The following is a 576,716-nucleotide window of genomic DNA, read 5'->3' on the forward strand; positions in this document are numbered from 1 at the left end:
TCCCATATGGTTGGTTTTTACCAGCCAGCTAGCTGGCAGGGGAAATCCCACCCCAAAATGAGGTTTGGCCAGAAAATCTAGAATTGCTGCCCCAGAGCAGCCATTTGAGTGGGGAAGCAAAAAGGACCACTCAAATGGCTCAAGCCTTCAATGACCTGATCATTGAGAAGGCTTGCAGCTAGTTTAGACTAACAACCACAACAGCCTAAAAGAGCTGCAAGCCTTTTCGGGGATCAGTTTTGCTCATCTCCCTCTGATTAGAAGTGCTTCCCCCCAAGTACCACTTAAACAGCTACCAGCCATTTCCTGTTTTGGACCACTTTTGGGTCCCTGCTCATCCATCCCCTGGAAAACTCCCCAAAGACCCTTGCCAGAAAGATAAGGGCACTTGGAAACCCTAGGAACTCTCTTTCCAGTACCCAAACCCCTTCTCTTGAAACATCAGTACTAATCTTGAGTTTTAACTGACTCTGAAGGTTAGTACAGGCAGTTTCTAACCACACCAGACCAGGGAACTCTCCTCTTTTCAGAGCTAACTCTCTGTTTGACTGGGTAGGGAATTTTCTTCTCTCTCTCTAGAAGATCTATCCCATTTCCTTGGCCTGAATGGGAGTCTTCTCCTACTTCCCAGACTTCTTTGCCAACTTTCCCCCACTTCTCCTGTCTGTGTTAAAGTTGCTCTCAGTCAGAGCTGAATTCCAAAACTGTCAATACTTGACATTCTCAGCTAGGACTGAAATCAGGCAGAATTCTCCTCAGCATCCAGTTCCAAAGTCTCTCTCTGCTTAGATGATGCTAACCAATCACATATTTTGGTACAACCTGCCATTCAAGGCTCTCTGGTTCTGTGATGAATTAACCCTTCACAGTCCTTCAGCTGTTTGTACAGCACTTCTAAGCTTTTAACAGCACAATCCTATGGGGGGGAAGTGCTTTGGGAGCAAACAATCTGCTACGTTGGCACAAGTCACATTTTCACCAGCAGAAGTCCAGTTGCACTGCAGGGGAAGTGACTTACATGGACACACCACATGGTCCCATCACAGCACTGCCCCACCCAAGAACAGCAACACCTGAGGGCTATGCCCAAGCAGAGGCAGAAGTCCGGCGGAGCAATTCCCTGCGGCAGTGCACGAGGGGGTGGATTCAGGGGCACGGCCAGGATTAGGTGACTCCCTAAAAATTTTGGGCCATGACACCCCCCCCCCCAAGAGGCGTAAAGTTATGACCATGAAAACGGTAGTGTATCCCATAGGCACTCGTGGAGACTAAAAACAATGATTGTCACTGCCGCCCCAGGAGCTTGCAAACCCTTTAGGGAGCCATGTAATTGCCTCAACAATCTCCTTGCACCCCAGGTTGGGTGAGCCCCCTCCCAACATCCAATCGCCGCTCCCCACCTCCGAGAAATACTTCCACTCCGGCCTCGCATGACTCATTAGGTAGGGAAGGCCGCGTGGCGAGGGGCTCTGCCGGGGAGCTCCATCTTGTGGATGCAAACTTTGTCCTCTTGCTTCAGACCAACATGGCTATTCAGCTGTATCTAACATCATATATTACCGTTTTACTTTTTAAAGTCTCTGTTGTGTATACTAACAATGTCCAATCCTATGGAATTTTTCCTCTAACTTTCATGATTTCATTGAGTGCAAGGAAAGAGACATGTGCCAGCCTCAGAGCATTTTGCACCAGTGGAAATCTCCTTGTTGCAGATGAAATGCCATGTATTGGAAAAGTTTTGTAGGCTCCATTCTGTAATATTTGACTTTGCAAAATGTGTGTGTGACCTAGGATCATGCCTTAGGGGATTCTAGACCAACCGTGGCTCTCCACACTAAATTTCCTGTACTATGAAATGGCTCTTAGATTGGGCCATGCATACATATTCCTCACTCAATGGCTATACAAGTATTGCTGTACATGGGTGAATCTGTCATTGCAGAACAAAAATTATAAACAGAATTCTAATTCTACCTCATAACATCTCAAATGCAATGGTTTTCAGTAAAGCAGTTCACACATTCAACTGTTGAGTGTTGAGTGATACTAAGACATTAAGAGATGACATATTATGCAATGAAATACTTGTATAAAATGATTTTAACAACAACTGTGTGACAGGTTACTGTATTTGAGAGTTTTGCTACACAGGTGCCTTTCATATAGTGGAATAGTGTGACACCCCACTTGTACAGGGTCACTTATATACTTGAGGGTTCTTGTGGGTGGATAAGTTTGATTTTGGAGAGGCTATAGCTCCATTAGTTTCTTCTAATTATATAATTAAAATAATGTATTAATTGATGACATGACTCAATACTGGAAGGAGAGCTGTAATAAACACATTTGTTAGCCACTGCAAAGTATATAGTTTTCTAAGCTATCCTTAATTTTCATTATTTTGGCATTTTGATGACCATGCCAACCAATGATCATGCCAACCTTTAAAATATGGGCTTGTTCCATTGATTTACGGCCTGAGGTGAATAGTATGATCTATGTGGTGTTAATTGTGATGGATGGGATCCAGATGCATTAAAATGCTGATCCTCCTTTCTCTGCTTTGATTTTTGAACTGTCAACAAAGACTTACTTATTAGCGCATCAAGTTTGTGACATCCTACAATAGTAAAAACTCTGACACACCTCAGTTCCTCCCCCTCACATACTTTGTTTGATGATAAAGAAAAAAGTCTGATGGAACTTGTAATGTTGGTGTACAGTGTAGGAATTACTGAGCTGATCTAATCTGGACTAAAATACTTGATTGCTGGCAAGTCTATTTAGTTTAAGAGAATCACAGTTTTTGGACTTATTTGCATGAGACTTATATGGTGCATGAATAATAAAATATTAATTCTCTGGTATTATTAATACTAATTCTCTGGTCTTAGTCTGGAGATACAGCTCTCTAGTCACTTAACAGATGGTCAATCTTCTTCATAAAATCAACTTTCCATTGAATTAGTTTCACAGTTAATGACTCGCATGCACATGGATGAAATGTGAGAGAAGAGGGAAGGCCAGTTGACCCAGATGAAGCATAAACGGCCTTCTCAAGTTTCCTCCAAAGAGACAGATTGGAAGTTATTCTTTGCCCTTCTCAAATGTGCATGTGCAGGGCCAGTTAAAGGTTTTTTTGCAGACCCCCTTTCTCACTTTGAATCCCCGTTGGGAAGAAAGGCAGGATATAAATAAATATCTCAAAAGAACTCTGCAAGCTATTCCATTTTTAAAAACCCAGGAACAATAGGAAAAACCCCAGTTTATTAAGACAAAGGTCATAACTGGATTTTGAAATTTATTTAAAAAATTAATTTTTCTTAGGATTTGATCATAGAGCTGTAATTTAAAATGACCTCAGAATGTAATCTCAAATTTTGACAATCCCAGACAGAGGTATTTGAATTCCTGGCCTGGAATAACAAGCCACAGAATGGAATGATGGCCCCTGAGAGAAGCAGAAGTGTCTGGGACTGAGATGACAAGAGTGGAATGATGGCCTCGGGGAATAGTAGGAGGGTTCTAAGGAAGGAAGGGAAGGGCAACTTTTATATTTGACAACAAACCAGAATGAGGTGGGTGACATTGATATAATGACTTTGCAAGAAAGCAGAGGAACTGACAAGCAGAAAAACTATTGAGGTGGAGCTGATTCAGGAATAACTTCAAAACGACCAGAAGTATTAACTAAAATGTAGCTTGATCTTGTCAGATCTCAGAAGTTAAGCAGGGTCAGCACTGCCTAGATGGGAGACCACCAAGGGATGCCAGGGTCACAGCACAGAGGCACGCAATGGCAAACCACTTCTGTTTGTCTGTCGACTTGAAAACCATAAAGGTCACCATAAGTCAGCTGAGATTTGATGTAAAAAGAAAGACACGACATTCCACTCTTAGGGTTATGACTACAGGGGCAGAACACTTATTTTCAGTCACTAATCTGGGACCTGCCATTCCAGTCACAGAACACACCTGCTAATTCCAGAAACTGGAGGATATTTTAAATCTCTGTCTACCTCTCAGCCTTGCTGTTTTTTTGGTTGTTTGTTTGTTTATTTGCTTTTAGCAATGGCAGGTGTCGGAAGTCGTTAATTTCTTGCCCCTAAATCTTGGCTAGCAGAGTGAAGACAGACCTGAATTGCTACCCTACCATATGCACACAAATGCAGATTCCCCCATTCCTATAAACTACTGTTGCACTACTTTGATTTCCTCAAAATCATATAGCACCAGCACTTTAAAGAACGGCTAGCTTGCACTTTGCACCAGCACTTTGAAGACTCCAGCACTCCAGGAAATAGTTTTAGATCTTGGAAGATATTAATAGATACAGCGTTAGGTCTATCTATTAATCACAAATACATGAGACTTTTGTGTTACCGGAAATGCTTGATGTCTCCTCTTTTAGATGGGGAAATTGGCAAGAGGGAGACTTAGGTAGAGCGAATAAGGAGCTGAGATCTTCACCAATTATATGAAAGTCCGATTCTCATAAAGGAAAACTCCAGATCAAATATATTTTATAGTGTTTACTAGCAGGAATGCACAGGAACACAGTTCCGGCTGGCTTGGTGCCCGAGGGTGTGGTCTAATATGCAAATGAATTTCTGCTGGGCTTCTACCAAAAAAGCCCTGTGTGAAACAATGGTGACATCAGGAGGTATGGCCTAATGTGCAAATAATTGCCTGCTGGGCCTTTTCTACCAAAAAAGCTCTGTTTACTAGCAAATAATGTAAAAAGGTACAATCACACACGCAATAAAATACACACAATCAAGGACTAAGGATAGAGGTGATCGATAGGGAGTTGTAGGGTTTGATTGAAATGGGTGATACTACCTGTCCTGTAGTGCAGAAGTCAAAGAAAAACAGAGAGTGTGCACGACCAGCATGACACACCCTAAAGACCCAATTACAGAGAGTAACGGGGGGGGGGGGGGTACAGACTGTATATGGCATCTTACAGGATGGACAACATACTGTGATTTGAACACAGTTTATATAGGGTTTGGAGGGGTGGAGCCCCTCCTGTAACTAAGGGGGCTGTAATGCTCGGTGATGAGCTTATACCGGTCACTGATCACCTGAATGAATCTCCAGGTGGGAACAATAGTGTCAGACCCCAGAGTCAAGGAACATGCAGATGGTTAACTCAGTCATTTATTCCAAGCATCTTAAGGCAATACAAAGGTTTGCTGAAACTAACGTCACAGCTCGCAGGCTCTTCTTATATACCCTCGGTTGACCATTATCATTCAAGCAAATACGGCATAAAAACGGTGGGCAATTCTGGCGGGATCCCCTATACTACTGAATCCCAGGTGCATTATCTATGTTCTACTCCACTCTCCTCCAGCCTCTGACCTTGGTTGCACTGGAAACTGCCAGGCTAACAAACTTCTAAGATAAGGTATTGGGGGATGAGCAAAAGCGAAGCAAAGAGCAAAGCAGGAATGCAGGCCATCTCAAATACAGTTACATTTATGGCAACAGGATACAGTGTGAGTTAGACTCTTGACAAATAGTACGTGCTGTCTCTGTAATATTTGTCCAGGTGAATTATGATAGGTCAGAGTGAGTTTTAATTCTTTAATTAATTTAGGATGACACCCTGAGGAAGAGTAAATGTAGAGGATAAAAGATTTATACAAGTGTCAGACATTACCAAAGAGGATTTGAAGTGATGAATCAAGAAGGTGGCCGTAATCAGATGGCCAGAGGTTTAAGGCAGAAACAATACCTACCTGTTGAATCCATAATCTTATCACTTAGTTGGGAGGGGGAGAGCAGCCAGTACAGAAAAACACCTATGTTGCAATCAGAGTCAAGCCCCTGCATGTTCTCTGCTATTTTGCAAAGAGTGTGCCTTTGGCCTGTTTTCTGATCAGTCTCCATTTTGTTTCCTGATCTTGGGGTCCCCTTAGCTCAAGTGGGGTACCCCTTGGAGGTAGGCAGCGTCTACTGGCCACATTTGGGCTTGGGTCATATTAGCTATAGGATCCCTTTGGAACAACAATTGGTGGGGGTTTAACCTGTGATTCAGGGTTTAATCTGTATTAGAGAGCATTTCAAAGTTCATATAATATGGAACAATTATAATTGGAACTGTAGCAGTTTAAAAGAGTAAAAGTCCAGTAGCACCTTAAAGACTAAAAAAAAAAAAGTGGTAGGATATGAGATTTTGTGACTCTCTGCTCACTTCTTTTGTGAAATTTTGCAAGTCTTTAAGGTGCTACTATACTCTTATTCTTTTATGCTGCTAACAGCATAAAAGACTAACATAGCCACCCATGTTGATCTATCACCAATTGGAACAGTAAAATACCTCAGGTTTACAAAAAAAAATTTTGAACTCTAAAAACAAACAAACTCATTGGAGGGTTAACCTCCCAAATAATAGAAGCAGCAGTTGTACCTTTAAGAAAGGAGATCTTGGTGGCCATTGTGTTTTTAGAGTTCAATTTTTTTTTTAGGTAAACCTGAGGTTTGTAGAAAGATCCATCTTGTCTCTTTATTGAGAAGTATCCACAGATGAAGCTATAATGAAAGTGAGATAAAATGATACATCCTCTTTCTGTCATGAAGTTAGTTGCAGGGGATGTTTGAAAATGTTTTACACTGTCAGTAACAAAGAAATCAGAAGGTCTCCACTCTGGGATCTGAACAGGAGAGAAAGAACAATGAAATTGTATTCTATTTATAATAAGAAAGGCAGTAAAGAAACTATTGGGATACTTAATTTGATGAGAAGACTGTGTTGCTTGCAGAGGGCCAGCACTAAACACCAAAGAATAAAGTGTGCAAGAATTAGGTGAAATTTAAGGATGCATATTGTCTGTGGGATTGAGACATCTATTTCTCTGAAAACAACAACCATAAAGTAATACTAGTTAATACTAAATACAAAAATCACTCAGGAATAATATTTAGGTTAAGGTTTGCAAAAAAGGCAGACATTGAGATTTTAAAATCTCTATGAAACCTTGGTTGTTCTTTGGGTTATACTTGTCTTTCCAACTACGCCATCATTTGGTCATGCACAAGTTTCCTTTCTATTATAGTGCCCATGACTTTGCACGGTATGTTAAGGTAAACCTGTGCATGTTTTTACAAGATCAGAACTGCAGTTTAGGCCAAAGAGGAGGCTTTGTTAACCTATTAATTAGTCTGGCAAATAGTACAAGCTGTTTTAGCCTCAGGCAATGTGCCTGTCCAGAATACAGAAAGCTTTCTGGGAAATCTAAGAGTGTCAAGAGATTCTGTTGGAAGGGTTTTTATTCAAGAAATACTTGTGATATTTCCCCTGCTAAGTAGTTCTCTTGGAAGTTCTGTTGGCCAGAGGATTAAAGGGGATAAAGATTGAGGTTCAGTTCCCAGTTGTCTCCTGGGGAAAAAATCAGAGGTGTAGGGACATAATAATGACTAAGGAAGATGACAAGTATAAAAGGATCTTGAAAAACAGTATCCAATTAACCCAGATTTGGGGACCTGAACGCATGAATCTGCCTTATACTGAACTAAACCCTTGGTCCATTAAGGTTGGTATTGTCTACTCAGATTGCTGGAATCTCTCCACTGTCACAGAAAGTAGTCTTTCACACCATGTAGTGCCTGGTTCTTCTAACTGGAAGCGCTAGGTATTGAACCTAGGACCTTCTGCATTCTGAGCAGATGCCACAACATGTCATGTAGTGATCAGTTTGCTGTGGATGTAGACATCAGAAAACAGCAGTCCAGTTATGGACATCAAGATCATGTCTATGGTAAACTCCTTGTGTGAGCAATTCCATGCACAACTTCAAACAATAACAGCTTCATTATTCCTGTCCTATTTTTATGCTGCTTTCTTCCAAGGAACTCTTAACAGTTTGTATGGTTTTCCGTTCTGCATTTTATCCCAACAGCACCTCTGTGAGGTAGGTGAGACTGAAAGAAAGAGACTTGCCCAAGGTCACCCAGCAAACTACACGAACACATGAAACTGCTTTATTCTGAATCAGACCGTTGGTTGATCTAGGCTAGTATTGTCTACATAGACTGGCAACAACATTCCAGGGGTTCAGATACAGGTCTTTCTTCAGTTTTCTCCTAGTGTCTCCGGTTAAAAGGATCATACTATTTCATTCTTTGAACTGGAGAGAGATACTGGGGACTGAACCTGGGACCTTTTGCATGCCAAGCAGATGGCCCCTTAACCCAGGTCTCCCTGGTCCTGGTGTTCTGAAAGGATGTACAAAGAACGAGTGTTAATTTTAATTTTAAAATGATATTTTGAGAACAAGGATTAACACCAAAGCCAAATAAGTGGATACCCTATCTATTTCCACATTCACATTGAAATATTGAGCAGATGTGTAGGATAGGGTAGTCAGCTTTGTTTTAGGGCAGGGGTGTCTAACTCATTTGTTATGATGGCCAGATCTGACATAAATGAAACTTTGTCAGGCCATGTCGGGCTGGGCCATGTGTGTACCTATTTAAGATTAGGTAGCAGAGATATAAACTTTTTAAAGGACACAGACAAACATGACTAAAGATTTAAAAATAAAAACACCTTAAAATAAAACATGCTTAAAACATTAGCACTTGTTGGTCTTAAAGGTGCTTTCTTTGTATTTCTCTCATGGGATCCAGGGAACTAGGAAGCTCTGGCTCTTTCTTCCCTTCCCCAGGGAGAGGAGCCTCAACCAATGGAGAAAATTGAGGTTTTGCTCCATAGTTCCTGTGCAATTGAGCAAGCCTTGCAAAGCAAGTTGAGATGCAGAAGGAAGCAATAGAAAGGGAGAAGGAAGCAGAGAAGAGCCAGTTGCTTGGGGGCCTGATAAGAGCCCTTCGGGGGCCTATTTTGGCCCCCGGGTCACATGTTTGACACCCTTGCTTTAGAGTATTCTCATTTAAAATGCTTTTGTCATGAACTCACCAGGTGGTCCCCAAACTATAACATGGAAATAGCAATTGATGGTCCTGAGCACTGCCATCTTATATTGTCACTGCTCCCTTATTGGCTATTTATTGGCTGCATATTGATAATATATAGATATTGATCATTATTCACATGTGAGAACGAGCCATTACAGGTCTGGTGCCAGTGTCAGAACTTCAGTATTACCTCACTGATATTAAACATAATGCTTTGTGGTGGAGCCTATCCACACATTGAACAGTATGAACCAGTCTTATGGTCTTTTGTTACAGCCTGTCTTGCAGTCTTCCTATGATTTACCCACCTATCATCTCTTAACTCTAGAACCAATAAACTTCTCTCCACCTATTCTTAGTCCATGCCAAATATCCATTTTGTGAGATTTGGTATGTAGTCAGTTACATATATCTCTTTGTATGATTCCTGTAGTGCTAACCAAAGACTGGGCAAATGTTGTCCCCAAACCCCATCTTCAAGAAGGGGAAAAAGAAGGATATGGGTAACTACTAACCTGTCAGCTTGACGTCTATACCTGGAAAAGTTTTAGATCAAATAATCAGTCCTTGAGCATTTAGAAAGGACAGCTCTGATTACTACCAGTTAGTATGGGTTTTTCAAGACAAGTCATATCAGACTAACTTTTTTGGAGAAAGTTACTACCTTGCTGGATCAAGGGAATGCTGTAGACATAGCCGATCTTGATTTCAGTAAGACTTCTGATAAGGTTCCACAGCATATTCTTGTTGACAGGTTGGTAAAATGTAGTTTGGATTTTATTACTGTTAGGTGGATCTGTAACTGGTTGACAAATTGAACCCAAAGAGTGCTTATTAATTATTTTTCATCCTCTTGATAACAAGTAACAAGTGGAGAGCCTCAAGGATCTGTCCTGGGACCTGTTTTTTCAACATCTTTACAAATGATTTAGATGAAGGAATAGAGGAATGCTTATTAAATTTACAGATATACTAAATTGGGAGGAATAGCAAATACAATAGAAGACAGAGTCAGGATACAGAATGACCTTGACAGGCTGAAAAACTGGGCTAAAACCAAAAAATGAATTTTAACAGGGATAAATGTAAAGTTCTGCATTTTGGTAGGAAAAATCTATGCATAATTATAGGATGGGGGAGACTTGTCTTGGCAGTAGTATGTATGAAAAGGATCTAGGGGTCTTAGTGGACCATACATTGGACATGAGTCAGCAGTGTGATGTGGTAGCTAAAAAGGCAAATGTAATTTTGGATGTATCAACAGAAGTATGAGGTCCAGAGGAACTCCAGAAGTCCAGAGAAAGGCAACAAAGATGGTGAGGGGTCTGGAGACCAAGTCCTATGAGGAAAGGTTGAAGGATCAGGGTATGTTTAGCCTGGAGAAGAGATGACTGAGAGGTAATATGATCACCATCTTCAAGTGCTTGAAGGACTGTCATATAGAGGATGGTAAGGCCCATTGTGTGGGGTTCTGGTGCCCAAGACAGAACCCCAATGTACGCTTCCCCAATAAAAGTTTTTGCACGCGCAGCACGATCACGTCACAGTGACTTCATCATGATGGGTGCTCAGTGCTTCCCTTCCCTGCCGCCCACGGAGGATGCCTGGGAAAGGAAACACCACTTTGGGCTCTGAGGGATCGGGAGAATCCCTCAGAGCTGAAAGAACACTCGGCCCTTCCCTGGTGCCATCGGAAGACGGCAGGGAAGGGAAATGCCACTTTTGGCTCTGAGGGATCAAGGGAAGCTCCTCCAATCCCTCAGAACCGAAGGAACACTCAGCCCTTCCCTTCGCTTCCCTGGCGCCCTCAGAAGATGCCGAGGAAGGGAAACACCACTTTCAGCTCTGAGGGACTGGAGGAGCTGTTGGGAGCTGGCACCCTAGGCAATTGCCTAGTTCACCTACTCCCACACGCCGGCCCTGCAGATGGTGCAGAGTTTTCTGTTGCCCCAGAAGGTCAGACCAGAATTTGCCTTTACCACAGGAAGTGTTAAATAGTTAGGAAAGTGACCCTGGTTTAAACCCAAACCTGTGTCTTCTGACTGGGGGTGGGGGGAGTGGCAATAGGGCCTTTTAATAGGGCATGCTGCTCCATCTACTGAATTTCAGGGAGCTGGCTTCCAAGTAAGATTACACATCAATCATGAGGACTACCCATAACTGAAGCCTCCAGCAGGTGTTATTGCTTCTAATTTATTACTCAATTTGGCTGAATAAATATTTGGTAAATTAGGAAACAGCAACATCAGGAAAGTATATATTCAAACTCTAATGACACACTGATGTATTTACTTTACTGAAAGATGGAACAATTATAATTAATAATTATAATTACAAAGTACATACTTTTACCAGCAGCACTAAATTAGTCCTACTTACGGAGTGGCATAGTGTAATCACATACCTGATGAAGTAAGCTAAGCCTCACAAAAGCTTCTGTCACAACAAATTTGTTAGTCTTTAAGGGCTGTGAGAATAATAGAAATAAGGTTGAAAGGGTCATCTAGCCCAACACCCTGCATGATGCAGGAAACTCACAAATACCCTCCCACGTCGAGTGTGACCCCGTTCCATGCCCAGAAGATGGCACCCCCCCCCCCCAAAAAAAGACCCTCTTCAGAATCCCTGGCCAAACTGGCCTGGAGGGAAATTGCTGCCTTACTCCAAAGTGGTGGTAAGAATTTCCCTGGGCATGTAAGAAAGGGCAACAAGAACTGAGTACTGATGCAACCCTTCCTGCCCTCCATCTCATGATTTGCCTAAGTTCACAGAATCAGCATTGCTGTCAGATGGCCATTTAGCCTCTGTTTAAAAACCTCCAAAGAAGGAGAGCCCAGCCACAACCTCCCGAAGAAGCCTGTTCCACTGAGGAACAACTCTGTCAAGAAGTTCTCCTAATGTTGGACTTCCAGAGTTGGAAGATGGCGAATTGACCTGCTTCTTTTAGGAGGAGCGGACCGGAACCTTTATTATGGGCATAAAAGGCGATCCTAATGCCTGCTGCCTACATTTTCCAGAAAGAAAACTGTCTAAGATGTTCTTGAAGAATTTTGAGGGGATTTACTTTGGCTGGCGAGGAATCCCAGCGGGGTTCCTTTCCGGCTTTGAAGAGTCCCCGATGAAGAATTGCATTCCATCATCTACAAAGGGTCTCCGGGGTCATTAAATTGGCTTAAATTCATCAAGACTCCAACTTTCTATGGATTACAATAACATCTGAATGTAAACGGAACGGTGTACAGAAGAATAGACTTTTGTTAAGGTAAAAGATCTTTATCTATCACTCCGGGACTAAAATAAGACATTTAAAATAAAAAGATTAAGATCTGGAAGTAACTGTAAGAGCATAAAGTTAAGAAGAAGAAGAAGAAGAGGGTAAATTTGGAATTTTTGGAAATTAAGCTAAGCAGGAAAGTGCAGAAAAATAACTGATGTTTGAAATACCTGTGGCTTTGAAACCCCCCACCCCACCCCAACATAACAGAGTTGCTGATCTTCAAGACAACACAGGAAGTGATGTTTTACAACTATCGTGGGATTACCAACCATTGAGAATGAGACTTCATGGCCAGAAAGTCAGAAAGTGAATATTGAAAGAAGGGAAGTTTTTAAGCCTCCTGGCCATCTCTACAACCAAAAACTATAGAGAAACAGCGGCGGCTGTTAAAGAAGGGTCAAGGATTTTAAACTTTTTCAAATAGAATGGGACTTTAAAAATTTATAAAATGTATAAAACCGGCAGGAATCGTTCCAAAAAGGTGAAATATTTTGGACTATATGTTTGAAATTAAAATTGGTGGCAATTTCACCACTCTTCTCAACAACAATAAGGATTTTTTTAGAATGATAATTAGAAGCCAGACTATTACCAAGTAGCTCAGTCATACTTCTTGTCTGAGGAAATCAAAATTATTTACAGTAATAATATTACTTATATTAGTTACTCTAATTAAGTCCTTACAACATGCTATGCTCATTAATGAATTATGTAACCTAACTGGATTGTTAAGTAACATTCCAAAGAACAGGGAATCTAGACAGCTGCAAGGTTACAAATACTTAGGACCTTTGCTACAGCTCAAAAGGAAAGCAGCTTTATCATACGTTTATGTCATAAATTGCTGCCCAGTATTGCACTGTTGACAAAAGAGATTATGGGATTCAATATAAAAGTCACAGTCCTGGAAACGGACCATAGAATTTGTGCTGTGAAAGCCACTTTCAACCTCAACACTGTCATAAAGATCCAGGTAGTGCAGTGTTCCATTCGCATTTCTGGCCAGCTAAATACCTCTGGGTAGTTCAGAACTTGGTGTGAAAGCAATAGTCCTGTTCCTGCAGCATCTGGTGCTAGTAAAGGTACTCAGGACTAAAGCTGTGAACTAGATGAGGTGGAATCAAGTATGCCATTTATTATCAAAGTATTTGTGTAAAGAAGAGTAGCAACTGATATACATCAGTTACATACTGCTACAAACAAAGTTGATTTATGTAGATAGTTTACAAGTGGGAATCTGCAAGGACTTGAGGTCAGTGGCCTTCTGATGGGGTTCTTGCCTGACATGGCCAGCAGTGGGTGGGTGACTGAGAGGCTACGCAATGGTAATATGTCCCTTATGAACAGTGTCAGAATAGGCTTCCCAAACCTCCCGCTCTGGCGGGAGACTTTTGGGTTTGCAGCCTCATCTCCCGCTCTTCAAAACTCTGGAAGCAGGGGTGGGGGGTGGAGGGGGGGAGAACATACCTTTAGGCTTCATGTTGTAGAGCTCCTGAGCCCTTTGTAAAATGTCTGCCCCTTTAAGGCTGGGCAGGAAGCAGAAAGGGCTTCTGAGAACGGCCCCTCCCTTTCTTTTGCTTTCGTTTTCACAGGAAGTAGAGTTGTCCAGAGGAAGATCTGGTAAGTGTGTGTGTGTGAGAGGGAGGGGGCAGGGGATTCCCTAGTTTGGAGGCCCTCCCCCCTTTAGAAAGCGTGGGAGGGGAGGGAAATGTCTACTAGGCACTCTATTATTCCCTATGGAGAACGATTCCCATAGGGAATAATAGGAAATTGATCCGTGGGTATTGGGGGCTCTGGGGGGGCTATTTTTTGAGGTAGAGGCACCAAATTTTTAGTATAGCATCTAGTGCCTCTCCCCAAAATACCCCCCAAGTTTCAAAACGATTGGACCACAGGGTCCAATTCTATGAGCCCCAAAATATGGTGCCCCTATCCTTAATTATTTCCTATGGAAGAAAGGCATTTTAAAAGGTGTGCTGTCTCTTTAAATGTGATGGCAAGAACTCCCTTGTCACATCCTTGTTCTTGGCTCCACCCCCAATGTCTCCTGGCTCCACCCCAAAGTCTCCTGGCTCCACCCCCAAAGTCCCCAGATTTTTCTTTAATTGGACTTGGCAACCCTATGTCAGAAAGATAAAGGTTGGTTTTAATGAATGTGAATTATCGCAACATATAAGTAACCACTGTACACAAGAATTTAAATACTGTGGAAATTAAGTATGTTGGTTTTGCTGTACTTGAATTTGTACAGTTGTTGTTACTTACTACTACTGCTACTTTAGATTTATATCCCGCCTATTCTATGAAGACTCAAGGCGGCTAACAACATAAAATAAACAATATTAAAACAGTAAAAATCTGGTTACAAAATGTCTAGATTAGGGGCGTCAAACTCATTTGTTATGAGGGCTGGATCTGACATAAATGAGACCTTGTTGGGCCCAGCCATGTCAGGTTGGGCCAGGCCATGTGTATACCTATTTAAGATTAGGTAGCAGAGATATAATCTTTATAAAGGACACAGACAAACAATTATTTTTTAAAAAAATCTTAATACATGCTTAAAATGTTAGCACTCATTGGTCTTTCCCGAGGGAGAGATACAAAGTGCTTTCTTTGTATCTCTCCCATGGGATCCAGGAAACTGAGCAAAGGAAGCTCTGGCTCTTTCCCTCCTTCCCCAGGGGACCAGGAGAGGGAAGAGCTTCAGCCAATATAGGGAAGAGAGGATTGGCTCAGTAGCTCTGCTGTGCAATTGAGAGAGACTGGAAAAACAAGCTTTGCCTTTCCCCCCTTCCTCCCCAAGGGAAGAGCCTCAACCAATGGAGAAAATAGAGTTTTTGCTCCGTAGCTCCTGTATGATTGGGCAAGCCTTGCAAAGCGAGCTGTTATGCAGAAGAAAGCAAGAGACAGGGAGAAGGAAGCAGCTGACTGCCAGTTGCTTGGGGGCCTGATAGGAGCCCTCTGGGGGCCTGATTCGGTCCTCAAACCGCATGTTTGACATCCCTGGTCTAGATCAACTGAGGTGGAACACAGAAAGCATTCTAAGCAGAGTCACATATTTCTAAATACATGGAAGTCAATGGGTTTAGAAAGGTATATTTGCACTGATACTATACTGAGTTTTGCTGTTGCTTGGTCAACATTTAAGTGAATGTAGCTGTGTAAGAGTAGAAAGTGGGAGGAGTGCTTGTTGGATGGCACCCAGTGACACAGTTAAATAGACAAGTCCCACATGGACTATTAGAAGTTCCATATTTTGTTTTATATGTATTCGGCAGTTTTCCTTGCCAGGAATTGTTATCTTTTGAATGGATTGAATAATTCCTGTTATAATTACTTGTTTGTACAGAGAAAACATACAATGCCTTCTGCTGTCAGCTAGCGGAAAGTTCACAAATGTTAGCAATTTAGATCCCACTTCAGGCTACAGTGAATCACTTCATAACATAGTTGCTTGGATGAATGATGTGTTTCCATGCTTTTGTGACCCTAGTAGCTGACTTTTCTGACTGATATCTAGTCTTCGAAAGAGTTGGGAAGTCAAACATCCAGTGCTATGCTTTCCAACGCACTGCCTTTTTGTCAGGACAGAATCCCCCCCCCCCCACTAGATTCAGTCAAAACTTAGCTGAAGTTCTGGTAATTAGGAAAACAGCAGGTGAGGGTGAATAAATAGGGCGAATTTGGTTATTTCAAAGGTGATTTGCAGTGGGGTGCCCCCCCCCCCTGAAAGTTATCAGTAAGTAAGAAAAAAATGTTTTCCATTCTCTTGTTGATCACAGAAACAGAACTGTCAGAACTGCAGTGTTTCAGGACATACAACTTGGACCTGGCACTACAAGCCGTGACATCTTGGCTCAGACTGAGTCGACTGAAGTTAAATCCAACGAAAACAAAGGTTCTCTATCTGAGTTGTGGTGGCCTGGGAAAGAAGATTCCCTTGCTGGCCTTTGACGGGGCCCCACTAATACTGGCCCCAAAGGTCAGGAGCCTGGGAGTGCTCCTGGAGTCCTCTCTGACTATGGAGGCCCAGGTAGCAGATACTGCAAAGTCTGCCTTTTTCCATCTGTGGCGGGGATGGCAGTTAGCCCCTTTCTTGGAGCATCGCTACTTAGCAATGGTGATCCATGCTACGGTTACCTTGAGAATAGACTACTGTAACGCCCTCTACATGGGGCTACCTTTGACTGACTTGGAAACTACAGCTAGTGCAGAATGCTGTGGCGCGGTTGCTAATGAGACTCCCTCAATGGGAGCACGTTCAACCAGTGCTAAAAGAGCTGCGCTGGCTGCCTATTGTGTACCGAATCCATTTCAAAGTGTTGGTATTGACCTTTAAAGTCCTATATGGTCGAGGACCTTTCCCCATATACACCCCAGAGAGCACTGCGGAGGAGCGGGGCTTGGCGTGGAGCGCAGGAACTCCTAGCGCCGGGCCTGGCTATAAGTTTCTCCACTGGAACGAATAAGTGTCATTTCTCAAGTTAGGGGTGCTGAGACTCAAGCCAGTCTATACATACTGCCTCTTCCAGGAGCATTCTTGGTGAAGAAAAAGTGTTTTTGTACATTACCAGAAAAAAGCTCCTCTATGCTGGTCAATGTATAAGCCAAGTTCTGGCACATCAAACACATTCTGATACCAAACTGTGGTAAACTGAAAGCCCTTAGTCCAGTTTCCCTCGTGTATCACACTGAATGAGAATGTGAAAGCAAATGTGAAAATCCACCAAGTTTCATCTGAATCTGGAAATCACATGGGAAGGCCCTGCTCCACATGACGTGAATAGCTACCATAGCTATCTCTTGGATGGGGATAGCTACCAGAACCCTTTCTGTTATAGCTCCCTCGTTCTAGAATGTTCCCTTCCTGTGTTCTGGCAATTACTTTGATTTTCTTTAGACAGCAGACATACAAATGCTTTTTGGTAGGATTTAACTGCAGAGTACTTTGGATTTATGAGTTTAGTACCACTTTAAAGGTACTGCCGTGAAAATGTCGTGATGTGACGTCACCTCAGAGTCGGAAGTGACTGGCGCTTGTACAGGGGACTACCTTCACTTTTTTACCACTTTAAAAATGATTATATTATATTTTAATTAGGTCTTTGTTCAAAAAATGTTTGCCAGGCAGCTTGGATTTCAATTTGCTGGAAAGGTGGGGGTACAGAATACCTGAACCCAACACAACAACTTCCATACTGGAGCCAGAGGACAAAATGATAAATGCACTGTGTTTTTAGTTCTAGTTTCATGCTGTAACCTTTAATAACCTAGTGCGTTTTTAGGACATTACCTTCCAAATAACTGCATACATTTGGGATTTAAAGAGCAACCCGCCCCATTAATGAGAAGCTTGTGTACCACTGGGGCAGGGCAGCAGAGAGAAAGCAACAGGCCAAGTGAAATGGGAACCTTTGCTTTTCCTGCAGAGGGACCAGCCCTTCCCTTCCTCTTCTCATCCAGATGTGGTGCCTATATAAACTCCCAGACTGAACTTTCAGCAAACGTTTTCCTGTTTCTTGTTTTGTGGATGAAAAACATTTGTGGAAATTATAGATTAGGCAGGGAGAAATGACTGTCCAACATCTCAAATGGGCGAGAAAAATAAGTACTGAAATCAAAGTGTCCAAACCAAAACCATGGAAACAATGGCATGCAGGTTATCTTTAATTTGAAAAAAAAAAATTCTTGTCAGAAATCCTGATGACTGACCTGGAAAGTTTCTCCTTGCATCCCAGAGGGAAAGGAGATGAGTGCTGTAATGTATCAGTGGAGGGAAAGCACTCTGTATATCCTCACTGGCCTGCTCTCACTCCAGTTGGCAAGCACAGCGTTAAATAATGCCAGTGAATGCATTTGGTAAATTGACAGATAAAAGCAAACAAATCTATTCTGTATATTCTATACAGAACTATCTATGCTATAAGGGGGGGGACCCCAGATTGAATTAACACCAGGTCTTTTTTTTCCAGGGGAAATGCAGCAGAACAGAGTTCCAGAAGCTCATTGTGGAAACAAAATTCTCAAAAAATGTTTAAAAGTTCATGAGAGACACCCATGTTTGTCCTTCATTTCCCTTTTGAGAGTTCTGGCACCTCTTTTTCACCCCCCCCCCCCAGCCCTGATTAATACACAAGCAGTAATAAAGTATTCAGTGACATTATTTCTAGCATTTAAAAGAAACCATCCCTGGTTCAAATTTAGATTTGCTGGGAGATTATCAGCACAATCCTAAAGAGATTTACTCCAGTCTGAACCCATTAAAATCTAAGCCCAGATAAAACACAAAACCCTCTTTAAGACTGCACTGCAAGTATAGGATCCTACACTCTTATTTGCAAGTAAAGCCAATTTACGTTTGTCTGACCATTCGTGGGCTCTTCTGATGGCCAGTTGTCTCTCTCTGGCTGTTCCCTGTCCCATTGTATGCATTTAACCTGAAGTGTGTTCTGTCATCTTAGTTACGCGCAGGGCCAGCCAACCCATTTCCCCCGCCCAGCGACAGCACTAAAAGGGTGGAGGTGGTGACAGAGAGGGAAAAGAAGAGCTGTTGGACAGGCCGGCAGTGCCTATTCGAGGGAATACGGCAGAATTCAAAGGACTGGCGAGCCGCGGAAAACTACAAAGCAAAGCAATCCGGAGCGGAGGATTCCCCCTCCCTCCCTCCCTTTAGACCCTAGCTGCGTTCCCGGCGCCTCCTCGGAGTTATCGCCAGCAGCTGCAGGAGGAGAAAAGTTCAGGGCGATCGCTCGAAAATCGCCCATCCCCGCCATGGGTCTGGACACGGAGCGCTTTGTAGAGCCGGTGGATCCTGAGCTGAGGTGCAAGCTGTGTGGGCAAGTGCTGGACGAGCCTCTGTCTGCTCCGTGCGGCCACGTCTTCTGCGCCAGCTGCCTGCTGCCCTGGGCGGTGCAACGGCGGAGCTGCCCCCTGCGTTGCCAGCCCATCTGCCTCCAGGAGCTGCACCGGGTACTGCCGCTGAGGAACCTCGTGCAGCGCCTGTCCGTCAAGTGCGACTACAGCGCGCAGGGCTGCCGAAGGCACGTGCTCCTCCGCCAGCTGGTGGCGCACGTCGAGCATTGCGCCTTCAACCCGGCCAGGTGCCGCCGACACCGCCAGGAGAGGGGCTGCGTGGAGGGGCTCAACTTGGAGCTGCACATGCGCGACAGCGGCATTCAGGAGGGCTGCGTGTTGGCAGTGGCGCGAAGAAAGCAGCAGCAGCAGCCTGGTGGCGGTGAGGCAAACGGCAAGGAGGATACAGCCAGTTCCTGCGCGTTGGGCACCCGGCGAAGCCAATCGGCCGGTCAGAAGCAGGAGCTAAAGAGGCGAGCCCTTTGGTGGCGCCAGGGGGAGAAGGCGCTGTGGAGCCAGCTGAGGGCGCTGCAGAGCGAGGTGCAACTGACGACGCTCAAGTACCAGTACAAGTTGCGCCAGTACGTGAGCCACCTTGGAACCATCCCCAGGGACCCAGGGAGCGGGCCGCGCAGTAAGGTAGGGTTGCCAGCCTCTAGATGGGGCCTGGAGATCTCCTGCTTTTACAACTGATCTTCTGCAGGCAGAGGTCAGCTCCCCTGGGGAAAATGATTGCATGGAAGGGTGGACTCTATAGCATTGCACTATGATGAGGCCCCTTACCTTCTCAAACCCCGCCCTCTCCAGGATCCACTCCCAAAGTCTCCAGGTATTTTCCAACACAGACCTGGCAATCCTACAGCAAGATGAGCACCAGACCAGATGGTGTGCTATTCTTCCCCCTTTGCTGGAGAAGCCCACTTTGAGGCAACATTGTCTAGAGCTGCCCCTAGGGTTGCCACATCGAACCCCAGAAATATCTGGGGACTTTGGGGGTGGAGCCAGGAGACACTGGGGTGGAGCTAGGGGGAGGGGCGGAAACGGTGCCGGGGAGCGTGGCGGACCGCCCCGCAGCCTCTTCTCCGCTCGCCGTGCTGCTCCTCTGAGATGGGCTCAGCCTGAGCCCATCTCGGAAGAGCAGCCACGGAGCAGAGGCGGCAGCGGCGCGGCGGCCTCTTCTCCGCTCCGTGCTGCTCCTCCGAGATGGGCTCAGCCTGAGCCCATCTCGGAAGAGCAGCCACGGAGCAGAGGCGGCAGCGGCGCGGCGGCCTCTTCTCCGCTCGCCGTGCTGCTGCTCCTTCGAGATGGGCTCAGCCTGAGCCCATCTTGGAAGAGCAGCCACTGCGAGCGGAGCAGAGGCCGCCGCTGCCGCCTCTGGGGTGGAAGCGGAGGTGGGGGGTGGGTGGAGGTGGGCCGGGGGCGTGGCGAGCCGCAAGTCCGGGCCTTAGAAGGGCCCGGATTCGTGGCTCGCCATGCTCCTGGCCTGCCTCGCCCTCCCCTGCGCTGCTGCTGTCTCTTGGCTGCTCCTCTGAGATGGGCTCAGCCTGGGCCCATCTCGGAGGAGCAACTGCTGTGGGCGGGGAGGGGGCGGCAGCGGTGCGGCGGCCTCTGGGGGACTCGTCATGCTTCCCAGCGCCGTTTCCCTCCTCTCCCCCCGCTTCCATTTTTTGGGGGAGCGGGGGAAGAGGGTGGAAATCCTGGGGTCCCCCGCCAGGGCGGGAGGTTTGGGAAGCCTAGCTGCCCCCCATCTGGACAGTATGGACCACCTATTGCCCTTACCTAGTTCCAACTTGATACAAAAGAAGGTGTCACAACTGGTCCACCACTATGGGCCCTCCTGTAACATCCTCCTGATCTCTTTTTCTTGATGGCTCTGCTCTGCCAAAATGCCCCCCCACAGGCTTAATCAAGAAGGAGACCCATTAGTCCTCCCTCCAACTCTGTGTTTGTGTGTTATCCACAATTATAAATATCCATAGTGCTTTAAATGGTATTTTACCATGTGGGCTTCTTTCCATGTGGGCTTTTTTCTTTATGAGCTTATTTCCACGTGGACATTTTTCCATGTGAGCTTTTTTCCTGTGAGCATTTATGACTGAGGGTTTTTTCTGTGAGCCTGCCCGCTCTCTCTGTGAGAGGACTCAGGGCTCTTGTGGGTTTTTTCCTGTGGCCTTTTTTCTGGTTTCCATTTTGAACCTGGAGTTATAGCTGTGCAGGTTGGGAAGCTGCAGTGGAGACAGCAAAAATGAGGAAATCACTTCATTTTGCTTTGTGTGTGAGTGAAGCTCTGCTAATGGAAGAGGAAGGAAGGTTTGCCTCCATGAAACCTCCAGACTAGCATGGCTATTATTTCATGTAGATCCTGCAACCGCAGTAATAAATTTTCCTTGGGTCAGAAAGGGCTGCTGGGTGGGAAGGGAAAGCCAGGTGGAGCCACAATCCTTGTACTAGATCAAGCCCAAGGTTCTAGTTCCTTACAAATAAAATGGATAAAACCACACACCATGAAATTCACAGCTAGATGTTATTTTCAAGGTGAAAAAATGAACTGGTGCTTTGAAAAGTAATGGAAGAAAACAGTACTTCTAGTTACTAGTATGTATGAGCAGTAGCATATCTAAAATCAGCTCATATAGACTGAAATAAGCTGAAATAGATAGCCTTATCAAACCTGCTGAAATAGTTGGCTACTACTGTCAGTTTGATTCATGACTCTTCTGGGTGTTTTATTAAAATACCTGTGAACTATGGAGCTAGAGAAGAGCCCCGTGGCACAGAGTGGTAAAGCTACAGTACTGCAGGCCTAAGCTCTTCTCATGACCTGCGTTCTACCCTGGTGGAAGCTGGGTTCAGGTAGCCGGCTCGAGGTTGACTCAGCCTTCCATTCTTCCAAGGTTGGTAAAATGAGTATCCAGCTTGCTGGGGGGAAAGTGTAGATGACTGGGGAAGGCAATTGCAAACCACCCCGTTAAAAGTCTGCCGTGAAAATGTTGTGAAAGCAACGTCACCCCAGAGTCAGAAACAACTGGTGCTTGCACAGGGGACTACCTTTTTATGGAGCTAGAAAGTGAATGGTGTTTCTCATTTAGGTATATATTGCAGAATTTAGAAATGTATATTTTTATCATATCACAAGTATGCCTAGCAAAGTCCAGTCTTGTCAGATACGGAAGCTAAGGAAGACTCTGTAGGCAATGGCAAACCACCTCTGCTTCTCACTTGCCTTGAAAGCTCCTTGCTCTGGTCACCATAGGTCAGCTGTGCCTTGACCTTCACATGCTCTCACACGCCTTCACATGCCTTCACACTTCACATGCTTTCTCTCTCACACACACACACAAACCACACACCAGTATGCCATTTAAAAAGTGTGCCTAGGATGATCTATTGGAGTCTGCAAAAGGGATTTATGTGTCCAGAATCCTGGTAAATGGACCTGCTGATGTAACAGGTGGTCTGCAAATTAATAACAAGATCATACAGGTAAGAATAATAAAATACATTTATTGCAGCACAAGGATGCAGATACGTTGTTTCAAAACTGCATATCAGTTCATTTGGCTACACTCTTACTTGTGATATTCTTGATGATTAGATAAACAAAATGTTTGCCATGTAATTAAAAATGGTTAAATAAATGTCAAATGTCTGCCTGGAAAGGTTTTGGAGGAATTAAATATTACATACAAAGTAGAATAAATTGATAAATCAAGGAGAAAGCTTTCCTGGTTTTTGTCTTCGAAGTTATGGACGTTCTGTGGATTAACAAATAGCTTTTTGATTCTAAAAATAATCAGTGACTTTTAACATATTTAGTACTTGCCATCAATGCTTCCTCTAAGCTGCAGAGTCTTGTGAGCAAAAATTCTACTTTGTGAGCTACTGGCGCTAAAGTTGTGAGCTACTGGCACTAAAGGTGTGAGCTACTGCATAAATGAGTGTGCTCTGGGTCCATCCTTCCTGAGCTAAGAGAAAAATGTGTGAGCTGGAGGCTAAAAATCTGTGAGCTAGCTAATGCTAACTCATCTTAGAGGAAACACTGGGTGTTTTCACACTCACGTTTTACTGGCGCCACGACCCTCCTCACGCCGGCGAATCTGCATGGATTTCGCACCAGAAGCGCCGGCGCACCCAGAAGCGCCGGCTACTTCCATTGCTAAGCCAGCGCAAACGTTTTCCTGCATCTTTGCGATTTCCGTTTGCGCTGGCTTAGCGACGGAAGTAGCCGGCGCTTCTGGGTGCGCCGGCGCTTCTGGTGCGAAATCCATGCAGATTCGCCGGCGTGAGGAGGGTCGTGGCGCCAGTAAAACGTGAGTGCGAAAACGGCCACTGATTGTCAAAAACAAGTAGTTTAAACTCTAGTTGCTGGGCTTGAGATACTTCAAAGGCACTGATTAACAGGTGATGTTTGGGAATTTCATTGAACAGCTAAGGATTGTGCTTTTCTTTCTGTGTCTGAACCATTTGTTAAATGCCTGATGTTTTCTTTTGTAGAATTTAAACCTGCTAAGAAAGCCACATTATTGGATTTTATGTCAGTTTTTTCTGCACACAGTATTAGCCTCCTTTTTTGACAAATGAAGGGAATATCAAAAGAAGGAATAAATTTGGAAGCGTTTGGTGGCCCTGCCCTGGCATAGAATATAACTTCATAAAGCACTACATATTGGAACAATTAGTGTGAAAAGCACGTTTGCACTTTTTTGGTGAAATTAATCACTTGTTATGTTATGACAATAGAATTCAAGGGCACAGCTGGACTACAGCCGGGACCCTTAAGCATATTTCTTCTCTGTGAAACTGTGACTGTGTATAGAAGTTAGTGCATATTATATAAGTTCACTTTAGCGTTTTGCTTTGCATTCCTTTGGAGAGGTGTGTCAAGATTGAGAGTAGCTGATAATGTCATCTGAAGTATATAGATACTTGAAGTATATCCGTTTTCCTAACTGTTTTTTATATTAGTTCTAGTAATGAAAACCAGAAGCAGATCTCTATGCTAAATGGAATTTTCTTCCATAGACTTCAACAGTATAATCAGTATTTTGGAAATTAAATATGTATGTACATTAGAATGTATAGGCTGGGCTGGAAGCAACAGTTCACAGGGAAGTGTAAATTAAAGTTATAATTAGACTGCACTGCTTGTGATGTTCATGTAGAGTGGTTACTTTCAGAGTCAGTGCATAGGTTTCTTAATCATGGCTAAAAGAAGTGGGTTATGATCAAGCACTCCTTTGCTGCTCACTTTCTAATGGCCATTCTACATAGTCAGGAGGTTATACCATTGCTAGAAGACTTTGATTAGTTCATGTTCTGAAGATTCTAATGGTGCCTATGAGTTTGATTACTGCTTAATAATCCTTGTGAAATAATTTATACAGATCTTGCAGATTGTATTGTTTAACTCTGAAAATAACTTCTAAAAACTGTCAAAAACACTCTTAAGTAGGTTCACTGAAGAAGGTGAGCAAAACAAGATTAGCCATTACCTGGGATTTCTTGTGTGACTCTTCTTGACTTGACTGTTCTTGATTTTTCTGGATGTTCTGTACTTACCTTATAATTGTAGATTGATTCTTTTCTGTTTCAAGATTGATTCTTTTGGAATTTTTGTACTTTGTTATTGGATATCTTTTTCATATTTATTGTTCTATATTATTGATGTAATTTGTATTTACCCAGTAATGAACACATTATTTATATTTAAATGCAATTAATGGTTTAATTATTTAGTGCCCTATTGCAGTATTGTATTTTATGTTTCTAATCTTAGTCCTGCTGTAATCCTTCTGATATTATACATGGTTAAGCCATATCTGTTTCAGCCATGATCAATACAGGGTTAATTTTTGTCTAGGTTTTAAAAACCATATGTTTTTGCATCTGTGGTTGGGTGAGAGAAGAATGTTCTGTGGTCTGTTTAAGGATTGTGCATGGTTCTGTGCATAAGGAGAAAGTTCTTTGGGATGTCTGAAGCATGTTCTCATCTGTAGCCTATGCTACAGGTCTTTGCAATCACTATCCAGAACTCATGCTTTAGTTGATCGATTATATTTTTTTCAAGTTTATAGCTTTTGGGTCTAATTTTGAGTGATTTCATTAGCAGAGCAGAAATGTTTTGTGAATTTTATCAACCAGATGGCTTCCAGACCTTATGCAAACTGTTTGAAATTATTAATCATTAGGGCCAACAATCCTGATTATTAATCATTAGGGATTAAGATCATGCACAAAACATGTTGTTTAGGATTTCTTAAGGAAGTTTTGAAGGTTATACTTCACAAAAGAAATGCTGCTGAGTTTCTGGTAAATTTTTGTGTATTTTCACCAAGTATTATGAATGGAATTGTCCATCCTTTTATGTAAGGTTGTGTCCTTTATTGTGGACTGAAACAGCTCTACAATTAGAGAAGAAAAGGTCTACAGATTTATACCACACCCTTCTTTCTGAATGAGAATCTCAGAGCGGTTTACAATCTCCTTTATCTTCTTCCCCCACAACAGAACCCTGTGAGGTATGTGGGGCTGAGAGAGCTCTCACAGCAGCTGCCCTTTCAAGGACAACCTCTACCAGAGCCATGGCTGACCCAAGGCCATTCCAGCAGCTGCAAATGGAGGAGTGGGGAATCAAACCTGGTTCTTCTAGAGAAGAGTCTGCACACTTAACCACTACACCAAACCATTAAACCAAACAGGAGAGACAGGTGGCATGTATTGTGTGAAAGAAATGTTTTATTCTCTGAATTGGTTAATGTTGCAATCCAAAGTCTCTGTGCTCTAGTACAGTGGTCCCTAAACTTTTTGGCACCAGGAACCAGTTTTAGGGAAGACAGTTTTTCCACAGACTGGCGGTGTGGGGTGGTGGTTTTGGGGTGATACAATTGTGCACTTTATTTTGGTGTGATGGTTAAGTGTCAGACTCTTATCTGGGAGAACTGGGTTTGATTCCCCACTCCTCCACTTGCAGCTGCTGAAATGGCCTTGGGTCAGCCATAGTTCTTGCAGTGTTGTCCTTGAGAGGGCAACTTCTGGGGAGAGCTCTCTCAACCCCACTCACCTCACAGTGTGTCTGTTGTGGGGGAGGAAGATAAAGGAGATTGTGAGCCGCTCTGAGGTTCAGAGTGGAGGGCAGGATAGAAAGCCAATGTCTTCTTCTTATTATTATTACATTGTAATATATGATGAAATAATTATACAATTCATGGCCCGGTTACTAACAGGCCATGGACTGGTTCCAGTCCATGGCCTGGGGGTTGGGGACCCCTGCTCTAGCACCTTTGATCTATTTTGCTTCTTTTTAATCAGTTAATTATGTTTCTAAAAAGATATCTAGTTACTTTGATTTGACTGGAAAAATCCAGTAGTATGTAAGTGTTCCAAAAGTTTATCATTTTTAGTCAACTAAGTTAATAACAGATCTTGAAAGATGACAAGATTTTGCGCTTACTTTTGCTACACCATTAAATAAAAAGTTAAGAATAAAAGACCTAGAGAGCTTTAGAGTTGATCTTCCAGATCCTTCGACATAAGAAGTTTAGATATAGAAAACAGTGTTGCTGCATGTGTAGAAACACTGCAAGAAGTGACAGCCCTCGACTTATCTTCAGTTGCTTTTTTGGCCACAGGGCTGGGAAGCGAGTGAAAGAAAGGAATTTCCCCTTTCCCCAAGAGCTGGGGGCCAGGTGGTTGGCTCTGACTACAGCTCTGGTACGTAGTCCTGTGCCCTGGCCTATGAAGAAGGTGCTGGGCTTCCAGGATAGCCTGGAAGCTAGAATTGTTCATTCTGGTCTGCCCCTCCTTTTGTTTGTGGAGTTTTGTTTGTGGATCAGTTGGGTCTGAGCTTTCCCCACCACCCTTCCTTAGGTTGTGTTGTAGTGGGTGTTTTGTATGTGGGTTATGTTGCATGCTTTTGTCACAGCCTTTATAGGCAAGTGGGTCAGATCCAATTTGGGGGAGACTGAGCCAGTGTTCCTACTTCCCCTGATCTGGGGGCCCCAATAAGGGGTCTTGAGGTTTGGGCTGTTCCATGTTATGCCAAACTTAAGGGCTGGTGTATGGTTGCAACCCTTCAGTTGTAAGGAACCACATGGTGGTGTATGCTGTGTGAGACCCTGTATGTGCCTTCCTGTGGTGCTCCCCCAGCATGTGGACCGTGGCGAAAGGTTGTGTGATTGGCTGATAGGCAGTTGACCTGGTTCTTGATCTGTGTTTTGCCATTGTTCCTATGATTGTATTAAATAAAGCAGTGGTGTCAAACTGATTAATTACGAGGGCTGGATCTGACATAAATGTCACTTTGTTAAACCAGGCCTTGCATGTCATAAAATGTAACATGAGGTACTGAAGATATTAACTTTATAAAGGTGATTTCAGATGTCAAATAGTAGTAGCAGGTGAATGACAATAAAAGTCTTGATTGGATTTGGTGTGATATGCAGACGGGTAGCAGGCATGGTGATACAAGGGATGGTAAAAAGATAGGAAACATAGGTTTCAGTTCCATCCAGGAGGATTCAGTCCAGGAGATGAAAAGCATAAATTGACATAATTCTGGCATTAGAAATCAGAACATTCAGTTGCTGACCTAAGGGGATCAGTGCTCTTACAGAGGTATTTCAAAGCGAGATTAGAAACAGAGACTGCTGAATTATAATTGATAACGAAACTTGAGACAATGCATCCTCCTGGACTGAATTGAGAGCTAGTTTTCCTGTTTCGTTACCAATGTGTGCTGTTATCATTTGGCACCTGAAATCACTCCACTCTCCAAGATATAACGACCAATCCAAGTGTTCAGATTCTTAATCAGAGTCTTTTTGAAAGAAAATAAATCCAGATAGGAACAGAGAAATCTAATTTTTTTTTAAAAAAGCAACCATTTTTCAGAATAAGCCAAAATAATTTTCTCAATGTACATTGTGTTTGTCAGAAGAATCCACCTACCCTTCCTCCCTTGGAAGAAGTGTGCTTGCACACAAAAAATTAAATCTTTTTTTGCATTTTTTAAAAATTAAACTTTAAAAAAATGATATACAAGTGCAGTCAAATATTCACAAAATCTTAACCCTTTAAATCCCTCCCTCTCCCCAGACAAATACTATTGGATTTTGGCTTTATTGTGTATATTTTTATTTGTTTGTTTATTTGTTTTGATTTCCCCCTTTTCCTTTCCCCTTCCTTTTTTGGGAACTTAGTTCACCCTGTGCATTCCATGCATTCTATAAGCTGATCTCTTTTGAACTCGTCAGTATGTATTCTCTATGTAGGGAGTTTATTTTGCAGCTTTTTATTTTGATTATATTGTCTTGTATCTACCTCTTGAAAAGCTTACATCTTGAATAAAACATTGTTGGTCTTGAAGCTGGCATCATGAACTCCAACGTTATTCTCTTTCTCTCTTTCTTCCCCCTCCCTTCCTCCTTAAAAGAGGAGACGCAGCCTCAGAAAAGGAAGCAGAAGCTCTGTGTGTGTGTGAGAAAAGGGGACTGGGGGGAGAGGCTTGTTTTTGTATTTCTCCTGTATGGAGTTCTGTGAATGTGAGTGCAGCAGCAGTAGCCCTACAAAAGAAAGCAAGAGAAAAACGTTGCTTGAGGGCCAGATTTGAGCCCTGGGAGGGCCAGATCCATTTCACTGGCTGCATGTTTGACACACCTCAATAAAGGCTGTGTCCATTTTGTCTTTAAGTTGTCTCCCTCCCTTGCACTCTCATTCCTCAGTTCATATCCTTCAGCAGGAAAAACAGTAAATAGAGTATAGGGTAACTAGCTTTCATACTTGTAACTATGAGTTTGTCAAAAATAAATCAAAAGGTTTAACTAGGCAAACCAACAAATCACTGGCAACTAATTACTACTTTTCAGTTCATTCTTTGTTTTCAGGTTTGCTTCTGCATAGTTGTTTGTCAGCAATACATCCTTTAAAGTGTGCCTATTGAGACACAGCATATAGTTCTCAAAAACATAAAAATTCAGTTATGGTTAAACAGAGAATAATAAAATGATATTTTCTTATTTGGTTTCTACGTAAATGTCTACTAAAGTTCTTTTCAGATCTAGAAAAATCCTTTGTGGAGATGAAATCAAAAAGTCCTTGTCTTTTAATGATTATCATATTTCACTTATTCAGACCTGGGAAGCTTAGTTTGCATTTTATGCAAACCAGCAGATTAATCATTTCATTGATTTCCAGTTGGTTTATCTGCTCCTGTACTAGTTTCTCATGTACAGTTGGATGTCTCATCACAATGACAGTTCAGTAACCTTTAATCCAAATCTCACTTGAATGGCTCAGGCTAGCCTGATCTCAGAAGCTAAGTGGGATCAGTGCTTCTTAGTACTTGGATAGGAGACCAACAAGGAAGTCCAGGTGCTATGTGGAGGCAGGCAATGGCAACTTGCCTCTATTCAGGCCCATAACTGTTGGCTGTGACTTGATTGGACTTCCTTTCCCACTTTCTCTCAGCCAAGGCTCACAATGGCTGGGAGAAAGGGGATGGGGATCACCTGGGAAGGGGATTGGGATCGTTTAACTTTTGGGTTTTGCTCCTCCCTTTCAAAAGGGTGAGGAGCAAAACCAAAGGGTTAAATGGCTGGCCCTGAACTGCTGAGCCAAACTGGTAGTAATTCAAGAAAGACTTCTTGGTCGTGGTACTGAAACTTTGGACTTCTCTCCCCAGGGAGATTCATTTGTTTCTATCCATCTGTCATTTTCTGCTAGTGGGTGAAGATGACTGTTTTGTGTAACATTCATTACTAATTCTTTTTTTTTAATTGCAAACTTTATTGTGATTTTGAATCTCAGATACAATATTCAATGAGGATAGTCACTCAAGTAATAGTTACTTATCAAAAACAATTCCTTACTAACTCTTGTTATTCCTTCTCCCTGTTTGAGTTTTTGTATATTTTATTTGGTTTAATATTTTATATATTATAAATGTTTTTAATGTCTCAAACGTTTTAATGTTCTGTTTTAAGGATTGCCACCTTGGGGACTCTGAGCAGAGTGGAAAGGTGGCATAGAAATGTTTTAAATAAATAATAATGAGAGTGCTACTTTAAACTAAAAGGTATTAGTGTTCTCCAATGGCATAAGATCAGTATTTTTCTCCTCTGGTAAAATGCACCCACATAAAAAATAATAATAATAATAATAATAATAATAATAATAATAATAATAATAATAATAATAATAATAATAATTATTTTATTTATACCCCGCCCTCCCCGCCAAGGCAGGCTCAGGGCGGCTTGTTATCTTGTTATCCCTGCTGTAAGTGGAAGTTGCAGCTCCATGGACGCATGAAGAAACTATATTTGTATTATCAAAGATTTCAGGTTTTCACGGCTGGTAATGTTGCCAGATTCTGACTCAGAAATCATACTTGATTTGTAAGGTTGTTAACAGTGAGTGCAGACCAGCAGTTAGCTGCTATTTCTGCCTAACTGTAGTTCAGCAAGTTTGTCAATATAAATGTAGAACAGAGTAGAAGTCAAGTAGCACCTTTGAGACCAACAAAGTTTATTCAGAATGTAAGCTTTCATATACATTCATACTTCTTCAGATGAGGGGATGGGGTACAGTGAGCTGAAATACATATAGCTGGTGGGTTAAGAGTGTAACAAGAGCCCGGTGGCGCAGAGTGATAAAGCTGCAGTACTTCAGTTGGAGCCCTCTGCTCACGATAGATCCCAGTGGAAGCTGGTTCAAGTAGCTGGCTCCAGGTTGACTCAGCCTTCCATCCTTCCGAGGTCAGTAAAATGAGTACCCAGCTTGTTGGATGGAAGGAAATACATGTCCTTTTGTTTTACCTAGACTTGTAGCAAAAACGATCTCAGAGATGCTGGTTCAAATCCTCACATTGCTGGGTGAACATTGGGCCATTCATAGACTCCTAGCCTAATCTGTCTCATAGGTTGTTGTGAGGATAAAATTTAAGGTGCTTCAGGACCCCATTGGGAAGAAAGATGGGGTATAGATGAAGTGAATAAACAACATCATTAAAAAAAATCTGTATACTCTTTTTTCTGTTTTGTCTCTCTTTTACCTTTCACCAATTCTTTTTACGAGATTGGCATATGGGTCATTGCACATGGGCTACAATGTATTTCATATATCAAAGTGTTTCATTGTAGAATTTATGTCAGCCTGGAAGTAGTCCTGAATTATTAAATACTTTATAGGGCTGTTTCTCATAATGTTAATGCTCATTCTTAGAAACTATTGGAAGTTGCTATCTATAACTGTAGAATCCTTGCTGAATACCTCCTGGCTCAGTGACTGGAACAACCATCAAAGCCACTGTGACTGATCTGATTATTCAAAAAATAATTATGATGTATTGCTATGGTTGCAATAAAGACTGTAATAACTATGAAGAGCCTGTGTAGCTTAGTGACTAAAGCATTGTAATAGGACCAGGGAAAGCCGGTTCAAATTCCCATTCAGTTATTAAGCTCACTTAGGCCTGTGTTTATCAACTAGTGGACTGCAGAAGTAGTCTGGAAGGGACACAGGCTTTTCATAATAATTATTATGTATTCTTTCTCCTTCCATCTCCATCCGTATCTGAATGTATGACGTGCAGTCTCCAGCCAACCTTACCTGCCATAGATTATTCATCTATAGCCTTTTGGCATGATAGTAGTAACCTCGGACATGCACGCTTGGTGTTCCTCCTAATCCCCCAAATTTCCTTTGCCTCCCAGCAAGCAGGAGTCATTTTGTAGAAAAAGAGATACTGGAACTCATTAGCATAACTTATTTGCATATGCCACATACCCCTGATATCAGCTCAGCATCTACTTTAAAATGCTTCTTGAATTATAATTGCCATAATAAAACCTTACTCCCATCATACTTCTTAAATTACTTTCTCCTATGTAGCCACAGTGGTATGATTAAGATTTCATCTGTCTGTTATATATGCTTTGGTTATTTTCCTATTTTTGTGGGGGAAAATGTTAGAAAGTTTGTCAAATTCAGCAAAATTCTCATAGGGGGTTTGAACAATGGAGTCCAGAAGCAAGTATTGGAACAGGGGGAGGGGAGAGAAAGAAAGAGCACAATAAAATTTAAAGGTTCCAAAGCTCTGCTCCTGCCAAAAATTAGGCCTGGATACGTACATAATTTTTACTTTGTAAGCTGCTTTTAGTTAAAATGATTTGTTCAATCATAAAGTAATTAGAACTAAGTTGAAGATACCATCTGTCTGCAAAAAATGACAGCAGAAACTCTCCTTTAAAAAAAAATGTCACGAGATCAGGCACTAGCCTAGACTCCAGCAATTACAAAGAATGGTGCCAGACAGGCTGAATTCTATATCTAAGGACCATTAACCATCCTTTCCTTCATCTGCCTGTAAGAAAGAGCAAAGTTAGGGCATTTCTGAATGCTCTTTTAGTCAACTGAACAGTGGTACGCATTCATCAGGATCTTATGGCTCTCATGTCAAAATAATGATCCGGCAGTACAGTAGGGAAGGTCATAACTCAGCTTTGTGTGCTCCAGGTTAACTTTAATTAGATATCCTAGATTCCTAGGTCAATAGTTAGACTGAGTGCAGAACTTTCTTTATTCATTAAAAATTTAATAGAGCTTACTTTAGATTCACATGACACTATCTGTATGATTTGGTCAATTTCACAAAAAGATAACAAAGAGGAGGCACTAAAGCCTTGTGCTGTTGAAAAGTTTTTGTTTTCTTTGTTTGCATTTTGAGTTTAAATATTAATTAGTGACTGGAATTCCTCCTTCCTGCTGTGTAACTTGATTCCACATTGGCAATATTAAGTCTGATTCTGTTCATTAATTTTATCACTCCAGGGCGTATTAATAAGAATAATCTCTGGTTGTCAAAAATTTTACTTTCACTAAAATATTTAGCAGTTTGAGAGGAGATGATGAAACCAATGAGATATTTGGAACTGTCAAAAATGGCTCCTAAGACTGAGTACTTGCAGTTAGAATAGGAATTTGCAGAAGTATTTTTTCCCTCTCATTTCTCCTATGGATGAAGGGTTTTTAATTTAGAAGAAAGTGTTATATGTTCTGTGATATTCTATAATCTGATACATTTTGAAGTCTCTTTTAACTGTAGCTGAGAATTACAGCTGACAATTGCATTATAAGAGCAAAACTGATATTTGTTAAATACAGCTCAGAATCAACACTGGTAATGTTCTGTTTTCCAGAAATAACTCTAATGTCTTCATGAGGTTATGTAAAGCAGTTTAAAAAGTTTATAGTTTAAAAAGAAATTTGCATTTTCTTCAGAACATTAACTGACATCTGCAAAAATGGCTACTACTAAATGTGTGTTTCTGGATTCACTAATGCAGTTTTAAGGAAGGACTTCTTATATGTGGCTGTTCATGAACCGGAGTTAATGGTTTCCTGAAAATGGTAACTTAGTAGCCTATGTTTTTGAGCAAAATGTTCTTCCTGGTAACTTTGGAGGCCTTAATCATTGTAGAAAACTTAGATTAGTATAATCAGACAGGAATTTAAGTGATATTTTAACTATGATTTAGTTATAAAGTATGAAGCCAAAAGTTTAAGCCCAAGGTTAGAACTGCTGTGACATTCACTTTTTAAAAGCTTAGAAGAGCTGCTTTAAACAGGTGAAGTACTGTGAAAGGCTAATTCCTCACAGAAACAGACAGCCTTGAGTGACTGGCTACTCCATGCAGTCTGATTGGTTAGCATCAGATGAGCAGAGAAAGACCTGAGAACTGCATGCTGAGCCTTGGCTAAGCTGAGCCTGATTTTTGGTGAGTTCTGCGCATGCGTCAACAGAGATAGACGCCTCATAGTACTTCTCCAAGAAATTAGTGAGATAAAACGTAATTACAACCTGGAAGCATAAGCTCTGAAGAGTAATCACTGGCTAGGCTTGGTGAGTCATTTTGTGTATAATTCTACTTAAAGACGTGTTTAAGGCTGCAGACAAAGCGAAGAGTAAATGGGGGCAAAGAGAGAGCTTAAGTAATCAGAAGGAACTACAAGAATTTAAAAGAAGGGTCGGCTCTTTATCAGACTGGCAACACAGAAGGAATCTCAGACTCTCAGGAATAAAGGAAAGTATCCCAATTAGACAACTTGAAAAGACTTTAATTGAATGGTTTCAAGAGCTTGGGATAAATATTATGGAAAATGATTTGGAAAGAGTCCATAGAAGTTTAAAAACTAAACCCAAAGCTGGAGAAAGTCCAAGGGATGTTGTTATTGCTTTCTCAAGAGAAAAGCTGCAATATAAGGTTTGGAAAACCCTTAGGAAAATTAAAGGCTTACAACTTCAAGGACAGAGGGTAATACACGTCTGATTTATTACCAGAGACTTTACAGGAGAGAAGCTTGATGAGACCGTATGCTCAGGAACTGTTCAACGATGGAATTTTATTTTCCTGGAGGTACCCAGCAGCTATTTTAATCTTCAAGGATGGAAAATAGATGAGAGCTAAAACCCCTTCAGAAGCAGAGAAACTGCTTGAAAAGTTAAATATAAGATACAAGCGCCAGGACTAAAAGGGGACTGGAGAAGGAAGAAGAAGGATAAGAAGAGGAAGGAGAAGGAGAATAAAATAGGGACTGAGTTAAAATGCTATCCAGTGAAGAGGGACGAGGGAATATTATGGTGAATTAAGAGTAAAGTGGACTCTGGCTTTTTAAGAGTATAATGGATTTATGTTGTTTAAAACTATGTTTGAGGTAGAGTTGGTAGTTGAATGGGAAAACATATGAATATGGAGGGTGGTCTATAGCAGGCAGACAAAGACCGAAAAGGGAGGGAGAAATGGAATCCCTTTCTAAACCCTGAAGGAGGGGTTTTTTTGGGCTATAGGGGAGGGACTGACTAGGTAATAAGAGAAATTGAAAAAAAAAGGAAAGTAAGGACCAAAGAGCACATGGGGGGGGTTGTTATAACTAAGATATGGGGAGAGTGATTAAGTTGCTCTTCTTGAATGTAAATGGCTTGGCCTCGGATGTTAAATGTTATAGACTAAATAAACAGTTAAAAGATTTAGGCATAGATGTATTATGTATTCAGGAAACGTATAAAAGCAAAAGGGATTTGAGACTATTATTAAACTCTGAAGTATGGAGTGTGCAAATAGAATCAAGGAGAACAAGAAAAGCAAGAGCAGTGGCTATTTTATTTCATTCTAGACTGAATATTAAAATTTTGGAACATTTTAAGGATAGAGAGGGAAGATTTTTTTTTTAAAATTTAGCATGAATGGTAAGATATATATGTTGGCAAATATTTATGCACCTAACAAAGGTCAGAACTTGTTTTTGAATTGAACTTTTCAAAGGTTGCAATCTTTCTATGAAGGGGAATTATTAATAGTAGGGGATTTTAATATTGACATTTCAGAGAATAAGAAATTGAATTTTAAAAAATGGAAACTCAGAGAGATATATGACTCTTTGCAAAAGGAAAAACAGCCTACTTTTTTTCAAAAAGGTATAGAAAGTTTTCTTGTATAGACCATATATAAATAAAAGAATCTAATGATATGAGAAGTAGTAGGGTGGAAACAGGACTGATATGGATCTCTGATCATGCAGCAATTACCATAGAGGTAGAACTGAATGAGGAAAGGAAGATTAAATGATGGAGATTTAACCCTAAAATATTCTTTCAACAGAAGGATAGGGAGGATTTATTAAAGGGAGTGGAGTATTATTTTAAGGAAAACAAGCAATCTGCAGATGAAGATATAATATGGGATGCTGCAAAGGCAGTTATTAGGGGAATATGTATTACTAAAGAAATTCAGTTTAAAAAGGAAATAAATATAAAAGAGAGCAAAAGTTGAAGGAGATGTTAGAACTTCAGAGGAAGCTACAAAAGAAATATGAAAGGCAAACTCAGGAACGGTTGAATAAGTTGAAAAATGAACTGCAGGAATTGGACCTTACCTCTATGTGGAAAAGAGATATATTAGTGAAAAATGAGTATCAAAGAAGTAATATAAATACGATGAAGAGGTTGGCAAATTATTTGAAGAAAAGAAGGGAAAAGCAAAGGATGAGTGTATGAAAATGGAAATAAGGCTTTTAAGGATAATCAGAGAAGAGAGATCTTTGCCAAATATTACCAGAGGTTATTTAAAGCAGAGGAAAGTAAACAATTTGATGAAGTTATAAGGAATAAAGTTAAAGAAGAGGAGTTGATAGAATTAAATGATATTACACAACAAGAAATATTAAATGTCATAAATAATTTAAAAAATGGGAAATCACCAGGTTTGGATGGATTTACAGCAGAATTTTATAAAATGGTGGGAAATTTGATAGTTCTGAAATTTCAAAGGTTATTTAATAAAATTCTGAAGGGAAGGCTCTTGGAGGAGGACAGAAATGATCACAATTGCAAAACAACAGAGGGATCCAGAGGATCCTAATTCATATGGACAATAAGCTTGGCAAATCAGGATTATAAAATCTTTGCAAATGTCTTAGCAAATAGATTGAAGAAGCTATTACCAAGTCTAGTAGGAGAAGATTAATATGGTTTTGTGAAAGGAAGGTATATAGATCACCCTATAAGGAATGTGATCAATGCTTTATATCATGGAAAAAATAAGAAGATTGTTCTTTTGAAATTGGATGTATATAAGGCATTTGATACATTACATCATGAATACTTGTTCCAAGTTTTACATAAATTTGGTTTTGAAGGACCTTTTGCAAATGAAATAAAGGAAATTTATAGAGAAGGGAGAGCAGTGATTAAAACAAATGATGGACATACTGTGGAAGTATTGATACAGAGAGGAGTGAAGCAAGGGTGTTCCTTATCCCCGATGCTGTTTGTTGTAGCAATGGAACCTTTGGCAGATAGAATTAGAAATAATATCAAAATACAGGGATATAAGGTAGGAAAGGAGGAAATTAAATTGAATTTATTTGGTATTAGGGAATCTTCTAGAAATGATGAAAGAATTAGTAATAATTTTAGAAGACTTTAACGCATGTTCAGGTTTGGGAGTAAAAATGTCCAAAATAATGTTTAGTAAGATAGATTTAAAGGGGAAAAAAGAAATAGCAAAGTTAACAGGTATGAAACTAGGAAATAAATTGAAATATTTGGGAGTAATAATAACAAGAAATGTCAAGAATTTGATAGGGATAAATTACAAAATAATAATGGAAGAAGATACAAAAACATTTAAATCAATGGAATAATAAGTATTTGAGTATACTAGGGCAGATTAGGGCACTTAAAATGTTTATAATACCTAAGATGACGTATTTGTTTCAGGTACTTCCAGAATGGGTATCTAAGAAATAGCAATGTGGGAAAAGGAATTAACAAATTAGGTTTTTGGAAAGAAACAAAGTAGAATATCAAGGAAAGTGATATATTCATCAAAGGAAGATTTAGGGTGGGGTATGCCTCAGTTGGAAGGATATTATGAAACTTTTCAAATAAAAATGTTTTTGGAATTGGATGGTAAAAGTAAGGATAAATGGGTCCAATGGGAAGATTGTATAAATAGAGGAGCAGGCAGATTTGGAATATTTACACAAAGATTAAAAAAGGAGATTGAGAATACAATAGGCCCAAGATAGATAGCATTAAAAATATGGGAAACAAAACAGGTTAAGTGGCTGCCTCTATTTTCAAAGTGGGCCTCACTTGAATCCATTAGTGAGGAATTTAAAATTTTTGAGGCAACTTTTGGGAAGGAGCTAAAGGGAAAGGACCTATGGAAAGTGAAAGATATGTATAATGCTCAATGGAGTTTAATTTCGATGCAAGATGTATTGGGAAGAGTGAGAGGACAATATTGGTTAAGAATTATGTCTATATAATATTTTGAAATGAAGTACTTTGGAATATTAAATGAGGGGGAAACCCCGATGGAAGAACTGTACAGAATTAAAGACGATAATAAAAAGGGCATTGCAAGAAAGATATACAGTATATTGATTGAAGACGAAAATTATATGATTGGTATAATACAGTCAAAATGGGAGAATGACGTAATGTTATCAGAAAATGAGATAAATAAAATAATGAGAGGTATTAGTGATATAAAACTGGAGAAATTTAGAGAAATGGAGATTAAATTAATACTGAAATGGTATAGGATGCCTGCTCAACTATCTTATATGACCAAGGGAATGCCATCTGACTGTTGGCATTGTAAAAAGGAAAAGGGAGATTATGTACATCTTTGGTGGGAGTGTTCTAAGGTGACTGAATTTTGGCAAAAGATCTTGGAAAAAATGGAGGAGGTATGTAAGGTTAAAGTGGAGTTATCAGGGAAAGTGTTATTTATGAGAATTTTGGGGAACTATAAAATAGATAAACCTTATCAGGATCTATTCAAAACTATGATTTTAGCTGTTCATGTGGTTATAGCATTTGGCTGGAAAGATGACGCAAAATGGACTATAGATAGATGGAATGGTTATTTATATGAATGGGTACAGTCGGACATATTAACGATATTAAAGCAGGAAAAGCTAGGTGAGGATAAGATTGTGGAAGTTAAGAAAAGGTGGTTTGAGTATATAAGATGGGTAAAAGCAGGGGGGCCCAATAATGATATATTGGTTAAACTCCAAAAGGTGTGCTTATGGTTACTGATATAAAATAAGGAATTAAAGCTGGTCATTTTTTTTCTTTTGTGTGGGGGGGAGGGAAATAAAAAGGGAAAGGGGAAAAAGAAGCATCTGATGTATTGAGGTATGTTATGTATGCTATGTTAAGTATTGTTTGAGTTATATGGAAGCAGGATCAAATACTTCAATAAACTATTTGTTTCATTAAAAAAAAGTTGAGTCTGATTTTAGCCTTAGCTTAGAGCAGTTTAATACAGATGGTGAACTGGGGGAAAGTTGGCAAGGATGAGTGTCTAGTTAGTCTCCCATTCAGGCCAAGAAAAGGGGATAGGTCTAGAGAGAGAAAGAATTTTCCTACCGTCTAAACAGGGTGATGATTCTGAAGAGTGCAGAGATCCCTGGTATGAAGTGGTTAGGAACTGCCTTTAAAGACCTTAAGAGTGCTGTTGTTTCAAGAGAAGGGGTTTGAGTACTTGAAAGAGTGAACCAGTCTTCTGGAAACCAAAAGTGTTAAAGAATACTCAAAGAAAATGTACTGAAGTGTTTGAGGAAACAAATGGAACATGAAGTTCTCAACTTAAAGATATAAGTCACTGTGAAAAGCTGAAGAAACTCTCATTAGCCTGAAATATGAGAACTAAAGTCTGTGCATGTACTAATTTTACCTCAGAATTATCTATATTGAATTACCATAGAAATTTTAGCCCTGATTTCACCTGACCTTTCCACTCTGTATTGAATAACATATTTGGTTAATTGGGAGTATAAAAACTTATTGAGTGCTATTTAAATCATATAAGTTAAAGGGGGCTCCCAATCCTTAGCTCAAGTTCCTGAGCTGCGACAGGTTGGGACAGCCAGTATTCTTCAGAAAAAAAGACAACAGATAACTTACTAAGTCAGCTCAGTAAAAAAAGAAAAAAGAAAAATGGAGGGAAAATCTTGCCACTGAGGGCATAGAGGTGGGTGGGGGCATCATAACTGCATTATGTCATAAGAATAAATAACTAGGTGTGAGCAAAAAATGGTATTTTTGGGGTTCAGGTATATTGAACCTGAAAAAGATTGATATTTCCCAATATTCCAGAATCCCAATATTGGCATGGTATTGAGAGTTGGGAAATATTTGGGATTGCCGATTTTTCCAGCTCCATTATACCCTATGGGACATTATGGTCAGTGGTCTCCATGTGCTATAATGGAGAGTCAAACTGGGGGTATCTGAGTCTCTGGGTGGGTTTTTTTTTTCTTTTGTTAGAGGCATCAAATTTGCAGCATAGTGGCTCTCATCAGCCCCTCCAAGTTTCAAAAAGATAAGCTCAGGGGGTCCAATTCTATGGGTCCCAGAAGAAGGTGCCCCATTTTCCTATTTCCAATGGACAGGAAACAAGGCATTTAAAGGGATCGCAGATTCTTTAAATGCCTTCTCTAAGACATGCAACGTCACGGTGAATGAACTCAGAAAGCATTTAAAAGGACCAAAGTCCCTTTAAATGCTTTCTTCAAGCTGTGAGATTTTTCAGGGTGGCCATTTTCAGATAGCTGAAACTGAGAAAATACCTGATATATACTAACTTATTGGGTATTTTTTTGGCTTGGTGTGTATTGAGTGCACACCCCTACCGGTAACCCATGCATAATTGTCAGAAAGTCTGTTCTGGCACCCCTTTCCTTAGTTAGGGTGAAGGGAAGGGGCTTGCTGTGGCTGGAGGAAGGGAGAACCAGCCTGATGCAGCATACCCATGAACATTTAGTTGGGGAGGGGGAGGATGGCCACTTAATGGGCCAGGGTCCTCAATAAAAAGGAAATATAAACCTTGCATAATTGTCAGAAATGGACCATTGCTCTGAGATGGGTTAATGCTGTTATTTTTTTCATCTATAACAGAAAACATGACCAAATTGTAATGGAAATAAGTGTGCCTTTGTTGTATAGTGTGTTCTATGCATTGATGAGTCTCAGGATCAGTGATAACAAGCTCTTTATTAGGAGTAGCATAGTGGATGACTACACTACAAGACTGGAGCCTGGGCCAACAGGGCCAAATTTATATACATCTCTGGGTTCCTGCGCAAGCACATTATTGGGTCGTTCAAACCAGTGGACGCCCATGATTGGTCCAGGGCTGCAGAGATTTGGATCCTGCAGCCCATTGTTTCCAAGTCCCTAAGCTCAGTCCATATGGCTCCAATAGGATAGGGCTTTCTCTGTAATGGCCCCTTCCTGGTGGTACCAGCTGCCGGAAGAGGTGAGGGCCCTGTGGGACCTTGCTCAGTTCCTCAGGGCCTGCAAGACAACCCTCTTCCGGCTGGCCTATAACTAACCGGCATAGGAAACTAAGTGTAGCTCTATTAGACTTCTGCTTTGTTTTAATGTTTTTATATTTTAAATGTTTTTAATTGTGTAAATGCCTAAACTTAATATTGTTATGTTGGATTTTATGTGTTGTGAGCCACCTTGAGCCACCTTGGTGGGAAGGGCGGGATGTAAGTCATAAATAAACGAAACTAAACTAAATTATGAATGCTTGAATTGTAACCTTGCATTGATAGATTTTAGTTATTTGAAACAATGTACTTTCTTTTCACTTCATTTCCAAAAACCTGAAACATTGATTCCAGATTGAATCAAATGAACTGAAATTACTGTTCCATCCTAAGAACAGTCTGGGAGTAAAGCCTATTGCATAGGAATGATTAGGATCCTAAATCAACACAGTTTACCCAGATCATCGCTTGTGTTGACAGAATTAGCAACACAGCTTTTCTAGGAGATTGCTAACGGTGCTTGGGCTTGCAAGGCTTGTATTTTTGTATTAATTTGAAGTCTTATAAAATATGAAAACTTGCATCACTTACAGATTTATATTTCTTTATTAAAACACTTATAAAACCAGCTTTCTCCCTGATAACTGGGATCCAAGTATGGTAATGTCAATAAAATCAATAAATGTAAATAAAATCAATTTTAAAAATTAATTGAATATTGAATATCAAAAGGGATTGTGAGTACAGTAAAATATATGATTTCTCCTCTTTCCTGACTTAAAGTTCAGTCAGCCCAGTACAGGAAAACCAGTAAATACACACGCACAAAACACAAGCTCCTGCACGCAAAAGACATTTAAGCCTAGCTACAGTTGGACCAGTGGTATCTGTTTCTTGAAAATCTGCAAAGCAAAAACAAACAAGACATTCCCTTTATAAATTCATTCCTGACTATTAGAACTGAGAATATTATTGGACTAGCCCCTTCTAAAAATCAAGCGAGGTGTGGGTCTTGGATGTTTGGGTTGTGTTGTCTATGGCAGTAGGGCATTGAGGAAAATTTATAAAAAATTATAAAAATTCCCACCTCTTCCTTTGCAGGCATTAGCCTATATTTCCGCCCACTTTGTTTTAGTTGTTTATGTATGAATAGTTCCAGTGCTTTGTATACATGCTTAAAATGAATCATTTAGGGCAGTCCAAGCATTTTCCTTTAAGTATTAGAGAACAGGAAAAATGTTTTCTATCAGTGTAAAAGAACAATGCTTTGTTTTATACCTAAAATGCCTAGTTCTGTGATTCTTTACTGGTTTAATTTAGTTCCTGCCACCTTTCCTGTGGTTAGACATTTGTTTATATAACAGGTAGTGAGCACAAATCCATCCATAATCTAACATACGTCTTGTTAATAGTATGTTTAAGCTGAATATACTTATTAATGCTTGACAGATGAAGATTGTCAGAAATTCATGTCAGAGTTGAAGGGGTTTTTTGGATGGTGGGAGAACAGGGCCACATCTCTCCTTAATCAGAAGTTCATTTTAAGTTCTGGATAAATACAGTGGGATCCCTCTTTTTAGGGACCTGGTTACATGCAGTATATTTTGTGGTATGTAGATGTGAACAATTTGTAATTCTGATTTTCTATTCTTTATTTTAAGCATTCCTATTTAATGGTTGTAGAAAAATATGCTGATGTTACAGATGTTTCCATTATAATTACTTTACAAAATATAACCATTGGAATAAATTTTATTACGTTTTTAAACAAAATACATAAAAAGAATAAGAATAAGAAAAATAATAAAGAAAAAAGCTCTCTTTTAACTATAATGCATTCTTAGCCCTGTTATTCTTCAAAACCATAAATCATCAGTTCACTTTTTTTCCATTTTATGTAAAAAGTCCATAAGGGGTTTCCAGTTAGTTATAAATGTTAGCTAATTAAAGAAGTAAATTTAGCCAACTTTGCAAGTTCCATCATCTTTCCTATGCAGTTTTCTATTGTAGGTATTACTGAAGATTTTCATTTTTGAACAGTCTTGCTGCTGTAAAGTTCCACGTGTTCTTTCCAGTTGGCCATCCATCAGTCCTAGCAACAACACCCCCCCCCCCAACCCTCTCGTTTCAATTGTATATTTGTATTTTCAGTTTCCAGACTTCTCAAGTTGGAGTTAAAACAGCAGTTTGTATATGAATAATAGATTATGCTCTGTGCAACCATGACATTATGAAATATGAAGCATTCTTTCATTTAAAACAAAATTCCTTCAAATAAGGGTCATTGTGTATGAATCCTTTGTATGGAAAGAAATAGGATGCTTTTAACACATCACAGCTTACCATTTTTTTAAAAAAAAATGACAAAAAACCTTATTCAGATATTTCAGGTGCAATGGTTTGCTGCCAGTGTATTAACAAAAGCCTCCAGAAAACTGACCTCTTCAACTTATGCTAAAATGTACATCTTTGTACTAATACCCTTGAATTACTTGGCTGTGCTTTATTTCTTAGGCAAGGAAACTAAAGTTATTCTTTTCTGAACAAATGCTTATATTGATGCAGTGTGATCCCACATTTTTCACAGAGCTGGTGCCAGGTGCTCTCAAGTTGCTGCTGTTGTTGGTGGCCATGTTTCCTAGGCCAAGGCTCTCAGAACTGACCTCTGGAACGCCTTGTTCCTTTACAGTTGTCTTCCAAAACGTGAAAAAGAAGCCACATTCTTGTTTGTATTCCTAGCTTACAAAGATAAGTTATTAAAGAGCTCACATAAACACATTTGTTGTATGAAAATTGCTTACTGGCCTACTGTTTGGCACAATTCTGTGAAACTTCACGTGTGACCAGAAGCTGTTCATTTGAACAACTTTGAGATGAGTTCAAATATGGCAAAAGTGCAGAGGACATCGCTAATTTTTTATAGCAGTTATGACCATTAGAACACAAGATGCTAGTTCAGCTTTTTCTTTTAAACTGTTTTGAATATGTGCGGTATTACATGAATGCATATTATGTATGAAATGTTGTAAAAGAGACATAATGAAAATATTTGAAATAATTAAAACAATAATCTCTGTATAAGAGTAATAAAAATTAGCACAAGTCAGTCTGGTAGCACTTCAGAACATATTGTGTTTTGATGAATAATCTCTCCTATATAATAATTCCCTTAGCAGTATGGTCATGAATCAGATACTATCCCATTGGCTGAGCTGCCTGTTGCTGCTTGCAAAGGAGAGAAAGAAAGCCTTCCCTCGATTGGCTGAGGGAGGAAGGAGGCAAGAAAGAACCAGAGAAAGCCTTCTGTTGATTGACTGAGGGTGGAGAGAAAGAGCCAGAGAAAGCCTTCCCTTGGTTGGCTGAGGGCTCCTCTCTCTCTCCTTTGGAAAGGAAACAGCCAGAGACAGGGGAAAAGTGGCGACCTGTTGCAGCAAACTAGATATCGTTATCAAGGAGACAGTGTTGGTCTGAAAGGTATCACTGAAGTCTTTGAGGGAGCACTCATTGGGGCCAGTCCTGACTAGGGATGCTAGTTCCAGGTTAGTGGGAAAATACTTGAGATTTTGTGGTGGAGTTTGAGGACATCAGGGTTTGGGGAGGGGAGAGGCCCCAGATGAATATAATGCCATAGTGTCCACCCTCCATAGCAGTTATTGTCTCTGGGGGGAAGGAGATCTGTTGTCTGGAGTTCAGTTGTGATTCCAGAAGATCTTCAGACTCCACCTGGAGGCTGGCTACCTGAGGCCAGGCTGCTTGCTACTGTTCAGCGTGTGGCAGAAGAAAACCCCATGGGTTTTCATGATATCCAGCCTCCAAATTAATACAAGGAAAAATAACTACACAAAGATTATATATCCTCTCACACTCTCATACAAAACACTTAAAGACATTCATACACTGACAATAGAACACCCAATAGCACAAATATAAGGACCAAAATTCCAAGTACTTCAATTACAACTTAATGTCCATTAAATGAAGTGCGGTCCTCCAATTCTTTAAGGATCCCTGGTTCAAAATTGTCCCTGAGGAGTCCAGGAGTAATGGTATTATATTCCAATGAAGTATTCTTAACACAGCACCACAGTGGAGTGACGAGGTAGTACTTTATTTTCCCTCGTTTCACTTAAAGCTTTGACTAGCTTCAAAATCTGATCCAGAGCATGGCAAGATTCCTACTTTCGCACACAACCAAGTGATTTATTAATGGGTCTTGCCAAGGGAAAATAAAGTACTATCCTCCAGGTCAGAGGTGGCCAAACTAGGGCTCAGGAGCCACATATGGCTCTTTCACACCTCCATCGCCCCATCATCTGACTTGGAGAAGGAATTTGTCTCTTTAAATCACTTATCCAAGCCAAGCCAGCTGGCAGCTTGGAGAACACATTTAAAGGTGCTTTCTTTCCACCATCTGTTTTCCTTCCTTCCTGCCTGCCTGCTCTCAAACATCTGATGTTCATGTCTTGTGGCTCTCAAACATTTGGCGTATATTCTACGTGGCTCTTGTGTTAAGCAAGTTTGGCCACCCCTGCTCCAGGTCCCCAGTAGAGGTCAGTCACCAGAGGTCAACATGACTTCCAGGTGCACACACAAACTCAAAACAAATAACAAAGAAACCAACTTGAAATTGCTATTTTTAAAAATAATTGTGAGAACAAGTAATCTAACAATCCTCCTTTTTCTTTCTCAGGAGAAAACAGTTTTAGCACACAAATCACAAATCACTTTGAACCATCCAGGCAGCATAACAGTACTTTTAGGTCCCACAGTTATACCACCTTGAATTCAGGACAGCTCCCACTGGTCACAAAAAGCATCAAATAATAAAAAAGTTAAAACTTTTGAGAGCCTCGTAACATATTGCTATTAAAGCAATCAAGTCTGCCAAAGTTTCTAGTCCTCAGGGCTTACTAGCATATTTATGATCCTGTAGGTTAATCAGTCTCCTTTGTAGCCCTCAAGAAAAGGAGAAGCAAATATGGCTTGCATGAGCAAATACTTATGAACAATACATATATTTTATTTTGACAAAAATGCACAGTGTGCACGATATCAGAAATCTTGCCCTGCAAGGTTGGTTGTTATTAATATCTTCATATTGTATATGGGGGGAGGGGAGTTACTTGCCTAAGGCTATCTAGCAAGTTTATGGCAGAGATTTGATCTCTGCTGAGAGCTTCCTGCTTCATACAACTTTAGGGTTACATATTTTGAAAAGCAAAAAAGAAGATATCGTTCCTGACTGACTACTTCAAACAAGTGATCACTGTGACGAATCTCATTTTGAATGCTTCTACTATTTAAGTTGTGATAATTGCTGCTAACTAGGAATATTCCTAACCTTCCAACTGAAAAACCTTCCAACCATTTTCATGCCCAAAGAGGGCATGTTGTCTAAAAAGAGGACATCTGATAACCCTACACAATTTAGATTCTGCGGAAGAGTAGGTGAAGTGCTAACCCCACATCTGGAGTGTCTCACTTCACACCACAGGTGGGGATTCTCACTGGCTGAATGTCCTTCTGTACAGAAAGTTCTCTACCTAAAGAATGCTAAAAGTCCATAAGATTTAATTAGCCTTCTCTTTGAGATAACAGGTTTTAAAAAATATATGTGCGTGGTGTTAGTTTCATGTATTTATTTAGCAAAGGGGCAGTCTACCACCTGCATCCCCACTCCACAATTGAAAAGATACAATCCAGACACAGGTTTACCACATGATCGACGAGGTTTTTGCATCTGACACTTTCCCCAAGTATATGTTACAATCCCTCTCTAGGCATTTAAGTTTTTGCTCTACACTAGTCAGTTTAATAACCCTTCTGAAGAATCCTTTCAAAAAAATGACAAGCATATGTGCTAGCAACATCAACAGCATCCAGCAGGGGCTCATATGCCATCAGCAAGCATGCAGAGTTGGAAAGCACACCTCTAAAAACAGCAGTGGGGGGAGGGGGGGGAGATTGGAGATATGCATGAGAGCCACACATTAGCATTTTGAGGATGACTGTAATGGTGGAAGAGTCAAATATCAACCTGTCTCTTAGTGGGTTAATTTTGCTCTTTGCAATCCAGCCTTATTGCTTCCTCATGATTCCTAAATTCGGCACTTCTTGCTTTCCCAGGAAGGCTTGAACCTAGGACCACCCACCTCCCATGACTTGCTCAGGAGGCCTCCTTTTTTTAAAGAGACAGAAACTTTGCAGTTAGATCACCTTGGGCCACTGCATGAAGGGCTTGTACGCCACCTAATCAGACTCCTGATTATTTACTGTGTCCACACATAGGCTGTAAAAAGAGGGCTTTTACCACCAGAGTAGCTGTTTCCAATCAGCAGAGAGGCACTTTGCCAGGAAATGAGTTTAAGTATTCCAACTCATTTAGCTTTCATGGTTCTCTGTCAAGAAACCCTCAACACTGTACTATTAATTGGGCGGTCTGGTAAATGGACCAGAAACCATGATTGGAAGAGGGTGGAAGGAGTGGCTGCCATGGGAGCCAGGGCAGGTTGGCTGGGGTGGGCAACCTGCCTTCTGCAGGCCACGCAGCAGTGGGCTGGACTGGCTGGGCTCTGTGCGCCCTTGGCTGCTGTACTCTCCCTCCTTACCTTGAGCTGCCATGGTATTCTGCACCTCCACTTCCAGTCCTGAGGATATTCTCCCAGTGCCAGGCAGGCTGCAGCCCTTTCTTATGTGGCATTGTGGTGGCGGCTACCACTGCTGCTGAGGCATGACTCACGAGCTGGAGCCGTGCATGCCAAGCCTGAAGCTGAGCTCACAGCACAGTGCTGTGCAGGGAGCAAGCAGCAGTGGCAGCTACAGGTGCTTTTGGTGCTCTGTCCTGTCCTGGACATGAAGGAAAGCGTGGTCAGGGCCAGCCCAGGTTAAGATTGCATGAGAAGCCTCAGAGTCGCTGCAGGCACAGCCGGGCAGTGCAACTAAGAGAGGAGCCCAGATCGGCGTCTGAGAGATAGTCAGTCACATGGAGGGGGTGTCCAGTTTGGCACCCCCCAAAGGTCCGTGCCCTAGGCAAATCCCTAATTTGCTTACTGGCAAGACTGGCCGTGATAACACAGCATCTTCCCAGGCCAAGGACCTAGTGTCTGGGGCTTTCCCAATTTGTATCAGTACGCATGCATCAATCCACATACTGGATTTGATTTTTGGGATGGGGATAAATGTGGATCTGATGGCTGTAGATACAGTCCCATGGTCAGACCACTTCACCCTGAAGGTCTAGCTGTTTAGACGGTGAGCATATTTTTGTTAGTCCATTGAGCCAAATGGACCCTGAGCAGCTCTGTGGGATTTGATGCCCTCTGGTGACTCATTAGATGCTGGTGGAGGACTGGTCTTCCCAGCTCTCTGAAGCCATCAAGGACATTGCTTCGTGGTGCCCTCTCCACCCTCATGCAAAAGTAGCACCACGGTACACCCCAGAGCTGCATAGGATGAAATGAGAGCTGAGGCAGCTAAAGTGAGCATAGAGGTGTACTTGAGTGTGCAGTGTTGCAGGAGGCAATTCTCTTGCCCAAGTTTTAACATCTACATGCATCCCCTTCCCCAGCTCATCTGGGGGTTTGGGCTGTGTTGTCATCAGTATGCAAATGACACCCAGCTTTTTCTGCTGATGGATGGCTTCCTGGACTCTGCCCCATAGAATTTGGCCAGGGCTGGGTGGTTGCAGCAGAGCCAGTTGAAACTTAATCCAACAAAGACGGAGGTCCTGTACCTCAGTCGGGGAGGGTGGGGTGGAGTAAAATCAGGAATAAGGCTACCCACCTTGGATGGTACATTAGTTGTGTCACCAAAGAAGGTGAGGATCCTGGGGGTGACTGGATGCCTTGCTATCTATGGGTGCCCAGGTCACCACAGTTGCCAAATCAGCCTTCTATCATTTTCAGCAGGTCAGGCAGCTGGTTCCCTACCTCTCTCCCAAGGACTTGGCTACAGTGACCCATACAACAGTCACTTCCAGGCTTGATTATTGTAATTTACTTCATGTGGGCTTGCCCTTGCGATTGATCCAGAAATCCCAGTTGGTGAAAAATGCAGTGACATGCCTGCTGACGGCATTGCCTGTGTGGGCACGCATTCAGCCTGCGCTATGCCAATTGCAGTGGTTACCTATTGAGTACCAGATCTGTTTCATTGTTCTGGTATTAACCTTTAAAGCTTTGCACAGCGTGAGACAAACCTACTTGAGGGACTGCATATCCCTGTATGTGCCCTGGAGAGCATTACGCTCTGCTGACCAAGACCTGCTGCCCATTTAGCCTCGACCAGGGCCTTTTCTGCCATGACCCAAGCCTGCTGGAACATGCTTCCACTTGGAAATCAGGGCCCTGTGGGACTTATTGCCATTCCACAGGCCCTGCAAAACAGAGCTGTTCCACCAGGCCTTTGGCTGCAGCAGCAGGCATCCAATAAAAACTTCTCTCCCCCACCCCCCACAGAAGCTCACCATTTTATGTGGCCAAGAATAATAGGTTCTTGAGATCCAGTGCCACTAGCTTTGAAGTTATGCATACAGATAAACAATGTGACCTGAATAGTTTTAATATATTCATTGCATTTTAGAGTCCATTGTGTGATCCACTCTGAACCTGGTTATCAAAAGGCAAAACACTTCTTCCCTTTTCACTGCAGTTGGCTTCCATTGCAGCAACAGCAGCAACATTTATGGATTGCCCATCCTGAGGGCCTTCTTAGTGGCAGCACCAACATTATGGAATACCCTCCCAAATGACATCAGGGCCTTACGAGATCTCATCCAGTAAAACTACATTGTTCCAACATGCTTTCAAGAACTAAGAGGAGAGCGCTGCCAACTGCCTAGAATCTGGCTATATTTATATTACTATCATTGCACTTTTGTGAGACATTGACCTCGGCAATTAGCATAACTGGAAATTATGAGAAACCATGAAGAACTATGGGATGCCGTCCATTTATTTATTTATCTTATACATTACATATCAGCATAGCACCAAAGATGTTAATTTTATATATTATGGTTTTAATAATTGTTTAATATTTCATTTTAATACTTTTTTTTTTGCTTGAGAATTCTGATTCAGAAATAACTGAATTAGTAGCAAAGTTTCTTTATAGAGCTATGGTTACTCATCCTGATAAGTAGTATTATGTATCAGGTTTTACTATGTTGCTATGTTGTTTTTTATTTTGTAATCTTAATTTTATTCTGTATGGATGTTGTACTCTCCTAATCTGTAACCTGGCCAACCCTCTATTTTATATTTTTATATATGCCAATAAAGGCTTGTCTTGTGTGTGTGACTGCTTTAAAATAGATTATTGTATTTTATGATGTTAAATTGCTGTTAGCCACCCTGAGCCTGTTCGCAGGGAGGATGGGATACAAAGAGAAATGAATGAATGAATGAATGAATGAATGAATAAATAATAAAATGTATGGATTGCCCATCCCTGCTATCGAAGGACTCTGGGCAATGTACAATAGAGATAAAAACATTAAGCATAAATAAACATTTAAAATAATTATTTACAGTCTAAAATCGAATGGAGAAATCCTGGCATTACAATTGCAGACTGCCAGGCACTTTGCAGGCAGGGGGGAAAGGGTGAAATGAATGTGGAGAAAAGAAGAGGGTGCCAGCTTAGATGGTAACCATCACTGTCCTTAAACAAAAGCCTGGTGGAACATCTCTGCCAGGCTTTTGGTTTGGAACTATCTGTGTTAGCAGTATACTGGATGTCTACATGTGGCTCTGTATATTTCTGTTTTGCTCTTTCCAGTTGAAGCAACAGCAGTGCAGTGCTGTGTAAGTTATAAAGGACCAGGTGAAGAATGTTTCCACAATAATTATGACATATATGAAACTGCCTTATACTGAATCCGACCCTCGGTCCATCAAAGTCAGTATTGTCTACTCAGACTGGCAGTGGCTCTCCAGGGTCTCAAGCTGAGGTTTTTCACACCTATTTGCCTGCACCCTTTTTAGTGGGAGATGCCGGGGATTAAACTTGCGACCTTCTGCTTACCAAGCAGATGCTCTACCACTGAGCCACCGTTCCTCCCAATTGTGATTTTTTTTTTAAAAAAAAAATATTTTCCCCCATGTAATCAGCTAAAAAGTTTGTGAGAAGCTTACAGAAATTAAAACAAAAACATAAAAAAGAAGAGTACATTGGATTTATACCCCACCCCTCACTTGGAGTCTCTGAGTGGCTTACAATGTCCTTCCCGTTCCCCTCCCCACAGCAGACACCCTGGGAGGTAGGTGGGGCTAAGACCGCTCTCTGAGAACTGCTTTTGAGCAGAAAGAGTTATGACTGACCCAGTCACTCCAGCAGGTGCATGTGGAAGAGTGGGGAATCAAAACCTGGTTCTCCCAGATAAGAGTCCACGCATTTAACCACTATACCAAACACAGCGGCACAAAAAGTAGTGCACAAAACCTGAAATATAAAGTGGTGACAATTGATGGGATGGAAATAGGATAAAATGGTGACCATTCATGGGATGGAAGAGAAACTATCCTATGTAATCAAAAGTATCTGCATTTTAGGGGGCTCTTGGACTTTTTAGTCTTGTGCTGTTTTCACTCTTACAGGAATTGGCACTTGCCCATATGTTGAAAGATTTTACAGATAGAAGCCTTTTTTTTTTAGGCAGTAAGTGTGGAAAAAGAAATGGCCCATATGAACCAGACTGCAAACGTCTTAAAGAAGCTCAATGGTTGCTATTTTTTAAAATGAGTTAAAGGATGTCAGTTAAAAGATAGCTGTTCTTATTGTTCAACCCTAGCAGATTATTATATATGAAGATGCAATTATAATAATGCTGGAGTACTTCCAGACATACCTCTCAACTGCTTTTCATTATGACAGATATTTGCTTGTTCTTCAACAGTTGGGATTCAGAAGGGGTACTGCAAAAGAAATGAATGTTGAACTTCACAGAGCTATGATTAAAATTTTAATAAAACCCAAGTATAGAAGTACCAGCACACTGAGAGGTAACTGATCACTAAATTACTATAATGTGGGACTACCTCATCCCAGACCACAAAGTGATGTTCTGGTGGTGATAATCTGAGCAAAGAAAGATACAAGAGATCTGTGGAACCTTCTCACTTTTTCTACTTAAAGCATATAAAACATGCTGAGGTTTGAAAAGTAAATCATCACATTTGTTTCATTCTTTCATCATGAAGTATTCTGCACCCAGCTCTGCAGAGAGCAGGTTAATTAAATGGAAAATGCATATGCTAACTTAATCTGTACACATTTTTGGTATTGTTCCTTTATCAGAACTTCCTGCCATGTGTTTGTCTCTTGTGATGTGTGAAATGCATTCGAGTTTTTGCTGAAATTGGTAGAATCAGTGCTCCTTTTAGTTAAAAACAAAAACAAAATACTGCCAGTATTCATATATAAGGTTGCACCAATTTAAACCAATTCCACCCTCAGGATTTGAAAAAAACCCAGAAGAAGGTACTGGTACTCAATCTGTACTAATGTGTACGATAACAACACCCCCCCCCCCAAAAAAAAATATATATATTTTGATCAGCATTTAAAATGAACAGCATATTGGAATCAGGAGATGGATGACAATTTGTCTTGCTAGATCCCAGTAGGCAGCCGTGTTGGTCTGAAGCAATAGAACAAAGCAGTAGACAAGTGCACCTTTAAGACCAACTAAGTTTTATCAGAATGTAAGCTTTCGTATGCTCTTAAGCAGACTTCATCAGACCTTTGTTTTGCTGTTTTTATAGTTTACATACTTGTTTGAACATTCCTCCTTATTGAACAAGGAATACGAAATTCATGCAAATTAAGCTCAGCTGTAGTTTAAGGATATTAGGGAGAAAGAACCAGTTTCTTTCATTGAAAATGAAGACTATTTCAGTAATGCTACAACATAAAATTGTAAATTTTTTGTTGTCTGTAGAATCTGTTCTTGTTGCCTTGAAGCATACAGATTTCCCCCCTCTTATAGCTAGTCGTTACAAAGAAAAAGCACATTTTATTTTTTTTTTAAATTGTGTGATGCTTTTTTCTATGTGAATTAATTATGAATAACAGCACTGGTTTCAGACAAAATATTAAAACAGTGTTTTCTCTCTCTCTCTCTCTCTCTCTCTCTCTCTAGTTCATTCAATACTGACTAGTGGTGACCAGTTCAGAGTACACTAACACTAATAAAAGCCTCCTCCTATACATGTAGTGCCCTGTTCCTTCCTTATCATTTGTAGGTTTATTAATTCATTTAAAACATTTCTTAGTCATGTTTCTGCCTTGCAGAATTCAAGGCTGCTTACAGTGTAAATAAAAGAATTATTACAAAAATTACCCCTGAAAGACACAATTTAAAATCTCAATCAGGATTGGCAATAAATTTTTAAAAAGTAAATTAGTCACATGCTGTCCTAAATAAAACTGTCTTTTAGTGTATCCTGAAGACTGAAAGTGAAGAATGTACCTCCCTGGGGTGGTTTTTCCATAACTGTGGATATTTAAACCTTATTGTTGTTACTTATGTGTTACTTCTCTTATCCATTGTCCATTGCATATTGTTCTTTTCTGATTCTTGAGAGTGTTATTATTTGTTGGGTAAATACAACATCAAGGGAATTTTTATTCTTCTAGGAATCTTCATCAATAATAGTGTTCATATAATTAGATCAAACTAAAAACTTTTCCATGAATGAAATTGTTGCTTTTTAAAATTTACTACCTGAAGGGTTTTTTTTTACAGGTAATAATTAGTGCAGGTAATAATTACTACCTGAAGGGGTTTTTTTTACAGGTAATAATTAGTGCAGTTAGTAAAGCTGCTTATTATTCAAATGAAGTAATTATTAATGAGAAAAGAATGACCATCTGAAAACGGCTTCATATGAAGCTGCTTTATACTGAATTTGACGACTGGTCCATTTAAGTCTGCTCAGACTGGCAGCAACTCTCCAGAGTCTCAGATAGAGGTCTTTCACATCACCTACCACTTGACATGTTCAGCTGGAAATGCTGAGGATTATACTTGGGACCTTCTGAACTCCAAGTACTGTAGTAGAAGTGCCATCATCCTCGAAGGGACGTGACCTTTTTTTACTCAAAGTGGTTGAAGAGATGTCTGCCATTGAAATAGACACTAAAATGCCAACAGGAGTGAATGCAAAAACTAGATTGATAGTAAAAGTTCTTATCTCAGTTGCCTTGCTCCCTCTGTTAGCTTTCACAGAAGCCCCATGAGTTAATTAGAGAAAAAACTACAGCAAACAGTCTTGTGAGTGGCAAACAAAGAGAATTCAATACCTCCTAAAACTGGAGACTTTTCCAAACAGCAGTATACAGAGGAGGTGGTGATAGTAATTCTCAGGTGATATTATGAAAGTTGAAGTAAGTAAAACTGGGAGAAAAATATTTTCCTTACAGTTGGCTAGGAGTCTCCCTCTTGTAGTTACTCCAACGCCTTTCCAACTCGGGTATGAGTTTAAAACTTCTTAGCAGCTTGAAAGTCAGTTTCTTAATGACTAGTCGTCCGGAGGTTATGTAGCAAGTTATTATGTCTAACTGACTTTTAAGAGAGATAAAAACTTATAAAATCCTTAATTAAAAGCAGGAGCTTTCCTTGGATGCATCTCCCCAGACCAGAAGCCCACCGAAATAGAATTTTTATCTAGCTTTATATTATTTCCCTCGATTGATACCTCTTTGTTTTATTCTGATCTATGAGCATAATAAATATATTGATTGATTGAACTCCAAGTAGATGCTTTACCACTGAACTGCAGCCCCTCCCTGAGCTTCATAGAGTAGCTCATAATCACGAGGTTTTGTGTTTATGTGGTGATACAACTGAGTTAATCAACTGAATCTGCTTTTGAGTTGCATGATAATTGTAAAATATGGCTGACTTTTTAAAAGGCAACTAAAGAATCACAACTTTAGGTGAGGGGAAACTGTAGTTTACCAGAGTGCCTTTGCATTAAGGTTATATCCTTTACTAAATATCGGTCAGAACAGGCCAAAATTCCATTTGAGGGTAAAAGTGAAACAATTTTAGAATTTATTTCTGCACATCGTTTTGCCTTGTTACATTTATAACAGTAAGCAGTGCAGTGGCACAGTTATTACATTAGAGGGCAGTATGATATAACTGTTTGAATGAGAACATTCAGGTTTGTGCAAGGTTAGAGAAATACTGACCAATGATTAAACAACTGCATTTTGATCCTACACATGTAAGTAAACCCAGTGGAGTTCTGCCTTAGAAAAGCAGACTTAATTGCAATAAGACTTTCTTACACAGACATAATTGTTACTAAAGTTGTACCATGTACTTGTTACTAATTTTCCCATTCTATTAGCATATATAAAAGGATTCCATTGTGTTTTTCAAAATGCAGTAGCTCATTGTGTGAGATTAATGACAGTTATCAAAGCCCTAGTTAACACTTTTATCATTAATTTGGTACCTAAAAGCTAAGTATGGCATGTCCTAAATCAGTTTTGGTATCTGTTAGTAATGGACTGTAGCTAAAAATATCTCTTAATCCCAGCTGATGCCCTGACCTGGATGGCCCAGGTTCTGATCTCATCAGATCTTGAAAGCTGAACAAGGTTAGCTCTGATTAGTATTGCCCCAGGACTCCAAATAAAGACACTAGACCATAGCATGGTATGACAACTCCCTTCCCTTTCTCTCCCTCAGAGGCAAGATTTTCCATCCATTTCTATTTGCTTTTCTGACTGAGCAACCCTAGTTGTCTGTTTTCTTCTTTCCCGAAGAACTTTAGTTGCCTCACTCTGTCGCAGTATGATATTTTACTGGTGGCTCAGCCCAGGAATCCTGAGAGAATGGTCAAGATAGCCCTGCAACTTAAACCACTAAAATCACACATGAGACATTTTGAAATTCAAAATTAACAAAATATTTTATTCACCATAGAGAGGAAAGGTCAGGTGAAATCAGGGTTAAAATTTCTGCGGTAACACAATATAGATAATTCTGAGGTAAAAATCAGTACATTCATGGACATTCATTCTTATGTTTCAGGCTAATGAGAGTTTCTTAAGCTATTCAGTTACTTAAAATTTTTATGTTGAGATGCTTCCCCCCCCCATTTTCCAAACACTCCAGTGCACTTTCTCTGAGTATTCTCTGAATCTTTTTGTTTTCAGGAGGCTGGTACACTCTTCCCAGTACCCAAAACTCATCTCTTAAAACACCCATACTTGCCTTGAGTTTTTCACTGACTCTTAAGTTTCCTACAGGGAGTTAATAACCACACCAGACCAGGGCTCTCTCCACTCTCCCTGTTTGACTGGGTAGGGAATTTTCTTCTCTCTCTAGAAGGTCTATCCCTTTCCTTACCCCAAATGGGAGTTTCGCCTACTTCTCAAACTTCCTCACCAACTTTCTTCCAGTTCTCCATCTGGTTTAACTGCTCACAGCTAAGGCTGCATTCTGAAACTGTCAGTACTGGACTCTACTCAGCTAGAGTTGAAATAAAATTCTTTTCTCAGCATCCAGTTCAGAAGTCTTTTTGTGCTAAACTGATGCTAACCAATTAGATGTCTTGGACTAGCCTGTCACTTAAGGCTCTCTGTTTCTTGAAACATTAACCCTCCGCAGTCCTTATGCTGTTTGTACAGTATTTCTAAGCTTTTTAAAAGTGTAGTCCATCACTCATGAGTTTAACTGATCTATTAAAATTAGCTACTGCACTTCATCAAATATTAACTGTGCTAATATTTAATGGGGCTGTCTCTTGGTGCTTGGTGCAAATCCTTTATGGTTCCAGACTTGGCCAGGGGCTTCTGCCAGCCTTGTGCTTATAGGTGCCAGGCTCCATCCCCCTTCTCTTATGTGCCATTAAGCTACCATCACAGCTACCATCCTATCTACCAAAAGCGAACCAACCAGCTGCAATTTTCTTTGTTCGATGTATGCAGGAGGCGCAGGATGAAACAACATTATCTCCTATTTTTCTTGGGTTTTATCTACACAACTGTCTAATACATCCATTCTAATACTAGCCTAAAGGGCTAACGGTTGAAACAGAAAGAATCTGATTTATATTATCTTACAGTGTCAGTATAGGGTTCTAAACATTTGATTTTTTAGCACTTAGCAAGTATTATCATAGCACGTTTACATGAAATCATCAAATACAGAAGGAAGCTACTCCCCTCCCAATATTTCCATGCATTTGTATATATATTTAATTGTTTTCAGGTTCCACCTCTTCTGGACTCTGTAGTATTACGTATGACCCAGTAACTATAAGTCAAGGGTCTCAGAGACTCTCAGATATTAATGGATTAGAAACTGTAGAGGGTTTTTTTTAGCAGCTCAGTATTTTGCCAGGAGAGGGCAGAATGTCCTAGGCTAAATTGGAGGAAAATAGTATTAAGGATGATTCAGATTTAGGTGAGTATCTGTGTTGGTCTGAAGGAATAGACAAAGTCTGAGTTCAGTGGCACCTTTAAGACCAACAAAGTTTAATTCAGGGTATACGCTTTTGTGTGAATGCACAGTTCACCAGATACATGTTCCAGCAGGGCTCTCCTTATATTCTTATGCTCACAGTATTAGTGCAGACAGGTAACACCTTTATGTGAGTTGGATATCTGATTTTTAAAAATAAACTTTCCAACAGAGTTAATATTCTAAGCATGTCCTTAATCCTGCCAGAGTCAGCATGGTCGAGCTGAATAATTTAAAAATGACAGACAAATTCAGTCACTTCTTTGGATTCATGGTACAGTCTTGAACAGTCTTTATTTTATTCAATTTATATCCTACCCTATCCTGCAAGTGGGCTCAGGGTGGCTCACAACATATGATAAAACAATATATAACATTCATAAAAGCATCAAATAATTTCATCTAGAATAAATTACTTAAAATAATACCTAGTAGCTGCTTGATAGTTCCTAGCTACCGTGCAATGTCAGGGAGGGCACATTTTCTCAGAATAACTAGAATTGGCTGGTAGCGGCGTCATGTTGGTATAAGCAGTGCCCTATGTCAGATGAGACAGAGAGCAAATTGTTCAAGTTAAGCAACTTTGTTTCCCAACTGCAAAAAATAGCATTGAAAATGACTCACCAGGCGGTATTGTTTTCTGTGTATATATGGTATACTTGGTACGCCATGGTGAAGAGAAATACTTAAAGATTGGTACTAGTACTTATACTGGGACTTCAACACTTCCCATTTTTACTGTCACAGTGGAAATCAGTGAGGACTGAGAGAACCCAGGCTGTATAGAATCATAGAGTTGGAAGGAACCTCCAGGGTCATCTAGTCCAACCCCCTGCACAGTGCAGGAAACCCACAAATACCCCAAAAATCACAGGATCTTCATCGCTGTCAGATGGCCATCTAGCCTCTGTTGAAAAACCTCCAAGGAAGGAGAGCCCACCACCTCCCGAGGAAGCCTGTCCACTGAGGAATTGCTCTAACGGTCAGGAAGTTCTTCCTAATGTTGAGCAGGAAGCTCTTTTGATTTAATTTCAACCCATTGGTTCTGGTCCTACCTTCCGTGGCCACAGAAAACAATTCCACACCATCCTCTATATGACAGCCCTTTAAGTACTTGAAGATGGTGATAATATCACCTCTTCAGGCTAAACATGCCCAGCTCCTTCAGCCTTTCCTCATAGGACTTGATCTCCAGATCCCTCACCATCTTTGTTGCCCTCCTCTGGACCTGTTCCAGCTTGTCTATACCTTCTTAAAATTTGGTGCCCAAAACTGAACACAATACTGCAGGTGAGGTCTTACCAGAGCAGAGTAAAGCGATACCATCACATTGCATGATCTAGACACTATACTTCTGTTGATACAGCCCAAAATTGCATTTGCCTTTTTAGCCACCGCATCACACTGTTGACTCATGTCCAGCATATGATCCACTAAGACCCCTGGATCCTTTTCGCACATACTACTGCTAAGACAAGTCTCCCCCATCCTGTAGTCATGCATGGGATTTTTCCTACCTAAATGCAGAACTTTACATTCATCCCTGTTAAAATTCATTTTATTGGTTTTAGCCCAATTTTCCAGTCTGTCAAGGTCATCCTGTTTCTGCCTTCTACTGCAGGGGTGGCCAATGGCTGGGGCTGATGGGAGTTGTAGGCAAAAAACATCTGGAGAGTTACCATTGGCCACCCCTGTTCTACTGTATTTGCAACCCCTCCCAATTTAGTATCATCAGCAAATTTAATAAGCATTCTCTCTATTCCTTCATCCAAATCGTTTATAAAGATGTCAAACAAAACAGGTCCCAGGACAGATCCTTGAGGCACTCCACTTGTCACTCCTCTCCAAGAGGATGAGGAACCGTTCACAAGCACTCTTTGGGTGCGATCTGTCAACCAGTTACAGATCCACCTAATGGTAACAGGATCCAAACCACATTTTACCAACTTGTCAACAAGGATAGTATGTGGAACCTTATCAAAAGCCTTACTGAAATCAAGATAAACGATGTTTACAGCATTCCCCTGATCCAGCAAGGTAGTCAAAAAAAGAGATGAGGTTAATTTGACATGACTTGTTCTTGAGAAACCCATGCTGGCTCTTAGTAATCACATCCATTCTTTCTAAATGTTCCAGGATTGACTGTGTTGATTTGTTCTAAAACTTTTCCAGGTAGACGTCAAGCTGACGGGTTGGTAGTTACCCGGATCCTCTTTTTTCCCCTTCTTGAAGATAGGGACAACATTTGCCCACCTCCAATCTTCCGGCACCTCTCCTGTTCTCCAAGAATTCTCAAAAATAATAGCCAGAGGCTCAGAAATTATACCCGCAAGCTCTTTTAGAACCCTTGGATGCAGTTCATCTGTCCCTGAGGACTTAGTTTCATTTAAAGAAACGAGGTGTTTATGTACTACTCCTATGCTGATCCTAGGTTGGAAATTCATACCCTCCTTATATGTTTTGTTTCTGCCATGTTGAGCACTGTTCCCCTCAGAAGAGTGAGGAAAAGCAGGAATTGAGCAGTTCCGCCCTCTCTTCCTTACATGTTACAATTTCACTTTCCTTCCCTTGTAATGGGCCTACCATGTCCTTGCTATTTTTCTTACTCTGAACATAAGAAAAGAACCCTTTTTTGTTGTTTTTAGCATCTTTGGCCAGCCTAAGCTCATACTGAGCTTTAGCTTTCCTAACTTTTTCTCTACAAGCACTGGTGATTTGTTTATATTCATCCTTGGTTATAAGGCCGTCCTTCCAATTCCTAAAGGAGTCTTTTTTATTTGTCAAGTCTTTAGAGACCTGTTTATGGAGCCAACTCGACTTCTTTAGGCTTTTTCCATTTTTGCTTCTCATAGGAATCATCTGTGATTGAGCTTTCAGAATTTCGCTTTTAAGAAACTTTCACCCCTCCTGAATCCCTTTCTTCCTAAGTATTTCTGATCGTACCCAGCATAGTTCTAAGTTTATCGAAGTTTGCCTTTCTGAAGTCCAACCTATAAGTCTGACTGCATATAGCTTTCCCCTTCCCTAAGACTGTAAATTCCAGAATCACATGTTCATTACTGCGCAGGGTGCCCACTATTTCCACTTCTTCATTCAATTCTTCCTTGTTGGTGAGAATCAAATCCAAGATAGCAGATCCTGTTTTTTCCTTCCTCACTTTCTGGAAAAAGAAGTTGTCAGCATGACAAGTCAGGAATCTATGTGACTGTCATGAGCCCTGACGAGGAGGAGCTGGAAGGGTTAACAGACCTGGAAGAGTTGCCAGCCAATTCCTCAGCTGAACAAACAGCAGCTGGCCCATCAATCACTCTCCAGGCACCAGTGTCAGCCGTTGACGATCAGTCTCCTCCAAGCTCTCCTCCTTCCATCTCAAGAGTTCGAAGCAGGCTCCAGAAAGAACTTTCAGAGTGAAGACATGAGGCACACCGATGCTTCGGGTCTCTCAGCCCTGAGTTCCAGCAGTCATTGCCACCCAGGGAGCAGGCTGATTTAGACTCCCATGTAGCTCCCACCCAGGACCTGGTAACCTTGTGGAAGCAATAAGTCTATTGTCTGGCTTGCATCCATGCTCCTTCCTGATCCTGACCTGCTTGATTTCCTTGGCACCTTGACCTTTTGTCTTTTGGACATTGACTTCTGATTCCAGTTTGTGATTCTACATTGGTGACTTGGCTCCTGCTTGACTTCCGGGACTTTGACCTTGGACTGGCTTTGGACTCCTGCCTGCCTGCACCCTGAGAACGTGACAGTGACCTTTCATTTTTAGCAGAGTTGGACTTCCAGCAGATGTCCGGGTAATTGAAATCTCCCATGATCGCTGTATCCCTTCTCTTGGAAAACTTTGCAATCTGTTGTAGGAGTATCTCATCCAAGGCCTCTGCCTGGCTTTTTATAGCATACTCCCACAATAATATCACTGTTATTTCTTACTCCTTTTATTTTTACCTAGAGACTCTCAACTGAGCTGCCATGCTCAGATTCACATATTTCCTCACAAGTATATACCTCCTTCACATATACTGCTACGCCTCTGCCCTTTCTCATTTGCCTGTCCCTTTTAAATAAGTTGTACCCCTGAATCCTAATATTCCAGTTGTGAGTGTCATCCCACCAAGTTTCAGTAAGGCCTATTATGTCATCGTCTCCTTCCCGTATTAGGACTTCCAATTCCTCCTGTTTGTTTCCCATGCTCTGTGTATTAGTGTAGAGACACTGGAATCCACGTTTTGTGCATCCCGAGTGTTTAGTTTCCATACAAACCTTCAAGTTAACATTACCTTTGGTTCCATATCTGGTCTTTTGAGTCAATTTTTCTGTCATTTACCCCATCTGCTTCTCTCCTTCCACTTCTTCTCTATTACATTTCAGTTTCAATGGGTTACCCATACATGGACGTATCTTGGCGTTACCATCCCTCTTAAACTCAATCAGCTTTTCAAGGCCATTTTTTCTACTCTCCAACAGTCTATTTCATCCTTATTTAATCAATGGGAACACAAATTTTTATCTTGGCCTGAACGAATAGATCTCATATGTTCCTTCATCCTCCTCAAATTCATCTATCTATTTTGAACCTTGCCCATTGCAATCCTCCTTAAACACTTTGCGGCTTGGCACCGTTCTCTTGTTTCATTCATTTGGCAATGTAAGAGACACAGAATTGCTTTTCATACTCTGCGCAGACCTCATAAAGAAGGTGGTCTTGCCGTTCCTGATCTTAAGCTTTATTACAACTCCATTCGCCTATCAGAAATCTGTAAACTTCTCCTTTCGCCCTCTCAATTTGAATGGGCCGGCATAGAATCTTTGTACTTTTCTCCCCTGTTTCCCTTGGAAATGATCTGGGCTTCACTGGCCACTCACCCACTTGCTATTTAGAATAATACTTCTTTGGTCTCCTCACTCAAAGTCTGGGACAACTGTCGAAAGAGCTTAGCCCCTTTTCTCTCTCCCCTGTCCACTTTCTTAAGGCAAACCTGGTTTTCTCTGGCCTTTCCAGTGGGTACTTTTGATCTCTGGAAATCTGCCAGCCTTACCACTATTTCTACGATAGTTAAAGGCTTCCCAATTTATGACAAAACACAACTGGATACCAAAGCTAAACATACCCTACCATGGTACAGTACCTTCAACTTTGGCATTTTTTAGAGCAACCTTACATCATAGCTGCCTTGTTCAGATCTCTTACCTCATTTGAACACATCCTCAGAGAGGGTGACACCTCATTTAAGGGCATTATCTCTAAACTCTATAAAGTTCTTTTAACCACCTCTGCCTCTTCCTTACCTTCTTACACCACCTCCTGGCAAGCTGAATGCGCTGTTTCATTTACTCCTTCTCAGTGCAATCCGTCTGGTCTTCTCTTGTGCACTCTTCTAAAACTATCAACATTATGTTTCAGTCTTTCAAACTACTTGCACGTTGGTATTATACACCTAAGCAGCTTCACTACATCAACCCTATTTTTGGCTCTGCCTGCTGGAAGAAATACTCTCACTTAGGATCATATTTCCACTCATGATGGTCCTACCCTAAGCTGCAATCCTTTTGGCGGTCAGTACATGTGCAATCGCAACTAATAATTCATCACAGCTTCCCCTTTTCGTCTGATATCTTACTTTTTAACTTATGGCATGATTCTGATATTCCAGTCGTTCGCAAAACTTTTGTGGTATTTCTTTCTGCTGCTAAGGTGGTAATTGCTTCTGCTTGGAAGGACCCATCTCCTCCATCTGTTACATCCTGGCATAAGAAAATCTGGGACTTCCTGTTGATGGAAAAAATTACCTCTTTCCTATATCCCCTCAATTCAAACCATGACTCTTTTGTCGCTATTTGGCTTCCATTAATTGATTTTATTTCCCACAACCCTTCTTTATTTAATTTCTCTTCTCCGTTTGATGTTCTAATTCTTTGACCTTCTCTTTCTACATATAACTACTCCTTCCTTCCCCACTTCCTGTCCCCTGTCCTTTTACTCTATACCCCCTTTATATATCTACTTCTTATTTCTTTATTTATTTTCATTCACCCCTTTCCTTTTTAGTTAAAGTTTTTTCTCTCTCCCCCTCTTTTCTCCCTCTTTATATCATTGGTGGCACATTTTTTAAATTTAACAGGTACCATTAATCACTATAGTGCAATTTTACCTGAACAGTTTGTTTTGGCGTTTCATCTCACCTGTATAACTCCTGGAACATAAGCTTTGACCTGGCTTTTTTGTAACCTGTATTTCCTGCTATTTCTTTAATAAACTTTGAAAACTGAAAAAAAAACCCCACATGGTCATTTCAGCAAACAGCATTGTTTAGGGACTATGGTGTTCACCCTTCAGAGCAGAGAACAGACGCTTGGCTCCACAGTATTTATGATGGTTTGCTTTGATGGCTGCAGGCTTGCAGTAGTGGGAGTAGGGCGGAGTTCCCCCTGCTCTTGTGAGGGTTTGGGCACTGGGATGATCCATTATTAGGGGGGGATGGCCTATGTGTCCATCTCCTCCCGCTAAGGGGTCTTGGGGATACAGCCATATGCGGCATGCCCAGCTTGGGGGCTGTCATCTGACTCTCACCATCAGGTAGCAAAGGTACCACACAATGACTGGTGTCCATGAGGTCCCCCACATTGTCACTTCCCAGTTCCCCCTACCAGCAGGCAGGTGGAGGGATGGGTTTCAGGCAACAGGCAGGTTGTCTGATGCTAGATCTGTCCCCTTACTGCGCAATGTTCCTTGTTCCCAATAAAAACGTGGCCATTTTCTTTCATAAAATGACTTATGTTGTGGTTTTTTTCTGTTTTCCAAGCACTCTCTTCTCAGTAGGCCTTGGACCTTCAACCAGCCCTCATTCTCACAGAGCTGTTGAGGTCAGGGCTCAGAGATTGTTCCAATCATTCACTGCTACCATTCATTCATATCCTATAATACATGTGCATAGACCAAGATATTAAATTGTTTGTGTATTTTTCTTTCCCTTTGACATGCAGCCCACAGGGCTAATCCAGGATTAATTATTTATAAGAACAAAACACATAGGAAAGTAAAGTCTAAGAAACAGTGTTTCACTTCCATTGAACTTGCGAACTGAGGTCCTGTAACCACAGTTACAAACCTTCTTTTGCCAGCCTGTTCGAAGTGGCTCTTATATACATTTCCCCTCAGTCATAAAACCTTCTTTTCACCTCAGCGCTTAACTGTCTACTTGTCTCTTGCTAACCCCCTGTCATATTTTCAACTCCTGTTTTTCAAGTCTCCTTCTCTCAACATTGCATTCTCTCTCATTGGCTGAGATGCTGAACCTAGCTTGTCCATCACAACATTCTTGCCACCAGTGGTACATGTGTGAGGGAGGAAAAGGTATGGAAGCAGAAAAGAAAGAAATAGTTCTCTTTCTTCCCCTTCTCTTTACTTGTCTCTGTTGTTTGTGCTACCTACTACTCCTCACTTCTGACAGCATCCCTCCAGGGAAGAGAGCAGCAATGGAGAATAAGAACTACCACTGCTATCTTCTCTAGCTCCTTTAGATGATGTAGGCTGCTTGATGGACATACCTCTTCTTTGGCTGTTGTGCCTCTTATTATAGGTGCTACCTTAGACTCAGTTGAGTAATGAGAGAGTGTCCCTGCAGTGGCATTGCTGAATTGACAGGTGCTGACTTGACTGGGCTGTGTACAGGTAGCTATAAATGAAGAAGGATATTAATCTCTACCAATTTATGAATTTCAGTCTGTGCTTTGTCACCTGTGCCCTTCAGCCTAAACATGATTACTCAGATGTAAGTATGACTGTATTTATGTTTATTTTATGAAGCTGCAATCCTGTTGAACCTTAAACCCCATTTAACAGAATGTAACTTCTGGATATATTTAGAACTGAGCTGTATGTGGGTATGGGATTGCAATCTGAGGTTATTGATTTGAGTGACTCTCACTTTAACTGTCCTGTAGTCAATACACATGGGTTTTCGCTGCGTGAACCTATTACTCTTTGCCCAATGTATAGAGTTTGTGTAGTTACCAACCTAGCAAGACAGCCTGACATTCATTTGTGAATAAGGCATGGCAAAGGTAGTGTATGTTTATTCTCACATATTTTGTTCTAGTACTTCTCACATGTCTTATCCTAGCACTTCAATTTAAGTGATTTTGGAATAACTACGCACTGTTGTACTAACAAAATCACAAGCTGACATTAAAGTTCCTTTTTCTTCCATAGCCATATGTTGATAGTTTGCATAAGCATGTATGTTTTGTAGTGCATAGTATTTTAGACTTGCTCAAGAGAATTGATGAAGTTCATTGTATGATGTAGGCCAGACCCCGTAGACATTCAGCCTACTTTACAGGATTATTGTGAGGACAGAACATGATTAGTGAGAGCCAGTGTTGTGTAGTGGCTGGAGTGTATGACTAGGATCAGGGAGACCCAGGTTCAAATATCCACTCTGCCGTGGATCTTGTTGGGTGATATTGGGCCCGTCATGTGCATCAGTCTAATTTACTTCATAAGGCTGATGTTGCAAAATGATGGAGGAGACAAGAATGATATTGCAAGCCAGTTGGAGTCCCTACTGGGGAGAAAAGCAGTATATATTAAATACATATAAGTGCATTGTCAACATGTAGTCCCCAGGTATACCATCCTGAGCTTTTAGAAGAAGGGTGGAATATATATAATGTCAAGAATGTATCAATTGTTTTGCTGAGTCAAGCCGCAGTCTACATAGTCCTTTATCCTGCTTCCAGACCATACCAGAGATGCCTTTGATATCCCATGGGCTATCAAGCAGGACCTGATTATGATAGCTGTTCTGTTGTTAAGTATACTGCTGATGAGCATGGAAATTCTGGTTTGCTATCTTGGCTGCTAACTGTTCAAAGAGCTGTCTTGGTATACCTAAAGGGTTGGGGAACAAGTTGTACTTCAAGAAATTTGCTGGATATGCTTGATAGGGACATTTCCCTACAAACTTTAGGACTCAGTCCTGGCACCAAAAATGGTTTATCACTAGAGAGCCCAAGTTCAAATTAAATTCAAGCAGAAAATCATTTCCCCCTATTGTTTTAACCTTTCACACCCAAGCAGCAGTTGTATATGTGAATACACCATGGTCCAAAAAAGGAGGAGGATGGCCTAAGCAGCTCATGTAGCTTAATGGAAGGAACAACATGCAAAGTAATTTTGTTGTCATTCAGGTGATTGGTTTGAGAGAAAATATTTCTTGTGCAGTCTGTGAATGTCCAAATTAGGGTAGGCACCCAAGGGGAATTTTGGAGCTGTGAGTTAAGGAACCTGAAGAGGTGGACAGTCACCTGCAAAGTGGGAACAATGTGAAAATTACAGTTTTATTGGAACTCGTCAGCCAGCACTTTGGCAGTCTACTCACTGTGAGGGCAGTTTGCTGAATGTTGATGACCCTCTCTTCTCCCAACAACTCATCCCTCTTTTTCTTTTAGCACTAACATTTCTGCACATCTGCATCCAAATATTAAAGGAGAAGGACTTGGGCTTTTATGTGAATGCTAGAAGTGCGCCAGAATGATCTCAGAAGCCCTTTTGCTTTTATTGAGGTCAGCATGTCAAGAACAGTCAGCAGTGGTGCTTGTTCCTCCTGCAGCAACATGATGTATTGATATGTATACCAAAATATTCTAGAAATTGAAATAAAATATGCATTTTTTCCATAATTTATCAGCATTATGATGGCACAAAAAAGCCAGCCTTATGAATAATACAGAGCTCTGCAATTGGCATTATGCACTGTAAGTAATAAATGTAGCATCTCCCGTAGACTACCAGGAGAGTTGTAAAGCAGAATGCATTAGTTCTGTTTTGTGATAATAAATCATTTTAGTTTGTCAGGGGGCTCTGGCTAACTTTCACTCCTGAGGTATGAAAGAATCTCATGCCAGACGGCACTGGGTGGTTTTTGAAGTGCTTAGACTGGCTCCAAGTCTCTTGGGTAATGTTTTTACTGAGCGATATGGTTAGATAAAAGGGGCACTGTTTCTCAGGTATCGATGTTGTGATGCCTCCTGTTGTTTTATTGCCTAGGATCTCTGATTTTGCCCTAATTGGAACTGTAGCTCTTCCATGACGTTTTGTGTCTCCATTTGCAATATGGCTCCCTGACAGACTTTTGAAAATATACAGCACTATGAAAACATTTTGAGTGATACCCTACTCTTGAACACAGTTCTTGTCTCCAAAAATGGAAGACAGTTACATTGTGCTTACTTGCATTTTTTTACCCCCTGAAAAACTGATTTCTTAGGCAAACTACTTTGCCTTAAACTATACAATATGTGCAAAAATATTTATACCAGGTAGTTACTCTTGCATATGGTCCAGATGGCAGTAATGCAGAGTATGCAGAAACAAGTCTAGATAGTATATGCAGATCTTCTATACACTTTGTTATGATAGCTCATGTTTTTGTGTATCCTAGCTTCTGTTTGGCTTCCTTGGGGGCTGGCATTAGATGCTGGATGTACACAGAGGTGAAACTTTAAGAACTGCAGTTTTTAAATATCACTTTGTTGAATGAAGATGCTGATCTGAAGCTTCCTGGGAGGGAGCCAGTTGCCAGTTTGGCTTCATGCTGCTGAACTGGAAGCTTTATTCTGCATCTTTGCTGCTGGAAGGGAAAAAAAGTGCTATTTCATTCACCACCAAGTTGGTAATTTTTAAAGGACTTTCTTACTTATACTAGCATTTGTTGTTGTAAAGGACATTATACAGCATTCAGCAAATTTAAAAACCACTTGTATACTTAATGACTGATGAATTATTATTATGAAAGTATTTATGAAAAGTTTGGATAATAATAATACTGAAATTTGATTGTAATAAGGACTGTTTGTTATTTTTCACGGATTTTTTCCTGTTTCGATTTTCTTGTCTGTGATTCTTTCCTGTACCATTTTCTCCAGAGGAGCTGATCTCTGCCACCTGGAGAGCAGTTTTAATTCTGACTTATCTCCGTCCCTCACCTGGAGAGGAGCAACAATTGTTCCCCAGGAGGAAGTGGCTGGTTTGGAGGGTGGAGTCTATGGCATTGTATCTGTCTGAGGTCCCACCCCTCCTTAAATCCTACCCTCTCTACGCTCTACTTCATAAGTCTCCAGAAATTTCCCACTCTGGAGTTGGCAACCCTGTGTGCTTCCAGCAGCAATAGCAGCGGTATCAATGTTATTACCCAGGTCCAGGGGTTTGGACTGGGTGTTGGACCTGTTCAACTGCCTGCATTCTCTGTTAACTGGTTTTCACCTTAGAACACAGAGCTCTACAGCTGACCGATCAGAAAGAGGGGGTGGAAGGAAGCAGCAGCCTGCCAAACACACAGCACAGCTTTACCCTTGTGAAAACACATTTTACCCCTTTTCACTCCCTTAGGAGTGGAATTCTTTAAAATCCTTTCAGAGTGTATGCTAACATCATGGATGGAATGCAGTCCCCAAATTTTGGCTTTCTAGGTCCAGGGTTTGGGCTGGGCATTGATGTGTCAGTCAAGACACTTGCTTTTATATAGATAGATTTATGTTTAGAATAGTTTGATTTTTTTCCTTGATGTGATTTATATATTGATGTTTATTTTGTTTTCATGTATATATGTTATTCTAAGAATGTTTGTTCTTTATATAATGATTGGAATGTGGGTTTTTTTGTTTCTCTAAGGTCAATGCAAGGCACTTTGTTGTTATAATAAAAAAAAAATTTCTCCCAAAGAACATACTGTCCTAGATTTGTGGATCTGTACTCTTTGATATCATTGACACAAGACAATAAAAAAATCATCGCTTAGTTCTTTTGGAGAGTTCCTAAGGGATGTAAGCTGTTCAGTGTGAATTAATCAAGATTTTAGAGTTGCAGTGACATAATTTCCAATCTCAATTTTATCGAAACAGAATAGTACCATCAGTTACCTAACAGTGTTGCTTCTGATTATGTGAACAAACATACCTGAGGTGTTCTAACTATATGTTACATTATCCTCACATCTTTCATGTGTCCACTGTGAGGACTTTTGATTAGATCTGCCTTGTAAGCTCCATGCTTGGATCTCAGTTTCCAGGTGTTTGAGGAACTGATTCAGATTGGGTCTGTAGGACAGCGGGAGAGAAGGGGCTTCATCCCCCTCCATTCAATTTTCCCAACCTGAAACTATACTAGGAGTTGCTATTTGCCCATTGGGGAAATTTACATGTTAAATATGAGTACTTGTAAGCTTACTCAGCAGGGCAAATAGATTGAAAAAGTGGTGCTGAGGGAAAGGCTGAATCCCTTTCTCCCCAGGTACTGTGGTTCCAATTCAAACCAGGCCTCCGTGCACTTGGGAATTGAGTTCTGAGCATGGTACCTGCAAGGCACAACTGATCAAAAGTCCTTGTGGTGGACCTGGACAGCATATGCAGGTAAATGTAGCGCATAGCTAGGCCCTGAGAAGTTTACATGAAGATGTTTGTGGAACTGATTCAGATTGGGTCTGTAGGACAGTGGGAGAGAAGGAGCTTCATCCCCCTCCTTCCATTCAATTTTCCCAACCTGAAACTATACTAGATGCTAGGGTTGAACTCTGGCAAAACATATGCTGTAAGAAATAGGAAAGAGATAAGACGGAGGATGTTGCCAATGTGGCTGTAGCTTATGTTTTTTGTTTGTTTTAATTTTAGTATTTTGTATGCACCCAAAGCAGATAATAATGCAACCAAATTATACAGTAACTGTAATTAAAAGCATCATACTAATGCATTTAAAAATTCCTCAATAACACTAAAACAAATACAAGCTGTCACACAACCAGTTCAGCTCAGAGGTCAAAAATTGGATCTGGAAGGGCCTGTGGGGATAATTGTCATTCTTACCACTAGGAAAAGGGTGTTCTAGAGTTTGAGAGCATCATCTGAAAAGGCTCTACAATGAATTCTGACTAACCTGATAAGATTGGTTTCAATAGGAAAGCATAATCTGTGAGAAACTTGATGTGGGTGGAAGTGGACTCAAACCACTAAGAGCTTTGGATATTAACAATGCAACCATAAGGAGACATACTCTGGTCTAAGCCAACTGAAACAAATGGGCGTAGGCTTGAGAAACTCTCTTTAGGATTGCACTGTAAATGACTCAGCCTAAGAGCCCAGCATTTGTTTCAAAATGCTGGGGGGCATGTCAAAGTTTAGGGCACCCTATCCTTGGGGAAGGGGTGGTGGAGTGAGAACACAATCCTAAGGAAGGCAGCAGCCCAGTTGCTGAACAGAGAAGAGAGCCAAATGAAATGACAACAGCAGGGGAGGAGCAGCCAGGAGTATGGCCAACCAGTACTATCTCCCTAGGGACCAATGAGATGAAGACCTTATTGAGAGGAAGAGTGATCAGCAGTGGGAACAAGGAAGCAGGAAGGTAGGACTGCCAGAGGAAGTGGAATAAAAGCCCCCCCCCCCCCCGCCAGCTAAAGGAGGTAAAGGAAGCAGCTGCCTGGAAGCTGGGAAGAAGTTGGAACCTTTGCAGGCTTGGGAGTACCAAGTTCCTGGAGGTTTGAATAGTGCTATTCCTATCCAAGAATGAAACCATACGGAAAATTTCCTACCAGAGCCAGGCAGATTGGCTCCTGTCCTGGCATAATGCTGCTTAACGGGTTCAGTGGCCAGGGCTGAAGCTCAAGAAGCTGAGAGAAGGATTTAGCCTGGGAACACAGCCCAGACTCCTACATGGGAGCAGGTAGAAATGATGAGAGGTGATCAGGTGGTGGTTAACCTTTGGAAAAGACCTAAGTAATTAAAAGTCAACTTATACATTTCTGATATGTTGACTGACCTTTGGAATTTTTCTTTGTTTAGGATCTTTAAAGAATGTCCCAGGATTGCAATTTCGTTTTCCTTAGCATTTAAAATTTGATCCTTTTGCTGTAGGCATAGGGTGAAATACTCCCAGAATGCAGAACAGTCTTTGTTATGCGGCTGAAGACTTGACAGATTTGTTCTTGGCCTGCTATGAATTAACTGGAACAAGTCTGAGAATTTCTGGTCCATACTGTAACCTTCTGAGAATAATGCCTATGCTACATTTTTTTCACTGTAGCATTATGATCTGTATGAAGACTGATTCCATTTTAATATGTTTTACTACAAGATAGTTAATTCTACACTGTCATTTTTTTTTACAATGACATGACAAAAGGGTATGTTTTTGGATATTCAAATATTGGTCTTTAACAATTATATACAAGTGGAAACTCACAAGGACTTGAGTGAGGCATCTCATTTCTCCCTCTCCCACTATTTCCTTTGTTCCCTTTCATGAAAGCCCCCATAGCCTCTCCCCTTTTCTTTCTTCCTTCTCTCCTTCTAGTGTTGTAAACCTCCAGGTAGTGCCTGGAGATCTCCTGGAATCATAACAGATCTCCCAATTACAGAGATCTGCTGGAGAGCCAGCAAAGCAGCATTGGTCTGATGCTCTGTGCTGCCTGAAGTGGGAAGCAAACCCTTTCCTCATTGGTCCTAGGCTCTGAGTCAGCCTAGGACCAATGAGAGAACATGAAATGGCTGAGCAATGCAAGCTTCTCTCCCCTCCCCCTCCCCAGTCTAGTGGCAGTGGCTCTCCAGAGTCTCAGGTTGAAGTCTTTCTTATAAACCACAGCCTGGTCCTTTTAGCTGAAGGTACCAGGGATAAAACTGGGACTCTCTGCATTCCAAGCAGAGGCTCTTCAGCTGAGCCACAATCCCCTCGCCCAATCTAAAGTCAACATTAATGAGCCCAGAAAAAAAGAAAGATACACAACTCGGTATAGCAAGGGAAAGCACAAAGGAGGCAATGGAGAGGCAGAGCCAGTTGCACTCTGGAGAGCAAAGGCAGAAGAAGCCCAGCCCCCCAAAATAAATCAGAAACACCCATCCACTGTAGTAAGGCAAAGCATGAAGGAGGGGAGGGGGAGGCAGAGCCAGTTGCACCCAGGTGAACCAAGGCAAAAGAAGCCCAGCAAAAAGAAAAATAAGCACACAACCCACTGTAGCAAGGCAAAGCACAGAGGTGGAGAAAGTAGCACATGGGAGAGTCAAGGCAGTAGAAAAGGCAACCAAAAAAAGGAAAAAAAGAAAAACACCCACCCACTGTAGGTAGGCAAAGCATGGAGGAGGGGAGGGGGAGCCAGTTGCAGCCAGGAGAACCAAAGCAGAAGCCCAGCAAAACACACACAGACAGAGAGTAGCAAGGCAAAGAAGGGAGGAGCAAGGGGGAGGTGGAATAAGTTGCACCTGGGAGAGTCAAGCCAGAAAAAGCTGGGCAAAAGAAAAAAAAACCATAATCACTGTAGCAAGGCAAAGCATGGAGGAGGGAAGGGGGAGGTGGTGCCAGCTGCATCTGGAAGAATCAAGGCTTTTTGAGGCCATCTTGGGGGGGGCAGATTAAAGCCCATGCAGGACAGACTTTTGACACCCCTGTGCTAGACTGTACTGTCAGCATTGAGCATGGCAGAAGGTCACACAGCTGTGGCTGAAACATCCTTGCAATTTGCTGTATTGCTTGGATTATTTATGCCACAGTGACACCCACTTAGACCATGTGTTGGTGTTGCACCTGGAAAACCATTCATCAGTTGGTAGCATTCATCCTCCAAACTCACTGGGTTGATCTACAGGTGGCAGCATGACCAAGTAATCAAGAAAATAAACTATAGTATTTCTTGGAAAGGTATTAGTGGTGGATAGGAAGTGGCTCAATAATTGAGGGAGGTGTCATTCCGATATAGTAACAACAAAGTCAGCCGAACTTTTGGCTGTGACCAGACAATACAAATCTTTCTACAACCCTGAAAACAGCCCCAGGTTTGCAGAAGAATGTGAAATCTTTTAAAAAAATATTACCCCCCCCCCCAAAAAAAAATATTATAAAAGTAGCACTTGTAGCTTCAACAAACATTCCCTCAGCCACTGTTGCTTTGCAACCAAAGTATTCCAGGTTGGGTTTCTGAGGGGAAAAGGCAGGGTCCTTTTGGCCTTTGAGGGAAGAATCATTAGGGCCAGGTCTGATGAGGGTTATAAGCAATGTTCCCTCTAAGCTGTGGAGTCTTGTGAGCAAAAATTCTACTTTGTGAGCTACTAGCATAAAAGTTGTGAGCTACTGGCATTAAAGTTGTGAGCTACTGCATAGACTAGTTTGCTCGAAGGCCATTTTTCCTGAGCTGAGACAAAGATGTGTGAGCTGGAGGCTAAAAAATTGTGAGCTAGCTCACACTAACTAGGCTTAGAGGGAACACTGCTTGCAAGCTCCAGGTTGGGAGATTCCTAGAGTTTTTGTGGTGGTGTGTGAGAGGGTCAGGGTTTGAGGAGGGGAGAGGCATCAACTGAATATAATGCCATAGAGTCCACCCTTCAAAGTAGCAATTTTCTCCAGGGCACAGATCCGTCCTCTCGAGTTCAGTTGTTTTTCTGGAAAATCTCCAGGTTGCACCTAGAGGTTGCCATCACTTGAGCCTGGAAGCAACCAATGGGTGACAATATCAATAGAGGTGTGCATGAGGGGGGCAGATCAGTATTCTTCCTGGCCGCCTCTTTAAAGGGCTCCCCTCACCTTCCTGGGCACTCTGCAGTGGCGGGGGAGCCAGAGAAGGCTATGCACAAAGGGAGCCCTCTTTAAAGGGCTCCCCTCACCTTCCCCAGGCTACCTGCCACAGGGGGCCCCCTAGAAAAGCTGAGGGAGAAAGGAGAGCTGTTAGAGTATTTTGCACGCAGCAGAAGAGCTGAAGGAGAGGGACAGGCAAAACACAGGAATTAATAGACAAGAGAAACAGCTGTATTCAATGGTAGATATAGTTACCAGGATAGTATCCAATATTTAGAGTCGTTGCCAGGCCAAGGTCATACACAGTAAACAGTAGACACTTCAGTAGATAACAGTATACAGCAGTAAGTATACACAGCACGATCCAAGCACAGTAGCTTAGGATCCAACACCAGCAGTGTTCGCTGCCACCCAGACAGTGGGCCTCACAGTACCCACAATCCTTACAGGCAGACTGAGCAGGCTCACTGAGCTTCCCTAAGTACACGTACCAATCATGCAAGGTTGCATCAGCTCTGTGAGTCAGCACAAAGCCTAATTACAGGTGAGGTCATTCCACCTTACCTCAGTAACAGGTAACAGCTGGACCATGATGCAGCATGACTCAGCATGACATTGCAAAAACAACATTACTATTACTAAGATGGAGTCAGTCAGCCATTTTAGGACTGAGTTCCAACAAGAGCAATGTTTAAAGTGCTCACCTCAACTTCCCACCGCTCCCTATTGTGGTGGGCTGCAAGAGACAGAGGGAAGACATTGTTAAATGCCTTTGTGATGGACTAGAACAAAAAGATGATTTTGCAAAACTGCAGAATCGTTTGGGCAGAGAGGGAAGAGTTGCTATGATCGACAGCTCTTTTTCTAGCTCTCCTATGGGCTGGAACAAGTCCATAGAGTTCTAAAGGGGGAGTTGGGTTTTGACAGTTGTGATGGTTGGAGAAGAAAAAACATTATTCCTGGGAGAGACACTTGGGAGATGTCTCAGGGAAGATATCTAAGGATGTGCCAAAGAGAGTGTGGTGCTGAAACACAATATCCACCTGAATGCCCTAAAAAGCTCTGCTTATTCCCTCCCAGTTATGTCCAATAAATACCTATGTGCACCTGGGGCCTTGTGGTGAGGACATACCAACTTGCTACTTATCAGAAACACCCAGGCTTCCTGCTTACTCAGAAACTGGTGAAATATCTTTAATTCTGTTTATCTATGATGTCCTTTATAAAGAGAAACAGAAGAAAAAGTAAAGTTGATGGGCATGAGAGAGTGACAGGGAGGAGAGTGTGCTTCACATGGGTGGGATTTTCCCCTTGGCTTGCTTATTGTGTGACCATGTGGTGGCAGATAGGTTGTGTAATTTCTTAAGTACACTTTATAGGAACCCTGTTATATGCATTGTAACTTTCTGCTGAATAAAGATGCAAAGGATTGGGCTGTTGGTGAGCTAGAAGTCATGCTTGTATCTATTTGGCATCAAAGATCCTCTTATATGTAGTATGGGGCTATTCACAGAAAGGCTCTGTACCTGTCCATTAATGGAGACTGAGACTACAGAGCAGATTTTTCATATGCCCATATTATAAGGTAGCATGTAAGGAGATCATCACCCTGCTGTCTGAAAAATTTTCAATCCTTCCAGGAAAAGTTGAGTAGATACCCTAATATTACCTCCAAGTAGCCAGTTTTTGTATGGTGATACTCAGGTTACAGAAACTGCATGGTAGTTAAATAGTATGGTAAGTAGATATTAGACAAAACGTTAAACTATTTTATTCAAGTATTTTAAAATATTGGAAAATCACGTTTGCATTTTCCTTCTATATGATTGGTCTAAGGTTCACTATAATAATAAAACAAACAAACTTCCGGGTATATGCAGAGTGATGTCAATACATCACCAGTAATGTAATTATGTCACTGGTGAATTAGGGTTGCCAGCCTCCAGGTGGGAACATAATGACTGTTTTAGAGGGTGCATTCTTATTGCATTATAACTCACTGAGGTACCTTCTTTCCCCAAGGCCTGCCTTCCCTTGACTCTATCCCCAAATCCCCAGGAATTTCCAAACCCAATTATTGGCAACCCTACTATTGCGGGCCGCAATTACTGGTATGTCCACCTGCCAGGTATAGGCCCTGCATGGCAACACTAAATGGGAGAAAGTCAGGCCTCAGATTCAGTGGGGACTCATAGGAGCACAGCTCCTGAACCTTTCTGAGAGCTCCACCTTCTCCTTCTGGGAGTTCCACCTCCTTGTCCATTGAATAGTATGTGCAGCTGCATAACAATCCACCACTTATTTTTCTACAAAATGACCCCTGGAGAAAGTTATCTTGCTTATGCAGAATATGATAGGTCTTACTTATTTTTTTAAACTTTGGAATTGAACCTGGGACTAGGGATGGGAATGGACTGGGAAAGTGGAGGTTTGTCCCAGTTCGTGGTTCATGCAGTCTCACAAACCACATACCTTCACAAACCTTCCAATTTATTTAACCAGTTCATTTTGTGAGATTTGTGTTGTGGTGGAATGCCCCCCCCCCCCCGCAGGCTAGAGATGCCGAAATCGTGAGTCTTCAGTTGACTCGCCTCTTCTGCCAAAGGGAGATTGCCCCCCCTTTCCCTTCCAATCCCGCAATCCTTGACATCTGGGCCTCCTTGGGTTCCCCTTTTTGGCCTAGCCTCAACTGTTGGGCTTCCTCTGACTGCCTCATGGACTGGTTTTCCAGAACTTCTGCTGCTTCCTTCAAAAGAAGATCACCTCTGTTTTCCTTCTGATCATGTGATTCTTGACATCTGGGCCTCCTCAGATCCCCCTTTTGGCCTAGTTTCATCTGCTGACCTCCTTCTGACTGCCCCATGGGCTAGTTTCTTGGAACTCCCACCACTTCTATCAAAAGATTGCCACCTTTTCCTTTTGACCCTGCAATCCTCAAATTCTTCATTTCCTGGCCCCCCTCTGACTGCCCCTTGGGCCAGTTTCCCAAAATTCACACTGCTTCTGCAACCAGTAAATCACCTTCCCCTCCCCCTCCCTCCCCCCCAGCCTTGGATCTCTGCCTCCTCTGTGTCCTGCACTTCTGGCAGTCACATCCCTCCTCTACCACCACCTCCTCATCTTCTTCCACCCCTGACCCAGGCTCTTTCACACTTTCCGCTGTGCCCCTGGGTCCCACAATGGCCACTTTTGTTTGGTGTTTTAAGACTACCATTGGTGTTTCCAGGGCTGCAAAAGGGATGCAGTAGTCCATCTCCATTGCTTTGACAATTATTTAATTGGTTCCAGCATATCTTCCACACGAACAACCAACATGAACTGCACAAATCTCCATTAAAAAAACATGGAGGTGTGTTGCCAGGTGCAGGTGCACAACCCTCAGCTCATGAACCATGAACAAGGTGATTTTAATTATTAGCCATGTTGGTATTAGAACCATGCTCTAAATTTGTATGCCTGCTTTCTTTTTGGCACACGGGGTACACATCTTATTCTTGCAAATGTGCCATAGCGCAAGATTCATGTCCTTCAGCAAACATTCAATGAATTAGTTTTTAACGTATTCTGTATGCCTTTTCTGATTTTCAGTTAATAGGCTATATCTAACTTTAATTGAAACAACATTTGTTAACACTTACAAAGGCCTGACTGTGTAATATTTCCTTTTAATATTGCACTATAACAAAACACATTCCTTTAAAAAGAAATTAAGAAACACGGCTGGAATTCTTTAAGATGAATGCTTCAATATTCTGGAACTTTATTAAGATCTAATTTCTGCATTCTTTTAGAAGATCCAAGATAGAAATGTAAATGTGAATGAGATGATGTTCTGAGTTCCCTTAAAATGTTCTGTAATAGAATCTCTAATATTTACATAGAAAAGCCTTAGGGAGCATACATAAAATCACTTAGTATCGGAACTGATAGGCAGGTTTCTCCTCTGCAGAACTATTTCCAGGTACAGCAATTTCCTCTATAGGAATTAATGACAGCCATTCATTTATACAAGAGAAGAATGAAAGCATACACTCACGGTCATGTCAAATGATGGCTAAACCTACTTTCTGCCCTGAACTATATGGAACAGTCCAGAAGAATATCTTCATTTTATGCTATGTGATTGCATTTGCGGGGACAGGGGCAGCGTGGCAGCTGGCATGCTTGAAGCCAGGCTCAGAGCATGCCCGCTGCCGTGCTGTCCCCCACTGGAGGCTGGAGATGGGGGGTGTCACGTTCTCAGGGTGCAGGCAGGCAGAAGTCCAAAGCCAGTCCAAGGTCAAAGTCCAGGAAGTCAAGCAAGAGCCAAGTCACCAATGCAGAATCACAAACCAGAATCAGAAGTCAATATCCAAAAGCCAAAAGGTCACGGTGCCAAGGAAATAAAGCAGGTCAGGATCAGGAAGGAGCATGAATGCAAGCCAGACAATAGACTTGTTGCTTCCACAAGATTACCAGGCCCTGGGTGGGAGCCATATGAGAGTCTCAATCAGCCTGCTCCCTGAGTGGCAGTGACTCTGCTAGAACTCAGGGCTGAGAGATCTGAAGCATCGGCATGCCTCATGTCTTCGCTCTGAAAGTTCTTTCCGGAGCCTGCTTTGAACTCTTGAGATGGGAGGAGAGCTTGGAGGAGATTGATCGTCAACAGCTGACACTGGTGCCTGGAGAGTGATTGATGGGCCAGCTGCTGTTTGTTCAGCTGAGGAACTGGCTGGTAACTCTTCCAGGTCTGTTAACCCTTCCAGCTCCTTCTCATCAGGGCTCATGACAGGGGGCAGGGCCCTGCCTGGGGTGGCAGAACTCCCAGTGGTGACGCTGCTGCATAGTCTCATACCTTGTGTCCCCACATTCTTCATTGTTCACACAATACCTTTTGGTGTTCTAATTGTTGCTCCTTGTCTTTGACTTTTTTATTTCTAGTCTTATTGCATGGTTCATTTTATGCTACGTGATTGCATTTTGTTTTCCCTTTGTAATCTGCCTTGTGTCTCATTGAAAAAGCTGTTCTATAAATAAGCTAAATAACTTCAAATAAAATTAAAATTATTAGTTAAAACCTAGCAATAATAAACAGCCAGACCATAAAACAACATAAAACATGGTGCAAACTTATTTTTGTTTTGGGAGATTTTGTTTGTTAGAGACAGTGTTTCTGTTGTATAAATAAGTTCTGTAAGGAAGAATAAAATTAATTAATTAATTAGATGAAGGTTGGGCTAAAAGCAGACTCTTATAGTGTATTAAGTACAATGTAGTTTCTCTGGCCCACTACTGTGGCATTCTGCTGGTGGAGCATACAGACTCAGTGATGGGGTTTCCATTCTGGTATAACAATTCACCTTCACTCCAAAACTGACGACTGTTGCCAGGGCACTATTTAACAACAATTGCACCATGTAGGCAAAAGCAAGCAGAAGACAAGGCTGCTTCCTGGGTCTGTTGAGCTTATTGCCTCCCCTGACAGAGATGGTATATTGACTTAGATGTGACAATTGAAATTGTTTCCTACCCCATACCTATTATAACTTAGTAGCATTTGCTGCCATCAGAAGGTACATAAAGCTTACATTCCGATCTGGGTTCCAGGATGGAACTACATGGAAGACTTTGCTAATGTTCATTAACAGAATGTTAACTTTGATATATTGTTATGTATTATAAATGAAGTTAAGTGTGGTCAAAATTCTGCTGGAGGATATTTTAATTCTGCTTTGGCTGGTTCCTTTACTCTCTCAGTATTGCAGATTTTTGGTAATTGAACTTGCATTCATCATTTATTTACAGGCTGCACTTACGGGTAATATCTGTCAGGGGAATTCATTTTTTATTATAGCTGATATAGCTATTATGATGTCATATTATTTTCTGTCATAAAAAGACTGGTGGAATAGAATTCCTTTCTCTTTGAGGTCTTTGAAATTCTTATTGGTCTATGATACCAACACAGTTTGCTAACATTATTATCACTTATGCAATTTAGTTCAGTGTACTTTACAGAGACATGGAAATGAGTCAATTAAATGTGTATGTGTGTGTTCAACTACCTTGTGAAGTCATATAATTAAAATAACACTGGGTCCCGCAAATACATATATCGTATGGTTGGATTCATACATCTTTCTGATTTGATTTCCAACAGGTACTTGACATCTACAAGGAATTAAGGCATTTTATATGGTTTGATGTGGTTGATATAGTTTCTTAACACTGATGGGCAGTTTCAAATTTGTCATCTGAGTCCACCCCTGCTTCTCCATTGCAGCTCCACTGCTGTGGAATCAACTCCCAGAAGAGGTGCGGGCCCTACGATGTTTAGATCAATTCCGTAGGGCCTGTAAGACCTACCTCTTCAAAATAGCCTTCAACCAATGACAAGCTAAGAAAGTGCCGCTGGATATGTTTTTAGCTACTGAACCTTACTGAAGATTTAATGTTTATAGCACCATAATGTTAATTTTAATATAACTTGTAAATTGTTTTAATGATGATTTTATAAGTATAACTGTTGATATATATTGTATTTTTATGTTGTAAGCCGCCCTGAGCCTGCCCTGGCGGGGAGGGCGGGATATAAATAAAAAGTATTGTTATTATTATAACATAATGCCTTTTTTTTGGCCATCGAGTCACAACTGACTTATGGTGACACCATAGGATTTTCAAGGTCAGAGACATACAGAAATGTCTCTCAACTAGGGCCAGGGCTTTTTTGGCCCTGCACCTGCCTGGTGGAACTCTCTGCTAGAGAATATTTGTGCCCGGTGAGATTTACTTGCTTTCTGCAGGGCAAGTAAGACAGAGATGATCCGCCAGGCAATTGGTTGAGGACAGTGACAAGACAGCATAAAATCTGGCACTCTCATACTATCTTCTGTAATAACCTTCAGTAACATCCCTCGCTCTAGGTGGCCTTTGGATTTTTTTTTGCCATCTTGAGAAGTGGATTGCCTTAGTTCTATATATGTGCCCCCTTGCCCAGCTGGTACAGAGACAATCCTCCATAAAGATAGATAGCTAGAACCTACTTAATACCCCTGCCCTTCACTGCCCTGCTCTTGAGCTAACTTCCCCATCTTAAATCAAAGGCAAGAATAATCAAACCAGCTGTCAGGGGGTAATAGATTATGGTGGTGAATGTGGGCAACTATCCTACACCCTATGGTGTAGACGCAGAGAGAAATCCCTGTAAAACCATGCTTAAGGTGTGTGAGTGTGTTTCTGTGTGCCTGTAAAACTCTACTGGGTTGGGAAAACTCCTTGCTCTCTTTCATCTCTAGGGCTAAACTTCATTCAGCCGCTTCTCTAGCCAAAGCTCAGCAATTTGGCTCAGACCATGGGGACCAAGTAGGATGAGTCTGGTTCAGATTCTGGGAACCAAATCTGAGAGTGGGGGTGGGAGCAGGGGGAGCGGGTCGGGGGGTGGCTTCCTGTGCGGCCTGGGTGTCAACAGTCTGCACACTGATACCAGTCTGTGGACTGGGGGTTGGGGGCCCCTGCCTTAAGCCTTCTCATTCCAAATTTAGAGACTTAAAAATCAGAAACCAGTATTAAGGAAAAGAAAAACCCTTGCAACTTTCACAGAACATGAACAAGAAGTTGCAAATTCTAGAAGAACTGTAACAAGGAAGACACAGCTGAGCAAGCTGTGACCACCCCACCCATCCCCCAAAAAACCCTTCTCCCTCATTACTATGGAAATAGGAAAACAGCCAGTGTCTCAGTTCCTTCTCCTCAGACTCAGGGAAATAAAATCTGGTTTCTGAGCCTGATTCTGTACAGCATATCCTATTATACTGCTTGTTATTCACTCAGATGCATTTACGTCTGATTAGTCCTCTCTTCCCATTTTTTAAAGTCTGAGACCAGTAGAGGTATTAAATTCTTGCTAGCAAATAAATCCCCTGAAACTACTGAGCAGGTGGCAGAGTTCCCGGCATATGTTTTGAAGGAGAAAGGAAAAGAGGAAAAGAATGAAGGGAAAGGAAAAGGAAAGAAGGGGAAGAGTGAATGAGAGAGAGCAGGTCTACAAACTGTTTAACGAAGTGCTCCCTGATTGTTAAGCTTCTCCTATTGTATAATTTTAATTATTGTAACATCTGAGATCACTGTGCTGTATTTCACCATTGATCATCATCATTACTATTATTATGTGGTGCTATAAAGTGCTGTACTATATTTTATTTTTCTCTTTTCTTTGACGTTATTGTTATGCCATTAAAGGTTTTTGGAATTGGAAACTGGTTTCTGAGCCTACACGGAGTGCAGAACTAATTGTCCAATACAGTTGCCTTAGGAAAAGTTTACTGCAAGGGACTGTGCAAATGTAAGCACCCTTCCTTGGGGGGGGGGGATTTCTGTTCATAGCCTTCCCACTAGTGTTTTCCAGAAAGAGTAATATGCTTATGGACAAGATAGAAAGCAGGAAGCAAAGAGCCAGTGAGGGAGCTGGGGGAAAACAAGCTATGGTGTTACTGTAGCAGCTGCCCTTGAAAAGGAAGCAAGAGATGGAAGTTGCTGGTGGGCCAGATCTGAGCCCTGTAGATCTGACCCGTGGGCCTTATATTTGACACCCCCGGTCTGACCGCAAAGAAGAACTCTTCCTTCAATCCATGACATCTCCCCTCCTCCAGTCAAGACCTCTTAGACTGGGGGTGTCAAATATAAGGCCTATGGGAACAGACCAACATACAGGGAGTCTGCTGGTTGCCTTTTATCGTAGTTCCATTGAGAGCATTTTATCTTATTGCCTCTGCGTGTGGTTTGGGAGCTGCATGGAAGGGTGCTCCAAAGAGTGATGGTGAGAGCACAGAAGATTTGTGGATGTTCTCTCCCCTCATTGGTGGATCTGTATGATATGGGATGTAGAAGGAAGATACAAATGATCTTAAGGGACCCTTCACATCCGGACCACTTGCTATTTGAGATTTTACTGTCAGGTAGGCGATATAGAGTGTTGAAGGCAAAGACAAATAGATTCAAGGGCAGCTTCTTTCCAAGTGCCGTGGTTAAGCTAAATGCAGGGTTATGAATGGTTATGTGTTTTTAGATGCATTTAAATGGTTTATGTATATGTCCTTTTGTGGGTGTTGATGTGTTGGTATGTTTGTGGAAGATCACCTCATTTCGTTGCTCTTATTTTCTTTTTTGAGAACAATGACAATAAATTTATCTATCTATCTATCTATCTATCTATCTATCTATCTATCTATCTATCTATCTATCTATCTATCTATCTATCTATCTATCTATTATTTTCAGGACCGGCCCTAGTTTGCCTCTTCCTCTGCCTGCCCCTTTCTCTCCTCTTGCCCACCCACCTCCCCGTCGCTTGTCCACTGTCCTCTTCCTTCGCCCGCTCATCGCTTCCCCTCATCCGTAGTTAGCTTGCCTGCCCTGCCTCCTCCCTGTCGCTTGTCTGCACTGACAAAACTTAATCTGCTCCTAACTGGCTCTTTGCTTCCTGCTTTCTATCTTGTCCATAAGCATATTACTCTTTCTGGAAAACACTAGTGGGAAGGCTATGAACAGAAATCTCCCCCCCCCCCCCCCAGGATGTATGGTGCCCCAGGCAGACTCACCACCCGCCACCGCATGATTTAATGTTACTGTGGTCTATTTTTCAGTCTAAATCCACATCTTGTTGTCCTCTATATGGAAATATTGCTGTCTCTATTTTGTTTTGTTTTGCCTGTTGAAAAAGTTGTATTATTATTATTATTATTATTATTATTATTATTATTATTATTATTATTATTAGCAGTAGTAGTAATAAAATAATAATAATAATAGCAATAATAATAGCCTTTAAAATTAATTTTAAAAAAGTTGTTTTATTATTATTATTAGCAGTAGTAGTAATAAAATAATAATAATAATAGCAATAATAATAGCCTTTAAAATTAATTTAAAAACTTAAGGACACACTTTTCTGAGTTATATTCCCATGCAGCATTCCTCTAAGAAACAGCCACAGATTTCTGATTTTGAAGAGAAAGTTCATATCATACAATTCGAAAGTCAGAAGGAAGAGGCCATTTTCAGATCCTTCATTATGATGGTGATACAAAAACAACAGTAAAAATTCTCAAGAGATCACTTTTGATCTTCCTCTGATTTCCTATTAATCAATTAGTAAGTTACATTATCGTTTATAATGGTTAGGGTTAGGGTTCAAGATCAAGATTTATCTCATAATATTCACCTGATGAGAAATGTGTGCATCATGCTGAGTTATAGTAAACTTATTTTCTGTGATTTTTACACATTTTGACAATTGCTAATATTTTCTGTCTCATTGGAGCAGGGATGCTGAGAATGCTGACGTTATCAAGTTCACTAACCAAACTTACCATGATAGAAATTCTCATTTACATGCAATTTGATTGAGCCATGATTCTGTAATACAAGTGGCTGCTTTGCAGGTTTTACACTGCTGGATGCAGAAATCAAGTCGGCATACGCAGCAACACTGAGGTGATTCGCTGTCATTCTTTAAAAAATGAACCCATATACCTTGGAAACGGTGCATGTGTTATCAAATGGGTTGTAGAAGATCAAGATTTATCTCATAGGTATCATATTTATTTATTATTAGTTTTAATCCTGCTCTTCCTTCAAATTTCTTGGTTATATGCATGAGTCTTCTTTTCCTCATTTTATCCTCATAACAACCTGTGCTGACTGGACCAAGATCATTAAATGAGCTTTATGGTGAATGGGGATTTGAACCTGAGTAGAGATGCCATTCACTAGTTGGGGGTGAGGGATCCCCCAGTTTTTTTGGGCTCCTGACCATCATTGGCCAGCTGGGGGAAATCCCACCTCCAAATGTGATATGCTGATGTCACGCAGAAGTGACACCATAACATCGGTGATGTCACATGATGGGGCTGTTTTTTAGGCAAAACTTTATGGTTTGAGAGTGATTTTAGAGTTTACCCACAAAAGAAGAGTATCTCCAATGTGATAACACTTCCACAGGACATGACATATAATGCTCCCTTACAATGCTGCATTGAATGATATATCTCATCTTTAGGTTGAAATCTTGAACATCCTCAGAAATAAATCCCAATGAAATCAGTGGGACTTACTTCCTAGTAAAAATATTAAATTAGCTTAATTTCAAAGACAGCTCATATGGAAACTGCTTTACTTCCCATAAAGCAGTTACCTCCTGTTTGCTTGACTTTCTGATTTTCTTAGCAGTTAATCAACAAGCATTGGAATCAGTTGCAGCACAGTTTTCTGCATGTACCTGAAATAATCAGTATTTCCAAGAGAGGTTGCTGTTCTCAGTGAAATCATTGGTGGCATCACAGCACCCTCCCTTTAAATTTTTTTGATAAGGCTTATATTGATATAATGTTGCATTTTTTAAAAGGCATTAAAGTATTAATATATCAATTTACTGCCGTAATGATACATCAAGCAGGTTATCTAAATATCCAACTTTAATTAAAAAAGAAGGTTCCTTCCTTTGTGGAGATATGCCATTTTCTTTAGATCTCCACAAAGGAAAGGGGTAAAGTTTTTTTAAAAGTGAAAGCTGGGTGCATTACAGCAGTAGATTGATACATCAAGATTTGCAATGCCTTTTTAAAAAAATCATAAAATGAAATTTCATCTAAAGGGAGGGAAGAGAGAAAAGGAGAGGGAGTTGTTTGAAGGTTACAACAGCCCAGTTGTTGAACAGTGGGTTGAAGGTGTATAGGAATGGCTGGGACAAAGAAAACCAACAGAAATAGGTGATCACAATTAGCTTTCAGCAAAAGATCAGGGGAAAAGTGGTGTCAAAATAGCTAGGGAAAATAGGGCTGCGTGTGGCAAAGCAAAAACTAAAGGCACAAAACTGGGTGCAGAAATCAGAGGATAAACTGAAGCAGTCTGGAGCCAGAACTGATTTTTAAAAATGCTATGGAAAAGCCCCTAGTGGCTGAAATTAATTCAAGCAGCAAAGAACTTTTTCCTTATAGGAAAATTGCTTAAACATTGCTTTAGCCAATCAATAATTAAGATGCTTAGTGACCCACTGGTTTGGTTTGCAATCTGTTCATGAATTGCAGTAAACACAACTGATAATAGTTGCCCCCCCTCCAGTGCTGCATCTCATGCCATTGTTATATCATTACATTATTTAATATAAAAATATTTCACAGTGACTTATTTGTGAGATGTGTCATTGTTACTTATCTCTGTCTCACAGTGTTTATCACTAAGGATTGGCATGAACCTGGAAAATGAAGGGTTCATGAAGGGTTGTGGGATCTCACAAACCTCCAGAAACCTTTCAGTTTAATGAACAGGTTCATGGTTCGTGATGCAGTGTGCCTTGCAAAAGCCACTTCAAGGCCTCCCTTTAAATGGCTTTTGAAAGCTGCACTGCTGCTACTGCAGCAGCACGACTCACAAGTGAACTCAGAAGGTATTTAAATGCCTTCTGAATTCACTTGCAAAGTCATACCATGGTGGCGGTAGCACAACTTGCAAAAACCATTTAAAGGCATCCCTGGTTTGTGATGAATCCCTGGTTTGTGATGAATTTTGATTTGTGCCCATCCCTATTTATCACTAGTGTTCTAAGTGTGTTCTCGAATTGTATGCTGTGTTGTAAGCTTAGCTGTTTTATTAATTTAGTAGTATCTGGAAGTTGAAATCAGATCTGTTATTTTCCTGTGGTCTATACAGATGCATCCATTCCTAATTAAATACCCTCTGTTCTTTCAGCAATCAATTCTCCTACGTATGGTAAATTATATCCACAGTCATTTTTCTGTTGCGCAATAACATAGTGCTAATTTGGCATCTCTTCTTTAATAGACTCTGTAAAGAACTATGTTAGAATAATTACTGCCAGAAATCACAGTGTAGGACTCTTTAATTACTGGTTAAGAGTTCTGTCCCCCATACCTTTCTTAAAGCTATTTTTTTTTCTTAGACAATGTGGTTTTAATTTGAATTCAGCATCATGATACACAGGAGAATGTCTTATCTATCAGAGCCAAGCTCGCAGAAATTCAGCACTTGTCACCGTAGATCTTGGTACTGATTTCTGTTGTCTAGAATAGTCCCTGGATAGTGATGGCTGTAGTTTGTATTTCAGACTGTGAGGTACCTCTGTCTATTCATATTACTTTATAAATGCCTTTTTAAAACTCTGTTTATACTTTGGAGCATGATGATTGACTAGTTTTTATTATCATGGCTAGGAACATCGTTTCCTTCTAAATGTGACCACTGTATTTATCTTGGTGACCTAATACGACAATGAAATTACAGTTAATACATGATGTGGAAATTATTTTTTATCATTTCCAGTGTACTGCCCTTTCATAAATCTATTATTTTATCCAGTGTGTTAGAACAACATATGTTATATCAGTAAAGCTGGGAAAAAATGTACCCAATTGGGCACAGTGCTGGCATTCTGATGATTCTCACAGGCTCAATAGACCCCTGTGTGTCCCCCCCCCCCATACACACATGGACTTCTGAGGACTGTTAGGTAAAATAGGACATGCATGCTTCACATATTCCCTCCTAATTGTTCCTTTCATTTTGGTATGTGATGAGTAACTTACACTAGGATGGAAATACGAAGGCCCTATACAGACTTCAGTTTCCCCTAATTTTTCCGTATGGGATGCATGCATAAACTTCTCATTCCACCTAAGGGCTCTCATGTGAAATGTACGTTGACTACCAGCTCTGCAAACATAAGGGAGGTGAGTTGATGAAGAAATATTTGACTCTGTTGAGCCTTTTGTAAATCTTCTGTGCATGAAGACCACACCCAAAGTAGCCCTTATTTTGGATGTCTGAAAAAAATCACGGTATTCCCAGCATTCTGGGTTACAAATAGTGTTGGTATTTTAATCTGGGTTTTTTTGGGGGGGAGAGGGGATTCTAATTTTTTTTTTTACTCCCTATGGGTTTTTTCCCTATGAGAAATCTTTCCAAGGGGCGGGAGAGGCTGTTTTTAAGCTAATAGCATCAAAGTTTCTGGAGAGTTACTGGTGCCTGCCAAATAAATAATCTCCAAGTTTCTTTCTTTTGAGGGGGGGGGGGAATATAGTTTTATTTTAGAAAACAAAATGGTGATATAAAGGAGATACAGAAAGGAAAAAACATTATAAAACATGATGTGTACATAAGAAATAATTACATATCACAGAGTATATAAAACAGAGCATTTCTCCCTAATGTATCCTTCACTATAGTTTTTAAGACCCTGCCTATAAAATACAATGGTACTTACTTCTGTTGGAGTATGTTTATATTTGGCATTTTAGATTTCAAATTTGGCATTTTAGATTTCAAATTTCAAAACATGATGTGTACATAAGAAATAATTACATATCACAGAGTATATAAAACAGAGCATTTCTCCCTAATGTATCCTTCACTATAGTTTTGTAAGACCCTGCTTATAAAATACAATGGCACTTACTTCTGTTGGAGTATGTTTATATTTGGCATTTTAGATTTCAAATTTCATAACTAACCAGTTTTACATCTACATTATTAGCTTCATCTTTACCACATATTTAGCGCTGCGTGTTTTCACTGTTTGTACCTACTCACTGTAACTTTTAATAAATAGGTAATATATCAAAGTATAGAAGGAAAATCTGTTATTATCTCACAATCAGGCCCGGCATGTGGGAGTAGGCCAAGTAGGCCCTCTCCCCGCAGCCGCTGCTGTCTCCTCACCGAGGTTGCTCGCCCGCCCTGTTCGCCTCGCAGTGTCGGCTCCCCACTTTCCTCCCAGCGCCCGCCCTCGCCCTGCAGGAAAGACAGCTGGAGGTGAGAACGAGGCCTTGCCTGGCTCTCTCTCTCTCTCCTCCCCCTCCCCCCCAACTTGGGTGGAGGAAAGAAACAGCTCGGCTTCGCCCCTGCGCCTGTTCTTTCCCCGGCTCGAGATTTGGGCAGAGGAAAGAGACCATACTTCGCCACCCCCACCACTCCAAATTAAAGACCCCGCAGATCAGCTGATTGGCAGGGGTCTTTACATTGGAGGGGGGTAGGCAAATCAGCTGTTTCTGCCTGGGGAGAAGCGGTAGAAGCAGCTGCACCTCCCCCCTTTTAAAGGGCAGTGACGGGGGCCTGGGTGGGCGGCTGCCCTCTTTAAACTTTCCCAGCCAAGTTACCCCAGGAAAACCTCTGTTTGTGAGGTGGTCAGTAAAGCTGTCCCAACCCCCTTGCAAGCTGACTGACACCTTTCAAAGCCCTTCCTTTGACTTCATTGGGGGTGAAAAATTACAGGACAGCCTTTTTCTTTGGGGGTGGGGAGAGCATATTTATACAGTAGTGAGCCTGTTGATGGATACTCAGTTATTTTGTTTAGAGGGATGTGTGTGTAAGAGAGACCAGCCAGTACAAGTGCCCAGGTTTTAATTCTCCCTCCGCTCTGCCTCTAAGTCTCTCCTGTGGAAAGTTTGGAAGAGTCAAGGAGGTCCTTGGAACTGCAAGGGTCGGAAGAAGCTCCCCCCCACCCTGGCTTCAAAATAAAACTGAATGTTTAAAATGCAGGATACTTTCAGAGTCTGGGGAAATGCTGTGAAAACAAGGAACATCGGGCATTCTGGATGGTTGCCCAGTCCTGGGGCCAGGTCACTTTAAGAAAACCAGCACTCTTTCCTCCCTTCCCCATTACACGTTGCCATGGCAACAGTGTTGTAATCAGGGTCGGAATCATGGCCGAACTCTCCCTCCGAGGCGTTCTGACTGGTTTTGTTGATGTCAGAGAAGAGCAGGCGGAGAGGTGCAAGAGTCAGGGCTGCAGGATGCAATAATAAGGGAGTCTGACGCTCCTTGCTGCACCTCCCCCTCACCAGACCCAACTCCCCAATGGAGGTAACGAGGCAGGAACTTGGCTGGGTAACTGAACTTTAGAGTATGCCTCCTTCGTGTCAGGTTAAAAGTCTTCTGGGAGATTTTGTGTTTATGGCATTTATCTTTTAGATTTCCATGAGGTTCAATTTTGTTTCTTAGTTTGCTTGCCTGTCCTCATTGGGCTGAAGGGAGAGTAAACTTCAGCCCACCCCACACAAAATGTAAAATGCTGGGTGCCCCACTAATAGTATCTCAGGTACTATTTAAGGATTAAGTACATGTTTTAGCAGTTCTCCTGGCTTCAGTACTAGATAGATAGATAGATAGATAGATAAATTTATTGTCATTGTTCTCAAAAAAGAAAAATAGAGCAACGAAATGAGGTGCTCTTCCACAAACATACCAACACATCAACACCCCCCCCCCCAAAAGGACATATACATAGACCATTTAAATGCATCTAAAAACAAATAACCATTCATAACGCTGCATTTAGCCTAACCACGGCACTTGGATAGAAGCTGCCCTTGAATCTATTTGTCTTAGCCTTCAACACTCTATATCGCCTACCTGACGGTAAGATCTCAAATAGCAAGTGGCCCGGATGTGAAGGGTCCCTTAAGATCATTTGTATCTTCCTTTTACATCCCATATTATACAGATCCACCAATGAAGGGAGAGAACATCCACAAATCTTCTGTGCTCTTACCATCACTCTTTGGAGCACCCTTCTCTCTGCTTCCGTGCAGCTCCCAAACCACACGCAGAGGCAATAAGATAAAATGCTCTCAATGGAACTACGATAAAAGGCAAGTACAGGTGAACAGGTGTTATGGTAGAACAGGTGACAGAATGGAAGTTTTTGGGAATTACTATGAAACAGGATCTAACATGGGGGGCAAATACTTTACTAATCATGATATTCCAGGTAATAACTATTTTACCTTTTCGGAGTACCTCGATCAGTTCCATTCTTGAAGGCACCTATATGTCATAGTAACTTCTGTGTTGGATTATTTCATTCTTATTTTTTAATCATGCTGCACAGGCATCTGTACTGAAGACAACTGCTGTTAGTAATGAATAAGGATTGAGAGCAGACCTTTAGCAACCAAAAATCATTAAAACAGACAGCTGTGAAATAATCCAAGCACTTACTGAACGGCATCAGGATTGGAGTTCCTAAGAAAAGTCAGGGAAATGGGGTTCTCTGCTCTTGTTTAAACAAGACTTCTGTCTTTGGAATTTTCATTGACAGTAGACAGCTCTCTTTCACGGCATTGCCACATGCAGTACAATTGTGTTGATCAAACGACTGTGTGTTAAGTGGCTTTCAGTAGTGGAGAAGCCAGGTTAGACCAAGAAAGTTGGCGACCATGCAACAGAGCAGCTAGGTGTCTACTGATCCCTGCAGAAGTTTATAGTGGCATGGCATCAACTGGAAGGAAACTTAGCTATTATCCTAAGCAATGCACAGAATGATTTTAAGATTGTGCAGGTATTATGTCAGGTTCTTAGAATGAAAATGCCAGTTTATTTTCTGCTGTGGACTGTGCTGCTTTATTTTGTTTTATTTGCTATATAACATTTTAATTGTTGTGAGTTGCTTTTAGGGACCTTTAATCAGAAAGACTAGGCATAATTTAAATATTCAAGAGAGGAAATATACTATATTTTTAAATTTCATTCTCTTATTTTTAACCCAGATACAGATGCTGAAACTCACTGGAATTAAAAACTGAAAGATAATCAATTACAAATGTTCCTCAGTGAGGGAATTTTCAATTTGGCTAGACTGTTATGTGGTGATGAGGGAAACAGCAGTGAAATTACTGAATTCTGTTTGGCCTTTTGTTCATAATGCAAGGATGCATTACTTGAAAATGCATTTTGATTTCACAATCCTTCACACCTAAGAGCTCAAGAGTTTCTTAGATTCAGGACTCTGGCTCTTTTCTGCTGCTACAGACAAGAATAACACATCTACCCATCTTGATTTATCTCTGGCAAGGTAGGTTAGTCTTGAGTGTGCAACTAACCCTAGGTCAGCCTGCAAGGTTCCATGTATTTGTGTATTTATTTTATTGTAATAGTTCAAAGCTGCCATGGTGGCTATATTAAGGTGAAGATGTGGGATAAAAATTCTGGAATTTGAAAAGTATATAAATACTTAAATATATAGTTTGAAAAATATTTACATGTACATATTGTATTTACTTACAAGAGCTATATATATAGCTTGTAAAGAATATAAATACCTATAACAAATATTATATATATATAGCTTGAAAAGTATATAAATACCTAAAATAGTTTTTAAAGTACGGTATATAAATACTTAAATATACAGAAATACTAATTTCTCTAGGGAGCTGTGGCTGATTAAAAACCCACCAGTTTTAAAAAACTGGGGGGGTGGGGGCACCAGTAGGTGGCCTCGCCTAGGGTGCCAAAAAGCCTAGCACTGGCCCTGCTCATAATATTTATGCTCAAGATCCACTTCCTTATACATATATATGCAAGACATTACATTTTTATTTACTTGAAAAAAAAGGCCACAGACAAGAAAAGTTCACAAGAAGTAGTATTTCAGTTCTACTTCTACATTGCAATGCCTTTCTGTACAATTTTTTTAACACGTTCTTATTCTAAATTTATCTCCTATATGCATAATACATACTCCATCTATCCTCAGATTTGTAATTGATCTATTTTTCCAATAAGTTGCTAATTTTTGCTGCATATTTGGCGAGTGTATTTTCCCATTATTCTAAGAGTGGACAGACATCTTAATTTCCATTTTGCTGTGTAAATAATTCTAGCTACTGTCACCAAATATGTGAAGACTTCTTCCAGAATTTTTGGTAATTTGTTAGGCAGTGTACCAAATAACACATTCTTAGCTTCCATAGGGAATTTAATTTTTAATATGTTCTGTGCTTTTCCATGTAATTCCTTCCAGTATCTTTTTGCTTTTTTACAAGTCCACCACATATGAAAACGGTTCCATTTTTATCTTGACATTTCCAGCATTTTATATTTCATCTACTTTCTCAAGATCCTTTAGGGGTTTTCTCTTAATGCCTGGCTGGTTATAATTGTGATTTCTTTTCCCTTAAACATTTCCATTGATGCATAGATACCTACTCTCTGAAGTTTTTCATCCATTTAATCATACATTTCCCACTTGTTCTTCTATTTATAGTTGAGGTAATAACATCTATATCCTTTATAGTAATTGATCTTTTTGGTTTATAATCAGCTATTCAATCTCAGTTGCGTCTCTTAGACCAGGGGTGTCAAACTCATTTTGTTATGAGGGCCAAATCTGACAAAGAGGCCAGGCCATGTGTGTTCCTATCTAAGTTGCTTGGGGGCCTGATAGGAGCCCTTCGGGTTTGACACCACTGTCTTAGATCTTCCATGTTGATAATCTTCTTTAGTCTTGAAACTGATTAATAATATAGCAACTTTTGAATATTTATTCCTTCATCTTTAATATCTTGCCAAGACTTGCTTTCCCCATGAACACTTACCATGTTACCATACATTTAAAAATCGTTTTTTATTTCTTGTGTACTTTTTGTGATAAGCTTCTGTTGGGAACATAAATGGAGAGCTTGTAGGGCCCAGTAAATTCTGGTATGTAACCGTATTGCCAAAAATCCATCTATGGTTGTATGCCTTCTTTCTTCTGTTACAATCATTTTTGTTGATTTCTTAATTCATAAATAATTGTGTAAGCTTCTTCCAGATATGCTAATTGTAATTTTACTTTTCTTTGTCTTGGGTTTTTAATCCAATCTGCAATACAGACCAGGTCTGCCACTCGATAATGTGTTATTTGGAACTGCTAATCCTACTCTCTTTTTCTCATCTTGCAATATTTTAAAGCTTACTTTTGGTTTCTTACCATTCTAAATAAATTGCCACTCTTTCAATATTCTTTCTTATATACGTATAGGTTGTTAGGGCATTTGTTTGAAATTCTGTTTCTTTATCTCAAACAGTGCGATGGATCACTGGATCAAATAATCATTGAGAGGCATTTAACATGAAAAAGCAAAAACATATTTATTTCTACAAGGAAAGGGTACTGGGAGATAAAACAACAAACACTAAAGAACTACATCCTCACACTAGAAGATCATGTGCTTAATGGAAGACCACTTCCTCCTCCTTCTTGACCTCTCTGCCTGAACAAAGGAAGTCACCTGACTAACTGACCAAACAGACAAAACAGGTTTTCCCGCTTCTAGACCTTGATTGATAGCAGTCAGTATCTTCTTCCCAGGTCATGTAGACAATAGGGAATCAGGCACAGTGTTAACCCTATAATGACTAGAACTTTAGAACATTGCAAAGGACATACAGAACAGATATATATTTCCAACATAGGCAACATTTGAAATAAAAAATAATAATTTTGTCAATAGATTCATTTTGATTGCAGAGATTCTTCTCAGCCATAAGATTTTTATTTCTTTCCTCATCTGAATAAATCTACTTGTAGACTTCTATTATAAAGTAGGCACATTCAGCTCTTAATCAACAAGAATCCATTTATTCAGACGAAACGGTCACAAACAGGCAGTAACGACCAACTATATATAGTTGGAGCAGGGGAAACCATGCCCTGCAGGCAGGCACTTCATTAATCCTGTTTGGCTCTCCAGGATCCATCATTCGCATTTCCTTGTGAAGTGCCTCTTGTCCTGATTGGCTGATTCTAGAAGAGTGACCAGTCAGAATGTAGGCATCAAGATCCTGGCCTTCAATGGATGCCTGCCTCAAACCCAGTCACAAACTCAGTACATAACAATTTCCAAATCATCTTCTTGTTCTTGAAAGATTAGTTTTGCCTAGTCATGTTTATTCCTAAATGTTTGATGGGGTTGTTGGTTACTGTACATTATGTACTCTTTAAAATATCGTGTGTTAAAAATTTTATCATTTTTGGCTTTTCTGTTGATTTCATATCCTGATAATGATCTAAATTCCTCAACATGTTCCATTGAGTATTGTAGTGATCTTTGGGTCCAGTTCTTTGGGTCCCTGAACAAGATGCCCCCAGCTATCCTTCATTGTTTCCTAGGGGAGGAAATGCCAAGTTTTCTACAGGGCAAATAGTAACCAAACACTCAAGAGTAAGTAAAGCAATTACTGGTCAAAAGTTCCCCAATGTGAACAGAACCAACAAGACCAAAAACTAATGCAGAACTAAAGAAGCCCAGCAGAAGCACAGTACGATGTGGGAAGCCTAACAGAACAATTGCCAAATCAAAGCATCCAAGCCAATGCGAATCCAGAGAACCCTCCAAGCCAAAATGAACAGGAACTGTTTTAAACCCAACAAAAGTAAAATCAGAAAATCCAGTCATGTACAACCTAAAAAACTACAGCAATGACAAACTCAAGAATCCACTGCAAACCCAACACAAATAAACTTGTGAAGAAAATAGTGTTGCAAGACCAACAAACCAATTTCAAAGGACACAGTCAAACTCAAAACAACATGGAAAGCTGATACCAAGCACTGGGAAGACATAGAAAAACTGTGAAATGGAAGAAGAAAAACCAGACTTGGGGGCTTTAAATTGGGGACCTCTGTGGATAATGCCTTTTCTAAGTTTCTGGTAACATAAAAAAGTGCATATAAAAATTCTCGAGTAATGCATATGATATTATCAGAATTTTTAATTTTTTGTAGATTGTAAAGTTTGTGTTCTAAAGAGGCATTCATGTATTTACTTCAATAAGTAATTTTGAACAGATTAGTAGAATATAATTTGTAAAATGACATTGGTCAAGAAATGGTACACTTTTTTGTAATTACATTTTTTATTAATTTTGAAATATATATAAATCTGTATACTTACAGAAACAAGATAAGTAAAGCACTAATATGTACATACATATATTAAAATAAAATAAAATAAGACATTTAATACTGTATGGATGTACAGATACAGGCAGAATTTAAACAGCATGTAAAAAGCAGATGAATCAAATACATTGACTAAGTATGAAAAAATACATCTGTTCATGGAAAGAGGTCAGACTATGTGTAGAAATAAAAATGTGAAAACAATTTCTTTATCAAAAAGTCAACTGATCAAAATAAGCATATACTACCAAAAAAGAAGAAAGTGAATGAATACTTAACTAAATATAGTGTATGCAGACTATCCCCAAATTACTGTAAGGTGTAGACCATGACTAGCACAAATAAAAGGAAAAAAAGAAGACAAAGAGAAGAAGAAGAAGAAGAAGTAAAGAAGATCAAGAAATTCTGGCTTGTGTGGTTGAATGTCATTTATTGTAACAAACTCAATAAAAGGAAACCATTTCTTTGTGAATTTTGAGTGTTCAGTTTCTGAGTTTGAATATTGGATATTGTCTGTGATTTTTTCCATAATAAGAATGTCCCAAACCTTGGATAACCAGCTGGAAATTGATGGAACTTGAGGTGACTTCCATTTAGAAGCAATTAGGGTTTTTGCTGCTACCAACAGGCTTGATGTCAATGCTTGTCTGAACTGAGGTACATTCGAGTCTTGCCAAATGTCCAGAACAAGCAGTTGCAGAAGAAAAGGAATTTCATATCCTGTTATGAGCTTGATTGACAATATCTCATGCTAAAATGAAACAATATGGGGCATCTTCACCAGTGATGGGCAAAATCACCCACCTCCTCACAGTTCTTCCAACATAATGGAGAGTGTTTAGAGGAGTTTAAAGATAGTTTTCTAGGCGTAAGATTCCAATGAGTTATGATTTTGTAGGATAGTACACTTCTTTTCACTCTGAACTTCTAACTCTATGGCTTTTAATTTTCTATTAGATACATAACCAATTCTACACTGAGGTGAAATGTGGTTGGTTTTGGGGTGGGAGTGGTAGATTCAGCCACCTCCCCTTTCACCTGCTACCCTCCTCCCCAAATTCAGAGTACCTAATGTTCCTTCTTTCCTAATATACAACACATAGATAAATGAAATGAAAGAGTTTGGGAAGCCTTATTAGCCATGTGTAGGGTGTCTTACTATGCTTCAAAATATATGGGAAATGAGGAAGAAAGAAGCATTATCAACTCTTACACCTATGTACTATAGGGCAAAGAGGAGGATAGTGGTGGAATGGGGTAGTAGCCAGGAAATGGAAGCTTTTGGAAGTACTCTTGTTGAGCCACCAGAAATCACATAATTAGTTTCAGCACCAGGTCTTTTTAAAACTTCTGTAGTTCTTCACAGTTTTTCTTAAGGCATTATTAAAATAATCAAGCATAAAGTAGGAATCTATTTTTAAAAATCCACTAAACCATGGTGCAGCAGTGCTTCCTTAATTTAACATAAGAACATAAGAGAAAGCCATGTTAGATCAGGCCAATGGCCCATCCAGTCCAACACTCTGTGTCACACAGTGGCAAAAATTTATATACACACACACACACTGTGGCTAATAGCCACTGATGGACCTCTGCTCCATATTATTATCTAAACCCCTCTTGAAGGTGGCTATGCTTGTGGCCGCCACCACCTCCTGTGGCAGTGAATTCCACATGTTAATCATCCTTTGGGTGAAGAAGTACTTCCTTTTATCTGCTCAGCAATTTCATCCAATGCCCACGCGTTCTTGTATTTGTTTCAATGGTAAAGAATTTCTTTATCTTTTATTAATTTTTCTTGTATTTCTTAGAGATACTTGCAAAACACTGACATTTTATTGTGTACCAAAAAGTGTACAGTACATTAACTGAAGGCCTGAGCAGATTACATCTGGTGTACAAACTTCCCAGCTGGCTCAGTAGAGCGTTCACTTTTTTGCTGAAACAACAACTGATCACTTCCCAGTCAGGAACTGCTGCCAGTTGATTTTTGTGTTCTGTTTATGATTCTGTCCATGGTCCTGAGTCACTGCGGATGCATATATCTGTTACAGTGGTGCTTAGCCATCTAGTTTTGTTATTATTTCTAGTTGTCTATAGGGGTTGAACAATGATTGCTGAATATGTGGTTTTGTTTGTATCATATGTTTAGCTGCATGCTTAGCTGGCTCACATTTTGGGCACCAAATGTTCTGATTCAGCACTTCCAGTCATTATAGATAGACATTATAGATAGTTCTGTTGATTCAAAAAAGCATCCAAAAACAAAAGCCATGTAATAACCAACCTAAATGATAATCAGAACAACCAAAAATATACAAATCAGAGTATAATTTTTTTAAAAGTTAAAAACACTGCTTTCTGTTACTTTTGTTGGTCTTAAATGGTAATACTATCCTTATAAACACACTGGGTGTTTGAGCCTGCTCTGGTCTCTGGACCCCCTTGCTCTCTGATTCAGGTCACTTTACTTGCATATACGTTAGTATTAAGAGGAAAAATTGTCTTCTTTTCCCAGGCAATTTGGGTGTGTATTTCAGTAATTAATATGGAACTTTGTTACCCAACTCAGTCTTATTGTCCTGCTATGTACACAGGTTCTAGATGTGTAGAACCACACAGATGTTTTAGGATAATTATTTGTGACTGTTTCTATCTATTGAATAAACAGATCCCTTTCTAAAACAGAACCCTTAGAAAAATAAGACAGAAACAGAATCTCAAATAAGAAAACCTTTATTCCCCTAACAAGAAGTTACAGTGCTGGAAAAATGAAATGCAAAGGAAAAGTGAAAAGATAAAATAATGTTCACTGCAGCAAATGTGATCCAGTGCTACTTTTGGTTGTTGCCTAATCAGGGTGCAAAGGGGAAATAAAAAAGGAAATCATACATTTCCTGCCCTGAAGAGAACAGGATGGTGTATTGTGATCTAGGGCAGGTAAGGAAATCTGGTCCAAGGCAAAGGAAAGGAAAAGCACTCTGCAACTGACTATGAAATTAACTATCCAAGTTGATTAGGTTTACCTGGGTTTGGGATTGAATTACTGAGGTAGCCTGTATAGTGAGGAGGATTCCATGCAAGAGCATCCAGGGAAAATTCCTCCTGGTCCCTATTTTGATACTGAACATGATCATTTTGTCCAGGCTCCCTAGCAGCTCAGTTGGAGTGTCTTTTGGGATGCACATATGTAGAAGCTGTGGGAGGGAGGAATTTGCAGCAATGTAGAAACTGCAGTAGCCAAATATTTCTTTCTCAGGACTTCCATCTTTGTATTTAAAATGTTCTTTTTTTTTCAATTTCTGTTAGCTAAATATGGCCTCTTGTGTGGATCAAAAAAGAAAAGAAATATATCACCAGATAAGGATGAATGTATACACTTGTTCACAGAACTTTTCCTGAGCTTGGATTCTTTTGAAACTGTCAATATGACATATTGGAACCACTTGGTTGAAAATGTTATTAATCAAAAGGACTTAGTATTCTGCAATTGTGTTTATGTTTAGTAAGTACGTTAATACAGTTTTTTCAGGGACCAAGTGTAATTCTTGAAACTTGTAAGTTTTAACCATGCACTCTGTTTCCTTGCCACGTAATGTGATATATGAAATTAGGTGCACTGTCATGTATGTGTGCAAGCTTGGTGTCTTATTGTAAATTTCCTTTGCCTTGTTTGTTGCATTTCATCCTAACTTTCTTTGAAGGAGTTCAGGGCAGTGCTCTACCTTCCTCACTTTATCCTTACACCTGTCCTGTTAGGCTGAGAGACCGTGCTATCCCAGTTAGTTTAATGACTGGATGGAGATTTAAATCTAAGTCTCCCAAGCCCTAGTCCATCATTCTAATCACTTTGCTTACACAGGTGGCCTTAGGATACATATATAGATATATCTGTGTGCATTCAACTATATGTGTGCAGGGAGTAACTTCAGCTTAGCATTTCAGTTAGTGCGTGGATCATTGTTCCAAGTGGTAGTCTTGCACATGCCACAATCCTAGCACAATTGGTATTGATGTGATGTGCATCCGTTATGACATGCTCTCATTCTTCATTTGTTTTCACCTCATAGAATCGTAGAGCTGGAAGGGATCTCCAGGGTCATTTAGTCCTCATGTTATTATTTATTTTGTTTTACTAGTTGTACTTCTGTATATGATTCTTTATCTTTCCTGAAAGCTTTTCTCTCTCCTTTTCATTATCAACGCTTGGTAGTCTTAGGGCCAATCTAGATGGTACTATGTCCCTGAATTGTTCCTACTCCCATTTTCAGGAGCACAAATGCCCACTGTTTTTGTCTTGAAAATGGTATGGCGGGGGGGAGAGGGGAGCCCCTCATAACTCTCTGTCATAGTTCCAGCAGTTTTGGGTCCTGGTGGTGTTTTGAAGAGTTTAAAACAACAAGCTTTACAATAATACTACCCCCTCATGGTGCACTCGGAGACATAATATTGTCTAGTTTGGCTTTGAGAGCCATGCCACATGCAAATAGCTATACTTCTTTCATACAGTAGAGCTTTCTTTGCAGAATGCTCTGTTGAATTTTTTTTGATAACCCACCCCCCCTCTGTTTATTGAATGTCTGCACTAGTGGAAGTGGACTACAGGATATAAGCTACAACATTTTCCCAGCTCCATAATATTTTATTTATGTGCTAATGAAACTTTGTCTTTTCTTTGCAAATAAAGCACATAGAGTCCAGACTATGTGCATAACAGTGTCCTGATTCATGGTAGGGAATAAACATTTATGCTACACTTCAGATATTACAGGTTGTGTGAACTTGTTTGTAAGAAAAATGGAACATAATACAAAGCTGCTGCAGGATAAAAACAGTTACTGAGCAACCGAATAAATATAAGCCAAATAAATAAATAAATAAATAAATAAACAAGGTGAAGTTAATTGAACTATAGTTCAACAAGGTTGATTATACAGAGATGATACAGCACTGACTGATATAGGAATAATATTCAGTGTTTGAACTGTTCAGAAAATACACTGGCATTTTCACATTTATATTTCTATTTAAGCTGCACAGAATCCTTCAAAGGCAGATAAAGCTACACTGTGTTACCACTGTGGCAACAACACTCCTAATTGTAAAATAACTTTCCCCCCAATACGTCGACACACAAAGTATACATGATAATTGTTGAGTCTTATTCTTTGGAACTGACAGTTTTCTGTTACAGCACATTCTAATGGTAAATGACTTGTGTGGGAGGGAAGTGGTGGCTCTCTCTCTAAATGCAGATGAACTGATTAGTTCACGATGTTGGGGTTTTTTTTTGGGGGGGGGGGTGTTAGCATCATCAGCTTCTTATCTCAACTATCAATTGTCCTGTCAGAAGTGATGGCTATAACAATGGAGATTGCTCTGGAGCAGGAACTTCTCCCAGAAACCAGCCCTTATCAAGGTTTTTAACTGGCAAAAATTGCCATTCATGCTGTCACTCATAGTATATATACAATGGATGGAGTCTGGGTTGCACACCACAGATAACTGACCAAACTGGGCTTGGATTTAATTCCATTGGGGTCAGATGGGGATTGGGAGGGGAAACAGGATGGTAGCATGTGCGATTTTTTTCCCTTGTTAGTTGTCACACAAATTACACCATTACTTTGGTGATTGAGGTTTCCCCCCCAAATATTGGTAATTAATATGTTAATGAAGATAGCCAGCATTTTATATATGAAGAAAACAGGGCTTTGAGAATTTAGCAATATCTCTACATTTGTCTACAGATGGGTGCCTAGATTCATAGTGCAGGCTGAAAGTGCCTAAAAGGCTGTAGTATAATTACTATCTTTTAAAGTCTTCTGCATTCTTATTTTAAAAATTATTAGTTGCACTAATATAAAACTTCAACTATTATCCATATAGCCATCTGTATAGAAAATGAAATTAGCTATAGAATACTGTGATTAGATTTGCTAAGCCAGTTAGTGATTGATGTGTAACTCAGAAACTTTCTTTCTTGGTGACCATTAAACAAATTATTCCTTACCTATTTAATGATTATCCCCTGCTGCATTTAACCTGTGCATTCAGGCTGGTTAGCATTGCTAATAGCCTTCATTCACCATTAATGGAAGCAAAAGAACTTGGAAAAAGGAAACGGGCAGTATCCAGTATCTATGTATCTTGGAATTTCAATCAGTTTTCATCGCTTCTCAACATATTACAGACAAATTATCTTTTCATTGTTCCCCTAATTAATCCTGTTTTTTAAGAGACAAATTCATATATAAATTATGTTAAATTGGTCTTGCTCATGAGACAGCCAAAATAATCTGAGACTAATATTATAGTTGATATTAAAACAAATATGATGGGTTAAAAGACTAGAGAACTCACAGGATTAAAATGTCTCCAGACTTCAATTTGCCACTGTTTAAACATGATTTCTTAATATGTATATGAGGCCATATGGTTGTACCAGATTCTCAAGGTATTTTAGTTGTTCAGGTACGTAAAGAAGAGGTAAAGCATAGTTGGTATTATCCAGAGTGAACTTCTGCTGTTAGGGTTCCAGTTCACTTTAATAATTGAGAACAATTTATTTACTGCATCACACTAAAATGGGTTATGAAGTTTCTTCTAATAAGAATGTTATGTGTACATATTTGTGCTTCTATAACCACAGTAATTTGTTCAGGTTTAAGGGCATAGTCCAAATCCCATTGAAGTCAACAACGATATTCTTACTAATATTAATGATTAATATTAATGTATCTGTCCTGTGGAGAAAAAAATTGAATTTCCAGGAACGAGGCAAATTTAAAGGAGGACAGCTCTTATTATCAAAACTGCTAAGATATGGCAAAAAGAAAGAAAAAGGCACGGATATAATACAACCGTATATTCAAGCTGTTTAACTGAAGTTTGTGAAGATTTATATTACACCAAAATGATTATTAGATACTGCATAGATACTAGATGCTGAAAAAAGTACAAGAAACCTGAAAGTACTTAATAACCCCTGTTGGTTCTAAAGATGCTTTGTCTGCTTGGTTAAGAAGAAAAGATATTCCTTGTCAAACAGGAGCATTTGTTAAAAAAATCTACACGGGCTGTCTATTTATTAACTGGCACAATTTAAAGTGCTGGTTCCTATCCTTAAATCCTTATATGACTGGATTCAGGGACCTTGAAGGACCATCTTTTCCCATACTGTCGATCTCATAACTTAAGATCCTTCCTTCCTTCCTGGGTTTTCAGAGTGGTGCACAGCAATAAAAACAACATTCATACGTTTAATTCATAGTTAGAACAATAAAAACAAGATAATATTTTTCTAATGTATTAAACTAATTAGATGGCACTGAAATTTCCAATTGTACCACTGTCTCACAGGGCAGAGGCAAGAGATAGGAGTGCCAGCCAGATGGAAACCATCACTGTCCTCAACCAAATGCCTGGTGGAACATCTCTGCCTTGCAGGCCCTGAGGAACAGCATTCAGTCCCACAGGGTACAGATGTTATTCGGCAGAGAGTTCCACCAATCTAGATCCAGGATGGATCTGGCTGAGGACAGCTGTATGCCTCTCAGGCCTGGGACCACCAATAGTTTTTATCCGCTGAGCACAGTGCTCTTTGCAGGATATACCAGGAGAGGAGGTCCCAAAGATATTAGGCCCCAGGCGTTTAATTAAGGGGTTTATTTTCTCACTTTATTTTTATAGTGTGCTTTTAACCTGAAAACATTTAAAACTGCTCAGTGATTTATATTTTTATGTTGCCTCTTTTAATTAACAACTTTTAATGTATGGGTTTGGGGTTTTTTTGGGAGGGTGGGGGTTAAGCACCTTGGGCATATTCCCTGGAGAGGCAACATAAACATTTTCAGATTCCTTCTATTCCAGCCAGCCCAGAAAAGTATTTTTATATCATGCGGACAGAATACATTGTACAAGGTATATATGAGCAAAATTACTATTTAGCTTTTGATGTGATCAGATAGTGCTGTTTAGACCTTTATCCTGTTTGGGGGATTTCAATAAAGTCCTTAAGAAAAACTCAGTATTTATCTCTTGTTCAGAGCTGTAACCTTCACTTTTAAGCTATTTTTCTTGATTTTCTGTTTGGGTTTTTTTACATTTTCAGTATAATAAGGCATACTAGATTGCTGTTTAGTCTTGTTCTGAGAACAGCAATTTTGACTTAACTCTTTAATTACAATGTGAAGAACTACCTTCTTTATTTTCAATTAGCTCAAACAGCTGTTTAGTTATAATTAAAATTTTGCATGGATCATTTGTGCTCTTGAGAGAAGTAACTTAATAATCAATGCCCTGATCTAAAACAGTACAAACAAAAGCAATCAAGAATGCATGCACAGAGCTATTTCACAAAGATAAAAACCATGCTTATCAGCCATTTAACAAGAATAATAGAACAGGGAGGGTAAAATTTTATTTTATTATTTATTGCTTCATTTATTTATACCCTATCTTTGTTCCCAAATGGGGACCTGTTTCTTCTCTTCCATTTTATCTTTAGATAAAATTCTAACTTCCCCAGTGCAGCTATTTCAAAATCAAAAGGAACACTGAAAAAAACACAGCTATATTACTGGCAAGTACACATAGATAAAGATGAATTTATAAATACTTGAATTGCATATCTAAGAGAAAAATGTCATACATTCAAATAGTGCAAAAATGCTATTAACATATAAATACTAGACCCGTCGAAAAGGCCGCTAAAAATGGAAACTATAGTCCAATTTTAAATATTCAAAGGTCCACTGTGTTTTTGAGGATTTTCTAAGGCGGCGTTTCCCATTTGGTGGGTCGGAACCCAGTCCCAGGACATAGGGCATTACTGGCCACAAAAGAAGCCCTAGGTAGCCCCACCCTCAGCAGCCTCTTCCGGCTGAGCTGCTCTGCGTTTTGCACTCCCCAACGAGCAGCTCAGGCCCCAACTTCCCCAAGCATAGTTGTGTGTGGGAGTGGCTGGTGTGAAGCCCAGCCTTGTTTGGAAGGCCAGACTGATTCAATACTGAGTAGATCTAGTGGGGGTGGGGTTTACAGAGAGGCCTCCTCAAGAGAAGTCCTCCATGCAAACTGGGCAATCTGGCCCTGCTGGGCTTCCACGTGCTGCAGGAAGATCCAGTGGGGTGTGGGGTTTGCAGGGAGGCCTCCCTGCAAACCCCACACCGCACTGGATCTCCCTGCAGCATGTGGAAGCCCAGCAGGGCAGGGCTCAAGAGGAGGCCTCCATGCAAACTGGGCATCTGAGCCCGCAATGTGATTTCCCCCCGCCAATCAGGTGATCGGCTGGGGGGAGGGGCCTTACACAGCCTGGAGTCGCGCTCAATCGCCCTTCCGGACCTTGAAATTGGCCTGGGATGAGGGAGGGAGGAGGGGGGCCAAACTAGGCATATGCCTAGGGCAGAGGGGGGAAGGCAATTCCTTATTTCAGTGGTGGCCAATGGTAGCTCTTCAGATGTTTTTTGCCTACAACTCCCATCAACCCCAGCCATCAGCCACGCTGGCTGGGGCTGGTGAGAGTTGTAGGCAAAAAACATCTGGAGAGCTACTATTGGCCACCCCTGCCTTCTTTGCTTTATTTCCCACTTCCCCCTCTTTCTCTCTCTGTCCTTTCCCCCTGTCTCCCTCCCTCCTTCCTTCCTTCCTTCCTTCCTTCCTTCCTTCCTTCCTTCCTTCCTTCCTTCCTTCCTTCCTTCCTTCCTTCCTTCCTTCCTTCCTTCCTTCCTTCCTTCCTTCCTTGCCATTGCTAATCTGAGTAGTGGGAGGGGGGGGGATTGAAGCTTGAAATGACATGTTTTCCCAGGCTGAGAGCATTTTATATTTTTAGTTTTCTGCTATGTGATCCTTGTTTTCTCTTGATGTTTTGTTTTTAAAATTGCATTGCAAAATCCCACTATTGCATTGCAAAATCCCACTATTCTCCTACCTTTCGTAAACAAAATATTGCAAGAGTTTTATGCATGTTTGTACATCATTTCCTGTCTCCCGCTCCATCCCCAAATTTTAGTAGGCCACCAAGAAGTGTAAAAATAACAGGGCCACGGGGAGCAGGGGAGATTGGGAAACCCTGTTCTAAGGGAATAAATCCTTTCTTCTTACATCAGTGGAGCAAAGGTAAAGAATCCCGCTAATTAGAACTCCAGTGACGGGACCGCAGGCTGGAACCGGCCGTTTCACTGTAGAGCTTTGTCGGACATGTAAGTCGGGGTATCTTTCAGTGCTTATGCTAAATATAAAATACATATATAAACAACACATCATTAATACACTCAAAATTCAAAAACCACTCTTAAGTTTATGCTCACCATTTCACAAAACTTTTTATAAACCTGATGAGTCATGAAGCTGGCTCCTTCCAGGACATCCAGAAAGAGCCTCCCAGAGGTCTCACATTCTAAAAGTGCTAATTACAAGCAGCTGTGATACACCAAACTCAAAGTTTTTAAAGATACAGACTACTTATTGCAGTTCTGAGTTTTTACAATTTTGTACACAATTTTTGCACTTTTATAGAGGTACAGAACAAGATAATCGATGTTAACAAAAACAGAAACAAAAAAGCATAAATAAGCCATGTTAGATATCATATACCATTCAAGCCAGATGTCTAGAGAAATAAAATTCACAGAAAACAAGTGAAATCTAAAGAGGCATTCAAGCCCCTGGGAGCCATGGTGTCCAGTTTAAAAGTCCACTGGGTCTCCTCTCTCAGAATTGTGCAACTTATATCCTGTTCTAACTTCTCCAATGCAGCTATTTAAAAATGAGCAGAATTTAACTTTTATAAGAACAGACCAGTGGTCCATTTAGACCAGCAATCCAGAGGGTCAACAGGTAGTGCACAGAAATTAAGGTCACCCATCAATATTACCTCTTAATGTTGATATTCAGAAGTTAATTGGCTCTGTGGAAATTCCCTTTAGTTATCATGGCTAATAGCCATTGTTGCAAAAGGAGGCTTTTTTAATACAAAGGTTGAATACAATAGTACCCCATGGCTTAAATTTGTCTTTGAATTTGTGTTCCTATTTGTAATTATGTAACTAACAGCATGAAACTTGTAGAAGAGAAGAACAATTGTGACTGGTTCAACATCAGGATTTGGAGAAAAGTACTTTAAATGCAGTCTGAGCTCTCTGCTAATGACCTGAGTTTGATCCAGGCGGAAGCTGGGTTCAGGTAGCTGGCTCAAGATTGGCTCAGCCTTCCATCCTTCCAAGGTCGGTAAAATGAGTACACAGCTTGCTGGGGGGAAAATTTGGATGACTGGGGAAGCCAATGGCAAACACCCCGTAAAAAGTCTGCCATGAAAACGTTGTGATGCAACGTCACCCCAGAGTCGGAAACGACTAGTGCTTGCACAGGGGACTACCTTTATCTTTTATTAGAAAGTTCTGTAATATGTAAAAGAACACAGTACCTTTAACCAAATGTAGGAGTTGAGAGGGGTAAGTAACGCTGTTCAATTAAGAACAGTAGCCATAGATGGGCTGACATGAGAGCTTACACTGCTAGCAGTTCAGAGGAGAGAAAGAGATTGTTCTGGAGAACTATGCAGTGCACAGTGAGTTTTATCAAAAGTGGGGGCTTGTTCTACCATGTAACTATGGAATGTTAAGCTGTTATTATTCAGTTCCAATGTAGATGATGATTAGTGGAAGAGATCATCGAAACATGAGGAGATAAGCAGGGCCGGCCCTAGCCCTTCTGGCGCTCTAGGCAGCAGAGCTCTGCCCCCACCCCAAGTCACTGGGCCTGCCGCCTACTCACGAGTAGCCCCACGGCTGCCACCTAATTGCGAGTAGGTGCGGGGCCACTTGTGAGTAAGCACAGGGCTACTCGTGAGTAGGCGGTAGCCGTGGGGACACGCCAGAAGGGCTAGGGCCAGCCCTGAGGGAAGGAAAGCTGTGGCGGTGGCAATTGAGGGGAGTCAGGCAGAAAGGGAGGGAGGGGAAGGTGCTGAGGCAATTGGGGGGTTGGGCAGAAAGGGAGGGAAGGGAAGGTGCCAGGGCAGTGGCGATGGGGGGGCAGGCAGAAGGGAAGGGAAAGTGCAGTGGCGATGGGAAGGATAGGGCAGAAAGGAAGGGAAGGAAGGCGGTGGCAGAGGGGAGAGAGGCAGGCAGGCAAACTAGGTGTTTGTCATGGGCAGGGGGAGCCCAATTTGGTGCCACTTTCCTCCCGGCATCCTAGGCAAGGGCCTAGTTTGCCTAGTGGGCGAGCCGGCCCTGGAGATAAGAAACCTAGGCTCCATGTCATCATCAAGTCATTCACTCTGTACCAGAATGAAAGTACTTCATTAAGAAAATGATCCCAAAGCATTTTCCTCCAGTTTTTTTACAGTGGCCACTCTACAGTTCTTCCAATTATATGCTATTAAGGTTCTTGCTACTGATAACAATATTGATAACATAGTATTTATTATCGTCCCAAAAATTCAGTAGTACGGTCTCCATATTACAATGTAATTCTGCCCAGTAATCTCTTTGATTTCATCCAAAATACATTTCCAAAATTCTTTTACATGAAGACATTCCCACCAGCAGTGCTTATAATCAACAATTGAATCACATCCTTTCCAGCAATAAGAATTTATTGTAGAATTTATTCTATGTAAGTTTGCTGATGTCCTGTATCATCTACCTAATAATTTAAATGTTTGAAATCGAATGTTTTTTTTGAAGCGTTAGCAGAAGATTGCCGTATTTCAACCCATTGGTTCTGATTTTACCTTCTGAGGCAACAGAAAATAATTCCTCACCATCTTCTATATGACAGCCCTTCAAGTACTTGAAAATGGTGATCATATCACCTCTCAGCTACCCCCTCTCCAGACTAAACATACCCAACTCCTTCAGCTTTTCCTCATAGGACTTGTTCTCCAGATCTTTGTTTCCCTCCTCTGGACCCGTTCCAGCTTGTCTGCATTCTTCTTAAAATGTAGTGCCCCAAACTGAACATAATACTCCAGGTGAAGTCTTACCAGATCAGAATAAAGTGATACCCTCACTTCATGTGATCTGGACACTATACTTCTGTTAATACAGCCAAAAATTGCATTTGCCTTTTAGCCACCATATCACACTGTTGACTCATGTTCAGTGTATGGTTCACTAAGACCCCTAGATCCTTTTCGCACATAGTACTGCCCAGACAGGTCTCCCCTATCCTATAACCATGCATGGGATTTTTCCTACCTAAATGCAGAACTTTACATTTATCCCTGTTAAAATTCATCTTATTGGTTTCAGCCCAGTTTTCCAGCCTGTCAGGATCATCCTGTATCCTGTTTCTTATTTCTATTGTGTTTGCAACCCCTCCCAATTTAGTACCATCAGCAAATTTAATAAGCATTCCCTCTATTCCTTCATCCAAGTCACTTATAAAGATGTTGAACAAAACAGGTCCCAGGACAGATCCTTGAGGCACTCCACTTGTCACTCCAAGTGGATGAGGAACCATTCACAAGCATTCTTTGGGTGCAATCTGTCAACCAGTTACAGATCCACCTAATGGTAACAGGATCCAAACCACATTTTACCAACTTGTCAACAAGGATAGTATGTGGAACCTTATCAGAAGCCTTACTGAAATCAAGATAAATGATGTCTATAGCATTCTGATCCAGAAAGGTAGTCACTTTCTCAAAAAAAGAGATCAGGTTAGTCTGACATGAATTGTTCTTGAGAAACTCATGCTGGTTCTTAGTGACCACAGCCAAGACTGACTGTTTGATTATTTGTTCTAAAACTTTTCTAGGTATAGACATCAAGCAGACAGGTCAGTAGTTACCCTGATCGTCCTTTTCTCCCTTCTTGGGGACAATCTTCCGGCATCTCACCTTTTCTCCAAGAATTCTCAAAAATAATGACTTGGAAGCTCAGAAATTACATTTGCAAGTTGTTTTAATAGTCTTGGATGCAGTTCATCTGACCCTGAAGACTTTGTTTCATTTCATTTATGTACTACTCCTATGCTAGGTTGCAACTCCCTTCCCTCATCAAATGTTCTGTTTTTGCCATGTTGAGCATCATGTCCTTCAGAAGAGAACACTGAGGAAAAGCAGAAACTGAGCAGTTCTGCCCTCTTTTCATCAGCTGTTACAATTTCACCTTCCTGCCCTCTCAACGGGCCTACCATGTCCTTGCCCTTTGCCCTCCAAGTTGGAATAAAAAGTCAGACACAAAATATTGGATATAACTAAGGGCCACTTTATTTGAATTTAAGTAATAAATGGCACGGGCTAACTGAAACTGTGGCCTGGTTAGGGCCAGGAGACTCAACAGACACCTCCCCTGCCATTCAACAGGTGAGCAACCCAGCCCCCCGCCAAAGCTGTACACTGCAGTTCCCACGAGGCCGGCTCAGCAAGCAGGCAAACCCAGAGGGTCTATCTGCCAGACCCACATCTCAATGGAAAGAACTCTCCAGGTAAACCCCAAAGAGTGGGCTGCATTCTCCGACCCCAGGTTATCCAACCTAAAGGTAATCCTGCCAGAGCCCTAACCCACAAGAGGTGATGCTTTCTGGTTCTCCCCAGGCCTCATAATATCACAAACCACAGAAAGCCTGCCACAATAAAGGCCAAGCCTCTGCTTAGGCCTCAGCACCCACCGGGAGGCCCAATGCCACCCACACGCCTTGCTGGAGGTCTCTCAAGAAAAGAATATAACCCTTTTCTGAGAGAGGCACTCCATCCCCTCTGTATAGGTAAGGAGACTCGAGAGAAATATTAGGATGGGGCAGATAGTGGCCCAAACCCCCTTCCAAGGCTTTTCTAATTTCTTTGTTAGCCTTGTTAGACCCCCTAGTTTAATGTCTCTTTTCATGTGATGCCCACCCCCCCACAAAAAAGTACCCTTGCTAAACTGAAGGTGCTTTCTCCATCTAGGTGTCCCATTTCCTCATGCAGGTCACAGTATACCATGACAAGGAAATCTTGGGGTTCCTGTACTTCTTTTGACAGTTCAAAGTACTGTTTAGTTCCATGTTTTTCTTTACAATAACATCTCAAGATGTGCCTTAATTTTGCTAAACTGAGATCTCTTTTGCCTCCCTGTCCAAGAGAAATTGTCTTGATGACCATTTCTATGATTTCTGCCTCACTGTATCTTTTGTAAAAGTCAGATTTTCAGTCTGATAGGCCAGAGTGCTAAAGCTCAGCCTTTATCTTTGCTGAGGATTGCGTATCTGCCCACATATCTTGACATCTTTATTTATTTATCAGATTTTTGTTCTGCTCTTTCTCCCAGGCTCAGGGCAGATTACAGCAATAAAATAACAATTGCATATAAAATACATAATACATAAGATAATAAAATCAGACACTTGCCATTCATAAATAATCAGTAAACTATAGAGAAGTGAATGAGTGGATGAATTCCAGGTGGGCCAACATAACAAGAACAGAAGGACTCCCTGAACAAGATTGACTTGCAAGTCCTGCAGAAGCTCTGAAGGTTCCATAGAGCTCAAACCTCACCTGGCAAGGTATTCCACCAGGACAGGAGCAAGGTAGAAAAGGCCCTTGTCCTGGCACCACCACCAAGTTGCACACTGATAAGCACAGCATACAAAGGGGATTATAGTGAAAGAGCCAGTCTCTCAGATATGACAGTCCCAGATCATTTAGGGCTTTAACAGTGAGTACCAGCACCTTTAACTTGATCCAGAAATAAGTAGCTTCGCCGGCTACCTATTTATCAGTGTAGGGAGCTGCAGCACAGGGTGGATCTGTGCATCCCAGGTTATACCAACCAACATGCTGGTGGCTGTATTCTGAGCTGCCTGAAACTTCTGGAGCAGCCTCAAGGGCAGCCTTGCATAAACAGAATTACAGTAATCTAAGCAAGAGTGACCGTAGCATGAATCACCATAGGAAGGTTGGAACAAGACAGGTAGGGAAACTATTGGTGGACTTGCTGTAGATGCTCAAATGAGAATGAGGTATCCTGACAGAGTCCAGCAATGTAAGTAGAACCCTATCAAGAACCAGGAATTGTATGTTGCCGACAAATCTGTGGCAACCCAGCCATATGATCTTAGTTTTAGGATTTAGCTTCAGCCAGTTTTCCCTCAACCAGCAAACTTTCCTCTGTATTGATTCTACTGCCATTGGTAGTCCATTCCACTAACGTTTTACTGTCTGTTTTCTTGTTTCCTGAAATTGAGCCTCAAGTAGTTTTACTTTCCCTGTATATTGCTTCTGTTGTGCTGCCTCCTTGGTTGCAGCACTGGATTTAGAAGACTAACAGTGCAATCCTAAGAGCACGTTCCTGGGAGTAAGCCCCATAGAATAGACCTTAGTAGAATTCACAGTAGACCTTCTTAGGATTGCTCTCTAAATCTGGTTGCAATGGCATTGATCTAGTTTGAAGGGAAATCCCCAGTACTGGTTACAGATTTTGTATGTATTTACCAACCTTTATGAATAGGCAGAAAAGATATGGGTTCAGAATCCTGGCAGAGGCATTTGTGTACCAGGTTATCCAGATTTTAAAAAAATTGTATAGTTTCTGTTTGGTTAACGCTGTTCAAGGTGTTAGGTTTCCTGCCACGATCCTTTTGGTTTCTACAGGCTTGTTAAAGAACATTTTTTTCCCTCTTAGATTTACTTTTTGCTTTTTCTTAGTTTAATGAAATGATCTCCACCCCTTTTTAAATGGAAGATTTGTGATTTGCACACACTTCAGCATTTGATGATGATACGAACTAGGCTTGCCAGCCCCCAGGCCCTGGTTTTTCAGGCTCTTCAGGTTTCTGGGCAGATTGTCTGGATTTGTAGCAGTCTTTAAAAAGCATAGTGTTATCCAGAGTGTGTACTCTTGATCAAAACTGGAGTTGCTAGTATTAGTTTGTTAGTGATGACGACTAGACTGTGAGAAAAGCGTGGAATTGCTTTCCTTATAGTATTTTCTGTGAAGAAAGAGAGAAGTGGAGAGGTTGTTTTTAAAGATGACTGCTAAGATTCACCTTACACATATTGGGAAATACGGTGGTACATATTTAATAATTACCATATTTAAAGAATTTCTGCTGTTAGTTTTTACCCGGAAGTATTTTTTCTATTTAATATCTTTTTTTAAAAAAAAAGTAGAGTACAAGGGGCTCACCACAGTGACAAAACAAAAAGTGTATTCTCTACCTCACCTCTGCTAAATGTATTTTATTTATTCATATTTTTTTTAACACTCACCTTTCCATCCCCATACAGAACCCTTAAAATAGTTTAAATGTTTGATTAAACAAATCACTAAAAACTAAACAGATTTTAATCATTTTTAAAAAGCAGTAGATCAATACCCAAATCCATAAATAAATAAATGCTGCCTGGTTCAGAAGTATTCTGAAATAAGTAAGCAAGTTAGAAGGGAGTTCATTGAGATTCAAGGACAGAGAATTCAAAAGGCTGAATTTATCAATGCAAAGATCTTTCCTTGTGTCTTGACATCACACCTCAAGAGGAGATATGGCACAATGCAAAGCCTCCACTGGATTATGTTGTCTAATAAATTCCCTCTGTTCTCTGAGGCTCTTGTAAACTTGGTGCTTTCCATGCTCAGCTCTGAGTTCTGCTTTCTTAGTAACTTGTCTGGTGATTCAGGGAATTAAATGGTGCTTCAGCTCCCACCATAATATCTTACAACTTGTACTTGCCATTCGCTCTGAGCAGTTTGTCTGTACAATTTACACCAAGCTAGTGCTGGCTAAGTCTCTGTGTGTCTGCTTGCTCATTCTAGCTTTGACTCCACTCGTCCTGTTGCTTGCTTTTTGCCACCTCTTTTGACTGATCTCTGGCTACCATCACTGGGAACTGCTGTACTTTCTTACCCTTATGCTGCTATAATTTTGAATTAGATTAGCCACCAGCTCTGGTGATAAGAGTAGAAATAGAATTTTTATAAAATGCCACTATGTTCTTAAACATTTCAAACATCCAAATCTTAAAAACAAATCCCACTGTTCTTAAATCTACTACTTGTAATTATTTCTTCCCTGCTTTCAAGTTTTATTATATTTGATACTTATGTTGAATCATTGCAAATGCTAATAAAATATATTTGCAGGTTTCTTTTTTTAATAAATATGACAAATAAATGAAAATCATTACACAGTGATTTCCTTGCCTTCAAAGCTGGGAGGAAGAGGTTGGTGTTGAACTTGTTTGCCATGAATTATGGAGAAGTTTATGATAAAATTTGTCCTCCTAGAACAAATGGATGTACATATCTGTTTTTCTTATTGTGACTAAACACAAGCAAATTCTTGCACATGGTCACATATGTAAGAAACAAATGATTCATAAACTCCAGTTTATTTGTATACCACTTGCAGTTTTCAGTGACTATCTCATCAGAGATAAGAGAGTTAACGAAAACACTTAAATTCAGAAATTGTTCTTGTTCCTGAATGTCAGATAAAGGTAAAGTTTTTTAAAGAGAAGAATCTTCCTGATTTATTGCCTTTTATGTGCCTGGGGAAGGATGTGCTGAGCACATCATTAGTGTGATAGGGTGAAAGGGGCAACATGTTTCTTCTGTTGCAATGGAAAGACGATGAATTTGGCACAGCTCTGGTGTCAGAACCTCCATCACCTTTTTCACAGATGATGTAGATTTTAATTGTACTCCAGGCTGATTCTCATTGCAGCAGCTCCTACGTGACATTGAGATAGATGAAGCCATTTGTTGGCATTATTGGAGCCAGCTGTGTGCTTGGCTGCAGCTACAGTAAGCATTACAGCTCATGCATAATCCCCTCATTGAAAGAGTATCACAGGCATCTGAACCATATGGCAAATAATTTTATTATGATCAGAAAAAGGACTCTTGAAACTAGTTAAACAGGAGAGTCCTTGAAATGCAATAAGGAGGTCTTTTTCTTGGTTTATTTGGGGGTGGAGTATCATCATCAATTTCAATTTTAGTTTTTTGATCTTTGGGAAAAATAAGATGTTTTTTGTTTTATGAATGATATTTTTCTAATTGCAAGTTGGAATTTTAAAAAATTCTGCAGCACTTCAGTTTATTGTTAACAAAAGGATTTGTGAACTCGCAAAAAAACCCAAAACTGTGCAGCTCTTTCTGTGTAGTTGATGATAACTGTGCATATGACTCCCTCATCGTGATTACCACTATACTAGGCTAACATGTGAGTTCAGAGTTAAGGAGAGATTTTGGCTAAGTTAAGGACTGATTCACATATGTATGCACATAATCCAGTATCAAACATGCAAACTGCCCCAGTTGAAAAGTATTGGTATAACAGAGTTACTTTCTAAATGCATGTAAATCATCCATTTGACTATAGAATTTACTAGTAATAAACATGCGTGGGTCACCTGATCATCAGTATTCTAATGTATATGCAAAGAGCGGCTGTGCTAAGTCAGATACAATATCAGCAACTTAGAGGTGGCAAAGTTATAGAACATAAATACAATCACAATGGAACCAAATAGCAGCTGCTGCATTATCTGGAGGATACCCTTTTATATGGGATTTTATTGGCAAATAATAAAGCTTGTAATTGGACTGCAAGAAGAATATAGCCATCTAATTTATTGGACCTTTAATTTTCTAGTAGTGCATGCCTGAAGCAGATTTTGTTGCCTCCTCCTGAGTGAGACAGGCTGAACTCTCAAAATGCTTTTAAAATGTATATTTCCTTCACTGCGTTAAAGCTATTCTAAACCTGTGATTTTAAAGAAAACATTTAATGTGTGCCTTCAGTTAGAATTCCAGAACAACTTATGCTGTGATGGTTCTCTCTTTCTTTGCCATCCACTCTTAAAGAAAAGTAGCACTATGTATGAAGCAAGGACAAGCTAAGAAAACAGGATTGGCTATTTTGCTGTAATAGCTGAACTGAAACTTTTTGGGTCATGATTGTATGTAAATATGACCACTGGTTTGCCCTTCACACATCTTTGGCAACTTCAGAATTAAAAAAAAAAGTCAGCTGGTCCATTAGTTAGATTTTCTATTACTGTAACAGATGTTTCCAAAGCTATTCAGTTACATTTATGCTAGAAGCAATGTGTACAGGAGGGGAAGTCATGGTTGTATGATTAAAAGAAAGCTTGGAGAGCAGAATTTACAAAGCTGCACTTTTGTACCTGGCCCAAACACAGGGAGATGCTTCAGACCAATGCACAATGATTGCTGATTCTTTGACCCTGGCATATTTGTTTCTATCACAACCAATTCTTGGTGTGATTAACAATTTCTGTATAGGCTCTCACTCTGAAAGACATTGGGATATATTGATAGGATGGCAAAGCCACAGCCTATAGATTTCATACCATAGGGGTTTCATTTGCAATGAAGGGTATATATAAATAATGGATGAAGTACGGTGACAGGGATTGAACACTTGGGGCTTGACACATTATTTTGTGATGTATTACAATTAGATATGCTTCAGTGTTATGTCATTTATTCAGATAGTAACAGTGCCTAACCCTGAGATCTATTTGCAGGCAAATTTATGAAGAGCGTCAGTCATAGGCTCTCCAAATTTCAAGTTATTTTTAGACAAGTTTCTAAATGACAACCCTCTCTATAAATACACTTTTTATGTAGCGATGAATTTTTTCCTATGTATATTTAATTTTGTGTAAGAACAGATTTTGAGTCCTGTGGCACCTTCAAAACCAACAAAAGTTTATTAAAGGTATGAGCTTTTGTGTGCACACCTCTTCTGTTACAAAGAAATGGAAGCTAACATTTCATATATATGTAGGCAGATATAACATTTCATATATATGTAGGCCTCTGCATAGGTGAACAGCAATTAGCTTCCATTTTTGTGTATCTGAAGAAGTGTGCATGTGTATGAAAGCTCATTGGACTCAAACTCTATTCTACAGCTTCAGACCAACACAGCTGCCTACCTGGATTAATTTTGTGCTGTTTGTTGTTTGTGGTACTTATTTAAGCTGAACTGTCAAGTTTTTAATACATAATTAATGTTCTGTTACGAGGTGGGTCAACAAACCAAACCAGCTTTTGGAGCAATGTATACAAAATGCAGAGAGGGTCTTAAGTATATGGTCACTCGTAATGATTAAGGCCTGATTCACCTATTCAGTGTAGTTTGAGAGCTGCTTGAAAAAAGATCATGTGGATACAAGCTGGCATAATTGGGCAGGCTGCTTGACTGTGGAATAGTTCATAGTTAAGTTCCAGTAAATTTCATCAAGTGGTCGTATCTATTCTATTATTATCAGTAACTGTATGATAAGCCACATGCAGATGGCTTGCAACATGGAACAGCCTCCATATTATTTCAGAGCAGATACTGTACTATATGTTACACAGACATAGAAAGTTATAATTCTGCTCAGGATTGCACTGTAAAGTAGGTACAAGGCTACAATCCTAAACATACAATACCTCAATTACTTCTGTGGGATTCTGAGTAATTATGTGGGATTCTGAGTAATTCTGAGAGCCAGTTTGGTGTAGTGGTTAAGTGCACAGACTCTTATCTGGGAAATCTATGCCTGATTCCCCACTCTTCCACATGTACCTGCTAATGTGACCTTGAGTCAATCCAGAACTGCAGCCAGGATTTTAAAAGTTAGGGGGCTTTTTAAAAAGTCAGGGGGGCACCCTTTCCCATCCACTGTGGGGCTTGCCACTTCTCAGAAGCTTTCCGGGGTAGGGGCAAAAGCTGGAGGCTCTGAAAGTGGCCAGGTCAAGGCAGCCAACCCTAAAACTTTGGAGACAAGAAAGGAGTGCACCTTGCATGGAAGCCGGGCGGGGGGGGGGAGGGTGTTCCTTCCACATCCCTCTCCCCTACTCCAGCACTTTGCAGCCAGCAGGTCCCTTCCCTGGCCCATTCCACTGGGCTTCTTCTGCTTCTCACTCCTCTGCCTCCCTCCTCTCCACCTGCTGCTTTTGCTACTGCAGTGCACCGTGTCCTGATCAGCTCTCCGGGCTCTGGCGGCCGCTGATGATGCTTTGGCAGCTCAACCTTGGCCAAAAAGAGAAAAAGCAGACTGCCCCATGGAGGACCCCCAGGAGGTAAAGGGGCCCTGCCTGGAAGTCGGGGCAGAGTCCCCCACAGGCCCCCCTGTGGCTACAGGCCTGAGTCAATCACACATTCTCTCAGAGCCGTTCTGCTCGAGCAATTCTGAGATAGCTCTCTCAGCTCCACCTACCTCGCAGGGTGTCTGTTTTGGGGAGAGGAAGGGAAAGGAGATTGTAAACTGCTCTGAGAGACCTTTGGTTAGTAAAGGGGTAGATTTGGGAGAGGGTAGGGTTTGGGCAGGGGAGTGGCCTTAGCATAGTAAAGTCCACCCTTCAAAGCAGCCATCTTCTCCAGGGGAGCTGCCAGCTGGAGATCAGTTGTAAAAGCAGGAGATCACCAGGCCCCTCCTGGAGAAAGGCAATCCTACCTATTAAGGATTCTCTTGTACTCTGATTAAATAATCAGCTTCAAATCTTGGTTTCAAATTCTCAATAGCATTAAGTATAGATAATTTTTTAAATGATATGAATTTGGGGAACAAACAGTTAACGTACAAATTATGTTTAGCATTTTCATAGTTGGGCGAAATAAAAAAAAAATCAAGCTGATTCTAGAATTACATTTATATTTATGGATTTTATGTGTGTGTCTGCTAATAAAATAAAATTATTCTTAACTAATCTGAATAGTACTCAGAAGTGGGAATGGTGTTGTATACTAAACAGAAAGTGGCTGTTGAAACTTGTACAAGTTGTTATCATCTAAGAGTAAAAGGCCTTCTGTTTCCCTTCCCTCATTCTTTCTCCTCCAGTTCTAAACATTTTCCAGGGAACAAACATATTAGTTATTCCTTGGCAACCGTCATATAATGAGTTAGTATGGTTTGAGGTTAAATTACTCTGGCACCATAGCTGATCCAAGCCAACAAGATTTGAGAAGATACTTTTATTCCTGTAAGAGATGATGATAATTGATGAATGACCAGCTTGCTAGACCCTGACAGGCTGGTTGCCTGGCCTTTGCACTGTGCCAGTTCAAGCCTTACAAGTGTGAAATAGCCAATTACTAGTATACCTATTGAAAGTAATAGACCAATGAGCAAATTGCTACTATGGGATACTATGGTGGTGTAGATGGAAGGAGGCCAAGATAAAGTTCTGCTCTCAGCAGCTGCTCCCACCACAGCTTGATAATATTATTGGATGTCGAACTGATGAGAGTAAGGCATTTCTCCATTCAAACTGCAAGATCCTGCATTGTATTGACTTAAAGTTTATGATGCATGTTACCATCATGTTACCTAGGTCCTAATTTGCAGAAATAAATCCTCCTTTTAAAAGGTAGTTAAATAGGTAATAGGGATAGTCACGGCCATAGATTTTGTGCAAAAGCATTAAATACAATTTTTGCTTGGAATGAAAAGTCATATAGTGTGCAGTGTTAATACTTGGCAGCCATTTACTATTGACAGAACAATTTATCTTGATAAAGGACAGTGAAAAATTCCAATCTATTCACTGACATCACATTATCAGCAGTAATATATGACTGCATCTAAATATAAGGTTGAGTTCTGATACAGCTGAGAGGTTTCTGGTAATTTTCCTGTAAATATATTGTGTACTGGACAATGAAAAAGTGATGCTTTTACCATGTAATTGGATGACCTATTTTTATGCAAGATTTAAAGTTTTACCATGTTTAATGGAATAGACCATAATGTTTCCTTTTTGGTAGCTTGTTTCTTTTTGGAAGATTTTTAGCAATAAAATGGGCATTACCAGATTTGACAGAGCATAAATAGCAGGCAGTTAGGTAGAAACTGGAATTACAATTGGATGAAAGAGCCCCACTCACAATCACTTTCCTGTAGTAGCAAGAGTGATGTAAATTATCATCTTCATTGAAATGTGTGTTGTCATTTCTGCGCCTTTGCAGCTTGTGTTTGTCTCATGGTGAAGAGAATGGAAAGAACTGACTGTAACATTAGTGTAAATAGACATTTGCAAGAGGTTTCCTGTTAGAGGAAAAACATTCTCTAAAAATAAGTACAATATAACAATTTTATTCAAACAGAAAAAAGGAAAAAAGAATACACTTTACTTAAATTAGAATGTTTGGACTTAAGGTACTAAAAGAACAATCCTGTGGGGGGGGGGGGCCCAAAGTGCTTTGGGAGCAAACCATCTTCCACATTGGCAGATATCACATTTGTGCCCATGTAAGTTCAGTTCCACTGCCCAAGAGGGACTTACGTAGGCGTGGGGCCGCCGGAGTGCTGCTCTGTGTGAGAGTGGCAGTGCCGTAGGGCTGCGCCCTAGCGGAGGCATATGTCCGGCGGAGTGAGCCACGCTAGCGCAAGAGGCGGAGGAGTCGGGATGCAACCAGGCTTAGGTGGCTCCCTAAGGAGCTCGGGCCATGACACGTCCCCCGAGAGGCGTAAAGTTACATCTACAAAAACGGCGGCATATCCCATAGGCACTAATTGAAACCGAAAACAAAGGTTGCCCCCGCAGAAGCTTGCAACCCCCTTAAGAAGTGATGTAATTACCTCACCAATCCCTTCGTGCCCTGGGCTGACAAGCCCCCTCCCCAGCAGCCAATCGCCGTTCCCTTCTCCTAGAAATACTTCCGCTCTGGCCTCGCACAACTCAGTTGTTAGGGACAACCATGAGTGGCGAGAGGCTCTGCCGAGGAGCTCCCTGCCATGTGGACTTAGAGTGAGGGACAAGCATGTTGGTGGCGGGCTCTTCACTGCGCGATTGCTTTGACAATATCTTTGACTTTCGAGGGGAGAGCGAGGTCTCTCCCCTGGGGCTAACTGCTCTTATTTCCAGGTTTCCACAGGTTCCCGGCTCCCGGATGCTCAGTGTGCAAGGACTGTCATCCTTGGCTGGGTAAGTGCAATTGCACACCCCTACTGCCTTCCCCCTCCCCTCGCTCAAGACTAGGTGGTGCATGAGCGTCTCCGGCACTTGAACCAGGCAGCGGGCACAGGCAAGGGGCATTTGCTGGCTCTGCTCCCCTGTGCTACTGCCTGCTCCCTTCCCTTGGTCTATCCTCTGCTGCGTTCCCACCCCTGGCAGGGCACGGGGGTGTTTGTGTGTGTCTGGCAGCTGCCCCGATGCGGGGAGGTGGGTTGGCAACTGTCCCTTTAAGAGAGCGCCTGGCTGAAATGCAGGCCGCTCCTTCGACTGCCGCCCCTGCAGGTGCTGTTGATCTCTGTTTCTGTTTTACAGGTGGGAATCCAAGACAGAGGCTTCTGTGTGTGGCACTCCACCCCTCCTTCACTCCCTCAGCTGTTCCTGCCTGCCACTCTGAATGGAGCCCCGCCCCCCACCAAGACTGCCCAATGTGCACTGGGCAAACTGTTGCACTCTGTTCTGGAAAAATAAAGTCTGAGCTGTGCCCTCCATTGTCTCTCCTGCTTGGCATCTGCTGCATGTTCCCTGGGTGCCTTCCCCCACTTGGTCATTGGATTCTTTGAGGGAATGCCTGGGAGGGTGGGCACGCTTGGTTCTTGGGGGTCCGTGGGGAGAGGGCTACGAGCTGCCACGCTGCCCTCGCAAGGCTGGACAGGGGAGGGGGGGTTACCGCCCCTCAGCCTGGCCGGGCTGACGCCTACCCAACCCCACAAGGCTGTTGTGTGCAGGGCACAAAGGGGGAGCTTTTGAAGTGGATGCATGCCCAGCGGCTTGCACTCTGAGTTCTGCAGCCCCCAGGTGGATTCCCACCTCCGTGCACAGAGCAGGGGGCGTCAGGGCGACACGGGGTCTTTGGGTGGGTGGGCGTGTCTGTTGGACTTGGTGGTCTTCTCACTCCCAGACACATATTCCAGCCACTGTCTATGACAGCGAACCCCTGCACCAGTATAAATGTAAGATTGGATACAAGGTGTCAAGGTAATTGCTGCTTGCAAGACTTTATTTTGTTTCTGCTTCTGCAAGAGCATTTGTGTGGGTGGAAATGTCTTGTGGGATCCAATCCCACCTCGGGAACTCTTTCCTTGTAACAATACTGTGGGAACCAAGCCAGGGGGCACCAAACCATTTCCATAGAGTCCACCTTCCAAAACAACCATTTTCTCTAGGTGAACAGATCTCTATCACTAGTAAATCAGTTGTAATCAATGTTTCCCTCCAACCTGTGTTAGTGTGATCTAGCTCAGTTTTTAAACCTCTGGTTTACAGATTTTAATCTTAGCTCAGGAAGGATGGCTCCAGAGCAAACTAATTTTATGCAGTAGCCAGATCGCTCACTCACAGCTTTAATGCCAGTAGCTCACAGAGGTGAATTTTTGCTCACAATACTCCACAGTTTAGAAGGAGCTTCTAGTTGTAATCCCAAGAGATCTCCAACTACCACCTAGAGGTTGACAACCCTAGGTTATGTTTGTTTTGGTTTTTCTTAATAAAGATTACAGCACTTGTTTTCCACTTCAACAAATGTATAGAGTGCTAAAACCCATTTCTTTCTTGATCAAAAAAAGAAGATAATTAAATTAAGTCTTTTATGTAATATTATATGTACAGTCAGTTTGGTATTAAACCAGCCATGAAGAGTCCAGATTGTACAGACAAATTCTTTTTTGCATTGTAGCAAAGTGGAAGAGTGTTACTACATCACTAAATGCCTTATTCCTTTGAACATGAAACTAGAAAACCAACAGGAAGTCCAGTTGGAGATAAGCTTATAGGTAAAGCTGTCTTCAAGAGATGTACATTTATTCTCACATCTCACTGTATTACTTTTTTTTTGGAAAAAGTGCAACCAGATTTAACACACCTCAAATATACTTTTGAGCATCTTACCGGGGTGTCAAACTCATTTGTTATGAGGGCTGGAACCGACATAAACGAGACCTTGTTGGCACGGACCATGCATGTCATAAAATGTAATGCCAAGTCGCAGAGATCTAAACTTTAAAAGGACACAGACAAGGACAAAGATGTTTTGAAAACTTAAAATAAAACATGCTTAAAACATTAGCACTTGTTGGTCGTAGAGGTGCTTTCTTTGTATTTCTCCCATGCAATCCATGCTCCCTCGGTTACACAGAAGCACTACTGAGCCAAGCTTCTCTTCCTTCTATTGGCTGAGGCTCGTCCCCCTCTTGGCCCCCTGGGGAAAGAATGAAAAATACAAGGTGGGCCTTTGAAGCAAGCTATCCCACCCTGCTTTTCTCCCCAAGGGAGGAACCTCAGCCAATGGAGAAAATAGAGCTTTGCTCTATAGCTCCTGTGTGATTGAACAAGCTTGGCAAAGCAAGCTATGATGCAGGAGAAAGCAAGAGCGAGGGAGAAGGAAGCAACAACAGCCAGTTGCTTGGGGGCCTGATAGGAGCCCTCCTGATTCGTCCCCTGGGCCGCATGTTTGACACACCATCTTATACTTTCGAGCATCTTAGTTTAGCCTATTGGGTATTTGTGGTGACAGTTTTATAAAAAATCCTTGTGAAATAACTAACAATAGTTGATCTATTAGTAGAGTACAAGTAATTTCAAATAATGAGACTTGGGGTTGGATGCAGCTAGGGATTTTTTTACTCGGTCTCACCTAGTTCCCCTTCTTATTAACAATACTTACCACACAGCACTTTGTTCACAATATATAATGCTCAGCTCCATTAAAAATCAAAGAAAGTCTCAGGAATGTCCCCCTTAACATAATTATTGTCAAATCTGTTTGTTTAAACATGAGTTTGTCCCAACTATGTAGAACCATGGGTCTGCCATTGCCCCCCCCCCAAAGTCAGAAGTAAAGAGGCATACACAAGAGCTGGGATTAACTGAGGGCCACTTCATTATTTATAATTACTGTGGCAAGGGCATAATCAAACTGTGGACTTCATACAAGGCAGGCATTGGCCCTCTGGCAATCTGTTTGCCCTGTGCTGAATCAGCACCTCAATGCCAGGCAGCTGCTCTGTAAAGGCCATGCCCTCCCGGGCCATGAAGCCTGCAAAAGGCTAAACTCCACTGGAGCAGCTCCAAAGGCAGCCTCCATTCCCCACCCCGGGCCACAAAGTCTGCAAGCAAGTCCTGATGGCCCCTTCTTCCCCTTAAACCAGATAGGCTTTCTCTGTTGCTATGTTGCTCTGCTTTACCTCTTTTCACCAATTTGCCCCACTAATCTGTAACTGATCTAATTACCAGACTCCACAAGCTCCATAACAGCATTCCACTGTATGCGGTGTAAAGTAGGTGAAGAAACACCCCACTCTGCCAAGCCAATCGCAGGGGGCATGAAAAATTCCTACCCAGCCACAATAATGGCAACCAGAACAACCTACACATCATACAGGGTGGGTGGGTGGGCTGAGCATGAAGCAAGAAGAGGGCGAGGGGAAGAAGGAGCCAAGCTGATTTTGGATCCTGAACTCCCCCCAATTCTGGTGTTTCCTCCATCAGCAGGTTTAAATTCAAAAACTATTTCATTCTTAGAAAGCATTGCTGATCATGTAATAGATAATCAGCTATTTTTTGTTCTGCCTAGTGGAAAATGCTGTATATCTACATCATTTTTAATATCTTTCAAAATATTGGTGAACAAAAAAAAAGATGTTACATTTGTTTAAATCTACAGGTAGAAGATGAAAATAATTTTTGAATCTTCTCCATTTGATGGCTTGTTAATAGTTTGTGGCTACTAGTTACCAAATGTGTTGCTATGGAGTTAAGAGGCTAGTTCTACCTGGGTGTTTTTTTTTTGTTTGATTGTTTTGTTTTTACAGAAGTAGATGGCTGGATAAGAAGTTAAACCAGGGCCCTAAATTGCATTTTGGGTTGTCAGGTCTTACTTTATCATGTACATTGCCTGTATCATCCTTTACTTGGATGCATTTTGCACTTTAAAAATGCAGAGGAGCCTTACAAAATGCAAAAAAATTACCCCCTCTTCAAGGTTCATTTTACATTTCAAATATTACTATTTATTTATTTACAAAATTTGTATGTTGCCTTTCTGCCATCTCACATCTTACAAGGTGGCTAACAATTTAAAACATACACAATACAATAACATTTAAACAAAACAATTAAAAAGAGTTAAAATGCAAACAAAAACATTTTTTTAAAAAAACAAGTCAAAGCATTAGCTAGGAATAAGAGATCCCTGATGGAATGCCAAATGAAACACAACCAGTCTTCATCCGCTGGTGGATGATGACAACAGAAGATGGCAGATGAACCTCCCTTGGGAGAGAGTTCCAGAGCTTTGGTGCCATGACTGAGAAGGTACCTGGGTTGTCACCTGCTTAATCTCGGAAGGTGGGGGCACCCAAAGCAGAGCCTCCAAAGATTACTGTAGTGGTTGAGTAGCTTCATAAAGTTGGTCCCAATCAGTACAGAGCTTTGAAAGTCAAGATCAGCAACTTGAATTGTTCCCAGAAACAAACTTGAGAGCCTGTGTAGTTGGGCTAACACTGGAGTGATATGGCCCTGCGACTCATTCTGCTCAACGTCCTGGCTGCTGCATTCTGATATCAGATCTGGTGTGCACACAAAAATACAAAAAAGGGTTATTCTATTTTTAACCTGTACTTTCTTCTTACAATGTCTAATAGCAGCTGGAGGAGAAAGAGAGTGAGCAATTTCTGTTTGGCAATATGGCATAGGAGTGAAGAGTTAACCATTCCAGAATCTTGGTCTCAGTCAAAAGTAGTCTACTCACACAGCTGCATTTTAGGCTTAAATTGCATTTAGGGTTGAAGCCCCAAAAACTAGGGGTTTCCCTGGCACTGGCAGAGGAATGGCAACCTGGACCCTTTCCAGTCCAGCTTTCGCCCTGCCCATGGGACGGAAACGGTGTTGGTCACCTTGATGGATGATCTCCGGAGGCATCTGGATCATGTCGGATTTGCGCTGCTGATACTTTTAGACCTCTCAGTAGCATTTGAAACAGTCAACCATGAGGTGTTGGCCCACCGCCTTGCCGACACGGGGATCCGGGCACTAGCTTTTAATCTACTAGGCGTCCTCTGAAACCTTCCCCCAGCACTTTACTACCTATGTGCTTGAATTGGGTCAAAGGTCTGAGTTACACCCTTAAGTGGTATCAATGACCTGAAGTGGTGTTAATTAGTTGAAGTCATACCAAGTGCTGAACTATGGCCTCTGGCTGTACTATTGTTGGAGTTATGGTCCTTTATTTTAATCTGTATGTATTATGTTTATGAGATTTTAAATTCGTTGTGTTTAATTTGATATGTTTTATTTATTGTTATTGCAGTGTTTTAATGTTGTAAGCCATCCTGAGGCCGCTTTGCAGGATAGGGAGGGATATAAATCACAAATTGAATTACATTAAATTAAACCCTAATTGCATTTCAGAAAATCCATGATGAGTAGTTTGTCCTTTTTATAGCCATCCAACCTTGAATTTTGTTACTGTGTTTCAAATACAGGGTCTCTATTTTGTTTCTTTTACCTTTAGATTGTATTAATATTCTATTCATTCTATTAGTGATAGTGCTATACAAAATCCTTATCTTGTGGTAGTTACTTCTTTCTAACTCACGTAACTATTGTTTTTAGATTCATATGAAAGAAACAACTCATAAAAGAATTAACTGAAATACAGAAACTTGAGGGGGATTATGTTCTATTTCCTTGTGAAGAAGGTTCTTTATCTCCCAGGTAAAGTGATGCCAACAGTGGCCGATGATGCTTCTGTTAATGGGATTGATTTGACTTCCTTTAGGACTGGAGTGACCTTTCCTACCATGTAAAATATTTCTTGAAAATCAAACAGTGTGTTCAGTACCTTTACCTGAGTTTATGTGGTCTTGCGTCCTTCCCACCCCCCAATAAAGAGAAATAGCTATCCTGATGCCCATCATAGATCTGTTTCAGCTCCCAATGGAGTTAATGGAAGAGCAGTATGAAAACTATTGCCCCAGAAGGACAATTAATCTGCTAAACTGAATGGTTGATTGCACATTCTGTTGTTCCCCTCCCTTTTGAGCTGAGCTTATGTTTGAAGGTGCTGGCTATGACAGATCATTATAATGCACAACAGAAGGCCCTGTGTAATATACTTGCAATTTTTTAAAAGCTATGCTATAATTCAGCAACTTGTGTATTGCATTAGTTATAAAACCCAGAATGGTGAATCTTGTGTAGATAAATGGCATTATAAGCTTGTTTTATTAGCTCATCTAATGCTAATTTGAATAACATTTATTTACATTTGACACATTGTATTGTTTTAAAACTAATAGTAATACATCTATAGACATAAAATCAGTACACACACCCCTGATGTAGCCAATCCTCCAAGAGCTTACAGGACTCTTAGTATAAGGCCAACTGTAAGTTCCAGGAGGATTGGCTACATCAGGGATGTGTGGCCTAATATGCAAAGGAGTTCCTGCTCCAAAAAAAGCCATACATGTGAATAGGGCTTAAACTTCATGTACAGAAGTGGCTCAGCTGCAGTAGAGGAAAGTGCTTGGAGCTAAAACAGAGCTGCTGGTAGCTGTTGCTGAGTGAGGAGAGCTTGTTTGCCTGGGGATAATTGCTGACCCCACACTCTTCTGTTGCTCTGGCTGTTGAGTCAGAGGTGGGTGGGGGCTCATTCTTGCCAGAGGAAGAAGTGGCTCAGCTTCAGTAGAGGAAGGTGCTTGGAGCTAGAACAGAGCTGCTGGTAAGGTGAGAGTTGATTTGCTTTTCTAAAACTGCTGGGGAGCATTACCTAGCATTGATGTGGGAGGGAGCAGTGTGAGTGCTTGGTCCCTGCTGGAAAGGGGATTCTGATTGCTTTTGTGTAGCTGTTGCTGAGTGAGGAGAGCTTGTTTGCCTGGGGGTCTAGTCTCGAGGTTTTGTAGAAAGGTGGGTAGTTACTCACAAGTAGTTTCAAGTGGCAGTTGGTAGTGAGATTTAAATAGAAGTCAAGATAAAGAAAATTTTGAAATGGATTGCAGCAGTATGACTAGTGAGGGAGCAGAGGCAGTGATGTGTAAAGACTGTGGGATGTTTGTATTTCTACCTGAGAGTAGCAGCAATTACACTTGCAGCAATTGCAAGTTAGTGGCCCTGCTGGAGGAGAAAATACAGGGACTGGAGGCACGATTGCCAACACTGCAGTGTATAAAGGAAGGTGAGGATTTTCTTGACAAAACACATGAGGCGCTCTTGAAAGGACAAGAGAATGGAGGGGAAATGGTATCTCAGCAATTAGACGAGAACCCAACACGGGAGGAGGGTTCCTGGAAGAATGTAACCCGAAGGTGAAAGAAAATCAGGAGATTTTCCTATTGCTCAGCCATAGGTTTCTGAATCTCCCCACAGTAACTGATTCTGAACCACTGGAACAAGTGATACTTCCCCAGCCTCCACAAAGCTTGAACAAAGTTTCTCAAGATCCTGTGGATAAGAAGCCTGGAGCTTCTGATCCCCAATATAGGAAGAGGAAGGTGGTGGTGATTGGAGACTCCTTCCTCAGAGGGGTGGAGCTGAAAGTGTGCCGACCGGACTTGTCATCCCAAGAGGTCTGCTGTCTGCCAGGTGCACGCATCCAGCATGTGACAGAAAGGATTGGAAGACTTATCTAGTCCACGGATTACTATCATTTCTTGCTGATCCATGTGGGAATGAATGATACTGCCCTGAACGTATTAGAAAAGACTATGTGGCTCTCAGTCAGAAGGTGAAAGAGCTGGCCGCACCAGTTGTGTTTTCGTCGGTTCTTCCTATTGAAGGCTGTGGCTTAGGACAGAAAGAAGAATATTTCAAATAAACGACTGGCTATGTTGACGGTGTTGTCAGGAAAGATTTGGATTTATGGACCATAGTTTACGCTTTCAAGATGGTGGTTTCTATTGGGAGATGGTTTGCACCTTATGGCGGTAGGAAAAAGGGTGTTTGCTAACTGCCTTGCTAACCTAATAAGGAGGGCTTTAAACTAAATTGCATGGGGAAGCAAGACAATGATTCAGAGCCTCATATGATGCAGAAACTGGGGATAAGAGCATTAAAGATTTACAGAGAGTTGTGCATATGCTAGATAATGTTAACTTGCAGGTTTGTATGGAAACTAAACCCTCGGGATACATAAAAGGTGGATTCCGATGTCTCTACACTACTTCACAGAGTATGGGAAACAAAGAGGAGGAACTGGAAGTCCTAATACAGGAAGGAGACTATGACATAATAGGCCTTACTGAAACGTGGTGGGATGACACTCACAACTGGAATATTAGGATTCAAGTGTACAACTTATTTAAAAGGGACAGGCAAATGAGAAAGGGCGGAGGCATAGCTGTATATGTGAAGGAGGTATATACTTGTGAGGAAATATGTGAATCTGAGCATGGCAGCTCAGTTGAGAGTCTCTGGGTAAAAATAAAAGGAGTAAGAAATAACAGTGATATTATTGTAGGGGTCTGCTATAGACCACCAAGCCAGGCAAAGAACTTGGATGAGATATTCCTACAACAGATTGCAAAGTTCTTCAAGAGAAGGGATACAGTGATCATGGGAGATTTCAATTACCCGGACATCTGTTGGAAGTCCAACTCTGCTAAAAATGAAAAATCACATAGATTTCTGACTCGTCTTGCTGACAACTTCCTTTTCCAGAAAGTGAAGAAGGAAACAAGGAGATCTGCTATCTTAGGTTTGATTCTCACTAACAAGGAAGAATTGATTGAAGAAGTGGAAATAGTGGGCACCCTGGGCAGTAGTGACCATGTGATTTTGGAATTTACAGTCTTAGAGAAGAGGAAAGCTATATGCAGTCAGACTTATAGGTTGAACTTCAGATAAGCAAACTTCGATAAACTTAGAACTATGCTGGGTAAAATCCCATGGTCAGAAATACTTAGGAAGAATGAGGTTCAGGAGGGATGGGAGTTCCTTAAAAGCAAAATACTGAAAGCACAATCACAGACGATTCTTATGAGAAGAAAAAATGGAAAAAAGCCTAAAGAAGCTGAGTTGGCTCCATAAACAGCTCTCTAAAGACTTGAGAAATAAAAAAGACTCCTTTAGGAACTGGAAGGAGGGCCTTATAACCAAGGATGAATATAAACAAATCACCAGTGCTTGTAGAGAAAAGGTTAGGAAAGCTAAAGCTCAGTATGAGCTTAGGCTGGCCAAAGATGCTAAAAGCAACAAAAAAAAGGATTCTTTTATGTTCAGAATAAGAAAAAGAGCAAGGACATGGTAGGCCCATTGCAAGGGCAAGAAAGTGAAATTGTAACAGGTAATGAAGAGAGGGTGGAACTGCTCAATTCCTACTTTCCCTCAGTCTTCTCTTCTGAGGGAAACAGTGCTCAATATGGCAAAAATAGAACCTATAAGGAGGGTATGAAGTTCCAACCTAGGATCAGCATAGGGATAGTACATAAACATCTAGTTTCTTTAAATGAAACTAAGTTTTCAGGGCCAGATGAACTGCTTCCAAGGGTTCTAAAAGAGCTTGTGGATTTAATTTCTGAGCCTCTATTATTTTTGAGAATTCTTGGAGAACAGGAGACGTGCCGGAAGATTGGAGGTGGACATATTTCCCTATCTTCAAGAAGGGGAAAAAAGAGGATCTGGGTAACTACTGACCCGTCAGCTTGACATCTATACCTGGAAAAGTTTTAGAACAAATCATCAGTCAGTCAGTCCTGGAACATTTAGAAAGAATGGATGTGATTACTAAGAGTAAGCATGGGTTTCTCAAGAACAAGTCATATCAGACTAACCTTATCTCTTTTTTTGAGAAAGTTACTACCTTTCTGGATCAGGGGAATGCTGTAGACATCGTTTATCTTGATTTCAGTAAGGCTTTTGATAAGGTTCCACATACTATCCTTGTTGACAAGTTAAAATGTGGTTTGGATCCTGTTAGCATTCGGTGGATCTGTAACTGGTTGACAGATCGCACCCAAAGAGTGCTTGTGAATGGTTCCTCATCCTTTTGGAGAGGAGTGACAAGTAGAGTGCCTCAAGGATCTGTCCTGGGACCTGTTTTGTTCAATATCTTTATAAACGATTTGGATAAAGGAATAGAGGGAATGCTTATTAAATTTGCTTATGTTACTAAACTCGGAGGAGTTGCAAATCCAGTAGTAGAAGACAGAATACAGGATGACCTTGACAGGCTGGAAAACTGGGCTAAAATGAATAAAATGAATTTTAACAGGGATAAATGTAAAGTTCTGCATTTAGGTAGGAAAAATCCAATGCATGGTTATAGAATGGGGGAGACTTGTCTTAGCAATAGTATGTGCGAAAAGGATTTAGGGGTCTTAGTGAATCATATGCTGAACATGAGTCAAAGGTGTGATGCGGTGGCTAAAAAGGCAAATGCAATTTTGGGCTGTATCAATAGAAGTATAGTGTCCATATCATGTGATGTAATGGTATCGCTTTACTCTGCTCTGGGAAGACCTCATCTGGAGTACTGTGTTCAGTTTTGGGCACCAAATTTAAAAAAGGATATAGACAAGCTGGAACGGGTCCAGAGGAGGGTGACAAAGATGGTGAAGGTCTGCAGACCAAGTCCTATGAGGAAAGGTTAAAGGAGCTGGAGATGTTTAGCCTGGAGAGGAGGAGGCTGAGAGGTGATATGATCACCATCAAGTACTTGAAGGGCTGTCATCTAGAGGATGGTATGGAATTGTTTTTTGTGGCCCCGGAAGGTAGGACCAGAACCAATGGGTTGAAATTAAATCAAAAGAGTTTCCAGTTCAACATTAGGAAGAACTTCCTGACAGAGCGATTCCTCAGTGGAACAGGCTTCCTCGGGAAGTGGTGGAGTCTCCTTCCTTGGAGGTTTTTAAACAGAGGCTAGATGGGCATCTATGGCTGCAGCAATGAAGATCCTGTGAATTTAGGGGGAGGTATTTGTGAGTTTCTTGCATTGTGCAGGGGGTTGGACTAGATGACCCTGGAGATCCCTTCCAACTCTGTGGTTCTGTGATTCTATCCTGTATGATTGTCATAAAGAGCCAATGCATGTTCACTTTATAAAAGAAACGGGGGACTGACACATAGATAAAAATGGGTTTGAAGTCATACATTCAGCTGTACATGAATTTGATGTTATATGAGAACCAATCAATGCAGGCATAAAGAAAAATCCACTGTACATAGATTGTATGTGCATTCACTATATATAATGTGAACAGAACTATAGGGCCAGTCTGTAGCTCTCTTTTGGACTTTCACCTATAGAAAGTAGGATTTACAGCATAGGTAGCCCTTCTCAGTCATTTGACCATTTGACCATGGGTATGTATGGAACAACCACACTCCACGTAGTACTCCAAGAATGCAGTGTTCAAAAAAGACAACTCTTTTTCCTCATTCTTTCAGCTTGAATTCTCAGTTATTTGGTTGAAAGTATGATTACAGATGGTGACTGAGGGTATGTCTTATGGGCCAAATATAGCCTCTCTGAAACTGTTGTGGTCCTTGAGGTTTTGTAAGAAACAACACATTCAGAAAAAAAGATGAAGACCCTCACATTCTTTGTACTTTCTAAATGTTTGTTTCCAGGGTTACATTACAGTTTTGAGACTAAGCTGAAATAAGTTTTAAATGTGAAGTAAGTTTTAAATATGATATGTTTGTTTACGTTGTTGATTCCAAGACAGTTTTGTATATGCAAAGCTGCTCTCAGTAGTGAACAATTTGCTTCTAGCTTGGACTTCAGTTTAAGAAGTGATGATTTTACCAATGATGAAAGTCTGCCTCTTTAGGAGTCCCTTATTAACCAGATAGAAAGTTCTTCTGCTTTAGTATTATTATTGCAACTAGTTTCTGTGCAATTAGTTTTCAAATGAAAACTGTACTGCAAAATAGAGGCTCACTGATTCACAAATCTTGAGCAGTAGAGGAACCAGTGGCTTTATAATTAGTCTAGCGGATGTTAAATCTTCTCTATCCACCCTACAAAGTTTTTATTATGCATTAGTTCCTCTACTGCTCAAGATTTGTGAATCAGTGAGTTTCTAAGGGTACAAAAGGAAAGAGCCACTGGTTCCTTGAATGAAGAGAAAAAGCAAACTAAATAAACATTAAAATAAACTATTATTTATTTTATACAATAATTTAGATTTTATTTCATTTTTCAACTTGTAATGAATTCTGGTTTCAGAAATTATGAGCTGCAAAAACTCAGAAATATACTTTCATTAGATAGGAATGGCATTATATCATGTGTTAAAGCTGTGCTCCCTTTTTATCAGAAGTGGGATCTAAAGACTTTGAAGCAAAAAAGGCTGGGTCTTGGAACTCAAGAGGCGTTTATTGAAGAAGCTGCCCTTTAAAGACTCCTTTAGGAAGGCAAGAAGTCCTAAGACCACTAGGGCATCCATCTCACCTTTTCCTGCATATTCCTCTGATTCTGATGATTGAGCAACAAAACCATGTTCAGTGCCAGCCTTCCTCCACTGAGTCCCAAAATAATGAAAGGCATTCAAAGTTCTTGTTTTTGACACCAAACGTGGCTGTTTTAATTTCAGGCAGAGAGAGCATAAACACATACTTTCTTGCAGGACTTGCTTAGGTTCCAGTTTTATTGCAGACAAGGACTGAATCGGTACATATCTGGATACTGACCTAGTACAGTAATTCACCTTTTGGATTATCTTGTGCGGAAAGGAAAATCCAAGATAAGAATTCTTACACTACCATAATACTTTAATGATTTATTACTAACTCTGGAATATAGGTCCAGAGTTAGTAACTCTAGGATATAGGTTTGAGCTTTCTGCTATTCATAACTGTGCTAAAGGTGTGAGCTAGACTATGGATTATCTTTCCTTGTGTTGCTTTTAGTATTTTGGGACAGGAAACCAGTGTAGCGGTGATAAGTCATTGAAGTCCATTTTGGGACACATATCAAAGCCTAACTAGGTCTGTCCTTACTCAAGATATGAAATGAGACATTATTTGAAACAAAGCAATCTTTTCTCAATTTGAATTCATAAATTTTCATGCAATTAGAAACAAACATCTATCTGATTTGTAAGAAATTCAAGGTCTGGAATATATCCTAATATACTTGAAAGAGTGTATATCTGTAGCAACTACCAATTTTAGTTAGAGTCCATCTTTTCCAGGTAGGAGCCCAATTTCTTGTTTCATCTTTGTTGATTTGAGACTTGTCATGCCAAGCCTCTGTGACAGGAACTCCTGTTCTCTTTTATACCAGATACTAATGATATCACCCAAGTGCACCATTCCTGTAAAAGAATAATTAATGTTATCTTTGTGTTGGGGCCCTTGTCTATTGTCTATTAATTTTAATGTTATGTGTAGTTATTCATTTAGAAGTAAACGGAGCAATAGCATCCATATAACTATTAATTCAAAATGGGCTTCTTTTAAAGTGTTACTCTTCCTTTGAACTTTTAGCATGATTTTCAAGCAGAGAGAAGAATGCAAGTTCTGTAGTGCTGTATTCATGCCTTTCCATTATGATTAGCCTATGGGCCTGACATTCAATTTGAAGTGTCATGGATCAGTGTAGTAATTTTCATCCTTTTTATAATAGTACAGACCTCACTGTCTCATTAGAATTCTAAACAGGTCTGCTCCATATTTCTTATTCTTCCACGTGTTATGTCACTGGTACTTCTGATAGAAACTTATTTGGATAATGTCTTCAAGCGAATATTCTCTCCCACTCCACCTCCCTGAAAAGGTTAGGGATGGAGACACTCTGTCAGGGTCTGACAGGTGTAAATTTCTTAATGTATGAGGAGTATATGAAAATACAAATCACTATTGAGAGCCAGCCTGAAGCAGACTGAAAAGCTGTCATAAGCAATTTTCAAAAAGTATGAGTTATTTGGTTCTCTTCCAGAAGGAACGACTTCACAGGCATAAATTTGTGAATGGTACTTGACAATCTTAACAAGCCTTCCTCTCCCAGAGTGCAGTGTGTGACAGAGACATGATACCAATTCTGTGCTCTCCTCTGTTTTCTCCCACCTGTAAAAGAGGAAGCATGCTAACTGTGAAGCAAATCCTGCTTGAGCAAACTTGAGGTATGTCCTCCATTGAGGAAATTGATTTAAATAATCAGATTGTGTTGACTTACCTAACATTTATTGAAAGTTGTATTGGGACTAAGACAGGTGCTATAGCAATTAGTAGTTTTTCTCTGTAGTTTTCTCTGTATGTTCTGTAGTTTTTCTTTGGGTTTGTTCATTGTCACTGACTTGTGCAGTCCCATATGGGATCTTCACAGATGCAGGCCAGCCACTGGAAGAATTCTTCATAGCATAGTAACAGAGTGGGAGGAGCCCATCCCAACCATACACTAGTGAGTTGTTTCCCACCAAAACGGCCACGTGATTTTGGGGAGGGGCTCCACACACTCCCTCCGTTCTCTTTGAGCCAGCACTTGGGAAGAACAGTTTTTTCAATATTCTCTTGGTGAGACACTTTACCTCAGAATGTTGTTGTTTAAGAAATTTGCCCAGGGCTATTTTTGTAGAAAGAGCTCAGGAACTCATTTGCATATTAGGCCACACCCCCTGACATCACCATTGTTTCACATGGGGGTTGTGAAGCCCAGCAGGAATTCATTTGCATAGTAAACCACACCCCCTGATGCCAAACCAGCCGGAACTGCGTTCCTGTGCGTTCCTGCTAAAAGAGAGAGAGAGAGAGAAAAGAGAGAAGAAAAAGAGCCCCGAATGTGCCAATTGTGGTGTGAAGATGGCAAAAATAGATGACCATTCAATTTTTCTTTTGTGTTTGGGTGAGAAACATAATGTGACTTTTTGCCCCATTTATCAAAAGTTCAGGCAAAAAGCATGAGCTGACGGAGTGGGAAAAGGCTCTGGCTGCTTCTACTAACCCAGCAGTGTTAACATTTGCCCAGGTAAAGCAGTCTTCTTCATCACGCTTCCATCATCCCCTTATAATGAGTCCAGAGTGCCTTCAGCTGAGTCCTCCTGTTCGGTGCCTCATTTGGTCCTGTCTTTAAAATGAGCCTCAGTTCCATCCTCGGCTCCAGAATGCTTCTGTTCGGTTCCACGTGTAAAGAAGTATAAAGAAAAGAAGCATATTGAAATTGTTCCAGATTGCTCTCTTAAGCAACAGGAACTGAAAGAATGTTCTGAAGAAGCTTCCATGCCAATCAGAAGTCTTGGTTCATGGACTTCATATTGCCTACAACTTCACCAGAACAGAGTGGGAGGAAAGCATCAGCATCCCCTGCTGCTTCTCTGGAGGCATTGATATCAGTTGCCTTTCAGAGACGGTCAGCATTGCTGTTCCATGCTGTCATTCATACCATTCTGACCACCATTCCAGGAGGTCAGAATTAGTGACCTCTGAATGGAGGCTGGGTTTCAGTGATTATTCAGCTCATCGTCACCTCGATTGGGACCCTAGTTTTGACTTGGTTGCATATGAATACAAGGAGGATGAGAGCAGATCCTGTATGAGTGTGTCTGCTCCTTCAGAGCCTTTGCCTGAATTGACAGTCAGGGATCAAGACCCTTTCTCCCCTTCTGAGGATTTAAAGATGTCTGCTGACCAGATGGCTAGAGTAGTCCAGGCCCCTAAATTGGAGGCTGTGCCAATAGAAGCAAAACCGAAAGGGAAAATAATGAGTAAGCTCTACCCTGATACCCCTCAGGCTGTGTGTTTCCCTTTTATAGAAGAAATAGTGGACATCATGAAAGAGGCTTGGAAGAAGCCTCCATCTCTACCAGCAACCTCAAGGAGAGTAGAGAACATGTGCAGGATCCATCCAGACAATTGTCAGTTTATCTTTACACATCCCATACCATAATTGTTGATAGTGGAGGAGATGCAAAGCAAATATTGGGCTGGTCAGCACACCACCCCAACTGACAAGAAGGGTTGTAAGATTGATGTGTCAGCAGAAAATCTTATGCATCTGCAGCTCTCAATCTGAAGATTGCAAGCTATCAGGCAATTATGTCAGCCTATCCAATGTTTGTAAATGAGAAGCTTTCAGTCTTCATAGATAAGTTATCTGATGATCAGTGCTCCCTGACTAGGGTATTACATGCAAAGGTGCTAAAATTGAGTAAGCAGCACTTAAATGCCAGTAAACATGTGGCCGAAGCCCTGGCTAGAAGCCTTGCATTTTCAATTGCTATATGCAGACATGCTTAGATGTGGTCCATGGTGCTACTGCAGGACACCCAAAACCTTATTTAGGACACACCACTTGAAGACAGTTCACTGTTATCTGAATCCACCAATTAGTTTCTTCAGCAAATTGAAAAAAAAAATCAAGCAGACAGCAAAATTGTTTGGAGTTTTTACTTGAAACCTCACAGCCATATTGTCCTCATTTCCAGTCCAAATACCAACCTGCCTGTAACCAGGCTCAATGACCTTAAGGCAATCACCCATTTGTGTATCCTTAGCAATATAACTAGAAGATAAATAAGAGAAGAAAAGAGATTGGATTTATACCCTGCCCTTCACTTGGAGTCTCAGACAGGCTTACAATCTCCTTCCCCTTCCCCTCACCACAACAGACGCCCTGTGAGGTAGGTGAGGCTGAAAGAGCTCTTTTGAGAACTGCTCTTGAGAGAGCAGCTCTTTTGAGAACTGTGACTGACCCAAGGTCACTCAGAATAAGAAGAAAACTGCAGATTTATACCCCGCCCTTCTCTCTGAATCAGAGACTCAGAGTGGCTTACAATCTCCTATATCTTCTCCCCCCACAACAGACACCCTGTGAGGTGGATGGGGCTGGAGAGGGCTCTCACAGCAGCTGCCCTTTCAAGGGCAACCTCTACCAGAGCTATGGCTGACCTAAGGCCATGCTAGCCGGTGCAAGTGGAGGAGTGGGGAATCAAACCTGGTTCTCCCAGATAAGAGTCTGCACACTTAACCACTACACCAAACTGGCACTCAGCAGGTGCAAGCAGAGGAGTGGGGAGTCAACCCCGGTTCTCTCAGATTAGAGTCCATGCACTTAAACACTACCCCAAACTGGCCAACTACAACCAAGGCCTTCAATCTTCCCACCGTCAATCATCTGCAAAGGCTAAGCCTTCTCAGCCTCAACAGCAACAGGCTAGGGAGCAAGGGCAGCAACAAAAGCAGACATTTTGTTTTGGGGGAAGTTTTGCTCCAGTTTTCTGTTGGATGGAATGAAATAACTACAGATTCATAGGTGCTATCTATTGTCTCTAAACAATACTATTTGGAATTTAAAGAGGTTCCTAATTTACATATGCCTCCTCAGGGGTGTTCCTCTCCTGATCCAACTTTATTGGCTCAGTTGAAAGTTTTGATGGCTAAGGGTGCAGTTTCTGTAGTGAGTTCTACAGACTCATATCTAGGATTTTATTCATGTTTCTTCTTAATCCTGGATATCCAGGGTGCATATTTCCACATTCACATTAATTCTCTCCACCTAAGGTTTCTGGATGGGGATGACATTTATGAATATATCATTCTTCCCTTTGGTTTGGCAACAGATCCTAGGGTCTTCACCAAATGCCTAACTGTGGTGATAGCTTTTCTCAGATCAAAGAATTGTGCAGTTTATCTATATTTGGATGACCTGTTGTTTGTAGCCCATAGAGTTAAAAAATTGCAAGCACATATCTCTGTGGTGGTTTCCTCCCACTCTGTTCTGGTACCAAGCTTGGACTTCAAATTAACTGGAAGAAATCCCTGGTTCCACAAGTGACTCCTTTTATATATGCAGTGCAGGGTAAGATTTTTCTATTTCCAGTAAAAGTAACCTTCATTACATCTTTGGTGTCCAGATGTCAATCTAATTGGTTCCAACCTGCCTTGACTGTCCAGCAGTCATTGGATTTGATGGCATCTTCAGTTTTTGTCATTCCATATGCTCAGATGAATATGAGATTTCTGCAGAATTGGTTTATCAGGATTTTTCATCCTCATGCACAGTGTATCCATAAGAGGCTGTCAATACATCTTAAAACAGCTAGATTTTTGGAGGTCTCACAACTTGCAATAGGTATACTTTTTGAGTCTAAGGTCCCTGTGGTGGTAATTATCATACACTTCTCTTTCAGGATGGAAAGTGCACTGTGTGGCAGTGAGCACCTCAGTGGGTTATGGTCTGAGTTTGAGAAGGCTACACATTAATTTACTGGAAATGAGAGCAATCCGGTATGCCCTTGACAATCTCTCAGATATCATGCATGGACAATTAGTCCTTATAGAAATAATTTTGTGGCTATGGCATATATAAACAGACAAGGCGTAATGGCCTCTCTGCACCTCTGGAGAGAGGCAAATCTAATTTGGGAATGGTCTCTAAAACAAACAGTACTGTTAAGAGCCATTCACATTGCAGGGGGGGAAAAGTTGTTGGATGATTGTCTCAGTCATCAGTCAACAGACAAGTATGATTGGTCCATTTCCATTGAGACCCTTGCAGCAATCTTTGCTCAATTGGGGCATCCATCCAGCGATCTCTTTCTGACCCCACAGAATGCAAAAATGGAGTTGTTCTGAACCAGGGGCACCTGGGATCCAAAGTCCCCTGGGATACTTTTCACCCATTCTGGGCCCATGATTTCCTATATGCATTCCCTCCCATCCCTCTTGTGGGGAGGGTGCTGTCCAATATTATTGAAAAAAAATGCTCATTGTATACCAATTACCTCTTTTGGGGAAAGGCAGGTGTGGTTTCATGCTATGCTACACAGGTCAAAGGGAATGTTTAAATGCTTCCCTCAGGGTCCACACGGTTTGGGGTAAAACTCATGTCCCCATCTGGCCGTGAAAGTGTTCAATCTCACAGAATGTCAGACTCAGTAAACAGAATCTTGTATAATACTAGGTTGCCTTATTCAGCCAAATGGGAGCGTTTTTCGTAGTGGGTCATCGGAAGATACTGTGACCCTGTACACTGCCAACTGTCATTAGTATTTGAGTTTTTATTGTCTCTCAAGTCTGAGGGTTTGGCCAATTCATCCATTAAGGTGTACTTGGCTGCAGTTTCATCATTTCACATACACATAAATAATTCCTCAGTGTTTTTCACACCCACTGTCTAGGAATTTTTTTTGAAAAGTCTTAATAACTTATATCCTCCAGTTACTCCCATTGTTTTGCAATAGTGATTATCACTGGTTTTGAACCAATTGACAGCTTTTCCTTTTGTCAAAACGTGACCTGAAGTTTCTTTCTATTAAGACTGTGTTTTATAGTGATTCTAGACATGTGAGTGAGATAGCAGTTCTCAGGACTCCCATTCTTCCAATTTTTTTTGAGAATAGGATGTCCTTGAGACCTCGTGTAAGGATTTTGCCAAAGGTTGTGTCTTGGGCAATACTTACCTGTTTTTTTTTTAAATTTAAATATGGTTTCTGATGAAGAAAGAAAGTGGCACACATTAGATCAGGGGTGTCGAACTCATTTGTTATGAGGGCTGATTCTGACATAAATGAGACCTTGTCAGGCTGAGCCGTGTCGGGTTGGGCCGGGCCATGTATGTGCCTATTTATGATTAGGTAGCAGAGATAAACTTTATAACGGACACAGACAAACACATTTTTAAAAACAACAACCTTAAAACAGCCTTAAAATATTAGCATTGGTTCCTCTACTGTTTGATATCTACAAATATCATCTGTTTGACTGTTTTATTGGCTCTTCAAATGAGAAACCTGAATCCTCACAAACCATTTCCAAATGAATTGTGACTGCAGTCTCTCAGGCTTACAGTGCTGCCTCACTCCCATGTCTTTTGCATGTCACTGCACATTCTACAAGGTCAGTCTCAGTTTCTACTGCTTTGACTTCGGGAGCATCAGTGTGAGATATCTGTGTGCATGCAAAATATTTTCCTGCTCATGAGCAAGGATTCCCGTTTTTCTGCACTAGGAGTCGACTAGGAGAGGAGCACAATAGTGCTTTGAATAAAAAACCAAACCTTGTGCCAAATGGCATACATTATATTTTAAAGGCTGAAAAACTGCAAAACAGTTGCAAGTATTACTTGTAAGCAGATGTGTCTTAAACATATTAGGTTTGTGAGTAACTACCATTTTGTTCCCCATTAGGCTTTAGAAGTTGTGGGAAAATAAACTGAATTGCACTTTTTAAGTTTGATGGTAAAACTTATCCCCTTCCCCCTTTACAAAGGGTTAACTCCGTAAATTTCACAGATATGTCTTCAGTGGACACTTTTGCAAAACATTGTCCAGTTGACACTGGTGGAACAAGGGAGACTTCAGTGGGTATGGCTATTCTTCAGTCTGTGTTTAAATAAAAAAAGTTTTACTCACCCCACCTCCTGCTCTTGGTGTGCTTGGGAGTCTCCCATGTGGGAGACTAATATATTTACATTACTTTACGGCTGGCTCAGAAGAACTGAGGGAGTGTGTGGAGCCCCTCTCCCAGATCATGGGAACATTTGGGCAGAAAACAACTCATCAGTGTCTGATTGGGAGGCACTCCTCCCACTCTGTTATTATGCTGTGAAGTTTTTTTCTGGTAGCTAGCCTGTGGCTGGTGCAGATCCCATGTCTGCCTGCACAAGGACTCCTCGATGAACAACAGTTACATGCAAGTGCATCCCTGTTTTTTAAATCATTACTAACTGGATGGGGCCTATAAATTGGTGTGAGGAAACTGACTTTGGAATACGTTCTGCATGACTGGCAAATCACTTGTAATTGTATAAATGCCATGGTCAAAAACAAGTGAGGTAGATAAGAAGGCTATTGAGTATCAATTCAGATGCAAAGTGCTTTAAAGATGCTATTTAAAATTAAAGATCTAGGAAGCTCATGTTTATGTTTCTAGACTGAAAATATGTGTTTTAACATTTTATTTTTAAAATTACTCTTTGGAGCACACCAAATCTGGAATGTTGTATTTGTTAAAAGATTCTCACTCAGTTGTAATTCTTAATCCGGAAATGATCATTTGCACTCAGAAATCACAATAAACAGCAGTTTGGACAGCAAACTCAAGTTAGCATACTCAGAGATAAGAAGTCCTGGGTTGTATATAAATCCCATTTTGTCTGCTTGACCGCTGTGCAATTTAGAAAAAGGAGGACATTCTCTCTGTTGTGTGTATGATTAAAATATTCATATGCCCCATTCTTCCTGGACAATAAAGCAGCTTATAATACCAAAACAGCAAAACCGTATAAAATACCATAGGCATGAAAGTTCAGCAACAGTAAATACAAAATTTACCCCTTAAACTGCTAGAGATACAGCACATATAAAGACAGGTTGCTTACCTGTAACTGTAGATCTTCGAGTGGTCATCTGTGCATTCACACTCATGGGATATAGCGCCTGCGTCGATCCCCCAAATCGGAACCTAAAAAGCCTGGGATTTTTCGTGCTCTGCACCAGTGGGCATGTGCAGGCGTCCCAGTACGCATGCTCACTGGAGCCAGCACGAGGATCCCGCCAGTTCCTTCTTGACTGCTGGAAGCCCCTAACATAGGGAGACCGTCAGCAGTTGGAAAGGAGGGCGGGTAGTGTGAATGCACAGATGACCACTCAAAGATCTACAGTTACGGGTAAGCAACCTGTCTATCTTCTTCGTGATCTCTGTGCTTCACACTCATGGGAGATTAGCAAGCCAGACATACCTAGAGGCGGGAAGATGGTCAACCAGAAGAGACAGCTTGCAGCACCGCAGCTCCCAGACAAGTCCTCTGCTGAGCATGTACATCCAGAGCATAATGCTTCATGAAAGCATGCGGACAGGACCAGGTGGCGGCCTTGCACACATCTGTCAAAGAAACACCCTTCAGGAATGCCACCGACGTCGCCATCGCTCTAGTAGCCAAGGTCCTCCCACACACAGAGAGCATGTGAGCACCCCAGCCCCAGCCCCATAAAGACGCATCTGTGGTGATCGTAACTGTCATTACAGGTAAATGGAAGGGAGCTCCCTCTGGATGTTCCATGGCCCGAAGGATCGATGATGGAATCATGAACCTCTTTCGAGGTGAATCCCATAAAGGCTGAAACTTTCTGAGGAACCAAAGTTGAAGCCCTCTCATGTACAATTTTGCAAACAACAGCACACTGGTAGTCACTGCCATCAGCCCCAGCATCTGCTGCAACTGTTGTGCTGTGCCCCATTTCCAGCTTTGAAAATGACGGACGAGATTGAAAATGTCCATTGCTCTCTGCTGAGGCAGAAAAGCATGATGAAGGTTTGTGTTCAGAAGAGCCCCAATAAACTGAACTGTCCTTGATGGTATGAGATGGGACCTAAGGTGTGAAGAAGATGAAGAGTGATTGCAATATGGCCGGATAGATGCTCCTGCGAATCCGCCACAAGGAGCCAGTCGTTGATATTCAGAAAAACGACTATGCCTTGGAGCCGAAGATGTGCGACTACAACACTCATCATCTTGGTAAACACCTGCGGTGCAGTGCACAGGCCGAATGGAAGGGCTTTGAACTGGAAATGGTTGGAGCCTATCGCAAACTGGAGGAAATGCCTGTAAGATGGATGGATGCTGATATGGAAGTAGGCATCCTTGAGATTCAGCGTTGCCATCCAATCCCCTTGGTTGATGAGGGGAAGGATTGTTTGCAGAGTGGACATCCTGAACTTCTGGTACACGATAAACTTGTTCAGATTTCGAAGGTCCATGATTGGTCTCAATCCCCCATCCCATTTGGGAACCAGGAAATAATTAGAATAGAACCCCCCCCCCCATTCTGGCTGTTACCGAAACCAGTTCTGTGGCTTGTTTCTGCAAGAGGTTGTTGACTTCCTCTAGCAGAGGGGGGGAAGGAGGTGTTGTAACAATCATTGACTGAGTTGGAACCTGAACAAAGTCCATCTTGTAGCCTTCTGCAATGATGGAGAGAACCCATCTGTCTGTGGAGATGGACTCCCAAGCCGGTAGATGGTGATGGGGGCAGATGTGAGAAGAGAGAGGGGCGGCAATCTGTGCGGCAGAAAAGTCAAAGGCCCTGCTTCTGCTGGCGAGAGCCCTTAGATTTGCTGGTGTTCACAGAAGCTGAAGCAAACCTCGACTTGTTATTTTCCCTATAAGGAGATCTACTCTCCGACTGTAAAGAGCGAGGTCTCCAGGGTTGATCAGGGGAAAATTTCTGATAAGGCCTCTTGGTCCAAGATTTGTGCCACTGCTTAGGCTTGCTGGCCCTAGTAGATGCAGGGACACCAAGATTCTTTGAGGTCTTTATACTTTTTTCCATCTCTTGAAGGACACCGTCAGTGGTGGAACTAAAAAGACCTTCACCCTTGAAGGGAAGATCTTCAACATAGGCCCTGGTGTCAGGCTGAAGAGCTGTAGACCGTAGCTAAGAGTGACGACACAGGGAGATGGCGGAAATGAGGGTCTTGGCAAATACTTCCACCATGTGCTTTGATGAGGCCAGTTGTTGCTTAGCCACAGCAAAACCCTCTTTTTGTAGCTTCTTGAACGAAGTTCGCTTCTCCTCACTCAAGGAAGACATTAGCGGTGTGAGTTTCTCCCAAATGGAGTATTGGTAGTGAGCCATGCACCCAGCGTAACTTGAGATCTTCACTCCCAATGCTCCTGCTGAATAGAACTGTCTGCCCGCAGTGTCTATCTTCTTGCCCTCTTTGTCAGGTGGGGAAGAATGGGTCTTGCGCGCCTTTGAGGATGAGGAGACTACCACCAAATTGGGTTTGGGGTGGGAAAACAAAAACCCGGGCTTTTTAAGTACCGATTTGGGGGATCGACGCAGGTGCTATATCCCATGAGTGTGAAGCACAGAGACCACTCGAAGATCTAAGGTTGTTATTCCTCAACAAACTGATTTGTCATTTGAGATATCACAGCAACCCATAATTGGTACAAAATGTGATTAACAAAATAACCACATATGTCTAGTTTGTTACCAGGATGGTTTGTTGGGCTATGTCAGTCATCACACCTAACTGGGGTTTCATCAAGGCATGGTGATTTCAGAATTTAAAGTACAATCCTAAACAGAAGTAAACTCTTCAAGGTCACTCAAAGTTGCTGGGTTTAGAAGGGTGTAAATCTGTTTAGGATTGCACTGTTAGCTAACTTCCATGGATCTGGTACTCTACGAAGTTCAGAGATTCAGAAGTAAGGTGATTTCTGTAGTACTCTAGGCCAAATTCATGAAGTTGTACGGGGTGGACAACACTAATTTCACCAACTCCTCCATGTGATTTAGTGATTTTGTTGCAAAAGTTGCATTTTATTTTTAACCTTTTAGAATTCCAGAGAAAGAACATCTTTATAAGATGTACTACTACAAACAATTTCTTAATGTTAAGAAATATTTTGTGTTGATGACATTTGATCTGTTCTCCTTTGATTCTAGAAAGTATCGCCTAAGTTTAATATGTTACAATACATCTATTAATATATAAAAGCTTCCTGTCTAGTATTGTTTCCTTAAAATTAAATATGCCCACTTATTTCAATATTCCTTTCACACTGTACATTTCAAACACTGTAACTAGGGATAGGCATGAACTGAAAAAAAAGCAGTTTGGTTCATGGCTCATGACTCAACCACAGCCAGGAGAAAGGGGGGCACTCCCCAGGAAGGGCCTTCCCTTTCGCCTTTCCTTAAAACTTTTAAACTTCCACACTACCACTGCATCATGCTTGAGGAGCATGTAAATGCTTGGGGGCCCATTCTGCAAAAAAGACAGGGTATAAATGAAGTAAATAATAATTATAACTGAAGATGGGGGACGTTAAAAAAAAACATAGACTTGTTGGTGGGTGGAAAGGAGAAGGAAGTAGGGGACATTGAAGGTTTACTAGTGGGAGGAAAAGAGGAACTAATGTGGGGAAAGTGAAAGTAAAAAATGAGGTGCTCCCTAGAAGTCCTTTTTGGAGTCCCCATGGTATAACTAGGCCCAGCCCAAGGGTATACACCATACAACTGAGCCATAGTTTTCCCAGGCAGAAGCTGCCATGGGGAAGGAAGCAGGGGAAACTGAATACAGGAGCACAGATAAAGATAGGCTGACTGGTGAGTGAGAAGGAGAGAGAAGGAAGCAGGGGGAAACGGAAAGGCCTTGAAGGATCTCAGGGAAAGGAAAGAGCAATAGTTAGGTAGGGGGAAATGAGGTGCTCCCTGCAAGTCCTTATAAATATGTAATCGTGCAAAATGTTCAAAATGAAGATGAACTTTAGTTAAAACAGCTGCAAACTCAGGAGCAGAAAATGGTATGTTCCTTAGTGAATTTGAAGTAAGAGAGAAAAGGTGACTGCAATAGCCTTATACTACTGCTTTAACTGTTACTTGAAAGTCTGTTGTTGCTAGAGATGCCCACTGATCTGGGGGGAAAAACATGAATGTGTGAAGCTGCCTTATATTGAATTGGACCGTTAGTCCATCAGAGTCAGTACTGGTACTCACAGTGGCAGCAGCTCTCCAGCATCTTCGATAATGGTCTTTCATATCACCCTGTTGCCTGGTCCTTTTAACTGGAGTTGAACTTGAGACCTGCTGCATGCTAAGCAGAGGCTTTTACCATTGAGCTATGGCCCCTTCCTGGCCTGGTTTGCTTCCGTGCTTTTAAAAGCAACTCATTTAATAAATCTGGTGATTTTTTTCATGGAATGAAAATAATATCACCTATTAATCTGTAGATCAAGTTGATGTTAAATGTATAGGATTGGGGCCAGTTATCAAAAAAGCCCTACATTTTCAATTTCTGTTGTGTCCTTTTGAAGTTATTTACATTTTGATCCAGTAAAATATATCGTCTGCCAAAGTGACAAATCTGGACCATGGCACTCAGTCCAGGTCATATGTAACATAATCCAGAATCTCAGGACCAAGAGGTACTAGAGGAACCATGTTGACTATCAGTGACATTTTCCTACATAATTTGCAGCTGAAGGAGGCACAGTCAAGTTTGGAAGGGAGGGCTGAACTCTTGCTGTGCACTGCTCTCTTATCCAGATACCATGAGGCAAAGCTGCATGGCTTCTTTTTTTAGGAAAAAGCAGATGCTGGGGCTGGGTGAGGTTCTTAGATACCATGGAGAGAAATGAGAATTTAGTGTCCAGGCACTCCCGTCCCAATCTAAAGCAGGGCTCCTGCAATTGCTGTTATGGATGGAGCTGTGGGAAGAGTTGAATAGGATTGGGAGGTTGGGGACAAGTAGAAAAAGCTCTTCTGTTGTTGTTTTTGAGAACAAGGTGTCAATTTGATATGAAGGAAATGGCTGAATCTATCACATATTTCCGAAATAAATGTTTGTATTTCCAAGTCTTGATAACTCTAGACCCTATTCTTGCTATGTTAAGTTGTACATTTGTACCCAAATTCATTACAAAGGAAAGTATCTTTGTTTACAGAATGTGTGAAAAAGGCTGCTGATACTACCACATTTTTTGTAATTATTTTTGCCATTGTAACTAGCTGGAATCAAAATGACTAATCAGTTATATGCCTGTCCTCATTAACTTGCACTAAATTATTTTCATTTGGCAGATAAAACAACCACTTTCCCACCCTTAATTAGACTTTGGTCTAATAGGATTGACAAGACTTGCTGGGAAGAGGAGGGAGGTAATGCCCAATTTAATTGCTCTCAGAATAAAGCAATTTTTAAAAGCTGGATTGAATTTATACGGATTGTTGCGGGAAAAGCTGAGGAAGCTCGTTACAATTGATTTATTTATTGTAGAAAATGGCTTAACTAGTGCTTGTTAAAAGGCCTGTGGCCACAATATCCAGTAGAAAAATTAAAACATATGAATACTGAGAGAAGGAACGAAGAGGTTTTCATGGGCTGACATTTTCATGTTGCACATTAACCTATGCACACTAATGCCCATGGACCTTAATAGGACTCTGGATTAGGGATGGGCACAAACCCCTCAAGAACCTAAATTCATCACAAAAATTGCCCAGTTTGTGAGCTAAGGGTTGTGCAATCACATCTACAATGAACCTCCCACAAACCTTCATGGTTTTCACAGAGGTTTGTGTGGTTCATGTAGGCGGTTCATGCAGCCAACACACTAATGCTGATCAATTAATTGCCAAAGCAAGGGGGGGCAGACTTCTGCAGCCCTGGACTCATCAATAATGGCCTCCAAAGCTTGACAGGCAGTGCTGGCTGCCAACTCTGTGGGAGCAGCTCACATACAGTTGTTTTTACTTTGCAGCAGGCAGTTAGGCAGAGAGAGAATTAAGAGACAGGGGAATGGGAACTGGAAGTCATTTCTCAGTGTAAAAACAGTGGGGTTGGGGATGTTTGGTGCTTACTAAGGGCTCCTGTTCAAGCTGAGCAGAGGGGCTCAGCCAGTGGGTTCCTTGGCCAAGAATCACACCCCCCAGTGGGATTTTTGAACCCTCAATTTCTTCCCTCTTTTGCCATTTGGATGTGTAGATCCTTGACTCCTGTGCCTCTGGGCACCCCCCCCCCCGCCACACACACACACTGGGCTTAACATCAGCTGCCCTTGCTATGCCTGCCCCTCATTTCGGTTTTCCAACTCGCCATCCCTTTTCCTGCACTAGACCTCCTGATGTGTCACCCCCTTTTGCCCTTTGGACCTTAGGAAGAGGCAGGCAGGTGACTGCCTCCTGGTCCTGAGGAGAACGATTACCCATCTGCAGCAACAATGTCTACAATAAGGAGGCAGCCAGTGCATACTCCTCTTGAACTTGCAACTATGGCTTTCCTGGGGACACCTGCTTGGGGGAAGGGCGCTACTCAGCCCCACTTAATCCAATCCTCACTAGATTTGGAGGGCAGGTAGAGGAGAGTCAACTGGAGACCTGCAGTGAGTTTGGCACCTCTAGCCTGCAGAGGGCCATTCTACATCATCACAAACCTCATGGAACAAATCAGTTCAGTAAATGGGAAGGTTCATGGTTCGTGAGACCCCAAACTGGGATGAACTTCAATTTTCCTGGTTCATACCCATCCCTATTTTGGATTACCATCTCCATAGAGATAAAGAAAAATGTGCAATATGGCACTGCTATAAATTGAGAAGATTTTGAAAGATATCCAGACTGAAAAACAAACATCTGTCAGCTGTTTAGAATTAATAGCATTGAAAGCTGCTGTTGCCTGAACAGCAGTACACTTTATGTTGTTTCCAAAGAGATTTCCAAGCTTTTGTTAAAAAGTTGTGCATTTCCAAGCTGCCTATGGGTACTAGAGGTAAAACACAGTTGTTTCAAATGATCTGGATATTTTGAAAGTAGGAGCTGGCCTGAATCTACTAGATCTTCTTCGTGGTCTCTGTCCTTCAAACTGTTGGGATGATCAGCGCCTGCACCGACGGTGATCTAAAGCTTCTAGTTCTTTCTGCATCCTCCTACTGGGCATGCCCAGGGACTCCACTGCTCATGTCTGGAGGAGGGCGCCATTATTCTGCCAGTTTCCTTCTGACCGCGCTTGCATCACGGACATCTGCCACCATTGTCTCAAGTTTAGTAAACAGACCAGGAAGAATCGGGCTGCGTGTCTTCAGGTAGCGCTCCTCACTTCTGCCCTTACACCACAGAAAGCAGCAAAAAAAATGACTCAACAAGGAAAAATTAATGGCGGCGGTAGCCACTTCCCGCTTAAACACACCATCAAAGGCCTTGACGTTGGTATCGACCCCAACAAATCTCAGTACTGGGACTACGACACTGAAACGACCACTAGCATCATCCCAGTCATCTTCGGCCTTGCCAGCCAAAAAGAGGAAAAAGGACAAACATAGATCTAAGGAAGACAGATTTGCTTGATCCTCTGACAAGAGACCGAACAGTCCATCCAGTAGGTCTCACCACGGGCCATCGACACCCACTCCAGACCTGTCTTGTTGGTGCTGTCACCTATTCTGCAGACACCGATGAGACAGGAGGACTCCCCGGAGCAGGGACAAGACATGGGGGCAGACTCTGCAGTGATCGGCATGGACCAGATCGACCTCACGCAGCCAAGCAACCCCGATTCTGACTTGGCTTCGGATAGCAGACCTTCCACTCCGAGAAGGAACCCAGTAAATCCGGACCCCCCGAAGCACCTGGAAGAGCAGCCGGTCAGGTATCCGGATGAACCTCGTGCACCACTTGATCCATTCTGACCTCCAGATCCCTACAGACCATATTCACCTCCAGATCCATACCGATGGTCTCCAATACCCCCGATGCAACAGTGGGACCAAAGGCCTTGGAGCTACCCATATGGACCTTACCCTGCATCCTACCCATGGGGACTTCCCAGGGACTGGGACATGCGTTTGGTTTCGACCAGACCACGCTTTCCAAGACCCAAGGCGGCAAAACGGAAACCAACAGAAGAACCATCGGTACCGAAGCCGAAATGCCCGTCTTCACAGTTGGACTCGGGGAAATAAGTACCAGAGGAAGGCCCTCTATCATTGGGCCAGGGATCAGATTCCAAGCAGTCAGACTCTTCACCTAAAGAACCAACACCGTCTGCCCCAGTAACCGAGGATGCTCCAATATCACTGTCAGAGGATATGAAGTCCTATGGGGACTTGGTTAAAAGAATGGCATCATCACTGGGACTTTCAATGGTACAACCACAACCAGAAATTGCAGATCTGATGTATATTGTCCAGAAAGACATGTCTACAGCTGTGGCACTGCCGTTGATTTCAGTTCTACTGCAGGCAGCCAAGACTACCCAGGACAAGCCAGCATCTACTACCGTATCCTCTAGAAGACTGGATCAAATGTACAAGATACTGGAGAAGGGGGCTGAATTTTTTTTCTGTCAACCCAAGTCAAAAACCATGCCCATCGGAGACAGTGACCATGGATGCATCTCTGGAGGCCTGGGGGGCCTCATCTACGGAGCATGTCTGTGAGAGCATTATGGGAACCCAATCTCACGCAGCGCCACATTAATTTCCTAGAGCTGATGGCCATTTGGTTTGCATTGAGATCCTTCCTACCAACCCTGCAGGGGAAAGCTGTAATGGTTCAGACGGACAACACCACCTCTCTCAGGGAGGGACAGTATCCAGAAGCCTATGTGGACTGGTAATTCAGATTTGGGATTGGTGTATCCTTCATGGAATATATGTCATAGCTGTGCACATCGCAGGAGATCTCAATGTGCAGGCGGACTTCCTCAGCCATGGGGGGGCGACCCTCCACAAGTGGGTGCTCAACAACAGATTCTTGGATCACGTATTCCCCAGATGGGGGAGCTCACAAGTGGATGTCTTTGCTACGAGAGTGAACAGAAAGTGCCCTCTATTCTGCACTCGCAATAGCAGGGATCCGGAATCGCTAGGAGATGGACTCCTGATCGCTTGAACAGAACATTTCCTGTATATGTTTCCACCAATTCCATTGATAAATCGGATGGTGCACAGACTGATTACAGAAGATGTTCATTGTATCATCATAATACCATGGTGGCCACGTCAACCATAGTTTCTGATGCTCCTACACTTGAGCAGGAACAGGTACTTCCACTTCCCTCAAGCACACGACATCCTGACGGACCAAGAGGGGATGGTGCTCCATCACGACACTCTGCATCTGAAGCTCACGGTGTGACTGGTTCTCTGACACCATTCTCTTCTGAAATACAGGACGTCCTCACCAACAGCAGGAAGCCATCTACCAGGGTAGGATTGTTCCATGTCTTTGAATTTTTGCTATCGCTAAGACAGAAGGGTCTGTCCCATTCATCAGTCAAAGTCTACTTATCAACAGTGTCGGCGTTCCACAACCCTATTAATGGTTGCTCAGTGTTTTCCCATCCAGACTGTAAACGATTTATGAAGGGACCGGTACATAAGTATCCACCAGAGCCAAAAACCTCCCTTCCATGGGACTTGCAATTGGTTCTTACTATGCTTACCCACAAACCCTTTGAGCCAATGGCTGCGCATAGTCTACACCTTCTGTCATGGAAAACGGCCCTATTGGTAGCTGTAACCTCGGCTTGGAGAGTGAGTGAACTATGTGCACTCCGCCACAACCCACCTTTCCTTACTTTTCATGCGGAAGGAGTCACTCTAAGGCCTGACATCACATTTCTTCCTACAGTGGTTTCATCCTTCCATCTTCAGTTGATTATCCACCTTCTCACCTTCTTCTCGAATCCTAATACCGAGGCAGACAGGAGGTGGCATTTCTTGGATGTTAGACGAGTGCTCTTGTTTTATTTGAACAGGACTAAACCCTTCCGGTCATCAAACCGTCTTTCTGTATCCTATGCACAGGATAAGAAGGGATCTGCGATCTCAGCACAAAGGCTCTCCAAGTGGATTGTCGAGGCAATTAAACTGTGCTACTCTTTTGGCTAAGAGACCTCTTCCTGGCACAGTGTGGGCACACTCCACTAGGGCAATGGCCTCATCGACGGTGTTTTTACAGGGAGTTCCACTGCAGGACATATCCAACGCTGCTACATGGGCTTCTCCCAACTCCTTTGTCAGACATTATGCTCTGGATACCCGTGTCAAGCAAAGAGTCGTAGTGGGTCGGTTGGTTCTGTCATCTACTCAATAAGAAAGTCTGGCAGTACCCTCCTCCAGGTAGGACCTAATTTGCTTCTCTCCCAACAGTGTGAAGCACAGAGACCACGAAGAAGATAAACAGGTTGCTTACCTGTAACTGAGGATCTTTGAGTGGTCTTCTGTGCATTCACATTATCCACCCTCTTTCCTCTTTGCTGTCAGCCTTTTTCTATGTGGTTGGTTAGTGGTAAGAAGGAAACTGGTGGGATAGTGGCGCCCTCCTCCGGACATGCACAGTGGGGTCTCTGGGCATGCCCAGTAGGAGGACGCAGAAAGAACTAGAAGCTTTAGATCACCATCGGGGTCGGCACAGGCGCCGATCATCCCAAGAGTGTGAATGCACAGATGACCACTCAAAGATCATCAGTTACAGGTAAGCAACCTGTTTTTCTTTTTGTATAACATACTGAACAGATGTTTGATAGTAATGAATTTCAGTGACTATTGGCTAGGCATGAATTTTAACTAATGAGCTTTATTGGTATTTCAAGAACAATTTAGGTTCAGTACATAAATTGTCATGCATACAATCTATATAAATGAATTCATGGCAAGTTGTGGGTGTATTGAGTAGAAAAGTACATAGAAGAGTCACAAAGCTGAGTCCAGACTGGCATTTTGAGCCGGCACACAGATGGGACATGGGTGGACCAAAAAAGCACGACTAAACACGCACGTCTAACTCCTGTTCTGCTCCCACTCCCAGGCTGTCCCACTCGCATCCCAAAAAGCTACCACTTTGGAAGTGGTAGCTTTTTGCGATGCAAGTGGGTCAGCCCTCGGATGGGTTGGGAGCAGGAGCAGGACAGGGAGAAGATGTGCGTGTTTGGTCATGATTTTTTGGTTCACATGCATCCCATCCATATGCTGGCTCAAAATACTGATCTGGGCCCAGCCCAAAACATGATTTAGTTTTCAAAAAGTAGTGCATGCTCCACACAGAAAAAAGTACTAGTATGCTGAAAACCAGGAACAGATTTGAACTTGTTCACAATGCCAGGGTATTTTTGTTGAGTTGAACCTCTCTTTATATTTCTTCAAATTTCCCCCTCAATTCTAAATGAGCAGTATTGCAGGCAGCTTTGCATCTGTGCACTGGGAGCATTCAGAATAACAGCTGGCCGGATAGTTGCTGACCTCCCCCCCCTTGCTTTATTATTGTATCCTGGGTCTTCAAGGACATCTGTTTTAAATGCAACTAAATTAGGTGTTGTATGCCTCTTTTTTGCTTGTGTTGCAGCATGTGGTTGAGTGGCAGCATTCATCAGTTGGTGGCTTTCTTCCATCCCTCTTTTATCCTTCCTGTTAATCAGCCAGAAATATGTCTTTTTTGCTCGTTTTTTCCCAGACACACACACCTCCACAGCTGAGAAAAGCCTCTGTCAGTTGCATTTCCTTTCTGACAGCTGGATTGTTTTGCAAACTAATACATTAAGAGTCTCACACAGTGAATTTAATATTAAATTGATGAAGGCTTGGACCCTAAAAGGTTGAAGGATCTGCATGAACACAAGCTGCTGCAGAGAGGATTAGGAAGTGGGCCAGTTTAACCATGCATCCAGCTCCTTGTTGTAGCCTCTGTGTTGTCTGCCTGTACATCCATGTGGGTTCGTCAGTATCTGGCATCCCTTTTTGGTTCTTAAGAAGACCTGCTGGTTAAAGGAAAGGCAGCTAAAATTTGTTTTGCTGGCACCTAATGCTGACAATGCATAGTATCCAACACAACATTGGAACTAGGGTATGATGGTTTGTACAGCTTTATAATAAAAGGCACGTTATTCTCACTCCCTGCCAGTCCTTCCATGCCTTTGTGTGCTGTTGTTGGGTTGTTATTTTTTTAGGAGAGGAGGGTTTATGCACCAATTTGTTGAGCCCGATAGGGGAGGGTGGGATATAAATATAATAAAATAAATAAATTTAATGTAAGAAGTTCATCAAAACTTATTTGGAGAAAATATTTCATTGTTCAGGAACCTGTAAGCAAAACACCTGTGTGCCAGTACCCACTCCTTGTTTCTCACAGTTACTGAATCTGCAGTTTTCTAGTCCCTGTTGTGCTTTTAACTTAGCCAGAACAAGAGCCATAGATTAGGCTGTAATGGATATTATCTTTGTTCCCAGTCCCTGAAATGCCTTTGAATGGGCTAATATCAGCAGAATTTTAGTGGGTAGTTGGGGATTGATATAGAAAATGTGTAATTGGGCTTTATATGAAATTGTGTAATTGTGAAAATGTGTAATTGGGTTTTATATGAAATTTATATGAAATGAAAAAGTAGTGCATGTTCCACGCAGAAAAAAGTACTGGTATGCTGAAAACCAGGGTCCATCTTTATGTAAGCAAAACAGCTGTGTGCCAGTACCCACTCCTTGTTTCTCACAGTTACGGAATCTGCAGTTTTCTAGTCCCTGTTGTGCTTTTAACTTAGCCAGAACAAGAGCCATAGATTAGGCTGTAATGGATATTATCTTTGTTCCCAGTCCCAGTCCCTGAAATGCCTTTGAATGGGCTAATATCAGCAGAATGTTAGTGGGTAGTTGGGGATTGATATAGAAAATGTGTAATTGGGTTTTATATGAAATTGTTGACTAATATACTTGTGCTGGTGCCTTTGTATTGCCAATGCATGAGTAATCTATCTTAAGTGATTTGCACTACAGTTGAATAAGTGTCAAGGGTATGCTTTGAACAGAAGACACACTTTAGAAATTAGGTTTTCATATTTTATTTCGATGTGAAAATATACCACATATGCTCTCTGTTCTTCTTTGGGACTATCATACAGTCCTAAAACATTGACTGCTCTATTCATGGTAAGAAGAGGAGAACTGGAGGAGAAAATATGACAGAGCTAATGGCACTGTGTAAACTCTACTTCTCAGTGTGCTCTTTCTGTCTCGTTTATTGTGTCTTACAAAACAACTTACAGGAGCAGATATTGAAAGCCTCTGCTAATTGTTAATGCACTATAAAAGTGCTGCTAAAGCAGATGTTGTTTTATGGTGACTCCCCCCCTCCCTCAAGTTATTAGAGGTATAGATTAAATGTTTTATGTTGGATAGGGGGAGAAGCTACTAAGCACTAGCCTAATTTATTTCATAATGTATTTAATTTGCTTTGTTCTTAAGATAAGGTTTCAGTTGCCATTATAATTTAACAGGGTTGAGTATAGGGATAGGCACAAACTGGGGGAATGTGGTTCAGTTCATGGATTGTGATGTGCCCTATCTATAATTTCCCCAGAAAACCATCCCCCCCCCCCAACTCCAATCCAATCCTCATCAAACTTGGAGGGCAGGTAGAAGGAGAGTCATTTTGGGATCCCCTGTGAGTATGGTATCTCTAGTTTGCACAGCATCCATTCTGTACACTCTTGAACCTCCTGAACTTGTATCTGTCAAAACAACAGTTGATAGGTGGTCATTTTTATAGGTTCAGGTTTAGGAGGTTCAGAAGTGTATAGAATGGATCCTGTGCAAACTAGAAACACCAAACGTGGAGGGCATGTAGCATCTGGGAGAAGTTCACTGTGAGTTTGGCATCTCTACCTTGCACAAGATCCATTCTGTTCACTCCTGAACATGCACCTGTCAAAATGACTGAGGTTCAGGAGTGTATAAAAAGGATTCTGTGCATGCTAGAGACATCAAGGTTGCAGGAAACCTCCCCTGAATGCTCTTCTACATGCCCTCCCAAGTTGTTGCTTTGAAGTTCTGTAAACATTTTGATTGAACAGGGACTGTCTGGGAATGTCTCTGCTCATGAACTACCTACTGGAAATGTCTCTGCTCACCTGTTGAACTACCTACCTGTATTTAACATTTGTGATAGTAAGATTCTGGTATAATTTTCATACAATTATATTCCATGGTTTTCTCCTTTATCTGCTTATGAACTGGCATGAAGAAGAAGAGTTAGTTCTGCCTGAAGGAATCTCAGAGCAATTTATAATCACTTTCCCTCCCTCTCCCCACAACAGACCCTCTGTGAGGTAGGTGGGGCTATGAGAGCTCTGATAGAACTGTGACTGGCCCAAGGTCACCCAGCTGGCTTCATGTGGAAGAGTGGGGAATCAAACCCAGTTCTCCAGATTAGAGTCCCCTGCTCTTAATCACTACACTACACTGGCTCTTACTACACACCTCCATTTGCAAGCTTGTAGAAAGTTCATGCCGGGTTATCTGCCACAAACGTGAAGCACATACTGGCCAAAATTTGTCATGCACTTTAGTTCATGGGCCAGTTCATGCTCATCCCTAGTTGAGTACAGACTTAAAAAACAAAACAAAACTCAAGACTGCAGACTTTAAACTCAAGTTATAGTTTGCTCCTTAATGTATTAGTGCAGCTGAGAATGAAAGCTAGGATGCTGCTACACCACACAGAGGTGCAAAGTAGCCACACTTTGCTGCCCCATATATGTTTTAATCTCTAGATTACCTATTTGTAATATAAAGGCTCAGCCCTGAAACCTAAAGCCTCAGAACAGCACTGGAGCAGGTACAGAGCATCTTTCTTTACTTGCTTTTAGCAATTGATTTGTCCCTGAACTTGATTAGGTATTAAGTTCAGCTATGCGCAACATCACACTATATTTGTTTCTTGTACTTCTGTGTTCCCATGTGCCCTAGAAATGGTCTCCTCCCTCTTCCCAGAGCATTAGGGACTTTGGATGTTCATGCTTCAAGGATTATTCAGTGTTAGAGGAGCCCTGCTCCATTCTTTCCTGAGGTTTTTTTTAAAATCCAAATTTGAAGAGGAGGAGGTGGTGGAAATTGGATTTATACCCCGCCCTTCACTACCAGAAGGACTCTCAGAGCGGTATACAATCTCCTTTCCCTTCCCCTCCCCCACAACAGACATCCTGTGAGGTAGGTGGAGCTGAGAGAGCTCTAACAGAAACTGATCTTGAGACCAACTGCTTTGTGAGAACTTGTGACTGACTCAAGGTCACATCAGCAAGTGCATGTGGAGGAGTGGAAAATCAAATCTGGTTCTCCCGGATAAGAATCCATGCACTTAACCACTACAGCAAACTGGCTTTCCAGTTTGGATGATATTTTTATGCTAGTATGTAACTTTTATGTTTATTTTTAGTGGCTTAAGTCATGATTTTTTAAAAAAAATATTGAAATGTATTATATGTTTTCCTTCTACTTCTTACGGATATGAATGCACTGGTATTATCCTGCATTGTTTTGGTTTTGCTCGTAGCAACCTAGAATAATAAATATTAATTTCTCTTTTGGAAATCAATGGGGCTTAAACAGGTCCTCCTTCTTTACTCTCTCTGCCTTGGATATCATTTACCATCTCTGCCATCACCATTCTTTCTGTTAAAAAAAGAAATCAACCAGTTCCTTTTGATAAATAAACCATGTTCAATTTGCAGCAGCTTTCATTCCTTTATTTCCTAGACTAGCAGCAAAGGGTTGTTATGGCCTGATTAACTTTATTTTATTCAGGAGTTACAGATAGTGTAGCAGGATAGGAGTATTTTTCTTTCACCTGTAAATGCATATTTGATGCACTCATTTCCATTTACTCTTCTTCTTGCTCATGTGTCTGTTTAATTGTTTTGTATATATCTGTATACATTTTTACTTATTTTAATGTGTTTATTGTTTGCTGCCTTGGGGACCCTATGTTGGGTAGGAAGGTGGCCTTAAAATGTTTTAAATAAAAATAAATATTATTTATATATATATATATATATATATATATATCCCGCCCTTCCCAACAAGTGGCTCAGGGCGGCTCACAGCGTAAGATTCTACATAGTAACATTTAAACATAAAATAGTTAAAATTAATTAATACATTTAAAATTATAAAATATTTAAAATTATAAGACATTTAAAACATTAGGGACAGCAACCTCTAATATAACTACACCTGGATTTCTTGTACCAGCTAGTCATAGGCCAGCCGGAAGAGGGTTGTCTTACAGGCCCTGCGGAACTGGGCAAGGTCCCGCAGGGCGCTCACCTCCTCCGGAGGTGGAATTTTGTGGAATGACTGCTGATCAAACAAAGCACTTTGTGTTTCTGAAGATGGGAGAGTTGCAATGTTGATGTTATATAAATAATATATCACATAGAAGAGAGATTGCATAATAGTATTTATATTATATATTTAGACGTCTAGCCTGCTAACCCTTGTAAAGGATAAAGCAGTTATTCGTTTTGCAAAGTCATTGATGTGTATCCCACAACTAAGTCTTGAAGCCTTTCTCCAGTGGAAGTGTCTCTTCCACCAAACGAAATGTCCCTTGTGTCTGAAAAAAACCTCCCAGGTCTCAAGGAAGGATTCAAGCTTTGCAGAGAAGAATGGTAGGATACATGCCATTGTCTTCATTATAAAATAATCTATCATGCAGTGCTAAACTGCTATTTAGTTTATGCAGTGCTAAACTGCTGTGTATGCGGACTCAAGTAAAGGCTGAATAGGGTGTTCCTGCCTAGCTCATTGGAGCCAAAAGAACGGAGCTTGGGGATTTGGGAACTGCACCAATCACGAGCCCCCTGCTGGTTTGAATGATCCATTAACGTGGGTGTTGAAACCCTGAGTTGTATATAGTTGGCCCTGTTGGCCTGGTTCCTCAGTCTTGAAGTGCCGCATACCTAATGCTGTGCCTAATAAAGAGCTGATGTTCACTACTACTTCGCCTCTTCAGTGCATAGAACCCACTATATTATAGTGTTGCTTGTAAGCGTTAATTTTTAGTTGTTTTGTTGTTGATTTATTTGTTTAATGCTTCTGTACTTTGTGAGCCCCAAGTGTACTATGCAAAAATTGGGTTTTTTTTTAACAAGCAGCTTTGAAAGAACACTAAATAAATGAACAAGTTTTGCTTTACAATGAAGCTGGATTGGAACTTTTTAATAAGCAACAGTAACGATGGAACCACACATCCCATGCAGTGTTTCTGTGCCTGTTCTGCAGATACGTCATGCCCTTCCTCCCTGTGCCAAATTTGATTATAAAAACAACAGCTTTTCCCTTCCAGTTAGTGTCCCAAGTGGTGGATATATGTATTCCAGAATGAAATGTTTTTTTTCTAACAGCAGTAGCTGCAATTATTTATCTTGTATTTAAGAAACTATTACCTTCCTTTAGTATCTCAGCTATATTCTAAAATGCACAGATTGCACTTGTTTATGTAATCAAGTGTGCCAAGTACTTGAATTGTAAAAATGCTGAATCTGTTAACAGCTTTCCTTAAAACTATTTACTATTCATTTTAACCTTTTTTAAAAATCAAAAGCCCACTTATGAGAGTCTGCTAGTAGGACCACATTGCTCTTATTCTGAGGCCCCTTGACTGGCTTTTGAAGTGGCTTGAGGACATGGGCTCCACATATCTAAATAAGTGCATGTCTCTGCACTTTTCCTTACAGTATCTTCCTTGTTCAAAGCAAACCCTTTTTGTCTAAGGACATATTCTGCAATAGTCCAGACTAGAGCTTCTCTGGTGGTTCCATGAGTGGGACAGTCCAGCACTTCTGGGAAGCTTCTAATTTGTGCCTGTCTCTCCTGCCCTGAACGTGGAACAGGTAGCACTTCTGAAAAGGCTACCTTGGAGGTCCTGGCCTTAAGTCTCCCGCCTAGCAGCCTAAATTTTTCCTCCAGGACCTTATGACTGCATTTCCCCACATCGTTGGTGCCAACATGCACCACGACCCCAGGCTCCACCCCAGCACTGTCTATCAGCCTATCTACTACACGCGTAATGTCTGCTATCTTCGCACCAGGAAGGCAAGTCACCATATGGTCAGTACGCGGTTTCACCATTCAGCTGTCTACTTGCCTAAGGATTGAATCACCAACTACCAACCCCCCCCTCTCCCCCTGCCCAGGGATGGTTCCTTGGCACGAGAGGATACCTGTTCACCAACCGAAGAAGAGGTCCCTTCTGAGGGCGCATTTCCCTTATCCTCAGCACGGTGCCCTGTTCCCTCTCAACCCTCACGCTCTCTGGCAGGAACGGGGCTGCTTCGTTCAGAGCGGGGCTCATCTAATTCGCCCCGAGAGTCTTCCCCAAGTGCCTAACTGACCATCTCTGCTTCTCCAGGGCAGTCACCTCGGCCTCAAGGGTACGAACTCGTTCCCTGAGGACCAGGAGCTCCTTGCATCGAGCACAGATCCAAGACTTCTGTCCTTTGTCCAGTGTCCTTTTATTTTCCACTCTTTTTCTACATATCTTCTAAACTTTTTCCACGCTGTCTTAAAAACTTCTAAATCATAGTCTCTTAATATTCTTCTTAATTTGTCCATTTCACTCCATGTCATAACTTTTTGTAATTCAATCCCATTTCTCTGGTATTTTTTCTTGCACTATCCACAACTGCGCATACAATGTCCTAGCAGCTGATAACAAGTACCAGATTAAAGTTCTATCTTCTTTTGGAAATTTTTCCATTTGTAATCCCAATAAGAAAGTCTCTGCAACTTTCATTATTTCATATCCCAATATCTTGGAAATTTCTTGTTGAATCATTTGCCAATACTGTTTTGCTCTTTCACAAGTCCACCACATATGGTAAAAAGAACCTTCATGCTTTTTACATTTCCAACATCTGTCTGGCATCTTGTTATTCATCTTTGCTAATTTCTTGTTGAATCATTTGCCAATACTGTTTTGCTCTTTCACAAGTCCACCACATATGGTAGAAAGAACCTTCATGCTTTTTACATTTCCAACATCTGTCTGGCATCTTGTTATTTATCTTTGCTAATTTTTTAGGAGTCATATACCATCATCTTAAAACAATTTTCTTTAGTACTTTGACATGTTGCGAGTTTCATAGAGTTCTTCCACAGATTTTCCCAAGATTCCATCTTTATTTCTTTATTTACCTTAATTGCCGATTTGATCATTTGAGATTTCACTACTTCATCTTCTGTAGACCATTGTAGAAGTAATTCATATACTTTTGAAATTAATTTATCATTGTCTCCAAGCAGAACTTTTTCCATTTCTGTTTGCTCTTTCCTTATTCCTTCAGTTTTAATTTCATTCTCCACCAAGCTCTTTATTTGTTGCATTTGAAACCAATCATATTTATGACTCAACTCTTCAGCAGTTTTCAGTTCTATTTTCCACTTTGTATTTTTAATAATTGATTATATGGCAGCCACTTTTCTTCCCTTATCTCAGCCGTTATTTTTATTACTTCAGCTGGCACTATCCATAACAGTCTTCTCTTATCTCCATATTTCTTGTATTTCATCCATGTATTTAGTAAATTACTTCTTATATAATGGTGAGAGAAATAATACAAATATGCGTGCCAGCCAAATTTATTTCCGTGACCTTCCAGCACTAAAAGTTTTTTGTTTAACAGCGTTATCCATTCTTTCATCCACACTAAACAAACTGCTTCATGATATAATTTTAAATCTGGTAGTTGAAATCTGCCTCTCTCTTTTGCATCTGACAAAATTTTCATTTTAATCCTTGGTTTCTTCCCAGCCCAGACAAATTCTGAAATTTTATTTATTTATTTATTTATTACTTTACATTTATATCCCGCCCTCTCCGCAAGCGGACTCAGGGCGCCCATTTTCCTTCGCCATTTATCAAATTGTTTGCCATCCTTCACAATAGGAATAGTTTGAAACAAATATATTATTCTTGGTAAGATATTCATTTTAATTGCAGCTATTCTACCCAGCAATGACAAATTAAGCTTGTTCCATTTTAGCATATCTTCATCCATTTTACGCCATAACTTCTCATAATTATTTTTCATTGTTATCTCCACCCCTAGGTACTTTACCTTAGAAGTGACTTCACAGCCCGTTAGTCTCTGTAATTCTTGTTGCTTGTTCATCTGCATATTTTTACACAGAATTTTTGATTTTTCTCTAATTATACAAAGTCCCGCCAACTCCCCATATTCTTGTATTTTAGCTAACAGCAAAGGTGTAACTTGTATGGGGTTTTCATTTATAAACATTATATCATCAGCAAAAGCTCTGTATTTGTAAGTAAATCCCTTTATTCTTAAACCTTCTATATCTTTTTCTTCTTGGATCTGCATCAGTAATATTTCAAGAGTCATTATAAACAACAGTGGTGAAAGCGGACAGCCTTGTCTAGTACCTTTGCTAATTTTCATATCTTCTGTAAAATCTGCATTCATACACAACCTTGCCCTTTGTTCAGAATATATTGTTTTTATCATTCTTATAAAACTTTCTCGCAGCTCCATTTTTTCCATTACCTCAAACATAAAGTCCCAACTTAAATTGTCAAATGCTTTCTCTGCATCTGCAAAGAATAATGCTACTTCTTTTTCTGGATGTCTTTCATAATATTCTACAAAATTTACAACAGTTCTAATATTGTCTCTTATTTGTCTTTTGGGAAGAAACCCTGCTTGATTTTCCTTTATAAAGTTTATCAAATGTTGTTTAAGCCATCCTGCCAAGGGGGTTGCTACAATTTCAGAGGGCTTTACAAGGCTGTCATGTGTTGGACCAGACAGACAATGTAATGGCCAAAGTATACATCAATCGCAAAGGGGGGGGCAGAGTCTGGACTCTGTGCAACAAAACCAACAGTTTAATGAAATGGGCGGAGGCTCATCTGTTGTCACTGAACGCAGGACAATGTGTTGGCGGACTGGCCGAGTCAGAGGACAATAGATCACATGGAATAGATGTTGAACAGGTCAGTTTTCCAGAGGATCCAACGTTGCTTCGGCAAGATGATAATGGACCTCTTTGCCACCTCAGTAAACTGTCAGTTGTAGAGGTTCTTCGCGAAACACCGGGATGTATGGGCAGAGGGCATAGATGCTCTCAGTTGCAGTTGACCTCCAGACCTGTTATATGCCTTCTCACCACTGCAGTTGATCCCCAGAGTCCTGCAGAGGATGTTGGAACAGAAAGTAGAATTGGTGATTCTGGCCCAGGAGGGGATGGTTTCAGGATCTGCTGAGATTCTTGAAAGAACCACATTGGTGCCTGCCGGAGGGGGAAGGCTTCCTCCAACAGGGGGCAACATGCCATCGTCAACTGGACATGTTAAGATTGACTGTTTGGAGGTTGAGAGGAAGCAGCTTGTGCTCAAGGGTTAGAAGCACTAGATGGGGTGACCGCTCATTCCCTGAGGGGGGGCAGCAACCACTGCAGCCTACAAAGCCTTTCCATCTCTGGAAAACATCTTTAAGGTGGCCAGTTGGAGGTTGGTGCATTCTTTCACTAGGTTCTATAAAGTTGATAAATGGGCCTCAGCTGAGGCAGCCTTTGGTCAGAGAGTGCTTCAGCAGACTCTTCCTTAAGAAAAGGGTGGTAGTACCACCCCCATCGGTCATATTGCTTTGGTATGTCGCAGAAGTGCTGGACCGTCCCACTCACAGGACTACTGGAGAATGGAAGATTGTAAATACCGTGAAGCTTCCTTCTCAGTGGTTTTGGAGTAGGATGGTTCATACCCACCCAGGTGGCTATGGTGGCTTCCAAACTGGCACAGAAGTAGAGGGTTTCAGTTCAGGAGCTGTTTGAGGGCTAATCCTGTTGATGAACCTATGGTTAATTTATTCTTGCTGTATGGGACATGGTTGTCCACGCTCAATAAGAATTGTTCTGTTGGTTTTTATGCCATTAAACTTGTTTGTTGGCCTGCAGTAAATCTGTCTGATGACTTAGTATGAATGAAAAAGTCATCCTCCTCCTCTTTCACCACCACCATCATCAGATTTATTTCTCATTTTCCACCACTAATGTGGGCTCACAGCCAGTTCTAACATGCAATAAACAATATATAAGATTAAAACATATAAGTTAAAACAATTCCAGCAATACAATTTCTAGGATGGCCCATATAATTGCTATACTGCTGCCCCAGGAAGAAAGAGGGGGAGGGAGAGGTAGTGGATCAGTATAGATGGGCGTTCCCCTGACCTCATCTATATTATCAGCAGTACATCTCTGCCTTACAGGCCATGAAGAATTGTACCAAATCCTCTGTATAAGAGTCAAGGGAAGCAGGGCTATATCAACAATATGTTGGTATACCCCATTATACAGTATTCTAAAAGCTTTCCATTACTTTGGATTCTTTGTAAGACCAGCCAACCCTTTGCTTGCTTCATATTGCAATGACAGCTATCAAGATGGAGCCCAGGTATGAGAGCTCCTACCTCCAGATGGAATCAGCCCAAATGGACTTATCTCCCTCTGAACCAAGGGACTATGTCTTCACCACACCTGTGGGTCAGATTTCTCCTTCCTGTGGTCACCAGGAAAATCCAACCTATCCTTTGCATCCCAGGTCTGTGTCACTTTCTAGGTGTGCCAATTCCAACTAGTGTGTGGCCTGGCTGTTTAACTGCCTCTGGCTAGGATGGCCATTTTCACTTGCAGAGCTTTGATGGCTTGGTACTCAGTACAGCCTTTGGCAAGATGACTGATATTTGGAAATGACTGACTCCCCATCCCCCTTCTTGCCTGATTGCTGCTCATGGGCAAGGCCGGATTAGACCCTGTGGAGGCTCCTTGGCAGTCAAAATCTTGGGGGCCCCCTCACAAATTATCTTACAGTCTGAGTGCCTGCCCCATCACCCATATCCCCTGCTGCAGCTTGCAGGCACCTTCTCAAAAGCCCCTTTGACCAAATTGTGGGGGAGAGGCAGAGAGAGGCAAACTTGGCGATGATGGCAGCATCAGCTGCAACAGGCAAGTTGGGCAAAGAGCAGCTCAGTTGCTGGCTTTGTGTGCAGGCTGGGAGAGCTGCAAGTAGGGGGGGAATGGGGGGGGGAGAAGCTGGCTGGGCCCCTAAAGGCGTGGGGGCCCATAGGCCAGTGACTACTTGGCCTAATTGTTAATCCAGCCCTGCTCATTGAGAATTATTTTTTTAAATTGAGTGTGAAGGTTTTGCAAAGCCCGAACTGTGTAATAACATGCATTTCTCCACAATGCAGAGGATCTCTGTGCTGCTGTTTGCCATGTATACTGCAAATGTGCAAAGAGTAGCACAGCAGCTTACCCAGACCAAAAAAAAAAAAGAGGGTGGAGGGAAAGGGAAGTGAGGATTTGGGCACGTTGAACACAATCTAGGTAAAGGATTGAATATTTTCTTTACTAGTCACACATTGTAGAAGGACTCCTTAGCAGGACCATAAAATAAAACTGAAACAAGCCCGCTTATTAGTTTAATGAATGAAGGCGTTTACAGCACCATGCAAAGCAGAGATCCATTGAAGTCCATGGGTTTAGAAGAGAGTAATTCTTGTTAATTTAACAACCCTGTAAAAAACCTTATACATTGTATTTGGACTATTATTTCTACTCCAAGCCAAATTCTAATGTATTTTGCAAGTCTTACAAAACTGTTTTTGTGTGCGGTGGCAGAAATCATTGTGTTTCATAGTACAAAAGCCGTCAGACCATGAAAATACACTTTTACATGTGGTAAAATGTTTCTTTTGCATAGATTAACACCTTGCCTTTTGTGTATGGAATAACTCACACCGGTATGGGTCCTTTATGAGACTATATATATTTTTTTTTACTTGGAACAACAAAAATTTTGACTTGAACCTAGGAGACAAGTAACAAATATTTATGGATTTTAGAAGAATTTTTTAAACATCTGAAATAATTTCTTATTTTTAAAAAAATTTAAGGTGTTCTTCTAGCTCCAAAATATATTCTCTCTGTAATTAGGTGAATATTCTTCACATTGGTAGGAAGGGCTGTATCTCTCCAGAAAACTTACAATGGTTCTCTGGATCACATTTTCCTTAAAGCTGCCCCGAGCTGTTTGCGGGAGGGACAAGATATAAATTAACAGGAAGGAAGGAGAAACTCCTGAGATATTTTTACGCCAATATTTTAAATAGGTTTGAAGTGGCAAAATGCATAGATTCCTGTCCCCTGCCCCAACATATAGTAAACTTTAAATGTTAACTTGCTGTACTTTGGGGACACTGGTTACCTTTACAAAGCAATCACATATGTGAAGAACATAAGAACATAAGAGAAGCCATGTTGGATCAGGCCAATGGCCCATCCAGTCCAACACTCTGTGTCACACAGTGGCCAAATATATATATATATATTTACACACACACACACCCTGTGGCTAATAGCCACTGATGGACCTCTGCTCCATATTTTTATCTAACCCTCTCTTGAAGCTGGCTATGCTTGTAGCCACCACCACCTCCTGTGGCCCCCAGAGCCCCAGATACTCACAAATCAATTTTCCATTATACCTATGGGGACCAGCGTATAATGGAGTGTCTGGTGAACATTCAACCCCCTCTCCTAGTTTTTGATAACTCTGAAGTGGGGGGAGGGCCACCAAACCAGGGGATCCTCTGCCCCCAACTGGGTTTGGCAGCCCTAGAAAATGTTCACACAGTAGGCTAGGTATAGAAAGGAGACATTCTGGAAGAATCAGATTGATAGGGGGGAAAACTATTTAAAAATAAAACCTTTGAATATTGAATAAGATTTTGAAAGTGCTGCTAGATCTTAGCAGCAGCCCCACCAGCCGTGGCCTGGAGAACGGAGGCATTTTGCAATCCCTGCTAAAAACAGTGACAGAACTCCCATTTTTCCAATGGAAGCAATTCAGGAGGGTTGGAGCAATTACAGAAATGTGACAATTTTATGTGCACTTCCCTAATTGTAGAGATTATTCAAAGATATTACTGGGAGAAATGCCAGATGTTCCTAAGTATTAAATGGGAGAAATAGTCCTTTAGATACATTCATCCTAGATTGTGAATTGCTTTATAGTTCAAAACCAGCACCTTAAGCTGTTTCCAAAAACAAGCATGAGTTTCCAAACTAAACAGATCACCATTTCAAAACTTCATTCACATCCAGTAGCATCTTGGAGACCAACAAGATTTTTCAGGGAGATGTAATCTCCAAACAATATGCTGCAGACCCCCAATTTATATGGGTAATATTAATGAGAAACTAACCTTTTGCAATGCTAGTGGCAGATTGTGTGTGTGCATTGTATTCCTTTTCTTGTGCCTTTTGTGTATTATAGTGCACAACATGTGATTCTTCTAGACTCAATACTTTTTTATCTATTAACTCAACTAAGGGGAATTAATGAGTTTGGTTAACAGTGCAGTTGTCCATCTATGGAGAGAGAGCTCTCTTTCGTAAAGTTTACTGACATACAACAGCTCAAGTGCTAGCCTTTACTAAGATGAGATGTTCAAACACTTTTGCCCCCTGAGCTGGCAGGGGAAGTGCCCCTGCCTTACCACTTGCAGTTCTGGGCACAAGATGTTAAAAAACAACAACAACAACACTGCTGTTTTGTAGTAATTCTGAGAAGAGAGTTCTTTGTCATAAAAGCTCTGTCAAACAGCACAGTTGCTATGACAACCTTGGCTAGATAACTCATTTGGGAATATATTTGTAGGACCTAACACTCTATCATCTGTCATTCAATAATTTCATGTTCATAATAACGAGGAAATCAATGGCCATCCTCTGAGACAGTTTGTTTGAAAGGGGTAGCACACTGTTGGCAGCAGGGAACATTTGTGTCTGTCTTGCGCTACTTATGCCAGTAGAGGAGCGTGAGGCAGAACTTATTTGTTTGGATTGGTGAAAAGATTAAAGGCAGGTTGAGATTTGCAATCTAATTATAAGTGTAGTGCTGACACACACTGCAGGGAGCAAACCCATTGGCATAAAATACAGTTGTTAAAGTATATGGAAACAAAAGTTGAAAAAGAGTATTTCACATTTTTAAATTGCCAAGGGAAATGGTATGCTAAAGTAGTCACATGACCAGCATGAACAAATCCTGTAACTTTAAAAGGTATTTTTACTTTATCTTACCTTTCTAATTAAAACTGCTTATCACAAAGGCTGTATTACCTGAATGTTGGGTTTTGATTATAAAGCCATCTCAGAAGTGTAATTAAAATTCCTAAAACATGCATCCCATGACTTTATAAATAGTTATTTTACAGAATTCAGTAGTTTATTCACGCAGTTTTCATGGCACAGTTCTTTGATAACTATGGAGGGAAATATAATTTTTGTAGTTCTTGACAGTTCTTAAACATTTAGAGGAAAACATGAGCTAGTAATATTTGCAGATTGTAAGAGAAGCTTTGAAACAAACTGAAATAGAAAGTTTTTTGCAAAAACCTTTTAAAATAAAACTACTTTGGTAAATAAAAGTAATTATTGAATAATAGTTGCATGATGTTATATTTATGGAAGTAACATCGACTACCAAAAGGTTAACTGAATACATTTGACCTGTGTCTTAAGGTCAAGATGTTCCTGTCCATTTTTGTTTACAAAATGTAAAGCTGGTTCCATCATACATATTACTATACTGGATGCAGTAATCAGGAGAATTTAAACTGTTGTTTTCCAATTTATACTAACATAAAACATACATACTGTCGTTGCAGGTATGTATATCTGCAAACTTAATTACTTGCCCTGGTTTGATTTGAGGATTTGGCATTCATTACTGGCAGAATGGAAACAAGGTTTGTTCATAACGCGAATGCACTAGTTTTCAGGGTTTTACATTCCTTCGTACTCATGAATGGCCTGAAGTCTGATGACTTCCTGGCTACAATACATCCAGGCTACAACAGATCCAAGTATTAGATCCAGGCGGATAGCCATGATGGTCTGGATCAGTAGAACAAAGTTAGCGTCCAGTGGCACCCTTCAAGACCAACAATGTTTTATTCAAGGTATGAGCTGTCATGTGCAGGCATGCTTCCTCAAATACACTGAAATGAAAGTTAACATATCTATAGACAACCATTTCAGTGATTCCTCTTGCTTCCAAGCATTCCCTTTAAATGGGTTTTGCAAGTGTGTGCTGTGTGGGAGTGGAGGCCAAGTGGTGAATTTGCCGCTTGATCTCCACTCCCTTGTGGTGCCTGCTGTTCTCTTAAATCATTTTTGCAGGTGGGCACCACATGGGAATAGAGGCCTAGTGGCAAAGTTGCTGCTTGGCCTCCACTCACATGTAGCACTGCCAAGATCCATTTAAAGAAAACATTCCCTTTAAATTGATTTTGGAAGATCTTCCCCTGTTCTGTTCTGCTGGCCCTGGGGAGCTGCTGTCAGCAGAAAGGAGAAAGGGAAGATCTATGTGTTACCAAAATTACTTAGGTCTCCTCTTTTTATGGGGAATTAGTATAGGGAGACTTAGGTAGAGCTATTTTGGAGCGGGTTGTCTCACCAATGATACAGAGGTCCAGTATCAGAAAGAAGACTCCAGATTTAAAATAGTTTAAATTGTTTCCTTAGAAAAATATGTAGGAATACAATCACACATAAAGCAATCAGAATATACACACACACACAAAAGAAGCTAGGAAAATTTGGGTTGACAAATAGAGACTTAGGGTTTGTTACAGAGGTTATATTTACCTGTCCAGATGTGCAGAAGTCCAGATGAACATGACCAGTACGACACATCAATGAGGTTCAATTACAAGGAGTAAAAGAGGGTACAAACTGTAAAATGGTGCCTGCAGAATGCACGAGGGAGCCAAATTTGCTCTCGTATTTTATACTGTTTAGAGGGGTATGTTCCCTGCTCCTGGAATATGGTCAAATTAATGACTGTTGATGGACTATCCTGGGTATTCTGAAGAGATTCCTAGTTTAAAACAAAAGGTGAGAATGTGTTTCTGATGGCTGTTGGGAAGGGCCATAATGGTTTAATGTTTGAGATTAATTTTACCTTGGTACTCTGGGGAAGGAGGCAGGAAGGAGCGGAGGTTTGTGCAGTAGGCTTGCACATTGGCAAAGCTAAAACAAAAGATGTTAGGGTGGGGCATAGAGACAAGTAAGGAGTTAGCCAACAGTTGCCAGCCAAGGTTAAGATATGTAGATACTGTGCCTGAGTAGAACCATAATCTTACATTCCATTGTACGGGGGGGCGGGGAGAGGCAGGAGACTGAATTAGCCTTGAGGATGCTGTTTTTACACCTTATTTTTGGGCAAGCCTGGGCAAGTTTCCAGGCCTAAGTAGAGTGTTCTCACCTGGCTTGTTTTGGGATCTCTGTTTCAGGTACAAAAATGGAGAATTTCATTAAGGTTGGAGTGCTTCTGTAAGTTAGGCAGCACCTCTTGGCTACACATGAACCTCACAAACATGAACCAGTTCATGAACTGATCTTGGAACTCTTCATTCCAGATTCCCTAGGGCAATGCTGGCTTGATCTGGACTGTTGGAACATCATGAATAATCAACAAAAAGGGATCACAGTTAATAAGACAGGCTGTGAAAGAAACAAATACTGTGATATGCTGGCTAACAATAATTAATAAAACCATTTAAAAACCTTTGTAAATGATCTTTTTAAACTTCATATTATAACAGAGGTGCATTCTCACATTTCAATATTACAAGAAAAGTCCTATGAGCACCCTGATGTAGGTTCATTTTGTCAATGGACTTCCTCAGGAGTAATACTTCCTAAAATTCTTCCAGGGTTACCAGCCTCTTGTAACAACTCAATGGAAATGCTCTTCTGCAACATCTTCTACATCAAGTTCTCTTATCCACTCAATGACACTTAAGTGCATATATTTATATTTGAAGCTTAAACCAGTCCAAACCTTTTCTTTTAACTGGATGCACAAGCCTTCTGGAGTTTGCTGGCCTTTATAGCTCTCAAGAATAATTTTATTAGATGAAAGCTGTTCTTTTAGATGGTCAATTGCTCTTCTACTCTCTATAATGATTTATTTATTTTTATTTTTAATTTCGAGCAAGCCATTCTTTTGACAGCAAATTAGCTCAAAGCCACTTAAGTGTATGATTTTAAGAAGGTCAGTCCTGTGTCTCTACTGAATGCAAAAACCTCTTAAGAGTCTATTGGCAGTGCATAGTCTTGTTATAATATGAAATATAAAAAGATAATTTACAAAGGTTTTTTAATGGTTTTATTAAATAGTGTTAGTCAGCACATCACAGTGTTTGTTTCTTTCATTGGAACATCATGAATGGCTTGGGTAGATCTCACCAGACAAAGTGGATTTAGCCAGGAAAAATTCTTCAAGGCAACATCACAGATCATTGAAATCCGGGGGATCTGATAATTAAACAACTAGGTGTCATATTTAGATAGCCATCCCTTTTCAGGGCTGACAGGGTGCACCCTTCTGAATGGGATATGGACACCTGGCTGAACAGAATTCACAATGACCATTTGGGCTGGCTACAGGCATAGGAGCATTGGTGGGAACAGAGCATGGGGCTGCCCTGCTTGGTGGCCATTTGGGCATTGGGACAGATCCTTTGGGGGGGAAGGTACTGGGGGAGAGATCCTTTGGGGGGGCATAATGAACTGGGATGAACCTCTGATTTCCCCAGTTCATGCCTATTCCTACTGTGCACCCACTCCTGTCCATTTATATATATAAAACTGGGATGAGAAGAGATTATTATTATTGTTTACATTACTTTAAAATTGCAATCCAGTGACACTTGTCACCTTGCAGGATTGCAAAAACTTGTAACACAGTGATGGATGAATGTTGATATTGCTGTCAGAATGGAGGAGATACACACACACACACACACATAAATGCATGCATACATACATACAGACCTGGGATTAAACTTTAATATATAATAAGGGCTGCAAAAATGGTGAATGATAAATTTGCAAGAATATTTTTATCGGACCTGGGATTTGTTAATAGTTGACTGCTCATTTAGAATCAAAGATGAAACCGAAATAGGTAAAATTTTGGCCTGTTTTCTTTATAACCGCATGAATACTGAATAGCTAAATTTGACAAAATTATTATTGTTTGGGCTTTTATTTTTATATAAGTTTGAATGGCCCTATCAAACACTAGTGTTGTATACACAGAATTGTATATAGTTGGCCCTGTGGGGCCTGTTCGCCAGTTACGTAGTGCAGCCATCTACCGTGCACCACATACTGTGCTGTAGCCGATGTGAAATTGCTGCTGGAGATGCTCTGCGTCCCTCTTTTTTGAAAATTGTGTAAAGAATCTATATAATTGAATCAATATTGGTCCCAGGTCTGATGAAGACTGGAAAGAAACAAGTACTTAATTGATTGGCTTGTCACTACACTACTTTGGGACTTGAATGTACATGTTTTGGACATTTGGACTGGTTTCTATATATTTCTTAGTAAATTGGTCACTAGCTTGCATTTCTTGTTGTGTTATCCAACTGGGGATTGAGCAACCAACAAAACTACACGGATAATGGAGCAGGGAAATAGGGATAGACCCTCCGTGAAAACCAGCCTCAAAATTATAAATAAATCATGTGTCTCATTGATAATTATAAAAATTTTCAGTATTACAATGAAAGTACATAAGGAACAAAAGCCCACACCCAAAGTCACTCAAAAGGCAGTAAATGTCCAATTTACAATGAAAGCGCATAAGGAACAAAACTCAAAGTCACTCAAAAGGCAGTAAATGTCCAATATTACTCAGCAACTGGGCGTTGGCCAAAATGTTTTAAGAAGAAGTCCTGTGCAGAGATCCACACTTCGGAGAATTGTAATCCAGTAAGGCAGTGTTTCAAGGAGATCTGAGCTCCATAAGATTCCTCCTCTGTACAGCAAGGCACAGACAGTAGAACGCAATGCGGCAGTACTTTATCCAGCATTTCGCTTTCGCTTCTATGAGCTTTCAAGAAAAATTAAAATTTACATTCAAATGCTGATGCTTACAATGATTTCTGGTTGGTATGGTACCATAAGCATACTGTAAGCATCAGCATTTGAACGTGAATTGCAATTTTCTTCAACGCTCGTAGAAGTGAAAGCAAAATGCTGGATAAAGTATTGCCACATTGCGTTCTACTGTCTGTGCCTTGCTGTACAGAGGAGAAATCTTACGGAGCACAAGTCTCCTTGAAAGACTGCCTTACTGGATTATAATTCTCCGGAGTGTGGATCTCCGCACAGGACTTCTTCTTAAAACATTTTGGCCAATGCCCAGTTGCTGAGTAATATTGGACATTTACTGCCTTTGAGTTTTGTTCCTTATGCACTTTCATTGTAATACTGAAAACCTGAGATGAATTTGTATTTTTATAATTAACAATGAAACACATGATTTGTTTATAATTTTGAGGCTGGTTTTCGCAGAGGGTCTATCCCTATTTCCCTGCCCCAACTGGGGATTGGCAAATCTGTTGTTTTTTCAACACCTTTTGCCATAGGAGATTTATAAATACAGAGAGATATAGACATTTATTATTTATTGTTCAGATTTTGTGCTTCCCCCTCTAGCATTTGTCAGTAACTGCTACTTTCTGTCACCTGCTGAAAGATGGAAGCGGAAACAGATTTGCAAAAGCACTACAGGGAGCACGCACAGTGACTGCCTCTTCCATACTTAATGTGAGTGGATAAATACACTGCATCAGTTTTCACCACCAGCATTTGCACTCATTTCAGCACTGGGAATCCTACTTCCTTCTTCTCTCTGTTCCATGCAAGAGAAAAACAAACAGGAAAGTTGTAAAGTGATAGCAACTGTGTTCTCCACGAGATATATTGTTCCCTCCATTGGTGTTTGCCTGATGAATCTATTTTTACTCAAAGCCTAGAACAGTAAAACTTTGACTGGAGAGTGTGAAATAGCATTGATCAGGATGACTTCTGAAGTGGCATGAAAGAAAAAAAAGATCCATTAAGCCTGAGTTATTCTGGTTTATTTTGTACAATAGATGTACAGCTACCCTGGACTTGATTTTAAACCCCTGAGTATTCTGAGAAAAGTAAACTACTAAGTATTGGATGGCCAAATATTATTCTGAATATCTGTGAGCTATCATTAGCTAGCTAACTTAAATTTCAGTCATAGTAACAGTCTGACATGTTTTGCACTCTTTCATTTACTTAGTCTCTCCATTTATCCAAGGCTTACCTAAGTAACGGTTCGCTTCACCCAATGCAGCCCCGTTACCTGGGGACAGGCCCAAAAGAGTTTGATAGGCTTCCTGTTTGCTGTTGTTTGGAGCCACAAAGATAGGAAATTAGGCATACTGAGAACTTCATGGTGAACATATCCTGGTTGACTGCTGTGACCTACTTAGGATGTGAGTTCAAGTTTGAATGATAAGTACTGAATGTATTCTCTTCTATTAGCATGGTATCCGTGTTCAGCAGCCATTTAACTTTCAAGCTGGCAGACAAACTCATATGGAAACCAACAAATAAGGCGAATGTATCCTGTGGTATTCTGCTTTTCACTACTCAGCAGAAGTGTTGTGTGTGAAGGTCACCTCACCATTTTCCTGTTTCTCTCACCATGGTTGAAAAGAGAGGCAAGACCCATGGTGCCATTGCTCCTTATGTATGAAGGGCAGCAAAAATGTGGCTCTGTAAGGCATAATGATCCCATAGGGAGAGTTTTGCAACTCACCTGAGTGCCCTGACTCATTGGCTGAAGACCGCTTCCTTGATCCCTCTCCTTCTCTATCCTCAATACCAGTTCTTCCTTTATCCTTCATTTCCTACCTCCTTTCTTCATGAGCCATACCTTTCCTCTTTCCTTTGCTTATGTCAGAGTTTCCCAAACTTTTCTTTCCTGTGGCCTGGTTATTTTTATACTTCTCCTTCGTGGCCCACTAAAATTTGGGGGTGGAGCCAGGAGACTTTAGGGGTGGAGCCGGGAGATAGGAATTATGTCATTTCCTGTGGTGTCACTTCCAGGTCAAGGGCCAAGTGATGTCACTTCCGGGGCACACTGAACCAAAACTCCACCAAAACCAAAACTCCACCTTTTCCTGTGATGTCACTTCCAGGGTACTCCCTCAAACCTGCCTCTTCTTCTGAAGTAACTTCATTTTCAGAAAAATCTCTCTGAAACACATGCTGAGCCAAAATGGGGGTGGAAAGTGGGTGGTCTGCAACTTTTTCATACATTCCCAGGGTCCTCTTTTTCCACCCTCACACCTGCATGCACCTACCTGTTTGTGTGTTCTTCTTCAGCTTGCAAACACTCCTAATGCCCATGTTCAATTGCCTGCACCACCTACACACCACTTCCTCAACAGCACTAGCCAGTGTTTGCAGTTGGAAGTGCTGTTGCCATTGTCATCAGGAATGCCAGTGCTGTGTACCACCCATATGGGCCCTGGCAACTTCTGTACTTCAAAATATGCTGACACATTTAGTAGGCCCTTCCTTCAGCTGCTACTACTGAAACCCTTCCTCAAGCTACAACCAAGCTTGCTTGGTTTCAAGAAAATCTTTTGATAGCTATTTTTCATACTTTTCCTTGACTGAAACACTGGGAAACTGCTGTGAAAGGTAGCAGAGAATTGTACTGCAATTCATGAATTAATTTCAAGTTATATAAAGTTCATACAAGCTTTTCTGTAGTTATCCCAAAAAAGGATATTTATGAGGGGCTTGTAGCTTTTTACTGGCTGTGTTTCCCATGCCTTTAAAAGCAACCTGTTGTGCAGATATTTAGCCAGTGAATTTCTTTCATCCTTTTTAACGTCTACAGGAGGAGTTTAATTTTGGTGCCCGACAGCTGTTAAAAGCAGGACCAGTATAATGGTGCCAAGTTCATAGTACCATCACTTCCAGTGCTGTTGAGATATACAGCAGTAATCTCCAATAATCTCTTTCTGCCCCATACCTCTAACTCTCACTCACTCACACAGAAATCTCCTAGAAAGGTCAGCTGGTTACAACTGGGGGTGCCAATTTTTCATTGACAGAGCTCCTATGTCTGCAACAACAGTATGATGAACAGAAAAGTTTCATCCAGTAAAAATGGAAGGAAAGAAAGGGAAAGAATGAAATGGAAGGAAAGAAAAAGAAAGACATGAAACGAAAAAAAAAACATAAGAACATAAAAGAAGCCATGTTGGATCAGACCAGTGGACCATCCAGTCCAAAATCCTCTCATACAATGCCCAAAAAGCACCAGAATGCCCAGCAGTGGGGCCAGGGCACTAGAAGCCCTCCCACTGTTGCTTTCTCCCACCCCCAGCACCAAGAATACAGACAGAGCATCCCTTGCAGATGGAAAAAGAAAGAAGGGGGGACAAAGGGGAAAAAAGCCTTACTCACCATCAGATTACCCCAGCCAGCAATAATTCTGCCCAGGGGTCGTTTGGGAAAAAAAAAATTACTTGAATGCCCATGCTCCGCCCCTCCCAGCTGAAAAAAAACACACACCCCTTCTTTGCCACCCAGGCCTCCTAGGAAATCTCCCCAAATCCCCATGTCGGCGAGGCTGCTAGTGGGTAGCTGCTGATTAACCATATCAGATGTGGCTGGCAGATCTAGTAACAGCAGCACCGCTGAGCCACCTCGATCCAGATGGTTCAGGTCATCTATGAGGGCAACCAAAACCGTCTCGTCCCTTGACCTGGATGAAAGCTGGATTGGAACGAGTCCAGTGCAGATGTGTCATCCAAGAACCCCTGTAACTGAGTCGCTACAGCCCGCTCTATGAGCTTACCGAAAAATGATAGGTTCGACACCGGCTGACAGATGACTTTTTTAAGAGGGGGTGAACCACAGCCTCTTTAAGAAGTGTGGGAAAGATCCCTTCAAAGAGAGATCTGTTGATAATCACATGTAATGGTTCACGTAGCATCGTTTGGCTAGCTTTCACCAGCCAAGATGGGCACGGATCCAACCCACAGGTGGTAGGGCACACTGTAACAAGGATCCTGTCAACTTCCTCCAGGCAGAGTGGAGTGAAGGAATTCAAAAAAGGACCAGAAGACATGCTTGGTGCCTCGAGTTCACTCACTGTATCAAGTGTGGTGGGGAGGTCATGTCGGAGCGATGAGACCTTATCTGCAAAAAAACTCTCAAAAGTTGTGCAGCCTATTTCCAATTCCCTAGTGTTTGGTTTACCTTGTGACAAGGCTGTTAGTGACCGAATTATACTAAATAATTGTGCCGGGTGTGTGAGGTCACAGATGCAATCCGGGTCGTGAAGTAAACCTTCTTTGTGGCCTTGACTGCCATCTCATGGGTCAGCATAAATGACCTGTAGGATGTTCTCGCCGTTTCATCACAAGTATGCTGCCACTGCCTCTCTAGTTGTCTTAGTCGCCATTTCATTGATCATAGTTCTGGGATGTACCACAGTGCCAATTGAGAATGGGGATGAAGAGAAGGCCCGGGAGCGATCTCGTCGATAGCTGCGAAAAGTCAGTTGTTCCAAGTCTCCACAAGCTCATCCAATGAGTCACCCGAGAGCCAGGGATCCCGCAAGGCCGTCTGAAACCACATAGGTTCATCTGACTTTGTGGGTGAGCTAAAACCTGCTCGCCGCCTAAACAGGGTGGGAGTGGCATAGTGGTCTGACCATGGTACTGCAATCTGGTCCACTACAACTCTCGCCGCAAAGATCAAATCTAGCACATGCCCTGCTTGATGCATGGGAGTTATATATTGGGAGAGTCCTCGTGCTGCCATGGATGACACTAGATTTGCCACCCCGCTAGAGGCTGTGTCCTCGGCATGGATATTGAAGTCACCCAAGACTATGAGTTGAGGGTACTCCAAGGCCCAGCCTGCTACAGCCTCCATCAGAGACGATAAAGCACTGGCTGGTGTGTTAGGCAGACGGTACACTAGCCATATTGCCAAACTCTCCCCAGCGTCCCACATCAAGCTGACACACTCTATCTCAGTGATCTCTGGAGACAGGAGCACCTGGAAGGAGTAAGCCTCCCGTAATAAAAAAGCCACTTCTCCCCCCCCCCCACACACACCTGCAAGTTCATGCTTGGTGAAGGACTGAGAACCTTGAGTAAGGTGAGATACAACATATCTTACAGGGGTGTCAAACTCATTTGTTATGAGGGCCAGATCTGACATAAATGAGACCTTGTCAGGCTAGGCCATGTGTGTTATAAAATGTAATGCCAGGTAGCAGAGATATAAACTTTATAAAGGACACAGACAAACACAAGGATTTTTTAAAAGCTTGAAATAAAACATGCTCAAAACATTAGCACTTGTTAGTCTAAAGGAGCTTTCTTTGTTTCTCTCCTGTCCGATCCAGGGACCTGGGCAAAAGAAACTCTGACTCTTTCCTTCCTTTCCCAGGAGACCAGGAGGGGGAGGAGCCTCAGCCAATAGAAGGAAGAGTGGCTTGGCTCAGTAGCTCTGCTGTGCAATTGAGAGAGCCTGGCAAAGCAAGATATTCCTCCCCCCTTCCTCCCTGAGGGAGGAGCCTCAGCCAATGGAGAAAATAGAGGCTTTGCGCTGAGCTTCGGTGCGATTGAGCAAGCCTGGCAAAGCAAGCTGTGATAGAAAAGGGAAGCAAGAGAGATGGAGAAAGAAGCAGATGACAACCAGTTGCTCAGGGGCCTGATAGGAGCTCACTGGGGACCTGATTTGGCCCATGGGCCGCCTGTTTGACACCCCTGTTTAAGGGAGAATATGGCTTTAAAGAGATTAGCAAGCAACTATGACATAGTTTTAAAGCCGTCTTTTGGAGGGTGCAACATGGACACAGGTGGTATCATATCCAGGGCTTTTTTTGTAGAAAAAGCCCAGGGGGAACTCATTTGCATATTAGGCCACACCCCTTATTTGCGTATTGGGCCACATCTCCCAATAGTCAAAAGCAGGGCTTTTTTTGTAGACGTCCAGTAGCACCTTAAAAACTAACAGTGAGCACAAAACTCATACCTTGATAAAAATGTTAGTTGTTAGAGTGCTACTGAACTCTTGCTCTATTCTGCTAGTCTTACTGAACTACTCCCATCCAAGCTCTGATTAAAATCAGGCCCACTTAGCTTTAGCAGAGGTGGTGCAAAACACGTCCTCAGGCAGATTTATCCAATGCTATTCTCTCTAATAGCCCAGACCAGCATGATCTCAACAGAGTTTAGAAACTAAGCAGGGTCGGTATTTGGATGGACTTCCAAGGAAAACTAAGGTTGCTGTGCAGAGCAAGGCAATGGCAAACCACCTCTATTTATCTCTTCCCTTGAAAACCCTATAAGGTGCCATTTCATAGGGTTGCCATAAGTCAGTTGCAATTCAACAGCACACACATATGCTCACAGGCCAAAGAAGAGAAGACCAATTTGAAAGTTCCCATAGATTTTTTCAGGCCCAAATGGAACAGATCCTCTATGAATTTGTGATAAGTGATTTCAACTGTGTATACAAGGCTTCAGGCTCACACAGTCATAATAGAGAAAAATTGGGGAGAGCCAGCATGACATGCCTGTGACTCAGAAAGGCCTGTCTAGAAACAACCATTAGAAAATTAGCAAAATTTGATTATTCACCTAAATAACCATGGCAACGTCACACACAGCTGCCACACAGTTATTGTTGTGTGGATTCCATTCTAGTGACTTGTCACCACTGCTGCTATATTTTCTGTTTCTTTTTTGTTTGGGAGTAGTAACTATTTTTTAAATGTTCAAAAGTTGGTTTCAGCATATCTCAAGCCATAAGACACATGTGTCTACCCCCTTGAAGTCCACCTTATGCTGCTGTTGTAGGTAGTTCCTTACAGTGAGTATCAGTCTTTAAAAAGGGTGCGATCAGAATGTTTTTTTCTTGAAGCCTTGTTATTTACAAATAGCTGGCAAACTTGATATTGCCTTATTTGCGAACCAAGAGAAGTGATCTTCATACTTCAAAGTGGTCTGCATAATTTCAACCCCCCCCCAAACATAAAATCTCTTATTCTCACCCCTATACCCCCAAGTCCTACTGTGCAAAGCCCTTCATTAGTTCTGTTGAACCAACACACTTCAGTGGTAGCTGAAGGCTTTCAGACCAGCCACTCCCTCTCCTACTCTTCAACATTCTGTTCACCTCTTACTTGGACACAACTAATTTCTCTGGTGGTGGGGGAGGTGGAAAGGGCTGTTAAGCTCCTCTTCTCATGCCTGAAGTGGTATAATCTCCTTGCACCTGCTTTCAGCATCGGAGACAAAGCCAGTTGCCCAGCTCAGGAGATCTACAGCCTCCACCACAAAAACCCCCCAAAAAACTACCCTTAGGAGATGTGTGTTCCCTGCTTATGCTTCAGTGCCCACCCTTAGCAGACTGCTTTTCAAAGGCATAGACAGCAACACTGGAGGTGGGCTGCTTTGGTTCAGGGCAGCAGTCCCTTCATGAGTTTCGCACAGACTCTTTTTAGTGCATAAACACTGTCCTCTTGCAGGGTGCCACAGTGAGACTTGAGGAGTGATCAAAGGCTAAGGAACAGCTCCACTGAGCTGCAGCTGCGGGCTGAAGCAATACTGTCCCAAGTTTTGCCCACCTTTCCAGCACAAACGGCTTTCTTTAAAAGACAACAAAACTGTTTTGTTTTGTTTTTTTAAAAAAACTTACTTAAATTGGCTGGTCAGCTCCTAATTCAGTACAACTGTATTGTGCTGCAGCCCTGTCCTCTTTGCAGCTGCACTGAAGGGGACCTTAAGAATGCTGGGCTGGGCTGCTGCTGGAAGACTGGCTCCCACGGCCTTCCCTAACACCCCCCCCCCCAACACACACAAACACCTGGGCCTCCCTCCACAGCACTGGCCCTGGGAAGCCCTTAAAGGGCACCAGGGCTGCATTGCTGTGGGGAAACCGGCTTCCATGGCCTTCCCTCCACCCCCCAACCCGCACACACACACCAGCCTCCCTTGACAGCGCTGGCCCTGAGAAGCTCTTAAAGGGCACCAAGGCTGTGCTGCTGCGGGGAAGGCCATGTTGGCCTGTGCTGCCCCTCGGTGCGAGGGTTGGGGGGACGTTTTTATTGAACCAGAACACTGACCAAGTTCATCGGAACGCTTGTTAAGCCAGCCAGAACGATGTTCCAGTGCGTTCTGGCTCAAAAAAAGCCCTGATCATAGTTATACCATGGTTGAACAATTGCTTGGAGTTCAGGATCACTATAGAAAATGCGACCATGACCCTTCAAAACGTGATGAATATTATAAAGGGTACTGTACAGCAAGCATTGTTGTTAGGATGTATTGATTGATCCTACAAGTAAATTGCAATGGAATCACTATCCTAGAGCAGACCTTAAAATTTCCTGTCTCCTGTCTCCACCCCCAAATTTTAGTGGCCCGGTTATTTTGACACTTCTCCTTCGTGGCCCACTAAAATTTGGGGGTGGAGCCAGGAGACAGGAAATGATGTACAAACTTGCTTAAAACTCTTGCAATATTTTGTTTAGGAAAGGTAGGAGAATAGGGGGATTTTGCAATGCAATTTTAAAAATAAAAATCAAGAAAAAGCACAAGGGGGAGAAGACGGGGGGGGAAAGAATGACAGAGAGAGAGGGGGGGAGGGAGAGAGAAGGAGAGAAAGAGAGAGAAGGAAGGAAGGAAGGAAGGAAGGAAGAAAGAAAGAAAGAAAGAAAGAAAGAAAGAAAGAAAGAAAGAAAGAAAGAAAGAAAGAAAGATGGGGAAAAGACTGCCTGACAGAGAGGGAGGGAAGGAAGGAAGGAAGGAAGGAAGGAAGGAAGGAAGGAAGGAAGGAAGGAAGGAAGGAAGGAAGGAAGGAAGGAAGGAAGGAAGGAAGATGGAAAAGACTGCCAGACAGAAAGGGGGGAAATAAAGCAAATAGGGTTGCCTTCCAGCACCCTTCCGGACATTGAAATTGACCTGGTGTGGGGAACTAGGTGTTGGCCTCCCCCTCCTCGCACGGTGTCTCGCCTAGTTTGACCTCCCTTGTCTCTCCCTTCCCCACCTCAGGTCAATTTCAATGTCCAGAAGGGCTCCACTCCAGGCTGTGTAAAGGCGCCCCTTCTCCCACCGCCACCGATCACCTGATAGAGAGGAAAACGGCAGCAGGAACCAACCCGGTGCAGAGCTGAGCCCCATTGCCAGCCCCTTCCCCACTCCACCCCATGTGGGATCAGATGGAAGCCACGAGAGGGCCGAGCTGATTCTAGCACACTGAAGGAGGTTTCTCCCCCTCCCCTTCCAGAAGGGAGAGAGGGGCGAAACTCCTCCTCCAGCCTGCTCTTCCGACTATGTGGAATCAGGCCGGGCCCTGTTGAAGTGTGTAGGGCCTCCCAGCTTCCTCTGATCACACAGGTGGAGCACGGCTCGAGTGCTGGGGAAAGGAAGGTGATGGACCCTGGCGGTAGTGGTGAGCCGTGGGGGGGGGGGAGGTGTCTGAGTGGCCGCGCTGCTCCGAAGGGCAGGGGGCAGTGGCAATTAGGGGGGGTGTCGGAGGGCAGGGAGTGGTGGCCTGGCTGCTTACAGGCCGTGGACTGGTCCAGGTCCAGGACCCGGGGTTTGAGAACTTCTGTCCTAGATGCTTAGTAATGTGCCCTCTGCCAAAACATATATATTAAGAGTATATATTGTATACATGTAAAAATATATCAGTAATTGTTGTTGCACTGTGTTGTTAGTGTTTTGTTCAGACTTCTGTATCAGGCAATATATGAGCCTTTCTGCTCTGCTTCTTTAATCCGTTCTCTTTCCCTCCTACTCCTAGTCTTCTTGTCTTCCTTAAAACTACCTTCCCTGTCCCTTCCTCTGAGCACTATTCATGAAAAAAAATGCTCAGCCCCCATCTTTTATCTTACCTCCTCTTTTGGGGTGTGGGTGTGTTTATAATAAGCACCAAGTTATGAATTTTGGACTAGCTGTAAGGAAGAGCATCTAGTGTACATGGGACAGCTTCTACTAGGAATCATCTGATTTGTTTGTTGTTACTCCTTTCAGCAACACTGGTGTGACTTTTACATGTCAGCTATTTAATGAAACTTTTTACTATTAGATTTGCAGCCTACAAACATTTTCTGCTATTTCTTGTGATTGAAACTTAAGTATTGTCTCCTTTGTTTGTTGGCTGCTCCAAGGCCCTTGCTGAAGTATTGTCCAATGGTGTGCTCATTTTAAAGGTAAAGGTAATGCAAGCACCAGTAGTTTTTGACTCTGAGGTGATGTTGCTTTCACATTTTCATGGCAGTCCTTTTATGGGGTGGTTTGCCATTACCTTCCCTAGCCATTTACACTTTACGCCCAGCAAGCTGGGTACTCATTTTGCTGACCTCAGAATGATGGAAGGCTGAGTCAGCCGTGACCAGCTACCTGAACCCAGCTTCTGCTGGGATCGAACTCAGGTCATGAGCAGAGCTTGGGCTGCAGTACTGCAGCCTACCACTTTATGCCACAGTGCTCTTTTTGTGTTCATTTTAAGCACTTACAAAAGATTTCTTGACATGGAAGTCTGGGAGTACACTTGTAAAATGAGTATTCACATGTAAGGAGATTGTAAACTGTTCTGAGACTCCTTTGGGTACTGAAAGGTGGGATATAAATCCAATCTCTCCTACTACTACTAGGTGTGCATTTGGATATACACAAGCTGAACTTAACTGTTTTGGGTTGGCTCAGGGACACTCAAAATTAGGGAAAGTGATCTTGAAATCCCAGGAATTTTTTTGAGTGTTTTGGGGTTGAGGGGGTGTGCAGGGAGTGGGAAGAGAAGGCTGGCTTGGGAAGCAGCTGTTAGTTACCATTTCTCTTCCTTTGGGACTAACAGCTGATGGTCAGGTAGACCAGGCCTCTACCTGTGGCCTTTTAAATGTTAAAAGGGAAAGCACTGATTTGGGACTGGATTTACCATGCTGGCATTGTTTGTGCTGCAGGTTTTTCCCTGAGGCCAGCAACAGAGACAGCACAGCACACTCCCTCAGCTGGGAAAGGGCAGATGGGTTGGTGGGCTCCTGAACTGCAAATCTTGGCTGTTTAAGTGGCTGTTTCCTGCCTCTGCCAACAGGGAGAGGCTTTTTTTATCAATTGAATAGCATTATATCAATTTAAGTTATTATATCAATCTAAGTTATCCAAAGGAGATAATGCCAACATAGTAAGTCCAGGGTTGGCTCCTTGTCTTTCCCTCCCTCCTGTTTCTGTTGCCTAGGGAAGGGAGAGTGACAAAAACAATGGTTCTGAATTTTTGTGACCCCCAAGCACTAGCTAAAAAAACAATCCCTCAAATCCCTGTAATACCACTTTGTAAAAAGTCAGGATAATGAAAACATTGATCTTCCTGAAATCCAGATGTATAATTATTGCAATTTTTTTGAAGTGCACATCCCTAGAGAGTATACAACACTCGGTTTAGCACCAGCATATTTGTTGTGGAAGTTTAGAAGTATATATAAAAGTTTTTATAAAATATGAGTCTGTCCGGTGTAATGTTCCTTTTAATTACATAAGGCTTTTCTGTTGTTTATTTCTTTCTAGAGACTTTTTTCTTTCAGAATATTCTTATTCAGTAGTTGGGGGAGGAATGTGTTGTTTGCCTGAGCATCCAGTTATAGTACGCATGCCGGCTTTTTGAGAGCTAATATGCTACGCAAAGTATATGCTACATATGTCACATTTGACTGTATGTTCATTTGTTTTTGTGATCAAAATCTTGGCAGATTTGTCCCACATGACAGGATTTATATTATGGAATTTGTTATCATTGAATTAGTCTGACATACAGAATCCCAGTGCCGCTAAAAAAGTGAACAGAAATTAGATTGATTCAGCCTACTTGACTAAAATATAAAGAAAGAGGTGGAAGGATGGGGACAGTGCAAGAGCCTCTTCTTTCAAGAGAGAAGACTTTAAAATACTTACCGATTTTGAACACAGCTTACCACGCAGTCACGTTCCTGTTCTCTGCGCAGCTTTCGCGAAGCAAACGTAAACCACTAAAACCCAGTTTATGTTTGCTGCGCAAAAGCTGCGACACTTCCTGTAACTCCGGTGCAGATAGTGGGAAATCCGACGGATGCTGCACAGAGAACAGGAACATGACTGCGGGGTAAGCTGTGTGCGAAATCGGTCACAGTCTTTTTAATGAAAAAAAGCTTATGCAGTTTAATTATAATTTTGCATGAAAAAGAGAATTGAGTTCTTATTATATATAGTAATGCAAAAGTTTGTTTTCTTTTTTGCTCCCTGGTGAAACACAGTTCTAAATCCTTATTAGAAATTACTTTCTTTGAAAACAAAATCATTTTGTTTCCTCCACAAAGATCTTTGTGAAATATAGACTTTTAAAGCCAAACCAGGAATACTTCCATGTTCCACTAGAAATCTGAAGAAGATAAAAGGACAGGTCCTCTTGTGGGTCAAAAACTGGCTGAGTAATAGGAAGCAGAGAGTGAGTATAAATGGGCAGTCTTCGCAGTGGAGGACGGTAAGCAGTGGGGTGCCGCAGGGCTCGGTACTGGGTCCCATGCTCTTTAACTTGTTCATAAATGATTTAGAGTTGGGAGTGAGCAGTGAAGTGGCCAAGTTTGCGAATGACACTAAATTGTTCAGGGTGGTGAGAACCAGAGAGAATTGTGAGGAACTCCAAAGGGATCTGTTGAGGCTGTTGTGGCCAAGTGCAAAGTAATGCAAGAATCCCAGCTACAAATACAAGTTGATGGGGTGTGAACTGGCAGAGACTGACCAAGAGAGAGATCTTGGGGTCATGGTAGATAACTCACTGAAAATGTCAAGATAGTGTGCGTTTGCCATAAAAAAGGCCAATGCCATGCTGGGAATTATTAGGAAGGGAATTGAAAATAAATCAGCTAGTATCATAATGCCCCTGTATAAATCGATGGTGCGGTCTCATTTGGAGTACTGTGTGCAGTTCTGGTCGCCGCACCTCAAAAAGGATATTTTAGCATTGGAGAAAGTCCAGAAAAGGGCAACTAGAATGATTAAAGGGCTGGAACACTTTCCCTATGAAGAAATGTTGAAACGCTTGGGACTCTTTAGCTTGGAGAAACGTCGACTGCGGGGTGACATGATAGAGGTTTACAAGATAATGCATGGGATGGAGAAAGTAGAGAAAGAAGTACTTTTCTTCCTTTCTCACAATACAAGAACTCGTGGGCATTCGATGAAATTGCTGAGCAGTCGGGTTAAAACGGATAAAAGGAAGTACTTCTTCACCCAAAGGGTGATTAACATGTGGAATTCACTGCCACAGGAGGTGGTGGCGGCCACAAGCATAGCTACCTTCAAGAGGGGTTTAGATAAAAATATGGAGCATTTTGCCACTGTGTGACACAGAGTGTTGGACTGGATGGGCCATTGGCCTGATCTAACATGGCTTCTCTTATGTTCTTATGATACATCTAGCAGAGGTGCTAGGAAGATGCTGGGGGCCCTGACTCATCCATGAGTCCAGTTTGTGGTCCTGTGTGGGCAGGGAGAGCCAGCAAGGGCAACTGTGTCCATAGCTGGCCATGTCCAGCCAGAAGAGATGGACTGCAAGGACAGCTGGGGGTCAGGTGACTGCAGTGGTATGAAAATCAGACCTGCCCCTTTCTCAGGATGGCCTTTGAGGTGGCCTGAGCTGGGCCGTGGGGAGGGGGAAAGGGAGGGTCCACTGTAGAAAAATGTTCCATACTGCCCAAGCAGCTCACCTGGCTGTGTTGGATCATTTGCCCACCCATCACTCCCTGAGTGTTAACAAATTGGGGGAAGAATGTATGCAGGGGTTGCTGGGTGTTGGCACTAAAAGGGTGTGAGTGTGAAAACAAGGATACATGGGTAGCTTCATATTCAGATGCATTTGTTTGTTCATTATCTGTCACAACCTAGGGAGGTATCAGCCTGCGATCTAGTTAGGGGAAACCAGCATGCATACCTATTTCACTGGTGTTTGGGGATCCCCTTAACAGATCTTGGGGTAAGGGTTTTCAAAAGGCATGCCGAGTTTGGGGGCTGCTAGCGAATTATCCTCACTCTCAAGTGGCAGAGAAGACCACTTCGTGGTGATTGTCCTTATGGTATCTGGCATTCTGCCATTTCGTGGTTCGCCTCCAAACCCAGCAGGCAGGTTGGGGTGGGCCAGGTACATCAGCTGGCAGGCAGGTCAGTCAATACCAGAATCTGGTTGATGTATCCTGTGCCAAGGCTTCTTACAGCTGTAGTCAATAAAAATTGTGGCCATTTTATTCCAAAAGACTGAGTGTGATTGTGCTTATTGGGGGTTTCCAGAAGAGGGATCCTTCACATCCATTGCCCTCTCCCCTCCTCTAGGCACTGAAACTGCAATTAAAATGTGTTCATTTCCTTCAATTGACCTGGGGTGGGGAAGGGAGGGAGGAGGAGGGGGGCAAGCTAGGCAGGACACCATGGGGGGGAGGCAAACGCCTAGTTTCCTCCTCCTCCCTCCCTTCCCCACCCCAGGTCAATTTCAATGTCCGGAAGGGCCCCAGAAGACAACCCTATTTGCTTTATTACCCCCCCCCTTCCCTTCTGTCAGGCAGTTTTTTTCCGCCTTCCTTCCTTCTTTCTTTCTCTCTCTGTCAGGCAGTCTTTTCCTCTGTCTTCCTTCCTTCCTTCTCTCTCTCTCTTTCTTTCTCTTTCTCTCTGTGTCAGGCAATCTTTTCCCTGTCTTCCTTCCTTCCTTCCTTCCTTCCTTCCTTCCTTCCTTCCTTCCTTCCTTCCTTCCTTCCTTCCTTCCTTCCTTCCTTCCTTCCTTCCTTCTCTCTCTGTCAGGCAGTCTTTTCCCTGTCTTCCTTCCTTCCTTCTCTCTCACCCTCTCCCTCTCTGTCATTCTCCCCCCCCCCGTCTTCTTCCCCTGTGACCCTTGTGCTTTTTCTTGATTTTTATTTTTAAAATTGCATTGCAAAATCCTCGTATTCTCCTACCTTTCCTAAACAAAATATTGCAAGAGTTTTAAGCATGTTTGTACATCATTTCCTGTCTCCTGGCCTCACCCCCAAAGTCTCCTGGCTCCACCCCCAAATTTTAGTGGGTCACAAACGAAAAGTGTCAAAATAACCGGGCCACGGGGAGGGGGGGGGAGTTTGGGAAACCCTGGCCTAGTGGATCAGTGTCAAGTTCTGTGCAGTTATCACCCAGTTCTCCTCTTTGATGTAAATCAAATTAGGCTTTTACTGGAAATGATAGACACGGCCACAGCAAAGACGGGCTTTATCAAAACTGGTTAACACTGGTCAGGCCACACAATCAGGAATAGGATTGTCCATCAGTTCCAAATGACCAGGAATTTTAATCAAAACAAAAGTAAGGAATTACTGAACGAAGGGGGAGGAAAGCAGCAGCAGAGAAGCTGGTAGACAGAGTGAGAAGGAAGCAATGGCAAGAGGGAGTGGACAGTAAAAGAGAAGGTAGCAGTAACAGAAGAGTTGTGGAGAAAAAAGAGGATGTGGGACCAGTGGACGGGCACCGTATAACACTGTAACACTATATGACAAATGTTGAATCATACAGTTGGAAGGAGCTATACTGGCCATCCAGTCCATCTCAATGATCAATGCAGGATCAGCCTTAAACATTCCTGACATGTTCGTCCAGCTGCTGCTTGAAGACTGCAAGTGAGGGGGAGCTCACCACCTCCCTAGGCAACTGATTCCACTGCTGAACTATTCTTTTTTAAAAATCCTAATATACAGGTGGCATCTTCCCACCCATAATTGGAACCCATTATTGTGAGTCCTATCCTCAGCTACCCACCATCCTCTAAGTGATGGCTTTTCAAATACTTAAAGAGAGCAATAATGTCCTCCCTCAACCTCCTCTTCGCCAGACTGAACATTCCTGCGTCCCTCAACCTTTCCTCTGCTGTTCCAAGGTCTCTAGGCCCCTGATAATCTTCATTACTCTTTTCTGCACCTGCTCCATTTTGCCCATATCCTTTTTGAAGTAAGACCTCCAGAACTGCACATAATACTCCAAGTATGGCCTGAGCTATACAGTGTACTATGGGACTGACAGCTTGTGATTTGGATGTAATGCTTCTGTTGACAGACCCCTAAGGCCGCATTAGCTGTTTTTGCTACTGCATCACACTGACTCTTCATGTTTAGCTTACAGACCACATGTATCCCAAGATCTTGTTCACATACACTGCTACTCAGAAGTGTGTCTATAACCTGTGCTGCACTTATCCTTCTTGAATTTATTTATTTATTGAACTTATAGCTTGCCTTCCCTTGAGGAGCAGGCTTAGGATGGGTAACAGCAGTGTTGAAAGCAATGCCATCAATTAGTTGTTAAAAACAATTATTACAACAATAAAATAAGATAAAATCAGATGGCAATATAAGGCACAGAGTAACATACACATTGCAAAATTCAGGCTTAAACTGAAGAAAATTGGGGAAGCCATTATGCCATTCAGGTTTTACCTTGATCACATCCCTTATGAATATACAGTGGAGGTGAAGAATAGGTTTAAGGAACTAGAGTTGATAGAGTACCTGAAGAACTATGGACGGAGGTTCGTGACATTGTACAGAAGGCAGCAATCAGCACCATCCCAAAGAAAAAGAAATGCAACAAAGCAAAGTAGCTGTCTGATGAGGCTTTACAAATAGCTGAGGAAAGAAGGAAAGAAGGAAAGCAAAAGGCAAAGGTGAAAGGGAAAAATTCACCCAACTGAATGCAGATTTCCAGAGAACAGCAAGGAGAGATAAGGAGGCCTTCATGAAGGAACAATACAAAGCAATAGAGGAAAATAATAGAATGGGAAGGACAAGAGATCTCTTAAAGAAAATTGGAGAAATCAAGGGAACATTTCATGCTAAGATGGCCATGATAAAGTACAAAAATGGTAGGGACCTAACATAAGCAAAAGAGATTAGGAAGAGGTGGCAAGAATACACAGAAGAATTATACAAGAAGGATCCCAATGTCCTTGACAACCATGGCTGTGAAATCGCTGACCTCGAGCCAGACATCCTGGAGTGTGAAATCAAATGGGCCTTAGAAAGCATTACTAACAACAAAGTGAGCGGAGATGACGGTATCCCAGTTGAGCTATTCAAAGTCCTAAAAGATGATGCTGTTAAAGTGATGCACACATTATGTCAACAAATTTGGAAAACACAACAGTGGCCACAGGATTGGAAAAGGTCAGTTTATATTCCAATCCCAAAGAAGGGTAATGCCAAGGAATGTTCAAACTATCGCACCATTGCACCCATTTCACATGCCAGCATAGTCATGTTAAAGATCCTACAAGCTAGGCTTCAGCAGTATGTCCATCGGGAATTACCAGAAAGAAATGGGGTACCAGCCTACCTCACTTGTCTTTTGAGAAACCTGTATAAGGGTCAAGAAGCAACTGTCAGAACAGGATATGGGACAACTGATTGGTTTAGAATAGGAAAAGGAGTTAGACAAGTATGTATACTGTCACCCTGCTTATTTAATTTATATGCAGAATACATCATGTGGAATGCTGGCCTGGATGTAGCACAAACTGGAATTAAGATTACCGGGGAAAACATCAACAACCTCAGATATGCAGATGACACTACTCTAATGGCAGAAAGTGAGGAGGACCTAAAAAACCTCTTGTTGAGGGTGAAAGAGGAGAGCACAAAAGTAGGCTTGAAACTCAACATCAAAAAAACTAAGATCATGGCATCCGGCCTCATCCCACTTTGGCAAATAGAAGGGGAAGACATAGAAGTAGTGACAGACTTCACATTTCTGGGATCCAAGATCAATGTAGATGGTGACTGTAGCCATGAAATTAAAATACATTTGCTCCTTGAGAGGACAGTTATGGCAAACCTAGGCAGTATAATAAAAAGTAGAGACATCACCCTGTCAACAAAAGTCTGTATAGTCAAAGCGATTGTATTCCCAGTAGTAATGTATGGCTGTGAGAGTTGGACCATAAGGAAGGCCAAGCGCAGAAGAATAGATGCTTTTGAGCTATGGTGCTGGAGAAGACTCTTGAGAGTCCCTTGGATTGCAAGAAGATCCAATCAGTCAGTCCTAAGGGAAATCAACCCTGACTGTTCCCTGGAAGGTCAGCTGCTGAAGCTCAAATACTTTGGCCACCAAATGAGAAGGGAGCACTCACTGGAGAAGATCCTGATGCTGGGAAAGACAGAAGGCAAAAGAAGAAGGGGATGGCAAAAGATGAGATGGCTGAAGAGCGTTACTGATGTAACTAGCACAAATTTGAGCAGACTTCGGATGATGGTGGCAGACAGGAGGACCTGGCATGACTTTATCCATGGGGTCGCAGAGAGTCGGACTTGAGTGTGCAGCTGAACAACAAAACACACTTTATCCAAAGTGAGGTTGTACATTTTGTGTGTCAGTGGAAAAGCTGGTATAATGAACAGAACAGATGGTAGAGAAGGGTCTGGAAGAGGCAAATTCAGATGGAACTTTGCTGCCTTAATTGTGGGGCTAGCAAAACATGGTATTTGGCTATCTGTCCATCAACAGATACAGTTGGGTGTCATCAGCATACTGGTGACATCCCAGCCTCAAGCTCTGTATCAGCTGGGCAAGAGGGTACATATAGACATTAAATAACATTGGGGAGAGGATTGCCCCAAGGCGGACACCACACATCAAAGGTTGTTGCATTAAAACTCTCTCCCCAAGTGCCACCTTCGATTCTTGACCATGGAGAAATGAGGCAAACCACTTAAAATCTGCCCCACAAATCCCCACATCAGTGAGGAGGGCAAACCACTTAAAATCTTCCCCACAAATCCCCACATCAGTGAGGAGGGCAGTTATTAGGTCATAATCAACCAAGTCAAATGCTGCTGTGAGGTCAAGCAGAAACAGCTGCACTGACCTGCCTCAATCCAAGTGTCTATAGAGGTCATTTGTGAGGGCAACCAATGCTGTCTCCACCTCATGTCCAGGGTGGAAGCTGGATTGGAAAGGCTCAAGGGCCAAAGTGTCATCCAGGAATATCTGGAACTGTTCTGCTGCCACTTTCTCAACTATTTTGTCCAGGAAAGAAAGCTTCAAAACTGAGCAGCAGTTGGTTGGATTGGTGGGATCTAAGGATGGTTTCTTTAAGAGCAACCTCACCACTGCTTCCTTTAAAGTCCTCAGGAAGATCCCTGAACTCAGGGGCAGATTTATAATATTCATCCCATATTTCAACACTGCTTGTTTTCACCAGACGTGATAGACATGGGTCTAGGTGGTCTAGAAGTATAGTCCCCTCTAAGCTGTGCTAGCGGGTGCTGGTGCAGATTTTCAACAGGCTGCTCACAGGTTTCTGCTCTCTGCTCAGTACCTTCATTGCAAACCATGAAGGATGAGGGCACCTCCTTCTGAGGCCCATAGAACTGGACTCCCTGTTCCAATATCTTTGAAACTTGGGGATGTATTTGAGGAGAGGCACCAGTAGCTGTGCTGCAAATTTGCTGTCTCTACCTCAAAAAACAGCCTCCCAGAGCCCCAGATATCCTCGGATTGAGTCTCCATTATAGCCTATGGGGCCACTGGCTACAATGGTGCCAGGGGGAAAACACATTTTTTGCACACCCCTGTTATGCTTTTCACTGTGATTTGAAAGCTACCTTGGAGGAGAAAGCAGGATATAAATATTTGAAAAAGTCGTTTGGGCAGGTTGATAACTCTGAAGCAACTTCCTATTTGTTAGGTTAGCCAGGGTTCTGTTAGTGATTGTTCCTTCTGTTATACTTGACTGGTTTGTTTGTTTGTTTGTTTGCTTATGTAATCAGATTTATATCCCACCCTCCCCTCACAGGCTCAGGGTGACTAACAGCATTTTAAAACAACAATTCAGCTTAAAAACAAGACAATATAATAAAACAACAGTATAACAATTTACAAAACTAAGAACTGATAATCCAAGATTCCTTTACCATCGCTGCTATTATTGCTTTGGTGCGCACATATTGCTGACATTATTGCTACTGTTACGTTGGTGCTCAGATGTTATTATCATAGTGCTGGTCAGGCTCTCAGACTTTTTCTCCAGAGGCTAGGTATAGTGGAAAGGGGTGGGTAAACCTGTTCTCTGGAGGCCAGGTTAGGTTTACCAGTATAGTGGAAAGGGGTGGGTAGATGTGTTCTCCAGAGGCCAGGTCTGCCAATGTAGCAGAAAGGGATGGGTAGACCTGTTTTCCAGAGGCCAGGTCAGGTCTACCAACATAGTGGAAAGAGGTAGGTAGACCTGTTCTCCGGAGGACAGGTCTATCAATATAGTAGAAAGGAGTGGGTTAAATTTGGGTTGATACTGTTTTTTCTCATAATGTTTAAATTATTCTTAAAATATAGTTTAAATATAGTTTAAAAGAATTTATTCTGAGATTTTTACAAGGTTATGGATGTAATCTAAAAAACTACTTTATGCAATAGTCAAAAGTAGACTTGCTTACAACAGTAATGCTACTAGGGTTTTTTTGCTCATGGGGTAGAATTTCTGCTCATAGCATTGTAGAGCGTAGAGGTAGCACTGTCTAGAAGGCAGGTGAATTGTATCTTATTCATATGTGCCCATTTTCCCATTGTGTTCAGATCTCATTGCATTCTAACTATCTTATGATGTGTTCATTACTGCTCCCAATTTGGTGTCATTTGCAAATGTAATGAGTAAGCCCCTCCACCTCCTCATCCAGATCATGAATGAATGAACTTTATTACAGTCATAGACCAATATAAAAACTATAACACATCATATAAAACCCTCCTAAAATACCTAAGATAGTATAAAATACCCTCCTAAAAAACCATAAAATACAATAATTTATAAAAATATTGAAAAGTATACTACTCTGCATTTTATCATTTGAAGTACAAACAAAACTTTTGAGAGTAGTTATGCGTAATGCAGACTGCAGACATGGCAAACATTAGAAGTATTACTGTATTGCAAACAGGGAAGTGAGAACTTTATTACAGTAACCTTGAATTGGGAGCAGAACAGCAAAAGTCAAATTGGTGGTTGTGTGATCAAGATGTAGTATAAGATAAGAATAAAATTAGTGTTGTGTAAAATTACCGACAGGTGAACACTTCGCTGCCTGTGAACTACTGACCCATGACAAATCCCAGCTCTGAACTCCGCTGAGCTCATTGGAGGGATGTTGTTTATTTCGGTAGGAAAGATCTCAGAATAAGGATCTTTTATTATGTTGAGAGATATAGTGAAGTTTTCTATGCTAATTCATATTTTCCAAAGGAAACTGTAATTCAAGAAAAAGGGTTGGTTTGATTTAATCCATTGCAGTCTATGAGGCTGCACAGGAGTTTCTCATGTGACTTTCTGCCTTCCCTTGTTTCAGCTATATTGTGTTAAAACTGTAAGCCAAATCTCAGCCTGGTGTTCTGAAGTGAGAAGAGCCAGCACAGCTCTTCTTTGATCACTCAGGGTCCTCTGCCAAGCTTGTGGTTTAGAATGTTGTAATCCTTTTAAGTACCTGTACAATAGTTAAACAGCTGGTGCAGGCTTTAGTTGTGGCTTTAATGTTAGCATGTAGGGACTTGGACTGTGCCCAGACAATAAGATGGGTCAGCATTGAACAGACCTAAGCACCTCTCAGACAGCTGGCATGGTAACCAAACCCCAGCCAAACTTGACAGGAAAAAAAGCATCTAATAACATTAATTTTCTTCTAGAGCAGACGGTATGGTAACTTAAGCAAGGTTGATTGGAGTACATTGGGATTTATACCTAATGATCTTCTGGAAAGCAGGTGCACTGCCAAGGATGACATTTCTGAATAACCACATAGTGGCTGAAGTACACCTTTGCTGCTGCAAGGGTTTTGTAGAGGGAAAGACAGGTCAGTCTTCAGTCATTGCAGGATTTTATTAATGTGACAAAATGAATGGTATTCATAATTCTTTTTGAATGACCATCAAGAAATAGTGTTGATTTTCCCCTTCAAATTGTAATTTTAAATCAAACTAGCCTGCCGGCAGATACTTAAACTGTTTGCACGGTTCCTCTTTGCTGTATTGTACTGTGCCACTCATACATCCATCATCCTTTTCCGTTATTAGCTACAAACTGAATTTTGTCTTACAGCCCCATATACTGTGTCTGATTAATTTTAAAGTGACAAAAAGTCATAACAGGGCATGAAAGAACAAAATGTTTTTATTTATCTTTACCCATACATGTGAGATCTCGGCAGCATTGGTGTTGAAATATAGATGTCTGCTGAAGCTTATCAAAGAACTGGCAGTATTGTTAGTGCTTCTACATCTTAATAAGCCAATTACATTTCATTCCATTCCTACTCACAGCTTAGAGACAATTTTGAACTTTAATGGCAGGGAAATCCATTGTAGATTTTTTTAAGCCTTAAGAAAGTCTTGTGAGGTGTCATCAAAATCCATTTGTCATTTTCCTGTTTTCATTCTTTCCCATATAAGAAGAAATCTCTGTAAGACAGCATGCATGTGGGTATACGTACACACACTAAAATCACTTGTCATTTCAAAAGTGCCTATCACAAGCTTCAAAAGAGAGAAGACAATGTCAAAAAAAGAGCAAGGTAATGCCCAAAGATCACCAGTAGGATACATAGTACAATATTATTACTTCAACTATACATAGGGTAGATTCTTGTTTGATATTTCTCAGTCCCATGTCTTTCAGCACATTTTAGGTGTATCTTTTGCCCCCACAGATGGAAAGAAGAGACGGACACAAGGGTTTGGGTAACTAAGGGCCACTTTCTTTATTATTAAATTAACAACAAGGGCTATAAACATAACAGGCAGCATGGCAGGGCCAGGGGATGAAATACCCCTCCCCTACCGCATGACGGGCGAGCCACCCTGCCCCTAGGTATAGCCAAAATGCATAGCTTGTACCCGGCCGGCCTAGCAAAGGTTATGCCCTGGAGTTCCAGCCCCCATCCGCACAACTGAAGGGCGGATCAATCCATGCAAATCTGAGGCAGTCTGCTTCATCACTCAACTAGGCCTCACGGGCCAGGAATGATTTAGCTAGACCCCGTGCCCCAAAACTGGGGTGCTATTGGTGCTCACCTACCTGCATAACTGAAGTTAGGCAAAAAACCCAGCCAACCTGAAAGTGACCAGCCTACTTAAACCATTCACACCCTAGCCAATTCCACAATCCCTTCTGCAAGCAGTGTGAGGTAAGCGAAAAGCACCACTTCCAACAGCCAAACAGGAAGAGATGAAAAAATTCCTACCCAGTCCCCTATAAATTAAGAGCAACCAGCTATCGCCCACATTGCTTCAATGGCGGGAGGGTGGGCCGAGCACGAGGCGAAGACTGGAAGGCAGAAGCGGAGACAGTATTAAGGTGTGCCTCCTCCGCCCTCACCTCCCATAATGCCCTGCCCACTCATCCTCCTTACGAAGGCCTACAGCTTTGGTTTCTGTGACATTACAACCCTCTCACACAACTTCAGAGCAAGGTTTTCTATCTATCAGACCAGATCTTCCTCTCCCTGGACTGGTGGATAAGAGATGAAAACCTGCTGGCAGGAGCCCCCTTTCAGAATCCTATGTCCATGGAATTGCTGACCATGGATGCTTCCCTCTGGGGATGAGGAGCCCATCACAGAGGGATGTCGGTAGGACCAGCCTGGGACACTCAACACCAGCAGCACCACATCAGTTTTCTGGAACTGCTCACCATACAATTTCCTTCCAGTCCTTCCCTCCTTCTCTCTGGGGCAAAGTAGTGACTTATGAACAATACTATGGCCTTTAGTTATATCAGTTGCCAAGGGGGCATGGTTTCCTGAACTCTGTGCCACCTACTGTATCCTTATGGCACTGGTGTATCCAGAACAACATCACTCTTCTAGCTACTCAACTTCCGAGGGAGCTCAACACACAAACGCACTTCCTGAGTCAAGGAGGTGCAATCTTTCACAAGTAGGAGCTCAACAATCGCTACCTGAACCCTGTCTTCAAATGATGGGGTCACCCACTGATCAATGCTTTAGCCACCAGAATGAATAAGAAATGCTACTACTGCTGCTCCTGTAGTGGCAGGGATCCAATGTCCCTGGGGGTTGGGCTTTTAATTCCTAGGTCAAATACCTATTTCCCCCACTATCTCTCATTACATAGGTTCTCCACAAAATCTTGAGGGATGAACCATCCTGCATCCTGATAACACCATGGTGGCCTCATTAACTGTGGTTTCCAGTCCTTCTCCACCTCAGCAAAGGCTCATTCTATCACTTCCCTCCTGCAGTGGACCTGTTCTCAACCATGGGGGAACTGTACTTTACCATGATGTTCACCCCCTGAAGTTGACAGCCTGGAGGATCCTCTGACTCCTTTCCCTCCATGGGTCAGGGAAGTCCTAGAAAACAGTAGGAAATTCTCAACCAGGAAATCTTATTCTCTCAAGTTGGAAAAAAATGAGAAATTTGCAATGGACTCTAGAAATTTGCAATGGACTTTTGGTGAGCTTCACCTTCCTTCTGTCTCTCTGTGACAAGGGCTTATCTCACCCTTCTCTGAAAGTTTACTTCTCTGCAATTTCATTGTGGAGTGGACAACTATTCAGTTTTCTCTCAACGCCCACAGCAAACACTTCCTAAAGGGGCTACTTCACATGTATCTTCCCCAGGGCTTTTTAAAAGCAGGAACACACAGGAATGCAGTTCTGGCTGGCTTGGCATCATGGGGTGTGGCTTAATATGCAAATGAGCTCATGTTGGGTTGTTTCTACAAAACCCCCCCTGATCCTCCCTTTAAGACTCCTGTTCCCACCTGAGACCTATTAATGGTCCTTGACATGCTTACTTGTTGACCTTTCAGACCCCTAGCTAAGGTGGGACTTTGACTGCTTTCATAGAAAAAAACCTTTTTAGTGGCCATCACTTTAGCCAGAAGGGTCAGTGAATTGATGGCCCTTTGGTGTGACCCCCCCTCCCTCATTCCTCAGCTTCCATGTAGATAATGTGGTTCTCACATCGGACAGAGTCTTCCTTCCTAAAGTTGTCTCTGAGTTCCATACTCACTTGGAGATGATTCTCCCTACATTCTTTCCAAACCTATCCACAGATGAGGAATGGAGATGGCACTCACTGGATGTTTGTAGCGTGCTCTTGTTCTACTTTGACAGGGCAAGACTGCTCAGACATATGCCCCATCTTTTCATTACCTATATGGACCACAGACAGGGACACAAACCTTCCACACAGAGACGCTCTAAGTGGCTTGTCTAGACTGTTAAGCTATGTTACCTGCAAGCTAAATGACTGCTTCTGGGACCTTTGAAAGGTCATGCCACATGGGCAATAATGACATCCACAGCCTTCTTGAATGGTGTCCTTCTCCATGAGATCTGTCAAGCAGCTACTTGGTCTGCGCCGAACATCTTTGTGACGCACTTGATGTCCGTGCGAAGCAAAGGACGGTTGTCAGAAACTTGATTCTTCAGTCCATCTGCAACTGACTCCTCCGAGTATGCCTCATTCTTCCTATTCTTCCATGAGTGTGAAGCACAGAGTCCACAACGAAGATAAACAGGTCAGTTAACTGTAACTGATGATCTTTGAGTGCTCATCTGTGCATTTACACTACCCACCCATCCTTCTCTGCTGTCAGCCTGTCTGGCTATTTTCTGGGTTGCTCAGCAGTCAGAAGGAACTGGTGGGATTTGGGCGCCCTCTTCTGGACATATGTGGTGGACTTCCCGAACATACTCGTAGTAAGGACCCTAGGCACCATTAGTTCTCATGAGTGTGAATGCACAGATGACCACTCGAAGATCATCAGTTACAGGTAAGCAACCTGTTTTTCTTTCCACCAATTTTCATGCTGCTTTCATTTAAATCTAATCCAGCTTTCTTTGTGGTAAATTTTATAGACAGATTGAAGATCAGGAGATAAAATATATCCTTGTCTGACACCTTTGTAAATTGGAAACCATTCTTTTTCTCCATATTCTATCCTAACCTTTTGTCCAGAGTATTGGTTGTGCAGATGTTGTGGCACATGCATTTCTTTTAAAACCAACCATAGCTTTTCATGATTCACACAGTCAAAAGCTTTGCTGTAATTTATGAGACACGATCTGATTTTCTTCTGAAATTCTCTTTCATGGTCCAGTAACCAATGTAAATCTGCAATATGATCTCTAGTGCCTCTTCCTTTTCTGAATCCAGCTTGAACATCTGGCATTTTTCATCCCATATATGATAAGGTGTAAGATTTTGAATGTCTTTGGTGTAAGATTTTGAACATTGCTTTACTTGTGTGAGTAATTCATGCAATTAATTATTTTCCAGAGTTCTTCCAGAGTATGGACACAGAATGGATTTTTATATCATTCCCCCACTCCTCCACTTAATTGTTAGCCAAATTACCCACAGATGAGGTTTGGGGAATTTAATTAGGTGGGCAAAGATGGCTAAACTATATGGGGTTGATAACCTATGTATACGGGAGTCGATTCACCCAGAAGCCCTCTTAAATAATGAGGAGATTGGTATACTAAAAATGGAGTTTTATTGGAAAATCACAAGCACACAAGGAAAACACAATCAGCAATCATACAGGCCTAAGAAATTCGGTAGGAAAATGGATAGAGAAACATATACAGGAAGACAAACAGGGTGATACTTTACCTCTCAATGGCGGAAGGATGATCCTCAGCGGAATGGGCAAAAATAAGGAAAGAGGAAGCAAGAGACAACCAGTGTTACCCGCAATAATGGGCCCAAAACTGATCAGGATTTGGGAGTGGCTCCAACAGCAAGGTGGGGGTCAGAGACACACATGACTGGCCAAAAGACTGGCCCTCTTATAGCCAAATTCATATCCCGAGGCAGAGTCATGTGTTTGATGACATCTGTTCAGCGATGGCTCCCAGGAAATAGAACAAAAGGATTAATGGGCAATGATGTTTGCTGAGTGCAAACCATATTTTACATAAAAGAATTAAAGTGGGCAATTTAGTACCAGATCTCCCCATAGGAACACCTCAATGGGAACAATGATGAGATAAAGGAAGGGAGATGTGTGGCAGGATAGGACTGTTGACAGGCGATCATCTTTAATGATGCTCTATTGTGTGGGAAGCTCATCTTGATGGGCACCAAGGAGATTCCTTTGTCTGGCAGAGAGATGTTGCAACAGCTTATTGTTGACCATTTGCGTCTACATCTGCATTTCCAAAGCATTGTCTGGCTTCTGGAATGTAAGACGTGCTGGAAACCTCTCATCTGCATGGCAGTTTGCAGGTGAGAGTGTTGTCTTTTTGGGACATCTCAGGAACATGGCCTCTATCCATGCTGTTTCTGGCGCTGTCCTCCCGGGGATAGGGATGCAGTTTTGGTTCTGCAGGGCTGAGCAGTTGGTCAGTGAAACATGATCCGATGTCCTCTTAACATGGCAGGTATAGGTTGTCCATATAATAACAGGCATGGGCAGGAAGCCTGCTTGGACCTGGCTTAGAGCACTGCTGTACATCTCCCATAGACACAAATGTCCAGAGCTGATTTGGCACCAGAGTTATTGTATCATAGTTCATACTTGTATGATTTACTAGAGGCAAAGAGTCTATTGTAGGCCTCGCAAAAGAGTCAGTGGAGCACAGTCCAGTAGGGTTGAAGTTGGTGCAGGAGCCAAATGGTTACAGTCCATTGAAATTGATTGTGCATAGTGAGTCTGGCCTAGGAGCCAGATGATTACAGTTCATTATAGTTGGAGAGGGGGCCTAGGGCTAACATAATTCACACTATAATGACCTTCTGAAGGTGATGTTAGGCTGTAAACAGGCCCCAGGTAACCTGGTGGGCTTTCATAGCGGAGAAGGGGATTCAAATATGTAAAAAACACAATCAGAATTATTAAAGAAACACCAGCTGTCTCTTAATTTTGATTAATTTAGCAAAATAACCACTGCTTATACATATTTCTCTTTCATGTTAAATTTATGGTCTACAGAAATTAAAAGTTATCCTTAATAAGTGTTAGTGGGTTTTTGTTTGTTTGTTTTGCTATCCATTCACAGCTGACTTATGGTGACCCCCTAGGGTTTTCAAGGCAATAGAGGTGGTTTGCCATTGCCTGCTTCTGTAGTGACCCTGGTATTCTTGGTGGTCTCCCATCCAACTACTAACCAGGACTGACCCTGTTTAGCTTTCAAGATGTGATGAGTTCAGGCTAGACTGGGCTATGCAGAGCAGGGCAATGCTTTCTTTAATTGGTTCTTAATTTGCTTTTGTGCGTCAGTGGACCTTTGAGGTGATATCGCATTAGACGTGACATAGAGAACCAATTGTTTATTGTGGAGAAATGCCTTGCCTCCTGGAGAGGTGGCAGGCTGGCTTTAAAAGTTTGTCTCTGAGCTCAGAAGCAAGCAGGAAGCTAACCCCTGGCATTACAGCAGCATCTGGGCTACCTCTTGAGGTGCTAATATATTTATATTATATCTTGATATATATTTATATCTTGAGGTGTATATATTTATGTTATATGTTAAAAGGTAAATTAGTTGGACAGGAAAAACTTCTGGGAAAGAAATGCCCTTTTGACCCAGGTTTAGTAGCAATAGAATAATTAACAGGCATTCTCACATTCTGACATGTTACTGTTTAATGGTTTCCCACGCTAATGCAACACAGATCAAAGGTTTTCTGAATTCGTTAATTTTACTATTCTGCTATTGGTTTTTAACTTTGTACCACTTGGCATTCCAAACCCCACCAGCTATATGTGTCTCTGCTTACTGTACCTCATTCCTCGTCTGAAGAAGTGTGCATGCACACGAAAGCTTACGTTCTAAATAAAACTATGTTGATCTTAAAGGTGCAATTGACTCCTATTTTGTTCTACAATAGTTCCAGGTATGACAAGTTCCAGCATGTAGGATGTAAAGTATAGTAAATACATAACAAAATTTAAATATATATTAAAATAATTAAAACAATTACAATCATGCCAAAAAGAATATCTATTACTTTATACAGAATTTTATCATATGGACATTCTAATCTTCAGGACTGATGAATTTATGATACTCTGCACTAATTTTCAGTTTGAGAGATTAAATTTCTTACATATATTTACTAATGGACTGTATTGACAGCAATGATGCCATTTCCATGTATGTTACTGTACTTGGCTTTGATCCAACATTTTAGGTTAAAATCAAGGTCTGGAAAATCAGATTATTATATCCCAACGGGAAGACACGATAAGCTATGCATGATTGTGGATCTACTTACCATGTTGTATTGGTGGTGTTTGATGTTCTGCTAGAAGCAAAGCCAGTTTGTTAACAGTATTCCTTAGAATAATTTCCTGGTATTGACTTTTTAAGGAAAAAACTACAAAGCACTTCAGTTAAACAAAATACAAATAATAAAGTAAGAGATTAGTTATGAAATCTGGATTTTAAAATATCTGAAATGTCTTAAAATTAAGATGCAGAGGAATAGGGGAGAAACCATTTTCTGTTTTATATATCCCCCAATGTACCTTGTATTCTTTATATCTTGTTATTTTATAAAGAAAGAAAAAAAATGCAGTGGTTTATTAAAAATATTTTGTAAAACAATGTTTGGATTCAATAGACTGACCATAGAATAAATTATTTTTGTACCAAAATCAACCTGGCATTTCATTAAATTTTAAGATGTTTCAGATCAAGAGCCAGGCTACAGTTAATTAGTGAATGTGTCAGATGACAGCTTTAGATACAAAAAGTCCTGGGAAAGAACCATGGATTTGCCATGGGTTGAGTTTTAATTTTAAGTAGGACACTGATAAACTGCATACTCTAAAACATGATACAATGAAGATATTTAAATGTGAAGAATTTGCACTGCTTTTAATTTCTAACCTTAATTTTAAATGTGTCCTTTTATGCACATGGTGAGAACTATGGAATTATTAACATCTAATTGACAAATGGTAAAATTAGGCTTTAAGGCAAGCACCAACAAAAGCTTTTAAATATTTAAAAATAAAGAACCTATACATAATTGCTTCCATTCATATTCACATTAAGGCTGTATTCCTGTCCCTAGTTATGCTAAAATATACATCCCACTATGCAAAACAAGCTACAAGCTTTCTAAAAATGGTACTTTGCATAAAGTTACCGTATTTGCCGGCGTATAAGGCGACTTTTTTGGCCTGAAAAACATGCCTTCAAGTGGGGGGGTCGTCTTATACGCCCAGTCGTTTTATACGCCGGCAAATATCTGCCCAAGTGTGCTTGCGCATGAAAACTTGGGCGCAGAATCAAACTTCCTTGGTCTTAAAGGTGCCACCAGCCTCGCCTGCTGCTCTTGAGCCAGTCTGTGCTGAATCTCCTCCAGGAACACTGACTTTTGAGCAAGCATGCTCACCACCGGCCTCTTTTAACCCCGCACTTCACCATTTAGTTTATTGGAGGTGAGGATAAGGAAGAGAGAAAACTCCACGGCGGGCGGGAGGCGAGCGAGGGGAGTGGCGGCCGTTGCCCTCTCCAGGTGTTCCTCGCGGGGCGGCGGCCCCTTTAAGAACCGGGCTGGGCTCTCCTGGAGCGGCCGCGAGGAAACCAACCCGCCCTGTTTGGCCCTTCTCAACACCTCCCTCCGTTCCTCTTCACCACCGCCCCCTCCGCCGATTTCCCACAGCGCGGCAGCGTGTTCGCAAGGGCTGAGGAGAAGGCGAAGGAGCAGCAGAGGGGGCGCGGGGAACGAGGCGAAGCCATCGCCTCGGGGGCAGGCATTAAGCGGCGGGGTTCTTCTCCCCTCCCCGGAGAGGCGCGAGGGCACCAACTGCTGCTCTCGCGCCCCCTCAGCGCGGCCTGTGTGGCTTTTTTCTCCTCCCCCCCTTGCCTTTTCTTTCCCCCCTTCCTGTTTTTGCTGCCGCCTGAGGGGAAGCACCTGAGGAGAAGGAGGGTCGATGAGATGAAAGTGAGTGTGTTTTGGCAAGACAGGGATAGTGGTTCCCTGTAAGGATGGACAGATCCGGGTCAGAGAGTTAACCCAGCAGGCTCTGCAGAGATACTTACCGTATTTGCTGGCTATAAGATGACTTTTTTGCCCTGAAAAACATGCCACCAAGTGGGGGGGTCGTCTTATACGCCCAGTCGTCTTGTACGCCGGCAAATACGGTACTTTCATTGAAAATATCCATTCTTTCTTTTCTGTCCTGCCAGTATAGGGCATAATCCAAATATCCTCACATGCAGCAACAGGTTGTATGCATGCCTCCTACATATAAAGATGTCTTCCAGAAAAACAACTGTGACTGCATGTCAGCTTTTAGAGGCAGGAGAGAAAGTGCTTCTTTCCTGGCTAAGGACATAAACTTTCACTCTATCGCAGCTGATTACAGTTGACTCTCATTTTGTGCACATGGTGGAAACCCAATACATGAGTGATTATTAGCATTGGCCCTTCATCATATCTTTGCACACTGACAAGGACTTCTGAACAGAGCCTACATGTCTATGCTTTATGCATGTGAACTGTACCATGCAGAGGTAAAGACTGCATGCATGTGTGCACAGGTGGAGGTATGGATGTCCATGTATATTCAGCTTGTAAGAACATATTTTGAAAACCCTCATCAATAAGTGGAGTTTAGGAGCAGAGTCAGTGAGCACAATTCTACTTCTGCCTCCCACATTGGTGTTGCACAGCAGTATGTCATCTGCCCAGAACAACATCTGGAGTGATGCAAGTGCAGTGTAACACTGCTAGATCTATGTCTAGAATTCCACGCCCCTGCTGGGACTTACTAATGCATGAAGAGGAGCAAACCAAAGATGGAATAGTATTTCTGTTTGTGCATTATTCTTGCTTTTACAGGTTTGAGTGTGATGAGGATCAGACTAGAATCCTAAATTGTAATCGCTTGGTGGGAACCGTTCCACTGGAACCAATGGAGCTGCATCCAAGTCAATGTACTGAGGATAAAGTTTCAACAAGTATAAAGGTTTTAATATATACCATATAGTACTAACGGCATATATCCTGTAAATGGCTTGGATGTAGAAATATGCAAGCAGAAACATAAATGGACCTAGTGAATTTCTGCTTGTGCAAGGTCTTGTACAACACCTACCAATTCCCGTATGCTGTGAGCCGCCCTGAGCCTGCCCTGGCGGGGAGGGCGGGATACAAATAAAAAGTATTATTATTATTATTATTATTATTATTATTATTATTATTATTATTCCTTCCTGTATACTGTAGTGCTCAGAAATTGGTTGCACAAGATCTTTTGCAAATGGGGAATGCAACTGGGGTGGGGATATAATTCTGATTTAGAGCAAGTGGCTACCTTGTCTTTTTTCTTGCATCTCTGTCTGTGCCCGTGCTCTAGTGCAAGTGAAAATTTGGTGCTGGATCCAACCCAATATGTGCAGGATGTTATTTGAAATTTCACACACATGATGTCTTTTGACAGCTTTGGCTAGGAAATGGGTTAAAAATCTAGCTAATAGTAATAATACAGCTACATATTGCAAAGTGTTAGAATTGTCCTTCTAATTTTAGTATTTCAATGAATTTGGCGGTGCTATGCAAATCAAGAGCATAGTACAGCCATCTGGATTTGTTTACTTTTCTTGCTTATTTGCTTCAGCTTTAAAAAAACACACCAGTTTTTACATTAACTTTTTTAAAATTAAAAAGTATTAAAAACAAGTGCTATAAACTGTAACTGACCAAAGTGGTGACCCCAAGATATTTATTAGAAATTACTACTCATAAACTATCCTTAAGTTGAAGGAAAGGTATATAAAGTATCTCCATGCCCTCTATCTTTAGTAAACCAAGGTGTTAGTGACACGTATATTTTGTTTAACCACACTACATTTGCTTCTTAATTAGTGAATATTCATCTGTTATCAACAGCAGCTATGACACCCCTCCCTTGCTAACACGTTCTGTCATAAATAATCAATGAGGCTTTATTAATATTCATGAGCTGGAATCTGTGTAGTCATGTGCACTGATGCAGAGACAGGGGGAGTGTTGCTGTGAACTGAGATGAAACTCTATGTATGTCTGTGTGTATATGTGAGTGTGGGATACTTAGGGAAGAAGAAGAAGAGCATGCTGTTTTTACATACACTACCCTGGCTTGTGCTTTCAGCTAACAGTGGCGTGTCTGTGTTCCTGCACTGGAGTGACTGATGAAAAACAGTAGTCAAGTCTGGAGGGTGCTTCCCTGCCAGTTCATTTGCTTTTCAGTCCTTGGGAAATTAGGAGCATTCCTTTTCCATTATTTCCTGTTAGAATGGGTTGCAATTTGTGCAGTTTTCAGAAGAGGGAGGAACACTACAAACTGCTGTATGAAGTTTCTCAGGTGAGTGCAGAAGATATTCCTAGCAGTGCCAGGATAAGAATTTTGTGCTGTTTTGGAAAGCACTTACTGAAAAAGAGGGACGTTTATTTTCCATGTGTATATGTGTGCATGCATGCTTTTGCATGTTATTGGTTAGTTATTATTTTTCAGATTCATCACCACTCCTACCCTAAATGACTTCCTGTGTGCTTCTTTTAAGATTTCTGTGCATCTTTGCCAAATTCTCAGTGAGTGACCTGCATTATCATTGAACCATGTCCACAATGTGTATTGAGTCTCTTTAGCTTTGGTAACTGGATCCTCTGTCAGTTACACTGATGCTTCTGCAGCTGTTAGGATTTAACAGGTCTTTGGTCTCAGGTATGTCCAACTTACTGAAAGAAGTTTTGTAGCTCAGTAACAGATAACAAGGCTTGGGGTTCTTTTTTGTTTTTACTTAACAGCTGCTGCTCTATTTAGTAATAATTTATTGCTTTGAATACTGATTTAAGTTTTCTGTTTTCCAGTGGGTGATGCTTTACCAGGTGTCATTCTGTCTTTATACTATTTGCTTATACCACTAGGGAGAAGGAGACCTTCATTTACCATTTACTTATTTCATTGTGTGTAATCCAGCAACAGGAATGTTACTGAGAACTGCTAAAATGTGTGCCTGGCATACAATTGGAATAAGATGGGAAGAGAGAGTCATGAAAAGAATGTTACTGTAATATCTTGCAATTTTGCACAAGTCCAACTGACAGCATTACTTTTTGTCTTTTGCTGAGGAAATCTGGCAGATGAAAGTTCAGTGCTTTGCAGCATCTGTTCCTTTCCTCTTTTGTAATTTATCCTTGCTTTGACATGAGACTATTGACAGAGGCTGAACACTTCCCGTTTTTGACTGCACTGTTGATGGTGGGCTGAAGACAAAACAGCTTAGACTGTTGGTGGTCTGTTGGCACAGCAGTTGCTAAATACCCAGTGCCTACTGTTTCTTTACTACACCCCTTCAAATTCTTCTTGACGTGATTCATTTCACAGTGGACTAATTACAAAGTGGATTGTCTACACATCAAACATCCTCCTCAGTTGCAGTGTTAATGTACATTTTCATGGTAATGTGATCAGAGCCTCATTAGCCTGTTTTCAAAATGATCCTCTGAATTAATTAAATATAAAAATGACTCTCTTTATTACGGGGGGGTGGGCAGAGATGAAGAGGAGATTAACATTGTCAGTTATGACTGAGGCAATACCTCTGCTTCATGGTTTGCAATTTTTTAGATAGAAAAGTAGCAGTGACTAATTTCAACAATCCTAAAAATAATTTCTGTCAGCAGTTGCTTTTTTGCTGCAGAAAATGGACTCTAGGTGGAACACTTTCCTTCAGTGTAGAAGTAAAAAGCTTCCATTTCCAATACAGGATATAGTAAAGTCTGTTCATATCATGCCTCCTCCCCCTTTCAAGCTGGGGATAACCAAAGATACCTAAAAACACAAAATGTACATAGTAGATTGCAGTGAAGCAGATCAAAGAAACTAAGGCTGTGCTCTGAAAATAGATGAAGGCTCTCTCTGATTTTTTTCATATGGCATATTTAGCTGTATAGGGAGCTAGAGGATATTTTAAGTACATTTTGTGAATTGCTTGAAATGACATTAAATACCAAAGCTTTTTAAGCGTTCAAAAGCAGTTGCCTTTTGTTCAGAGGATTCCAGAGGTATTCATTCTTTTACTTGTTTGTTTCCTCCTCTGGACAGAGTTACAGCTTTCGTGATAACGAAATGACAGAGAAGGGAAAATGAATTACCACTTTTGCTTTAACCCTGGTATTTATCTGATAAGCTATAATCCCTAGAAAAATCTGAGTGAATTTTCCAGAAGAGCAATTGTGCAGTCAAACCTCTGGCTTTTGCGTCCTGTGTTGTGTGGGGGAAATGTCACTGATAAAGGTATTTAAAGACAGCAATGATGTGTCTGTCTTAGTGTAGCTGGTCTTGCAGGGATCTGTGAGTTAGTTTCTGGTTTTGCTCTGGTATTCATACATCTTTGTGATCACATGTCAGCATATTTTTGGCAGGTTAGCAACTGATATCACAAAAGAATACTTCATTTTTCCATACCAAAAAACCAATATCAGACTGAGGTAGCTATTGAATCACTATAACAAGAAAAACAATCCTGTCATCCTCCATATCACTAGCCTGTCTAGGGCATGAATGTTGGAACTAGAAAACATATGCAGATGGAATCCATGTCAGTGAAGAGAAGTGTATTATTTTGTGGCTTTTTGAATATCCTTTCTGGAGTAGAAGGTATTGTAAGAAATAAATGATTCAGAAGGCTTTTAAGTTGCTGTTGAAGATGAACTCAGTGAAATTACTGCTCTCACCTATCAATGTTTTAATTGTATATTTTATTATTAAAGTTTGCGTGTGTGTATGTGTGTATTAAGAAGTCAGCATGTCCCTGTGAATATGGACCTGAACTTTGATCTACGAGACCTGAGTTCATCATCTAATCCTGCCTTGGACTTAGTGAGTTAGATCCAAATTTTGCTACAGCTCTTGCACAAGTGAAAGTGCAAGAAAAATTAGTGAGCATGTGAAGAGGAAACTGAAAGGAAAGGTAAATACAGTCAAAACCCTTGGGGAAGCTTGGAGGCTATTTAAAACTACAGTCCTAGAAGCTCAGATAAAATATATATCACAAGTTAGGAAAGGCACAAACAGGTATAAGAAAATGCCTGCATGGTTAACAAACAAAGTTATGGAAGCTGTAAAAGGTAAGAAGGATTCCTTTAAGTGGTGGAAAACTAGTCCAAGTGAGATTAATAAAAGGGAACACAGGCTGTGGCAAATCAAATGCAAAATTGTGATCAGGCAGGCAAAAAGGGACTATGAGAAGCATATTGCAAAAAACATAAAGACCAACAATAAAAATTTCTTCAAATATATTAGAAGCAGGAAACCAGCCAGGGAGGCAGTGGGGCCCTTAGATGACCAAGGGGTAAAAGGATTACTGAAGGATAGGGAAATGGCTGAGAAGCTGAATGCATTTTTTGCCTCTGTCTTCACTGTGGAAGATGAGAAGTGTTTGCCCACTCCAGAACTGTTAATTTTGGAAGGGGTGTTGAAAGACCTGAGTCAGATTCAGGTGACAAGAGAGGAGGTCCTGCAGCTGATAGACAAATTAAAAACTAATAAGTCACCAGGTCCAGATGGCATACATCCAAGAGTTCTGAAAGAACTCAAAGATGAACTTGTGGATCTCCTGACAAAAATATGTAATCTTCATTGAAATCTGCCTCCATTCCTGAGGACTGGAAAGTAGCAAATGTCACCCCCATCTTTAAAAAGGGTTCCGGAGGAGATCCGGGAAATTACAGGCCAGTCAGTCTGACTTCAATACCAGGAAAGTTGGTAGAAAGCATTATCAAGGACAGAATGAGTAGGCACATTGATGAACACGAGTTATTGAGGAAGACTCAGCATGGGTTCTGTAAGGGAAGATCTTGTCTCACTAACCTGTTACATTTCTTTGAGGGGTGAACAAACATGTGGATAAAGGCGACCCGATAGATGTTGTTTACCTTGACTTCCAGAAAGTTTTTGATAAAGTTCCTCATCAAAGGCTCCTTAGTAAGCTCGAGAGTCATGGAGTAAAAGGACAAGTCCTCTTGTGGATCAAAAACTGGCTAATTAATAGGAAACAGAGAGTGAATATAAATGGGCAATCTTTGCAGTGGACGATGGTAAGCAGTGGGGTGCCACAAGGCTCAGTACTGGGTCCCATGCTCTTTAACTTGTTCATTAATGATTTGGAGTTGGGAGTAAGCAGGGAAGTGGCTAAGTTTTGAGATGACACTAAATTGTTCAGGGTGGTGAGAACCAGAGAGGATTGTGAGGCACTCCAAATGGATCTGTTGAGGCTGGGTGAGTGGGCGTCAACATGGCAGATGAGATTCAGTGTGGCCAAGTGCAAAGTAATGCACATTGGGGCCAAGAATCCCAGCTATAAATACAAGTTGATGGGGTGTGAACTGGCAGAGACTGACCAAGGGAGAGATCTTGGGGTCGTGGTAGGTTTACTCACTAAATATGTCAAGACAGTGTGCAATTGCAATAAAAAAGGCCAATGCCATGCTGGAAATCATTAGGAAGGGAATTGAAAACAAATCAGCCAGTATCATAATGCCCCTGTATAAATTGATGGTGCGGTGTCGTTTGGAATACTGTGTACAATTCTGGTCACCGCACCTCAAAAAGGATATTATAGCATTGGAAAAAGTCCAGAAAAGGGCAACTGGAATGATTAAAGAGTTTGAACACTTTACCTATGAAGAAAGGTTAAAATGCTTGGGGCTCTTTAGCTTGAGAAACGTCGACTGCGGGGTGACATGATAGAGGTTTACAAGCTAACCGGCACTTGAAACTTGAAACTGAGTGTAGTTTATAAGATTGCTGTATGTTTTTAATGTTTTAATTATGTAAACTGTGCGAAATGTTTAAAATTTTATATTCTTATGTTAGATTTTATATGCTGTAAGCCGCCCTGATCCACCTGGTGGGAAGGGCGGGATACAAATTACAAATAAACTAAACTAAACTAAACTAAATTATGCATGGGATGGAGAAAGTAGAAAAAGAAGTACTTTTCTCCCTTTCTCACAATACAAGAACTCATGGGCATTCAATGAAATTGCTGAGCAGTCGGGTTAGAATGGATAAAAGGAAGTACTTCTTCACCCAAAGGTGATTAACATGTGGAATTCACTGCCACAGGAGGTGGTGGCGGCTACAAGCATAGCCATCTTCAATAGGGGTTTGGGTAAAAATATGGAGCAGAGATCAATCAGTGGCTATTAGCCACAGCATATTGTTGGAACTGTCTGGGCAGTGATTCTCTGTATTCTTGGTACTTGGGTGGGGGGCAAAGTGGAAGGGCTTCTAGCCCCACTTGTGAACCTCCTGATGGCACTTGGGGGTTTGTTTTGGCCACTGTGTGACACAGATTGTTGGACTGGATGGGTCATTGGCCTGATCCAACATGGCTTTCTTATGTTCTTATGAGCCAGTTACGGTTAGGACTAGAATCTGGAAGATCTAGGTTCAAATTCCCACTCTACCATGGAAAGTTTCTGGGAGACCTTGAGTCAGTTACACAGTCTCAATGTTACCTCCTTCCAGCCCTGTTGTGAGGAGAGGAGGATTAATTAAGGCACTTTGGGTTCCCTGTGGGGAGACAAGGAAGGAAGGAAGGGAGGGCGGGGAGGGAGGTACGTAACTACTTGTACCGTTAAAATTATTGTATTTCCTACTTTTGTTTCTGCTTGCACAAGAACATGTACAATTTCTGGGGCAATATATTATATTGGGAGGACAGCACTACATGTCACATAGGGTCTTGTGCAAGTGGAACTAATTCCATTTATATTTTTACTTGCACAACTCTGGGCTTAAGGCACCATCTAGTCGTGGATTCACCTTTAAAATGGGAATAAAAGTTATTTACTTCACAAAGTTGGTATGAGAGCAAATAGAATACACATTATCAGATAATCTGCAAATGGGATATAAATTCTAGATCAAGGGTGTCAAACAAGCAGTTTGGGGGCCAATCAGGCCCCCTGAGGACCCCTATCAGGCCCCCAAGCAACTGGCTATCATTTGCTTTCTTCTCCCTCTCTCTTGCTTCCTTCTGCATAACAGCTTGCTTTGCCAGACTTGCTCAATTGCACAGAAGATACAGAGCAACACCTCTATTTTTTCCATTGGCTGAGGCTCCTCCCTTGGGGAAGAAGGGGGGGAGGGAGGGCTTGCTTTGCCAGGCTCTCTCAATCGCACAGCAGAGCTACTGAGCCAAGCCTCTCCTTTCTATTGGCTGAGGCTCCTCCCCCTCCTGGTCCCCTGGGGAAGGAAGGAAAGAGCCATAGCTTCCTTTGCCCAGTTCCCTGGGTCCCATGGGAGAAATACAAAGAAAACATCTGTAAGACTAATGAGTGCTAACATTTTAAGCATGTTCTAAGTTTTTAAAAATATATATATTTGTGTTTGTCTGTGTTCTTTATAAAATTTTTATCTCTGCTACCTAGTCCTAAATAGGTACACACATGGCTTGGCCCAACCTGACATGGCTTGGCCCAACAAGGTCTCATTTATGTCAGATCCACCCCTCATAACAAATGAGTTTGACACCCCTATTCTAGATGGCAATAACATGTAGCAGTAGGAGGGGTAAAAATGAATGTTGTTCCAAATTTGCATAAGTTTCCATTTTTGACATGAAAAAGTAGTCTTGTGGGTTCAAAAAATCCTTTGAGAAACTTTCTACCTGGAGGCGCATTCTGAGTCAGTTTTTTTCCTCATGTGTACTCTTCTGTTGGTTTTCTTTGCCCTGACCATTCCCACCCCGATGAGTGATTCCTTTTTTAAAATATGGCACTAAAATAAAGATATAGAGCTGGAGTGTTGTACTAATAGGCTTAGGAGATTCTCTTAACTCCCAGCAGGACTGGATCAGGAGAAATATCAGTTCATGCCTTGGCATATTTCCTATTCTCCCATACTTCCATTCCCTGTATACTTTTACAAAGGGATATGGAAAATCTCCAATCATCAAACTGTGTTTCTGGTCAGCTCAGTTCGAGTTAAATTGACAGTCTAAGACAGACAGAAACATTCAATTTACATCAACAACAACATAATTAAAGGAAACTCAAAAATGAAAGAAGAAAAGCAAAACTCAGGAAGAAATATCAGTTAGGTATAAAATCAATAACCCTGCAGAAGAAATCAAACAAAGAATTGTTTCAATGTCAAAGAGGTTCAAGAGGTGCAACAGTAGGATCCAGCAATACAGACAAAACTTCCAATTCTTACACAGACAAAACTTCAAAGACAGTTCTACAAATCACTAGGGGAGATGAAAAAGCAAAAGTAAAGCAGAAAAAGAAAGACATCAACCTTCCAGGAAAAAATTCTGGGAAGACTCAAATTAATTCAATTAAAAAGCCACTTGGGTCACAGATGCAAAGAACAAACAAAAAGGAAAGCAAATGGAGGATCTTACAGTAATCCTGGAAAGCCTACAAAAACAATTAAAAGTGAAAAACTGGCTAGCGCCCAGGGCTTTTTTTGAGGAGGAATGCACAGGAATGCAGTTTTGAATGGCTTGGCATCAGGGGGTGTGGTCTAATAATGCAAATGAGTTCATGCTGTGCTTTTTCTAAAAAAAAAAAAAAAGCCCTGATAGCACCTGAAAGCAATGAAGTTCATGGCTATTGGCTTAAACAGTTGAACAAGTCTTCATGATTGGTGCAACAACTTAGTGATGTGCTAAATTCCAAAGCAGTGGAAAATTGGACAGCAACTGGCAGGGCATTTCTCATTCTGAAGAACAAAGAGAAAGGAGCAGTGCTAGACGATATCTACCTCATTACCTGTCTCCCAACAACTTTTAAACTATTGACAGGCATTGTAGCCAGTTCCATTCAAGAATATATACAACTCAATTCAATTTTGCCACCTGAACAGAAAGGAATGGCTTGAAAATTCCTTGCTCTTTATCATTGCCCTAAGACCATTCACAATAATTCTTAACAGCACAGGCCTAGGACACTAGCTTTCAGAGTCTTTACACTTTTTGTATAAAGGTGACTTGAAAATGTATGGAAAGTCAACATCAGAGATTGATTCCTTACTATGTGCAGTTCACATATTGGCAAAGTTGATAGAACAATGGACTCAAAATGGAAGTTGGCCTTGACAGATGTGTGGCATTAGCAATGAATGGAGGAAAGATCCTTGAACAAGAAGTCAAGATGCCAAACAATAACAACATCAAAACCCTTGAGAACCTGGGCTTTGAAGCAAACTACAAATATCTTGGAATTTTGGAAGCTGACAACATAAAGCATATTCTTGTTAAGAATAATACAACCAAGGAGTATTACCAAATGTTTAAAAAAGATATTGTGAACAAAATTAAATGGAGGCAACATGGTAAAGAAGAAGAAGACTGCAGATTTATACCCCACCCTTCTCTCTGAGCGGCTTACAATCTCCTATATCTTCTCCCCCCACAACAGACACCCTGTGAGGTGGGTGGGGCTGAGAGGGCTCTCACAGCAGCTGCCCTTTCAAGGTCAACTCCTGCAATAGCTATGGCTAACCGAAGGCCATTCCAGCAAGTGTAAGTAGAAGAGTGGGGACTCAGACCCGGTTCTCCCAGATAAGAGTTCGCACACTTAACCACTACACCAAACTGGCTCTAAAGGCAATTAATACATGGGCTATCCAAGTTCTAAGATAAACAGTTGGTATTATCAACTGGAAACAAGCAGAATTAGAAGCAGTAGACCACAAAACTGGCATGATAATGACAATGGATCACTCACTACACCCTAGAACTGATATTGATCATCTTTACTTACCAGGGATCATTTTGTAGGGAAAAAGGTGCAGGAGCTCAGTAGCATATCTCATTTGAATATGCCACACCCCCTGGAGAAAGAGAAAGAAAGTTATAAGAGAGAGAGAGAAAACAAGCAAATAGGGGAGGGAGGGGGAGAGGAAAGGAATGAAGGAAAGAATAGAGAGGAAGGGGGAGGGTGGAGGAGAAACAGAAAGAAATAAAGAAAACAAATAGGGAGAGAGGAAGGGGAAAGAGAGAGAGAGAGAAGATGGGGACAGAGAAAGGGAGGGAGGAATGAAGGAAGAGAAAAGAGAGAGGAGGGAGGGAGGGAGGGGCTGGAGGCTTTTCTACAGGCCGGCTTCAAGCACCTGGGAAGAGAAGCCAGCCCCAGGATTTGTGTGCACACAGACCCCCAGGCTGGAGGCTTCTTTCGTTGGGTGCTTTAAGCACCTGGCAAGAGAAGCTACCTCAGCAGGGTATAATGACACAGAGTCCACCATTTTCTCCAGGGGAGCTGATCTCTGCCATCTGGAGAGCAGTTGTGATTCTAAGTGATCTCCAGCCCTCATCTGGAGATTGGCAACAGTGGTACCTCAGGAGGAAATGGCTGGGTTGGACGGTGAAGTGTATGACATTGTACCTGTCTGAGGTTCCACCCCTCCTCAAACCCTACTCTCTCCAGGCTCCACCCCTCAATTATCCAGGAATTTCTCAACCCTCTCTCCTTCTCAGCCAACCATCAACCTGCCTTGATCTGCCCCTCTGACTTCAACTTTCCATCTCCTCCCCCCTCTCTGCAGCTTCTACCTAGGAACAGTACAGTCTTTCTCCTCATGCGGGACCAAAGCAACTTACATCATTCTCCTCTTCCCTTTTTGATCTGCACAACAACCCTGTGAGGTAGGTTAGGCTGAAAGTCTGTGACTAGTCCAGTATCACCCAGTCAGCTTCCACAGCAAGAACCTGGGCCTAGTAGATGCTGCTCTGAAGAGCTAACTGCTACATCAAACTGGCTGTCATAGGGGGGCTGCTGCTGAACAGAAGTAAGCAGCCAGGGCTAGTTAAATCATGCCAGTCAGGTGGCATCAAGTCATCCAGAGCTGCCCAAAGCCACCTGCATCCCTCACTGTAAGTCTTCTAAAAAAGATATCATTGCCCTTGTTGGAAGGATGAACACCATCCTGCTGATACAGGTCAGCCAACTCAACCCATATGTCAGGATGCAACAGGAAAATACCCAAACCACCATACATGGCTTTCTGGATCTGGCGATTGGCATTTCACTGAGCCCAATCTAGACACCTAGGGTCCCCCAAACTATGCCACACTATGCATGGCAACATTGCAGAAAAAATGATCTGCACCCCTGGCCATTGGCTTTTAATAATTTCCAAATCTGACCTTGTCTGAATGACCAGGTCATTATCACCCAAGTGGATTACTAACACATAAGGAGGAGGATCATGCCTCTCCTTAAACAACAGTGGAAGGAGCCCAGGCCAAAGCATGCTTCTCTGGCCCAACCATTCCACTTCAGCAAGCTCACTCAGGCCCAATGACCAACAGACATCTTCTTAGCCCAGGAAAACACCCAGAACATCATGCTGTGGCCCAGGGCTGGCTCACCCAAGTGGATTACTAACACATAAGGAGGAGGATCATGCCTCTCCTTAAACAACAGTGGAAGGAGCCCAGGCCAAAGCATGCTTCTCTGGCCCAACCATTCCACTTCAGCAAGCTCACTCAGGCCCAATGACCAACAGACATCTTCTTAGCCCAGGAAAACACCCAGAACATCATGCTGTGGCCCAGGGCTGGCTCACCCACTAGGCAAACTAGGCAGTTGTCTAGGGTGCCAGGAGGGTGAGTGCATCAAATTGGGCTCACCCTGGTCCCCCAGGCAAGCACCTAGTTTGCTTGCCTCCTCTGCTTCTAATGATAAGATACATGCTACTAAGATACATGCTGCGTTGGGGCTCGCAGGGCCCCAGCACAGCGCTGTGATCGCACGGGCGGTGATGGGAGGGGACGGGAAGGGAAGAGATGGGAAGAGGGGGAGGAGGGGACTTCTAAAGATAAGATACATGCTACTAAGATACCTCTGGATATCTCCAGAAGTGTATCCCACAGGTGCAGCACCAATTCTAAAGGAGTGTGTTCTAAATTGGAAACTCCCAAACCCCAAACCCAATGCTTAGTGATTGCCCAAAATTGGAATTGCATAAGCGATGCCACATCATAGTGACGAAACAAAAGTCCATTACTCCATTCCCTAAATGCTAAATAAGAACACAGAGCCAAAACAGGACACAGGTCCTGTTCAGAACACGTTCCAAGATCCAGAATTGCCCAAGATTAGAAAACTGTTACCAGCATGTTACCAGAGATGCTGGAGGGCTCCTCTTTTAACGGGGGAATTAACAGAGGCAGACCTAGGTAGAGCTCTTTAGGAGCAGAATTCCCACAAAGTGTATACCACTACTAGTTCAGAGAGATATATTTTAAAATGACCAAACCAATTGAATAAAAAAGGAATTTTATTAAAAAATAAAATAGTGTTTTAAAACTACACACTCAACCATAATTTAAACACACACACAAGAACACCAGAAAAATAGGTTTTAATGGAGCAGATAGGGGGTATGTTGGGGGGGGGGGGGTTGGAAGAGTCATAGCTGCCTGTCCAAAGAGTAGAAGTCCATAGAGGAGAGGAACAAGACGACTAGCATCTTGGGTATGTGGTTGGATCCAGGAATATACAACACTGAGCATGTCCAGAGTGCCTCTTTAACTAGGCAAAAATGTATCCTAAGGCATAGGATGTTCCTTAGAACAATGCAAGATGGAATTCTCATTGTGTAGTGAGGATGAGTTGAATGTTTCCCATGTGCTAGACACAAAAGTGTAATGTTCTATGTTTGCTTAGAGAATGGCGCCAGGAGATAGGTTAAAAAATGGTCAATTATTTTCTAACCTGGAGCTGAGGAGAGAAAATGCAGATGAAGACTATCAACTAGAAGAATAGGTTTCGGGATGTGATCAGCTGGAGGGGGAAAAGTTCTGGAATGTGACAGTGTTGACAGTAGGAGACATAGTATTAGTCATAACACATTCATACCAACAGAGATGGGTTAGAGACATGATCTTTTGTCTATGCTTGCTGTCAGACAATAGCCAGCCTCTTAGCACATTGGAAAAAGAAACCTTTGGATTATATTAGTTGCTTATCAATTATTCCGCCAAGAAGAGGAGAGGAGACCAGGAGGGTGGGGGTGGAGATGCACAGAGGAATGTGGCAACCAGCCCTTTCTTTGGCACCTGTCTCTCTCTCTCAGGTCCAAAAACTGGCTCCTTACAGGCTCACCTTTGATGCCACTCCTGGCTGCAATGGTGGCACTGCTATAAAAGCCCATAGTTTTTTTTCAGGGTGTTGGGGTGTCTCTGCTCTGGTGAAAAGACCACATCAGGTTGGAGGGCTGTTGTCATTGGTAACAAGCAATGCAAATAAATGACTTGGTAAAGTAGCAAAAAACAATCTAAACATGGCATGAGAGTCCTGCCAAAAGTGAAGCCCTTTTCACTAATTTCAGTAGAAAAGATAAGCCCACCCACTCTTCACTTCCTCCCCAGACTAAAAAGCACAACATTTCAGGAGTGAAGTAAAGGACAAGGCAACTGATACCCAGAATTAAACTTTATTGGTCTTAAAAGTACCACTGGACTCCTTTGTTGATAGATCCTGGGTTTAAGAAAACATTCAAAAAAGCAGAAAGGACCCTGATCTAGTTTTGTCCCTACCCCCTAACATAATTTCTTTAGCATGTGTATTTCCCTGCAACAAAGACAAGCAAGATTAGGGTGGGTGGGGGATAATTAAGACCGATTTCGCACTGACCTTACGCTGCTCTCACGTTCGTCTTCTCAGTGTGGCTTCCTTCTAATTTCACACTATCTGCCCCGGGGCTGCAGCAAGCATCGGCATTTTTGCGCACCAAACAGAAACCGCTAAAAACCAGTTTCTGTTTCCTGTGTGAAAACGCCAATGCTTGCTGCAGCCCCAGGGCAGATCGTGTGAAATCAGAAGTAAGCCACGCTGAGAAGATGAATGTGAGAGCGGCGTAAGGTTAGTGCGAAATTGGTCTAAGTTTAGGTCCCCTTCTCCACCTAACTAGCCAGAATAGCCAGCCAGACATAACACATACACACAGAATAAGATTTGCTCCCAAGGAAGCCTGTGTAATGTCAAAGAACATTAAAAACAAAACCATTTTAGTAAATTTTTTTTTTTCAGTATTGCACCGTCACAGAATGGAGGGGAAGCTGTGTGTTAAACACTAAAAATAAATCTAAATGCTTTATTCAATATTATACTAACTTAGGGCTTGGGTAGGGTGTGTGTGGGGGGGGGGAATGGGAGAAAGTTATCAGTTAAGCAAAGGCACAATAAATAACTGCAATACCTCATAAAGTTCCAAGCCTACTAGAGAGCCAGCACAGTGACAGTTACCCTTTGTGCCTTTGGTTGGACTTGGCTCCATGGCAGGCAGAAGCAAAACTAAACCATGAGAACCCCCAGAGCCTTAGAAAGCCAGATTTTTTTTTTTAAGGTGAGGATTGACATTTCTTATTACAGTAATAAAAGCTTGTTCCTTCCCATCCCACTACAAAATACAGCTTTCATTTTGTGAAAAGGGACACCCTGGATTTCCTCCTTGCCCCTACCACGATGAGTGGGGAGGAGAGAGAAATAACAAACCAGACTGTAATATACTGGGTTCAGAGACATTCAACCAGAACCATACTTTATTCAAGAACAACTAACAAGACAAAATGGCGGGGCCGGGTCCCCGCTTATATGCATTTCCTGGAACAAGCCCCCCCTGCAAGGTCCTGGTGGTTAGCAATTCACGCCCTTGTCACTCATTGGCTTCTAGGTACAGTCCAATACGTATCAGGTGACCCACGGTTCCTCCGAGCACATGAAGCTGTGCGGAGCTGTAAATTCAGCGCATCAATACACAACACAGACCAAAGACTGTGTTTGTTTGGAAACAGGGGAAATCTGGTGCCTGGCCAGCATGTAGAGAACCAGCCACTCACTCCTCCACTGCCAAATGCAACTTAATAAATATTTTTTATAACAATGCAGAGCAACTGAAATGGGAAATGACAAAGTGTCATATTGGGGGAAGGAATTGCAAGGCTCTCCTAAGCGCTGATTTCCTGGGCAAGTTGGGGCAACAAGTACAAGAGAGAGAGAACAAGAAAGAGAGCCAGAGAGCATGCATGTAGATTGGAATCCCAAGCTGGTGGGGTGTCCTCGCACTCTATCTCCTCCATCTCCCAGCCACTCATCTGGCCAGAGAGCATGCATACAGATCAGATTCCTGAGCTAGTAGGGCTGTTCCTTCTCCTCCTCTTCCACTCTATGTCCTTTGTCTCCCAGGCCATGCTGTGGAGTTGCTGTTCTGGGGGGCAGACCTAGGTGAGTTGCCACCACCACTGGCAGCCTCCTTTCACCTTCTCCTTTCTCCCAGGGCAACTGGCAGCTTCTCCCACATCCATTTTCCCTCTCCCAAGAACCAAAGCACGGCTTGGACTGAGGGGAGGGCAAAGTGCAGGCATTGTTACACATACCCCTCCTGCAGAGCATGGCCATGGATCAGTTCCCCCTGCTAAGGTGCTGGTGGCAAAGGGCCTGAGCCCAGTGCCAGATTAAACCCTGCGGAGGCCCCAAGGCAGTTGAAATCTTGAGGAGCCCCTTGCAAATTATCTCAGAGTCTGAGTGCCTGCCCCACCGCCCATATCCCCTGCTGCAGTTTGCAGGCACCTCCTTAAAAGCCCCTTTGACAAAGCTGTGGGGAACAGGCAGAGAGAGGCAAACTTGGCGACAATGCCAGCAGCAGCTGCACCGGGAAAGTTGGGCAAAGCTCAGTTGCTGGCTGCATGTGCAGGTTGAGAGGGCTGCAAGCAGGGGGGAAACCAGTGGAAGCCGTCCTGGCCCCCCTAAAGGCATGAGCGCCCATTGGCCAGTGCCTAATAGGCTTAATTGTTAATCTGTCTCTGCCTGAGTCCAACTGCATCCTCCCCCTGATGGCAAATCAAAGCACAGGCATTGGCAAACACCCCCTGCCCATGCCCCTTGCTTGCTTGGCTGGCCAGAAAGCATGCAAGCAGATCAAGAGTCCCAAGTTCTTCCCAGCCAGCAGTGTCAGCAAGGGCCTACACCACCCACTTGCATTCCTCTTACCCACCCACAAGCACTGACGCTGACAACAGCTCAAAAAAAGCAAGCTTGTGGAAGTAAAGGGGAATGCAACACATGGCATGGAGGCTTCGGGCTGTGATACTGTGTATGGCTATGTATGGCTTCCATAGAGACTAATGCTATAGCATCACAATGTAGCCAACATTTTCCCCCCTGCTGGCTGTCTTAAAAAGTGGTGGTGGGGATTGGAAATCAGGAGATCCCCCAAATGGACCTGGGAGCTGGGAAACGTAGAACCCTCCTTCTTAATGAGACCTAATTAATACCAGTCAAGTAACAAAATTAGATCAGAGGCATACAATAAGAATATAACATTATCTGGGTGGCCATTTAAGCCTCAGAATGGTGGTATGTAGTTCCTCACAAATAAATATTGGTATTGCTTTATCCCCAAGAGACAGGTATTTGTTTTTATATGGTAGAAGAGGGGCACACTCCAGTCACTTTCCACTACTATAAATATTTTTATATTACTATGATTTCTACAGGATCGTAGATTACATTTAAGATATTATTAATTTAGGCTTTAACACATGTGTAGCAACCCACCCCGTAAAAAGTCTGGTGTGAAAATGTGAAAGCAACGTCACCCCAGAGTCGAAAACGACTGGTGTTTGTACAGAGGACTACCTTTACCTTTTTATTAAATTTGGATTTTAATTTAAAACCAAACTCTTGTTTTTCAGGGATGCTATAACATTTTATGTGTGATTAGTCCCTGGCTTCTAATGAAGAATAGGGGAAGCAATAACTCTGTGTATATGGAACATGTACAGGCACATTTCCTACACACTCCAAAATCACCTGCACTGGGAAGGTATGCTTTGGGATGAATTTGGCTGGCACAGTTCTCCGTGCTAAGTCTTATAAGCATGGAGATCTGTGCCAGCCAAATTCATCTCAAAGCATACTTTCTCACTGCAGGTGATTTTGGAGTGTGTAGGAAATATGCCTGTACATGCTCCATATACACAGAGTTATTGCTTGGATTATGACCTACGGAGAGCTGGGACAAGCCTTGCAGCCCATCATTATTGTGGGCTTCAGGCCAAACCACTCCAGAGAGAAAAGGGAGCAGTGTATTAATTTAAACAAATTATGTTTAAATTGAGTACCTATTGCTTGATCACTGTAAAATATTCCACAAAGCCAAGAATGTCCTATCATAGCTAGTGACCTACTTCTTGTAGTTTTGTCTTCCAATGGTAGAAGAACGGCCATTATAACGTCATGTGTCATTGTGTATGAATTGTTTCCTATCTTTACTATTTGAACTAACAAATTGCATACATTGTTTAGCAATAACTTCCAGTTATTTCATTGTAGGGTTGCCAATCCCCAGGTGGGGGCAGGGGATCCCCCGGTTTGGAGACCCTCCCCCCGCTTCAAGGTCATCAGAAAGCGGGGGGAGGGGAGGGAAATGTCTGCTGGGAACTCTTATTATTCCCTATGGAGATTTATTCCCATAGAAAATCATGGAGAATTGATCTGCAGGTATCTGGGGCTCTGGGGGGGCTGTTTTTTGGAGTAGAGGCACCAAATTTTCAGAATAGCAGCTAGTGCCTCTCCCCCCAAATACCCCCCAAGTTTCAAAAAGGTTGGACCAGGGGGTCCAATTCTACGAGCCCCAAAAGAAGGTGCCTCTATCCTTCATTATTTCCTATGGAAGGAAGGAATTGAAAAGGTGTGTCGTCCCTTTAAATGTGATGGCCAGAACTCCCTTGTGAGTTCAATTATGCTTGTCACAGCTTTGATCTTGGCTCCACCCCTAAGGTCTCCTGACTCCACCCCCAAAGTCTCCTGGCTCCACCCCCAAAGTCCCCAGATATTTCTTGAATTGGACTTGGCAACCCTATTTCATTGGCATCTCTTCCCATATATATGTATGTAAGTTGCAGACTAATTTTTTTTTAATGTTTGAGGTACTTGAAGAGTTTTGACATAATCTATCTGTTCAATTATCTATTTATTACATTAGGTTGGTCAAATGGATAATCCTAAAGTTAGTATTTTGCTGTTGTGCAGTAGCCTTTTTTCATCAAACTACATTTCAGGTGGACTTTCTGGGAAATATTTTTCATCTTGTAGTTTATTATTTGAATGTGGAGCATTCCATATATAAATCACTTTTTCTTTCGGCTCCATGACTGAAATGCATTTTAAATTTCAGATGTGTAAGACTTTACAACTTAGCAAAAGACTTTAGAACTTAGCAAAAGATATAGTATCTTTACCATTTATCTCTTTGTTCTCAGTTTGTCTCATTACTTGATAATGTCCAATAGGAACAAAAATGCCCTTTAATGTCTAACTTGATGCATAGTGTCAGAAAATGGAATTTATTCAGTGAGAATATCTAATAATGAAGTGTAGTTTCTTCTACTCTCCAGACTGCATTGTTGAACCCTATAAGCTTCCAGAATCACTTTTCTAGGATATTTTTTGTCCAGTGACTAGTAGCTTCAAATGTACTCATCTATCTTCTTGTCTCATTATATTAGATGTGACTGATGTTCTGCACCCATTAAAATTGATGGAAAAGAACAAAGAGAAGAAAAATGTGCCATTCAATTGATTCTACCTTTTGAAGGAACAAATCAGACTCTCCAATGATATGTGCTGTAGGCCGAGCAGTTATTATTTATTTAAATTGATAATTGACTCCGTTGACCCCCCATGATGAATAACAAACTAACCCATCAGTTTTATTTAGCAATGTATAGCACCTGTATATTTAATGTGAAGATTTTTATTATGACACAGTTACAGGAACTTACGTGTCTCTACCATTTTTAACAGATCTATCATACCTAGTTTCCAGTTTCCAGGGCTTTTTTGTAGCTGGAACTCCTTTGCATATTAGACCACATACCCCTGATATAGCCAGTCACCCTGGAGTTTACAGTAGGCCCTGTACTAAGAGCCCTGTATACACTTGGAGGATTGGCTACATAAAGAGTGTGTGGCCTAATATGCAAAAGAGTTCCTGCTACCAAAAAAGCCCTGCCATTTTTGTTTTTGTATTAGGAAACCTATACCAAAGCACAACGTCCATCACATCTGAATTGTGTGTATACTGGTTTTACACAACTTCCCTCTTTAAAATACACTCATTTGGAAGTTATGAAAAGTTCTGGCGAACAATTGTGTGCATTTTAAAAGAAAAAGATTAAAATATAACAATGTCAGACTTCAATAACTTACAGTAACTAAACCATGAGATACTACTGAGCATGGTAGGAATGGATACAGAATTGCATAACTGGCTCTATCTTGCCTTCCTAAAATGTCACTGTTTCAATAAATTACCTATTGATCTGAGACAGGATTTATGTTATATGTGTGCTTAATTTACATATAAGTTGATAAAATAGTGAGGCAATTCAAGTTAAACATTATTGGAGGGCAATTTACGAACTAGAAATATACAGACTTCCAGCATAAAGATTTCTGTATCTATATTATTTGTAACAGCAACATCTTCCCAGGCTATATAAAGACCAAAAAATATTCTTTCTCTTGTACAACTGCTTAAGCTACCACTTTTGTTTTTTAAAAAACTTTTTTAAAAAATTATATGCTGCCTGTGCTTTACTGCACTTATTTCTTCCACCCTGCTTTCAAGACAGTGTACGTTGATCCTTTCTGTTCGCTTCTGCTAGCACACCATTTTGATGGTTTACAGGTTTTATATTTTTAAAAGTTGTGCATTGGGAGTCTAGATTTTGTATTGGTTCGAGTTAACCTTCAGATTGGTTTTACTAGACAGTTGCAGGATTTCGTGATAAATACCATGTATACTTATTACTTACTCCATTTATAGTCTGTCTTTCTCCCTCAGAGGTTGTCGGACATCTCTGTGGGTTATTCCTACTATTCCTTCAGGGAGGCAGGAACACTTTTTTCAACTTCCTGTTGGCGCCTTCGGAATAACCCCGCCCTCAGTTTTGTTCCTGCCTCTACAGGGAGCAGCAGCACAAGGCTAGGCTCAGCCTTTTTTCTCTGTTTCTTCTTCTCAATTTCCATTCCATATCCTTTCCTTTCCATATCTACTTATCCCTCCTTTTCCTTCTGCCTTTGCTGATCAAAGACTACCGAGGAAACTTGTTCTGGGTCGTTTTAGAATGGCCTGTAGTAGGGACGGTTTCCTATCGGACGAGGAGGGAGAGTCGCGCGCCGCGCTTCTAGCAGCGCCGACTCACGTCGAAGGAGCCGACCTGCCTTTGCGGCTTGTTCGCGCCCTTCCTGACGCGGCCGCAGACGAGCCAGCTGCCAGCGCCAAGAAACGGCGCGTAATGAAGGCCCAGGCTACGTCCCTCGGGGCGGCAGCAAGCAGCGGCGGCCATTTTGGAAGTGCGGAGCGTAGCTCTCAGACCTTCCAACCCCCAGGAGCAGGCACTCCGGAGACTCGGAACTACCTGCAACCGCGCATCGAAGGCTTCCAGGACGGGGGTAATGTACAAATGGGCAACCCTCTGAACCCAGAGGCTATGCTTTTTATTAGAAGAGCTATGCAGGAGGAAATGGGCTCCTTTTGCGCCCGGCTGGGGCTTCTCCCTCAAGGATCAACCTTTCCTGCAGACCCTCCCCGCTCTTTCTCCTGGCCCACTAAGGCAGCGCGAAAGGCCCCAGTGCAGTCTTCCCAATCCTTAGAGCTCGAGACTATGGCATCTGACTCTGACCAGGAAGACAGGGAAGAGGGGGAATGTTTCTCTGAGGAGGAACAGGAGGAGGTTAAAATTCCTGAACAGGCTAGTCGTTTCTTCCATCAGGAAGATTACCAGTTTCTTCTAGCCAAAACGCTTTCAGCCTTAGAAATTGAGGAGGGCCCTATTGATGAGGAAGTCAAGGTAGCTAAATCTAAGAAGTTTAAGTCAAGAACCAGTGGTAATTCTGAGTTCTTGCCCAGGGGGGAAGCTTCTGAACAAGTCTTCCCTTTTCCAGAATACTTTGAAAAGCAGGTTAGAGCAGAATGGGAAAAGCCAGCTTCCCTTAAGCAGTTTCCTCACTTAGTAAAGAAGTTATATGCACTGCCTGCCTATACCAATGAGTTGTTACAAGCTCCAACTGTGGACGGCCCAGTAGCAGCTCTACAGTCTTCGGGACTGGTTTCAGAGGACGGCCAGGGTTCTCTTAGAGATCCCCTGGACAAAAAAGCTGAGGCAACCTTGAAGAGATTGTACGAATCTGTGGCCATGATAGTTAAGGCGTCCTCCGCGTCCTCCCTGGTCTCCAGGGCGTCCATTGTTTGGGTACGTAAGTTACTCCAGATGTTACCAGAGGACAACAGACGCATGTTAGAGGGCGCCTCACGCATCCTTAAGGCAGCGTCATTCACAGCTGACGCAACCTTAGATATACTGACCTTTGCCTCTAAAACAATGGCTTCCGCTACTGTGGCTAGACGCCTCCTGTGGCTTAGGGCTTGGCAAGCTGACTTCCTCTCTAAGTCCACAGTGGCAGCTTATCCCTTTCAAGGGGATCGTCTCTTCGGGGACGCTTTGGACAAGATCCTAGTAGAGACTAGGGATAAAAAGAAGGCCATGCCCAAATCCATTCGGAGGAATGAAAAGAGGGGCCCCCAGTCCTTTCGGACCCAACATTCCTTGGCCAGATATCGTTCTGAATCAAAGAAGTTTAATTGGGAAACACCAAAGAATTCCTTCAAAAGAGGCTCATTCGGCTCCAAATTCAATCGTAATAACTTCTCCAAAATGGACAAGCCTGACAGAGAGGGCAAGTCCAAGCAGGCATGACTACGGTCACGTACCGGTGGGAGCTTGACTACTCCACTTTGCAGAAGCCTGGGAGGCCTCTCAGGCAGACCAATGGTCTTTAGAAATTGTAAAAGAGGGGTATTCAATAGAGTTTCACCGCATTCCACCAGACAGATTTGTCAGATCACCTTCCCCCAAGCAGAAGCACAAACGTCTCATCACCTCAAAAGCAATTCAGCATCTTATCGACATTCGAGCAGTCGAACTAGTCCCAGGGTTGGAGAAGGGGAAAGGCGTATACTCCATCCTTTTCACCATACCCAAGAAGAATGGCGACTGGAGGGCCATCTTGGATCTCAAGTTTCTAAATCGCTATGTCAAAGTACGTCACTTCAGAATGGAAACCTTGAGATTCATTATGGACTCTCTATTGTCAGGGGAGTACCTCACTTCCATAGACCTGACCGAAGCTTATCTCCACATCCCTATCCACCCTTCTCATCGTCGTTTTCTAAGGTTCGTGGTACTGAATCAGCACTTCCAATACAGGGCCTTACCCTTTGGCCTGTCAACAGCGCCCAGAGTTTTTTCCAAAATGTTAATTCACCCAATAGCCCAGCTGAGGAAGCAGGGTATTCACATTCACCCCTATCTGGACGACCTCTTGGTCAGATCCAACAGCAAAGAGAAATCCCTTCGGGGGACAACTCTGGCCATTCAGTGTCTTCAGTCTCACGGATTCCTGGTGAACAAAGAAAAGAGTTCACTTCAGCCGAGTCAGAGGTTGGAACACCTAGGCGCAATGATCGACTCCACTTGCAATTCGCTATTTCTACCTCTGTCCAAGGCCAGGGCCATCAAGGATTTGGCTTCCAGGGTCATCCAGAGCAAATCATCACCTCTGATGTTGCTTGCCAAACTAATGGGACTTTTGATATCGACCATAGACATGATTCAATGGGCCAGATTCCATTCCAGGCCTCTTCAACTGTTCCTACGACCATTTCAACTTCAGATAATGGAGAGAAAGGCCATAAATCTGATAATTCCGTTGTCAGTCAAGAGGAGTTTGCGATGGTGGACGGACTTGTCTCATCTTCGCCAGGGCAAGTTGTTCCATCCTCCCTCATACCTGGAGGTATTCACAGATGCCAGCCTGGGGGGCTGGGGAGCTTCTCTTCAGGACAAGCCAGTCCAAGGCAGGTGGTCTCAGTCCGAGAGTCTGCTTCCCATCAATCTGCTGGAAATCAGAGCCATACGTCTAGCCCTGGTTGCATTCAGGACCCAATTGTTCCAGAAGCATGTGCTTGTCAGAACGGACAATATCGCAGCCAAGGCGTATCTGAACAACCAGGGGGGCTCCAGGTCTTCACAGTTGCACCGGGAAGCATCAAGAATTCTGACATGGGCAGAAAAACATCTGGCCTCTCTAAGGGCGGAACACATCAGAGGCCAGGACAACATACAGGCAGATTGGTTGAGCAGACAGGAAATCTGCGAGGGCGAGTGGGCCCTCAGCTCAGACATATTCGACCTCATATGCCAGCGTTGGGGTCTACCAGAGGTGGATCTTTTCGCTTCAAACACAAATTCGCAACTACCAAGGTACTTCACAAGGTTCTCCCATCCAGAAGCCGAACAGACAGATGCCTTGACAGCCATATGGCCTCCAGGTCTCTTGTATGCGTTTCCTCCGGTCCCTCTGGTTTCTCGAGTACTGCGGAGGGTGAGAGCTCTACAGGCGGAAATCATCATGGTAGCTCCCTATTGGCCACGGCGTCCGTGGTTCTCAATGTTGACAGAGCTATCAATAGACCTTCCAATGTCACTTCCAGTTCCTCCCGACATGCTTCATCAGGGTCCGGTGTGGCACCCCGACCCGGGGTGGTTTCATCTGACCGCGTGGAGATTGAGCGGGAGACATTCAGAAATCTAGGTTACTCTCCGGAGGTGACGGACACTATGCTAGCATCAACAAGGCCCTCCACAGTTCGCATATACAACACCACCTGGAAGGCCTTTGTCCGATGGTGTCGTAGGAAAAAGGTTCCTTCGCTTTCCCCTTCCATTGCGGAGATACTAGCGTTTTTACAGGAGGGCCTGGAGTCCAGGTTAAAACCAGCTACGCTGAGAAGGCAGATAGCTGCCCTGTCCACTGTCTTACCGGTCGTTGGAGGGTATAGGCTATCTCAACATCCACACATCCAGTTATTTTTGCAGGGGGCAAAATCGAAATCTCCTCCGACAGTCCATCGCTTTCCGTCTTGGCGGCTCCATACCGTTTTATCAGCGCTTACCAAGAAGCCATTTGAGCCCCTTCGAGAGGTGGACTTAAAATGGGTGCGAATGAAAACTCTCTTCTTAGTAGCCATCACGTCTGCACGTCGAGTCTCGGAACTGGGGGCCTTATCAGTGAAGGCGGGTCTTTGCGTGTTCCACAAAGAAAAGGTGGTTCTGCGCACGGATCCCTCCTTCATTCCTAAGGCTGCTTCTAGGTTCCACCGCTCACAAGAAATCTACTTACCCACCTTTTGTCCAGAACCCAAACACCCAAAGGAGGTAGTCTGGCATACGTTAGATGTGCGCAGGGCCTTGAAGATTTTCATTCTAAGATCTGAGTCAATTAGAAAAACTGAATCCATGTTCATCAACATCTCTCCTCCAAGAGTGGGAGACAAGATGTCTAATTCATCCATCAGTGCAGTGCTGAAGGCCTGTATCAGCGAAGCATATAGGGCATCAGGGTTACAGGTACCTGGAGGAATCACTGCACATTCTCTTAGGAGTGCCTCCACAAACGCGGCACTGCTGAATAGGGCTTCAGTCGAAGAGGTGTGTAGAGCTGCTACTTGGTCCTCTCCGTCTACGTTCATAAGACATTATAAGATCCATTCCATGGCATCAGCAGATGCAGCATTTGGGAGAAAGGTATTACTGCATGTTCTGGGGGAGGTCAGCGATGAAGACCCACCCGATTAAAGGGGACTGCTCTGGTAGGTCCCACAGAGATGTCCGACAACCTCTGAGGGAGAATGGCCCATTGGACTTACCGTGAGGGGTCCTTCTCCTCAGAGGTTCGGAGGACATCTCGCCACTCCCAGATTCATTTTCATCGCTTAGGTTTCTTTCTATAGCCTATCTCCCTTGTACTGTGTTACTTTCAGTATTATCGGAGTTCAAGTTTACAGTTTACATGTTAAAACGAGTTGTTAGTTGTGTTTATAGTCCTTCTAGTTAGAGGGAAGACGACACTGCTTTCGGAGTCCCACAACTGAGGGCGGGGTTATTCCGAAGGCGCCAACAGGAAGTTGAAAAAAGTGTTCCTGCCTCCCTGAAGGAATAGTAGGAATAACCCACAGAGATGTCCTCCGAACCTCTGAGGAGAAGGACCCCTCACGGTAAGTCCAATGGGCCGTTCTCAAGGCAGTACCATAGCTCACAGGAAAGGAAATATTGGCTGAATCCTCTGACTTTTGGGAAGTTCATGTCCAGCTGAATCGTGATCAAACACCCACCAGACTGTATGCGGTTTGGTTGGGGTATTTTTCCTATTCTTTCTCATTCAGGTTAACATGTTAGGATGGATTATGGAGAACCAAGAAAGTTAGAAAATCAATGGGAGGGCTAAAAAATGTGCAAAATTTTTGTTTCAGCTATTTTTTTTTAAAAGCTAATGACTGAGTTACATATTGCTAATGAAATATTCTTAATTCAGAATCCTTACGGAAGCTCAGTAGCATGACCTTGCAGAGAAGAGATGATACTTCATGCAGAACAATTAAAGCAGAAGGATCCTTTAATTATAATATTCTTAGAGTAACTCCTACATTTATAATTCTGACTTGAAAATCCTAATAATAAAATCAAGATGATTTTTCCTATTATTATTATTTTTAGTATGGAAAGAATAATCTAGATAAAGCAGATAGAAGGTGACTCTGTTGCAGTGACCAGTATTGATTCTACATCATGAAATACAAGCTGCCACTAGGGGATGCACCCTATCTGCATCCCAGCCCTTTCTAAATCCTGAGCCATTCCTTCTCACAGCAGCTCACAATTTAAATATATTATAATATTAATTAATAAAGGCAGCCATTAATTTCTTTCTTTCACCACGGGCCCTGCTGCCCACTGTTTTTGGATTGTTCTGGTGAATCACCCCCCCCCCCTTTGTTTCAACCTGTATAAATCAGCCTGCGCCACGGACTTCCTCACTAGAGCTTTGAGTACACTCAGTAAAGCAATGATAAAGTCAATAGACACTGCCAGTAATCTCGCCGGGCAGTGACAGCCTTCTCCCTGGCTTTCTCTTCCCCTGTCTCTAGCTGGCTGGCTAGCAATGAATTGCTTTGGCTCTGGCTGGTTTCTGAAGGAAGGTTGGAGGGAAGGGCAAATTTAAAAACTGACCTTGTGTCTATGGTGAACCCCCCTCCCAATAAATAATATGAATAACCAGGAAATACCCCACTGAGCAGAAAGTATATGGAGGCAAAAATTAGAAGATGGCAGTACAGGAAGAGGAGAGAGCCTTCAGAAAAAAACATAGTTCCATTGTTAATATTTGGTATGTGTGACTGAAGCTTCAGGGCCTGGTAGATATTTTAAATTGTTCATTAGCCATACCCATAGCAACTTAAAAGTAAGATTCTACAATTTTTATTATTATTATTGAGAAGATAGGGACTGTGTTAGAAAGACTAAAATGTATTTGTAGCTAGCTTACTCTTAAGAGCTGTTAGTGGATATAAAGGAATTAAGGGTGTAGTGTATTGCGTTAGTACACTATCACGTTATTGCGTTATTACGCCATATTGTATCACAAGCACCGCGCAGCCATGCAGCGGAGGCGACTGGGGGGGGGCAGTCCCCAGGCGACTCTGCGCAGTGCGCGAAAGGCTCCTCCTATGACCATCAGTGGCGGGAAGTTTGACTGGCCAGGATTGGACTGGCCAGCCTGGGAGGTTGTTCCGGGTTATGTATATAAGCGGGACCCGGCCCGCGTGTTCCCTCTCTTGTGATGTGCCTCTATTAAAGCATGTTGCCCTATCATCGTCTCCAGTCTCGGTACATTACAAAGGGAGTCTGGGATAAAGAGAAAAGTTCAAGTATGAAGGAAGAAAAATTAAGAAAACTAACATCAAACTAAGAAGACAGGATTGTTGTAAACTAGCACAGTCAAGGAAGCCATGAAATATGACAAACATTAAAAATAGATATCTTGACCAGACAGTGGTAACAAGGAGCTTAAGCTCTGGCAATCAAATGTGAGTTGATAGTAAGGAAAACAAAATGAGAGCATTAGGAGCTTTTTGCTAAAAACATGAAGGCAAATAAAAAAATCTTTAAATATATCAAAAACAGAAAACTGACCTAGAGAGACAGTTGAGCCAATGGAGGACAAAGGAGTGAAATATTTTCTAAAGGATGATACATAGATTAAACAAAAAACAAATGATTTTTTTTGTACTGTTTCCTCTGTTACCCACTCCAGAAGCACTATTTTCAGAGGTGTTTATTTATTTAGTGGATTTATAGTCCGCCCTTTCCCGTAATGAACTCACGGCAGTTACAAGCACGATAAAACAGTTAAAAATCCAACAATAAAACAAGCAAAATAAGCAGACAAGATAAAGAAGCGTGGATGGTGTAGCACATTTTATAAGTTAAGGCATAGATGTTATAAATGTCCTAGCTGTTGGCCCGATATCTAACAGTCCGGATAGTTGGTCAGTTCAGGGGAGGTCTATTAGATGGTATAACTAATGAAGTGAGGATGCCCACTTGCTTCAGTCAAAAGCCTGGTGGAATAGCTCCATTTTACAGGCCCTACGGAATGGTAGTAAATCCGGTAGCACCTGAATCTCCGTGGGGAGCTGATTCCTGGTTGAGGCAAGCTGAATGTCCTTTGGGCCAGGGATGGTCAAAAGATGTTGGTTAGCCAATCATAGTAATCTCTGGGGCTCATATGGGGAGAGGCAGTCCCGCAGGTATGTCGGTCCCAGGGCCAGGTGACAAGAGACAGGTAGCTACTCTGAGAGCTAATTGACAAATTTAAAAACTATAAAGTCACTAGGTAGCATACAACGTGGTTCCTTAAGGAAGCTGTTTATTCAGTCATTCAGTTACCTTTATTGGCATAAGATACATTTAAGTCAGATGAACATTCTTAAGAAAGTCAAAACTGAAAAAAAATTATTTATTTATTTGATTTATACCCCACCCTCCCCGCCGAAGCAGGCTCATGACAACAAGACAATTAAAATCCATACATATTATAAAATTACACATTCCATAATTAAAACAATCAGAGTAGTTTGGTGCTAATCTCTTTGATATTATATCATTTCAGTGGCGACAGTATTTCTTTAATTTCCCTACAATACAGTCTCGGTGTCAGTTGAAAGCCAGCCGGAAGAGAGCTGTCTTACAGGCCTTGTGGAACTGGACAAGGTTCCGCAAGGCCCTTGCTTCCTCTGGTAGTTGATTCCACCAGTACGGGGCTGTAATCGAGAAGGCCCTCTCTCTAGTGATCTTTAGTTTGGCCTCCTTCGGCCCAGGGATTACTAATAGATTTTGAGATCCAGATTGAAGTACCCTCTGGGGAACATGTGGGCAGAGATGGTCCCTAAGGTAGGCAGGTCCTAGGCTATACAGGGCTTTAAAGGTGATAACCAGCACCTTGTAACGAATCCAGTATACTATTGGCAGCCAGTGCAGTTCCTGCAGTCCCGGCTGTATGTGCTCTCACCTGGGAAGCCCCAATAGCAGCCTGGCCGCCATGTTCTGCATTAGCTGTAGATTCCGGGTTCAACACAGGGGCAGCCCCATTAAAGGGCATTACAGTAGTCCAGTCTCGAGATGACCATTGCATGGATCACCATTGCCAGGTTGTCATATTCATGGAAGGGGACCAACTGCCTCACCTGCCTAAGATGGAAAAAAGCGGATTTAGCAGTGGCTGCCATCTGGACCTCCATTGTCAAGGCAGGCTCCAGCAGCACCCCCAAGCTTCTGGCCTTGTGCACCATTGTCAGTGGCGCACCGTCAAATGCTGGTAAGGGGATTTCCCTGCCCAGACCGCCGCGACTCAGGCAAAGGACCTCTGTCTTTGCTGGATTTAGCTTCAAGCGATTCAGCCTAAGCCATCCTGCCATGGCTTGCAACACCATGTCCAGATTTTCTGGGACACAGCCAGGCCGTCCGTTCATCAGTAGATAGAGCTGGGTGTCACCAGTGTACTGATGGCAGCCCAGTACATACCTCCAGGAAATCTGAGCAAGGGGGTGCATGTAGATGTTGAACCGCCCCCCCTCCCGAGGCACAATTAAGCGCGTGCCTCTGGGACAACTCTCCCCCAATCGCTGCCCTTTGTCCCCTACCATCTAGGAAAGAGGAAAGCCATTGCAAGGCCAACCCCTGAATCCCTGCATTGGCGAGGCAGCAGGTCAGCAGCTGATGGTTGACCGTATCGAAAGCAGCTGATAGGTCTAACAACATCTGTACCACTGAGCCGCCTCGGTCCAGATGCTGCTGGAGGTCAGCCACCAGGGCGACCAGCACTGTCTCCGTTCTGTGACCTGGGTGGAAGCTGGACTGATGAGGGTCTAGGACAGAAGCGTCATCCAGAAAGCTCTGTAACTGTAGCACTACTGCCCTCTCAATAATTTAACCAAAAAAGGTAAGTTCGAGATCAGCCGGTAGTGTGCCAATTCAGCTGGGTCTAATGTAGGATTTTTCAAGAGGGGGTGGGCCACTGCCTCTGTGAGAGACGTTGGAAAAAGCCCTTCAGAGAGGGATCTATTTACGATATCCCGTATAGGATATCTAAGCTCCCTCTGGCAAGCTTTAATTAGTCAGGTGGGGCAAGGATCCAAATCACAGGTTGTTGGACACACAGTGGAGAGGATTCTGTCAACTTCCTCCAGGCTAAGTGTTTCTGAGCAATCCAAAACTGGTCCAGAAGACAGGCACAGGGCCTCAAGTTCACATACTGTTTCCAATGTTGCAGGGAGGTCATGGCAGAGCGACGAGATCTTACTTGCAAAAAAGTTCTCAAAAGCCTCACAGCCGATTTCCGGTTTTCTAAAGTTTGGCCTGCCTTGCGACAGTGTTGTAAGAGTCTGAATTGTACCAAACAATTGTGCCGGGCGCGAAATCACATACGCAATCTTGGCTGCAAAGTAAATTTTCTTTGTGGCTTTGACTGCCATCTCATAGGACCTCATAAACTCTCTATAAGATGTTCTCGTATTTCGTCTCAAATACGCCACCATTGCCTCTCTAGCCGTCTGAGCCCTCATTTCATCTGCCGCAATTCCAAGGTGTAACACGGTGCTAGCTTAGAACAAGGGTGTAGAGGAAGCCAAGGTGTGATCTCATTAATGGCTCTGGAGAGCTGGCCATGCCAAGACTCAACCAGATCATCCAGAAAACCACCAGGGGGCCAGAAATCCCGTAGGGCCACCTGGAACCACTCAGGGTCCATCAGGCTCTGCAGGCGAGCCAAAATATGCTCACCGCCTAAATGGGCTTGGGGTGGGACATCCACACAAACCTTGAGGGCATAGTGATCCAACCATGGCACTGCTTCAGCAGTAATACCGTCCACTAAAACTCCCGCTGCAAAGATCAGATCTAGCATGTGCTCCACCTGGTGAATGGGCGTTGTAACAAATTGGGAGAGTCCCAGTGTTGTTATGGATGACAGTAGGTCAATCTCCTGACTGGAGGTTGCGTTGTCGGCATGGACATTGAAGTCACCCAGGATCAAAAGCCTTGGGTACTCCAATGCCCAGCCTGATACGGCCTCTATTAGGGATGGTAAGGCACTGGGTGGTGTGTTAGGCGGATGGTACACCAGCCATATCGGCAAACCCTCCCCAACATCCCATGCCAGACCAGCACATTCAATGCCATCTATCTCTGGAGATGGGAGAGCCCGGAAGGAGTAAGGCTCCCGTATGAATAAGGCACCCCTCCCACCCCCCGCCCGCTTGTCCATGATTGGTGAAAGACTGAGTATCCTGGGGGAGCTACCTGGGAGAGAGCTACAGTCTCCCCATCTCACACCCAGGTCTCAGTCATGAAAGCCAGTTCCATATCCTGCTCACACAGGAAGTCTCGAAGGTCTTATTATTTATGGACCTAGAATTGCATAACACCAATGGCAGAGGCGAGTAATTCAACCTGATCCCACTACCTGCCACCGTTGAGATGGGACGTAGACTGGAAGGGGGTTGAGTGCCTCCATATCTCGGCCTCCTTCCCTTATAGCAATGCCTGTTCCCACCGTCATATCTTCTCCTCCCCAGGAGTACTGGAATCCCCAGTACAAAATGTTGATATAATAATAAGGCACAGCCTCTTGATTTACTCAGAGCTGCCGTTCTGGCCTCATGATGAAAGGCAAAGGACAATGGGTAACTTAGGAGTCCAATCATCTGTAAGCTGCATGGTAGGGCCACTTGCATCAGGAGACAAATGGCAGCCATTCTTTCAGCAGCATATTGCCAGCCACCTCATCCTCAGGTGGGTGGGCAGTGAGGGAGAGCCCCATGGGTTGGGGGCCCTTCCCTGGGACTACCCTGGCATGGCAGCTGGGTGACTCCACTTTGCTCATTGTTCAGCCACAGAGATCAACTACTCACCACTCCCAACTACCAACTGATTAGGGGAATAGCTGATTGGCTGTGAAGCTTGGACATTTAAACTGTGGAGAAGCTTACACAGAGCAGCTGGGTGACCACCTTCATCTTCACCTCCCCCAACAGGCAGCTGAGCTGATAAGTGGCAAATTGGTGGCAATATGGCTTCATCTGGGATGCACAATTTCAGTGGCATTTGCCATATGTGCTGGCTGGGGTAGGGAGACAGAGGGCCCCAGTGGCTATCTCCCCAGTCAAGTAGGGCATTAAGCTTGACTGTGGGAGGGGGCTCAGGTAGTGGGAGCTTCATGGGGGTGGCCTCCAGCTGATTGCAGCAGCCATGGTGAGCCTGAAAAGGGGGGCTTTGGGCATGCCCAGTTAGTAAATGCATACTGTGGCTGGGTTCAGGAGGGACATAACCACTCCTGAAATTGTTGATCTTACAATAATATGCAACTTGTCACTAAAAACAGCTTCCCTGTTGGTGAATTGGGAAGTAGAAAATGTAATGTCAGGTTGCTTCCTTCCTTCGAATAGAATCATAAACTTATAGAGGAAGGACCCCCAGGGTCATCTAGTCCAACCCCCTACACAATTCAGGAAATTCACAAATACCTCCCCCTAAATTCACCGGACCAGTACTGCTGTCAGATGGCCATCTAGTCTCCGTTTAAAAACCTACAAGAAAGAAGTCCCTACCACCTCTCAAGGAAGCCTGTTCCACTGAGGAACCGCTCTAACTGTTGGGAAGTTCTTCCTAATGTTTTGTTTCTAACAGGGATGCATAAGGGATTTGGGAAACCACAGGCTAGTTGTGTTGATGTCCTTTCTGGGTAAATTGGTAGAAACAAGGTAAAATTATCGGTAACCAGAAAAAAAAGCCCACCGGAAAAAAGCTCACAGAAAAAAACTACAGTCACAAATGCTCACAAGAAAAAAGCCCACATGGGGAAAAGCCCACATGGAACTAAACACATGGAAAAAAGCTCACACAGGAAAAAGCCCACACGGAAAGAAGCCCACATGAAAAAATGCCATATAAAGCACCATAGATATTTATAATTGTGGATAACCATTCACCTCCATTTATGAGAATGAGTAGGTATTACCCATATTTTATGTTGTTGCTTTAGGATTAAAATATGTCATAGTCACATGCAACAATTTGTGTTGTGATTTTTTTTAAGTATAATTAAATAATAATTTTGCTAAGTTATTTGTATATTTGATGGACTGCAAAGGGACCTGGCTTTCCCATGGCTGGTGTGTGGGCGTAGGTGAGTTAGGTGGCAGCCTAGGGTGCCACCTCACCTATGGGTCACTGCTAGGTGTCCCCTCCCCCCACCCCTCCACTCTCGGCTTCCTGGGTCACAGAGGAAGGAGAATGCAATCTGCCTGGAGGAGAACATGCCCCACCCGGATACTCTAACCTTGGAAACAATCTGAGATTGCTCTTCTTAGGAAAGTTTTTGAGCACCTCTGAGAGCACACTCATAGACGTTCTCCTCCAAGCTCGGCTTCCTTTACAAGGGAACCTGGACTTGGAGCAGAATGCACCCTGCCTGGCTGCTCCCACCTTGAAGGCAAGAGCGGGTGGGGCCAGGTGCACTCTTCTCCTCCGAGTTCAGCTTCCCTTGCAAGGAGGGAAGCTGAGCTTGGAGAAGAAGAAGGCACCTTATTCCTACATGCCAGCCATGGGCAAGCCAGGTCCCTCTGCAGTCCATCAAATATACAAATAACTTAGCAAAATTATTATTTAATTACACTTGATAAAATCACAACACACATTATTGCATGTGACTATGAAATATTTTAATCCTAAAGTAATACCTGTTCATTGGAGATGAATTGTTATCCACAATTATAAATATCTCTGGTGCTTTACATGGTATTTTCCCATGTGGGCTTGTTTCCATGTGAGCTTTTTCTGTACGGCCTTTTTCCTTGTGGGCTTTTCCCCATGTGGGTATTTTTCCTTGTGGGCTTATTTCCATGTGGACTTTTTTTCCATGGTTTTTTTTCCTGTGAACATTTATGACCATGGGTTTTTCCTGTGAGCTTTTTTTCCTGTGGGCTTTTTTCATGGAACCAAAATTATCATGCTCATAAAGGAACAAGCTTTTCTAAGGAAGAATCAGCACACCTTCTGCAAATGGAAGTTCCTACTTTACAAATGTTCTTTCAATTGAACAAGAGTGTTATCAAGCATGCAGTTAATGATGAACTGGTATACATTACATTCTTGAGGTTTCCAAAAAGCTTTTGATAAAGTCCACTGAGTAAATTTAATAATAATGAGAAAAGTTCCCTGAAATTTAGAACCTGATTAAATAGCTGGACCCTAGTAATAAATGGACAGCTCTTTTTTTTTAAGCAGCTGTATCCATTTATTATTACTTTCTTTTAAAATACAGGAATGCAAAAGTTAGATAGACCAACATTTACAAAATAAGAGTAAAAAGCAGAATAACACAAAATACATAATAATAGCTTTCACATACCAGTAAAGATAATTGTCTAAACAATGTCAGAATATGTTTAAACATTAAAAATATAATGTCGTGATAATAAGAATTATTTGAAATCTCATTCTCCACAAGATATCATACAACAAGAAACCAAACGGATTGGAAGGATTTTTGATAGCTCTCCAGATGTGGCATAATAGAGTGACTTGTGATTCTAACATTAATGAAATGGTCCCAAAGTTTATTATGCCACATTTGTAGGGTAGGGGCTATTTTATCCCTCCATTTAGTTGCTATAACAATTCTAGCAATGGCAAGCAGATTTGCAATTAGGACCTTTTGGATAGCATTACAGGGTGGGGACAGCAAATGGAATAACAGAAATTTTCTCTAGCAACAATGGTAGTTTACATCCAGTAATCAAGTGGATTCAATCTATGATGGACAGCTCTTGAAATGAAGAGAAATAAATAATAGTGTCTTCTAGTGATCTGTTTGCCTGTATTATACTGTATTTTCATGCAACGTTTTATATAATTTGTTGGTCTTAAAGGTGAAACTTTACTTCTGCTTTGTTCAATTTTCTAATTTTGTGAGTATTAGGTATTATACTGTTCTTACTGTAGTTTTGCTTAGCTGTAATCCACCTTGATTATCAGTAAGAAAGTATATTTGTTCATAAATTATGTAGAATTAGGGGTCAGCAATAAAGCTAATGACACCAAATTATTCACAATGGTGAAGAGTGAAGACAAAAGCAGATCTCTCAAAGTTGGGTTAGTGGCCAACAGTATGGTTAATTAGGTTCAGTGTAAATAATTTGAAAGTTACATACTTTGCATTGTGGACCCAGCAGCCAATAAGGAGTGAGCAAGAGGAAGGAAACCCAGACAAAACACTTAGTGGAGATGAAAATGGCCACAGCTTTATTGTGTACAAATGAAGGAGCCTTGGGGCAACATGAGGATGGATCCAGCATTGGATGACCCACCTACTGCTTAATGTACCCATTTCCACAGCCTGCCTGCCAAGGGGGTAAACATGGACTGGCAAGCCCCTAGAGAGCCACTACATGGTTGGTACCACTAAAGGTACCACTAAAGGCCTCTGTGCAAGTGCTCCCCCCAGCTTGTGTCTTCCCACCCACCCAAGTGAAGAAATTCACTTCTCCCCCCTCAAGGGGAGTTGATCTCTGCCATCTGGAGAGCAGTTGTAACTATGAGTGATCTCCAGCCATCACCTGGAGACTGGCAACAGGAGGAAAGGCCTCTCCCTCAGAGTCCATTCTGTCATATGAGCCCACTGTAGCCTAATTGGAACAGAAAGAGTGAAGAGTATTTGGCAGGCGGAAAGGGCCCCTTCCTGCTGTGAATGAACATTCCTTTTGCCTCAATTGAAGAGAAGGAACCTAACTGTTTTCTCATGAGCACAGGCACGTAGCTGGAGGGTGGTCTGGGGGGCCAGGCACCACAAATTTTCCCCTGTTTTACACCTTCACACCTCCTTGCTCGCTCTCAAACAGACTGTCCTGGACTTCCTACAACAGGCCCTGAGGAGAGGCTGTGCTGATCAGTAAGCCCCCTGTCAGCAGAGAACTGACCTCGAAGGTCAGTGGGCTTATGCTGGAATTATTGCCTGATGGGGCTGGTGGTGGGCGGGGAGAGCAGAATCAGCCAATGGCACAGCAGAGACAGTGTGAGCCAATCCTGTGCAAGCCACATCTAACGAATGAAAATCCTCAGAATTGCCACCACGGTTGGGCTTTTATTTATATAACTGATAAAGCAGAGCCAATACCCTCTTAATGCTAGTAGCTGGGTGGGCAGCAGGAACAGGGGAATCTTTGTCTTTAGCAGCTCTGCTGTGAGGGCCCATCTGGCTAGCCAATGTAAAACAGAAAGCTGTACTAGATGAAATATTTGTCTGAACTATCAGGACTTATATGTTTTTAAGTGGAGGTATAGCTGAAGTACAGGAGGGGTAATTCAATATGTTCCATTTAAAAAAAAAAATAACAAGGAAATTATAGTATCACAAAAGACCTGCTGTTTAAGAGAAGCTTCTTTCATTATCTAAAAGATAGGAAAAATATAAAATATCTGATTCACAGCAATGATATTGTTTAGTCTCTCAGCATCGTCCAACTAAGGCATGCTGTTGGTGTCTACAGTCAAAAACAAACTGCTCACCTAAATCTTTCTTTGAGCTCTATAATAAATAGAAACTTTCTCAAAGGGGGGGAAATATGCCTCAATAAGAGAATCTTGGCAAGAGCTTGCCTTGGCCTTGACCAGGGGTTGTTTTGTAGAAAAATAGGTGGTGGAGCTCATCCAAGGATTGTTATGCAGCTGCAATACTATTCAATGGACAAAGAGGTGGAACTCTCAGAAGGAGGAAGTGGAACTCTCAGAAAGGTTCAGGAGCTGCGTTCCTGTGAGCTGTCACTGAATCTGAGGCCTGGCCTTGACTCAGAAAGACATTATGAAGTTCTGGGGCACACTTGCAACTTCAGAAGGGAGGGAACACCATATATATACAAGGGAAGAACACTTTCCTAAACTATTTAATGATAAACCCCACAAGAATAATGTAGTCCTGTGATGATCCCATTAACTAACTCATCTTAGTGGCCCCTATATCTGTGAGTGAAATAAAATCCCTCATCTCTGTAATTAGCAGTAATAAAGCCCCAGGACAAAATTGCATCCCCTTTGATTTGATTAAGGCTTTCCAGGCCTATTTTAGCCACCCTTTTTACTCATATAGATAGGTCTGTAAGTTCCTTCAGGAATTGACCTCTTCTGTTGTGGTTCCAATTTATAAGAAGGGGGAGCATTCCAATCCAGCTAACTATAGACCAATAAACCTGCTGGATGTAACAGGAAAGCTTTATTCAAGACATCTCCTATTGAAACTGGAAACATGGGCAATTGAAAATAACTTGTTAGCACCAGAGAAAATTGGATTTAGGCAGGGACATTCTGTCCTGGACTATTGCCTTGTACTGCAACACCTTATCAATAAGAATTCAAATGGTTAATCTAGGCAACTCTAGGTGGCATTTATTTATCTCAAACCCGCATTTAATTCCATCTCAAGATACCATTTATGGAGAAAAAAATAAACAATATTAATATAGATAACAGGCTGCTAGAGCAGCACCAGTTTAAAGATCAGATAAGTGCCCATGACCAATTGTCTAGCTTAGTTAAAACCACAAAAGGGGTCCACCAAGGCTGTATTTTGGTCCTACAGCTTTATAATCTATATGGTAGAATTTCTGTTGGGTCTCATTTCTTTCCATTCAAAGTATGCAGAGACCATTTTAATTTTGCTGTCAGATGACACACTGCTAATTTCCCGTACTTAAATTGATCTTAGAAGGCTGTTGAGTCAATTCTGTAAAAAAACACCCAAAACCAACAACTAAATGTTAATTATGATAAATAGGATTGCCAAGCCCCCTCACCAGTCCGCCAAGGAAATTTGGAGGGCCTTCCAGGGGTGGAGATGTCACATGGAGGACATTCTGGTTTTTGGGCAAACTCTAAGGTTTAGGGGAGTTGTTTCAGCTGCTAGCCAGTCAGACTCTTGGACAGCCCATATTAACTATGCCAAGTATAACCTCAAAAAGGCTATCTGTGGTATTCTTAGACTTTATAGGAAGAGAGAAGGCTGTTCAATTTCTCCAACTTTAAACATTTATAAAATAAATCTACTATCCCAGCTTCTGTACGGAACAGCAGTATGGGGCTCTGGGATCTTTAGAAATCACTCAAAACAAATTTGCATGCCAGCTATTAGATGCTCTGCCATCAACAATCTCAACCATGATCAGAATAGAATTATCTCTATCTTTAATAACAGTTTATAAAATAACCATTAATTACTGGCTGAAAGTCATCTTCTGTACATTCCCAGGCCTTTTGATTTTTGCATATGGATAGATGAAAGGTAACTCATGGCACAGTTTTGTACTGAGACTAGTGGCTACACTTGTCTTCTCAATAGAATACTTGAGGACCCTTGAATTCTATGCAGGCAAACTACTCATAAAACAAAGATTGTTAGACCAGAGTCCTCAAACCGATGTAGGTCTAGTAGGCACTTTGAGGACATCTACATAGACAGCTGTCTCCCTCTCTCCTGAATCTTCCAGTGTACTTTACCAATTTAAGGAATTATAAGTACAGAAAGGTCTTTATCATGGCACACGTAGATATTTTACCACTTGCAGTCTTGGAAGGCTGTTTTAAAAGAATCCTATATAGGAAAAGGGTCTGCTCCTGTGATCAAAAGTTTATTATTTGTCCCATGTCACATATCACTTTCCAAGATAAGAAGTTCAATGTAGTGGGTTTTTTCAGACCATAATATCCCAATTCCCAGTAAGGTCACATAAGGAGAAACTAGTCATATAATATTGGCAGATAGGAACAAATTCATTACTTTCCAAATGGCAACATTTCCTGCTGTCATCATAAAGGATAAAAAAATGTGGCATACTGACCCATGACTGCTCCACTCTGGATCACTTGTAATTTGACGAAGAAGGAGAGGAGATTGGATTTATACCCTGCCCTTCACTCAGAGTCTCAAAGCAGTTTACAATCTCCTTTCCCATCCCCTCCCCACAACAGACACCCTGTGAGGTAGGTGGGACTGAGAGAGCTCTTTCAAGAACTGCTCTTGAGAGAATAGCTCTGAGAGAGCTTGTGACTGACCCAAGGTCATGCCAGCAACTGCATGTGGAAGAGTGGGGACTCAAACTTGGTTCTCTCAGATTAGAGTCCACACTCTTAACCACTACACCAGACTGGCTCTGTAATTTGTCTCTGGACTGTATAGTCTTCCTTTCTTCTTCTTAGACATATTTTTAGTGACTTTATAGCTTAATATTTTCTTTAAAATTATTTTATTATTTTTCAAATTTTATCTTGTTGGATATTGCATTCTACTTTGTATTGTTGCTGTAATTTTTTTTTTTTTTTTGGCTATTGCAATAAAGATGGCTTGCTTGATTAATTTCTCATTTGGCCAAACTTCCAGTAATAGTGTTTCAGCTGATAGTCTTCTGGTTAAACATTTAATTAGAAGTGAGAGGGTATTAACTGGAGTTCACTTTAATGTGTTTCTCAGACACATAATTGATTCTAATGCTGAAATTTATCATAGAATCATAGAGTTGGAAGGGACCTCCAGGATCATCTAGTCCAACCCCCTGCATAATGCAGGAAATTCACAAATACCACCCCCTAAATTCACAGGACATTCATTGCTGTCAGATGGCCATCTAGTCTCTGTTTAAAAACCTCCAAGGAAGGAGAGCCCACCACCTCCCAAGAAAGCCTGTTCTACTGAAGAACCACTCTAACCGTCAAAAAGTTCTTCCTAATTTTGAGCCGGAAACTCTTCAGAGTTAATTTCAACCTGTTGGTTCTGGTCCTACCTTCTGGGACCACAGAAAACAATTCCACACCATCCTCTATATGACAGCCCTTCATGTACTTGAAGATGGTGATCATATCACCTCTCAGCCAACTCCTCTCCAGGCTAAACATGCCCAGCTCCTTCAACTTTTCTTCATAGGACTTGGTCTCCAGACTCCTCACCATCTTTGTCCCTTTCCTCTGGACCAGTTCCAGCTTGTCTATATCCTTTGTAAAATGTGGTGCCCAAAACTGGACACAGTACTCCAGGTGAGGTCTTATCAGAGCAGAGTAAAGCGAAACCATCACTTTACATGATCTGGACACTATACTTCTGTTGATACAGCCCAAAATTGCATTTGCCTTTTTAACCACCACATTACACTGTTGACTCATGTTCAGAGTATGGTCCACTAAGACCCCTAGATCCTTTTTGCACATACTACTGCCAAGTCAAGTCTCCCCCATCCTATAACCATGCATTGGATTTTTCCTACCTAAATGCAGAACTTTACATTTATCCGTGTTAAAATTCATTTTATTGGTTTTAGCCCAGTTTTCCAGCTTGTCAAGATCATCCGCTGAGGTCAGCTGGAAAGAACCAGCTGAATATCCCTGGGCCAAGGGGGGCCAGATTGAAGTCCACCCAGGATCGGGCCTTCTCTGTAGCGGCCCCCCTACTGTGGAACCAACTCCCGGAGGAGATACGGGCCCTACGATGCTTAGATCAATTCCGCAGGGCCTGTAAGACCCACCTCTTTAAAAGAGCCTTCACATAAAACCGAGCCAAGAAAGTCCTGTTGGATATGTTCTATGTTTTATGTTTTAATCACTGAATTTTATGAAAGATCTTGATTATAGCACCATAATCTTAAGTCTAATGTAATTTTGATAATTTTATGGATGATTTTATAACTGGAATTGTATATGAATTTATAATTGATTGCACATGGTTTTATTGTATACTGTATTTACATGTTGTGAGCCGCCCTGAGCCTGCTTGCGGGGAGGGCGGGATATAAATAAAAAGTTGTTGTTGTTGTTGTTGTTGTTGTTATTATTATTATTATCCTATATCCTGTTTCTGTCTTCTACTGTATTTGCAACCCCTCCCAATTTAGTATCATCTGCAAATTTAATAAGCATTCCCTCTATTCCTTCATCCAAATCATTTATAAAGCTGTTGAACGAAACAGGTCCCAGGACAGATCCTTGAGGCACTCCACTTGTTACTCCTTTCCAAGAGGATGAGGAACCATTCACAAGCACTCTTTAGGTGCAATCTGTCAACCAGTTACAGATCCACCTAATGGTAACAGGATCCAAACCACATTTTACCAACTTGTCAACAAAGCCTTACAGAAATCAAGATAAATGATGTCTACAGCATTCCCCTGATCCAGCAAAGTAGTCACTTTCTCAAAAAAAGAGATTAGGTTAGTCTGACATGACTTGTTCTTGATTATCCCATGCTGGCTCTTAGTAATCACAGCCATCCTTTCTAAATGTTCCAGGACTGACTGTTTGATGATTTGTTCTAAAACTTTTCCATGTATAGATGTTAAGCTGATGGGTCAATAGTTACCCAGATCCTCCTTTTTCTCCTTCTTGAAGATGGGGACATTTGCCCACCTCCGATCTTCTGGCACCTCTCCTGTTCTCCAAGAATTTTCAAAAGTAATAGCACAGAGGCTCAGAAATGAACATGTGCAGCAGAATAAAGTTTATTTAATTTAATTTTATTTATTTATTTAATTTTAATTTTAGCCTGCCCTTCCCATAGAACAGACTCAGGGCAGGTTACATCATAAAAACAATCAATGGTAAAAAAACTAATTTAAAATATATAAAATCTAAAATTACAGAGAACAATAGGTACTAAAATAGCAAATTCTGCCTCAAAGACATGGCCTATTGTCTAGGTCCAGCAGGCCTTATAGCAATGGGATGGAATGAAGGGGAGAGGCTGCTAACAAGTGTTATCCACTGCCTCAACTAAAAGCCTGGTGAAAGAGATTGAAGCAGATTCCTCAGGGCCCGGGTCTCCAAGGGGAGCTCATTCCACCAGGCAGGGGCCAAGGCCAAAAAGGCCCTGGTCCTCGTCGAGACTAGATGAGATCTATGGGGCCGGGTATCACCAGAAGTTGTTGGGTTGCTGATCGTAAAATCTACGGGGGTCATACAGGTAGAGGCGGTCTTCTAGATATGCTGGCCCCTGGCCGTATAAGGCTTTAAATGTAAGTTCCAACATCTTGAACCAGATCCGGTACTCAGTAGGTAGCCAGTGCAGTTTATGCAGCACAGTATGGATCCGTGCCCATATAGGCGGCAATGTCAACATCCATGCAGCAGCGTTCTGCATCATCTGGAGTTTTTGGAGGAGGGTCAAGGGCACATAGAGAGAGTTACAATAATCTAGCCTGGAAGTGACCATCGCATGGGTCACTGTGGCCAGGTCTTGGGGGGGGGGCGAGATATGGGATCAACTGTCTGACCCGCCTCAGATGAAAAAAGGCTGATCTGGCAGTGGTGGTAACCTGGGCCTCCATAGTCAGAGAGGCATCCAGGAATATCCCCAAGTTCTTCACCCTCGATGTGGGTTTCAATAGAGCCCCATCAAAGGATGGGAGCCTGATCTCTGATCCCAGCCCCCTGTAACCTAGGCACAGGACCTTCGTCTTTGATGGATTCAATTTCAGCTGGCTCTGTTGCTTGCAACCAGCCAGCCACAGCTTGCAATGTCCTACCCAGTTCCTCTGGGGCAGAATCCGGGTGGCCACCTTGGCTCTTCCTGTCTTTTAAGAGGAAGCTTCTTTATCATTCTATAGAATGTCAAATATATTCTACATATGCATCACTGTAGAAGTTTTAAAATCATAATATATTAAAACAGTTGACTTTGTGTGATTGGACTCTGTGTTCCTACTCCCAAAGGTTTGCTATTAGGGGAAAGGCTGTAGAGCAGGGCTATCAAACTCTCAGCCCTTGGACCATGTCCAACCTACCCAGAGCTTCAATCAGGCCTGTGGCAATTTTCTCTCCCTTCTGTCCTCACCCTTTGCAATTCAAGGGCTGCTGACGATGTTCCCAGCTCCTTCTGCCTTGTCTTTAGCTGGAAGCTCTTCTGGGTTTGCAAAGCTGCAAAGAAAATGCAGAATGGATTTTCCATTAAGGTCTTTGCATCCAGATAGACTTGTCTATCTGAGCCCAAAGACCTGAATGGAAAATCCATTTCATGTTTTCCTTGCAATTTTGTGCTGCAATGAATTTCAATGGAGTGAAGCTAAAGAAGTTTCACTTTTGCAGCATTTATGGCCAGTTGAAGCTGCTTGCAAATAAAGGGTTGATGCTTTGAGCCAGCTTGTCTCTGCTGAATGGACCTGAGAACTGATGCCTGGTGAGTACTCTAAACTGAGAAGCCACAGCCAAAGGGGGATATTACACTGGAGAGCCACTGTCAATCTAAGTAGACCTGGTGGGGTGGGGGAGAAGCTTGCTCGATCCTTGTGTTTTTTCTTGATGTCTTATTTAAAGATAGCATTGCCAAATCCCACTATTTCCCTACCTTTCCATTTTAAACATGTTTTAAGCATTTTAAACATGTTCTAAGCATGTTTGTATTTTAATTTTTTTTTAAATGTCAATGTTTTATTGAAGTAGTCAAGATCATACAAACATAGAGTAAATGCAATATCAATGGTAAGCTATGCATATTAATACATATCAAAAATTGTCATTGATGTATCGCAGCTTGAGTTAGGGTATGATTCAAGGTAGAGTAAAGGGTGTAAAAATTTAAATAATAATATAACCACCACAACTATGGGAAAAGGAAAAACATGTACTCAGGGCGAATTGAATAAGATAGGTCATTGGATAACCAAGAAGAAGGGCAATCACAGGTAAATACTTAGAACAACAAAAGATCTTTATACATAGTATTTTTGGTGAGAGAATTAATGTAAAATGGATCACTGTCCAATTTTTCTAGAACAGGTAGCCAAATTGCAACATAGTTAGTATGGGCTTGAAGGGGGTCTGATTGGTCTAATGAGGCTTGGATCCTGTCCATTGCGATGTGTTCCCAGATTTTGAGTAACCAGGAGTCGAGTGACAAGTTGTTTGAACTTTTCCAGGTTTGAGCAATCAATGATTTTGCCGCAGTCAATAGCAATTGTATTTATCTGTATCCTTTATAAAGTTTATATCTCTGCTACCTGGCATTGCATTTTATGACATGCATGGTTCGGCCCCACAAAGTCCCATTTGTGTCAAATCCAGCCTTCATAACAAATGAGTTTGACACTGCTGCTGTAGAAAATAAAAACAGCTTTGCATGGTGCCAGAAAGAATACAGCTTTGATATTAGGCAAACTTCTGTAAAAATGGAGTTACAGAGTCTAGGTGCTGCTACTGAAATGGCCCTGTCTAGGATGCTAACTAGACATGGGCACAAACCGGGGAAATGGTGGTTCATTTCATTTCATGATTTGTTTGATTTCTGAACTGGTTCATGGTTTGTTTGGTTCTGGAATTGTAAATCTTACCGGGAGTCTTCAGCAGGCTCTCCTCCACCCACCCTCCAAGTTTGGCAGAGATTGGATTTGGAATGTCTGAGTTATAGCAACCCAAAGCAGGTACACCCAATAATGCTCAGCTTCATGAAAACTAACTCTTCTTTCTTCATGCTGCAGAATGGGAGCTCCATGATTGGCTTCTGGAGCTACCAATCAAACTATGGACAGCTTCTAAAGGTGTTTCTAGGACTCCCAAAAGTCCACTCCCAGCATTGCCTAGGAATTAAATGAATCTGTGCCAGGCTGTCTGGAAAAACAAACTGCAAAAACGAACCAAACAAAGCACCAAGGTCTGACCCAGTTTGGAATGAACCATGAATCTGCCCGATTCATGCATGAATTATGATTCGTGCACTGGTTCATGCCCATGCCTAACTAACCTATCTAGTTTTAGAATGTGAGACATGCATGACAAGACATCTAATGAAGAGGGAAGTGATTTTAACATAATATATCACATCTCGTGTTTTTATCTTTGTTGTTAGCTACTTTGTATGCTGTCTTTTTAATATTCTAAAATCTGAAAGACACGGTGAAAAGGATCCCTTTTCTGCTCCTTAATTCAGAAAACTGTTTATTTCTCTTGCTCTTTCCAGTTTTTTCCTTTAAAAAATTTACTGAAAATGTTATTTACATAAATGTCTTATATGCTGTTAGCTGCATTTTCTCAGGAAGCTCTGGAACTACTGAAAAAGTGTTTGTCTAAGATAATGCCAATAATAATGTAGGTTATGGGAAATCGTATTCCCATTTTGAACCATTAAAGGATAACAGAGCTATAGTAGGTGGATGTGTAACAGTAAAATGGAATGCAGGCTTAACTAGAATGTGAGATTCCATATGTGCAGTGTGTTATTGGAGCCTTACCTCCCCACCTTCCATTTTAAAAAAGGGTCTCAAAACTTGGGGAAACTTCAAAACAATCTCCAATGCAGGACAGAGTTTGCTTGGACCAGGAATTCAGAAAGCTATTATTCACAAATTAGAAAATGTATTGCTTTCATGTTCTGAAAGGCTCTTTCTGTCCCAGCCATAGCAAGTAGTACTATTCAAGAGGGATTTTTTTTAGGGGGGGCATAGGTTTGAATTCTTGAAATTTACTGTTATATTGGGTCACATGTCCTTACAGACTGCTGTAGTTTTAAATCAGTTTTTAATCAGCTAAAAACATGCACCATGGTTAAAACCAAGCTGAAATGGACCAGGTCACTGGAAGTCCCATGTATGCCAGTCTGAATTTTCCAGTGAAGAAAGGAGCTATAACTATTGAAAGCTCAACAGTTATATATCGTATCTTCACTGGATGAGACTAGGTCCAGAGAGATCCCTATTCAACTATTATTCTTGCTGGGAAACGAACCAGTCACTCTCTCTCAACCTCAGAGGACTGTGGAGAAAATAATTGTAAATGAAAAAGAAATGGATGGGTACATAGATAAATCTGTTGTGATTCTTATAGTTCAACTCTAGACTACATGGCAGGACTCTTTATTTGAACCTAAGCCACTTGAAGGAGACAATGATTGGATCTAGTGAAAGGAAAATCAGCAGAAATTTGTCCTACTCTTTCATTAATGTAAATTTTGGGGCTGGATCTATCCAAAAGATTGACTAACTTTCAAGATAAAAAAAAAGAAGAATTGCAGATTTATACCCTGGCCTTCTCTCTGAATTAGAGACTCAAAGTGGCTTACAATCTTCCATATCTTCTCCCCCCACAACAGACACCCTGTGAGGTAGGTGGGACTGAGAGGGCTCTCACAGTAGCTGCCCTTTCAAGGACACCCTCTGCCAGAGCTATGGCTAACCCAAGACCATTCCAGCAGGTGCTAGTGGAGGAATGGGGAATCAAACTCGGTTCTCCCAGATAAGAGTTAACACAACCACTACACCAAACTGGCTCTCTTAGATTTGTAATTACAATCATAGACTTGTAGTTACAATCTGACTTAGAGATGGCCCGTTCTGGCTGGCTCTCTATTTCTTTATTTCTTTCTAGCTGAATTCTGAAAAGTACTTGTTCACCTACATGGAAAGCTTGGCTTCTTGCTCTTCTGTGGTTAAAAAGCTAGAATTAATAGAGATCAATGAATAATTTCCTACTGTTGCATATTCAGAGCAAGGGCTCCCTGCCATTGGAGAAGCACAATGCTGCCATATATAGTACATAACACTGCTGTATTATGTACACAGTGTTGAAGCACCTTGGAGATCTTCTTCTCACAAGGGGAAGGTTGCAGTATGTTGAATCATATATTTATTTAAGATATTTATACCCTCTTGTATCAATGTGAGCATTTCTGGAACAATTCACAAAAGTCAACAGCACTAAAACTATACTAACTATACTAACAATTCTCTGAATGACCTAGATGAGACCTGGCATGGTCAGCTCTCTAGGGCCATTGACGAGATTGCACCCCGGCACCCTCTGTGGCCTCATTCTAAGCTAGCGCCACGGTATAGCTTGGAATTGTGGCTGATGAAACAAAGGCTCAGACGGCTAGAGAGGCAGTGGCAACAGACTCGAGATGAAGCAACTAGAACATCTTATAGAGAGTTTATGATGTCCTATGAGATGGCAGTCAAAGCCACAAAGAAAGCTTACTTTGCGTCCCAGATTGTATGTGCAACGTCGCACCCAGCACAGTTGTTTAGCACAATTCGGACTCTTGACAACTCTGCCACAAGGCAGACCAAATCATAGGGAATTGGATATTGACTGCGAGGCCTTTGCGACTTTTTTCAGAGATAAGATCTCATTGCTCCGCCACGACTTCCCTGCCACTTTTGAAACAGTATGTGAACTCAAGGCTCCATGCCTATCTTCTGGACCGGTTTTGGATCGTTTTACAACACTCAGCCTGGAGGAAATTGACAGAATTCTCTCCACTGTGCACCCAACAACGTGTGATCTGGGCCGCTGCCCATCCTGGCTGATTAAAGTTTGCCAGACGAAGCTACGATATCCTATATGGGACATCGTAAATAGATCCCTCTCTGAAGGGCTTTTTTCCAACGCCCCTGAAAGAGGAAGTGGTCTGCCCTCTTTTGAAAAAACCCATACTGGACCTGGCCGAATTGGCACATTACAGGCTGGTCTCAAACTTGCCCTTTTTGGGCAAGATTATTGAGACGGCAGTAGCACTACAGTTACAGAGTTTTCTGGAGGACGCTTCCATCCTAGATTCCCATCCGTCTGGTTTCCACCCAGGTCATGGGATGGAGACAGTACTGGTCACCCTGGTGGATGACCTCCAGCAGAATCTGGACTGAGGTGGTTCGGCAGTACTGATGTTGTTAGATCTATCGGCTGCGTTCGATACAGTCAACCATCAGCTGCTGACCCACCGTCTCGCTGACGCAGGGATTCAGATTTGACTTGCAATGGCTTTCCTCTTTCCTTTGTGGTCGGAGACAAAGGGCAGCGATTGGGGGACAATCATCCCAGAGACACTCACTTAATTGTGGTGTGCCTCCCCGATGTTGTTTAACATCTATATGCACTCCCTTGCTCAGATTGCCCGGAAGTATGGACTGGGCTGCCATCAGTATGCTGATGACACCCAGCTCTATCTACTGATGGATGACCAGTCTGGCTGCATCCCAGAAAATCTGGACCTGGCGCTGCAAGCTGTGGCCGGATGGATTAGACTGAGGCATCTGAAACTGAATCCAACTAAGACAAAGGTCCTTTGTTTGGGTCATGGTGGTCCGGTGACAATGGTGTGATGGAGGAGGTGATAGCTTTGGCTTGTGGTTCTTAACAATGTAAATATTTAATTACTTCATAGATACCATGGTTTTCTCTCTGCTGAGGACCCAACATTCTGCTTACAACATTCTCCTCAATCAATTTTATCCTTACAATAGTCCCATTAAGTAAGTTTAAATAAGTGAATTGAGTTGAAATTAGGGTTTCAACCCCCAGGAGGATACTGGAGATCTCCCAGAATTACAACTGATCTCCAGGTGACAGAAATCCATTCCCCTTGGAGAAAGTGACTGCTTTGGAGGGTAGATTCTATGATGCTACATCTGGGAGTCCCTACACGCCTCAGGATCCACCCTCAAATCTCCAGAAATTTCCCAACAAGTCTGCCTGGGATACAGGAAATATTGGAGGGAGGCATCTTTGACTTTCACCCAGGACCTCCCAAATCATGAAACTGCCCCTGTCTGGCAGGGGACCTACCTGCCAGCTTCAGTATGGTGTGAAGCAATGGCACTTCAGTGCATGCCCTTGCTTTGCCTCCTACTGGTGAACCATCTTACTAAGTCTTATGGTCCCTGTAGGGTCAACACATTTTTATCAGTTGTGTTCAGTATTTTTCTGGAACTTTCTTGGCAATCCTAGGCTGTCATTGGCTCCTTCCCTTTTCTATACTGAAAGTGACCAAGATGAGCATGAAAGGGAATTGGGAACTTTTCCTCAAATGGACATGTGGAAGGATATCAGCAACAGGGGCTGTGGGCTTCCTTGCTTGTATATGTGAAATCCTGGGGTTGGAAAAAGTTAGTGACTTGCAGTATAGAAAGACAATGCAATGGAAGTATCGGCAGCTGTCACTTCATCCTGTTGGAAACCAATGGTTTCCCCTTTTTATGGTTGGAACAATTGTTTATGCGAGGTTTCTAGTGTTAGAAATCTGTTTCTTTGCTTTCGAACTACTTTTCCAACACTTGACACCATCTGAACCAAATAAGTTTATCTTGATCTCATCGGACCACAAGGCATGGTTCCAGAAATCCATGTCCTTAGTCTGCTTGTCTGCAGCAAATCTTGTCAAATCTTAAGAGTTTAGCAAAATTCTCACAGGGGGTGTCAAGCGTGTGTGGCTGCAACCAGGTGAGGAGTACAAAGACAAGTGTGTCTTGCTTACACTCAAGCATGGTGGTGGGAATGTCATGGTCTGGGGCTGCGTGAGTGCTGCCGGCACTGGGGAGCTACAGTTCATTGAGGGAACCATGAATGCCAACATGTACTGTGACATACTGAAGCAGAGCATGATCCCCTTCCTTCGGAGACTGGGGCACAGGGCAGTATTCCAACATGATAACGACCCCAAACACACCTCCAAAACAACCACTGCCTTGCTAAAGAAGCTGAGGGTAAAGGTGATGGACTGGACAGGCATGTTTCCAGACCTAAACCCTATTGAGCATCTGTGGGGCATCCTGAAACGGAAAGTGGAGGTGCGCAAGCATCTCCACCTTCCGTTTCCACCAGCTACGTGACGTCGTCATGGAGGAGTGGAAGAGGACTCCAGTGGCAACCTGTGAAGCTCTGGTGAACTCTATGCCCAAGAGGGTTAAGGCAGTGCTGGAAAATAATGGTGACCACACAAAATATTGACCCATTTGGACATTATCACTTAGGTGTGTACTCACTTTTGTTGCCAACAGTTTAGACATTAATGGCTGTGTGTTGTGTAATTTTGAGAGGACATTTACACTGTTATACAAGCTGTAGACACTACTTTACATTGTAGCCAAGTGTCATTTCTTCAGTGTTGTCACTTGAAAAGATATACTTAAATATTTACAAAATGTGAGAGGGTGTACTCACTTCTGTGACTTACTATATATGATCCAGGCTTGTACATTCTAAATGTGTACATCCTTTTTGTACATCCTTTTTTTGTTAGCATCATTTAAATTGTTTATTTAAATGGGAATCAGTACATTTTCTGGAAAACATATATTGTTTTATTTCATTATATTTCATTGCTAGTGCGTTATGGAGAATATATTATATGTTAACAGTGCATTCCTAAGCAAAGTCCTGTTGACTTTAGTGGATTTAGAAGTGTGCAACTCTGCTTAGGGTTACCTTGCAGGACTAAGATTGTGTGCTTTGGGTTCCCCCGTGCTCAGCATCTTTTTGCTGTATATGTTATTCTACTAATGTTTCTTTGTCTTTATACTTACATAATACCATTTTCGTCATAATTTATCATATCATGATTAATGCTTATGCCTTGTGCAGATTCGTGCAATCCTAATCCTATTATATTGCTTATTAGGTGTCTTATAATGTACTGCATTGATTTATATTGCATAATCTTCCTTGAGTCTTGGTGAGAAAAGCAGAGAGTAAATAAAGTAAAAAAAAATCCAGTCATTTATTAGAGAAGTTGCTAAAATAATAACTCTGATCTCAATTGTAAGTAGTTAATTATTCAAATGCAAGCAATTATTATGCAATGCCATATTATTTTGCTTTAGCCAACAGAGAATTGATGTCTGCAGAAATATAAAACAGCATGCAGAGAATGAAGGTGTCTCTTTGATTGCTATTCTAGTCCTTGATTACTAATTTCCTGTTTCAAGTTCACTGCCCAAAGCAGACACTCTCATATGTTTGGATACATAATTGTTTTCATAGTTGCCATAATATAACTAAATGAGCATGATGCTCTTTAAACACACTTCAAGGAAATGGGATCTTTTCAGATTTGTTGGTTGAGAACCAAACACTAAAAATGCAAACAAGTGCAGTTTAGTGTATATACAGATATAGTGTTTTGTAGTCATGACTTGCGATTCAAAGCATTACACTGACGAGGGCTTTTTCTGAGCAGGAATGCACAAGAACGCAGTTCCGGCTGGCTTGGTGTCAGGGGGTATGGCCTAATATGTAAATAAATTCCTGCTGGACTTTTTCTACAAAGAGCCCTATGTGAAACAATGGTGACATCAGGGATGTGGCCTAATATGCAAATGAGTTCCTGCTGGGCTTTTCCTACCAAAAAAGCCCTGACTCTTACTATGGACAGTGACTAATAATTATTATCAAGTCTCTGGCAGATTATTTCCCCAGGGATCCTTGCAACTATGGATCCTTTTTTTTTTAGTTTTTTAACTGGAGATCACAGTGATTGGAGGTGAAAACTTCTGCATTCAAAGCATGTGCTCTGCTGCTCAGCTATGGTATTTGAGTTCCATTTATTTCAGAAGAAGTTAAGAATATTAACTCTGTTCTGAATTGCCATTGTAACACTGGTCCAGGGCAGATGTAATCTCCCAATTTTCTTGGTATGGAATGCTGATTAATAATATTGATGTGAGATACCATCAATTACATTTACATATGTAGAAAGAACACTCATCAAATTAACATTAGCTTAAGAAAAATGAAACCTCTGAATCAATTATAGTTTATGAGCGAGACAGAAGCAAGAAGAGAGAAAATGACCATTGTTTCAGGGTATGTGATTTGAGCAAGACATTTCCGTATGAAATTGAGAAGTTTCAAATGCCTTGTACTTGAGTGATTGTGTGCATGTGATCTTAGTTCTGCTTCATTAGCCCCAACTGAATGAGTGGTAATTTTCCCCAATTTATATAGCTTATGTCAGGGGATCATAAACATAGCTTGACTAGTGCGTGTTTTATTTTGACATTTTCATTTAAATATTTCTGGCAGCTTGGTGAATGGTTTACATCCCACTTGAATAAGTTTTTCTCCTTTTCAATTGCTGAGCTAAGTTAAGAATTAGCAATGGTTAATTATGCACTCAGTACTTCTTGTAATGGAACACTATGTCATTATGATGTGCTTTTTGCATTGTGTCTGAAAGATTTAGTTTTCTTGGCGAAATACTGCATTTTCATTGGGCATAGAGAGTATCAGTTTGAATTTACACATTTGACATTTGCTAGTAGAAAAATATATCCTCTGGTACAACCGAGTTCTTGGAAAATGTTAAATCCTTCCCTATTTTTTGGAAAGAGAAAAAAATCACTATACTGATCATGTCAAGTCACCACTGACATTTTCACGTTGATTTAAAAAAAAATTCAAGCATTCCATGTTTCATCCGTTAGTTAACCATTTCTGAAGCAATTGGTTGTAAGGATATTTAAACTGTGTTGTGGGTTTCTAGACATGTTATATCCTTATTCCAACAAAGCAGGATTCTGCCAAAAATATTATAACATTTGTTTTATTTTAAAATATATGACAATATTGCGGGGGGGGGGGGGGAGGTTGGAAAGAAATTATCCAGGAAGCTGCTTATTCATGTGATCACATTTTTCTTCTATTTAAAAAAATCTTCAAAAGGGATCTTAAAATCCATGACACTGTTGATTGTGAAGTGTCAGTTGCATAGTGACAATTTTAAGGTATGCAGGAGTCTTCTGTGTGCAAAATGATTGTACAGATTTCAGAATATGCTCAGTGTTTTATATTCTTGCACTATCTGTATTCTTTATTATATTCTGCACTATAAGAACATAAGAGAAGCTATGTTGGATCAGGCCAATGGCCCATCCAGTCCAACACTCTGTGTCACATAGTGGCCAAAAATTATATATATATATATAACACACACACCACATATATATACACACACTGTGGCTAATAGCCACTGATGGACCTCTGCTCCATATTTTTATCTAACCGCCTCTTGAAGCTGTCTATGCTTGTAGCCGCCGCCACCTCCTGTGGCAGTGAATTCCACATGTTAATCACCCCTTGGGTGAAGAAGTACTTCCTTTTATCTGTTTTTTTTTTTGTAATAACAATTTTTATTGTAATCAAACACTTAAACAATAAAAAGGAATAATTTAACAATACATATAAAGTAGGTATTATCTCATACCAGATTGTTAATAAATTTACCATATGACCTTCGAACTACATCAACTAAAATTATTTTATCTTGTTACTTATACAAGTTGTTACATTAAATTAGCTAATACAAATAATATATTTTATTATATTAGAAATCTCACCTTGATCCATTAAATATTCTAAAATAGGAAACCAAACGATTTCAAAGGTATTAGTAAATTAGAATATACGTGTTTGGTTTAACACAATTATTCAAGCTTCTTACATTCAGAGAATAAACTTTCAAATGATGAGACATAATAAATCAAGACAAAAATAATAGTTCTTCACTAAATATAGCTCTAAGTAAGATGGTCACACACACAAAAAAAATACAATTACCTTATCAATTTACCAAATCTAAATTAATAACTTAACTACAACATATCTAATCCTATGATTATATTTATTAACTGATATATCACTGTTTATGTTCTGCAAAATTATCCAAACCTACACTTATACTATCCTAAAATCTATTAAACTATCTATTTCCCTAACCTATATAGTAACTCTAATCAACAAATTTAAACTACCCTATGGCTCCTAATAATAGGAGAGTGAACTCAATGTCACTACCAATCCTGGGTGAGTAAAAATTGGGGGGGGGGGGGGGTTAATAACACAATACTGTTTTATTAGTAAGCTATTAAAAATACAAAAAAAAAAGATTGTATTATTTTTAACCCGATTTATAACTTCTCCCCCATACCGCCTTTAAAATATTAATAATAAAAAAAACATATCATATATGTACTTCCATTTCACTTATTTATACCAGCTTTTGTCTAGTCCCTCATATTTTAGTCTGTCCAGGAGAAGCAAGTACTGGGATTTTACTAGTTTTTGTCTTCGGTGGAGGAGTAGATTGTTGGAACAGCTTTCTTTTAGTATTCTTCTTTGTTAAGTCAATTGGTTCTTTTAAGCCTAGTTTTTTAAGTCCTGTCTCTATATCTTGTGCTTGCAGTCTGTTGCCATTATGCACTGTTTGTAGAATAGCTGGTCCAACCCATCTATATTTCTGTTGGGCCTTTTGTAGTTGCTGAGTCACTGGTTTGAGTTCTCATCGCTTGGAAATAGCCTCTGGGGGCAAGTCTGGAAATATTTCAATTTTTGTGTCCTTGTATTGAAACGAGCCCCGTTTCCTTGCCTCTAAAAGTATTTTAGTTTTGACTCTGAAGTCAAGAAATGTCAGTACAATGTCTCTTGGACCTTTCCTTCTGGGATTAATTGGAGAGCCAAGTCTATATGCTTTAGTTATGATGGGTACAACATTGTCCTCTAGATGAAGTTGTTTTGCCAACCAAGCAGCCATAAAAGCTTGCGGATCACTCATTTCAGGTAAGTCCTCCACAAATCCTCTCAATTTAAGATTATTCTGTCTCTGGTCCATTTCTAAAGCAAGTAATTTTGATGCCATAATTTCAGAGTCTTTTTGCATTGTAAAAGCTTCCTCTTGTAGTACTTCAGCCATACTTTTTGGTGAGTCTGCAATTATTTTTACTTCAGATAGAGAGGAAGTTCATTCCTGCAACTGACTTTGTATAGGTTCCAGCAACGTTTTTATTTGTGACAATAAGTTGTATTCTAGCTTGTTTAAGTCAGCCTTTGTTATTGCTGCATCTTCTACAGGAACGTCCATTGAGCTGGCAGCCGTTTTAAGATCACTAGAAGGCCCTTTCTCCACCCTCTCTCTCTGTTGTTGTTCAGAAAAATAAAAGCTTACCACTTGGTTTTTCAAGTCAGCTTTAGGTGCCTTAGATGCAGAGGGTCTTCTTTTCACTGTTTTTCCCGTATAGTACTGGGAATGTTTGTTTTATTGAGTATTTTCTGGCAGTTTGGGGAAGAGTTCGCTTTTCTGGCGTCCATTCCTATCGGCACGACACCCCCCCCCCCCCCGAACCTTTTATCTGTTTTAATCTGACTGCTCAGCAATTTCATCAAATGCCCACGAGTTCTTGTATTGTGAGAAAGGGAGAAAAGTACTTCTTTCTCTACTTTCTCCATCCCATGCATTATCTTGTAAACCTCTATCATGTCACCCTGCAGTCAACGTTTCTCCAAGCTAAGAGCCCCAAACGTTTTAACCTTTCTTCATAGGGAAAGTGTTCCAACCCTTTAATCATTCTAGTTGCCCTTTTCTGGACTTTTTCCAATGCTATAATGTTCTTTTTGAGGTGTGGTGACCAGAATTGCAACAGTATTCCAAATGAGACCACACCATTGATTTATACAGGGGCATTATGATACTGACTGGTTTTTTTCAATTCCCTTCCTAATAAGTCCCAACATGGCGTCCTTTTTTATTGCAATCTCACACTGTCTTGACATTTTCAGTGAGTTATCTACCACGACCCCAAGATCTCTCTCTTGGTCAGTCTCTGCCAGTTCACACCCCATCAACTTGTATTTGCAGCTGGGATTCTTGGCCCCAATGTGCATTACTTTGCACTTGGCCACATTGAACCTCATTTGCCACGTTGACGCCCACTCACCCAGCCTCAACATATCCCTTTGGAGTGCCTCACAATCCTCTCTGGTTCTCACCACCCTGAACAATTTAGTGTCATCTGCAAACTTGGCCACTTCACTGCTCACTCCCAACTCCAAATCATTTATGAACAAGTTAAAGCGCATGGGACCCAGTACTGAGCCCTAAGGCACCCCACTGCTTACCGTCCTCCACTGCAAAGACTGCCCATTTATACTCACTCTCTGCTTCCTATTAATTAGCCAGTTTTTGATCCACAAGAGGACCTGTCCTTTTACTCCATGACTCTCGAGCTTTCTAAGGAGCCTTTGATGAGGAACTTTATCAAAAGGTTTCTGGAAGTCAAGGTAGACAACATCTATTGGGTCTCCTTTGTCCACATGTTTGTTCACCCCCTCAAAGAAATGTAACAGGTTAGTGAGACAAGATCTTCCCTTACAGAACCCATGCTGAGTCTTCCTCAATAACCCGTGTTCATCAATGTGCATACTCATTCTGTCCTTGATAATGGTTTCTACCAACTTTCCCGGTATTGAAGTCAGACTGACTGGCCTGTAATTTCCCGGATCTCCTCTGGAACCCTTTTTAAAGATGAGGGTGACATTTGCTACCTTCCAGTCCTCAGGAACGGAGGCAGATATCAATGAAAGATTACATATTTTTGTCAGAAGATCCACAAGTTCAACTTTGAGTTCTTTCAGAACTCTTGGATGTATGCCATCCGGACCTGGTGACTTATTAGTTTTTAATTCGTCTGTCAGTTGTAGGACCTCCTCTCTTGTCACCTCAATCTGACTCAGGTCTTTCAACACCCCTTCCAAAATTATCTATATCTATCTATCTATATCTGTCTATCTGTCTGTGTGTCTAACTATCATCATCTACTGTCTATCTTCCTATCTACCTACCTATCTATCACTGTCCATGCAGTTATTGAATTAAGCAGAAGTTAATTCTGCTTAATTCAATAACTGGGGTTTTTGGCCACTGTGTGACACAGAGTGTTGGACTGGATGGGCCATTGGCCTGATTCAACATGGCTTCTGTTATGTTCTTATGTTAAGTTAGAACAAAAATTGTTTTAAAAGACCTTACTCACTATTATTTCTCTTATATTTGATTACTGCTCTTATATTTGATTACTGCATCTATGAATTTTGCCACTAAGAGGGTGACAAAATCATTTGTAACTGATAGTAGCCATGACACTTGGGATCACACAATTAATCCTCAATTTGTAGACTATTGGGTACTCCATAATAATATGTTCACTAGTTTCAATTTTATCATATGAGCATCTGCATGTTCTATTAAAGTATGACACTTTATTGTAACTGTTGTCCAAAACCGCCAAGGGAAGAGCATTTATACTTGCCAAAGTAAAAGCTCTTTTTAACATTGGGACTCTGTTGATAAAAAATATTTTGGCAGTTGAATCAGGGACAGCAATTTCCAAATGGAGTATTGAACATATTCTGTGTGCCCTAATAGACGTACTTGTAACATCTAACTTCCTTACACACTTTTTGTCTTATAATGCCTTTAGTTTCTGTATTCTTAAAAATATAGTCTGTTATTCCTAGGCATTTCATTTTCTTTTCCAGAAGTTGATCCCATTGGCTATAAGTTTATCTGCCTGAATAAGCCCAAGTAGAGTAGATCCTTCCTCAGATTTTAAAACCTCTACTTTGAAGAGAAATGCTTTAATCCAAGCTCTGGCCTCCACTGATAATTCGCCTAGTTTTGGTCTTAGTGCTGTGCCCCAGACTCATCTGGGAGTAGTCAATAAACACTGGAAAAAGTTGTACTGAACAGAATGGAATCAATTTTTTCAGAAGAAGCCTGAATCCAAATTTATGCACCATAAAGGAATTGGTTTGGAACGTTAGCATTAAATACTTTTAAGGCCGAGGGGACAAATTCATCTCCCAATGAATAAAAGTATTTTACAGTTGTCCTCCCTACTCTCGAGGCTGTGTTCCTTGCTAGATCCAAGTATATTTTCCATGTAAGAGATGCTTCAAAGGGATACCCAAATATTTGAATTGTTCCATAGCCTGCTATATCCCATCAGAATATTTTTCTCTTTTTCATTTTGGTGAATGCTATAACCTTAGATTTTGCCAAGTTAAGCCCTTATGATAACAGTAGAGCTAAAAAAAAATATCAGCTTGTGGAGACCCACTGGTGATAGACCAGGGGTGGCCAAACTTGCTTAATATAAGAGCCATATTGAATAAACACCAGATGTTTGAGAGCCGAAAGACATGAATGTCAGTTGTTGTTGTTGTTGTTGTTGTTGTTGTTGTTGGAAGGAAGGAAGGAAGGAAGGAAGGAAGGAAGGAAGGAAGGAAGGAAGGAAGGAAGGAAGGAAGGAAGGAAGGAAATAGATGGGGAGGGAGAGGTAGAAAGAAAGCAACTTTAACTTTAGATGCATTCTCCAAGCCACTGACTGGCTTGGTGAAGTGACTTAAAGAAAGAAATGCCTTCTCCAAGCTGGCCGATGGGATGGTGGGGGCTTTGAGAGTCACATCATATGTGTGAAAGAGCCACATTTGGTTCCTGAGCCACAGTTTGGCCACCCCTGATCTAGATGATATCACTGCATCATCAGCATACAGAAGGTTTGGAACTTAGTGGTTAGATAAATATGGAAGATGACCTGCTTCCTTCAGGAGACAGGATCTTCAGTCATTTGTATCTAAGTTGAACAACAGGTGCACAAGTAAATATGATTCCTTTGTCTAGGATAAATGGCTCCGATAGCTGCACTTAGAATTGCTCAAGATTTTTTGCAAGGCTGTATTTCCATCCATGACAAGCCACATGCCCATGGAAAGGCCCCAATCAGCGCATAAAACAGCAGGTCTCTCCATTGATTGTTGCTTATCACATTGATAGCACATAGAAGTTCAATTTTCATCTGTGGCTGCTTACCACTGAACAACCTATTATCTAGGAAGTTGTTTAACTCTTTTTGCAACTACATCCCTGGTAGCCATTGACATATTTTGGGAGAATTAATTTCATAAGAATTGTGCTTTGTGTGACAAAACATTTTGTTTTGCTGATCCTGACTTTTTGCCAGTCAGTTTTGTTGAATGAACCCACCAACTTCTAGAATATGAATGTGAGAAACAACTTCTGTTATCTCCACACCAGGCCTATTGCATGATGTTGTGTATATTCTGTTACAATTAAATTTTTAAAATCATGTTGCAGAAGCTAGAACTGGCGGTTATTCATATTTCCTGCTTATCCCTGTGCTATTCAGCCTATTGCTTCACCGGGTGTAGGAGTTTAAATATTGCCATTTGCTCTTAGAAAGATTCCTTGGTAGTTTGTAGGGGGGAAATTAAAGAAGGTTCATTTTAGTAATAGTAGCACAGTTTCCCTCCAAAGATACAGAAAATAGACTGAACTTCTGTTAACCAGTGCAAGATTCAGATCACAGACTTGGCACTGGTACAAAATGACTGCTGCAGACACTATTAATGCCAGTTCTCTGGCAAGCCACCACTATTCCCAGTGGTGATTCCTTTTGCTTGCAAATCAGGAATAGGGTACTCACTCAGGTTCCTGCACTTAGGTTTACATAACAGAGACAGGTCTGTTCAAAAGAATATCCATTCATTAACAAGACGATAGAGGGATAAGAGCAACTGGTTTCAGGACAAAGAAGGGCTGGACGGGACATGTGTGTTAGTATATATATTGTGCAAGAATCAAAATACAATGCAATAAACAATATCAGTTCTCCTGGAATGTCATGTCTGTTCCTTTAATGCAACTCAAAATTCAGTAAGGGTTCAGAAACAAAGTGTCCATGTCTTGCAATTCATAATATCATCAGTTTTGCTAATACAGCTTCAATGATGTTTCAGTCTTTCCTCCAAACCCCCAATGTGGCAAGTTGTTGCAAAGGAATCCAAACATCCAAAGAGAGAATGCGGGACCATTCTCCTAGGACTTCTCATGGTTTCGATCCTTCTTCAAGCATTTCTCTCACAAATGCTGCTTCCGGGAGCCCTGTAGAAAGTTCTATGTATGGATTGATGCAATTAACTTCCTCTTTCTGTTTCCTACATTCTCTCAAAGCTGTTCTGCTCAAGAGCAGCTCTGGGAGAGCTCTCTCAACCCCACCTACCTCACAGGGTGTCTGTTGTGGGGAGAGGAAGGGAAAGGAGATTGTAAGCCTCTCTGAGGCTCCTTTGGCTAGCAAAGGGTAGGGTATAAATCCAATCTCCTCCTCCTCCTCCTCTTCTTCACCATCCTGAAACATGTATGGCTGTATGGGCCTGTAATTCATGGTGTGCTCTTGTGTGGTCGTGTGGTTGCAAATTACTTTCTCCTCATGGATAGGATCTGGTGAAGAAGATGGAGGGATTATACCTGCTCTGGAAAATGTATCTGTCCTTTGTGTAACATTTGAAAAGTTGTAAAAGTATTTTCTTTAGGCATAAAGCAGCTTTTTAATGAGCCTAGAAAAGACTGCATCTAAGAGTTTATGGTCAGACTAGACTAACACATTTCAAATGCTTAAAATGATGGGATTTAGTCATAGGCAGGACTTTTTTTGAGCAGGAACACACAGGAACAGAGTTCCGGCTGGCTTGGCACCAGGGGGTGTGGCCTAATATGGAAATGAGTTCCTGCTGGGCTTTTTCTACAAAAAAAAGCCCTGGTCATAGCAAATACAATTGCCAAAAGGTCCATTTTGAGTAGAGTTGCCAGGTCTGAGTTGGAAAAAACCTGGAGACTTTGGGGGTGGAGCCAGGAGAGGGTGGGGTTTGGGGAGGGGTGGGGTGGGGTCTCAGCATGGTACAATGCCTTAGAGTCCATCCCTCAAAGCAGCCATTTTCTCCAGGGATCTGTGCCAGCTGGAGATCAGTTGTAAAAGTGGGAGATCTCCAGGCCCCACCTGGAGGCTGGCAACCCTGATTTTGACCTGTGCATAGTTTTACTCAGCCTCTGTCAGTACTCTAGTATCATAGGCAGTAGGTTTTCCAATGCTCATAAATTGTCTTTGGATGCATCTGCCTATATTTCCAACTGTTCCCTTAGATCAAGGGTGTCAAACGTGCAGCTCTCAGGCCAAACTGGCCCGCCTGGGGCTTCAGTCAGGCCCGTAGGGCTCTCTTCTTTCCCCTCCCCACTTCTGTCCTCACCCTGTGAAGCTCTAAGGCTGCCAAAGATGCTCCCAGCTCCTTCTGCCTTCTCTTTGCACAGGCTAAAGTTGAAAGCAAAGCTGCAAAGAAAATGCGGAATAGATTTTCTTTTCAGGCTTCTGGGCAGAGCAAACGTGAACAGAAAATCCACTCCACATTTTCCTTGCAACTTTTTCTGTGTTTCAATAGAGAGGAACTTCCCAGTGTTCCTATGACCAGCTGAAGCTTTCTGGTGTTGTGTCCTTGCAAATCAAGTGTTGATGCTTTGAGCCAGCTTTGTCTCTTCAGTGGAGTGAGAACTAGTGTCTAGTGAGTACTCTCACTTGGGAACCTGCAGCAAAAGGGGACTGGAGAGTCATTGCTAATCTGAGTAGACAGGGTGGGGGAGAAGCTTGCAATGCCTTGCCATTTCATGTTTTCCCAGGCTGAGAGCATTTTATTTTTAAGTTTCTGCTGTGATCCTTGTGATTTTTCTTGATGTTTTATTTTTAAAATTGCATTGCAAAATCCCGCTATCCCCTCTTTCTGTTTTAAAAAATATATTGCAAGAGTTTTAAGCATGTTTGTATTTTAAGTTAAAAATGATATATTGAATTGTGTTGGCCTGTGTCCTCTATAACATCTATATCTCTGCTATCTGGCATTTACATTTTAGGGCACACATGGCTCAGCCCCATAAAGTCACATTTATGTCAGATCCAGCCCTCCTAGCAAATGAGTTAAACACCCCTGCCTTAGATCAATATATCAGAATGCAAGAGCAGTTGCAGTGACATGTTTGAGGTTGTCCAAGGCTTTTTGAGGGTCACGATGTTCGTGTCCCCATTGCCAGAGAGCATCATTTGTTAACAAGACCTGCATCGGTGCAATCAGACTTGATTCATTTTGCGTGTATTATGCCAGGTACTGTATAAGTCCCTAGAAAGCCTTTCTTGTCTTTGGGTGGGGGTATTGTCACACCCAGGCCTTTTTTTTTTAAGAAAAAGCCCAGCATTTGTATATTAGGCCACACCCCCTGATGCCAAGCCAGCCAGAACTGTGTACCTGCTAAAAAAAAAAGCCCTGGTTACGCCCATGACAGACTCTTGATGTAAACAAGGATGGCACAGCAGTGCCCAATGTCATTCCCCTCTACAGAATTTCTCAGGCTACCCTCACAACGGCACCTCTACAGGTCTGCCCAAAAATCCTAAAATGGATGCAGGCAAGACATGGGCCCTGTACACTGCAAAGAAGACATTTGTATTGGTAATCTGCTCTTCTCACTCCCAACACCCCCCTCCCAGGTAAGTATATCACTCCTAAACCATCATGTATGCGGCTGTTCCTTATCAGAAACCCCTCTACAGAAAGGTCTCCTTTTGTCTCTTATGGGTGTGGAACCATACCTTTTCTCAGGCTCTCAGGCTCTTCACGAACATAATCCTTTTATTATAAGGAAACAATATCTTCCATTGAGCAATAGATGTGTCTGTCTTTCATAACTATTTGACTTAAGTATTATCCCAGCAACCAGGAACATCAAAGTCTAATGTCAGCCATCAAAACAGATAATACCTTTTGTATGTACTCATCAGAACCCATCAAATTGTTTTTGTCCCCATTTGGGAAACCTCTCACACCTTTGTGTGTACAGAACACACCTGTGTACCCATCCTCCCCAATCTATGGGTATAAGAGTAGGTGCCCAGTTTTATATATATATATACACACACACCAGTTATTTGATTTTGTCCGGTACATCTCTTAAACTAATCCCCTTAAAATAATTGAGATAGGCAATTCTGGTAACAGCATCTAATTAATGTCTTCATCAGACCTGGCACCATCTTTGGTAAAAACATGACCCATGCACTTGATACTGGATCTTTTCCTTATTAAACTTTACATCCCTCTGTCATGCACTGTCAAGAACACTTTTCAAGATGGCATCATGTTCTTCCTTGGTTGCTGCTGTGATGATCATGTCATTTGCAATGATGTGGAATCTGCAAGGTTTCCAAAGCATTCATGAATCTTTTGTTGAAATACTTTACTTAGTGACTGGATGCCAAATGGAAATCTGTTAAAACAATGTGTGCCCCTTGGGGTGTTAAAGGTGCACACTTCTGCTGATTCTTTAGCGAATCATCAAGGATGGTAAAAAGTTCCATTTCAAAGTCTTCCTGACATTTTCTGCAGAGAGAAAGAAAAATGTTACTTTATCACTGCTTTATTAAGATTACACAGATCAAGGCAAATTTGCAGTGATCTGTTTTATGTCGTCAATAGGCTGCTGATGCAAGGAATTGGCTTGGTCACCATTATGATGAGGCCCTACGCTTTAAAGTTTTGAAATATGACCTTTGATTTTCCCAGTACAGAACATGGGATCTTACATATATATATGTATATTCAGCTTCTTTGGGCCTGCTGTGTAATATGCCAGAATTGCCCTATTTTTTTTAATGCAGGCACTTCCAAAATCAGCCAATGCAATCCATGTCTGAATATTGCACACCTGCCATAGGGTTGCCATCTCCCAGGTCCCAGCAGGGATTCCCTCAGTTTTGGGGACTCCAACATCTGCCAGTTGCCAGCTGGCCAGGGGAGGAAAACCCCACCCCCAAGTCCTACCACCAACAGGGCCCCCTCACTTATTACTCAAAGCATTTATGCTTTGATATGCTTTGGGGGGAAAGTGGGGACAGGGATCATGCATGTTTGCACTCCAAGGTGTGATCATGGCTTGGAGTGCAAATGGATGCAATCTCCTCTTCTTCTTCAAACCAATTAAAGGTATCTTTTAAATGCTTTTTTTTTGGGGGGGGGGGGGGAATGGGGCATGCATGTATGTTTGCACTAATGCCATCCCTCCTCTTCCTCCAAAGCTTTTAAAAGATACCTTCAAATAAAAAATAACTAAATAAGTAGCATGTCTTTCCTAGTTTGACCCCCTCCCCCCAGACCACATGCTTTTACAAATGATTATTCCTGCAGCATTTATAACAAGTTGCCTCAAAGGCTGGACGCTGGATTGAGCTGTGTGCAGTTTCACATTTATTGCAGATCTTTTTTGTGCTTTGCTGGGACAGTTGTTTGCACTAGAAATTTTGCTGGGAGTTTGCCTTGCCTATACAGAGAGCTGGTGAAGTTTCACTTTTGCAATTGTGTGCAGTGTTGCATATACAGACATATCTCTAGTCTGAGCACTGTTTGGTGTAGTGGTTAAGTGTGCAGACTCTTATCAGGGAGAACCGGGTTTGATTCCCCTCTCCTCCACCTGCACCTGCTGGGATGGCCTTGGGTCATCCATAGCTCTGGAAGAGGTTGACCTTGAAAGGGCAACTACTGTGAAAGTCCTCTCAGCCCCACCCACCTTACAGGGTATCTGTTGTGGGGGTGGAAGATAAAAGTGTGAGCTGCTCTGAGACTCTGAGCTTCGGCGTGGAGGGCGGGATATAAATCCAATATCATCATCATCATCTGTGAGAATTTTGTTCTCCGAATATCTATGGCCTGTTTGCATGAGTGCAGGTTTTTCTAACAGTTTCCCCTTAAATGTATAATCAGTTATACCGAACACTATCTTGTACTTTAGCAAAAGGTCCTGAGATAAGCCAAAGTCATAATGATGGGCTTTTTTTCTTTTTCCTAACTCAGTGACAAAACCATCTGTTCCAGTGGCCTCCTTTATATTGCAATTGCCAGAACTGGTATCTCTCAAACATAGGATTTTTTTCTGGAACCACAGTAAAATTTCAAGGCTGTTAAAACCTCTACTAAGGTTTTATTGGTCAGGGTCTGCGAAACAACCTTTGCGTATTTTTATAGTAAGATTACCAACTTGCCAGGATCCCTTGCTTTGGGATGGGAGATTTTGGGGGCTGACTGGGACGTTGGATGACTGGGACATTGCAGGTGACACTGGAGTTTTGGGGTGGGCAAAACTTTATTGTTTTTTGCCTTCAAAGCCATAGAATTTGCCCCAAAACCAGAGCATTGCCGCACGACATCCCTAGCACAATGACATCACCCAGAAGTAATATCGTCACATCAGGGATATTGCACAAAGACACCCATGTTTGAGGGTGAGGTTTTCCTAGTGATATATTAATTGAATGCATTACTATGGTGCACTCTGTTGATTTAGTCTCATGGGGTGGTAAACTCCTTGCTCATTAGGGTTGTTGGGGTATTTTTTAAAAAATTGTTTATTAGTTAGAATGACAGACTTTTCCAGAAACCAATTGCTCCTCCCCCTGTATCTTCTTGTTAATGAAGTGGTGTTATTTTGAACTTACTTGACTCAGCTATGTGAACCTAAGAAAAGGAATTATATATACCCTATTCCTGATTTGCAAGCAAAAGGGAGAACATCACATGGTGGCAGAAGTGGCCCTGTTACTGGAGTCTCTTGCACTTTATAAGAAGATTCCAGATTATATCTTTAGTGCAGCATGTCAAGCCTCCCTTAGATTTATTCTTTGTGGAGAGTTTAGGGGAGAACTAAAAAATGAAGGGAACAGAAATTAAAACTGTTCCTAGCAGTTACAAAGACTGAAGAAGTGTCTGAGGATTCTATTGTAGTCTTATTTAAAGTGGTGGTGAAAAATGCAATCAAATCCCAGCCGATTTATGGCAACCCCCTAAGTGTCAAACCCATTTGTTATGAGGGCTGGATTTGACACAAATGGGATTTTCGGGGGCCAAGCCATGCATGTCATAAAATGTAATGCCAGGTAGCATTAAAACTCTTGTGATATTTTGTCTAAAATGGAAAAGTGGGGAAATAGTGGGATTTGGCAATGCTATTTTTTAAAAATAAAACACCAAAAAAAAGTACAGGGATCACATCAGAAACTAAAAATATAAAATGCTCTGAGCCTAGGAAAACATGAAATGGCTGGGCAGTGCAAGTTTCTCCCCCCTCCAGAGTCTACTCAGATTGACAATGGCTCTCCAGTGTAATATCACCCTTTGGCTAGGGGTTCTCAGGTTAGAGTACTCACTCAGGCACCAATTCTCAGGTCCATTCAGCAGAGACAAGCTGGCTCAAAGCATCAACATTTTATTGGCAAGGAGCTTCAACTGGTCATAAATACTGTGAAAATGGATTGATCTCCACTTCATTGAATACATTGCAAACCAGATAGAGTTGCAAGGAAAAATATAGAATGGATTTTCCATTCAGGTCTCTGGACGCAGTCTCTGGGTGCAGAGACTTTAATGGAAAATCATTCTGCATTTTCTTTGCAGCTTTGCAAGCCCAGAAGAGCTTTTGCTGAAGCAGACAAAGACAAGGCAGAAGGAGCTGGGAAAATTGTCAACAGCCTCATGGCTTCAAAGCATGAGGACAGGAGGGAAAAGAGGGGGAGAAAATTGCTCTGGACAGATTGAAGCCCTCAGCAGGCTGGGTGTGGCCTGCCAGCTGGGAGTTTGACAGCTCTGCCCTAGCGTTTTCAAGGCAAGAGACTTAACAGAGATGATTTGCTTAGTGTCCCTGGACTTTCTTAGTGGTCTCCTGTCCAAATACATACCAGGGCCAACCCTGCTTAACTTCTGAGATCTGATGAGATCAGGCTGGCCTCTTGCTTCGTTGCATAGGAGAAAAGCCCTCAAGACTTGGAGTGTCAGCCCCCAGGTTCTAGCAGGTGTGTAATGGAGAACTGATTTGGGGCTCTGAGGGAGCTATTTTTTGAGGTAACCAAATTTGCAGCATAACTGCTGGTGTCTTTTCTCAAATAAACCCGCAAAATTTAAAAAGATTGAATCAGGGGGCTCAATTCTATGCCCCCCCAAGTTACCCACATCTTCCTTTACTTTTAATGGAGGATAAAAGGCATTTAGAGACTGTGGACTTTTAAAATCCCTTCTGTATTCATTTGCTGAGTCACACTGCCACGGCTTGTAGAAGGCATTTAAAGAGACCTTCTTTAAATGTTTTCTCCAAGCTGTGATAGTGCCGCCAGCAGTGTAACGTGGTGAGTTCATTCAGAAGGCATTAAACAGATCACAGTCTCTTGAAATGCCTTCTCCAAAGCACACCCGAATAAAAGCTGAATAATATCAGCGTTTATTTGGGCTCAGCTATATCGGTAACCTAAACTGCGATTTCTTTTGAGCTTAACCACCCACCCACCCCCAATACTGGCAAGGTAGTTTTCGGGGAGGGGGGTTTGTTTAGGTAAAGAACTTTGACTCTGGGGCTCAGCCTTTCTGCAAAGTTTACCATGAGGCTGAGGGCAGCCCTAGCTTCTCAGATCCTGCTAGATTCATCAGCCAAAGCAGCAATGGAACAAGGCAAAAAAAGTCAGGACAAACTGCATTCAAGGTTTATGATTTCCTTTTTTCCTTTAGTTCCGCTCAGCTAATGCACAGCCAGATCTTGCAAAGGGGGTAGGCTTGTCAGTGCATGGTAGTAATATTTTTTAAAAAGCTTCCATTGTCTTTTCCTGCATTTCTCTCCTTTCCACAATTTTCTCCTCCTTCGCTTTACTGTCTTCATTCCATGATCTGCCATTCACTTGTCCCCACATCTAGTTGTTCCTCCCCCTTATTTTTCTCAATTGTTCATCCATCCTGGTTGGCAACTTAGGATGCATTTAATAGTAGTACAGCTGCAAACCTTTGTTAATATTATGAACAGAAGAGGGGAATTAATATCTCCACATAAAGTAGCAAAAGGTTGCTTCCCCCATCTACCCTTTAGAGGCATTATAATAAATGTTAATTGGTGTTAGTGGTAAAAAATGTGGAACAGAACTTATGGTTGGTTTGTTTAATATTCCACCTTTCTCTCCAAGGGAGACACAAAGTGGCTTATATTGTTCTCCTCTCTTCTGTTTTATCCTTACAACAGCCCTGTCAGGTAGATTAGGCTGAGAGTATGTGATGGACCCAAGGTCACTCAGCAAGCCATCACGGCAAAGTGGGGATTCCAACTTGACTTTCCCAGATCCCAATTCAGCACTTTAACCACGGCACATGCTTAGCATGGAGAAGAGTCTGGAGATAACTCAAGCCAGGACACTCCATTACTTTCATGTTTGGCCCTAGAATTCCCATGATCATCCTGAATCTGGTGTCCAATTTTGAGATTCGAATGTTAATTTTCTGATCGTTTATGCCTATAACAAATGGGCAGACAGATGTCACTTTTATTATTATAGAAATATGTTAACAACCAACAAGGTGATTTGTTTTGTTATAATATTTGGTTTGGATCAGGGTCGGGGGGGGCAGATGGAAACATCTGGGGGCCATGGTAGCTCTTGGCAGCTCTGCCAATGAGTAGGACAGAGCTGAGAAACCCATTTGCATGGCAAAAGCCTATGTGCCTCTTTATCAAGCCTCTAAATAGCTCTACTTACATTGTCAATATAGCTATTGTAGCATTCTTTTTTAAAAAGGAACTGTAGAAGGGGTAATAGTTCTAGAGGGAGTAGCTATGTTTGTGGGTTGCAGCAAAAAAAAAAGCAGAAGTCCTGCGGCACCTTAAAGACTAACAAATTTTATTCTAGCATAATCTTTCCTGAGTCAGAGCACACTTCTGAGTGATAGTGGCCACAAAGTTTTCAAAACTCATGCCATTTTGAATTGTTCTTCTTGATTGAAAGGGAATCTGTACACACTTTGCTGTGTCAAAAGACAGATTGCATCATGAGGACAAAGATTTATGGTTTACACAAAGGTAGGGGAGAGGAGTCCAGATTCTGTGACTTGGCAGGTCATTCCCACTGCACCCTGTGCTTTCTGATAAGGATGCCTTTTACGGTAGCTAAGACTGCTGTTGACACACCTCTGTGCTTGCCACAGAAACACTGGGGTTTTGGAAAGGAATGATAAGGAACACAAAGAATAACCAACAAAGCTGTTATGATGAATGCAGTCATTTGCATTGCTGTGCAAAATAGCTTTGCTTCCAATGGCAGAATGTCATATTTAACTCTAAATATTAAAAATATAATTCCAGTCCCATTTAACAGCAATTGAAGGTTTATGTTGCATTTTATTTGGTAAGGTTTCAAAACTATTCCGTGACAAAAATAAACAAGACAAGGCATGAAGTGAAGAATTTCTTTTCTTTGTTAGCTGTATCATAAATTTAGTGAATATTGCTTATTTTTGAGGCAATTTTCATTTTATAAAAATGAAACCTGCAACAAGAAGCGTGATTTGTGTAATTGCTGTATGATTTTTTTTTAAAAAATATGGTGTATTCTTGGTTTAAATACCAACAAAAATAGATCTTATACTGTCCTAGACTACTTTCAGCCAAATAATATAATGTTGTGCTAGTATCAACATGTTTTCCCTTCCAAGTTCTGTATGTGACCCAATAATCTGAATTGTGATGATTTACACATTTGACAGCTACAGAATTTATAAACTTACTATAGGTTCTTTTAAATATATTGTTTCTTCAGGTGCAAGAAGTAAGCAACTCTAGCAAAGATGGCGTCTGCCATAGTATACAAGCTAGCATCCAATTTTGATTCTATCAACTGTATAGTTACCTTTTGTTTTTCCTAATATGACAGAAGTTTTCTTTAAAAAAACAACCAAAAATGCTTTATTCTTTATAAAACAAAAAAGTACAATAATAAACATTTATGGCTGCAACAATAACTACAAAACCATGTCCCAGTAAAGATAAGAGAAAATATGGTGATACTTGCACCATCCACCCCCTAAAAGTTTAGTGGCATCACTAAATTGCAGGCTCATAACTTGGATCAGTGACCCTTCCAAAGAGATATCCATTGTTGCCATGGCAGTTGCTGATAAATTTTCACACACTTCTCTAACAGAGCGGTGAGCTTTAATATATTGTCTTCAGTTGGTGCTTTCTCTAGTCTACACATGGACACTGAAGTGACGATAGAAAGTTTGCTTGAAGTTATGTATCAGAAGTGGGTTCAAGTCAGATCTGCATTAAATAGCTCTGATCTTTTTATTTCATTCATTTTTGCCTAGACTTTCTTCACAATGGAGACTCAAAGTGGTTTATATTGTGTCACTGAGAGTATGTGACTGGCCTAAGATCACCCAACAAGTTGCCTTGATATCACAGTCTTGGTAAGGCAAGCCCACAAGCTAACCTTAGCAAAAATGAATAAAAAACAAATGTCACTGAAGAGCTTCTTTGAAAAAGGGGGAAAGACCCAATGATGAGACAGCAGAAGACTCTAAGACGGCCAGCAAAAAGAAAGCTGCATTTAAAAGAAAATACAAAGAGTCCTACTTAAATTACGGGTTTATTGCAACAAGTGATTCACATTCTCCAAACCCACTTTGCATAATATGCGGTGAACAGCTTTCCAGTGAAGCCTTGAAACCTTCAAAACTGCTTCACCACATGGAAGAAGAAGAAGAAGAAGAAGAAGATATTGGATTTATATCCCGCCCTCCACTCCGAAGAGTCTCAGAGCGGCTCACAATCTCCTTTACTTTCCTCCCCCACAACAGACACCCTGTGAGGTGGATGGGGCTGGAGAGGGCTTTCACAGCAGCTGCCCTTTCAAGGACAACCTCTGCCAGAGCTATGGCTGACCCAAGGCCATGCTAGCAGGTGCAAGTGGAGGAGTGGGGAATCAAACCCGGTTCTTCCAGATAAGAGTCCGCACACTTAACCACTACATAGATACTGTGAGCCGCCCTGAGTCCGCTTGCGGAGAGGGCGGGATATAAATCAAATGTAATAATAAATAAATAAATAAATAAATACACCAAACTGGCTCTCCATTAGGTGGATCTGTAACTGGTTGACAGATCACACCCAAAGAGTGCTTGTGAATAGTTCCTCATCCACTTGGAGAGGTGTGACAAGTGGAGTGCCTCAAGGATCTGTCCTGGGACCTGTTTTGTTCAAGCACCCTGCATTAAAAGACAAACCTATGGAGTTTTCCCAAAGAAAAAACTGTGAACACGAAGAACAGAAGCAATTATTGAAGGCCACCACTTCATCAAATGTATTTGCACTGAAAGCATCATTCTTAGTGGCTAACCGCATTGCTAAAGCTAAGAAGCCGTTTACTATTGGTGAAGAGTTGATCCTGCCTGCTGCTAAGGACATGTGTCGTGAACTTTTAGGAGAGGCTGCAGTTCAGAAGTTGGCACATGTTCCTCTTTCAGCTAGCACCATAACTAGATGAATTGATGAAATAGCAGAGGATATTGAGGCACAATTGTTAGAGAGGATTAATGAGTCACCATGGTATGCAATCCAGGTTGATGAGTCTACTGATGTTGACAACAAGGCAACGATGCTTGTTTATGTGTGATACATTTTTCAGGAGGATGTGCATGAGGATATGTTATGTGCACTTTTTTTGCCAACCAACACCACAGGTGCAGAACTATTCAAGTCCTTGAATGATTACATGTCAGGAAAACTGAAATGGTCATTTTGTGTTGGTATCTGCACAGATGGAGCAGCTGCCATGACTGGATGACTTTCTGCTTTCACTACTCAGATCAAAGAGGTCGCTTCTGAATGTGAGTCTACACACTGTGTCATCCATAGAGAAATGCTGGCCAGCCGAAAAATGTCACCTGAACTGTTATGTATGTGGACTCAAGAGAAGACTTTGGATATTCCCGCCAGGCTCATTGGAGCCAGGCAGACTGAGCTTGGGGACTTGGGAACAATCATAAGCCTCCACCGGTTTGAATGACCCAATGATGTGCTAGCGTGGGAATCCAGAGATGTATATAAGTTGGGCCGGTAGGCTCCAACGTCAGTCTTGTATTGTAACCTTTTACCATGTGATTCCTATTTAAGAGCTTGTTATCACTCACTCCGAGACTCTGCCATGCATAGAACCCACTATATTATAGTGGCGACGAGGATGGGAATCCGGATGAGTGAGGTCCAGGGCACCCCAGTACCGCCAAGCGCACCGAGCTCCAGCACCACCCCGCAACAGGCACTGCTGTCCAGCCCGATCATGGCTGCTGCGTCCGGATCACAGAACTCCATTCCGGAGTTCAACATGGCACAGCTCGAGGCCTGGGTAGCCTGGGTCAAAAGACTCACGTACCACCTCGTGGCACAGTAAATCAAGGATGATGAACACGAAATTAAAAAGGCCATCCTGCTGAGCAACTGCGGCATCACCACGCTACAGCTAGCAGAGGGCCTGGTCATGCCAGAGACACTCGAGGCATCTTCCTTCGACAAGATCATCGAGGTGCTGACCGGCTATTTCATCCCGAAGCCTACTCGCCTCACCCGAAAGCTACAGTTCCTCAACAGCTTCCAGGAGCTGAACGAGACCGTTGCGACCTTTCTAGCCTGCCTGCGAGACTTGGGCAGGAAGGTGGAGTACGCCGCACAATTGGAGGAGAACCTGCTCGTGAAGTTCACTCATGGCCTCAGGGGCGGGAAGGCATGTTGGAAAATCACAACGGAATCAAAGCCGACCTTGGAGAAGACCCTACAAATAGCCACCGCTGCCGAGGATGCGCACAAAGAGAAAGTCCGCCGCCCAGGGACCAGCACCCACCAGCTGCAACCGGCTGCAGAATCAGACGACTCAGATGGGGACGATGCCCTCAAGCTGCATCAGGCAACCCAACAAAAGCCTAGGCTGCGAGCAACAGAATCCACCACCCCCAAGACCTGCACCAGCTGTGGGAAGCCACATGAGTGGTGCACATGCAAGTTCAGGAGCATGACCTGCCATATATGTGGGAAGGCCAGGCACATAGCTCGGGTGTGCTGGTCGACAGTGCTGCGCCAAGGAAAACTTTCTCGCCAACAGAATGGCCACTGCCACGAGGTTGCACTAGTGGAAGACATCCAGGCACTCACCACTTCGAGGACCCAGGTATGCCAGTTGCCCATTCCCTCCTCAGATAAATATTACGTGACTGTGTTCATGGAAAGCAAGCCCTGCAAAATGGAAGTAGACTCCAGGGTGGGCCAAATGGTCATGTCAGCCCACACGTTCAGGGAGATGTGCCCTGGGGGGGGGGGGAGGAGATTAGTTAGAACCAACCTCATTCATTGTACGGGACTTTCAAAAGCGAGAGGTTGCAGTCCGGGGAGTGGGCCTGGTGCACATTAGGTACAGAAAGTTCAAGGGCAAGCTCCCCCTCATCATGGTGGAGGGTGATCTGTGCAGCCTTCTGGGTAGGGCCTGGTTCCAGGCCCTGGGCATCCAAGTGACAGGGATCCATTACACCCCTGTCCAAAGGGATTTTCAAAAGGTGTGCGGAGAGTTCCCCAGGGTTTTCGACGGGACTCTGGGGACATACACCAGGGCTCCCGTATCATTACAACTTGACCCCAATGTGCAACCCATATTGTTGAAGACCAAGCGCGTGCCACTAGCTCTGAGGCCCAAGATCGAAGAGGAGCTGGACCGCCTTGTGGCTCAGAGGGTTCTGAAACCAGTCGCTAATGCGAAGTGGGAGACTCCAATAATAACCCTGATCAAAACCAATGGCAGCGTATGCATCTGTGGTGACTATAAATGCACAATTAATAAGGCACTGCAAGGCCATGCAAAGCCCGTCGCAGTGGTGAGCCACGTGAGCCCGGTGGTGAGCCTAGCGGGAGCAAAAAATTTTGGGAAACTGGATTTGGCACAAGTATACCAACAGCTCCCTGTGGATGTAGCCACAGCAGAAGCACAAACTATCGTAACGCTCCAGGGGGCCTTCAGAGTTAGATGCGTGCAGTTTGGGACTGTTGCTCCGGGACTGTTTCAGAACGTAATGGACTCCCTTCTTAAAGGCATTCCCGGGGTCCAGCCATTCTTCGACGATGTGCTGATTGCGGCAGCCACCGAACACGATTTTGACGACCGCCTCAGAATGGTGTTACAGCATTTCGAGGAGGCAGGGTTAAAGGTAAAATGGGAAAAATGTGTATTGGGGGTGCCCAGCATAGATTTTCTGGAGTATATGGTGGATGCGAGCAGCTTTCATCTGACCCAGGACAAAATAAAGGCCATTTGTGATGCGCCGGCTCCCACCAACAAGGTTGCATTACAATCGTTCTTGGGAATTCTCAATTTCTACCATGCCTTCCTTCCCCACAAGGTGGCAGTAGCAGAACCCTTACACAGACTGCTGGACAAAAGGGCACTGTGGGTTTGGGGTCATCGGCAAGCCGCCGCTTTCCAGGCGGTAAAAGACATTTTGGCTTCTAATAGCTTGCTGGTGCACTTTGACGAGCAGCTACCTGTTGTGCTTGCGTGCGACGCATTGCCTTATGAGGTTGGCACCGTGTTGGCTCACAGGCTGCCGGATGGACGCGAGGTCCTCGTAGCCTATTATTCAAGGACCTTACAAAAACTGGAGTGAAACTACGCTCAAATAGACAAAGAGGACCGGGCTATCATGGCAGGGGTAAAAAACTTTCACGATTACCTGTACGGCAGGCCCTTCACTATCTTGACGGACCACAAGCCTCTGCTGGGCCTGTTCGCCCCCGACCAACAAACACCCCAAATGCTTTCACAGCAGGTGTTGAAGTGGTTCATTTTCCTGGCACGTTATCAGTATGACCTTAGGTACTGCCCAGGGAAAGCAATGGGTCACGCTGATGCTCTGAACCGCTTGCCACTGCCCTCCATGGACCCGGCCCTGGCATTCCAGATCATGTCACTGGAAGCCCTCCCAGACCGCCTGGTACATGCAAAGGACATTGCCCGCTGCTCTTCCAAAGACAAAACCCTCTCCCGAGTTCTGGACTGGGTGTGGAGGGGGTGGCCAGAAGAACAGGTGGGTGCAGAATTTTCGGCGTTTGCATCCTGCCGGGACGAACTGTTGGTGCATAAGGGGTACCTGTTGTAGGGAAGAAGGTGCCCCTGGTACTGCAGCAACAAGTCCTAACAGCGCTGCACAAAACCCATCCGGGGATTGTATGCATGAAAGCACTGGCCCGCAGCTATGTTTGGTGGCCAGGAGTTGATGACGCCATTGAATCCTGGGTGGCACAATGTCAGCCATGCCAGGATCCATGTCCAGCGCTGCCCTGCGCCCTGGCCCAACAGTGGGAATCCACTTGCAACCCCTGGTCCCGCCTGCACCTCAACTTTGCGGGGCCCTTCCAGGGACATATATTCTTCCTCATTGTGGACTCCTACTCCAAATGGTTAGAGGTAGTGCCAGTAGCCTCCACCTCGGGCGGCATTAGGAGTGCTCCGCAAGCTTTTTGCCACACATGGCCTCCCAGACACTTTGGTATCCGATAATGGGACGGCCTTCACCTCGGCCAAGTTTCAGGGTTTCTGTGGCCGGAATTTAATAAAACACATAAGGTCGGCTGCCTTCCACCCAGACACAAATGGCCAAGTGGAAAGAATGCTGAGGGCTAGGATGGAAACGCTCTGCCACATCATATATGGGGAGTGGGAAGCACGCCCCGCTGAGTGCCTCCTAGCGGAATATTTCACCCCCAGTACAGTCACCTGTCGATGCGCTTAGAGACCAAGAGGGTGATTCTTAGCGACGCAAGAATGAAGGCTGTACACAGTAGCTGTAAAACCACTATATACATTTATTTACAACACCACTCACTCTCCTGACTGACAATATGCTCCGCTGCACTCCAACTCCATTAACCCACAATCACCACAGTTGCTCTGTACATTTATACATGGGACAGCCAATCAGCAACTTGCTGTGTCATGCTGACTCTGCTGGCTGATGCAATTCCTCTGGCAGCCAGCCACCTGCTGTCATGTAGATCATCTAAGCCTCTAGATCTACTTTCTGTTCTGCAACACATGCTATAAGCTGTCTCTTTACACATAATAGTGACACCCCTCCTCAGGTTATAGCTAGTGCTGTCATCCATACATTACAACATTGCTTATACATATTGATCATTTCACCATCAATACATTGATTACATACATTCCCATATATCCATTAATTACAGTTCAGTATTTTGTTCGCCTGAACTCACACACATTTTTCTCTGCTTGCCAATTAACTTGCAAGCATACCCTTATCAGTTGGCACTCTGCTCAGACTGACCATATCTCCTCAGTTGGCTCTCTGCCCAGACAGAGCACTTGCCTTATCTTTTTGCTGGCTTATTTCCCAGACTTGTTAGTAACACAGTACCGTGTAGTGTGGTGTACAGGTGCACATACTTTTCCATTCACATTTGCTTACACATAGTTTAACATTTGCAGTTTTTTAGAAATGTTTACATCTCTTCAGTCCAGTTTTACAATAGTTTAGTTACATAGTTTAGTTACAGCTTATCATACATTTTCAAACAGTAAGTTTGTTTGAACGTTACAGCATTGCTTTTACATTTCCAGCACTTTATTGATTTGTACATTGCACCCTTTTTCATTCAGTTACTGCTTACAGCTTCTCCTTCCAGGCTTTGCTCATGTGTCTCCTTCTCCAAGAGACATCTCATTCAACAATTCCAGCACACTGGGATATGTTTTAGGATGGTCATCGTATACATAAGTATATCCTCCTTCTTCCCTAGTGAAAGAAGTATCCACGTGTACATCTGGTGTACTTACACAGCCTTTTGGCTTTCCATCTGGCAAACTATTTCCATTGCCCAGATAATTCACATCAGTATCAAAACCATATCTTTTGGGCGGTACACCCTTATTTTCTTTTGCAGAGACTCTGACCGGCTCCCTTTTTACAGCCTCAGATGTCTCCTGCTGTTTACTGCAGCCTGCACTGTCATCCTCCTCCTGCTTCATTGAGCTTTCTGGCTTTTGCCCCTCCTCACTTTCTAGAGACAGTTGCAGTTTTGTTTCTCTAGGCATTTCATTGGCATGAATCTTAGACCAGTTTTCATCCTCGCAGAACGAGGCAGACCTACTCAGCCTAATCAAGTCATTATTGTCCACAAACCTCCAGGACTTCATTTATTTATTTATTTATTTATTTATTTATTTATTTATTTATTTATTTATTTAGGATTTATATCCCGCCCTTCCCACGAATGGCTCAGGGCGGCTTCCAACAATTAATCAGACTTAAAATTTAAACAATTTCAAATATAAAACAGTTAAATATTTAAACAGTTAAAAACATTAAAACCAGAGTAATTCAGTTTCCTGTAAACAGATGGCTGGCCAGTTACCTCAAGTTGTTATCCTAGCTAAATATAGGCTAGGTATAGGCTAGCCGGAAGAGGGTCGTCTTACAGGCCCTGCGGAACTGCGCCAAGTCCCGCAGGGCCCTCACCTCTTCCGGCAGCTGATTCCACCATACGGGGGCCATAACGGAGAAAGCCCTTTCCCTGGTGGCCTTCAGGCGGGCTTCTTTTGGCCCGGGGATAGTGAGGAGATTTTGTGTTCCTGAACTCAGTGCTCTCTGGGGTACATGTGGGGAGAGACGGTCCTTCAGGTAGGCAGGTCCCAGGCCATATAGGGCTTTAAAGGTAATAACCAGCACCTTGTACCGGACTCAGTATATCACTGGAAGCCAGTGCAGAGTCCCGAGACCCGGCCGGATGTGTTCCCACTTTGGGAGACCCAACAGCAGCCGGGCTGCGGCATTCTGCACCAGCTGCAGTTTCCGGGTCCGAGACAAGGGCAGCCCCATGTAGAGGGCGTTGCAGTAGTCCAACCTTGAGGTGACCGTAGCATGGATCACTGTTGCTAGGTCGTCGCGCTCCAGAAAGGGGGCCAGCTGCCTTGCCCGTCTAAGATGAAAAAATGCGGACTTGGCAGCGGCTGCTATCTGAGCCTCCATCTTTAAAGAAGGCTCCAATAGCACCCCCAGGCTCTTGACCCTGTCCGCCGCCGTAAGCGGCGCACCATCAAAAGCCGGCAGGGGGATCCCCCTCCCCGGGCCGCGGCGGCCCAAGCAAAGGACCTCTGTCTTCGTAGGATTTAACTTCAGCCCACTCAGTCTGAGCCACTCAGCCACGGCCCGTAGTGCCTGGTCAAGATTTTCCGGGGCGCAGCCAGGCTGGCCATCCATCAGTAGATAGAGCTGGGTGTCATCAGCATACTGGTGACACCCCAACCCATACCTTCGGGCAATCTGGGCAAGACTTCATGCCATTTTGGTACCCTACAAACACAAGCTTTCTGGCTTTGGGACCTCCCTTTCTCCTCTTATCCAGAGGGATGTTCACCCAAGCCTTTGAACCAAATATTCTTAGGTGATCCAGGGATGGCTCTCTCCCATACAGGACCCTGTAGGGTATATCGTTTATAGCCTCCGTCCACAACCTGTTGGAAATATAACAGGACGCTTTTAAGGCTTCACCCCAGTATGCCTGCTTTAGTCCACTATCTTCTAACAAAGCATGGCAAAATCCTTGGAGTACACCCGCTCTCCGTTCCACAATCCCGTTTTCCCACGGAGAGGAAACATTGGCAACTCTATGCTCTATGCCTTCTTGCCTCAAATAGTTGGCAAACTCTTTGTTTAGGAACTCACCTCCCTGGTCAGTCTGAATTGAGGCAATTTTTGCATTTAGCTGTTTTTGCACTCTCCTAGCCCAGTACTTGAAGGTGGCACAGACGTCACTTTTGTGCTTAATAGCATACACCCACGCAAACCTGCTGTGGTCATTGACCAAAATCAACCCAAACCTGTTTTTAGAAACACTGGGTGCATACGGCCCCACCAGGTCGGCATGTATTAATTGGAGCGGTCTCTCTGACACTCGTTCACTCCGTTTGGTCGATGGAACTGCCCTTGACTTGGCTTCTTTACAAACATTGCAATCTAGGAAGGCATTGCATTTGTCAACCTTCACTCCTTCCAATATCTCCAGAGTTTTGTTTATTGTATTGTAGCTGGCGTGACCCAGCCTTCTATGCAGCCTATGAATGCACCTGCTGTGGGGTTGTCTATTCCACACAGTATGAGCCTTCCCCACATTTTGCATAAGCTCATACACATTAGCTCTCAGAGTGCCTTTAGCCAGCTGTTTACCCTGCTTCAAAATCGCACAGCCCTGCTTATCAAATATTACGGTAAACCCAGCTTTTGCCAGAACGGAGACACTTAACAAGTTAGTTTCTAACTCTGGCACGCATAATACATTCTCAAACCTGTGATTAAGTCCAGGAAAATAGACCGTGCCTTGGCAAAGCACGCTAGCTTGTCTCCCATCAGCTAAGCTCACAGTTTTTTGCTCAGCTGGCCTGCAGTCTTGCAGCTCTTCTTGCTGGCAGCAGAATATCTGAGTAGCCCCAGAATCTACCACCCAGGGCAGACTCTGCAGTCCCGGACCAGTTCTTACCAGAGTCACCTGGGGTGTCCTTGAAGACTGCTGCCGGCTCTTTCTCTGCTGCTGCTGAGGACAAAATCTTTGCAAATGTCCGAGCTGTTTGCACCGATAACAACGCATCCTTTGCACCTGCAAGGCTTTTTCTTCCTCCTCGGCTTGCCAGCTGGAACCAGCCCCGACAGACATCGGCTTATCTTCTCCCTTGGGTCGAGTCTGCTCTCTCTTGCTTTCCAGCTGCCTCTGCTCTTCAGCCAGGAGTTTGCCGGTCACATAAGGCAAAGTTAGCTTGTCGGCATCCTGTCCTTCAAATGCTATCACCAGCATGTCCTATCTCTCGTCCAGAGAGCTCAATAAGATGTACACCTTATCTTCGTCAGCCACGGCCTTCCCTCTTGCTTCTAGGTCTTGGAAACAATTAGACATACCGTCGAGGTGGTCCCTCATCGACTCCCCGGCCAGCATACGTTTCCTGTAGAGCCTCCTCCATAGGGATATCAGCGAACCGGCTGACTTCTGTACATACACAGCCTTGAGAGCTTCCCAAGCCTTCTTTGCTGTCTGGTGCCCATGGACATGCACCAGCTGGTCGTCTGCAACACTTAGAATGATTGTGGCTAGATCCTGATTGTGGTTGATCCTGAATGGCCTCTGCCGCCATGGGATTAGCTGGAGGAGCTGACACACAGTCCCAAAGCCCCTCTTTCTTCAGGAAATGCTCTAACCTCAGCGACCAGGTGTTGTAGTTGGTAGTGGTGAGCTTCTCCACCAGCACAGTAGCTGCTGCTGTAGCCATCCTGCTCAGACTCCTTTCAGCCACTGCTGGTCTCACCTCCTAGGCAGCCTCTGGAGCAAGTCAGCGTCCTTTCTTTACCACCTCTCTCTCAAGTCTTCTAGGTGCAGCGGAAGCGTGCTGGGCCCATAACCCTGTCGATGCGCTTAGAGACCAAGAGGGTGATTCTTAGCGACGCAAGAATGAAGGCTGTACACAGTAGCTGTAAAACCACTATATACATTTATTTACAACACCACTCACTCTCCTGATTGACAGTATGCTCCGCTGCACTCCAACTCCTTTAACCCACAATCACCACAGTTACTCTGTACATTTATACATTGGACAGCCAATCAGCAACTTGCTGTGTCATGCTGACTCTGCTGGCTGATGCAATTCCTCTGGCAGCCAGCCACCTGCTGTCATGTAGATCATCTAAGCCTCTAGATCTACTTTCTGTTCTGCAGCACATGCTATAAGCTGTGCACATGCTAAGCCTCTAGCCTCTAGATCTACTTTCTGTTCTGCAGCACATGCTATAATAGTGACATCACCGGCCACAGCCCAGCAGAGCTTCTCATGGGCCAGTGACTGACAACTCTCCTGGATCACATACACCCAGACCACGCGCCTGACCTGCCAGAGGTACCAGAGGTGGTCCGGGACCCCCGGGGGTTCAACACAGGGGACTTGATGTTTGCCAAAAACATTGGGGGAGGGCCAGCCTGGATACCAGTACTAGGGGCTGTCATGTATGAAGCCATCTCAGAGGGGGGATTCATAATAAGACGGCACATTGACCAATTACATGTACGAGAGGCACCCGGGGGGAAAGACGAGGACGAAAACACAACCACCCCAGTGCCTGATCTAGGTGAAACAACCCCTGAGCCAGAGGAAGTGGAAGAGCCCGCAGCTACACCGATGTCAGCACCAGCGGAACAGATGGGACCACCCTCAGCACCAGAGACTGTGGAGGATCCCATCAAGACAATGGAATCCCCCTCGGCAACAGGACCTCCACCAGGAACACCTGGCACAGAAACTGCGTCGCTGCCAGCTCCAGGGCTCAGGCGGTCGACACGAAAGCACCGCAAGCCCGTGTACCTTAAAGACTATGTTCACTAGGGCTTGCGAACTAAGGGAAAAGGGATGTTATGTATGTGGATTCAAGAGAAGACTTTGGATATTCCCGCCGGGCTCATTGGAGCCAAGCAGACTGAGCTTGGGGACTTGGGAACAAAGGGCTGCAGGATCCAAATCCCTACAACCCTAGACCAATCACAAGCCTCTACCGGTTTGAATGACCCAATGATGTGCTAGCGCATGAATCCAGAGATGTATATAAGTTGGGCTGGTAGGCCCCATCCTCAGTCTTGTATTGTAACCTTTTACTATGTGATTCCTATTAAAGAGCTTGTTATCACTCGGAGACTCTGCCATGCATAGAACCCACTATATTATATGAACTAAACAGCATTTTGCAGGATGTGATTAAAATTATTAACCACATTAAAGTACATGCCCTTACCTCACGTGTGTTCACACAGCTCTGTGAGGAGCTGGACACAGAGCACACACGTCTTCTCTTATACACAGAAATGAGATGGCTTTCTAAACGTAGATCACTGGCCAGAGTTTTTGAGTTACGAGAGCCACTCCAGATATTTCTTTTAGAAAAACAGTCACCACTGGCAGCACATTTCAGTGACACAGAATGGCTTGCAAAACTTGCTTACTTGTGTGACATATTCAACCTTCTCAATGAACTCAATTTGTTACTTCAGGGGAGAATGACAACTGTGTTCAAATTGGCAAATAAAGTGGCTGCATTCAAAGCCAAACTGGAAGTATGGGGGCGACGAGTGAATGTTGGGAGTTTTGACATGTTTCAAACATTAGCAGAGATTTTGAAAGAGACTGAGCCAGGGCCTTTTTTTTTCCCCAGCTCATGCATGGTCACCTATCTCAGTTTTCAAAAAAGTTTGAGCATTACTTCCCAACCACAAAAGACCCCCGAACTGGGAAGGAATGGATCCATCACCCATTTCTGAATAAACCAGGTGAATTGACTTTGTCCCTGCTAGAAGAGAATCAATTGCTTGAGATTGCCAATGATGGTGGCCTTAAAAGAATGTATGTGACAACTTCAAATCTCCATACATTCTGGATTAAAATCAAGGCAGCATATCCTGAGATTGCCACAAAAGCACTGAAAAGCCTGCTTCCATTTCCAACATCCTATCTTTGTGAAGCAGGGTTTTCTGCAGTGACAGCAACCAAAACAAAATTACGAAGTAGACTGGACATAAGTAGCACACGTCAGGTGTCTCTGTCTCCTGTCATCCCCAGATGGGACCATCTAGTTGCAGGAAAACAAGCTCAGGGCTTCCACTGATTCTGTATTATGGTGAGTTGTATAATTATTTCATTATATATTACAATGTAATAATAGAAATAAAGTGCACAACGGTATCATCCTGAAACCCTTGCCCCCCCCCCCTTCCTGGCGGTCCTTGGAAAAATTGTCTTTCACAAAACCGGTCCCTGGTGCCAAAAAGTTTGGGGACCACTGCTTTAAAGGAAGACCGTCTCTCAGTAAGCCTTCAAAAGGAGTAACAGGCCTAATCAGAGACTGCTTCATAATAGGCATGCTAAACAAATGCTGAACTTGCAGATACTGATACCAAGCCAAAATCCAGTGATGGCTCCTCATCATTATGTCCAGTTGGTACTCTGTTCCACCACAGTGTGGTCATTAGCAGCCTATTCTTAGGCTTGATCCAGAGTCCACTTTTAAGCCAAGCATCACAAGGATCTTCTGCCTATTATTTAAAAATCCTCCAGGCTGTTTTTACACCAATACTGCACTCCTCTCATTCGCTTTTTCTATTCTGTCCTGATTTCTTGATGGCATGTGTTTCCTTCTCCTGAAATCACAGGCTTGCATTTATTTTCCTGACTGTGTCTGTAAATGTGACAAAGTTAGAGTCCAATAGCACCTGTAAGACCAACAAAATTTTATTCAGGCTGTGAGCTTTTGTGTGCATGCACATTTTGTCAAACAGGACAGAATCAGACTTTTCTTTCCATATGTGTGTGTGTGTGGGGGGGGGGTAGAGGTTGAACAGCAAATCAGCATACAACATTTATTTATTTATTTATTTTATGACTTCTATCCCGCCCTTCCCAACAAGTGGCTCAAGGCGGCTTACAACACAGGAATCTAACATAAATAGGCGTTAAACATAAAACATTTAAATTTAAACATTAAACCATTTAACACATTAAACCATTTAAAACATTTAAAGCATTGAAAACATTGAAAACATTGGGGGCAGCAGACATCCAGTATAACTACGCATACAGTATACTGAAATGTTTTAACAGGTGCAAACAGAAACCACAACCTAAGTTCATAAGGTCATTATAGTTTAGATTCAATTCTGGAAGAAAACAGGCAAATAAATGTCTCAGAGTGTTAAGAATGTTATGAGTGATTATATGACCCTGTTGTCACATCTCCTCTCAAGTGTGGAGGTAACTGATAAATATGTTTTCTCAGGTGTTGTCCCTTCTGTTACCAGACCAAAGGAGTGCATTCTAAAATACCATTCTGATTCATTGCATTACAATTACAATGCTATTTCAAATAAGAAATAGACTAAAATAAAGAGGTATAGCCTTTCTTGGTGGGAATACAGATGTAAGGACTGAATGAGTTTAGCATATGCAGTGAGATTAAAAAAAAATATCCCTGCTGAGCCCTGGAGAGTTTTGAAATAATCTGTAATTCAGCAATTTCTCTTTCTATTCTGTTTTTGAAGTTCCTTTGCAGTAAAACAGCTACTTTGAGGTCACCCATTCAATGTCCTGGAAGGTTGAAGAGTTCACTTACAGGTTTCTTTGTTTTGTGATTCCTGATGTCAGATTCGTATCCATTTAACCTTTGGCGTAGGGTTTGATCTGTTTGTCCTATGTAGAGAACTGAAGGGCATTGTTGGCACTTAATGACATATACAGTGTTAGAAGATGAGCAAGTGAATGAGCCTGAGATATTGTAGTTGGTGTTAAGTCCAGTGATTGTGTTGTCTGAGTGTATATAGCAGCAAAGTTGGCATTTGAGTTCATTGCGAGCCCTGGTACCAGTGTCTGTGTTCAAAACAGATGTTGCCTTATTGTGGGTGTGGAGTTGTTTGAGATTGGGGGGTTGTCTGTGCACAAGAAAAGGTTTGCCGCCCCCCCCCCCCCCGGTCACTGTTACCTGTAAACAGACAGCTTATAGCATGTGCTGCAGAATAGAAGGTAGATCTAGAGGCAGTAGATGATCTACTTGACAGCTGGTGGCTGGCTGCCAGAAGGATTGCATCAGCCAAGCAGAGTCAGCATGACACAGCAAGTTGCTGATTGGCTGTTCACTGTATAAATGTACAGAGCAACTGTGGTGATTGTGGGATAAAGGAGTTGGAGTGCAGCGGAGCATATTGTCAGTCAGGAGAGTGAGTTGGTGTAAATAAATGTATATAGTGGTTTTACAGCTACTGTGTACAGCCTTCATTCTTGCGTCACTAAGCATCACCCTCTGGGTCTCTCTACGCGCATTGACAGGGTTATGGGCCCAGCACGCTTCCGCTGCGCCTAGAACCTGAGACCTGAGAGAGAGGTGGTAGAGAGAGGACACTGACTTGCTCCAGAGGCTGCCTAGGAGGTGAGACCAGCAGTGGCTGAGAGGAGTCTGAGCAGGATGGCTACAGCAGCAGCTACAGTGCTGGTGGATAAGCTCACCACTACCAACTACAACACCTGGTCGCTGAGGTTAGAGCATTTCCTGAAGAAAGAGGGGCTTTGGGACTGTGTGTCAGCTCCTCCAGCTAATCCCACAGCGGCAGAGGCCATCAAGGATCAAAAAGCTCTAGCCAACATCATTCTAAGTGTTGCAGACGACCAGCTGGTGCATGTCCGTGGGCACCAGAAAGCAAAGGAGGCTTGGGAAGCTCTCAAGGCTGTGTATGTGCAAAAGTCAGCTGGCACACTGATATCCCTATGGATATCTACAGGAACATCCCTATGGATGTTCTACAGGAAACGTATGCTGGCCGGGGAGTCGATGAGGGACCACCTCGACGGTATGTCTAATTGTTTCCAAGACCTTGAAGCAAGAGGGAAGGCCGTGGCTGACGAAGATAAGGTGTACATCTTATTGAGCTCTCTGGACGAGAGATATGACATGCTGGTGTTAGCATTTGAAGGGCAGGATGCTGACAAGCTAACTTTGCCTTATGTGACCGGCAAACTCCTGGCCGAAGAGCAGAGGCAGCTGGAAAGCAAGAGAGAGCAGACTCGACCCAAGGAAGAAGAGAAGCCGAGGTCTGTCGGAGCTGGTTCCAGCTGGCAAGCTAAAAAGGAGGAAAAAGCCTTACAGGTGCGGAGGAGGCGCTGCTATCGGTGTAATCAGCTCAGACACTTGAAAAGATTTTGTCCTCAGCAGCAGCAGAGAAAGAGCCGGCAGCAGTCTTCAAGGACTCCCCAGGTGACTCTAGTAAGAACTGGTCCGGGACTGCAGAGTCAGCCTTGGGTTGTGGATTCTGGGGCTACTCAGATATTTTGCTGCTGTGAAGAGGAGCTTCAAGACTGCAAGCCAGCTGAGCAGAAGACTGTCAGCTTAGCTGATGGGAGGCAAGCTAGTGTTCTTTGCCAAGGTGCAGTCTATTTTCCTGGACTTAAACACAGGTTTGAAAATGTGCTATGTGTGCCCGAGCTAGAAACTAACTTGTTAAGTGTCTCCGTTCTGGCAAAAGCTGGGTTTACCGTAGTATTTGATAAGCAGGGCTGTGCAATTCTGAAACAAGGTAAACAGCTGGCTAAAGGCACTCTAAAAGCCAATGTGTATGAGCTCATGCAAAATGTGGGAAAAGCTCATACTGTGTGGAATAGGCAGCCACACAACAGGTGCATCCACAGGCTGCATAGAAGGCTGGGTCACGCCAGCTACAATACAATAAACAAAACTCTAGAAATATTAGAGGGAGTGAAGGTTGACAAATGCAATGCTTTTTTAGATTGCAATGTATGTAAAGAATCCAAATCAAGGACAGTTCCATCGACCAGAAAGAGTGTGCGTGTGTCAGAGAGACCACTCCAGTTAGTACATGCCGACCTGGTGGGGCCGTATGCACCCAGTGTTTCTAAAAATAGGTTTGGCTTAATTTTGGTCGATGACCACAGCAGGTTTGCATGGGTATATGCCATTAAACACAAAAGTGATGTCTGTGCCACCTTCAAGTACTGGGCAAAGAGAGTGCAGAAACAGCTAAATGCAAAAATTGCCTCAATTCAGACTGACCAGGGGGGTGAGTTCCTGAACAAAGAGTTTGCCAATTATTTGAGGCAAGAAGGCATAGAGCACAGGGTTGCCAATGTTTCCTCTCCATGGGAAAATGGGATTGTGGAACGGAAAGCTGGAGTACTCCAAGGTATTTGCCATGCTTTGTTGCAAGATAGTGGTCTAAGGCAGGCATACTGGGGGGAAGCCTTAAAGGTGTCCTGTTATATTTCTAACCGTCTGTGGACAGAGGCTATAGACGACATACCCTACAGGGTTTTGTATGGGAGGAAGCCATCCCTAGATCACCTCAGAATATTTGGTTCAAAGGCTTGGGTGAACATCCCTCTGGATAAGAGAAGAAAGAGAGGTCCCAAAGCCAGAAAGCTGGTGTTTATAGGGTACCAAAATGGCATGAAGTCCTGGAGGTTTGTAGACAGTAATGATTTGATAAGGCTGAGTAGGTCTGCCTCGTTTTGCGAGGATGAAAACTGGTCAAAGATTCATGCAAATGAAATGCCTGGAGATAATAAACTGCAACTGTCTTTAAGGAGTGAGGAGGGGCAAAAGCCAGAAAGCTCACTGAAGCAGGAGGAAGACAGTGACAGCAGGGCAGGCAGCAGTCAACAGCAGGAGACATCTGAGGCTGTAAAAAGGGAGCCGGACAGAGTCTCTGCAAGAGAAAACAAGGGTGTGCCGCCAAAAAGATATGGTGTTGACACTGATGTGAACTATCTGGGCAAGGGAAACAGTTTGCCAGATGGAAAGCCAAGAGGCTGTATAAGTGCACCAGAGGTACATGTGGATACTTCCTTCACTAGGGAGGAAAATGGTTATACTTATGTATACGATGACCACCCTAAAGCATATCCCAGTGTACTGGAACTGTTGAATGAGATGGGTCTTGGAGAGGAAGGAGACACCTGAGCAAAGCCTGGAAGGCAAGGCTGTAAGCAAGAACTGATTTTAAAAGGTTGCAATGTGCAAATGCATAAGTGCTGGAATGTAAGAGACAATGCTGTAAAATAAAACAAACTTACTGTTTGAAAATGTAACTAAACTATGTGACTATTGTAAAATTAAACTGGACTGAGATGTAAAAAACTGTAAAAATGTGTGAAAAAACCCTGAAATCTGTAACAAGTCTGCAAGCAAATGTGATTTGAAATGTATGTGCACCTTTACACCACAAGGTACGGTAATGTATGTTACTAACAAGTCTGGGAAACAAGCCAGAAAAAAGATAAGGCAAGTGCTCAGTCTGGGCAGAGAGCCAACTGAGGAGATATGGTCAGTCTGGGCAGAGTGCCAACTGATAAGGATATGCTTGCAGGTTAATTGGCAAGCGGGGAAAAATGTGTGTGTGTCCAGGAAGAATGGAACTGTGCTGTAACAGTAACTGAACTGTAATGTATATATGGAAAGCTATGTAATCAATATATTGATGGTGAAGTAATCAATATGTATAAGCAATGTTGTAATGGATGGATGACAGCACTGCTATAACCTGAGGAGGGGTGTCACTATTACCTGTAAACAGACAGCTTATAGCATGTGCTGCAGAATAGAAGGTAGATCTAGAGGCAGTAGATGATCTACTTGACAGCTGGTGGCTGGCTGCCAGAAGGATTGCATCAGCCAAGCAGAGTCAGCATGACACAGCAAGTTGCTGATTGGCTGTTCACTGTATAAATGTACAGAGCAACTGTGGTGATTGTGGGATAAAGGAGTTGGAGTGCAGCGGAGCATATTGTCAGTCAGGAGAGTGAGTTGGTGTAAATAAATGTATATAGTGGTTTTACAGCTACTGTGTACAGCCTTCATTCTTGCGTCACTAAGCATCACCCTCTGGGTCTCTCTACGCACATCGACACACACACACCCCCCCCCAGTATTTGTGAATTTTTAACTCCTCTTGGCAATGTAAAAGGGTGCTGTACATTTTAATATAAAATAAATGAACCTGTGCAACCATACATACCCCAGAAAATGGGGCACCATTTTCCAAAAAGTAGAGTGAAATGACATTGAACAATTTTAGCTGTCATTAGAAGTGGGATGCATGTGTGGATATGATACAGTGCGGTGCAAGTCCTATGGCACCTTAAAGTCTAACAAAATTTATTCTAGCATAATATTTCTTGAGTCAGAGCACACTTTTAGAGTGATAAGCAGGGCTTTTTTTTTGTAGAAAAAGCTCAGCAGGAACTCATTAGGCCACACCCCCTGATGCCAAGCCAGCCAGAACTGCGTTCTTGCTCAAAAAAAGCCCTGGTGATAAGAGATACAAAGTTTTCAAAACTCACCATTTTGAATTGTTTTTGATTGAGAGGGGCCCTGGGCACCCTTTGCTTGGTAGGACAAGGATCTGGGGAACTCAAGTGAAAATCACTGCTCTGCCATTGAAGCTTGCAGCTGACCTTGGGCCAGTCACTACCCTGCTGTGCCTATGCACTGACAAGATGATTGTTAGTATAAAATGTAATGCTTTGTGTCTCCATTGAGTGGGATGTTAATATCTCAATAAATATTAATTCAGTGTAAAAGAAAAATGTGGAGCACATGGCAGTATTCAAATTAAGAATTTTCCAGGGCATGTGTAGGGGCACAGTGGCTCATAGGAGAGGGCATAGGTGGCAAATTATCCAAAGTTAGTAAAAGTGGCCACAGCGGTATGTCGGAGAACATCTAGGAGCACTGTTGTGCCCAGGAGATCCTGACCAAGGTTCCCTTTAGCGTGAGCACATGAGCAAATACACACAGGTTTTCACAGGTCCACTTACAGCTTTTCAGTCTAAACATAGGGATGCTTCCTCTAGGGCAGCCCTGCCCTCCTGCTCAGCTGGATCTCCCCACCCCCTTCCCTGATAAAAGGCCATCACCATGGGCAATGCAGGGAGGAGGATGGATTCGCGACAAACAGACTTGAGGGAGCAGAGTATGCTGCTCAAACTGCCAATGCCCAAGCTGGGATGAGAGATTTCACTGTTGTTTTGGTGACTGGCAAGCACCTTGCCTTTCCCTCCCATCCTGACCAAGCATGTCTCAGACAGCCCAACAGAGACAGGGGGTGGGGGGTGGGGGGAAGAGAAGGCTTCCTTGGATCCTTTTGTTCTTTCCTCCACCATCTCCCCCACCCCTTGCTTCAAAATGGGACACTACAGAGGACGATATTGAAGCGGGGGGGGGGGGACAATACAGATCCCACTCAGTTAGCCATGATTTCCAAAGCCAGGAAGCTGATACCTGCAGTTTGGAGTTGGGAGAAGGCAGTCCAACTACTTGTGGAGCAGCTGATCCATTATTTGAAGGGAACAGAGGAACTGCCTGGGCTGTGAGTGTGCACAGGGAGAGTGGCTCAAGCTGATTCTGTGTAAATGGTGTGAAGCGGGGGGGGAACAAGTGAATGGTTTTGCTTGCATGGCTTTCATGCTGGCCCTTCTTCTCCACTCTCCTTAAAAATAATAAAAAAAACCCATTTGCTTCCTCAAAATCAAAAGTTGTGGCTACTTTGCAGATTGTAGAAGACTGAGACACCAGTTAAAGTTATTGCTGTGCAGGCAGCCATTCCGTTCCAACCAGGGTTGCCAATCCCCAGGTAGGGCAGGGGTTACCCCAGTTTGGAGGCCCTCTCCCCCTTCAGGGTTATCAGAAAACGGAGGGGTGGGGGTGGGAGGGAAATGTCTTCTGGGCACTCCATTATTCCCTACAGAGACTAATTCCCATTGGATATAATGGAGAATTGATCTGCAGTTACCTGGGGCTTTTTGGGGGGGGGCTGTTTTTTGAGGTAGAAGCACCAAATTTTTAACATTCAATGCCTCTCCTCAAAATGCCCTCCAAGTTTCAAAAAGATTGGACCAGGAGGTCCAATTCTATGAGCCCCAATTCTATCCTTCATTATTTCCAATGGAAAGAAGGCGTTTAAAAGGTGTGTGGTCCTCTTAAATGTGATGGCCAGAACTCCCTTGGGAGTTCAATTGTGCTTGTCACAACCTTGCTCCTGGCTCCACCCCCAAAGTCTCCTGGCTCCACCCCCAAAGTCCCCAGATATTTCTTGAATTGGACTTGGCAACCCTATTCCTGACTCCCAGAGTGGTGATCAGCAATTCACTGGGCATGTAAGAAAGGGCCATGACAGTTGAGCACTGACTCATCCCTTCCTAATCTGCCTAACTTCACAGAATCAGAAATATATAGAATGCTGTCCTTTGTTTTCTTTTCCTTTGTCTTATCATCAAAACAACCTTATTAGGTAGACTAGTTTTACATGATAATCAAATGTAGGCTTGCCCATAGCTTTAATGCTAGTAGCTCGCAAAGTAGAATTTTTGCCTATAAGAATCCCCAGCTTAGAGGAAACATTAATCCTGACCCTTATCTCTCTTTTCAAAGAAATTTGTTTTGGAGGAAAAATGGTAGATTAAAGGGATCTTTTTTAGACACATAAGCAGGCCAGGAGGGGGAAAAAACATACTATTTAGTACTGATGAGAACTGGGATGCTTGTAATATTGGTCTTGTCATGCCATAATGCTTACAAATGGATTATTAGAATTGTAAAGTCTTGCCAGTCTTATTAGAGAGAAGGGGGGAAAGATAAATGGGAATGAAAATCATACGTGAAAGAAAATGACAATCCAGTGGATTGGAAGAGAATGTAAGAGGCAAAAGTGATGGTGATGGCATGTCAAGTGGCCTTTCTCCCACTGAGAATGTCTTCTGATCACCATTCACATTTATATTTATGTTAAATTATATCATAGTGATACAGCACCAAAAATGCAATGGAATGTTTTAATGTTTAAGTGTTTTAAATAATTTTAAATTGTAGTTTTATTGGTTAAATTGTAAAAATGTATGTTGTTAGCCGCCCTGAGTGCGCTTGCGGAGAGGGCGGGATAGAAATTTAAAGTAATAAATAAATAAATTCTGAAAGCCAATAAACGTATGAAATAATACCTTTTATTAAAAGCTGTTTTAAAACACTGAAGCCTCTGAACCCCTACTTTTTTTCAGCTGATACAGGTGTTTGGAGTCAAATGAAGATATCTTGGTTGATTGTCATGTGTCCAGGGCTGGTGCATGGCAGTAGGCAGGGTAGGAGGCTGCCTAGGGCGCTACCTTGCCTGAAGGCACCACCAGGTGCCACCTTACACGCTTTGGAGGCGTCCTTGAAAGCCTCCGAAGAGCACAGCATTTAGCGGTGGCCACTTTCAACCCAAAAGTGGCGGGGTGCTGCTAAAACATTGCGCTCTCCGAAGAGCTCAGCATTTTAGCAGTGCCCAGCCACTTTTGGGTTGAAAGCAGCCAAGAGGCACCTTCATGAAAAGACGCTGCTTGGCCATTTTCATTCATAAAGCAGCCAGGCGCCCCTAAAACGCCATGCTGTTCAGAGAGTATGGTGTTTTAGTGGCACACAGCCACTTTAGGGATGAAAGTGGCCTAATGGCACCTTTCCATGAAGGTGCCATTTGGCCGCTTTCATCCTGAAAGCAGCCAGGCACCGCTAAAACGCCTCGCTCTTCGGTGGCTTTGAAGGAAGCCTCTAAAGAGCCAGGTTGCCCTGCACGATGATGTCACTTTGTGACATCGTCATGCTGTGTGTGCGCAAAATAACTTGGGGGGGATGCACAGCGCAGGGGTCTGCCTGGAGCAGCAGAACCCCTATCGTCGGGCCTGCATATGTCTAGGCATTCCGCATCAATAGAAGCAGTATAAACTATGGCTTGGGTGCAAGAAATTGTCTTCCTTAGGACTTCGCATTTTCCCTGCACTTAAACCATCCATAAGCTTGTGCCGTGTCTGACATTGACATGCAGAAAGCTGCTTTGCTCAGTGATAGTCATGGATCATGGTCATGTGAGGACTGAGGAAGGAAAATGAAACACACAACTTAATATCAAAGTGTAGTTAAATACATTAAAAATATAAATTTGCTTTTAAGGGCTTTGAATCAACCAGCATAGTTTCTGTTTGATGTTTCTGCTAATGAGTAGGCACATTGATGAACATGGGTTATTGAGGAAGACTCAGCATGGGTTCTGTAAGGGAAGATCTTGCCTCACTAACCTGTTGCATTTCTTTGAGGGGGTGAACAAACATGTGGACAAAGGAGACCCGACAGACGTTGTTTACCTTGACTTCCAGAAAGCTTTTGATAAAGTTCCTCATCAAAGGCTCCTTAGAAAGCTTGAGAGTCATGGAGTAAAAGGACAGGTCCTCTTGTGGATCAAAAACTGGCTGAGTAATAGGAAGCAGAGAGTGAGTATAAATGGGCAATCTTTGCAGTGGAGGACGGTAAGCAGTGGGGTGCCGCAGGGCTCGGTATTGGGTCCCATGCTCTTTAACTTGTTCATAAATGATTTAGAGTTGGGAGTGAGCAGTGAAGTGGCCAAGTTTGTGGGTGACACTAAATTGTTCAGGGTGGTGAGAACCAGAGAGGATTGTGAGGCACTCCAAAGGGATCTGTTGAGGCTGGGTGAATGGGCGTCACCGTGGCAGATGAGTTCAATGTGGCCAAGTGCAAAGTAATGCACATTGGGGCCAAGAATCCCAGCTATAAATACAAGTTGATGGGATGTGAACTGGCAGAGACTGACCAAGAGAGAGATCTTGGGGTCATGGTAGATAACTCACTAAAAATGTCAAGACAGTGTGCGTTTGCAATAAAAAAGGCCAACACCATGCTGGGAATTATTAGGAAGGGAACTGAAAACAAATCAGCCAGTATCATAATGCCCCTGTATAAATCGATGGTGCAGTCTCATTTGGAGTACTGTGTGCAGTTCTGGTCACCGCACCTCAAAAAAAATATTATAGCATTGGAGAAAGTCCAGAAAAGGGCAACTAGAATGATTAAAGGGCTGGAGCACTTTCCCTATGAAGAAAGGTTGCAACGGTTGGGACTCTTTAGCTTGGAGAAACGTCAACTGCGGGGTGACATGATAGAGGTTTACAAGGTAATGCATGGTATGGAGAAAGTAGAGAAAAAAGTACTTTTCTCCCTTTCTCACAATACAAGCACTCGTGGGCATTCGATGAAATTGCTGAGGAGACAGGTTAAAACGAATATTAGGAAGTACTTCTTCACCCAAAGGGTGATTGACATGTGGAATTCACTGCCGCAGGAGGCGGTGGCGGCCACAAGCATAGCCAGATTCAAGAGGGGTTTAGATAAAAATATGGAGCAGAGGTCCATCAGTGGCTATTAGCTACAGTGTGTGTGTGTGTGTGTGTGTATAAAAAAAATTTTGCCACTGTGTGACACAGAGTGTTGGACTGGATGGGCCATTGGCCTGATCTAACATGGCTTCTCTTATGTTCTTATGACTGTTTTTCTTTTTTTCCTAACAAAAATCTTTTTTAAAAAAATTAGTATTTCTTATTGATCAGTAGGTCTCCCCCACACAAGGATCTATAGAACTAATTTTTCACCATAAAATTTTGAGTGAAAAGGTTGTTAGGAAGTTTCTGATATCTCCCTTTTCCATTTGAGTGTTTGTTTGTGCTTTATCTTCCTTTTTTCATTTCAGTATTGAGGTTTTTACGCAGCTTCATGTTAAAGTGATAATTGCTTTGCCTAAGTCAGATTTAAATAGCTTAAATTAGTATTGAGTATCATGATAAATCATGTCTCAGTCCAGTAACAAGAACAGCTTCAATTTTTGAGTGATGTTTGTTTTATTTTAAGATTGTAATTTCAAAATGTAATCTCTTGTAATTATTTTGTTTTGCATATGGTATCTTTCCTTTTTTAGACAGCTCATTATAGATTTATTTCCCACTCAAAAAAGTTTTTTTCCCCCAAAACAAAGATCTCAGTATTTTTTTCCTTGTATTGCAACTACAGAGTTTGTTGAAGTGCATACATTGTCCTGTTTGTTTAGGAAATCATTCATTTTAATAGTTGTGTAAATCACCCATTGTCTGCAGCAAAGAAAGGTGGAAGGTTGTTGTTTTTTAATCCACAGCATATTTCATTTGTACCCTAACATTTTATTAACCTCATCTGGACTTTTTGAGAAAACTGATAACCACACTGTGGGTGTACATTCATTTCTATCATTAAATGCTGACCACAATGAGATAACTTCTGGTCAGCAAAAGAGATGAAGCAAAAATGGTTTCAGCCATATCATTAAAGGGGAGGGGGAGTTGGAGGAATAACCATTGCATTGGAGGTCAAATAATGGTAAACTCTGCCTTCATAGGAGAAGAGGAAGCTGAATTAGAAAGTAACCAGGTTAGAAAGGTCACTGTCTGGATTCACAGTGCTTAGTTGGGCTGAGTAAAAAGAAGTATCATTTCCACAGTTAAACTGTTAATATACAGCAACTTGAAAATGTGTTAACTATCATTCCTTATATATTATTTATTTGCTTCATTTATATCCAATGTTTCTCTTCAGTAGCAGCTTATATTGTTCTCCTCCGCTCCATTTGATTCTCACAACAACCCTGTGATAGGCTGAGTGTATGTGACTTGCAGGTCACCCAGCAAGCTTCCATAGTTAAGTATTCAGATCTGGGTCTCCCAAGATCCTAATCAGAGAACTACATCATACTATGCCACACATCTATCAACTGTCCTATTTCAGCTGGGACAACCTGGGTTTTTTTTTTCAGAAACATGTCTCAAAATGCTTCTTCATTCTGAAGTTACCTTGCCCACGTACCCCTCAAATGAAACACCACACAAGTTATGCGTTAAACTGGGAATTTTATTTACACATAAGCTGATCTGCACCATTACATACATCTTCTGGACCCTACCCGTCAGTGCCCACACGTCAGTGCATAGAGGGAATGGGAGAGCATACCCCAGTCCATGACTGCAAAGCCTTAAGGCCAGTCATATGCTCCCCCAACCCGGCCACCTGGACTGCCAATCCTCTAGGTAGTCCAATTGAGGACCCCCTCTATCACTGATGTCTCAGGGTGCTCACCAGCTTGAAATCCCTTCAACACGTGCTTTTCCCGCCATCCCAGTTAGGGCCTAACCAGGGATCCTAGGCCTATTTATGCCTCACCCTCTCTGACCATGCAGAGCAGGCAAAAAAGGCCCCCTCACAGCCAATTTGAGTGAGACCCAAAAAATTCCTGCTCAGTCCCGTAACTGGTGACTAGCTAATCCCACATGGCCTTAACAAGAGGGCAGGCAGGTGGGGAGCTCATGCTGGACCAGAATGATCAGGGATGGCAGTGGCAGCCAAACCTGGCTGGCCAGCCTCTCCCTAACTGGTCAACTCTCCCACACTGAACCTGAATAGGCTCTCTCCCACCCTTGTGATTTTATCCGAGTGGCTAATTTGCAATGAAGAATTATATCTGAGTTATTGCTGTTGTTCTTAAATAATTGTTGCTTTTACTATTAGGGTTAGGTAGTCTTTTGCTGTGGTCAGTGGGTGTACCACAATGTATTTTTTAAATTCAAGTAAAGGTGAGTTAGGAAATCAACTTAATGTTATCTTTTGGTTTTGTTATTTTATGGTTTTAATTTTAATAACAAAATAAGTAATAACAATATAATATTAATTATTTGAAAAAATAGTTGTTCAAAAGCTGTGAATACTAGACAGTACTTTAAAAATTACTTTGTACCAACATTAAAAAGGCTGATGAATTGTAAATTAATAAATTTATAAAGTATTTAATTTTATTTAAAAATATTCCTATATAGAGTTTAATTTCTGCTATTTTTGTTTTTCCTACTTAATAAAGTTCATTGTATTTTCCCTTCCAAACCTTTACAGTAAAAAACATTAAAGCTCTCTTCATACAGGCCACTTCTGTATAGTAATAAATTAATATATTAATAACATAGCAAAATTATTTAATTATACTTGATAAAATCACAACACAACTTGTTGCATGCAAATATGGTATATTTTAATCTTAAAATAACAACATAAAATATAGGTAATACTTGTTCATTCTCGTAAATGGAGGTGATTGCTTATCCACAATTATAAATATCTACGGTGCTTTACATGGTATTTTTTGATGTGGACTTTTTTCTATGTGAGCTTTTTTCCTGTGGGCTTTTTCATGGAACTATTCAGAAGACCCTTTATTAATGCAGAACTGGGGTGAGAATAAAGGTGGAGCAGCATATATACCCTTTGCGGAAGGGCAAGATATAAACAGGGAAGAATCAAATGGAAAAAATATTTTAGTGCACATAGAGGAAACACATTATTAGCCCTTTTGCGCTAACAGTAAAATGTAAACCACCCCCACCACCCTCAAATGGTTCAGTTGATCTGAGTAGAGTAAGAGTGCAACCCCGCCAGAATCTCTGTCTGGTGACTGTAATGGCCCTCAATTGCCCTGACTGGAAGCTATGATGTGCAGGCATGGCTATATTCTTTAACAGCTAGCTAAACTGGTGGAAAATTTGCATTCAGTTTCTAGTTAGATATCATATGCCAGGAAGCAAGTAAATTGTGGTGCAAAAGAGTCAAGTCATTTATTAACTTTTTAACAATTTATATTTAATCAGTTTTACAGGTCTTTTGTGTTTGCAATCAACACAAGCCTTTTATTCCTATATCCTTAGTGTATGTTCATCTTGATCAGCCAATCTGTAGACAGTAATTGGTGAAAAGCAGTGAATTCTTTGGCAAGATAGTGAAATGTTGAAGGACAACAAAATATATAAAATTGAGAATGCAGAAGAATGCTTTAAAAAACAAAAAATGTTAAGAAAATAAAAAAGCATAGAGAATAAGCAGGAAACATGGCATCATTATATACATTGCATGTTATCCTCACAAGGGACTTTGACTCTCAAAAGCTTATACCCCAGAAATGTTGTTGCTCTCTACATACTACTTGACTTGAATCTAGCAGTCCTCAAACAGAGAACATTCAAGGGGTGATTAAATGGGATTGCTGAACCTGAGTTCATTCATAAGTTCAGAACAGTGGACATTCCCAGAGCTAGATAGTGACCTAGAATTCTTATCTCATTACAGCTGCTAATTTTCTGCCCTCAAGCATTTCCCCTGTGCTTTAGTCAGGGATCATTTTGTAGAAAAATAGGTGGTGGAGTTCATCCAGGGATTGTTATGCAGCTGCACATACTGTTCAATGGACAAGGAGGTGGAACTCTCAGAAGGAGGAGGTGGAACTCTCAGAAAGGTGTAGGACAGGGGTCCTCAAACTACGGCCCGCGGGCCAGATGCGGCCCGCTGAGGACGTTTATGCGGCCCGCCGGGTTATGGCAAAATCAGACCAGAAGTGACGTTCGACCTAAACTCGCGTTAGCAACGCACACTTCCAGCACTGGGCTGAGGCGGTGGAGACAGAGTGTGAGGTGATACCAAGGTGAGGTGAGTTCCCAGGCCAGGGTGTGTGGTGTGGGGAAGGGAGAGAGATGCAGAAGACGGAGAACTGACGGCCCGCGGCCTTGTTCAGTAACGGCAGTCTGGCCCTCCAACAGTCTGAGGGACAGTGAACTGGCCCCCTATTTAAAAAGTTTGAGGACCCCTGGTGTAGGAGCTGTGCTCCTGTGAGCTCCCACTGCAGCTGAGGCCTGGCTTTAGTCAAGCTGTTTACAATGCACACTGTACCTCTCAAAGGTCTTCCTTTGCCACACCTCTCCTACCTTCTGATACGGACTCAGAGATCTCCATTCCAACTTGTACTTGATGAAGGGCATTTTGACTCTCAAAAGTTCATACCCCCCCCAAACTTGTTGGTCTCTAAGCTGCTGCTTGACCTCAAATCTAGCAGTAATAAAAACTACGATAGCTGTTTGTTAGAAAAGACAGGCCTTCATCCCACTTTAGGATCTAGACTATGGACCAGATAAATTTCTTTGAAATATGGGAACAATCAGATGCAAATTTAAGCTGCGCAACTGAAGTGTAATCTAAAACCTGCTGCTGAGTTTTATAATTCCTTAATTCCTGCTCTTTCTGGCTTGCACAATGTTGCTCCAAGCCTCAGGAATTCCATGCTTACTCTTGTCCTAGTGAATGATGGAAGGACTGCTTTATTCTATAGCTGTGTAGAGGGACATCATGCTTGGCTGCTAGTGCCAAGGTTGGAGTTTTTTTTATCATTGTGAGGGATGTTCCCTCACAACAAGGCTAGGGTTCTGTGTATCCGTAGGCACAGTTCTGCTTATGATAATAATTACAAACATGTTTATGTTAAACATGTTTAGGTGTTGCTGTTGTTTCTTCTGTTTTACATTTTTATCATTGATAATCATATCACCTGTGTTGATTTTGCTGGATTTGATAGCTGCCTTTGACACTGCGGACCATTCAGTTCTGACTCAAGGCTTTCTTTGTAGCAGGAATTCCTCTGCATATTAGCCTACACACCCCTGATGTAGCCAGTCCTCTGTAACTTACACTAGGCCCTGTACTAAGAACCCTGTAAGCTCTTGGAGGGTTGGCTACATCAGGGGTGTGTGACCTAATATGCAAAGGAGTTCCTGCTACAAAAAAAGCCTTGATTTCTGTTCTACCAAACTCAGAAAAGGGTCATTGAAAGCAGGGCCGGATCTACATGTTTTTTGAGGGGGAGCAAAACCAAAAAATGGCGCCCCTACTCAAAACTGGGAGGCAGGTGATCTGCCTCCCCCTCCCCATTAATCAGTTAACTGGGTAATTTTTATTTTTTAGACTGCCAGTGTTAAAAAAAAAGTTGAGGTTTGAAAATTGACCGTTTTATTTACTGTAGTAAATTAGCTTGAGCTTTACGTAAATAAAAATACATAAATAATGATCATGAAAGAGAAGAGAAGCTGGGAGGTGGAGAGATTTTCTGTTGTTTGCTTAACATTATATTAATGAATCAAGTTTATATAGGAGCTAAGTGACTGATTTTGTTTAATGTTAAGTGCACAATACTGCCCAGGTGTCTTTATTTAAATATTTTTAAAATCCTTTGCGTTTCTCTATTTTATTAGTCATTTGTTTCTTGATGGAACAGCACTATATTCTTTAAAATGATATTATAGCTATTTGCAGAACTGGTAAGAAACCCTTCAAACAGATGTTTGTGCTTCTCTGTTATTGAGATTTAATTATGGAATTTCTGACTGTTTTCACTATCAGAAGCCCTTCTCGTCACTTACTGTTGTTGCCATTTGGTACCATGCTGATATTACACTGGAACCAGACAAGAAGGCCTGTTTATGTGCCCACTGCTTCTGAAGCCTTGGGTCCTAATTTAATAACTTCCAAAGCCTCAGAATTGATGCAGAGCTTTCAGCTGCATGTAACTTCTCTCAGCAAGACAAGCTGGCCTCCAGGAGGAAGGTAGTTTATGACAATGGTGGAGGAGAAGGAAATTGACAAGCATGAGCACCTTAATGGCTTTAAACTACCTGTTAATGATTGTAGTGCTGGTGCCTGCCTGGCAGCCTCAGCCACCAATTAAGCATCTGCTAGAGCTGGAAGCTGGGCTCTTAATTGGAAAGAAGCAGATTCAAAGTGGGTTGCATATTATGTCAAGACAGATTTATCAGTTATGCCATGCCTTCATCTATTGCATTCTCTTTCCCACCCAACAGAAAGGAAAAAAAAAGATAAACCTGCTAAATACTGGAAACGTACAGAGTAGACGCAACCCAATAATAAACATTTTTTTCCTTCATAACCTTTTGTTGACCCCAAGCCTAATGATGAATTCTGCTCTAATTATCAACTTCTTTATCCCTGTATCCATCCACCCTTTTGCCACCGCACATGTACATTAAGATATATTGTCTGCTACACATTCATAGATCAATTTTCTGTTATCTTTTACATAGAACTGATTGTTTAATTGCAGATTAAAGATTAATGCAAGTATAATGATTCCACAAGGAATGCTTCAGACAAAAGCATCTTGCATCAGGCAACCTGCATCCATTTTTCAATTTGACCATAAATTTGGCTGGGAATTAAATAGTAAGTAGCCGTGATTGCAACACTGGTCTCTGAAGGCACTCACGCGAATGAAAACAAATGAACAGGCTCTCACATAAAACATGTTTCATTAAGGTTATTAGTGGGCAGGTCCTCGGCAGAATTGAAGGTGAAATTGTCTACAAGAAATGTTGGCACATATCAGTGAATCAAGGAAAGAAATTTGAAATTGATCAGGTCACAGCATCTGTAGATGGCAAACTTGTTCATTCTGAGGCTGTGTTCACACTACTCTAAAAAATGTGTTTTGCAATTGGATTTTACTGTGTAAGAATAGCAAAAATCCAGTTGCAAAACGCATTTTTAGTGTAGTGTGAATGCACCCTTAGTCTGAGCATCAGTGACACAGAATAGGACTTAAGGCATATCCTGAAATTGAAAAGAAAACAAAATAATAATTTCACAAGCATTTATTATTTCCACAGTTTGAGTTTTACAGTAAACAAATGGGCTTTTGTTCACTAGTACATGCAACATAAAGACCATCAAAGCCTTTGCAATACTTTAAATACTAAATGATACATTAATAGCTATGAATCAGTATCCTAAAATTTTGTTCTTTATTATGTTTTTCAGGTAAGGAATATTTTTTCATTAATTATCCTTTTAGCAGACAGGTAAGTTCTTTAAGCATTACTTTTCTTTTGCCGGCTGTGGACATTTATGTCTATGTCTATTATAAGTTATCTTGCCTCCAAGTTCCTGTGATGTGAGTCAGACCCAAGACACAGATTCACTAGCAGTCAGCTCAGATCAACAGATGAAGGGACCTTTCCATGCATTTGTGAACATATGATAAATTAGACAGATGCACAGGGTATGAGGAGCACCTTTAAGCAGAGCTCTTTTTTTGTAGAAAAAGCCCATCAGGAACTCATTTGCATATTAGGCTATACCCCCCCCCCCGGTCACCATTGTTCCACACAGGGCTTTTTTGTACAAAAAGTCCAGCAGGAACTCATTTACATATTAGGCCAAACCCCTTGCCTCCAAGCCAGCTGGAACTTCATTCCTGTGGGTTCCTGCTTTAAAAACCCCCTGCCTTTAAGCAATGAATGATATGTATAAGAATCTGCTTAAACTTGAATGGAATCATGGGGATGCTGTATGTAATTAAGCCTGTAAATAATCTAAATTTGAATGCTTTTAACTTGTAAGTTGGTGTAATTGTAATGGCCAATGGCATTACACAATAAATGTTACTACTACTGCTTAAGCTTGAAATCAGATAGGCAAGGGGAATTCTATTCATACCACATTTATTCATTCGTTAAAATTATTAGTAGCACTTTTTTCTGCTTTGCTACAAAAGAAGCATGTTTCTTCAGTATCAAATAAACCGTTTGGGAGCCAGAAGATATTGAGTGACAGCAAAACTGAAATCCTGCAGTCAAAATTCCAAGACTTGAAATTGTATTACAGTAATTTGGAAGGCCAGAAAGAGTTCTGAGAATATATTGCTGAGTGTAGGAGAACTGTCCATTGCAGCAACTAAACTTTATCTTGTCAGACACCTCAAAACAAGACCAGGGAATATTGTAATTTCAAATTGACGGGAAGGTATGAGAAAGAAACTTGGCATAACATGTCAAATACTTAATGCTTCTTTAAGTACTGCTCAGTCACGATACATTTATACTGTTTTCAATCTCTTGAAGAATATACATTTGAAGTGTAATGCTTTATTCTGTACTTGTAAAATATTCAGTGATTTCAAACAATCACAGAAAATAATTTGTACAGAACCAAGTCCATGCCTCCTACCTTTACCCTTGATGTCTATTCAAATTACTGAGCAGTGTTTCAGATAGATATTTATTGGTGCACTTTAAGAAAATAACACTTCCTCTATTTTGTATTCTTTCTACTGTATATACATGCATGCTGAACAAATCTGAAAGTAATTTACCAATCCAGTTCCACTGAAGTCATACACTTTCTGCAAGGGTCTATGAGAATCTGGAGTTTTATGTCTCTAAAATGTGTATCTTGTTACAGGATTGCCACTTTCTGGAAAGTCAAGGAAATTGAAATTGGTCAGAAAAATTGAGGGAAATTGGTCTGAAATCAGGCAAAGCCAGGGAAATTGTGATTAAAATATATTCAAGCAGTAGATTTTTGATCTGCTGCTGCAAGAGCATGATCTGTTCTTGTGGCAACTGGAATAGAGAAGTAGCAGAATACAAGTAAAATTTAATGATGCCCTTTCCTAGCTCCACTTTTTTCTCAGCTCCACCCCTGGCAAGCTGCCTAATGTGTTTGTCGAGCTCTGTACCTGCATGATTTCCAAGATCTGCCAGTAGCATTTGCAAAGCAAGGCTAGTTTAAATGTTTAGCAGTATACAAACAGTATAACTGTTTTTATCCCTACCTCCTAGTTTAACTAGGCCAACTTGCATATAGAATCATAGAGTTGGAAGGGACCTCCAGGGTCATATAGTCCAACCCCCTGCACAATGCAGGAAACTCACAAATACCTCCCCCTAAATTCACAGGATCTTCATTGCTGTCGGATGGCCATCTAATCTCTGTTTAAAAACCTCCAAGGAAGGAGAGCCTACTACCTCCCGAGGAAGCCTAGTCCACTGAAGAACCACTCTAATGGTCAAGAAGTTCTTCCTAAAGTTGAGCCGGAAACTCTTTTGATTTAATTTCAACCCACTGATTCTTGTCCTACCTTCTGGGGCCACAGAAAACAATTCCACACCATCCTCTGTATGACAGCCCTTCAAGTACTTGAAGATGGTGATCATATCACATCTCAGCCGCCTCCTCTCCAGGTTAAACATGACCAGCTCCTTCAACTTTTCTTCATAGGACTCGGTCTCCAGACCCCTCACCATCTTTGTCGCCCTCCTCTGGACCCGTTCCAGCTTGTCTATATCCTTCTTAAAATGTGGTGCCCAAAACTGAACACAATACTCCAGGTGAGCTCTTACCAGAGCAGAGTAAAGCAATACCATCACTTCACGTGATCTGAGCACTATACTTCTTTTTATACAGCCCAAAATTGCATTTCCATTTTAGCCACCATATTGCACTGTTGACTCATGTTCAGCACATGGTCCACTAAGACACCTAGATCTTTATTTTAACCAGTTGTACAATGGTTGCCATGTTTCTTTACACACTTGTACATTTCCTTCTTCAAACGCACTGAAAGGAAGTCCATTTCTGCTGTTTCAAGCAGTTTTTGTAAAAACTCTTCTTGTCTAGGTATCTACTTTACTTTCCAGTATCTTGCATGAACTATTCTAGCTGCTGTTACTGCATGTACTAGAAATCTGTATACAGGTTTGGGAATACCCCTCTGGCATATATTTAGTAAATACATCTCAGGTTGATGGTTTATATTTCTTCCTATTACCTTTTGGAGCCATCTGTGGATCTGGCCCCAATATATTTTTGCTTGAGACATTGCCACCAGATATGGTAGAAGGAGCCATTTACCTTATGGTATTTCCAACATTTATTAGAAATATTATGATACATCCTTGCCAGTTTCTCTGGTGTAATACACCACCTATGCCCCATCTTATAGAGATTTTCTTTAAAAGTGGCTGATCTTTTAAACTTAATGCTCTTTTCCCACAGTCTTTCCCAATCTAATAACTATAAGATGCCCAATATTCTGCATCCATTTCACCATGCTTTCCTTAATAACTTCTTGCATTTTCATCTCTAACAATAGGTTGTAAATTTTTTATCAGTTTCTCATCAGTGCCAATCATAATAAAGAAAAAGTTCATAATAAGCTAGAAAATGGGAAAAGATTAATAGACTAAAAATAAATATATCGTATTATTAACATAGAATAATACCGATTAATAGCAAATGTATTGGGACTAACTAATTTTAACCTTCATTCTCCAGTATATTGTATTCTTTTGTTTTATTATTTTGGGCTTTTTTATTTTTGTTTGTGTTTATTGTCATACCTATATTGTCAATAAAAATTATACAATTGAAAAAAAATAAAGACCTCTAGATCCTTTCTGCACATACTACTGCTAAGACAAGTCTCCCCCATCCTATAACCACGCATGGGATTTTTCCTACCTAAATGCAGAACTTTATATTTATCCCTGTTAAAAATCATTTTATTGCCCTTAGCCCAGTTTTCCAGCCTGTCAAGATCATCCTGTATCCTTTGTCTGTCTTCTACTGTATTTGCAACCCCTCCCAATTTAGTATCCTCTGCAATTTTAACAAGCATTCCCTCTATTCCTACATCCAAATCATTTATAAGGATGTTGAACAAAACAGGTTCCAGGACAGATCTTTGAGGCACTCCACTTGTCACTCCTCTCCAAGTGGATGAGGAACTATTCACAAGCACTCTTTGGGTGTGATCTGTCAACCAGTTACAGATCCACCTAATAGAGAGCCAGTTTGGTGTAGTGGTTAAGTGTGCGGACTCTTATCTGGGAGAGCTGGGTTTGATTCTCCACTCCTCCACTTGCACCTGCTAGCATGGCCTTGGGTCAGCCATAGCTCTGGCAGAGGTTGTCCTTGAAAGGGCAGCTGCTGTGAGAGCCCTCTCCTGCCCCACCCACCTCACAGGGTGTCTGTTGTGGGGGAGGAAGGTAAAGGAGATTGTGAGCCACTCTGAGACTCTTCAGAGTGGCGAGCGGGATATAAATCCAATATCTTCTTCTTCTTCTTCTAACAGGATCCACATTTTACCAACTTGTCAACAGGGATAGTATGTGGAACCTTATCAAAAGCCTTACGGAAATCAAGATAAACTTTGTCTACAGCATTCCCTTGACCCAACAAGGTAGTCACTTTCTCAAAAAAAGACATCAGGTTAGTCTGACATGACTTGTTCTTGAGAAACCCCTGCTGGCTCTTAGTAATCACAGCCATACTTGCTAAATATTCCACGACTGTTTGATGATTTGTTCTACAATTTTTCCAGATATAGACGTCAAGTTGATGGGTCGGTAGTTACTCGGATCATCCTTTTTCCCTTCTTGAAGATGGGGGCTACATTTGCCCACCTCTGATCTTTCAGCACCTCTCCTGTTCTCCAAGAATTCTCAGAAATAATAGCCAGAGGCTTAGAAATTATATCTGCAAGCTCTTTTAGAACGCTTGAATGCAGTTCATCTGGCCCTGAGGACTTAGTTTCATTCAAATAAACTAGGTGTTTATGTACTACCCCTACCCTCATAATATGTTCTATTTTCGCCATGTTAAGCAATGTTTGCCAAAGAAGAAAAGACTGAGGAAAAGTAGGAATTGCGCAATTCCACCCTCTCTTCATTACCTGTTACAATTTCACTTTCCTGCCCTCGCAATGGGCCCACCATGTGCTTGCTCTTTTTCTTACTCTGAACATAAGAAAATAACCCTTTTTTGTTGTTTTTCATATCTTTGGTCAACCTAAGCTCATACTGAGCTTTAACTTTCCTAACTTTTTCTCTACAAGCACTGGTGATTTGTTTATATTCATCCTTGGCTATAAGGCCCTCCCTTCCAATTCCTAAAGGAGTCTTTTTTATTTCTCAAGTCTTTAGAGAGCTGTTTATGGAGCCAACTCGGCTTCTTTAGGCTTTTTCCTTTTTTTCATGTGTAATTGCACTTTCAGTATTTCGCTTTTAAGAAATTCCCACCCCTCCTGAACCTCCTTCTTCCTAAGTATTTCTGACCATGGGATTTTACGCAACATAGTTCTAAGTTTATTGAAGTTTGCCTTTCTGAAGTCCAACCTTTAAGTCTGACTACATATACCTTTTCCCTTCCCTAAGACTGTAAATTCCAAAATCACATGGTCACTACTGCCCAGAGTGCCCACTATTTCCACTTCTTCAATCAATTCTTCCTTGTTTGTGAGAATCAGATCCAAGATAGCAGATCCCCTTGTTTTCTTCTTCACTTTCTGGAAAAGGAAGTTGTCAGCAAGACAAGTCAGGAGTCTATTTGATTTTTCATTTTTAGCAGAGTTGGACTTCCAGCAAATGTCCGGGTAATTGAAATCTCCCATGATCATTGTATCCCTTCTCTTGGAGAACTTTGCAATCTGTAATAGGAGTATGTCATCCAAGTCCTCTGCCTCTATAGCAGACCCCCATAATAATATCACTTTTATTTCTTACTCCTTTTATTTTTACCCAGAGACTCTCAGCTGAGCTGCCATGCTCACATTCACATATTTCCTCACAAGTATATATCTCTTTCACATATACTGCCACGCCGCCGCCCTTTCTCATCTGCCTATCCCTTTTAAATAAGTTGTACCCCTGAATCCTAATATTCCAATTGTGAGTGTCATCCCACCAAGTTTCAGTAAGGCCTATTATGTCATAGTCTCTTTCTTGTATTAGGACTTCCAGTTTGGAGAGCCAGTTTGGTGTAGTGGTAAAGTGTGCGGACTCTTATCTGGGAGAACCAGGTTTGATTCCCCACTCCTCCACTTGCACCTGCTGGAAGGCCTTGGGTCAGCCATAGCTCTGGCAGAGGTTGTCCTTGAAAGGGCAGCTGCTGTGAGAGCCCTCTCCAGCCCCACCCACCTCACAGGGTGTCTGTTGTGGGGGAGGAAGGTAAAGGAGATTGTGAGCCGCTCTGAGACTCTTCGGAGTGGAGGGCGGGATATAAATCCAATATCTTCTTCTTCTTCTTCCTCCTCCTCCTCCTGTTTGTTTCCCATACTCTGTGCATTAGTGTAGAGACATCATAATCCATGTTTTATTCATCCTGAGAGTTTAGTTTCTGTACATACCTGCAAGTTAACATTACCTAGGGTATGTGGCACTTTCTGCAATGCTTTACTGTTCTTATCCCCAGTTTCTGGCATCATACAAGGCTTTTGGTGTAGTGGTTAAGTGCGCGGACGCTTATCTCAGAGAACCGGATTTGATTCTCCACTCTTCCACTTGCAGCTGCTGGAATGGCCTTGGGTCAGCCATAGCTCTTGCAGGAGTTGTCCTTGTAAGGACAGCTGCTGAGAGAGCCCTCTCAGCCCCACCCATCTCTTAGGGTGTCTGTTGTTAGGGGAGAAGATATAGGAGATTGTAAGCCACTCTGAGTCTCTGATTCAGAGAGAAGGGCAGGGTATAAATCTGCAATTCTTCTTCTTCTTCTTTGAATTATTGTCTTACTCCCCCATACAATTTAGTTTAAAGCCCTCCTTATTAGGTTAGCAAGGCTGTTATCAAACACCCTTTCCCCTGCTGTTGTAAGGTGCAAACCATCTCCCAATAGAAGACCACCATCTTGAAAGTGTAAGCCATGGTTCAGAAATCCTAATCTTTTCTGATGACAGCATCGATGTAGCCAGTCGTTTATTTGAAGTATTCTTCTTTCTCGTCATAACCCACAACCTTCAACAGGAAGAACTGACGAGAACACAAACTGTGCTCCCAGCTCCTTCACCTTCTGACTCAGAGCCACATAGACTTTTCTAAAACATTCAGGGCTGTGATGGGCAGTACCATTTGTTCCCACACGGATCAGCAAGAAAGGATAATAATCCATGGGCTTGATAAGTTTTCCAATCCTTTCTGTCATATCCTGGATGCGTTCATCTGGTAGACAACAGACCTCTCGGAAGGACAAGTCCAGTCAGCACACTTTGGGCTCCACCCCTCTGAGCAAAGAGTCTCCAATTACCACCACCCTCCTCTTCCTATATTGGGGAGTGGAAGTTCCAGGCTTCTTATCCACAGGATACTGAGAAACATTCTTCAAACTTCACAGAGACTGGGGAAGTAGCCTTTGTTCCAATGTTTCAGAATCAGTTTCTGTGGGGAGATCCTGGAACCTATTGCTGAGCAGCAGAGGCTCTGAACATCTCCTGATTTTCCTGCTACTTCGGGTTACATTTTTCCATGAACCCTCCTCCTGTGTCGGGTTCTCTTCCTATTGCTGAGATAACACTTCCTCTTCCTTGTGTTGTCCTTTCAAGAGCGGTTCATGGGTTCTGTCAAGAAAATCCTCACCTTCCTTTATACACTGCAGTGTGGACAATCGTGCCTCTAGTCCTAGTATCTTCTCCTTCTGCAGGGATACTAACTTACACTTGCTGCAAATGTAATTGCTGCTACTCTCAGGTAGAAATACAAGCATCCCACAGTCTTTACACATCACTGCCTCAGCTCTCTCACAAACCATGGTGCTGCAATGCATTTCAAAATTTTCTTTATCTTGATTCTCTGTAAATTCCACTACCAACTGCCACTAGAGACTACTCATGAGGAACTACCCACCTTCCAACAGAACCCCCAGGATAGACCCCCCCCCCAGGCCAAGATCCCTTTGGCTCTCACCCTTTGGCTTGCACCAAAGTTTCGTGCCTCTGGCAAGGAGAAACCTTGCAGTTTAAAGGCTCAAGCCCCCCCCCCCCATCTCTGATTCTACAGCTAGATCAACAATAGAGGGTGGGGTCCACAACCCCCCCAGACAAATAGGTTCTCCTCTCTCAGCAGCAGCTTAGTAGTAGTTCTGTCCCAGCTCCAAGCACCTTCCTCTAATGCAGCTGAGCCAGTTCTGATAAGCATGTTTTTGGGTCAGCTTGTGTATGGAATGAATGTTTTGTCTCCTGCTAAACCCAGCACGGAGTTGCAGATGAGTTTTGGTCACTGCTGGATTTCACAGACAACTAGCACTTTCTACTCTGCACCATTCAAAGTAAATTTTGCAAATGTGATTGCTTGTTCCTGCTGGAGTTTACAGAGTACCAGCTTTATGCATGGGAGAAGTCAGGAAAGAGGTTGCAAATGAGGGTTGTCTGCCTCTCTAGATTGCAGACACCTTTCTTGCCGCTGATCTGCTCATTCCTACTTGTTAGCATTCAGAGTTTGCTTGAATTGAAGTTTGTATCTTGGTGTAATTTCTGGTGCAATTGCAAAACAGATGTTGCTGCAGTTAATGTTGAAAGAAGCTGATACTAAATCTCTTACTTTGACAAATATTTTTGTAGTTGAGACTTGTGTAATTGTAGAGTGGAACATTTAATTAAGCCTTGGATTAATGCAACACGACCTATTCATTTTTAAACTTGTGGTTATATTTGAATGGTGGTCAGGGAAATTGACAAATGTTGGTCAGGGAAAGTCAAAGAAATGAAAAGTAAAATTTTAGTGGCAACCCTGTGTTAGCAAAAGATGCCAGATCTTGTATTAGTGTTTTTATGCTTTTAATTGTATCTACTTAAGGTGTTTAATATTATACTATATGGGATTTTTAAGGATCATAAGGAAGAAGAAAAGTGTAAATTTCTATTGTATCTGTTCCTGAGCCTGGACACTCCATGGGAGGAAGCTGGTGACCAAAGACAGTGGCATGATCACCCTGGGTTGTGTCCTCTCCTCTCTTGCCCACTTCTGATAAGAACTTATGTGGCAGTTCTGATAATTCAGGCATATGACAAGCTACTTTGATATCAGATAAAGCTTGTAGACTCTGTACAATAAGTATTTTTGACCCATCAAATTCATCTTCTGACAGCCAACCAGATGCGTCTGGAAAACTGCAAGCAACGCACAAAGGCAATATCCCATTGTTTGCCTCCTGACCCCTGACATATGTTGAAGTTTACGGTTTCCTAGACTAGTTTTCCACCTAGCTGTCATAGCTAACAGCCACTGAATTGTCTATCTTTCATAGATTTCAGTACTGCTCTTTTAAAGCCACTAAGCTGATTCAAACTTTTTTTCCAGATGCCATAGACATGTAATGTAGGGGTTTAGTATTGCCCACTGTTGTCACCATGCTGTGGTATTTACGCCATTTCACATGTTCTGAAACCTGCAAGGAAACAAGGATAAAACAAAAATATATATAGGCCTGTGTTGAATGTAGACTTCTGCTGGTAAAGAGGCTCTGGGCCAGGGTTAACTAGTAGTCAGCAGACACATAAATATGACTTTGCTACTAGCTGTCAGTAGTTTGAATGCTAAGCAAAGGTTTATGGGAAATGTATTGGAACAATCATCATGACTTTGAGAGGTATTATAATTAGTGGACTGTGATAACCAAAAGGGAAATACCCAAGACAAGAGGAGTACTGAAGATTGTATTCTTGAACTGCAAGACCTTAAATTCTTGGAGCTTGTAAGATGGGAGCTGACCCTACTGGTGGTGGGTGACTGCTGGTTATTTAAAGGGCAGATGAGACAGAAATGGTGACTGTGTAGAGGAGTTGCCAATCCCCAGTTGTGGGCAGGGGATCCCCTGGTTTGGAGACCCTCACCCTACTTCAAAGTTATTAGAAAGCAGGGGAGGGGAGAGGAAATGTCTGATGGGCACTGCATTATACCCTATGGAGACCGAGTCCCATAGGGTATAATGGAGAATCATTCTTGGGCGGGGGAGCTGTTTCTTGAAGCAGAAGCACCAAATTTTCAGCATAGTTGCTGATGCCTCTCCTCACCCTCCTCTCAGGTTTCAAAAAGATTGGCCCAAGAGGTCCAATTCTGTGAGCCCCAAAAGAAGGTGCACCCACCCTCTGTTATTTTCAATGAAGGGAAAGCATTTAAAAGGAACATAGTTCCTTTAAATGTGATGGCCAGAACACCCTTTGGTGTTCAGTTGTATTTGTCACAACCTTGCTCCTGACTCCACCCCCAAAGTCTCCTAGCTCCACCCTCAACGTCCCCAGTTATTTCCTGAGTTGGACCTGACAACTCTAATAATGGGGAAGAGTTAACCACTGTCTTCCCTGAGAGCTGATTCACTTAGTTTTCAGTTCATTTATTGTAATTAGCCATTGGCTGTTACAAATTACAAAAATCTCAAGAAAAGGGAAAGTAAACTAGAAGTTAAAATATACAAAGTATCATGTAAGGTATAACAAGGGTATAACAATGGATGCTGTGACGGAACCGGCCCGATTCTGCCTTCAGACCCGGTCCCGTCAACTCCCTATTGAGTTGCCAACTCCTGGAGGGAGCTATTTCTCCTTCGGCCACTTGGGCTCGCTGCCACCACCTGCTCAGTCTAGGGGTTCAGATTGAGAGGAACAGGACTCCCAATCCCCCTCTCCAGCTCTGAGGCCAGGCCTCAAGGTCCTCTGCCACCCTGTACTTGGGATTCACAGAGACCACAGCACTTCTTCGGGGAACCCCTGGAGGACTGGCACCTTATCCAACCACAGGCCTTCCCCCTTTCCCCGGGGCCCCCTTCATAAAGCGTGGTCTAAAGCGGTTGGAGATCTATGGGTACAGAGTTTGACTGCCAGCATTCAAAACAGTAAAAATATTTAATTAAAAGAGAAAAAGAAAAGAAAAACAAAACAAAACAAAACAAAAACAGTTGCCTGTAAAAGTTTAGCACAGCACAGCACCCGAACAGCAACCAGCATGACAAATAAAAGGTGGATTTAAACGCATCCTACTGTCCCTGGTCTCAACTTGCCCTGCCTTGTGGATGACTTACTCGGTCTGACTGCCTGGGGTCCTCTTCCACTTGAGTAGGCCTCTCCCACAGGCAGGAGCCCACACACTGGCAACCTCTTCCTTTGAGCGCCAGCTGAGAACTGGCCTTTTCCCGCCTAACTCAAATAAAAAGAACAAAAGAACTTCCTGCCCCTCTAGGAGGCTTTTCCCCTAGAGTTGCTGGTTTAACTCCAGAAGGGGGGAGGCAATGAGGGGAAGGCTAAAGAACTTCCTGCCCCTCTAGGAGGCTTTCCCCCTAGAGGCGCTGGTTTAACTCTGGAAGGGAAGAGGGGATGGAGGGAGGCTAGGCCAAAGCCTACTTTAGTAGTTTAATGTTCCCTTCCAATGAAGCACCAACATTGACTAAGATGGCATTTCTCCACAGATGCAATACAATGGCAATAACAATAAAGATGTTAGACATAAATCTAAAAGTTATCCCTTCACGTATTTTCTTTGCTGCAAGGGGAGAGACTGAAACTTTCTGGGAGATATAAGCATCAATATCAGATAAAAGAAATATCATTTTTTCCTCAACTGAATAAGCACTTAGGCAGAATTCCATCTAAAAAATTAGCCCTTGGACTGGAATAGAGGAACAGAAAAGTAAATAGTGAGGTAAATCCTCAATTGCATAAGAACAGCATATGCATAAATGTTGAGCCACTGGAGTTTGGTTAAAACGACCTTCCATGACTGCTGTTGGCATTGACTGGAATCGTAAGGAGGTAAAGTTCGCTCTAAGAACATGATTAGAAATGTTAACTAAGTATGGGATCTTGTGTGTTCCAGTTTAATTAATTTGTACCATGGTGCTGTTTTTGATTTTAATATTAAGGTACGATCTAGTTGGGCATCAGAGTCAAATATCCATTTTCTAAGATGGGATTTGTCAGTTGTGGGACCCAAGAGGTCATCAAGGATAAGGTATCTTGAGTGTATGCTATTAATAAACTCAAGGCGCTGAGGATCTTTAGCTAACAGAAGATTGAAAGACTGATGACTAAGCGAATTAGATCTTGTGTTTTCAACCCTTTTCCAATATCTAATGTTTATTAAGTGCGCCCAAGCCATAAGAGAAGGGATACCAGTTTCAGGTCTAATCAAAGCAGCAGGAGACCCTTTGGGAAGTGCTAAGATACGCTGTAAAAATTGATTCCGAACTACTTCGCTAGCTAAATTGGCATTATTCCATCCCCACACTTCAACTCCATACAGAAGATGGGGTATGACCTTACTCTTGTATAATTTCAGAACAGGATCTATAAGGCGACCATCTCTAGAAAAGTAAAAGCTTAGAATAGACCCAACCAATCTAAGTGCAGATGATTTAATTGATGCAACATGAAAGGACCAGTTAAGAGTCTCCTTAAATGTGATACCAAGATTCCAAGAGAGCCAGTTTGGTGTAGTGGTTAAGTGTGCGGCTCTTATCTGGGAGAACTGGGTTTGATTCCCCACTCCTCCGCTTGCACTTTCTTGGAATGGCCTTGGGTCAGCCATAGCTCTGGCAGAGGTTTTCCTTGAAAGGGCAGCTGCTGTGAGAGCCCTCTCCAGCCCCACCCACCTCACAGGGTGTCTGTTGTGGGGGAGGGAGATAAAGGAGATTGTGAGCCGCTCTGAGACTCTTTAGTGGAGGGCAGAATATAAATCCAGTGTCGTCTTCTTAAATGAGTTACATTGTTTTATAGGATTGTCCAAAGTGTTCCAGGTGGAAATTACGGATTTTTTTTCCTGAAAACCATTACTTTGGTCTTGTCATAGTTGATAGAGAGAACTTCTTCTTTGCAAAAAGTCCCTTGCTGATGCAATGATCTCTTCAGACCAAATTTTTGTAAGCGAAATTAGGACCATATCAGCATAAAGTAGAACAGAAATCTTTTGATGGCCCAAAGTGAGAGGGGTGAATTGAGGTCCTGAGAGGCTCTCAACTATGCTATTAATATAGAGGTTGAATAATAAGGGAGCCAGCACGCAACCCTGCTTCACCCCCTTCCAAATCGGAATTCTGACAGTGAGGCAGCCAGAGGTTCCAACTCTGACTTGGGTATACGTATCCTTATGTAGCTCTTGGAGCAGAAATAGTAGGCGGTTATCAATATTCATATCCGCAAGTTTAGACCACAATCGGCTCCTATCAATTGAGTTGAAGGCGGCAGTCAGATCAACAAAAGCTCTATATAAATTCTTCAAGTTTAGACAGCAAGTGCTTACTATATAGCTTAGCGGCTATGTCAAGCAAGCTAATTGGTCTGTAATTTTGAGGAAGAGATTTAGACCCTTTTTTTTTGTGAATGGGGACAATAATACTAAGTTTCCATCCATTAGGGATCAGGCCAGTGTCATTAACTTGAGAAAAAACTCTCACTAACATAGGAGTCCACCAATCTGGAAAAGCCTTGTAAACATCTGGGGGGATCAAGTCTTCCCCAGGTGATTTTCCAGATGTTAAAGAGGCTAATAAACCCCTAATCTCAGATTCCGAGACAGGTTCCCACTTTGGAAGATTAGCTACTTCAACCAGAGATTTAGGAGACTGAGAGCCAAAAATGAAGCTGAAATATGAAAACCATTCTTTACCTGATATATATGCATCAGGCTGACAAGAGAAGCCCAGTCTTTTATCTGTCACTAATTCCCAAAAACGGGAATAGTTTTTTCACGCTCCAGCTCATTCCAAAGTAATTTAGCATGGATGGTTTTCTTTTGCTTGATTAAATTTTTATATTGAGATCTCAATTGCAAAAGATGAAACATCTGTACTACGTCTAGCATGTCTCATAGTCTGTACTAACACCTTTTTGAACTCTCTACATTCGTGGTCATACCAGCCATTTTTTGCTGTAGAAAATGTATTCTTAGGCCTATTATCTATATAATATGGCCTAAGTTGCATGATGATTTCAGCAAAGGTATTAATAGTGTCAGAGCTTTGCTGTAACAAAGTAGATCTTAGAGAAACCATAACTGAATACATTTTCAGACTATCTGAGTCTCCTAAGGCTAGATGTATTGCCTTCTACAGAGTCCTGAGCTGGGGTTAATAGAGCCTTAGGGTTGATGTAAAGTATGAGCAGCTGTGGGCAATGGTCACTTACAGATGAATAAACAACCTCAAACTTGGCCACTGAGTTCATGAAGGAGGGAGAGATAGCCGTATAATCTATCATGTTAGCTATGTGTAAAAAAGGTAAAAGTCCCTCTAGACGCATCCAGTGCCATGTAGAATGTGTAGATTAAACAAAGAGCGAAGTTCCAAAAAATTTAAACCAAACTTATTTACAACTGTTTCTTTTGCTGAACGATCTAAAAATTGCGTGTGAACTGCAGACTGAGCATTCATACCAGATATTGCATCAATTTGCCCCGACCCTATTCTTGCATTAAAATCCCCAAATAAAATTATATTGGTAGTGGGGTAATGGGAGATCAGCTCTTCCAGTGTGGATGATAAGGAATCCCAAGGATGGCAACCTAACTGGGACCCAGTACCCCTGGAAGGAATATACATTGACACATAACAAAAGACCGAAGTATAAGCCCTTTACAAGTAGGGTCTAAATGTTGTTAGGACAGTTATTCTCTAAAACTTGAACATCAACATTAAGATCAACTGTGATGAATGTTACCAGTCCTTCACAGTTTTGACCCTTCAAGTGGACTTTGGTCACAGGCACAGCAAAGGACTTGAAGCCCTGCAAGGAAAGAAAATCAGAATTCTGGATCCAAGTTTCCTGAAGGCAGAGTATGTTATGGCTAGAAAGAAATGACAAGAAGTCAGAATCATACGACTTATTACTCCAGCCTCCCAGGTTCCACGATAGGATCTTTAGTTGTCTGTCTGCAGCTGAAATTGTATTCATATCACCCTCATTGTCTAAAAAGACACATCAATTTTTGTTTGTTAAAGCACCTTCCTGGGTTTTATGGCTACTCATAATGAATTCTTGAAGGGTATTAGGTAGTTCTTTTCCAAGGTTCTCTTGCTGGAGGTTGATGGGGCTACCTTTGTGTTATTTAAGTGTGCCGACATCACCGATGGTGGTGGCTGAGTAGTCAACTTGGATGGAGAATACCCAGATACATGAGGCGATGGAGGAGCAGCTGACACAGTGTCGTTTTGAGGAAAGTCATTTGTTGTACTTAGAAGTTTTAATCTTAGATGCTCCAGTCTAGAAGTTATCCATGCCTGCTCAGGTAAAGGATGGTCAGGAAATGAGTTTAGTAAGTTCTCCTCAATTGAGTTTTCAGGAGAAAAATGTGTTGATGGAAGATCATGGTGAATAGAAGAAACAGGCCTCCTGACCTGGCTCTGAAGGTTAACCTCCATCAATTCGTTGCTGAGAGAAACATCCACTTTCTTTACTTCCTTTATATCCTTTTCAACAACAGATTTTCATGAGATAGAGATCAGGGGTTTTATAATTAGATTTTTAAAAACCCAAGCTGGAAAATCCCCTTCGTATGCAGGAGTTCTTTCTGTTGCATCATTATTCTACTGGAGCCAAAAGTAAGCATCACTCTTTGTGCTTGATTCTGATTATAAAGTGGCTTTGCCTGGAGTAGGTCTAAAGAAGATGCTGCTTTACCAAAAAGGACTTTTAGATGGTGGGCAGCTTGATATGTTGAGTTCCATGGCAGAGTCTGACCTTTGTATTTACATATTTTATGAGGCTGCAATTTTATCTGGAGTTGGTCTGCATTTTCTTGGTGCCTCCATCTACTTGACTTTGTTCTCTGTGTTCTCCAAGGTAAGGAAGAAGGATGTAGGTGTGCTTGTGTGTGAGGAGTATCAGAGCCCAAAGTCAATCCAGGGTTGCTAGTAGCTGTCTGGATAAGCTGCTCGATCTTAACCTCTAAGAGATTGATTCTTAACATCCACAGTTTTAGCAATTAGCTGGGCAAACAGCTGGACAGAATCCCTATCATCCATACTCTCCAAGTTATCTTTTTTAACATCTTGGAGCAGAGTAGTTGCCACACCCTGATTGTTTGCCTCATCAGCGTCTGTCAGATGGTTAGCCAGAGGAGCATAACAATTAGACGTGTGTATGGAGAAGGCATGGGGGATCCATTCGAAAAGAATTATCAATTTTTTCTGCTTCCTTGCTGGTAAGGATGAGGAATCCTCTCCACCCCTAGCCCTTTTAAGACCACCCATAAAAGGTTCGGAATAAGTATTTCTCCTGTTTTCCTAACTTTATTCCCTTAGTTCTCTGAACCAGCAGTTCACAGCTGCAGTTCTCAGGGGAGGTTGAGATAAAAAAAAAAAAATCTTTTGCTCCAAGAAAGAGTTGCCGTCTTAATTAGCTAGCTATTGAAGACAATGCAGGAGAGGGTGGGAGGTGCAGAGTTAAATAAAGTGAAAATAAAATAAGGACTCCTGAAGGAAAACAAAATGGTTCGAACTGACAAAGAAAGTCTGCTAAAAAAATAGTCTCAAGTTGCACTGCTTTGTATAAGTTAAAAGTCATTAGTAGGATTAAAAAAAAACAAAAACCCTTAAAACTGCGGAGCTCCAAAACAGTTTCTGGTGACGGCAGCCTCCCGGAAGTACTGACCATAGATTCTGTATATCGATTCTCTTAAGAGAACTCACTTTAGAAGGAAAAGAGCAGAAATCACTGTGAGCTAAACCTAAGCTCCTCGCGGGCTGTGCTAGGCCCTGCACCTAGACAAGAGCTGCCTTAGTTCTTTGCCTGACAGGAAAGGGGAACTACTCCTCAGGCAATAAAGGAAGAATAAAGGATACCTCTGTGATCTTCATGTGGATGTGGAAGGAACTATGCACCATTCTTATTTACATCTATTCTCTTTGGTTTCATTGTTTTACCAGAAGAATGAAATAATACAGACAGAAATAGATTTCTGTCCAGCGCTTCACACCATTCACACTTTTCTAAGTCTCATGATCCTCATGTGTTTTTCTTAAAATATAAAACTTTTTAAAAGCCCCATATGTTTTACCCTTTCCTTGTAGCAAAAATTATCAACCCGTGGATCAATTTGGTTGCCAGAACCTTTTATTTACTTTTTCTAAGTTCTCCTTTTTGGCAAGAAAAAAAGAAATAACAGTACACAGTATTACAAGTCTGGCATTCACCCAATAAGTGCCAAGGCAATCCAATTTAGACTGTAACATTCTAAAACCTGGATAGCTTTCTATACAGTCTGATAAAGATGATTGTATTGCCATGTGTTTGCCATACCGTAGAATCAAAGTATAAATGTCTCTCTTGTATTTAATACAAGTACCCACCTGAATTTACCTTATTAACATGGTTCAGTGCAGAGAATTCAAGCTGACCAAGATTGAACTAAGTACAATCACTCTCCCAGCTCCCAAAACTCGGCTGACTTTTACAAGTCTCAGTAGAGTTGCCAGGTCAAATCTTCTCCCCAATGGGAAATTTGAGGGGTGTTCTATGAGGGAGCAGGGACTTTCGAACATAATGACATTACACAGAAGTAATGTCAACATGTCAGGAAGCTGGTACTGCACAGGCCTGAACTGCAAGCATCAGATTTGCCACTAAGAGTTCAAGTGCAAGCAGCTCTCACATGTAAAGCACTATTTAAAGGGAACCTTCCTTTTATTTTATTCTATTTTTTTTGAAAGTGGGCACCACACACCTGAACTCTAAAGCAGTGAATTTGCTGCTTAGAGTTCAAGCACAGGGAGCCCGCCACTTGCAAAAAGTCATTTAAAGGGAACCTTCCCTTTATGATGTCCCCTGGGCCCCCTAGGGGGTTGTCCCATCATTGCTGTCTCCCTGGGTGGCCCTGTCCCTCTGGGGGAGCTGGCTAGAGGTCTCAGAATGGGAGGGAGTTGGGTTACTTCACTCTCTTGACCCTTCTCCCGGCTGCTGTGCTGCTCTGTCCTCTCTAGCTTCCATGGCAGCCCTCACCTTCACTCCTCCTTGATCTCTCAGTTGGCCTCTTTTTATTCTCTCTCCCTGGCTCTATCCTCCCCTTGGGCTTTCTCCCCACCAGGTCCTGTCCCCATTCTTAAGCCAGAATGCTCAGGCTGTGCCATGGGCACATTGCTGTCAGGGCGGGGCAGGGGTGACACTTCTCCACTTGTGTGTGGTGGCACAAGCCACTGCAGCTCCGCCGGTGGCCCCTGTTCCTTTGGAGCCCAGCCTTCTTTTGCCACTGTGGGGAGTGTCCTTTTCAGCCTTCCAGGTTGTGGGGCCGCCTTGCCAGTCACCTCGTTCTGGGGTACGGCTCAGTGGGAGCTCTTGGTATCGGGTGCCAGCTGTGGTGAGGCTTCGTCTCAAAGACTTCAGTTGTTCCTGGGCTCGCCTGCTCCCCAGCAGGTCTCTTGTTCCTTGGGGGGAGTTGGGGAGCCCTGGAGCGGGGTGCTTGGTTCGTCTGTTGGGACCTGGGGGTCGTGCTTGCTGGCTGTGGAGAGGGGTTGAGCTGGCTCCAGGCCCAACCAGGAGCAGCCAGGACATCCTGTATATGGTTTTTTGCAAGCAGGAGCTTCCCATGCATGAGGTACATTGCACCCACTTCCTGGGACCAGCAGCTGACTCTCTTCCTCCCCTCCTAAGAGATTTAAAGGGCTCCAGCTCATTAGCAGGCCACATGCTCCCGCCAGTCATTTGGCTTGCCCTTTAAATCTCACAAGAGAGGGAGTATGTTGTTCAGGTGTTGCTGTTCAAGTGTTGTTCAGGTGTGTATCTGTAAGTTGCAAACCTACTTTTGATTTATTGACATTCATTACAGAAATCTCATGGTCAGTACTTTGAGCCTAAGACCCAGGGGAAAGCATGAAATGGCTGGGCACTGCAAGCTTTTGTACACAAATTGCTTTATGTATTGGTCAAAAGTGCGTGAAGGTACCATAATACAGACTGAGGGCTGTTTGTCTAAAAAACTATAATCTTCCCCAGAGAAATAACTACAATTCCTACAAGGCAGTGCAAGAAGAGAGAGACAGCAATGTATAGTGGTCAGTATCAGTGTACTTATCTGGGAAGCCTAGGCTAAATATCCCCAATCTACAAAGAAAATGCTGGGTGAACTTGGTCTGAACATACACTCTCAGCTTAATCCACTTCACTGGCTTCTTGTTATTTCTCATCCAAATAGTTCACATGCTTTCCTGCTGAAACAGACTGGATCATGAAGGCATGAATACAGTGAAAAGGGAGAGATAACCCAGCTGCACCCAGGAGAACTGGCATAGCGAGCCAATAAAACACACACACTCACCCTCTCTCTGTAGAAAGGCAAAAAGCTCATACCTTGAATAAAGCTTCATTGATCTTAAAGGTGTTTTATTTGTATGTCTCCCATGTGATTGAAGGAATTAGGCAAAGGAAGCTCTTGCTTCCCCCCCTCCCTCCCCAGAGAACAAGGACTGGGAGGAGCCTCAGCCAGTAGAAGAAAGAGGGGCTTGGTTCAGTAGCTCTACTGTGCAATTTAGAGAACCTGGCAAAGCAAGCTGAAACGCATAAGGAAGCAAGAGAGGGAGAAGGAAGCAGATGAGTGAGTTGCTCCCAGGCCTGATAGAAGCCCTCTGGGGGGCTGATTCATTTGACCCCCCCCCCCGGCCTAAAGCATGAGATGCCAGCAAAAAGAATTTGGGGAGGAGGCATGGAATTTATAGTAATTGTTATGGGTGTTTGAAATTTCTGTTTAAATTTTGTTTGAAAATTCTGTTTAAAGTGTGCAAACTATAGACTCTGTTAAATGCTCTTGAGAAGAATTAAATAAATAATGTGCAAGCACCTAAGGCAGACTGAGTTTCTAAGCAACCGGTATCATGTTTTTGTAGAAATTAGAAAGCTGTGAACCCTGCAGATTTCAGACCAAGCTGGTGTTTGCAAACTGAAAATTACATCTAATTGGTGCTGTAAAAATTATTATGGAGAGGTTCACTTCTTAACCTAAACTCCTTTTTCTCCCTCTACCCTTTTCTGGTGAAAAGAAATGAGTACATTATTGTGCTTGGTTCTGACCACACTGTATGTATTCAAATATGTTGATCTTTTCTGCAACCACTCAACATTTTAAATAACTTAAACAGCAAATGCCCCATGCCTTTAAAAGTCTTTTGGCCAGAACTGAACTAAGTTGTTATATGGAAGTTCCAGTACCCTCTGTTAACCTATGCAAGTACTGGTCCTGTTACATTTAATGGGTAAATAAGGCTTAAGATCTATGTCTGGAATTTTTATTTCCTGTTCTTCTATTGCTACTGAGCCACAGGTGCTTCTTAAAACTTTGAGTTGTGTTCTAGAAACCTATCCACATTTTACATTTTGGACTTGGGAACAAAGCATTTCTGATATGTAAATGATACAGTCAACATGAAGTGGCAGTAACAAGAGTACTGGGTCTGTCTTGTCTTTCCTTGAGGCCAAAAATATGTTGGTAGTGAGGAATCCAAAATGGTTTCTATAGGGTTTTTTTTTAAATTGCGTTCTTAGAGCTAGCTTAGTGCTAGCAACTGGAAGTATATGAAGCCATTGTTTGGAAGTATGAGGAGCCATTGTTTGGATTTTGATCTAGTTAACATCATGTGCAGTTACTCAATTAATTTAGAGATCCACTTGTGGTTACTGCAATTTAAATAATTCCACATGAAGGAACTGCTTGTTGGATTGTTAGACCTCCCCTCCCCCCAAAATAAAAATTGCACAGTGCAAGATTTATTTACAACTTCTTACTTGAGTCGTTCCTCAAATCTATTTAGTCCTGGTCAACTGAAGATTGGTATCTGGGCTATCATATATATTTCTGAACAATATTCCCAGAAGACTCTCATCCAACCTGAAAGAAACCACTATTAAATTTCACTCTCAAACTGCTGCTTATAGTGGCTATCCTGGGCTAGCCTTTGCATTGTATGCACTTTACATTGCAGCTTTGAAATGAAGGACAAAATGCAGGCAAGCCATTAGTGGCCATTAGAGGTACAGTCCAAGTGGATACCACTAAACTTGCATTGCTGAGGGAAAAAATATACTCTGCTGTGATGAATAGAGAAGAAAAGAAAAATCACAGATGGCAATCAATGAAAACCTTGAAACACAGCCACACATTACCTGTTCTCACCAAGTACAAGCTTTTTGCCCAGCTTGTTGGCTACTGAGTTGAAAAGGAAGTGTGCATGGCTGAAATCCAGCCTGTTCATGTCGGGCAGCTTTCCACCAAAGGAGCCAACTGTGGCTCTGGCTCCAATCCTGAGCTCAGCACATCTAGCAGTGCATGCCTCTACAAATTACGATTGAGTTAGATGACAATGAGGGTAGTGCTTAGGTCAGGAAGAAAACAATGGACAGAGGTCTCCATAGCCTTTTATTATTGTTTCTATGCGTACTTTACTTCTTTCACAATCCAGTTATCTTTTTATTGCATTAGAAGGTTGCTGTTTGGTCTCTAAAACCACACTTCAGCCCAATACTTCACTTCTTTCAAAGACAGCCTTAGAAATATAATGGCCAGTTCAGCAGTAAATTGGCAAGGTGTCTTCTCCTCATCACCTAGTTTTCTTGGGCTCGGGAAACCTCTCAAGTGATCACGTGGCTGTGCTAGGAGTGACAGATGGTCTTAATATTGTAGCTGATCAGGGTAATAAGTGATCCTGTACATCAACCAGTTGTCTGTCCTGCACTAGCAACAGCATGCTCTGCCATATTTGATGCCATTCATCTGTACCATGACTTCAGGGTAATAAGAGGGGTGGAAAATAATGCTTGCTTAGCCACCTTCAGCTGTTTTTCCATACTGTCTTCAGGTAGCCATCAACAATTAGCTGTCATTGAAGTATAAAGAAGTCAGGACAGCATTGGTAGTAACAGTAGCACTTACGTAGGAATTGTCTCTGGAGCACGGATTAACTCATTCTCAATAAGGTTGCCTAGACACCTTTCCCAAGTACACCATTTTCTCATTAATTAACTCCCTTCCTTCTTACTGTCTCAGAGCAATCTCACAACAATTTTTATTTCCCTTATATTTGCTCCCTAATTATAAATAAATGCTAATAGTAATAAATGAATGTTTGAAGACAGAATATATTATGCAGATCTATACAATAATTTGCAGTGTTTCTAGTTGTACCCTTTTTGAGAAAAGTAAATTATTGTTTGGTGACCTGGAAGTTTTGGGCATCTTGACAATGAGGAGGATGTCAATATTTTAGCACAGCACAGGAAAAAAAATCATCTACTGTGCTTGTCTTATATCCAGGGCTGGCTCACCCACTAGGCAAACTAGGCAATTGCCTAGGGTGCCAGGAGCATCAAAGTGGGCTTCCGCCCGCCCAAGACAACCGCCTAATTTGCCTGCCTCCCCCCGGCGCTGCCAGCTCCCTATCGCCTGCCGTGTTCCCGCCCGCCCTCCCCAGAAGCTCTCCTTGCTGCTGCCTGCCCCCAAAGCTTGCCCTGCCAGTTCCCTTCCTCTCCTCCAGAAGCTCACCCTGCCGCCACCCACCCGCCCCCACAGCTTGCTCAGCCCTGCTCTACCGCTGCCAGCTTTCCACCCCCACTCACCCTGCCTCCGCAGCCAGATTTAGGCAGGGTTTGGTGTTTCCTTGCTATAGCTCTTTGTTCTATCAAGATGGTCACTAATAAGGAAATAGTTCTATTCCCAATTTTCCTTCTTTTTCCTAACAAATTTCCATTCTCTTGTTTCATGATACTTGTTTCTTTCTTCTGATATGAGAGGCATATTTGTAGATTATCCATGGATGCAATCCAAGATGCCAGATTATCTAGTAATAGTGCTTTTAAAAAGCAATGAGAGAAAAAGTAAACGCAGGTATTCAGAACCAGGAGGAATCTTATTGCCCATGTTTGTACCCATTAAGGTCAAGAAAGATTTCCAACATCTTTGACACTTTACTAGAAAGGCTGCTAAGGGTGTTTGACACGGAAAATACCCATTTCACAATAAGTTCACAGATTCTCTCACAAAATGGAGGGAGGAAAAATAAGTTTCCTTTCTCTTGACAAAATGGATCATCTCGAAAAATTTAAGAGGAAAACAGATGACAGTGTTTTATGAACATCCTAGCAGCTTTTTTCACGTATTATTCTTGGTGCACTTCTAGGAACTTTATACTACTATCTTGGTGACATTTCTTTGCTGATTCACCGTTTACAAGATTCCTGCTGTACATACAAATGGGCAGAAAAGATCTGGCCACTGTGATGCATGCCCTGGTCACATCTAGATTAGATTACTGCAATATACTCTACATGGGACTGCAACTGTCCTTGAAAAGCGTTCAGAAAATTCATTTGGTATAGAATGCTACAGCCAGTATGTTGACTGTAGTGGGTCATAAGGTCTGTATGACTCCCCTCTCTCTCTCGGCTTGGCTTCGCGAACGAAGATTTAAGAAGGGTGCAATAGTCCACGTTTGCTGCAGGCTCGCTGGTGGCTGACAAGACCAATGTGGGACAGGCAGGTCCGGCCACAGCGGCTGCAGGGAAAAGTCTGATTTAGGGTTGGTCCTGTAGCAGTGCGATTCTTCCTCAATCTCCTTTTGTCCTCAAGACCAGCTATGCGTGTGTTCTCAAAGGAAGAGACAGCCTGGTGGATGGTGTGCCTCCATGCTTTGAGATCTGAGGCTAGGTCAGACCACTGGTGATGGTTGATGTGACAGGTGCTAAGGGATTTCTTCATTGTATGACTCCAGTCTTGGCCAATATACACTGGCTCCTGGTTTGTTTCTGGCACAATTCAAGATGCTGGTGCTGCATAGGGAATGGGCATAAACTGAACCATGAATCACGATTCGTGCATGAATCGGGCTGATTCGTTCTGAACTGATCTGGACCTTGGTGCTTCGTTTGGTTTATTTTTGCAGTTCATTTTCCCAAACAGCCTGGTGTCAATGCAATTAGTTCCTAGGCAATGCTAAGGGTGGACTTCTGGGAGCCCTAGAAACACCCATAGCAGTTGCCAATAGCTTGCTGGCAGCTCTAGGAGTAAATGTCAACGGAGAACTAACAGAAACAATTGAAATAAGGAAAGGAACCAGGCAAGGATGTCCCTTGTCACCATTGTTGTTTATCCTGCATTTAGAAATTCTGAATAGATCAATATGGAATAAGAAGGAAATTAAAGGATTGAAAATTAGGAAGGAAGAATGTAAACTACAAGCCTTCGTATTGGAAAATCCGTTAAATTCGGTGCAAAAATTGAGGAAAGAAGTGGAAGAATTTGGAAAGGTAGCAGGTTTGAAAATTAATTCAGAAAAAACAAAACTCTTAACAAAAATCTTAATAAAGATGAATGCATGGAGCTGGAAGAGAAATCACAATTTTAAATAGTAAAAAGAACAAAATACTTGGGTGTGCAGTTAACGAACAGATGTAGTACGATATATGAAAATAACTATGGAAAAATTATGAAAGAAATTAAAGATGATATGCAAGGATGGGAGAAATTACAACTCTCCCTTTTAGGGTTGTAAAAATGTCAGTACTGCCAAAAATGATATTTTTGTTTCAAGTGATACCAATTATTATCCAGAAGTCTTTCTTCCTTACATTCAGCAAGATTGTAAACGATTTCATCTGGCAAGCAAAGAGACCACGGATTAGCATGAAGTTACTTCAAGATGCCAAAGAAAGAGTGGGGGGGGAGGGAAGGGAAGCACTACCCAACTGGGAATTATATTATATGGCAAGCGCCATGGTATGGATTAAAAATTGGTTAAGACTGGAAAATGAAAGAGCTCTAATTCTAGAAGATCACGACCTAAAACAAGGGTGGCATACATACATTTGGTACAAAAGTGAAGGGCAGAAACATTTTCATACTCATCTAGTGAGAAAGGCATTAGGAAGGGTTTGGGAGAAAATAAAGAAACAAACATATAATAAGATCCCTTTATGGGTCAGTCCAACTGATGTTTTTACCCAACCACACCTAATCAAGTACGAATCTCTATAGATATAGCGATGTAGTAGATCAGGAAGGACCGTTAAAGTCTACAAGGATTCTGAAAGAACAGAATATAGTTACAGATTGGTGGCCTATGATACAGCTAAACTCAAGATATTCTAAAGACAAAGAAGTGGGTTTCTGTATGAAGGAGTGCAAATTAGATAAAATAATATGGGGAACAGAAGAAAAATTGATAAGTAAAATTTACAAATATCTTCTTAGAGAGGTAAGGAAGTGATGGTCAAATGGGCCAAAAATTTAGGACAGAACCTAGAATTGGAAAAGTGGAAACAGGTATGGAAGACAAACATAAAAATGACAAGATCAGTATCATATAACGAGAACATCTTTAAGAGCCTCGGAAGCTGGCTGAGTAAAGTGTGCGGAAAGTGCTGGAGGCTGTGGCCGCCGCAACCACAGTCTAGGGTGAGTGGCTTGCCGGGCGGCTGAGATGGAGAGCCGAGGAGTGTGGCCTGTGCAGAGCGCGCGGTGGAGGTCGCTGGTGAAGTGGTGAGGCATACGGAGTCAACTGGAGAGGGGCCTCGGAAGCCAGCGGAGCGCACAGTGGAAGATGCTGCTTTGCGATTAAACAAGAAGCTGCTAGAGGCTGGAGGCTGTGGCTGTTGCAGCTGCGGCCTAGGGTGCGCGGCTTGATCAGGTGGCTGAGACGGAGAGTCAGGGAAACGAGGGAGGAATTGTGCAGAGAATTGATGCTGCGGTTGGAGCTCAAGCAGGACTGATACTGTGGTCGGAGCTCGAACCGTAAGAGAGAGAACGAGAGAGGTGCGGAGGAGCAGAGGAATGAAGACCGGGCCTTAGAACAACGAGCTGGTGGATATTCAGTGTTGAGGAGACCCGCGCAAGAGCCAGAAGGTTGGGACGCCTGGCCCTGAAGGGGGACAGGGGCTGACCTAACCCGGTGGCGAATGAGAAGCGGGCAGGAACGTAATATCAAAGAAATGTACTTTGATGCTTGCACTGGCATCTTATAAAGGACGATCATTGTGATGCCTTAAGAACTGTCTAACACTGTATACCAGCACCTGAAGCACTTGATGAGCTGAGACTTTACATCCTGCTTCCTCTGCACTACCTCTGCGCCTTCTTTTTTTTCACTGACACTTTAAAGATATTGAGAACACTCTATACTAAATATCCATCTAGCACTTTAAGATCTGTAGCACACCAGCACCTTCTTCTCTGCATTGACACTTTAAAGAGATCGAGAACACTCTATGCTCTATTAATTTTAGGTTTTTAGGTTTTTAAATGTCGATTTTAAATGTAACTAATTTATTCCGATTTTACTGTTTTATTGTTTGTTGTAAGCCGCCCTGAGCCACCCGTGGGAAGGGCGGGATATAAATCCCGGAATAAATAAATAAATAAATGCTAAATCCATCTAGCACTTTAAGAACTGCAGCATACCAGCACTTTAAAATCTGCCTTCCAGCAAATAAACTATTCGCTGCTGTGGGTTGTAGCGTTTAAAAAACTGATGATCCCACCCACTTATTATTTATTGCTTATTTTTTAGGTTCTAAAATTGATTGTAAATTGACTGATTGTAAATTGATTGACTGATTTTACTTAGACCTAAGGGATTATTTATCCACTAAACTGAGATGAGATATAATTTGGCCAATTAATTAGAAAGTGGGGGGAAGGGATGAACTTAATTTAATTAATAATTTTTAATTGGCTGAGATAATTAGCAGTTGCTAGAACAAATTTTATTAGGTGGAGTGGGTGAAGGAACAGAATACGTTTATGTTGTTGCTGATTCGAGATAAGTGACCCGGACTTTGGAAGATCTTTGGTAAGTGATGTCGGGTCAGGGGATTCCAGTGCTCCTGGGGCGGGGAAAGTACAGCAGTGGGAGCAGGCAAAGTTTGAACGGAAGGAGTCTGAGACACAAGAGGGCTCGCTCCCCTTCCAGCCTGTGTCCCATCCCAAGGATAGCAGGTAGGAGGGCCAAGTGGAAATACTCGCCTCCGTCCCTGGTAATGTGCAATGCCAGGTCCATAAATAATAAAACCTCAGTCCTGCAAGAATTTTTTATTAGGCAGAACATGGACCTGGCTTGCGTGACGGAGACCTGGGTGCGGGATGGGGAGACAGTCACTCTCTCCCAAGTAGCCCCGACTGGGTTCTCTGTCCTTCACCAGGCCCGGACTAGCGAGCGGGGGGGAGGGGTGGCTTTTTTCATACGGGAGGATTGCTCCTTCAGGATACTTCCGCCGCCAGAGATTAAGGGCGTGGAGTGTGTGGGCCTGGTATGGGACGTTGGGGAAAGTTTGGCAATCTGGCTAGTGTACCGTCCACCTAACGCACCGGCCAGTGCCTTAACTTCCCTGATGGAGGCTGTAGCAGGCTGGGCATTGGAGCACCCTCGACTTATAGTCTTGGGTGACTTCAATGTCCATGCCAAGGACGCGGCTTCCACTCGTGCAACAGACCTAGTGCTTTCCATGGCAGCACTGGGACTTTCCCAATATATAACAGCACCCACGCACCAGGCTGAGCACACACTAGGCCTGATCTTTGCGGCGGGAGTAGTAGTGGATCAGATATCTGCCGAGGCAGTGCCATGGTCTGCCCACCAGGCCTTGAAGGCTCATGTGGACATGCCACCCCTATCCCGTTTAGGCGGTGAGCAGGTTTTAGCTCGTCCACGTAGCCAAATGGACCCGTTGCGGCTTCAAATGGCCATGTGGGATCCCTGGCCCTCTGGCGACTCGTTGGATGAGCTAGTGGAGATCTGGAATGACCAGCTCTCCATAGCCATCGACGAAATCGCTCCCCGACGTCCTCTTCATCCTCGATCATGATCCGCTCAGTGGTATACCCCGGAGTTGCGATCAATGAAACGACGATTAAGATGACTAGAGAGACAATGGCGCCACACTCATGACGAAGCTATGAGAACATCATATAGGTCATTTATGCGGACCTATGAGATGGCAGTTCAGGCCGCAAAGAAGGCCCACTTTGCGTCCAGAATTGCATCTGTGACCTCGCGCCCAGCACAACTGTTTAGTATAATTCAGTCATTAACAAATTTGCCGTAGGGCAAACAAAATATTAGAGAATTGGAAATAAGCTGTGAGGCTTTTGCGAGTTTTTTTGCAGATAAGGTCTCGTCGCTCCGACGCTTACCTGCTATAATTGATACAGTAGAAGAACTTGGGGCACCAAGCGCGTCTTCTGGTTCAATTCTGGATTCTTTCAATCCACTCAGTCTGGAGGAAGTCGACAGGATCCTTGTAGCTAAACGCCCTACAACTTATAGGTTGGACCCGTGCCCGTCTTGGCTTATAAAAGCGAGCCAGATGTGGCTGTGTGAACCACTACAAGGTATTGTCAACAGGTTCCTGGTAGAAGGGATCTTTCCCACACCTCTTAAAGAGTCAGTGGTCCGTCCTCTCTTAATAAACCATCAGCAGACCTGGCTGCATTGGCGAACTATCGGCCGGTGTCGAACCTTCCCTTTTTGGGTAAGGTTATAGAGTGGGTGGTGGCAATTCAGCTACAAGGATTCCTGAAGGACACTTCCGTACTGGATCCATTCCAGTCCGGCTTTCGGCCAGGTCATGGGACGGAGACGGTTCTGGTCGCTCTCATAGATGACCTCATGCGACATCTGGATCGGGGCAGCTCAGCGGTGCTGTTATTAGATCTGTCAGCCGCTTTTGATACGGTTGACCATCAGCTACTGACTAGCCGCCTTGCCGATGTGGGGATCCAGGGATCTGCCTTACAGTGGCTGACCTCTTTTCTCCAAGATCGGGGACAAAGGGTGGTGATAGGGGAGGAAGCATCCCAGAGGCACTCTCTTAGCTGTGGGGTGCCACAGGGAGCAGTCCTATCCCCGATGCTATTTAATATCTACATGCGCCCCCTTGCCCAAATTGTCAGGAGGTACGGACTGGGTTGTCATCAATATGGGTTGTCATCTATCTATTGATGGACGGCCAGTCCGACTGTACCCCGGAAAATCTAGACCTGGCTCTACAAGCAGTGGCATCTTGGCTCAGACCGAGTCGGCTGAAACTGAATCCGACAAAGATGGAGGTTCTCTATCTGAGTTGGGGTGGTCCAAGGGGAGAGATCCATCTGCTGACTCTTGACGGGGTGCAACTAATACCGGCCTCTAAGGTCAAGAGCTTAAACGTGCTCCTTGAGTCCTCCCTTACAATGGAGGCCCAGGTAGCAGCCACTGTTAGATCTGCCTTTTTTCATCTTCAGCGGGTGCGGCAGCTGGCTCCTTTCCTGAGCACAACGATTTAGCAATGGTAATCCATGCTATGGTCACCTCAAGAATAGATCACTGTAATGCTCTCTACATGGGGCTACCCTTGACGCTAACCTGGAGACTACAGCTAGTGCAGAATGCTGCGGCACGGCTGTTAATGAGGCTGCCACGATGGGAGCCCATTCAGCCAGTGCTGAAAGAGCTGCACTGGCTACCTGTTGTGTTCCGAGTTCGCTTCAAGGTGTTGGTATTGACCTTTAAAGCCCTTTATGGTCAGGGACCTGCCTATCTACGGAACCGCCTTTCTCCATATATTCCCCAGAGAGCACTGCGTTCAGGGGCAAAAAACTTACTGTCCGCCCCCGGACCAAAAGAAGCCAGGTTATGTGTGACAAGATCTAGGGCTTTTTCGGTGGCAGCACCAGAACTTTGGAACACCCTTCCGGAGGCCATAAGGGTCCTGCGGGATCTGTCTGCATTCTGCAGGGCCTGTAAGACCGAATTGTTTAAGCAGGCCTTCGATGCTTAACTGAAAGAGGGCTGCCACCGGACATCACATAGAATGCTGGTGATCGCTGTTCGAAAATTCAATGCCACCTATATTGTACTGATGCAGCACCACAGAATGGTTTTTAAAAATTGAAATATGTATATTATGGTTTTATATGTTTTATTGGTTTAATTGTATTGACTTGATGTTGTGAGCCGCCCTGAGTCTGCTTGTGGAGTGGGCGGGATATAAGTCGAAATAAATAAATAAATAAAGATGGCATATAACACCTGTAAAGCTGGCAAAAATGTATCGGGATATCAAATCGATGCTGAAAATGTGAGCAGCAGGTTGGTACTTATTACCACATGTGGTGAACCTGCAAGATTACTACAAGGTATTGGATAAAGGTTCACAAATTGATTCAAAATATATTGATACTCCCAATACCATTTAAACCTGAACTATTTTTGCTAAATATGTTTACAATTAAGATGGACAAAATATCAAAGCATATGATAATTCATGTAGTAACAGCTGCAAGAATTATATTCATGCAGCCTTGGAAGAAAAAAGAGAACCCAACTATAGATGATTTGATAGTAAAAATAATAGAGATAGCTGAAGTTGATGAATTGACATATATGCTTAACACTCAAACCAAGAATAAGATCCAGAACTGATCTAAGTTTTATGAATGATTATATAAATATAAATGAAAAATAGAATGTATTAAAATATAGTGAAATAATTAGGGAGAATGGTAGACGGTTGAAAAGGCAAGAATGGAAGGTGAAGGAATATATTCAAAAATAACAACAAGAATAATAAGCGACAGGAATATAATGTGGTATATAATGTTGCATATAATCAGATGTTGTAAAGAGAAACTACTCACCTCATCTTTATTTTTTGTTATGTAAGTTTAAGTTTGTTTTGTGTTTTTATGTTATTTAGAAATTTTGAAATCAGAAAGATACTGGTCCTTGAATCAATATCTTTAAGCCAAGCTAATTTGGAAAAATGAATATGCCAAATTAGACAAGAGGTTTTACTCCTTGGTAGCATGAAATAGGCACTGAAACACTTGGGAATGGTCCAGAAACTCACTTCAATTAAAATGTAACAAAAAAATGTATTTACAAAATACAAGCCAAATAAAAGCATACATGTTAGGGAGTAAAGATGTACAGAGAAGCAAAGAACTATAAAACAAAGAAACTTACCTAACTAGCTCACCAACTGCTCCTATCAGCTTACAGCTTCAAAGTTTCAGGAAAACTTCACAAGCAGCTTCATCAGCATTTATCAAAGTGGAAGTCCTGAAGATCCCTAAAGGTGCCTTCATCAAGGTGCTTTCATCTTCAAGATGTTTGCAAGCATCTGTCCTGAATGCTTAGTGCCTATACTGAGCTTGAACCTGGGTTTCACTGATAGTAGCCCAGCTGTCTTTCTCCAATCCCATTCTTTGCTTAATTAAGATCTTACAAGCATGGAGGATCTAGATCACCAACTGTCAATAGATCCAGATTGGTAGCTGCCAAACTGACTTAACAGTTCTCAGCAGATGACTTACTTCCAATTACATACCAATAACTGCTAACAAGTGATGTTATTAGTTACCTTAGATATCATGGGTACAATCCAGAAAACACTTAATCAAGGGGGGGTTGGCATTTTATTATTGAAGGGCTTCAGCAACTTACATACATAAGAACACTCATTTAAAGACAAATGGCTGTCATAAAAGTCAGTTTCTTGACAGATGTGCTGGCAATTCTGGATAAGATGTCTGCACTCATGGTTTGCAGCAAGGTACCTAGGATTCTCTAGAGAACCCAGGCCCAAGGCATTCTTAACCATAAGGTGGAGCAGGTGGGCTGTACAGTAAATGTGCTTGAGGCCTAGTCATTTGGTCACCGCCCTCATGTTTGAGCCACCATCAGCCACCATGAAGCCCATGGTGACATCATTGCCTACTCACTCCTCTCGTTGCCTGCTGATGATGGCTCCAATGTTGTCCCCTGTATGTGGCATGTAGAGTTGTTTGACATGCAGTAGAGACTGGTGAGAGCTGACCCGGGGGCCCTTGCCCTGACTATTGCTAGATGTATCCAACCCCCACCCACAATCTCGCTGGGTTGCCACCAGTGCACAGTCAGTGAGAGCTACACATCCTGCTCCTTTTTGGAGGTCCAGATATCCGACATGAAGTGAACGATCCTCCCAGCATCATGGGACAATTGCTCCTTCACAAAGTCCCTGACAGTCCAGTAATGCTGCTCAATATAGTGTGAGCAGGAGCTGTGTATCAGCTCTGGAGTTGGTCATGGTATGACTCACCTCCTAGCTGGCTGGTGGTGGTCACTTGGGCCACCCAGTGGCAGCTTCTCTCTCCCCACAAAGAAGTTCTGCCTGGTGGTGCTTCTTCCGATGGTTTGACATTCCAGCAGGCATGAAATGGCTGTGGTCCCCCCCATGACTGATCCTGGCCCTACAGAGCTGGCACTGTGCAAAGTGGGAATTCTCTGTCGGCCGGAAGTGCTTCCAGACATTAGAGGTGAATTTGGGACCCTTGCTTGGTCACCATCGGAGCTCTCTCCTATGAGGACCTTGGGAAGACACACCATGTCTGGGAGAGGGAGGGCAGGAGAAGATTGCTGACTGGAAGGAGGGGGTTGAGATAGTAGCACCTTGGAGTGCATCTCCATCTCTTCCTCCTCTGTCCCCTCCAGCCTTTCCTCTTGTACCTCCCCAGAAGGCCTGCTAGAGTCTAGAGGAACCAGAGCAGTAGGCTGGTTATCATCACCCAGCTTCTCTTCCAGCTCCTCTTCAACCCTCTTAGTCCTTGTATCTCTCAAGACAGAAAACTATCCCTCAGCTCCAAAAACAGATCTTACTGCCCCTCCTGCTGAGCCTCAGCAACAACAGTTTCAGGAGGGACTGCCTGAGCAATTAGATCAGTGCCAGCATCTGTGGGCCAGCATCTGTGGGCACCTCTGCTATGGCCACCACAGAAGCAAGACAGGGCTTCTTCATTGTACCACTATGGTCAGGAGTGGTGAAAGGCAGCTCTGGAGAAGTCCTGTGCACAGTGCATGGGGAGACTGCAGTCCTCCCCCTCCCTTCCACCTCTCTAGTCTTTTCCATTACTTTGCCATCCCAAGCCCCTCTGCATTACCTTCCTGCCACTCATCATGTTACCCCAAGGCCAAACTCATTCTAATCTGACAGTACGGTGTAACTAATTAACTAACTGCACTGCAACCTGACCCTAACAGAGCCTGATTTCTTTTAAAGACCCCTCTCCCCTTTCCCCTCAAACTCTGCTTTGCTTTTCAGAGGACCCTACTCTATCCTTTGCTTCCGTTTTTTTTTTTTTTTTGTCTTTTGGTACTGGTTTTGTTTAAACTAGGTGATTCTGTGTGTCTCTGGCTAAAAGTTTTTAAAAAACTGTCCTTGAGATGGAAAGCAAATCTTTTTAGAAATACCGGGGTCTTCTTTATTAAGCTTCTCCTGACTAGAATCTAATGGGACAAACCAGATTTCCTTTAGAACTGGAAATGGAGGTGTCCTCTATTCAGAACAGAAAAGCTAGGGTTCAACCTATGAAATGTTAAAGCACTGGCCTTCAGTCACTTAAGGTCAGGTGCCCAGACGCACACTGCTTTCGTCTTTCAATAATCTCTGTCCTGGCCTATTAAATCCATTGTGTTAAGGAAAAACTTCACCTCTTTGAGAGCCAGTTTGGTGTAGTGGTTAAGTGCACGGACTCTTATCTGGGAGAACCGGGTTTGATTCCCCATTCCTCCACTTGCACCTGCTGGAATGGCCTTGGGTCAGCCATAGCTCTGGCAGAGGTTGTCTTTGAAAGAGCAGCTGCTGTGAGAGTCCTCTCAGCCCCACCCACCTCACAGGGTGTTTATTGTGGGGGGAGAAGATAAAGGAGATTGTGAGCCGCTCTGAGACTCTGAGTGGAGGGCAGAATATAAATCCAATGTCATCTTCTTCTTTTATCAGTATCCTACATCCAGCCTAATTAGGTATTAAACTACAGCCATACTAAATTGTTTAAAAGGGTTTAAGAGCAAATAAATAAATACAAATGTTTTCTTGAACAGACCCTTATTAATAGAACATCCTATTTAACTGGCTTAGGTAAACCAGAAACACACAACAAGCTCTGTAAAATCTTTTAAAACCAAAAGAAAGCCAGTGCCACCTGTTGTGTATGTGGACAAATGTTGTGTATTATTAATAGTGTTCCTGCCTGGCTCATTGGAGCCTTTAGGACTGAGCTTCGGGACTCGGGAACAATGGGCAGCAGGATCCAGATCCCTGCTGCCCTGCTCCAGTCACAAGCCCCCTGCTGGTTTGAATGATCCAATGGCATCGTAGCACAGGAACCTTGAAGTGTATATAGTTGACCCCGTTGATCCAGTTCACCAGTCTTAGTCTTTACTATGCTGTACTGAATAAAGAGAGCTATGATCACTACAACCGCGTCTCCTCCTTGCATTGAGCCCACTATATTATACCACCACAACTAACACAAATCACTAAGGAAACCTTATCTAATTCTTTCCAATCCACAACAGCACCCCCCACACCCCACCATCTTCACCAAATCATAAAACCCTTAAGCAGTGAAAATCTCAGAAACTAAACCTTCACAACATTGCTGAAACAAGTAACATAACACAATGCACAAGAGAACTTGTGAACCAGAAGCCAAAACAACAGCAACCCACACACTCCACAGCAACCAAAAGGAATATTATAAACACTTAAACAGTGAAAATGTCAAAAACAGCAATTCACTCCCCACAGCAACCAAAAGGAATATTATAAACACTTAAACAGTGAAAATGTCAAAAAAGGCTAAAAATTCGCAACACTCCTGAAACAAGTTACACAACTCATAAGAAAACTAGTGAACAGAACAACAAACAAAAAAGTCCACACCCCACCACCTTCCCCCCTCAGCAGCCAAAAGAAATAAAATAGAAACTCTGGAACAGTAAAAATCTCAAAACCAAACCTCCACAGCACTGCAACCACTAACACAACCCACAGTACAAATGTACTTTGAACAGAACAACAAGGAGTTAGTGAACAAGACAACCCACAAGCTGCCCCTCCAACAACCTAAAGGAATAAACAATCCAAGAGTAATACTGTTTTAGAAAGATCGGGGCTTTTTTGTAGAAAAAGCCCAACAGAAACTCATTTGCATATCAGGCCATATTCCCTGAGGCACACAGTTTCACACAGAGCTTTTTTGGTAGAAAAAGCCCAGCAGGAATTTATTTGCATATTAAGCCACACACCCCTGACAGCAAGCCAGCCGGAACTGCATTCCTGCTAAAAAAAGCCCTGAGAAAGAGCAACAATTAAAAAAAACCCCAGATTGAATTAAACAAAGCAGTAGACAAGTGCACCTTTAAGACCAACTAAGCTTTATTCAGAATGTAAGCTTTTGTATGCTCTTAAGCAGGCTTCATCAGACAAAATTGGAATGGCAGGCAGCAATTCTTGATATAAGTGGGCAGTGAGTTGGTCTGTAGAATCATGGGAATGTTTTTGCAAATTAAAAGAATCACAAATAGGGATCTGTATTTGTTAGTGTTAGAACAAAGCACAGATCCCTATTTGTGATTCTTTTAATCTGCTAAAAACATTCCCATGATTCTACAGACCAACTCACTGCCCACTTATATTAAGAATTGCTGCTTGCCATTTCCAGTTTGTTTGATTAAGTCTGCTTAAGAGCATACGAAAGCTTACATTCCGAATAAAACTTAGTTGGTCGTAAAGGTGCACTTGTCTACTGCTTTGTTCTGTTGCTTCAAACCAACACGGCTGCCTACTGGGATTTATCTAGGTTGAATTAAAGTTAAGTTATGCTAAACCAACCCAACACCCAACAGAACCCACCCACCAAACCTGAGGCCACCCACCCAACAAAGGAAAGGAAAACTTTGGGGAAAAGATGTTAAATGTTTTCCTCAAAAATATTTTTGAGAAATAATATTTTGAATTGCTGTAGCCAGGCAGTGTCTTCAGTCAGACAGGAATCCACTTCACAGTCCACTGGGAGAGAGACAGGCAGGCACAGAGCAGCAGCAGCAGCAGCAGCTGAGCCTGCCTTGGTGGGGAGGGCAGGATATAAATCAAATAAATAATAATAATAATAATAGCTGAAGAGGAGTCAAGGCCAGCACAATCTCTCCAGCCGAGCAGCCAGCCAAAATTGTCTAGCCACTAGGCAGGACTCCCGCTTAAACGCTCTCTGCCCATGCACAGAACAGTTTGAACAGGAGAGCCAGTTTGGTGTAGTGGTTAAGTGTGCAGACTCTTATCTGGGAGAACCGGGTTTGATTCTCCACTCCTCCACTTGCACCTGCTAGCATGGCCTGGGTCAGCCATAGCTCTGGCAGAGGTTGTCCTTGAAAGGGCAGCTGCTGTGAGAGCCCTCTCCAGCCCCACCCACCTCACAGGGTGTTTGTTGTGGGGGAGGAAGGTAAAGGAGATTGTGAGCCGCTCTGAGACTCTTCGGAGTGGAGGGCGGGATATAAATCCAATATAAATCCAATATCTTCTTGAAAAAAAACCACTGTCCTGTGATTGGATAAAGAGCACTGCAACTTGCAATTCTATTGGCAGAATTGCTAGTTCTCCCTCCCCTCTCCCAAACAATGTAGGTGGTGCTGAGCTGGTTGGTGTAGCCCAGCAGCTAAACTAGCCTTGAAAAGTTGCACAGTGCATTTGCAACTTTGCAAGGCTGGTGATTGGATGTGCATGGCAGTGATTGGATGTGAAGTCCCCTCTTCCCCTTCCCTCCTCAGCCCAGGGAAGCCAAGAAAGAGGCGGGAAAAGCCCTGGATCAGTGGGAAAAGGAGGGCCCCAAGTACACCATTATTCAGGGCCCCAAGTACTTGCCAAATACAGTGGTATTTGGGGGCAGGTTAGAGCTGAATCAGATTCTCCAGTCTGATTTGGCTCACCATTATTCAGGACCCCAAATACTTGCCAAATACTTTTGGTGGCATTCAGGGAGGTTCTGTTTTCTCAGAACTGGTCAACCCTTACACAAGATTTTATCCTGCTGGTTGGATTGTTCAGGTTCATCTAATAGGAATGTGACTGGTGCTCAACTTGAAACTGAATAAAGCAAACTTGTATGGCTAAAACAAAAATGAAAAGATGATTAAATTATGAGGGATTTCTTAAGGACTGGTCTCCGAGAAAGAGCATGCTGATTGCCTGCCTAGGCCTCCTGAGAACATTGAGAAGAATCTATTTGAAAAGCTGCTGTTCCAATAGGATATTTAGAACTGAATTCTAAAATGCTGTTAATTATTTAAAAGTGAAACAATCTTGATTCCAAAGCTTGGAGCTGCCTTTTTTTTTTTTTTTTAGTATCAATAGCCTGTACATCTGGCATTCTGCAAATTACATATTCTGTTTCACAGAACTACTATATTTATTACCAGAGCAAAATAGATTATTAATTACAGCCAAAGGCGGCTTTGATTAAATATACAATTAATTAGCTATGCTAAGCCCATCCCAAAGCTCCTAATATTTTCAGCTGGGTGATTTTTTCAGTAGTTTTAATTAAAATAGTTCTTTAAAAACTCAAGTTAGTTGCATATGCACTTAAAGTGAAGCTGGCTCTTCAGTATGTTGCTGGCTTGTGTATGCCACCTAATTAATCTTTAGTAATTAAATGTACATAAAAATCATCTGAAATGCAGGGTAATTTGTGCAGATGCAGAACAGTGGAGAGCTTTTATTAGGACTTGGCATGATTGTTTTTTCTGTTGAAAATATTTTCCCAAGGCCTCAGATGTTAATTGTTCTGATGAAGCAGACATACAAAAAGGATACCTGCCAAATATAGCAAAAACAGCAGCATCAACATAGTATTATTCATTCATTTAAAATAGAAAGCATGAGTAGGGAGACCATAGTCAAGAGTTTAGGACGTATTATATATGACTTGCACTTGTCAAGAAAAATCTCCTAAGGCAATCTTGTTAGGAGAGCAGTAGAAACAAGAAAGTTGTTATACATGTGGATATGCAAGAAATAGTGGTAATGTGTTAGACAAATTGAAGAAGATTGTGCTAGGTGTCACTCCTTAGATACTCACCAAGCAAGCTTACAGTATTCATATAAATTCCTCGGCAAATTCTCCACTGTATATCTTTATTTTAAGTTAAATTGTTTCTATCATCATTCCTGGAATTGCCAGACATTCATTCTAACACATCGTTTCTAGTTGCCTTTGAGCCACGGCCTGCAATAATCAATCAGGCATGGCTTGGTTCATTCTTTTTGCCATGGGTAAGTTGATTGATCAGGTGGTACAGCTTGGTCTGTCTTCTTATTTTGGGGACTGAGCTGATTTCTTGGCAGCCACAGCTTGGTTTTCCCCTTCCTTTCCGGGAACCTTCATCCCTACATTGCACTCACTGATGATATCAGCATGTGCAATGGAGCATATCAGTTGGCCTGGCCTGCTGTCTCCTCTGACGGCCTCTGGACCATTTTCCACAGACTGAAAAGGTGCTGGTACACTATACCAGTGCATACCAGCACAAAATAAACCCTGATTATTAGTACAGTCTCTAATATCTCTAATATGAAATTAGGGAAACAAGATAGATGTATTTCCTCTGGCAAAGGGAAGCATCCATAGTTAAAAGTGATTATGTACCATTGTGAATAAATGTTCTTCCATTCAGGCATTAACAGCTATACATTTATGGGGTGTATGTTAAATCTAATGCCTTTGACTTCAGAGCATAGAATTAGAGTACCTGGCTGAACTGGGTATTATTCATATTACAAAAGATGAATTTCCAAAATGAGGACTCAGGTGGTCTCCAGACCAGCTCTCTAGCCCATACCAGAAGGAAGCAGCCTTCTGGCTAAGCCAGTAGGAATTGCACTAAGCTTGTATCATCTGGGAGTTCTTTGCAGATTTTATTTTCTCTAGAATCTGCATCTGGGAGCCAGGTCCATCTGCAGTGCCAACTATGTCTGCCAACTGGTGACCAGACAGTGAAGCGCTTTTCTCTAATTGAAGGAAAATTGGCAATAACAGGCAAGTTCATTGTTAAATGCTGACACTATAGTGTTAAATATGCCCCACACAGCAATGCATGCCATACTCTTAATATGTATACTAGACCCTGGAGATATTTTTGAACACCTGGATGAATTGTGAACAAACTGACAGCAAAAACTTAGAATTACATTTCTGTTCTTGATGTTTGTTTGGCTTTTCTGTTATGTGTGTGTTTTTTAAAAAATAAGTCTTCGCATTTACAATGTTTTCCCAAAGAAACAAGTTATTTTAAAATAATTTGAAACTGTAAACAATATTGCTTCTTATAGATTCATCTGCGTGAAAACCACATATATTGTTAGATTCCCTAAAACAATGTATACAAATACATTAAGTCATGTTGTGCTACATCATTATTTTCACTTATTTTAAACTATCTAACATGCTTCCTCATGGCATTTAAAAGACAAGGATATACTTATGGGAGGCATATCCATTATTAAGGAATGCTAATTGTTCTAAGACTGATTGAACATATACTCTAAATATGGTACATAAATGCATCTTAAGGTACATAAAAATGTAACTTGAATGACAAATACACATAGATAAGATGTCTATGCTGGGGATTATTAGGAAGGAAATTGAAAACAAATCAGCCAGTATCATAATGCCCCTGTATAAATCGATGGTGTGGCCTCATTTGGGGTACTGTGTACATTTCTGGTACCATATCTCAAGAAAGATATTGCAGCATTGGAAAAAATACAGAAAAGGACAACTGGATTGATTAAAGGGTTGGAAAATTTTCCTTATGAAGAAAGGTTAAAGCACTTGGAGTTCTTTAGCTTGGAGAAATGTTGACTGGGGGATGACATGATCAAGGTCTACAAGATAATGCATGGGATGGAGAAAGTAGAGAAAGAAGTCCTTTTCTCCCTTTCTCACAATACAAGAACTCGTGGGCATTCGATGAAATTGCTGAGCAGGCAGGTTAGAACGGATAGAAGGAAGTACTTCTTCACCCAAAGAGTGATTAACACATGGAATTCACTGCCACAGGAGGTGGTGGCAACTGCAAGCATAGACAACTTCAAGAGGGGATTGGATAAACATATTGAGCAGAGGTCCATCAGTGGCTATTAGCCACAGCATATAGATGGAACTCTCTGGGGCAAGTGATACTATGTATTCTTGGTGCTTGTGGGGCGGGGCACAGTGGGAGGGCTTCTAGTGTCCTGGTCCCACTGGTGGACCTCCTGATGGCACCTAGGTTTTTTGGCCACTGTGTGACACAGAGTGTTGGACTGGAAGTATATAATGCCTTAAAATATATGATCAAACATGGCTTCTCTCATGTTCTTATGTCTCAGACAAGGCTATATATCTCCTTTTTCAGACATGTTTTAGTATAAGCCTGTTTTCTTTCCCTTTTCTTTTTTATTTTTCCCCTGTTCTCCACTCAGAGTGGTGATGGGCAATGGCAGTGATAGATCTGGCAATCCCAGGTGGCATGTATCATTTTAGGAGACAGTGGTTGGCCCAGAATCATCCAAAAAGCTTCATAGTAGAGTGGGATTTGAACTCCAGTTTAGAATTAGGTGATAGGCAAACCTAGCTGTGAAGATACTCATTAAAACATTTTGAAAGAGCAACATTTTGAAAGCATCAGCAGCAGAAAAGAACTTTAAAGCAATGAAAGGAAGCATAGATATATACTGCACAAATGGCACACTGGATGAGAACCAAAAGCCCAGTCTGTTTTATGCAAATAGAGATGACACAATTTGACTGCATTTTGTCATCTGGGCAATTTTAGCTGAGTGTGTGTAAATGTTCTACATAGGCTACCCAACCCTCCCGCCCTGGCGGGGGACCCCAGGATTTCCACCCTCTTCCCCCCCTCCCCCCAAAAATGGAAGCGGGGGGGGAGAGGGGGGAAACGGTGCCGAGCCGCTGGATCCTGGAGCCGGCGAGGCCGCCGTGCTGTGCAGCTGCCGCCCCCTCCCCGCCCACCGCAGTTTCTCCTCCGAGATGGGCCCAGGCTGAGCCCATCTCGGAGGAGCAGCCCAGAAGCAGTAGCAGTGCAGGGGAGGGCGAGGCAGGCCAGGAGCGGCTCGCCATGCTCCCGGCCCGCCTCCACCCCCCTCTCCTTCCATCCCAGAGGCGGAGTGGGTGAGGCCGCCGCGCCGCTGCCGCCTCTACTCTGCTCGCCGTGGCTGCTCCTCCAAGATGGGCTCAGGCTGAGCCCATCTCGGAGGAGCAGCCACGGCGAGCGGAGAAGAGGCCGCTGCGCCGCTGCCGTCTCTACTCTGCTCGCCGTGGCTGCTCCTCCAAGATGGGCTCAGGCTGAGCCCATCTCGGAGGAGCAGCAACGGCGAGCGGAGAAGAGGCGGCAGCTGCGGGGTGGCTCGCCACGCTCCCCGGCGCCATTTCCCCCCTTCCCACTAGCTGCACCCCAGTGTCTCCTGGCTCCACCCCCAAAGTCCCCAGATATTTCTGGGGTTGGATTTGGCAACCCTAGTTCTACATGTCTATGGCCATTTTCCAACCTAGCTTCATTACCACCTTTTTGCAAGTTCTTTTGAACAAATAGATAATCAACCATAACATCTGAGCAAGAGCAGTTACAGCCATGTCCACAGAGCTGCCTTAGAAAGTCTACGTACTTTAAAATCTAATATATCATGTGGGAGGGGGGTATGTTCATGCACAGCAACAGCTATTCTAAATGAAATACCTTAGCTGTTTTCAATTTTATTTTTCTACAAACTATCCAAAGTCAATAATCCACTCTTCAGATTATCAACCTGAAAAATATTACATTGAAGGAATTAAATAATTCTGAGCTAATTTCTGACAGCAGAGAGAAGGCTATGGGTATCAGTAGAGTCTCATCTAAAATATCTTTTCCCTATAGCTGTGCTAAAGCTGAAAAGGTTTATTTTTTTTAAAAAAAAAATAAGAAACTATGTATATTTTCAATTATTCATGATCAAAAGAGTATGCAATGTATTACCAATTCAAAATTAAGTCAAAACCATATTTAAACTCAGGATATTTGAAAACTCACTGGTTCAGATCATATGCTGTTTCCCAGTTGTGACTGGGCAGCCAATTTATTAGTGTGTTTTTCTGCTATTCACAATCCATTCATTTCTGTTCATCTTTTAATAGGCATGGGGTGGTTGGGGATTGGACGCTGACTTCCAGCTGATCCTTCATCAGCTCAGAGCTGGATTCTGATCTCCTACTGAGAAAACTGCTATCTCAGCCTTGGAGCAAGGCAGCAGGGGTAGATTTAAAAAATAAGTTCCCTCCCGGGAGTCAGGTTATGATTTCCCATCCTGATTTTTAATTTTTTTTTGTTGTGGTGGGGAATCAGAAGTTGACTTGGGGCTCAGTAGTGATTGAGTAAGCTTTTAATGATCCTCTCCCAAAAGTCTCTATGTTGCAGCAAGGCCTCTGAGTTCTCAACACGGCTGTGTACTAGACTTGTTAGACTTGATGCAGTAATTCTTCCTAGGGGCAAAAGATAAGTCAGTTTCTGGATTCAATTTAAGACACTGGTTCTTTCCTTTAAAACCCCTTCATGTCTAGAGACACACCTCTTAGACTGTTTCTGTTGTAGGGTTGTCAATCCCCATGTGGGGGCAGGGAATCCCCTGGTTTGGAGACCCTCCCCCCACTTCAGGGTCATCAGAAAGCGGGGGTGGGGGAATGCCTGCTGGGAACTCCATTATTCCCTATGGAGACCAATTCTCATAGGGCAGGCATGTCCCACTTAAAACAGGTCGTGATCTATTTTTTCCGGACAAAAGTGCTGGTGATCTACCACCATGAAAATTAAGTTTCAAATTAGTTTCGAATTAGACTTTAACCCACCAATGTTGGGTTCACACACACACACACCCATTTACAATGCACCTTCTGTCATTTACTGGTAAGCAAAATAAGCAAAAACAAAACAGAGACGAAGATCCAGAAAAAACTGCTAACAGTTTTTCTTAAATTTTTATTGTTATAACTTTCTTTAACTGTCTTAATAGCTTTCTTTAACTTTTATTGAATAATTTGTGTTAAATGTAGGTCAGGTATTGATCCAGGCTGATCTTGCACAATCTTTAAAACTTCACTCATGCTAATTAGTGAGATGTCTGAGCCTGCATTTCATCCACCAGCTTTTTGAAGTTGGGTGAATATTGCGTGAGGGCCAGTCTCAGGGAATCCTGGAGATGTTCATCTGTCATGTTGGAACACTGTGTACTCTTTGTCATTTTCAGATGGGAAAATGCAGATTCACACAAATAAGTTGAACCGAAACAGGAGTGTACAGCTTCACTGCATCTTCTCAAGTTGGGAAATTTGTCTCTAGGCACTAGCTTCCAAAACTATTCTTGCTCAGCATGGGTTTTGAGAAAAATGTCATTTTTAAGGGTTATTATTTCATTTTCAAGAGATGCCTTGTTCAATGGTTAATTTTTACTGATAGCAGCTGCAGTTTCCTTAATGTCCATGTCTGCTTTAAATGGGTATGACAAGTACTCCACAACTTTTTCAATTCTTTGGAAGTCACAGAATCTTTTTTCGAATTCCTGGATAGCAGAGCAGATTTCTGTCACATACTTCTCGTTCTGAAAAACAAAATTTGGATATTGTCCCAGACGGTCCTGCGTATTAGGAAAATGATCAAAAGTGTTGTTTGCAAAGTCAGTCATCATTAGCTCAAATTTGCTCTTGTAGGATGAAACTGTACTCATCATCTCGGCAATGCATTTGTTTTTACCTTGTAGTTCAATGTTCATATCACTTAGTTCGCCTGTAAAGTCAGCGAGAAATGCCAGATCACATAACCATTCCTCATCTTCCAACTCTGCTTTGTCATCTCCCCTCTGCTTCAAAAACCTTATTTCATTCAGCAAATCACGAAATCTTTGCGGAAATTTGTGCCTGCAGCCACTTTACATCTGTGTGCAAAATGATTTTCGCTGCCCATTCATCAAGAGTAAGATTGAAAAGCCGTCTTTGAAGTGATCTTCCACGAACTGAATTTACAATTTTGAAAGTGATGTCCATGATAGTCTTTGTATTGAGTCTCTTGCTTGCCAAAACTTGCTGGTGAATGATGCAGTGGTAAGAAAGGAAATCTGGAAAGTCGTCATGCTGTCTACAGAGGCCTATGAAACTGTTAACCTCACCTGTCATTGCTCTTGCTCCATCAGTCGTGATGGAAACAAGTTTATGCAATGGAAGATTACACTTTGTCACAAAAGAATGGAAAGAGCTAAAAATTTCCTGACAGGTAGTTCTCACTTTTAAAGAAATAATTCCAAGTAGTTCTTCTTTAAAACTGAAGTCTTCGAAAACCATCTGGATAAAGGCTAGTAACTGGGCTATGTCTCTTATGTCTGTAGATTCATCCAGTTGGAGTGAAAAAGCAACACAAACTGAAACATCCTCCAACAATTGTTCAGTTTGTCTCCACACATCTTTTCTATTCGCCGCACGACGGTGTTTCTTGACAATTGTACATCTTGAACAGCAGCTATGATCTCTTTCTTAAATCCTTCAAAAAGATTGTCCGCTGCTTCAAGAAAACAATCTTTTACAAATTCTCCTTCATTGAAAGGTTTGCATTTCTTTGCGATCAGGTTGCTGACCTTGAAGGATGCCATGGTTGCATTGACCGAATGTGACCTTGGCTTCACCATCAACTGTTGCTATGCAGCCAATTTAGATGTAAGTTCTTTGAGCTTCAGTTTACGAATTTCACTTTTGGGTGGAAAATCAGCATCATATTTATTGCTATGCAGAGCCTTATAATGACGCTCCAGATTACCCTTTTTGGGCAAGGATACACCGGCGTTACAAAGTAGACAACAACACTTGTCTTTTCACCATGATGAAGTAGTCCATTTCCCATTCATTATGAAAGTGGTAGGTTTTGCTCTTCTTTGGAACATTCATCTTCATTATACTGAGGTGGTTGGGGTGCTAAGTTAACACTGGCTGAATCTGGTCCAAAACTGTCACTGTCCCAAAGTATAAAAGATCAACAGGAACTGAAGACCTCTGGATGATGCAAAAACCAGACATGCAGTTCTAAAAGTAAAAGTTAGAATTCATCATACTGGCACCAATAATCAAATACCACCACACCAAACAATCATCAAAAAAAACCCAAGCACCTGTCCAGCAAACCATGAGACCAAGTGGGGCTGGTGATCTACCTCTGACACCTCCGCGATCTACTGGTAGATCGCGATCTACCTGTTGGGACATGCCTGTAATAGGGTATAATGGAGAATAGATCTGCGAGTATCTGAGGCTCTAGGGGAGCTGTGGTTTTAGGTCGAGGCATCACATTTGCAGCATAGCATCCAATGCCTCTCCTCAAAATGCCCTCCAAGTTTCAAAAGGATTGGACCAGAGGGTCTAGTTCTATGAGCCCCCAAAGAAAGTGCCCCTATCCTTCATTATTTCTAATGGAGGGAAGGCATTTTAAGAGGTGTGTGGTTCCTTTAAATGTGACGGCCAGAACTCCCTTTAAAGTTCAGCTGTGCTTGTCACAGCCTTGCTCCTGGCTTCACACCCAAAGTCTCCTGGCTCCGCTCTCAAAGTCCCCAGTTATTTTTAATTGGACTTGACAATCCTATTCTGTTGTCATATTGTAGTTTCACTCTTTCATCCCTTGAAGTAGAGTGAGGTAAGCTTGATCATTTTCAGTTGCTGTGCCCATCTTATGAAACAGCCTTCCCAAACTCATCAGGGATACTTGCTTTCTGATAGTTTTCTGGAGATTATATAATACTAACCATTTTAGAAGGACATTTGAGGTCTCATAAAGGTGCAACAGTATGGAGGTAAACTGAGTTTTTATGGATTATGTGGCAGCCTTCTGGTGTAAGTTTTAATTGTGTTGTTATCATTTCGATGTTGTTACCTACAGTTTGGTCCCAGATTTCTGGGAAGATTTGCTGTCATGATCCTAGGTCTAGTGAGGCCTACAGGCTCCCGGGAAGCGTGTGTTAAAGTAGCTACAGGGCCTACATTTCCCAGGATCCCTTCTCTCCCTCTGATTGGGTGGGCAGAGGTTTCGGAGGGAAAACTTGCCCAGTGGTGCCCAGAGGGGATGGAATCTGGAAGGAAGGAAATAAAAGGTCCAGCTAGAAAGGGAGGATTATTCTCTTTAGAGAGGCTGAGTCATGAATGTTCCTGCATCCAAAGAGTGGTGAGTCAGTTGGAATTAGAGGAAGGGAACATGTAGCTAGTTGCTTCAGGGATTTTTCTTCTTTGCACCACCTTTACTGCTTCCTTGCTCACTGTTGCACTCAGTAATTAAAACCCACTTGTTTGTTCTTGGGCACTTATAATAAAATTGTTGTCGTTATACTTCCTGGGTCTGAGCAATTCTTCAGTCACAGATAAAAGGTGTTTGCTGAGGAGGAAGACAGGGGTCAGGTGGCTGCTCTGGGCCCTCCCAGACAGACCTTTGCTAGAGTAGTGTCAGCCAGTAGAAGTCCTCCCTTGTTCCCTGCTTGTGACACTTTTACATACTTCAAATAAATAAAGGATGGAAGGAATATAGTTCTCATTGCCACACCCTTGTCTATCTTGCATTACCAGCAGATCCCAGGGATGCTGTGGATATTATGGATAGGTGCCTGGAGGCAGTTTTGAAAAGGGTAAGGGTTAACAAACTGAAACTTAAACCTGACAAAATAGAAGTACTGCTGGTGTGAGAAGCTGGGATTGACCCAGAAAATTGATTACCCTCCGTTCTGGATGAGGCTGCACTGCCCCTAAGGAAGTGGGTTCATAACTTGGATAAATGGGTGGCAGCAGTGGCCAGGAGTGCCTTTCACCAGCTTTGGCTGTTCCTGGGAAGAAAAGATCTTGCCAGTATGGTGCATGCCCTTGTAACAACTAGATTAGATTACTGAAGTGTATTCTGCATTGGTTTGCCCTTGAATACTGTCCAGAAACTACTGTTGGTATAGAATTCTGTGACCAGAGTGTTGATGGCAGTGGGTTGCAGGGACCATATCATTCCAGTCTTGTTCAGTACTCCCTCTAAGCTGTGGAGTCTTGTGAGTAAAAATTCTACTTCATGTGCGACTGGCATTAAAGTTGGGAGCTCTTTCATAAATTAGTTTGCTCTGGTGCTATCTTTCCTGAGCTAAGACAAAAATATGTAAGCCAGAGGCTAAAAAACTGTGAGGTAGCTCACACTAACTCAGCTTAGAGAGAACGCTGGTCTTGTTCCATGTACTGGCTTTCAATTTGCTTTCCAGCTGAATTCAAGGTGCTGGTATTGACCTTTAAAGCCCTGGAAGCAACATACTGAAGGCCAACATACTTTAAGGATCACCTCTTCTCTTATGAACTTACCATACACTCTGGTCATCTTCAGAGGTTATGCTTCAGTTGCCCCTGCCATCTGAAGGTAGATGAGTGACAACACAAGAAAGGGCATTCTCGGTTGTGGCACCAAATTTTAGAACTCCCTCCCCAGAGTGATTCTTCTGTCTCCTTCTATTGGTATCTTTTGCTAGCTGGTGAAGATTTTTTTTTGTTTCCTTCCAGTAACTTTCAGTAACAGTTACTTGCCTTCCTTCTAGTGTTATATATTTTAATTGAATTATTTTATAATTTTAATTGTTTAAACATTTTAATGTTTCTTATGCTTGCCACCTTCTGTCCCCTGATCAGGTGGAAAGGCAGCAAAAAATGTTTTAAATACATATAATCTAAGACCATGTATTAGAGCCTTTTCTTAACACCCTTCCTTTTACCTTGGGGAAGTAACACATCTAAAAGGGAATATACTACTGATAGCTTTAGCACTGGCTAGAAGTAGGTGCCCACCTCAACACCTGCTTACATGCTTCCTAGTGTTTCCTGGAAGCAAGAAGAAAGCTAGATGTGACTTTCCCTTCTTTGTCCTGACTTCCTTTCTAGAATAACTTCCTGACTCTTCTGAAGTGTGAGGTACAGGAACATTTGGAGCGATGACTGAATGAGAGAGAGAATGGTCAGAGAGTCCTTGAACCCCAGGGTTTTTTTCTCTTGTGATGCTGTTTACCTAATGAAACAAAATTGTTTCTCATGTATTTTCTTTACTTCTCTACATTCTTACCCTTGCCTAGCAGTATTTATTTTATTTTATCAGATTTATATCCTGCCCTCCCCTAACGGGCTCAGATTTCTGCAGATCAGATATAACCTTGATGCAGAGTCAGGCAGGAATTGGTACAGATTTATGATTATGCCTTACACGCAATTTCTGCAGCAATAAGAGCATCATAGGAAATTGCCAGTAGTGTTGTTTTTCATTCAAGTGTAAACCTTAAACAGTGATGATTTCCCAAGAAAATGTTTTGTTCAATGTTTGTGAACCCCCATTTAAGCAATCAAAAATAGCCTGTCTACCATCTAAAATATTTGACTGTGGTAAGAGCTCGATCACATATCTTTCTTGAAGCTCCTAAAGGGAGAAAATACCCTCAGCTTTGTGTGGCTTTTTAAAAAAGCTACAGTAAGGCTGTGCATATCAAACCATGCAAGGTAAGATCTCTTTGTTCAAGAATTATGATTCGGCATAAACTGAGACAAAAAAAAATCTCATTCATATTTTTGGGGTATTTTTTTCAGCCAGTTAGTCAGTGGGCTACTTATCCAGCTGTCTGAAAATGGATGACTTGAAAAATCCCGAAAATATTCAGGATTTTTTGGGACCACTGGATAGTCTAAAGGGTATTTAATGAGCTCTTAGTCCCTTTAAATGCCTTTAGAGTGAACTCTCAGCTTGAAGAAGGCATTTAAATGTGATCCATTTAAATGCCTTTTCCTTCCTCCTTGGAAACAATGGAGAATGAGGGCACCTTCTTTTGGGGCCCATAGAATTGGACCCCTAGTCCAATATTTTTGAAACTTGGAGATTTTTTGAGGAAGGTCACCAGAATATATGATGCAAATTTTGTGCCTCTCTCTCAAAAAACAGCCCCCCCCCAAAGCCCCAAATATTCCTGGATCAATTCTCCATTATAGCCTATGGGGTCCAATGACTGTAATGGTCACCATAAGGTATGGTGGAGCTGAAAAAAATTAGCTGAATCCAAATACCATACTGGTGTTGGGATTTGGGAATACTGGGAAATACCAATATTTTTTGGGTTCAGTATACCCAAATGCAAAAAAAATCTGTGAGGGGGGGGGTGCATACCTCTACATTCAATCCAGTCCTCATCAGTGTCACAACAGGCTATGCCCATTTTATGCCACTAAAATAAATGGAACTAAAGTTAATGAGGTGTACTACTGGGGAGGGGGCACGCTTCCTCCCCACAGTGTATTTTGGGCCACGCGGAATTGTTCTGAATATTATATATATATACACATATGATCATCTCACCACTTCTGCTATTTTATAAGCAATTCAAAAGTCTTATTTATGTGCAAGAGATTCATACTGAATACACATTTTTGTTGTCTTGTGTGGATAATATTGTTCCTTTTGTGTGTATCAAAAATTATCACTACAAATACTCTGAATCCAGGACTTTAGACCCTGACTTCTGTATTCATATGTTATAATGCTCCGAAGTGCTTACATGGAGTGATGATTCCATGTAGTCAACCCTGTTATCAGGTGTGGAATTCTAGCAGGAGCTCCTTTGCATATTAGGCCACATACCCCTGATGTAGCCAATCCTCCAAGAGCTTACAAGGCTCTTTTTTGTAAGCTCTTGGATAATAGGCTACATCAGGGGTGTGTGGCCTGATATGCAAAGGAGCTCCTGCTAGAATTCCACCCCTGTCTGTTATTAGCTTTTTATGTGGATTATCCAGTTTGCAGGAAGTCCTCTGCTTCTAAGCTCAGAGAATTGTGTTGCTGATATATGGATTTACCATACTATGTGGTTGATCCATGTAGGAGGCCAGTTTATAGATGCTAGGACTACTGTAAGCTTCACAACACTTAAATGCAAGAGCTCGAGCTTAATTCAAAGCAGTACTACATGAAATTGAGTGGTTTATGTATCTTATGCTTTAGAGCAGGGGTGGCCAACAGTAGCTCTCCAGATGTTTTTTGCCTACAACTCCCATCAGCCTAGGGTTGCCAATCCCCAGGTGGGGGCAGGGGATCCCCCGGTTTGGAGGCCCTCCCCCCCGCTTCAGGGTCATCAGAAAGCGTGGGGAGGGGAGGGAAATGTCTGCTGAGAACTCTATTATTCCCTATAGAAAATAATGGAGAATTGATCTGCGGGTATCTGGGGCTCTGGGGGGGGCTGTTGTTTGAGGTAGAGGCACCAAATTTTTAGTACAGCATCTAGTGCCTCTCCCCAAAATATCCCCCAAGTTTCAAAACGATTGGACCAAGGGGTCCAATTCTATGAGCCCCAAAAGAAGGTGCCCCTATCCTCCATTATTTCCTATGGAAAGAAGGCATTGAAAAGGTGTGCCGCCCCTTTAAATGTAATGGCCAGCACTCCCTTTGGAGTTCAATTATGCTTGTCACAGCCTTGATCTTGGCTCCACCCCTAATGTCTCCTGGCTCCACCCCCAAAGTCCCCAGATATTTCTTAAATTGGAATTGGCAACCCTACATCAACCCCAGCCAGCATGGCCAATGGCTGGGGCTGATGGGAGTTGCAAGCAAAAAACATCTGGAGAGCTACTGTTGGCCACCCCTGCTTTAGAGATTTCAAGTATTGGACCATGTTTTCTCCGGTTTCAGTATATCCTTAAACATGTATGTGAAAGACACCATCTTATATTGCAGAACAAGGATAGCAAACATCTCAAAATGGACAGATCAGATTCTCTCTGATAGAGAAGAGTTCATAATAGCTTTCAATAGTGTTCCTATGAGGGGCAGATTCATGAGTTTTACATATTTTGCATGTTTTCCCCCCACTATACAAAACAATGGAACACAGTTTGGGGCACTTTCAGGGGTCTATGGAACTGGACTCCTTGGTCCAACTGACTTGAAATTTGGGGGCTTTCCATCAAGTTTGTGCCAGTACCTTTAAAAACACACTCCCAGTCTTCCAGAAATATTCCCCATTCAGATTCAGGTTCAAATTTATTCAGTCCGTGACCAGTACAAATTAAAAGATCAAAAGATTTGCAATGAAATAAATATAAAAGTACAAAGGGTCAAACCTGCTAACACAACAGTTAGAATTTACTATAAAGTCTGTACATAGAATTTCTTGATCAATTTTACAAGCTGCTCGGGAAGGGGGGGGGGGAGAAATTGCACAGCTAGTAGTGGTCTGTTGATTAACACCCCATAAAAGCTTCTTTAAAATATCAGTATCAGAACAGCCTTAAACTTTTAAACAATGAGAAAATTAGATTTGAGCGAATTTCCTGATAAAAGCAGCAATAAAACAAAGCATGCTCAACTGACTCCACCTCTGGTACCAAGGGGACAAATGCTCTCCTTCATGGGGATTTTTGGTATCTCTCCACCAAAACTGCAATCAGGATTCCTGAGTACTATTCCAAGTATCCAGCTGTGTTTCTAACACTAGCTTAGATCTTGATTCTGTCTTGGTTAAGGTGGGTGCTAGGATAAGCCTGTCAATCTTGGGTGGCCCTGCATGGCATAGCCCACAGCTTTACTGAACCATGCAAGCCCTCTCGCCATGACAAGGCAGCAATCCATGAGAGAGTTCAATCACATAATCGTGTAAAATGCACAAAATTGGAAGTACTCATCAAAACCATAAGTGCCAAATTTGATACAACTGAAAGTTCTGGAAAATCATTCAAGGGACAGTCTTATGTTGAATGCCTTATAGTTATCTGTTCTAGAGGTGTTACAGGGACATACATAACTGAGGCCAAATAACCACTCTGCAAGAGAAGGTGCACCTGTTACACTAGCTGAAGCTGACAAAAGGCAGCACATGCCATGAAGACATCATGAACAGGAATGTTCAGTTGGACTGAGGAAGCTTCAGACTTGCTCCTTCATGGGGAGTCCTATCCCATGTAGAACAGGCAATAAATCACCACACAAATCCATAAAGCAGCAGCATCTGTTTTGTCTGTTCAGTTTATTATTACTACATCCATACAACGGTTTAGCACCTCCAACAGATTCAGCAGAGTACTGCTTTCCCTTCCCATACACATTTGTGAATGTGTTGCACAACAATGCTTCTTGCTTCTCATGTATTCCATGTGAAAAATAATAGGAATGTGTGCAAAAGCCAAGATGTACCTCACATTTGTAATCTTATCTTAACTGAGGGCTGGAGGAATTACAGTGGAGCCAGATTTAACTCTTTGATCACAAATTGGTCGTTATTGTTCAAGAATGTGACATGTTTTGAATAACAGTTAAAATACCATTGCATTGACCTAGGCTTGTTGATAAAGGTGTTGCCATTAAAAAAAAGACTAGTTAATGAAGAGTAAATATCATTTATCTTCGTGGCTTATTGCAATCTTTATAACTTGTATTTTTAATACTTTGCATTCCAACATTTTTCATTTCTGAAATCCTTTTTAAAAATGCTAAAGATTGCAAGTAGTCCTTTGTCATAGTTCATTGTCATTATAATTTGCTGGATTTGACATAATTTGCTGAAATTTCTTTAAGATACTTTCTTTTTACTATGCATTTTTTTTCACAGCTCTGTCTTCTGCAAAGAAAATGAACTATGTATTTGATGTATACAGTGTTAGTCTAAGAGACAGTGATTCATATTCTTTGTCAAAAATAGATTTGCTGTATTTCTCTTGGAAATTCATCCATCAGAGTCTTTAGAAGTAAATATTCATATTTTTTATAATTCTTCAGACCTTTTCAAGGTATTCAGAAGACTAACACCTCAGTTTCACATCAAACACATGCAACACAATGAATTAACCAGCAGGAAGTAACTGGATCTTATAATGAACCAGGAGTCCCTACTGGTTAATGTATTTGCATTATACAGGTTTGATCTGGGAGGGGAGCTTTATTTTCTGTCTACTTGACTAACCTCTCAATTCTAGATTTCTCCACGAAGACACACTTGAAGTGGCATATAAGACAGGAAAATGTGGCTTATGTTGTATTGGTTTATTTTGTGGACACGATGTTTGGGCACTTGAAAAGACATGGAAGGGGACAAGAATACCATGTTTATCGGGAACATATTCCAGCTCTCCCCCAAGGCCTCATAGGGGCTGGTGGTCAAGGAGAGCCCCAAACAATAGCCATTATTGACATTATATATCTTTAGGATACAAAGTGGCTGTCAATCAAAATAGAATGAGCTCTGACCAAAGTCAGACCATTCCATTTCTTAGCAAGATGAATTTTTACTTTCTGACTTGTGACTCCTGACTAGTGTTACTGTTTCTCAGAGATCAGGATAGCATGGATAACTATATGTTGAGACTTCAGGAATGGCACCACTCACTCCAGGAATGTATAAACATCCAAAAGTCATGTACCAGGCAAACTGTATCACAAAGGCTAAAGTACTAGCTGAGCCTTGAAGCATCTTGGGAAACAGTACCAAAGATTCAGCTATAGAGGCTAATTTACTATAGAAATTAAAGTTACAGGGACTGAGGCTCAACCCAGGTCCTAATTCCATGACAATTACCGTATTTTTCGGACCATTAGACACACCAGACCATAAGACACACCTTCATCTTCCGCCATCTTCCGCTGCCTCCCAGCACAGCCATTGGGAATGCGGGCACCATTGCAGCCTTTGGGCTGGAGCCAGGCCCACAGATGCGCGCAAAGTGCTGGGTTTGCAGTGGGGCGGAGGGAGCCAGGCGCGCGGAGGGAGCCAGGCACGCAAGCGTGGAGGGAGCCACCTACGTGTCCCGCCGGCGACCGGGTTTGCAGTGGTCCGGTGAGTCTGGGTCTGGGTTTATGGTCCGGTGAGTCTGGGTCTGGGTTTGCGGTGGGGGCAAAGGGAGCAATCCCGGCGCTAGTCTCCCGGGGCTGCAGGCCCCCTCCCCCCGCCTCATCTCCTTTTTTTTCAGTATTTGCTCCATAAGATGCACGCACCCCCCCACTTTTTTTTGGGGGGGTGCATCTTACGGTCCGAAAAATACGGTAACCAAAACCTATGGTGTGAATATTAATTTTGTGTAATTAATAGCTTATTTTGATGCTATACAACATAATAAACCAGAAAACTTTTATTTCAAGATAATGTTTCTTTTCGCACTTTCTTTATTGGCAGCAGTAACAAAAAAACTGATCCTACAGAAAGGTATAAAAAACAACATATTATTATGCTAAGGATGAAAAATAATACTAAGGGGGATGAAGCAAGGTCATCTAGTTCATTGTCAGATGTTGAGGTTGCCAGATTTCCCTTGTGGCCTGGCCTTTTTACAGCAGTTCCATGTCAGCGACTATGCCCAACAAGTGTCAGGAGAAAATCAAACAGCAGAATTGATTGTCGAGAATGATTTATAGACTTCTTCTCAGGTATAGAGCATTTGCGTAGATTTTATTCTGCCATTTCAAACCAGTAGGACACATTTCTCATCTTTTGGAGTTATCTGTTTTTCATTTGCATTTTCCTGTACTATTGTTGTGCACAGAGAAGCAGACTATACCTGGATGCAGACTATACCTGTTTCACTGTAGCAATTGTTAGTAGAAACACATTTGCCCCAAACGAAGCTATATATTTTGCACAGTTATTGTAATTGATCAGAATACATAAATGTGAAAAGGGTAGGAGAATGGAGTTTTAGTAAAGATAAAAGACTCATGTGGGTAGTTATGTTGGTCTGAAGCAGAAGAACAAGGTTTGAGGCCGGTGGCAGCTTTAAGACCAACTAGGGTTGCCAAGTCTGACACAGGAGCTATCTGGAGACTTTGGGGGTGGAGCCAGGAGACTGTTGGTGGAGCCAAGAACAAAGTTGTGACAAACATGATTGAACTCTGAAGAGAGTTCTGGCCATCACTTTTAAAGGGACCGTGATCCCTTCAAATGCCTTCCCTTCATTTGAACTGCAGGGTGGGGACACCTACTTTTGAGCCTCATACAATTGGACTCCAGGTCCAATCTTTTTGAAACTTGGGGTTGGGGTTTTTTTTATGCTGAAAATTTGATACCTCTACCTCAAAAAACAGCCCCCTAGAGGCCCAGATACCATGGATCGATTCTCCATTATACCCTATGGAGACCAGTCTCCATCTCCATCTCTCTCTCTCTCTCTCTCTCTCTCTCTCTCTCTCTCTCTCTCTATATATATATATATATATATATATATATATATATATATATATATATATATATATATATAAACAGCAAGTATCATGACTGACTCATCAACACTCAACATCTCAGACAGGTACAATGCCATAGACTCCACCTTCCAAACCAGCCACTATTCATTTCATTCACCTTCTTCAGACTGCAGTACACTAGGTAAAGCTGTAAATATAAAAATGAAAAATAAAAGAGTTATATGAACAAAGACCTCAGAAGGGTCACAATTCTGAAAACCAGAAAATACTCTCACCCTTGAGTTCAACGACTGAATACTCAGTATTTCCTTCAAATTTGTGCTTAGGACTCTCTCCAGCTTTTACAATTGCTGTGCAGATAGTTGCAGTTGGAGCTAAAAATAGTCTCAGTACTCATGTTCTGATGCATTAGGTACATTCAAAACCCTTTCAAATAGCATCACTTACACTCAGAGATCAACAGTTTCCATTAGGGCTTACCCTTTATCAGATTCAAAATGTCTCTGTGCTAGGCTTCTTGAATGACCCTGAAACAGCACTACAGCTTTCACAATTACTTGCAGGTGACACTTGCTTAAAGGACCTTGTGTATGACACTAAGTAGTCCAAAAATATGTTAAGAACAATTATATGGTTTCAAATTCGCCCTCTGGTTTTCACAGTTGCTTACAACAAAAACTTACACATGTGATTAATAACAAAGGCAAATAGTCCAAGGACATACTGAAACCATTTAAATCTGAATATGAAAATGAATGCTTACAAAAAGCAATTTCTTAAAGAAACCTACCATCTGTTATAAAAATACTGAAAAGTCCAAAGACATATTGTGATAAATGGGTTCCCCCCGAACCCCAAAGGAAAAACCCAGTCATGCAGGTAGTTCCATTTCCAAAGTTTTACTGATCAGTGGGAGCAAGCTCAAATCCCATAATCAGCTCAGATCCCATAATCTTAAGTACTTATGATTATGATCACCATAGGATCACTGTCAGAAGAAAGTTATGATCCCATTCCCTCCTATACTGAAATTCTGAGCAGCACCATGAAATGAATTTTGTTAATTATATTGTTTTTAAATTGTAACCTTAAATTGTATTTTTAAATTGACTGTTAGCCGCTCTGAGTACATTTGATGAGAGAGCGGGATAGAAAACTAAAGTAATAATAAATAATAATAATTGCTCCTCTCAATATTGAGACCTCTTGGATGTAAAGTCTTTAAATTTGATTTGTGTGTGTGTGTGTCTTTTTGAAGCAATAACTTATAAACATTCACTCAATTCCTGAGGTCAGACAGAAGCCTATACTGAATAGTGAAACGTAATTCATCTGCTAAGTGGCCTTTTTAACAAAGTGAGAAACCATGGGTGCCTCAAAAAATTGATTTTAAGCGATTTTTATGTTCCAATATCCTAGCTGTGATAGGTCTAATCATGGAACCAATATAGGGTTTGAAACAGGAACAATAAGCCAAGTAAATAGTGTGGGTAGAGTTACAATTATTTAACATTGTAGATGCCCATTTAATGTTAAGCTCCCTGCACTCAAAAGGTGGCACCTTCCACCAACAGCTCACAAGGTGGATCTGCATTGACACAAAAGTTTGAGTGATTCAAGGTAGCTTCTGACACGGGATGGAGCATAAATTACTTGAGCACCCTTCTTGATCGAGTAAAAAGAAAAAAGAGGAACTGGGTGTTGGTTGATGTAATAGCAACTTCCTCTGAGGTATACTAGGACAGGGGTCCCCAACCCCTGGGCCGGAACTGATACTGGGCCATGGTCTGTTTGCAATGGGCTGCACAGCCTCGCCGGCCCCCCTGCGGTGCCGCCTCCTGCTTTTTTCACATCCGTGCAGCCTCCCCTTCTCCCCCTCCCACCGATCAGCTGATCAGCCGGGAAAACCGCTGCAGCAGTGTTGAGCGACACTGCCCAAGTGGGAAGGAGGCAAGGGCAGCGTCAGTCGATGCTGCTGCCAGCCACTGGCCGCCCTTCCTTTCCCTTCCCGTCCCTTTGCCTCCCATCCCCCTGCACCTGGGCTCTGCCAGCCACGGCGTGCCTGCCCCCTCCTCTGTCACCTCCTTCTCTGCCCTTCCCGTCGCCTCCCCCCCAGGCCCTGCCAGCCAAGGCATGTCTGCCTTCTCCACGTCCACCACCACCACTCACCCCTTCCTTCCTTTCCCTTTGTGTCCTGTTGCCTCCACTCTGCATTGGCGGCCACGGTGCGCGGGGGGAAGAGGAGACGGAATGGGACAGAAAGGGAAGGGAAGGAGGGGGTGAGCACCACAGCTTGGGGGGTTGAAGCACTGCAGGAGGCACCTGCCTTGGGCGCCACATGCCCTTGGCCACTGCTGGCTGCAGCGGTTTTTCCCCGCAGCTTTTTAGCAGGGACAGCCTAGGAGGAGCTTCACCACCCCTCCCCTGGCCTTAGAATGGTGAAAGGGTGGGGGGGGGAGGCGAAGCTGCATGGGGGGTGAAAGAGGAAAATGGAGGGAGGAGGAGAGATCCAGGTGGGCAGCCGTGTTGGTCTGAAGCAGTAGAACAAAGTGGAAGTTAAGTCGCACCTGTAAGAGGTGGTGAGGCTGCGTGGGGGGAGGAGGGAGGAGGAAAATGGGGGAGGAGAGGAGGTGGCGAGACTGCATGGGGGGTGAAGGAGGAAGGAGGAAAATGGGGGAGGGAAACGGGGGGGCAAGCCGAATTGGGTCCCCCCACCCTTCCGGCTCTGGGGCTGCGGTCGGTGAGCCAGTCCTGGGGCCGGTCCCTGGGGCCAAAAAGGTTGGGGACCACTGTACTAGGATATTCCAGTGTTGAACAGTCTTTTGTTTTTGAATGAAGTCTTATTGTTGTTAAGAACCCTGAGCTCGGGGAGATTGCAGTTTGTAATGCCAGTACACCCTTCCTCTCTATCTCTGGGATTTCCCAATGACATGGCTGCACACAGGTGCCTTCCAGGTTTCAGATTCTCTTGGCATTTACACTGAAAAAATGTCCAAAATAAGAGGGAGACCCCACTAACCAAGGAGGTCTCAGCTGGAAGAGAGGGCAGGGTCCTCACACTTTCACTGGTACCCTCCTTGCCACACTATTTCTTCTTTCCCTTCTCCTGTACCCTTCACATCCTCTTCTCTTTCCTTGCCTAATTCTCTCCTTCCTCTGGAACTATTCTAACAGTATAATAACCACAGATAACAAATACAATAATACAAAAAATTGCAATTTTTTGTCTATAATCTCAGCCGATTCACTTTAAAAATACTTCCAATGTATGTACGTTTCAAAGAATATATCAAAGACCCATATATTTCTATATTCCAAAAAATGGTTTTACCATGAATGCCATCCAAAGGGAATAAATCCCACAGTTCAATTAGGATTATTAAATATTTTCCTTTCTTATAGGTTATCAAAAACTCCTCTGAAGGCTGCACAAATAAAGCCCCAAGAGTCCTGAACAAGGAGTCGATTAAGGAATTATTTCATGCACACTTCTTCCAAGTGGGACCTCAGCAAACCTGAAAACAAGTAATAGGCAACAAAACATTGCGAATGACAAATTATTCAATACATTTTATACATTAAGTCAATCTGTGTATCAGTCTACACTTACAGTTCATACATCAGTTTTTCATTCATTCTGCAAAACTGAAAATAAGCAATGAGCTGCAAAATCCCCTCAATAAATAAATTATCTCATAATTTTATATAAAAAATCAGTACTTACATCTATACCTCAATCTCCCATTTGTATTCAGTCTCTAATGTCTCATTCACTAATGGATATTCACCTATTTTGGTTAGTCATAAAATGGGAGACTGAATTATAGATATAAGTTCTGAATTTTTTGTATCAAATTATGAGATAATTTATTCATTGGGATTTTTAGCTCATTGCTTATTTTCAGTTTTGCAGAATGAAGAAACACTGATGCATGAACTGTAAGTGTAGACTGAGACAGATGTACGTAAGTATTGATTTTATGTATAAAATTTATTGGATAATTTGTCATTCACAGTGTTTTGTAGCCTGTTGCTTGTTTTCAGGTTTGCTGAGGTCCTGCTTAGAAGAACAAGCTTAGAACAAATTTAGTCGACTCCTTGTTCAGGACTCTCGGGGCGTTATTTGTGCAGACTTCAGAGGAGTTTTTGGTACCCTATAAGAGAATAAAATATTTAATATTCCTGATTGAACTGTGGGATTTATTCTCTTTAGATGGCATTCATAATAAAACCTGAAAATAACTTTTGTAGTTCTCATTTTTTAGAATATGAAAAAATACATAGGTTTTTGATATATTCTGTGAAACTTGTATACATTGGAAGTATTTTCATAGTGAATGGATTGAGATTATAAACAAAAAAAAATGTATTTTTTTTTATTATTGTATTCGTTATCTGGAGTTATGATACTGTTAGTATAGTTTCAGTGTGTTCCTGCATGACCCCTTTCCCTTATTGCTGTCATTCCCTCCTTAGGCATTCATCAGCCTTCCTTTATCTGCCTCCCATATTCACCTGTATTTATCATTTATTTACTTAATTTGAGATACATAGATTCGAGATGTTCTGCCAGGCTTTTGATTGAGACAATGGGTGTCTAAATTTACATTGGTCTCCCCTCCTCTACCTTGCTCTACCTGCCTGACCTTGTTCAACTATTTATACTGTCCCATCTGGTACAGTGCTAGCTTTTGTCCACTACCCAGAAATGGTCTATCATATACAGTTATTTCTGGAACCAATCTGAACTGTGCCGGATCACCATTTGGTATTTGATTTATTATTGTAGTTTTTATTGTTTTGATGAATGCTGTTGACTGTTTAATTATGGATTGTTTTAATTCTTGTTGTAACCCACCCTGAGCCCGGCAGGTCAGGGTAAAAGTCAATAAATAAATATCGTACTTAGAAACTTGATAACTATGAACTATTGACAATGAAAACAAGGGTCTGTATGGGCAGTTGTAGAACTAGGAGTGAAACAGAATATAATGTGACAGGGGTGGAATTCTAGCAGGAGCTCCTTTTCATATTAGGCCACACACCTCTGATGTAGCCAATCCTCCAAGAGCTTACAAGGTTCTTTTTTGTAAACTCTTGGCGAATTGGCTACATCAGGAGTGTGTGACCTAATATGCAAAGGAGTTCCTGCTAGAATTACACCCCTGGAATGTGATAATATAGGTCTTCCTCAGAAACTATTGGTTATGGGAGGCACTTTCCTATGTCTCCTGTGTATGTTAGCAAATAGAGTATTGTTTGCTGTTTCTGAAATTTCTGAGCAACATGCTGTTCCATAATACACATTGTAAACTATTTTAAACTCTGTGTAAAAAGTCAGTAAAGCCAAGAAGAAGATTTTCAGTTTTAGGAGCATGAATACAACTTGTGTGTCCTGCAAATGTTAATAACAAATATTTACAATGCAGACATAGGGCAATTTCAATCCAGTTTTTAATCCTCATGACTCACCTTGAGGATTCCCATGACTGTGTTTTGGAGAATATGCCGTCTCCTGTATTAGAGAACTCTAGTAGCTCTCAAACAAGAATTATCATCAGAATATTATCCTAAACATACCTGCTGGGGAATAAATTCTATCAAACTCACCAGAACAAGCTCGTTAAGTGCATCAATTGTGCTCCAGTTATATAGGTTGAACTTGGAACTTACCTAGATCCATTTTATTCTGGCTTTGTCAGATGTTTCCCTTGCTACTGGTATTATTACCTACAAAGTTTTAGTCAAGGTATAAGCTTTTGTGTGCAAGCTCACTTCTTCAGATACAGTGAAAGAGAATTTCTTCAACCATTACATGGAGAAATAGAGAACATGGGGGTTGGTTTTGTTGCCAGAAAGGGCCAGTTAGAGTCAAGACAGACAGAAACAAAATTGGAAATTACCAGTCCATACATATAAGTAGAGGGTGAGCAGTAAATTATCATACAGCATAATGAAAATATTTAACAGATTTATCAATCAAACTGGAATAATAAGCTTAGTTTATATGGTAACCATTTGTTTGGGTTCATTCTGGAGAAAAAACAGTCAAATAAATGGCAAAATTGGAGACTGATGTATCCTTAACTATAGAATGGTGAGAGTAATTAATTGAGACCCCGCCATCCGTCTCCTCTCGAGCATGAAGACAACCTTACAGCATCTTCTTCAAAGTGGGGTGACTGGCTGTGCAGATTTATCTCCATTTTCCCCAGGTCAGAATAATACATTCCTATTTCTACGTCTAATTCTCCCCCTTCTGGAGGATTGGTGAGAAGGGCCATTGTATTAAATCTCTTGTTTGGAATAATAGATTAGAATAGTAAATTGTAATGCAACATACTAAATAGTAGAAATCCAGTTCCAGCCCTTCTCTTGAGGTGGAGTATTGCACCCCACTGGCCCTTCCAAGTTCCACTGAGACACATGCCATGGCAGGGATCCTCAGTTCTCTTCCCTGTGGTCTCAGGGAGGAAGCAAACAGAGTCTTCACAGCTCGTCATGGTTTGCAGTTCAGTAAAGTCTGTGTTGTACCAGAACTGTATCTCTGCCTGTTTGGTTTAGACTACATGTCAAGAGCACCAAACCCAAGCCTCACTCCCTCCGTAGCCCATCTGGAACTCTCCCTTATGGCTTCCCTAAGATATGTCTAAGAGGAAGGGATCTCGGGTGCCTTGAGTGACTGTGGATGGTTATGTGGGTCCATCCCATTGGGCATAGTCAGTTGCCAAACATATCAGGGGCCTAGCAGCATGGACAGATTCCCTCCCTCACCTTACAGGCTTTTGTGTGAAGGTGGGTGGGGCCAGAGAGTGATCTGGGTGAGCGAGCCAGCTTGGCACAAGGGTTCCACTGTGAGATTAGATATGGGAGACCCAGATTCTAATTTCCACTTGTTCCATGGAAACTAGGTGGATGACTGTGGGCTAGATGCAACCATCAGCCTAACCAACCTAATGGGGTAGTTGTGATTATGAAACAGAGTAGAGGGGAACAGTGCGGGATCTGCTTCAATTCCGCAGGGTGTGTAAAACAGAGCTCTTTCACCAGGCTTTCAGCTGAAGCAGTGGGCGTCACTTGTTACTGCCCCCCCCATTCCATCCCTCATTCCATCCCAGCACTACAAGATCTGCTGGAACTGGACAATAGGTCACATCTGTGAGGCAGAATTCTGCCACCTTAGTCGTTGTAATCTTAGATTTTATATTTTTAAAATTGGTATTTTACTGTTGACTGCTTTTATGATGTAACCCGCCCAGAGCCTGTTCTATGGGAAGGGTGGGCTAAAAATCGAATTAAATAAATAAATGTAAGTCACTTGGAGGAGAAAGGTCATAAATGAAATGAATGAAAGTGTCATGAGCCCTGATGAGGGGGAGCTGGAAGAGTTAACAGACTGGAAGAGTTGCCAGCCAGTTCCTCAGCTGAACAAACAGCAGCTGGCCCATCAATCACTCTCCAGGCACAATTGTCAGCTGTTGATGATCAATCTCCTCCAAGCTCTCCTCCTCCCATCTCAAGAGTTTGAAGCGTGCTCCGGAAAGAACTTTCAGAGCGAAGACATGAGGCATGCCGATGCTTCAGATATCTCAGCCCTGAGTTCTAGCAGAGTCACTGCCACCCAGGGAGCAGGCTGATTGAGGCTCCTATATAGCTCCCACCCAGGACCTAGTAACCTTGTGGAAGCAACAGGTCTATTCGCTGGCTTGCATCCATGCTGCTTCCTGATCCTGACCTTGATTTCCTTGGCACCCTGACCTTTTGGCTTTTGGACATTGACTTCTGATTCCGGTTTGTGATTCTGCATTGGTGACTTGGCTCCTGCTTGACTTCCTGGACTTTGACCTTGGACTGGCTTTGGACTCCTGCCCGCCTGCACCCTGAGAATGTGACAGAAAGAATGCAGTTTGTAACTGTGTGTCTGCTCCAAGAAACGGGGGGGAGCTTCTGCCACCATGGAGGAAAACATCTGTGAAAGAGACACTTAGAAGGTAGGGGATCACAGGGTCCCTGGAGTCAGTGGTAGGAAGCCACTGCAGCGATCTGACTTGATGGGGGGTTGGGAGTATGCGTATTGGACACACTGACATGCAGGAATGACAAATGACTGCCATAGTTTCCATTGCAACACATCACAACTAATATGGAAGTAATGATGAATGCAAAATAGATTTGGAATGACAGTCTCTGGAAACTGATTGCTCTGGAACAGGAATGACAGAGCCCAGAGTAGAATGATGGTCATTCTAGTCCAAGACCACCTCTGCTTCATTGAGGAGGTAACTGAGGGCACTGAGGGTGGTGCTGCATACTCCCATATCTGAGCCCACCCCATGAACACCTCTTCTGCCCTGTCACTGGCAGGGGTAGTGCAGGAGTGCCTTCACCAATCAACAGTGCAGATTCCTTCCCCACTATCAGGTGCCCAGATCTGCATGTGAAAGGGTGCACCTGAAAATGAGCAGAACTCCTGTGGCCCACCCCCCTCCAATCACAGCCTGAGATGGACGCTGGACTCCAGCTCCCTACCACATGGCCCCTGGTTAGTTCTGGTGGTCCTGTCCATCATAGTGTCAGCACCTCCACACAGCAGCACCACTGACTGCAACAGCACAGTTGCTGTAGACACTCTCCATATTATGAACAGAAAACACTGCAAGCACAACAACTTTGTGTTGCTGGCCACTGCGCAACTTTTGCCCTTAAGGAATAGACTAGCCACCACCATTGTCCCAGCTCTCACCAAGCAGGTGTGGCTCAGGTTTGCTCTGTTAATGTGTTTGATGTATTGATTTTGCTGGTGCCGTTATTGGTTGATTCTACATAAATATTTTATTGTTTATCTCTGATTATTTTATTACATTTTCCCCACCTTTTTCTGTTATGGGATTCAAGTTAGCATATATAAATTTTCCAGAAAGTTCACTCATCCATGTGCTGAACAGATTCATATCTGTTTAGCTTCAGGAATATTGCAGTATTATGTGCTTTCCAATCATACCCTTCTAAATGAAGCAGATAAATAGACAAAATTTTAAAAAAGGAAATTATTGCTCCTACATGTTCTAGTAAGACTTTGTGTATGTAAAATCAAAGTTTTAAAATGAGTAGGAAAGGTAATTTAAATTTGTTTTGATAATAATGAAATGCCACGTTAGATTTTGAGGTCAGTAGTGTCAACAATTTGATGACCATTTGAACCTTAACTCTTCAGCACTGCCTGCTGAATTTTGCAAATTTTAATCTCTTCTTAGTTCCAAATAAAATTAACACAAAGCATCCTTATGGGTCCAAAACAAGATTATGATTTCATGTGGAGTGAATAGGGATTACTAAAATGGTAATAATCTGATTTGAATTGGAATTAATGATATTTTAAAACTGATAGCTGGAGTATATCTTTGGCCACCAGCCCACGATATTCAGCTTTGTTTATTACTGGTATTGAAGCAGTGCAAAGATCTAAGCTGTATAGAAACTGAACTTCAGCAAAGTTGGTTAGCACTAACTGATCTCACCAATTAATTTATTTCCCTTTCTGAAAGAAACTGGCTATGCTGGCAGCAGCATAAAGGCATTTTTATATGTGGACCAAAGGTCCCCTTTGCTGCTCTTTCAAATGTAAAAAAAAAAAAAAAAACCTTGCTTAGTGGCTGCTTTTGCTGGCCTGTAGAGGCCAGAAAATAGGATGAAATCATGCAGAGAAAGGGCATACAGAAAGCACAAGAAAGGAACAAAAGAATTCTTTACTAATGGAGTAGTAAGACAAGGAAAGAATAAAGGTGGACACAGCAGGAAAACAAATGAAGGAAAGGCATTAGAGGAAAGAGGGAAACCTATTGGTATAGGTGCATTTATATGCTGCTAGATCCTGCTGCTTGCTACACTTGTTTTCTTGAAATGAGGTTTAATTGTAAAGCTGTGTGGTCAGTAACAGTGATGTTTAAACAATACCAATAATGATTGGTATAATGCATCTTGGTAAGGTGGTGGTAGTGATGATGATGATGACTTGGTATTTAGCTTACCACTCAACCAGATTTTACAGGAGAGTATTAAAGGCCAATTCACATGACTAGATCAGCATATTAAAAGCACGAGTAAATGGATTTGTTTAGCACATGATGAGCTAAGTGATTGTATTATTGCTTTAAATTAACTTGAATCACATTTCTGTGCTCTCACTTCACCTCAAAGTGATACCAAAATGTGCCTAAGTATCCCTGGGTAAGGTATGGATTGGATTTAAGCATCAATCTGCTCAATGTATTTTAACGTGCTAATTTCAGGTATGATGTTTCCCTGCTTAAGAAATTGATAATCAAAATGCAAAAATGCATAATGCTTATTATCAACATAGTACTTTTTCTTTATGTTCAAAGTATGTCATATGTAGAATATCCTTAGAATAAGCTTCTAAGATTGGCCATTGTTGTTTTATCTATTTCTATACATGAGGCACTGAAGCTGAGAGAGGGATTCCCCCAAGGCAACCCAGTGAATTCATAGCTCCACTGAAATTTGAACCAAAGATATCCATCCAACAAATGCTGTAATAGAGATGTTTTAGAAGAGCTTGTAGATACTTTTGTGTTGCTTTGTGTGTGGGAATACATTTTGTTGGCACTTCCCAGATTCTGACATGACCAAGGGGAACAGTGACAGCACTTGACAGATGTAACCTGTTCCAGTAATCTTGCTGAACAGGACAAAGTATTACTAGGCATGGATATGCTCACAGTTAGTAGCACACTCCCTTTTAGGATTATGTGGGGGAGTTGGCAGTGTTAGCTGGTCTTGGTGCCAAGTGATCTTGCCCAGCTGTTGGTGTTATTTGTGTCTTTTCTGAGCCATGTTGTGTCAGCAAAGTGGATGGTGTGTCACTGTAGGTATGCAGGACTTCTTTTTATCTCTCTACTACCCAAAATTGATATTTCTATTAAAAAGGAGGGAAATGCCTCATGGCTAACTGCTCTCCGTAAATGGATGGTTTTAATAATGTGCCAACAGCAGCAGTTTGGAGTAACTCAATGAGTAAAAGGTCACCATGCTCATAAGTTAGCCTAGCATTTGATCAGTGGACTCTTTTTTGAAAGACTTTAAGTCTCATTATTCACTGCTTATAAAGTCACTTGAGATATAAAAAGACTTTTTACAGTAATGAAAGGACTCCCACAATTAGCCAGAAGGCAACCATCTATCTTTTTAAACTGCTCAGTTCAGAGGAGATCCAAGTTTCAACCACTGGAAAGAGGATGAATTGTTATGACAGTGATAAGTGACCCATTCATATGGTTATGCTTGTCATCTCTGTATTAGTTGTAAAGACTCTTCTTTTTAAGGGGGGGATGTTTCTGATGAAGTGTTAACATAAATAACATGAAAGCAGTGAAATGTGTCATCTGTTACAGATTAGTTGAACATTCATAATGTGATCTAAGGTAACTTTAAAAACAGGCACCAATCTAGCAACTTGCTAATGAAATTATCAGAAAAGAAATTGTAATGTTTATTATAAAGCAGAGAAAGTATAAGCTTACAAAGACATAGTCTCTAATGCATTCATTTTTCTTTCTTGTACCAATATTGCTTAACAGATTTTGTAATGGTTTCACAATATATAAGGGCTTGGAGTGCCAAGCAAAATAAAGCATTTTTAACTTTGTAATAATTAACTGAGAAATTCTAATTATGCTAAATGATAAGTTCATGTATTTTATGTATATTACAGCTAGCTGAATCCATATCACCATAAGGCAGAATTACAGTAATTAAGAATCAGTTGGTCAATATAACATGCAATTTGCATATTAAATACACTCCAGGCTCATTAAACCACCATCTGGGAAAGATTAGAATTTGGATTATCATCTGGATGTGGTATATGCCGATCCTACATATTTTCCAGTTTTCCAACATTTTATTATGTTTGACAAAAGCATGGAAGTGCTGTCAAACAGTCAAATATAAACAGAGTATTGAAAAGTAGCTGTTATAACAGGACATCTAGTATCAGTTAAGGAATTAGGAAATGTACAGTGCAGTCTCTGGTCTACCCCATTCTTCTGGGCCACATTCATTCACTTTTTGAAACTTTCCATCCCTGTCCTCCTCCCAGCAGTTGCTCTTAATTTTACAGTCATGTAAATTAATTAGATATTATGTGAGCTTTTTCTTTAGTAGTTCCTGTTCTTTGGAATGGCCTTTAGGAGGTTGTGCTTCTTGGCTTGCCTTTAGAAGATCTTGTAAAGTAGAGGTCTTTTGATGAAGGTAAAAACTAGTGCGTGTTGGGCCATTTTCTTCTGTGATACTTATCTGTTCAGATATTGTTTTGAACTATGTTGTAATAAACTGCCTTCATCCCCTCATGAAACTGTGGATCATAAATTGATTAAATAAATGTCTTTCTGCTCCACACATTCACTCCTTTTTGTGCTTTATGATTTTGAAGACAGCAGTGGCAAACACCATCCCTCCCTGAATTTTGCAGCTGTGTTTATTCCTACCTGGTACACGGTTGCAAGATTGCCATCGCCATGTTTGTTGTGTGAAATAATAAGAAACACTGGGTATGGACCCAATCCATAAGAGAATACAACAGATAATATAATTCTTGTGGTTCATTTAATTAATTAATTAATTTATTTATATTACTTATAGTCCACCTTTCTCACAAGATTGCAGGGTGGATTACACCTAGTGAGTCAATACAATCAATAAAATGGGACATTCAATAAGCAATGCATTAGGATTTTAGGAGTCTGGAACCACTGAACAGAAACTGAAACATAGTATAAGCATTAGTGTGGCAGATTAATTGGTGCAGAAATTACATAATAGGATCCTACTTAAAATAAGCTACAAGCAGAGGTGTAGACCACAAGTCCCAGTTATTTATCCAAGTAAGTTTTCAAGTGGTCCAGGTAATGGAGCAGTCCTCCATTTGTGGAAAGAGGCACTAGCATAGTGGGGGGGGGGGGGGACACAAAGGCTGTTGCCTTGGGCATAAAATTATTAGGGGCACAACATTTCAAAAAAGAAAAAAGAAGAAAGTAATAATAATTTTAAAATGGCGCACCCTCCCCCTCACATGAAAAATCTCCCTGCCCTGTTGGTAGGAACAAGATGCTGGAAAGATGGAGGCCCACTTTGTTCTGATCCAGTGAAGCACCTCCGATGGGCTCAGGGGGTTGCTTTCCCACTGGCAAGGCTTCCTTCCGGGGTGGCAGATGGGAAGCACTCCATACTGAAGCCTGAGCCCTGCAGGCATGATGTCGTGGGGCTCAGCAGGTGCACACTGTCCCAGGCCAGGCCCAGACCCCTCCTCCCACCCTCCCCTCACTGTGAGTGTCTCTGCCTACTCCGGCCAACCTCTGAGTCACTAATTGGGAACAGATGCCATTGAGTGGTTAGTTTGGCCTGCTGCTTCATCTTTCTGCTCGCTTGGCCACCATAGAAGGTAGTGGGCATGCTGCAGCCCTAGCCTCAATGACTCCCCCATGCAGAAACCTACAATGCCTCGTCAAACACAAACCTCCTTGCCCCCAGGAAGATGAGAATGACTCTGGGAATATGCAGAGCGCTGTTAAGTCTCCTCCTCCCATTGTAGGGTTAGCAAGAGGGTGCCCTGGAACCTTTTCCTTGCAACATATAGACCTCTTCACCTCTCCTACCTTAGCTTGGCGGGCATCCTGCTGCTCCCTGTGCCTTCTACCCAGCCAGAGAGTCCTGGAATTTCTGGGGATTGGGTTTTGCTGACTGTGCCCTCACTCCTCCAAGCTTCCTGCAGGATGGAATGGGTGGTATGGCACCGCTGCAGGAGGGAGAGATCTGGGGGCTTCAATATTGAGTGCCAGGCCCCCCGATGGCTCCCCTGGATCCGGCCCCCCCTCTCTCCAAGTGGTAGATTAAGGGTGCTCCGCTCCCCACAAATAAGCAGGAGTAGCTGAGGTTTGTGGGGGTGGCGCCATCTGCTGCTGCTTATAGGAGGGAGCTGGAGTAGTAGCTGGCGCCGTCTGCTGCTGCTTATAGAAGGGAGCTGGAGTAGTAGGTCCAGTCCCCGCACTATGCCAAGAAAATTGCTGGGTGGCTTTAGGATAGTTGTTTTCTCTGAGCATAACCTACCTTGCAGGATTGTTGTGAGGATAAAGTGGGGGGGGACAGTGTTTGCTGCCTTGAACCCCTTGAAAAAAGGATGCGATACAATGTGCTCCATAAATAATAAAGTTGCTTTTAGAGCAAACTCCCCTCCCTCCCCCCGCAAAGATCAAGAATCACCAGTGAGGATGTTTTTCATGCAGTTACACCCCTTGGACTCTATAATAGGGCAGCTTTGGAACAGGAAGTTCATAAGAATATAATATTTTCTCTTCTGCACAAGATCATCTAGAAACTAATCTGGAGGGCAGCCAGTAGGACACCAACAAGATTTTCAGGGTACAAACTTCCAAGAGTCAATGCTCCCTTCTTTAGGCAGAACACAAATGACAAAGGAAAGCTTTTACTCCTAAAAGGTTGTACCCCCCCCCCCCCAAAATCTTGTTTGGCTCCGAAGTGCTCTTGAACTCAAATCCAAATAATCTAAATTGGCATCCTGTTTCCCAGAGTGGCCAGCCAGCCACACACCCTGCTTGTACTACAGGAGCAAAATTCTCCTGCTATTACTTCCCCTAGTAATGGGTATTCAGAGATATACTACTTCTGAACGTGGCGATTCCATTTAGTTGGTGTGGTTAATTGTTGATAGCCATGAATTTCTCTAATCACCTTTGAAAACCATTCAAATTTCTGCTGCTGAACTTCACAAAGTTAGAGAGAGCACTATTGGCAAATATTTTGCCACCGAGTGAGTTTTTTTCAGGGTCCACATCTGCCAGTAGTAGGGTTGTCACCCAAGATTCCACTATGTTTATGTAAAATAGGGATAATCTAAAAATAATCTAAAAAGATCTGGGCACAGTCCACTGATGGCAAAATAACATAGGATGATCCAGTGTCTTTATTATACCTGATGCACAGTCACACAATCAATCTGAGTATGGAATTTTAGCAAAACGTCCCCTTAGCTCTGCAGTTGGAAAAACATTCAGCCTAGCTAGCATAAAAACATATCTAAATCTGAGAATCGTAAGGAAGCTCGTATAAGAAGGAATTTTCATAGGGGGCACAATCCCTAGTGCAAAATTAGAACACACACACCTTGCACAAACTGAGGTGCTAGTTTGATCTATATTTGTCACCCTCAGTCTAACCAAGTTTAGTGCATCTTGATGGTTTATAGTATTAAGTACTGTGGAGGAAAGACCAATCCTCTCCAGCTACATGTTTTACCCAAGTAAATTGTCCTCCTTTAGAAGATGAAAGGGACTGCCATGAACATTGTCCTACAACTGATAGACAAATTAAAAACTAATAAGTCACCGGGTCCGGATGGCATACATCCGAGAGTTCTGAAAGAACTCAAAGTTGAACTTGTGGATCTTCTAACAAAAATCTGTAATCTTTCATTGAAATCTGCCTCCGTTCCTGTGGACTGGAAGGTAGCAAATGTCACCCCATCTTTAAAAAAGGTTCCAGAGGAGACCCGGGAAATTACAGGCCAGTCAGTCTGACTTCAATACCGGGAAAGTTGGTAGAAACCATTATCAAGGACAGAATGAGTAGGCACATTGATGAACACGGGTTATTGAGGAAGACTCAGCATGGGTTCTGCAAGGGAAGATCTTGCCTCACTAACCTGTTACATTTCTTTGAGGGGGTGAACAAACATGTGGACAAAGGAGACCCAATAGATGTTGTTTACCTTGACTTCCAGAAAGCTTTTGATAAAGTTCCTCATCAAAGGCTCCTTAGAAAGATTGAGAGTCATGGAGTTAAAGGACAGGTCCTCTTGTGGATCAAAAACTGGCTGAGTAATAGGAAGCAGAGAGTGAGTATAAATGGGCAGTCTTCGCAGTGGAGGACGGTAAGCAGTGGGGTGCCGCAGGGCTCGGTACTGGGTCCCATGCTCTTTAACTTGTTCATAAATGATTTAGAGTTGGGAGTGAGCAGTGAAGTGGCCAAGTTTGCGGATGACACTAAATTGTTCAGGGTGGTGAGAACCAGAGAGGATTGTGAGGAACTCCAAAAAGATCTGTTGAGGCTGGGTGAGTGGGCGTCAACGTGGCAGATGCGGTTCAATGTAGCCAAGTGCAAAGTAATGCACATTGGGGCCAAGAATCCCAGCTACAAATACAAGTTGATGGGGTGTGAACTGGCAGAGACTGACCAAGAGAGAGATCTTGGGGTCGTGGTAGATAACTCACTGAAAATGTCAAGACAGTGTGCGTTTGCAATAAAAAAGGCCAACGCCATGCTGGGAATTATTAGGAAGGGAATTGAAAACAAATCAGCCAGTATCATAATGCCCCTGTATAAATCGATGGTGCGGTCTCATTTGGAGTACTGTGTGCAGTTCTGGTTGCCGCACCTCAAAAAGGATATTATAGCATTGGAGAAAGTAGAAGGGCAACTAGAATGATTAAAGGGCTGGAGCACTTTCCCTATGAAGAAAGGTTGAAACGCTTGGGACTCTTTAGCTTGGAGAAATGTCGACTGCGGGGTGACATGATAGAGGTTTACAAGATAATGCATGGGATGGAGAAAGTAAAGAAAGAAGTACTTTTCTCCCTTTCTCACAATACAAGAACTCGTGGGCATTCGATGAAATTGCTGAGCAGACAGGTTAAAACGGATAAAAGGAAGTACTTCTTCACCCAAAGGGTGATTAACATGTGGAATTCACTGCCACAGGAGGTGGTGGCGGCCACAAGTATAGCCACCTTCAAGAAGGGTTTAGATAAAAATATGGAGCACAGGTCCATCAGTGGCTATTAGCCACAGTGTATGTGTGTATATAAAAATTTTTGCCACTGTGTGACACAGAGTGTTGGACTTGATGGGCTGTTGGCCTGATCCAACATGGCTTCTCTTATGTTCTTATTGGGTGTAGTGTAGAAAGCTTTCAATCTCAGTTTAAAAGCAGCCTTCCAAGCGCTAGACTCAAAAGAGCACTGTGCAAATTCCTATTTCAGTGCAATCCCTGCAACACAATTGGAAACTCCTGCAATACAATGCAAGAACTGAAGAAGAATCCGATCAAATGATTCAGAGATTTCCTTTATCCAAATGGCAGCCCTGTATAAAAATTGGAGGTTACCTTTGCATTAAAAGCTCTGATGGCCATTGGAACATACTGGCCACCTCTTGAATAATAGAACCTAAGGAGAGCATTAGAATTTTTTTAGCAATTCCAGTTGCTGCTCTAATATGTTGTTTCCATTGAAGGTTATAACTAAAAACTATGCCCATGTATTTAAAATGAGACATCGGTTCTATTTTCCCACCTTTAACGGACCATACTTTCTGTTTAAAGCAAGGTTTGTTTGAGAAGACCGTTATTTTAAATTTTTCATAGTTAACTGTTAACCCTTCTTGTGTGCAATAATCAGTAAAAGCACCTATTATCTTACGCAGGCCTACTTCAGATCTTGATAGCAACACAATATCATCTGCGTAAAGTAGTATTGGGATTTCATGACTCGCCAATATAGGTGCATGACAAGCTATTTTTTAAATATATGGGATCATGTCATTTATGTAGAGATTAAAAAGTGTGGGGACTAGTAGGCAGCCTTGTTTTACACTTTTAGAGAGGTGAATGGTGTTAGTAAGCTGTCCAGTTCGCAGCGGATTTGTGCAGTAGAATTCTCATAGATTCTTGTAAATCAGCCATAACAGTCTCTTGTCTAATGTTGTTTAGATAATTTAACCCAAAGGCGGAACCTAGGGATCTAATCAAATGCTGCCCTAAGATCCATGAACGTTGCATAGAGATAGCCTCTTAAAAAAGAGGAGTATTTGTCAGCAAGATGGTATAATACAAGACAGTGGTCTAAGGCAGAAACTCCATTTCTGAATCCTGCTTGCTCAAGATTTATTATATTTTCTGTTTCTATCCAATTTAGTAATTTAAGTTTCAGAGATACTGCATACACCATACCTATTGTTGAAAGAAGGCTTATGGGCCTGTGGTTAGTAGGATCCATTTTTGAACCCTTTTTATGTATTGGAACTATCACTGCATGCTTCCATGATTGAGGGATCCCAGAGTCATTAATTTGAGTAAAGAGTGGAGCTAGAAGTTTGCTCCACCAGATTAGATTTACTTTCAGGAGATCTACTGAAATTAAATCTGGACCAGGAGCTTTGCCTGAGTGCATTTGTGTAATTAAAAAGCTCACTGTGTCTGAAGAAACTGGAGGCCAGGAATCAGTTTGAGGTGGTTCAACCAGATGTCTTTGAGGATCTGAACTGGGGATCAGTAAAAATAGAGGTAAAATGTTTTTCCCAAATTCCAGGGGCAATACAAGAGGGAATTCTAGCTACTCCAAAGAGACCCCCTTAAATCAGCTCCCAGAAAGTTTTTGACTCATTGTTTATGGCTGGAATAAGGGTCTTCCAGCCTTGACGTAAGGCCAGCCATTTTTTATACTTCGTTAGGGACTTGTATTCTCTTTTTAATAATATAAGGTCAAGTAGATGGATCTGTGAGTTTCTGACTTGTCAGGGGGAGATGCTAAAGAAAACATATTACAGGGGCATAGAATGGAGCTTGGAAAGGATATCAGGGATGTAATTCAAGGTTCCATTGACACTGATTCTGCCATACTGTCCAAGCAAAGGAATAGACAGCTCAAGAGACTCCAACAAAAGGGAGGGAGAGAACCTAGTTCTTCCTTGTCCGCTCCCCCAGACCAAAAAAGACTAAGTTGAGGGCAATTCTGGATGATCTTCAACAGAGTTCTCCAGAAGGGGATTCAGACTCAGATCCGGCCCTCATAACAAATGAATTCAACACCCCTGGACTATGACATGTGAGACCCAATTTCAAGTCTCCACTCAGCATTAAATTCATTGTTGGATTCTGGGCCACCCAGTTCTCTGTCAGCCTACCCTGTCTCATGGAGCTGTTTTGAGAATAGAGGAAAGAGCCATATATGCTGCCCCCAGCTAAAAATATAATAAGGAAATAAAATACAATTTTGCAAGAGATTCCAGAGATTACTTTTATTATTGAGATGTTGTAATTTTTTTGTGTGTGAGCTGATGCTATTTTATTGCATGCTGTGTGAACGTATTGTAGTGTTTTATTTTTACTTGCGTAGTTTTTCCTAAATTGTCCTCTTTTTTTTCTAAACTGTCCTTTATCGTAGTATTGTAAAAGTTTCAAACATAGGATAGGACTTATAAAAATAATTCAATAAATAAAATTAGTCCAGGCTAATAGTTCTGTTCTGCTTAACACTGATTAATTAAATTAGAGATAGTCTCCAAATTAAACTGATTGTATTCCAAGTACAAGATCATTGTTTGATGTAAACTAGCATAGTTTTTCTCTTGGTTTTGCTCCCTAGGATTGGCTGGAATCATCTGTCCTTTCTAAAGAGACAGCATACTTTCCAGTGATAAACAGACAAACAAAAAACATTAGTAGCAGAAAACCAAAGTAAGCCGTTATGACCTGAGTGGGGGGGTGGTTTGGATCTGGTAAGGTTATTCTGTATGGGACCTTGAATTAGCATTGGCTAGTCATTTTATCTGGTCTTTAAATAACCTGTCTATAATCCACACTTTATTGTGCTTCATTTTGCAAATTTCTGCGTTGACTTGGCAAAGATACAGCATAAGAGTGACTGCATTTGGGAATGACAGCCTGCCAATTTGAGCTGGTTGTTCGATCTCACATATGTATGTGTGTGCATCAAAAGACAAAAAAACCTGTTTTCTTGTTTTCTGATATTGATGAATTTATACATGTGGCTGGATTTAGAGACAATCAAAGTGGGGTTGGCTCACTTCCAAGCAGGAGTCACCAGTCACTCTGGGGAAGTTTTTGACAAGTGGCCCAGATTTCACAGTTTATCCAAAAAGTGAAGAGTGTTCATTAAACAGAAGCTTTATTAAACAAGGCAGTGATATGTTTCCATGTAAAGAGATATGTTCTTTATTTAACATTCACAAGTTGCTTATGGATTAATTAGCCCATCTGTTCCAACAAATGCATTCCAACCTCTTTTGTGAGATAAAAGAGACTAGCAGAAGAGGCCAATATCCGTACATCATTTAAATTATATCTGTTTGTTTATTACAGAAATGTTATGCATTTGTTTTTAGGAAAAAAGCCCAAAGGAAATAAGCCCAAAGAAAAACCCCCACAGACATAACTGCTTCCAGTTAAAAAAGCCCATATGGAAACAAACCAATGTGGAAAGAAGCCCACACGGACAAAAGCCCATACTGAAAGAAGCCCACATGGAATAGGGGGGTATAATGGAGAATTGATCCACAGGTATCTGGGGCTGGGGGGGGGGGCTGTTTTTTGAGGTAGATCATTATCCTTCATTATTTCCTATCCTTCATTATTTCCTATGGAAGGAAGGCATTTAAAAGGAGTGTGGTCCCTTTAGATGTGATGGCCAGAACTCCCTTTGGAGTTCAATTGTGGTTGTCACAACCTTGCTCCTGGCTCCACCCTCAAAGTCTCCTGGCTCCACCTCCAAAGTTCCCAAATATTTCTTGAATTGGATTTGGCAATCCTATTCCATGTGGGCTTCTTTCAATACGGGATTTTTTTCTGTGTGGGCTTCTTTCCATGTGGGTTTATTTCCATGTGGGCATTTTTCCACATGGGCATGTTTCCATGTGGACCTTTTTCCTGTGAGCATTTATGTCTGTGGGGTTTTTTCTTTGGGCTTTTTTCTGGTTACCTATCCATTTATTCCAGAAAACTCATAGGTTCCCAGGCAGTTTCCTATCCACGTACTGACTACCCTCAGACCTGCTTCAGCAAATACATGCATCCTGAGCACTAGTGATTAAAAAACTTGAATTCAACATTTAAGAATCACAGTGTTTGTTTTAATACACACACACCTTATAAAGAACCTGTATAAAATAATTGTTTGAATGTGTTTGCCCCACAAAGCCAATTAATACGAGTTCATGAAACAGTCCTGGAGTGGAGACATGCATCTGACTGAACAAGTTTGTAAGTTACAGATAGTGTTTTGTGTTTGCTTCTGGTACAGTTACATATTCAATGAATGTCCACCCCGTAATTAGCCAGACATCTCTCTTCTGAACTAGAGCTGAGCATTGAGCTCAGTGAATGAGAAGTACATCTATAACACTTAACTGGCTAGAGGGCTTTATTCTTTTCAGCTGCAGCTGAAAGAGGTTTTACTTATGTGTCTGTCTCCTGGCTTTGAAATGTAATCTCCTCTCAGTACAGAACTCTACTTATAGAGACTGGGCAACTTACCTCCAAAGCGCATTAGGAAACAATGCTATTGAAAACAAGAAGCATCTTATGATATAGCAATATACTATTTTATTGTATTTATTGTATTTGTCTTAGATTTTTTATTATAGATACAAGTTAGAATGTATTTATTATGATGTGATCCACTCTGAGCCTGGACAAAGGAAGTGTACGTACATATCTAGTAAATCAAATCAAATATATTATTACATGTAACCGCATATAAGCATTTTAATAACTTTATATGTAATTATGTAATTTGTGTGACTGTTAAAGATAGGAACATTTGGTATGGTGCAACATTACATCTTTAAACATATAGTCAGCTGACCAATGCAGTTCATGGGAACTGAAAATAATTATTTAGCTTCCTGGCGGTCTCTATTACTCATTTTATTGGTGGAAACTGGCTATGGCCACCAAGTAAAACAAGACTGAACTTCAGATGCCAAAGTACTACTGTCTTTGGAATCTGCAGCCCTTGGAGTGTTTTATCTAGCACAAGCACAGCAGTAGTAGTAGGCCACTACCTACCAGCTATGTATGGCTCTGCTCAGCTATGTATGGCTCTGCTCAGCTATGTATGGCTTTGCTCACTGTGCTGGATTCCTTGTCTGATGACGTGTGCTTAAGAGCACACGAAAGCTTACATTCTAAATAAAAATTGGTTGGTCTTAAAGGTGCAGCTTGACTCCTGCTTTGTTCAAGCACAGCAGTGACAAAGTTTTATGCTACTCAGGTGTCAGATCCCAGAAAGCTTTCTAGCATATTGTATTTTCACAACATGTATGAATAACATGGAAGTTAACCAGAAGACCTGTGAGACTGATAGTGGTGGTGTGTGTGGAATCCCATCCTTACACAAACACCCCGCTCGCTCACCAGGCCACCACTCACCAGCCATCCTGGATACTTGCGGAACTTCCACATGCCTGGCTCATGGGGGGGGGGGCAGCATCCCACCCATGGCTCAGACTCCTCCCACCTTCCTGCAACAGTGTTGCCTCCAGTTTCCTGATTTATGTTGTGGTATACTGGTAGAGGGTAGCAGTAGCAGCTTCCACTGCTTCCCCTACCTGCCTTCCTTCCTACAGCACTGCTGCCTACCTAGCTCATATGGTGGCTGAAGGCTGCTGCTTCTCCATTCTTTTCCAACTAGTCTTCCAGCACTTTGGCTGTTTTAGCTTCTAAGCACCCTTTAGAATGGTAGCTGAGATCTCATGGCATAGTAATATTTCCCCTATATGTTTAATTTACTTTTTAAAAAACTTTTTGGGATTTATTTTTTTGTTAAACCTGGACCTGATCCAAGTTTGTACAAAGATGCCCCCAGTCGGAGCCTGGCCCCAGTTTTTGAGTTTTTTTGATCTGCATACCAAAGTCTACATTTGATATATGATGTTTCATATTTTGCTTTTTAAATAGATTAGCTTTATATATCTATTTTTTCTCTGTTTATATCTGTCATTGCTGCATTTACATTTGCTTTTACTTCTTAAAATTTTTATATCCTGCCTTTCCTACTATCAACAATTGTCAAGCTGGTTAACAAAAACCATTTTCACCTGCACTATAACAATTCAAAGTACCAACGGTTCATGTCCAAGCTATACAATAATACCAAACATTTCTCACTAGCAAAGGTTGTTTAAACAATGCCACTTTACACAGTTTCCAACAATGATCTAAAGAGGAAGGACTAGAACCATAGCAAAGTTCAGGTTGTGGCATAACCCCGTGAAAGGAAACGCGGGGGCGGCGGGGAGGATTTGTGAAGATCTAAATTAGTGCACTAGTTTAAAATTTATGTCCATTTTAGTTTTAACATTGACATTGAAATAAAATCCCCTTACATTCTTTGTAATGTTTAAAGCTCTTTTCCTTGTGTGTTCTAAAAGACTGATAGAACAAACTTTTGCTATTTCACTTTATTTCTTTCTAATTTGAGAGCCATTTTATATGTTCTGGAAATCTCATAACATCTATTCTTCCTATTTTCTTCAATAAATGTTTTGAGTAAGTTTTTATTTCAGTGTCCTAAGTTTTGAATTCCATGTCCTAAGTGTCCAAAGTTTTGATTTTCAATGACACTTTTCTTCCTCTTTGACACCATAGAAGAGTTATGTTAAATATATGATAAACGTTATGAATAAGTTTTTATTTCAGCATGCTACATGTCTCACAATATTAACCTAGAAAGTGTTTTTTTTTCTTCCAAGGTTAATGGAAGAGATCTCTCCAAAGCTACTCATGAGGAGGCAGTGGAGGCTTTTCGTAATGCGAAGGAACCCATTGTAGTCCAAGTTCTACGGAGAGCACCCCTAATTAAAGTACATGGAAGCTCACAGGATGTTCAGCTCATAGATGCTAGCACGCAGACAGATATTACCTTTGAGCATATTATGGCTCTGGCCAAGCTAAGGCCAACCACACCTCCAGTACCTGACATATGTCCTTTCCTGCTTTCAGACAGGTATGACTTTTTTTCTACTGAGCTGGCAAATGATGCAAGATAGTATCACAACAATGTAAGATATCTGTGTTCATGATCTGTTTTGCATATCCTAGGGAAGAGTGCTTAATCCTTTCCCTCTTTATTATTTAAGCCTTTCCCTCCTCACCAATTACTTAATCAAAATACTTTCGTTAAGGTGCTATATGGATACCTCTACAATGTCTTGCTTTTCCCAGAGGGACAATACCGCCTGTGGAAATGGAGCTGTTAGTGGAATAAGGAACAATATCAACATTAGGAGACTGGCATTAGGAGCAAAACATTAATAACGTTTGTGATTTGTTTGCCAAAGGAATTTCAGATAACAAAAAAACCCTAGACACTGATTTGCAAAGCTCCCTTCGACTGTGAAAAAGTTGCTGACCCCCTTCTTTCAACTTGATTTCCTCTGAACTGTCCTACACTTCAGATTTCCTACAACTGGTAGTATTAGGACATATAGATCTTGATTCTACTTCTGGTAGAAGAGCTATTTCAGTTACGGGAAAGTTCCTTCCATTGGAACAGGCTTCAGACTTTGCTGAGAGGAGTGATAGGATACAGACCATAGAATCCATCATGTATAGGAAAGCTTGAGAGAGCTTAAGGAACTATAGAGAATGCATGTGTGACAAGATGACCGCCTTAATATTCACCCCACTAAAACAGTCACCCTGTTGTTGCTTCAGTTGTCAACATTTTCCTTGGGTGCGGCCAGACGGACCACTTAAAGTGAGACGAAAGAGCCTTTTTCTGGACTGGGGCAGAAAAATCCGACATGGCGGCGTTCACATGAACGGTCGTATAGTTGGTCCCGATAGTGAAAAGCAGTTGATCGATCACACGGTGATGGTGATTTCTGGGAGGGGGGGTCCATTGAACATGCGCCCAATTGCTTGGAGCTGGAAAATCAAACATTGCTTCAGCGGCAGGGGGGAAGGGGGAAAGTTTCCGGAATTAACGTTGCCGATCCAAACCAAGGCACTGGCAGGAATTATTTTCCTAGAATTTGGCAGTGACAATGATATCTTGAAATCCTCACATTGAAAACAAAGATCTTTTTTCCTGTTCTGAAAAGTGGGATAACGTTCCCCCCCCCTCCGATCCTGTGTTGATTGGAGAAGCAGAAGCGTCATCTCAGATTCCCGGATTATCTGGCAATGCGCATGTCTGCTGGGGCTCTTTTTCAAAAACAAGGTGGGAGGCAGTATCGCACGTGAGCTGTCCAAACAACAAAAAGCCGATCTTGTGTCGCTGTTTTGAAAAAGGGCTGGACTTTCTGTGGTGTCAAATTAATGCGGCACTGATCTGCAGCAAGTCGGAATGACGCTGGATCACGCTCGATTGCCAGATGTGGATGTCTGAACGAACACATTTAATCCGTCAGCATGACGGAGCTGTGTCGCCACTAATGGTACGTCTGGCCGCACCCCTTCAGAAGTTGGCATCAGTGGCACAGATAAAGATTTAAACAACGTTTGGTTTATTTGAACAGACTGGCAAGGAAGGGAATTGATATGGTTTGGAATAGGGAATGTGTAAGCAGACAGTTTAAACACAGAACTGCCTCTGAGATTGCTGACTTTCACAAGAGATGGTTTTACAGCTGAACTGTCAAAAGAGACGGTTTTGCACTTAAAGCTGTTTGACTTAAACTGAGGCTAAAGGTTGCTTGGCACAGATTTCCTTTTAAAACTTTACACTTGGTAATCATACAGTCTTGAGATTGTACTCAGTGTTGTTCCTATGGTTAAGACTCAGGTCTTCCCTCTGTATCCCTCTTCTCTGGTCAGATCATTATCTCCTCTCCAAAATAAATAACCTGGGACTTTGGTGTTTGAGTGCCTTTCAGTGCCACAGCACACCCTTTGTCAAATCCTACTTTTCCGGACTAACTGTCTTGTCCCACTGGACATTAAGCTTAATACTAGGGAACTAAAATTTCCTCTCAAGATATGATTATTTGTTTTACACAGAGACCGTACTTTTGGGAACTATCCCAAGCCACTGCACCCTGGCTCTGCTTTATTAGGCTTTTCTCACATTAGAGATTGTCTCAAGCAGCCACCCCCTTCTCCATCCAATCTCCAACTCACCAACTGCTTTCTCCAACTGCCTAACTGACCCCGTTTCTCAACAGTTAGCTGCAGTCTCCCGATCAGAGTGAGTTCCATTAGCTGTCGCTCATTTGCAGTTCCATTAGCTGTCACTCATATGCACTGCCTCTAAGCATGCAGATGCCTGTGATCCGTCATAGCATGGTAAATGACCTCCACAGTTGAGGCAACACAGTAATGACAGCACATTCTGTTGGTGCTAAAGGCCTGGAGACCTGGGCAGTGCTGTTTGCTTTCCAGTGCCCCTGAAGCATTTCATAATTCATCAGTCCATTGCCTCACAGTGTCATCCTAGGTACTGTGATCACAAATTCACTTCTGAATATATTCAGAGGTAAAGTCCAATGGGTTTTGTACAAAAATATTCTGGCCAAGATTTCACAACCATAAAAATCTTTTGGATAGGTACTTTCTGTTGCCCGGCAAAATTATAACTAATTTTTATGCATTTTTACAGATAGGAGCAAAAGTCTAGCACTCTCAAGTAATTCCAAATAGCATTCTGTATGTTAAAAATCTAATGCAACAAGTTTCTAAAATATATTTTTAATTTGAAAAACTGGAATCAAATATCTAACTTACTCATCTTTTCCCAAAAATTATATTATTAAATTTTCAAACATAAACAGAATATCATAAGGTTAATAGAGCAACTCTTTGTTTCACATAGCTGCCATTCTCTTCATCCAGTGGAACATGAATTTTATGAAGGTAATGAGTATCTTTCCAGCCTGCCCACTGATGCAGACAGAACTGAAGATTTTGAGTGTGAGGTAAGACAATGTTGCATATCCCACTACACACCCATATGTATGTCTGGTATGATATTATCACAGCTGATAACAAAAGCCTTTGAGAAATATAATAATTCAAATAATCTTTTTAAAAAGAGAAATACCAAACTTTCTTTTAGCCTGTCATTCTTGTGAAATGCCACACACTTTTCTAGGGTTGAATTGTATAAAAATGAAGTAAACTGTTGTCATGAGCATTTGGTTTTAGATTTTCACAGTGATTCTGAAGTAGAAATATTCAGCCAGATTTAAAGAATGGGTTAGAAATGGTGTTAAAAGTATTAGAGATTTTAATTGTTAATCCTCAAAGATGAAAAAGCGGAAATATTCTGTGGTTTTGTTGTGCATTATAACTGAATTTTGTGAAGACATGGACTGGGTTCTTGACAGATCAAGGCTCAAGCTTCAAAATAAGAGGGGGGTTTTAGAGTTCTTTTATGTGATGCTTCCAGAACATGGTACAATAAGAACAAATTGTATGCGATACTGTGAGTATCTGTCCACTGTGTGTCTATTGCACCTTGAAGTATCTGCATAAGCTATTAAAAAATGGATGTATCATTTTTTCCCCAAAATAATAATTCAGTTTTAGAAATGGTGTTCCTTTGTTAGATTTCCTTTTCAGTATCCAAAGCTTCCCTTTATTTGACAGTCATTAGATTTTTATCTTTATTTTAAACACAATGGCAAAAGAGCAAGTGTGCCATTTTATGAATATAATATGTTCATGCTTTGTATGGATTTAAACTACACACAGTTTTTTTTTCATTTTTCATTAAGTAGGTTTCATTCAGTAGCTCTCGGAACCAGGAAAAAAGGCAATTTATCTTCCTTTTATTTGGTCTGCCTTCAAAATTTGTAATGAAACCTTGCTTAATATTTAGAAACTAAACACACTGGTAAGACTTGATAAATAGGCAAATGGATCTCATTAATGATACTCTCATCCTGTTCTTACAAAATGTTCTTTAGAAGACTGCAGAAGCCTATAGTTCTTCCCAAAGGAGAAAGGGAAATGAAATAACATTGGCTCACTGAAGCTTATCCAGGATAAAGTTTTTGAATAAATCATTAAGGGATTGGTAAGGAAATGGATCCCCACCCTCCCTGCAACCCAGACTGCCTTATAAAAACCAGTAAAAAGCTACTAAACTTACAAAAGCACTAACTTTAGTTCATTTATTGTGTAATTAGTTGTGCGTTTATATACATATCCTTTTGTGTGAGAAAGCTTTTAGAATAATATTTTAAAGCACAAATAATACAATTTAATCTTTTGTTATTTTCCCCATGTATCCATTATACCAAGTATATATTTAAAATGCAGCCAGATTTCACATAGACAGTTCAGTACAGTGGCAGCATGTCCTCCTCATCACCATTATTAATCCCTAATAATGGCCAGCATAAGTATTATGACAGTGGTAAATGACCAGGAAGGTTCTCAGTAGCCTGTAATCTTTACTAATCACACTATCCTAGTCATTAATTTGCTGCCAGCAATGATTCAGTAGCACAAGGCAAAGCCACTGAGTGACTGAAATAAAGAATGTTTCACATGAAATTTAAATAGAAGAAAAGGAGATGGTTTTATTCTGTGGCAAGGGGGAGTTAGTCTGCAAAAATCTCCATCCCATGGCAATTGGCAAATCAAGGTAGCAACAGGAATTCTGCGACATCAAAATGGATGAATATCACTTCCCACCACAAGCTTCTGTGTATGTTCTGCTGTTTAAAAAATGGAGGGCAGTGATTCTGCATGCGCATAACTTTTAACATTCTAAATACACAAGCCACACTGCACAAATGTGTTACCTTGGGTTACATGATCACCATAGTATCATGCCATCAGAATAGTCATAAGTCTGTTGTAAGGAAGGTAAAACTCTACCTAATTCACTGATTCAGACTCAACTCAGTATACAGGATAAAAGATCCAAGAAAAGCAGCAGTGTGACATAGAAGACACCAGGACAGTTCTTTGCATCCCACAGAGTGTTGCCCACACTTGTCCAATGATCACAGTGATACAAACATTCAGAGGATTTTTGCATGATTAATTAAAGAACCATCTAGAGTCTGGACTAGGGATGGGCACAAACTGGGGGAAAAATACATTTCAAACTGGTTCATTTGGTTGCATCATTCCCAAACTCAAAAATGAACCGCCTTTTTTCCATAGAGGTTTGGGTGGTTTGTTTTTGCAACCTGGTGCCGATTCAATCAATTCCTAGTTAACACTCGGAGTGGACTTGTGGAGAGCACTAGAAACACCCAAAGCAGCTGTCCATAGCTTGATTGGCAGCTCTGGGAGCCAACCAAGGAGCTCCCATTCTGCTCTATGGGAGCAGATTATATACCAGTATAATAGCACACCCTGACTCAGCTGCTTCCACTTTTCAGCACAAAGAGAAAAGAATCAGTTATATTGAAAGCAGAAGAATTGTTTGCTGCATGGCTGATTTAGGTGGAGGCTTTGAGGAACGCCTTTTTCCCCTACACAATAGGACAATTTTTTAAACACATGGCTGGGAAGGTGTTCCTTGCCGTGGTTTCAAGGACCAAACCTGAAGCTAGAGCTGAACTTACATGGGGGCACAGTTCCGTTTAAGCTGCATTGGGTGTTGCAGGCACACAAGTTTCTAAAAGGCTGCTCACAACTTTCTGCTATTTGCTTACAAGGACCCCTTGGCCCAATCTTTGAAACTTGGGAAGGTTTTTGAGGAGAAGCACCAACTGCTGTGCTGAAGATTTGGTGCATCTATCTCAAAATCAGCCCCCCCCCCCCCCAGAGCCCTATTCATTCTTCTCCTGAAAATGAAACAAACAATGCCCTGCAAAAGAAATGTGTTTCATTTTTTGAATCAGGGACAATGCAATTCCACAACCTAGTTCTAAATAAATCACATAATAACCAATAAATAACCAATAAATTGCAATTCATTTATTGGTTTGTGCCCGTCCCTAGTCTCAACTTCTTCTCATCCCTAGTTGGCAATTTAGAATGTATTTAATGGTAGTATAGCAGCAAATTGTTGTTAAGATTTTAAACAGAGGCAGAGGGGAGAGTTAATATATGCGTGGTAATAGAAAGTTAATCTGTATTAGTGGTTACATGTGTGGAACAGAAGGTAGAACTCATTGGCCATTTCCACAGCAGTGAAATTCCCCTGAATTCCTGCTGGGTTTTTTCTACAAAAAAGCCCTTGGTCCAGCAATACAACAACCACCCACTGCCTGAACAGTGTTTAAAATGCAATTAAATCTAATGGGCAGAGGGAGAGAAGACCATTTCTGCAGTAGTGATATTCCCCGCATTGATGTTTTTAAAACTGTATGTTATGTGAAGTTTTCCACAGTAGTTTTTTTTCACCAAGCGTAAACCCAAAGTTTTCTCCTTCTTAACCTGCATTTTCAGAACTCGCTAAAACCAGGGATTCCAAAAATGTGGGATAAGAAGGAAAAAACTGGAAAATTTCACATAATGCTCAGTTTTTAAAATGTCAGTGTGGGCAATTTCACTATTGCAGAAATGGTCCTTCTCTCTCTCTCTGCCTATTAGTTTTATTTGAATTTAACACTGTTCAGGCAGTGGGTTGTTGTATTGCAGGGCCTTTTTTTTAGAAAAAGCCCAGCAAGAACTCATTTGCATATTAAGCCACACACCCTGATGCCAAGCCAGCTGAAACTGCGTCCCTGTCTGTTCCTGCTCAATAAAAGCCCTGGCTGGAACATCTAATATCCCTTTATAAAAAACTACTTTGCTACTGTAGACTTTAAACTTCATGTTATATGATAAATGACAAAACTTTTTAGAAAATGTTTGTTAAATCGTCTCCAATGTACTTCTCATCCAGCAAGACTACATAATCAGTTCGATTCTGCTTTGTGCTTGGTGAAGGTTCAAATGTAAACTTAAACAGGGTTCTTAATGATTTACTTGCTAAAGATTTATTGCGATAGTAAGTTTTTGTGAACTACAGACCATTTCATTAGTGGTGTCTTATATGTACATGCATAAAAATATAAAATTACAAAATTAAACACATGGACTGGAGTCCTGTGGGAGAGTCAGGTGAAATCTTTGCCTAAGGGCCCATGGCGGGTGATTGCAGCCCTGCCGAGAGCAGCTCCAATCTTCTGACTGAGAAGTATAACATGAGAAGTGGACAGGTAATCTTAGTCAAATAAGATAGGCATGGTACTGAAGCTAACTTGCAAAAATATATCCTTCCATATTTATTTTCCACCTACCATTTTTCTTCCTGTTCTAGCAAAAAATATGTTATGTGTAACCATTTATGGACTTTCAAAAAGGCCCTTATGCTGGGCCCAGTAGACTGAAACAGATCTGTCTATCTTGTGGATGCATATTTAGAGACTTTTCAGCGCATGGGTTATTTGCTCACCAGACCAAAACAGGTTTGTCTATCTTGTAAAGGCATATTTAAAGACTTTCTAAACACAAGAATTATAAAACTGATAGCCTGTAACAGCTCCCCTCAGATTCCTGATAGCATACAACCAGCCCATTGTAAATTTTACCATCAGTTGTGTGTGTGTGTTTCTTCATGCATGCTTAAAACTGTGAAGTATTTTTAAATGGTACATATTGGGTTTTTAAACAGAAAGAATTTAGTGATATTAATTTTAAATTTTGTATTTTTTTCATTATTATTATTATTATTATTATTATTATTATTATTATTATTATTATTATTATTATTTTAATCCACTCATATTATAAACTGAATCCAGCTCAAAGTTTTCATGTTATTTTAAACCTTGGGGCCTTCAATGAGGAGTCACCATGGTATTTCCAAGGAAGCTGATACCTTTAGTAGCATCAGACTCCTGGCAGTGCATATTAATGTATGCCATAATGTCAGTTCCTCACCTATTCTTTTTAAATTGATGGCTCAGAGGTTTTCAGTGAAGTATATTTTAACTTCTGGTAAAGCCTGTGTTCATCTTAAGTCTTGGACATGGTCAGTGGTGTGAGCCAAAGGACCCACAGCCTGTGTCTTTGTATGTGCCTGCCAGTGAATCCAGGACTGGCCCAAGATGTAGTTTGTTGTTTTGTTGGTTGGCAATTTTCATTTTTTTCTCATTGTTGTAAGCTGTTTTAGGTAGCTTCAGGATGAAAAGTATACAGATATGTAAACAAAAACAATTGCTTTTGTTTGTAAATTTGGCAGACTAGACTAGCTCTGGAACCAACAGTGAGAAACAACCATAGTGGGACTATGAGTGAATTCAGCTGAGTCAGAATAAATCCTAAACATAATGACACAGTGGTGTTTGTTATGGGCATCACCCCTGAGTTTGTTTGTTTTTTAATTGGGCCATATCCTGCAGATTACTTCTTGCCATGTCATTCTTCTAGTCGCTAAATTATCTTAGAGAATTCAGAAGTATGAACAAGACTTTAGTCCTTGGAGGACTAAATCATATCTGAAGAGGGTACACAGCTGTGTAGAGATACGTTAATGTGAGTCAGATAATAATAATGTTAGTGGCCACAGTTGCACTTTTTCCAGTGGCTGCATCATGGAGATGGATGTTGACTCTTTACTTATACTGTTTAGCTCATAAAAACTTTCCTTCCCATATCTCTGCACATGTTACATGATTGTGTTGAGAAATCCACTTGTGTAGAATTGGTCCTGAGTCTTGTAACATACAGCACTTACCACCCCTAAAACACTAATTAGAGCAGTAGTACTCCACAGCTCATGGAGGACCATATTTCCAGTTAACATCAACCAAAAGAGCCATATAATTGCATTACTAAAGTACCTCTGTGTGTACGGGATTTTCTCTCCCCACCCCCACTGAACCTTAGGCATCTATAGTGAGGACAGAACTTACTCCTCTGCTTTCCTGCTGTCTCTTCAGCATGATCACTGAGAGTTACCATGGCATCTGGAGGAGGGTCTACCAAGTGGTGAGCTTGTTCTTTTGCCAGGTGACTGCCATGGTGGTAGTTTTACTGTCTTCTCTGTGGCCACCTTGCTCTCTTCCCAACAGCTCTCTGGGTGCCGGAATGAGAGTGCAGGGGCTATGGAGAAGGATGAGGAGATGTGAGGGGAAATGGTCCCTTTACTACCATCTGAGGTACAATGTCCTCAGGTCAGGGAAGTTCATAGCTTACCTGTCTTTCTTCCACTGGTGGCTGTTTCAAGAAGTGACCACCCAAGTACCACAAGCCATAGTTCACCTACTTGGAACATGGGTTCGCGGAAATGAGGGGTGCAGAAACCCTTGCATGCAGTCCCATTTCCATTATGTTCATTTGTGGGAGAAACTGGTTTTCCAATTGCATCAAGAAAGAGAGACAGTTGTTCTGAAAAACCTCTTACTTATGTAACTTCAATCTTAATGTCAATTCATTAAAGCATAGAAGAATCACACATCATTAATCAACATTCAAAATTTAACATTGTGCACAGTAGGTTTATAAGAGGATATATCCTGGTTATTCTGCCAAGTCCCATATCACATGGAGGCTGGCCAGAACAACAGACAAAATTCAACATTAAGTACCTTTCGCCATCCATTAGGAGCCGATGTAACTGCCAATCAACTCTGTGAGGAGTATCTGACATTTAGTGAAATACGCAACAGGGCTCAAACCCTTTTTCTCTATCTTTCTAAGTCAGAAGGGCCATGGAAACCCAGGAAGAGCTAGAGTGACTCAAAAGGTCCTAAAGGAGGGGTGTCAAACATGCAGCCCACGGGCAAAACCGGCCCCCAGAGGGCTTCAATCAGGCCCACAGTGGCTCTCTTCTTCCCCCCTCCCCTCTCCCTCCTGTCCTCACCCTGCGAAGCTGCAAAGCTGCCAATGTTAACAGCTCCTTCTGCCTTCTCTTTGCAGAGGCTAAAGCAGAAGCGAAGCTGCAAAGAAAATGCGGAATGGATTTCCCACTCAGGCCTATGGACAGAGCAGACCAGAACGGGATATCCAATCCACGTTTTCTTTGCAACTTTGTTTCATTGGAGAGGTTTAACTTCCCAGCGTTCCTATGGCCAGCTGAAGCTTCCTGGAGTTGGGTGCTTTCAAATCAAATGTCGATGCTCTGAGTCAGCCTTGTCTGTTAATGGACATGAGCACTAGTGCCTAGTGACTACTCTGACTTGGGAACCCACAGCCAAAGGGGGATATTAAACTGGAGAGCCATTGCTAAGCTGAGTAGACCCGGGGGTGGGGGAGAAAAGCTTGCAATGCCTTGCCATTTCATGCTCTCCCAGGCTGAGAGCATTTTATATATTTTGTTTTCTGTTGTGTGTGTGATCCTTGTTTTTTTCCTTGATGTTTTATTTTTAAAATTGCATTGCAAAATCCCACTATTCCCCTGCCTTTCTGTTTTAAAAAAAGAGTTTTAAGCATGTTTGTATTTTTATTTTAAAAATACTATCTTTGTGTTTGCCTGTGTCCTTTTTAAAGAGTATATCTATCTGGCATTACATTTTAGGACACACATGGCTCAGCCGTACAAAGTCCCATTCATGTCAGATCCAGCCCTCCTAATAAATGAGTTTGACACCCCTGTCCTAAAGCCTCCTGAGAAACAAAACAAAAGTTTTAACTATAGAGGGTAAGCACCATAGAAATTGAAACAGCACTGGTTGGCATGGGCAGATGACAGAGACTCAGTCCAGTCCCAATTTCACAACAGTGGGGAAGGTGCCATATTAGGAAATGATGGAGCAACCAAAGCAGCAAAGCGTTTTGCAACATAAATCACTCAGTACCACTGGACTTTGTTGCAGTCAGTCTAGCCCAAGTATGGAGGTGTTGGAGACAGGCATTAGAGCTGTGTCTAGCTCTTGCCATGGAGAGAGAAGAAGAAAAGCAAAGGCAAAGCTGTTATATTACCTCGTAGCAGAGAATGGAAGAAAGGTTTGGAAGTCTCTTGAGCTTGATACAGATTGTACTCTGGAGCAATTACTCAGGTCAATAGATGAATACTGTATACCCAAACAAAATGAAACTGTGAAATGCTATAATTCTTCATAAAGTTGTACAGTAGTGAAGAGGCATTGAATGCCTATATAACTAAATTAAGGATTATATTTTTGTAAAACATTTATCTCTACAGTTTCTAAAGATGGAAACAATGGGTGCAGTCACACTCACCATTAAATCCATCTGCAACGCGCCTGTATTATAATCCGCACAACCAATTTTCCGATCAGACAACAGCCAGGCTCCCGTTCTATCCCATGTGGGTCCCGTCGCTGGTCGATCAGATTGCTCTACTGGACCTCGTTTCATGAGACGTCAGTCTGCATTAGCGCAGGTGCAGTGATGCCCGCTATCTGCAGTGCATCGCTTTTAAATGGGTCAGATCACTAAAGTTTTGCTAGTCCGTTGGCACTACTTTTCCAGCACGAGCACTACGCGTGCAGAAAAAGGAATTCAAATCAGTTCACATCTAGTTCACATCTACTTTCAAAAGTGATTTTTGTTTCTGGACATAAGGGCGGGTAAACGATTTATCGAGCCAACATTCGCTCGCTCATTCACTGGCGCAGTGATATCACTTGCAGGGGCTTTGGGAGGGAAGCGGTGGTTTGCTTCCAACGAGTTGCCAACGATGGAGCGTTCAAACAGAGAAACTCCGCTCAGGAACCGTCAGAAGGATTTTGTTCCTGATTTAAAGCAGTATCAAATTAGTCCGCACCCCAGTCGTCTCAACGCGGGACTCGAACGAGCTAACCACCATTCGCAGATGCTGACGTTTGGACAACCGCTTAAAATCCGACATGCTTCCGGACTCCACTCATGCTCGTAGCGGGATTTGACTGAGGGGGCACCCTGAATACAGGGCTTGTATTTTGGGAAATGGCATGAAAAATACACATTCCTGGCATATGGATAGCAATGCAAAGTGGGTAGCAAACCAAACTTTTCCCAAGGTTAGTACAGGAGCAAGAGAAAACCTCAGAGACTCTCAGTGAGAAAAGTGCAGGAAGACAGTGATGACTCTGAAGGTTATGCAAATGTCTTGAGCCAGACTTTGGACTTTCCGACCATAATTTTCAAATACAGGGAGTTACTGGAAAGTCTTCATATGTATCCTGTTTGCCATTATGTTACTGATCAAACAGGTGATTCATTCTCAACTGGACTGTAGGACCGCCTGTAATTTGCTGCTACCAGCATTGATTAATGAAAAGACACACAATGAATAATAGGACCACGTGCCTATCATGTACAAAAAGAACATCTTGAAACTTGTGGGTAAGTGAAGTCTTAATATTTGCAACCCAAAAGACTATAAGACTTATTGCTTGGAATTCATTGTGCAAGATGAAACTCATAGACTGCTGCTGGGGTGCAGAGCAGTTAAAGCCATGCAGTTGATTTAGGAACAGCATCAGAATATTTTGTATGCCGTGCAAACTAGTGAGCAGAACCATCTTGCTGCTGGAATGGCAACAGTGCTACTGGGTGAATCTGAGGATTTTTTTCAAGAAGACCATTTGTATGGGGAGTTGAAACTTGGGTCAAACCCCAATGTGCAGCCAGTGAGAATCTTGAAAATGAATGGCAGCACCTCTCCAGCAGGAGCTGGCCAGCCTACAAGCCACAGGCATAATTGTTCTAGTAGATACCAGCACCGAATGAATCAGCAGCCTAGTTGTGAAAACTGTCCAGAAAACTGTGCATTTGTATTCATTCTAAACCTTTGAAGCATTGAAATGTAAATATAACCAACCAGTGATTATATGATATATCACCAATCCCATGCTAAAAATGGTATGTGTTTCTTGTAAATAATGGGTTATGGCACATAGAACTGGACAAAAAGTGAAGCTGACCATGCTTGCAACTTCTTTTGGCTTGCATATGCCGATGGGCATTAGTCCTGCCCCAGAAGTGTTCCAGTACATGCTGAATCAAGAACTAGGGCATATTCCAGGCATAAAAGTTATTGTAGATGATATTCTAATTGTGGGGAAAGGAGATAAAGAAACAAAAGCAATATGATATAATGACAAAAAGTTGTGTTTCTTCTTGGAATAATGCAGAGAACACAATGTAAAATTAAATCCTGATAAGGTCAGTCAAAGACTAAGGCTAGTTATACTGTTTTTGTATTGTATTGTATTGTATTGATTGTATTGAATGATTTATTATTGTGATTTAATAATGTTTATATTGTGATTTATTTACTATTGTACATTACCCAGAGTCCTGTGAACTCAGGGGTTGAGTGATCCATAAATTTAATTTATAAACAAACAAAATATTGAACAGCTGTTGGCAGCAGAGGGTCTGAAAATAGACACAGGAAAAGTTGAACTAATTAAAGAGATACCACTACTAGTGGACGTGAAGTATGTCCAAAGATTCTTGCTAATATTTTCAGAAGGTAGCCATATTGGTCTGCAGTAGAACAGATAGATTTGTCCAGTGGCACCGTAGAGCCCAACAAAATTTTCAAGATGTGACTGAGCTTTTGAGAGTTGGAACTCCCTGTATCAGTTACGAGTTGGAATGGAAATCTCTGAGCCTTATGTCCCAGATTCTTGGAAATGGTTAACTAGTTGGCATAGGGCTAGCCCAGGGGTGGCCAAACTTGCTTAACATAAGAGCTACATAGAATAAACATCAGATGTTTGAGAAGGGAGGGAGGGAGGAAGGAAAATAGATGGAAAGGGGGAGGGAGGTGGAAAGAAAACAAACTTTAAATGCATTCTTCAAGCCAGCCAAAGGGGCAGTGAGGGCTTTGAGAACCACATGATATGTGTGAAAGAACCACGTGTCTCCCGAGCTGCAGTTTGGCCATCCCAGAGGATTACCGTGAAGCACTCTGACAACTGACACACAAAGAACTGGAGTGAAAATAGTGAGAAAGTAATCAGGAAGCATTTGGGAAGATCAAGGACACAATACCAAAGAGCCTTTTGCTTAAGTAGCAGCTAGTGCTAAACTGTGATGCATCTAAGTCAAGACTAGGAGCTGCCCTGTTATAAAATTGCAACCAACTGAATTCAGTCTCCAAAACTGAAAGAGGATATGCTATCTGGGGGAAAAGAAACTTCTGTCCATATGTTTGGAATGGAAAGCTTCCATTCATATTTGGCCAGACAGGGCATGTGCAATTGGACAATAAGCCTCTAGAAGCCACTATCCAGAAACCATTATTAAGTGCGCTAATGTGGTTTTAGTGGATTTTGCTGCAATTGCAAAAATGTGTTGTGCAAATTCAGTACCATACAGGGAAATATCTGGCCAAGTCAGTCATCTTAACCAAAGCTTACCTCACTAAGGGTCAGGGGAGTGCTACGATCTTTATGTAGCATGCCCCTTGTGAGGAGCACACTATGTAAGTTCTGGCCCTGGCTCCTGGCCCTGCTTAGGCTTCCCACATTGTAGGAAGCCTGAGAGGGGCTGGGGGCACTGCGATGCTTGCATAGTATGCTCTTTGCAAGAAGCATGCTATGCAAGTGCTGGCCCCAGACCTGCTCAGTCTTCCCAGGTCACTGGAAGCCTGAGCAGGGTCGGGGCATCACAGGGGAGAGAGGGGGCGCCCAGCAGTGCCCCCAAGGTGGGTTGTGCCTGAGGCGGTCACCTACTTCTCCTACTCCCAAGCGCCACCTCTGCCAAATAGTTGCCCATTATCCTTGCAGGTTGGCCTGCTGAGAAACACAAGCTACCAGGAAAAGCTCAGTCCTGTTTCTCCATGAGAGACAAAATTGTTAGTGCCCAAGATGGGATTGTCTTGGGGTAAAAGAGGTATTATCCCTGAGGCATTGTGATTGGACATAATAAAATAGAAATATTCCTCACACATAAGAATTGAGAATTGTCTCAGAAGAGCATGAGAATGTGTACACTGGTGTGGCATGAAAGCCCAACTGAAAGTTTACATGGAACAATGTGAGGTCTGTAGGGTTGCCAGGTCCAATTCTAGAAATATCTGGGGACTTTGGGAGTTGAGCTGGGAGACTTTGGGGGTGGAGCCAGGAGACTTTCCCATTCCCTAAAAATAAATAAATAAAAATACAGCAGTACCATCTCCCTGAACACAGGGTTCATTTCTTCCTCATCTGTTTTGCATTTAAATGGTTCAACAGCAGCTGCACTTTCATTAAAATGAAAATGAACTCACACACACACTCACAGATCATCCAAAATAAACTGTTTGCATGCCCACAGTTTTGTGATCTCTGTGGGCAGTAGTATTAGATAGCTTTACTCACCAGAGTTGCTGAACGTAACAATCAGCTTTTTTCAACCAGCTTATGGAGAGAGGTTTAGGGGGTGGAGTATTCCTCTATCATATACTCAGGTTCTAGTTAACTCTTTACTATCACTTTTACTATGCAAAAAGCTTCTGAAAGGAATGCAAAATGAACAGAGGAACTGGGCTCTCTCTCTCTTTTTCTCACACACACACACACACACACACACACGGCTCTGACTGCTTGCTTCCCCCACAGCTTCAACCTTGCTGAGATTTAAAGGCACACACACACCTTCCAAACAGAAGCCGTTGTAAGCTTTTGAATCTGCCTGAGATCTAAAGGCACATGGAAGCTGAAAGACAGCAAGAGGAGACTCTACATTCACATGAGGTACCAAGACAGTGTTAGGAAAAAGCAGGAGTAGACTTGTTTACTTGGCAACAGAAGGATTATCTTGTAACAGAGGACTATTCAATTTTTTTTTTAGATAGAGCCATTGCCAGATAGCAGATCCTAGACAGTTTTTAGGAAGCTAAAGAACAATTTTGCCTGTTTTGGAATAGCTCATATTGTACACTCAGATAATGGGCCTCGATTTGAGTTAGAAGAATTCAGAGCTTTCCAGACTCTATGTGAATTTGATCACCAGACATCCTCCTCTGCCTGACTCCAAAGTAATGGGAAAGTTAAGTCAGAAGTCAAAACAGCTAGTCAGTTTTTATTTGAAACAAAAAAGGGGGAGATTGATCCATATTTGGTCATCCTTGACCACCTTCACAAGGTTTGAATGGGAGTCCAGTTCAAGGCCTGATCAGTCTAAGGACAAAGACTTTGCTGCCCATGTGAAGCAACTTATTATAACTAGATGGCCATGGCTATTTAAGCTTATATCGGAACAGAAGATAAAGCATGCCAGTTTGGTGTAGTGGTTAAGTGTGCGGACTCTTATCTGGGAGAGCCGGATTTGATTCCCCACTCCTCCACTTGCACCTGCTAGCATGGTCTTGACTCAGCCATAGCTCTGGTAGAAGTTGTCCTTGAAAGGGCAGCTGCTGTGAGAGCCCTCTCCAGCCCCACCCACCTCACAGGGTGTCTGTTGTGGGGGAGGAAGGTAAAGGAGATTGTGAGCTGCTCTGTGACTCTTCGGAGTGGCGGGCGGGATATAAATCCAATATCTTCTTCTTCTATTACACCATTTCAGCTAAGGACCTTCCCAAGCTGCAAGTCAATTGGGAGGTCTGGATATAATCTACAGAGTGGCAGAATAAAGAGTGAAGAAAGGCTGAAGTCAGATGTCAAGTGACTGCACAATCATTTTAGGTGGTGACTCTGAGGGTCCAAGAGTCAAAAAGTAATAAAAGGCAAAGCAGCAGACAATCTATAGCTCCTTCTGGATCAGTAGGCCAGGAGGAACAGAGAGGACTCCATGATGAACATATGACCACCCCAGTTGTCAGTCACCCATAGTCCAGATTTCCTTGATTTGGATTTCCAAGAGAATGGTAGAATGACAAACACAATTCAGTCTTTTCTAAACACTGCAGACATTATTAACTATGGGGAGGAAAAACTGACATCACCTGTAGCACAACAGACTGAAACTTGAGCAGGTTGAATGGCAAAAACCTAACGGCCTGAAAGTCTATGATTAAATCCAAGGGGTAATATGGGGCTTTGGGAAATTCGTGTTTGTTTAAAATCTGTGTATATTTTCCTTGATAACATTTCAAAGGGAAATATGTATGTTTCCACTGATTGTATGTGGAACTGAGTTAGAAAAACAGACAGAGGAATAACTCAAAGACAAGGAGAAAGACAGAGTATGAAAGAAGAGCTGCAAAAACTGATTCAGCAGAGAAGCACAGAGAGAGAGTTCAGGAGAGACAGAGTTCATGAATTACAAGATTTGTTTAATATTTCTTATTTAATCCTGCTTGATTCTCATTTAATTATTATACTTGAAATACATTCAGCTACAAAGGTCATGAGTCTGAGTTTATTAGACTTATATCCTGCCCTCCCTGCCGGAGTAGGCTCAGGACGGCTCACAATCAGTAAAATCAAAACAGTTCATATATATTGTGTTATACCTTAAAATAAACAATTAAAACAGGTAAAACAGTCTGGTGCTAATATCAATTGACAATATGACATTTCAGATGGCGTTCAGTATATAAGATGTCATTTTCCAAGGCCCTGCTTAGGATGCCCCCACCTTCTGAAATAGGTGGGTGGCTACCCACGAGAGATCCTTCTCAGCTGTGGCACTCTTTCCCTAGAGATATTCATTTGTCCCCTTCTATGACTGTTTTCCACCAGCCAGTGAAGACTTTTTAATTGTTTTACTTTCATCTGGTGTTCCCTTGAATGATACCTGTTTTAATTACTGTTCTGTGTGCTTTAAATATCTGTTTTTGTTTTGTTTTTATGATAAGGTTTTGGAATATTTTGCATAAACTGTAAGCTGCCTTGGTGACTCTGTCTACGCAGAAAGGTGGCATATAGTTTTTTAAAAAATCAATCAATTAAAATGTTATATTAGTTGCTCTCTGATTACCTCAGCTGTCTCCCAATTCATAACCACTTGCATCCTGTACAAATACCAAATTTAGAGTTCAAGACATTTTTATTTTGCAAGCAGCAATCTAGCTTCATCCTATCTTTGTCTTCCTGCAAAGAACTCCTGTTGTCCCCCTCTAAAAACTCAACTCTGACCCATAGCTTACAATATACTTTCAAACTGATCTCCAATGATAAACAAATTGCCCATCTGTATATTAGATAATACAACCCATTGAATTGCTCACTTTGGATAGAGTCCTGACTATTATCAAGTGTACAGTTGGCAACTGCAGGAAACTTCTACGTTCACAGTCCTCAAAACTGCAGTTTTTTTCTTTATATCCAACGAAGGTCATTTCCCCCCCTAAGACTTGAAATAAATCAGAAGGAGCCCTGAGCAAATAAAAGTCAGATTCCAAATTCAGCAGCCACAGAAATAATTTAAAATAAAGGCCTTGAAGAAATATTGTGCTCTCTAACCACAGCCCTAATAAAAGTCATATTTGTTATAGCCTAGAACAATCATGAAAGCCATGAACAGGGCTGTAATTTTCCATTGCAATTATACATTATACCTGGAACATTTGAGGAGAAAGAAGATTGGAGTGAAGGACAAAGGGATCAATATGGCAAATGCAGGGAGACCATAAGAATCTGGTAAATACATTGTTAATGAAAAAGAAACTATCCTTGTTAGGTAAGAGAGAAGCATCAAAACACAAAAACCATGTCTGCTGCTGCTACATCAATGCTTCAGTTTTCATTTATGATAATAAATGTTCCAACAGAGAAAGCAGTTATGACCTCATATCAATGTATTAAAGCAGTATCATAGCAAAAGTGGAGCAAGTGCACATCTAGAGTACTGATCACCTACACCAGAATTATTCTAACATTTTTGACATAATTTGTGTGTAAAGTCTTCAAACAAATTTTAAAGGAAATTTCTTTTTCTTAAGAAATATCAGTGGAAATGGGTCCCCACTCCAAAGGAGATACTACTCCAAACTACATCAATCTGATCCATCCCCTTCTGCCCAGCTGCATTTCTTGCCAACTCAGAATGGATTTTCCAACAAGGAGGTCTCCAGCTCTGTTCTTAGACCTCATAGCATGAAATATTGTTCCGCAAGTGGGCCATAAATATATGTGTGTGCCATTTGTTACTATTGTCTTTTAAATTGGAAACTCATTTTATAATCATTAAGGAAACTCAGTACCACTATATAATGTGCTTGTGCATTGCTATCTGTGTTTCAAGTGGGTCAGCAAAAGGCAGGCCTATTAAGAGACCTGCCTAAGGTCAGAGAGCTAGCTGGTAATAGAGACGGCAAGCCAGTAATTCTTCCAGCTGTCTTAGATCTTGAGGCCACTAAATCACACACTCTCTTTTTGATCTAATCTGAGTAAGTGGGTCACTGAGGTGAGTCAAGATATCAGGTTAGTTCCTGTCATGCTTGTTTGTTCTTTAGCTTTATGTCTGTTTGGAAATGCTTATCATAAAAAGACAGGTGAGGGAGGGCAGGTATTCAAAGCAGATGAGATGTCATCTGTAGCTGTCACTGGTAATGAATATCCCAATTTATAGACATGAATTGTTTCCCACAATGGGGATTATCACTGGGGCAGAGGCAAAAAGGACACAAAACTGACATGGTTGAATCCATCACTGTTTTCACTAATCATTTTTGTTAGCGTTAGAAACAAAGTAGGGAATACATCAAGGAAATTATGTTAGTTTTGCTTCATGAAGTGAGCACAGAGTTACTCCTCATTTCACTGGAAAGATAAATAAAATTTGTATGTTAATGTTGTCACAGAATAAAGTTTTATTATTTTTTCCTCATAGAAGAAAAGTGAGCTTAATTTTGCAGAGATTGTTGTTGGGCACCATTATGCCACCTTGATCTATTTTTTTCATGAGGAAGAAGCTTGATGTTGAGAACATAACATCTCAACATCAAGCTTCACCATAGATTTATACAAGGGCATTATGATATTGGCTGTTTTATTCTCAATTCCTTTCCTAATAACCCCTAACATAACCTTTTTTCATTGCTGCAGCACACCGTTGACACTTTCAGGCTATGGTCACATGTCGCATTAAAAGCGGCCATGCAGTGCTCAAATTTGAACCGCTGAATATTGATTCGATGTGGGGGTCAATCAGACGAGCATCCAAGAATGAGACTCGTCCCGATCTCATCCTGTTGTTGAACAATCAGACATTGAATACTATCACGCTCTTCGGGGAGCATGCGCACAACCAATCAAGCAGATCCAAAGTTGTCTTGCTCTCATTCAGTTGCTGAGCAATCAGATGGTTATTCCTGCTGTGGGGTTTTCATTGAACATGCACCCAATCATTGGGAGGTGGAAAACCAAACGTTGCTTCAGAGGTGTGTGGGGGGGGGGGGGTTTCCAGGAATTAACATTGCCGATTCAAACTAAGGGACCTCCAGGCACTACTTTCCTGGAACTGGGCAGTGACGATATCTGGAAATCCTCCACATTTTTTTTTTCTGTTCTCCCGTGAATCCTGTGTTGATCGGAGAAGCAGAAACCTCACCTCAGATTCCCGATGATCTCGTCATGCAAATGTCTGCTGGGGCTTTAAAAAAAAAAAGTGGGAGGGGCGGATGCCAGGTGCCAAACTTCCCAAGGGGCAGTATCACGCATGAGCTGTCCAAACAGGAATAACCCAAATGTGTGCAGCTTCTGGGGAAAAGGGCCGGACTTTCTCCAGGGTCAAATAATGCCAACATCAAACCAGGGCAAATCAGGATGCTGATGAGTTGTGTTCAAAGGACAGATGTGGTTGTCTGGACATGCTCATAAAATCCAAATGGGAACCGTGAGCAAGACGGAACTAAAGGAGTTGAGTTATCCACTACAGCCTCAAGATCTTTTCCCCTCTCAATCTCAGCAAGTTCTGAGCCCATGAGCCTATGCTTGAAGTTGGGATTTTTTTGTCCCAATGTGCTTCACTATACATTCACCTACATGTTAATTCTTTTTGTATATGAAAGCTCCTATGAATCATCCACTTTTGTAGAATTATGAGGGTTCTAATGCATTTGTATATAACATAGTTCATGCATTGTACAAGAAAAGCTTTAAAGTGTGTGTTGTATTTCAGAAGTTTTCTTAAACTATTATGTTTTACAAAGATACTGTTGAATCAGCTAAAGGGGGGCCTTTTTAGGGCACGTGAATTCCATAAATATAGGATCAAATAACAGTTGAAGTTAGAAAGTAAACTCCAGATGGTGGTGCTCAAAACAGAAACCTGATTCTTATAAAACTGCCACTAGCAAGAGTAATATTTAAATGGGGCCTTGCCTGAGCTTATATCATCTATTGATAATTTTGTAATCAAACCACACACTGAAAGTGATCATTTGCCCCTCACTCTAATTTTAAGAGCGGATCAGGCAGATGCAAAGCTATCACCCTTCCATTCCATGAAGGCCTCTGAGAATGTTTTGAAAAAAATCAAATGGTCAACATCTTTAGAAAGAGAATGTGTTACTTTTTTTTATTCCAATATAATATGGAGATTAAGAGATTCAATCTTAAATGCTGACTCTGATAATACTGCTTATGCTGGACTCATACTATTACTTAGTCAATGCAGCGCCAATACAAAACCTGTATCCTTATTCAGACCCAGTTTCTCTGGTTGATTTGATATAGATTGTTTAGTTGGGAAAAATAATTGAGAGAATGATTAATATCCCTTAAAAATCAAGGCCTATACCAATTGCAAAAAACCCTTTTTTAGATCTTATAGCTTCTAAAAATAAAGTTTATACCCAGAGCAAATGGTATCAATTATATCATTCAATAAAATCTAACGATAATAAGACCTTTTGGAGAATTATTTCAGGTAAACTAAAAACTGACTCCATCACTGAGCCAGCTATTGCCGCCCAGTCCTGGGATGATCATTTTTCTAACATATTTGCCACTCCATATGTGTCTATTCCTAATATGATCATTCAAACATCACTGATTTTCCAGTCTGGTTCCCAGTAACTTCAAGTGAAATCAGTACATTACTGAGAGATTTAAAAGCGGGCAAAGTACCAGGCCCTGATGGCCTCCCTGCGGAGGACTTTTAAAAATTTGCTGTCTGGTGGCTTTTATCCCTTGCAAAATTATTTACACTGATTGATTTTTATGGTGTCATTCCTGACTCTTGGCTTGATTCCATAATCATTTCAATTTATAAAAAAGGGGATCCAGAACTCCTGGAAACTTTTTGTCCCATCAGTCTAGGAATAGAAGGATCATATTTCAATCTAAAGGAAGGCAATAGACATCTCAACAGCTAGAATATGTTTTTCCCCCTTTGGGAATTTATTTCAGACATGGGGACATTGCTGTGAGATTTATGCGAGCTGAAGATTAAGGCTACTTGAAACCGGACATTATCAATTACCGGTACAGCTCTGCTTTCTCAAGGTGGTCTAGTCTGAAGCGGCCAGAGAAGAATACTGTTGGCTGAACCACACTTTTGAACTAGCTTGACATCTTTTTGTTAAGAGCAACCTGCATTTGCACTGAGTTACTGCACTGTGTCACACTGCATTTTGTATTACTTTGTTATTTGTAAATTTCCCCCCTTATAGTGGGCTTTGTAACTTTATATATTGTTCTAAATTACAGATGTTAAATACTTTAAAGTTTTGTTAAGTACTTAAGTCTTCTGTTACCCTGGGGCTTTTCTTTCATTCTTTAGCTATATAATCACCCCAGGTCTCCTTTGTTTGTTGATAACTATCAATAGTGGGCAAATTATATGCTAAACATCTGGAATCTCGTTTAATGGACTGGGTGTGCCAAAATAACATTATTGGGTCTGAACAAATTGGTTTCTCCAAAAGCAAAGCCACTAGCGATCATTGTTACGCCTTGGCCGTTTTAGCTGAAAAGTATATGAATACTGGGACAAACAAACTATATGTTGCGTTTATCAATCTGAAGACTGCTTTTGACTCAATTGATAGAGCCCTGTTATGGATCAAATTAAGGAACTTGGGCATGGAACCTTGCCTGTTGTTCCTTTTGAGGATGCTTCACACTGGCACATTTTGTCTGGTGAAATACTCTGCAAGTGGTGATTTAACCAACAAAATTTCAGGACTGAGGGGAGTTAAGCAAGGTTCTGTGCTGGCCATCTTTTCAATTTATTTTTAATGGATTTAATGGATTTGGCCCAATAATTAAGCACCATAAATGGTCATCCATCCAGACTTGGAGGCCAAGCTACCCCCTTTTGTATGCTGACAATACTGCCATTCTCTCATATTCAAGAGTGGGCCTAGAACAATACCTGAACGCTTTTCAAAATTACCGTCAATTCTCTTTCTGTTAACTATATCAAATCTAAAGTAATTGTTTTCTCAGATGGTGCCCTCAGAAATGGTTTATTGGTAACTCATCAATTGAACAAACTCAAAACTATAAATATCTGGGGATTGCTTTAATTATCATCATCATCCCTTTTATTGGCATACTCAGGCATAATACAAAAAGAAAAAGGACAGTCTAAATATACAATCCAAGATTGAGAGCAATAAACTAATAGGATTTATAGCGAAACATGCCCTGCATAAATTTTAATGGACTTCTTCAGGCATTTACTAACAGCCCTTGTGATTTCAATTTCATTATCTTTAAGTAGATAGCGATAGTCAATCCCATTCCCCAGAATACAGGGAGGGAAAGAAAGATTTCCAAACAGTTCCCTCCAGAGATTAGAATACAGCTGGCCATCCAGCAATACATGTTGGATAGAATCTGGATTATTCAGCCCACAAGGACAGATTCTCTCACTATATGGGATTTGGAGGAATCTGCCATAAAAAACATTTGCTCAAATTCTTTTTGGCATCCCCATCTTTCATCAAGAAAGGAGAAAATGTTCAAGCCTCTTTTTTTAGGCATCCCAAAATGTGTGTCTTATTTCATTCTCTGTTCCAAATTAGGTCAGTTGTCGGTAACATTCAAATTCTGGCTTAAGATTCCTTTCAGGGCCGAGCCTTTTTGCCTACCTGACTTTTACACTTCAGCTTGGTCAGTGGCCCTTCTGTCCAAACTCAATCAATTAGGGTTAGCTGTTGATTACCTGCTTACTTCTAATGAATCATACATCTTTAGTTGTCTCAAGAAAAAAATTACTTGATTTAGAGAAACTTAAATTATGCCCAGTTAACCCTAATGTCTACTCTCCAGCCATCTTAGGTTTGGACATCTGTTGCAGTAAGATGCCCCGATATTTAACTGATTTAGTGATCTCTACTCATCGTAGGACTTTTATGTTGGCCAGATTGAACACATTTCCTTCCAAGGTTTTGCAAGGGAGATATCTCCAAATTCCTTTTCATGAAAGATTCTGCTGTTATGGCGAAAACTGCTCAGATTCAATCATATATTGCTTAACTGTTTTCTGTTAGAAAAACCCCAACAGGAATTGTTTAGCAGATTCTCCCCACCTACTGTCAATCAGAACGATATGTCCCTTTGTTGTTTTTTTTCTGAATGACTCTAATTCAAAAATTGCCTGTACTGTAGCAAAATTCTTGGCTGTTATTTCTCAACACAATTCTGGCTATGTTTGATTTTATGTCTAAGTTTATTTCTGATTCATTTTGTGCATTTAAATCCTTCTGTGTATCTTATATCATGCCATTAAAGGTCTGAAATTGAAATTGAATTTGCATCTAAATGAAAGGTTGAAAAATGTCCAGAAGTGAATGACGGATTGGAAAAATAAAGTAACTGAATATGCAGCAATGGCAAAGCTGACATCCTACTAGATTCAGAATGTCAAGAAAAATGGAACATATTTTTGACTACATACATCAAAACCAGGGAGTTTAAGAATTACACAAGATTTGAACTATAAAGCACAGAATGATGAAGAGGCAGACCTAAGCAATATATGTTTATAGTGATGAAATATTAGAAATGAAGGGTTGAAAAAATGATAGAACAAAAATTAAAATAGAAGTATATAAGTAATTTGAATGTAATAAAGTAAGATCTGTTTGATAATTTAGAAAAATGCAACATAGACATAGATAAAATAGACAACATAAATGAGTATGAATGTCTTCCTATTTATATCCATGTTTTTGTTCACTTAACACAGTTGTTTACAGGAAAATGTAGTAATGTAGAATTTCTATCTTTGCTCTTCTTTTTGTTTTTGTTAGTCTAAAAATAAAAATTATATAAAACTGCCACTCAGCATATCCTGATGTCTACATACATCTTGACAACACCAGCTGTGCCTAGTTTATTTCAGACCTGCTCAATTGTTCTGTGAAATATCAGCTGTCCTTGAGGAGAGAAATGACTGACCTGCACTTTAGTTAAATTCAGGAGAGTAGCCATGTTGGTCTAAAGCAGCAGAACAAAGTTTGAGTCCAGTGGCACCTTTAAGACCAACAAATTTTTATTCAAGGTATAAGCTTTCATGTCCACGCACACTTCTTCAGATGCGTATACAACATAAAAACTTATACCTTGAATAAAGGTGCCACTGGACTCCCAACTTTGTTCAAGCACTTTAGTGTTAAGGGAAGCACACAAACTGTATTTTTGCAGTTCATGCTTTGTAGCTGAACCACAAACAGAACCACAAACCAGTAGACCAATTCATGAAACGAACCAGTTTGTATCTGTTTGTGAGACATTTAGAAAACCCTGTGAAAAGTGGCATGGAGTAGAAAGCAGGAGTTTAAATGGCTCCAAGACATTTAAAACAAACACCTGAGCAGCAGGGAGTAGCTGAACAGCTTTTGGCAGGGAGAAAAAAAGCAGGTGGTGAAATGACTGAGGCATTTCACCCCTGCTTTCTGCTCACCACAAAAAGCCGCAGAAAGCAGGGGGTGAAATGCCTCCCAGCCATTTCTCCACCTGCTTTTTACTCCCTGCCAAAAGCTACAGAAAGCAGGGGATGATGCCTCGCAGCCATTTCACCCCCTACTTTCTGCTCTCTGCAAAAATGCATTTAAATACCTGCTTTCTTCTCTGAGACATTTAAACCAAGCAGCTGTTTTGCATGAAGAGCAGAAATGGCTCTGAGCCATTTAAATCAAACAACTGTTTTTCATTAAACCCCTACTTTCTGTTTTTCATGAACCATCACAGTTTGCATCAAATTTTGTGGTAGTTCGTGGTGGCTCTTCAGTTCACAAACATCACCTCCCAAACTAAGAACCAGCTAAAATTTGTGATGAACTTTAGTTTGTGAGTAAGTTTGTGCACATCGCTATTTAATGAGTTATGATTCTGCTGTGAGGACCCCCACAACATGAAAGGTGTCCCTCCCCCCCCCCCCCCAAAATTGATCTCCATGTGTGGGCTGTAAAGATTGAAGTGGCCATCAATCTTTTAAATCAAAAGAGTTTTCGGCACAACATTAGGAAGAACTTCCTGACCGTTACAGCAATTCCTCAGTGGAACAGGCTTCCTCAGGAGGTGGTGGGCTGTCCTTCCTTGGAGGTTTTTAAACAGAGGATAGATGGCTATCTGACAGCAATGAAGTTCCTGTAAATTTAGGGGGAGTTATTTGTGAGTTTCCTGCATTGTGCAGGGGGTTGGCCTAGATGACCCTGGAGATCCCTTCCAACTCTATGATTCTATGATTCTATTCTATGTGATTGTATGATTAGGATGGTGTTTTCTCAGCATTTGACATGTACAAGTGCCCAAAAATGCAATTCAGGCAAATAATCAGGTTTCCAACAGCTGTCTAGCAGGCAAGTGCTGTGCATTACAACTTGACTTTCATTAACACGCCAAAATAGTTTTCACAGAGTTTTAGTTCAAGAATGCTCAAATATGTGGAACTGTGGCAACTGTAACAATTTTGAAATTGTAATTATATACTCTGTTCACCAGACAAATGTCACTCATAGCATAAGCTAGCACATCTGTCCTTTCCCCTAAATTCTGATTGGATGGCTGGATGTTTAAAGCATAGTGATGAGTCAAGTAAACGATACTTACACAGTTTGGTTCTTGGAAGACAGTAGAACTTACATAACTCAAGAGGTTGCAGTTCATTATTTTCCATGATTTTAGATGATTTTCAACAGGTGCAGAGGCTACATTTTAAAATAGGAGAATCAGTATGGAGAAAGCAAGAATATTTAAATACTTCTTTATCATTTCCATATCCCAAATTTCCACTCCCAAGCTGTTTTTACTTGTCTTTCTCTCAAAGTGAGAGTGAAAAGAGGTTGGGGTGGTAATTTTTGTTGAGAGTTTTACAGCTCCTTAAATTCTCAAATCATGCTGCTATTTTGCTGTTGGTTGTTTTGTTTGGTTGTTTTTAAACCACATACTACGTGTAGATCCTCCCTAAGAAATTGAGCTACTCAGGTTCAAATCTCCTCATATTTTCCATGACCTCATGAGGTGGTAGCTTAAACTCCCATTATGCAATATGAAAATGACAATACAACATTTTTGTGGGCTTACAAAGTAATGTATGTGAACCTTACCATGCAATCAGCTATATTTTTAATATGTCTATTCACATAGCATTTGATATTCATGTCAGGTGCTTTCAGGATGCATTCCATTCTCTCAGTTTTGTAAGATATTATCAAATGTAAACAATGTGTGTGTGATTCTGGTGTTATCTTTTGGTGGCTTCTTTATTGAAATTGTATGTGTAAGAATGGCTTTCCGGACATACATATATTTTGACCATGAGTTTTTTAGGCTGTGGCACACTGTATCCTTTTTGTGCTGCTCAGTCTCTCCTTTTCAGTATACAACTAAAATGAGCAATGACAACGGAGGATACACATGTTGGTGAGCATTGCACCACTGAAATAATTCGCTTTCCAGATTTTCCTATCCAGACTGGAAATTGATTTGTTCTCATCATAATTGCCCTCCACACTGTTTACTGATATCAAACCCTTCATAGTTGGGGCAGGGTTTTTTTTTTAAAGTGAGACAATTTTCACTGTTTTCTGGCATTATACCCTGCATTACCACACTCCTATTAATGAACACTAACCCCGCACCCAGTTACCATGGAGCAATCTCCACCACAACAGGATGCACCAGAATTTCAGTTAATTCTACCCTGTCAGATTCAAATTTTCACCTTAAAAGCGTCATGAATTTAATTTAATTTAACAGCATTATTTTCAAGGCAACTGGCAGCAATTGCTCCATTGTTTGGAAATAACTGGAAACAGAGTAGGAAGCTACAGGGGAAGAACTGCAGATTTTTAGCAATGCCATCTGGAATCAGCATTATAAACACTAGTTTTACGATTGTCTGGTGTGGAAGAACTTGTTGTTTGTTATTATGCTATTCTGCTATTATAACGATTTTCCTGCTAGATCTAGGGCTGCAGCCATACATCATATAACTATAGCAAGCATTTACCTCTTGAACTGTCTTGTCCAGACAGGAAAATCTAGTTGTGTATGATGGAGATACTGCAATATCCAGTGATGCATGGATGCAACCTACACAGGAGACTAGAAGATGAATCATTGTACAATATCCAGCAATGTAAGCATTAGGGATGCACACAGAATGTGAAAATTGTTGTTCATTTTATTTTGTGGTTCATTGGGTTGCCTGATTTGGTGGTTTGGTTCATGTTTTTTTCAGATTTCCAAATGATTCATGCTTTATTGGTTCATTCAGTTCAGGAAGGCATAGAATGGCTCCTGAGATGCCAAACTTGTGCCGAACTCTTCAGCAGACTTTTCTCTACTGGCTTGCCAAGTTGGGTGCAAATTGGATTTTGGGAGGCCGAGCTACAGCCCCCCAAAGCAGGTGCCCCCAGTCAACTGCTCTCCTAAGAGTATGTCAAACTGGGGAAGGAAAGAGAAGCCAGCCTGGAGCTTCTGGTTCATTTGACCAGAAAGCTCAGAGGAGAGTGAAACTGACTAGAAGTCGCAGCTCCGCTCTTCCCAGCCCCCTGCACTTCTTTTCAGTTTCCAGTGAAACTGTCTAGAAGCCACAGGGGGATGAGGAAAACAGAGCTGCAACTTCTAATCAGTTTCTTTAGAAATGGAACAGAAGTGCAGGAGGCTGGGGAAAGCAGACAAAGCTGGGGACAGTTTCACTGGAAACTGTCAAGAATAACAGGAGGCTAGGAAAAACAGAGCTGCAGCATCTAGTCAGTTTCACTGGAAACTGTCAAGAAGAACGGGACTGGGGAAAGCAGAGCTGCAGCATCTAGTCAGTTTCATTAGAAACTGACAAGAAGAACAAGGGGCTGGGGAAAGAGCTGTGGCATCTAGTCAGTTTCATTGGAAACTGACAAGAAGAACGGGGCTGGGGAAAGCAGAGCTGTGGCATCTAGTCAGTTTCACTGGAAACTGTCGAGAAGCACAGGGGACTGAGGAAAGCAGAGCTGCAGCATCTAGTCAGTTTCACTGGAAACTGACTAGAAGCTGCAGGGTGCTGGGGAAAGCGAAGCTGCGGTGTCTAGTCAGCTGCTTCTAGTCAGGTTCAGTGGAAACTGACCAGAAGTGCAGGAGTCTGGGGAATCATGTCAGACTGTCTGGAGAAACAAACACAAACCAAACAACATACCAAGAAAAAGGCTGGTTCATTTTCATGTTCGGGTTTGGCAGGATCAGATGATCCAGTTCGGAATGAACTATGAATTGACTGATTGTGGTTCAGTTCTTGCCCATCCCTAGTAAGTATACAACAGTTTTTGAAGTCCTTCATCAAACATTTCTGTCTCATCTGCATCTTCAGGAAGCCTCTGGACTAAAAAAACCCGTAATTAATCTTTTCAGCTTTGAGTGATTGTGAAATTGTTTTGACTGGATTTGATCTTCACATGACAGAAAATATTACCCATGTCTATTTGGATGCAGGTTCCTTTTACAGTAATAAGGCTTACATCCAAGTTGAAAGGTTGAGATTGTCATGAGAAGAGCAAATCCCACAGGTACATCTGTAGAATGATTTGAGAGGCTTTTGTCTTAATAGCATTATGGATTAATGTTTGTGCATAGAAAATACCTACTTTTCATTGTTTAAACTGTGTTTTAATACAGAATTTTTTAAAGTTCAATTTTGGGGAAAAGTTTATGGATTGCTAATAACAAATAGCAAACTACACAAAACAAGCTGATCTCTTAGAAGAATGCTTTAGTTTATTCCGCTCTTAGGGAAGCATTTAGTACCCCTCTAAGTCCCAGTGTTCTCTCATGGCCGAATATGTTTATTTGTTAGTGGAGTCAGGATAAAACATTCCTCCATAAATCAGTATCAATAATCCTGCAATGAAAAGGAAGGAAAGTAAACTGATAGATAAAATAGAATGGAAGATATATTTCTGGAACTATGAACTACCAAACTATTTCAGTGAATGGAAGAAAGCCTCAGATGAGACGAATGTATGGCATATAGGACAAGGTTTTGTTTTAGTTAAACTTGAGGAGTACACTGTACATATAATATGCTAATCTCTTTATCTTTATAACCTCTCTGAACCTCTCTGAAAAGATTTGAATATTCACAGTAATTAGGGAAGAAATAATGGAATTCAGTTTGGTATCTGTGACTTACTAGAGGCTATGCTGATGGTTGTTGAGATTTTTGTATCCTGGAAGTCTATAATCCTTCAGGTATCCTTTCCCTGCTTTGACTTATTTATGAGACTTTTTTCTTAAACAATCTTCCATGTTGTCTATAAGCTCAAGCTATAAGCACATACCGGTAAGTATGCTTTAAAAGCAAGTGTCAGCAAAGTCAAACCAACCAATTGAGTTTACCTGGGCATTAATATCATGTGAGCTCACACCCCATTAGCTTAACTATAGAAACTATTCAGTAAAAGCTGAATGCACAGAGAACAAAATGCAGCCCACTTAATATTTGCTTTTTTCTAAAAGCCACTGTATGTGCTGTAAGTCAAAGCCAACATGACTCCTCATATACTTCCCCTAAAATTAATTGAATTTACCTGCCAAATTAGCATGAGACATAATTGGTCAAAATTGAGAGAACCCCTTCCATGCCATTGCATAATTTACAGAGAATTTTAATTTTCCACAGCTTGGTTTTTTCCCCCCCCTGCCTTCTAGAATTTCAGGTCTTTGGTCTACTGCAAATGTAAGCAGCTTAAATTTTTTGGTTTAAGCTACTGGATCCTTAGAAGACAGAAATCCTTGGATACAATTATCTTTCTTCCACAAAGTTGTAATAAAAATAACTCTCCATTTCTTTTTTGGTAGGCAGCTAACCAAATCAATTCTGGCAAAATTGGCATCCAGTGTAATTTGTCCTTTCAGTGCTGCTTAGATGAAGCCAGAATGGTCCTCTGTCAAAATAGATAAGCAAGAAGACAGTGGGGAGTGCAATTTTATTTTGTTAACTGCAAAGCTGCCAGCAATTCCAGCTTGTTTACATCTAGACTGTCTTGCTCTATAGCTTTTCTATTTCCTTCCATATGGTTACAAATACATTGTAGATGAGGCTGTCGCCATAAAAACCTGCCACAAAAATATTGTGAGTGTTAAAGAGGAAAAGGTTGGATATTTAATTTGGCTGTTTTCACATGTGTAGGATCTCAGTCGCTTTAAAAGAGTGAACTTTAATTTGACCATGTCTCTGTAGACATTTTGGCAGGATTGGTTGTAAATTCTGCAAAATAGAAAAGCTCTAGGGGTTTCTAGGACAAGAGCTGCTACAATCCTAAAACACTCATTACCTTCTACAGTAAAAAATGTCTAAGAGCAGGAGTGGAAGCTCTGTTTTTAGAAGAGATAGAAACTGTTCTTCATTTTAAAAAACATACAAAACTGTGGAGATGCAAGTATATTTCTCAAATAAGGATAAAATAGAACATTGTGATAAATCCTTGTAGGCAGCATTCATGCAACCAAATTATAGTTTGGTATGGCACAAGTGTTGGCAGGCTTTGGCCTTAGGCATGCAAGAATTGAAAAATTCAGATTTCTAACAAACCACTATTTGTTGTGACTTCTAAATTAACCAAAATGCAAATTATGATTGTTTCTTCCTTTAAAACCAACATTTCAAATCAGGATTTAAACATAATTTTTTTCCCAAATTGCTTGTGTTCCTGTATTGCTGATTCCCCCTTTTAAGTCCTTCTTAAAAAACATTTTAATGCACTTGAGGTAGAAATTACATCAAATATTGGGTAATGTAACAGGAAAACTTGGTACAAGTAAAACAGAAAACAGTAGAAAACAAAGACTTACAGATTTGACTTAAATAACATAGAAAGAAACTACAAAGTAGGAATTTTCAAGTACAATCCTATGTAAGGTTACTCCTGTCCAAACCCATTGATTCCAATGGTTGTTGACTGGATTAACTTTATATAGCATGGTGCTGTCACATTTATTTGTCAAAGAGCCAAACATTCCTCAGGTAATAAGAGGCATCTCCTGAAATGCGGCCCCGTGGCCCAGAATGGTACTGCAGTATTGAGGTCTGAACTCTCTGCTCACGACTTGAGTTCGATTCCGGCGGAAGCTGGATTCAGGTAGCTGGCCCAAGGTTGACTCAGCCTTCCATCCTTCCGAGGCCAGTAAAATGAGTACCCGGCTTGCTGGGGGGGGGGGGGAGTGTAAAAGACTGGGGAAGGCAATGGCAAGCCATCCTGTAAAAAGGTCTGCCATGAAAACGTTGTGAAAGCAACATCATCCCAGAGTCGGAAACGACTGGTGCTTGCACAGGGGATCTTTCCTTTCCTTTTCCTTCCTGAAAATTACAAAGCATTCTTAATTAAAAGTCAGAATTTTTTCTGTTCTTGAGCCATACATGAGGGAGAAGAGAGCATATGAACCCAAGGACTTCTTAAGTGTATTCTCCAGTATGACAGCTGTGGTTTGATAATGGTTTCATTTATCTTGTTTGTATTCAGATCCCCCCCCATCATAATTTACAATTTACTAAAGAAAGTGCTGCTTTACATGTTACAATTTTTAGCATGGATGTTTATATCTGTGTCAGAAAACATGTATGCCTTGAAACAAACAGGTGGTTGAATGAGTGAGTTTTCTGCCACAGGTCCAGATTTAGACACCTCCTGCTATGAATACTAATTTCTATACCTGTGGTAGAAAATTCCCCTGTACTGCTCTTCATATTCTTGCAACTTTACGGTCAGATTACTGTGAATGGGTCTATTGCAATGGTTTTGCCTTAAAATGATACCAATGAGAATTATGGCATTTAATAACAATATTACAGTACAATCATGTGCAGTTACACTAGTCTAAGCCCATTAAAATCAATAGATTTAGACTGGATAAACTTTGCACAGAATAGCACTGTTAATGTTCTTTAGTCAGGCTATTTTAAGCAAACATTTCCTAATGTATTACTGCCTCGTGGTGCAGAGTGGTAAAGCTGCAGTACTGCAGTCTGAGCTCCCCGCCCATGACCTGAGTTCGATCCCAGCAGATAGCCGGCTCCAGGTGGACTCAGCCTTTCATCCTTCCGAGGTTGATAAAATGAGTACCCAGCTTGCTGGGGGGAAAGTGTAGATGACTGGGGAAGGCAATGGCAAACCACCCCATAAAAAGTCTGCTGTGAAAACGTTGTGAAAGCAACGTCACCCCAGAGTCGGAAACAACTGGTGCTTGCACAGGGGACTACCTTTACTTTATTATTATTATTATTATTATTATTATTATTATTATTATTATTGTATCCTGTATCCATGTCCCCTTTTCTCATTTGGAGGAAAAAGTCATTGTACATGAAATGTTTTCCAAATCCATTTATAGGCTTCATTTTACAGTGTTTTATACTGTGGTATGTTAAGTTTTATTATCAAAAACTGAAAAAGAAAAATAATGTTGGATTCACTTGTAGTTCTTGCAACGGATGAGACTCCTAATTTTTATTTTATTTTATTATTATTATTGCTTTTGGAACTCTGGTTAGTGCAGGTTCTGAAAACAAAAGGAGTCAGCTGATTTAGAATATTTCCTGAATGGGTTTTCAGTCTGCAGGGATAGGATCGGAGAAGTTGGCTTGGCAAATTGTGTATGGGAAACAAAGTTGGCAGGTTTTGAAAAAGGCAGAGAGCAATAGAATTTGAGTTTCCTGAAGATGAAGTGTATTGGGAATAAGGTGAAGCTTGCAGAAGTGCACTTTGTTCCAGTTATGCTCTAGCTGTCTATTTATAAATAAACATTACAAAACCATGACCAAAGCTTCTCTGTCCCTTAGACTTTTCTTTGCTTAGAAGAAAGGCCAGTGTTTAGCAATAGTAATTTTAAAAGAAGAAAGACAAATCTTCATTTCCTGCACCAGTAGACTAGTTGGTCTGGAAGCAGGAGGAAAATTTCTTTCAACAAGTTTCCCCAGCATCTTCTGCTGTAACAATATGCTGTGCTTATGTTTTTGAACTATTAATTCATAAAGGAAACTGACTCTTTGATTTTGTAGAGACAATAGGTCTAAAAGGATAGGCTAGTTTGTTGTGACAACACCTTCTCAGGCGTCTTGCAGTCTAGAACTCCATGTATTATACATGACAGCATTGACAAGCATGGGCCTTCCATTTGTCATGGAGAAAAATGTTTTGAAAACAAGAGACATCCCTTGTCTGCTAATTGACTGAAATAAATATTTTAGTTTTATTGCAAATACAGTGGAGCTGCATTTAATGCATTACACATACAGAGATGAAAGACAGGAGGGAATTGTGATGTGAAGACAGGATTCAGCATTTTCTCCCACAATAAAACTAGTTCATCAAATGTTTGGGACATATGTTTACTCAGAACTAGTTGCATGCCAAGATCAAGTGTGAAGCAAAAAAAGAAACAGAATATATATTGGGTGCAAAAATTAGCATTGTGATTTTGGAGAGGTGAGGTCTAAAAAGGAAAACCTTTGGCTTTTATTGTCTTACTAGATAAACATGTTAAATTTTTCATTGTACTAGTCTTGATGTACTAGTAATGTATCAATGTCTGTCTTTCATGGTAAAGTATACTGACAGTATCTGTATCTGCAATGTTTTGAACTGGTCTACTTGAAAAATTTGTATATAAAAAGTTATTTTAAAAAACAGGATTGAAAATGGCTATATGCATGAACTGAAATAATCTGTATAGAGGTGTGGGGTTCAGGGTTTTGACTACTCAAGAAGTGGGGATTCACTGCCTAGGTCTTTGGCCCTCCCAACTATTACCCAAACAGTTGGGGAGAATTAGTTTTAAGGAGAAAGTGAGAGCGGTAACTGGGATTCTCCATGTATGTTTATGGGGATTTTTCCATTTAAAAGGACTCTTGAATTAAAGCAGGCAGATGCTCAACCAGAAAGGTTTTTATTAAAAAGAGAAAAAATAAAACAAGATGCATATAATAAACATACATACAAGAACTAACCAAGAGAAACACAGAGAGGAGAGGGACGGTGGCTCAGTGGTAGAGCATCTGCTTGGGAAGCAGAAGGTCCCAGGTTCAATCCCTGGCATCTCCAACTAAAAAAGGGTCCAGACAAATAGGTGTGAAAAACCTCAGCTTGAGACCCTGGAGAGCCACTGCCAGTCTGAGAAAACAATACTGACTTTGATGGACCAAGGGTCTGATTCAGTATAAGGCAGCTTCATATGTTCATCTTAGGGAAGGATGATAATTACCAGTCTCAAAGAAAGATGTCTCACCTCAACTGCAATACAGAGGGGAACCCTGGCAGCAACAATACTGCCGCCATGGCTTGACCCTATATGCCCGGATGGCCGATGGGGCGCTGGGCGGCCTCCATGCAAACACAGTTAGGCCCTCTGAGCCCAGCCAGCCAGCCAGGCTCCAGGGAAGCAGCCAGGCCTGAGCTGGAATGTTGGCTAAGGCGGCCAGAATGCTGTCTGAGGCAGCTGGAATGGCATTCCGGTGTGTTCTGGCTCAAATAAATCCCTGAGCATGACTATACATGGATCTCCTAAAATTAAAGCAGGACTGTTAATGAAATCCCTTTATCTGAAGATACTGTTGTTTAAAATTAAGAACAGTCTGCAAACAAAAAATTGATCAGTTTATATTTGACTCCTTCTAGACATCTAACTTCCCTCAGTGTACAATTTGGCTTCTAGAGTGGGAGGGATGGAAATGATGGATTAGTGACCTGTTGCATATTGCTCCTGCATTGATGGAGGTAGAATCAAGGTATTTTAATGGATTTTTAACAGGTATGAAAACAATAAGACTAAAAATATTACATTCAGAGATAGTACATGATAGTAAATTAATGAATGCAGCATAAGAATATGAAACAACCAAGCTAGATCAGACTAATGGTCTATGTAGGCTTCCAAAGGGCTTGAAACTAAAGCAACTTTTTATTGCTCCAGAGCCCTGCTACTCAAAGGTTATTGTTTTTGAACATGGAGGTTGGTGGACCTAACCTCCAGGAAGCTTTATAAGCTCCTTTAAAGCCAACTAAGCTAGTGATCTCTGTTTTAAAATGCCCTCTTGAACATTATTATTTTGTGCATTCGGAGAAAAGATAGAAGTGTGGGATCCTTCTCAACCAGATCATCCCTCAAAGTAGGGGCCACCACTGTGAATGCACGTGAACGGGAAGCTGCAAATTTTACCTATTTTCAGGGTGGCACTCTTTAGACGACTTTAGTCAAATAAGCAAAGTTGTTGGAGAAAAGCATTGCCCCCACAGATGGAAGGAAGAGACGGACACAAGGGTTTGGGTAACTAAGGTAACCCGCCCTGAGCCACTTGTTGGGAAGGGCGGGATAGAAGTCACAAAATAAATAAATAAATAAATAAGGGCCACTTTATTATTAAATTAACAAGGGCCATAAACATAACAGGCAGCACGGCAGGGCCAGGGGACGAAATACCCCTCCCCTGCTGCATCGTCTCTCCCCACGGACAACAGCACCTGAGAAAAGAAGAAAACAGTAAATAACCACACCCTCAATAACCTGATGCCAGTTACTGCAGCGCCAGAGAGCGGACATAGCCTTTATAGGCCGAGGAACGCCACCTACCAAGCTTCTGAATGGACGGTGGGGAGTACCCCAGAGCCGCCGCTGTAGAAGCTGCCCCTATGCAGAAAGAATGAGTGTCAAACTTAACCCTCGCCAGACCAAGCCTGGCGAGAGCTTTGACAGTCAGAGACCAAAACTGATACTGCATCAAGGGACTACTATCCCCATGCCGGAACAACAGACCAACCCCAGAACTGCGGGCAGCTAGATAGCGCATTAAAGCCACTACAGGACACAGTTCCCCCTCAGAACAGGTGCCCAAACTAATACTGTTCCCCTGCTGCAACTGGGCAGTCTTAGAACGACGCACTGTGATATATGCCGCTCCATCAGCAATGGGAATGTCTTGGGCAAATAAGGCCCTTCCAGAAACATCCCCTCTGGACTGAGCTACCAGCTCACTCACTCGGAAAGCCCCAAAAATGCCACCAGGGAGGCAGCATGAAAGAGAAGTGTTTCATACTCCAACCGACACACCTGGCCCCAGACTGAACATAAATCCCTAAGAATTACAGGTGAAATTGGCTGCCTTGCATCCGACCTATCTGGCCCACCCTTCAAGCATTTTCTGAATGTGGAAATCACTAGTTAGTTCCTGTAACCCCATGGCTTTACTGGCAAAAGCCAAAGCAGACAACCAGCCCCGAATGGATCGAACTGCCAGGCCCCTGTGCTGTAGTGATATAAGTAGTGGAATAAATGCTCCACTGGAAGAGGCCATTCCATGCTGTAACCTACAGTGCTCCTAAACTTCTCAAACTGGCTCACTGCCCTTTTGTATGATTTTCTAGTGCTAGTACTTATTGCTCTGCTGGCCTTGACCCGCCAATCGTCCAAATCTCCAGGGGCATCCTTGTAGGAAGAAGATCTGCGTCTGGGGCGAGCTGACGAAACCTCTGCATCTGTTTGCGAGAGAGAGTGTCAGCCATCCCATTATCCACCCCAGGCACATGCCTGGCAAAAAATAAAATATTCTGCCGCAGGCATTGCAGTGTGAAAGCCCAAACTAACCTCATAACCCTGGGTGATTTAGAAGTGAGGGAAATGATGACATGCACCACAGCTAAATTGTCACACCAAAAGTGGACTGTGTGGTCCACCAACTCATTTCCCCACAACCAAACGGCCACCAAGATCAGGAAGAACTCTAAGAAGTTCAAGTCCCTGGTCCACCCGGCATCTACCCATTCCATAGGCCAGTCCTCTGCGCACCAGTGTCCGCGAAAATAAACACCAAATCCCAAGAACCCTGCAGCATCAGATGTAATTTGAAGCTCGGCTTCCAACCTCAAATCCTCCCTCCAGAAGGAGACACCATTAAATAAGGTCAAAAACTCCTGCCACAAGAAGAGGTCCTCCCATATGCATCTGGAAATCCTAATTCTGTGATGCAGCTGGAATAGACCAGCCATTGCATCACACAGCCTCCTCGAGAAAGGACAACCAGGAGCGACCACCTTACAAGCAAAGTTTAGGTGTCCCACTAACTTCTGCAGCTCCTTCAAAGTTGCCTTCTGCCACAACAAAAACTAGGCAACCAGCTCCTGGAGCCTCAAATTTTTTTTCCCTGGGAGACGAGAGGTTTGCTGCAAGGAATCCAGCACAACACCTAAGAATATCAATTGCTGTCTTCTCATGGGCTAGGGGGACACCCAACTCCTCAGACTGCGCTGTAAAGGCCGCCAACAAGCGGGCACACTGGCCAGAGCCCAAGGGGCCAGCAAACAAAAAGTCATCAAGGTAATGCACAACATTGCTTAAACCAGTCCTACAGCACACACCCCATTCTAAAAAAGAGCTAAAGCGCTCGAACGCAACACAAGAAACAGAGCACCCCCTGGACAAGGCCCTATCCATGTAAAACTGCCCATCAAATTGGAAACCCAGCAATTCAAAATCCAAAGGATGAACAGGTAGAAGGTGAAAGGCAGACTTTATATCACATTTTGCCGGCTCAGCACCCACCCCACAGCGCCTCACCACTGCATCAAAAAGATGTGTACCGCATGGTACACAATACCTAGGATATGGCATCGTTCACCGACTCCCCATGAGGGTAAGATAAATGAGGATAGTCCAGGAAACTGGCCAGGCAGGCCACCCCAAGATGCTAGAGGGTTAGCCGAATTAAAACCCCAAGCCCAAGGCTGAGGATTAGTAAACACTGCAGACTGGCTATTGGCCACAGACTCGCCCCTACCAAACTACACACCTTGCCAGGCATCCACATCAGGAACTTCTACTGGAAGAGGTGATGCTCCATCCATGTCAACAGGGCCAGACCTGCTCTTAAGAGAAGGCAAGCGGTTAAGAATCTCTTCTTGCAACTGTTTCCTATCAGCAGCCTTGACAGCTTTGGATGAAACGCCCTTCTTACCCCCAACCTCTGTGATATGGGGTTTGTCACTAGAACCCTCCAAAGCAGCCAACCTAGCTAATACAGACTGCTCAAAGGAGTCATCCTCATCCTCAGATGACATAGGCTGAGGCACCGGGTTCTTTTAAGAAATTGGCCAGCGAGGCTGGGATTTTGATGCAGGGCTCTTGCCCTTTGATTTTCTTTCCCTTTAGGCATGGCTAGTGAGCCCAATATCTAGCCTGCAAAAAACAGGGGGGGGGAGGAGGAGTGGCTCTAAGCAGAGACTAACAAAAAATGTCCACCGCCCTGCCTAGCAACAGGGAAGTAATAATCAAAGAAAATGGCTGCCGCCCTGCCCAGCAACAGGGAAGTAATAAGCAGTGAAAATGGCCGCCACTTTGCCCAGCAACAGGGGAGTAATAAGCAGGGGAAATGGCCACCCCCCACCCAGCAACAGTGCAGACCACCCCAACAATATGATGGGGGGAAGGAAGAGGGCCCCAAAGCTAGACCCCTAAACGGCCCGCCCAGCAACAGTGCAGACCACTCCAACAATCAGGATGGGGGGACTGAAGAGGGCCCCAAAGGTAGACCCAATATTCCCAGCTACAGAGGAGGAACAACCCCTGGGAAAAGGCAGAGAAAAAACGCTGCCTGAGCTAAAGAACCCAGCCAGCAGCAAACCGCTGTGCCAAAAAGCGCTCCTGCTGCCTCCATGCAGCCCAAAACTGTGTGTTCTCCGTCCCTCCATGCCCAAAAGCAGCTGTGGCCATCAGGAAACCACCACCACTGAGCTACAGGCCCCTCCTCTGAAGCTCAGCCAAGGGATTGCCGCCGCGGCTCACTGCGGCCTGAAAACCAACATGCTGAAAGGCCCCGTGCCGGGCAAGACAGGAGGAGCTCGTTCAAGCTCTCCGCTCCCCAAGCACAAGGCAAAGACTGGGAGGCAGAAGCGGAGACAGCTGTTAAGGTGTGCCTGCTCCACCCTCATCTCCCATAATGCCCTGCTCGCTCCTCCTTCTTACAAAGGGACGAAACGGCCCCCGGAGACAGGGCTGTGCAGCCTGCCTCCAGTTGGGAGCCACATAGTGGAAGATGCAGCCTTTCAGGTACATAGGTCCAAAATCATTAAGGGCATTATATCTTTGAATGGAACTCAGTAACTTATCAGTAACCAACAGAATGGATGTGACATGCATGTTCCACCTGGTAATACAATATTACAATTTGAAATTTTATCATAATTCCAATGTTGCAAGAAATGTATGACGTTCTTCAGTTATTAAGATTGTCATATTCTGTAACCAACTTTAGCTGTCACTGAGCATTTACGTACATTGATGAACAACATCTGGAACATAAAGATATTTCTTTGTAAATATCTGATATATATTTAAAGGACTTCCAACCTGCCTCTACCACCCCCAAAAGATTTAGCCATGAATTCAAAATCTCAGAAGAAAGCAGTATATAATATAAATTCACATTTATTTCTACCTCATACAAGATAAATTTTCCTGCCTTATCTGGGGATAATACTATCCCATTGTTTTTGCAAGTATTGTTGAGGCAATGAAAATTTAAATATACTGTAAGTCAAGTCACATAAATAGTTATCCAATTTATCTACATACTTTCATAGAATGAAATAAGAAGCCTGAATTAGTGGAATATAGCAGTGTCTAGTCTAATCTTAATAAGTAACTTAACATTTAATAAATCCTATGGGAAGTACACAGCAAATGTGAATACCCCCATCACATCTCCCTATAGAGGTATTATATCACATTAATTCCATTTTAATTGCCTTTGTCAAAGTGGGTTTCAGCAGAACTACAAATGTTTCCCCCCACCTTTTGACCTTTTTAAAGCAGTGTTTGAAAGAAATATTTCTTTAATAAGTAAATCCAGGATGTGGCATTTCTGCATAGGACAACCATTGTACAGAGAATCTAGATGCTAGTGTCTTCTAAAATAGTTTACGTGCATGTATTTATGTTCGCTTACATGAGATTCAAGAGATCCACTGTGAGCTGAAAGCAAACTTTTACAGAATCCCAAGCTACAGCACTTAATTGTCTTCTTTCATGAAGTTAGTCAAAGAAACTTTTAACACAGTGGATGACATTTACAACCTACTCTTCTATCACCTGAAGAAATTGCAGTATTAACCCAGTTGCTGAAGGGAATAATGACTTTTAACCTAGTAATAGAAGGTTATGGTCTTCAACCCACGATTTCATCACCTTGGAGGATGAGCAATTTAACCTCTTATTCTGTCCTTCGAGAGTGTAACCTCTTCAGCATTACATACTTTGCCAGTTCAAAGATGACCTTTATTTAGTTCTTCATCTTTCATAGGATAAATCAGTCATTTAATTAATTGTTTAAAAGGTCATTTTTGTGGTCAAATTCTGAAAATACTATGTTCACTAAGCTGCATATAGCAGTATAGAAAGTCAAACTTTTCTGCCCAAGTGTAGATAAGTGGAGAGACAGTATGCTGGACTCAGATGAAGGGGAAGTAGCATCCAACTCAGTTCCATAACACCATGAATGCTACCCTGTTCCCATGAAAATAGAGTGGAATATAAACAGGATGAATCCAGCAACTCTGTCAGTGCCTTCATGAACACTTGAGTCTGACCCTTCATAGACATTGGTAATTGGTGTCAGTTCACCAGTTGCTTCTTCTAACACTGTTACCAGTTTGCAAAAGGAATCAGTGAACATGCTAATGTCCATTGTTGGTAGTGCTTAACTGAGTAACCTTGGCAGCATTCGCTTGTAGCGCTTCAGCATCCACTCAGGTTCACATGCTTCAGGGCCATTTTCACTTCTTTGTCTACTCCTGAGTGTCATGCTTTCAATTTGTACATCTTTCAGCCTAAGAAAACACCACGGTTATTTCACAAAGCACCTGGAAGATCAGTATAAACTGTATTGGGCGGAAGAATGTGGCCACACTGTGGAGCATCTTGGGTCACTCTCACACTTTCATGGGATCTAAATCTTTCAATAAGTCAAATCAGCTTTCTTCCAGTTAAATACCATTTTACACAACTCTGATCTGAAGAAAAAATTTGCAATTAATGGTCTTAAAAGAGTACCAGATTCAATGTGCAGTTATGTACAATAAATTATTATTGTTTACATGCATATATGTTGGTTTATGTGATGAACAGCAAGCAAAGGCATACTTATTGGCAGTGCTGCTTGGAAGAGAGAGCATTGGCTGACTTGATTGACAGCTCATGGAAATCACCATGATTGGAGAATTATAGCTAACTGTCAAGGTGATAGGCAGTTGGAGAGTTGTAGGGTGGGAGAATTGGAGAGTGGATGAAGAAGTGTGTGGTGGCTTTTGGATAGAGTCTCTAGTGTGAGAAGAGTCTATACAGTGAAGTCTGTTTCAGAACCAGTGTGGTGTGGGCTTTGGAAAATTGAGAGGCTCTGGTGGAGATTGATCCAATAGTATAAACAGCCTCTGTGTGTGAAACAAAAGAAACACAACTTGAGAGGGAAATTAGTTTTCCAATTTTAAGATTAATATCCGGTGTGAAAAGACTATAAATCCGGAAGATAAGGATTTGGCAACTGGTTTGAAGAGGCACTGAAAGGCCCTAAACACACCAAAAGCCTAGGTTGTTAATTTTAAAGAGAAGATAATAACTATTTTGTCTTAGAAAAGGGTAAAGTTGAAAAACCCTAGTCTTTAAACAAAGGGATAAAGCTGAGTACATTCTCAAGACTGCGTGACAAACCAATGTGAAGTTCACAAAGCAAACTAAAACAGGCAAAATCTACAAAAAAGCATTGTAATATGTTATACCTTTAGTGAAAGCCAAACAGCCCAGGCAGCCCAATCCTGAGAACCACCATGTAGCTGCGCTCGAGCGTAGAACTAGCATAGGCGGCTACAGTCAGCTCCCAAAGGGGAGACGTTACAACAGGTGGGGAAGGGGAGCGCGGGCAGACAAGCGAGAGAGAAGCCTTTGCCATGGTGATCCCACCCATGCCACACATTGGCCCGCTGCCGAGGCGAGGGTGGGGGAGGGACAGGGTCATGTAGGACCACAGGTTTGGCCAGCCCGTTGCATGTGACCAGGAGAGGGGGTGGAAAGCCTGTGTCTGGGAGGCCGTTAATCCCCTCACACCCTCCCACTGTCAGACACTCTGCCAATGGCAGGCAGACGGGCAGAGCCATGCGCAGAAATACAGGATGCACAAAGTGCAGCAGTTTGCTGCCATAGAGAGCAGCTGGAATGTGTGTCTGGGAGTGAGTAGACCACCAAATCCAGCAGACACTCCAACCTACCCAGAGACCCCCTGTGTCACCCTGATGCCCCCTGCCATGTGTACAGAACACCTCCCCCGGGGGCCACAGAACTCAGACCGCAAGCCACTGGGCATGCATCCACTTCATCAGCCCCCCCTTTGTGCCCTGCACACAACAGCCCTGTGGGGTCAGGTAGGCCGTTAGCCTGGCCAGGCTGAGGGGCAGCAACACCCCTCCCCAGTCCAGCCACACGGGGGCAGCGTGGTGGCTCATAGCCCTCTCCCCACCCACCCCCAAGAACCAAGTGTGCCCACCCTCCCAGGCATCCCCTTGGAGAGACCACTGACAGAGTGGTGGGGGGAGGTGCCCAGGGAAAGTGCAGCAGATACCAAGCAGGAGAGACAACAGAGGTCACAGCTCAGACTTTATTTTTCCAGAACAGAGTGCAACAGTTTCCCTGGTGCACAATGGGCAGTCTCGCCGGGAACAGGGCTCCATTCAGAGCGGCGGGCAGGAACAGCTGAGGGAGTGGACTTGGGGTGGGGTGCCACACACGGAAGCTTCTGTCCTGGATTTCCACCTACAAAACAGAGACAAAGATTAAGAGCACCTGCAGGGGCAGCAGCTGGAGGAGCGGGCTGCGTTTCAGCCAGGCACTCTCTTAAAGGGACAGTCTCCAACCCACCTCCCCGCATTAGGGCAGCTGCGAGACACACACACACACTCCGTGCCCTGCCAGGGGTGGGAATGCAACAGAGTAAAGACCAAGGAAAGGGAGCAGGCAGTAGCACAGGGGAGCAGGGCCAGCAAATGCCCCCTGCCTGAGCCCGCTGCCTGGTTCAAATGCCGGAGACGCTTGCACACCACCCAATCTTGAGCGAGGGGAGGGCTGGGGGTGCACAGTGGCACTTACCCAGCCATGGGCAACAGTCCTCGCACACTGAGCCTCCGGGAGCCGGGAACCTGTGGAGACCTGGAAGCAAACAGTTAGCCCCTCGCAAGTCAAAGATACTGTCAAAGCAATTATGCAGTGAAGAGCCCATCACCAACGTGCCTGTCCCTCGCTCTAAGTCCACATGGCAGGGAGCTCCCTGGCAGGAGCTCCCAGGGAGCCTCCCTCGATGCACAAGGCTGTCCCTAACAACTGAGTTGTGCGAGGTCAGAGCGGAAATATTTCTAGGAGGGGGGGGCGGCGATTGGCTGCTGGAGAGGGGGCTCATCAGCCCGGGGTGCGAGGGGATTGGTGAGGCAATTACACTGCTTCCTAAGGGGTTTGCGAGCTCCCGCAACAATGGGGGCAACCTTTGTTTTTGGTTTCAATGTGTGCCTATGGGATACGCAGCTGTTTTTGCAGACATAACTTTACACCTCTCAGGGGGGCATGTCATGGCCCGAACTCCTTAGGGAGCCACCTAAGCCTGGCTGCACCCCTGATTCCTCCCCCTCTTGCACTGGCATGAGTTGCTCCACTGGATGTATGCCTCCGCTTGGACGCAGTCCTATGGCAGCGCCACTCTCGGACGGAGTGGTGCTTCAGCGGCCCCACGCCCATGTAATTCCCCTCTGGTGTGGTGGAACTGGACTTACGCAGGCGCAAATGAGATTTCTGCCAACATGGGAGATGTTTTGCTCCCAAAGCACTTTGGGCCCTCCCCCATAGGATTGTGTTCTAAGTCTAAAAACATCTCTTGTTTATTCAGCAGTATAAGATGCAGTTCTGTGGTTATATACAGTTTTCTGTCTACCAATTCCAAATCCCAATATCAATGCCCTTCTGTGCCAATTTGTTCAAATAAACCTAAAAATTGTTTAAATCTTTAAGAGTGCCTAGCATGCCATTTCTCAAGGGAATTTTGGGTAAATTAATGAAACATCAGGGTGATTGTTTTATAGTGGTGATTAATAAGATGGTCACCTTATCAAAGTTTACAAAAGACAGACCTTGTCTGTCTTGATTTGAAGGAGTTTCTGCTAACAGAACAATGGAGGTAAAGGAATTTCAACCTCTGTCTGTGCCTATGGCATATTTAGACTTCCTTATAGGCCTCAAAGGGGCCACAAGCTTTTAAAAATATATATATATATTCTGAAATATATACCTTGTTAATGTAGTTGAAACCATTTTTGTTGCTGTAATTTCATCCTAATGTTAACAGCTGTAGTCAAATATTCACTTTCTTCAGAGACATACTCCAGTTATTAAAGATTTTGAATAAGATTGCTATTTGGTTGGTTCTTTCTTTTCCTATGCCCTACCAACTAATTATTTGTAACTTTCTTTCCTTTGGAAATAACATTTCATACTCTCAGTCCATTCCTAAGAACACTTTTTCTAGAAATAAACCCCATTAAATCAAATGGGGCTTACTTTTCCATAGTCTTGTTTAGGATGATTCCCTTACTGTGGTTTAAAGGCCATACCTTTCACATTTCCTCAGCACTCTATGTATATCTAAACACATAAAGAAAAACAACAGACAACCTAATTTATTTGGTGTATTTCTAAGAGTAAATAAATTATTCTGAATATATAGGAGATCAACAGCAGAGCTAGTACCTAACACTTTCTGTTTTTAAAATATGTTATGGTATTTTCTGAACTTTTTTAACCCTGTATTGTGAAGGTCAACATAGATCTGCATCAAGTCTAAAACAATTCTCAAAAGTGTAATGACACATAAACAAGATTATAGACCCAAACTTTTCCTCCTGTTTCTATTCTTTATAGCCCATTAAAAGTCATCCCATTATGTTTAAAAAGGCAATAAAACAACTACTTTTGGGGGAAGCTTTTTAAAAAAATCATTTTCTAGCTGAATGCTGTCTATGGGAAACTTGGAAAAAGAGGAGGAGTCAGGTTTCATGAGGCTTCTCTTTTACCATTCCATGAGATACAATCTGTGTGTGGTAAGAAAAGCATATTTTTCTTATATATCATCAACTGTGCAATCCAGTGCAGAGTTATTCCAGCCTAAGCCTGTTGATGTCAATATTGAAGTTTATAGGTTGGAGTAACTCTACATTAGACAGCACTGCAGATGAAGAGCTGGGGGGGTGATCACTACAGCTAGTTCATAGTGCACATTTTCAGTTCAAGCGGAAAACATTTAAATGGCTATAGGTCAAATGCCTGGATTTGTTGCAAGAAACATGGAAATGTTCTGATCCTTCTCAAAAAGAGCCTCCCAGTTTATTGCAAGGACCCTGGGCCATTTAAGCACTGCTGCAAACTAAAGTGTAGTATGAGTACTTTGTTATCTAACAGTGCAATCCTAAACGGAGTCATACCATTCTAAGTCCTTTGAAGTCAGCTGTAACCTTAGTTTTTGTGTTGTACATTCTGATTCTGAGGATTTACTCTACATTATTTGAAATAATCATTGTGTTTTGACATTTCATTTTTATAGTAGTAGAATAGCAGGGTTTTTTAAAAAAAGAATATACCACCTACTGCACACTTTATTTTAGGATACAATGTTCTTTATAATAATTTTAATACTAATATAAGGATTCTGAAGAAAAAGTGTCAGGGTGCAATCCTATATAGAGTTTCACCCTTTTAAGTCAATTGTGTTTAAATGCTGCATCACTGCTTAGAGCCAGTTTGGTATAGTGGTTAAGTGTGCGGACTCTTATCTGGGAGAACCGGGTTTGATTCCCCACTCCTCCACTTGCACCTGCTGGAACAGCCTTGGGTCAGCCATAGTTATCACAGAACTTGTCCTTGAAAGGGCAGCTTCCGGGAGAGCTCTCTCAGCCCCACCCACCTCACAGGGTGTTTGTTGTGGGGGAGGAAGATAAAGGAGATTGTGAACCGCTCTAAGACTCTAGAGTGGAGGACGGAATATAAATGCAATGTCTTCTTCTAGGGTATTGTTGTTTATCCTGTATTTGTCACATTCTATAAGCACAAGTAGGTATTTTCCTGTGGCCAGCACCCTTACGTCTCAGATGATATTTGGAATGTATGTTCAAGTCCAAATTGATGAAAAAGTGAAACAGAACGCTCCATCAGAAAAAAAATGAAAATAACAAAAAATAAACAAATGCCATTATGCTTTTTTGCCCTCTATTGCATACTGAGAAAGGAAACTGAGGACCTTTCTCCAATCTTTCTAATGTTTGACAGGGAGGATCCCTTTTCTTAAATGTGCACAATCCTTAAAATACCAGTTGGTGGAGACAAAAATAAATGCAATAACTTGATTATCTGTAGTAATATATATGAAAATAAGCAAAGAATTTGAAAGTAAAATGCAAGAAAGGTTATATGCCTAAAAATGCAAACTATCTTCACCTTTTATGTAAACTATATGTATGTGTCCAAGTGCTACTATTACTTCTTTTCTTGATGCTTATGCTTTCGCTGGAAAATATTATAGTGCTATTTGCATCATATTACAATTGCCTATCTGTATATGAACTTCAAAAACACAACTAAGATTATGGAATATTGCTAATTATTACTTTTCAAGCACTTAACAATATACTAAGATCAGTATGTGATATGGCATGTGTGACAGACTGTCAAGGGTTAACGTTCTAACAGAATCTGAGAACCTTTGAGTGACAGTGTGTTCAAATGGAATTCTGTGGATTCAGTTAAGGAATGACAGTTGGATCTGACAGTTACTTCAGTTTTTATTATCAGTTCACCTCATACATCCTACCCCTGAATCCACCTGACCTTTCCCCCTCCAAGGTAAATAAAATATTTTGTTTATATTTGAACTTACAAAAGCCCTCTTGTGTGCCATTACAGGAATAGAATATAAGCAGGGGATTTTAGGTCTGTTCACACTACACTAAATAATGTGTTTTGCAACTGGATGTTTGCTATTCTTACACAGTAAAAATCCAGTTACAAAATGCATTATTTAATGTAGTGTAGCACCCTATTCTCTTCCCTGAAGCCCCTGTTTTGGGCCAGCATCAAAATATATAATAACATGACAGGGTGGGATAGCCATAGACCAGAAAATAAGAGAAAAATATATGTAAGGGCTGCTCAGCAAGCAAGCAAGAAGAGATAAATGCAATATTCTGTGTGTGAAGTAGGGAAGAGGTTGAGATCACCATAGCAGGTAACTCTGATTTTGGTTTATAGCCAGACTGACACTGGTGTATACTTTTCTTCTGTCCCATAAATCAACCATTGACTTGATAGAGCCATTGTTAGATTCTTCTTTACAAAAGGGGGACAATTTATACCAGTGGCCCTCAAATTATATCTTGCTAAAATGGTACCACAACTCATGTATGGGATCGTGCTGGGCCCAGTTCCATCAAATTTTGCCCCCCCCCTTGAGAAAATCCAATCAAAATTTTAAGAGCCATTTTTTGTTTCCCAAAGAGCATTTCTAATGCCATGCTAAGGCTGGAAACTGGTTTGTTAAGAATAGAGGCTAAAGTAAGCCTCACCTCAATCAACACTTGGCTTAAGCTTAACCATTGTCCCTCAGATATTACATCTTTAATTCTCAGGGATAGGTATTGTTCTGCCTGGTTTAGGGCTATTCACCAGAAGGTGTCTATGCTTGGCTTTTCACCTGAGTCTTTACAGATAATGGCCCTAGACCAAGCAAGGGCCATAGTCAAGTAGAGAATATTAGACACTGAAAGACAGAATGATATTGCCAAGGCTTTGAGTTTTTATACTCCCCTCCAGAAGAGCTATGTAATTTCCCCAGCCCCCTATCTATCGAATCTGGTAACTTCATCCCATAGAAGGGCCTTTTCTATGGCTCGATGTAATGCTTTTTCTTCTGCAGTCATAGAGGGTCGCTATAAAAAGGTGCCTATGGCTGAGCATGTTTATCTGTGTGGCACAGGTAATGTAGAAACTATTGAACATACTCTGCTTGTGTATAGTCTCCATAAAGAAATACGAACCAAATTTATCCGACCTTTACTGGTGAAATTTATGGGTCTTCCAGACTCTGAATTAAGGAATATACTTCTGGCAGATTCTGACTCCCAAGTTACACTTGCTTGCTCCAGATTTTTGGCTGCAGCCTTTAGAGTTCGCAAAGACTACACAAAGGAGTGATAAAAATGTCCCTTAGGCTTTGCATTCTCCTTCCTTTATTTTCTTGCTCCTCCGCCTGTCAAGAATGGTATAAGATCCCCTCTCCCCTTAAATAACTCCTTCTTAAGTCCTTATATATTGTAGTATATTACTCTCATTGGCTGTGCACTTCCTGTATTTTATGTAAATTAGTTTGTTTTGATCTATGATGGCCATGAGCCGTAATAATAATAAACTGAAACTGAAACATTGGCTTGATAGAAGTAAAATGACTGAGTGATAAATTGTCAGCCTTTATTTTCAAAAACTGATCCCTGTAAATTCAATGCAGATTCCTGGTTTTGATATGCCAGATTTTGCTGTATGCCATCTTTTGAACATTTTGGGTACATGTGTCTAGGGCAGGCATTTGTCATTAAAACAGGAAGCTGAAGGATACTAGCTTTCACTATTCTTATCCAGAAATATTTAACTTTGAATCAAATAACTGAGGTGAAGTTATTGGTAAATACCATAATGCAAATATTGTGAAAAATGTCTCAGTTATCACAGAAGTAAATAATATGACTGCAGCAGAATTTGTTGCCAAAAATAGATGTCTCAATGCATTGTACTTTATCCTACAGGAGGTTGAACTCTGTCGTGTTAGCAACCAAGAAAAACTGGGGTTGACTGTCTGTTATCGCACAGATGATGAGGAAGACACAGGAATCTATATCAGTGAGGTAAAGATCCGGTGACAGAAAGAAAAATAAGCATTCTATTGCTTGACTGCAAAAATCTGACTGTTTGTTATCTATTGAAATTAACAGGCATAATTATGTCACCTGAGCTGTATCATTGTTATTACTAGCAGGTTTGTTTAATGTAAATGCTTCAAATGCATCAGCAGCTTTGGGGGGGGGGGGATGTCCCAAAGGTTTGAATGTTCCCTGAAATTCAAATAGCTGGAGCCCCTGTTTTTAAAATCATTTTCTCTCCAACTTTAAAATCATTTTCTCTCCAACTTCAAAATCATTTTCTCTCCAACAATGCACTATATGATGTAGTTAACATCTACTTGGAAATGTTTGGCTTGAAAAATAGTTCTTGCCATGACAAGATAAAATGAATTAGTTAAGATAACTATCAAGAAAAAGATGATAGATAGCATTGCCCCTTCAAACAGTTGGTCATTACTCAATAACAGCTACAGTAGCTGGGGGAAGGGAAAAAATTAATGGAGCCCTAAATATCCATTTAGGGTGAAATGAAAGTTAAGAGGGTTAAACCAGGACTCAGATGTAATAATTAATGCACAAAGAATTTGAAATTCCTTTACCCTCCTATTTTACTTGTGTTTAAGATCCCAGGATTTTATCTTGCTAGATAAAATGGTGGTCCATAAATATTTTATAAAAACAGGAAAACTGCTTCTTTTTGCCTACTACTTGCAGAAACATACATCTGTTAGGCAGCAGTTTCTGTTACTTGTTACCACTTCGCAAGCATCACTGTTATTTTTTGCCTGTGAATCCTGCCATTAATATAGCATTTCACAAGAGTAAGCTTATAATTTCCCCCCTTTTCTAGAAATTATACTTCCAGCTCAAATAGAGCAGGAAAGATTTTGTTGCCTATCTCCCTGGGGAAAATTAAAGAACCAAACTTGGGGTGAGGAGTAGTAATGGCGGCAGTGTTTAATTCAACCATTCAGTTACTATAGAAAGACAAGCCTATTTAAAGCCTTTCCAAAGTGTGATTTTCACAGTAGAGTTTTGGAGTTTTTAAATGAAACAAGGAATTCATCTGACATATTCATCTGAAATTGAATATGAAACAGCACTTTGATACATTCTTAAGGGCAATAGATATATGCCAGGTTTTTAAAGTTAATATTGGGATTTTTGCCCTATATAGATTGATCCAAACAGTATTGCTGCCCAAGATGGACGGATCCATGAAGGAGATCGGATTTTACAAGTATGTTACTATTAACCCTTGTTTCCTAATCCAGTGCTTAACAAAAAAGTATATTCCATGTTTTATATGTATAACTAATAACCATTAATGTCTTAACATTTGTTCTAGAGTAGAATTCTATAACCATTAGGGACTATTTGTTTTACTGGGGCATAGGGTTTTACTGGAATAGACAATAATGTTAGGAAAATTTGAAGGCAGCAGAAAACGAGGAAGACCCAACATGAGACAGATTGATTCAATAAAGGAAGTCATGGCCTTCAGTTTACAAGATCTGAGCAAGGTTGTTAATTATAGGATGTTTTGGAGGTTATTAATTTATAGGGTTGCCAGAAGTTGGAAGCAATTTGATGGCACTTAACACACCCAAGGTTCCATAGACAAACTTCTATAAACACCAAATATCTAGTATTTGATATGAAATATCTAGTATTTGAGATCATGTTTTTCATAGGGTACTTCATATAAATTTTACTCACCATATCAGCTAATGTTCGTATGCAGGCTTTTCAGTTCATTTATTGAATCATTTATAGAAGCTGCTGCCTGTGAAAATTCCCCCTCCCTTTTGACTTTGGTCATCACTACTGATAAATTGCTGGTTGTTACAAGAGCACACAGTTGTCGTGTTTGCTTGGATAAATTTCGATTGCGGACTGGATAGAGTACTTGGGAGAAGATCCATGCTGCAGTCTCCCTCCCTTAACCTTACCTTTCTTAACTTAAATCAAGCTGTAGGTCAGGGATCCCCAGCCCTTTTGAGCCCGAGGGCACCTTTGGAATTCTGACACAGTATTGGAAGCCAGAAGTCCAAATTGCTGGTGCAGGAATTGGAACCAACCAGAAAATGGCTGGTACGGGAAGCAAAGCCCACCACAAAATGGCTGCCACAGGAGGCAAAGAAAGTTATGTATAACTCTGGTAATAACTCTTCAGCATTTCAGGCAGAAGCTTTGTTCCCTAGGATTTCTTTTTAAGACTTAAAATTATATCATAAAGCAGTTTGCTTAGTATGGATAAAAGAATGGATAATGTTGTTAAACAAAAAACTCTTAGCATTGGAAGGTCATGGAAATAGATTTGGCTGGCACGCTTATATGTATTATGGGGGGAAAAGATAGATGGCTTTTTCTCTCACCATTATATAAGAAACAGCTTGCTTAATACATGGATGACATATAAGAAATATGGAGATGGGAGAAAACCGTTATGGATAGTGCCAGCCAAAGTGATAAAAATAACAGCTGAGACGGGTGAAGAAAAGTAGTTGTCATATAATCAACTATTAAAAATACAAAGTGGCAAAATACTGTAGGGTATCATGGAGAATTGATCCGTGGCTATCTGGGACTCTAGGGAGGCTGTATTTTGAGTTAGAGGCACCAAATTTGCAGTATAGTATCTAGTGTGTCTCCCCAAAATACCTTCCAAGTTTCAAAAGAATTGGACCAATGGGTCCAATTTTATGAACCCCAAAGGGAGGTGCCCCTCTCCATTATTTCCTGTGGAGGGAAGGCATTTAAATGGTGTGCAGTCTCTTTAAATGTGATGGCCAGAACTCCCTTTGGAGTTCATTTGTGCTTGTCACCTCCAAAGTCTCCTGCTTCCACCCCAAAGTTCCCAATTATTTCTTGACTTGGACTTGGCAACCCTGCAGTTTGAGTTGGAGCCAGTGGCCTGGCCAGATGTGGATCTTGTTTTGGGCTGGAGGAACAAGACCCAGAGCAGCTACCAGTCCATTGGCTTGCTGAGGTCCATTGGCAGTGGATGCGTCTACATGAAGTGCCTCTTTCCTGGCTTGCAAAGTTATGAAACATGGGTAAGAAAGGACTGTTTTCTGTGCTCTTTTGTTGCTTGGATCCGATGGGTATGAGGAATGGAGGGAAGGGCTTCCACTGGATATCTCTCTCTCTCTCGGCTTGACTTCGCGAACGAAGATTTAAGAAGGGTGCAGTAGTCCACGTCTGCTGCAGGCTCGCTGGTGGCTGACAAGCCCAATGCGGGACAGGCAGATCCGGCCACAGTGGCTGCAGGGAAAAGTCTGATTTGGGGTTGGTGCTGTAGCAGTGCGATTCTTCCTCAATCTCCTTTTGTCCTCAAGACCAGCTATGCGTGCATTCTCAAAGGAAGAGACAGCCTGGTGGATGGTGTGCCTCCATGCTTTGCGATCTGAGGCTAGGTCAGACCACTGGTGATGGTTGATGCGACAGGTGCCAAGGGATTTCTTCAAGGAGTCCTTGTACCTCTTCTTTGGTGCCCCTCTATTTCGATGGCCGGTGGAAAGTTCGCCATACAGAGCAATCTTGGGAAGGCGGTGGTTTTCCATCCTAGAAATATGCCCTGCCCAGCGCAACTGCGTCTTCAACAGCAGTGCTTCGATGCTTGTAACCTCCGCCCTCTTGAGGACTTCAGTGTTGGTCACAAAGTCACTCCAGTGGATGTTGAGGATGGTGCGAAGGCAGCGCTGATGAAAGTGCTCAAGGAGTTGCAGGTGATGACGGTATAAAACCCACGATTCGGAGCCGTAGATGAGGGTTGTCATCACAACCGCTTTGTAAACATTGATCTTTGTGCCTTTTTTCAGATGCTTGTTGCTCCACACTCTTTTGTGCAGTCGGCCAAATGCACGGTTTGCCTTTGCCAGCCTGTTGTCAATTTCCTTGTCGATCTTGGCATCTGAGGAGATGATGCACCCCAGGTAGCTGAACTGCTGGACTGTCTTCAGAACTGATTCACCCACAGTGATGCAGGGAGGGTGATAACTCTCTCTTTACGATCTTCTTTAGCATGATGCTTCAAAGACCCGCAGTAGATCTAGATGATGACGATGGTGTCTACATCTGCTATTGCACTGATGGCAGCCTGTTCAACCTGAGGCGACTAAAGGCTCACTCCAAGACAATGGAAAAACTCATCCGAGAGCTACTATTTGCTGATGATGCTGCACTCGTCTCCCACTCGGTATCAGCTCTGCAGCATATGACGTCCTGCTTTGCAGAGGCTGCCAAGCTATTCGGCCTAGAAGTTAGTCTGAAGAAGACAGAAGTTCTTCACCAGCCTGCACCCCAGGAAGATTATCACCCTCCACTGGATATAGGTGTGAGGATATAGCCCTTTTGCTGTTCATCATCTGTTTCAGTGGGAGTTGTACCCTCCCAACTTAGACAGGGTCTCTTTGCTCTCTGTCCTGCCCAGGGCCCTCTCCCTCCTCTTTGCATTTTCACCTGAAGAATATTATCATTTTTATAGGTGGAGAGGTAGGCAGATTGCACCCAGGCCTTGTAGCAGGAGAGGAAAAGACTGGGTGGGGGGATTGTCAGCTTTACCTAGCAGTCATACTACCCCATTTAGATAGATCCAGGTGGGCAGCCGTGTTGGTCTGAAGCAACAGAACAAAGTAGGAGTCCAGTAGTATTTTTAAGACCAACAAGAGTTTTGTTCAGAATGAAAGCTTTTGTATGCATGCATACTTCATCAGACAATGGAATGGGGTACAGTGAACAGAGCTACATATAGCTGGTGGGAAGTGGTTAAGAATGCAACATGGAACAAAGTTAGAGTCCAATGGCAAAAAAGTGAAATTAACAAAGTGAAAGAACATTTGTTCTGGATAGAATTTGTGTGGGAAACCAATAAAACAGTAACATGTCAAAATGGGAGTATGATGGTGAGACTGTCATAAGGCACTAAATACATTGGAATACTGTGGATCAGTGTTCCCTCCAAACTGAGTTAGCGTGAACTAGCTTTTTAAGCTTCCAGCTCACACTTTTGTCTTAGTGCAGGAAAAATGGCCCCAGAGCACACTAATTAATGTAGTAGCTCACAGCTTTAATGTCAGTAGCTCACAAAGTAGAATTTTTGCTCACAGGGCTCCATAGCTTACAACTAACATTGTCAACCACTTAGAGAGGGTCTCAAAGACTGGCAAAGCTGCCATGCCTCACATGGTGCCCAGACTGGGGTGGGGAGTCAGCCTTACCTAGCAGTCATAATAACTCAGTCTTTTGGCTCTCAGGGAAACTGTTATGATTAATTAGAAGTACTTGGATGAAAAGACCATCAAGAAAAACTTGTGGATAATATTTATTTATTTTATTTTATTTATTTAATTTATATCCTGCCCTCCCCGTCGAAGGCAGGCTCAGGGCAGCTCACAGATTAGAATAAAAAATGGCCAACAAATAAAACAACAATAAACATAAGACATAAAAACAATTATTAAAACATCAGTATCAGTAGGTGCTAGTGCAATAGTTCATACAAACAATTTAAATTTCAACAATGGCAGGTAACTAGTTGGTCAGTAATAGATGTTCCAGAGAAGACCCAGGGTCGCCACAGCGTGGTAAGATAAATCTAGAGTGATGTTTAGGTTTATGGGCCTAATCCGTTGCTATAGATGTTACCATTATGAGAAAGCATGGTGGAAGAGTGCTGTTTTACAGGCCTTGCAGAAGTAGGAGCTCTCGCAGGGCCTTAACCTCCCCCAGCAACTCATTCCACTAGCTAGGTGCAGCAACGGAAAAGGCCCTGGCTCTAGTTGACTACAGCCTGGCTTCTCTGACACTGGGAACTGTCAACAGGTTTTGGGACCCGGACCGAAGTGCTCGCTGGGGCATATGAGGGGAAAGGCGGTCCCTAAGGTATGCAGGACCCTGGACATATAGGGCTTTGAAAGTTAAGACGAGCACCTTGAAGCGAATCTGGTACACTATCAGTAGCCAGTGCAGCGCTTTCAGCACAGGCTGAATGTGTTCCCGTAAAGGAATTCTCATTAACAGACTGGCAGCAGCATTCTGCACTATCTGGAGTCGCCAGATTAGAGACAAGGGAAGCCCCATGTAGAGGGCATTACAGTAATCCAGCCTCAAGGTGACCGTAGCATGGATCACAGTTGCCAAGTCATCGCATTCGAGAAAGGGGACCAACTGCCTTGCCATCCGCAGATGGTAGAAAGCTGACTTGGCAGTGGCAACTACTGGGCCTCCATTGTTAGAGAGGAATCCAAGAGCACTCCTAAGCTTTTAACTTTGGGCACCAGCATAAGTTGCGCTCCATCAAGGGTCAGTAACTGGACCTCTTGGTCCCAGACCATGATGGCTTAGATACAGGACCTCCATCTTCATTGGATTTAATTTCAGTCTGCTCAGCTTGAGCCACTCCGCCACATCTTGTAATGCTGTGGACAGACTGTCCAGGTTGGAGTTGGATTGGCCACCCATCAACAGATAGAGCTGGGTGTCATCTGCCTACTGGTGACAACTCAGCCCATACCTCTGGGCAACCTGGGCGAGGGAGCGCATGTAGATGTTAAATAACATTGGGGAAAGAACTGTTCCCTGCGGCACACCACACATAAGTGAGTGTTGCTGGGATAGCTCATCCCCAACTGCCACCCTCTGTCCCCAACCTTGGAGAAAGGAGGAAAGCCACTTCAAGGCCGACCCTTGGATCCCAGCGTCGGCGAGGTGACAGGTCAGTAGCAGATGACCAACTGTGTCGAATGCTGCCGACATGTCTAATAGCATCAGCACCACTGAGCGGCCTCTATCCAGATGCCTCTGGAGGTCATCCATGAGGGCAACTAGAACCGTCTCCAAACCTGCTCTGCTCATCTCTTGCATTGAAAAACCCATGGTCCTGCGGTTGCTATGAATCACTGGGAACACAGTTGTTCCTTTAAGACAGTGGCAGCCTTAGGGGGATGTGCTACCCTTTGGCAAATCCAGATACAGCTGGCTTGCATCAGAGTGCATGCTTGCAACACCTTTCTGCTCCTTTTGGTGTTCCCAGTAATCTGGTAGTTAAGCAGAAAGTGTCTGGAATCCTTTCACATGTGAAGAGATAATGGGGGGGGCACCTGAAGTGGGGAGGGGATGGAGAACTTCTTACAGCATCCCCACCAAGGGGCTTCCAGGACAATGTAGAAGCTGAGGCAGATTGCCTTTGCCGTGTTCTGCAGTCTTCCTGGAAGTCATGTTAACCTCTGGTGACTGTTACCCATAGAGTTAGCTTCTCTGAGTTATAATGAAGTTTGATTAATTTCACAGTCTAATTTCTACCAGAATATCTGCACCTGAAAAGAAGAAGTACCAAAGTGGTGCAGAAAAGAGGTAAAAAAGAGCAAGAGAAAGCAAAGAAGCTTGATGAAGAAATAAAAAAGACACACAGAACCTGTTCATACAGCGTATTGAGTTCGTGTTAAACTGACCCAGTTTGCTTCCAAATATTATCGATCAGACTGCCATACTGCAATTCGAATCACTCCGTGGTGAAACTGTCTTCTGCTGTCCACATGACGACACCATGTAGTTCTTTTTTCCTCCACTTTTATGTGCATTATGCACATGCGCACACGCACATGTGCATAGGTTAAAACATTATGTGGTTATGCAATTATGCGCATATCGCTAAGTAGTAAAAAAAATGGTTACAGTAAACCAGATGTCTAAGGCTCCTTTTGCTCCGGGACAGCCTTCAGACATCCGGAAGTTGGTCGAGAACTATCCAGATGGGGAAACTACGAGATGAAATCGGAGAACTCAAAAAACACCGCATAGGAGCAGGTAACAAAATACTCCGGTTCCGAGAAGAATTGCGGGGGGGGGGGGGGGCTACTACAAGTTAATACTGGGAGGCAGATGTTGCTGTCTGATCAGCCACTTTTAATCCTGTATGAAACAGCAGCGACAACTGATTATACTGAGCTTCTGAACAGCCCCAGAGTCTTTTCCAACTTGGCTTTACTCGTAAGTCAACAGAGGATCAACCCAAGGCCTCTTCAAGTACATCTGCCAGTGACAATATGGCGGTAGACCTTCCCCCTGAACAGGTTGCTGAGGATGAGGATACTGTCCAGTTACAGGGTCCAGCTGAAGCCCAGACAGAAGTTCTGTCACATCATCAAAACGGAGATAACTTGGGTCCAGAATATCAAAATGACATTGGGTTATGGCGAAACATTACCCATGAAGTGCAGAACTTTTAGTGCAGTAGAGACCCTGTGGAATGTCAGCACTTAGATGGTGATTTTTCAGCGTTGGGCAGACAGTATGAAGACCATAACAAAAGGAAGTTTGTCCTTTCTATGATCTTTCAAAAACATGTAGGTGGTGAACAGATAAAAAGAGAATGGCTTGTGTACTCTCTGTCCACAGGAAATGTGTCCCACGCATCCTTTTTTGTGAAAAATAAAGGCCGAACTCAATTCACAGATGGATTTTCTGATTGGAAGAATGCCTCGCAGCGAATGAAAACACATGAGGACAGTACAGCGCATTGGGCATGTGTACAGACACAGATCAGTAGATGACGCATACATAGTCGAATCGACAGCTCTTTGGAAATTCAGTTCAACAAAGAACAAGAATACTGGACCAAAGTTCTGCAAAGAGTAGTGTCAGTGATCAAATTCCTCTCATCACGTGGATTAGCTTTTTGTGGTGATACAGAACTCCTTGGTTCTCAACATCATGGCAACTATTTGGGAATTTTAGAGTTAATCGCAAAGTATGACCCTTTTCTAAGTTCTCATTTAGCCAAATATGGTAATCAAGGTTAAGGAAAATCCTCCTATTTGTCTTCCACAATTTGCAAAGAAGTGAATGAAATAATGGGAAATAAGGTTCGAAAGTTGTTCAAGAAATCCAGGAAGCCAAGCACTTTTCTCTGAGTGTTGATTCAACACTAGACATATCTCACATTGACCAACTGACTGTAGTGCTTAGATATGTTGGGGGGTCAGATGGTGAACTGGCAGAACGTTTTCTCACATTCATCGCCATAGCAAGCCACACTGGAGAAGCACTTGCCACCACTGTTTTGACCTTCTTAAAGAAATGCGGCATTGACATCAAAAACCTGAGAGGACAGTCTTATGATGACGCAGCAAACATGTCAGGGTGCTACAGCGGTCTTAAAGCTCATATTGCCAGGATAAATCAGCTTGCACACTACATTCCATGTGCAGCACACTCACTCAATTTGGTTGGAGTATGTGCTGTAGAAAGCTGTGTTGGAGCAATCTCATTCTTTGGACTTGTTCAAGCAATGTACAACTTTTTTCTCAGCTTCAACCCATCATGGAGCAGTTATGCTCAAATATCTTGAGGACAAAGATGGTGAATGTCAACAAGGTTCTGCACTATTTTTAAAAAGAGTGACTGACACAAGGTGGTGCATAAGGGCCGATGCAACCAAGGCTTTATCCCAAGGCTACAGCAGCTTCCAGAATGCTTTGCAGGTCATTGCTGAAGATGTGAATCAGAAGCCAGAGATAATTCACGAGGCCAGATGTCTGCTAAATGACCTGTCAAAGAAGGAAAATGTCATCACGGCAGGCTTTTGGGCTGTAATCCTAGACCGGATTGATGGAGTTAGCAACTTTCTGCAAAAGGAAACAATAGAACTTCAAACGGCTGTTGGTCTTCTGAAATCACTGCTTGAATTTTTAACATCACAAAGAGAAATGTTTGATGACTATGAGAGGAAGGCAATTGAGAAAACCAATGCACAATGCACTGATGAAATCCGGCATGTGCACGTAAGAAAAAGACATCATGACGATGGTGATGTGGAAGAGGTTGTGCTTCGAGGAAGAGAAAAGTTCAAGATTGAAATTTACCTACCAATATTGGATAAGTTATGTGCAGAGCTTTCCCGTCATATGGAAGCATACAACAAAGTTTATTCTCTGTTTGGGTTCCTTGTTGAGTTCCCATTGAAGACAGACACTGAAATTAAAGACGCCGCTCATAGATTTAGAGAGAATTATCTCGAGGACATCGAGTTGGAGTTTGCAGATGAAATGGTTCATTTCAAATATTTTATGCTACAGTTTGAGGATTTCAAATCTGATGAAACAGTGCCAGCATCGCAATCAGGCCTCGGATTCAGCAGGAGCTCACAGGAGCATAGCTCCTGAACCTTTCTGACAGTTCCACCTCCTTTTCCCCACTTTGTTCATTAAATAGTAGATGCAGCTGCATAACAATCCCTGGATGAGCTCCACCACCTGTTTTTCTACAAAACAACCCCTGATCGCAATCGTACAAACTCATTTTTGAAAATAAGGTGCAGTCAACATTCCCAAATGTTATGACAGCAGTAAGAATTTATAGGTGTCTCATGATCACGAATTACTGGTGAACAAACCTTTTCAGAGTTAAAACTGCTGAAAGGTTGTCATTGAACTTCAATGACATAAGAACGACTGAACTCACTTGCCATTATGGCCACTGAATATGATGTCTTGCAAAAGTTGGACTTCCAAGATATCCTAAAAGATTTCACCTCAAAAAAATTGAGGAGAGTGAAAGTTTAAAGTTTTGTCGGTTTATTAATTTTAAAGAAGAAAGTAAATAATATTGTTTAATAATGTTACAGTGTATCACTAACACTGTGTAATTGTTATTGGTTACTGTCTATTGTTGAATCAGCTTGTTTCATAAATCCTATACTATGAATAGGAATATGCAATAAATAAATAAGGAATGGTTGGAGATAACAAATTATCTAACAATATTAACAAAGCTGCAGGTGTCAGCAAATAATATTTAATAATTCTTGTTTATAACATAATGTGTTAATTTTTAAATAACATTAATAACTGCTAATGTTTGTTTTGTGAAATAAAACTGGTTTATTAAAATCGTTGGTTTTTAAAATTTAAAACGTATTAGGAGATAATTTGTGAGGGGGGGAGAGATTTAGAGTGCCTAGGGGCTTCCACAGGGTTTAATCCAGCACTGCCTCAGACTAGAGATTAAAAGTGTCAGTGGTTCAATTTCATGGCTGAGTAGTGATTTGAATTGGTATCTCTGAGTTAAAGTTCAACACTTCAGCCACTATACAAGATCACACTTCTGATAAAACATACCAAACCCTGCGTCCCCTGTGAGATCTCCCCATCTGTCATAATGCATGCAGTGGCTAATGAGCAAGTTGTTTCTGTCATCAGGCCAGCCAAGACATTACTTTAATATTGGGTAGAGAACTGACTAGTTGTCTACTTCTGTTATCCAGGAGCAGCAACCAGTACTTTCATGATAGCTTGTTTCTGATTCATTCACTAATGTTACCTTTGGAACTATGTGGTTGGATACAGGCCATAAAAACTGCACTTGAAGATCAAGGAAAGCAGTTTTGCTGTGTGGCTGCAAAACTGCACATATAAAAACTTCAGACTGTAATACAGTTTTCTCTAGCAAGATCTTTTTCAAGGTCTACTAACAATAAATATCCTAAAAAGAATGTGCAGTAGGGTTTGCTGTACTACACAGCTGACTGAAAACATGATATATTAGAAGATGGAAGGTTTGTTTTTAAACTTATACATGTTGATTTAATACATTTTGACAATACTGACAAAAGCATAACATTTAGAATTTTTGCTCCTGACCACTATTATCTGTATGTGCAAATGCCCGTTATTCTTTGGGGGAGATGTTTGGGTCATTTTCATTCACTTATCCAGTAATGCTTGTTGGCAATAGCAAGTTGGTTCTGTACAAACTATAGCTGCTATACATTAATTCACCCTGCATGAAAGCCCACTGAATGTTTCAAGGTCAATCTGATTCCATCCTACCAGTTCTTTCATTTCCTCAGGAAATATCTTCACTGAAAACATAGCTTTATTTCTTGCTGTACTATCAGATCAGGGAATCAAACAAATCTCTGGAACACAGTAAGAACTACGAGCTACCTGACTGAAACAGCCCTTACTTTGAAAGAAAACAATAAGCCATGGTTGAGTATCAAGGCTTGTGCTGGAATATGTTATTTTATTTCTTTGTCTTGTAGAGAATATGGAAAAAAATGTTTCCTAGTATACAAATTATAGGAGCAAAAATTACTTAGATCTCTGTACCTTACCTCAATTGGATGTTTGAGTGATATGAATTTCAGACATACCACAATTGAAAAGCAGCGGGCCATGCAACAGAACTGTCCATGTCACTGCACAATTTTTGACATTTAAGCTATTGGCTCTCTGTGCTTTTTTTTAAAAAATTGCCAAAATAACCAAGGTCTATACCAATACAAAACAATCTGTACAAATTGTGTAAACTAAACATAGTCATGCACATTTTGCATGTTTTGCTTCATCTAGCTATAGAGGGAAGCTCTGACACCTCTTTGCCTTTTGAGACTTCATTAAACATTGTCCACATATGTGAGGGAATGGAGCACAGCTGGGAGCACCAGGATGATAGCACACCTCCAGGTGCAAGCTCAACTGATCCTGCTCAAGGGGGGGGGGGGGTTGGAGGAAGCCGAGAGAACGCAGGGGAGTCCCCACATCCATAAAGAACTGAAGCTGAAGAAAGGTCGGTCGGAGAACCCTTTAAAAACAGACTAGGAAAGGCACACCATGGAGCAGGTGAGGGCACTGGGGTCCAAATCTGTACTCTGAGACAATAAATCACTGCAAGCAAGACTGCCGTGAGTGCTGCCTCTTTCTTACACACAACATACATGCTTAATTTTGTGCAACATAAGACTAGAATCTTAACTTTAAAAAATAATAATAAAAGTGGAAATTGCTGGAGTATTGAATTCTTCTATGGTTACCAAATTCTATGGGCTTTTTCTGTGCTTGTGTTTATGAAATATATAAAGGTTTGGACATTGTATTGTAGTTTGTGTAGGGACAGGCTTTTTCCATGAGATTTTCTTTGGATGTATTGCAAGGTAGGTACAACATACACTGAATACCTTTTATAATTTGCCTTGATTCCTAAATAATCTGTTGGGACTAATGATGAAGTAGTCCAGATATGAAAATATATATTAGAAGAGACAGGGCTTTTGGCAGATAATACATTTATTGTATGTGTGGCTGTGCTGACATAATGCCTGGAGACTGATTATTAAGTTTTTCACAAAATGAAAGGAGGGGATGTATTTCACACTGGACAGTATACTGGCTCCTTGTCTACCCTTGAGATATATTAGATTAATAGAATCTGACAATTTTATTTTGCAGGGATTATATTAAAGTAATTGCAAGATTTTAGTGATATGGCATTTTCTGAAGGCCAAGTGAAGTCTCTGGAAACCAAGTTACTTCTTTGTGGTTTTTTCTCCCAATGAAATATTCCATATTTCCCCTGTAAACTTCTATTAGCATGATTTATGTAGCAATTTCTGCAATATGAGATATAGATTTGTCATTAAATCCCAGATTATGGTTGCAGTTCAGTCCTTTTTAAATTGGTGGGGAATCCAGTGGTTCCAGTAGGTCTGAATTACAAACAAAAAATGGTTCTAGGAAAAAGCCCAAATAAAAAAACCCACAGACATAAATGCTCACAGGAAAAAAGCCCCCATGGAAACATGCCCACATGGAAAAAAGCCCATGCTGGAAGAAGCCCACATGGAATAGGGTTGCCAAGTCCAATTCAAGAAATATCTGGGAACTTTGGGGGTGGAGCCAGGAGACTTTGGGGGTGGAGCCAGGAGCAAGGTTGTGGCAAGCACAATTGAACTCCAAAGGGAGTTCTGGCCATCACATCTAAAGGGACCACGCTCCTTTTAAATGCCTTCCCTCCACAGGAAATAATGGATATGTAAGCCAAAATGCCCTCAAAACGAGGTTGGGGAATTAGGTGGGCACCTGGCTCACTAGGGATCGTTTTCCCAATGTATACAAGATTAACCAACCAGAGAGTAATGCTTAAATAATGGGGACTCTAATTTAGTAAAACAATTACAATTTATTCTGGAAAATATAGGCATACATACAAGATAAAATGCTCATACAATCACACATACAGTCCTAGGAAATATAGCTAGATGGATAGGGGAACAGAAAGGGTAGATACACAGGGTAATATTTACCTATCGTAGTCTTCAAGAAAGGCTCCAATGGCAACAAAAGAGGATGGGGGAAATGGACCCAAAACTGTGGCCAGAATTGGGGATGGATCTAGACAGCGGAACTGGGGTACTGTTAGATGCACACATGTGGGTAGCTAGTCCACAGGTTATAAGGACTCTCTTGAGCTCTCAGGGAGGTATGAGGGAGGAGAGAGGGGAGGTATGAGGGAGGAGAGAGGGGAGGTATGAGGGAGGAGAGAGGGGAGGCTCTGCAGTGACCATAAGGGCTGGACTACTAGAGTAGCCAATAGAAAGTTCCTTGGCGGCACCTAATTGGGTACCTGTTCTTGACCAATGAACTTGCCTGGATCCTGTATACCTGAGAGAACTTTCAGACTGAAACTTTCAGATTGAATTCATATCCACCATGTTACATTTTACTTAAAAGAAAAAAAACCACATGGACACCTATAATAGAATGTTTGAAATAATAAAGCTATTGATCTGTCACCTCAAAAGGTTTTAGTGGATTTTGAGAAGGCTTGTATGAATGCAGTGAGGATTGCCTTTCCACACACTGAGGTCAAAGGGTGTTATTTTCACCTGTGTCAGAATCTCATTAGGAAAATCAATGTTGGCTTGAAAACTGAATATGAAACTAATATGTACATAAAAATCACACTGAAATCTCTTGCTGCATGATGTGAGAACTGTTTTTGATGAGCTTGCTGCCACATTTCCAGATGAAGACAGCTACAATGCTTTTCAACATATATTGAAGGTGCAGCAGGTAGAGATCCTCCGTCTCCTATAAGAATATGGAATCATCATGATGCAACCCTGGAATGGTCACCAAAGACTATAAACTTGTGAGGGATTTAACAATGTTCTTAATTCCTTGTTCCATTTCAGTCATCCCAGTGTGTGGTCTCTATTTGATGGACTGCAGAGGGACCTGGCTTGTCACAAACTAACACTGGCTAATGCACAGGCAGGTCATCTAGAGGTGAAAAAGAGGAAATATGAGACACTACATGACATGGTTGCTACTTCTGTGCAGCAATATGAGCAGGCGGAAGATAAACTTAGTTGCTTAAAGAGATTGGCTAATTTACAATGAAGAATTATATCTGAGTTATTGCTGTTGTTAAATAATTGTTGCTTTTACTATTAGGGTTGGATAATCTTTCGTTGTGGTCACTGGGTGTTCCACAATGTATTAATATTAAAAAGTTTGACAAATTGTAAATTAATAAAGTTATACTATTTAATTTTATTTAAATATATTTCTACTTAGAGTTTAATGTCTGGGGGGGGGGCGTGTTGGGATTTTTTCCTTTGTGTTTTTTTCCGGTTACCCAAAAAATCTATGAAGTTTCAGTCCACTACAGGATTACTAGTTCTTCAGGGTTGGTTTGTTTGTTTTTACTTCATATTTATATTTCTGAATATGTAAAAAGATTTTGATTAGACCTATTTATTTACTTGAACTTTTGGCCACCCTTCCCAATAGGCAGGCTCAGGGTGATTTATAGCAAATTAGATTTCAGAAACAAGTAAAACCAAATTAAATAACAGTAAAAACATTTCAGCACCCTAAAAACAATATGGCATCATGTCTAGGCGGTGCCACTATCTCACAAGGGGTGAACGTGAGAGTGCCAGATGTAAACTGTAGCTGTCCTCAACCAAATACCTGACAGCTCTGCCTTGCAGGCCCTGCAGAACAGTAGTAATTCCCACAGAGCCTGGATGGAAATTGGCAGAGAGTTCCATCAGGTTGGGGCCAGGACAGAAAAGGCCCTGTCACAAGTTGAGGATAGCCAGATCTCTCTGGGGCTGGGGACCATCAGCAGGTTTTGGTCAAGGCTCTCTTGGGAGTATACCAGGTGAGGTGGTCCTGAAGGTACATGGTCTCCTGGCCATTAAGGGTCTTAAAGATTAATACCAGCACCTTACATCTAATCTGGTACTCCACTGGAAGCCAGTGCACCTCACACAGCACTGGAGAGATGTGAGCTGTGCATGGGGTCCCTGTAAGGACCCAGGCCACAATATTCTGCACCAGTTGGAGTTTCCAGGTCAGTTTCAAGGGTAGACCCATGTAGAGCGAGTTACAGTGCTTCAGCCTGGAGGTGACTGTTCCATGGGTTACAGTGGCAAGGCAGGAAGGGGGCTAGTTGCCTGACTTGGCATAGTTGATAAAATGCCAGCCTGGAATAGAGTGTGCTGGCTTGCACCTGCTGGAAAGGCCTTGGGTTAGCCATAGTTCTCGCAGAGGTTGTCCTTGAAAGGGCAGCTGCTGTGAGAGCCCTCTCAGACCCACCCACTTCACAGGGTGCCTGTTGTGGGGGGAGAAGATAAAGGAGATTGTAAGCTGATCTGAGACTCTAATTCAGACAGAAGGCGAGGTATAAATCTGCAATTCTTTTTGATGTGCGATGTTGGGGAAAGTTTGGCAATCTGGCTGGTGTACCGTCTGCCTAACGAACCAGCGAGTGCCTTACTGTCCCTGATGGAGGCTGTAGCAGGCTGAGCACTGGAGTACTCTCAACTTATTGTCCTGGGTGTCTTCAATGTCCATGCCGAGGACGTGGCTTCCTCTTGGGTGACGGACCTAGTGTCTTCCATGACAGCACTGGGACTCTCCCAATATGTAACAACACCCACGCATCGGGACAGACACACGTTAGACCTGATCTTTGCAGTGGGAGTTGTAGTGGATCAGATTTTCTGCTGATGCAGTGTCATGGTCTGGTCCCTTCACTCTGAAGGCCCGTGTGGATACTTCACCTCTACCTTATTTAGGCGGTGAGCAAGTTTTGGCTCGCCCATGAAGCCAGATGGACCCTGTGCAGTTTCAAATGATTTTGCGGGATCCCTGGCCCTCTGGTGACTCATTGGATGAGCTTGTGGAGATCTGGAATACCCAACTCTCTGTAGCCATTGACAAGATTGCTCCTTGACGTCCTGTTTGTCCCCATTCATGATCCGCTCTGTGGTATACCCCGGAGCTGCGATCGATGAAACGGCGATTAAGACGACTAGAGTCACAGTGGCAATGTACTCGTGACAAAGCTACGAGAACATCTTATAGGTCATTTATGTGGACCTGTGAGATGGCAGCCCGAGCCACAAAGAAGGCTTACTTTGAGACCCAGATTGCATCTGCGACCTCACGCCCAGCGCAATTATTTATTATAATTCAGTCACTGACAACTTTACTGCAAGGTAAACCAAATGTCGGAGAACTGGAAATCGGCTGTGAGACTTTTCAAGAACAGCATGTTATCATATTATTATTTTCAAACGAACAGAAGCGACTTGAATTATTTCCATCATTCTACAACTGACATGGACACAAAACCAACATCAAGTTTTAACAAGTGCACTACTTCCATTCACTTCCATGGATCCTATGTGGAAAATCCCACTGGAATAAATGGAAACTGCGCAGTAGCAGTCTCAGGATTGCTCCCAGTACTACAAAATATGGTTTATGTATTACAAGGTATTAAAAGCTAATCCTCTGCTGGCTTCAAATTTCATTTTGGACAAACTGAGTTTTATTTTGTATAGTCAAAAACATTTATTTTATTAGAGCTGAAATCCAAACTCTTGGATAATTTAGAACACCTTGCGATGTTATCAGGTTGTAGTGAGGTTGACAGGGATTAGTAGGATGACAACTGGAGTTGCCAAATCCAGCTTGAGAAATTTGTGGAGATCTGATGTTGGCACTTGAGAAGGATGGAGATTGGGGAGGTGAGTTTGGCAAGATTATTTATTACATAGAGCCCACCCTCCAAAGCTCCCATTTCTTTCACAATCTCTTTTCTTACACTCTCTGAGCTACCCTGTCTCTCTGTTCATGGCAAGTGGTGGAAGTGTTGTTACTGAGTGCCCAGATTGAGGACCCACACTTTTGAACCTCCACCTGGCATTTCCCCAAAAGCACTTTCATGGGGGCATCTTCTTTGAGGGATCATAACTCATACTACCACGATTGATGGGTGTGTTCTGGACCTGTGTGTTTCAGTTCTGGGGGGCTGTGAGAGTTATGGGTATGCTTCCCTTACTCCTGCAGTGTGGCTAGAGTGCCCACCAAGCTGTTGTGGATTTACTTTAGAGACCCCTTTTGGAACTAGGGTTGCCAAGTCCAATTCAAGAAATATCTGGGGACTTTGGGGGTGGAGCCAGGAGACTTTGGTGGTGGAGCCAGGAGACATCAGGGCGGAGCCAGGAACAAGGGTGTGACAAGCATAATTGAACTCCAAGGGAGTTCTGGCCATCACATTTAAAGGGACCGCACACCTTTTTAAATGTCTTCCTTCCATAGGAAATAATGAAGGATAGGGGCACCTTCTTTTGGGGCTCATAGAATTGGATCCCATGGTCCAATTGTTTTGAAACTTGGGGGATACTTTGGGGAGAGTCACTAGATACTATACTGAAAATTTGGTGCCTCTACCTCAAAAAACAGCTCCCCCAGAGCCCCTGAAACCTCCAGATCAATCCCCCATTATACCCTATGAGAATCAATCTCCACATAGAGAATAATGAAGTGCTCAGCAGACTCCCCCCCCCCCATTTCTGGCCACTCTGAAGTGAGGGATTGGCTTCTCTACTCACGAGTTGCTGCCAGCTTCTTCAAAGCAACACAGACACACCATCCCAAGAGGAAGCCTTTCAATCAGCGACTGAAGCCTCCAGAGCTAGAAACGCACATGGTCCTCTGGGGGCGGAGCTCCCCGAGGAGACCCCACCCGGCAGCCGGAGAGGACGCAAGGACTATGAGTCCCAGCATGCACCTCGCGAAGGGAGGCCGGACTGGACCGAATAGCAGGCCGGCAGTGGGCGGGTCTTTGTGACCCGGAGGAAGGGAGAAACCTGAAGCCTGTGAGGGAGGCAGGCAGGGAAAGAGACACGGCGCTGTCCCCCCCCACACACACACACACTTCTGGATTTTTGGAGAGGGGGGAGGAGGCTGCTAATTCGGGGGTCCCCCGGCAGGGCGGGGGGGTTGGGAAGCCTATTTGAAACTCTGGGGATGTCTGTCTGTTCTTGAGAACCTGTCTTTGGAGACTTGGGAATGGCCCTGCCAGCAGTCAACGACCGTTTTTGCACACATCTTACCTCACAGTCACAATCCTGTTCCCTACGCAGTTGATGGGTACTCTCTGGATCTGTGTGTTTTGGCCCTAGGGGAGAGGCTGTGAGAGTGGTGGGCATGCTTCCTTTGCTCATGTGGTGTAGCTGGAGTGCCTGCTGAACTGCTGTGGAGTTGCTTTGGGGAGCCCCTGTCGGAACTCTGGGGGTGTCTGTCTTTCTATCTTTCAGAACCTACATTTGGAGACTTTGGGGGCTGTAAGCATAGGGGGGATGCTTGTCTTGCTTCCAATGTCTGGCTGGGGGGCAGTCCCTGGTGAAGTTTCCCTATGAGTTTGGTCACTGGCTTGTCCATGAGCCGTTCCATAGACTCCTTTAACTACAGAGAGAGCACTGGGGAGTCCTTTTTGGGGGGGAGGGGGTTCTGTAACTGGGACCTCAGAAAAGTAATCTGCCACCAAGTTGGAGAGATTGTAGAGGAGTGGGTGCCAGGGTGAGGTTCCCTGTGTGCTTGGTGTATGTAGCTTGCAGGCGGTCCATTTTATATACTTTTGAATCTGTGCCTGACATTTCCCCCAAAAGCACTTTCCTGAGGCACCTTCAGGGTGGGGGAGGCATAGCATGAACCCCCTAACTCACATCTGCATATAACTTGGAAGGCATGTCTTGGAGGATCTGGGGGAGACCCCCTAATAGTTCGATGCCTCTAGTCTAGCTTGTACTGGGTCCATTCTATACACTCCTGAATCTTTGTGTGTCATTTCATCAGAAAGCACTTTTCTGGGAGTACCTTCTTTGGAGGGTCATAACTTGGACTTCCAAATTCCACCAAACTTGGAGGGCAGGTAGAAGAGAGACTGCTGGAGATCCCTGTGATTTTTGTGTCTCTAGCATACTGGGGGCGGGGGTGGCCACTCTACAACTTCACAAACTGAACCAGTTTATTTCGCTCCTAAAATGTTGTGACAGTTCATGGTTTGGGAACCGGGCAGGCCACTAACTAAACTGCATTTTCCCAGTTTGTGTCTCTTTCTAGTCCAAAGTATGGCTTATCTCAGATGATTTTTGTTCCAATCCATTGGGTTGTGAAGTATTGGGTGCATCATTTTGTAGACATCAAAATATCTGTGGATGTCTTGTTCAAACCTAATGCCTCCACTGGTGGGAGGCCTTACTGCCACTGTCATCCCATAGGGAAAGTTTGGGGAAAGTGATTTGGCAGAAGACTGAGGGAGTGAATACTCTGTATTAGGAATGTAACAAATGCTTATCTCTAAATGCACCATTACCTGTGAACAAGTTAATCGTAAATGAGTTAAGTGAAACTCAGTCTGAATTGAGCATTTGAATGAGAGTCAGAGGGTGGTTTCAGACTGGGAAACTGATGTGGTAGTATCCCGAAGCGAAAAAACCCGATCCAATCAGGTCCGTTTTAAAGGAATCAGACAGCCGCCGTTGAATCAGAAGGATCCCGGCAGCCATAGGTGGTTGCGCGTTCACATGGCTAGCACAGCTCAAGGACCCACCACTGCTGAAAGGGTGGTTTTTCTTAAAAAGTCCCCCATGTGCTCATGCAAGGAAGCATAGAAGCGCACCTCCAAGAAGGCCTCATGAACAAAAAAAACCTGGCGGTGCTGTAAATGGCTTGGTGCGATCACACAGCTCTTCCGCTCATGAGTCGCCCTGGGGCATTCAGACAGCAGGAGATTACCCGACCTACATCCGAATCACGGGGAAGCTTCCAGGAAGATCCAGGTAGCTTTTTACTACGAATTGGAGGCACCTGGGACAAGTTGGGCTTGGAGGGCAGATGTGCTTGTGTATAAATCGAGCATGAGGCATTCCTAGGTCGGACCAAATCTCTAGTGTGAAAGCGCCCAGAGTGTATCTGATGGCATCCACAGATCCAACCCATGGATACCATTGCAGTTTTTAAAAGGTTTAAATATGCTGCAGGGGAGTATGACAAGCTGAGGCACTCTTGTTTCGCCCCCCCCCCCCAAAAGAAACACTTCAAGTTGTGCATTAAAAGGGCAGTGGAACAAGAGCGCCTTAGCCTGCCACATTCAACAGGACCAAACAATATTTTAAAATCTTTTTAAAATGGCAGTAGCATTCATGGATTGGATCCATGGACATTGTCATGTCTAGTTTGGCTTTAGCATTCCCAGTTGTGTTGCAGGGTGGGCTTGACGATGTTTGGTGTAATTTAGACTAATAGTATGAGCCTTGTTTTCAGATTTAAATAATGTGCACATGCAGTTGATTTTACTTTGTGTTCTCAACTACGATGACTATAAATTTGTGTAGAATGAGCCATAGGCTCATTGGGATTTGGAAAACATTAACCACATTACATACAGATATTATAATCTTTCTCTGCAAATGTGTACACAATTATATGTCAAATTTGGCAGATTTTCTGTACGTTGTTTATCTGTTGTTTGCATTTGTAATTCCTCTTTAGTCATAATTAGTATATACTACAGGCACAATCACAGAACTGCACTCAGAAGTTGGAAGAAAATAGGGTTTTTACTTTTTAATTTTTATTGAAGGTGCCTTTTTAACTTTCATAGTATGCATACAGTATAAATTTTGGCCTGCATCCACACCTGTGTGTTGGTAGTGTATGTGTGCACATTTGCACACATAAAATAATTAAATGAAACCGCAATCAGCAGTGGACTGTAAGTATTGCCTAGTGAGAGATAATACTGTAGACCTCTAATTGGCTCTCTCTAAGCTTCCAGTGTGACTGATTTCAGCTGTAGTATTACCAGTCTTGCTTCCACCAGCACTATTATCTCAGACTGACACTTCCATTACTCTGAACGGAGAAAGATGAACGTCACCTGTCAAGAGCTGGTTAATTGTGTTGCTAGATGTATGTTGCCAGGGCGCAGGTTGGACATTTATGAACATAACTGCTTCCTCTGATGTCTGCCATCCTTCAACAATCGATACTACTCTTACAGTAAGCGCATAATTGAGTGAAGGCACTTACCACTGAGGGGGGCTGAAGATGAGTCCATTGTGTGAGCTGCATTGTCCACACATTTACCACAAATGAGCTGATATTTGCTCTATATTGTGTGTTGTGTTGCGGAAATGGAAACTAATGTGCCTCTTTCATTTGTTTTCTAGATAAATGGCCAAGATGTTCAAAACAGAGAGGAGGCAGTGGCATTGCTCTCCAGTGATGAATGCAAGAAAATTGTGTTGCTGGTAGCAAGACCAGAAATGCAGGTAAGAGTAAATAGGTATATTGAGACAAGACTGGTTTGTAGCCATAGATAATGAACGGCTGAAAAATAGCAGTACAGAGGTTGGTGTCAAAGTGGAGAAAATGAAAATAAATAGTCTTAACTATTTCATAGTAAAGACATAAACAATGTTAATGAGAGCCTAGTTATCAATGAGTCTCTAAAATCAAATGCACCTACAAGTTATCCACCTGATTTTCTAATGCTAATGAGATGCTTAACAAAGAGAGAGAGAGAGAGAGAAACCCACACAAATTGCTTGTGCAGGGTTAGAAATTCATTGTTGATTTTTTTCATCATTGTGCCAGACAGCACCGTATTTACTTGAAAGAAAGATGACCCTGAATTTAAGACCCCTCCCAATGTTATAAACGCATAAAAATTATTATTTGACACAACTGAAACTTGTAAGCAAACTTAAGGCAAGTGCCTCTTTTTTTATGGCAGACTTAGGGGGTGGGGGGTGATTCCTAGTCCTTCATATGACTAAATTCTGTACTGCTTAGTTTCAGAGGTCTAAGTAAAGTAGATCTGCAGTAAAATAGGTCTAATGAAGGGAGCTCAAAAGCTTATATCCCAAAAACCTTGTTGATCTCTAACATGCTACTGGACACAAATCTAGCTGTACTTGTTTAGAATCTATTATTCTAGAAACTGACTGGTACAGGATTGTGTGTGTGTGTGTCTTTGTGTGTGTGTGTCTCCCATACTTTTCAAGCAACATTTAAACTTTTCGTAAAAGGTGACTCTCCGCAATTTACAGAATCAAAATGTTCCTGTAACTTTATGAACATGTTTTTTTCTGTGTGTTGGGCAAAAGGAAATATTGGGCATATTACTAAAGAAGGAGATATAGTTGCAGAATAAAACTATTTGGGCTTACTTTTAAACCCATAAAGCAAAAACTACATTCTATTGACACTATTCTATCCATTTGTCATTGGTTTAGGCAAAGTTCATTATATTATCATTTGTCCTTCATGTTATTGATTTGATATCTCTCAGAGCTAGTAACTGCATGATCCCTATAAATTACATTGAGTAAATGTAATTCAATGTCACCTGGAATCCCTCCTTGACTATGGTAGTTACACAAGATCACAGTTAGAAACATATATTTCCTTTATAGTCCTATACATTCTAAATGGCCCTCATAAAAGAAGCCTTATACCAGAGCAGAGGAAAGCAATTCACCTCAGTTTTATGTTGCTTGGATATCACTCTTGTAGGCTTAGGTAACTCTCCCCAAATTATAAAAGGTTGCTGAAACAGCCCTGCTTATAGACGTAAGGGCTTTTATATTAGTATGGGATACATCCTCAAATATATAACAAACAGCTTGCTATAAGTCTGTCCATGCCAATATGGAAAAAGTTGCATTAAAGCAGAAGGACTGGGCATACTTTCTAAAATATGACTTCCAATATTCTTTCTTGGGCACAGAAATGAAAGTACATCTTCTTTGAAGTATATTACATTAAGATTCTTGGATCAAGAACCTTGGGGGGGGGGGTTGTTTCTATTTGTTTGTTTATAATTTTAATTTATATACCACCCTTCCCTGAGTTCTTTGAGGCTCAATCCTGCTATCCCCTGGAATGGGAGATTCCGCCAACGACAGCAAAATAAAACAACAAAAGAGGAGAAATACTTTGTGAAGTAGGCTTAATTTTCAGGATCTCCACTTAAAGGGATCAGATAGTACTTGATATAAAAGACCTCTACCCAAGACTCTGGAGAGCCACTGTTGTGGAAATATACAATAATGCACATGAGAGACCACTGGAATGATTCAGTGTAAGTTAGTTTCATGCATATATGACAGTCATAGAGTTACAGAGTTGGAAGGTACCTCCAGAGTCATCTAGTCCAACCCCTTGCACAATGCAGGAAATTCACAAGTATCTTTCCCCTGCAAACACACCCAGCGACTCCTGCTCCAAGCCCAGAAGACAGCCAAAAAATCCCAACACCTGTCCAGGATCCCTGGCCAAACTGGCTGGAAGAAAAATTGTTGCCTGACCCCAGAATGACAAATACCATTTCCCTAGATGTATAAGAAGAGGCCATAAGAACTAAGCATTGATGCAACCCTTCTTGCCCTCCTTCTCATAATATGCCTAAATTCACAGAATTAGTATTGCTGTCAGATGGTCATCTAGCCTCTGTTTAAAAACCTCCAGAGGAGGAGACCCCACCACCTCCAGAGGAAACCTGTTTCACTGAGCAGCCACTCTGTCAGGAAGTTCTTCCTAATGTTCAGTCAAAAACTCATTTGATTTAATTTCAGTATAATTATGGGGGAGGGGCAATAGTGAGAGGGCTTCTAGTGTCCTGGTCCCACTGGTGGCACCTAGTTTTTCGGCCACTGTGTGACAGAGTGTTGGACTGTATGGGCCATTGGCCTGATCTAACATGGCTTCTCTTAATCTGTTGGTTCTGGTCCAACCTTCTGGGGCAACAGGAAACAACTCCACACTATCCTCTATATCAGGGGTGGCCAATGGTAGCTCTCCAGATATTTTTTGCCTACAACTCCCATCAGCCCTTGCCAGCATGGCCAATGGCTGGGGCTGATGGGAGTTGTAAGCAAAAAACATCTGGAGAGCTACCGTTGGCCACCCCTGCTCTATATGACAGCCCTTCAAGTACTTTAAAAAGTTGATCATATCACCTCTCAGTTATCTCTTCTCCAGGCTAAACATACCCAGCTCCTTCAACTTTTCCTCACAGGACTTGGTATTCAGACCCCTCGCCATCTTCGTTGCCCTCCTCTAGACATATTCCAGCTTTTCTATATCCTTCTTAAATTTTGGTAGCTAAAACAGAACACAATACTCTAGGAGAAGTTTAATCAGAGCTGAATAAAGCGATACCATCACTTTGCGTGATCTGGATACTATACTTCTGTTGGTACAGCCCACAATGCATTTGCCTCTTTTAGCTACTGCATCACACTGCTGACTCATGCTCAGTGTATGGTTCACTAAGACCTCTAGATCCTTTTCGCACATACTACGGCCAAGACAAGTCTCCCCCATCCTATAATTATGCATTTGATTTTTTCCTACTTAAATGCATAACTTTACATTTATACCTATTAAAATTCATTTTGTTTTAGCTCAGTTTTCCAGTCCTTAAAAAATGATCATCCGTAAATACTCTTGAATGCATACAGAGAACACACATTCTTAAACAGCTTGATCTTATGCATTTTTATGCAGAAATGTGTTCCACTGAGTTCATTAGAACTTTCTTCCAGGTAAGTGTGTATAGAGCTACATCTGAAAATCATATGCTGACAAAATTAAAATTGTAATTCACAGCATAAACAATAGTAGATACATCCGTATAATTTTTTAAAAGAAAAAATCATGTTTATGTTTTTATATTTGCATACTCCATCTGATGCATTTTTTTCATCTTTTGCATAATTAATACACAACACAATTCCTAATATAAAGTCCATCACAGGACCATCTTCATTTAAAAGAGGCTTACCTAATTTTTATGTCTCGTCACAAGGGTTTAAGTCAAAATATTTTCATGCCATTTTATGGGACAATGCTGCTGTGAATCACACCGAAGTGACACAATGAAAATATTTGCTTTAGTTCCTTTTTTCAATAACAATATAAGGCAAGCTAATGCCCTTTAAGGGACCAGTAAACTAAAATAGTTTTGTCAACAGAACCTGCTGATGTTCTGCTTTTCGATAATATGCGAGATCTATCCAATCTCCATTCCAGTTCTATGTGGCTTTCCAGTCTCCTTCCATAAATGTTAACAGATATCTGATTAATCTAGTTCCCTAGCAGCTGCTTCACTTTGCATAGGTTAATCCAGACCCGATTTGTATACTGTCTTTATGAAGGGCCATCCATGAAAACTAATTTCTGACGCCCATCTTGTGCCAATTTGCATGTGTGGTTTATATGGTTAAGTTCCTGTGCAATCAAATAAGATTTGTTGTGAAGTAGAAACTAAACATGTGATTTGCCTGTGTTGGAAGTGGGTCTGGTGAACAAAGAAGAGAAGAAGACCCTGAAGGGGGCAGCAAGAAGACAATTAGATAGGATTGTGAGGACAGCACCTTCTCCCTCCTGCCAAGTGCTATTCCTTGTCTGTCTCCAGATTCCTACTCTTAAGGCAATTTCCCCCTTCTTTTTGGAAGTTATTCACTCACTCTGACCCTCTCTCTCAGCTGGAGATGTTGTTAGGAACCTGTTGTTTCCTAAATAAACCTTTATCTGTTCTTTAGTCAGATTGTGCCTCATTGCTGTGTTAATTTCTCCACTAACCACCTGAAGCATGCAGTTCATGCTTGCACTCATTACCGTTAAAGCTGTCATCTTCAGGTAGGACTCGGAAATCTGAAATTACTACTAATCACCAGACAATGGTGATCTGTTCATTTGCTTTGAAGGGTGAACTGTATGTCATTATATCCTGCAGAGATGCCTCCACTCCCAAAACCCTCACCCTTCCTAGGTCCAGCACCAAAATCTTCAGTATTTCCCAATCAAGATCTGACAACCCTAACTACCATTGCAGCATGGAGTTCTGACCTTGCAGAAACAATTTTTTACTATGTACCACATTGTTAAAATACCATCTTGATCCATAGTGATGCTGTAGGAATGGGACAGAGATAGCTGGTGAAATGTTGGCTGAAAACACTCTTTTGATGAGTTTAGTACCAAATCTGAAAATGTAATGAGTATTTGCCTTTTGAATTAAGGGATGCTGACATTGCAACCCCTCTCTTTCTCTCTGCAACTATCACTTAACATTTGTTCATTATAGAGAGAAGTTTATTCAAATCCAGAATGAAGATTTGTCTGTGTAAAAGTCCTGCTGGTTAAGGCCTCGTTCTGTTGTGGACAAAATAATCAACATATTTTAAAGTAATACTTTCATGATTTTTTTTAAAGAACTCCCCAAGTAACAATTGAAAAACAAAGTGTGCCTTATGGGCATCTTGTCAATCAATTATTCTGTTGTTGGTGTTGTATCTGCTGTTACCGGAAGTTTACCTGAAAAAATCAATAGGAGAAATGTGATAGAAATATACAATGAGAGTGATGTTGGAAATGCAAGCAGTGCGGCATGTTACTGATGTAGAGGCTGTTAAGGAAAAAGAAACCAACTGTCTCATGGCCATATATTAGTATCTCTAGATTCTTTTAAAGCTGATGCTCTCAGAAGTAAAGAACATGACAGCTTCGGGGTTATGCTGTATGTCTTCACATTTTGAAAGGAAATAATGTTCGATGTGTACAATCTCCCTCATTATGAGAGAAAAACCAGTGATACTGTTTCAAGAAAGGATAAAAAGCCTAAGAGTCCAATTTTTTTTAAATCATCTTCCCTCCCCCCCCCCCCCCGCCTTTTCAAAAAGCAAACTCTAAGACCTCAGTATTCTGAAGAGAGTCATTATTATAAAAAGAACTAGTGAGGCATTGCCATTTGGATTTCTCTTATTTTAAGCATGCATTTCCTCTAACCTCATGTAATGTACTAATGTATTTTTTACAGCTGGAAGAAGGATGGCTGGATGATGAAAGGAATGAATTCTTAGAGGAGTTAAACTTAGATATGTTGGAAGAACAGCATAATGAAGCAGAGCAGTACACAGGCAATGAAGTGGAACAGGTGGGCTCGACATAAAATGTGTAGCTTGAAATGTTTTGAAGTGAATGTTTTTAATAAACAGACAATGCAATGAAAGAAAATAAGTAATTGTATTTATAGGCTTCTCTAGAACATTTTCACTAAGATGCACAAATGGTAACAAATGAGAGTGATATATTTGAGAAGTAAACATGAAATATTAAGGGGAGGAGAGTAAGATTTCTCATTCGCTCATACCATTCCTATTATCTTGACGTCCCACCATATTAATTTGACTTAATCCTTCTGCTCCACAGTAATGTCTTGATATGTCACAAATGTTTTCTTTTTTATTAAGTTTAAGTGCATGCCATATCTTCAGTAATGAAGCACAGATTAACTCGACTTTAAAAAAAATGAACCTGATTTCCCAGATTCAGGGGTATTTCCCCCACGCGTGAATACTATATATAATCAGGATGCTACTCTAATGTTCCAGGTATTACAGGTATCCTGTATTTTGACAGGATAGACCTGTCAATATATATAAGGATATTTAAAGGTTTTGGGGATAATTGTGTACTTTGCAGCATTCCAAAGTTGTTGGTTTTTTCCCTCTTTGGGGTTCTGCAATACTAGTGGGAAACAATATATCAGTCATTTCACATAAGGATGAATGGCAGATCCCCCCCCCCCCCAAACATTCATAACATAGGCTAATGAGTAATATGAAACATTATCATTTGTGCACATGATGAGGAATTAATGTGACATGATCTCCTTGAAAATTGTTCAGTCTAATCTCATTCTGATATATTCACAAAAATCATATTTACTACAGATAAATTAAAGAACAAATCTTACATTTGAGTTTCTATCTCATAGTATGTTTCTATTGGTGTTAATATTACGATGCTTTATTTTTAAGGACGTAATTGGAATTCCATTGAAATCCATAGGCTGTAATGTGTTTTCTACTAAAAACAAGGCCATCCACTTTGGAAAAAGTTTCTCTCAGATCTGTGATCATTTCCTAGTCCCTGTGCCACTCCTAAGAGTTACGTAGATCTGGCAAATGCATAGCAACAGCTTCAATTGCTAGACAGCAGTGTGCCAGCACTGGACAGTGAATGCAGTCTGGGCAGAGGGTGTAGGTGGTGATCCTCTAGCTTTCCTCATGCGCCAATCCCTGCTGCCATACCCATATTTTATACTTCTAACATAGAGAGACATTCTGTATTCAAGCAATATCTGCTGCATTAGAACACAGACAGGAGAAAAATGCATCTCTCTCTGTTTCAGGTATACTAACTCACTGTACACATACTAAATCCATAATATTTATGAATCAAACAAAACTTATCCTTATGAATAGTATGCTTCAGAGGAGGTGTAAACTAAATGTAACATTTCCTTGTTGAGTAGCATAATATGAGGGGCTTAAAAAAGTGGACAGGGGAAGGACTCTTTCCACAGTTTGGTGTAGTGGTTAAGTGTGCAAATTCTTGTCTGGGACAACCAAGTTTGATTCCCCACTCCTCCACTTGCCCCTGCTGGAATGGCCCTGGGTCTGCCATAGCTCTGGCAGAGGTTGTCCTTGAAAGGGCAGCTTCTGTGAGAGCTCTCTTAGCCCCACCCACCTCACAAGGGTGTCTATTGGGGGGGAGGAAGATAAAGGAGATTGTGAACCACTCTGAGTCTCTGAGATTCGGAGTGGAGGGTGGGATATAAGTCCAATATCATCTTCTTCTTCACATGCACTGTATTAACTGCTAACAAATAGTCAGTGGAAGGCAGGAGAATTATAAAGCAGCTATGCACACCTTTCAATTGGAAAGGATCAATGAGAAAGTGATTTCTCATTTCTGTGCTTGCTTCAGGATTCCACAAGTACCAACAGACATCAGTTACAGGCTTGTTCCCATCTCTGTCTCCTCTCCCTTGGCAAAACCAGGAGATGGCCCCTTTGCTTCTTTGTGCCATCATCCTTGCTATCAGTCAGGCTTGTGGATATGTTTCACTTTTAATTCCCTGCCTTCATTCTGTAGAGCCTTAATTCTGTAGAGTTACTGGAATTCTGAATATCCAGACATTCATAATAACTGGAATTATAAAATTGATATTTGGAAATATTTTCTACATTCTAAATATGCTTTATTCTGTGAAATTCAAATACTTCCAACTCTTTATTGCTCATCTCTAGTATCCCTAGTATTTATCTAGTATTTACCCATAGAATTGGCAAGATGGTTAAGAAGTAGACTTCCCAATCCCCAGGTCCCAGCAGGGGACTCTCCAGTTTTACAGGCTTCCCCCTGCCCCCAGCCGGCTGGCCGGCGGGGGAAGCCCCTCCCCCACAGCCACCATGTACCTCTAGATCTCCAGCAGGACCTGCAAACAGGTCCGGTTTTAAAATGTGTGTGTGTGTGTACCTTTAAATTGGAGCCAGAAGCAGGAAGTACTTCATGGGGAAGGGTCAGCAACACCAGAGCTTGTCAGGGCGCAGCACCTCCGTTTGTTTTGCTTTCATTTCAGAGCAAGTGAGTGTGTGTGCAAAAGAGAGCAGCATAGCCCCTGTACTTTCCAGACCTCATTGTGGAGGCACCAGAGACAGTTACATGTGTGTGTGAGTGAGAGAGAGAAGCGGGGGGAGGGGAGGGAACTCTATTATTCCCTATGGAGACTTATTCTCATAGGAAATAATGGAGAATTGATCTGCGCGTATCTGGGGCTCGGGGGGGGGCTGTCTTTGGAGATAGAGGCACCAAATTTGCAGCATAGTATCCAGTGCCTCTCCCCAAAATACCCCCCAAGTTTCAAAAAGATTGGACCGGGGGTCCAATTCTACGAGCTTCAAAAGAAGGTTCCCCTATCCTTCATTATTCCCTATGAAAGGAAGGCATTTAAAAAGATGTGCAGTTCCTTTCAATGTGATGGCCAGAACTCCCTTGAAGTTCAATTATGCTTGTCACACCCTGGTTCCTGGCTCTGCCCCCAGTGTCTCCTGGCTCCACTCCCAAAGTCTCCTGGCTCCACCCCCAGAATCCCCAGATATTTTTTGAATTGGACTTGGCAACTCTATTAACAACAGTATCTAGTGTGTGCAGACTGTAAAGACACAGCTTACTTACAGTGACCACGTAGTCCTGTTGTTTAAAGAGTAGGCCTAACTTGCTGTCTCAGAACAGCCACCATCTTTTGGGGGGGAGAGAGAGGGAAGGATTAGCAGAATATGGTACAGTGCCCTATGTTATTCTCTACTCTCTGTGTTTGTGAGTTCAAGTGCAGTAGAGCACATGTTTATTTGAAACATAAATGACTTCATTAAAAAGGCACCCCAGTATTGAACAGTTTCTTCTAGTGTCTCAGTTTTATGCTGCAGCTGACAGATCATTCTAGCTGTGCTAAATTCTGCATAGCAGATTGAGAGGACCATGTTTCTTCCATCAAATGGTGATTAGAAAAGCCAGTGTGCAGTAATATCCCACTTTGTGGAGTAGAGGTCTGGAAGTCCAATGTATGATAGTTGCCATGGGTTGTTTTACATCAGGTCACATATGATTCATTCCCAAAAGAGTTTAATGCAAAGAGTTTAAAGCCTAGAGTATGTGCCATGATGTGTATAAAAAGCATTTCACTTTGCACATGTGGAAGCTGTATTCCCCCTTCTAGGGGAAATGATTCTCAGGATGGAAGGTGTGGCAGACTTGTAGACAAACTTTAGCCCTATCAAATATTATGTTAGAAATCTCAGAAGTCTTGCTGTGTTAAAGGAGATGGCATGAGAGAGGCCAATGCATGCCAGCAGAACAGTGCAACAGTGGGAATTGACATGAAGACCATTCCAGTAGTAACCTTGATACCAGACACTTTGATAATAGACACCTTGAAGTGTCTCTCCACTCAGAAATTATCATGTAGACACTTCTTGCCAACTTTCTGATTTCATTTTACATTTCGTTTACATTCGAACATACTTAATTGCTTTTATTCTGTAATGACCTATTGGCATCAATCTCTTCAAACAACTGTGCATAAAAGACTAGCTGGTGGGCTTGTGCTCTTGAAGGTAATAATGGGGTTTTTGTCTGTATGTTGCTAATTCCCCCCACCCCGTCCATCATTGTATGTCTACATAGAGGAAAATAGCAATTACTAACAGGGTAGTCAGCCTCTTTGAATTTGGTTCTCTGTTACTAGTACACTGCATTTTCCTCTCATCGCATTTTATTATTACTAGCCATTATGCTTAATTATGTAATTAAACCTCTTAAGGAAGCAACCACATTTGCCTGGTGCTGTGTGCACTTAGATTTATTGTAAATAGACTGTGTGCACTTTGGATGAGAAACTGGGTAAATGAAATGGGACAAAAATGCCTTCAACTCTACTATTCAGTCTGAAAAGAGAAAAACCCTGCACCTCTTCAGTGCTCAGACAACTAATGCTCTTTGCAGTAAAAAGTACAATAAATAAGTGCAATTAATGCAGGGTGAGTCAAAAAGGATGCATAAAAATACTTGACATAATGCCCAAAGTAGGCAGACCATTTTGATTTAACTATATTGGAAATCAGAGTTTAACTTTTAACTCTTGTTGGTTTTAATTAGATGGTTTTAAGGGAATTTTAAGGAAATGGTATAATGTTGCAGATTGTTGTTTTATTATGTAATCTTTGTATTTTATATAATGTTGTAAGCCGCCCTGAGCCTGCTTTGGCAGGGGGGGGGGGGATATAAATTAAATGTTATTATTATTATCTTAATTTTTAACTCTACATTTTCCATATAGAAAATCCAGTGACACATATAGCAGCCTTTTGTCTTTCTTTTGCATATTCAAACCCGGGAATTTACATTAACAAGAAATTAGGGATAAAGGTAAAGTGTGTGTTTAATGGCAGGGCTCAAGCCTAGAGTTTGTGCCATGATAAGTATAAGAAGAGTTTCACTTTAGCACATGTGAAAGCTGTAGCCCATGCTTCTAGGGAAGATGATTTTCAGGATGGGAGGTAAACTGCAAAATATGTAACTTCTGCCATTCGGGTAGATGAGCAATACTGCCTATGTTCCCCAACCCTTGGTACCTGAAGCACAGATTTTTAAAAAATCACTGCCAGTTGTGCACTCCCGTTGTATCTGGTGTTTGAATTAGACTTGATTTTTAGCAAAGCTAACCACTGTGCCATTTTGCGCTGGTATATTGCCAGAGTTACTGGGAGTATTTATTGTAATAGCCACCAAAGGACAAATATTATTCCCATTACTGTTACACACAGTAGTTAATTCTATTGTGGATGTGGAATACATTCCTGGTGTATTTGAAATGCAGCCATGGGAAATCACAATTTGATTTCCTTATGGGAAAACAGTTACCACAGTCCTTCCTTGTGTCCAATTCTGTCAAAGGGAGTACAATGTGGTAGCTTGATAAACAAAGCCTAGGTGGAGAAATATTGGCTGAATAAACATCAGAAAGTAGAAATATCTGTCAGTGCTGGATTACTCTTTATAGAATGCACATACTGATGCATATTTAAATGTATATTTCCATCAATAAGCAATGATATCGCATTCTCTGGTCCCTACTATAAGCCACATCTGTTTTCACAAGTGCTTCTTCTGGAGGAAAACTCCCACAATCCAAACATGTACAAAAGTTGTTAAAAAAAAAAAAAAAAACAGGAGTTACGTGATTGTCCTCAGACTTTGCTTAGATATATATGTGATCAGGAAAAAAGAACAGAAACAATTAAATAGCAATTTATAAAACAGTGAACAGCATGTAATAAACATCCGTTTCAAACATTCCAAATGTGCAACACTGCACTTTCATATACAGCCAACTCGCCAAAAAAACACTACTAGTCGAAATCAGTGTTTGTCTTGTAAGTCAATAAGACCACTTCACAGTTCAAATTTTGGAATGGGAATTATTTCCCTTCTTTATGTGCCAGTGGAAATAGACAAGAACCCCAGTAATTCAAATTCTGATGGACCAGCTGTTTCACAATAGAGCTTCCTTGGATATTTATACCAGGGTATTATTCTTTGCTAAACATTTTACAATCATTCTTTACACATGCCAAATCAGAATATGCTGGATATATGTGACCATTGTCCAGAAGATTTTGAGGCAGGAAACTCCTTGGAAATAAGGGGACAGGTTTCATACATCCAATTAATCAGATATCATATTTCTTTGGAGGGTTTTGTCCAATACCCTATGGAGATAGAAGACAGGTTCTGTTTACGAGGATAGTTTCATGCTGGACCTGATGCATCATCTTATATCCATCTACATGTACAAGGTCTGCCTTCATTTTTATCTGCTACATCTTACTGATCTTCTTTGTGGTCTCTGTACAGTCCCACACATGGGTATTGTGCTCAGCCACGACCCCTAACTCTGAGAATTCAAAAGCTTGCCTCAGGCATTTTGGCGCGTTTCTCGCCCATCCTGGGAAGCAGACACGCTATGCGCATACCTGGGACGGGGGAGGAGCAAACCGCCCACTCGGTTTCTTCTTTACCACCACTCCATCAACACCTCTCCTCGTTGACCTCCATCTTTTATTGGAAGGAAGAGACAAAATCCCTTTTAAAAAGTTCCTTAGGTGTGGGGCAAAAATCCGTTTGACTGATGGACACTTTCTGCTTGTTTTGTTTGGGGGAGTCCCGTCGTGTAGAGACTTGTGTGCACTGCAGTAGTTTTGGGAAACAAGCTAGGACTGAGAAGCCATCTTCTGGAATCTTCTCTTTGCCCTGCTATGTCCCACGGGTCCGACTCCGGCGCCTCTTTACCAGTTGTAACGGATTCAGCCTCTTCAGTTGCTTCAGTGGCCTCAGCTCCCAGGAAACTTAAATCCGACAAGCATACAAAGCGGGATGCGGACACTCAGCAGACTCCCTCCAAGAAGCCTTGCAAGTCCCATCCTCGTGTTGCTTCTCATTACCGCTCCTCGGGTTTGAAATATGCTTCCTCGACTCGAATTCTAACACCTCCCTCGACAGCAGTTTCTTTGGGCTCAAAGTCGACAGCAGTTTCTTCATACTCGAAGTTGAGCCCCACAGTTTCAAACCAATCTGCAATGGTGTCCATGCTGGCAATGCCGCCGGAACTCTCGGCTCCAACAGGCATGATTTTGGATACTACCACTTCCTCCACTATAATTCGGATTCCTTCGAGATCACCGTCCATCCTCTGGACCTGCCTGAGGAAATTCTTGAACCCGTACCAATTGATTCATCTCAATCTCGGAGTCGAGCCTCCAAGTTTAATATCCTTGGTACCCACAGTTTTTGTGACGTTGCAATATCTCTGCGTTATAGGGAGTCATTAGTACAAGTCTCCGAGGGTTTTCAACCACGCTGGTCTCATTCTTCACAGCGCTGATTTTCTCTGACTTACAGAGACATGGCTACACATACTACTAGCCGTGCCCATTCTCAATCCCGGTCCCGGATTCGTTACTCACCTTCACATGATGCTGGCTATCCGCCTCACCGGTACCATGGTTCGCCTCATTCCCATTATGCCTATCGGCAATCTGAGACCCCATCCCCATCTCCATCTCTTAGAGCGCATGGAGCGCATGGTCGTCAGTATCGTCACCACTATTTTTCTCGCTCTCCATCTTTGGAAGAGTACTACTCGTCACAGTATCTTCAATATTACCCTCGGTAATCTTCAGTATTATCCATCTCAGTAACGTCATAGTCTGGCTAGAGTCTCTTCGATACGGCGATGTTCTTCAACTAAGCCTCGATCACTTGGTTCAGCTCCAGAGCCCCTGCATCTGCCAAGACCTTCCGCATCTCAACCTGCCATGCCAGCTCAACCCATCGTGCCTCTAGATAAGCATCCTGAGGATGTACACTCACCTGATCCTCATTCTAGTACTCCTCAAGCCCCAGACGATTCCAACACTGACCAGTCAGATCAGTCGTCAGAAGATAATGATGCTCTGGCCTCTCCTGCTTCAGATGTTGTCCCTCTGTGGACTTATCACAGTCTGAAGGATCCAAAGCATATCTCGACCTAATTTCCAATATGGCCAATGCTCTCAACATTAAGCTGTCTACATATTTGCCCAAGGTATTGGACGTTGCTGCCAGTACACTTGGATGGTCTTCAAGAGGCCTGGGACAATCTCTCTCTCCCTGTCCTCATCGTTTGGAATCCCTTTACAGGATCCACACACCAGATTCCAAATTCCTTTTCACTCATCCACCTCCTAACTTGGTGATTGTCCACTCAGCTTCAAAGTCTAAGCAAACAAGACATCCTGCTCCTCCTGTTAGGGAAAAAGCTGGACACTCTGGGTCGTAAGCTCTACTCCGTAACTACTACAACTGCAAAAATTCACAATTACCTTGCCCACTTCTCCACCTATGCCTTTAATTTGACCAGTCAGCTGAACTCACTTGTTCCATTTCTTCCTAAGTCTTCCCAGAAATCTGCTACACATCTCCAGAGTGAGTAAGCAACAAATAAATTTGGTGTGTCATGCAGTATCCTGCTCCTCTTGTTCTACGGCTGTAGCCGTCACCTTTCACCGTAAGCAACAAATAAATTTGGTGTGTCATGCAGTATCCTGCTCCTCTCGTTCTATGGCTGTAGCTGTCACCTTTCACCGCCATGAGTGGCTCCGCAGCACCTCCTTGCAACAAGACATCAAGCACAAGGTAGAAGACTTAACTTTTGATGGTCTGGGTCTTTTCAGTACCACAATTGATGAGATCCTCACATCTGTGGATGACGGCAGAAAACGTACAAAGTGTCTGGGAGTGACACAACAACCTTTCCTGTACCTGGAAATCCTCTTATTTCAAACATCCTAGGTCTCCAAAGCAATCGGAGTTCTGAAAGCGCAAGGCCCCACCTGCCAATCAGGCTTTCCAACACAAGTCTAGATCATAGTCATCTAAGAAATCTACTCAAACTCCTAAACAGTCTTTTTGACTCACCCGACACCTTGCCTCTTACAAGACTTTGCCCTTACTTGCAAGCCTGGGAATCCATCACCACAGACGTGTGGGTCCTGAAGGTCATAAAACACGAATATGCCATAGAGTCTCCCCTCTTTCATTGTTTCATTTGAACTCCTACTTCCCCCTTACTGGACACAGAGCTCCAGAATCTCCTGGACAAGGGAGCCATAGAGCCTGTTCCCAGCTACCATCGTAGGATGGGGTTCTATTCCAAGTACTTCTTGGTCCCGCACAGAGATGGCACTCTGCGTCCTACAATGGATCTTCGAAAATTCAACACCTTTATCCCACACAGGAAGTTCCATATGATAATCCTGCAGTCTTCCTCTCACCCCTCAGGGATCTTGGCTAGTGTCGTTAGACCTTCAGGATGCCTACTTCCATGTGACAATTTGCCAGCATCACAGAAAGTTTCTAAAGTTTGCCATCGGTCTTTGCCATTTTCAGTTCAGAGCACTTCCCTTCGGCCTATTGACCGCCCCCCATGTTTTCACGAAGTGCATGGCTGTCATCACTGCTTTTCTCCACCAACAAGGGATTTCTCTTTTCCCATACATAGATGATTGGTTCCTGACCACTCTATCTCCAAATCAACTGAAGAAGGACATTTCACTCACCCTGAAACTTCTGAGTTCCCTAAGCCTGTGCATGAATCTGACAAATCAAAACTTGCGCCTTCTCAAGAACTTCAATTCATAGAAGAGCTTGTCTATGTACGATTCCGCATCTGGCATTTCTTCCTGCCGACTGCAGTCTTCAGCTGAAGTCTCGAGCACAGTCCATCATTTCTCCTCCAGTACAACCAGCCCTAGAGACACAGAGAATGCTAGGTCTCATGGCAGCGACCACCTCAGTTCTCAAATTTGCCAGTTCTCAAAATGCACGCACTTCAACTGTGGTTTTTACGTGCCTTTCATCCACATCGTCAGCATCAAATGTCTACTCTTCAAATTCCACTCCAGGTCAGAGATTCCCTACTATGGTGGACAGAGAATGCCAACCTGCTCTTACACAAACCCTTTCTACTGTCTTCTCCCACAACAATAGTGACGACAAATGCTTCGAATTGGGGTTGGGGAGCTCACTTTGAAGATCTCACTGTCCAAGGCACATGGACGACCAGGGAGAGCTCACTCCACATCAGCTACTTGGAGCTAATGGTAGTAGACCAAGCTCTATGCTCCTTTCTCCTGTTGATTTGGGGATTGCACGTGCAGGTAACGTCAGACAACTTAATGACAGTCTTCTACATCAACAAGCAAGGGGGGGACAGTATCTGCGACTCTCTGCAAGCTGGCAACCTCCCTGTGGACCTGGTGTATCAAGAACAACATCTTCCTCACAGCGATCCAACTACCGGGTGTCAACTGTGTTTGGGCGGATGCTCTCAGTCGGTCTTCCACAGATAACCACGAATGGTCTCTGAAACTCAAATACCTCCTTCCGGTGTTTCAGAATTTCAGCACTCCTCTAGTAGATGTCTTTGCCTCCCCGTCCAATGCAAAGTGTGCAAAGTTTTACAGCAGAGGTCCTCAGGATGCCTTTCTCTGCAAATGGTCAGGCGGTCTGCATTCCTTTATCCACCAATAATCTTTATCACCAGACTCTTCAAAAGATCCTTTGTGATTGGACAGACTGCATCTTGATAACGCCATGGTGGCCTCAACAGCCATGGTTCACCAGACTGATTGTCCTATCTCGCAACCTTCACTATTGGCTCCCTCTGGCCAGGAATTTGTGGTCCCAACAGATCAGGAAAGTGCTTCATCACAATCCAGCCATGTTGAGACTGACAGCCTGGAGGATCCACTTTTGATGTTTCCCCCCTCGGTTCAAGATATTATCATCAATGCTAGGAAACCATCTACCCATCGCTCCTACCACCATAAATGGAAGTGTTTCTCAATTTATGCCACCCTACACCACTTTGTGCCCCAGTCTGCATCTATTTCCGACATATTGACTTACATTCTAACACTCCATGACTCTGGTCTAGGATTTTCCTCACTCAATATCCATCTGTCTGCCATATCAGCTTATCACCCTCCTATTAATGGGCAGACAGTTTTTTCTAATTCCATTACCAAGTCATTTTTGAAAGGATTACTTCGTTTACACCCTCCAGTCAGAAGCTTCCTTCCTTCCTGGAGTTTGTCTTTGATTCTCACGCACCTGATGCAACCTCCATTTGAGCCTATGGCTTCTATTTCTCTTCAGTTACTTACTTGGAAGACTGCACTGTTGGTAGCCCTAACTTCAGGGAAGCATGCCAGTGACATTTGCGCCTTCCGTGCAGACCTAACTTATACTGTTTTTCATAGAGACAAGGTGGTGTTGTGTCCCAATCCTGCTTTCTTTTCAAAGGTTGTATCATCATTCCATTTGTCACATTCTACAGTTCTACCCTCCTTTTTTCAGGATCTGAAGGATGCTGGCCAAAAGGCGTTACATAACCTAGAAGTTCGCAGAGCTTTAGCTTTTTATCTGTCTAGGACTCACTCTTTCTGTAAGGTACCACCTTTTTGTTGCTTACAGGAACCCCAAACAGGGCTCAAAAATCTCAACACAACACCTATCCAAATGAGTCTTGTCTGCCATTTCACTATGCTACGAACTTGCTAAACAGCCCTTACCTGATCCTCCAAAAGCTCATTACACCAGGACTGTAGCCATTTTGTCGGCTCTTCTTCATGGGGCATCCTTAGAGAACATCTGTGCAGCTGCCGTCTGGTCTTCACCGTCTACATTCATCTTGCATTATGCACTAGATATCCGTGCCAGGCGAGATGCCTCCTTCGGCCAGGCATTTCTTCATTCGATTTTTCATTGAATCCTGTTCAGGAAGGTCCCCCTGCAGGTATGGTATTTGGAGTTGGGTTATCTCATGCCAGAACCCTCCATCCTACCGTTAGAGACAGCTTGCTAATCACCCATGTGTGGAACTGCACAGAAACCACGAAGAAGATAAACAGATTGCTTACCTGTAACTGATGATCTTCGAGTGGTCATCTGTGCAGTCACACACGCCCACCCAGCCTTTCCCACTGCTGGCACAGTTTATTTTTTTGTGTTCAACCAGTTTGAACCTCTCCACTTTCTTCAATTGTCAGTAGTGGCTGGAAGAAACTGAGTGGGCGGCTCACTCCTCCCTCGTCCCAGGCATGCGCAGAGTGTGTCTGCTTCCCAGGATGGTTAGGAACATGCCAAAATGCCTGAGGCAAGCTTTTGAATTTTCCGAGTTAGGGGTCATGGCTGAGCACAATACCCATGTATGTAACTGCACAGGCGACCACTCGAAGATCATCAGTTACAGGCAAGCAGCCTGTTTGTCTGTGATGAAATGCCTTCCTTGCTGGAACTCACTTTTAAAAAGGGTTTTTTTTTTCCTGTGGGAGGGAGTTAGCTCACAAGGGTAGTAGACTTCTCTCTTCCCTCTCCCCTTCTTAACCACAGAGGGAGTTATTTGCTACAGAGGCCAAATGAGAGTTCGAGATGTGCTTTGGAGCTTTTCTTCCCAGAGTGCTCTAGCAAAAAGAAAACCAGTTCCTGGGTAGGAAGAAGATTTGGAGATATTCCCCATCAAGGGAGAAAGGAGGCAGAGAGTGCTGGGCCAGGCCCTCAAGGAGAGCAGACCTATCACTGGGCTGGGCTGCATAGTGGCCATTTTGAGAGACCAGGCAACCTGTTGTGAAGCTGCAGATCTCTTTGGTGATGTAAAGGACTACAGACCAAATTTTCAAGTTTCTAAGATCTTTCACCTCCGTAGACATCACTGGGATCCCTTCATCACTCCACTCATATATATTTTCCATTTCGCTGTGTTTTAAAACAAAGATTTCCACCTTGTCCTGTATTAACTCTGCCAACAGACTGATTTCCTGCTTTAAGGAAAATATGGCAACCATAATATCTTTTTTTTTTTTTCAAATGCTTCATTTGGTTGAATCGCCATCTTCTCTACAGTTAAACTCAGTCTGGTAATCAAAGTTAAAAAAACAACTCCTAGTCCCAAATAATCTATCTTTCTGAATCTCCTCTGGCTGTGTGCTTTCCTCCTACAGTCCGCTTGTAATCAATTCCATCCCAATCAGATATCAGAAGCATTTCTCTTAAAAATATATGTGACTTTTATTCAGACCATATTAAGATAAAATAATACTCTCATTGTAGCTTGTTTAGTTGTAAGCCAAATTCATTCAGATTTAAATTCTTTAGAGTTGTTAAGTTTGTTCTTTGTCTTTTTGAAACCTCACTCTGGAAAAGAGAAGGGGGTAATATCCTCCTCTTCCCCCTTTTTTTCAACAGTCCCGATTGGCGTTATACCAGAAGATCCATTAGTTGGTGGTAATAAAAAGAAAGACTTATTTGCACTGTAGCATCTCAATGTTTAAGGTAGAAATATAGTATAGTATAGTAGAAGTTAGTTAGAAAAAGAAAGCAGTGGGCTATTCATCTCTTGCTCCCATCATGGCGACCACGACAGAGGTGCATTGGGGCAGACATAAGAGACAGGGACTGGCTCCCGCTGTTTCCCTGGCTCCTGTAGAGCTCTTTGCTATCAGAAGACCCCTCCAGAGTCTTCTTTGGGATGTCACAGCTGTGGCACCCCACCTATCACCCGGTGGGGTAGGGGCCGCCACGAGCAAGCTCCACGGACCCCACTGAGCTCAAGATGCCAAAACCCAGAACTGGCTGATTTGTTTTCAGTTCCCTTCCTAATGATTCCCAGCATAGTGTTGGCCTTTTTTATTGCAGTCGCACACTATCTCGACATTTTCAGTGAGTTATCTACCACGACCCCAAGATCTCTGTCTTGGTCAGTCTCTGCCAATTCACACCTCATCAACATGTATTTGTAGTTAGGATTTTTGACTCCAATGCACATTACTTTGCACTTGTTAATATTGAACCTCATTTGCCACATTGACGCCCACTTGCCCAGCCTCAACAGATCCCTTTGGAGTGCCTCACAATCCACCCTGGTTCTCAGCACCCTGAACATCTACAAACTTAGCCATTTCACTGCTTACTCCCTACTCCAAATAATTAATGAACAAAAAAAGCATCAGACCCAGTACTGAGCCCTGCGGTACCCCACAGCTTATTACAGTGTGTGTGTGTGTGTGTATATATATACACACACACATATATATTGGCCACTGTGTGACACAGAGTGTTGGACTGGATGGGCCATTGGCCTGATCCAACATGGCTTCTCTTATGTTCTTATGTACCCTCCACTGCAAAAATTGCCCATTTATGCTCACTCTTTCCTATTAATTAGCCAGTTTTTGATCCACAAGAGGACTTGTCCTTTTACCCCATGACTCTTGAGCTTACTTAGGAGTCTTTGATGAGAAACTTTACCAAAAGCTTTCTGGATGTTAAGGTAAACAACATCTATTGGGTCCCCTATGTCCACATGTTTGTTCACCCCCACAAAGGACTCTAACAGGTTATCTAGTCAAGTACCTCCAAGAACTGCCTTGTTTCAGTTTAAATAAAATACACATTTTTAAAAATCTTTAAATGTGTTTGCCTGTGTCCATTATAAAGTTTATATCTCCACTACCTGGCATTAAATTTTATGACAGACATGACTCAGCCCAACAAGGTCTCATTTATGTCAGATCTGGCCCTCATTGAGTTTGACACCCCTGGATGAATCTCTTGGATCTGTAATTTTTTGTGTACCTTTGCCTTTAGATGCTTAGTGGAATTAATTAGGAACAGATTACTAATTGTGCCCCATTTAGAATGAATAAGATGTGTAGGGTTGGTGCAACAACATAAATTGAATTATGCACAGACACAACCAAAGGGGAGAAATGTAGAATAGTTGGATGAATGCTTTTAAATTTTAATTGTTATAACCATGTAAGACAGATCACTAGTATTCTTATTTTACTGGGAAAAAACCAACTAAGGCAGAAGCCATGTAATTTGCCCCAGTGAATTTATATTTGCACTCAGTCCTGTTCCTGTTGGTCCAAATTCAGTACCCTTTCCCCACTGCACAGTACTAATTAATTCCCATAAACATGAAGTGTTTAGAATTTTTTTAATGTGAGAAAACAGAAAGATGGATCCTACATTAATGACTCTGTGATGTTTAGTGATCATGAACTATTTGTTTTCCCAGCCAAAGAAACATGAGGAAGAAGATGGCACCACAGACACTGCTACCTCATCATCCAATAACAATGAAAAAGACAGTGGAGTGGGACCCACTGATGAGAGTCAGCGGAATGATGAAAGCTCAGAACAAGAGAATGCTCCAGAACAGCAAAATACCACAACCCTGCAGAGCCAACAGGAGCTTGGACAGAGTCAGGACACTTTGGGAAGCATCGAACTTCAGTGCAAAGAGAGCCTAGTGTCTGGGGAATACATTGAATCAAATGGTGTTGGCAACCAGAAGGAGGACTGTGAAAGGTTTCGCCAACTGCTGGAGCTTAAGTGCAAGATCAGAAATCATGGAGAGTATGACTTGTATTACTCAAGTAGTAAAATAGAGTGTAACAGAAGACAAAAAGATGGGATTGAGCATGAATTGCAGTTGCTTAATGAGGAACTGAGGAACATTGAACTGGAATGTCAGAACATTATGAAAGCTCACCAGCTTCAAAAAGTAAAAGATCAGTATGGAGACATTTGGTCACTTCACAGTGGTACATTCAGGAGTTTTAATACCAGCATAGATCTTCAAGGTGGAAAACTGGATGACATTATAGAGCACCCAGAAAAATCCGACAAAGACACTTCCAGTGCTTACAATACAGCAGAGAGCTGCAGAAGCACTCCACTAAATGTAGATCGATCTCCTGATAGTTCTCTCCAAAGAATGATCAGCATTACCAACAGGAAAAATCTGAGGAGTACCATTGTGGCTAGCCAGTTGTCTTCAAGACAGAGTAGCAGGGATACAACTCCAAAAAAAACCAAAGCTACTGAGCAAAATAGTTCTCTGGAAGAAAAGGAAACCGTTTCAGAAAGCAGCAAATCAACAGAGCAAGAAAGGCAAAGCCCTGAGCATATTCCTTATCTGTCCCCATACAATAGCTCTTCATACAGGTATGGGAACATACCTGCACACGCTAAACATTATCAAAGCTATATGCAGCTGATTCAACAAAAATCTGCAGTGGAGTATGCCCAGAGCCAACTTAGCTTAGTTAATATGTGCAAAGATTCACAGAAGTGTACAGAGCCCAAGATGGAATGGAAAGTGAAAATAAGGAGTGATGGGACAAGGTATATTACAAAAAGACCAGTAAGAGACAGAATCCTTAAGGAGCGTGCCTTAAAAATTAAAGAGGAACGTAGTGGGATGACAACAGATGACGATACAATGAGTGAAATGAAGATGGGTCGTTATTGGAGCAAAGAGGAACGGAAGCAGCACCTAGTGCGAGCCAAGGAGCAGAGAAGGCGCCGGGAATTCATGATGCGTAGCAGATTAGAGTGTCTTAAGGAAAGCCCTCAAAGTGGCAGTGAGAGCAAAAAGGAAATTAATATTATTGAACTCAGTCACAAAAAGATGATGAAAAAAAGGAATAAGAAAATATTGGACAACTGGATGACCATACAGGAGCTTATGACACATGGTGCTAAATCTCCAGATGACACAAGAGTGCACAATGCTTTTTTATCAGTTACTACTGTATGAAATCACCTGTTTGGGGGGGAAAGTCTACTACCAGTTTTGGTAGAGTACGATTGCCTCGTTCAAAGTGGCATTTTTATATATATTAGTGACTATTTATAGTTTGATCTTTTTTGTAAGCAAATTACTTGGTAATTTTGCATTTGTTTTTCATACAATAGTATTTTCTTTAACTGGTATTTTTGCAGCCTTTCTTTACTCTGCAATATAATACTCCTTTCTATTTAAGAAAAATCTGAAAAGGGAAGAACTAATTACTTTCGTAACCAATTTTATGTATTAGAAGTTAAGAACTGGGTCTTTTCCTCTTGTTTTCTTTTTTAATACTTAACTAAAACTCCAAGGCCAAAACAAAACTGCTTTATACTGTCTTCTTGCTTATTGGCAGTTTAATTTTTTAACATGGCAGATTCTTTGTCCATAAATCACATACCTCATCTCCTTATGAGGCTTAAGAATGACATTTTGCCCAATAGCATACTGTACAGTTCATTTAATTTTAAACTTGCAATTGTCTTAGTCCAAGTAAAGTTTAGGTGAGCAATTCTCCTGTGATATGTAATGGCATTGGTTGTGTGACGAGATATTCTGTGGTAATTGTGAAGACTGAAGAGAAATAAATTATTTCTTATCTTTAAGACCAAATATGCTTTGTTTTTAGTTTAAGTTACTCCTGCATATATGACCTTTGAGGGCTAGTTCAAAGGTATTTGTTCATACATAATGAACATTCATGTGAAATCCTTATTCATTTGTCCCTCACAGTTTTTGAGCAGATTTCCAACAGTACAACTATGCTCAACAGATATCCTCTTGAGATAGAAGTAGAATGCATCCAGTAGACAAATCATACTGTGGTGTTAGTCTTGGTGGTGTTGGTCTTGGAAAGGTGGTGTTAGTCTTGAGAACAAGGTGGTGTTAGTCTTGGAAACAAGGTGGTGTTAGTCTTGAGAACAATGTAGCTCTGTAGAACATGCATCTAACTCATACACATTTTCCATAATTGATCTCTTGATAACAAAACCCAAGTATATCCTCCTGATTGTCCTTTTGATGATAATATCACATTTTCTGGATCCTCACACTGTCTGCATATGTTTGTCATGAGCCCATATATCTTCATAGCATATTAAGGTGTGAATTCTGGTAGCCTTAGGGCCAAACAACAATTTTGTGTTTTTAGGGAGTAGGATCCAAGTTCCAAGTTTCAACTCAGGTTCACCACAGCTGTAGAGAATGACTTTAAAAAAAATAAAGACAAATCCAAACGGGCTTAGAATGCCACCATTCAGGAAGAAAGGGCTCCTGTCTCCCTCACAAGCTGTTTTCCTGCATAAGAGGAATTATGTACCCTATTGCCGCTCCACATGCACTGTATATTCCGCATAGAGCGGCAAAAACGCGAAATCCCCCCACCATACTGTTTCTGCAGTATAAGATTGCTTTGGGGGGGGGGCATATGAATATATGAAGCTGCCTTATACTAAATCAGACCCCTCGGTCCATCAAAGTCAGTATTGTCTACTCAGATTGGCAGTGGCTCTCCAGGGTCTCAAGCTGAGATTTTTCATGCCTATCTGCCTGGAGCCTTTTTAGTTGGAGATGCGAGGGATTGAACCTGGGACCTTCTGCTTACCAAGCAGATGCTCTACGACTGAGCCACCAACCCTCTCCCTGTGGGACACAGCAGCCTTTCCTCCCCCTGTGGTGGCATTCCCAGCCCATTTGAGCTCTTTATTTTTTAAAAAGCCATTTCCCTCAGCTGCATTGCTGCAGAGAACCTGCAGGTAACGTGGACCTGACTCTTTAAAACACAGATGCTCTCTATCAATACTACAAATTGTGGATCTGATCCAAACTTGGTGTGCACTCTGATATATCTCCATTACCTGTAAACATCTCATTGTTAACACCCACTGCTAGATTTACTCCTATTAGCTAAGTAAACATCCAAGTGTTGTGTTTATTAGGTGTACATCTAAGAATTGTTATAAGTGCACATCTAAATATGTAAAATCAAAGTGTGGCAAGCAGGCTTGGAAACACAAGTAAACTAATCAGAGCACTGGTATTGCTAGCAGCTCTTTGTCAATTATAGACTCAGTAGCAAACCGTGGTTTCTGGCTTGTAATGTGTAAAACAGCCTTTCTAATTTTCCAGAACTGAAAAAACATCAGTTATTAATGGAAGATTAATGGGAAGTGCTAAAGCATGAGAAAATAATGATAATGTGATTTTTCTAAAATTGTTGGCAGACTTAATTTTCACCCTATACCGGTAATGAGCCAAATGCAATCAGAAAATGAACTCATAACTAGCAAAATTTGCCAAACCAAAAGAAACTTCATTCTGTAATAACACATAGACATCAATATGTAATTGAGAAATGTTTTGGAAAAAGAAGATATACTTTCCAGTTGAATAACATTTTTCTTCTTCTGTCCTTTTTCCTGGAGGAGAATTGGTTTTCACTTCCAAACTGCCCCCCTCCCAATTTTTTCCACATAAGATCAATGGTAACATGAAATGTGTCACGTCTCTCTTTTTAAACAGATCTTCATGCTAAAAGTGTTATGTTCAGCATTAAAAACTGATGTTGGTTGCTTGGGAAAAAAATGCTTCGAAAGACACTGCAAAAGATATGTTGATTTTTCATTCTACTGTTAAGAAATTATGAATGTCTATGACCAAAACAAAAGGAATATTAAAAACAAAATTAAGGCAGTATTTCTTGGTTTCTAAGCCCAGTTTGTGACTTTGTGGGGTTCACTCAAGGCATTTACATTGCTGTGGCTTGTGTGAAAATGTTGTTGATTATATGTGTGTGATCTGCAAGTTACCTGTTAGCCATTCAGTTCATTAGACATTTTCTGTTCTTTGCATCAATCAATTTGCCAGCCCTACATAAGCCAACAGCAAGACTGAACAGTTCCTTTGCTATAAGCTGCTTAACAAAAATGTTGATAGCATGCTACCACTAAAATCAAGTAATCATAAAAATCAGCAGTAATTAAAACACAATCATTAATAAAAGTTTAAAATAAGAAATGCTTATTTCACCTGTTGTAAATTTGGATTAAAATATTCATATCAATTAAAAGCCTAGCAAAACAAGTTTTCACTCCTTGCAGAATGCCTGTAATCACTGGACCCAAACGCACTCAGAACATAGAGTTTCAGAGCTGTGTTGTAACTATGAAGAGAGCCTTGTCACTCCTGGTCTCCCTAATACCTTAGATAGAATCACTCAGAATTATTTTAGTGCATGTAGGAGCGGGTTTATACGGGAGCAGAAGCTCACTGAAATACTGCATAGGATTGCACTGTTAGCCATTAAAGACTATTCCTAATACTTTGCACCTGCTCTCAAAATAAATGATAATCCAGTGCAGTTGTTTCAGTATTGGTCTATTTAGCCCATGCTTGCTGACACTGTAAAGGGGTGGAAAATGGTCAATAAAATCAGTGAAAGACAGTTTTTTAATCTTGGTCATTAATTTGTCAGGCCCCCTCCCCCCCCCAGAAAAATTGGTCTGAAGTCAGTATTTCTTTGTTTTTGTGAATACGATTTTTGTTTTTTCTGTTTTCATTATTGCATTTGAGGGAAAATATGATGACTTCCCAGACAGTTTCTTTTTAAGTTTTCAAAATCTGGACACATTTTGACTGATGAAAGGTCCAGCATGTCAGAGAGAACTCTGAATGCCCACCTGATGATCAGAGAAACTTTATATCATGTACATGAAAACAAGGTATACCTTGGGGTTGGAGTAGATGACCCTGGAGGTCCCTTCCAATTCTATTATTCTATGTTAATATCACACAAGAGCTTTTACAGATGGCAAGAGCAGCTCATATTCATTACAAGCAATATTGTGGCAAACAGCATGCCATTAAATAGAAGGAGCAAAAAAGAAAAGAAAGAAAGGGAAAAGTCAGAGGAGTTAGAAAGGTTTAAGAAGATAGACAGTAAAAAGTATAGCATATGAGAGAAGGAAGCAAAACTGAAAAAGCTGAGTCAAGAACAGAATGAGAAGAGGATGATTGCTCAAATGTTGCCAAGTAATGCAAACAAGTGTGTAAAGGAGGCTGCTAAGAAAAAGGATATGGTGGGATTTAACAAGGCACAGCTCATGCTAGAAGGAGTAGAGAAAGCAATGAAACAAGAGGACAAGAAAAAAAAATGCTTTCAGATGCAGTGCACAAAACTGTTGAGAAACAAGAGTTCGTTAATAACTTTTTTTCAGCTAAAAACTAATGTTTTGTTATAATGATTTTTTATGTATGATTTTAATATGTTTTGCTGTTTTATTATCCACAGCATGCAATTATCTCTAAAATTGAATTCTTTTTTGCCTTAAATTTTGTACAATAATGAAAACATTGTCCTATCTTCATAAAAGTATTTTTTTAAAATAAAAAAGTTGTGTGATAGCTGGCTATGGGGATGGTAGAGGTCAGGTAATACTAATTTTTAATGAAGTTCCAGTTATACTTTTAAACATACACTGAGTTCACCCCAGTTTTCCCTATGATTGTCTCAGGATATATGCAGTTTGAGCTCTCTGCTCATGACCTGAGTTCAGTCCCAGCAGAAGCTGGGTTCAGGTAGCTGGCTCAAGGTTGACTCAGCCTTCCATCCTTCTGAGGTTGGTAAAATGAGTACCCAGCTTGCTGGGGGGGGAGTGTAGATGATGGGGAAGGCAATGGGAAACCACCTCATAAAAAGTCTGCCGTGAAAATGTTGTGATGCAATGTCACCCCAGAGTCGGAAACAACTGCACAGGGGACTACCTTCACCTTTTTAAATGAATGCAAGTCGAACTCAGAGAAAACCTAGGTGGAAAGGGCTGTAAGTTTCTAATGGATACTTATTTTCATTAATGCATGGGGAAGTAGACAAAATTCCTGCCTTCTTAGTAATGTAACAAAGGCATGTACTTACAACACAAATGATCATGGAGGAATTTAAGAGCTTTTTTTCTTCTGGAGGTGACATTTTCGTATTAATAGCATAATGCTAAATTTATCCTAATAGTGCTAAATTTGTCCTAATAGAATACATTAACTGATGTAGGTGGAAGAAGAGTGCAAAATGATGAGAAAATAATGTGATTTTGCTACCATAATAAATGGGACAGCATTTGGTTATTAAATCAGATTTATTAGGAAGCCCTTCCCTGCAAACAGAACTCAGGATGACTTACAATGAAAACAGGCTCAATAAATAGGTTAAATTAAAACCAATGTTAAAAGACCTAAAACATGTCAACTGATGAAGCAGTACACTTTCCAAGATGGTGGGGAAAAATTCAACTTCTACAGGCTTCTTAGGAGGAGGGGTTTACGGAGGGTGGGGATGAATGAGAGTACCAAATTTTATAATGTCCCATTCCTGTCCTCAACCAAATGCCTGGCGGAACTTCTCTGCCTTGCATGCCCTGTGGAAAGGTAATAACTCCTGCAGGGCATGGATATTCTTTGGCAGAGAGTTCCTCCAAAACCTTGAACCTGATCTGGTACTCCATTGGGATCCAATGCAACTCACCCAGCACAGGACTAATTAGTGCTGTCCAAGGGGTCCCGATGAGGACCCACACAGCCACATTCTGGATCAGTCGGACCTTCCGGGTCAGGTGCAAGAGCTGACCTGTGTTGAGTAAATTACAGTAATCTATCCTGGAGTTAACTGTTGTATGGATTACTATACTATCTTCACAGTATTATACCCACATAAATCCATTGAAGTCACTTTTAGTTGGCAGTCTGTGCTAGTAGGGAGAACCCTTGCCTCTCACACCCCCTTTGTCATCACACATGATCCTCAGTTGCCATTGTGCCCTCACTCCCAAGTTCTATTACGTTCCTGTCATTTTTACCAATAAATCAATATTTACAGTCATCCCTTTGGACTAACTTGTCCCAAATCAGAGGCTCCCCAGCTTCTGCTGGCTTTCCCCCCATTATGCTGCAAGCAAAAATGGCCTATATAGTCTATGTAGGCTGAAGATATGAGCAAGATGGGTGATCCTTGCCCAATGTGACTAATACTTCCTAGCTGAAGGGAGTATATTAAAAGGGACCATGGGGTTGTGAACGCCTCAGTGTAGACAGATGGAGGATGTCCCTGCTTCACTGAAGTAGGCAGTAGAATGTGTCATCTTTCGGAGGGAAACACCCTGGGATGAATTCAGTAGATTCAGCGGCTGTTTTGCCAAGCCAGGTCCAATGACTCCCTTCCGCTAAATCTTACTTTAGCAGGAATAAGGGCAATGGTACCAATGATAAAAACGATCAGACCATTAGTACACCTAGATCAGTCTTGACTGCTCTAACTGGCAGATGTTCTCCATGGTCTCAGAAACAGGATGGTTTTCACTAACACCTGTTTTGAAAGCCTTTAACTGGAGATTACTAGGCATTGAACTTGGAACATGTGCTCTACCACTAAGCCATAACCTCTTTTCATTAATGTGTGGTGGGTGTTCTTAGACTGGTCTGATTACATGGATCAGTTTCAATCCAACTTGAAGCTTGAGTTTCACATCAAAAACATCTTTGTCATTCTAATGGTTAGCCTACAGTATGAGAGAGGCGGGATTGTTATGCAGGTTCTGGAAGTTTTCAGTACCATCAGACATGGTATCTTTCTGGATTGCTTGAACTGGATTTGAAAACAAGCACTGCATTGCGATGGTTCTTATTCTTATCTTTTTCGTGGAACTGTGAAGGTGCTGTGAGATGCCCCATTCCTTGGTGATCTTTATATGGATTACAGCAAGCAGCCTTGCTGAAATTGCTATGGGATGTTGTGCAGGGATTTGGAACAAGGTGCTTATTAGTCTGCTGTGTTTTTTTCTTTTCATTTAATTCAGGTGTAACAGTTGTCATTCTGAAAAGGTGACTAGAGCAGCAATCCTATGCACACTTACCTAGGAGTAAATTCCTCTGAACACAGTGGAATTTACTTCTGAGTAGACATTTTTAGTGGTGTAAAGCAAGGTCAGTAATGGGTTGAATGGGTATTAACAAATGAAGTTAATCTATATATTATGAAAGTGTTGATTATTAATAGCTCGGCTGCCTGTGAAGGTAGTCTTCAGCTTCTGTATAGGATCGCACTTTCTCTTAAGGATCCACTTCACCGCACAGGACTGCTGTCAGAACTAATTCTGCCCCTAGAGGCTTAAATTGCATACAGAGCTAGAGATATCTCATCTTTGATTGGTTCACCAGCTGCAGCCCTTCTGGGAAACAAAGCCTTAGCACCATCATCATGTTTTAGTAATTTCCAGATTAACTATGCAGTGTCCTTTCCCTGGTGCAGCTGCCTTGGAAGCATTTGAAATAATGCAGCAATTGGGTTCTTAACCTGAATTTGACTGTCTGAGCATATTAGATTCATATTTTAGATTCATAATTCAGTCAAATTCAGGTTAAGAATTCAATCTTAATCAGATTGATTAAAAGCTGTACTGGCTTCTAATAGTTTTGTGAGCACAATTCAAAGTGCTGGTCCTGTGAGCCGGAGCCCCCTCCCTCACACTTATATGGACATCATGATTTCTGGTGTGGGTGCCAGGAAGCCTGGACGTCCAACTTACACACATCTACACTTGGGCATAGACCAAGCTACCAGCTTGCTACTAGGCCTATGTGAATTGCTCGGGTCCCAGTCACCAAGGCAGTGCCTTCATGAACGGGCCTAAACCCGGCAAGAGGACTCCTAGCCTGCTGTCGCGTGCAAGTCCCCAGCTCTGCAGAACAAGAGATCGCGCTGCAGCCAGGAGCTGTCCAGTGAAGCAGTTTTCAGCCTTCCTGATGGAAGCCATTACAATGGCCAATAGCATCAGCGATCATCTTCCAGCATCCTCAGGACGCCATAAAAGCAAAGCGGGAGCCCCACGTACTCAAAGTGCACCTGAAAACTTCTATAATACAATCAAGCTTATCTTTGGGTGCATCCTGCCAGACATTCCAAGCTATACATCTTACAAAAGACTGTGCCAGCTGGGATGGGAAGAAGACAAAGATCAAGCCCAACCTAGAGACCATCACCATTGTGTAGGTTGGGTGTCACTTTAGATAACAATTTGGCCCTATATTGTCACTGTAGATAACTTTGTTTCGCACAGTTAATCCCATCATCTCCTGTTACTTTCCAAACATCACCATGGAGCCTCCCGTTCTCTGAGGTCTCTTACCACATGTCCCAGCATCATATCCCACCTGACCCGGTGTCACGGGTCATCTGACCTCAACCCCCTGAGGGCACAGAGTAGTCCTTAAAAGATCTAACCCATGGTTCCTCAGGTGTGCATCTGACAGTATACCTACCGTGCTGTTTAGACTCATCCCCAAAACCTGATCAGTTTCGGGGCCCCAATAGTAAGTTACGCAGGCCGTGTCTTGCTCCCCCTTTCCTTTTCCATCGCTATTGGAGCTTCACCTGAAGACTACAATAGGTAAAGTATCACCTTGCCTATGCTATCCGTTATATGTGACCCCTATCAATTTCATCTCTTTTTTTCCTAGAACTGTAAGAATGTTGAATGAATTTATTTCCTTATATGCTTGACTGATTTTTCTAATAAAACAATTTTATATTTTATCCAAAGATTCTCCTCATTATTTTTAGGGAAACCCCACTAAGCCATAATTGCCCACCATTTAAATTCCCCAACCTCTCATTGATGGCAATTTGACTTACAGTCCATACTTTTAAATTGCTAGATTTCTGCACCTTGAATTACTTTTCCCACAAGAAATTATCCGTCTACTGCAAAATGCATATCATCAAAGGTTTTTCTTGACATACACTATCAAAAATTAGATGAACATCAAGGAGGGATATTGTACTAGCACCTGGTCTTTGGAACTATCACCTTTGGGTATGTTGAAGTTGGCTTCCTCCATTTTCTTTTTCTAGCGATATATTTATTTTTGTGCCTTTGTGGAGGCAAGAATTATATTTTTCACCATTTTTGATTGACTGCTAGTACATCTTGGATTGATCGTTTACATTTGTGAATCACCTTTGTAAGACATTTTTGTGGAAAAGTGGGATTCACAGCATTTAAATAAATACATTTCAGTCTTCTTTTCTGCTATGTAAGTGTTAACATGAATTGCCAATGGTTACATCTATTACACATGACAAGCACAGCCAGGGCTTTTTTTGTAGAAAAGCCCAGCAAGAACTCATTTGCATATTAGGTCACACCCCTGATGTCACCATTGTTTCACACAGGGCTTTTTAAAGGCAAAGCCCAGCAGGGGCTCATCTGCATATTAGGCCACACCTCCTGACACCAAGCCAGCCAGAACTGCATACCTGCTCAAAAAAAGCCCTTAGCACAGCAAAGATTCACCGCCTCTGGTGTTTGTGGTGCAGGAGGTGGACAGGAGGCAGGAAGGAGGCTTGTCCAGCTGCATGGTGCTCTCAGGGCTATGTGGGGCAGGGTGAGCTGGGTATCCTCACAGTGTGCCACATCAGGTGGGATGTCGGGGTGGGGGCAGGCAGCAGGAGCCCAAGGGCTACTTAAGCAGGGCCGCACGTGTTGCTCACCCTCTGCTCTGGTTGTGGGGATTCAGCATGCCTTGTTGGGTTGGCTGCAGGCTTAGGAACTTTGGCAGAAGCAGGGCATCAGGTAATTTGAGCATCTGGATGGATCCTTTTGAGGGGAGGTTGCTCCTACATGCCTGCCTCCTCCATTTGGGGACTCTCATAAGGAGCCTTGGGATGTGGAGCCACACAGTCGCATGCCCAGGTGCTGCTGCCTGGCTTACATCACCAGGTGACAAAGGGACCAGGTAGAGACCAGCACTCATAGGTGTCCCAGTATCTTGCCACTTCACAGTTTAACACCCAGCAGGGGAGCTGGGGAAAGGGTTAATCAAGTCTGCATGTGGGCCATCCGATGCTTGGATCTGTCCAAATGCTGCACCATTGTTCCTTTTGCCTGTATTTAAATAAATAGGCTACTGCCATGTTTTTACCAGAGGATGGTTGTTTATGCACCACCCCCTTGCCCCTCCTTGAACCCACAAAGGACATTTTCTCTGAAGATGTGCAGCCATTTGTCTTTTTATCTTAAACATGTAGGTGGTGTCTCTTCCACACTTATAGCTCACTCCTATTGTGTATTCCTCCTTCCTGCTTAATATGAACCAGCTACTAATCAATATGTGTTGATTATATTATTCCATGACTATTAGATATTCTCTTATGGGGGATGCTGTCAGAAAGCATTTTGAAAGATGTTTATCTTCTCAAGCATAGTGGTATTTTTTAATATCCTGATTCTTCTTCCTCCCCTCAAGTAGTAGTACCTTTACTGATGCAAAGCAAAACAAAACTTATTTCAGAACTAATGTCTTTTATCACTATTTGATTCACTTTCTATGCTGGGATGGCACTATAGGGAAATATTGTGTAAAAGGCCCTGTGTGAACATGCATATTTTTTGCATATGTAGCTTTAGGATCACAGCCTCTTACCTAGATATAAACATATTATATGGAAATGTTATGTTAGATTAATTTAGTGTTACTCTTTGCAAGAGTGGCATGGGACAGACAGAAACAATTTATATATTAATTAACCTGTACTATCCTGGATTTATCAGCGGTATTGTACAAGTATCAGTATTGTGGTTGAAATAGCTTGTTGGTCAGAGGCTTAGATCATGCTGTAGTCCACTAAAGATGGAGGTTGCATTGTGTGAAGGAGTTCTCTTCATTCAGTGGAACTGAGTAGTTTTAAGTATTACACCCATCCCATTTAATGTCACTTTTGAATTACAGGTTTGAGTCTAATATTTTTCTTGAAGTCCTTTGTCTTAGGTGGAGCAAAGCCCTCCAAGCTTTGCTTTTTACATTTTGTTGTTTTTCAGAAACTGGACTTTTTGTTTTAAGTCATTCAGAAATAAGTCCCCAGCAGTTAAAATTCAATACAAAGACTTCATATTTGCTTTGCAAACACATTTTTGAAAGTAAGTCCTAATAGCAAAGCAAAGTAAATGACTGACTCTGCAGAAAACTTTCAAAGCAGAAAGATTTTTAAGTGTGGAAATTTAACAAATTCTCATCATAGTAGACAAGAAGTCTTCTTTCCCTCCAATAAAAAAAAAATTGTATTATGGGAGATAAAAAGTTCAAGTTACTGTTTTGACTGTTGGACCTCCTGAAGAAGATGCATATATAGAAAGAATAAATCAAAAGTTATATGAAGGGAATATCACATGGAATTTACCCAAGATCAAAATCCGACTTTCATTTTTTTCCTGCACTTCAAAGGTATAGCTCAAATTTTCATAGGTTATTTAACCCCATTGGCAATATTGACAATGCATAAATATTCTTGTTGGCATGTGTAGTATCTCCTTTATCCCATACAGATACATGTTGGCAAAAATATAGTCAAGTCTGTGACAAGAAGTGGCACCAAGAATTAAAACAGAAAAAAAAGTGTGGAGGGGGGGGGGGGGAGAAAATCAGTTTTATTTCCATCCCCTTTTTTTCTAAAGTTTGCCACTTGGCTGCATGGCTAGAGTAAAGAAATGCCCCCTAGAAGGTAGCATTGAGGATTCAGGTGCAGGGAATTAAAATAAGAACTCCAGCTTGACAGTTCAATTTACTTCTCTTAAGCTCTTTAATACGAAACTTATCAGTTCTTTCTGTAAGGCATTAACTTGTTAAATGAGTCTTAATTATACATAAGCAGATGGAGGTTTGAATTAAAATTACCTTACACTCGAGTGGCTTTAGTTCATTATAACATATCTTCCTTTTAATCATTTAGGCAGTCTCATCATCTTTCATATAGAAAGTTATTAAAGTATTCCAATTTTCATATTTCTTCTGATATATCCACTATTAAATGGCGGGCAGTGCACATTAGTTGGTGACTTATACCAGGCAATAGTTAGTGAATTATTCATGCTAGTAACTGTTTTTTCTGTACTTCCATGTCATCTGTAACATTTTTATTTGGAGGGCTTTCTACTTACTTGCTCCATGGTATAGTACACCATTTAGTTCACAGTATGGCTTTCTCTGCTCTCCTTTTTTCATAATAAAACAAAGGATTTATTTTACACTGTTGCTTACTAGCAGGCAGCAAGTAGACAAGTAGGAATTGATTGGAGACTTTTCTGAAATGATCTCTACAAAGGGAAGAAAAGATTATTTTCTGATGAGCTTTCTACAATGACTCCTTGCCTGCAATGACTTATCTGGTAGAGGAGTAATGGAATATCAAATGACTCTGCATATACATTTTCTGCTCCAAAAATTAGCCTGTATTATCAAGGGATGGGACTGCAGGATGTTTTTAATATGCTGTTGCTTTCTTTTTATATGTTCAAACTTTCTAAAGAAAAATGGAGTACCAATAGCGCTGAAGTTCCATAATTCCCAGTTCTCAGGAGTTGTTGAATATGTGTGTAAAACAATTTATTATACTTTAATATATTGTAATAACACTTATCATTTGTTATTAAAAATTAATACATATACATTACATTTTCTCCACCCTCCCCCCCTTTTGGTGACCCCCGGCAGTGTATTTTAATTAAATTGCTAAAAAAAAAAGGTAATCAATTTTATCTATTTAAGAATCTTGGTGGGGAGGGCGGGATATAAATAAAACTTATTATTATTAATTTTCATTTAAAAAAGCATCATAAAGCAAAAAGAGAAAGACAAAGAAAAAAACGTAAGTTATAATTGTAATCCATCTTCATAGTAGTCCTATAGTCATTATCAAAAGAACAATATATATATATTCCAATAGTCTCACTTTTCTACTATAGTCCATTTAACATTCCTTTAGAGTTAATCATTGTCAAAAATCGCCAAATATCCTTTAACATTCCATTGTTTTTCAACATATTTTTGAAATTTCCCCCACTCATTTTTAAACTTCTCTAAATCATATTCTTTTAAAATTCTTGTAAGTTTGTCCATTTCACTCCAATGCATAACTTTTAAAGTCCATTCCCACTTTTCTGGTATTTTGTCTTGCTTCCACATCTGCACATATAATGTTCGAGCAGCTGAAAGCATGTACCAAATTATCGTTCTATCTTGTTTTGGAAATGTTTCCATTTGTAATCCCAACAGAAAAATGACAAGTGCCTTCTTGATATTATAACCCAAAATTTTTGAAATCTCTTGCTGAATCATTTGCCAGAATTGTTTTGCCTTTCCACAAGTCCACCACATATGGTAAAAAGATCCTTCTTCTTTTTTACATTTCCAACATCTGTCCGACACCTAATTGTTCATTTTTGCCAATTTCTTAGGTGTCATATACCACCTATATAACATTTTGAAACAATTTTCTTTAATGTTGTAACGTCAATATTTTCATAGAGTTCTTCCATAAGTATTCCCATGACTCCATCTGTATTTCCTTATTTATATTTATCGCCCATGTTATCATTTGAGATTTAACTACTTCATCTTCCGTAGACCATTTCAATAATAATTTACAAGTTCTTGAAATCATTTTTTTCATTTTCACCAAACAGCATTCTCTCCAATTCCGTTTGTTCTTGTCTTATTCCATCATTCTTGATGTCCTGTTCAAGCAAACTCTTAATTTGTTGCAGTTGAAACCAATTATATTTATATTGTAATTCTTCAGCCAATTTTAATTCCACCTTTTCTCCATGTATTTTTAAAAGCTGTTTATATTATAACCACTTCTCTTCATTAGTATCTGAATATAATTTTATTACTTCTGTTGGCACAATCCAAAGCGGTTTCCTCTCATCCCCATATCTTTTATATTTTGACCAAGTATTTAGCAGATTGCTTCTTATATAATGATGCGAAAAGAAACCATCCATCTTATTTTTCCCATAATACATATAAGCATGCCAACCAAAAACATGTCCATGGCCTTCTAGTGCTAGTAATTTTCTGTTTAGTAATGTCATCCATTCCTTAATCCACACCAGGCATACTACATCATGATACAACTTTAAATTAGGCAATTGAAATCCTCCCCTTTCTTTCGCATCAGTCAAGATTTTCATTTTAATTCTTGTTTTTTTCACGGCCCATACAAATTCTGAAAGCTTCTTTTGCCATTTGTTAAATTGTTTACTATCTTTCACTATTGGAATTGTTTGAAACAGGAACATAATTCTCAGTAAGGCATTCATCTTGATTGCAGAAATTCTGCCCAGCATAGACAAATTCAACTTATTCTATTTTATCAAATCTCCATCGATCTTACGCCAAAGCTTCTCATAATTATTTTTATATAAGTCCTGATTTTTTGTTGCTACTTCCACACCTAAATATTTTACTTTGGAAGTAACTTCACACTCTGTTAACCTCTGTAGTTCTTCCTGTTTACTTTTTGACATATTTTTGCACAAAAAAAATGATTTTTCTTTATTTATATAAAAGCCTGCCAATTCTCCATATTCTTAGGAGTTGTTGAATATGTACGTTGATGTAAGAATATTCTTTCAAAGTCAGAAAGCCACAAGAAGCAGTTTAGTCAATCTCAACTATTCACCCCATGGGTAAAATAAGGCAGAGCTTGAACAGAACACTGACATTCTTCTTCCAATAAGCAATTTACAGCTATTCAGAGAGAAAACAGTAATGAGGCTTTTCAGTAGCACAGAAGGGCAGAAAAACTTTGGGGAGGACAGAATAAGCAATCATTTTATCTGACATTTTACAACCATCATTGCAGTGTTTTGCCCTAAAAAATGGAAAATATGGAACAGGATTATATTTATTGGAATTTGTTTTACTATATGTGTGGGTTTGATTGCAGCTAAAACAAGAACTCTTACTCTCCTATAGTGTAGTTTCTAGATACATAAATCTACTGGTGACTTGCTTAAACCTAAAATATTCCTCTCAGTTGTATTTAATATGTTCTATTAAGGAAATATCCCAGTATTCATAAAGTAGTGGCTGGTTAATGCAGAGTTCCAACTCTGGTATGATCCCTTGGTCTTGACATGCATCACTAGTAGGAAGTTATAATCCAAATATCTACTTGGAAAGGTAGGATTGTTCTCCACATTGTCTTATCTTCATGGGAAGCTAACTTTTAAATCTTCTGATTCCACCTGTAATATCAAGCTTCATTTGCCCTCTGGATGCATGCACTTAATCAGGTAGAGAATTTCGATACTGTACAGGGAGAATACTAGATTCTAAGCCTAGTCTGTGTGCAAGGAATTATCTTGTAATGCAGGAGCATTCAACCATATGAATTCAGGCTTCCAGACTGAAGTGGTTTAGCCCAGACACAGCTTACCATCACCTCTGCTGCTTGCAAGAATTAGCACATTGTGAACCTAGAAAGACTGGTAATTTCACAAGGCACTTTGCTAATGCTTGAGTTTTCTTCTTCAAAGTGTAATGGAGACTTATAATTGCATTAACACCATGACAGCAAACTCTGAGGTGGTATCAGTTTACAGCTGCTCATTCAAACACCGCATTGATGACAGAGAAATACCTGCTTTTCAGGGTTTTCAAATACTCCTCTGCTGAAGGGGTGCATGTTCTCTTGAAGGTAACAGCTGTTCATTTACTGAAGTTCCCTTGAGAGTATGTTTTTTTTCCTTCATACCCTTAACATTAGTTTTAGACTCACCCAAACTGCCAGCAGAGCAACTTTCTCACAAACTGAGGTGCTTTACAAGTCAAATTTGCAACGTCTTTGACATGTTTTCCTTTGGCATCTGTGTTCCTTATAGACATATATTCTGACTGAAGTCTTTAAAATAAGGATGTGTGTAGAACTATTAATCCTTCTTAAACATACAATCAGATTGTATAACTGGAATACTCCAGGTACGCTAGAAACTCTCCAAAGCAGCTTGAAGTCTTCCAGTGGTGTATATCAGTCTTTACAGTAGCTAATTAAGTTTTCTGCTGGCTTCCATTGAAGGTTTCAGTCAGATGTAATTAAAACTGAGTAGCAGATGACAGCAATGGCATTTGTCAGAATCATCCAGTGGTTCAAATGCCAGTTCTGACAGAAATGTCAAACTGATAGCATTCTCTTATTTCCAGTGCAAGACAGAGGGCTCTAATAAATGCCAGCCTGATAACCTTTCTGAACCCCAAGGCAGCCCATGCTGTATGTGAAAAACTCTTGCACACTAACACACACACACTGCTATTTTTGTTGCAGTTTCCTTCTATCTGGAGAAGTACATGCTTATTTCTTCATTGTCCCTGAGGATGATCTAGAATTATTACAGAATGATAGAGCTGGTTCACATGTGGATACTCATTACCCTAGTACTGCAGTGTTAAATGATAAAGCTACATGAGGGAAACATCTCAACAGGACTATTTCATCCGAGATGTTCTATGCACAGAGAAAACTCCACTGGTGCCTGCTCAACCATGTTATTAATTTTCTTCAGGTATCCAAGAATGGCAGTTTCAAAACTTGTTCTGTTACTGAATTGTTCTTTAGCAAGGGCTGTCATTCACTAACGTAAGATGTCCCAGGTTTGATCCATTGCATCTTTCAACAGAATTTCAGAGACAAAGCTGAAGAAAGCATATGTCTTGTTTGGACAGTCAATGCCTAATAGAGTTGACAACTCTGGGCCAGAATCAGACTCTGATGCCATGTAAGGCAGTCTGAATCTGATGCCATGTAAGGCAGTTGTTTGCTAATGTAATAGAATTTTATTTTTGTATTGTAATAGGATTTTATATTCATTAGCTGCCTTGGATGTCTTCTTGGACAGAAAGGTGAGATATAAATAAATAAATGTAGACAGGAATTTCTTCCTCATATTCAATTTGCCTGGGCATCTCTAGCTTTCCTTTTTCAGTATTTTAAATATTTGAACGTTTATTGTATGTTCCTCACAACTTTTTTTAAAGTACACCAAATTATAGAAATGTGGCAACCTGTTTGTTTAAATCCAGATGTGGTTCAGTCAAGTATGAACCTTTATTCAGCCTTTACAGCTTCCAAGCACTTGTTCAAACTATCCACTGACCTACCTAATTCTGTTGACAAGGCAAAACAGAGTATTACCAGCATATGGATGTTATGTCACTCTGAATCCCCAGATGACCTATCACAGCTGTTTAATGTGAATTTTCATGAGCCATGTCTCAGCTGCACACTATTACCTTGTTCCATTCACTGGTAAATGTCACTTCTTCTCAATGAATTCACTGAGATGAATATTGCTGATGTCACTGAGCACATTTAATAAGCTGGGTAAATTCTTTGAACTTCATATGTAGGCTTTCTGCATATGTGATCTATTGTCTTTTGTTCTGCCCTGCATTCACAAAGTTCTTGTCACAATTGACCTAACTTGTCAACTTTGAGGAAAGTCAAGCAAAAGACTCTGCAGTCTTCCAAATGGCATCATCTCTGACTTCATCTTCAATATTTAAATGATTTGGCCTTTCCTTTTCTTAATCGTTGTGTGTTTAGGAATGAGGCACCTTCTTGCTGCAAAAGGACAGCTTGCTGCATTGACAAGCTACCTTGAGAAGAACTTTGGTACAGCTGCTTATCCCTGTGTTTTGTGGCTGATAACCAACATGGGAACTCTAGTCAGCTTGTTAATATTTGGCTCATTAATTTAGCAATTGTACTCTGCAGTTCAAATATTTTGGGGGGAATTACTGGATTCCATTCCAGCCACTAAATAACCATCCCAGTTTATCTTATACTTGCTTTGTTTTCTTTTAATGTTGATCTTCGTTAAAGTGCAGCACTCTCTCAATCAGAATATTTAGAACGGAGGGACATAGCTGAAGGTACTGTCTTTGTCAGTAAAAAAGTCCTAGGGATCATTCTCCATATTTGTAGCTCGGCTGTATTGGAATTAACATATTTCAATAGATTATTTGAAGTAACCTATTCTGGTTTGCAAAATTTCTTGTAGAAGGGTGAACCAGAAAGGTCACATATCTCATCATCTCATTCATCAAACTGCAGATGATGTCCCCTTTTTTTCTTTCAAAAAATAAAATTGCATTTATTTGTTTTCCAATTCCGGCAAAGCTTCAGAATTCCATTTACCCATCACAAGACCATCTGTGTTCATGCTATAGTTGCATTATTTTGTTTTTAGTGTGCACATTTGGGTTAAATTATAAGAGACCATTAACAGAGGCCATTTTTATTTAGCTAACAAAAGAGTTTAGAAAAAGAGATTGGATTTATTTCCTGCTCTTCATTTGGCATCTCGGAGCAGTTTACAATCTCCTTTCTCTTCCCCTCCCCATAAGAGACACCCTTTGGTTCACCCTCTAAGCTGAGTTAGTGTGAGCTAGCTCACAATTTTTTAGCTTTCAGCTCATGCATTTTTGACTCAGCTCAGGAAAAATGGCCCTAGAGCAAACAAATTTATGCAGCAGCTCACAACTTTAATGCCAGTAGCTCACAACTTTAATGCTAGTAACTCACAAAGTAGAATTATTGCTCACAAGACTCCACAGTTTAGAGGGAAAATTGCCTGTGAGGTCGGTGGGGCTGAGAGAGCTCTGACAGAAACTGCTCTTGAGAGAACAGCTCTGACAGAACATGTGACTGACCCAAGGTCATACCAGCAGCTGCATGCAGATGAGTGAGGAATCAAACCCAGTTGTCCCAGATTAGAGTTCGCACTCTTAACCACTGACTCTTTGTCTCGAGAAATATTCTCTTATTTTTGTCAGCCAGGAAAGCCTGTAGAATGAACATTGTGGTATCAGTGCAATACTTCTTGCCACTACACAAATAAAATGGGACACTATGCAAATAAAATGAGGTCAAAGACTTAGGCTGAATTCAGAGGGCCTATCTGAGCCGACATAAGCACAGGCTCCAGGTGGATTTAAAAAGCAAGGTCAGATAGGCACAGCTGCTGCCCATCCCGCTCCCGCACTCACTCCAGCCTCCAACATCTCTGAGACTGATCAAATAGTTACCCTTGGGAAGTGGTAGCAAAGTCTTCTGCTGCACTCCATCTTTACGGGCATCTGAGTGTGGGAGCGCACAGGTGAGGCGGATTGGTGGTGTGAACCCTCCAATCTGCTCTAGGCACTCACCAGTATTTATTTTTTTTTAAAAAAAACTGTCCTGCGCACAAGGCCACTAAAAATGTAAGGGAAAAAAATAAACCCAAACTGCGCTAAGGGGGTTGTGCACAACAACCATGTGAACATGCCAAAAGCCCCCTGTGTGATATACGGGTGCATTGCATGTGAGTGTCTGATTGGAATTTGGCCACTCCAGTTCAGGGCAGCACAGTTTGGGACACCTCCGGTGTACCCAAAGCTGCCCATCTGTACCCAGCCTTAGATTGCATGCTCACTTCCACAAGGATCTTCCTATACATCCATGGCTGACATCATCTGGAGAAGAAACATTAGCAACTCATGGCACATTCTCCCTTACCACATGGATACCCTTGAATAGAATTACAACTGACTCACAAGAATGTGTTAGCTCTTGTGTCACTTTAGTGTCAGAGTGATTTTCAGTTGAGGCTCTGCTAGGTTTTTTCAATACTCACCTAAAATTTAAAAAGGGTTTCCGTCATGCCTGAATAAGAGTGCAAATTATGTTAATGCTATGTGAGATTCAGTTTTTTCTTAGTAACTTTAAACTGTTAAGCAAGTATATGACACATTTCCCTTGCCTCCGCTTTCATCTTTGTTGCTTCCCATGAGGCCAGACACCAGACTGAGCTATCTTTCAGATCCTAATTTGAAACTATGAGCATACCTTTCTTTTAGGATACAAGGCATCCAGAGTCACTTTTTTAAAGCAAGAAATTAGTAGGCATGCCTGAAGACAGGCTGGCTCACATTTCTGAAGAATACCTATATCCAAACTGTTCTCCTTAAGAAAAATGAGAAAAGGATTATTTTTATAGAACCACTACTGAACACTCAGATAAAATAAAGGAGTTTAAATATATTTTTTTCTATTTTACTAAAGCATGCTGTCTTTAAATTAACATAGTAATCAACTATTGTCACCTGTTACTATGTTAATCCTGAGCTGGTGTGAAATTACTTTATAATAAACACTATGGAGTTTTGACTTTCAATTAATTTTTACATGCTGCGCTTAAATCAGATTACCTCTACCCCACCTTTTTGACCACACAACATAATTCCTTCCCTATAATGCTGGAGGAAGATTAATTTGCATGAAGCGTATCTGTACACACTTGCAAATAAATGCAAAGACAGGCATTATACCTTATTTGAATTGCTTACTATGACAGATTTAATAGATACTCTGCAAGACTATTAATTTTTGTTTGCCAAGATGTCAAAGTATACTGTTATATCATATTTTTATAGCAAAGGTTGTGAAAAAATACATGGCTCTCTGCAATAAGAAACTGGTAGTCTTGTGCCAAAGTTTTGCCACATGATTTTGGACTAGACTTCGTGATAAATTTCTGGAAACATAAACACATAAACTCTAAGTTATGCAATAGCCATTCAGTCAGTATATGGACCTGTTCACACAGCGTGTTGAGTCCATGTTAAACTGACCTGCTTCTGTTCCAAATATCTTTGTTCTGGATATTATCGATTAGACTGCCATACTCCACGGTGAAATCACTCCACAGTGAAACCATCTTCTGCTGTCCACACTACGGCACCATGCAGCTCTTTTTTTCTCCACTTTTATGCACATTGTGTGTGTGCATTATGTGCATGTGCATGCACATAGGTTAAAACATTATGTGGTTATAAAGTTATGTGAATATTGCTAAGTATTAAAAAAAATGGCAACCATAAACCGAATGTTTAAGGCTCCTTTTGCTCTGGAACAGCCTCCAGACAGCTGGAAGTTGGTTGAGAACTGTCCAGATGGGGAAACTATGAGGTGAAACCGGAGAACTCAAAAAACACCACAAAGGAGCAGGTAACAAAATACTCCGGTTCTGAGAAGGATTGGGTGGGGGCTACTGCGAGTTAATACTGGGAGGCAGATGTTGCTGTCTGATCAGCCACTTTTAATCCGGTATGAAACAGCAGCTACAACTGATTATACTGTGCGTCTGAACAGCTCCTGTATGTCACATGTGATAGTACTGGTCCTTACATTAATAATGCCACAATGCATCCTGGGTTGCAAACCCATGCCCAACCCTACATGGTCTAAAGCATGCATGTTTGAGCTGAAATCTGGCACTTCAGTTTAGTATTTTGGTATAAATTGTGTTTAGGATTGTTCTAGAACAGCTAGAACATATTGTGCATGCACATCTATGGAGTTTCACAGATGTACCTGACAGGAATAAAAGGGAATTATGACAATCATCTATTCAGCAGGGACAGCAGAGAAAGGCAAAAAAAAAAAAAAAATCCTACTCCCTTTCCTCTTTCTGATCACCTGAACAGTCTGAGCTAATGCTGAGGGGTAGCAAGAATTAGTGGATACTTCCCAGAGTTGCCAGAACTCAGGTTTGAGGGCTAATTGTCAGGTCCTCGGGACAGCAGGCTGAAATTTCAGGGCCATCAGGTAGCTTACATACGTAATGGCTTTTTAGAAGACTTCAATGTACATATGTTTGCAGTATCTACTCTCATGTGAATAAGAAATGAATGACCTGCCACTAAAGCCATGTTTAGAGAGGGGGCCCATTCTCAGAAAAGTGAGAGCAGCTTTGTTTTCATATTAGTTAGCTGTCGACAACCAGCTATCCCTGGAATTCAGTGCAACTGAGTGTGTATTACATTGTTTCATTGATCTAGATTGTTGGGTTTTTAAAATTTAAGTAATCATTTTAGGCTGCTTTCCCTCCCAGAGGGATCCAAAAAGAGCCAGTTTGGTGTAGTGGTTAAGTGTGCGGACTCTTATCTGGGAGAACAAGGTTTGATTCCTCACTCCTCCACTTGCACCTGCTGGAATGGCCTTGGGTTAGCTATAGTTCTGGCAGATGTTGTCCTTGAAAGGGCAGCTGCTGTGAGAGTCCTCTCAGCCCCACCCACCTCACAGGGTGTCTGTTGTGGGGGAGGAAGATAAAGGAGATTGTGAGCCGTTCTGAGACTCGAGTGGTGGGCGGAATATAAATCCAATGTCGTCGTCTTCTTCTTCTTCAAAGCAGTTTCCAATAACACCTCAGGCTTAGTTTCCAATAAAGGAAAATGAAAGTTACTGCTGGAAAAGTAAGGGACAGAACTCCTGTTGCTGAAGAAATGCTTAGATGAGCTATTTGCTTTGTGGAGATCCAGAATGGTAAGTAAAAGCAATTAACAAATTTCTGAAATTTCCTGTTTCAAATTAAGTGAGTCATAGGAGAATAGGTTTCAGCCAAGAATAAGATGAATGCTCTGTGAATGTTGTTTCTTCATAAGATTAAGAGGAGGCAAATTGGCCTAGAAACTTCACTGACCAAAGGGAATTTGAATACTGAATCATTTCCATTCAATGTCACCAACCATTCATCTAAGGCTGAGGTGTCAAACTAATTTATTATGAGGGCCAGATCTGATATAAATGTCACTTTGCTGGCCAGGCCGTGTGTGCCATAAAAAGTAACAAGAGGTACCAAAGGTATAGTCTTTATAAAGGTGATTTCAGATGCCAAATGGCAATTGCAAGTGAATGACAATAAAAGGTTTAATTGGATTAAGTGTGATATGCAGAGCGGTAGTAGGTGTGGAGATACCAGTGTTGGTAACGAGACAGGAAACTTAGGTCTCAGTTCCATCCCGGAGGATGCAAAAAATAAACGGACATGTCTGACATTAGAAACCACAACATTCCATTGCTGACCTAAGAGTAGCAGTGCTCTTACAAAGGAATTTCAAAGGGAGATTAGAAAGAGACATGCTGAATTGCAGTTGGTAATGAAGCTTTAGACCAGGGGTCCTCAAACTACGGCCCACGGGCCAGATGCGGCCCGCTGAGGACGTTTATGCGGCCCGCCGGGTTATGGCAAAATCAGACCGGAAGTGACGTTCGACCTAAACTCGCGTTAGCAATGCACACTTCCGGCACTGGGCTGAGGCGGCGGAGACAGAGTGTGAGGTGATACTGAGGTGAGGTGAGTTCCCAGGCCGGGGTGTGTGGTGTGGGGAAGGGAGAGAGATGCAGAAGACGGAGAACTGACGGCCCGCGGCCTTGTACAGTAACGGCAGTCTGGCCCTCCAACAGTCTGAGGGACAGTGAACTGGCCCCCTATTTAAAAAGTTTGAGGACCCCTGCTTTAGACAATGCATCCTCCTGAGCAGAACTGAGAGCTACTTTTCCTGTCTCATCACCAATGTGTGCTATTATCATTTGGCATCTAAAATCACTCCACTCTCCAAGATATAAAGACCAATCCAAGTAGTCTTAATCAGGGTGTTTGTGAAAGAAAATAAAATCCAGATAAGAAAAGAGAAATCCAAACTTTTTTTTGTTAATAAAAAGTATTTTCCAGAATAAGCCAAAATAATTTCTTCAGTGTAAATTGTGCTTGTCAGGAGAATCCACCCTCCCTTCCTCCCCAGCTCTGAAGAAGTGTACTTGCACACAAAAGCTTATACCTGGAATAAACATTGTTGATCTTAAAAACTGCCATGAGACTCCAACTTTGTTTTCTTTCTCTCTCTCTTTCTCCCCAAAAGAGGAGGAGGAAGGAGGGCTTGTCTTTGTATCTCCCCCGCAGAAAGCAGCCATGGAGCACTCTCTCGCTCACTCATTCACTGTTTGTGTGCGGGGGGAAGGGAGGCAAGAAGCAGCAATTGAAGAGCCACTGAAGGGGCTAAGGAAAAGTAAGCACGAGAAGGAAGTTGCTTGTTGGCCAGATCTGAGCTCTGCACAGGCCAGATCCATCCCATGGGCTGTATATTTGACACTCCTGAGCTACGGTGATAACTCCTCCCAGGGAGAATCTCTGTTGTGTTAGCCCAGCTTGAAGAAGCATTTTCCTTTCTGGGTCCAGTTCTCATAACTGTAGTGAGAATAAAGGGGAAGAGTGATATTGTTTTAGATATATTCCTACAATTTTAAATAATTCACTTTGATTATGTCATACATAACCTTGTAGCAAGAGACCTGAGAGTGTAAATTATGAGCAAAAATTGAGATGAGTCACTGCACAAAATTTAAAAGCACATGAGTGTCTAGACAAACCTGTTAATAAATGAAGAGGATTCAGGGGACCGGGCTTCCTCTTCTTGCACTATGAACCCTGATTTGGAACTCTTTCCATTTACTCATGCATACAAATTCTGGTATGTGAGTTAATTGTGGTAGTACCCCCACCCTAAACTGAGTTTTAAACCCTCCAGCAACCAACATGCTTGATTACATCTTTTTGTCATAGTTCAAGAGAATGAGGTTCGAACCAGGATTTTCATCCTGAGGAACAAGGTTCCTGTATGTGAACATGGCAACAAACACATGCTGGCTAAAAATCTGAATTGTGTGCATCCTATTTATTTATTTAAGAAAACAAGTTGGCAAATCTGTATTATATTTACTGAAGGACTACTTTTACATTTTGAGCATGATTGAGACAATAACATAAACAGAAGCATACCGTTTCTTTCATTTCGGTTCACAACAAAGGCGAAAAACCTATCAGTAAATAATGCTGTTCTCAGCCATGTTTCAGCTTTTCATGATGAGACTGATTGCATTGCTTGCAATATGTGAATATTGAGCTGCAACTGATAGGGTTGTAAACAATATTGTTTTCCCCAAGGATTAAGAAATTGCCATGAAAAGCAGTAAAATAGTAGTGCCAGTATTAAGATCTTGAATACAGTGTTATAATGGCAAAGTGATCCAAATCTAATTAGATTTGTTCATTAGCAGAGGCAAAGATAAGCAAAACCAGCTATTTCTTCTATATTGTTAGGATTGTACCTCCTGGAATGGACTTCTCTCCATAACTTCTTATAATACTTCCCAATCATGTGTGATCTTCTTTGGGTCAGTTGCAATCTAAGTTTTATAAAATAATGTTTGCATAAAAATGAAGGTATCTTTCATTACAAACTTTTCAGGTTGCTTTTGCCTGTTTATTTAGCTATGTGTCTGCCCGACACAATGACCTTTCATTTTGATGAAAGAGGAAAGGTATGTAATTGAGATGTACAAACACACAAATGCTTGTTCTGGTTTACCAGAATACCACTATTCTAAGAAACTGTGGAAGGTTATCTGGAGTTCTTCACTAAGAACAGGGGATATGTACAAGCTTCCCTGAAAACCAGCTTGTCTATCATGGCAGAACATTTCCTGCAGTGTTCAGCTAAAGTAGTGTATTAGGTAAGTTCTAAAGTCATGCTCTCCAGGGAACATTGGAACCCAATAGGCGAGCCTCATGCTAGGCATGCAGGGCCGGCTTGCCCACTAGGCAACCTTTGCAGTTGCCTAGGATGCCAGCAGGGTGGGTGTGCCAAATTCGGCCTTCCCCCCTCCTCCCTAGGTAAGCATCTCGTTTGCCTGCTTCCCATCCTTCTCCTCCTTCCCTTCCCCACGTCATGTCAATTTCAATACCGAAATGGCATTGCACCGCATTCCCAGCACCACATTCCCAGCTATCTAAAGGTGCATGTGCACCCCCCCTTGCCGATCAGCTTATCGGTGGTGTGTGTGCGCCTTTAGATAGCTGGAAATGTAGTGCTAGAGCCCCATTCCAGTGTTAAAATTGACATGGGGTGGGGAAGAGAGGGAGGAGGAAAAGCAGGAGGAGGAGGGTTGAGCCACAGAGGGGTGTGGGGGGTGCTGTGAAGGAGACAGCAGGCAGCAAGTCTGCCGAGGGCACCACTGGGCGTTGAGCCTGTACTGCACGTGTGAAATGTGCAGGCACTAAAGAACATGTCTCAAATCCTGTGAGGAGATGACATTTTTGAAAAGTTGGACATATGAAACTACAGTTATATACAATAGAAAATGGTTTAGGTTTAGGGAGTGACATAGACACACCAATGATGTCAGGTGCAACACTGTTTTGGGGCAAAATTCTATGGTAAATTTTCCCTCAAACCATAGAGTTTTGCCCAAAAACTACAGCATTACCCCCTCTCCAAATGTCACCAACATGCTTATATCACTTCTGGGTGACATTAACACATTGCTCATGATGTCACTGTTTGGGAGGGGAGTTCCTCCTACTGGCTAGATGGCCACCAGCAGGCAGAAGCCTGCAAAAGGAGGGGATCCCCCATTCCCACCTGGGAAATGGTAACCCTAGCTGGCTTGTTGTTATGCAACAAAATGTTTACACCACACATAGATGCTGCAGTAGATTTTCCTGTTCCTCCTATTCTGGACTTATTGATATACTGTTAAATATTTTGAAGGAAATGCTAGTGAAGAAAGATACAAGAAGGGAATGTAACTATGGCAATCACAAGACTATCTGCCATTAACAGGAAAATAATGATGATGAAGCTGGTTTCTGAAACAACAGATGACGGCAGCATCTATGACTTGATCCAAAGCTTCATTGCTTTATAATACTCAGTAAGCACTCAGAGGAAAACTGAATTACTTGAAACAAGTTATGAGAGTACTAATAAAATCAGTTAATTGTATTAGAGCCAGGGACCTTTGGCATCATCTGTTCCAGAGCCTGCTTTGAGTAGATGGCCACTTTGCAAAGTTACATAAAGTGAAGCATTCTGCAAACATATATTTTGTAAGAATTTTCCAGACTTGTTTTAGAACCATAATATAAAACAATAAAATATAAATATAGAACATGCCGTGATCCCCTTGACAAATGTCAGTTGTTCATAACACCTCATCAGAAAGAGGAAAATGGCTAAATGCATGTTCTTATTCAGGAACCTTTGCATCTATGGAACAGTGTTCCCAATCCAGAAATGTTTGCACAAGGTTCTGCATGTGCCACTGAAACATCTACTTGTCACCGTCAGCTTGACAATACTTTTCTATGAGAGTAAGAAAGAGAATTCTTCCCTCCAAAATTAGATCTAACCAGGTCTTGGTAGGGTTGATATTTAGTCATTTGTTCAGAGATCATTACTGAACATCCAGCCCTGCTTAATGGATTTAATCAGAATCAGAAGATTTAATACTGGATTCAGTCACCAGAGATCTATGTGTTTACTTGTTTTAATCACAACCAAATGATCTATGTGTAGATAATATCTTTTTTAGCAGATGCTCATAATCCATCAAGGAAGCTGGCCATACAAAAGCATCCTTCTAACATGGACCTTTTTTGCTAGACCAAACAAATGCTTCTGTTTTATTTTCATTTTTACTTAATTGTTGCATATTTATTATCTTCTTCATGCCTTCCCGATCACTTTTTAATAGGCATAGATCACAGCTTGTTGCTTTGATCTAGCAAAAAAAAAAGTTTCCCTATAGTATCAAATGTCTCTGTAGATTCCCTCACCACATTGGTACCTAGATGATAAAGTATATGTTGTCCACATGGATCTCCCAGTTGGATGCCTGCATCTAGAAACCTATGCTGTATGTGTGTAGTTCTCATCAATGTATCAGGGCCCATCCATGCCAGACTAAACAAATGGCCTGTGCTATCAACGTTGACAATGGCAATCACTTGTTTGTGGCTGGATACAGAAGAGATTCCAAGCTCCTCCAGGTTTCATGTCCTTTATGTAATGGAAGAGCACCCACCTCTCATAAAATGAGTATCCCTTTATCTTTAACCAGGAGCCTAAGATTTGTTCTGTGACAATAATGGAGATAAATGTTAGCTAAACTTTGAGAATGGAAGCAATAACCTTCAGAGAGACTTTTATTCCAGCTGTGTTCAGGCAGTTCATAATGACTTCAGAGGACTGCACTGACTCATTTCAGATGATGACTGCATAACTATTCATTTACGCTTAATGAGTTTATTCCACCAGGTATAGGGTGAACTATAAGCAAATAGTGCCACTGAATCATATATGTCAATAAATCTGAGCTCTAAACTGATTCTGGGTAGCAAAGGTAATGATGGAAGGAGTTGGGGGGAAGCTGTCTCTAATTAATGAAAATGCCCTTTGTATTTTCTAATAGCTCAAACATTAATTTGAAAATGGCTTTCTCTGCAATAATTTACAGACAAGCACTTCATAATGGAGAAACAATTCAAATTGATGTGCACTTGAACGGTGATGATCTGATTAACTTTATTAGATTCTTGTTGATTCTACAGTCCAGATGAAGTGTACCATTTTTCATAGATTTCATACCTGATGGTTTTAAGTTTTAACATTATACAGTTTCAGGCTTCAGTTGTTGTTGAAGGTCTTGGCTCTGGAAAATCCTTTGGTATACAATGGATAGAGCCAAGATCCTCAAGACTGATTCCATTTGTCTCTTTCCATTACTTCCAAAGATATGTTCTTTTCCACCTTGAAAGAGTGCTTGATTAAATTTAGCACAAGAATTCACATAGTCTGGGTGCTGTGGACTGTAATTGAAATAGTGTGAAATATTAGAGAGGTTCATCTCTAAAGTAAAACAAAAGCCCATTTGGCAATAGATTCCATGTTGGATATAATTTCAAGAAGCTTAGCTTCAACCTTGTCAGCCATACAGTCCTGCAAAGAACATTTTGTTCTTGAAATGTGACAAAATATTTGCTCTGCAAATCAGCCATTAAATAAGAGTTTAAAAAGCAGAGCCCAGGGAAACTTACCAAGCATTAGATTCTGAAACACTGAATGCTTCAAGTAAAACTTAGCTCTGCTCCATTTTAAATACTCAGCATTACCTTGTAAAGCAACAAAGACTTACTGTGTTATAAAGTTAGGTTCAGGTGGGTAGCCATGTAGGTCTGAAGCAGCAGAACAATGTTTAAATCCAATGGCACCTTTAAGACCAACAAAGTTTCATTCAAGGTGTAAGCTTTTGTACGCAAGCATACTTCCTCAGATACAGTGAAACAGAATTTCCTCAACCATTATATATAGGGGGTTGGTAGTCAGGAAGGGCTAGTTAGAGTCTAGATGAGCCCACTTCGCAGGAGATGGTGGGATAAAACCTAAGGAATAACTAAATAAAAACTATAAGAACTTCGTATTATAGCTGAGATTAGATTAAGGCAAGACCTGTGAATCTGTAAATTAGCATACAAGTACTAAAGTTAACAAGCAGATGTGAGAATTAAGTTTAAATCCAGTGACACATTCAAGACAAACAAAGTTCAATACTGGGTAAAAACAAGAACTGAAAGACTTAGCATGTATACATGTACACTCCTTCAGATTCATTGAAACAGATTTCCTCAAATATTACATAGAGAAGGGTAGTAGCTAGGAAGAGGTAATTCGGCCCATCTCCAGCCGCGCCGCAACAGCGGCCATAGGCTGGGGGGCCATGGTTGCCTCCTTGTTGGAGGAGGAGGCTGTGCCGTCTTCCTGGGCATCCCTTCCTTGGGGGCTGGAGCGTCGGGACTATAAGAGTCCCGATCCCGCCCTGAGCCACGCAGTTCTTTTGTGGCTCTCAGTTTGGAACGTTGCTCTTGGCTACAGAGTGTTTCAGATGGCCAAGAGTCTTGGCGGGGAGCCAATCTTAAAGCGCCTGCTATCAAGTGGCGGTGGAGCGGGCATCCTGCGGGTGGTGTTTTGGCCAGCTGGTTTGCGGTGCTGTTGTTGGGGGGGGGGCTGTAGGCTTGTGCAGGGGTGGGGCTCTCTGGTTGTGAGGGCCTGTGTGCATCGGGGAGCCCTGCTGCTGGGTGCCTTGAAAATTGTGTGGGTGAATTTCAGGGAGGACGCGGGCCCATCAGGTTAAGAGGGGAGTGGCATTACTCTACCCCCCCTTGCATACAATTGGAGAAGTTTGGCTGGTTGTGTTGGGGGGGACGTTCATAATTCAGTAGAGAGGGAGGCATTCAATTGGTGTGTTTGCCTTTACTCTCGCCCCCCCCAGTTACGATGGGACCAAAAAAGGGGCAGGGAGCTCCCAAGGGGAAGCAGCCTGCTAAGGCCCCTGGGAAGAGGGTGCAGAAGGCCAATCCGGACACTGGGGCAGAGGACACAAAGCGCATGCGGCTGGCAATCATTGATAGGATTTGGGCCTTAGAGCGGGAAAGGGGTTCTGCTGGGGAGTCTTCGGTGTGGACCGGGCGTTCTAGGGTCACAGGGCAGTCGGGCACTATGACTTTTGAACGGGAGGTACTCGCATGGCTTTCTGCATTGCAGGATAGCAGTGGCGGCAGGGAGAAGACTGGTGTGCAAACCCTGGAGATGGAACTGGATGTTGAAGATGAGTTGGATGGAGGTGTAGAAGTACAAGAGCTTGTGGTGGATCAGGAGCAGCCGGCCCAGTTAGCACTGGTGGCGGTGGTGGTGGCACCACCCGGGGTTGAGGGTAAGTACTTGCAGCCACAACAAGTGCAGACATGGCCCTGGGGCCCCTGGGCCCCCCCCTACAACACCAATGGGAGGTGGTACGGTTAGTGGTTCTTCTCCCCTGGCGGGGCAGGGGGTGCTTTGGTCATATCCTGGTCAACCCGGTCCATCATGGGCAGTAGCTGGACCTTCTCAGCAAAATATGAATCAAGTTGGCTTAGAAGGGGTTCTCCAGTCCCAACTGGGGGTTACGGCATCAGCATCTTCACAGGGTATCCTAGTGCAGTCAGCTACCAGGGTCCTCCCATGGGGTGGGCAGATGATGCCGCCACAGCAAACAGGGTGGCCTGATGGCCAGTGGACCACATGGGGTTATTTGCCCAATCCTTATGGGTCAGTACCATTTCAGGCCCTCCCCTTTGGTGATACGGCAATGCCGTTGGGGGACCATTTGACCCCGGCTACGTGTGAAAAGATTTTGTGGGACAAATACGTGGACGTATTCAGCCTGTTATACAGGGAGCTCGAGAAGAAGGAGAAGGACAACCTTGATGAGAAAGAGAAGAAAAAGCTAAAACGCAGGAAGGTGGACAGGACTTGGGCCAACTGGTTGCCAGGTTTCCTGATCTATGCTGGGGTTATTGCGCGGGCACAGCCTTTTAGGGCTGCACCTCTGTTTCAGTACTGCGATATTATCTATCGGGCATACACTGACTTTGTTGGTGCTGCCTGGTTGCAGTACGATGAAGCCTTTCATATGAGGGCAGCAATTAACCCTGCTCTTCCATGGAATCAGATAAACCAACAGTTGTGGCTTCAGCTGATGTCCCCAGCTAAACCCAATGCCAGTGATCGGGCTGATAGCGGTCACATTGTTCAGAAACTACAGAGCCCACCAGGAGCCCACACTGTAGCAGGCCATTTGTTTCAACCCCGGCTGTTATGTTGGGAATTTACATCCCAGGGAGTTTGCTCAAGGAAAGCTTGTAAGTTCAAGCATGAATGCCCATTGTGCAGGGGGTCGCATGCTTTTTCATCCTGCATAAAAGCCAAGACGAGAAGCGGCACCAAGCGATCTGGAGGAGGGGGTAACCTTACACAGCCTGGTAAAGGGTCCCACCCCCATTCTGGTGAAAATATTTAGAGAGTTATTGAAGGGGTATCCTTTAGTTGCAGACGGAATCTATTTGCTGGAGGGTTTTACCCATGGGTTCTGGATCCCATATCAAGGTACCCGGGCACCTAGTATGGCATCCAATCTTTGTTCAGTTAGGGGTATGGAGCAGGTTGTTTGGGAAAAAATTGCCAAGAAGTGCAGGGAAGGTCGGGTGATTGGCCCCTTTGATGCCCCTCTGGTGCCCAACTTGAAGGTGTCACCCCTTGGGGTGGTGCCAAAGAAGGCACCTGGGGAGTATCGCCTCATTCACCACCTGTCATACCCTAAGGGTGGCTTGGTTAACGACGCCTTCCCTGACCAGCTTTTTTCTGTGTGATACACCTCCTTTGACCAGGCGGTAGGGGTGCTGAAATGGCAAAATGCAACATTAAGTCGGCATTTCGCTTGTTACCTGTCCACCCCAGGATTTTGAGTTGTTGGGTTTTATGTTTGATGGTAAATATTTCATGGACCATGCCCTGCCAATGGGTTGCTCAATTTCTTGTGCAGCCTTTGAGCATTTCAGTTCCTTTTTGGAATGGGTGCTACAAGTTAAGTTGGGGTTGACCAAGACGGTTCATTACCTTGACGATTTTCTTTTTGTGGGCCTGGCGGGCTCAGGGCAATGTGCCAGATTAATGGAAGCATTTGTTCAACTGGCAGCGGAGCTTGGGGTACCACTGGCGCACAAAAAGACCGAGGGCCCGTCATCAGTTTTGACATTTTTGAGCATTGAGTTGGACACCTGTAGGCAAGCTTCATGGCTTCCTGAGGACAAGGTCCAGGGTCTGAGGGTGCTCATTGCAACATTTATGGGGCAGAGGAAGGTGTCTTTGCTCAAACTACAGCAGCTTGTTGGGCATTTGAACTTTATATGTAAAGTAGTTGCCCCGGGAAGGGCTTTCCTTAGGCGAAAATGCGATGCAATGGGTTCCCTCCGCTTGCCTCATCATAGAATGAGGATAACTGCAGGTATGAGGAAAGATCTGGAAGTTTGAGAAAAAAAAATGGAATCCTTTAATGGGATCTCCTTTTGGAGGGAGGACATGCGAATTGAAGCTGACCTCCAGATAAATTCTGGTGCAGTGGGTTCCATTGGTTTTGGGGTGTTTTTTCGGGGGCATTAGTGCGCGGAAAGGTGGCCCAGGGAATGGTTGGCTGGCTGGCTCTGTAGAGATTTAATATTTTTGGAATTTTTTCCTATTGTTGTAGCATTGTGGCTTTGGGGGGATCAACTGGCCAACCATGTGGTGCATTTTTGGTGTGACAATTTGGCAGTGGTCCATGTGATTAACTCATTGTCCTCCAGATCTGCACCAGTAATGAATCTGGTCCGAGCCTTTACGCTGCGCTGCCTTCAATTGAACCTGCTGTTTATGGCCAGGCACGTTCCGGGTGTTGGTAATGGTGTGGCAGACGCCCTGTCTCGCCAATAGATGGAGTGTTTTCGCCAGCTGGCTCCGGAAGCCGACCCCTTGCCGGTCAGGATGCCTCAGGACCTGTGGCAGCTTGGAGGGTTGAAGCTGGTAGGGCAATCAGTTTAGCCTTGGCAGCAAGTACCAGAAGAGCGTACGAGCAGGCCGTCCGGCAATTTAAGGGGTTTAGAACTGCCGCAGGACTACAGGACATTTGGCTGGTGTCTGTGCCCCATTTGATGCACTTTTTGGTATATCAAAAGGAAAAAGGCTTGGCAGTTAAATCTATAAGAGGGCAGCTGGTGGCCATTGCCTTTGTCAGTAAGGCCCAGGGAATTACTGAGAACACCGGGACTTTAGGGTTAAGAAGATGCTGGAGGGTTGGTCCAGGGAAAGAGGGTTTAGGGCTGACTCACGGCAGCCTATTTCACCCACCATGCTTAGGGGGTTGGGTCAGATTTGGCCAAAGGTGTGTGTGTCACCCTTCGAAGTTGCCTTGTTTCATGCAGCAGCACTAACAGCCTTTTTTGGGGCCCTGAGAGTTAGCGAGCTGGTTTCACGGTCCTGTAAGGATCAGTCTAACTGTGCTTTGAGGGCCAGCGATGTCACCTTTAAGGGTGAGCAAGTGGTATTAATGGTTAGGTGATCCAAGACAGATCAGGCGGGCAAGGGTGCAGCTGTTATACTCGGACTGTGCGGGAAGTCTGAATTGTGCCCAGTTAGGGCACTGAAGCAGTACGTTTCAATTATTAATTTCAATTATTTTGTCATAGGGATGGGGCCCCGTTTACCAAATTCCAATTTTGGGCTGTAACTGCTCCAGCTGTGGATAAATTGGGGCTCAAGAGGGGTCAAATTTGGTACCCATTCGTTCAGGATCGGAGCGGCCTCCACAGCGGCAGCAATGGGGTACCCAGGCCCTGAAATACAGAGAGTTGGTTGGTGGCATTCCGCGGCCTACCGCTCTTATGTGCACCCTTTGCTTCCTTCAGTTTGAACATTGTTAACCTTTTTTCTAACAGGTTAGGCCTTTGTCGGGCATGTTAGGTTCTTGGTTGACTGTTTTTTCTTTTCAGGTGCTGTGGCTCGTCAGGAGAGGCTGCGTATCCTTGTCTGTGGGCACAGTTTTGTGTTCTGGGCGGCCCGCTACACACGGAGGTCTTCAGTTGGTTCACAATTGGGTCTCAGCAAATGGGCCACGGTTGAGTGGCAGGGTCGCCGTGGGCTTCGTTGGCCCGGTCTGCTGCCTCTCTTATTTCAGGGGAGGAGGGGTCCTTCTCCCAATATACTGGTCATACACCTTGGAGGGAATGACCTTGGGTGGATGAAAGGGAAGGCCCTTTCTCTATAGGCGGTGGCGAACCTGCAGGTCATCGTGGGGAGGTGGCCTGGGGTCCGCCTAGTGTTGTCTGCCATCCTGTCTTGTCGGGTCTGGCGAGGGGCTTGGGACCCAGCGGGCATCAAAAGGGCTAGGAGAAAAGCGAACCAGGCCCTTCAAAAGGCAATGGAAGGTGGTCTGGGGAATTTCTTGCCACACCCAGCAATTCGAGTCAGCTGCATCACGCTGTATAGACCTGACGGAGTGCATCTATCAGATGCGGGTAACAGGGCCTTTCTGGAGGAGCTCCGGCAAGGGCTTCGGGCCGCTCTGGGCTGCCCGGTGGGGCGCTAATGCCTAAGCAGAGGCTTGCCATTGGCGTTGGCAGAATGAGCAAGGGGTTACAGAAGCCCAGGTGAGCACACAGGGCACCGCACCAGTTGAGTGCAAGCGATCAGCAGGAGCTGCAGATGGGCTCCATGGCTCAATGTTGCATAATGCCGATTGTGTGATGCCTCCCCACAAGAATGGCTCTTCCTGGGTGATTATGCCAGTGTGGGGTAGGATGATCTGGCCTGACCAGCCTGCCATGAGCCAAATCTGTGGCTCATGTCAAGGGCAGGGTGGCTCACTCACACTTGGACAAGGAAGGGTCATGGGATGACCCCGGGGTTTGTCCAGCTTCTGGTAACCCTTGCCATGCTAGTTACATTAAGGTTATGTTCAATAAAGTGGCCCATTTTACCAAACATACTTTGTCAGCCTCTTCATTCCGACTTGGGGGGGCAATTACAGTCAGATGCCTAAATAACTGAGTGATCCAGTTCAGTGACTTTGTTGTCTGGGTGTATGTATAGCAAAGTTGGCATCTGGGTTTATTGCAAGCTCTGGTACCATGCTAAGTTTCTCAGTTCTCATTTATACACAGGAATGAAACTTTGTTGGTCTTGGGTGCTACAGTTCTCACGTCTGTTGTTAACTCCTTTATTATCAGTATGCCAATTTGCTGCTATTTACATGACTTACTTAATGTGTTATTACAATCTTAGCTGAATTGATTGCTCAGTTACTTAGGCATCTTGACTCTAATTAGCTCTTCCTGACTACTAACTTCACCATCACCTATGTGTAGTATTTGAGGAAATCTGTTTCAATGAATCTGAAGGAATATTCATGTACACATACTCTTAGCTCTCACTGAAGATACTCAGTACTGTAATCTGACCTGGAGAAAAGAATACTGGAGAATGGGCCAGACATGCTGATCATTTTCAGATATTTAAAAGGGTGTTTTTAAGAAGCAGTAATCATCTTTTCCCATAGAGAAGGCCTTTTTTACCACAAGTTAAAAAGAGTGATTCCTATGCAGCCCTAGGCCTGAATAATTCTACCTAATTATTTTAAGGGAACTGTTGCTATCAATTGCTGTCTGATCCTGTCAGTATGCCACAAAGCCAGAATCCAGAACACCTTTCAACCAGTTTCTCAGGAGGCTTGTGTTCTTGAGATGCTGCAGACTTCTAGCTCACGTAGCAAATCACTTCAGAAACAAAGGAGAGTTTCAAAAATAGTTTGCAGGGGTGTCAAACTCATGAGGGCCAGATCTGACATAAATGAGACCTTGTCAGGCTGGGCCATGTGTGTCATAAGATGTAATGCCAGGTAGCAGAGATATAAACTATATAAAGGACACAAACAAAATTGAAGATTTAATTTTTTTAAAAAATATATATGCTTAAAAGACTAGCACTCTTGCAATATTTTGTTCATTTAACAGTCTCTGATAAATTACACCCCTTGCTCTGAATTATTGCATCAAGGTCTGGAGACAACATCTGTGCTGTAGCAAACTTGAGTTTGCTGTTCAGGTGTTGTTAAGGTGTGTGTATCTGTAAGTTGCAAACCTACTTTTGATTTACCGACATTCATTACAGAAATCTCATGGTCAATGCTTTGACCTTAAAACCCAGAGAAAAATATGGAATGCCTGGCATTGCAAGCTTTTGTACATAAGTTGCTTCATGTGCTGGTCAGTCAATGGAGAAAACGGAGACTTTGCTCTGTGGCTTGATTAAGCAAGCCTGACAAAGCAAGCTGTGATGCAGAAGGAAGCAAGAGAGGGAGAAGGAAGCAGACAACAGTAAGTTGCTTGCAGGCCTGATAGGAACCCTCCAGGGGCCTGATCCAGTCCATGGGTCACGTTTGACACTCCTGGTTTATAGTATGGCAAAAGGCTCTGTGAAAATTAAATAAATATTCCAAAACTACATGACTAAAAGAACTCTTTCTACGTTATCTTGTGAACTAATCACTTTTCATAAGAATGGAATATAGGCAGAATTCAAATTTTTTGTCCTGGACATTCATGACAGTGTTCATGAATTCGGTTTTTATGTGTATAAATTTACTGAACAAGGTAATGGTTGAGATTGTTTAAGTATCAAAATTATTTTATGTCTTCAAGGAACCATTTTAGGATGATTTCTTAACCTTAAGAGAATATTCTGTGAATTTTCAATCTTATTCCAAATTCTGGTATATTCCAGTGAATACTGGACACAGGTAAAATAATCAGAGGGTACAACTTTTCCTAGGGTTGAGACTACATTAGATTTGTGACACAAGCTGTGAAAACAAGGGGGAAAACAAATATGGCATACTTTAAAATCCTTCAGCCACAGGGATCCATGCACACAAATCTGATTGCAGAAATTTGGTAAGTGGCTTTTGTAGTGCACATCTCAGCTCCCTGGTTTTTTGTTTTTTTTTAAATTTCAAGCTCATCATCATTAACACAATTCTTAAACCCATTAAATCTAAACATTATTTTAAAAAACCCTTTTATACAATAAATACAAACTAGGCATAACCTGCTACTTCTTTATCAGTGACTCTAATAAATTAGATTGCTTGGAATTGGGAGGGGATCCCCAAATGCACTGAAGTCATTCATATCTTGCACTGAAATGACTTAAAATCCTAGACTCTTTTTATTTCCTTTTTTTATTGGGGATTTATATAAGCTAATATAGCAGAGTTGCCAAGTCTTAAGAGTGTGATATTGCATGCAGTAAAAGAAGTCCAAGAAAGTATATTGCAAAAATTGTGAAACTTGCATTTAATGAGACAGATTCCATTCACATCCATACTGCAGTGAAAAGAGAGAGAAAAGCCTAATCTAAAGAATACTATTCCCTATCACCATGCCCAGCACATGGAAGTAGGCAAGCTAGGTGGCCGCCTTGGGCACCACCTTGCCTACAGGGCACTGTTGGGTGCCCCCTCTCTCCCCACCCTGCTGCCTTTAGCTTCCCAGGCTGCAAATCAGGGAAGCTGAGCAGTGGGACAGTGCATGGCGGTGCACTTTCCAATGAGCCCGGCTTCCCTTGAAGGAAGCCAAGCTTGGAGGAGAATCCTCCCCCCCCCCCCGACTGCTCTGGCCTTAAAGGTGAAAGCAGCCAGGCAGAAATGCTTCTCTGAGCTTGGCTCCCGTCATGAGGGAAGCTGATCTCAAAGGAGAACACCGCTCCCACCCAACTGCTCTGGCCTTAAAGGTGAAAGCAGCTGGGTGGAGAGGCTTCTCTGAGCTCAGCTCCCCTCACAAGGGAAGTTGATCTCAGAGGAGAAGCCCACCCCCCACCCAGCTGCTCTGGCCTTAAAGGCGAGAGCATCCAAGTGGTGTGGTTCACCCGCAGCCCCTGCTCAGCCTTCTCAGGTCTGCCTGAGAAGGCTGAGCAGGGGCTGTGGGTGAGCCATGCCAGTGCAGCGCAGTCTCGGAGGTGCTCTGAGACTGCACTGTGCAAGCACCAGGAACCCGCCAAGCCCTCCTCTCCTGCACTGCCATGCCTGCCCTCCCCACAGGCAAGGCAGGAGGTTGCAGGGCTGGTTCCGGCCTGAGGCCCTAGCGCTGGGCCTGCCTATTGCAAATGGCCAGCTACTTTGGCATCACATATGCTCCTGTAAGAATATATAAGTTCTACAGGAGAGACCTGTAGGTACATCTTGCTGCTTGCAGAGCTATGAGGAGAGAGGGACAGGAAGAAAGGAGGAGTCAAAGAGAAGCTCCCACGTTAAGACAAAGAGAAGCATCCCATTCATGAATGAGATAACACATATACATATCTGGAGCAATGTAGTACTCCCTCCCCCCAAAAAGTCTAGGGATACTCAGTCACCCTAATCGACCACATAATTGTATAAAATTATTATGTTCTGAGGACACTGCTTAGAAGGGCTTTCTTTATAGAAAAAGTCCAGCATGGAGTCATTTGCATATTAGGCCACATCCCCTGACATCACCATTGTTTTGCACAGGGCTTTTAAAAAGAAAAAGCCCAGCAGTACCTCATTTGCATAGTAGGCCACACCCCCTGACACCAAGCCAGCTGGAACTGTATTCCTGCTCAAAAAAGACCTGCTGCTTAGTCATTCCAATTAATACTTAAAAAAATTATAACCACATTATGGTATACAAAATCTTAATCCTTGGAAAATCAGGAGGCCATGATGGATGTGCTGCCAGTCTTAACAAAGGCTGTAATCCAGCCCCATAGCTAGGGGGCATGGGGGAGGCCACTGGGGAGGGGCCCATGGGAGTGAGTGCAGAAAGCTGGAGAGGATGGCCCCCAGCCTCTTCCTCCTACATTGATTTAAAGAGTCTGCCGATCAGCTGATTGGAGGGCCCTTGAAATGGCACGGGAGGGGCAGTGGTGCAATTTAATCACACAGGAGGGGGTGGCCATGGGAAGGGGGTGAGGGGCCCTCAAAACCTGTCAGGGGGCCTAGCCCTGTGGTCCCCTGGTTAGCTAAAGGCCTGCTGTGATCACACACACTAAATAATGCACTCTCAATCCACTTTCAGTGCACTTTCCACCTGGATGTTACTGTGTGAACTGCATTATTTAGTGTGTGTGTGATCTCAGCCTAATACAGTAAAAATGGAAAAAAATAACATGGGATACATTTTGCTTCCACAGCTTTCTCTTAAAATAGTTGCAGATTTATAGCTAGTTCCACAATTTGTGAGTGGTTTTAAAAGGAAAAAAAATCACCTTAGTTTTGATAGAATTTAGCTCAATTTCATGTACATTTTTAAGGTGTCCACCTTGAAATGTAATGTGTGCAATAAGCACCAGTTGCTAAGCATAGTGTCAAGAGGCACTTTTGCCATGATGGAGTTGGTGACCTGTAACCTTTGTACTCTGAACCGCAGCTCACTGAACAGTCATCTTGCCCTGTAGTAACCTCTTTCTCTCCCAGCTATGCTTACTATCTATCATGCTCTGTCTTGTAACCATCACATACCCACTATTGCCCTGTGCTGGAGAAGTCATGGTCAGGGAGTCTCGTTCACAGATATTTGCTTGCACCAGCATCCAAAGGGACATCTGGGAAGGAACCTTGGAGGGAGGGAATGCTTTTGGCACCTAATGCTGGAATATTTTAATGGTTGTCCTTAAGGAATATGTAAGGGGGCACTTGCCCGCCAAAGCCAGTTTTAGCAACAGTCATCTAGTCTGTCATGCCAGTCCCTCAATAAACTGATCTCTTGCATCCACTTGAGTTGTTTAATGGGGAAGAACTTATAGGTGTTGACACAAAGGAGCATACAGTGACACTCATCAAGGAGTTGGGATTGGTTACCACTATCCATCCAGTACATACTCGGTTGTAAACCCAGAACTGCTGTTATTTACACTGCACCCTTACCAGAATGACACCCTTCAATTATCTTAGAAGGGTGTCACTCTTGATTGTGCAATTTTATTTTGTTTTTTATTTTAAACAACTTTATTGGATTGTAATGCACTTTACATATGACAGGTAAGTATATATCTTACAAAATAACAAGGTGAAGGCTAGCAATACAGTACCTATCAGTATTATATGAAAGGTAGTGCAGAAATATGAACCAATTCAGTCTACAAATATATAATTACTTAAATAACTACAATGGGGAAATGGGAACGGTATAAACATGACTATGCAGTTATTATACAATCCTAGTATACTTAAAAAAATCCCAAAAGTAGATTTATAGCAATAGGAGGTCTTTATGCACCTTATTTTTTTGTGAAAGAATTAATATAGAACAGATCACTGTCTAGTTTTTCCAGAATTGAGAGCCAGATTGCTATATAATTGGTATACGCTTGGTAGGGATCTTTTTGATCCAGGGCCGCCTGAATTTTGTCCATAGCAATATGTTCCCAAATCTTGAGGAACCAGGAATCAAGTGACAAATTTTTTGGGTTTTTCCAAGATTGTGCGATAGTCGTTTTTGCGGCCGTTAAAAGTTTTACAGTTACAGATTTTTTAGGGGATGTCAGTTGTATGCCAGACCAGTTATTAAGAAGTATAACTTCTGGAGTATCGGGGATTATAATGCCTATTAAGATTGAAAGATGAGCACATACTAGAGTCCAGAAAGATCTGATTTTTGGACAGTCCCACTCGCAGTGGATGTAAGATGCTTTGAAGCCACAGTTCCTCCAACAATTGGAGGAGCCGTGGGGCGTTATGTGGGAGAGCCATTGAGGTGTGTGGTACCAATGAGCTATTAACTTGTAGTTTTGTTGGGATATGTTTATTATGTTGGATTGTAAAGATTTATCTATTAAAGAGGAGAGAGAGTTGGTTGAAGCGTACAGCTGTTCATAGTATTGATGGAAAATTTCTAAGATTTTTTTGTTGGAGGAATGTACTTTACTTAGGTGATCCATAAAATAGATATGTTTTTCACCTATTTCTTTCCTAAATTTCCAAGTCAGCAATTTTAACAAGGGTGATTATGCCAATATCTCTGTTTTTTAAAAAGTAAAATTTTCCTAATAGTGGAGGATTCCATCAGATCCAATTTTTTCCTTTCAAGCAAAAGTTCATGGTATATTTTTTGAGCCTGTCTGCTTGTGTTTTTGTGCTAATGTTTTAATGTTATCTAGTACGTTTTGTCTAAATTCTAGTTTCCTCTTCTTATAGACAGAGTTCAGGGAGATACACTTGCCTCGGATGACCGCCTTCATAGCGTCCCATACAATATCTTTGGAGACACCACAATCCGAATTATTTTCAAAATAAAGTTTAATCTCTTGCTCGATTTGTGTGCAAATTTCTTGGTTTAAGAAACCAATTATACGTGTGTTTTCTTGGGGTGTAATGTTTAGTGTACACTCCAGCCAAGCATGGTCGGAAAGTGTTCTGAGTCCTATATTAGTGTGAGATATATGGTTTATTAAAAAGGGAGAGATGAAAAAAGAATCAGTTCTTGTAAAAATATTGTGTACAGCTGAAAAATAAGTGTAGTCTTTGACCCTAGGGTTTTGTATTCTTCAGATATCACATAAGTTAACGTTTTGCAGAATGAATTGCAAAGGAGCTGAAGAAACAGTTGGGGGGGGGGGGTGTAGCTTAAATGATTTATCCCATTTGGGGTCAACTATTTGATTAAAGTCTCCGCCTATGATAACTGCACCTTCTTGGAAAAGGACAAGTTTAGATAGCATTTCTTTAATGAAGGTAAGTTGTGCTGTATTAGGGGCGTATAATGAAACTAGGGTGAATGGAGAGTCGTTAAATAGACCTTTTATGAAAATATATCTTCCATGAGGGTCAATTTCTTGAGCACAAAGTACAAACCGAATTCTTTTGGAGAGTAATATAGCCACTCCATGTGACTTGGATGTACCAGCAGCTGCGTATTGTGTGTGTAACCATTTTGAACAAAGAATGGCGGTGTTTGCCACCTTAATATGGGTTTCTTGTAAAAAAAGTAGGTCTAGTTGTAGTTTGGTCAGAGCAGAAGAGAATCTTTTAGCCTTGATGACATTGTTAAGGCCTCTGCAATTGAGAGAGATTAATTTTAAATCTGCCATAACAGTATTATATTAAAAGATAATGAAATTAAAACAAGTAAGTAAAAAAACCTTCATATGCTTCATAAGTAAAAAAAACTTCATATGCTTCATATTGATTGTGAGTCCTAATGATGTTACGCAGATTTTCTTCACAGTGAAGATAGGAAGCTTTGGTTGAGTAAATTCAGTCAACAGCTGTATTATCTTATTGCTCAAATTTCAATAGGAAAATGCAATAACTATAAGAATAGATTCAGTAACCTTAAGGACAAAGCTATATAAAACCATTTATCCTGTGTTGAGTTACCTACTAAAGGTAAAATAAAAATATATTGGTCAGAATCTTGATTGTGGCCTAAACTTAACATTGTAGTTTTGATAGTTCTCAAACCCCTCCACAAGAGTAGACTAAAAAGTTTCAAAAACCATAAAACTGCAATATTACCCCACTTAGTTCATGGACCGTAACAGGAAAGTAACTGACTGAACCAAAGATGTCTAAAAGTAGCAAGTTGAAAAAGCCCTTCCATGGGCAACAACATTGAGTAACATTTTTCCCCTTGAAAAAAAGTTAACAACAACAACAAATACAACACAAAAGTAACTAAGCTGTTCATTGTCTATAAATGGAGAACAATAGAACTCTGTGTAGTAATTAGAACTATTCAATATATGGAGAGCAGGAGAAAGGGACGTCCGGACTGTCCCTTTGTGTGTAGAGCAAAGGTTAACAAATCAGTTCCCTTTAAAATTAGACAACTAAGAACAAGTGTAAGAACGACGTTCCTATACAAAAGTTTAAGCTAGGCATTGGGTGGAATAAAAGTTTATAGTGTACTTAACGTCACCTTCTTGGTTTGTAAGAAAATAGCAAGTTAAGTGGTTGAGATGAGTTGGCTGGGTTCGAGTCAGTAGCTGGAGGAGGGTCAATATGTAGCTGCTTCAGGAGTTCACCTCCAGAAATGAAATCAGAAGCTGACAACCGAAGACCCTGATGAACCACAGAAATTTGTGTGAGGAAGGACCATCGAAAGCAAATCTTATGTTCAGCGAGTAGATTCAGAATCAGCTTCATTTCTTTTCTGTACAGCAAAGTCTCTGGTGAAAGGTCAGCCAGGACCAGTATCTTCTTTCCATTGTAGAGTAAGCCATCTTCGGAACGGGCTTTCCGTAAAATCGAGGTTCTGGTCCTGGAATCCGGGACCGTAGTCAAGATGTCTCGCAAAAAGTCCTTAGAATTAGGTTGTAGGGTGCCCAAATGATAGACCAAATCAATAAGCAGGGTGACGCCATCTTGGAGGTCTAGAGCGGAGGCGAGCCAAGTCACGATGAAAATCCTGATCTCTTGATTTTTTTCAGCCTGTTCTGGCAGCCCTCTAAATTTCAGGTTTGTAGTAATAATAATAATAATAATAATAATAATAATAATAATAATAATAATAATAATAATAATAATAATAATAATAATAATAATAATAAATTTATTTTTATATCCCGCCCTCCCCCGCCAGAGGCGGGCTCAGGGCGGCTCACAGACATGGAAATTCCATGAATTAGATAAAACAATATAAATAACAATTATTAGATATAGTTAATTACATAATAATTTAAAATGAATAAAATAGATAAAAACAGGTGCTATAAAAATACTGTAAGTTGTAATATCCACAAGATGGCTAAATAGCTACACATCAGATTAGCCAGGTTCTGTCTCAAAAGCCAGCTGGAAAAGAAATGTTTTACAAGCCCTGCGGAATTGATTCAAGTCCCGCAGGGCTCGTACCATCTCTGGAAGATGATTCCACCATCGAGGGGCCATTACCGAGAAGGCTTGCTCCCTGGTTGTCTTCAGTCTAGCCTCTCTTGGCCCAGGGATTGTTAGAAGATTCTGAGAGCTAGATCTCAGTGCTCTCTGGGGAACATATGGGGAGAGGCGGTCCCTTAGGTAGGCAGGTCCTCGGCCATATAGGGCTTTAAAGGTGATAACCAGCACTTTATAGCGAACACGGTACACAACAGGTAGCCAATGCAGATCCTGCAGCCCAGGCCGCGCATGTTCCCACCGTGGTAGTCCCATTAGCAGCCTGGCTGCTGCGTTCTGGACTACCTGGAGTTTCCGTGTTCGGTATAAGGGCAGCCCCATGTAGAGGGCATTGCAGTAGTCTAGTCTCGAGGTGACCGTTGCGTGGATCACAGTTGCTAGGTCGCTGCGCTCCAAGAAGGGAGCCAACTGCCTCGCCCTCTTGAGATGAAAGAAGGAGGACCTAGCAGTGGCAGCTACCTGGGCCTCCATTGATAAAGAGGATTCCAGCAGCACTCCCAGGCTCTTGACTTTGCGTACTGGTATCAGTGGCGCACCGTCGAAAGCTGGTAGGGTAATCTCCCCTCCCGGTCCGCCGCGGCCCACGCAAGGACCTCAGTCTTCGCCGGATTCAACTTCAGCCCGCTCAGCCTGAGCCAGTCAGCCACGGCTTGTAACGCTCGGTCCAGATTGTAGCCCTTAGTTTATTGTCTAAATACAGTACCTTTTCTTGGAGCCAGAGATCAGAATGCTGAAGTTTCTCCACAGCATCCTGGGCTTTAGATGCCAGTTCAAATACTGAGTCAGCAGTTTGAGTAACCGCTGTTAATGTTTCATTTATTTTTTTGAGTTCATTTTGAATTTGAATTTGAGATTAATAAAAGGGAACACAGGCAGTGGCAAATCAAATGCAAGACTGTGATCAGGCAGGCAAAAAGGGACTATGAGGAGCATATAGCAAAAAACATAAAGACCAACAATAAAAATTTCCTCAAATATATTAGAAGCAGGAAACCAGCCAGGAGGCAGTGGGGCCCTTGGATGACCAAGGGGTCAAAGGATTACTGAAGGAGGATAGGGAAATGGCTGAGAAGCTGAATGCATTTTTTGCCTTCGACTTCACTGTGGAAGATAAGAAGTGTTTGCCTGCTCCAGAACCACTTATATTGGAAGGGGTGTTGAAAGACCTGAGTCAGATTGAGGTGATAAGAGAGGAGGTCCTAAAACTGATAGACGAATTAAAAACTAATAAGTCACCAGGTCCGGATGGCATACATCCAAGAGTTTTGAAAGAACTCAAAGTTGAACTTGTGGATCTTCTGACAAAAATCTGTAATTTTTCATTGAAATCTGCCTCCGTTCCTGAGGACTGGAAGGTAGCAAATGTCACCCCCATCTTTAAAAAGGGTTCCAGAGGAGATCCGGAAAACTACAGGCCAGTCAGTCTGACTTCGATATCGGGAAAGTTGGTAGAAACCATTATCAAGGACAGAATGAGTAGGCACATTGATGAACACGAGTTATTGAGGAAGACTCAGCATGGGTTCTGTAAGGGAAGATCTTGCCTCACTAACCTGTTACATTTCTTTGAGGGGGTGAACAAACATATGGACAAAGGAGACCCAATAGATATTGTTTACCTTGACTTCCAGAAAGCTTTTGATAAAGTTCCTCATCAAAGGCTCCTTAGTAAGCTCGAGAGTCATGGAGTAAAAGAACAGGTCCTCTTGTGGATCAAATACTGGCTAATTAATAGGAAGCAGAGAGTGAGTATAAATGGGCAGTCTTCGCAGTGGAGGACGGTAAGCAGTGGAGTGCCACAGGGCTCAGTACTGGGTCCCATGCTCTTTAACTTGTTCATAAATGATTTGGAGTTGAGAGTAAGCAGTGAAGTGGCCAAGTTTGCAGATGACACTAAATTGTTCAGTGAGAGAGAACAATTTAGTGGTGAGAACCAGAGAGGATTGTGAGGAACTCCAAAGCGATCTGTTGAGGCTGGGCATCAACGTGGCAGATGAGGTTCAATGTGGCCAAGTGCAAAGTAATGCACATTGGGTCCAAGAATCCCAGCTACAAATACAAGTTGATGGGGTGTGAATTGGTAGAGACTGACCAAGAGAGAGATCTTGGGGACATGGTAGATAACTCACTGAAAATGTCAAGACAATGTGCGATTGCAATAAAAAAGGCCAACGCCATGCTGGGAATTATTAGGAACGGAATTGAAAACAAATCAGCCAGTATCATAATGCCCCTGTATAAATCGATGATGCGGTCTCATTTGGAATACTGTGTGCAATTCTGGTCACCGCACCTCAAAAAGGATATCATAGCATTGGAAAAAGTGCAGAAAAGGGCAACTAGAATGATTAAAGGTTTGGAACACTTTCCCTATGAAGAAAGGTTAAAACGCTTGGGGCTCTTTAGCTTGGAGAAACGTCGACTGTGGGGTGACATGATAGAGGTTTACAAGATTATGCATGGGATGGAGAAGGTAGAGAAAGAAGTACTTTTCTCCCTTTCTCACAATACAAGAACTCGTGGGCATTCAATGAAATTGCTGAGCAGTCGGGTTAGAACGGATAAAAGGAAGTACTTCTTCACCCAAAGGGTGATTGACATGTGGAATTCACTGGCACAGGAGGTGGTGGCGGCTACAACTATAGCCAGCTTCAAGAGGGGGTTAGATAAAAATAATGAGCAGAGGTCCATCAGTGCCTATTAGCCACAGTGTGTGTGTGTGTGTGTGTGTTTGTGTGTGTGTGTGTATATATAATTTTTTGGGCCACTGTGTGACACAGAGTGTTGGACTGGATGGGCCATTGGCCTGATCGAACATGGCTTCTCTTATGTTCTTATGAAAAGGAGCGATAGCATTCGAGATTTTGTCTCCAAGGGTCTCTTCCAAGCGAGCTATGACTGCATGGAACGTCTGAGACGTAAGTAAAGGGCTTTCATCTGAGCCAGAGGAGTTTTTGGACACCATTTTCTGAGAAGTATTAGGTCGGGGAGAGTTAGCTGTTGCTTCAGGGCTCGCTGAAAAAAAGTTAGTTATCTTTTGGGTTCTTGAGGGAGCTCTAGAGGCTGCTCTGGTTCCTCCAGAGTTCCATTTGCTAATGCCCAAATGGAAGACAAGCGTTTGAAGGGAACGGGATGAAGATAAAGGGACAGCAAGTCAGGAGTAACTTCCTCAGGCGTCTGCTAAGTTCCGCATCGCCCCGTCCTCCCTCTTGATTGTGGTATTAATGTCTGACAGTTATACAACACTAGAATGATAATGCTAGAAGCTACAAAATGAAATCTAGACCAACTATCTGATCAAGGAGGGAATAACAGCCCTCCTGCAGAGATCACTTCTCACAATCCAACTGCAGCAATTTTAGCAGACAAATTAGTGTGACACTAGGCTGGTGTAGTGGTTGGAGTGGTGGATTGCAAAGGGGGAGAACTAGGTTCAAATCTCTATTCTACTATGAAACTCACTGGGTGACTGGGCTATCTACTATTAATGAAAGGTAGATTCTCACTTAATATACATTTTTCTTATCTGTGTATTAATAGTACCATTCTAAGCAGGGTTATACCTTTTAAATCTGAATTAAATAGATTTAGAAGGGAGTAACCCTGTTTAGAATGACACTGTGAGCATGATTCCATGATCTCCATGCATATTTAATCCAATAATCAAATAAGAATTGAGTGCCATGATAAAGACTGAGAACAAAGAGTGGAGGGATGGACATTGCTGGATTTATATTCCATGACCTAATTCACTTCTCACTCCATCAGTCCAGAGCAACAAATAAAGCTTTAAGCAGAACTGGTATTTTAAAATATGTACACAATCCTCCTCCTAACACATTTCACAGATGTGTGTGTGTGTGTGTGTGTGTGTGTATATATATATATATATATATATATATATATATATATATATATATATATATATATATATATATATATATATATATATGTGCAATATAGCCTGTTACATTAATTTTAGCCTTATCACTGTCTCTGACTATTTTCCAGTGGTAAGCGGGATGCCTACAACTCTGTTTTCTCCAGGAGTGACCTTCAGGAAGTTTAAGAGTGAGAGAGATGCAAAATATAGAGCAGATAATGCAATGTGAAGCTATCCATTTAAAAATATAGCCAAATTGCTATATTAATAGAATAAACTTGATAATCTCCTTTTGTTCTCTAGTTTGAACTGAGCAAAAAGCAACATATAAATGCATTGTTTATTGCAATTCTTTTTCTTTTCCACAGAAGACAAAATGCTTTTAAATGCAGGAAATATTCACTGAGGAGGAAGAAAAAAATCATAAGAATGCATAACAAAGCACAAATTAGTATTTATGTCAATTTATATATGTTTCCATAGAAATGAATCAAGACATTTGTCTGATTATAGCTTTCATGCTCTTTAATGAGACATGAAATGAAACTAACATATGCATTAACATTCATTTCTAAGTATTATATGGAAATTTATGCATGATGTGGGAGAATTTTTTTGTGATATGATTGACTTTCTACTTGTAATAGAAAATAAAAACTATTGAGCTCAAAAGAAGAATAGGGAACAAGGCAGTAAAAATGAAACCTACTAATCTGCATCAGACCATAACAAACACTTTAACATCTGTTAAACACAGTAAATATATCATTAATCTAAAACACTGAAATGCAGGAAAAATAATCTGTGGATAAAAATAAAGATGCAAGTAGATTGAATACTTTGGTGATCACACACATCCATACTTCACAGGAAATATCTGATGCTTTATTGAAGGGCTTTTTAGTGCAAAAGATGTTTAGCTGGCTAGTTAAAGAGATTGTTTCCAGTGTTGGATCATGATTTCAAAGTGGAAGGAGAGATACCATCGCTTGGGTTTCTAGGGGGGAAAAATTGTGGCAGATCAGTGTGGATCAGACTGTGTCAATTTTGGCTTGATGACCCTGTAAGAACTGGATGGAAAAGCTGCCATGTTTGGTAAATAGTGTTAAGTACTGCTTAATTAGGGTAAATGAATGACGGGGGTGGTGGTGGTAAGGCTGGGAGCTGTTGAGAATTATCCTAGGTGAGGCAATAGGTTCTTGAGACACCCATTGTCCTAAATTATGCATCTCACTAGGGTGGGGAGGAAGTTGTTAGCTGGCCAGCTTCTCTGATTCATACTTCTATACTACAAGTCCAGGCTTATTTCTGGCTGGCATCCATCTTGTGTCCTTTTGGGTCAGGCAGTGTGTTGCACTTGTGATATTTGGGATGATATTTGAGAAGGGGTGTTTATGCTTTCCTACCTATAAGCTGCCCCTCAGTGAGAGGACAGGTCTGACTGCTAACACTATGAGACAAAGAGAGGAGAAGAAAGAGAAAAGTTCTTTTGAGCCTGCTTTTTAAACATGAATGTTTTGACTGAGTCTTTTGAGAAAGAGGGAGAAGACTGAGGCAATAAAGACTGTATTCAGGGGAAAGTCTCCTGGATCCGTTTTCAAAGTCTCAAGTCTCCAACCCCAAAGTCCACAGATATTTTCTGAGTTTGACCTGGCAACCCTAACTACCCTATCTGGATATTTTGGGATTAAACATAGTTTGGCTAAGATTTCCAGACAGTTTTATTGGCCCAATATCCACAAGAGTGTGAGGGATAGTTGTTAGATAAGTGATACTTATCAGCATGTAAGTCATGACAAAGATCACTCTATGCCCCCCTGCAGCCCACTCTATAAGGGGAGCTGTTTGAAAAATGGGGAATTGATGTCATCAGGCTACTTCCTAAGCCTACCAGATCTGCAAAGTGTTTTATTCTGACAGAGACAGACTTCTTTTCTCATTTTTGTGAAGCTGTCCCCCTTGCCTGCAGAACTGCTCCTAGACTGCCAAGGCCTTACTGACTATCTGCTGTCATTAGGGATTTCCTAAGATCACTGCTTCTGATTTGGGATCTGGGGTTGTATCTAAGCTAATGCAAAATCAGGCTGAAATTGCTAGCATCCATCACCGAGTTAGTCCCATCTATTATCATTGGAGAAATGCCATCACTGAATGTTTAAATAAGATCTTGGACAAAATGCTGGGGGGGGGGGATGGTTTAGGCTACCCTGGGGATTGGGGCCAAACTCCAGTATATTTGCTTTTTGTTTATCAAGAAAGTCTTGGATTTTTGCCTAATGAACTTGATTTTGGCAGATGTCAGAGGTCTCTTAAGTGTTCTTAAACAGCACTGGGAAGGAACTCTTGAATCCTAATGTTATGGAATACATGCCTAAGCTACAGAATACATTTAGAAATGTGTGGCAGTCAGCCCAAGAAAATTTAAATGGAGTTCAAACAGAAAGACCTCTGTGATCATATGGCTAAAGAGAAAGAGGTTTGTTTCCCCTCTGGTGACAAGGTCTTGATTCTTAAACCTGTCTAGCCAAATAAAATGTCAGTCATGGAATTATTGTTAAAAAGCTGGATCCAGTGAATTATCTTATTACTAATAATAAGGCCCATTGTTGGAATAGATACAATGGGCTCTAGAAAGAGGTTGTGAACTGTTGTGGAATTGGTACTCTGAGTAAAAGTAGGGAAGGATCATTCTATCCAAAGATGATTTTACGGTGATTTGAAATGCCCCGCCCCCAATCTCTAAATTCCTTTGTGGTATTAAAAGGAAAGCTGTTTTGTGAAGATGAAAGAGATGCCCTCCTGGTCTCTGTCAAATTTGTGAGGGCAGAACTGTGTGTACTTGGGGGACTTCATTAGATTGTCCCAGTGCCTCCAAAGGTTCAGAGTTCTCTTGCCTGTGGCAAAGGACAGATGTCCCTAAAGTGGGATGCTGAAGAATCATGTCCCCTGGCAGTAGCAGAACAGGTGAAGAGGTGGGGAGGGAGAGCAGGCAAAGGTGAGCACCATTACTGCCAAGGGGGCCAGGAAGCCAACAGGCCTTCTCCTTTTTCCACGATTGGTGGGGCGGCAAGGAGCCAAACATCCCTCTCATTTCCCCTGCCAATTCCATAGGTAAGCAGTCATCAGCAATGGCCAGGCTTCGTGCCCACGAGAAGCAGACAGGCACAGGGTACTCTCTGAGGGAGAAGCCAGTGGTGGAGGGCAGTTACCAGGCCATAGGGTGGCTGCTGGTGAGGCCATGGAGAGTCAGGCAGGCCCCCTCCGCCATTCACTTGTTGCAGGTACAAGGCCTGGCCCTCAGAGCCTCATTCTCATTCTGAGAAGAGAGGCAGGGCCTTTCTCATGATCTCCTTGCTTCCCCCCACTTTTCTTCCCTCAGGAAGCATCCTAAGTGCGAGAGAAGGAGTGGGGGCAGCCTTGGCTCAGCTTACCTCCCTTACCTTCAGCTGGCCAAAATATGAGGCATAGAGCCCATTGGAGGGTGACAGCTGCTTATCCGAAGCTTCCCTGTCACAGCACCTAAGGGAACAGCTGGTTCCATCACATGGCTCAGCCAATGGGTGAGGAGGTGAGTTGTGGCCAGTATGTTTGGGGCTTTATATTATAGGGAGATCTTTCCCAAGGAGCATGTCAAGCCTAAAATCTATCATGTGAACTCTTTGAAAAATGTTTTGAATGAACCCTTGACATGGTCTCTGTGCAGACTGTTGCTGTGGAAACAGAACAGAGTTAACAAGGAGGTGGGATGGGGAACATTTTTCTTTCACCAGAAATCAGTGTTGACCAAGAGATATTGCTGTTTTAAATGAATTTAAAGAAGTATTTTCAAGCCACCGGGAAAGACCAGCCTTGCTGTACTAAGTATTGGTACTGGAGATGTACCACCTGTTATTTCATATCCTTACTGAGTTATTGGCCAACATGCCACTGATATTGCCAATAAGAATCATGCTATGCTGGACATGGGTGTCATTAAGCCTAGCACTTCCACATAAGCAAGTTCCGCTGCATTAATGCCCAAGAAAGATGGAGGAATCAATTGTGTTGATTATAGATGTTTGAACACTGTTATTGTTCCAGATCACTTTTCTTTGTTTCACATTGATGATCTGATTGAGAAGTCAGGTTGAGCAAAGTTCATTACTACACTTGATTTAGCAAAAGATTACTGGCAAATGTCCCTGGATGAGGATACTTCTCTAAAGTCTGCTTTTGTCACCCATTTGGGCCTCTTCTAGTTTACCACTTTCTTTTTGGTTTCAGAAACATCACATCAACTTAACATTTTGTTGCGAGGCAAGGGTTTCTTGTGCCTACCTTGATGATCTTGCTATTTACCGTGATACCTGGGAAGACGATCTGATTTATCTGTATCAGGTTCTCAACAGAATTCAAGTGCAAAAATGTCAGTTTGGGTTGAGTGAAGTTGTTTATCTAGGCTGTAAGGATCTATTAAGCCTTTAGAAGCTAAGATAAATAATGGCCCATTTCTATGACAAAGTGCCAAGTTCAATCATTGCTTGGGCTGGCAGGCTATTACAGAAGGTTTGTCCTATATTTTAATAGTTTTGAAGTCCCGTTAACAGATCTGTGTAAAAAAAAAAAAAACTACTGAAAGTTCAGTGGTCTCAGAAATGCCAAATGACTTTTGATGCTCTAAAATCTAGAGTTATTAAATTTACATTCTCCATTACGTTGGTTGACTAAGGTGAAAAACTATCATGCTGGAGTTTAGCCTTGCAGGATCTTGGCATTGTTGTTCCTATGAGAAGGAAAGGCAACATGCTGCTGATGGCCTTTCAAGAGTGTATGTTGTTGTAATTATCTTGCTTCTATCTAATGCTTTGTATTATTTGCTGCTTTGTATTACTGAACTCACCAATCTTGTATTTTACAATACTGCATTATTCATATAGTGCTGCTATTACCTTTCTTTTAGACCCTTGTGTGTCTGTTGTCTAGTCAAGATGTGCACATAGCTTCTTTTATTATCTTGAAGATATTATTGAGAACCCTTCTTCTGTGTTATTTTATGCCATATCTTTTATGCTATTATATGCCATAAGCTGTATTAGATGATAAAATTTGGAGAAAGCTCCACTATTTTATCTTTTTTAAAGGGGAAGATGTCAAGAAACTGGCTTTGCTTAGCAGTTTCTTTGCTTTTCAAATATTTTGGTCTAGGATTTTGGACCTAGTAAAAGTTGCAGAAGGTCTCTGGGACCTTAATGTCATGTTGTATGGACTGATTAGAGGATAAGATGGACACCGGTGCAAATACAGTAATGGGAGCTTCGAGACTAAGAAGGAGTTTTGCACTTGCTTTCCATCTCATTAGTGAAAAGGAATCTGGGGCAGGAGTGAGTTTGACTTTGAGCATGTATTTGCTGAAGTATGTGGTCAAATGTCTTGTCAACACACCTGAGTTGCCAATAGGATTGTGCCAACTGTGGGCAGTCTAACATAAAGTAAGATTTTTCATTCTTTTCCACTTCTAGTCATTTTTGACTGACTTGGGCCTTGCATGGCTGGAATACCTGCTCTTGGATTCTGGACTTTGAAGCTTTACTTGGACTCCGGGTCTCATTCTGGTCAGGTAACATCTGGGTCAGACAATCAAAGCCTGCATTAGTATTTTAGGTAAGCTGTTTAGATTTTATCGTCTTCCTTGCTTTGAACTGCTCATATTTTTCAATATTTTTGTATATTTCTTTTAAGAAACCTTATTATATTTCTGTGTTGTTCTTTGGGTTTTGGGGCTTCAGTCCAAATCCAGTACCTTGGCCTACATAGGCAACAGCTCCCAAAGTGATCATTTATCGACTTGCAAGTGTCCTACCTTGCAGGGCTGATTTGTTGATTAATACCCAGTAGTGCTGGAGACTTGGTCTCTTGGTCTCCTAGCTAGAGAATTATTTGGAGGAGCTGATAGTGGCTTATTATCCTGGGCAATGAGGATTCACTCCCCAGTCTTGTATGTTTTGCTCCTGCCTATCCTCGCTACATCTTGACACAAACTCATCAAGCATGCAGAACATTAATGTTTCATAGTTTGTGGCTGACAAATATGAGTGGCTATCAGCTCGGTATCCTTTAACTGCAAGGAATGTTTAACATTTGGATCTGGGAAAAACACATGCAAACACATTTTTACATTGCCACATTAAAATTGTTATTTTAACGTGTGGTGAATATCACTGATTGTATAGATACAAAAAGCAGCACATACACATAGGCAATTTGTGTATCCTGGCTATGCAGGCTCAAAGGAAGAGCAAGTACTACAAGTAATATGGGCTAAATTAGATCACTTTCATTATTAGACTAGTAGACACATGTTAACTGGTAACTGAGAAGTTTCTCTTCATTAACTGTGCAAAGACATAAAGCTACCACAAACTGTCATGTATAAGGTATAAATGTAGCTTATGGTGCAACCTTCCCCTTCCCTGTGGCATAAATGAATTATTTGGCTTTTTTTCCAGAAAAAACTGTAGAACTATCTATTGGGCAGGGAAAGAGATGATTGATTCAAAATATGCCCTGAAGCTATCTGAGGAAGTCTAAATGTTAAGTTCAAATCTCCATAACCATTTTGTGCAAAGTTTGCACAATTCATATCAGTAACATGAGGGAAATGTTGAAACTTCACATAAGAAGCCTACAAAAAAGGAGGCAAATGAAAATTTCATTTGTGAATTCTGTTTTTTTAAGGCAAGTAAAATCCCGAAAGTAATGTGATTCAGAGCAGCAATATTTGCAGGAACAGACATTAAAATGAATCTTCTCAAACAATTGAACTCTGTAATAGTTGTTGGCTATCTTTAATTAATACGAAGAAAGGCATTACATCTCCAGAGCTTTGGAAAGCTTTTCTGCAAGTGTCACAACTGATCTTTGTTTAATGGTTCCACCTGAGAATTATTTATCTTTCCTCCCCTCCTGGTGGTTTCCTTCAAGTTTATAAATTGTATCCAGTTATCAGTAACAGTCACTAATTTCCCTTATAGAGGGTTACCATTATTCATTGGATTCTGGGTTTTTTCCCCCAATAAAATGTGTTCAGTTTCAAATTACTTCAAGTATTTCATTTTAAGCCTTTTAGCAAAAAATAAAAGGATCCAGTTGTTAAACTATATTAAAGAAATTGTTAATTCTATTTTTAAAGGATAAAAAAGAAAATCCAGATACTTCCTCCCCCCCCCCCCCCCCGCCCGAGACATTATACAATCTGGTTAAAATTGCAGATAATGTAAAATGAGATTTTCATACTTAGCTCTGATGTTCTGAAGATCCACGGAAAATCATGTTTAGGAAGAAACAAAACTAAATTATCCAGGATTCTCATATCCCATGTGAATAGGAAACACATTCAAATAAATTACAACAACAACAACAAACAACGAAATTTTATTTGTATCCCGCCCTCCCCGCTGGAGCAGGCTCAGGGCGGCTAGATAAAATGATGAGAAGAAATCTTATGAAAGTTATTCTGTCTGGTTGATTTAAACAATTTATTTTCTTCAGAAGATTTTATGAAACAGCACTTCCTTTTTACAAACAGCACTTTAAAAGTTCAAGAATCTGACATCTATTAAGAATCAATCCTGCAGGTCCCAAAGGACAAGAAAGGGAAGACACAGGTGTGTTGAAGAGGTGGAGCTTGGTATATATATTTGTGCCAAAAGCTACAAAAACTAGAAACAAATTTGTGGCACTGTCAAAATTTTGTTCCAGAATAAGCTTTCAAAGCTTATGTGGGAATCAAAGTTTATTAGTCTTTAAAAGTGCTACAAGACTCCGGTTTATTTTTAATGCAACAGAGCTACCCCGTTTGGAAACAACTTACAGTCTGGGGGCATGCTCCTGAAAAGAGGAAGGTACAAGCTGACAGAAAATCAGCAGGGCTCCTAATATGGAGGGGCTCTATGGCTATAGCAGGGTATGGCATCCTGAAGGTGGAACTTCCTCATTTCTGAGGACATTCTCCAAATTGGGATATAGGCCCAAGAGGGGAGCCTTGCTTTTAAAAAGCATTTCAATTGTTACTATATATTGGATAGTAGTAAACTCCTTGTCTAACTTACTCCATATGCTCTGTAAAAATACTCAAGTGATTCTCATTCTGCTTGTGCTCCATAACTCATTTTATCCTTACTGTTTTGACTAGAAAGGCTAAAATCAGTTTAGAATTGATTTCCTTTCCTTTCCTAAACACTGTGTTTTTGAACACAAGTAAAGGCACTCTGGGAATTGGAAGCATGCAAGTTTGACTTGTCAACAGCCTTGTGAAATCCAAAGCTCAGGACACATAAAACATGCCATTTTCTGTCAGCTTGAGGTGTCCATAGGAACTATCTGGTTAGTTATTTTTAGGATTTCTTTTAGACTGGGTCCAAATTGTGTATTTTGTTCTTCATTTGCAAAGCTCCTACAGTTGTTGATAAGACTTGATCATTAATTCTATATCATCTGCATGCCTGAAATTACAAACCACTTCTGACTGCTATTAACTTCGGCTTTCACTGATGCTAATGCCTTTGTCATTACGCTTTCTGAAGAGAGATAGGTCAGGTGCCAAATTACATCCATTCCTCACTCTCACTGTGGTTTTTAGCAGACGTGTCAGTTTCCCATTCACTTGCACACTGCTAATTGATTTACTGTAAACACCCTTGGTTAGTTAATAAATTACTTCAGGGCTCCATGTATTAGTAAGACTTTTCACAGTACATTTCCTGCAGAAGCCATCCTTAAAGCAATCATAGCAAGGTGACTGGGAATCAGGTCTTTTCAGTTTGGGTTTTTTTTTAATTATTCCACATATTAGACATGTACTCTTGATTTTTTTCTGCTTCCCACTGTCCTGAACATTCCAGTATTTTTCTTCTGATGCCTCTTGCATTGATCAGTAGCATCTGCCATGTGTATCACCTTTTCCTCTGTGCCTGACAATACTAAAGGTAGGCAAAGCAAGGCTTCCCCAAAATTTGTGCCAAGCTGCTCAAAATATCAACTCCACATCTTCTCTTCCTCCCTGCAATAAAAATAGCATAATGAAACTTATTATGCTTCAGATTTCTCCTATTCAGTTCCACTTCATTGGTGCCAATTGCAAAGACAGGGAAACTCTGAAAGTCACATCAAGGCTTACTGTTTTCTACACTGGTTACATTTCCTCCATAACATTTATGCATACAAAACTATTTCTCTCTTTCAATGGTTTTAGCATGCTTTTCTCTTGGAAGTGAACCCAAATATCTAATTTTTAGGGCCATAGCCAGGATTTCAAGTTCAGTGAGGCACACAGCCAGGATTTTTTGTTTGGTAGGGCCAGAGGACCTGGCAACAGCCTCCTCTCCCCCATGCCACACCTGGCTGCTCCAAGGAACAATTCTTCAGACTGTCTGCAATGAACTCCCAACTGCTTTCCCAGGCTGACTCCGAGCTCTGGTGCGTTCAGAGAGGAAGAAAGTTTCTGTAACGTACTCGAAACGGAGACGTGAGTAGGGCAACATGGTTTATTGGGAGCACGTAGCTAGAGGGAGAACACGCGGGCCGGGTCCCGCTTATATACAATCCCGGGTACAGCCTACTGGGTTGGTCGGGCCAATCCTGCCCCGTTGAACTTCCCGCCACAGCTGGAGATAGGCGGGGAACTGGCTCCCGGCGCTGGGGCTCCTGGGACTGCCCAGTTGCCCCCCCCGTCTGGTCGCATGACATTTCTTGATACACTACAGTTTCTGCCCACTTCCCCTCATTTTTATATGCTTTTTAAAACTCTATCACCCCCCCAAATAATTTTCATCCTAAAAATAAAATCCTCCTTCACCTTCCCCTCAAGATGGGCACTCCAATTCCAGGGAAGAGCAACAGCAACCCACAATGAAAGACCTCCTGTCTGCCCCAAAATCCTCGGGAAGGACATTTGGAGAGGAGGGAACACACCATTCCCCTCCTGCTGCTGGACTTTTGCTACCTCAGAGTGCTCACAAACATGCCAGTGGCAGCAAAGGGAGTCTGCAAAGGGCTCTAGATGGAAAAGGAAGCAAATAAATCCCCTATCCAGTTTTCTGACCAAGGAAATGCACTACATGAGAACTCTACCTCTACCCCAACTGGTCTGGCAGTGCACTCTTGCACCCAAGTCCAGCAGGGAGGAGGATTGTGGGGCAGGAGCTGGGATTGGCCAAGAGGGGAATTTCCCTCCCATCAGATAGAGGCACTCTGGAAGCATCATGAGTCATTGGGCAGACCCCTCCCTGGCAGCCAAAGTTTGGCTGGGAAATGGGGGGTAGGAGCTTGCCCAAGGAGGTTGTAGGAAGAGGCAGTGACTCCCTCAAACCCCCTGTTGGCCAGAACCAGCTTTTCCCAGGGCAATTACAGGGGAGAAAGTGGCTAATTGGGATTTCCCCAGCATTGGGAGCAATGAGCCTTTTGGGGTGCCCCTGGAATGGGATCCCCTGGCCCAATATTTTTGGGACTTGCCGGTTTTGTGAGGGAGAGTCCCCTGCAGGCTCCTTGTAGTTTTGGTGGCTCTCCCTCAAACCCCCTGTCCCCCAGCAGCCTTTGATTATACCCTATGTTGCCATTGAGTTCAATGACCCATAGAATATAATGGTGGGATGGGGGCACCCTCTTTGGGTGCCCCTGGAATGGGACCTCCTGGCCCAATCTTTTTGGGACTTGGGGGTTTTGTAGAGGAGAGTCCCTGCAGGTTCCCAGCAAATTTGGGGGCTCTTCCTCAAACCCCCTCCAAGCAACTTCCAATATACACCATACGTTGCAACTGACTTCAATGGCCCATAGGGTATAATGGGGCCGTATATTCGGGAATACTCGAATTATCTCCCATATATTCGGCTATTTCCAAATACTGGTATTCAGAAATATACGGTATTCCAAATTTTTTGCCCCTGTATATTTCTGAATCCGAATAATTCCATTTTTTTTTTGCACATCCCTAGATGACATATCAAAAAGAGCCCTGTGGCACAGAGTGGTAAAGCTGCAGTACTGCAGTCCTAAGCTCTGCTCATGACCTGAGTTCGATCCTGGCAGAAGCTGGGTTCAGGTAGCCGGCTCCAGGTCGACTCAGACTTCCGAGGTCGGTAAAATGAGTACTCAGCTTGCTGGGGGGAAAGTGTAGATGACTGGGGAAGGCAATGGCAAACCACCCTGTAAAAAAGTCTGCTGTGAAAATGTTGTGAAAGCAACATCACCCCAGAGTTGGAAACACAAGGGACTTGCACAAGGGACTACCTTTGCCTTTTTTAGATGACATATCACCATCTTCAAGTACTTGAAAGGCTGTCATATGGAGGATGGTGCAGAGTTGTTTTCTTTGCCCCAGAAGGTCAGAGAAGAACCAAAGGGTTGAAATTAAATCAAAAGAGATTTTGGCTAAACATTGAACATATGAACATATGAAGCTGCCTTATACTGAATCAGACCCTTGGTCCATCAAAGTCAGTACTGTCTTCTCAGACTGGCAGCGGCTCTCCAGGGTCTCAAGCTGAGGTTTTTCACACCTATTTGCCTGGACCCTTTTTTGGAGATGCCAGGGATTGAACCTGGGACCTTCTGCTTCCCAAGCAGATGCTCTACCACTGAGCCACCGTCCGTCCCCTCATCTAATGCTTCCTGCTTTACTTGCCACCAAATCTCGTTTTTGCTGGTAGAGAGATCTCACGATACTTGACGTACTTCCTGTGTTGACTGTGTATGCTGCAGGTCTGTGACAATGGTGCTCTTTTTTCAAAACCACAAGTAGACCAAACAATAAATTCCTTCTCACTTTTTAGCACTGTCCTTAAGTAGAACCTGTTGACAATCATAGTTGTTCCTCAGTGGAACAGGCTTCCTTGGGAGATGGTGGTTTCTCCTTCTTTGGAGGTTTTTAAACAGACTGGATAGGCATCTGACAGCAATGCTGACTCGGTGAACTTAGATAATGTGAAGAAGGTCAGGAAGGGTTGCATCCATGCTTAGTTCTTGTGACCCTTTCTTACATGCCTTAAGAAATGCTGATCACCGGTTTTGAGTCAGGCAGCAATTTTTCTTCCAGCCAGTTTGGCCAGGAAGCCTGGAAATTTTTTGCCATCTTCTGGGCATGGAAGAAAAAGAAGAAGAAATTCGATTTACATCTCACCCTCCACTCTGAATCTCAGAGCAGCTCACAATCTCCTTTACCTTCCTCCCCCACAACAGACACCCTGTGAGGTGGCTGGAACTGATAGGACTCTCACAGCAGATGCCCTTTCAAGGACAACCTCTGTCAGAGCTATGGCTGACCCAAGGCCATCCCAGCAGGTGCAAGTGAGGGAGTGGGGAATCAAACCCAGTTCTCCCAGACAAAAGTCCGCACACTTAACCAATACACCAAAAAGAGGTCACTTGGTGTGTAGGAGGTGGAGGTATTTATGAATTTCCTGTGCACACTTACCTGTGATTAATGCCTACTGATTGCAACTGGACTTATTTGAAAAGTAGCTCAGGGTGGCACCAAAAGAGGAGGAGGAGGAGAAGAACTGGATTTATATACCACCCTTCACTTGGAGTCTCAGAGTGGCTTACAATTGCCTTCCTTTCCTCTCCCCACAACAGACACCCTGTGAGGTAGGTGGGGCTCTGTGAGTTCTGAGAGAGCTTTGACTGACCCAAGGACACCCAGCTGGCTGCATGTGGAGGAGTGAGGAATCAAACCCAGTTCTCCAGATTAGAGTTCGCCACTCTTAAACTGGCTCTCAGTAATATTGGGGGAAGGGGAATAGTATGATGATTTTAAAAAATAAGCCCATCAAAAAATCTACAAACTAATATTTATGAAATTACGTATATTGACAGCAGCATTGTTCCAGGAGAACATATGATTCTTATAATGCAATATTACAGTTGTTTTAAAGGTGCTTTTAAAAGCTTGGCTTTTAGAAAATTTAATTGACAAGAGTCTTGATAATTGCACTACTTCAGGTTGATTGCTGGTGGGAAGTGGAGTAGGCTTCCCATTTCTTACATTATTATGCAGTCCCTCCTTTGGAGCTATATTCTTTGATTCAGTTACTTTGTTGAGGCTCTTTTATTTCCATTACATGGTGTTCATGCACTTGTATAATAATGGAACTTCCATTGATATCAGGAGTATTTAACTTTGATCACACTTCCCTGTTATCATTCTTGATTACCTCAATTTGCATATTGTTTGATTCCCTGGGGTTATGGTCTGCCATTTGGTTGGGTTGCATCCTTAAGATTTTCTCTGGGTTCAGGGATTTGCTTTTTGTTCCCACTTTGTTCTTCAGAGTTTTGGACATTTGACAAGTGGTTCATTTCAGTGGTTAATTTAAAACTCAAGTATGTATTTGTCCCTGTATGTTTACCTACGAACAGTAAATTTTAATTATATCATGCCAAACACCTTTCATGTAAGTCTCATCTTCATGCAAGTTATCTATCATACTGGTAATATAAAGGTCATGAGGACCCAATATTTTTGGACAACCATTTTTGTAAAAATAGAAAGCTTTTCAGTGCTAAGGAGAAACTGAAGTAACAAAATGATCATTGGTCCCAGTCTTGCTGGGTGAATGGAGAATGTGATGTACAGTTACTCTTTGAAAAGGTAGTCTGGTCTCTTCATCATGTCTTCTGAGAATCCAACTATTGCTATGGAATGAACATGAAAGAGGGGTGTGGAGCTGCTCTTTTTGAAGGGCTGTATTGCCACTCCCCTCCCATCATAACTATCTTAATGGCTACCAACTGCTGCTCTCAGTGCATGATACCAAGAGACCCTATCAAGCTTTCTACTGAAGTAGACTGTAATCCATTATCTGTACATAGTACTTGCAGTTGCTAGTGTAGCCTGCTCATCAGTGGACCTGAGTAATAACAGATTTAGAATGTTTTAGTTGCTGGGACTTCCGGGGTAGGAAAATGTAGAGCTGAGCTGCTTCTCATAAAGGGAGCAGGCTGGAACTTCTGTTCAGGGTAGTGGAAGGAAAATTAATGCCTACTGCCTACTTTTCTCAGTCAGAGATTAGACCAAGATATGCACAAAAAACTTTGAGGAAATTTACCTTGGCTAAAATGGAGTCCCGGGGGGGGGGGCTCCTTTAAGGCTTTGAGGGGTCTCTGGAGAAGAGTTGCATTTTCATCATCTGCAGAAGTTTCCAGAGTTATTTATTTGACATAAGCTCGACAGAATCCTAACCTTCTTAGATATTACTAAACATCTAAAGCTACGCAAGACCGGTGTGGACCTGGATAACTTGCAGAAAAGGTACAGATTACTATCTTTCATTCTGGGACTATTTAAAGTTAAACAGAATAAATTCAGATGGTGGGAAATGGAAATCTAGTAAGCTTGAAAGAAGAAGGGAAATTTGGATTTTTTAAATTTAAAGGACAGTGCTAAAAAGTGAGAAGGAATTTATTGTTTGGTCTACTTGTGGTTTTGAAAAAAGAGCACCATTGTCACAGACCTGCAGCATACACAGTCAACACAGGAAGTACGTCAAGTATCGTGAGATCTCTCTACCAGCAAAAACGAGATTTGGTGGCAAGTAAAGCAGGAAGCATTAGATGAAAAGCCTACTCTAGGACTATAATACTATAGAAAAACATCGGCGGCCATTGCAAGGAGGTCAAAATTAAAATAATATTTTTAAGGTGTTCGGGACATTGATAATTGTTGGAAATAATTGAGGTGGTGATGAAAAGATAAATACTATTGGACATTATTGTTAATAATGGATTTTAGAAGCTTTTAAAGGAAAAAGGAATTTTTTTTGAAGGGAAGTAGAAAGTTGCGACTGCCATTTTGAAAGAATTAAAAACTTTAAAAATTAATATCTCAGCCTAGGAGGCTCTGAGGACGGCAAAATTAGGCTTGTTGGAAAAAGCAAGCTCTAATCTTTTGAATCTGATAGTCAAATTTTAAATTGGTTAGAATAAAATTTTTGGTGTTTTTAAATGTCAGAGCATAAGCAAACCCGTACGAGGGCTACTTCTCTGGAGAAAATGCAGGAACAATTAGAGGCAATGGAGGCTAAAATGATGAAAGGTATGAAAGAGATTGATAACTGCTTCTAAGAAAGAAATTATAGGAGAAATTAAAAAAGATATTGAGGATCTCAGAAATGAGACTGAGGAAACATCTAAGAAAGTGCAGGAGGTAGAAGGGAGAATGAAAGTACATGATTCCACCTCGTTGAAAATACAAGAAAAAGTGGCAATCCATGACTGCAAATTGATGGAGACACAGATACGTCTGAGAGGAGTACCTGAAAAGGAAGAAAGTGACTTGAAAAAACATATAATAAAAAAACAATTGCAGAATTTTTGGAGGAAGATCCTGAAGAGACTAAAAATATATATGACTATATTTATAGAGTGAATTCATTCTATGCCAAAAAAAACAATAATCTACCAAGAGATGTGGGATTTTATATAAATAAAGAAAAATCAAAAATTTTATGTAAGAATATGCAAGTAAGTAAACAAAAGGAGTTACAAAAGCTAATGGGTTGTGAAGTTACCTCGAAGGTAAAATATTTGGGTGTGGAGATAACAATGAAGAATATTGATTTGTTTAAAAATAATTATGAGAAGGTATGGCGTAAAATGAATGAATACATGATAAAATGGAATAAACTTATTTTGTCATTGCTGGGAAGAATAGCTGCAATTAAAATGAACATTTTACCAAGAATAATGTATTTATTTCAAACTATTCTGATTGTGAAGGACAGCAAACAGTTTAACAGATGGCAGAGGAAGATCTCAGAATTTGTGTGGGCTGGGAAGAAACCAAGGATCAAAATGAAAATTTTAACAGATGCGAAAGAGAGAGGAGGATTCCAATTACCAGATTTAAAACTATATCATGAAGCAGTCTGCTTAGTGTGGGTGATGCTACTAAACAGAAAACTTTTGGCGTTGGAAGGTCATGGAAATAAATTCGGCTGGCACGCTTATATGTACTATGGGGAAAAAAAGATTGATGTTTTTTTCTCTCACCATTATATAAGAAATAATATGTTGAATACGTGGATGAAATAAAAGAAATATGGTGATGAGAGAAAACTGTTATGGATAGTGCCAGCAGAAGTGATAAAAATAACGGCTGAAGTGGGTGAAGAAAAGTGGTTGTCATATAATCAGCTATTAAAAATACAAGGCGGTAAAATAGAGCTGAAAACTGCGAAAGAGTTGAATAATAAATATGACTGGTTTGAAATGCAACAAATAAAGAGTTTGGTGGAAAAAGACATTAAAATTGAAGGAATAAAAAAAGAACAAATAGAAATGGAAATAGTTCTGCTTGGAGATAATGAAAAATGAATTTCAAAACTATATAAACTGCTTTTGAAATGGTCTACAGAAGATGAAGTAGTGAAATCTCAGATGATTAAGTGGGCAATTAATGTAAATAAAGAAATACAGATGGAAACTTGGGAATATCTTTGGAAGAATTCTTTAAAGCTTTCAACATGTCATAGTATTAAAGAGAACTGTTTTAAAATGATGTATAGATGGTATATAACTCCTAAAAAGTTGGCAAAGATGAACAATAAGATGCCAGATAGATGTTGGAAGTGTAAAAAACATGAAGGTTCTTTTTATCATATGTGGTGGACTTGTGAAAGAGCAAAAAAGTATTGGAAGATGATTCAACAAGAAATAGCTAGGATGTTGGGATATGAAATCAAGAAAGTTGCAAAGACTTTTCTGTTGGGATTATATATGGAAAAATTTCCAAAAGAAGATAGAACTATAATTTGGTACTTGCTCTCAGCCGCTAGGACATTGTATGCGCAGTTGTGGAAGCAAGAAAGAATACCAGAGAAATGGGATTGTATTATAAAAGTTATAACATGGAGTGAAATGGACAAATAGAAGCCATGTTGGATCAGGCCAGTGGCCTATCCAGTCCAACACTCTGTGTCACATAGTGGCCAAAAAACTCCCCTGCCCCTGCCTACTCAGGCCCAAGAATGTTGAACAAACTGCCCAAAGCAGTCGTACCTCAGAGAGAGAGAGACATCCCACTCTTCTCTGTGTCCTCTCTGCCAACTGGCCTCAGAAAGGACTGCTGCTGTACTGCAGCCTCACAAAAGGTGTTGTGGCCACCACCGGCAACAAACCTCTTCCACCCTATCAACTGCTCACACAGACAGCCTGCCAATGCAGGCAGCCTCCGAAAGCTGCCAAAATAAGCCAGGGAGCTTATTTCCTGTCTTTCCTGACTCTTTCCTCACTCCCTGTCTTCCACCTCCCCTCAGCTTCATCCCAGGATAGTGGCTGAGAAGGAGATAAGGTTGCCAACTCCAGGTTGGGAAACTTCTGGAGATTTGAAGGATAAAGCCTGGAGAGGATTCAGTGTGAGGAAAGGTGGGCCTCAGACAGGACCACCCTCCAAACTGGCCAGTTCCTCCTGAGAAACCACTGTTGCCAATCTCCAGGTGAGGGCTGAAGATCACTCAGAATGACAGAGATCAGCTCCCCTTGGGGGGGGGAGTGAATGCCTTCACTTGGGTGGGTGGGAAGACAGCAAGATTGGGGGGGCACTCGCCAGAGGCTTTTAGTTATAACTTTTCTGGTTGGTGGGAAATTCTTGGTAATTTTGTGGTGGACTTTGAGGAGAGCATACAAGTTAGAGTTTCAGGGTGTGGTCTGTCAGACCCAGGTTCTTGGTGTGGAAGCTGACTGGGTGATTTTGGACCAGTCACAGAATTCCTGCCTCACAAGGTTGTTGTTCAGATCAAAGGGGGGCAGAGAGGAAAATGATATAAGCTTCCTTGGTCCCCAGCCCCCGTGGAGAAAGACTGTCCTTTTTCTATATAAAAGCTGCAGGGAGGGGGAAGGCGATGGAAAGCTGAAGTCAGAGGGGCAGATAAAGGGAAAGAGATAGGGTTGCCAGCTCCAGGTTAGGAAATTCCTGGAGATTTAAGGGGTGGGGCCTGGAGAAGTTGAGGTTTGAGGAGGAATGGGACCTCAGACAGGTACAGTGCCATTTCTTTCTGGGGAACCGCTGTTGCCAGTCTCTAGGTAATGATTGGAAACCACTCAGAATTACAGCTTCTCTCCAGATGGCAGAGATCCGCTCTTCTTGAATTGTGTGGGGGGCAAATGCCTTCACTTGGGTGGGTTGGAAGACAGCAAAGGTGGGTGGGACACTCGCCCAGAGCCTCCTTCTAGAGGCCATTGTATTTTTCTTCACAACGGGCTTTACTCCTAGTACAATTATAAAGGTGCAGCAAACTCATAATCAGGAGATCATTTGAGGAAGGCAACCCAAACTGTAATGGATACTTAATCTGAAGGGGAAAATACTAAAAGAAAGAAAAATGCTAACAGAGAAATGATACTTTTGGGGGAGCCACTGAGATTTGCAAGAACAATGACAGGAGGGCATTCTTTCAGACATAGGATTGTCACAAGAAAGACAGGTAAAGACTAATGATGATGAATGAGGGTGAGTGCTTTCAGATTGAATTCAACGACTGAAAATTCATATCTGACACCATACAAAAACCTCTAAAGACCTGGCAAAAAAAAAATCTGCCAAGATAAATGTTACCATTAGAAATATCTTTTTAAATTAACTAGAGTGAATGGCCTAAAATGTAAGGTTTGGACTCTTTTTAAAAAAAACCCCATAGAATAGGAAATTAAGTAGGCAGATGTTTGAGTGTTTAACGTATTTTTGTGTAAGGAAGTCCTTGTATGAGGCAGTGCTCAGCATGTCTTGCTAGGATCTGATAGGCCTGGATTCAAATCCCTACTATGCCATGGAAGTTTAGTGGGTTACATTGGGCCACTTGCTGTCTCTCAGTCTAACTTACCTTACAGGGTGGTTAATTTGAGCATAAAATGGAGGAGGGGGAAGAATGACATGGTAAGTCACTTTTGGTTTCCTTCATCAGGAAAAACCAATATACATATCTAATAATAAAAATAATTATTATGCCAGTATAACTGGGAAATAAGTTATTTAAATATATCTTAATATAACTTTTTTTTTGTTTTCACAAGTGATTTTTACTTGGATAAGTTCAAAAACTCTTAGCTCTTACATGTCTGCCTTTACACATCAAGCTGCACTTTCTATTTTGTCTCCTTTTAGTCTGCAGTTCTTGACTACCTTGTTAGCATTTCATCATGCCTGCAGTCAAGTTCTGAATCCATTCAGGAAACCAAGTCACCTTGAGGTGAACACTTACAGGATGAGAAATGAAGAGTGAAATCTTACAAACTGATAATGGAATGAAATTATAAGGAATGAAAGGAAAGGTCCCCTGTGCAAGCACCAGTTGTTTCCAACTCTGGGGTGACGTTGCTTTCACAATGTTTTCATGGCAGACTTTTTACGGGATGGTTTGCCATTGCCTTCCCCAGTCATCTACACTTTTCCCCCAGCAAGCTGGGTACTCATTTTACCGACCTCAGAAGGATAGAAGGCTGAGTCAACCTCGAGCCGGCTACCTGAAAACCCAGCTTCCGCCAGGGATCGAACTCATGAGCAGAGCTTAGGAATGCAGTACTGCAGCTTTAACACTCTGCGCCACGGGGCTCTTTTTAAAATTGTAAAGGAGACCTTATATATGATGGATACAAACTCGCAGCAGGGGAAGGGGTAAAAGAAGGGAATTATGTTTTACTTTGGAGTCAGTAGGATGACATCTTACTTCGAACTCAAACACTTAACAGGCAACTGTATACATTCCCACCAGCTGTCCATGTACAGTAATATGTGTGTTAAAAGGGACATGTGGCCAAGATGGAGGGGGAGGGAGAACATTTCTGTGGAGGTTGTTCTGGGCTTGAACTGTTTGCTTGTTTTTTGCATTAGCTATAAAAGAGAGTCAAGGAGAGACAATCGTATGCTTGCAGCCTGCAGCGAAACTGCTAGGCAGCAGAGGCATTGTTTGCCTCCCTGGGAGGAAGGGAGGACGGTTGCCCGTTTGGGCGCGAGTTTCAGGGGTGGGGCCAAGCCAGTGTAACGGCCAGACCTCTGCTCCCTGTTGCAGTCTGTGGAAGGATCAGGCCAAGGCTGGGAGCACGTTGAGGTGCTCCATTGAGCCTGGCCTTGCATCTTGTCACGCGGTATCGGGGAGGCTTTGGAGAGTGGCGTGTTGAGCCTGGCCTTTGGGTATCGTCGGGTGGCGTCGGGGAGTCTCGAGAGTGGCATGTTTTCGGTGGCGGCAATGAGGGATTCGGGCGGTGTGGCCTTGAAGGTGGGAGCTGCTTGTGGCAACAGATCATCTTCAGTAGCGTGGGATCGCATTTAGGCGGCAGGAATTTTTCTTTTTAAATTAGTGTTTAAAGGGCTCCTGTTGTGGCTGGCTCTCAGCCTCCTTAGATGGGAAAGGGGGTTTTGGTGGTGGCTTGGACTCCCGGTGGGGGTTTTGGGGGAGGGGTGATTTTGCGCCCCTGTCCTGGACAGCCCAAGCAAGCCCGATCTTGGGAGATCTTAGAAGTTAAGCAGGGCTGACTCTGGTTGTATTGGATGGGAGACCACCAGGGTTTTGCCCCCCTAGTCGGAATAAAGAGGCTGACACAGAATATTGGGAAACGGGCCACTTTATTTGATTAACACAACTAACATGGCAAGGGCAACCTGCGCTGGGACAAGCCCTGGGGTCTTCCCCAGACCCCGCCAAGTCCCACGAAGGGCAAGTCACCCTGCCCCCAGCACGAGCCATAAGGTTCTGGCTAATGCCAGGCCGGCCAGGCCAAAACCCTCCCCTAAACTTCTGCCCCGATACCCAGAAGGGGGCGAATTTAGGAGGAGGCACGAATACGATCCGCATTATACAGCATTGAGCCGTAAAGCCCATCTGCCGCTCCTGCGTATCGACTGCACGAACAGGTGCAGCTGCCTGGGTGCTCACCTGCAAGCTATAAACCCCTTGCACTTCTGCCAAGTGACCAAAAATAAATAAATAAATAAACCCCACCCCTTTACCTAATAGCCACACCACTGTCGGTAGTACAAGGTAGGCGAAAAACACCCCACCACAGGCCAATCAGGTGAGATGAAAAAATTCCTACCTGGCCCCTAACAAGACGACCGGTTGAACCTGTACTACACAGGGTGGGTGGGTGGGCCGAGAGCGGCAACAAGACTGAGTTGGGAGGGCGGGGTCGAGGCTACAAACAGCCCCGACGCTCCGCCCAACTGCCACTCCCGGATGGGCGGGAAGCTGTAGCGCAGCCTCCCCTCCTTCCAGGGAGGCAAAAAGTGGCCCCGTGGCGCGCAGCCGCTTTGCGGCGCGGCCTGGTCGGGGCCGAATTGCCCCCCTAGTCTGAATAAAGAGGCTGACACAGAATATTGGGAAACGGGCCACTTTATTTGATTAACACAACTAACATGGCAAGGGCAACCTGCGCTGGGACAAGCCCTGGGGTCTTCCCCAGACCCCGCCAAGTCCCATGAAGGGCGAGTCACCCTGCCCCCAGCACGAGCCATAAGGTTCTGGCTAATGCCAGGCCGGCCAGGCCAAAACCCTCCCCTAAACTTCTGTCCCGATACCCGGAGGGGGCGAATTTAGGAGGAGGCACGAATACAATCCGCATTATACAGCATTGAGCCGTAAAGCCCATCTGCCGCTCCTGCGTATCGACTGCACGAACAGGTGCAGCTGCCTGGGTGCTCACCTGCAAGGTATAAACCCCTTGCACTTCTGCCACCGCCAATGCCAAGCCTCTGCTTAGGGAATGGCGCCCCACCGAGCAGCCAAGGCCGCCCGAGCCCTTGCCAAATGTTGTGAAAGAAGGCCCGATTCCCCGCATCGACAGATGAGTCACATCTGGCCGGCACTGCACCTACATGCCCTTCCTACCCAGAGGAAGAAGGAAGGTACCCGGACCTTCTCCAAGGCCGCCACAGGGCCATATTCGCCTTCCGTCATGCCCGCCCGACCCCGCCGGGTCCCGAGCAGCTGGCCAGACCGGAATGATAGGTGCCCGGTTAGTCGGACTCCAGGCCACCCCCACACGATGGCCCGGAGCTCCACCACCGACTTTGCTGACAAAAAAGGGGAGGGGGAGCTGCCCCTCCAACCCCGATCATTCCCACAAGGGAATGCTAACAGGGGAAGGTACCCAGACCATCCACCGCGGCCACCAGAGGGCCAGCTAAGCCTATTGTCTGGCCCGCTTGACCCAACCAGGCCCAAGCAGACAGCCAGACTCTATCGATAAAGTGTCGGCCAGATGAGCGGACTCCAGGCCACCCCCACACGATGGCCCGGAGCTCCACCACCTGCTTCTGACAAAAAAGGGGGGGCTATCCCTCCCACCCCCATCATTCCCACAAGGGGAATGCTAACAGGGTAAGGTACCCAGACCATCCATCGAGGCCACCATAGGGCCAGGAAACCTTCCGTCTTGCTCGTTCAACCCTACGAGGCCCGAGCAGACCGCCAGACTCTATCAATAAAGTGTCAGCTAGATGAGTCAGACTTCAGGCCACCCCCACACGATGGCCCGGAGCTCCACACCGTCCTATGACCAATAAAAAGGGGGGGCTGTCCCTCCCACCCCGATCATTCCCCTCAAGGTGAATGCTGACAAAGGTGGTACCCAGACCAACCACCAAGGCCACCATGGGGCCAGATAACCCTTCCGTCTGGCCCGCTCGACCCGACCAGGCCCAATCAGCCAGCCAAACCTAACAATAATTGACGGCCAGATGGGTCAGACTCCGGCCACCTCCGCACGGTGACCCAGAGCTCAGCTACCACTTACAATAATGGTGGGAGCCGTGACCAACATCCCCCCGGGCCCAAACGTTCCGCCATAGCCCGCACAATCAGCACCGAGGCTGGCGACTCCTTGCATAACGGGATGTCCAAAATCATACTGACCATGAACGAATCAGCCTCCCTTGGCGGGACACCCACCTTTTAATGGGCAGACCTGGAAGGCCCACTGGCACAGCAGTGGACGCGGCCCCCATTTGGGAAAAATGGTTGCCAACCTTATACCCAGTCCATCCACGCTTAACCAGGGCCATACCCAAAATTGCCCAAAATTACTTAATGGGGGGGTGACTCTGTACACTGCCCCCTCCAACCCATAGCATTGAACCCTTACACCGTCACACACTGACCCAGCTCAGGGACAAATAAGCAACAAGTGCCCATAACCACTGATACGGCAGATCGCCATACCTGCAGCCCAACTCTTCCAAAATTGACGTCGTCACATGACGCCCTGACCTACCAATCGTTCCGGGCAGCCAATCGGCCTCCACTTACATGATGCCGCAAACAGGAGTCGGCACAACTGCAGAAAAACGTGTCGTCTCCTGGCCTGGGCCGTCTCAGGTAAAACCCGGACAAACCTCCTAGTAAGGACGGCGAGGAGGCTTGCCATGTGCCTCCTGCTCACCCAGCTCACGCAACCAACCTTCCAACAACTTAGGACTCTAAATCCCCGACCAGATTTGAAACACTAATCGTCTTGCCAGGAAGCTAAGGCGGCCAACTGCACCAGATAGGCATCACCTTTAGGCCCCATATCATTCTGGTGCTCCCAGAATGACACGCCTGCCACCGCAACATTGGGCCGGCTAACCCAGAAGCGCAGATGTCCACCCAGCCTACATTGTCGAGTGGCAAGCTCGGCCCTTTCCCTGTACCTGGGGACGAGTCCTAGATATCAATAAGTTAACAATGGGTGCTGCCGGCCAGTAGTCACAACCAGCCGCATGCCTTATTACCATCCGCACCCCCGGATCCCAACTACCACAACAATAGGAAAACATCAATTGCTGGGTACCAGCAAATCCCCCGTACTGTTAATGCCGATGCTACCGACCGGCACTCCGGTGCCGCTGGCAAAGCACCCGAAACAGGATGACCCGGCTGCTTCTGAGAATATCAGAAGGACACTTCTCTTTCATACCCTCGTGCCAAACAAAACGGCGACCAACGACTCCCCGAAGGTGACTCAACCTCAAGTTGCTGCGCAAACTAACTTATAACGTGCACCATGATGGGAGGGGAACAAAAAATCAAGCTAGCCTGGGTTCTCCAGGTCAGGGCTGCCGTATGACCTTATCGGGTCCTACAATAGGCGAGGGCCGTGAACCCACCAAGGTGCCCAACGCCCTGGAAAAAAGGTATACTGAACCCCGGGGGCGAACCCATCAGACAGCCTCAACACTACCTACCCGTCCTAATATGCTAAAGAGGGAGGGGTGTGTGGAGGGGGGAGGGGCGACCGCCCCGGCACACACGGCGACCTCACCGGGGTATGTAGTGCCGCCTGCGCCTCATTCTCAATTCTAGGCCCCCGCTGACATAAAAGTCAGCCTCAACTCAGACCTGACCAACTACTCCGCAGGCCGACTGCCCGGAAAAACCCAATTAGCAGGGCCGATGATAGCTGCTTCCATAGGAAGGAACTTGCCCTTTCTTAGACCCACTGAAAGAAAACCAACCAGTAACCAGAATTACCGTCACCGCACCTTCGCAGAAAATTAACCTGTAATGATAAAGCTATAATGAATAACGCTACCCTTATACCGCCGTGGACCAACGGTCCACCACAGTCAGCGGTGTCCCTCCAGACCGGCGGTGGCTCACCGAACCTAAAGCAAAGATCCTTACGCCCGTCTACCAGGACCCTCTTTAGTAGAGTACGCCGTAAATCGAACCTAGGACCCTGCACATCAAGCAGCTGCTCAGCCATTGGAAACCGACCCCGAGAAAGGCGGGACAGTTATTGAAGAAGAAAACATAACCAGGCGGGGGCCATCAGCATCCCCATCTCCGTTTGCAAGGAACAGCCAGCCTGGCAATGGCGCCCTTTACTTGGGTGGGCGGAGGACCACATCTGCCAACCCTGGCGCACCCCTGGCCGACCGTTCCCCCAGCACCCCCGAAGAAGTCTCCACTGCCCCCTCTCTTAAACGTTAACTCTGTCTTCCTTAGGGGTCTCCCCGTCCAAGCAATGACCCTGGCAAGCCATGCCTGGCAACCTCAACCCGCCAAGAGCAGGGTAGCCTGTACCATCATTGAGGTCACCCACCCAATACTAACAATGGACGACCCGTCAAACCCAACCAGAGCATCCCATAAAACAGAAGAGAAGCCATGCTGGATCAGGCCAATGGCCCATCCAGTCCAACACTCATAGCCACATAAGAGACGCCACGTTGGATCAGGCCAAAGGCCCATCCAGTCCAACACACTGTGTCCCGTAAGCACATCAGAGAAGCCATGCTGGATCAGGCCAACAGCCCATCCAAGTCCAACACTGATATTCACATAAGAACGTAAGAGAAGCCACGCTGGATCAGGCCAATGACCCATCCAGTCCAACACTCATAGTCACATAAGAACGTAAGAGAAGCCACGCTGGATCCGGCCAATGATCCATCCAGTCCAACACTCTCAGGCACATAAGAACGTAAGAGAAGCCCCGCTGGATCAAGCCAACGTCCCATCCAGTCCAACACTCCTAGTCATATAAGAGAAGCCACGTTGGATCAGGCCAAAGGCCCATCCAGTCCAACACTCTGTGTCCCATAAGCACATCAGAGAAGCCATGCTGGATCAGGCCAACGGCCCATCCCAGTCCAACCCTCATAGTCACATAAGAGCGTAAGAGAAGCCACACTGGATCAGGCCAATGACCCATCCAGTCCAACACTCATAGTCACATAAGAACGTAAGAGAAGCCATGCTGAATCCAGCCGATGACCCATCCAGTCCAACACTCATAGGCACATAAGAACATAAGAGAAGCCATGCTGGATCAGGCCAACGGCCCATCCAGTCCAACACCCATAGTCACATAAGAGCGTAAGAGAAGCCATGTTGGATCAGGCCAATGGCCCCTCCGGTCCAACACTCATAGTCACATAAGAACGTAAAAGAAGCCATGCTGGATCAGGCCGACGGCCCATCCAGTCCCAAACTCAAAGTCACATAAGAACGTAAGAGAAGCCACACTGGATCCGGCCAATGATCCATCCAGTCCAACACTCTCAGGCACATAAGAACGTAAGAGAAGCCCCGCTGGATCAAGCCAACGTCCCATCCAGTCCAACACTCCTAGTCATATAAGAGAAGCCACGTTGGATCAGGCCAAAGGCCCATCCAGTCCAACACTCTGTGTCCCATAAGCACATCAGAGAAGCCATGCTGGATCAGGCCAACGGCCCATCCCAGTCCAACCCTCATAGTCACATAAGAGCGTAAGAGAAGCCACACTGGATCAGGCCAATGACCCATCCAGTCCAACACTCATAGTCACATAAGAACGTAAGAGAAGCCATGCTGAATCCAGCCGATGACCCATCCAGTCCAACACTCATAGGCACATAAGAACATAAGAGAAGCCATGCTGGATCAGGCCAACGGCCCATCCAGTCCAACACCCATAGTCACATAAGAGCGTAAGAGAAGCCATGTTGGATCAGGCCAATGGCCCCTCCGGTCCAACACTCATAGTCACATAAGAACGTAAAAGAAGCCATGCTGGATCAGGCCGACGGCCCATCCAGTCCCAAACTCAAAGTCACATAAGAACGTAAGAGAAGCCACGCTGGATCAGGCCAATGACCCATCCAGTCTAACACTCATAGTCACATAAGGACATAAGAGAAGCCACGCTGGATTAGGCCGATGACCCATCCAGTCCAACACTCATAGGCACATAAGAACGTAAGAAAAGCCATGCTGGATCAGGCCAACGGCCCATCCAGTCCAACACCCATAGTCACATAAGACAAGCCATGTTGGATCAGGCCAGTGGCCCCTCAGTCCAATACTCATGGTCACATAAGAACATAAAAGAAGCCATGCTGGACCAGGCCGACGGCTCATCCCGTCCAACACTCTGCGTCCCATAAGAACCCAAGAGAAGCCATACCGGACCAGGCCAACAGCCCCACCCAGTCCAACACTCTTATTCACATAAAACCTAAGGGGAACCATGCTGAACCGGGCAAACGGCCCACCCAGACCAACACCCCGCGGCAACAAACTTGCCTGCACACACACACCGCGACCTTCCTGAAGGAGGGAAGTGGGGGGGCAAACCCAACGCGGCCCAAAGCTGCGGCTACTGGTGCGCAGCGAGTGGGGAGGGGGGGTGTGAGCGGATAAAAACCTTGCCCCCGCACGCAGGCCGAACCGCTCGGCTCCGACACGCTCCTCAGAGGCCTGCGGCCCTCAGGCCGCAACTCCTCGCGATCTGCTCCCAGCGGGAGCTCGCCGCCCCGATCCTCATATGGTCCGATGCAGGGCCGGCCCGCCCGACGCAGAGCCGGCACGCCCGACGCGGCCCTCCTCCGCTCTCGGCCTCCGACCCGGCCGAGAGCAGCAACAAGACTGAGTTGGGAGGGCGGGGTCGAGGCTACAAACAGCCCCGACGCTCCGCCCGACTGCCACTCCCGGATGGGCGGGAAGCTGTAGCGCAGCCTCCCCTCCTTCCAGGGAGGCAAAAAGCGGCCCCGTGGCGTGCAGCCGCTTTGCGGCGCGGCCTGGTCGGGGCCGAATTTTGTCATTTTGAGGGCTTCTGTTCCCTTTTTCCTCAGGGGGCAGGGGCCATTTTAAAGGGCTCCTGTTCTTGCAGGGAGAAGGTGGCCATTTTGAAGGGACTCCTGTTCCCTGAGGGAGGCAGCCATTTTGAAAGGGCTTTTGTTCCTTTCTTCCCAGGGGGAAGCAGCCATTTTAAAAAGTATTCCTGTCCCCTTTCTTCTCAAGGGTAAGGTAGCCATTTTTTCAGGGTGAAGCAGTTGCTCCATTATTGTGTTTCGCTTCGAGGTAAGGGATTGGCCATGCGATCCATTAGGGGGCGCCTGTCTGCATTGGCTTTTGCCAGTAAGGCACTGGGTTATAAGGAAGAAACAGCTGATTTTTCTCTTCGAAAAGTGCTGGAGGGGTGGGCCAGAGAGGCCGGACCTAGGGTGGATACTCGGAAACCTTTGTCTCCGCTGATTCTTAGGGGTCTGAAGGGGGTTTGGGGCTCAGTGTGTGCTTCTGCTTTCGAAGCATTTTTGTTTCATGCCGCATCTTTAGTGGCCTTTTTTGGGGCTCTTAGAGTTAGTGAGCTGGTGGCACAATCCAGAAACGATGTTTCTGGTAGGGCTCTTTTCTTACGGGATGTGAGGCTGTCTGAAGGTCACATGGTGATTATTGTTCGTCGGTCAAAGACAAATCAGTTTCAAAAGGGTACTGTGCTGGAGCTGGGTAACTGTTCAGAGCTCGAGCTGTGCCCAATTGCTGCGTTGGCTGCTTATTTGGCAGTCCAGGGGCATAAGGAGGGGTTTTTGTTTTGCCACGGTAATGGTAGCCCATTGACAAAGCATCAGCTTTGGGCTGTGACGTCATGGGCTTTAGGTGAGCTGGGGTTGTCTGGAGTGCGGTTTGGAACCCACTCTTTTAGAATTGGGGCAGCCTCGACAGCTGCTGCCCTGGGGTATCCTTCTGCCTCTATTCAGAGCTTTGGCTGCTCTGCTTATGTTTTTCTGTTAGTCTGAAGAAGTTGGTTGAAATATAGAAGATGGTTACATTTAGCAACTCCTGTGAGTAAATTGCCCCAGTGAGATCACAAAAGTGTGTGCATGCTAACTGTGTTTATTTTGGCTGCTTTGCGAATGCCTGTGTGTGTCCATGTTCATTTTCATTTAGTGGAAATGCAGTTCCTGGAGGACAAGAAAATGAAGACTATATTCAGATGAAATGGACTGCTGTATTTTTATTTATTTTAAAGAATGGGAAGCCTCCTGGCTCCACCCTCCAAAGTATCCCAGCTCCATCCCCAACATTCCCATTTTGTGGTAATTTGAAATCCCCCTCCTCAGCAAACCAATTCTTGGTTCCTCGAAGTAGACCCTGACTAGCATGGGTACCAGTTAGCCTTCTACTTCAATTAACCTTGATCAAGTGGCATTTCCTTCACCTTTAATTTGCTCTTATTTTCCCTAGTTACAAAAGTGAAAAGGTACCCTTTCTTTAATATTTACTGACCAATTGTTGGCTATTTTGTAATTCTCCCTAAATTAGGGTAGGATATCAAGGGAAATCTGTGGTTCTTGATTTGAAGGACTTTTACAGCACAATCCAGAGGGGTGGGGGTGGAAAGTCTTTTGGGAGCAGACGAGCCACTATGTGGGTGCAGGAAGGGTGTGCGCCGAAGTACAACTGGTGCCACCACAGTGGAGGGGGGTTACATGGGTGGGGGGCCGCCCAAGGGCAGCGGCGCCTGAGGGCTGTGCCTGAGCGCAGGCGGAAGTGAAGCAGAGTGCGGCATTCAGGCGGAGGAGGGGATGGAGTTGGGGGCGTGGCCAGGCTTAGGCGGCTTTCTGAGCAGTTTGGCCCATTACATGTCCCTCTCTGAGAGGCGCAACATCACGCCAGCAAAAATAGCAGCGTGTCCCGTAGGCACTCGTTGAAACCCAAAAGGTCGCCTCCGCCACTGCGGAAGCTCGCAAATCCCTAAGGGAGTGGCATGATTGCCTCACCAATCCCCTTGTGCCTTGGCCTGGCGAGCCCCCTCCCCGGTGCCCAATCGCGGCCCCCCCTCCTAGAAATACTTCTGCTCTGCCTTGCACAACTCAGTTGTTAGGGACAGGTTCGCATGGCGGGAAGTTCTGCTGGTGAGCTCCCGGCCATACAGACTTAGAGTGAGGGACAGGCAGACACGTTGGTGACGGGTTTTGCTTTTTCAGTATCTTTGACTTGTGAGGGGGAGAGAGAGGTCTCTCCCCTGGAGCTAACTGCTCTTGTTTCCAGGTCTCCACAGGTTCCAGGCTCCCAGAGGCTCTGCATGTGAGGACTGTCACAGCCCATGGCTGGGTAAGTTCCACTGTTCCCTTCCCCTGGCCTCCCCCTCCCCTTGATCTTGACCGCCTGGTTTGCGAGCATCTCTGGCACTTGAACCAAGCAGTGGGCTCCAGCAGGGGGCATTTGCTGACCCCGATCTCCTGTGCTGCCGCCTGTCCCTTTAAGAGAGCGCCCAGCTGAAACGCAGTCTGCTCTTCCAGCCGCCGCCCCTGCAGGTGCTCTTGATCTCTGTCTCCGTTTTGCAGGTGGGACTCCAACACAGAGGTTTCTGCATGTGTCACTCCACCGCCCCCCCACTCCCTCAGCTGTTTCTGCCCGCCACTCTGAATGGAGCCCCGTCCACGGCGAGACTGCCCAGTGCCTGCCACTGTTCCAGAAAAATAAAGTCTGAGCTGCGCCCTCTGTTGTCTCTCCTGCTTGGCATCTCCTGCATGTTCCCTGGCCAACCCCCCCCCCCCCCCGTCAGTGGCCTCTCCGAGGGAATGCCTGGGAGGATGGGCAGACTTGGTTTTGGGGGGGGGGGAAATGGTCTATGAACTGCCACGCTGCCCCTCACATGGCTGGACAGGGGAGGGGAGTGCCGCTTTTCAGCCTGCCCAGGCTGACAGCCTATCCGACCCCACAGGGCTGTTGTACTCAGGGCACTAAGGGGGGACTCAGTTCTGTGGCTGATACACTCGCACTCTTGAGTTCTGCGGCCCCTAGGGGAGGTGTTCCATGCACATGGCAGGGGTCATCAGGGCAGCACAGGGGGTCTCTGGGTGGGGTGTGTCTGTTGCTGGTCTGCTCCCAGACACACATTCCAGACACTGTCTATGACAGTGAACTCCTGCACTTGGTACTTCTTGCTTGTCTGCCTGCCATTGGCAGAGTCTCTGACAGCGGAAGTGTGTGAGGAGATTGACAGCTTCTCCATGGTCCTGTGCAGGCCTATCTCGCCCCCACCCCTGCCTCGCTACCAAGCCAGGCTTCTTGTGCACGCATGCCCAGCCTCACTCCTGTTCCCTTCTTGTGTTGGTGGGATGTCTCTCCTTTGCCTTTGATGGTCCGCCCATCATTGACTCCGTTCTCTGTTTGGGGGCAGGTTGGGGATGGCTATCAGCCTCTCTGGGGCCGCATCTCCCCATCCCTGACTGTCATGAGCCGTGGCGCATGCACCAGGACTGGCCAATGGGGTGGGTGGGCTGGCCCTCCTCTCCGTCTCCCTCTGCCTTGCTTGCGTGCCTATGCCAGCAGCGTTGCCATGGCGACCGTCTCCGTCACGGCAAGCTACGCCTCTCCCCTCTCCACATTTCAGCGTGCCAAAGTCCTCAGGAAGTCTACTAGTGGCGCGGCAGCTACGCCAAGGCCTGCCACCACTTATTTCTGGATTGGGCTGCCCAAGAGCCCCAAAAAGATGATTTCATTTCCCTAAGATCTGAACTGTCAATTGTATAAACTCATCTGGTATTGTATACAATGGATTGGCTTTCTTCTGCAAAATGAAGTGCCTTCTTCCTGTGGAGAGGGCCTTCCACTAAAAGTGAAAATTACATTCACTGGATGAAGGCTTCTTGCTTAGCAGAAGGAAGTTGTTGGTACCAGCCCTTAGTGGGCATTGTGTATGTATGCATGTGAATGGAAAACATGGAGATAATGAAGTGATACACAAATAGATGCGGATCTATACAGGTCTCTACTTGAACCAGCATTGTGTAGTGGTTAAGAGTGGTGGACTCTAATCTGAAGAACTGTTTTAATTCTTCACTCTTCGAACTGAAGCTAGCTGAGTGACCTTGAGTCAGTCACAGTTCTCTCAGAGCTGTCTCAGCCCCACCTACCTCACAGGTTGTCTGTTATGGGAGGAGGAAGGGAATGTGATTGTGAGCTGCTCCAATACTCCTTCGGATAGTGAAGAGTGGGGTATAAAACCAACTCTTCTGTAGAAAGTGAAATAGGTATTGAGTTTCACAATGTCCTAAGAAGCTGGCTTCAATTTTTTTTATTATTATTTGTGACTCAAGGCAGATTACAAAATTAAATGACGCTTAGTAACTTGCCTTTTGTACTTGGGTGTCTGATAGTTTCATGTTCTACTGTGGTGTTTATACCACTCAGGTGTTGAGAGAATCAGTGCTCAAAGTTTATCACTGCTTATTTTATCACTTCATAGCATAATTTATCAATTCATTACATCTTTACTCTTATTTGCTGAATAAGCAAACTTTCCCCCCCTAAACCAGGTGAAGAAATGAATTAATTTGATTGTATTTAACAAACATTCAGTGCTGATATGAAACAGCAGGGGAGGCACAAAAAGAATAATAATTCCATCAAATAAAAAGGCTAGATTGAAGAAAAATAATTTTCTCCTTGGAAGAAGGAATATGCATACAAATGATAAGAATAAGCTGGAGAAATGTCTCATATTGATAGGGAGATTAAAAACACTTTGTTATTCCTATGGAAATTACTCTTGGGAAATTCTGCACAGATGGCAATTTTTCTTAAAAATCTATGGTTATTTTCTTTCTTACACCTTCGATTCTGTAATGACAAGATGGAATTTACTAAGCACAGCAACGGGGTGAGGTTAAAAGGATGAATTTGTAGCAAGGTTAATAACATCAATGGGATGGGTAATTTTAGGCTATACATGAGCAAGATAACACCATAGTAAATTGGAAGCAGCAGCAGGGGATGGGAGGGACAGACCCTGGCTGTGTGCATTGAAGATATTAGTAGCCAGTCATTACATATTATTACAGAGGTTGGTATTTGTAAGAATCACATGCCATCCTGTTGAAAACTTGGCATTCCAAGCTATCTCCCACCAGCACACTCATTTGTGTTACTGTAAATTCTAGCATTCAAGTGTTCTATTCTTCAGCCTTATTCATGGATTATTTCAATAGTGCCATGCCTGAAGGACATTGAGATTCCTACATTGCCTCATTGAAGAAGTACAAGCAATCTGCACTGTTGCTGGGAGGACTAATGTTGAACGCTTCCCAAATGCACGAGGGATCCTCGTGTGGATCCTCATGTGGATATCAGCCATATGTTGTGATAATGGCAGATGGGGCAGGAGCATTTCTAGCTTCTCTTGCTTATGACTAGCTTGATAAGGTTTCCCTCCCAATTCTCTTTTCCTTTTGGAATCTCTGTTTTTTCTATATTACCACAACCCCCAGCAATCAAAGAATGTCCCCTGCTAACAGCAGTTACTATTTTTCTGAAATTGGCCCTGCATCACTGTGCATGAGGCATAGCTATATGACAGCAACTCCATTATTAGTTATGTTAGTTATATTATTAGTTACACTTAAACTGTTTTAGCAGCTATAGGTCTGTACAGAAAAATTCTCCAGCTTGGAACAAAGTTCATAATCTTTTACTTCCGCAGTTCAACAACTTAGGTGTGAATAGGAAGCCCTTTTAGGATCCTCATCTCTTTGCTAAGAAGGTTCTGGATACATGATACCATTGTATGCCTAGCAGATCTCCATGAACGTGGAAGCCATAAGGTTTAGATTAAGGCCTCCAGCATTGCTCTGATGCCTTAGGCTGTAGGTAGGTAGGTAGGTAGATAGATAGATATTATGGTCATTAGAACAGCCGTATACATAAAATTATAATTTAAAAAATTGTATACAGATTACAAGATATAAAGTTAAAATTGGAGCCTAGTTAAAATACAATTTCCATTACCTAAGTGTCAGTATACAAAATCTAGCTACTTGATTAGTGATCTTAGGATTCTTATCAGATAAAAGGCAATTGAGCCTACCTTTATTTGTGTGCACTACTGACTAAATTCACCATGTGTCTCCATCCCCACACAATGGAGCAGACAAATATTCCATTCAGTTACCAGTCTAGGACAAGAACTGCCCCCCCAAGCTTTCTTTCTTTGTAAATTAAATTAACAGTTTATTGGTTTTATACCATACACATACATACATATAAACATGTACTTCAAAGGAAGGTATTATAATATAAACAAACAGTGCCGACATTCTACCATAGGCGTAAATCATTAACAATTTTAGGGATTTCTTGTTGAGCAGTTAGATATTCCAGCACAGGAACCATATAGTATTAAAATTGGAAGGTGTTTCACAGCCATCAATTGAATTAATATTGTCAGTCAATTTTGCCATCATATAAAACTCCCAAATTTTGTCATGCCACTGAGCAAGGAAACGGGATTATGCACTTTTCCAATTCCTAGCAATGCAGACAATAATAATAAGACTCTGTCAACAGTTAAAGAAGTATATTTATGAGAGACCCGACCGTTTAAGAAAAGATGTTCTGGGATTGCCAAAATATCAACTCTTGAAATTGAATTAATGTGAGTAATAACTGAGGACCATAATTATTTAACACTAGGACATTCTAGCCAACAATCTCCAGTCTGCCCGCACTTTTCCCAGCAAATAGGTGAGGAAGAATTCATACGGGCTAATTTAAGTGGAGTGAGGTACCAAAATGAGGTTATTTTAAAAGATTGCAGTTTCACTTCTGTTATTTTTTAATTTAATGAGGGAGACTTCCAAAAAGTGTCCCAGAGTCCTGAAAAAGTAGAAAGGTTGCAAGCTTTCTGTCAAAGCTGCTGGTAAGACAAAGGCTTAACGCTGACAAGACCAGAAAGAAGGTTATATAGAGACAATACTATTTTTTTTCTGTGAGAAGGATGCTTTAAGGATAGATTCAAAGCCTGTTAGAGGCTGTTGAATAATGTCTTTAATATTTAAATGAGAGCACATATGAAATATTAGGGATTGTAGACTCTTTCGGGCTCAAGTGCCGTGTTCTACTGGAGAAATTTTTGCTTCCAGACGTTTCGTTCTCGGCTGCGGAGAACATCCTCAGTGGCGCTGCAGCTGGAGCAGGTGCTCTGACCTTCTTGGCTGCTGTGCATTGAGTGAGGCCAGGGCTGCTGGAGAGCTGCTATTTCTAGGCTGGAGGGGGTGTGGTGAAAGGGCAATAGGTTTGTGGATGTGCCCATTGTTTGGTGGGGCTTCCTGGGGCTTATCACTACCCTTCCAGGAAGCCCCACCAAACAATGGGCACATCCACAAACCTATTGCCCTTTCACCACACCCCCTCCAGCCTAGAAATAGCAGCTCTCCAGCAGCCCTGGCCTCACTCAATGCACAGCAGCCAAGAAGGTCAGAACGCCTGCTCTGGCTGCAACGCCACTGAGGATGTTCTCCGCAGCTGAGAACAAAATGTCTGGAAGAAAAACTTTCTCCAGTAGAACACGGCACTTGAGCCCGAAAGATTCTACAATCCCTAATGATGTTACCAGCCGTGAAAACCTGAAATCTTTGATAACATATGAAATAATTGGTGATATTGTACCCAAGGAATCTTCTCACTTAGCTTACCTGTTTTAAAAATAAGCTGATGTTTAGATGTAACATCATCTAAACATCATATAATTTTTTAATCTCCATACTTTATAAGCATTGTTCAAGCAGCCATGCTGAAATCACCTTTGGTTTATAAAGGTTTGGAAATGTGATATTGGTGGCAGAAGTTAGGTGCTTTTGATCCCAGCTTGCTAGTAATAAAAGCAAAATATTTTTCTGCACATGTTGAGGACGATCAGATAGCTTTTGCCATATAATTTCTCGACATATCAAATAGTGAGGAAAGAGCTGATTCCATATAAACTCAGTCTGATCATTGCAGATTGGGAAATCCAATCCCCCCTCCCCTTTTAATAGATCGGTACAGAGTATTCTGTTCAGTTCTATGAGATTTATAAGAACAAAAAAAATTTAATGATAAATTTTGCCATTTTTTTCATAGATTTATGTGAAAGCAGTATTGGGAGGGTACAGAATAGAAACAGAAATTTTGAAAATACAAACATCTTAACAATGTGGTAATGGTCCACCCAGGAAAGTGCCATTTTATGTCATCTTGCAATGTCTTTTTCAACATCAGTCCCCATTCTGTCATAGTTGAATTTTTGAAGGTCCTTCATTTTTTGGAATATTTATCCCTATGTATGGCAGAAAGTCAGAGACCCAGTTATATGGGAAATAAGATTTAATATGACTTTCAGTAGTTTCATCTATATTAATCACCAGCAAAGAAGATTTGGAATGTGGAGACCTGATATCATATTAAAAACATCAAGAACCTGTTGCAAATTTGGGAGAGATATAGCAGGCTGAGAAAGGAACATCTGTAAATCATCAACAAATAGTGATAACATATTTTTAATCACTTATACAGACCCCTTGAATATTTGCATCCTTTCGTATGAGCATGGCAAGTGGTTCTGTAGCCAAAGCAAACAGGAGAAGTGAGAATAGACAACCTTGACGGGTTACTTATTGAAGAAATATACTGTCAGATCTTATAGAGTTGATTTTAAGAGTTGCAGTTGGAACAGCATATATATAGCATTAATTGCAGTTAAGAAATTAGTTCCAAAGCCCATTTCAGATAATAATATTTTCATATATGGAATCTCCACCGAGTCAAAGGCTTTTTCAACGTCCAAGGATAGTAGAGCTGCCTCCTGGCCCTGGGTTTTGCAATGATCTAATATGGTAAGCACTTTAAGTGCTGTCAGAAATATCTCTTGCAGGCATAAAACCTACTTTGTTGCAGTTTACTCAGTTATAAAGGAGTTGAGATGTTTAGCCAGAATTGAAGTAAATACCTTAAAGTCAGTATTAAGCAGGGATTTTGGTCTATAATGATATAGCCAGTGTTGGATATTTCCCTGGTTTAGGCAAAACCATCACCAAGGCTTGTGTCCAGGATGGAGGTAGGCAATCTGAATTACATATATAATTACTATTATAATTGCAGTTTACCCAGCAGTGATCACTCCTCATCTGGTTTCCTATTTGTGTGGAGCCAACCTTGGAGATTAGCAATGGAGAAACAAGAATATAGTATATTCTTGTATGAGTATTGTGCCTCGATGAAAATTATGTGTAATCCCTTTCAGTTGGATGCACATGTCTCCAAACGTCTATTAGTGAGGATCTAGAGAGGAGATCATAAAGTGGAGATTTTGTAGCCTTCTTGCAACTGTTGGGTCCATTATGATATTTAAGTAATAGTCCACAATAAAATTCAAATCACCTATTATGAGTTCTCCCTGCTGAAAATTTTCCAAAAGCATCAAGGTCTGTTCAAGAAAAGAAATCTGGGCAGAGTTAGGAGCATACAATGACACAAGTTGACCTTTAACAAAAAGATATCTTCCTTGAGGATCTGCCTCAGTACATTCATGCACAAATCTAACATTATTAGAAATCAGAAGGGCCCTCCCCTTAGATTTTGAATTACCCTTGACTTGAAATTGACATTAGTACATCTTACTTTTAAATAATGGGATGGAAGGATCTTTGTTATGGGTCTTTTGAAGGAAAAGCACATCTGGCTTCAATTTTGCAAGTTGGCTCTGTATTCTTCTACATTTAATATTATTACGTAATCCGCATACATTGTACATGTAAACAGAAATTGGATTTGCCATTTTGTTGAAACAAGCTGAGCTAATGCACTACCCTGTAAGTTCCTAACAAAAAGTGATAATAAGTTAAGGAAGTAAACACCACCTAATAAAAGTCAATGCCAGAGGAATCAGATTGGAATGCAAAGCTAAGATGGCACTTGTAAGAAACAATTTAGACGTTTTGCAAGCACTAAGCACTTTAAAACACAATAAAAATAAAATCCTCACTAATTATGACAGCAAACTAATTAAGACAGAGCAAAATAATAAATAAAATATCCCAGCAAGTATTAAGAAGAAAATCAATTAGAATCTGCAGACGGTAAGATAAGTCCAGCAATATCTAGTTAAAACACAATGAGACAGTTTCCTATGTAGTATATGAAGAATATAGTGAATCAGTATAATATAAATGTTAATATATTATTAATTTCTTTCTAGAACAAGGAATGATTTCAAAATAATAAACGACACTTTTTTAAAAAAAACCTCCCCTTTTAAAACATATTAAAAAGATAGTAATATGTATATTATCCTAAAACAATAAATTAATCAAGTAATATACCAATGTCTATTGAATATAATGGATCAGAGAGTCACAGAACAAAATTAATTGGCAGCAATGAAGAACCTAGGGATTCCTGCCAACTAAAATGGTGGGAAAGTGGGACGATCACAAAGGATACTAAACCCACACCAAGCCTGTAAGGTTCACTCTGAGGAGAAAACTATGATTGCAAATATAAACGCTCACCCCCACCCTTCCCCCTCTGATGCAGTCAAACATATAAACAATCACTACACACTACTCTAGCATTTAAACAGTGATGAATAAAAAGTCTATAAGGAAGTACTCATGTATTAACAAATCATCAGTCATTCATCCATTTCCTCTCCTGGGGCTGCCGATGTAGGTCTCACAATAATCTTATTTCCTCTGCTGGGAGATGAATCTGCAGTGAGTTTTCTTTTCCCTGGAAAGCCAGTTTGGTGTAGTGGTTAAGGGTGCGGACTCTTATCTGGGAGAACAGGGTTTGATTCCCTACTCCTCCACTTGCACCTGCTAAGATGGCCTTGGGTCAGCCATAGCTCTGGCAGAGGTTGCCCTTGAAAGGGCAGCTGCTGTGAGAGCCCTCTCCAGCCCCACCCACTTCACAGGGTGTCTGTTGTGGGGGAGGAAGGTAAAGGAGATTGTGAGCCACTCTGAGACTCTTCGGAGTGGAGGGCGGGATATAAATCCAATATCATCATCATCATCATCATCATCATCTTCTTCTTCTTCTTCTTCTTCTTCTTCTTCTTCTTCTTCTTCTTCTTCTTCTTCTTCTTCTTCTTCTTCTTCTTCTTCTTCTTCTATCAGAATCAGGAGGAAGTGGAATCCCAAGTTGCTGCAGAAGTTGGCATCCAGAGTCCATGCCTATGGCCCAAAAGCTTTGTGGGAGCAAGCCATTTATATTTTTGATTTGCTTTTCTCAGTTGTGCCATTATGGGCTTCAATTCCCTACACTGAATGATTGCTTCCGCAGGCAGGTCAGGAAAGATTTCAATCCTATGAGCCTTAAAGGAGTAGCTTTGAATACGCGCCTCATTCATAATCTTAGTTTTAACACAAAGATTTTTAAAGACTGTGATAATATCACGGGGACCTGATCTCTTGTTGTTCACCAGTGCCCCAACCCAATAAGCCTGAAGAATTGCTGGGGAGGCACCCTCTTTAATTCTTAATTCAGTGGCAAGCCATGTAGATATAAAAACATGTAGATCTGATTTGTCTTTTCAGGAAACCCCTGAAATTTTAGATGTAATTGGTGAGAGTCACATTCTAAAGTTAAAACCCTGTAGCATAGTTCAGTCTTGTCTACTTTTCTGTCATGCATCTCCTCACGCAAAGTATGCCCCATATTTAATGCCGATTCTGCCCTTTTACTTTCATCCTGTAAATTCTGTTCTATAGCACTGAGTTGAAGTTTTAAAGGTTCAAAGAACAATCGCATAGTATTTTCGATTCCAAGTCATTCATAGTAGCAAAATGATTTGTAGTGGCCTGTTCTATCTCCACAAGGAGTGCTTCTAGACCTTTGGCAGTCATTTTGCTGATAGTGTCTGTGTGAGGGGATTTTGATACCTACTTCCAGAGTAGAAAGCACACCAGATCATAGAATAAATGAAGCTAAGAAGAGATTTTTACTTATAAATTCTTAAATCTGCCAGAAACCAGACCAATATTTGTAGTGTGTAGCAATATCTTATTAAAAGAGGGTGAAGGGAAGACAGAGCTCAGCAAGATGTGTCCATCTTGATCAGCACCAAGCCATACACACCCTTAATCTTTCTAGTGCATTTTTATCCTACCGTTCCTGCTAGGAGCTCAGGGTGATAAACTCAGTTCTTTCTTCTTGATCTTATCCTCATAACACCTCCTAAGAGGAAAGTTAAATTGAGTGTGTGACTGGCCCAAAGTCAATGTAGGGATTTGAACATCAGTTTCTCAGATCCCAGTCCGGCTCTCTAACCACTATACTATGATGGCTTTCTATTTGACCCCATCAGGTGATCTGAGCTGTAATGAGTGGGTGACAAAGGGCTCCTGCTGCTGCAACAGCCTAAAGAGGTGCAGTAGACACTACAGTTTGAATAGAAATACATACATCCTTTTTATCTTAACTGTGAGACACAAGGCACTCAGCCTACCTATGTCTTACTATACATCTTTCTATGGATTGATGCCAACCTGCTTCTCAATCATTTTAAGACTTCTGGGTAATGTTATTTCTGGAATTACCAAATCTCATAGCATGGTCTTTCAGTTTATACTCTGACTGTAAGCAGAGTACAATTTTCAAAGTAATTTAAAAAGCCAGCAGTTCCAGAGCTTCTCCCCCACTGACATTGTCCGCTCCATTCAGACTACTTGGCTTCTGTTGACTTCATGCTGACTATGCATCTGTAATGTGGGAACCATGGGAACCGTGAACTGTGGGAACCATGATCATATGAGTAATTTATCATGTACATACTGGAAAGGTTGAAGGTGCATCTAGTGGACATTAGTCAAGCCATTTGGTTGCTATTTCTAGCTTCAGAAATGATAAAGGAGGCATAGACTGAAGTGTGGCTCACCTCTTGCATTGTTCCATACAGAGGCAAATTGCTGACATATCTCTGCCAGTGACTGGCACAAATACCCATACCTTCATTATGACTCCATATTTCACTGCAGCAGTTCATAGGCCATAGGACCTTTTTTTTTAAGAATTAAAAAAAAAATCCTTTATCTCTTCTTGCCAAATATTTTCCCCAAGCAAATGGATGCTATGGTGATGCCTGATGACATTCTGAACAGGCCATTTCAGCAACCCCTGTTATTCTCATTCAAGCATTCACTCCAATAATCATTTACATGTATCATTAACTGCAGCAACTGATCATGTTTGCCCTATGGAGACAAGGTTTGGAATGAAGCCCATAAGAATGAGTTGGAAATTCCTACAGGGCAGCCACATGTGAAGAACAGAAGGAGAGAAACAGGGCAGGAAAGTTCCCAGTAGGCAGCCGTGTTGGTCTGAAGCAATAGAGCAAAGCAGTAGACAAGTGCACCTTTAAGACCAACTAAGCTTTATTCAGAATGTAAGCTTTCGTATGCTCTTAAGCAGGCTTCATCAGACAAAATGGGAATGGCAAGGAGCAATTCTTAATATAAGTGGGCAGTGAGTTGGTATGTGGAATCATGGGAATGTTTTTAGCAGATTAAAAGAATCACAGATAGGGATCTGTGTTTGTTAGTGTTAGAACAAAGCAGGGCTGAAACAACATTGGAGGGTGCTAAAAAGCAGACTGCTGTTGTAGGTGCGAAGTGCCATAAATCTAGGTAACATTCTGGCTTTATTAGTTTAAATAGATGGCATGATTTCTCAAAAGGTTATAACATTCCCCTCCAACATCTTTCACAGATGAAAGTCCGCTGTATCCTCCCTATAACCCAGGGCCAAACCCTGCGATACCCTCCCTCAGCCCTAAAGTCTTCAAACTGCCGCACAGCCCGTTTGTAAGACTTCCGAGTGCTAGGCGCAATGGCTAGACCTATCACTCTGCAGGCCTCGGCTCTCCAACCAGCCATAGCTCCCGAGGCATTGGCACTTCCTCTCTGTCAGCATCTGGGGCCAGCTGACGAAACCTCTCCATCTGTTTACAAGAGAGAGCATCAGCCACCTCGTTACTCACCCCAGGAACATGCTTGGCTAAAAACAAAATGTTAAGCCTTCACAGCACTGCAACCACTAACACAACCCACAGTACAAATGTACTTTGAACAGAACAAGGGGCTAGTGAACAAGACAACCCACAAGTTGCCCCTCCAACAACCTAAAGGAATAAACAATCCAAGAATAATACTGTTTTAGAAAGATCAGGGCTTTTTTTGTAGAAAAAGCCCAGCAGAAACTCATTTGCATATCAGGCCACACCCCCTGAGGCACACAGTTTCACACAGAGCTTTTTTGGTAGAAAAAGCCCAGCAGGAATTTATTTGCATATTAAGCCACACACCCCTGACACCAAGCCAGCCGGAACTGCATTCCTGCTCAAAAAAAGCCCTGAGAAAGAGCAACAATTAAAAAAAAGAAAAGGTTGAATTAAACAAAGCAGTAGACAAGTGCACCTTTAAGACCAACTAAGTTTTATTCAGAATGTAAGCTTTTGTATGCTCTTAAGCAGACTTCATCAGACAAAATGGGAATGGCAAGCAGCAATTCTTAATATAAGTGGGCAGTGAGTTGGTCTGTAGAATCATGGGGATGTTTTTGCAGATCAAAAGAATCACAAATAGGGATCTGTGTTAGTGTTAGAACAAAGCAGGGCTGAAACAACACTGGTGGGTGCTAAAAAGCAGACTCCTGCTGTAGGTGCGAAGTGCCATAAATCTAGGTTACATTCTGGCTTTGTTAGTTTAAATAGAGGGCATGATTTCTCAAGAGGTTATAACATTCGTTATAGTTTGCCATTAGAAAAAAAAGAAGACATTAAAATACAATGGAGGTTGGGTTGGTATACGCAATAACACAAACAGCCAATATCCCCCATTTGAGTATGTCAATACAAAAAAACCAAAAACAAAAAACCCAAATATTCTGATACACTGTTCCAAAAGAGAAATAATATGTTAGGATTGGAATGTTTAAGCATTCCATTTCTTGTTTTATGATTCTGAGTTTACCTTGAGTCACACTTCTCATGTTTCATGTTTGTGTTATATGTGTCAAACAGCTTTGGACTTTCCTTTTGCATTCAAGTTGATTTGCTTGCCCTATTTTACAATCTCCCAGAAGAACACTGGAAGATGTCTTTCTGTAAGGAGTCTGCCACAGTGACTCCTCTTTAAAAACTGTAATTTCCAAAGTTTTCTTGAGAGAGGCTGTGACAGTGAAACTGGTTGCACATGGGTTTACCTTCACTCTGTGTACACAGTTGTGATTTGTGCCAGGTTACTTAGCTGTGACTTAAGAAAACAGGTAGAAACTCTGTGCTGAAAATCTGTAAGAGAACAACATGTAAACCAGGAACCATTCCTCCATCTGTTATTAAGATGTTATGAACTCATGCTGGAATAAATGTTGTTATTCTCTAAATTGCTGACTGGATTTCTGTCTTATTTTGCAATATGTAGCTAGTTGGCAGTTTGCGATCTCATTGTAAATGTGCTGAAATGTGAATTCTTTTCAGAGCCATTTATTTCCAATAAATGTTTATAATAGCATGTTCATTGTCACTGTTAATTTGTTTTAACTGTGTTTTAAAAAAATCTTTTATGGTTTGCATACTGTAACGTGTCTCAAATAACTGAGATCTTGTACTGCAGAACTTCTGCTCTCCTGTCTCCAGTGTTTTTCCTAGTCTGAAGACATTTCGCCTCCTGCAGTTTCCAGCAAATGGTCTGCTAAATGGCAGAGCTTTCAGTTCAGAACCCTGCCAAGTTTTTTATAGGTAGATACCTGAAGCTGCCAAGGCTGATCTTTTTGGATGATGTACAACTATCTGCCCACTCTGTCTTCCAGCAGCCATGAGTTAGATCAGCCAGGCAGGGGGCCTCTCTATGGATGGAGCTTGCCAGTTGTCCAAAAATGGTTTCAGTTGGAGTGATTTTCTTACTTGCGGTGCTGAGAAAAGAAATGCAAATTGATGAGTGCGACCCATAGCAAGGACAATTTTTACCCTTTCATTCAGCAGCACAGGAGACAAAACGCAGCACACAGCGTGATGCCTATTTACACTCCTAGAATATATAATTTGTCAAAATCATGTTCTTCTTAATACCTTATTAGATTACTGTGCCAGCCTTAGGCATTGATAGATCCTATGGTAATTGAGGCCTCCTTGGGTCAGAGTTTCATTTCCTGCTCAGTGTTACAGGTCCTCATTTTCAGCTGCAGATGGCAAAAAGCAACTTGATTCAGAGGCAATCGTTCTTATTTTTCCCTTTTGGAAACTATTCCATAATCTGGTTTGGTATCCCTCTTTTGATTCAGTTATAATTAATCATAGAAACCCACTCCTATCTGGACATATGAATTATTTTTAACAACTTAGGCCATGAGTTATGGAAATGGTAAATAAAGGAGGATTTGCATAAGGGGAAGGGGAAAGCAGAACTCACCTGGCTAAACTTATTGAAAAATAAAGGCAACCTTGGCTGGCTTTCCACCCTTACTTAGTTGTCATCAGGTACATGAAATAGCCTGGTGATGGTGCAGAGATCTTGAGCCACCACCTAGCTACTGTGGGCTAAGAGAAGAAAAGTCGAAACTGCATCCTAGCAAGAGGGAGAGAATGTTGGTTGGGAAGGCTGAGATCCTGAAGGACATGATGCTCCCCACAGTTGATGGGGTTCAACTAACCCTTGCTAGTTCTTTTGGGATGGGTTATTTTTAACCCAGTATTATTGTTGGAGAAACAAGTTAATTCCATGGCAAAAAATATTTTCTACAATCTTTGGTTATCCTGAAAGACAATTTCCTACTCTGACTTGGACAATTTTGCCCTGTGGATCTATGCAGTGTTGATCTTTAGAGTACTGTAAATTCTGTGATATTAAGTCAACTCAGAAACTCCAGAATACCACAGCTTGATTACTAATAGGCGCTAGGTGAAGTATGCACTATTATACCATTTCTGCAGTCATATCCATTCTGTAGTCACTCCATTGGCTACCTATCAGTTACTGGGCTCAATTCAAGGTACTGTTTATACCTACAAAATCCTTCATGATGTTTGACCTATGTATCTGCAGGAACACCTCCCCTGCTATGTTCCATCATGTCAGCTTTGCTCATCTGAGCAAAGCCTTCCAAAGGTGCAACAATCCAAATGGATAAGATAGGCAAATGCCTGTATGGGTGCATTCTCTGTAGTTACTCCCTGCTTTTGGAATGGTGTGCCAATGGAGGTCAGGAAGTATCCCATGCTTCTTTCATTCTGCAGTTTAAGTAAAACTTAATTGTCAGAGGAGCATTTTAAATAAAAGGAATAGGGTTGTAAGTGTAAGGGAATAGTTCAGGGAGGACACTTTCTATAAAAGGAAAAGTACTTTCAGTGTTTATTGTATGTGTTACAGTCTTACTGCAATGCCTTCTATTTTTGTGATTTGAGTTTCGGCATAGTTTATGATATATCACGTCTTATACGGTTTACTTTTTGCATTGTTTTTCTAACTTTTGTAATCATATTGTATTGTTTACTGGAAGTGTTATATTTTATACTGTGTGATCCAATTTCAGTCTCAATTAGAAAAGTAGGTTGTAAATTAAGTAAATAAACTGTGATGAAAACAAAGAACAGGTGCCAGAGAATTCTAAAACTTTGAAGAAACAATGCAGGCAACCTGTTCTGAATCTTAACCGGGGAAGGCAGAAAAGTGCCAGGTCCTGAGCAGAATGTGAATGGCCAAATATCAATGCATTGTTTTGTGTTGGTTTATACCAATTTCAGAAATCTATAGTTCCTGTGACTGCCTGAGATATGAAGCAGCCCTTCATGCAAAGATCCAATCTGATGCCAGCCTCCACGCTTCGAAAGCAAGGCATTGCTTACAGAGCAAAACCACCATTCTTTTCAATAGAAAAGTGAATTATGCTTGATATTTACCATTCCAGCTGCAGCCCATGAAAGCTTGCCCCTTTGTTCCACAAGCATCTTGTGCTATTTAGATGTTCATTTTTCCTCGCACTCATATTAAAATTCACATCACATCATAGCTTTGAAAAATGTGTTCACCTCTGTCTGATGTGTTTGTTCTGCACAGTTTTGGTAGCACTTATCTCCCCACCATTAATACTGTTACTGTCTCACACCAAGCCATCATACTGTTCTGTTTTTGTGTGATTTCTTCCATCAGTGAAGCTAATTTAATAATGTTTTCACTGCCAGGCAAAAAGCCTGCTAAGCTAAGCCTCTATTACCTTTCCTGTTTTTCTTTTGACTTTGATGGTTGCTTATCTCTTTTTAAATTCTGAGTGAAAACAGATAGTTTATTTCTTTTGGGTGGACACCATCGCTGCCCCTTGCCATTTGCTACTTGCACATTTGAGGGAGATCCATCTTCCCTTGCTGTTCCATAATACCAATATAGTCTGGGCAGCAGAGGGGGAATCTAGTAATTGCAGGCAGCCTACATTGAGGGTCTAATGAACACTATATTTGTGAAGTATGTGGCTCTAGTTCTGTACTATACTTCAGTAAATTATACAAATTAAATATTCATTACTTAGTACTTCATTAGTTCACATTTGGAACATTTTTTTCTTCATTAGAATAGCCTAAGGAAATACTTCTTTTCCTATATTTTTAAAGAAGTCTCTTTCCGTTATTTTTCAGAAACTCTTTAGTTACAAGAGAAGGCAAATGTGTATGTCTAATAATGCATATTGTTTAGGCTGAATATTTCCTTTTGCAAAACTAAAATGAGAGCTTCATATGTAGAGTTCTTACTTCAACTGTTGACACAGATAAATATTAAATGCCTGGTTCTTCTTTTCAGTATGCATTTGCTTACAAAGGTTGTTGCTCTACCAAATTAAGAGAGATTTATTTAGCAGGATCTACATGAACCAATGCAGATGTAACGATTTGGTCTAACAGCCCCTCCTTTCTCTCTTGAAAATTGTTCCATTCTTGCCTCAACCATCATGTGTATTCGTGCTGCTACTTCATATACATATTCACAGTCATAGACCCATGGAGAACTTGAAGGCTAGGCAGTTCAATGCCAGATCAAACCATCCTCCCATTTCTCACTGCATCTGTCCATCCCATAAAAATGTGACTGCAATTTTTCATGATCAAAAGCAATTCAGTAAGGAGTGTGTTATATATGTGATCAGTAATGTGTCTAGTATATGGAGTTCTTGCCTGGTTCATTGGAGCCTGTAGGACTGAGCTTGGGGATTCGGGAACAATGGGCAGTAGGATCCAAATCCCTGCTGCCCTGCTCCAATCATGGGCCCCCTTCTGGTATGAATGGTCCAATAGGATGCTAGCGTGGGAACCTGGAATGTATATATAGTTGGCTCTGTTGGCCCAGTAGTTAGTATTTGAGTGCAGCCCTATATGATGCCATATTGAATAAAGAGCTATGTTCACTACCACCATCATTGCGTGGAACCCACTATATTATAGAGTGATTATCTGTCTCTGACAGGAAAGGACCTTGAATCCTTCCTCTGCTATTTCCTTCTAGCCCAGTTCAGAACTACTTGATAATTATGTGATTGATACCATGTAGTACACCCAGGTACTAGATGGGAATGTTGCATTAGGAACCATACACATTAGGAACCTGTGCTACACATGGTTTCTGAAGCAACAATATATATAGGGTTAGATATAATCAGCTTTTGCTATAGTGAGAAAAGGCGGGGGGGGGGGGGGACAAAGCTACAGGGGAGATGGGCTGTAGTAAGCAGAGGCATTATGCAAGACTGACTGAAAATATTAACCCATAGATAAAGATACTATGACTATTTTTGCATTTATGGGTTCATCATGGAATAGTGCAGATTCATAAAAATTAACTCTATGAAACTGCCCATTAATTTACAGTGTGTATGAATCTATTTATTTATTTTAGTATATTTCTATTCTGCCCATTCCCGCAGGGCTCAGGGCGGAGTACTGTGTCTAGTAACAAAAGGGTTACTTCAGTACGTTTCTATGTAAGCTTTTATGATGAGGTGCTTTATATTCCCATAGCAAGCCAGTCAAAACTTTATCACAAATCTTTTCTGTATTATGAAGCAACTAAGTTCTACATTTAATGCCTGAAACTTGTAAAAATTCTGCTGGTAAGCACAGTGTGCAAATTAAGAGAGTCCCAGTCTGTAAATAAGACCCTTTGATTATACAGAGATTAACATATGAAATTAATATCTTTGAAGAAGTTACACAGCTGGAGGCAAAACTCAGGGTGGTTAACAAAGCCCCTGGTATGCATTATCCAGTGATAAGCCCCATGTCATCAAATATTTTTATATCATCCAAGTTGCTCACGTTGTAGAATGCTGTTATAACTTGAAACTCCAGCTATGATCCTATAAAAAAATCAATATTAAATAAAACCATTAAATAATGCAGCATTTATCTTTTGGCTCGTATTGCTGGTTTATTGGTTTGGGTTTATATTTTCAATGCCCTCACCCTTAACTCGCACAATAGCTAAAACTCAACCTTATGGGCAGTTAAAATGCCTGGAAAAGGATGCTCAGCAGGTATTTATGTCTTTGGGGTAAATTACGATTATTGGTTGTTCACCATTTAAAAAAAGAAATTCTAGAAAAATTAGATTCCACTGCCCTTCTTGTAAAGTTACTTTCATTATAATTACTAGGGGGAAAAAGAATACAAGAAATTGCCATATCTGCAGAAAATATTATCAGGACCCATGGCTATCTACCGAAATGTTTTTCAACCTCACGGAATCAGGATCTAAGTGGGTTTTTGTTACTCACTCAGAACAATGGTTAGAGCATGTTTACTCCAGCTCTTTCATTCCTACATTTAGCAGACAGAAGCTGAGTCCAAAGTAGCTATAGAGTGGGCAAGTGTGATGCCTGCAACAACAGAGCACTAAAAGGAGGGGTTTCTTAAAGTATATTGATTCTGAAGTTTTGAATATCAGTTCCTGACTTGCAATTTGTTTGTCAAGGGTGAGAAACAGCTTCTGGGGGGAGGACTTAAATATGCAGACTTGGGGAACTTTTATAAAGTTCGTAAAAGTAAAGTTCAAATTGTTCTTGAATTTCTTTCTCTATGCAGCTAATGCCATCTTTCGCCCATACACCAACTATTTTCCTCCTCTCAGGGTGCAATCACATGCACCTTTAGATCTGTCTTACCTGCGGTTCGGATTTTATGAGCACGTTCAGGCAACCACATCTGCCCCTCGAATGCAACTCATCAGCATCCCTACTTGCCCTGGTTTGATGTTGGGGTTATTTAACTCCAGAGAAAGTCCGTCCCTTTTCCCTAGAAGGGATGTTGGGGTTATTTAACTCAGAAGGGATGTTGGGGTTATTTAACTCCAGAGAAAGTCCGTCCCTTTTCCCCAGAAGGGATGTTGGGGTTATTTAACTCCAGAGAAAGTCCATCCCTTTTCCCCAGAAGGGATGTTGGGGTTATAACTCAGAAGGGATGTTGGGGTTATTTAACTCCAGAGAAAGTCCACCCCTTTTCCCCAGAAGGGATGTTGGGGTTATTTAACTCAGAAGGGATGTTGGGGTTATTTAACTCCAGAGAAAGTCCGTCCTTTTTCCCAAGAAGGGATGTTGGGGTTATTTAACTCAGAAGGGATGTTGGGGTTATTTAACTCCAGAGAAAGTCCGTCCTTTTCCCCCAGAAGCAGCACACATTCGAGTTATTCCTGTTTGGACAGCTCATGCACAATACTGCCCTTTGGGATGTTTGGCACCTGCCATCTGCCCCTCCCACATTTTTTTTTAAAAAAGCTCCAGCAGACATGCACAGGACGAGATCATCAGGAATCTGAGGTGAGGCTTCTGCTACTCCGATCAACACAGGATCTACATGAGCATTATCCCACTATTCAGAAGAACAGAAAACTTTTTTCAATGTGAAGGATTTCAAGATATCATCGTCACTGCCCATTTCCAGGAAAGTAGTTCCTGGCAGTCTCCTAGTTTGAATCAGCAACGTTAATTCCTGGAACCCCCGAAGCAACATTTGATTCCCCAACTCCCAATGATTGGGCACATGTTCAATGAAAACCCCACGGCAGGAATCACAGTATGATTGCTCAGCAACTGAATGAGAGTGAGACGACTTTGGATCTGCTTAATTGGTTGTGCGCATGCTCCGAGAAAAGAGCGTGATAGCATTCAATATGTCTGATCATTCAACAACAGGACAATATTGGGACAAGTTCCATTCTTGGATGCTCGTCTGATCAGACCCACATCGAATCAAAATTTAGCAGTCCAAATGTGAGCGCTGCACACCCACTTTTAATGGGACGTGTGACTGTACCTTCAGTTTCTTCATGTAGGCAGTATGCAAGGTATCTTCCTGGTTTATTTGCATGTTCAAAGTGTTTTTGTTTTAAAAAGCTCACCAAGTCTAACTCATTTCTTGGTTGTTTAATTTCTGCTAGTACTGTTATCTTTAAGGATTTTTTTAATGCTGGTCTTCTAAGGTCTGGATTCTGTCAGTTATTTCCTTCATTTTTTCCCATTCTTTCCCTCTTTTTATTTTTAGAGACAATTTTCCTCTCATGTATGCTTTACTTGCTTCCCAAATAGTTGCCATAGAATAATCCTAGAGAATAATGCTTGCCTCTTTAATAGAGGTTTAATGCATGGAAACGATCAGCTGAACCTTTTCATGGCATGGAAATAAATAATATATTATTAGGCCTCTATTAAAAGGACAGGACAGCTTGTACCCCTAATTTGAAAGGTTGTTTAACCCTGGCTTGGAATCTCTACTTTGCATAGATGGTAAAAAACCAAAGTGTATGATTTGGATCTAATATACAACTGTGGCTTGCCACAAATATAGTTTGCAGTAACCTTTATTTTTTGAGTGATGTGCTAAGTGAGGAGGAAACAAACCAACCCAAGGATCCCCCATTCAGAAAAAAACCCAACCATTTTAACTAGCTAGTGTGTTAAGGCATGTTTGTCTGGTGTGTGGAGACGGAGTCAAGAGGTGTGTTTGAAAGTATTTTTATTCACAAGACCTCCTGTGCTTACTATCTTAATTAGAATAAGGGAGTGTAAAGTAGAGGAGAGAACTTTTTAACTGGTTGTAAAACTCCTTTCCTTTCTACTTATTGCAACAACTATTTTAACAATGACATGAAGCCCAAGAAGTGACTGTATCCCCTGCTGTTAAAACCCCATCCTTTTCTTAGCTGAATTTTAGAAGTCATCTCAAATAAACTAAACTCCATTTTGTCTAGAAGCACCAAAAGTACACCCCCTCCCCTGAAAATCGCAGTCTGCTGTGGAAGTATGGAAATCTTCCTATAGATAAAATATCACAGGAAAGGCTGGCAGCGCTGGCTTAGTTGGCAGGCAAAAGGAATATCATCTTCTCGTTCTCCTCAACATATTGGCAGTTTGAACATCTGCCAAGGGTTTTTTTCCAACCGTGGTAAACTATGACTCCACTCGCCATCACTACATGAAAAACTGAGAAGTCTCCTTTTGAAACAAACAATATTCAGAG

The 576,716-nt window shown here is 42.1% G+C and overlaps 1 protein-coding gene across 2 annotated transcripts; it reads left to right on the forward strand.

Moving 5' to 3' along the window:
* The first annotated feature begins 18,865 nt into the window (after window positions 1-18,865).
* Window positions 18,866-478,635, forward strand: PDZRN4 (PDZ domain containing ring finger 4). Of its 2 annotated transcripts, XM_060244928.1 has the most exons (9): window positions 18,866-19,705; window positions 22,448-22,537; window positions 382,931-383,184; window positions 385,993-386,095; window positions 433,183-433,281; window positions 434,456-434,518; window positions 455,600-455,701; window positions 461,257-461,373; window positions 476,467-478,635. In XM_060244928.1, the coding sequence occupies exons 1-9, from the start codon at window positions 18,974-18,976 to the stop codon at window positions 477,991-477,993; spliced, it is 3,087 nt and encodes a 1,028-aa protein (XP_060100911.1). In that variant the 5' UTR covers window positions 18,866-18,973; the 3' UTR covers window positions 477,994-478,635. The 2 variants fall into 2 exon arrangements, with proteins under 2 accessions (XP_060100911.1, XP_060100910.1); XM_060244927.1 differs by lacking the exons at window positions 18,866-19,705; window positions 22,448-22,537 and adding an exon at window positions 205,697-206,022.
* Window positions 478,636-576,716: the final 98,081 nt, after the last annotated feature.

Source organism: Heteronotia binoei, chromosome 8 (genome assembly GCF_032191835.1).
Source record: "Heteronotia binoei isolate CCM8104 ecotype False Entrance Well chromosome 8, APGP_CSIRO_Hbin_v1, whole genome shotgun sequence".
NCBI lineage: Eukaryota > Metazoa > Chordata > Lepidosauria > Squamata > Gekkonidae > Heteronotia > Heteronotia binoei.

Bases quoted from the DNA above. Each gene is read 5' to 3' on its own strand.
- PDZRN4 (XM_060244928.1), top strand. From the start codon at position 18,974: ATGGGTCTGGACACGGAGCGCTTTGTAGAGCCGGTGGATCCTGAGCTG. The intron at 433,282-434,455 runs GTAAAGATCCGG...TGCCCTATATAG, and splicing joins CAGGAATCTATATCAGTGAG to ATTGATCCAAACAGTATTGC. The intron at 434,519-455,599 runs GTATGTTACTAT...TTTGTTTTCTAG, and splicing joins AAGGAGATCGGATTTTACAA to ATAAATGGCCAAGATGTTCA.